The sequence below is a fragment of the Anoplopoma fimbria genome, chromosome 1 (genome assembly GCF_027596085.1).
Source record: "Anoplopoma fimbria isolate UVic2021 breed Golden Eagle Sablefish chromosome 1, Afim_UVic_2022, whole genome shotgun sequence".
Classification (NCBI taxonomy): domain Eukaryota; kingdom Metazoa; phylum Chordata; class Actinopteri; order Perciformes; family Anoplopomatidae; genus Anoplopoma; species Anoplopoma fimbria.
Genome location: NC_072449.1, coordinates 17,922,381 through 18,449,456, shown reverse-complemented (window position 1 = coordinate 18,449,456; position 527,076 = coordinate 17,922,381). Strand labels below are relative to the sequence as shown.

Sequence of the window (527,076 nt, the reverse complement as noted above, 5' to 3'; positions counted from 1 at the left end):
AGTATTCAATAATAGTGTCATGTTGTACTTTTATCAAAATGTCAAATTTCTGTTGTCCTCAGTATGAATTCAACAGTTTAAATATGTGTGCATTAAATACATGTTTTCATGCGTTAGAGCACACGCATCTAACATTGAGTATGTTACTGTATACACAGTGTATTGCATATACTGTAGTATTGTACAGCATAGTGTCATCTGCCAGAAGCATAAATAATGAAATAGGACTACGATGCACAACACAGTGAAGACAACCATGTACAGTGTATGACTTTACACACTTAGGATGCTAAATGGGTAACAGGAACACACATACAAAAATGGAAATAACTGGATTGAAAGGTGGTAGAGATAAATCATTGCACATATTTTACTCATGTATACAAGCACTGGCTACTTAAAGGTAAATAGGATGGACAGATTAATTGTAGTAGTGCAGAAAATTGCTTTTTGAACACCACTTACTACGTACTTCGTTGTATTATTGCTGATGTTGTGATCTTAAATGCCTTTTCTATTCTCTTTCTTTTTGGTAAATGAACAAAAACGCTCAGTACAGCAATTAAAGAAATATATTAATTAGACTGCTAATGGGATCAATGAATATTACATTAATTACACTGAGTATGGATGTTGGTCTTGAAATCTTGTGTACACTGACACCGCAATAGTTTGCAGATTCTCTTTAAACCTAAATAAATACAAAGACATGAATGAAAGCCTCCAGCTAGAAGTATATATTGCGTTTTTTCTGTCTGTCACTCTTTCTCACACACTCATTTAGCCACCTGAGTGTGTTTTCTATGTCTTTCAAGCTTTTCTCTGTGGGTGAGTTAAGACAGTTGCATCAGAGTGTCTTCTTGTTGATAATGGACAAGGAGTGGACTGTAAGCTGTAAATAATGAACATAATGACATTCTCCCAGTCCCAGACAAACCACAGACAGGCAGAAAGCCATGAAAACCATAAAATAACCATACAAAGACACATATAATTAACAAGTTAATCAACAACCTAAAGGAAAGTGCATCCTTACTGCAAATGTATTAAGGATATTTTCCTTGCCATGGAAATCCAAGCAATCATGCTATATCTATCCAACAACTATAGGGCTATATTTTCTATACCAATTAATCAACTGATTATACAATTTATATGATTGTTTAGTCTGTAAAACACAGAAAATAGTCAAAACTCCCTGGTAGTCTTAAATCCAAAGATATACGACAATGGTATAAGAAAAGGAAAATAACCTGCACGACCAAAGACGGTTTGGACTTTTTGCTTGATAATCGACCTAAATCGATTGCCAAAATTGTGGCTGATTAATTCAATAATTGAATAATCCATGAATTACCAAATAAACATAACAGCTCTCTCTCAGAGAGGTGCAGTCTATGTTCAATTGTCAACTAATGTACTAGTCTAACGTATACTATATGTGTATATATTTGGGCTGCATTTAACAATATTTTTTTTATCGATTAATGGTTTTGTCTATAAAATAATCTGCGTATGGTGAAAAATCTCCATCACAATTTCCATCCATCCATTTTCCGTAACCTGTTTATCCAGTTAAGGGTCGCAGGGTGCTGGAGCCTATCTCAGCTGTCAATGGGCGAAGGCAGGGTACACCCTGGACAGGTCGCCAGTCTGTCGCAGGGCTGACATATAGAGACAAACAACCACTCACACTCACATTCGCACCTACGGGCAATTTAGAGTCTTCAATGCACCTTAGTTGCATGTCTTTGGACTGTGGGAGGAAGCCGGAGAACCCGGAGAGAACCCACGCTGACACGGGGAGAACATGCAAACTCCACACAGAAGGTTGTCTAGCCCGGGAATTGAACCCGGGCCCCTCTTGCTGTGAGACGACAGTGCTAACCACTACACCACCATGCAGCCCTCCATCACAATTTCCCAGTGTCTAAAGTGACTTCTTTAAAAATATATATATATTCACTATGGATTTCTTTATTCAAATGTGTCAATCGTGAGTCGACTAATCCATGATTGTCCAACATAGCATGCATTTCTTATTCATAACATACAATAAGATAATCCTTTTTTTACAGGATTACAGCAGCATAGAGGATAGTGCAAACAAGAGACATAGTAAAAAAAACAAGATCAAAAATAAGTATTATAAATAAGCAAATGAGCAATAAAAAAACAGTAAAGAATCCACAGTAACTGAAATATCATATGTATACATACAGAAACTATTATAACTATTGTGTTGCACAGTGTATTTGTATTGCAGAGGTTTTTAGTGACATAACCCAGCATATAGGAACTTATTTAACTAAACATTATATACTATATAAATGAATTATAGTTCCATTGTTACTAGTAGTAGAATGAGTGGTATGATATTGTTGTTATTATTTTTTGGTGTTATTTTATTTTTTGGTGTTATTATTTTGATAAAATAAGATAAAATAATCCTTTTTTTTTTTACAGGATTACAGCAGCATAGAGGATAGTGCAAACAAGAGACATAATAAAAAAAACAAGATGAAAAATAAGTATTATAAATAAGCAAATGAGCAATAAAAAAACCAGTAAAAAACAATAAAAAATCCACAGTAACTGAAATATAATATATACAGACAGAAACTATTATAACTATGTTATTATTTTTGATAAGATAAGATAAAATAATAAAAAAAATTACAGGATTACAGCAGCATAGAGGATAGTGCAAACAAGAGACATAGTAAAAAAAACAAGATGAAAAATAAGTATTATAAATAAGCAAATGAGCAATAAAAAAACAGTAAAAAAATCCACAGTAACTGAAATATAATATATACAGACAGAAACTATTATAACTATTGTGTTGCACAGAGTACTTGTATTGCAGGAACTTATTTAACTAAACATTATATACTATATAAATGAATAATAGTTCCATTGTTACAAGTAGTAGAATGAGTGGTATGATATTGTTGTTATTATTTTTTGGTGTTATTTTATGTTTTGGTATTTTTGGTGTTATTATTTTGATAAAATAAGATAAAATAATTTTTAAAAAAAATTACAGGATTACAGCAGCATAGAGGATAGTGCAAACAAGAGACATAGTAAAAAAAACAAGATGAAAAATAAGTATTATAAATAAGCAAATGAGCAATAAAAAAAAGTAAAAAAACATTAAAGAATCCACAGTAACTGAAATATAATATATACAGACAGAAACTATTATAACTATTGTGTTGCACAGAGTACTTGTATTGCAGGAACTTATTTAACTAAACATTATATACTATATAAATGAATAATAGTTCCATTGTTCCAAGTAGTAGAATGAGTGGTATGATATTGTTGTTATTATTTTTTGGTGTTATTTTATTTTTTGGTATTTTTGGTGTTATTATTTTGATAAAATAAGAGTTTTAAAAAAACAGTAAAGAATCCACAGTAACTGAAATATAATATATACAGACAGAAACTATTATAACTATTGTGTTGCACAGAGTATTTAGTGTCATAACCCAACACATAGGAACTTATTTAACTAAACATTATATACTATATAAATGAATAATAGTTCCATTGTTACAAGCAGTAGAATGAGTGGTATGATATTGTTGTTATTATTCTTCCGTGTTATTATTTTGCATCCGTGTCCCCCTAACTTGCTGAAACAAAATGAGTTTCCCATCTCCCGGCGGAAGTGGTTGGTGGAGGCGCTGCTGGACTCCTACAGCTAAGCAGGCTAGGGCGTTGCTAGCGGCAGAAAGTGGGATTTTTCTAGTACCGCTTTTTGCAAGTTATTATCTCCTACAAACAACACCTCGCGTCGGATAAAACAGCGTTTGCCTGTTCGCTTAGAGTCTGAACCGCCTCGGTGGGGTTTTGTGGTTGTTTTAGGGAGCACCGTGGTCACTTTGAGCCCCGTTAGCTGGCCGCATAGCTCGCCTGCTCCCATCCACGGAATCCTGCAGAGAAAACCACCGGATTCTGGAAACATGGAGTCAAGGAGCGCTGCGCGGTGCTAACCCGACCTCACTGGAGACCTTTTGTTTTTGAAGGACGTATTACGGAGATATATATCACAAACCAGCCAACATCCATGCAGTGTTGTGTGTGTGTGTATATATTGGTTTTTTTTAATCGGGACTTTGCTTAGTTTGACTCGAGACAAGAGCGTATGAAGTTTTTTTTTTTTTTTTTTTTTTTTTTTTTTTTTTTTTTTTTTTTTGCTGAAAGAGCTCATCTGTTTTGTTAGCTGTTAAGTTAGCCGGAGAGAAGGATTTTTGACAAAAAAAAATACCTTTGTGCTTTATTCTAACCGAGCATCTAACCCGATTTAGTGTTTTTTTCCCCCTTGTTGTTTATTCCTATACCGGTATAACATTAGCTTCACTTGCTGCTAATTTGCAACACGGGTCGTTTCCACTCAGCATTGAGCTTTATTCTCATGCTCACGCGAGAGTCTCCTCCACAGCCACGGGCAGGCATTTCTCTGGGAACAAGGAATACCAAATGGGACTGCTGGGATTTCCAGCATCTTTAAAGATCATTTAGGTTAAAAAAAACACAAAAAACGAGGCCATTCAGCCGAGCTGGTGGTGGTGGTGCTGGTGGTGCTGGTGGTGGTGGTGGCTGCAGACGGACGGGCCAAGAAGGTGTCTGCTCCTCCGTGGGAATACACATTGTTTACACGTTTCATATCGGGCGGAGAGCTGCGATGTGAATGCGAAGGATTCACACCAGGAGTTCATACATGCACGAGAACTTGTGCCAGCTGACGCGGTGTGTTTATTCTTGTTGCCAACATCTTGTTTATAGTCGGGGTGGGATATCATCCGACAAAAAGGCCCCGGTTCCTTCTTCTTCTTTTAAGGTATGCACTGTAGATTCCTCTGAAACGTTATTGGCTATAGGTAGTGTGTTTTTTTTTTTTTTTTTGCTTTCATCCAGTGTTTGGACATGTCTTGCAACAACCTCAAAAGTGTCCTATACTAGTAATCAATCCATCATCAACACCATTCTCAAAATCCCTCCCTGCCTGCCTGCCTACCCTTCAGATTTCTGCCAGAGAAGGACGCTCCAGGAAACCACCTCATCACACTCTGGAAAATGTTAATCGGATATAATTTGCTGCAAATCTAGAACCGGAAGCCCAATGAGTGACACACAGTCCAGCTTCACTGACAGGTACAGTATGCATTGACCCTTTATACACTATCTGCTCTACATTATGCACACGTTGATGCTTTCACAGTCATACACAGACATTTTTGTTAAAAGTTTCTCGAAACACAGCCCACATTCTGATGAAAACATGTTTTACATGGTCCAAGTAAAGCACTCATTTGTGGTGGTGTGCTCGGTAATAACTATGTTGTACAATCTAATTACTAAGGAAGGACATCAGATCTTGATGGAAACTCTGCTGATCTCAGCATGGGTAATGGAGTCCTCTGCAGACAGTAAAGTAGTACTTGTCCAAGGATTGAGAAGGCCGGACAGTGTTTGTGTGCCAGGGAACAGTCGCCTGGGATCCATGTGCACCTTTTAACATCCCTATTACGTTTAAGGGTTTAAAGCTAACCTTCTCCTACACCTATTAAAACAATCTCTGGATTTAGACAAGACCTGAGCCCCATCAGCTAATCACCTTATCTGGTGCATTTGTCAACTTAGACTCACAGATTTGACATTGTTGTTAAAACCAGCAGGCTAAATGATTTGTCAAGACCCAAAGAAAACACTAAATGGTAGAGAAGCATCAGTTTCTATTGTCCTAATCCATTGCGATATAAGTGGTCAATATTTTGCTGTTGCATCTTTACAAGAATGAATTCCCCTTTGTTTTTTGTGCCAGGAGAATAAAGAGGTTTCTATTCCCAATACGATGTACTCTGGCCGTGAAAACGAGAAGTGAAGCTGATTCATTACATCAAGCCTTTTCCACTTGAATCCCACATACTTGCAAGGAGAGCAGGCCAATACAGTGGAATGTGGTTGGTAGATTCATAGCAGAAGGAGGGTTTATTGCACAGGTTGGGATCTGAAATATCCTCCTGGCTAGGGCATGAGCTAGAGGCTAAAGCCCAACCCCATTTTGCATGTCCCCCCTCCCCCACTGCAATGATGGCAACAGTAGCTGGCACCAACTGCTATTGTGGTGCTGTTTTTTGTTGTGTGTGTGTGTGTGTGTGTGTGTGTGTGTGTGTGTGTGTGTGTGTGTGTGTGTGTGTGTGTGTGTGTGTGTGTGTGTGTGTGTGTGTGTGTGTGTGTGTGTGTGTGTGTTGTTTTTAATAGTATTAAGACAGTACTGTTGACGGCACTATTGACTAAACTGGTGTAGATACCATCATGTGTCTGGTTGTTTTTATCAGTTAAATGAACATAGCATTGCTGTCCAATCACGTTTCACTCACAGAGATATTTAGGATGCCATGAAGCACCTCATGTTAGGTTTTCTATTAGACAGTGTAGTATATTATAGAGTATATTTGTCATCTGAGATTAGCCTTGAGAATGTGCTACACAAAGACACTTTTTTGTCAGAGTATATTGGTTGACATATTTAGTGCGAGTCTGTCTGGGTTTCACAAGCTCCGTGTCCTTTAAGTCACAATTTTTCCTCCACCAGTAGAGCATGATGCAAACCATTATGTACATATAAAAAATCTACGGCGTGACAGCAGTAGACTGTGCAAACAACTAGCTCTGTATCTTTGTTGCACTTGAAGTGCATATTGTTTGGACTGCAGCTGATTCCAAGGGTGTTTTCCACAGTGGTTGATAATGACTTTATTGATTAATGGGGTTGTCAGTCTCCCCTTCTCTCCTTAAGTCTGATTGTCGTCGCTTTCTCTACCTCCATATGTGGTGTTGTGCGTTTTGTTTTTGTCTCTGTTGGCTACGGTGGGAGTATGCGTCCAACGTCTATTGGGGTTTAGCCGCCAGCCGATGGGTCAGTTTAGTGTGCTGTTGGCTCTTTGTCATAGAGTTCTGCTGATCTCCACGTTTTTTTCCCACCCCCCCCCCCCCCCGAGGCCCTCCCGGGAAGTGGTGCTGGTGACATCACTAATAGTAAACAATAGCTTTTAGTGGGAGCAATCTGGTTGTCCGCTGAATGCTCCTCCACCAGTGTAGGCCAGGTACATTCAGGGCGGCTGGTTGGAGTATGTGTTCATAGCTACCCTGTTTGAGGAAAACAATTCTGTAGTTAATGCTTATAGGGTTGTAACTCACAAGTTTGTTATGAATTGATTCATTATCATTGATTCCAGAGTAACTGTTGATTGTTTATTTTGTCAGTCAAGCAGTCCAAAATCCTAAAAAAGAGCTTTCAATTTACAATCAAATTTTAAAAAAAGTGAAAAGCAACATATCTCAAATTCTGCAACAAGTAAATGCTTGGTGCTACAACTGGATAAATATATCCAATATATAATCTAAATTGTTATCTATTGATGTTCTATCAACTACAATTAATTAATTATGTCAACACCAAAGGATAATAACGCAGCCCTGGAGTTAATGATTTTCCATCCCGTAGTGGAATCCTCATGATGAATGTTTTTATGAGTAGTTCTGACAGCTCAGTCTGCTTGTATGCGTCTCCTGTATTTGGCATCCCTCCCTTTATAATGCAGTATGCTTCTACTCCATCTAGTCACCACTGATGGTATAGAAGCTGCGTCAGCTGCTCTGAACTGTGCATTAAAACAAGTATCCAGGGGCCTTTTTAAGCTCTAATCAGAAGTGCAGAGCGTGCAGTGGAGAATGTTGTTATCATACACTTAATATGTTTGCTGCAACTGAAAGAAAATTTCCATCTTTTGCAGGTTGGAAAAATAACTCTAGTCAAAACAAACTTCTGGAATTTATCGATCATTATCGTTATGAATCAGTCTACAGGATTAGCAGCTGTGAGATACTCTGTAGGTCACATCCAAGACACTTTAATGTAACTTATTGTAAGTTGCTGAGTAAGACATAACAGGTTTTGATTCCAGGTTATCCAGTATATAGACTTGCAAAGTCTTCTATAATAATAATTTGAGTATCTTTCGGTTTTTGGCTGTTGGTCGAACTAAAAAAACATTCCTCCCTTACTATACAAACCCTACGTGTTGTAGCATGTAGGCCTTTTTTTTGCCATTCATACTTTGTCAAAGCATTCATAGGTCACAGCAAGCTCTTGCCAACCTAAATATTACCAGCTCATTCCCAGCTGATGCATTCTGATTATGTCTTGGCACAAAACGTGACAACGGTGGTATCACAACCATCTACATGGTTTTGTCTTTGAATGCAAAATAATATTAAACATGCTCCAAGTTGTGAGCCAGTTTGAAAGCCCCCATCTTCCTACCCTGCCTTTTATGGAGCCCTGTTTATGGATTAAAGAGTATGGATTATACTTGAATGAATAAACTGTAAAATATGTTTTAATTTAAATAAAAATCAAGGGCTTCTTTTTACAAGGTAGTCGAACAATACATTTTATTTAGATGAATACCTTTTAAAAAAACACATCTTCTGTAAAACATAATTTACAGTGTGGTGCTCTGATGCAGTATAGTGGTAGTGAATACAGAAATATCAGTGCACCGGGAACATCTCAGAAGTGTTAGGGCCCGACACATGCCGCGTTTTTTGCGCCTGAAATCAATTGTTGTAGGAGGCGTGCTCAAAAGTACCTAGATGCCGACCTACATGCCTCACGCTTTCCAGTTGGTAAAAGACGCAGCATGTGTCCTAGGCCTTCTGCATCAAACACAACAGCTCTGCAATTACATTACCTTTACAAAGAGTATCATGTTAGAATTGGTATATTGTGTCCGAGGGCTATTGATTCGATTCCACGGTAGGGTTGGAGGTTGCAGTTTGTGGTGCTACATTTAACAGAAAGTTGTTTCTAATACTTTGTCTTCCATGAGTACAATATTAGAAAAAAGATTGAAAGCTCTTAGTAACCCAGATTATCACGGATAAAACTGCAAGTTTTATGATCCGTTGTACCACCACTTACAAGGGATCATAAAACGTGCAGTTTTATCCGTGATATCGCATCGTATCAAGTATCAGAGTCACGTATCAGATCACAGATTGGATCAGCACGAAAAAAAGGGAGCAAAAATAACTTTTAGGTATCCCTGACCTTTTTGCCACAGATCCTAATTGCAGATTATTGATGGCAGATACAGATCCCTGTGATGTTTTTATTATAGCAGCTGGTCTACTTATTTTTTTATGTCTTAAAACAAATCTTGTCATTAGTAGTTTTCATGATGTATCATAAACTGCTTAGTGTAAACCGGTCATATTTCCCTCTCTAATATCTATTTATGTCGTTGTGAAAACATCTCCTTCAAACTGTATTTATTCAAGTTTCTCACCAAAACTACATTTTACGAGATTACATGTGAACACACAAATGATAAAGTTATAATTTACTTTCGCCCAATATTCCTTTTCACCGAACAGAGCCTATATGCGTCATAATGTAACTGAACAGAAACTTCGTTCGTTAGCTGATAGCGGTGCTGCTAATGTTACTAGCGCTCCTCCTGTTGATTTAAACATGGATTGGTTGTTTCCAATGTAACATCATCAGAGATCGGTGACTAGAAAAGCATTAAGGCCGATGTACTAATCGCATATTTTACCGAATATTGGCGGATAGCAATCGTCAGTAGAACTTTGTTTCACAGTGTGATTATTAACGTTAAACTGTGAGTGGGGATCCGTACAGGTCACGGATTTACAGTGGTCCGTTACACCACTAGTTGCAAGTGTGTAATTGCCTGTTCTCACAATTTGATCCTGCCGTGTTATTATAAATACTGAGTGGCTGCACAACTTCCATATACAAAGCAGCAAAGGAGAAGCAGTTGGATTGCAAACCGGATCATTGATTTCCAATTTGTGTCTTGGTCTCAGATCAATATGAATGTGAATAGTATGTGTAATTGTTTGTGACATGGTGTGTCTAAGACTTGGACTTAGATTTCAAGAAAGAAAGAATTGATAAGGCATTTATTTACAAAACACAGCTACTCCACATGTTAACTTCATGTTTTCAACATCTGCCATCATCACAACCACCCATAGACTTTCAGGCATAAATGACTAGTTAAAATCAAAAGTAGTTGATCCATAACAGTGGTACTCAACAGTCGTCATTTCAGGACTTTAGTGATGTGAGATATTGTTTTAAAGCTAGAACTAATTAAGTGGTGCATCGTCTTACTATCTTGTCATTTTACCTTGTTCCACCTTGGAGTTATTCTACTGTTGCAATTACAGTTGTCAGTGATGTCTGTATTGCAGATTATTGACTTATGAAAATTAGCGCAGAATGGCGTACAAAATTCTTAGTTTTGTTTAATGTAAATGAATGTAAATGAGGACCTGAGGAAGACTCTGCTCACACCTGGATGTCACTTTGACAGTCACACACCAACTCTCCCCATACTCTGTTCATTCTCGCCAGGTCCCATTTCACTCTTTTTCACACACACTCTCTCAATCACATCCATCACTTATTCCATTCTTTGCTTCAGTCAGTCTGTTTCTTCCATCATCACCACATTTTCGTCAGGTAGGGAGTATTACCGTTTGCATCAAATTTGCCTTCATAAAATAGCGAGCATAAATGAAAAGTGCACCGGTGGAAACGGTAAGCCCATTCTATGGTTTAGTATGGGCCTTTTTGCGTGCTATTTGAGGGTATTAATATGTTTCTTTAGTTATTTTAGTCAAGAAAAGCCTGGCTGAAAGGAAATAAATGGATACTGAGATAGCAAAAGAGAGGAAGATAGCAGGGAGGAAAAGAAACAGGCGATGCCTCTAGGTTAGTGATGTTGGAGTGTGGGTAAAGTCTAAGCATTAGCTGGGGCTCTGAGTGCTGGGGGGAGTTGGGGTCTATCACCCAGCCCTGTGATGCTGATGCTTGTGGACACCCTCTACAATCCTCCCTGTTAGCCAAAAGAGCTTCAGGGCCCTAACATTACTTTCACATCACAAAAGACAGGATCACTACAATAGAGTAAAAGGGGACAAGCGCAGAGAGCTGTCTTCCCCAAGTGTCATCTCTCTTCACATGTCCATTTAAGGGTTTTGTAGCCATGAACTAGGCTAGTGCCTTCAAGCTTACTGTGACACTTGTGAAGCCACGATATTCTGCACACTGCACGGTGGTCCAAGAGATGTGATGCTTTGGATTTTATCTTACATTTTTTGCTGTTGATTTCACACTTAATTGATTATGTAAATTGCCATACATACAATAGGGATTTGTTCTTTTGTGTAAGTGCACAATATTTCGGAGGAAAACTTTGTAGGAGGAAATGGATGGTTGATGTTAAAAACGAGCAGTAGCTGATTGTGTGTCAAATCTGTGTCCTGATTCTGTCCCCCTACTCTGGCTCTCAGAGTGGGTATGCTCTAATTGAATGTGGTCTCTGCGTGTTATGAGACACTGTATTGTAGAGGGAGACCAGCAGCCTGCTGCAGCACTGCGATTAATCTTACACCGCCTGTTTCTGCTGATTCAAGGGTGACTAGTCAGACTAACACATCCCTGCTCTTTCTCTACTAGAACCAGTGTCAGAACACAAAAAAAGTGTTTTGATAGCAGAGAGCGAGGATAGGAAGAAGGAGGGTGAGGAAGAAAAAGTGTAGGGATGTACTTTAAATCATTTCACCTTTTGCTTAGAAGAATCTTTGGTTAAGATATTCTTGTTGTCCCATAAATGTCCTGATGTCTTTTCTTTGTGATAAATCACTTAGTATAATAAGTATCATCTTGCATTCACAAAGCTTGATTTGATGGAACGTTTTATTGCTTTGGAGAGATCTTTATCTAATGTTCTTTTACTACAGCTTGCAAAGGCTTAAATGTCATCATAGGTCTGCTTTTGAAAGCATGTTTGTGATCACTGCAGGATCATACAAGTCTGGTCCAGGTGTCCACTGTTACACATACCCTGAACTGTAATGCCTTAGTTTACAGCTAAATTGAAGATACTCAGTTCAAAAAAGTTCTTAGCTGTTCTTGACAGGGTCTCGTGACCTGCACCGGCGTAGACAGTGTGCAGCATGTTGAACCACCTCTTTTCCTCTCCCGGTGCTGTAGGACAGCGGACAGCATAGCGTGAAGAAATGTCTATCCCCCGGCCCTCATGTCAGGAATCCTGATGAGGTTTATTGGGGCAGAAAGGGCACTGTTTTCCCCCTGAGGCTGTAGCTTGAGCTCCAGAGCTATTGGTCTTGTCTCTCCAACACACCCTACCTCTTTCTTTCTCTCTCTCTCTCTCTCTCTCTCTCTCTCTCTCTCTCTGTCTGTCTCATACACTCACGTCATGCTCTCTTTCTTTAATCCAATACACACCATGGTATATTGTATGATTACACTGCTAAGGCCACACGTTGAGAGTGGCAACAGTGTGTTTGATGTTAAGCTATCTGTAACACAGACGGTGGTTTAAAGGAGAATCACTGCATGGGTGTAGACCACTTCTCTCTCAGTGGCAAGGAGTGGAAAGCAGTGACGTAATACTGGCTGTGTGTTTGTGTGTGCACCCACATTGTGTGACTCAGGTATATAGATTAGATAGCAAGGAGTGTGTGCGTGTGTGTGTGTGTGTGTGTGTGTGTGTGTGTGTGTGTGTTCTCTCCCATTGGCAGGCTACAGGCAGGCATGAATCAGGCTGTTCAAGAGACTGTATCATTACACCATTGAGGTGGACTCACAGACCCGTTTAAAAAGGGTGACATGAATGGCTGGCTGGCTGAAAAGGAGATATTGCCAGTTCCACGGATTATGTGGCATGACTCAGCTCAAAACCCAGCTGAGGACATTGTGCCGTCACCACAGAGTTACACTCCAGCTCTGCCAGGTTTTCCACGGTAGATCAAACATCTGAGGGTGTTTTTTTTTCAGGGTGCAAGGTTGTGGTGTACTTCACCTCCTGGAATGAAACACACCTCAGTCTGATCTCTGTAGCCTGCAGGCAACTCCCAAAACTGTCCAATCCACTCATAGTTTCAAACAGGCCCCGCCTCTTTTAGCCCAAACAACACCTGGGCTGTGAGCTGTGTTGAACTGCTTCTGGTAGGAGACTCAAGATTATTGCAGCAACTCCATACAGCACAAGTTACAACATCAGCGTTGCCTGATGGGAAAAAGTCAGGATAAGGCTCACTCTATCAATTATCAACCTACTTTGTTTTACAACTCTTATCCTCATGATTAGTTTGTAGTTTCTTTTTTGTGTCGTCTCTTTTTATATACTCCACTAGCTGCTGATAATTCAATGTTAAGTGAAACTTCTCCATATATATATATATAAATCTGCCTGTATCTGCTTAGACTGAATTTAAGAGGAACTGAGAATAACCTGAAGTGCTTCCCCTGAGTCTTGCGTGTGTTGGTCTGATTTCTTTTAGTTCACTTTTTCCCTTCCTCTTCAGTTTGAGAGATCCGTTCACAGAAATGACTGTGTGTGAGAGTCCTGCTCCCTCAGGGCCGTTCCTCCCTCCCTCACTACTTTTTCTCTCTCATGGTCTGGTCTGGTCTCGGCCTCTCTTGCTGCCACTGTTGCTGCAGTTGGCCCAGCTCTGCCACAGTTTTCCATCAAAACACCAAACCTCAATGGAGCATTCAAGCCCAGGCCCGCTCCAGTGCTGCCCCCTCCCTCCCTCCCTCCCTCCCATCCCACCCTGTTCTGACTCGGCCTTCTTTCTGCTTTTCTCACTGCCTGCTCATTTAATGGACCCGTCAGGAAAGAGGTCAGACTTGGAGTCTTTTATAGCTGGATCTGAAGAATTGAACAAGCTGAGGAAAAGTTGATTCTTAAACACTGTCTGTCGGTTTACAGGGGAAAAAATGATCTTGTTTTAGCACGTTGTTGTCAAAGTTTCTTCTATATCTACATATAATCTCTAGAAAAAGAGTCCAGACTTTAATACATACAATTTGCTCAGCTGCAGTTTTTCCAGTGTCCACGAAAACATTTGTTTCAAGTTCTGCAGCAGAGCAAAGCATCCATAGGCTGTTTATTGATCTAAATTGACTCACAATTAGTAAGGCCAATACATTCTTTGATGAGTGATATTGATTAGTTAAATCCCATGCTTGCAGAGGGTTAACTGTAATGTCAATACGGTTCACATTGCATCATGTTTTGTAGAGCTGCAACTAATGCTAAGAAAAAAGGTACACACAAAGCCCAAGCGGAAGCATCCAAACATTTTCTCATTAAAGAGTTTGAAAATGTGCACATTTTCAACAGTTGCTTATTAATCAGTCGACTATTGTTAAAGCTCTGGTGTAGGTTGTTTATCATTCTTAACAGAGTAGTAGAGTGTTTAGAGTATCATCAGGACATAGAACAATAAGCCACTGTTGTCTACTGGAGAGAGACGAATGTGGAGCCACTGACGGTTTACTAGAGATGCACTGTGATGTTATGTGAGCTATGACTGTGAGTCAGCAAATGTTTCAGTGGAAACTCAAGGGAGACCCTTTAATATGACAGCTTTGCGGTGACTGGAGTCTCTTTGCGACAAACTTTTCCTCTCAGATTTTTCATAGTCATAAGTACACTATGTCATTTTTCCAGTTGCATATGCTGTATATATACAGTATTTTGTCATGGAGACACATATTACTTATTACAGACCTCAGCCCAGGTGCTGTAGTCATCATTCCTATTATATTGAAAGCACCGATTTAAAAAGCGCAGTCCAAACTATATCATTTTTATTTATTTGGCACGCAATTTGAGTACAAATCGTTGGGCCTCTTTGGAGTTATGTTGCATTTAAAAATGTGCAAACGACATAACTGATTGTAGTGGAGGCTTGCAGTAGCATTCTCTGCTTTTGTTGTCTCCCAAGTTGTGATGAGGTTTCTGGAGGTTTGACTGTCTTACTATCATACTGCTGTCGTGTGGAGTTCTGCTGTAATGCTGGCGGGTGTTCGTATTTTTTATTTTTTTTATTTACTTATTTACTTTAAAACTTTATTTCCCTTTAAAACTGCGAAATTGAGTTCGCAGTTTTAAAGGGAAATAAAGTTTTAAAGTAAATAAGTAAATGCTGTCATATTGATTTTTAAAGGGAAAATCAATATGACCGCAGTGCTCTCGTCCACCAAGGCGAAAAGTTTTAGTTAGATTATTTATTTTTATGTTACTTTATTTTATCGCCTTCTTTTATTTAATATTAACATTGGAAAAGTGGTTGTCAGCCTTAAACATGGTTTACAATCGTCCAGATCTACTTGCACAGGGCCCTTTCCTCTCAATCCTTTGAGTTTTGTATGTTTCTACCAGAGGCCTGTCTGTTTCAGGATACTGGGCAGCAGGATATTTTTGGATTGGCCATTAAATGAAATGAAATGGAACCTACAATATGAGGAAAATTTTGTATTTCACGGTATATTTGTTGTTGTGAAAGTCCCACTGTGATTTTTATACGTTAACCTCACACAACAACAAGCCCCATCAATTTAAAGATGGTAAATTGAATGTGTTGTAATCCGAGCTTCTCTGTGCTTTGTTTACATAGCCAGTCTGGCTGCATGTGCATGATAATGCATGTGACCCCCAGTGTGTGCGCCCCATTGGATATATTAAAGCCGCCACTCTGGTGCTCATACGGTTGTTACCCCTGGTGACGCCATCTGACCCACAGTTGAAGCTTTACGCCCCACTGTTGTTGTTATTTACATTACATTACATTACAGTCATTTAGCAGATGCTTTTATCCAAAGCGACTTACAATCAGTAGTATATTACATATCATTCACCCATTCACACACTGATGACAGGCTACCATGCACCATCAACTCTAACATTCATGCAACATCCAGTCCACACCGATGGCAAGCCTCCGGGAGCAACTTGGGGTTAAGTGTCTTGCCCAAGGACACATCGACTGCCGAACCCGGGTTCGAACCACAGATCCTCTGATTGGAGAACTACCTTGCTCTCCACTACGCCACGGCCGCCCTCACATTTGCACTGCTATTGCTGTAAACACTGTTAGCTTCTAGCTGCAGGTTCAGCCCAGATATGCTTTGATATTGGAAATTTGAGTACTTGTATCTGATTGCAAAATGATTTCCTCATCCCGACGTGCAACCTTCTGTTTCATCATTACCGCTTTTTGGCTTAACTTGCATTAATGTTCTTGAACATAAATGTTCAATTCTTACGTTGCGTAAAACCTTCAGTATCAGTAATGTTCTCTCTAAATATGCTTTTTTTCTTTTTCTATAATTTTGCTTTCTATCTTGTTGCTTGTGTTTCAGTCTCTTATCGCCTCTTCATCATCTCCTTCCCTATGCCCTCTTGTTTCTCTCCGTTGCTACCATCTTTCTTCATGACCTTCTTTTTTTCCCTCTCCTTAGCCCTTAAATGGATCTAGGCAGGTCACTCCATAGTCATTTGAGATATAGATACTACTAGATATTATACTAAAACAAAATTCCTTCTCAGTTCTCTTTAAACGGTTTAAACATGAATAAAACATTTTGTAGTGGTACACTATTTCTGAAAGCTTGATTCACAAGTCTAGTGCGGCATAATAATTAGAGACGGACTGATGCATCATCCATCCCCTTAGAACTGGCTTCGCCCATCCCGTTGTTATTTGTTCCTGTATTATAAACCAAGAACAACATCTGCATACTCAGTTTTGCCATCCCTGAGCATATCCCAGTTCTCTCTGTGTGTGTGTGTGTGTGTGTGTGTGTGTGTGTGTGTGTGTGTGTGTGTGTGTGTGTGTGTGTGTGTGTGTGTGTGTGTGTGTGTGTGTGTGTGTGTGTGTGTGTGTGTGTGTGTGTGTTTATGTGCTGACTTTTCCATCTCTCCAATTCAGAGGTTTCTTAGGGAGTGGGCTACTTAAAGCTAGTTTTTTTTTTCTGCTGGAGGCTCTGGAACTTATTACAGTCTGAGGCATTTTCATAAACGGGCCATTCAGCTGCCCCTGCATGGCTCTGAATGGGACATACTGTCGCCAGGAGAAAGAGTTAATGTGGGCTAGTTAGTCATGAGTCCTCCACATTACGGAAGACTGGTGTAGTGATCGTAGTACTGTTTTGTATTACAATACTGTGTGCATTTAGATTTGAAATAATACTAATGCAATTCAGAGTTACAACCCGTTCATTATTGTCTTTGACTATTTTACATTTCCTTAAGCCTTTTACTTGAAGTGTAGAAGTGTCAAACCTTACTAGAAATGAGCTGTTGTCCCCTCCTAGCAAATATTCCCTAAATAAAGAGATGCAGGCTCGGGCAATAAAGTATAAAAAGGTATTTGTTTTTGTGGGATTATTTCCTGGCTGAGACATCAATCTTTTCCATGCTCTCCGCTTCATCACAATACAAAATTTGAAGTGAATCTTAATGTAGGATTTATGGTAACTGTGTCACAATACGACTTTTTGTGGTGCACCAGGAATAATTTAGAGCCGAGGGGCGGCACATATAATTGGCACAAAGTTTATGAGTCTTCAGGAGATTTTCATTTCAGTGGAAAGTGCATTGCAGATAACATACATGATTAACATTGGCCTTTAAATAGCTTTGTTATAGATTCTCTCAAGGACTTCCGGGAACCTAGAACCATAAATGTAATCCTTGCCCATTTCAAAGTGTGGCTCATTTATTTGTTTATTACTCAGGGTAGTTAAGTGACACAGAGTACTGGAGTTAAAATAGGTTATGTATGAATTGCCAGGTCCACTTGGGTCAGGTTTTCTGATACTCTTACTCCCCACGGATGCTAATATGCACTCTGTACAGTCCAAGACATTGTCTCAGTTAGGAGTAAAACCTTTTAATCTTCAATGCAGAATTCATTATTTCACTCTGAACTACTTCCAGTACATAATGTTTCATTATCATGATGAGATCAAATGCCCACTGCGAGAATTAACACTGCAATATCTCTGAAAATCTAAACTGACATTTCAATGTGCATCAGCCAAAACACCAAGTCAATACATTAATCTGTAACTTCCTGGAAAATATGGCCTTTTCCATTATGGTGCTGACAGCATCCCTGAATTATTTCATCTCTACCTCACCCTGTGGCAGTAATCAGTCTCAGGGCCGGCTGCCTCGAAGGAAACAGGCCATGGATGTGATTAGGATATGATTATTACAGTGAAGTCATGATGTCTGTGAGGAACTAAATCACGGCACGCACACATACACACACACGTACACACACACGTACACACAGCTGAGATCTAAGAGGCAGAGGACATTTGACCTGGAAAAGGCTTTAATCTGCAGCTGAAGAACTCTGATGCTTGATGAGGATTATCATGTTTACCACTATATGGGTCTCAGGGAAAGCTGTCAGCTTGGCATCTTGTTTTTCACCCTCCATAAACGCTCAGCTTTTATTTACTTTATTACATTCATAGTCCACCAGTTCATTGATGTGAGATACTGATGAACATGTTTTATCTTGCAGGTTTCCAAAGAAAGCAAACAGGTAAGAATTTTTATTTTCTTCTTATCTCATTGCAAATAACTATGCATGTTTACGGGTATGAAATCCTGTGGCCACACACACACACACACACACACACACACACACACACACACACACACACACACACACACACACACACACACACACACACACAGTGGTTTACAAACACAAAGTTCCAGATGAGGGAAATGAGGCAGGTCTTACTAGGAACTTCTGTGCTGCAACAGAAGTCTTCAGAGCTTAGACCAAACATACCCCCCAACCACCCCCATCTCACTCATGTACACTCACACACACACACACACACACACACACACACACACACACACACACACACACACACACACACACACACACACACACACATACACAGAGTGAGGGACAAAGGGGTCCCTCATCTGAGGGCGGTCCATCACTGCCTTTCACTGTGAACAGAACAGTGGCCTTTCACAGTTTGGGGCCGGCATAGGCAGAAGCAGCCATACATAGCCTCCCGAGGTTCAGGTCTGGAGTCTGGCCTTGCAGCACCTCCCGTGAGGAGCGTCCTTTCTCTGCCCTTGCTCCCCGGGCACTCAGCAGAGCGACCCCACATCCTCCCTGGCTGTCACATTATACAGTAGACACACTCAGCGTGATTCATACACTAGGAGGTCATCTCGCCACATTATTCTCAATGCTACAGTGAACAATTGCTGGTTGTGTGTGCTGGCGTGATTCCTCCTGAAACCTTCACTTGGCTGCGTCTTGTGCACACGCAGGGTAGTAGTACAGCCAGATGCAATGACACAGCAGCTGTTAAAAAAAAAAAAAAAAAAAAAAAAAAAAAAAGGCTTCTTATGAAAGTCTACAGTGTTGCCTATGACAGCACATGCTGGATAAATGCCAATGTTTCTCTTTCTCTTTCTCTAGAACCAGCAGCATTCTCAGTAAAGACCACCCCCCGGACAAGAAACCCAAAAGTGACAAAACCTCACTTCCCTCCAATGAGTTTGACCCTACAGGTAACATTCCACTTTCATGTTTTAACTCTCATACTCCTGTTCTGGTTTTCTTCTTTTCTTTTTTTTTTTTTACTCTCTATCAGAGTGTTTCTATTCTGTCCCTCTATGTCTGTATGCATCACTTTATCTGACTGCCTCGTATCTCTCTCTCTCACTCTCTCGCTCACTCTGTTGCTCTCTTTCTCTTTCTCCTTCTCTGTCTGTCTTTCGCTCTGTCAGTCACAAACACATTCTCATGAAACAATTGTGGTGATGATAGTTTGTTCAATGCATAAGGCATGCTGGGATGGTGAAAGGTGGTGTGTCAATCTTGCTGTATGCTATGTGCTGTCTTTTGAAAATTGTACATTCATTTTATTTGTGTGGTCTGATCTAAAATAATTGTTTGAGTCTTGCCACTGGAGCGTAACAACTTATTCTATACAGGAGTTAGAGTTGTCTTTCTTTTTGAGTTAATTCTTACTAATGGACAGCATAACATGTGTTTATTGGCTAAGTCTGCATTACACTGCATTATACCAACTGTTTGGCAAAAGCTTATGTTGCTTTAGATGTTGCAGGTTTTAAGCCGATAAGCAAAGAAAGGTTTGATTATAGGACCCTAAAATCTGCAGCTGCATGTTTAATATCCACATGGTTCTTAGAAATCAGTGCACTGTGAGTTTTGTATGTTAAAAGTGGTTGGGTGGTCTTGATGCATACTTGACAGGAACAAAAAGCCATTAAGCCTGTTATGCACTCCAGTTTCAAGTTTATGGCAGGGTTAGATTGTTAGGGTTCAGAATCTGACTAGTTTGATATGGTGACACTCCCTGTAGTATTTGTCAGCAGTCAGGGCAGTATGATTTGAGATATCACTTAAGCTTCTGTATTCAAAACAAAATGGAAAATCCTCCGCACCACATGGTGGCTTATCTCTGTATGATGCAACAAAACATAGACTAGATGTGCCTTCTCAGTGGTTACACAAGACCTGCACTCTGTTGCCTGCCTGTGTGTAGATTCACACTAAAACCTCTTTCCATGCTTTTCTCTGATGGTTTGTTTCACTTTTGGAATGATGCAGTAATTAAACCAAGTGCAAAGTAACCACAGAGAGGCAAATCATTCTTTATTTAGTTGAAACCTATATCTTTGGGTCATCCTTACAATATTATTTTTTGTGTAATGATCTTTTGCATGCCTGCATGGTGGTAGTCTGTATGTCTATTTATCCCCTATTAGTTATCTGACACTTGCATGAACTCTTTGAAAGTATTTTCCTAGATGTTCTCCTGGTGTCATCTTTTCTGTCATAATTTCAAACTGCGTTGGGTTTATCCAGGACGGGCAGGAGCAGTCAGATACTCTGGAAATGGATGTTAATGCTGGCTCCCGAGATTCACGTTTCTAAACGAATCATGTGTAGTAATTAAGTTAATATCTTTAAAGTTGTAAAATATACTGACTTTAAAAAAATAAAAAAGGCTTGGACCAAGACCGGTTCCTCCTCTGTTATTGGGAGAAAGTCTGTGTTGTTTATTCGTATCATCCACTCTTTTGCCACAATTTGTAAATCCCCCTTCTGATCTTGAGAGATAGACCTGCAATGCATTGACTATAAATGCAATTTCACCAGACACAGTTCAGTTCTAGTTAGTTAAGGCCATTAAAGTGTTACCAGAATACTTTTGGATCACAAATCCCACAAATTCTGTTTATTTAATTAAGGTCCCGGAGCATTTTACAATCAAATCTGACCTCTAAAGACCTCTGACACTTAAACCTCTAAAGCTCGTGAATTTAATGCAGGACACAAAGTTTGGAAAAATGGGACCACTGTTATTAAAGTCACAATGCGTTGGTAGAGTGTAATCTATAGGAGGGGCTTTCAACAAATAACAAGCTAGTTCATTTTTAGTGACTGCACTCCTGCCTGTCCGAAATCATCATGTTTTATTAAACTACCTATTTGTTCATTTAATTTTCTCCTCCCATGATTGTTTCTCCCTCATGATTTTCTCTTTCCTGTTTTGTGTTTCTTTTCCTTGTGTTGGTTCTTGTTTTGTTTGTGCGTGTGTTTGTATACTGCTCTGCTGTCTGCGCTGTGGTCTGCGTGGTGGGGGCTGTGAGCAGAAGCTCTGGTGGTGCAGAAGAGTGGCAGCAGCAGTGTGCTAGCAGAGGGGAAGCCTGAGTCCTGTGGTAAGATGCTCCTGCTGGAATGGCTGGTGTGACAGCTGCATCTGTACATGTTTTAGACCAGGGGTGTGAAATTGCCACTAGATGTTTGTTTTAAGTAGAGTGACAGCAAACTCATTTTATATGTTTCACATACAGTACCAGTCAAAGGTTTGGACACACGTTCTCATTCAACTACTTTGAAGAATCTAAAATATAAAACATATTCTGGTTTGTTGAGCATTTGTTTGTTTACCACATAATTCCATATGTGTTCCTTCATAGTTTGGATGTCTTCAATATTAATCGACAATGTAGGAAAAAAAAGAAAGAAAAACCATTGAATGAGAAGGTGTGTCCAAACTTTTACCTTTGGTACTGTATAATTTAATCATTATAATATTTGACTGGGTGGTCAAAGGTCTGAGTTGCATGTAGTGATGGGTTGTATACTGATTCATCTGGTATAAAGGTTTTCATTTACCGTACAATATACATTTTTCAAATACGGGCAGAGGATAGCCATGAAGAGTGCTACCGTCGGGGAAGGTTTTGTGTGCATTAAGAGGGGACCCCTATTGACTGCTTACCCCTACTCAGTCATGGTTGCAACTTTATAACACAACAATTGATAACACAACTTTGCGCAACTGAGAAAGTTTTATTGCATTTTGCAATTTCTATACAGCATTTCTGATAAGATATATCACAATGTGCTAAAACTATTTGAATGGACACAAGGGTCGTGGCCAAAGCTTCTGGTCAACACACAATGTCATTATTATGTGTAGGCGGCCTTGGTTGCTTCCAGTTCCTACTTGTTGATTAGAACAACTCGTACAGGTTGTGAGATATTTGGTTTTTGATACTTTCAAAAGATATAACACCATAAAAAACAATTCAAACAATTTATTTTCGCTATCCATCTGTATGCTTTATAAATTGTAGTCATATTTTTTCCCCAAATGGATGCTTTCTTCGCAATCCATGGATGTTTTATAAACTTTTTTTCACCACAAAAAATGGTCACTATTGAAATCCATGGTAGAACTTTTAAAGTTAGATTTTGGAATACCAGGACGCAGCTACATAGTTTACTTTAAACCGTAATCCCACAATTGAGTCAGGTCCTAATTTTGATATACATTTCCTGTTAAGTGATCATTGAAATGGGATTATCCATTAACTCACAAATAAAATAATAACACTTACACTCTTAAGGGGACTTACCTTCTCTTAGAGTAAAGCCAAGCACCCACTGAACAAAGATGATTTTTTTAGAATCCACTTCATTATGGAGCCTCATCGCCGCCTTTTGGTGTGAGACTCACAATAAACCTTGTTCTCTCTCTTGCTTCTTTCATCATCAGAGACACTTGTTCACAATAACTGTCTTACCAAATTGTGAAATGATTTATGATTTCCAACTAAATTACTTCTAGTGGATTCCTGACCTCACAAGCAGGGAATTGACAAAACAAATTCTCAAGGCATTTGTCAGAAGTACCAGTTGCTGTTGATGTCTAGTCTCTGTCTAGGGCACAGTTTATCAAGATAATCATCCACTGTCATATCCGACAAAGCATAGGTGTGTTCTCTCTCTGTTGGAGTCAGTTACCTCTTTTGTGTTCAGTCTTGCATCAATTTAGAATATAATAAATTCACAGATGAAAAGCCTTTATCACAGAACAGCACTCGATATTTTTTAAAACAGACATTTAGATCAAAGGAAAGTAGTCTGACCTTTTGTATGCGGTATTGTAATGATTTATTTTAATGGTTCTTTCTTTTTGTGATTGTGGCTTATGGTGCTCTGTCGGTATTAAAGGTCAGTTTATTCTCTAGAGTACATTTCTTTGTGTTTCAGCAAAGGGTGCAGATTTCAGATCAATCAAACCTCTGAATAATACATTAGTTTAGATGGATTAACCTGATCAGTGATCCTGTCGGTTTATAAATAAAAGCCAAAGATGTTAGAAAACAGGCAAAATATCATCATCTAGTGGCATGTTCACACCACTTCTTTAACCCATATGGCTTCATCTTTTTCATTGACATCCCTGCTCTCTCCTCCTTTCCCCTCCCCCTGCTCCCGCACTCTGCCTAACCCTCTCACCATGCCCCTCCCCCCCCAGCCTGGGGCTTCAGCTTCCCTAACCTCTCTCCATGTATTAGCTCCCGTTCCTTCTACTCTCCAACCCCACCCCACCACTGCCCTCATCGGTCCACTTACCTCTCTGGTTGATTCTGCACACAAAAAACAGCTCTAGGGTCACCTTACTCATTTTTGGGTTACATATAAAGTCTCCTTTTATAAAAGGTGTTTTAAGAAAGCTTGCTTCGATTTGAATTTACTACTCACTTCTTGTTTATGATTGAATAAGCCAATATTTTTCAATTTTTTTGCAGTTAGAGCATTTTGCATTCTTTGCATAGTGTGTTCTCTTGTCTGTACTGTACTGTATGTCTAGTCAGTGTCGGCCAGACATTAGATAATCTCTAATCTCTTTTTGCTACGCTACAGCTCATAAAAAAACCTGAAAAGTAATGTTCCTCCTTCTGGCCTGTGAGACTACAACCAAAAATGTCTGGGTTGCCTGTTTCAAACAACACCTCGCACAGAAGGATTATTAGTGTTTACGTTTTTTGGGGGATATATTTCGCTTTTTGGTATCTAAAATACATAAAAAACGCCCTCAGAAATGTTGCCATGTAAATACTATGTAATACCAACCTTAGAACACGCTTACTTAACTGTACATGCAAAGATAATTGGATGTTGTTATGTAATCCCGACAACAGAGTTCTAGACTACAGGAGATGGGTAATGTGCTTATATGTTGAAGACTATTTTCACATATCAGTGCGTCTTAAAACAATACTAACATTCCCTGTTCATTGAAAGCAGTGGTTGCTATAATTATTCCTCTTATCCATACTGGCTGCATATAGATCCCATCGTAAAGCAATTTCAGTGTAAGTGATGGGTGTCAAAGTTTCTTTATGGTCCGTACGGACAGGAGGAACCACAGCTGAAATCAATGATAATTCAAATGTTCATACGGGCATGTGAGTATTGTTATAAGATACACTTTAGAGAATGTGAACCTTTCCTTTTAAATGGGGGTACTACTCTTTATCCATGATTGAAAACCTTTTACCCAGCATATTCCAGAACTCACTCAAAAAAATCCAGTGTAGAACCTGCTCTTCATAGCCTGCAAAGTGTGATTATTGTCGCTCAGTTGTCCCCATCTACAATACATTCTTCAATTTATATTAAAATATCTGCTTAGGTTTTAGTACAAAGGTGAGGTTTAATTGTATTTGATGCACTGCCTCCAGTGAGGTAAGTACATTTTCTTTATTGACTTCCTGGTCCTTTTGAAGACACTGCTTATGTATTTCTGTCTCACTTGCAGGTCTGGTTCAACGATGTGTAATCATCCAGAAAGATGAAAATGGCTTTGGGCTCACTGTCAGTGGTGACAACCCAGTGTTTGTGCAGCTTGTCAAAGAAGGTAAGGTGGAGTTTCAAACTTAAAAGGGTGAAGAAAAAAAAGATGTTGTTACTATACCTACTTCTGGTCTAAGCAATTGCAATAGAGATACGGGCTCCTTTTTCACACACTGACATCAACCTGTCATGGTAGCTTGCTATGAACTCACAGATGTGAAGGGTAATTGGGACTCAGCAACCACCAGCACTCTGGCACTGACTTAGAGAAGTGAAGCCATTGACTGTATATTTCCTGCTCAGTAGTTTCACAGTCGCTGCAGCTTCTGCTTTTATCATGTTGTCTTTTAAAGAGGGGACTTTGACAGGAGTCTTTTGAGGTCCCTGGCAGTTGTGGGCTGTTATCAGGTCACGAAAACATTTTCAGTCTGTACAGTAGAGGAAAGAGAGAGAGAGAGAGAGAGAGAGAAAAGGAAGGAACTGATCGAGGGCTTAAGTTGTCATCAGTGCATGGGAGTGTTCAACTATCTCTGTGTGGCTTCCCATTTGTCACTGACTCAACACAAAGCAATCCACTTAGTTTCATCTGAATAATTCATACAACTTCTTTGTCATTTTGTTTTTAACTGAACAAAATGTATCTAATATCTTGCTGCAGCTTTTCTTTGTCAATCTTCCGTAGAATTAAAACAAGCAAGAGTCCAGATTTTCTTTTTCTTTTTTCAATCAAAAAGATCAGACAAGATTATGTCCCTAGTTCAGTGACACCAGTTACAATGTCCATAGCAATACAAAATTGAAGACTCAAAATGCAAATCATAATGGTGTATCAATAAAACTGTGTTTGGTTTACAACATACTTCAGCTGTATGCTGCTGACGATAGAGTCAGACGTGGATCTCATAATAACCTGTCTCGTGCCTAAATCCCTTTGTTTTGGGTGGAGCTGTGAAACAGGTCCTTCTTATAATATAACCACTGTTATGGTCTTTCAAAATGGCACACAGATAGTCACTTGGCAACATCTGGTTTGTCAAGGCTATATTATCTATTCATTGTGCATAAATATCAACAATTACATCATGAAGCTGGATGTCTTATGTGTATCCCCTCTACCCTTTTCATTTTTACATTTGTTCTAAATCTTTCCTCGCCTCCTCTGTTGCTTTTTTCACTTATTTTTTCTCTGTTGTGTTTGCTAGATGGGGCTGCTATGCGGGCAGGTGTTCAGACAGGAGACAGGATCATCAAGGTATTGTCTTCATCTTCCTCCGTGTCTTTAAACTGCTAATGTCACTGTTTTCTTGTCCAAGGCCAATACAGATGTAGGCTGCCACCTCCTGGTCGGTTTGTATGTCTACTCTCTTTATGCTGAATCCGGGGATGGCGTTTTTTTGTCTCAGCATCTATGTTTCCCTTCTCATCGCAGTACCATTGCTGTCTTCCAGGTTAACGGGACCCTTGTTACACATTCTAATCACATTGAGGTGGTGAAACTTATCAAATGTAAGTCTCACTGTCTGTGTTCTAGCAAAAGCCACGTTTTAAAGTAAACCTTTAAATGAAACTGACTCTTTGCTATTATCTTTCCTTTCCAGCGGGCTCATATGTGGCCCTCACAGTGTTGGGGCGTCCTCCAGGGCTCGCCCAGATCCCTTTGTCTGAAGCAGAGTCTGAAATGTTGGGCGTTAGCATTTCATCTCCAAACTCCCCAGCAACAGAACGCCCCTACAGTCCTCTGGACCGCCTCTCCTTCACTAAACCACCATGGGTACTAAAGACATCAGTAAACTTCTGTTGTCCTCTGTTTCTTGCCTCCAAAAACTTGCTTTCCTTCCCTATTCTCCCTCCTCATCATCTTGAGGGGGTTTCATATGGGTCATCACTGCCCCGTTTAAAGTTTTAGTGTTTTGTTCAAAGTGGGAATGTTGTGCGATTATTCCGCCTTGCCATTCTGTATAAAAGGTATGGACGAGGAATCGGTCACCAGAGTTATTACACAGTTAAGCCTTCAGCAGAGGTGTTGACAGAGCCGAGTAGACATCTGTGTAAAAGTAACAGCTGGCATGGCGGGACTACACGCACACTAGGCACTGACGCTGTTGTCTTACACGCCATGCTGTCTAAAAAAACGTTGTACTGTTCAGTGTAAATGCTGTAATGGTGGATCTTTAAGGCAGTATTGAGGAATCTCTGTGTAAAAGGAACTTATGTGTTTTTCCTTTTAAATGTGTTGTCATTTTTGTAGTGGTTTCTCTATATCTCATCCCTTCTCACATATTTTCCGTACGCCTAAATATTTGTTAAATGCATCATAGTTACGTATATCTAATCGTATATCTATCTTGCTGAAACGCCTCTCATCTTTTCCTCCATATGCCTTTTCGTTTTTCCCACAGGATGAGAATAGCAGTGTCTGCAACCAGAGGGTCGACATGTTGCAAAAGATGCTCTCAAAAGAACAGCAGGAGCTTCAGGTTAGCATGACATCGCCGCCACTTACTATCTTCTCTTTATTGTAACACTGATTTTTTTCTTCGTAGGTGTTTGCAATAGCATCTAAACTTTCTTCAGTAATATTGGGTTATTATCTGTGTTGAAAATAAAAGGATCAGCTCTCATCCATCTTTAAATAGAACACTGCGTTTGGTAGGAGACAGATACTATCTTTTAGTTTTTATGCAGTATATTGAGACAGTATTTTCCTATATATCCATCACTTTAGAACAGATTCAACACATGATATAAGCCCTGTCAGACCTGGCATTAACATATGGCTTGGGTGATCCGATCAAAAGTGTCAACCTCTGAGTACGTCAGTTCCCACCTGCCGTTCACTCAGTGGTTTATGTAACATGAGAAATACTTTCAAAATGCCAATGTTTAAAAATACAACCCAAAATACACTGAGCTACCTTAGGAGCTGTTGCCCTACCTAGTGGAAAAGTCACATCACACCACAACACTCAATAAATCAAAAACAATACAGACTGGGTCTATTCCTTGGTGTGTTCCAGGCAAACAAAAATCGGCCAAGACGTTTGACACATCACATCATTTATCTCTATTTGCTCCAGTGGCATCTCGAAATTCGTGGACAAAGCCAGCGAATGAGTTTGTACTTCCACTAACGTAGAGGACATCTGTTGAGTAGGCAATTCTTCAGTGTCGCGCAGGACAGATTAGCGTACACACTTCTAAAAGAATTTGGCCATTTGCGGCCCAGACCACTGCTTATTTTGATTTCACCTCTCTTTCTGTAAAGGCCATGAAGGAGGAGTACAGCAGGAACCCCTCCCCCAAACTACTGAAAGGCATCCAGGAAGCAAAGAAACACATTCCTCAGCTGCAGGGTCAGCTCTTCAAGGCCACTGGGGTAACACAGGTAAAGCAAATAACCCCCTGATCGCCACGTACTTGCATACAGTATCGGGTTTCCAGGGATACTGATCAGCCAGCAACATCGAGGCAGTATCATTTTGTGTGGTGCGTTTAGGGATCGCTCCAGACAAACAGTAATCCTAATCTTATCAGAGGATTAGACTTTCTCTGTGGGAAGCTTCTCTTTTGTGTCTGTGTGACAGCTTATTTTATTTACATCACTTACTAAACCTTGTGTTATGTATGTCAACATATTATTCTGCTCTCTCAATTTCAAAAGTCCTATTTTAAGAGAAAATGTTAAAATACTCGTAAATTCCTGCTTTTATTAATCAATACCAATGTAGCCTGTTAGCCTTGTTTATTCTGGAGTTTGTCACTGTTGTTGGGTAATAAGGTTGTTCATAATTAATAATAGATCTTGTTTTTACGTGAATCTGTAGGAGGCTGTTCCAGGTGGAGATGCAGATGACGGTAGCATGTTTGAGACGGAGCACTCCAAGGGAGACAACAGTACAGACCTTTCCTGGAGCAGCAGTCCTGTAAGTTGTCAGCACTACTAAGCAACATGATTAAAACGTCCCTCTGAGCTTTATATTAAACCTTGATTCAAAGACGAGGAAAGCTTGAGGACAATAGATACATGGCCTCATGCTAAATTAAATCAGTCTTAATAAGCCCTGCTTAGTTTTGGCTGTGCTGAGTTTATGTATTAACGCTGCATTCAAATATATGTTGGTCATGTAAGAAAACTAATGAAATAAATGAATTGGCAACAGTTGTTGTTTTTTTTTCAAGATTTGTTTTGTATAATTAAGATTAATTGTAGAGTGGACACCCGTGTAGGCCGAGTCCTTAATCCTGATTTGAATCTGATCAGCAGCCATTTGCTGCATGTCGTCCCCTCTCTCTCTCTCTCTCTCTCTCTCTCTCTCTCTCTCTCTCTCTCTCTCTCTCTCTCTATCTATCTATCTATCTATCTATCTATCCCCCCTTTTCCTGTCTACTTTCAGCAGTACTGAACTAAAGCCAAAAGACTAAGAGAATGTACTTTTTTTTTCATCCCACCTACAGATATCTCGCGGTTTTGGTCCTGGATCTCCAGAGAGCCTTTACTCAAGAGAGTCATCCTGCCCCAGCCCAAAGAGCACCCCCAGGAACAGCTTCAACTCCTACCACTCTCCAGAGGCAGAGGACGCCACTGACCTGGTAACCATGCTCTTTGGCCTTGTGAAAATTCTGCAAAGAGAAATTAACTTATTCACTCCCTTTCCTTGTGTAAACTCGGTAAAAAAACATTTTTTGAAGTGTGTTTTATAGAAAAACATTACATGTTCATTAATAATCTCTGTCCGTGCAAGTATACCCAGATCAGATAAATTGGGCAATAAATGTCTAGTTGGAGAATTTCTAAATGGAAAACACTAATTCCACAATGTACAACTGTCTTTTCCCCAGGACTCTCTGTCCCCTACCACAGTCAGCAGTCCGTCTTCCTATCGCCTCGCCTCGCAAATCATTGGAGCTGAGGATGACTATTTTGATTCAGACCAGGAGCAGGTATTTTTCCTCAGTGCAGTATTAACCTATATGGCAGTTGCAAAAGGTAGTGGCAGCGGGCAGCAGTGCACGCTATTATGATGAGCCATATGTGCACACTAGTTCCTAGTTATAAAGCAAACATACTGTGGGCTGACGACTGTTTAGAAATGCAAATGCATGGCTGTTTACTCGTGTTGTAGATGAGCTCATCCAGTCAGTCTTTTGCGAGAGAATGACTTAACCTGGATCGAGGAAGCCCTTTGTGTAGTTCGAGGGGGTGGTGATGGGGATATGAATCTATTGCTTCCCCCATCTCTTCTCAAAGCTATCCACCATTTCCCACAGACTGTTCCCTCAGGGCAAACTAATAAATTGGCACTGAAGTATGTGTATATTGCAACAAAACTCCCATACACAATTGGACACTGTCTATTTGTATTGCTGCCTCCCGCGGATTAAAAACAAAAACCCATTCTGTCTTATAAACGGATATGATGTACGTTTTCATTTGCATAAGTATCGGATAAGTGAGATCAGATCACAAGTGGTCACCCGAGACGCACGTGGAGACGCATTGGGTTGCCAGGTGTGAGCTACTACTTAGAGCTGTGCACCTGTGATTGAATCACCTAAGACACATGGTTATGAGAACAGGGCCAAATTCAAAACATTTAAAACCGTTTAATGCTGTGATAATAGACTTTTCTTTGCAAGAAATGTCTAAATGATACTATTCAAACTCACATCACATGTGCAGTCAGCAAAAAGGAGTGCTAACTGTTGTACCGATGTTGTTCCAGACAAATGGCCAGTGTAACAGCTTTAACAACATTGAGCAGCTCAAGTCTCGTCCCGCCCACCTCGCAGCCTTCCTTCACCATGTCATCTCTCAGTTCGACCCTGCTCCTGTGGTAAGACCCTCTTTCACACCTTATTGTAATCTTTTATGTATTCATTTCCTGTTTCCGTGCAACCTGGCAGACACCACAGCTCACTGTTTGCTTTTAATTAATCTTAATCTTATGGCCTTAGCTGTGCTACCTCCATGCTGACTTCTACAAGCAGACCAACTCCAAAGAGACCAGACGGGTGTTCATGGACCTCCACACTTTTTTCATTGATCGTGGAGCAGTAAGTACAGTTTGTTACCAACTGTGAATTATGGGCAACACTACAGGTCTGACTCAAACAAATGTTCATTTGTCTGCCTGTCAACAAGATGCACACTGATCAAAAATCAGATGAAATGTTGCATGTCACCCCATTGTCAAAATGGCACTAATTACACCAAGGACAGCCCCGATATCTGTGGTTGTTGTCTTTAAGTCCACATCTCAAACTCCAATCTAATAACACTATGATGAGATTTTTCTGATAAATCATGGAATGATCCACATGTTCATAAAACTCACAGTTAACACCAAAATGCCCATTTACAGGTTAGAATAAAGTGATATATCTGTCACTAATTGACTATTACATTATTCACAGGTCATAATGTGAATATGAGTGCCTTGATTTATGATCTATACTCACAATGACATTTACTATTATTCGAAAGGGTTTTGCTGGACTACAATCTTTTTTCAAATTTTCTTTTTACAGAATTTGAAAGTTGCTGTCCCTGAATCCATCTCTACTGATCTCGGTGAGTATGTTATGCTGCGCTTTTGCTTCATTTGGTTATCTGTCATTTTGAGTAGGCAATTTCTTTTGTTACGGTCACCTTTTGTACTTCTGTTGGCCCACTTAATCCATTCGGCCATCCTCATTATACAGTCCCTCTAAGCCATGCACACTCCCGTCCAAGGTGTTAAAAAATCAAATGCTCAAAGTATTGCTTAACCTTAATAGGGCATATTTAGTGTGCACTTGACATAATCCTATTAGGGACTTGGCGTATTGTATATGTGAGTGTGTGTGTGTGTGTGTGCATGTGTTTGCAGACCGCCGGCGGACAGAACTGATCCCCGAGGAAATAAACAGACAACATGTTCAAACACTGCAGGACTCTCTGCTCCCTGACATCCAGAAGAACCTTGAGGATTTCAGGTAAACTTGTCAACTCATCATTTTTCTTTTCCATGGTTTAGTTAGTTTAAAAAAAATAGCAGAACTTGTGGATCACGTGAAGGAAAATGAAAAAAGGTATTCTCAACCTAACAACAGTATATGACTTGATATGTTGGCACATGTAGGCAGAAGCGCAGTATGGGCCTAACAGTGGCAGAAGTAGAGCTGGCCAGACTGGACCAAGAGAGAGTCAGAGACCGCGTGGCTCTGGAGAGAGAGCGCTCATATGCTGAAAACATCATCACCAAGATAGAGGACATCCTGTAAGTAGCACATGCAGACACAGATACCTGACACACATGCCATGCATACAGAGATCTCGGATGCAAAGATGCTTGAAAACGATCTCATGTTTTTAACCATTATCAGCTACTCAGACAGTTTGTTTTCTTTGTATTGTTTATAGGTTAACTACTCAGACCACAGAGGAAGAGAAATGGTAAGCACACTTATATTGTCAAGCATTTTGTTAATCGATATGAAGAGTGTTTCATAAGCATATGATGGGGATCGTTTAGGACTTCAGGGGCTCTCATGGCCCCTCAAACCATCTGTGGGTTCACTGCATTTTCAATCTGTAATGTGTCCCACAATAATAATAAAAGAACTCTCAGTATTATTACTTTATCCGACTTCTTGACTCCTTTTTAAATTAATTATTATAAAAAAAGATTGTGCTAAATGAATAATAACTGTCAGTTGTAAAGTATAGTTTTTCATGTTTCGACCGAGAACACATAACATATTGGTTCCATCCAAGCATTATTCTACATCCCCCACAGTGTACAAATTAAACACGTGGACAGTCCCTTAAAGAGAACATGTAATTTATGCAGTGTGTTTATATTAAATAATTCAAAAGTGTGACTGATTGAAACAGTCTTGTTTGAAATGCCATATGTTCGCAGCATACCCCAGATGGTTTGTGTAGAAACTGTTGAGAAGGACTGGTACGACATATGGTGCAAGTCACAATATGGACATTTCCAGTCTTAGCATCCTGTTGTTTTGTCAGTTATAATTCAAATGGAAAAACTAAACTAAAGTGTTGTCATTTTTGTTTACATGTAGCACTACAATGCAGTATGTCATCTATACATACATGAAGCACCTTGGTGTGAGGGTCAAGGAACCTCGCAGTCTGGAATCCAAACGTGTCAGGATCAACTTTCTTCCCAAGATCAAGGTATTTAACATAACTTTTTCTGCTTTTGCACATCTCTCTCTCCCTTTATCATCTGCCTGACACTTCCCTTGTTTTTAATAAATTACAGAAAAGCATCAAGACAGAAAAGGAAGGAGAAGAGAAGGTGAAGAAACCCAGATTTCCCAGTATCCTTGGACCTCAGCGTCGGCCCAGCCGCATTGAAGCAGCATCTGGTGAGATAGAACTTAAGATAAAGCCAAAATGATGACATAACTTCTAAAGCTTTTTTCAAATATTTAAAACCATTTCTCTCCATATTCAGTAGGTAAAGCATTGGATGGTCGCCCTCGGCCGCAGAAACAGTTGTCTCAGCCTTCACTAGGGGCAAGTGATCACATAGAAGCTGGACGTCTAAGAGGCAGCCAATCGAGCGAGGGCTCTGAACTCACACACTCCATGTCTCTCAACACCTCAACCCCAAACAGCGCCCCCTACAGCTCAGACACTAGCCGAGACAGTGATATGGGTGAGCGACTGAAATAAATGCCGAAGAGAAGGATGTGGAAGAGAAAAAAAATAGGCAATGGTTTTTGACTTGTTACTTGTCTCTCAGGTGGGACTCCGACCTCAGGCCCGTCCAGGCTGAGTGACGGCCTCAAGTCCGACCCGCTTGATGGGTTGCAGTATCCTGCGTCGCACTTTGACCTTTACAGCCTGGACCAACTGCAAGAGGATGACGGAGAAAGCGACAGGTGCATTACCAGTCACATTTGCAGTTTAATTTGCAGTTTTGCTTCCTTAAGAAGAGAATCTTTATATATTAATATATATTAATATTTTAATATTTTTTTGCAGAGCCCACGAGGGAACACCAAAGGCCATAAGAAGGTGAGGATACCTGATTATTTTCATACTTGCATAAAATTCATCCAAGTTGTTAGTAAATTGCCAGATGAAGAGCTAACTTTCTGTCTTGCCCTAGGCTTGAGGGACTGGGTGCATCTGACGTCCAGAGCGAGGACGACCAGGGAACGGACTCTGAGCACGACCCTCCAAACTGGCAGCAGCTGGTGGGGCGAGAGATCCTAGCGGGCCTCAGGCCGCAGGAAATCAAGAGACAGGAAGTCATCAATGGTGAGGACAAAGCTCACCACTTTACATGATATTACAATTCATTCAATGTACTTAAAATACTGTAGTGTCATAGAATATAATGAGTAGAAGGGAGAAGAGAAATAAATGCAACAGCAGAGCATCTACTGGGGCCCAACCTAAGTTGCTGTCAAATTTACATCATGTTGAGATGTGCAAATGATCTGCCATCTTCAATTTACATCTCGCATTGTGTCTGCAGAGCTGTTTTATACAGAGCGTGCACATGTAAGGATGCTGAAAGTGTTGGACCACGTTTTCTACCAGAAGCTCTCCAAAGAGGCCATCCTGCCTCCTGCTGATATCAAGAACATCTTTACCAACCTGGACGAGATTCTACAGCTGCATGGTACACATCCTCAAATCTAATCGATGCATGACTGCTCTACCATTAAGAAAAATGATTAAAAAAACTCAAAAGTAATGTAGTTAGAATCAAAATAATATTTAAAGTAAAACTAACTACAACAGTAGTACACACAGCAGCCTCCTTCATCTTTGTTATCTTATGTACACAAACACTCACTGACCGTCAAGTGATGACTCTTTTTTGACTTTCAGTTTCAATCCTGGAGCAAATGGCAGCTGTTCGGAAGAGAAACGAGTCTTCAGTAATTGATCAGATAGGAGACGATTTGCTCTCCTGGGTAAGTCCAATTCTCAGGCTGAAATTGTATTTCCTCTTTCAAACATTTTCTGATATTGAATAAATTTCAAGATGACTGATGTAGTAGGAAATAAAACAAACATATTGTCACACAAAGATATTGAACTGTTGCCTGAAATGGCTTTATAGCGAGAAAAATATGTTGATGTTGCCACGAGATTGCTTTCTTCAGCCTCAATTGTGATCATTTTGAAATTACCATTTTACAAGTGTATGTAAAATGGTTGTGTACAGTTTAAATATGATAGAGAAAGGGTTAACATTACATCCTTGAATCCTACACCAAAATCCTGAAAGTTAAAACATTAGACACAAAAGAACAGCTCAGCCAAGAAGTGTAATCACAGTGGAAGCAAGCGAGTGAGATGGAAGCCTGTTTCTCAGTAAATGGTATGTCAGTCAGTGCCCTAGATTTGGCTGACATCCCGATATCGTGTGTCAAACATTAGATGTGAGGTAGCTGCTTTTCAGCTGGCAGCCTTGTCTAAAATGCTTCACTGGGGTATAAGTAGGGTAAATGGTCCCCTGAGGGTCCGAGCATTGATCTCGTCTACATTTAAACTTAAGCTGTCTCTGCCACAGGGTCTTAAGCCTGGCCCCCTTCTGGGAGTTGCTGCTCATTGTGGGGGCAAATACTAGAAATGTTCCATAGCAACTACCCCCTGACCCAGATCGACTGAGTGACTGATCACCGTCTCTGTCCTGTCCTGTCCTGTCCTGTCCTGTCCTGTCCTGTCCTGTCCTGTCCTGTCCTGTCCTGTCTTGGGTTGGGTGGTTACAGTTCAGCAATGGAGAGGAGGAGAAGATCAAGAAGGCGGTAGGGACGTTCTGCAGCAACCAGCCGTTTGCTCTTGAGATCATCAAGACCAAGCAGAAGAAAGACTCGCGGTTTACTTCGTTCGTCCAGGTACTGACACGATGCTTTCCAAATTGGTTTAATCTGTGAAATGTGTAGTTAGTTCCGGTACTGAATGATTTCTTAAGAATGTGTCGTACAGAAGAGTTAAAAAAGAAATGCAGCTGAAATGTCAGGCTGTGGCGTAGTGGAGAGCAACGTAGTTCTCCAATCAGAGGGTCGGTGGTTCGATACCCGGCTTCGGCAGTCGATGTGTCCTTGGGCAAGACACTTAACCCCAAAAGTTGCTCCCGAAGGCTTGCCATCGGTGTGGACTGGATGTTGCATGAATGTTAGTTAGAGTCTGATGGTGGCACCTTGCATGGTAGCCTGTCATCAGTGTGTGAATGGGTGAATGATATGTAATATACTACTGATTGTGCATAAACCTCAGCTACATTTAGTTTTGCTCAGTCAAGATTTAAACTTGTTTAAACATGTATTTTGGCTGTTGGCAACAGCTTAAGTTCACACATCATGATTTTTATTTTTTTTTATTGCTTTGCAGGAGGCAGAGAGTAACAGACTGTGTCGCCGACTGCAGCTTAAGGACATCATTCCTGTAGAGATGCAGCGCCTCACCAAGTACCCCCTGCTACTAGACAACATCGCCAAGTACACAGGTGCTGTAGTGTTGAATTACCAATCAGAGTTCCTTCACAACAGTTGAGAGATTTGTGTACATGGTTATTCTACTGCACACTTTACTCCACATACTAACTGTGTTCATGGTCTTGGGTGTAATAATGAATCAGAACAATATGTCTGAATAAACCCAAATGTGACAAGTAGATATTGTTCAGATAGAATGATGAAAGAATCGCTGTAGTTTAAGATTATTTTCATTTTCGATTAGTTTACAGATTATCTTCTTGATTAATTGATTCATTGTTTGTTTCATAACATGTCACTGGTGAAGTTGAAGATAGAAGGAAAAAAAAAATTGGGCATTTCTAGCTTAAAAAAGGTTTTATTGATCAGTCAGAGTCATTGCATTGACTTTCTGGGGTTGAACTAATTGCTGCAGCTTAATAAGATAGTGTCGGTAGTATACACAGTGGACATTTGCACACGCTTTAAGCCTCAATGATGTCAACATGCCTGCAGGAGGAGCCACAGAACTGACACAGAAAGTACAAAAACTGATCCTTCTCCTCCAGTCTTATTCAAACACTCTAAAGTTTGTTCCACTCAGTCACAAATACTTATTCGACCACTGATTCCGTCACAGGGAGAGAAATTGTGATCTTCTTTTGAAACCACTTTTATACTTATTCTTTCCATTATTTCTTACAGTTATAAACCCTCCTGACTTAACTAGAAAAGAATTCATGCTCCAAGTTTTTTGCACTTCTACAACACCCCTGCATGAACTCCACGAGAAGTGTTCAATTATTGTTTCCACCTCTCTCCTGTAAAACTAAAATAAATTAGATCCTACAAGGCAATTAATTCAATATGAAAACGAATGAACTCGTGTTGTGCGTAACCACGGAAACAGGTAATACAGGTATAATACTTATTTAGCATTTTATATTCTGAATGTAAAAGAATACAATAGATAAAGATGGAACTCTATGGATAAAAAAAGTGGATAAAAATGAACCAAATAAAGTCTTAAGCAAGGTTGTGTGTGGCAGCATGTTAGCCACGTGTGAATTACACAGACAAATGGAGAGATTAGCATTTTAATGACCCTGGAGCGGCTGTGCACATTTGGGGAAATGTCTCACCCATTATTTGGTTCATCATTTTCATAGTCTTGGCTGGGGTTAGGGTATCACACAGAGAGAATGCACTAACGATAAACTATAACCAGCTATTACAGGATCATAATGCCCCCTTGCTTTATCTTAATTTTTGGGAACGATGGTGTGCTAATGGACAGAGGAAATATCAGTTTGCCGGTCAGCCCCCTGAAGAACTGTGGAGGACTTACTTCAAGTTTGATGTCATACTATCTTTCAGACAACGCAGTGGAGAAGGACAAAGTGAAGCAGGCAGCAGACGGCTGTAAAAAAATTCTCAATCACGTCAACCAGGCCGTTAAGGAATCTGAGGACAAACAGGTAGGATGTTCTTTAAAGTCTTGCTTTTCATTTTATGCCATCCCTTTGACTTTTCTCTTCTTTCCTTCAGTGTTATTCAAACTCCTTTTTTTTTTTTCATCTCTACCACAATATATTTCTTTTACTACCTTCTTTTCTCCCCAGGAAGTGGCTTCCCTTTGAAAGAGTGCTTACTTATCCCCTTTCCTGTCTCCATTTCTTTTTGTCCTTCCTCTAGAGGTTGGAGGACTATCAGAGAAGATTGGACCTCTCTTCTCTAAAGCAGACAGACAACCCCATGATCCTGGAGCTAAAAGTGAGTCATCTACCCTTTTAGCTTCATTTAAAGCACACTCACTTGTTGTACACCCACATACGCTGTTTTAAATATCTGGTGCCGGTGGAAAAGGCTCCATGGACCACTAGCAAGTACGTATAAGCTTTAAATTTATTTTCTCATTCTACCTCCTTCAGAATTTGGATTTGACCAAGAGAACGATGGTGCACGAGGGACCACTGTCATGGAAAGTGAACAAGGACAAGACTATTGGTTTGTAATCAGCACATTATAAGAGCGTTTGATTAATAAACTTTTGTATTGCTGCCAAAAACTAAATCTAAGTAATCTCTCTTTCTCCTTTCAGAGTTGTACACCCTCCTGCTGCAGGACATCTTGGTTCTGCTACAGAAACAAGATGAACGTCTGATCCTGAAGTGTCACAGTAAAAACCTGGCAGGCACCGCAGATACCAAACATATCTTCAGCCCTATCATCAAACTCAACACTGTGCTGGTGCGCTCTGTGGCCACAGGTCAGTTAACGTTCTATCCGTCTGTTTTGCATTTTACTTAAATGGCGATACACTTACTTGATGAATCAGTATCAGATCAAAACAAAGAACAAAAGAACCCCTCACTGCACAACATCAAGGCATACAACCCGGAATACGGTATCGGGAAGTCAATGGCTTCATGCATGCTGGGTAAAACTGTGCTTATTCTCACCCTGAACCTTCTGCCCACGCTCTCTCTCCTGCCAGACAACAAGTCCTTCTTTGTCCTCTCCATGTCCGAGAACGGAGCCCAGATCTATGAGCTGATGGCGCCAACGGTCTCAGATCAGAGAACGTAGGTCCACATTTTGATTGATTTATTGAATTTGTATTGCTCCAGTTGTTAAATAGGCTAATGACTGTTTTTTTCTTTCTCTTGCACAAGGTGGCAGCGTTTAATCACCCAGAGAGCTGATGCCATGAAAGTCAAACCTCACAGCGTCATACCATTACCTCAGACTGAGTACGTTCGTTCATCATCTTTCTAATATGATCCAATCAGATTGTTTCTCAGGCTTTGGGCTTGTCATTTACACAAGATGTTGCTTGTGTTCCAGTGGGGAGAGAGACGGTGTGGAGATCATTACAGCAGGTGTTTCCAGGCTGAGTCGAGACCCAGACCGCACATCCACCGGCAGCACCCAGTCCACAGGTAGCTGGACTAAACATGTCTTTCATCCGTACTGCTTTAAATATTCTGTCCTCGTCGACTGTGCAGATAATCCTTATCTAATTACAACCCCTCAGATAAAGAGAGCAGCCCAGCCCCTAGAAGTGTGACGCAGAGTTCCATACCAGGTAATAATCCCTTTGAGGGAGTAAAGGCAGAGGAAGAGGAGGAGGAGGAAGGTTTTGTGGACCCAGAGCTTCCTTATCAAGCGACTGAAGACGGCAAAGAAGGAGACTCGTTCAACATGTTTCCCTCACGAGCAGACGAAGCACTGAAAACATGTAAGTCCACAGAACAGATGACTGAAAATGAAATCTACTCAATCATTCAGCTGCACACAGATACTGTATGCAGATTTCATAACCCCCCTTTTTGCTCATCTTTCCCCTCAGTGGCAGCGTTGAAGCAGGTGTTGGTGACCCAGCTGATGTCCCAGGAGGCTTTAGAGCAAACCAAACGCTCCACGGGGGTGCGTCTCCTCAGGACCACCTCTCTGCGGACACCCGTAGACAACCGCGCTCGGGTGATGGTCCACAACGGCTCAGAGAAGAACAGCTCCCAGACGGAGGACCCGACTCAGGACCTGGGCTCTGGGGACACGGGCTTCTTTGATTCTCCTGAAGATTATGGTGAGCCAGTTTGTCCAGTTTGAACAATTAAGCTGTTATTATTTATACATTACATTATAGCTTTAAATAGATTGTACTCACAGATGAATGTTTCTTACAGTTGTCATTGTACGATGGAGCGTTCTCAGTGCTCTTTGTCTCTCCCTGACACTGCAGTAGTAGTACTGAATAGCCTTATTTGATTCCATCAGCAGGGTATTTAGTCCTGGAGGGTTATGGTGGCCCGGGGAGACCAGCACAGATGATGACATCTTGGCATCAAATACAGGGAAGCAGCTGAGATCCTCTCAAGGCTGTGCCGCCGACTCTGGCATCAACTTGCGTTTTTCTTCAACGTCACAGGCGGGCAGCCTCTCCTCTTTTAGCAGACAGGTCTTGTCTCACCTTAGAAACCTTCAGGCCAACCTCAACTATCTGAAGGTATCAAACAGTCACCGAGCTCTCCAACACACATTCTTATAAAAACAGTATGATGTTTAAACATTGTGGTCATTTTTATTGCCTGATATGACAATGAATTGTTTTGTTTTTTTTATCCCAGGAGGTTGAGGCCAAGTACAATAATCTAATACACCAAAGGCCAGAGAGGTCAGCAGACACGGATGGAAACAAAGGTATCTTAATTCATGCTCAGTGTCAACTTATAAATGACTTGATTTTAATACATAAATCACAACCTGTCGTTTTTCTGAACCTACACTTCAATTTTTTTCCCCCAGATAAGAGATAGTGGAAGACGGTACCGCAGCTTTTGGCTCCGGTCCCCAAGAGGAAGTACTGACTCGTGGTCTGTTCCTACTTCCTGTGTCCTGGACTTTCTGGACATCCTATAAGCTTGTCCTCTCACTGCTGAGCCCCCTGTTTTCCATCGCCCTCGCCTACAGTTGCCACAGAGAATGAGAGACTGAGTGTGAGCAGAAACGTTTGAAGGGTGGAGTCATCTTTGTGATGCTGCGCACCCCTCCCATCAGCACAAGGCAATCAGGAAAGTGGGATTGCCTAAAACCTCACTCCTCTACCATATAACACCCATTTTCCTTGGAGCTCCCTGCAAGAAAGAGAACTTATACCAAAATGTACAAAGATGTGTGTTTAGAATATATATATATGAAACACAAAACAAGAAAAAGGAAAATTTTAAGATAATGTATTAAGATTTTTTTTATCCCAAGATGTATTTATTTTCTTTGTTTTCATTTTTTTTTTTTTTTTTTTTTTTTTTTTTTTTTAAAGTGTTCCCACATTGCTTGCATGCTTTTGGCCATGGTGTTACCTTTTTGGCTGCTTTTCCTGTTTCAGTCAATCAGGGTTAGTGTGAGTGTGGGGTGCACGCTAGCCAACAAGCACGCTAGTCTACCGTACCCTGATGAAATGGCAGGAATATATTCAGACTGATAGAGGCCAGAGTTGCACTGGTGATGAATAGATCCCATTGTGTTCAAAAACTCTTGAAATGTGTTAAAGTCTAGAATTTCAGATAAATTCTAGTTGTGGTGTTAACTAGAATGAAGAGTCTGAAGGCTCTGATCTGGTCCTGTTGCATTTTCGTGCTGCCTATTTCTTCCTCCTCCTCCTCCTCCTCCTCACTTTGAGGGGTGTTTTGCCTCTCGGCTGCTCCTCTTCTCCTATGCGTGTGACCCTCCCCCTTTCTTTTTCCTGTGAACACTTACGGGTGTCATCCTTCTCCTTTTCCTCACAGCCCAGTGTTTATTTATCCCCTCCCACACTCTATATGTCATGCTTCTTCATCTGCATTTGGGTATCTTGACCCGTTCTCCCCCCCCTACAAGGAGCGCTCATGCTTTCTGTATCAGCTCCCGACAGAAATGCTGCTTCTTTCTGCTTTCACGGCGACGCTGATCCGACTGGCTGATATTCTAATAATGTTATGAAGTTCAACATATGTACAATGATCAAGTTGGAAGGTTATGCATAACTTTAATAAATAAATGGTGCCATGACACATTCAAAAAGGAAGACCTTGCTTTTTTTTTTTTTTCTATTTAAGCTTTTATGTGCACCCGATTTTGTATTAATTGTATGAAAAGGTTGTCAGTATAACATTTTTCTTGTTCAGCACTTATTGAATGACAACTTCAGTAATGGAGAAATTATTAAAGACCGTTTTTTCACTTAAAACGAGAGAGATCAAGGACACCTGAGTAATAGTCATGATGGATCTTCAAGTGTCAAACAAAAGAAGCCTATCCTTGAAAAATTTCAGTGAAATATGTCAGTATATTTAAACCTAACTATATGTCCACTGATCATAATATATCTGTACTGCATGTACTGACATCTTGTCCTCACTTAGTACTCCTAGTATAAATTCTCCGATTTCAGTGTCTCATGTGCTCGTTATATTCCCTGCCGATGACATGTCACCTCCATCTTCATGTAAGATTTAATGTTAACAATCTCTCCTAATATAATCCCTTTTATAAAAGTGTCATAGGTCCTAATTCATTCATTCAGCTAACTATAACTAAGCAGTTACCTTACTTGAGGATATGCTTTATATTTAAACCTGAAATAAGTGATTGTATTTCAGCCACTTGGGAGAAGCTGGAAGGAAACTGAGAACAAAACTAACGACTTGTGGCGACCATGTTTAGCAAACAGCTGCCTTTATACAAATCCAGCAGTTACAAGGTGCAACATTATCCTTCTTTACGAGTCATGTTTCTGTCCACCTGGTGAATGTGAGTCCTATATTCACTCTTATTTTAATTCGTTTTTTTTGGTCCCCACTAACCGTTAACTATGAAGAAAACATCTGGCTCTTTAAATTCTCAACTATGTTTGCTAGCTGTTAGTTGCACATTTTTTCTGGAGTTTTCAGTTATTGTAGGCTACAGTGGGTTTATTGGGGCTTTTTCAATGAAAACAGCTGCCTACAATGCTATGGTTACAATTATTGATTTTTTCAACTGTTACAAGTTGCCCATACGTCTTTAATATGGTTTTAAAACTCCCCCTGTCAAGTCTTCTGGTGTGTACAATGCTACAGCTTAGATGTCATCAGTCCTTTTTTTTTTTTTCTGTTCCTAGTTCAAAGACAATTTGACTGATTGAGTAAAAACTTTAAAAAAGGGAATTGGCTGAAATTACAATTCGAGCATATGGCATGGGTGTGTGGTATACAGTACCTTTTTGTTGACTATACTGGGCAAATGAAGGAGTAGGTATTCAATAATGTGCAGACGCATTTAGACAGACAGTAATGTATTACTGCATGTTGCTTTGCAGCTGGCAGAGATTATGTGTATTGTTAATGGATACAGGGCTCTAAAAGATGAGATCTTGTGCGTTAATAACCAAAACTGAATGATGTCTGAGGCCATTTAAAAATTGAAAACCTGGTTGTAAATTGGGACAACATGGACATTTGGAGCATTTTAATCTGATCCTCTTGGTCCAATGTCTAGAAATTTCCTTTTGACCTTTACAGAATGAAATGCTTTTTCTGGACATTTGGCAGGCCTAAATGTCAAGAGGGTGAGTATCTTTTAAAGGAATCATCAGAGCGGTTTGATCAAGGACACCGGAAGAGGATCGTAACCAGCAGGTGGCAAACTTCCACTGTTAAACATCCAGTCAAGAAGACCCACCCTGAAACCTGCAGTGACATCAGAGTTTTAAATAAACCAGGATACCTATTGAGTTCCCAGTTACATTTGACTCTCGTGTCTGACAAATAAATGGAGGTATTTATCCAGTTTGGCACCGTAATGCCACAAAGCAGCGGTCAAAAGGATACCACGGAGGACTCTGCAGCATTCATTGTGATTTCGTCAGGGCCTTCTGCTACCTGCATGAGTGGAGTCACATCGGTGTTACGCCTGGCAGGGATTTTGCTCATTGTTTCTGAGTGGAAATAAGGAGGACACCTCACAGTCTGAGTGACATGCTCCCTCGTTTTCTCTCGTCTCTCCCGTCATCCCAGCTGTAGGCATGCTGCAGTGAAACAGAGAGAGGGAGAGGAGAGGGGTGAGGAGAGAGAGAGAGAGAGATAGAGAAGGAGAATATGCTTTGAGCAGACAATGGGAAGCCAGACGAGGTATGAATGGGAAAATTGGGGGGGGGGGGGGATGAATAAAGGATGAAAAATGAAGAGCAATAGAAAAGAAGAGAAGGGGGACAGAGTGTGGTAAAGTCAAAGGGAAGATGAGAGGACAGAGGGAGAAGAGCAGATAGTAATTGATTGTCTCGTTTCTCCACATGCACCTGTCACCGAGCTAATTGGAGTGGCACAGAGGAGAGAGGTGTCAGTCACATCAGAGCCTTTCAGGAGGGCAGTCCGTGTCGAGCTCCGATGAGACGAGCTTTTCTCCTCCTCCTCCTCCTCCTCCTCCTCCTCCTCCCTCTGTGCTATGCAACAGTGCTATGAGTCAGGCAGGAAAATGAAGCTTTATCGTTTAACCAAAAGCAAAGACCTGTGTTGTTGATTTCTTACTTTCGCCCAAAAGGTTGTGTCATCATTTAAATATAGTATAAAAAATTGAACAGAAAAAAACATTCACCCACATATTTTCAGATACTGATTTGCATACATTTAGGAAAAGGTTAAAAATAAAGTTGAGGATTTGATGTGTTTACCTGATGCTGTGTACCACAAAGAACCGCTGCGGTTGATTATGGTGCAGAGCATCATTATGGTTGTTGCCATGGGGCTTAATTCTAAGATAAGGATGCTTGACTAAATAACTCACCTGTGACAGGCAACAAACAAGGAAGCATTTATTTTTCATCCACATCTCCCAAAACAGCTTTGCAATCATCAAACTCTCAGCAACATTCACATGTGTGCATGTTTCTGTCCCAAACGAGTTTCTCATCAATATGCTAATGAATTTACAAGTGCATGCATTACCATTCTGATGTTTAAGGTCCTATATATTTACACAGAAGCCTATCTGTCTGCAGCCACTGCATAGAATTAGCACAAACTATGTTGCTGCATGACTGCTTGCCCCTGCATGGTGTTGTCACATAGAGAGAGAGAGGTATTCAGTGTCCCCACCCATGTTAAAACTTCATGTTGTCGCTCCGTAAATCATGACCAGAATGGGCCTCATTCTCTATTCTGCGTGCCTCATTTTACGGGTTTGGTGGAGTGCGCTGTTCATCAATATTCATCAGTGTGTTTGCAGTCGCCTGGACACTGGCAGCATCCTGAGCTGCTGTTCTTACCAATCCATGGCCAATCACCATTGGGATAGGCAAGATTGTGTGTGGTCAAACTTAAGACCAGTCAACAAAAGAATTAGTTTAATCTTCGATTGCTTCTGCATAGCGTTTTTATAGCAGAGGCACCGTAGGGTTGTTTTACGATGCAATAAATCACTGTTTAGTTCAGCTCGTCCAAAAAATATTATATTTCTAACTGGGGAGGAAATGAACAAAGAAGGAAACGAAATGGTCTGCTCTTTAAAAGTTAAAGTTGGATTCAAATAAATAAACTATTCAGATGGTGATTTATGGCTGTGGCTATATTCTTTTTTTTGGGTCGGAAGGAAAAGGGTTTGTAACTACATGTCAACTAGAATAAATAGTTGTTTTTTCTCTCCCTTTATTAATATATATATATTATATATATATATATATTATATATATATATAGTATATAGTATTTACATTTAAGAGATGTCATTAAACAGAAAGTATTTACATTTGTATTTCTAAATGTCTTTTTTAAAAACCTGTTTATAATCAGGCTGAACTGTCAAATGGTCGTTATACTTAATCAATGATATTTAATGATCATATGTAACACAGTCCCCTCAATTATAACCTGTTTCCAAAATTGGAACCCCTGACCTTATGGGATTGATTTTCATGCTGCACCTCTCCCCCTTCATCGAGCAGCAGCCAATATCTGATGGATTGAACTGAAGATCAATGCGCTCTCCAGTCTGATTAATCCATGGCCTCTCTGGAGTAATCACTGTCCCAAGCACAACAATGAGATGTGGAGAGGATGTGTAAGCCTGTGCTGAGAGATGAATGAACTGACTCCTTTAAATGGGAAGAATATGCTAAAATATGTGCCGCTGAAAGGGCACAGAGTCATGTATGCTGCACAACAAAAAAAAGATTCCTGAGCCTACTCCGTGGCTGTGTCTGTGGGACCCTTGATAATCAACCTAATAAATAGGCACCTGTGGCATGGCTTGGTGTTAACCCTGTCTAATTACCACACCGCACTTTGATGGAGTATCTGGGTAAAAAAGCTCCTGGGCAGGCCAGCTGGCATTGGGCTCGCAGGTTCAGCCTGCTGTGAAAGAGAAACCAAAAAGAGGTGTTGAGGTGTTGAGCTGTTGAGCTGTGACCCGGGACCGGGCTTAACGTAGCTCAGAACCAGCACCAGAAATCGATGGCACTTTTTGGCAGGCGTGCTTTTGCTGATTTTGGTGACCGGTGCGGGGAAAGGTACACAGCTGCTGCTTCTGGCTTGCCAGGTTGGTTGGACAGAGAGTGGGCGTCTGGCTCTGTGCAACAGAGGGAAAAAAGGGATCGACAAAGAGAAATGTTTAAAGTGCGGGTTGATAGACATATGGCCGGAGTCAGCGGCTTCGTGTCGTCCTCCGGGCATGTGATGGGTCCTCATTTATACGTGACAGCGATGGATGGAGACTGCCTCCCTCCTCCTGATGCTGGATTTGGTCGAGAGGAGACATTGATTAGTTATTTATCATCCTTAATATGTGACTGCAACAATCTACACACACAATAAGAGTAATTCAAAAAAAGAACAAAACACAGTAGAATGCATCTGTCTTTAAACCATCAGAGGAATAGTTCAACATATATTTGCTTTCCTTACAAGACTCAGATGAAAAGATGAATAACGTTCTTGGTATCAATCCTCTCATCTGAAAATCAATAGGAAAAGTGTCAAACTATTCTTTTAAAATGTAAAACTGAAAATATTTACATGAATGGATCTGTTTGAGCTACTGAAGCGATAAATATAGCGCAACATATACCATGAAGCGTTACATTTTGCTTCAAGAATGGAGGCCTATGTAGCAGATTAGCGCTGCGCTCGGAATCTCATACTTTTTCTTTAAGTAAATACTGCAGGTACCTTTACAAAGCATATACTGTTGCACGCAGTATGCATTCAATTGTGACATACTACTTTGTCTTTAAAGTGCACGCTGCTTCTCTTGCTCACATATCCGCTGTGCAGAGGATTGTGGGTCAAATTAGCCAGCATAGCATGTTGTCTTGCAAATTACTACAAGGAGGGTTAAAATAGATTTCACGCATCATATCATTAGGCTAGCCTAACTGCACAGTACTAATCTGATCTGCTCTTGACGAAAGGCTCTAGCTGGCACACAATAATAGAACATGACGGTGATTGATTTGTTTCGCTGAGGCGTCCACGGGGAGGGTGTCATAGAGGCCTACTTTATGGATTATTGAAAAGATCCTTTATAAAAGTCCTTAAACAAATACTTTCTATTAAAAATAGTGGCCGCCATCCATTCGAGTTTACCCCAAAAAGTTCTGTCAGGTGCACCCAAAGAGCACCTGAGAAGACACCATCCCTTTATTTCTAGCGCCGTCGACTGTCACCTTCTAATATTACAGCTCTAGTTACACTGTGCGTTTGTCCTCCATATCTCAGGAATGTGTCCCTGCCTTTATCCTTGAAATGCAACCTGATGAAGTACATCCCTTGTGTTATTGGCATACTATATTTGACATAGCAATAGGATACACTACATATTGATCTGGCATTCTAAGTAGTAGGGTAGTATGGGGTACTGCAATGGACCTTAGGTTTTCCCCTTTCCTCCTGAACCTATCACCAGGTGGATCTAATGAATCACCGGCACCCTAATTACTGGAAGGCGCTGTCGTCGCGTGGTCCACAGTCTCGTGTGGCCGGTTATGACGGCGGGTTTCCCAGTTTTAAGCGTGGTTGGCTCGTTTACTGGTTATGTACCAGAAGTAATAGTATTATATATAGTCGTAGAAGAAGCCGCGGCCTGCGCCTCTTACCCCCCTCCCGCTGGCTGGGAAGTGGTGCTTGTGCGCTCCGGTAAGTATGTGCGAGTTTGCATTGCTTTTAATTTAAGTGTAGTTCCTAATTGGTGTGCAAGCATTTGTTATGTCAGGCTGAGCACCACGGGATGATACATGATACATACAACTATCCCAATACCTTTAATAACCCTTTCATGCATAGAGGTCACTACAGTGGACAGCTTGGGTTTTGATGGCATAGTTGCACATCAGCCACTACAATAGCGTTCACTGTAGTGGCTGATGTAGTGGGCGGCTGTGGCGTAGTGGAGAGCAAGGTAGTTCTCCAATCAGAGGGTCGGTGGTTCGATACCCAGTCGATGTGTCCTTGGGCAAGACACTTAACCCCAAGTTGCTCCCGAAGGCTTGCCATCGGTGTGGACTGGATGATGAATGTTAGTTAGAGTCTGATGGTGGCACCTTGCATGGTAGCCCTGTCATCAGTGTGTGAATGGGTGAATGATATGTAATATACTACTGATTGTAAGTCGCTTTGGATAAAAGCGTCTGCTAAATGACTGTAATGTAATGTAATGTAATGTGCAACTATGCCATCAAAACCCATGCATATACAAGAAAACAACATTTGAATAGCTGTCCACTGCAGTGACCTCTATGCATGAAATGGTTAAGCAGCTACTGATGTTTAACAGATCACAATGGATTTAAAACATACCTGATGAGGACCAATGGCAGAAAGATTATTGTTGCATAAACCTCCCTTTTTCCAATTCCTCATTGTACATCCATAGTCCTGACTCAGTGAATCATCTAGGAATCACAGGTCTTCCTTTCTTGGATAGAGCGTACATGGTTTTCTTAATTGTGTAATCATTCATGGGGAGCTTGTGCAGTACAAACAGGCTTTTGTAGTGTTCTTTAAAGCCCACATCCATAATTACAACATGCTGTCCTCTTATGAGTCACTGATGCCCCACCGCTGGCTCGGTTTATGTTTTAAGCATGAGCATGAATTTAACATGAGCTTTGAAGCTGAACAGGTTTGTTTTACATTGACAGTATTTGTAAACAGTGCATTTCTTGAGATGCAAGGAAATATAATTTTCTTGCATCCCCCCCCAAAGTACCAGAATCCTTTTTTCTAAGAGGCAAGAGAGAATTTGAGCTCTTGCTTTGATTTCATTCTTTTTAGCTTTCAAAATAATTAACAATAGAACTTTGCTCACTCTTTTTCAAAATAAAACTAGTGTTACAAAAATTGGAGAAACATGCATTTGAGTTGCAGCAGTGTGTCTGGTGTCCAGTGAGGTGATGGGAGGGAGGGCTAGCATCGCCTCTCTCAGCGCTCATAGCTCCAGCTGCGTCTCGGCAGAGATAAGGAACGGTAATACACGGCTGTCGGAAAGTGCTGAGTAGATGCTGAGAGACCAAGCTGGGGTCAGATGATTTAATCTACCTGACTTGCTCCTGCAGAGTGTTGATCAATATTGCTCCAATGCTAACGTCAGGAAGGAATGAATCCACTTGAAAAAGAAAAAAATAAGAGTGAACAATGACAGAGAATAACAGCAAAACCTGACTGAAATCAAAGATGACTACTCTTTTAGGTTGTCTGTTGCTATTCTCTCCACAGGCTGGAGGCCCTAAACTAGTCTTTCGGAGCATCCAAGAGTATCTCCTGCCATCCGCTCAAACTCATCTGACAGCATCCTGCTGGCTTTTGAAAAGGGCCAGATTCAGTGGACGTTTTTAATCCCTGGTAAGGTCTGAAGGTGAGTTGTCTCTCAAGACCTACAGGAGCAGAAGTTCACCCAAGGGTTCTTCGGAGAATGACTCCAGTCAAGGGCCCCCTGCTAATCCCGCTAAACTGGTTCAGAAGGGGCACTATTTTGCAGAGAGGTGTGGGGAGTAAGGGAAGGGCACCTATTAAGTGGTGGCCCAGAGAGAGGCTTCTACAATCCTGCACTAACATCTTCACCTTGAGAACTGGATAAAAGGTGCTCCTACCTCTCAAAACAGCTTTTACAGCATATGGGCTTTTGTCAAGTGTATTTCGACCTATTGCATTAATACCCTTCACTTCATTTTTCTCTTTCCGAGCGGGAGCACTTGTTCTCGAGAGAGACAGCTTATTTAGGTAAAAGCTAATCTGGAATGGTCTTTCATTTCCCCCCTGTTTTATAGAGGTCATTCACTGACAGTCACAGTGTGCCAGTGGCTGTGATGTAGTCGTCTGATTACAAAAACACACCCTGCCCATATGTAGCCAATTCTAGAGGCCGGGGAAATGTGATCTGTGCTATTTAACCCCTAATAAAGGTCCTGTGATCGACACCTGGACCAGATTGCTCATGAACTGAGGGGAATGAAGACGATAGAGGATTGTGTGTGTGTGTGTGTGTGTGTGTGTGTGTGTGTGTGTGTGTGTGTGTGTGTGTGTGTGTGTGTGTGTGTGTGTGTGTGTGTGTGTGTGTGTGTGTGTGTGCGTGTTAGCCTGCAGGTGAATTTACCCAAATTCAAACTGACTTCATTTTGGGTCAAAGATGCACCTTTTGTGAGTCATCACCTGACAGATGGATGATTTGTTCCTGAAAGGGCGGTCAAGGCAATGCCTGCTACGTCTTAGTGATATTATGGACAGTAATGTTCATGCGTCATTAGCTGCACTATTTTCTAGAGATCAGTATTTGATATGGCTCATTCACAAGAACAGTTCTGAGAGGTTTTTGTGTTTATGTACCAATTAAAGCATAGCCTTCTACTTGCCAGCCAAATGCCTCGCAAACAGTGATTTGAGCCCTTCCTCAACCTATAACTGTCACTTAAACGCTCCCACCTGTCCTCATTGCTCATTTCTCCTGCCTTGGAATGGGGTAAGGAAAACACTTAACTGTCCATTCTCCTTAGCCGAGTGCAATATAGCTCTTCAGTTGCCTGTGTAATGGTTTGCACGTTATTCCAAGTTTCCCCATCAGGCACTCATCATGCGCAACAGCAGCTTTTCTAGGAAGAGGCATATTAACTGTAGCACATGCAATTCATATCCAGGCGCCATCCAATGTATGATTGCTTTCAAAGCTGTCTCATACAATTATTGTTTGGATTGTCTTAGCTGTGAAACAAACATGGAGAAAAAAAAAAAAAAAAAAGAGTTCTTGCTTCTCCGGATTCACGTCACTCTACTCTTCTTGGCTGCTTTATTCCTTCTTACCCACTCTCTCTTTTTTCTCATCCATCATGTTATGTCTTCCCATCTCTCTTTCGGGCCACTGGAAGAAAGCCAGAGCCATTAGCCTGCTGTCGGTGTGAGGGAGGACGGGGATCTATGCTGTTAGCTGATGCAAAATGAACGGCGCCAGTTGGTCACAATGCACAATACGGTGGGACCTTTTGGGGATGGAAGGTGAGGTGGTAGAAGTGTGTTTTTTTTTTTTTTTGTGCACGCACAAAAACACACATCGACACAGCAGTGCTGCAGTCTGATTCATAGCTAATGAATATTTACCAGCCGGCCTTGCAGTGTCTGAAACTGCAGCAGCTCACATGGGAAACGGAGGTGTTGAACCACTCGTGGCTGAAAGTTGTAAATCAATCTTATACAAGCTGCCTTCAAGGTGGGGGACTCACTCTCCATGCATGTGTGGATGTGCATCAGTGCGTATTGAGGGCTTTACATATATGTACATATGATTATGTGTCAATGCCATTGGATACATGCTCTGTCTGTTATCCCCCTGACAAGGTGCAGTGTGATGGAAAGCTGTTCAGCAGTCTGTGCTGATTACTGCTGCCTGACTTCATTCTACTTTATCGTCTGAACGTACACCAAGATATATATATATATATAAAAACTCCACACAGAAGGTTGTCTGGCCCGGAATGGAACCCGGGCCAGACAACCTTCTGGCTGTCTGGCCCGGGTTGTGAGGCGACAGTGCTAACCATGATAAAAATTATTATTATTATTATTATTATTATTATTATTATTATTATTATTATTATTATTATTATTATTATTATCATCGCTGCGAAGAGGATCATGCAATCAGTCGCGTGCATTTGTGCGTGCGTCTGTTTATGAGTGTGCGTCTGTGTCTGTCCACAGCTAATCTTGCATTCTGCTCCATTACACTGCAAACTATTTTGGATTGTCAGTTCTGCTGAAACTAAACACCTTTATTGCCTGGTTGTACTGCCTTTGACTGCCTTCTGACTCACTACTTGCTACTCCAAACAGGCCGTTAGAGGCCGCTGGTAATGACACAGCTGAGTGCATCACCGAGCCCCAGCCGCTACTCTTGGCCAAAATTGTTTTAGACTGTGGGTTTGATTTGAAATGTGTCATACAACGAATTAGAGCAGATTGCCTGCGTACATCGGTGCTCGTTTTTGAGTTGAATGGAATGTGTTTGAGGACACACACCTACAAATTCCTTCATCAGGATTGTGTAGATGTGGGCTGATCTCATTTGATTGACAATGGCCTGGAACCGTGAACATGATCACATTTTGATTCAAATCTTTTTAAAATCTTTATTTGGTGCACTGAATGTTTGTCACTGTTTTCCTCACCCACTTCAGGAGTGAGAGGAGCGTAGATGAAATGAGTAATCCAGAGAACCTTTATGTTGCGTAACTGAAACTATGATGTGTAAATGTATGACCCCATGCCTCATAGTTAAAAGCTAATTGTAGAAAAAAAGTATTCAGGTCCTTAAATTCTCACAAGAGTGACTCAGACTGACGATGCAAGATCAGAGTTACTCACAGTGACGAGTCATCTTTGATTCTGGTTTGCAAAGTTCAATGCAGAGTTCACAACAGTCCACTCATAGAAAAGGAACCTCTCAGGTTGACAAGTGAATAAGGGAATCGATGCCAAAACAGCTGGCAATAGAATAATGCTTTGAATGCTAATGAGGGAAATTGCTGACTATCCATGTTCTGATTTGTCAGTGTGAAAGTGGTAGTGCACCTTGCCAGCTTTGTTCAATCAATAAGCCAGTAGGGATGCACCCACTCTTGGGGATAAATGTGTCATCCATTGTGAGTTGCACAACGCTCCCTTGTTCGCATCATAGTGAGGTGACTGTACCGCTGTCCTGCCATTACAGCATCAGCAGCCATATTCCCATCCATCCCACCCACACATTGCTGCAGCTCATTGGGGATTTAGGACTCTGTCAATAATGCCTATTGCAGTGTCAGTGTGCTGCCTAATTACGAAATGACTCTCGCTCAAATATGTCTTGTCTCGCATCAGAAATGGCCATGCAGACATAAATCAAGACGTACAGAGTTTACCCTCACTCATGGCAGATGGCTGAGGGACAGTTTATGAACACGTCTAATTTTATATGGCTGATTTTCCATTTTGATTCAGTGACTTCTTTTCAGTTCAACTACAACCCAGTAGTAGATGGCACTCAGTAAAGCATCTACTTTTCTGTACTGTCTCAGCAAATGCTATGCAGCTGTCAATGTTCCAGTTCCACAAGTCAGATTTTCAGCCACAGTGAAGAGTTCTGTGACTGTGCCTGAAATTGGACATCAGATATGCACATTCCTATTCTATGAACTCTTCAGCTGCAACACTGTTCAGCAAATCAGTATTTAGACAGCAATGCAGTGGCCCTTCTACAACTGCACTGCACTGAGATTTGGGAAAATTGAGAGTGCTTTTAATGACTTCACTAGTTTGTCAATGATGGAGGAATTGTTTGTTCTCATATCTGCTAATGGGGAGAGTGCGTGATGGTGTGAATATCGCTTTGGATAAAAGCGTCTGCTAAATGACTGTAATGTAATGTAATGTAATGTAATATCGAGGGTGTACAGATTATATTGAGAAACCAGACCCGCTGCCACATACAAAAGAAGTACAGATGTTCCAGTTTCTAAACATTTGTTTTGGTATATTTATTATATATTATATTATATTTATTTTGAAGGGTTGGATTGTTTACTGAATCAACAATTAGACTCTTATTTAAACATTTTCTGACTTCATTGTTGTACTTTGTGACAATTTAAATCTAATTCTGTTAAGATTCAATTTCAAAGGAACTTAATCAGCACTGGATTGAAACCATACAACTATTATTAATCTAACACTAATAAATTAGATTTAAAAGCTTTTTTCCAACATAGTTTTTAGTAAATTAAAAAGATGTAGCAAATAAATTAGACTTAATACAAAAACTATACAAAAGTTAAAGGGAATAATACAAGATGAAAAAGTGTTCCTGTTCACTTTTGTTTTCCTGTAGCCTGAGGAAATTCATCCCAAAGATGACAGGCTGCCTCAACAAAGGTTCAAATGTCTGGAATGTAGCAGGACCAGCCAAAGCCATACATTAGAAGTAATCAATAAACTAATAAAATCAGTTCAGACAGCATGCGGATGATCTGAGTGGGGTTATCTCAGGCCGTAGACTGTAAAAAAACAGCCAGTGGTCAGTAATGGATAACAGCAAGGAAAGACTGAAGACCAAATCTACCAGTGTCAGTAAAACTGTTATTTTTGATTTGATTTTAATATAATCTATAGTTTTTAACACACAAAATCACTGTATTAAAGTGACAGTGTGTAGGATTTGGTTGCATCTAGTGGTGCGGTTGCAGATTGCAACTAACTGAATACCACTCCGCTCTTTCCTCCCTTTCTAAGTCCGCGGTGACGTGAGCTGCAGAGTGCAAAAACTGTGGCAAGAAGCCATCATTACCATAATAACTATAGAAGAAGCCAGAGTCATAAATTGGCTGGCAATACCACTGTGCTGCACTCCGCGGCTCATGTTGCCACACTTTCACAAGCGTGTCAGAGGACTTCGGCGGTCTTCTGGAAACGTAAAAGTGTGAGATGTCCTCTGTAGAGCCAGTGTTCGGGTTGTCTCTTCTGGTTTACTGTAGAAACATGGCGGTGCAACATGGCGGAGTCCGTGAAGAGGACCCACTCCCTATGTAGATATAAAAGGGCTCATTCTAAACTAATGAAAAAAATAATTCTCAGTTTCAGGTGATTATACACAAGCGAAAAACTAAATTATGAATTTTGTATTCTCTTTATGCAATGAGATCCCCTTAAATACTACACACTGGCCCTTTTTAATTCATTGTTTGTGTTTTCATGCACATTTATCATTAATTTGATTCACCCTCTCATCAACATACTCCAAAACTTGGTTTACAGCTTTATTTGTTACATTTACTTCTACTTAGGGACTGCATGCAAACTATCAGGGGAGGGAGATGCGAAAAAATGGGAGTTATGCTTTTGTTTTGTTAATCGATGAAGGTAGGATGTCTTAAAACGCTTTGAGAAAGCAGGGAATGTTCTTTTTTTTCTCTTTGCATGTGTGATTGACTATAAACAGAGGACAGCAGCTGGTTACTCCGTAGCTCTTTTATATAAATGTTTGGGGTTTTTTTGTTGTTGTTTTTTTTAAATTGTAAAATATGTTTTATTTATTACCTTAATCTGTTTCTCTGTCCTTGAGCTGCTGCAACACCTGCATTTCCCCCATGGGGATCAATAAAGGAATATCTAGTTTTGAATGCTGAAACATAGGGTGAAGCCACCTTTCCAACCCACTCACTTTCACACAGTCCCTTAAGCAATAGTTGTTGGTAACCTAAAGGCAAGATCCACCTATTTCCCCCAGCGTCTGCTTATACATGTCTTGGGAATAGGCTACTAATACATATATGAAGAAGTTATACGACGAGGCTCCAGGGGGAGTTGGCGGATGAAGACTACAAGTTTAAAATCCAAAGTTTGAGGGTTGGGAGTTAGAAACGAGTGATTCTCTACTAGAGGCTATAGGTCAAGGCCACATAAGCCACTACCAGCCTAGCCACTACAGCATGTTGATGAGTTGCATTGTGGGTAAATTGGACGCCAGTTTTGACAAGGAAGAAGAAAATGCATGGGATAAAAAAGAACTTCCTTTTTTTTGGCTGCATCTTGACATCTCGTAAAGCACAGAATGACCTCTCCTTGTTACTGAGTGATTGCATATGTTTTTCAGATCATCTTTCTATGTTTCCATTTTTGTGTCAGCAGGTACAAACTCCTGATATGCAAGATAATAAACCGTCATTTAGCCGATACGTTTGGAGAATATCAAATAGCCAAATGAATATTCTGCATAGCCTTATATTTGTCCCAGAGGGCTTATGAAAAATGAATATCACTCTCGGCCTGCATTACCAGACCCAAATATCCCAATATGTTTCCATTCTAGCCACATTTAATGGAATGTTGATTATGGGTACCACTTCATTGAGTCCCACTTGAAGCATGCTGATTTCATTTTTTATCAATAATAGGTAATAAATTACTCAACACATTGCTGACTGTACTCTATGCAAATTGCCCCAGTGATATTGTACTACATGACATGGGAAATCGAATACTGTGTATGTGCATACGACAGCAATCATTCATTCGCTGTTTATTCCTGAAGCTAGATCTAAACATTCCTGTAGATACCTTCCTGCTGCAGGTGATTTCTTAGGAATACAGCCCTTGTGTAGTTGTGATCCAAGAGCAATGCAACAACAAAAACAACAACAACCCCAGTTTTCCAATAATGGGGAAAGAATGCCTCTACTTATTCTCCTCCCATCCTGCTTGTACGTGACGCGATGCTCCAATTTTCAGTGCGATTCTCTGTTGAGCAATATGGTCGCATGTGGATGGACTGCTCTTCAGTATCTCTCTGGAGCCTCCCCACTGTAAAGATATGGCATGATTGGTTGTTGCACTGGAGACTAGAGTGGAGGGTAAGGGGGGGGGAATGTCAAGACATTGTTCTCAGATGTCCAGTTTCATCAGCCTTCACCTTTTACTAAATGTGGGATTCATTTGCTCGTTACAAAGTGGAAATCCCTCTCTATTGTAGCTGCAGCTCACCTTTTGCTCTGACTGCACATTGAACTGGTGGCCACTGAAGAGTGCAGGAAATGTGTGGGAGAAAAAAAAATGCTTAACCAACAACCAGGCAAAGGGCAATACGGAGCAGTAGTACGAACTTATTGCTGACCCATTGAATCCCCACTGATCTTGACAGATGTAGAAGTGCAAGTCAAAGCTGTAGGGTGTTTATTGACTGGTGATAAGGTCAGTAGGAACTGTTATGTAGGGGTTGTATTGTACTTATCACCTGCTCAGGGGGGAGAACACGTTGTTGCTGCCCTGTCTGTGCCCTCCATTGTGCTGCTGAATTCCCAGTAGACTGGGTTAAAGCTGTACAATAAACATTGTTGACATTTTCACCTGCCCTGGGGTGCAGTAAACGGGTATTCCATGATATGAGCTATGCTGTGCAAATACATTTATTAATTTTGGTGATTGTTTTGCATCATATTCTCATTATTCTCTATACAAATGTCCGTTTTCGTTTAGCTCAGACCAGCTTTTCCGTGCTGGCAGCTTTCACATGTTGAGGAAACGCATCTCTGACAAGCTCCGGAGTTTTTGACGCTCATATAAATGCACCAAGAGTCCGGAGCGCGTTGTAGGGAAGACACCAAAAAAAAAAAAAATCCCTTCTGACTGTGTGTGTGTGGTTGTGTGTGGTTGTGTGTGTCTCTTTCTCTTTGTGTGTGTGTGTGTGTGTGTGTGTGTGTGTGTGTGTGTGTGTGTGTGTGTGTGTGTGTGTGTGTGTGTGTGTGCACACACGCAAGAAGAGGGGACGAGACTTCGCCTGCACCTCACTCTGCTCTGCATCTTTTCCACCGGACTGCAGTGGATACAGCCGACTGTACAGGACTACATCTATAACACAAAGATGTAAAGAAGGTGTTTTTTAAATTTAAATATATATATATATATATTTATACGGTGCGTGTTTCACAGGTCCGTTTGTTTGTAGGAGCACGCACAGCACTACGCGAATCACTGCCTGGCTTTTTCTTTGCGCTCTTCTCTCCCCGGTTAGTGGGATGCAGGATACGCAGCATCACCGGCATCGTTAAAATAAGCCTAATACTATATATAGATCTCCCGGTTCAGGAGGCCTGTCAGATTATTAAAGCAGCGTAAATGGTGAAGACTTAACAGGAAAAAAAATTAAACTCTCCGCCGGTGTGACAAGGACTGCTTTTTTTTTTTTTTTTTTTTTTTTTTTTCGGGGGACAAAGTGCGGAGGGGGAAGCCTATTTTCCCAAACGTTTGGGATGTGGATGTTTTTTTTATTTCATTTTTTTTATTGTATTCACCGGCGCTCCACAGCCTCATAAAACAGGGAATGATTTGGTCATCTAAAGATCAAATGTAACTGGACTGCTGCTGCTGATGTGATCGGTAACGCGCTTTATCTGCCCATATATCTACCCAACATCCAGAGAACTATACAGGGAGGGAATTGAGTTACATTGCCATTGCGCTTTTCTTGCAAAGCGACGTATTTCTGCGGCCAGCGGACACTCACAACAAGCCAGAGCCTAACTGAGAATTTTATTTCAGAACTGGACAAGATTGGCTAACCAGGTAAGACAAGTTTTTTAAAGTGTCATATGGAAAACTGAAGGGCCTATCGAATGCTTAAAGGATTTAATACCAATTTGATAAAAAAAAAAAAAAAAAAAAAAGGAAAGGCTGCCATGCCTCAATGACTGACTAAAAGCTCCTCTGTATTTGACTAATGCTCCACTGTGCAGCAGAAGTTGAGACACTGATTCCAGCTCGCTAATGGAAGATGTAAAAACCGGTCTCATTCGGACTCCAAACACTCGCTCACACGGATCTCTGCGTGGTTGTATTCGCCAGCTCCGTTGGTAAACTCCGCCTGTAGCCTAATTGTTGCATGTTGGGCTGAATGGGGGGGGGGGGATCAGACAAGGGCTCTCTATAAGGGCTCTCAAATCATTAATTACTAGGAGGCAGAGGCCGAGGACGTTTCAGTCGTGACGGATGATGGGACTACTTACAGTGATAAGTGTTCAATTTAAGTGGAGTGATACAGATAAAGTGTAAATTCATTAAGAGACTGATCGATTGCCGTTGTGGTTAAGTGTTTATTTAACACCTCACAGACGTTCAGTTTAGATTTTACTAATTGGATTTTTTTTTTTTTTTTTTTATTAGGCCATTATTGAAAGGAAACGAGTGAAGAATAACTGAACGTGCTGTTTTGTGATGAGATTTAGTGAGAAGATGGTTTGGGGAAACATAATAGCTTAAGTTTGGCACCACCTTGTGGTTCAATTTAGTATCGTTTTTGGCTCCACTCGTAGCATCCATAGGATTTTGCTGCGGATGCCAACCCAACCCAAACCCCTTTTTGTTAATCGTGTCAAAGAGTTAATGTTATTTGAAAAGCAGTGGTGAATCAAAATGTGGACATATTTTGACCTGTCATAGCCACAAGAAAAGCGGAAGATGTAGACTATTTTCAGCAGATGCTTGTGTCTATTAAAGACTGCAGCTGCAAACATAACGCTGACATTATCCTTGTGAATGTTACATGTACACTAACACCAAACAAAGAACCAATGATAGTTTGTGATTTACAAATATAAATGTGATATTTTGTATTTTGGTTTGGCTTCCTATACATGCCTGGACTAGTTTAATATTGTTACTACTTTTTAACCATTTATTTTCTTTTGAATTTTTTTTATTTGTACTTTGCTTATATATGCACTGAACTTTATTGGCAAATGCCTGGTAACCACCTGTTAGTGCGACATTGGTGCCAGCTGATGCTATATTTCTGCAAGTGCTTTGTGTTGATCCCAAAATGAATAAATGCTGCATCCATAAACACAAACTGCTTTGCTGACTGTCTTGTTGTAAGTCAGATATTTGCTCTACACAATCAAGTTCATGTTCAGAAGTTTATCTGCAGCTTGGCAATTCATGTTAATGCAGCATTTTTTGCCAAATGCTACAGCTGATACCCCAAAAGAACACTTACATTTTGACAACTCACAAATTGGAAATAGTGATCATCTTGGATTGGCTATACTCTATGCAATTATAGTTTTGGTGGATATCAATAATTTATTGTCCTGCTACTCTAGTTCTGGAGTTTTCCAAAACAGAGTCTGTTGTGAAAGCCAGAAGAAGTCTACCAGCATGTGGAGAAAAGTCATTAGGATGACCAAATTAAGAATAATTTGGTGTTACAGCTCAAACATTTACACAAATTACAGATGCTGCCAGATGGTTCAATAAAAAAAAGCTATAAAACTTATTTTATGACATCACAATTAAAAGTGCAACTCCATGACAACCGACCAAACTCATTCAACAGAAGGTCAAAAAAATGAATAAGAAATTGACCTTGTGTTAAGATAATTTTTATCCAGCTACTATTTCCTATTTGAACTTTTCTACTCTACGTGTGTGAAAGTTAATTTTAGCTATTTATTTAATGTAAGTCTATTAGCTAACATGGAGGACATTAAATCTCTAACCATTCTGAAATCAACCAAGATCACTTCAGTCATCATATTATTGTATTATTGAATAGAATATGAACAATCACTGAGGCTTGTGATCCAAGTTAATAAGATGCATTTCAGGTCCATAATTAGGACATGATCCAGACTGGAGGGATAGTGTTTTGTCCAGTCCCATATTTCTGTTTTATTCAAGGTTGTCTGAAAACACCATGAAAATGTGTGTTTTCACTGATGCAAGTTTAGAAAAAAACAATGACAACTGATTTTACTGATCAAAGCAGGTGGTCAAAGCATTATTAAGGCATAGTAGTTTTAATTTAGTTTCCTGCTTGGGTTGAAGAATAAACCCAGCGAACACCTAATTTTCCGCTTAATTTAAGGACATATATACATAAATGTATAAGTAATATGCACTATAGGCCTACTGCCGGTGTGAGGTCCAAGTCTGTTCCCCCAGTAGTTTTGTTTATTTCACTGTGTCATCTGCAGGCTAAAGTTTGTCAGTTACATATGGTAGCTCCAGATTCAATGAATGCTCGGGTAGCCATCAAGAGCTGTTGCTATTGGGTTCATCCTTGCGCGTATGCAGAGACATAAAGACTGTTTTTGCGCCCTTTTGCCATGCACGGGCCAATCTTACTTTTGTACTTGAGACATGTAAAAGCTGTGCAACCACAGTAGTGCTTTCAATATAGTCCAGCATCTTCAGCTGGAGGGCTCGCAAAATATATTACATCCCGGCTCAAAGGCTGCAACAAAAATGGGAGACCAGATGAGTGTAAAAGTAATAAATTAACTCATTTATTTAAATGATAACCTTAACTCACAAAACAAACATGGAGTCAGTAATTAGCAAGTGCGGATTTGTGTAAATGTCTGAAACAAAACAACAGCCGGGTCAGCCAAGGAAGACAGAGACCAGGAATACCTGCTAGCATTCAAAGCAAACTACGTACAGATTTATTGTGTACAGATTTATTGTGTACAGATTTATTGTGTACAGATTTAATGCTAACTCGTTGTAGTGCATCCCCTAGCCCGACAACCAAGATATGGCGACGCATCTAAGAGTGAGAGCTGAGAAGGAAGAAAGGCCAGAGAGATTACACAGTAATATGGTACAGCACAAGATTTAAAAGCAAGGTTTCCTGGGAGAGCCAGTTCATGCATGGAGATGCAAGAACGAGTGGTGAACACACAGAACTGGAATTTCCATAATTACCAGCTATCAAAATGCACAGAATTCAATTACCATATTTATCATAAACCGAAGTAGCATCTGGGAGGTTCCTATAACACAAACTAGCCAACCAAGTCATCCACAGACGCACATCACAAAAAGGCAACCGAACTACAACAAAGCTCACACCACCCAAGGCATGAGCTGTAGCACTTATGTTCCCAAAAGTAACAGGCCAAGCTACCAACTTGCATGTCACTGCATAACAACTTACAGTTCACCACATCTCTCCCTTAACTATTGCCTTGAACTACCATATGAACCATTATTACCTACTGCTCACTGTACAACAGCAGTCTTCAGGTTCTCAAGTGAAACACCTGCAATGTAACTGGGTCTCACTACCCAGACACCCAACAGGCTGTGCAGAGCTCTCATAACTGGGTCCAGGATTACCCAGAAACACTGAGAGCATGTCCATAATCACAAAAAACTGAATATAACTGTTTTAAACAAAAGCCAATCAGTCTGCAAAACATGCTGTTAGCAGGAAACACCAGATACTATTGTTCTAGTTACTAAAGCCAGGCACATGGAACGCTTCCAGCCTAAGACTAACCATATCCAACTTAGGTCTGACACTCGAAAAAGCAGCGCTCAAATAACTCCCCTCCAATAACCAGCAGAGACAACTTCCCTTCAAAAATCTAAACCTGTTCAATCAGGTTAGGATGAGCCCCCACATGTTACAGTAAGGCTAGACTCATCCTTAGCAAAACTGTTGGAATATCGGACCATTAGTTACAACCTGGCTCATAAATGGAAGACCAGACAAGTGTAAAAGTAATAAATAAACACATTTATTCCAAAAAAACAACAACAACCATGGAAAGTCATTAATAAATAATGTCGGCATGTGTGGTTGTGTGTGGAAATGAATGAAACAAACTAAACATACAGCAGCCGTGTCAGCCAATGAAGAAAGAGATCCATTTGTATGCATTGAACTGTGTTTCACTGTTATGCATTTCTTCAAGAGCACATTTTCAACTACAATTTGCTTGTAATCATTAATTTGAACAAAACATTTGTTAAATGATTACATTATTTGATTGAACAATTATGATACAATTCAAGCAGAAAGGCAATACAAATATTGAGTTATTGCCCCACCCTTTTTAGACAAAACCGATAACACGATGTATTCATATTGCTTTATTTTCAGAGCCTTTTGAGGAGGATTTTGGACTTTAAGTTGTATAAAATAAATTGACTTGACTTGCTGCAGACATGTAGTACTTTCAATCATCTATAAATCTAAAATTCTGTTATTACTTTAAAACAAATTATCCACTTACAACAGATGTTAGAAAATGTTTCATTTGCTTTTAATAGAGTACTGTAGAAGAGTGGGTGGAGCAGCAGCAGCTCAGCACAGCTTGACACAACTTCAGCATCAGGAATGCACAGACGGGGCTGGTCCAAGTCCCAGGCAGGCAGCAGACCTGTTCCCAAGCAAGAAAGGGGCTCAGTTAACAGAGGCCTACAGGTAAAGTCTCTATCACAGATGTTCAGGCTTTTCCTCTTCTGGATTTTAAAGCAACATGCCAGATTTCTATTTTTAGTGGCACTAGTAAGGCTTTATCACTCAGTTTTTGTGCTGCAGGTGCAGATTCTGGTAGATTATACCCAATGCCATTTGGTGCAAATTTAATTTTTGTGTACTCCTGTGCCTGTTGGTGAATTGCATGCCTCTGTTTCATGGCACCATTTCTGAGATGGGTGGAATGGCTCCAGAGTTCCCTTGTTTGCAATGCTGTGTGTTATGAAACAGTTACACAGTTAACAGAGCACAATGGGGCATTGTTGACAGCTGGCGTACCTGGAGCAGTAGTTGGCAATTGGGTTCAACCAAGGGCCAGTTTTTCAGCACATTTGTGGCCAATGCTGGTTTATTGTTGCAGCAGAGACACAGATCTGTATGATTTTAATTAATTTGTTGTATTAATATTGGTAGTTTTAATTCACATGTTAATAGCCCATACATAATCCTGCTTGAATGTATAGTTCCTGTATTATGAATTGATTTACAGCCTGGTTATTAGCCAGAGTTAGCACACAGGCAGTGACTGGAGATGGATTATGCTTTATATTGTATGTACTGTACTTTATTATTTCAAAATCATACCTAATATTTTAGCCGTCTCCCTGCTCGCGGGTCGTTCTCAACACAAACACAGCCTTAAACAGATAACATGCACACAAACATACTTTATTCAGTCTCCACAAAAACATGCCAAATTGCACTACGCTCTCCCACGCTGCCCGGCTCCTCTGAGTGCACGCAGTCCAGCGTCCACAAAACAGCATGACTCTGATGGCCTGGTGTTCCTGTCTCTCTCTCTGTCCTTGCTTGTGTGTGTTAGTCACCAGAGCTCCAGCCTGCCACTGCTTAACAGGACGAAGGATAATTAGCAACAAGTTACAGCTGTGCCAATTAAACTCACCCTGGCACTGTTCCCCTGAACCACTCCCACACATCTCTCCCCTGCAGCTGAGCACAGACCGTGCCCACTACCACAGATATATATACCAATCATTAAAAAAATATTCCTCGACTAGCCCCATTACTGATGTTGCAGGTTGGCTCTTCCCTGATATAAGATAGCACACAGATTTTTATGATGAATAATTATGATTATGGTAATTCGTTTGCCTTCGACTGATACTGATTTTTGATCATTGCTTGCAATTGACACTTCGAAATAAAGGGTGAACACCTCATTTGCAGAAACAGGAGCCTGCTATTTATCATAAGCCATACATCTGAACCACAGTTCTGTGAGAAATTGTTATGATTGGATGGATGAAAGGTCAGACAGATGAAGCAAATATTACATCTGATAAGAGATTTGTAGTTTTCCAAAATATTTAATTTGCAGCGAATGTTGTCTCATGGTTTCCTCCTGCATCACACTCTGATTCGTCAGAGTCAATATCTACAGTGTTTAATTCCAGTAGATTGCCGTCTTTATTTGGAATCTTAAATTGTCCGCTTTAGTAAGAAATGCAGCCTGTTATTTTTTCCTTCAGAGAAACATCCATTAAATATATCTTAATTGTACAAAATAATATATTTACCGTGTGCACTGAAATAAGTATGGCAAAGTCAGTTCAAAACTTGACGAGTAGAAACTTTGCTAGGCACATGTTCAGCGATTGTTGCATAGTATACTAATATTAGGAAAGTATTGCAATACCCTGCTGTTTAAAGCATTCTAATAGATCATTTTATTAGTATTATTAGTTCATTAGCAAGCATAGTGGGCATGTTTTCCTCTCATATGCACACTGGAAATGCAACACAAGTGCTCTTGTCAACCGTCCATGGCTCGTTGACAAAGCAGACTCACAGAGAAAAATATGGCACGAAAGTACTGTAGCCGAGGGTTATGAGTTGCACTTATACTTATGGTTAAAGGTAATACAACAATGGCACGGGAACTCCGCCATCCGAACCAAGATGGGGAGCTATTTATCCCTCCCATCTTGTTTATCCCTCTCAATGGCAGGGCTGCCGCATTCATCTGTTCATACCTTTCAGAGTGGACGTTTCATGTTACCATGAGAGCAAAGCTGTCTCCAGCTGGGATGGATGCACTAAACTCTCTATGGTGTCCGCAAGCCATATAATGGTCCATTTGGGACTCCACATGAGAAAAATCCAGAGGTGGTACGTCAGCCTCTGCCTCGATACAGTTCGACACAAAAAGGCAAATGCTGACCATCCTTCCCTCACTGCAGTCACACTTGGCATACTGGAAAAGAAAACCTGTGTGCTGTCATTGGGGGGTTCCCCTTGAGAGAGTTACATCACACAAATCGGTGTCCACTAACATGTCCCTCTCTGGAAGGGGTGGAATGTGCCAGTCAAAGGTAGTAGGTGGGAAATGGAAGAATCCCCCCATTTCCTCTCCATAAATTGTCTGGAGCTGTCTCTTGAAAGTGCTTCAACACTTTGCTCCTGTGCTAAAAAAACCAGACATGTCATGGTGACAACAGACAACATGACAGCTTCAGCGTACATCAACCGTCAGAGCGGCGTGCGCTTAGCTTGTTTGCTAGAAATAGCCAGGAGCCTTCCGCTGAGGTCTCAGAGGTACCCCACTCTCCATTGAAGTATTTTACTTCTATACTACTACTACTACTACTACAGATGTTTTGGAACAGGTTTGGGAAGGCAAAGACGGATCTGTTCTCCTCACAAGAGAATGCCCAATGTGCACTGTGGTTCTCCATGAACACACAGATCTCCTTTACCCATATTCCCCAGCTCCTCTGATTCCTCGCTTTGTAGCGCACATTCACAAAGAGATCTACCATCTTATGGTAATTCTGGGGGCACCTGAAATTAAGTGTGTCATGATTCCCGACCTTGGTGTGGCTGCAAAACTGTGGCAGCTCCCATGAGGCAGAGATGCACTGTAACAGCCGGAAAGTGCAATCCGGCAACTTCAAAAGATAGGCGAGCGTCTCTGGGCCTGGATGCTGAACGGAAGCCCTTGGAAAGGTTAGGGCTGCCCCCTGCAGTGGTATGAACAATCTTATCATCACAAATTAGTGGGCTGCATGGGGACTCTTCTGCAGCTGAAGTTCTTTGTGTAGAAAGTGACATATTTTTTTAGTATCAGAGTAATGCAGATGTTACATTTTCATTCATTTACAGGTGCGTAATACACAATATTAATGAATACACCGCCAGACTCTCAGGGTTTGTGTGACATTGCTTTCTGAGATCTTGGCTGATTTTTAGTAGAAGGTTAATTATCATCAGATGCTCTATTCCTTACAGTGAGGGACAGAATGACAATCACTAGTCCTTTACAAGTATATTTTCCAGTGAGTGGGAAGGAACGCTGTCATGCTCTGCATCACACCATTTTCATTAAGTCAGCTGCCTATGCAGCATGCTACACAAAGTGTACATTAAATATGGCATTTTTTTAAACTGAAGCCATATTTCCAGTTTGCTGAGTAGGCTTCCTGTTTTATTCCTTGCATCCATAGGTCATGTTTAACATATTCATTGTGCTTATATAGCTGGTGGAGTCGTTTGCTCAAGGTTATACTAAAAATGTCCTTCAAATGATAAACAGCATGCTAATGGTATTCAGGTATCCGTGTGTACCTTCTTATTTCCACTCATACTATACATATAACTGGACAGAAGGGCTGGGTATTAGTACTCAATACCTTGATGCTATTGACCGAATGAACCCATTGCCAAACGTATTGAAACTTTCCCAGTCAAACAATACCTGCAATCAATCCTTTTTGTGCCCAGATGTGAAAAATATGCCAATCATTTAATGCAACATCTGATTGAGAATATGGCATTATTAGCGCTTAACGCTGTATGAGGCTACATCCACACCACTACGTTTCCATTATGAAACTGCATATCTTTTGCTTTACGCAGGGTATTGCAATACTTTCCTAATATTAGTATACTATGCAACAATCGCTGAACATGTGCCTAGCAAACGCCACAAAGAAACTGTAAACGAACAAAAAGCATAAATGCTCTCCACTACGACAAGGACTTCCAGCCACCCGGCAGAGTTACGAGTGTATCAACAATGAAACCGAGAGGAAACGAGTGAGAGACCTGTATTGACCAAATTTATTGGCCCATAATCTAGTAAACTTTGATGTTTTTGTGTTTGAAAGAGATAGAGCAAGACATGAAGCCTTGTTACTTAGTTTAAAAAAAGAAATAAAACGTTTTTTTTCCACGAAACTTTACACTCTGTTTGAGTGTATATAGAGGACGTTTATTGAATAAGATCTTAAGTATCAAGCCGGACCTTTTATTATTAAAGAGTGCTATAATACTCTTTTGTATTTTCTGTTACCAAGCAACCAATCTACTTCCTGTTTACACCGGCACCAGCTTGCCCAGTCTACGTGAATAGTCATGTGATATTCGTTTTCAGGCGTGCTAGTTTGGATGGAAATAATTTCGAAAATGATGCTTAAACGCCTGTGTGGTAGTAGATCATTTTCACTTTAAAACCCTGTTTTTTAAACAGAGATGTATTGGTGTGGATGTGAGTGCGATTAGTTACCTCGTAGGCACACACAACATCCATACACATGATGGGTAACGAATGAAGTACACTATTGGTATAGGGGTCCCTTTAAGGGTACTGGTATTGGTACTACCATTAGATTTTATTTTAACAATAAGATCATTGCCACAAGCAGCAGCATTGACATTGTTTTCCAACACATTTCCCCCCAAAAAATTTAAACCAAGCTCTAAATTTGTGCGTCCGTGACTGAGCTGAATCGTCAGTTTTTGTCTACAGCTAATCTTGGATAAGCTCTGCACCTCACTTTTATTTATTAATTATTTTAGATGGTGTATTTGACCAACAACTAGGAGCTAACGGAACTGCAGACACTGCTGTACCTGGCTGCCATTGAGTTGCTAATAAGCGGGCAGGCAGCTCGGTGAATATACCTTTTAAGTTTTGGCATGCTTGTATGAAGTGTATTATACAACGGCTTCGAGCCCATTGATTGTATAATGGTCTATTGCCGCTTACTTTTGAGTTTGAATGAAGTCTGACAACGCTTCACTGCACTGTTTATATTCATTTAATTGCAGGCTAGAGCAGTGGTCGTTGCCGACACAACTGGAGAAGATCCGCTCTCTACTGATTGTACCTTTCTATTTGGAAATAAATGCCTCTGGCATTTTGTGTGGATAACATTTTGAATGAGATAATGAGGAGATATTATTTTGTAGTGGGTCAGCAGTGAGTTTGTTACAATAAAACAAAAATAGAGAAAGTCAAAATGTTCACATTTAGTCAGATAGTTAAAATTGCAATAACAATTCTATCTGTGAATGGCAAAAATATAACCTAAATCTTTCTATCAATACGCTGCAAGAAAGCCCACTTTGTGTTTACCCTACCAGGGACCAAAGTCAGTGTACAATGTCTCACATTCTGCAAGCATATACTGTAGTATTCATGTGTATTCAATGGACATTCAAACTGAAGAAGCAGAAGAGAGCAATGAAACATTTAATTATGTCTCAAAATATCTGGTGAACTGCTTTGAAGAGAGAGAGAGATTTATATAGCGAGAAAAAGAATGATCAAGATAGATGACATAGAACATAAAGAGGAAACGGTTTGTGAGTAAGCTTGGCTCTTGTTATACCAATAATGTGAGATCTCTCATTCAAGACCTCGAATACCTATTATGCTCATTGTTACTCTCCAAGTATACAGATTTAAACATTTTCAAAGAATGTACAATATTAACTCAGTGACCACTTTATTAGGTACACCTGTAAAATGTCATGCAATCCAATACAATTGTTTAGCCATAAATTCTACCTTTTAAAGAAGATTAATAATGTTAAGTTTTGATTGACATTATTAGATTAACTATATGTTGCATATTGAGGTTGTAGTTTGCATGGTTGAACTTGACTGCACTCTGAGAGGTGTTTCTAATGTTTTGCCTACCCTATTTTTACAAACATGACGGGTAAGAATACTAGAAACTCAATTCAGCCCATAGAAGTGTCCTCTTTTAAATAGAAATGACAATAACATATTTGTAACGTTCTTAGTCACACATTTATGTAACCATTCCTAGTAAATGTAATTAACAGTGAGCCATCTTCTCTATTGGTCTGTTTCTCTGCATCCATCCAATGGAAAAAAATGTTACAGCGCCAAAGCCAAGTACAGTTGTCGGCCTTTATTTTGAATAAGTGCCCAGTCTGAGCAAACATGATATTACATCTGCAAGGGCCATTTGCAATGTGCTGACAAGAAAAGTGAAGTAAGATTCATGGTCTCATTGCGATCTTGATCAATTGATGGATAGGACATAGGAGCCCAACTCCCCAAAGTTGTGAAGGTTAACCAGCTACCACACTACCATCCTTTAGCCTTTGAAGCATGCAAACATCGACTAGCATAAATGCCAGGTAAAAACGTGTCATTTACTTGGCACAAGACATTTGACAACAGTACATGCAAGAAAAACATCTTTCAATAGTAGTTTTCATAATGTAGCTAAAGGAAAAAGATTTTCTAGAAGGGCCCCGTTCTAAAAACATATTATTGAGAACTTAAGAGCCTGTACATATATGTTGCTCAGAAGTTGTCTGCTTTAGTAACATAACATCTTTGAGGCCCAGTTGCAAGCACAGCCCAAACCAGTACCAGGTCATGGCCTGATTATTGACAATCACTGACCTACATTATATACTGTAGGCAATTCCTGATTTGCATGCAATTAATATGTGTTTCTGTGCATTTTGGAGAGGTTCATCTGACTCTCTGAGATGATCCATATCCACTGCAATACTTGTCAACTTTTTAGACAGTGATAAACGAGAGGTAGAAAATGTGCAAGGCAGGCTGTCATAGATAAAGCACATGCAGGGATTCTGGCCTACATGCGGTCAAGAGAAAAGAGAGAACCTAGTTGGACACACCATAGATATATGCGTTTTTACGTACAGCCGAACAAATAAGAGTCACAGAGTGTTGGTCTCTCTGTTAGTATAAAGATACATATATGCACACAGCAAGCTAACGCAAGGTAAGCAATGATATTTGTTCTTTTTAATCAAAATTATGATGTATAAAATTGAATTTTCAAAGCGCAAGAGCCAGGATTCAATTAAGTTTACTTAAGTTTCAAACTCTCAATGTCTTAACAAGTTAAATTGGGTGAAAGAATAATTTGAGACGCGGTGTTGTGTGTGTGTGTGTGTGTGTGTGTGTGTGTGTGTGTGTGTGTGTGTGTGTGTGTGTGTGTGTGTGTTTTTTAGCTGCTTGATTACAGTGTGGGTTGCATAGGTGATCATGTAAGAATCACAGATCAATATAAGATCAACTACTGTCCACCACCAGATTTCCCCTCGTTCCAGATTACTGAGGATGGCACTATGAGAACTGCTGAGTGAAGCCTCTGTAAGATCGAGATGGTTTAACAGACATAGATACATATAACGGTGATCTCACTCAACTATCTGTATCTGTTTACATCTCAGTAGTGAATGGGTCTTAAACCGAAAGTGGGTGGGTTTAAAAAGGAAGTCATTACTTTAATATCTTAATAATCAAAGCCTAAAAACAAAGGCTGTATTTATTTTTCTATTACTATTATTTCAAAGCCCAGCCATATAAAAAATAAGAGCAATTCGAATCTGATGGAAGTAAACCTAACAGGTGTAGAACCAGTGAGAGTCGCGAGCTGTTAATCCCTGTGGACAGATTTGCTGCTTTTGACCACAGTCTGTCTGTGTGTACCAAACTGGGCGTAGCAGAGCTGCAGTGAACTCTGTGTAGGGGAAGAGACTGTATGGATATTACAAATTCTAATTACAAAGTATATATATCAGTACTGGATACTCATCCGAGTATTCGGCTCAACCCTAGTAATGTAGATGTAAAAGTCTTAGGTATGGACCAGTGAGCTCCAGACAATGACTTGCAACAATCTGTTTTGCACTGAAAACTTTTTGCAATGATTGTGTCTTTCACATTTTGTTCTTTTTGTTGGTGTAGCAGTGGCTCAGTAGGTAGAGCAGTTGTCTGGTATCCTGAAGGATCCCAGTTCAATAAAGTTTTTTAACCATTTGGATTTATTGATATGTTAACAGACAACTTCAAGTTGTGCTGCAAAGGTTTATTTTTTATGTGCCAAAACAGCTTTGGCTGGAAAAATGAAAGCTGCTGAAACATAAAACTAAAGAGATGAAAGAGAACCGCAAGGAACTGATCTCATCGTCAAAGTATTGGTACGGTATCGACAATTCTTGAGTAATACCCAGCCCTAATGGCTGATAGTGAACAGTACTTTAAGTCTTCAATTATTGAGCACAAATCATTGTTTTATGTTTGTCACCTTATGGGATATCTGCATTTGAAGTTGTGATATGGCTTGTCCTGTAAGTTTGTGGAACTATGGAATGTTGTTTTCTGTATAAAAGGACAATTTTTGTCAATGTTTGTGTATACAGTTATTGATCTATATAATATAACAATATTAAACAGTGAAATAAGGTGCAATATTAGGCATGTTATTAAACTCTTAGCCTACAGTAAATATTTTAAATTTGAGCGGACATGAACTTCAGTTTATGTTAAAAGAAAAGTTTGTTGTTCTCCTTACTCTCCTCATCGTGTACCACTTAATAGCATGCAATGTACAAATTACAGCGCATATCGATTGTTTTCTTTGAGGGTAAACTAAAGCTGGTGCCTTGACTCGGGCAGTTGGCAGCCATTCATTCATGCAGTCTCACAAAGCCCTTTAGGTCATTGTACATCAGGGTGGATTTCAAAGAAGACTTGTGTAATGGACTCTGAAATGACTGGAGTCTCAAGCTCAAACATAAGGAAGGGAGAGATGTGTAATTTCTCTTTGCACTATGCTGACACAGATAAATGGTCCCTCATTATTATGCTACGAGGGAGGTTGGATTTTCACCACTGCAAATCAATAGCACATTAAAGTTGTAAACTAATAAAGGAATGCAAGCGAACTGGACACATGTTGCTCACTTTTTTGGAAGGAAATGCACTTTAGTGTACACAGGGAAACCCTTCCATAGCTTTCACGCAGCACTATCCTGGCTGCACAATACGTGTTGCCATAGCAGCCAGTCCTACCAGTTTGTTTCATTCTGGTTATGAGGCATAAAATGTAAGTTAACATACCAGTACATCAATCAAGAAGATGGTGCTATTATGTCTTGTCATGTTGTCAAACTGTGACTATTGTTTAGTGAGATCAGGAAAGTGCAAAGGGGTAGAAATATACTGACAGGATGTCTGGAAAACAAATGTCAACCTCTACTACTTAATTCTTTTTTCTCCACTGAAAAGAGTTATTCATTTAAACAAGAGTTCATAGTCATTTGTAAAACATTGTCCTCCTTCCAGCAGCATTATGCCAGGGCAGGATTTTCTTTAACATGTGGAGTCTTGAATTTATTCTGTTGGAGATAGACAGTAGACCTTTTTTATTATGAGACTCCAACGGCTTCAAGATAAGAAAAATAAGCTAACTCTGGAGCAAAGGCAGTAGTACAGGCTGTGTATGGTCAGCCACTGTGAAATCAAACATATTTTAAAGAACCAGCAGCAAGTCACGGCATACAGATATTTCCATTCCTGATTTAACCGCCACAAACAACAAGTAGTGCAAAATCCCTGAATAAACAGACTCAAAACAAACTGCCAGCACTGCAAGATTTTGGAACATGTTTGGAACTGGACCGGATTATTGTGCACAGATTCATGGTTTCTATTAATGGAAAGTCAGTGAAGAAAGTGATTTAAGGAATAAGGAACTAACTAAGAGACCAAGTATAAAAAGAGACAGGTATTCAGGCCAGGTTAAAGAAAAGTATAAAAAAATCTATAGATGTGTGACAATTTAAAGGAAAAAAGGGTAAATTGATAGAGAAACGCACAGTATGGAACAGTATGCAAGAATATTGACTACTAACATTATTACAATGCCTTGAAGCTGTTCTAGGAGAGTTCATGTTGGTTTTAAATAACATGAGGGTAAATTGATAGAGAAAACGCACAGTATGGAACAGTATGCAAGAATATTGACTACTAACATTATTACAATGCCTTGAAGCTGTTCTAGGAGAGTTCATGTTGGTTTTTCCTTTTAATTTGAACCCCAGTGTCTTTGTGTATACATCTATAACTAAAAAAATACATAAATTTTCATTTTTTATGGTTCGCAATCATGTATACGTGTGCAGTGACACCATTAAAACAGGAGGAGATAATGCAGCATGGTTATACCTTAAACCATCACATTAAAAAGCGCCAATACAAGAATCCATAACGTCAGAGCTTAACAATAGTCAGCCCTTGCCCCCCCAGATATACAGATATCATATGACACTCATATGGCTAGTAGATTTTTGTATTCTGTATTACATGAATATTTATGCAGCATTCCACTCCAGGTCTCAGCCCTGAAGACTATTACACTATTATACTTCTACCATTGGTGTGAGCAGGAAACCTTGTTAGAATTGATCCTAAAACATCACTTCTAAAGCTCCCCATCATGTGAATTCAGCGCTACGTACCCCTGAGTCCCCCTCACTGGCCTGTTTGCCAGCTTTGCACGTCACCTTGATTTGTGAATGTGAATTTCTTCAAACATCAATATTGTCTTTTGAATCATATCCAAATCGGCATTTTATAGTGCTGCAGACAAGACACGAGCTCTCTGCCAAATATTGTGCCAGACCACCTCTTATTCCCTCTCCAGCTCATTAAGATGAAAACTAGAACTCTGCTTGTCTAGACTTCGCAAAAGAAAACTAGACAATCTGAGTAGCAGAGTTTTTTATTTCTATTGTGGTTCTTAAGTGCAACCTTGATGCCTAACACAAGATCCGTCTGTCATTCTTGGAAACAGTTCACAACAGAGTATGATACTAAATGCTGACTGAGGCCATGTCCACATTAACCCGTTTTCACCCGTTTTCAAATGAAAACGGGGTTTTAAGATCTCCGTCCACACATGCGTTTCAGCATTGTTTTCGAAATGATGTGCGTCCAGCCTTGCTCCCCTGAAAACGAATATCACGTGACTATTCACTGGGCATGCACGTGCCGGTGTAAACAGGAAGTACATTGGTTGCTTGGTTACAGATAATACGATTACACTACTCTTGATACTCGTCGTGCTTGATACTTAAGAACTTCCTCTCAAATCTTCCTCCATGAACTCAACAGACACATTTCGTGGAAGTTTTATTTTTCAAGCTTAGTTACAACACTGCAGGTCTAACTCTAGTTATCTCTCCCACACAGACAGCACATTTACTTTAAATGAACAGTTATTAAACGAAGTTTACTAGATTATGGGTCCATACATCTGGTCAACACAAGTCCATCAGAAGTCCGTTCCGTAGGGCTGATAAGGCCGCTGGACACGCCGCTCGCTAATCGCTCCAATAACAGCTGATTCCAGCTGAAGCCAAAGAACCAAATCCCCTCCAGGTTGCCATGCATCACCTGTGCTCCCCTGGGTCCTAAATCCCTACAGGCTTGAACATCTATGTACAAACATTTTGTAACAAATACCAACAACCACACTGTAGTGTGGACGATCGGTGCAAAGATATGCGGATTCATTTGAAAACGGGTTAGTGTGGATGTGGCCTGAGAGAGACTTACTCATGTAAGTTTTAACAACTGCCGTGATTAGTCCTGAGATGACAGACGGCATCAGTTTCTCAGGTCTCAAGGTGCTGGTGCTTAACGTGGTGGTCTTAAGTGGATCCTCTTCCTTTACTCCCTCACTTCTTTGCAAAACCTTTTTGCTCGCTGTGATTTAGTCATTTTCTGAAATCTCACATTTACTTTTATTCATTTTCCTTTTTGCTCCTCTGGATTCTCATTCCTTGCGATGCTCCCCTCTTATATATTTTTGCTTCTTAATTATGATTAGCCATGGGAACGAACCAGTAGCCATGAATTTTATGCTCTGGGAACCATTTCAGTGCTAGTAGTCCCACTTGTCCCTCAGAAGAAACACTCAATGACTTCGCTTTCCAGTTCCCAAGCCCTAGGTTCATCAGCCGAGTCCACTGCATGTAGCTACCAGTTGCGCCGCTTACTGCGTGTGCTCGACCCACTCTCTTCTCTCTGCCTAATCTGTGTTTTTTTGTGGGAGATCTACACAGTCTTGTAGAGCTGGAGAGCTGTCTCCCTCCCCATAGTCTCTATCAACAAACATTTGTAGCTCTCTGAGCCCCCGCTATTTTTGCTGCGACCCCTTAATGTACGGCTTATGCCATGTGGCTTTCCATGCATTTTAATTGGTGAGTGAGGGTTGGGAGTCAGTGCACTTCTGTACTTCTCAGCATGATTGACATGCGACAGCAGGGACTAGTCATATCCCAGGTCGCAGAGGCAGTATGTCCTGACCACTTTTTAATCATGTTCTTCAGGCTGGGGCTGATAAGAGATGTAAGGGTGACTATGGTTCAAGGAGGATGTCCTTGCGCAGGGGCTTTGGGATTACGGCTCTTCACTGTGTTCTGACTGGGAGAATGACTACATCAGTATTCAGATGGTAGCCCCCTACGGGGTTACAGAGTTACTGGAGAGATCTGGAACAGAGAAGAGAGGCTCACTCTGTCAGGGAACCCAAATCGAACGCTCTAGGATTGTGTGTAATCTGTCATTCCATTCTGATGAGCACAGCAGATGACAGTATGTGTGTGTTAAAAGCATTAGATATAATGAGCTCAGTTGACCTCAAAACCCCATTTTCACTTAATTTTCAATATAGGAATAGCACAGACATGAACCGGGGAAATGCTCCTGTGTAAAAGGTGTGAAGAGAAGTCACTGTATGCTTCTCTCTGAAAAATTGTGTTAAATGTGGTGAGATCAGAAAGGAACCAGAAAACCACAGGCACTTTTGCATGCTAAGCGATGAAAACTTTACTGGCTGGAAAAAGGGAGAACCAGGGTTTGGTTGTCTTAAAGTGGCCCTATTATGCTTTTCTACTTTTTTCCTCTTCTTTAGTGTGTTATATATATTTTTGTACATGTAAAAGTTCCATAGAGTGTAAAACCTGAAGTCCACGCCTAAAAGGAGTTACCCTCCCCCTCAGAATCACTGCTCCTGAGCTGCCTGAAACAGCTCGATTGAATTCTCTCCTTCACTTCCGTAACTTTATGAGGTCATTATGTTATGGAAGTCACGTAAAACTCCTTCCGGCTAGTTTGGCCCTCAAACAACAAAAGAGAGAGACGGAGCTGAAGCTCCGGAGGAAGAGTTTTTTGAAATGTGAAACATTGACCAATCACAACAGAGCAGGCTAGCTGACCAATCAGGGCAGACTTCGCTTTCTGGAGGGAGGAGCAAGCGCTACAACAGAGCGTTTCAGAGAGTGGGTGAGCAGAGGTGTTGCAGGACAGCCAGGATGAGAAAAACAAGGCGGATTATGAGCATCAACGTTGTAATGTTGTAACTGTAACTTGAGATAAAAATATGCACGCGGAAAATAGCATAATAGGGCCTGTTTAATGTTCAAGCACGACCTAAAATGAAGAAGAACTTGCACAAACTCTGGTCATGCCACAGCTTGAAAAAAAGGTATTGGTCATATGTAGAACAGATGTTAATGTTGCAGTTAAACTACTTAGCATCAAAGTGTTTTTTATAGCCGGAACTGAGCTGGAGTTATGCATCGGCTCCTGTCACCTCATTCATCTGTTAACAGTTGCATAAGAACACACTGCATCACTTCAGCTGTCAGCCGGCTAACCAAGGACTTACAAGAATGTTCTGTGCTGTTTGAGACAGCAAAGAAATAGATGATAGACTCGGTATTTGTCCTTAACCTGAAGAAACGAACTAGCCGACCATTGTCACGCAACTGTGAATCTCCTTAAACTGTCCGGTCATATGTCTGAGAAAAAAATGGCTTTGGTACTGCAAAGTTTTGCTTCGCTGTGCTTTGCAATGGCGTTGTCAGCCCGTGTGTGTTTTGCTTGTGGAAGAAGAACAGGAGAGGCAGGGGGGTAAATTAAGGCGAAAGAGCACTAAATGGTTGAAGTCACTGATCCACTAGGCTGATGAGCCAGTAAATCAAGCATGGTCAGCCACACTCGGCTAAATGGTGCCGATGTCTGACTGACCCAATAGCTTATTTATGATTGTAAGCTTCTTTGCATCTATTTTTCTATAAATATGCTACGAGAGGTTGTATTGCTACTGTGGATTGCACTAGATTTGATTAGTTTTGCATACAGAACAGTTCCTGGTTGATGTGATACATAAAACTGTGCATTAATGTAAAATGTAGTAGCAGCTAGGTATGGATTTTGTGTATCTCATTTATGCATGTACTCCAGAATTGGACGTTTCATGCTCTTGAAATGGCTTGTATTTTATAAACTCAATGACAGAAAGAGGCAGTTTCTCAACAAGATTGGAGGCGGGTACACATGATTTACTCCACAGACCTTGGTCCCCAGATTTCTGCTAGACATTTGACCCTCTTTTACTGCCCAAGGACAAGAGGGGTGGGCTTTCATTAAGACCTGTAACTGTTATATCTTAATGTACCAACACTTTCAGAGAGACACTTGCAAATCCTGCTTAACCATACAACTGAAATAACTCACACCCGAGTTAACTCTGGGACTATGAATGTACATATATTCCATTGCATTACCTTTTTTTTGATTGCCCTTTCTATCCTACCTGTCTAGATTGGTGCAGCTCTCTGTTTCATGCATGTCCTTCATGAGCAGAGATGCAGGGAGAGATGAAAAGGTGCAGAACTGATTGCTTATAATTAACGGTATGCTCAAGCTGATCACAGTATGTGACCTGCAAGGGGAGGAGACTGTAAAATTGGAGTCTTGCTGCCCGAAGCTTCTCATTTAGTCCACAGTGCGTGCCCATTCCACACCTCCAACCTACATTCCTACGCACACACGCACGCACAACCCACACACACACACACACACACACACACACACACACACACACATATGCACATTCACTTTCCTCTGATGTACAACATCTTTCATCATTACAGAACCATCTTTTCTGGCCTTTTTAAGAGTGATATTCATGAATCGTCTTTACTCTTACAATAAGAATAGTGTAGTGTTGCAAAAAGGGATTCCGCATAGCCTACTTTCAGCTCAATAGGTAATTTGGCCCTAAATCATCTCAAAATTACACAAAAAAACCATTGTAAAATATGGCTAACATGGTGCATACATATTATTTGATTTAATATTAATAACTTAATTATTATGTCAAGCTTCCTGCCCAAAAAGTTGTTAGGCCCGGCGGCCAAGAAACTGCTTGTTACTATCTGAGCTGAAGTAGTCGCTAACATCGACGCTACCCCCCTTCACTGTAATCAGCAAGTGGCAAGCAAGAGATGGAAACTTGGCTTGGGTCCTGAGGAGCTGAAGCATATACAGCGACAGTCTAAAGTGTACACACACACTGCACTGCCTTGCTCACAGCTCTAACGTTACTGCTAACTTACCCGTCACAAACACAAAAGTGTGTGTGTGTGTGTGTGTGTGTGTGTGTGTGTGTGTGTGTGTGTGTGTATGCTGCTGTCTGCACACCATCATGCCACACGGGTGTGAATTTTACCGGCAAAATATCGGACAAATGACACTGACTAACAAGCACCCGGTTTAACTGGTGGCAGATTTATTGATGCATCTTTAGCTCCTGTAGTGGGTTTTGTGTCCCTATGATTTAATCAGTTTGGATGACTCATGCAGTCCCAGTCCGAATGCTCAGCACTCAGTCAAACAATGTGGTGGAGAAGAGACAGAACAGAGAAACATACTTGCACCAAGCATAGGGATCCAGATCCCTGAAAATGTATTAATATCAATTTTGAAATTGAACCCATCGTTTCTACACAAAGAATCACACAAAAGTGCCCCTTTAAATAGTTTGTTTACCACAGATGTGTTGAAAAAATCCTAATGAAACAACAGCGTAGTTCTCTCATCTCTTTGGAAACCCAGAGAACCAATCCCCTTTCTAGGTGGACATTATAATTTGTAAGTGGGGCAATTGCTCTTAATATAAGGTATCAGCTTCCAAAGACAGTATTTAAACTAATATCATTAATATTTAGGGTTCAATTTCTAATACTTAAGTTGCAAATTAATTGCCTAATTAATATAGCATCATCATGTTTTCCCATTTGGAGTTGCATTGTAATAAATTATTTAAAAAAAATCATCAACACTTCAACAAAGCTTCACATATTTTGCCTATTGAAATTCAAAAGCTACTGACAGATAAGTTTTTTTTAGGTTAGTCTAAGCCATTTGCTGGACTTAAAAGAAAGTGTAGAAGACAGAAAGAGACATTTATAAAAAAAAATCTGGCAAATGATCATACCAAGACAAAATCTTTTTCTGAGAACACAATTGGCAGGAGTTAGAGGAGCAGTGACTTAGTAAAGAATTCCTAAATTGGTCATAATAGAAGATGGGTGGATGAAGAGTTGACAGGTACAGTTCCAGGGCTCCTTATAAAGCCCTAATTACACAGAAGACCTTTCACTACTCTACTCAGTGCTCACTGGGCGTTACAAAAGAAGTGGAGTACAATGAGGTCAACAAGGTGTAAGTGACCTAATTATCCCAGTGACAGGAATTCCAGCCTTGTCCATATGTAGACTGTTTTAATTGCTGGATAATTTATTGTGTGAGGCCAGATGACTGAAAAAGTAAACTGTTCACAAAATATCCGTCAATTGAAGTTATAAGTGTGAAATAGCGTATAATGAGCATTAGCGCCACACATAGATACATATTTTCTATCCCAGTTTTTTCACACCATGTTCATTTATTGAATCCAGTCTTGAGTTTGATTGTCTCTGGTCTGCTTTGTGATATGTATGCATAATGCTCTCCTCATCAAAGGTCTTTATCACCAGGAAACGCTATTTGTGAACATTTTGATACATGCAGATCAAATAGCAAGTAATACAGCTTAGCGGAGAATTACTTTTATCTACTTACAAAAGTCAACTAGCTAAATTATACTTTGCTTGTTCATCACTGAGGCATCTTTTCTTTCCAGTTTGTCTTCCCAACAATCCAAATATTTTATCACACCAAGAGCACCATTAAGAATTCAGTTGACCAGTATTATAGGGACATCCCAATCAGGTGTTTGTTTTCAGGCCCTGATCAGAGTTCTTTATTTGCTGATACTGATACTTACATTTTTATAGATAAGACCAGGGATTTACCAAAACAATAAATAATAAAATTAGGTCTAAGATTTGACCGACCATTTCCTTATCCACCATCACCACCACCCCCTCATTACCTCCTCAGTGAGTCATTTGGTAAAAGTGGGCAGATCAGACGCAGGGTGGCAAATGCAGAATTACATCTTGTTTTAGCTTGATTATATGTGAGAGAGAATAGTACTAGTCCCTCGTATTACAGCCTCCATTAACATTTGTTATGAACCATGCACAGGTTTTACACTTGTCTTGTGCACAAATTACAAGGCTACATCTGGTACTATATATTATCACCCCAGAAAACATTTGCTCCTTCTCTTCCAGAAATGGGAGTTGCTGCTACATTTTATAATTCCATCTTTTCATGAGAGAAAGCCTAGCTCCTCCACTGAGCACCAGCATTAGGTTTACCATCTGAAACACCTGTGTTGATTAAGCAGGGCCTGGAGGAGGCCTGAGTAACATACAAGACACCTAGTCAGCTTAGAGGAGAAAACACATGTAGGAGAGAGCGGCAGATTGCAGGCTGAAGGCTGTCTGTGTGACAAAGATACTTGAAACAAATGGTGTCCAGAGGAATTTTATCTGTTCTTTTGTGGGCTCAGAGTAGCTGCTAGGTCTAGTTTCACTAGACTTAACAGGCTTCTTCAGATCTTCTCCTCTCCCTATTACCGTCTTAATTAACCTAATGAGTTGAGCTGGGAGAAAAAAAGCGCCGAAAGCTGACAAGTTTGTTGAAGCCAATTATTGTACTGTCCTTCCTGTACCGGCCTTATCTGCTGAAGGGCGGAGATTGGGATCAGTGGACTAGCAGCCTCTTCGAACCTGGTGCGTGCATGCTGTGGAGACTGGTATCGATTAGAGGAGCAGAGGAAGAAGAAGAGCAGGAGGCTGCAGACAGAGATTAGTGAAGCCTGATGTTCTTTGCTTGTGGGGATGCTTGCAGCAACTGCTGTTTTGGTTGCTATAACAGGTGATTGCTTCTATACAGGCAGTGGAATGTATGTATTAAAGGCCATATCACTGTTAGCCTGTCCGACAGTGTAACAACCCATTTTTTCTCTGCTTTCTCTTCTTTGTAAATGCATGCTTTATGTAGCCTCAGTCTGGTAGTAGTCATGCGGTTTTATTGTTGCAAATTACCGTGGTTACATCAAAGGGAAATGCTGTACACTTTTAATGTCAAAGCATGTAAATCACCAAAGCCTCAGCTTGTTGTTCTGGTACTTTTGTATCTTAATTTGTGTGCCAGTTGATTTAACGCCAGTCCTTGGCACATGCATTGAGCTTACATTTACTGTTTCTTTCTCACACCCACCGCCTACCCACAGGCTCCAACCCTACATGTTGGCAATTTTTCTAATAGAAATATTATTTACAGTTATACAAGCCCATTCACTGCAACAGCTCTGCTTTGATGTCAGAGATAAATGATAAAATAAACAAACAAAAGAGGCCTTCATGATATGTTTGTTTGAAGCAAATTTGTCAAGAGGGTGTCTGTAGCTCATGACCCCACTGAATACACACAGATGGGTAGATACCGGCTAATCGAAGCTTAAATTGCCTTCAAATATAATGCCCCTACAGATGACGTGCTAACACTTTCATTATCACCAGTGACAACTGAATTTGCGATTGAAAAACTGTGGCTTTGTAACCCACTGGAAGATAACATTTAAGGAACTTGAGTTTTGACAACTGTGATTTGACTTTTCATAGCAGGAAAAGCACAGGTAAAATAAATTTAGTTTGTGATGGCCCAGTTCTATCAAGTGTCCCTGTAAGCTGAGTCAGTGAGCCACGACAGCACTGTTTTTACCTTGTGAGTCTGTGTGTGAGTCATCATTGCAAAATGTGGTCCTGGTGACACCTACTGTAGCAGAAACTACAATCAAGGCACTTTTGAGTACTTTGTCTGGTGTTAACCATATGTCTGTGGACAGATTTTGTCACCGCAGTGGCGCCACAACTGTGAAGTATGCACTCATGAAACTTTATAGGTCTGTAGTTGACAACAAAATGAAGGCAGGGATCTGACATGAACTTGGTCTGAGCAAAGGCGGAAATGGGGATGGAGCCATTGGCCCCCCTACTTTACACCACTGGTCTGATTTGGCTTCATGGCTGGTGTGACCCCTTTGCAAGATGGTCTCCGGTTTATAAAGTTATCAGGTCCACCTGTGCCTTTCCTGCTATGACAAGTCAAAATGTCTGGTGGTGAAAAAGCCCTGTTAATATCCATGCTGTGCATGAACTAATCTTACTTTGACTAATGTATTATTCAGTCAATGTTGACAGCACTTATTGAAGTTATCCCCATTGACCATTGTGTTAATCAAACAATGGTAAATGTGCTTTATTAAACAATGCTTTTCTAATTATTGAAAAGTCAATAAACGTATCTGCGACACAGACAGCCAGGAGGGGAGGGAGGAAGACAGTGAAACATTTGGCCAGAGACAATATTTTTTTATGAGACTAAATCAAATATTCAAGAGCATATGGCATGGTAAAAAAAAAAAAAAAAAAAGATTTGGCAAAAGGAACAAGTGGCCACATTGATTGTCTGGTTTAATTAATACAAAGGCAAACAGCTTTGGAATATGGTAAAGCAGTTAATATACATGCATAGGAAAATGAAACTGTTCACGTTTTGATTTTAGAAAGTAATTACTTGTTAACCTACAGCATGTCAAACATGAAGGTTAATTAAATTGTCCTTAGTCAAAGTAACTTAGTATATTTTGTTTTTTGCTCTAAAGAAAGAAATACACTGCTCAAAATGTTCCAACACATTAGCCCTCCAGCGTTCTTTTGTTGCTCTTGAATTAAATTAAACATAATAAAAACAGAGGTTGTACCTTTTTGTTAACTTACATAAAAAATGTCAAGGTCATCTTTTTTTATCAGTGCACTTTGGGCATTTGTTTTGTTGCTACTTTTATAGACCCCCTTTTACATTAAAACATGACATCTGACATTGATGCTTGTACAGCTGAACCTGTAGAAATGATCCAATGAAATGCACATTTAAATATAATCTATCAAATGTTAATGTATCCTTTGACAGCAGGTATTCAGAATTGTCATCTATTGCCTGAAGAGCATGTTGCTGCTAATGCCTCTGAAGGGGAAAGGCCTCAATTTTTCATCTCTGGCTTTTCATCACAGTACAGAGGTTTATTAGTGATGCCATAATGAATCACTTTTGAGTGTGATTGCCTGTGGGCCTTCTGGGAAACGTAGTGTGTTGTTAAGAGGCAGTCAGGCCAAGTTGTGCTAAAATAGAAAGCACACTTAATGAAGTCAGAGTGCATTATGGGTCAGGTGCATTGGACAATTTCCCTCCAGAGACAGACCCTTCACCCTTAGACATTTAGGATTGCCCTTTGAATCTAACATGTACATGCACAAACACACAAATTCATGCAAACATGCACAACTTCAGGCACTTACGCAAACACACTGTTAGACATTTAACCTTTTCATCCCACGTTTACAGCATAAAAGTTTCAGTAGAACACACTGAACATCTTGACAAAATAATTGAAAGGATGAAGATAAGGATGATGATTGGGCTGTCTGAAGTATGGCCTTTTATCAGGGTAGCACTTCATTTGGTACCGTTATTGAGCGAAGTGTACATCCAGCATCTTTCTCTGCCTTCTTTTGTTGACATCTCATTAGAGGCGTGTCAAGTCCCTCCGTACAATGTTGCAGTGATTATACTGTAGCGATGGCATGGTTTACTGTGATTGAAGCAAAAGGGAGGGACGCTTCTAGCTGCCCTTGGCTCTCATCACGAGCAGTGATATGACCATGGGGTTAATTGTGGTGCCAGTGCAAGAAGGATCAAAGGCTTTATAAAGCCCGGAAAATAGCAGTTGTCAAACGTAGTTCTCTATCTGAAAGACCTTTTCAGCTTAGACCAAAGGCCCCAATTTTTGGTCTAATGAGAAATGAATACCTGACACACTTTTCAGAATAAAGTTCTACTGCATGATTAAAATATGTGATAGGTCCTTTATAATCCTGTGCTTCCTCAAATGCCAGGAGGTCATTATTTTTTTATGTAGGAGTTTTCTTCCTCATGTTAACTGGATTTTGACACACCTCCACGGGATAAGAGCTGCTTTCGAAGACCCCCAGTGGTTCCAGCCAATAAAATATTGGTTAAAACAACACCCCTCTAGCAGCCAGACTTCTATTCCACATATGTTTGAAGTTTTAGGCATCTCATGGCCAGCGGACCACACTGACGAGTAGAGATCCAGCTGAGATCTACCAACCCCCTGCAGTGAACTGCCAACACCTAAAACAATTAATTTCATCCTTGTTATTTTGTGAACTTTCAGCCAGCCATTACCTCACGAGCATCTCTTTACCATTTGGTGCCACAAACCTTCTCATGACAAGTCGAGTGCCCTTGTCAGCTGGCAACAGTACTACAGGTTGTTATACCTCAACAGCCTCCCACGCAAGGTCATGGCCAATTTTCTAAGTTGGAATTTATTAGCAAGGTTGGGTCACCTTAAAAATGGTCACTATTGCAGACTACAAACTATAGACCTTCAAAGTGCATATATATATATACGTATATGCAATACATCTAACCAAGCATAACATTATCTTCTTACTACCTACTTTGTCTAATCATCTTGCTCTATCTTCCTCTTTCCCTCTTACTGATTTAAAGTGATGTTAGATGAGTTTTGATGTTATAGATTTAATTTAGTTCATGACAAGAAAGTGACTTTATAGCCATTTTTTTGTTCACTAATGAAATGTTTTAAAAACATTGTCAGCATGTGTTAGGGATTCAGTAGAAAAGGACCCAGACACACAGCTCTTGGTTCAGAGTATATTTAATTTAGTTCTCAAGCAACAATCCTAAGGGCAAAAACAGTCTCGTAGTCAATAGGCAGGCAGAGGTCAAAAATCCAAAAAGTCAGAACAGAGTCCAAGGCAAAGGTATCCAAACAGGGCAGGTCAAAATCAGGCAAAGGTCAAAAATCACAGGCAGACAGAATATAACAAGATTAACGGAACGCTGGAAAGGCTCAAGTATTAACTGGCACGATCTGGCAGAGACTCCAAGGCACACCGGACTTAAATACCCACAAACCAATCACCACAAACAGAAATCAGGTGTGCACACAAAATGGTGGGAAAACAAACAAAGACAGGGTGGAGTCAGGGCCACATGACTTATCAAAACAAAAACAGAAAACACATGACAACACCACATGATCAAAGTGTAAACAAAAAGCACATGTTGCTGGAAAAACAAAAACTCAACCAGCACGGTTACTAACAGCATGCTCTTTACATCTACCTTCCTTTTACAATATCTTAAGATAAACTAACATCAAAATAAATACACATGACATAAATACACTTGACAGGCTTAAAATCCGTTAGATACGCTGTGGTTTCTCCTGAAGATATGGCATTTTAATCTTTTAACTACAATAACATAAGATCATCATTATGTGGTATATTATGTTCTAAAGCCAGACTGATTTTGTTTTTTGAGGACTTTGTTGCGTAACTGATGTTTGAGAATTTGAAAAATTCTATACTTATATATCTGCTGGTATTAATGTTGGATGTAAGGCCAAACTATAAATATGTCAATGCAATAAATCTGCAATAAGCTAATATTAGCCAATATCTTGGCCAAGCTCGAATCTGTATTCTGTATGTGTTTATGTTTGGACAAGGGTGTTATGATACTACCTCTTTTGTGCTGCTGTACTGTAATACCCCAGACAGCCATTCAGATGGAGCTGGCTTTGCTACATTTATCTGCTGATGAATGTGCTGGTTCTAAAAGCTCAGGCTTTAAGTCCTAGTGTTTATGTTTCATAGCTTTCTTCCCAGTGGTGTTTCTTGAAGTTGCTCTTTACTCTTTTATACTTCTGGAGGCTCCCAGCCAAACACAACAGAATGCATTAATTAACTAGAGTCTCTGCATACAAAGATAATTGTGAACAATGCAGTTCCAGTACCCATGGGTGAATGAACACAGCATTTGGCTTATGCCTTGGTTTCTCCATAGGGCATTTTAGACCATTTTCTTTTTTAAATCGAAGGTTAAGTGTTGTAAGGACACTGCACAGAGGTGAAAGAAGGGCGCCTGATCATATTGACCCAATGATTAATCTTCCCTTTCCCTGATGTGTTGTGAATTGGGTTTGGGTGTGCTTCAGCTATATTGTAAGTGGGTGGACAAGGTGACCCGTGCTGTAGATCAAACTGCTGAACAACTGCTTGGGGACAGGGTCTGGCCCGCCTGACTGGACATCATTTTTCTCCATTTAGCCCCATCTCACACCTGTTATAGGGTGGTCGTCCACATGAATGCCCACAGCCCCGCTGGGATAGAGCCATGTTTTCACTTGCATTGCTCTGTCATTACCTAACAGGAATCCACAGATGTACACCGCTTCTCTGCTGGCTTGACATTAAAGGAGCCATGCATGACAATCAGTGCATCAAAGAGCACTAAATAACTATTTGCTATGTAAAGATATAGTATAGTTTTGTCCACCTGAGCAGAGAATTAAATCCCCCTCCCTCTGTCTGTATTGTTATTTAAGTATCTCCTTGCTTTGATACAGATTCGGGCCGGCCATACGTGCTTTTAGTGTATGTTTGTGCATGTTTGTGCATGAAGCGTACCCCACTGGTTATTTTGCTTTATTTCTCCCAACAAGGGATGGATACTAAAACCCGGTATTGGACAACCACCTATGCTAAATCATTAAAAACCAGAGGATACAATTTCTTGATAAGCTCGGATATTATCGGTTCTATTATTGGTGCTTTCCAAAGTTTGGGTGTAATTTATTATCCTGCTGCAGGGCAACTTCTCTGTTCTGTGTCAGAGCTGAGCTCCTCCAACGACACACACACAGGGAGCAAAGTCAGCGAACACCAGAGCAGCGTAGCTTTGGTGGTGATGTCATTTAGTGACACAATATTTAGTTATATTTTAAATATGAATACATTGCTAACCCTGTTCTGAATTTATTCTTTGTTTAAAGAATATATTAAAAAGCAATGATTTAGTAATGAAAAAGAACCTATAAAATGGTAAATGGATTGTACTTGTATAGCGCTTTTCTAGTCTTCTGACCACTCAAAGCGCTTTAACACTACATGCCATCATTCATCCATTCACACCTATTATGACGATGCATGGTGCCACCTGCCCATCAGGACTATCTAATTGTTCATACCTATTCATGCACCGCAGAAACAGCAGGAGCAATTTGGTTAAGTGTCTTGCCCAAGGACACATCGTCTTTCCTTTGCTGTAGCGATGCCTGACACACCTACTCCGAGGACCAGTACCTACACCAACACTGACAAGATAATGGACACACCTGTGTTTGCTGCAGGAAAGGATTTAGTCGGTTGGTTAGGTGTGTTTGTTGAGTTATGTTCACAGTTACTTCAGATGTTCATGAGTTTATCATCTTTTGTATACTGTAAAACAAATGGCACAGAAATGATGAGAAGAAAAACTAACAAAGCAAAGTGATGCACAAAAAATATAGATATGACAATTGGGTGCTCTGCTTGGCCTTTTTAATGCTTCCTTCTCCTTTTGACTTGGAGAAGTTGCTTCTGATTCCTGTGTTAAAATTTCAAACTAAAGGGAAACTTATAAATAAAAAAAAACTACTTGCTGCTCTATCTGTTTTATTGAAAAAGGATTACTGAAGGATTTGATTTAACTAGTATCCGACTTGCACTATAAATATATTCCAGTTCCCACACAATGCAAGCAGCATCACTTCTGTGTTACAGTTTGATTGGACCGACTGGTTTCAATTTTAGTGAATTAGCTGAGCCTGACGGGATCTCTTTTGCAGCGGCCCAGAATAACGTGTCCAGCCATCCAGAAATATACACACACACACACACACACACACACACACACACACACACACACACACACACACACACACACACACACACACACACACACACACACACACACACACACACACACACACAGTTAATGACTCCAATGAGGGGTGAACCATACCAGTTAATGTGTGAGTGAGCAACGGTAGGTTGTCTAAGTTCAAGAGCTGCAGGGATGACATGCCAGTGAAGAGCATTTTAAAAATTGACTAAAGAATTAACTAATTAAAACGGTAAAAGTGAGGTCCTGACCATGAACAGCATAATGACGTCACTATGGACCATGTGACCTGTTGACTTGCATCCGACTGATATTGTATATATATTGTATTTTTTTGTTGCTAATTGTTACTGTGATCAGCACCATTGACCAAGCAATCTAAAAATGTTTTACTAAATGATGTATCAATGCACCCTCAGCAGATAGAGACATTTTAAAGGTTCTCCCAAGAAGTGCAATGTCTCTTGTTAATGTAAATTGTCACTTGACCAGAGCTTTTTAATACCTTGTTAAAGTACAAGAAAAGAATGGCTGCAACAAAGCTTCCAAACAACTGGTTAGTGAGGTATCTTAAGATAAAGATAAGAATGAAAGTATTGTAGTGTATATATACATTTACCCACCAGAGGGTCCAGTCAAATGAGCAATGGTCTCTACCCGCCAGTGGGTCCAGTGAGATGAGCCAAGGGCCTCTACCCGCCAGAGGGGCCAGCGGGAAGAGCCAAGGGCCTCTACATGCCAGCGGGTCCAGTTAAGGGAGACAAGGGTCTCTACGTGCCAGAGGGCCCAGTGAGACGAGCCAAGGGCCTCTACCCGCCAGAGGGTTCAAGAACAAGAGCCAAGGGCCTCTACCTGCCAGAGGCTCCAGGCAGAGACATGGGTCTCTTCCCGCCAGAGTGTCCAGCGAGACGAGCCAAGGGCCTCTACCCGCCAGAGGGTCCAGCAAGAAGAGTTACTGGCCTCTACTTGCCAGCGGGTCCAGGGAGAAGAGCCAAGGGCCTCTACCTGCCAGAGGGTCCAGGCTGAGCCAAGCGCCTCTACACGTAAGAGGGGCCAGCCAGAAGAGCCAAGGGCAAGACTGTGGGTGATCAAAATAAAGATAGTGTTCAAAGGATTGAAAATGCCTGCCAACGCTGTGATTCCGTAACACAGTGTACAGTTTACAGCCCAAACTCTGCAGAAAGCTGCCCCAACCCAGTGGATGTTTTCTTGCTAATGCTTCCACTCACCCTAAGAGAGATCAAAATTGTAATGTCCCATCCTCTACTCCAGCGGTCCCCAACCTTTTTTGCGCCATGGACCGGTTTTCTGTAAGACAATATTTTCACGGACCGGCCTTCAAGGTGTGGCGGATAAACACGACGAAATAAAATGATACGACCGACATGAAAACAAATATTAAATGCATAAAAAATACAACTCACCATAACGCTGAATCAGTGGGACCCCTGAGCTTGTTTCTCTGCAACGAGACGGTCCCATCTGGGGGTAATGGGAGACAATGACACCCTAAGTGTGTTCCTTATGTCCAGTCTACTCCGTAATTTTGTTTTGATTGCTGTCACTGCAGAAAATCCCTCATTTTCGCTAGCTTGTGGGCTTAATTTTTGAGGTAATGTATCACATGAACGAGACAAGCATCTTGACATGTGTCAAGAGGCACAGGCGGATGTAATTGGGAGAGAATCTGGTCATTTTTCAAAATAAAACATCTTTCAGACTGATAATCAATCAAATGGAAATAATATAAGTTATTTATTCTTTCTGTGCGGCCCGTTACCAAATGACCCCGGTGGTTGGGGACCGCTGCTCTACTCCACCCAGACACAGGACAAGCAACTCTATTCTGGACTCTGAGTGTGGATCAACTCCTTACATACTTTGGGATTCCTATCGCATCTGGGTGCATCTATGTTCCAAGAAGACACAATCAGTCATACAAAGTCATGCCATTTCAGGAATGGCTGTAAGTGGATGAGAGCATGATCCCTTACTGTGGCCAACATGGATGTAAGCAATTGTCAAGATGTAAACCAATCCATTACGGTTACAAGCAATGGAACTTTGCCTCATCCAGTGGTTACGTGCATCACATGGAGCCCCTACGCGGATCCCACACTCTCCTCCCTGAGACTGGGTTGGATCAGTGACCCAGTGTCGTTCGTGGCCTTGCAATGCAAGCTCTGGTGCCTCAAGGTTGCAAGTTTATTCATAACAAGCTCTTCATTTGGCTTTATAATATGACAAAAAGAGGGTATAGGAGCTCTGGAACGATGAAGCAAAATCAATTTTAATACATATTTAATGAGTATTGTTGGAGGGGGTATGAGATCCAAGATTTCATTAACAACAACTGCTTCTCTGTTATTGTTGTGTACATGATAATAAATAACTTTAAATAATAGCTTCTTAACTAAATGTTATTCAATTATGAAAGAAAAATAGATGATGATGTACTAGGGTGAAACCTTGCACTAAAAAGCAATTAACATTATTTTAACATTTAATTATTATGATTTAAAAGTATTTATTATTGAAAATAAGTGTATGGACTTTTTATAGTTTTATTGCTACTAACACAACCCTGTCTGTGGATGACTACGAAACGACTAAATGCCAACTCTTCTCACCAATAGATGAATGCAAGTGGTGATTAATGCTCTGCAACCGAGTCCAGTTTTTCAGTGACTTCGCTTTCACTAAACTAGACCTGCTGTCAGTTGTGATGAAAACTTGGTTGTTATAATTCGGAACACATGAGTCTTGTGCATTAGGCAAGCTTTGTGCAATCAGATACCTCGTACCAGCCCCATTACCAGCTCAAATGGCATCCTTACTTGCCAGTTAATTTGCCTGATAAAACTAAATTTAGTGTTGTTTCAAAGATTTCTAGCTTTATTGGTCAAGTACTCACTTTTTTGTTGAAGTCACTAATTACATGTGCATACATTCTGCTTTTATAACAGGTTGAGTTTCCTACTAAACGAGGTTAAAGGCTGTGACAAACTACTGTTGGCCTTCTTTAATAGTACGTCACAAAGGACATTCCTGTTGTGAGAGCTCATTCAATAAGCTTTCACTGAAGTTCACAGACTTGTGTGGTACAGATCTTATGTCAAGAGTCACATAACTTGTGAAGAGTTAAACTATAGAATAAAAAGTACTGTATGTCTGACGGTTGAAAATATTTCTTGAAGTTCAGGCCTTTTTGGACCTTTCAAATAGAACACAGAGCCACTTTGCTCTGAAAACCATTATTTCCAATTGCATGCACGCTGTTAAGGCGGCTTTTGGCTGCAGGGAGCAAAGCAAAGCGTGGGCCGCATTGTGTGTGAAATGGGCCATACTGATCAACACTATAACACTCACTTACATACTTACACAGTAGGTATAGCGGGTCGTCCTTTAACCACAAGGTTGATGGTTTGATCTCTGGCTTCTACTGTCCGTATGTCGAGGTGTCCTTGAGCAAGACACTGAATCTTAAGTTAAACTAATATTATTCCTTACAATAATACAAATACAAATGTTTGTGTACCAGACACACAGATCCCTCTTGTTAGCTCGGCAGTTCAGGGCATGTGCCTGACCATGTGGGAGTATTGATTGAATTGACAATGCAGCTAGAGTTCCACTGACAACATATAGGGGAATGGCTTACGCTTGCAGTGTCGGTGTGGAGGGGTGGAGCTGAAGTGGGGCAGTTGCATGTTTGTCTGCAGACTCATTTGTACACAATCTGCGACTTAAAAGGACATAGATGACATGGAGATAGCATGAATGTGGTGGGGAAAAAGCCACAGTGCCACTGTCAAGTCAAACGGAGTGTCTTTGCTAACACATCACACCAAGTGTGTTCCAGACGCTAATTGAAATTGCTCCTCTCTTCAAAACAAGCTAGTGCTGTTTTTTTTTTCTTTTCAATATCTCTTACCCGTTCTGAGCTCCCTGCAGTTGGTCCTCTCCCCCATCACTCTTTCCGCCCTCCTTCTTGCCCCTCCTGCCCTTTCTCCCCGACTGAGCTCCTCTTCATTCACCAATTCCTGTCTTTTCACCTGTCTTTCCCCCCATTTTTGGCTTATGTCTGGAGGCAGAATGACAATGGTGCTTGGACACTGTGTTTTGGATTCACACCGCGTGCCTGGCATAAGCTCATAAGAGTAATTAGATGTTCTCTCACTGTTGTTCTTCCCCTTGAAATGGAGGCTATCGTTTTTGTCTCTTCTCCCCTATCATTTGACATTCTGACATCTGCATGGGCACAAAGAGAAACAGAATAAGAGAGAGGCAGAGTGAGGGAGAGGGTTACAGATAATGAGAGGAACATGGAGAGAGGGCAGTAGAGGTAAAGGGAACTATGAGGAGAGCAGAACACTGAACTTGGCGAGAAGAAAAGAAAATGGAAGACTGATAGTGACTGATACATGTATTGTAATGATTTATTTAAGGACTAAGAAAATGTTCAATCCCACTGGTGAATACAAGGACCGTAGAAAAAATACTTATGTAGGAGCAGAGCGTTTCAGTGTTTGTCTGTATGCATTAATAAACTTCCTCTATCTTTTCCTCTTCCTCTCTATGATTTATCCGCCAATATCTGAGACTTTCTCACACTTAAACACACATAGAGTACATACATATGCATGTACATACAAAAATGGCAAGTCCTTTATTCAATCATCAAATGTAGCCTGATGTGTGTGTCATGTCCTTGTCAGTGTCTTTTCTCATCAACAAGACTTTACGCCAACTTCAAGCTTTTCTACACTGGAAGAATTCTAATCCTTAAGTGTTGCTGGATCACGTTTGGCAAACAGACAACCAAAGCGAAGCTTATGGCTCAAGGGGCTCAGAGAAAATTTGTAATCTGTCTGCCTTTTTTTGGCTTTGATAATATAAGCTTTGATAGAACAGCTGCATTTAACTAAGAAAGCATACTTGATCAAAAATCATGTTTTCACTGCACCAAGAGTTCTCAATCAACAGTAAATAAATACTCTTTAATGTTTAAAGGCTAAATATTATGCTTTTATCATATATTTACAACTTGAGCTCCTTTTTTTTTTTTTTTTTTTTTTAGACTAGTTAGTTTCAAATACATTTCAGCGTAAAATTCCCAAATGTAGGAAAACTCTAACCTAAACCACAGCCCCAAGGGACTATCACTCAGCACAAAAATTTCATCAACAGCCATAATTAATTGTCCTTCCTGGGAGGCGTCATTGGCATAATAACATTGAAAACAATCCAAATTGAACTCTTCAGGAGAAATTTGTCCCTGTAATGTGTAAGATTTTTGAATAAACACTGTTTTGGCTAACATATTCAGATGTAAACCTTGAAGCAAGATAATAGAATAAAAGGCACTCTTTGGCATTAATTATCATAGAATTTCAGTCTTTAACTAATAAGATGAGAGATGTGCTACTACTGTTGAATAAGTAGTAGCACATAAAGTTTCAAAGTTTCTTATCTTTTACAAACAGATTTAGGTAAAAGGCCAGGCAGAGTTCATCACAGTGAGTTTGGTAAAGTTAAACAGACTCAGCACCCAGTTTAAAAGCTGCAGAGACTTTTATGAGGATTCACCTGCACACTTGTCATCACTGACATCCTTCATTTGTTGTCACTACAGCTCTTTCTCAAAAAAAAGAGAAAAACCTTTATTTTGATTGACTGTTTGAATGCTCGGGCCAAACCGTCACAATCTGAAGTCTATAGTCCAAAGCATTACATCACCAGAGCACAGCTTGCATCATTTGACATGCCTAGTAGACATTGGACCAGGGCTTCACAGCATAAAGCTAAATATTAAGCATATAAAGTTAATTTGGAGTACTGCCCTGGATTCAGGAGTTGTTAGTGTGCTATTAAATGTGATATCTTACCAGAAGAGACAATCTATCTAGCTACTGTTAACAAGGAAATGTCTTTTTTAATATCATTTTAAGAATTTGAGGACTGCGGGTCACAGAGGCCTGGATATTTTTATACCTCAAAAATATTTTTTTCCTGTTCCTCTGTAATAGCTACAATACCGCAGACCAGGACTGGCTGTCTCTTGACAATTGAATAAATAATAGAGCACATCAGAGATTATGAAAACAGCCCTGCTTTTCTTAACAGGTTACTTGGGTTGGGAACTGTTCACATTTGAACCGGTACTGTTTCCCATCTGTAAATGGTTTAGCTCCCATTCTCTATTCTCAACATTGCTTGTGTTTTTACATTCCATCAAAACATTATATGTATCCCCCAAGCAGTTGCCATTACATTAATTACAAAAGTTTTTATCCTATTAGCTCTCTGTTTCTAATTCTACCATTAGAAACTTTCAAATTACAAATAGCCTGGGCATACCTTCTGTTTTCACAAAGTAGACACTTTTCCAACTTATAGTACCCCCTAAATTCCCCCAAACCCGTCACTACAACCTCCAGCCTGTCAGGATTTGTCAGCAGAGCATAGTGCAAGAATGCTGTTGTGTGTCTCTATAGGAATATGTGAGACATGTTGTCCTGACTAGCTTTGCATCTCGCATAACAAATAAGGAGGCAAGCGCTGTATGCGTTGAGTTTGTGACCGTGTGCGGCTCATCATTGGCCTGAATAGTGAAGTTGAATAAAAAGACCAAAACCGTTCCCCCTCCCCCCATGTTGTAAAGATGTTTATTTCTGCTGTAAAGTTGGAGCAGCGGAGGGCCCCGCTAGAATAGGGTTGAAGTTTTACATTAAATGTTTTGTATAATGGCATTTTTGTGCTGACTTTAAGTGCTTTTTAAGAGGATATCTTGATGAGTCCTGCACTGAAAGCATTATGCATTATGAAGTATTTTCCCGATGCAGCACTTTTCAATACATGTTTGTCAAGTTGGTACTTGAATTACCAAGAATTACTCATATGTGAGGGGATAATAATGGTCATGTTGACATAGCAATTTATTGGTGGGACGCTGTGCTCTTGAGATTGGAAAATGATGAATGATGAATTTCTTGCCTGAATAAATACTGGAATACTCCTGCCCTGCACTCCTGCACCTCTGGATAGAGACACCTGCTATCCCATGCCATGTTGGCCTTACTCCTCTCTGTCTCTCAAATTGTGATAGTAATGGGTGACATGTAGTGTCCCTCAATGCATGGACTCTATGCAACGGATTCTCTTAATAAGAATTTGTTTGCTAGGGTGTTAGTAATTTTATGCTCTTAAATTACCTAATCTCAGATTTTTTACTTAAACACAGAATAGTAAAGATGTACTTCTATTGAAAGACTTTTGATTATGTTTTTAACTATAGTGTTGTTGCTTTTTACATATATTATGCATATTGCACAAAAGGCACCAGTAAAAAAGAATGCTAGTTAAATTTTAAAGTGCAGTTTCCGACTGATACCCACTTTCAACTCACTCAAAAAATCAAAATACCACATGTCCCAATCTTTTGGAGTGTGTCTATTACTCAAGTTGACATTGCGTTAGACTGCGGAAAAACAATATAAAGTATTGTGCAGCCCTAGCGGCATCCTGACGATTCTAGTCACCTTGTAAATCTAACATGGATGCCATTCTTTTCTCTGACAGATTAGAAAATATAAATAAGATATGCTAAACTGTGGGACGGTCCTAAACAATCCATTAGCTGTTCCAGTGGTCTGAGTGCTCTGTGAGAGATTAGTTAGGCTTGTTTCTCTCCACTTCGATCAAGCAGATTCTTTCCCAGCTTTCTCTAACCCCTCTTTCTTCCTTCCAGCTCTCGTCTCTGTGTCACTATATCAATTCCTCCTTACCCCATCAACCCCCTCTACTCACTAACTCAATTATATTATACAGTTAGTGAATAGACAGCTATCAACATGGCTCCCTCAAAGTTAGATCATCCATATATCCCTGATTTTCATATAGATAAACCACACATATGTATATATTGTAAATATACTGTTCTGCAACACCCCCTTATTAATAAAACCGGAACTAATCTGAGACTGGCAGAATGATCAAAAAGTAAAAGAGTGATAGGAAGAAAAGAGAGAGCGAGAATTAGCATTATGTGGAGGTACCAGGCTGCCACTTCTAATCCCCCACAATCAGCACTGCCATTCGGCGTCGCCCAGCTCGTTGCTGCTGATGGGGCTTGATGTGAATGTGGTGGGAGTGACAGTACCCTCCAACGGAAAAAGGCAGAAGCAGCCGCAGTAGCCACTGATTAATCCTCATGCTGAAGCCACTAATGATTTATTTATTTGGAAATTACAGAGCCCTGGGAGAGCTGTGCACGATTGATAAGGAAACTCAAGAGCGTGGTGGGGGGCCTTAGAAATTGAACACATCCTCCCATTTCAATGCTTATCTATGCATACGTAGATGTATATGTATGTGTATGAGCCCGATTTATATGATTTATACCCAGGGGGTGCATCAAAAGGCTAATTCTCATATTGACATCAGTGAAAATGTTCCAGTAGAACATTTACTGATGTGAAATGTTGCATGGGTCTTATCCGCCGCAGGCGTGAGTTTAGCAGCAGCACAGAACTCCTGCTGTGAAGATATTGATGATTGATCATAGGGTGTCTTGCCCTTGTCTCTGAACATGGGGATGGATTGTGCAAGAAAGGCAATTAGCTCATTTATTTTTTCATGTTTGGCACACACAGAAATGCGAGTTTTAAATGCTGAAGATGGGCAATAGTGTGTATATACATCTGCCAGCAGTCTTTGTCTAAAGCAGACCGTGCTTTGGAGCCCGGGGTGGTAGATTCATTATTACACAGACTCTTTACATCCATGAAAGCGCAGACCTAACATACATCTCACATTAACACCAAATTAAATTAGTTATGATCAGCATACCATGACATGCTCTCTGCTCTCCAAGGTGATGGTTTGTTCTACGGGACGCTGTTATACATTACATTACATTACAATCATTTAGCAGACGCTTTTATCCAAAGCGACTTACAATCAGTAGTATATTACATATCATTCACCCATTCACACACTGAGGACAGGCTACCATGCAAGGTGCCACCATCAGACTCTAACTAACATTCATGCAACATCCAGTCCACACCGATGGCAAGCCTTCAGGAGCAACTTGGGGTTAAGTGTCTTGCCCAAGGACACATCGACTGCCGAAGCCAGGTATCGAACCACCGACCCTCTGAGTGGAGAACTACCTTGCTCTCCACTACGCCACAGCCGCCACTTGTTATAGTGCTCTATGTGTCAACATGAACAGCATGCTAGTTTGATGATGAGCTTCATCGCTCTGTCTTTATTAATGGCTCCAGTCAGTGAATCACCACCACTGAGCCCTGCTAACATGATTCATTTTTGCTCATTTCCGGTAATTGAAGCTCTGTTCTTCTTATTACTGAACCTTACGTTACCACTGTGTAAATCATGGGGCTGTGGGAGGGTCATAAAGATCTCACTATAGTCTTGAGATGATGGTGGGCTTGTCTAACTGGAAGTTATAAAGATGTTTCTAGCTGGGAAGTGTAGGCAGTCCCGCAGTAATCATATATTATAGAATAAAGGGATTCATCTTGGCATGACTGGCTGTGCTCTTCTTATGTTTTCCATTTTCTGTGTTTTTGGCCTGTCTGCAAAAAGTATATCCTGCAGGTGGAACTATGATCGTTGATTGATTGTGATCTTAATTTGCTATGATTGCAATTCTCTAAGCTGTTTCCAAGCTTCCTCTTTGTACTCGACTTTCATGTTGTGTGTATGTATGTGTGTGTGTGTGTGTGTGTGTGTGTGTGTGTGTGTGTGTGTGTGTGTGTGTGTGTGTGTGTGTGTGTGTGTGTGTGTGTGTGTGTGTGTGTGTGTGTGTGTGTGTGTGTGTGTGTGTGTGACCCTGTCTCTGCTGCTGTGTGTGGGATGTAAAACAATCAAATATTTGCCAGGTAAAAAAATCACATGTGACTGACCTGGCGTACTGGTGTTTCAATTGGTGGCAGATCAATCGGTGCATCTCTTATTTAACTGATATTTTACTTCCAGAGGCAATTCTGCATGTCATCTACCTTGTTGTCTGTGGATAGTGGCTCTTTTTTGGATTTTAGTTTAGTTGTTTTTAAAGTGTCACTATACTTTGCTAAAGAGCTTTTATTGAGGTTTAACAGACCAGGGAACATTTTCTCCACATTTAGATGTGTCTAAGTGGATCTTCAAAGATCAGTCAAGCTTTCTTGTGTTTCTCTCACTGCAGTGATGTTCTCTTTTTCCAAACCCTCCTTGTTTAAATGTCCGTTGTATAGTTGGCCTGGACAAGTATCATTTTTAGTATCTCATGCCAACTGTCTTTATTTCTTTATTTATAGATTATTTGTGGAAAGAAAGTTAAAGCTTTTTTTCCCCCCTAATAGACTTGTCTTATGTCTTTATCTTATTTGGTTATAATCTGTTTGTTGATGCCTGAAGACAGAACAGATAGATGGAGCAGATAGTAGAATAAAAATTCTTCTCTCTTCTGGGTTATATGTTTAATTGAGAACATGTATTAATCTCGATGTATCCTCAAGCAATGCTTCGTATGATATCTTCCGAAAACTTTTTCCGGTAAATGTCTAGCAACACAACATTGTAAAAGTAAACAAGTTCACAGTGCTCAAAATGTTTGATGAAACTTATCACCTAAGAATATTTAAGTAATGGTAATCTTTTTTTAAGTAAATATAAGTTTAAATATTTCAGAATATATATTTCAGTTAATAATTCTCACAAATATGAATACAACTTGATTCTTTCAATTCAGTATTTTCTGTTAAGTAATAAAACAGCACACCCTTTCAAAGGCAGTACAAGTCATAATCAGGGCAATACAAAATAAATTTATATCTGTATGTTAGAGGAACAACATAGTATGTCACAGTGAAAGTCGAATTCTTTCAAACATCGCTCTTTTTGAAAGCATTTGTTTTAGGGAATTATGCCAAACATTCCCTAGTTCAGGTTTCTTAATAAGAGTTATTTCTCTTAAAAGGCATAGTTTAAAAGTGTGGTTGTATGAGGTACTTCTCCATAGTGTATTACCTACAGAAGTTTGAGTTTGGAGAAACAGACAATAGTTGTTTTTAAATAAATAAACACAAAAACATTTTTTTGGATGAGCCTTTCTTTATGGTGCATAAATTCGTTTTGCTGCTGGCACCGTCCATAGCAGTACATCTCTGTAACCTTGCAGGAAACATATGGATAAACAGTTCTTAGGTGGTTTTAGGGGATCTGTGGACTCTGGGTAACCACTGGCATTGATTGTTATACACAAATTTGTTGCCAAAACAGTTTTCACCTTTATCAAAAAATAACTTTATAAGCAACTGTTAAGAGTCAACTTCTTTTTAAATATTTGAACTTGGAAACTATATAACTGAACACACTGTTATTACTTTAACTGGCACACAAACAATGTTACTGAACTTGACAGAAGCATATGTGGATTGACCATTTATGCAATGTGCTTTCAAACTTATTGCTTTGTTTAACCTTTGAACAAGTCATTTTTTAGTTTCAGTAGGAACTGTTTCAGTGGTTTGCTATCATAAAGACACATCAGTATTTTCTGAATAAAGGTGCATGTGTGAATGATTTTCTTTCGGTAGTATATAGATCAAGCCAAAAAACAGTACAAACGCATCAGCCGGGTGGGGGAAATTAGTCACAACACTTTAATCCTCAATTACATGAAATACTCTCATGGCTGAAGTGGGCCTCACCAGCAGCGCTGTCATTGACCACCGGGGGGAGAGCCACAGGACTGCCAGCAATTTCTGGCTCAACTTCTGCCTGCAAAACACAAATATTACAATTATGTGAATAATTCCAGATGCCAAGTTGCAAGACATATACTGTTTGCTCATTTGTGCTCCCCACACACTTTAAAGATAGTGTAGAAGATAAATATATGGAAACAACTCTCACACGCCAATATGTATGTTGAGAGTTACTGTCACACTAATGTTTCCTTCTCTCGATACTGGCTGTGTAATCACCTATTAATGTGTCTTCACTGTAAGAGATGGAGGACAAAATGAACAGTCCTTTTCTGTGAAAATATTCACTCTGAAGTTTAGTAAAATCTATCATTTGGCTTAATCTGACTTGGACAAATCATTCAGGTAATTTGTAGGTTAGTCTTTCCTCCTCTTTGTGTACCTAAACACAATGTTTCCTTCCGAGCCTCAGCAGATGCTAGAGAGTCAAAAAGTCAGTATGAGAAAAAGGGAAGTCCAAGCCACCATTTGAGATGGCGCCAACACTTCCACCGGGATATGGGCTACCCGTACATGAGTTAAAAAGTAAGGAGTGTAGTTAATGGAGGCATGAACAGATGTGTTATATGTAAAAGCCATCTGTTTCAGATAATCATCCCAGTCACCTCCGCAGGCAAGCAATGATTTGGCCAGTTGATTAATAAGAGTCCGATTACAGTTCTGTTACACAGGGCAGTCCATTCCTTACCGCTGCCCTTGAATGCAACTCACATACACGTGCGTCTTGTTTACGTTCCAAACTAGGCTAAGAACTAGCAGAGATTTTGTGTGAGCGGCTAAACTTGAGCTGCCGAATATAGATACAATGATAAGGAAGAGCATACAGGTTTACAAACTTGGAAAAGTATTTTACTACTAACACGTATCTGTTGCCCTTAGAAGTCACCGGTAATTCAAGAATGTCCGTTTTCACTCTCTGGAATGGTCGAGTCCCTTGGGACCCTCCCATGGGTGCCCAGTGCTTAGGCACAGGGCCTCCGCTGGTCTGACACTGCTTGCACCTCTGTTGAATGTCTTTGTACATAGAGGGTCAGTGACAAGTTTGCCTTGCTCCACGGACTTAAGAAAACATCTTTGTTTGGTAAAGGTCCCTGCAACAATCACACCATTGTCATTTTCATATGTTTTTCAGTGAAAATTAGAATAATTATGTAAAAAAACAAATCTCAGCATATCCCAGCATTGGCCTTGTGAGACTCAGGTCTGATTCAAAACAGTAGATGGCTTGTTGAGCTATTTTCAACCCATGAAATATCAATATTGACACCAGATGTGATGTCATGTAATTTAGTTTACAGCTCAAAAAAACTGTTTAAGATTCTAAACTTAAAATCATTAAGGTCATTTTCACCTGTGTTTGATGCATTTCATGGTCAAACCCATGAAAAGTCACCCTCATTGGTCACACACTGGTTGATTCGTTAGCCTGCTAGTGAGTGAAACAGTCTGAATAGGGCTAAATTGAACAGATGCCCCCTGTGGCACCATGACTAAGCCTGATTAATCCAGGGGCTTTGCTCATATTCGAATACACAGAGCCGAATGTCTCTCTTGTCTTGGTCTGCCATCTCTCTTTACCTTTGCACCTCGAATTTTTCTCTATTTTCATACCCTTGCTCCATCTCCTCTTTTTAGCTCTTAGAATCTGCATTCTTTCCCTGCCTCACTTTATCACATCCTCTTCCAACTTGTATCTCTCTCGGTTTCTTTCTCTTCCCCTAACTCTCTTCCGACATCGCTCCTTCTCTCCTTTGCTTTCCCAGCACTCTGCACAGGAGATAAGTGCGCAGAGTGCTATGGCTTGGCTATGTTGGTTGGCTATGTTGGTCCTTTGGAGGCTGACTGGAGGGTAGCAATCTGCTCAATGGAACGTGACAGTTCCTTAAATTAGAAGCAACTGTAGGAGTACATATGTGTTTGGTTAGGGCTCTCTGTCTGGGCCCAGTCAGTGTCTTTATTCCTCTCCTGCTAATTTGACTCTGTGCCTCACTCGTCTCTTGCATTGCAAATTTCAGACAGTAATTCTAAAAGCAACTTCAATTGAGCCAGCTTAGCTCATTTCATTGCACTGATGGCTTTTGATCAGCACTGTGTCTTCCTCACTGGATTTCTTTCTACACCGGCGTTACCATTGCATGTAAATTGCTCTGTAGCAGTTTACAATGCGAACAGAGCAATAATTCATCATGCCTACCCAAAGTTGTCAATGAACTCACACAGGAAATGAACCTGATTGTCCTTGTGCTTCTTCAGCAATTGTATTGAATGTGATTTTTAAATAAATAATTTTCTTGAATTGCTTGGTCAGTAATCCTGAATAGCTAGCAAGAAACATTGGCAGAGCCCATAAGCACTGGAGGCTAAGATTAAACCTTAAAAGTTAAAAATGTATATACATTTTCTAACAAACTGTATTGCTAAGAGGGAGTTTAATTGTTGTAGATGTTTAAATGGTAAGGGATCAGTGTAAGGGTGAGTGATAGAAGTAAAGCAAGACCATTAGTCACAGCTCTGATCTTTTTATTATTTTCTCTCAGATTGGCCTTGGCCATGATAATAACTGTTGTATTCATTATATGGGAGTTTTGTCTTTAGACACACTTATCTTAGAAAAAAAAGAGAGGATGTTGATTGGGTTCAAGTCTCTGTCAGTGTCACATTTAATTGAGTGCTGCAGGGAGTGAATAACTGAGAAAATAAACTCGTTATTAACGGGGACACACACACACACACACACACACACACACACACACACACACACACACACACACACACACACACACACACACACACACACACACACACACACACACACACACACACACACACACACACACACACTTAATCAACTTGGACAAAATTGGATCTTAACATACAATGAGTAGCCCGTAAGAAAACCTTGAAAAACTATAAAGGTGTGTAATACATTTTTAATGCTCCACTATTTATTTTTTCAATAATATATTACAAATTGAAAATCGTCGGCTGTGAACTTATAATCACCTGGTCCTGGTGAGTTTAATGAGATGGCAGGGGATGCTGCCGGACAGACCTGGTAAACCCAAACATGTAGTGAGGATGTCTTGCTGATGCTCAGACCTCTGTCTAAGAGGTTTTCAACTCCAATCTCTGAAAGAGTTAAGCGGGGGACATGGAATAGAAGTGGGCCAAGTTTAAAACCTGTATTGTGGAAGCGGCTGCTGGAGATTTGGTCGGAAGGTCATCTTGCATGGATGCAACCTAAGAACCTGCTCGTGGACATCAGTGGTGAAGAAGATTATCAAGATGAAGAAGGAGGCCTTTTGGGCTAGGTTGGCCCAGGGGTCTCCCCAAATGGCAGACAGGTTCCTGTTGGCCAGAAGGGATTCAGCTGCATTGGTTGCCAAAGCAATAACCAGGGTGTGGGAGAAGTTAGGGAAGACTAGGGAGAATGACTTTTGGTTTTCTAATAGGAAGTTGTGGCAAACTGTTTAGAGGACTCCTGAACCCGACTATCACGTTATGTGTGAAGAGGCAGAGTTTGAAGAGAACTCTTCGAGAAAGACTTATCCATATTCCTGGCATAGGTCGCAGAGGTAGTTAAAAACCCGATGGCGGTAAGGTGCCAGGGGTGGAGATTTGCTGGGGATGCTGAAGGCTCTGGACATTACTGGGCTGCCTTGGCTGACACGCCTCTTCAGTGCTGCATGGAGGTCGGGGACAGCGCCTGCGGAGTAGCTGACTGGAAGGGTGGTTTCCATTTCTAAAATGTTGACCAAAGGGTGTGCTTCAATGTGCATGGTATCACACTGCTCAGCCCCTTAGCAAAATGTATTCTAGGCTGCTGGAAAGGAGGCTCCGACCCATGTAAAACCTCAGATCTAAGAGGAGCAATGCGGATCTGTACAGGCCATGGAGCAGTGGACCAGCTCTTTACCCTTGCAAGTGTTATGGGAGTTTTCCCATCCAGTCTACATGTGTTTTGTGATCTTTGAGAAGGCTTATGACTGTGTCCCCCGGGATTACCAAGGAATATGGGACACCGGAGTCGCTGCTGCAAGCTTGTCCGGTCCTTGTAAACCAAAGTGAGAGCTGTGTCTGTATACTCGACACAATGTCAAACACATTTCCAGTGGGTGTTGGCTTCCATCAAGCTTGTCCCTTGTTTCCGATTCTGTTTGTGATTTTCATTGACAGAATATAAAGGCGAAGCCGGGGTTGGAGTGTGTTGGGTTTGGGGACCTCAAAATTGTGTCTCTGCTCTTTGCAGATGATGCTGTTCTGTTGGAGCCATCATACCGTGACCTTCAGCCTGCACTGGGGCATTTGCAGCCCAGTGTGCAGAATGAGAGTCAGTTCCTCCAAGTCTGAGGCAAAGGTTCTCTGCCGGGTAATGATGGATGCGACCCTCGGGTTGGGAGTGAGTTACTGCCACAAGCAAGAGAGTTCAAGTATAGTCTTGTTCACGAGTGAGGGTAAAATTGAGCGGGAGATGAACAGATGGTTGGTGCGAAGTCAGCTGTGATGCGGGCAGTGTACCAGACTTTTGTAATAAAGAGGGAACTGAGATGGAAAACAAAGCTTGGAACGCCTCTGGGTTCCAAACAAAGAGCTGTAAAACGTTGCTGGGGAGAGGGATGTTTGGAATACCAGCTAATGCTGATCCTCCCGCTACCCAGACTCGTATAAACAGAAGATAATGGATGGTTGGATAACCATTTGTCATCATCACTTCCATTGTAAACAAAAACTGGCTAGTCAATCAAGATAATCTATTTTTAGAAAAAAGACTAAGTAGGTATGAAAAAACATCAGGTATACTGATAGGTTGAGACTCCAATGTGTCCCAGACATGCTGCCTCTGAGCCAGCGATCGTTCAAGCTAAACAATGACTCTAAAGTGCTCATGTTATATTTCTTCATATTTCTAATAACTGATTTTGTGTTTGGTGATAATGGAGCCACAAAAGAGTACAAAAGAGGTGAGAGATTGTACCCTTGTGGGTCTCCGTACAGCATATCTAACGCCCTAAAGCTGAAATAACCCAGACAAATCCTGAAAGGTACAGGCAGGGACAGTTAAGTGACAAAATATCAGCATTATCCAGGTGGTAAAAGCTGGTTACTGTGGAAGGAAGTATTTTTTTGGGACATGTGAATACATTGTTTCTGTGTGCCACTAAACTATATAATCAATGCAACATAAGCAAAAGGAATACGTTGGCCATGACCAGCTTGGATCTCATCTTTCTGTCTGCCACGGTTTCATCCTAATAACAACATAGCTATCCCTTTTTTTTTCATTATTTGATATGCCAGCAACTCTGCATCGGTGTCCCCGACTAAGAACACATCAGCAAGTCACCCAGTCACACTAGTCTCTCACTTTGAATAAATTGAACCTTATTAAGATGAATGGTCAGACAATCAAATCCATCACCTGTCTGGCCTGTCACCAGACTGCAATGATCAGACACACCTTTCTGAATCAGACATGCCCACTGACTCTATTCTCTTGCTTTTGATTTCAGAACACAAGTAGAGTTTGGGACTTAAAGGGTCATTGGATCCCAGAGATGTGATCCTTATCTAATCATGTATTTATATGTAATAATCCTTAAATGTGAATTGAGCTTGGTATGAAACGGTGTGCACCTGTAAGCAGGTAACATGATCAGCCTTTTTTTCTTTTGCAGACCATTGGTTACCATGCCCTCTGTCTTTACTGCTTTGACTGGTACCGTAATCCAAAAAATAGCTAATTGTGCTTCTTTTTTAGCTTTTGTTAGAGCCTGTAAATCTTTTGTGTTGTGTCTTTTATGACTTGTTTTATTACTCTTAATTTCTCTATCCCTTTCCTGATTCATCCAGTGTGATGTTCTCTGCTGTCAGTCTTTGACGTGACCCTCCAACTCTCCCCACTGCTGTGGTCTTACCTTAATTACTTAAGTCCCTCATTCCTCACTTACTCTGGTGACATTTCAACCTAACTATCCCCCTTAGCTTGTCTCGCCTTAGTACCTCTGAATGGCACCCCACTGCACCTGTTCTTGACTATTCAGAGAGACTGATCTTTCCAGCCTTACTGTAACCCTCACCCTGTTTAATGCCTCACCCCATCAACTCCTTCTAACCTTATTATCAAAAGTTGCCAGGGTGTCACAGTGGGGTCCCGAAATCAGCACAGGTGCAGGCAATAGAGAAAACTCATTAGGGCAGTATAATTGCTACATCGCAAAAAACAGAAGAGGAAAAAGGCCCTTAATTTGATTACACCATTGTTATTAATTACAAAAGTCTGGAGAGGCTTCTTCTGTTCCACAATGATGCTGCATATGTGTTTGTGGGACAGAGAGAAAAGCAGGGAGAGAAAGAAGGAATGAGAGACCGTACAAAGATTTGTTCCATTTGACAACGAAGGCTGTGAATAAAGATGACTGCCTCATCTATCAGCCTCCAAATAAAGAGAGCCGTTTTACTGTTTAATGGCCACTCGACTGTGCTTCTACCACCCAAATGAGTCCAGCTGACGTTTCCTCCTAAATCCCATTCAACACATAGGCTTGCCTTATCTTCCAATGGGGATTCAAGCCAGTAATTCTTGTTTGCATGTTAAATAGAGAGGTGTCAAAAGCAGGTTGATCTGCATGAAACACCTTGGATTTACATGTGGAAATGCAATAAAAAGGCACCATCCTTTTACACACAGGCAATATTAGTTCTTGGTGATCAAACTCGTTCCTTTTACGCCGTTGCTAGTGTAAATATCATACCCATCAAATGTGTTTCCTAGAATAAGCAGTTTTCAGCTGATTTTTCCAGAATAGGGCTCCTTAGCACTGCAATGCCTTTCCGAGTCTAATTAATGAATGCTGAGTAATATAACTTTTGCAGCTCTGTGTTAGGTCAGGTACAATATGTTTATCTCCCCATTTGATACTATTACGGTACTTAGGTGCTGATTTAATGTGTATTGCGATTTCACAAGTATTGTGATTCGATATAACGATTTATTGCAGTTTTCATTTACTTTTGACTTGACAATGGGGAATAAGTTGAATCATACATGTCTACAGACTTACTTTGTTACTTTTTGTATATGCACTCCCTGTCAGCTCTTTTTATACATTCATGGCCCGTTTGAATGCATTTAACATAATTGTCAGTATATGGGTATACTACAGTTGTAGCATTGGCTTGACCAGGGAGCGACGACTGGTTTGAACGCACCTTACAACAATATAATAACGCTACCTCTCCTAGACAGAGTTTGGATGCAGCTTTAATTAAAAAATCTATATTAGAAAATAGTAAAAATTGAATTACCAAATTCATGTGAATCGATATTTTTTCCCCTACTCCCACTGCTCCTTGTAGTAAAAGTCCCCTTATGGTCATCATTTTTAACTCTTTGGTCTTGACTTGTTTTTGGTCTACTACGTACTACAAATTTCAGCGGCAATGTAGTTGGAGATAACTTGTTAGATACTTAATTAGGCATGTCTCTAGTTTTATAGTGTCTCTTCTTTGGCTCTCGGCCCAGATATTTTTGCAATGCTTAAACCAACTGAGCAACTCCGGAATTGTGGTGCATTTTAATGAATACAACCTTTTGGCTTCTGTTCCGTTGGACAAACTTCATTTGCAATGGTCTTACACATCTATTAATTAAGAAAAGATAAGCAATGTTAATGCAACACTATGTCACAGGATGTCTGCTTTTCTGAACACCCTTGTGTAGTTTTTTATACCACAGGATCGACATGATAAGACTGTGCATACGACCACGTATGCTCATATTCTTAGGCTTGTTGTCAAGAGATCAGCACAACCCATTTTATGTTTTTACTTGATATAGACAATTACAGGGATTTCTTTGTAACATAAATTGAATGAGCTTTGTTTTAACTGTAGCAGAAGGATCATACATGTGGTTTGGGTTATGATATTACCTTGTTGTACTTAATTTTTGAGTGAGATAATTGACTTGTTTATTTAATTTTTGAACCGATTTAATTGGGTTGTACGGTGAAAATAGATCATGTCAATAGCATTTTCTGTTTAATGCTTTTTATTATTAATCAGTTTATAGTCAAGGCTTTGTGAAGAAATTTGCAGAAAATTAGCATTACTAATCAGATGTAATGTAGCCTGAATAATTGTATTTTTTAAAGCAAAACACAGCTGAGATAAATTAAGTGTCTAAATTCCCAAGCTCCTCAGAAATCTTAACATTTTATTTGGTAAAGACTCATTTTAATTTTAAAGCACACAAAGCCTATAACATTACAACTCAACAATAAGGTAGCCTTTCTGTTAAGATAAGATAAGGTTTTAACACACACAAAAGTATTTGTTCAACTCCATCTTATTCTCATCTGCCACAATGGCACTATGCCAGTTGTTGTTTATTTATTAATGTTGTAAAATTATTCAACAGTAGAATTCTGAGGGGAAAAAAGCATATTTTGAATTTGTAGATGAATTAAATCAGGGCTAGTGTGAACAGTAAATGTATGTTTCCGATACTCACAGGAGTGTGAATTGAATGCTCTTGCATTCAGGCTGAAAAGTCAAACAGATTTACCCTGGATAAACAATTGAGGATGTTACAGATTTTTCTGACATGTTAATTGAGGTGTTTGCCCTTTTAAAAACTCCAGAATAATACACTAATAAGTGCCGTCTATGTGGAAAATGTAGATAACAGAATCAGTACCCTCATTCCTCATACTGATCCCTAAATATGCTGTTTGTTTTGCTCTAGCACACATGTTTCACAAAGAGCTTATTCATTCATTGACTCATTTTCTTTTTAACACACACAATTATACTTTTTTGCTAATTACTGCTGTGGAGCTTGTTGACATTCAGACAGTTACGTTAATCCAATTGAGACAGGACTATTCAACCAGGCAGATGTAGCAAGAGGCTAAAGGGGCTTCAGGATACGAGATGTAGATACGTAAAATCACAGACAAGGAAGGTTGTGTGTGTGTGTGTGTGTGTGTGTGTGTGTGTGTGTGTGTGTGTGTGTGTGTGTGCGTGTGTGTGTGTGTGTGTGAGTGACCGTGTGTTAAATGGGCATCAGTACATTATCTCTACCCTTGTGTTGGCCTGCATTAATGAGCTAATTGCAGTTAACATGCAACTGCAACGTTAAGTAGAGCCTTACAGCGGTGGCACTACAAATTGATCGATTAAATGTAATTCGGGTCCCCTGTCTTTATAAATGGCTGCAGTAACGTATCACTTCATGCATCTCGTCTCATGAAAATGAAGGATTACTGCAATGGAGGGGGAAATAATGGATTACAGGTTGTGTTATTGGTGGCAGTTTTTCCAACCCTGTCCTCTGTTTTAAGGGTCTCATTAGATTAAACACTTATCTCACATTCAAACCGGTCAGTGTTTTACACCTGCTGAATTGGTTTAGTGTTTTAGTAGACTTCTGCCCTTCTCCCCTAGATAAATGACAGCTGGGGATGTTACACTCCTTTTATGGCATGTTAATAAAGATGATTGACCTTTTTAGTTAAAGAATAATATTCTAATACGTATTGTCCATAAGTGCTCTACATAAGTAATGTTTATGTGTGGAAAATCTGCATCACTAAATAGATACAGTGAAAATAAATTTTACATTTTCTAATCCAGTTACCCTGTCGTAATTGTTGTAATGTCACTCCGTATATGCCAAATATATGTTCGAATATAACTTTTGAGTATTTGTATTTCAAAATCCCTCTTTTATTTTCTTGCGAAATGTATTTTGGATCACTTTAGCTAAATCTTGTGCTCTGATGCGTGACACAATTTTTTCCAAACAAACTAACTCCTGCCATCATATAAATAGCCTTTTGACCATTCGCCTGGGAATTGCTAGCGTAGCAGTATCATGGGTTTGGAAGTGTTCAGATATCAGATAGGAAAAACATTCGTTCCAAAAGAGAATATTTCCCTTTTAATTTCTCAGGCAGATCCTTTATCATTAGTTGTTTTTGCATGTGTTGTGCATTAACTGTTATAAAGTAAAGATGGGTGACATTACAGAACGTTAACTCAGTTCAATTCGTTTAACATATTGTGTTTAATGTCTACTAATTACTTTCCTATATTGCCGGAATTCAGACCACACAGATCACATATAGTACAATAAATTGTTTATGTGCATTCCTGTTTTAATAATATACTTATCAAGGATATCATCTCAGTAGTATCCCAAAAAATCTGTTGTGGTGATTTTTCTTAGCAAATAATAGGAATCTTATAAGTTAATGTTGAAGCAGATTTCAGGTATTTCTGGATGAAGGTTTGAGTAATGGTCAGATTTACAAGCTCAGAGAGTCAGGAAGTGTGATAATGTGATTTTCATGGTTAAATCTTGAGATTTGTTCAGACTTTTCATAGTGGATTTTATTAGGTGTTCACAGACACTGAGAATATTTTGTGAGCTAACTGTCTATCTGTCACTTGGCAGGCATCTAGATGAATGATGTATTTGATAAAAATTCCATAGCGTTGTTGTCCAATACATCACAGCAGACACCCCAAAAAACTTTGCACACAATATTTGTTGCAGCAGCATTCCTCCACCTACTCATACAAGATGGTAGCAGCAGGTCTGACCATGTCCCAGCGGCCCCCATCTCCCACACTACTGTAGCTCATTCATAACTCTTCTGCTGTACTGACACTCTGATTAATGTGCCCAGACATCAGGAAGCTGCCTATGCAAGGCAGAAGCAATGCACACAGTTGATTTAACAAACAGCTAGAACTGTCATATCACTGTCCATGTCACCCTGTATCAGCTCTCATCTACTGTAGACTCCAGGCTCCATCACTCCTGGTCTAGGTTGTCCAGAAGCTTTTAGGAAATGGCTATTATGCATAGTTTGTACTCAATCTTTTCCAGAGTACTTTCTCAGTCTAGTAATCCCCCTGCAGGCTTTTATTCTTAAACAAATGTAATGAGAACATGCATTGTCTGCTCTTGATCTTAAAATCTTTCTTGACCGAGAATCATCACCCAAAAACTCTCATAAAGCCACATTTAAAATCAAGTCTGTAAGGGGCCAATACAATGTGGTCCCTTTTAAGATTCTGTGAACACTATGATGTAGAATAAATGAGAACCCTGAGTCCCTAATTGTATAATTGATTCAGCTCAGATGTTTGAATAGGTGTTTTTCATGCTTTCAATGACTTTTCAATGATCACTTTACATTGTAAACTGCAACTTGACTGGTCGGTGGAGTGATCACCACTTGTTTCTTTTTTTCCCCCAACACATTGCAGAGCCTCATTGAGCAACTGGCACACATGCACTGCTGTTTTTTACTACCATTAACCACATACCTGGGGTGCTTGACCACAGTAATGATGCTTGACTCCAGCACCCACAGACTACCTTCCAGTGTCAACCATCAATCTAGCCAACGAGAGTGCAGCTATAGCCCTTATAGACGCACCGTTGGGTCCTTCACTCATCACCCTGGATCAGCTTGCTCTTTTGTTTAATTAAATCTTACGTGATGCATTTTTGGAGTGTGTTTGTTACATTATCTCTGTGTGCGAAATGATTGCTGATTCCACAGAGGGTTAGCTTCCTCAACTCACTGCTGGTAAACAGAGAGTGGGTGAGATTTATCACTGGAATGAGTTTGGTAACAAATGCCGATAATATATGCCCTTGGCAGTAAATTAGTTGGAAATGAAAAGGCTAGTGGGGCTCACAAAGATCATTTATTCGTCCACTTGAAATTCTACTTTGATTCTGGTCAGTCATGTCCCCATCTCGTTTCCTTGGAGTTGATAGGATCACATAAGTTGTGGGTGGCTGTCAGCTGCTAACATGATTGAGAAGGAAAGTGATTCTGCTGTTCATACCCAATAAAGTAAATTGTGTGTAATAACTTCGTTCATTTGACTGTCACAATTCATGCTTTCACTTCATCATTCTATTTTCACGGCTCTATCCCTACAATTATATCGCTCTATTTCTTTGGCAGCATCGATCAATTTTGTATTATATTTATAAAAGAAGGGGGTTCTGTGCAAGGTAATAGACCCATTTTACATCCATCAAGTTACTCCTCTGCCTTCACTGCTCTGTCTTATATTTATATGGTATGTGTGATCAATTTACAGATCTGTTGTAAAGTGTTATAAAAACTGTGAGATATGCTAATAAAGCCAGAGACAGCTAATACATAAAACTCACAGTGACAAATTGAAGAAGATCACCTATATTCATGGTGTTTGTCTGTCCTTGTCAAAATATATACACATCTCCCAAGCAATACAATTCCACTATGAATTATTTTTTTACAGCAAAGGAAGAAAATGATGTGAAGGTTGGGAGAACTGCTTTAGCATGAGATATTACATGTGGCAGGGCAATTTCTATCTCGAGCAGGAGCCGCCCTTCTAATATAGCGTTTAATTTTCACGCGTGATTGCAGAAGATTTTTCTGAGAGCTGGCTGTTGCTCAGACTCTGTGAGATTAGCTTCAGTAGAATTGACACCTTTCCCATAAATAATCTGATAAATATGGAACGGTCACCACAATCATACTTATGCTACATTGTGAGCCTCCCCACCTAATTTGAAACCATTTCCACAGCCATCACGTCTGACATGTCCTATGTGGATGGAAGACAAATAGTTATATGACTCATAAGACATAAACCCTCTGTTGTTGATTGCCTTCAGCACGCATGTCATGAGCATGTGGGATTTTCGAGTGATGAGCTGTGTTCTCAGAGCAGGTGAACGTTGGCGAGTAAATATCCTAACCATCTGTACACCGACACCAGCAGCAGCCGCCACGCTGCAGTACGGCTCTGTTGCATCTTTTCTCTGCCACCTCCTCCCCTCCTTCTTCTCCTTGCACTGACGGAGACGGGGAAACAAGTCTCTGGGATGTGAAGCTGCACAAAACCCATGACAGCATCTCATTATCCACTAAATAGCACCAGATTAATTACAATGACAATGACAGATGGCTTGTTACTGGATCATTGAGATGGGACCCAGGGGAGGGACAGAAACATGCAGGTACACAACATTGACTCTACAGCAGCCACATACATGTAAACTTTTTTTTTAATGCACTGACATATAGTCTCTTCTCATATAAACTAGATCCAATATACATGGAAAATTCATCATAATTATGGAAAATCTTTATAGTTTTATTTTTTTTCTGCACAGCATGTGTTAAAAAATAATATGACTATTGGAAGCACATTCTAGGCTGTCCTTGCCATAAGATGATCCTGTTTACTGTAAACCAGAGGTCTCCTCTTGATGCGGGAAACAGAACAACTTTTACATTTGAGGGAACATAAAGTCCCGTCAAGGTTTTCACTACATTATTCGTTTGCACTTGACAAAATAATAACCAATTGACTTGTCACTCTATTAATCTCATAACTCCTAAACCTTGATCCTCCTTGACAAGCTACGCTGGCAGGACTGAATTATATGCTCATGTAAGTGTGCTCTTTATTGTGCCCTACATGTATTCTCCTTGCTGCAGAGCACAGAAAGAGTAGCAGATTATCGAGAGAGTGAAGGTATTATTTGTATATATTATTAAAGTCAAGTATTCACACCCCTACTTTGAGGAAACAGTGCAGGATTGACCATAAAGGGAATTACTAAGGAGTAGCAGCTAAACCACCGCAAATAATAGCACACCACATTACTTTTGACTAGGGATTTCCAGTTCATGAACACTATTGTTTGACACATAGAAACTCTATCAGCATGGAAGATACATCCAAAAAGCATTCTTTTTTTTTTTAATTGTTTGCCACGTCCATTGCTTCTGCGTGAAGCAACTTCTATACATCCGTTTACAAAAGGTAAAAATAATGGATTATTTTATTTTCTAGGGCTAGTTTTCAGTGTAGGTATACGTTAATACATAAGCAGCGGGGGGAGAGAAAATACATTTCCGTTATAACCTTTCAGCATGTATGCAGACAGTAAATGACAAGGTATTGGGTGAGTTTAGTTTTGCAAGGACAAAAGGTAGTTGCAATACTGACAAATGCCACAGAGCAGCTGGCAGGAGTGTGTACACGCTTAGCAATGAGACCTCATATTTGAGCTGCATCACTGTAGTAGCACTTGTTCTACTCCTGGTTATGTTTATATGACAAGATGTGAGTGGCGGAAATTCAGCCTGAAGAGACCACATGTGAAAAGGACATGCACTTCATGTATTGCGGCAGGTTTAGGCACTGACATCAGAATGGGGCCCGAGGCTTGAGTCCATCCTGGCATGGCACTCTGCAGGTGGGCGTCTGAGCTGAACCCAGCAATGAGTCCTGGGCCCTCTGGTGAAATGTGGATTTGTGGTTTCTGTGAGGAAAAGTCTGTTTCAGTGTCAGTGAATCTTAATCAAAGTGTTGTGCAACTGAAAAAGAAATCAAAGAAATTAATTTAAATATAGAGTGAAAAGAGCCAGAGATCAGTCACTTCTTGAGAGTTTAGTTAATTGATGTCAAACACTTCTTGCAACTAATCAATACATGAAGTACTTTGATGAAAACTTGAGTGTTCTCTTTTTAGTTGGTTGGCATTAAAGCAAATAGCAGAACAATGGATAAGGTACATTAAAAGATCCATTAACGTCTTAAGTTCTGATTCAGTTGAGAGATACACAGAGCAACAGCAGCCTTAAATCAAATTAGGTGTTTTAAACAAAATGATGTTGCAAAGGAAATACGTAGAATACTGTCTGTATATTATTCATTTTTTAATATTGTACTGGCAGCTTGGCCTTGTTTAATATTTTCATATCTTACACATTATAACTGCACCACACTGCTTCTCTCATTACCAGCCATTGTTCCCTGGGCAGCCACTGCTCTGAGTTCTGTAAATGCAAAGATGCACTTAAGATCATCATTACAGTTATTTTGCTGTGAACAGTTATTATACTGTGGCTGTCATAAAGATTCGTCAGAGTATGAAAACAAATAAAAACAGTCACGGTTGAGATTAACATACAAAATCTCTCTACCATAGGGGAGTGTTTTTCCAAATACACATTGTCACGGTAGTGTTGACTTTGCATGAACTCGATATTCTGTTGTAAAACTATAATGCTATATAAATATGGATAAGAGATGGAACAGTGGGACGTGTCTGGATTCAGTCCTTCACACTTCATTGGTGCCTGTGTTTTGTAAATGAAAAATAAACACAGTATGATAACACACGGTGATTAACAGGATACTACTTGTTGGAACCAGCTCACAAGGAGTTTGTGGCTCTTTCTGTGATGTTTTCATCTCTGAACCACCCAGTTTGTTCTCCTTTTGTCTTTCTCTCCTTGTTACCTGCTGCAGAGTTCAGTAGATGAAAGTGTTTATTGACTTTGACCAGTTTTAGCAGGAGCGTAAGCCTCAATTTAAATACTTCCTTTCTCAGGGGAGTGCTACTATTTTCCACACCATAAATATTGAGCATCTCCAAATACTGTAGATCTGGAGCTCACACTAAATCCACTTGGATATAGATTCAATAAGAGACCCGCATAGCTGTGACATCAAGTCCTTAACTGACCCACGATCATTTAGCAAGCAGGTTATGGTAATAGTCTTGAGGTTGTTGATCACAAAAGTGAAATATAAACTAATCTTAGTGCTTTCACATCTCCTGCAGCAGGAGTTGAAATGATGTTCAGACCAGAGCACAGACGCTAAAAAAAGGTTGTGTCAAAGCAAATAACCAGCCGTCATTGTTTATTTTGAAACGGCCACTGTGATGCAGTGCTACTGAGCTCCTGCTGTCAATTTCAGTGTGTTAAAATACAAACATGGAGTAAAATGCATTACTTCCAGTGTGCTCACTCTGTCTTGAAGATTTATTTGGCAAAGTCAACCTGGACAGGTGCAAATCGATAAGCGCATCAACTTTTAGGAGACTTCTGAGAGCATCGCCAGCAATGGTAACAGTGCTGGTTTTGTGGTGTACAGTAATCCACTACACAGATAGATTTATCAAATATATGTCAATTAAAACACTATAAATACCACCTGATAAAGGGAAGCTTGAACTCTAAATATATATATATATATGAAAATAACATATTTATTTGTGAATTTTATTTGTTTGTGTCTAAAAAAGTATCCTATCTATCTATCTATCTATCTATCTATCTATCTATCTATCTATCTATCTATCTATCTATCTATCTATCTATCTATCTATCTATCTATCTATCTATCTATCTATCTATCTATCTATCTATCTCTGTAGTTGTGCTCTGTATGTGGACCTATAATTTTGCTTCTTGAGGCTAGAGAAGCAGCGGTGTAAATTGGTCCCAAATGTATGTTGCAGCATGAACCACTATAGCTCTGACAGAAGCTTGAAATTATATTTCTATTCAGCACAGCAAAAAGCATCTGCAACACTCAGTTTGGCTCCAAGGTCAACCTTTATGTTATGTGATGGTGACTTTTGTAATTTCTACTGTACCTCTATTCTTCAGAAATCTTCTGTCATAGTCTGCATAATAGTACCCCATTCAAATTGTCACACAAAAACATGCATGAGTGGCTAGGACATGGGAAACAGAATGGAGGACTCTTGTGGAGTGGAAAGGTGTCAAGACAGCACAACAAAAGGAGGCAATGGTTCCAGGTATATTCGAAGATCATTCCGCTTTCAATGAGCAAGATTAGAAACGGTTTTAATAACATTCCACAATTACATTCAACATTGTCCAGGTTTAGCAAACATTCACAGCTATTTCAGTGTATATGGTTATTGCTCGTTTTGCAATTACACCTGAAATATAAGCTGAAATAATCATATTTTTATTCTCTGACAGGCTGGTCAGCTGTTGTTCTCTTTTGTTGTTTTCTCTACAGTGACGTCAGGTAGTCGCACTGCAAAGTGCAAGTGGCTCTCTGGTTAAACAAAACAGGACTTGAGATATGTCAAGATAAAATCCTGGTGACATGTAGTGTTTTCTTTAGCTGCAGTCTGCTATTGGATGTTTCTTTTGTTGTAGCATTTAGTCAGTTGTGCTATGTGTTGATGCCGTTAATGTGATGAAATATTTGATGCAGAGGCACATCTGTTTCCCTTTGTTGGCTCATGAATCGTGGTACTTTTATTTATACATTTGTACTACATGTCCTTCTCTGATGTGCATCTGCAACTGTCTTCCTCTGGGTCAATGTTACATTCATTACAGCTGGCATTCAACCTGGAGGGGATTTAATTAACTTCTCACTCTGCTTTTTCATTAACCTCCATTTGTTGAGAAACAGGTACAGACCTTGTATGTTATCGGTGCTGATCATCTACTCATTGACACCCTATAGAGTGTTTAATGTTTGTTAAAAGATGGATTGACACTTTTTAACTACAACTGCATCTATGGCAAGAAAAAGGAAGGCTTTATCTTTTTGTATTTTCAGCAGTTACACAAGTAAAACGACACCTCTACCAAAGGAGATCTAATGCATTATTTACTGTGACTAATTAAAAGTAAGTCAAAAAGGGGACACAATTCCTGACATTTCATATCCATAAAATACAGTGTAGTACATTTTCAAACACAGCTTTTTGCCACTCAAACAATCTGTCAAGGATATGGCTTAGTATAAGAATGTTATCAAGAAATCATTAGTTGAATGTAATAACACTAAGGTCATAGCCAAAATATTGCACAAGCCTTGTTTTGTTTATGATGCCACAACTTTTAATCACAAGATGGCAGCCAGCATCCTTTTGGAAAATATTACTACACACTCTTTGAATGAGTTCAGTTCTGCTGCAGTCTACAGTTCAATCCTGTTCCAGTGGCGGCAGATTGGACAGCGTCCAATAGTATAGATATTAATGGGCACTTTAAGTACAGAGAGAGCATGAATGACACAATGAAAGTTAGATGGAAGAGTTAGGAGTGTGTGTGTGTGTGTGTGTGTGTGTGTGTGTGTGTGTGTGTGTGTGTGTGTGTGTGTGTGTGTGTGTGTGTGTGTGTGTGTGTGTGTGTGTGTGTGTGTGTGTGTGTGTGTGTGTGACCTTTGAATGCAGAGTCTGACCTGCTTCTGAACATGCTTAATGTAATGTAAATAAGGAAGAGAAGGGTGAAAAATTGGCTATCTTATGTGATTTTGGAAGAATTGATTGTCTCCCTACTATGAGTTCTATATTTTAAGCTTCACTAATAGATATTAATCTTCAAACTGGAAGTGCAATATTAATTAGAAGTTAACAAAGGCAGGTTTGTGCTGATGAAGTAGATAGACAAACAAGGGTACGTTTTGTTCTGCCACTGTTTCTCACTTTAAATGTACATAAACATCCACAAACATGTATGATGATGTGTATACACACACTTAAACATGCACACCCACACACACTGAGATAATTAAGTACACTATGTCCACAATATTGTTTTATGTCATATTTTCTCTGGATTCCAGATTATCAAGTATTTGATTGATGAGACTGTATTAATGTGCCTTTTGAGCAAAATAATGTAAAACATGTTCCATAATTAAATTAATGATTGTAAATACAACAGCTTATCCTATTTAAGACTGATTATGCACACAGTGGCTCATCCCTTTTAAATACATTGTAGTACAATGCAGACATAGCTATTATTCAAACACATTATCCTGCTCTTGCGGGCTGGCACAGAACAACAGTGGGTGGGGAAATGGGGTGCATGGAGCTTATGGGAGTTGTGGCTGATCACAGCAAACTCAGAGAATGTATGTTGAAGAAAGATAAAAGTTATAATGCAATCTCACCGTCTATTTTGATAGCAAAACCCCGCAATGGACCTATTTCAATACTGACATCCATCTATTTGAGCTTATGCAAATTCAGGAAAGTGAAACAGGTCATTTAAGGAAAAAGAATTAGTTGTTCTGGTGAGCGGGACCATTTATCACATATAACGTGATGGAGTGCCTGTGAAAGACTTGGAGAGGTGGAGATTCCAATGACTTTCATTTGTGGGGCAGTCAGCAGAACGCCTCCACATCCCACGTTGAAACATTTCAGAGATTCTACAGAATGTTTTTAAATTTCAAACAGGATGGAAAAGGCGGAGCGCCATTATCTCCTTCAATGCAATTACTTTGGTGGATTTGCAAAGGGGAGATTTTCTTTTATCATGTTTATTCAAATGTTTATGTAAAATTTTCTGGTTTAAGCGTGCAGGTTGTTCTCGTTTTTGGTGTGTGTCTGTGTGTTCTGACGTTTATCTGTGGGTGGATGGTTAAAGTGTGCAGAAAAGTTGAAAAGAAAAATGCTTTTTAATAAACGCTGCCTTGGAAGTTGTAGGTTTTGATTGATTTTGTAAGCTTTTCATGTTCAAAAAAGATATGTGTGTCTGTGTTTATATATATATATACACACACACACAAATAGAGAGAGAGAGAGAGAGAGAGAGAGAGAGAGAGAAGAGTAGAACAGTAGAAATTAGACAGAAGGACTCTGGTAGAGACTGTTACATTGATTCACTTGTGTATGCTGGTCAGTATGTTGTGTTTCAGCATGAGATAATAGTCTGTTCAATGGGAGGGAGGATAATGGTTTCAGTCTCTTGGTTTGATTTCTCCCTTCATCAGCACTTTGATTTTAAGATGGACCGGCCTAGGCCTCACCCCACTTGGCAGTTTCTCTCTCTCTTTATCACTCACTCACTCACTCACTCACTCACTCACTCACTCACTCACTCACTCACTCACTCACTCACTCACTCACTCACTCACTCACTCACTCACCCACACTTGTTGAGGTTGACCATTACGACAATGTTAGCGCTGTCTGTCTCGCCTTGCCTTCACAATTAGAGACCGGGCATGCTCCTCCTTAACAAATTCCCTACTCAACCACTGTTGCTTGGGGCCACCTCTCAGTTTGGATGAGTGCTGATTAAATTCAAGTCACTGAGTAGTAGCAATGGCTGTAACAGAGACAAGAGACAAGGGAGGGGGTTGTGGGAGAACAGGCTGGGCGTGTGATGGCTGTCTCTCTCTGGGTGTCATCCCCTTTAATCACCAAAGTAGGACTGTGTAGAAGCAAACACTGTTGTTTCAGTCAGCAGAGGCAGGACTTGAATTATGTTTTGTGGATTTGATTTTATGCTGTTTACAAAGCGTGTTTGAAGACACAAAGACAGTGATGCCCTCAGGCTCTGTGGCCATGTGTCCCATGCCATGGCTTTTGAGTAATAACAGGTGTTTTTAAGTTGTCCTGCTGTATTGAGGGTCCACAATTGATGTCACAGTCTGCCTAAGCCACAATTGAGTTTAGATGGAAATGCACTGCTGGCATACAGACGTGTTGACTGAAATTGTGTTACCAAAGGAAGACTAATGCTGCTCATGGCACAGTTACCAAAATCTCCACAGAACGTAAATCCATAAGTCAAATTTAAATTCCATGGTGACCCTGCTGATAAACCTCACCATGAGTTAAGGATTTCCACATTTAAAAGGATGGTGGCTCACAGATTAAACTTGAAATTGTGGAGGCCATAGTGCTTACAAGGTCAATCCGGGGGATGGACCGCCAGGTTGAATGACCAACAGATGGTCATTGCCATGACTAGAACAATGATGATGAAATCACTGGGTGGCCCAGTGTGAGACCTTTCTGTTTGAGGCTTCAGATCAGCCTGAAGCCAGAGATGACTGGCTGTCTTACAGTGAAGATGATCAATGGAGACAATTACACTCTAACTTGGAAAGTAAATGAAAGGCGTAATCCTTTCAGATAAGAATAAATAGCTGTGCATACCAACTACCAGCATGGCATCTGAAAGTGCCTTTTACACTCCTTTTTATATTGTTTATATGTTTTTTTCTCTAGAGCCCTTAAAAAAAGGACAACATTTTAAGCACAAATTGCTATGTGGACAAGCCAAAATTTATTTTATAAAAAAATGTGTACGTCTGTAATTTGGAATGATTGTTGTATGTTTCTAAGGAGGATCTAAAAATCTAGGGAAAACTAGGGAAACACAAAGAATGACATGCATCTTGAATGTCAAGTTTCACCTTCTAAGGTTACTGGCTAAGTGTGACTGACAACATCAAGTCCTGCATTCAACAGACTATTAAATTGTGTAATTCATTATTAATAATTAATTCTCACTACTTCTCAAGAAATTAATCAGTGTGTCTACTTTCTGTATTTTCTTCTAACTTTTTATTTTAAAGCAAGCTCTGGTTTATAGCCACCAGCTTTAAAATTCAGTGCGCATCCGTTATCACTTGTTGATCAAATCATCGTTCATCCCTGCTACCATGTTATTGATCTTTGTCTATCAGCCTTTGTCAGTCTGTTTGATCATGGATATTAAACATGGCTACTACATTCTCGATTGTGATCGTGATCACTGATGCGCCTTTAATAGATGTCAAGAAGTGTTTGTATTGTGAAAAGGAAACATTCATTAAAGAAGGTATACTTTATTAATCCTGCAAGGGAAAATTCAATTTTAAAATTAACTTTGTGTTGTGTTTTGTCTGTTACTCCAACACTAATTTCCTGGTCCACAGTTTGCCCACACAAATTTCCTGGCCATAGCCCTCATTTGTATTTCGGGCGCATCAATAAAAGGGTGCGAGATATACAAGCTGACAAAATAGAAAATTAGTTCAGAAAATCTAATGTCTCTGAATTCAATAATTTGTGTTTGTTTGTGTGGTATAGGCACCAACATGCATTATGCAAACTTTGAGCTGCAGATCACAGGCTTCTCTTGTGAATCCAGTCTTAATTTTGCAGGAGGTAAATCAATTACTGCCAGACAATACCCAATTGGGATGATGAAATTAGTTGGGAGGAAGAGGGAGGATGGAGTCATGCAGGGGAGGGCTGGATAGAAAGGGATACATGAGGAGATGAAATGGGAGGAAAAGGGTCCAGTTAGGCAGAAAGAAATGGAAAGCAACAAGATGCTCCCTGTGAGTTCCAGTTTTTGTACACAGCAAAATGTAAGCCGCCTGATAATCAGCCCAAACTACCATACAATCATTTATTTAAATATAATTTGAATTGTGTTTTTATACAAATAACCACTATAGATTACAATAACTGACTAGGTGTCTATATTTGAAGAGTTGAGAGTGAGAATGTGTTACAAACATGGCACAAGTTGACCTGCTATGTGTATCTTTATCTGCAGTATCTTTTTCAATTCTTGCCATATAACCAACAGATCAAGAAGTCACATGGTGATCAACAATGTTACCAGCCTGAAGTCAGGCCTCAAAGTCATGGATATAGGATCATCAGTGGAACAAACAACAGATGCATAATTGCACTTAAAACACATTTTCATTAACACACTTCATCAACGCCATTGGTATTAGCTAAGATTAGGCCATAAAATGAAAGCCTGCAGGTTCTAATCATAATTGAGATGATGCTTTGTGGTGGTAAAAAGACAATTTTACCACAAAGATGAGGTTCATGAAAATGTTATGAAATTAAATGAATAGATGAAATATTACGCCCTAAAGCCTCTATAATATTGTCTCTCTTCACAGTGATCATTGATTCCTCTGCAATGTTGAACGTATTTGATTTAACACTTTAAATGCCAACCTATACTTAGCTTTTGTTCAAAACTCAAATGTTTGCTTTCACTATGTATTGTTCCATTTTATAAGTGTGAAAACTTAAAACTTAAATGATCTGGGACAGTTGAAATAGAATTTATTTTTGGCACTGTGTGATTACAGCACAAACTTTTTATCAAGTCATTCTATACACAAAGCAACTTGTGACCCCTGAACCTTGAAAACAAGTATTTCACAGTTGCATTTGCTGACAGATGTACAATCAATCATTGTAAATAACACATTATTTATAAATTAAAATGTAAATGTATTACTGCTTCTGGCCCTGTGCTTGACCTGCCACATGTCACATGGGTGCATGGACATAAATGCTTGTGTGGATTTCCTTTACAACCTTATGCCCAACCTAATGCAAGGACCCTTTTGACATATTCATAAATTAATTCAATGCCGTCACTGGCACACAATGGCATTCGTCTCTCAAAGCCCTTCCTCAATGTCAGCGTGTCTTCACGTCCGGGCATCTCATCAAAGATCCATTAGTGTGTGTTATGGTCTTTGTGTGTCAGACTGTGGCTGGCTTTGGTAAGCAAACAGGTTAGGAAGGTGACAAACTGCAAAACAAACTGAAAGCACCTGGAGACTTAAATACAAGGAAAATTTGGATCAATAAAGGGGATGGATACTTTATTAGGTGCTGATTGTGCACAGCCCATAATAATAACTGAAGCGTGTTGATTATTTTACAGCAAACAAAGACTAATGAATCACTGCTTATAAGTGGAGAGATGAGGCTGGGAGGTAGATAATGATGTAAATTCACCATAGCAATAGAAACTCCAGTCAAAGTTGACATTTATTGCCATTGGTGCATGTTTGACATTAAATAAATAGTCTCCCAATATTATAAATATAATGTAATTAATATATTATCTCATTTCCAGAATGTCTAAGTAAAGAACAAACTTTTTGCTGGGACCACTCACAAATTAGTTATAGCTCATAAAATGGCAAAACACTATTTATACTGGTGACGTGAAATAGAAAATACTTTTTGTACTGTTTAAAAAACATCAAGTCTTTATCTCTCAGAATCCATTAAACCAATTGTCAAAGCTTATTACAAAGTATTTTAACAGCAAAATCTTACAAATGTATACTTCGTAAATAGCCTGCCCTGTGAGCCTTTGATAATTTTTTCCATTTATCTGCCGTGAAGCTCTTCGGGCATATATGAGTATTGATCAGTGTTAATTGTGTTCATTATTTCAATGTTTTGGGGAGATTTGTTATTTTTAAGAACTATATAACCATATAACATAAGAGCTATACGGAAAAAATTGTGTTTTGAAGTATAACTCCCAGTAAACGGTCAACATGTTAACAGTAAACATGATCAAAACATCGAGACTACTGAGTATATCTTTTATGAATTGTATAATAAATGTTGCGTATTTTCATCAAATTTACAGTGTAGTAAAGAGTAGTAAAAGTCATTAAGGTGCATTATTATCAATAGATCTTCTAATGGTGATATTGCCTTTGAAATTGAGATTATAAACAAGGCAAGGATAAAAACCTATTTTTTATTCATTGCATCTCTATTTACTCTGGAATGGTGATATAATTTGTTTACTTATAATGGATTCATGTTTATTAGCTTCATACCTTCCAAAGTACCATAAGTAAGGCATTATTCCTGATTAGTTTTGGTACGTGAATTTAGTTTTTTTTCGAGGGATAGGGCTGGGGTTAAACAGGTAAATTACGTGTCATAATGGAGTGATAAAGTATATTGTCGTTGTTGAGAATACATTGTATATGATTGATGTTGTAGAGAAGATGTGATAGGGAATGACATAAAACCACGACTGTTGTTTCTCTGTCTTAGAGAGATTTTCTACTACACATATACAATTTTGATGGTTGGTGTTTCAGAATACAGAAATATGGTACATACACCAAAGTTGGAGAGAGATTGGATATAAAGGAGAGTAAAAAGCTCAAGCTCAAGCTAATCCTAAAGCTGATATGAAATATTGATAGGAGAGAGATTATCATTCCATTTCAGAGGACAGGACCTTTATGTGTCTGAACAGAATATAGTTCATTTTATGGTTTGTGGAAAGGAAATTGGTTTTGGGTGGTGCTCATAATGTGGCTGTCTATGTTCTTGTCTCTGAGATGGATATAAGGAGAGAATTTGAATCTTGTTGAAATATTAAAGTATGCAGTCTGGGATTGTCACTAGCATGATTCCCTCACAAACCACGTTCCTCCGGAGCTAGTGTTGTGTGAAGTCTGCTGTCCTGGAATCCGTGGTTAATTATTCATATTCCTGTGTACCCTCGGGGAGGAATATTGTACTCCAGACCATGTATTATAAATGACCATGAACAACTGTAGGAGACATGGACACCTGGCGTCCTCAGGTAAGTTTAAAACCCAACAGGATTCAAAGTCATGTTGCTTTTGTAATTCTTGCCACTCAGGGGATAGAAGCGATGCTGCCCGGATCGAGGAATTCTCTCCGAAATCCTTCCCTTCTGGTAGAACAGCGCACCTCAGGCCCAATTCATCAGTTTCTAGGATCTCTACAGCATTGCATCAGTTAAAGCTTTGTGAGAAACTTCTTATCTCATCTTCAGCACTGTCATATCTGGCTATTTTTCTTGTACTGGCACCTCTCCGTGCTCTTCCATTACCCAATCTGTCTAAGCAATATTTTTCTTCCTTGAATATTCCCAAGTTCAATATTGTCTTCATAAGTTTCAGCCTAGGGTCAGAGTGAGCAAATGGGCCATCTCTGTTGGCAATGAGAGAGAGAGAGAGAGAGAGAGAAACAGTGGGAGAGAGTGTGTGTGTGCAGCTGCTCGTTGGTGTGTCTAGTGCAGAACTGATTTAAGGCCCTAGGCCACAGGAAGAAGGCTACTCTACACTCCAGGCACGTCCCTGAAACCAGCAGCAGAGGAAGCACTATTGCCATTCAGCAGCGTCGACTGCAGACGCCTAAATGAGTCTGTTCTGTCCTGTAATACCCAACGTGGCAGTCCGCCACTTACTCAACTTCTTTAGCTCCTAAATTGCCCTCCCCCTCCTGCCGCTACTTCTCTGTTCTGTCCTCCTGGTCATCCTTTCCTCTCTCAGCCTCTTTAAGTCTATCGGTCTCACATCTATTCTTTCAATCTTACTGTCTTTCTCTCCCCCCCACACATGCATTACTTGTCTGCCCATGCATTTTATCTTTCTGTCACTTCTTTACATTCACAGTCCATCATGACCAGCTGCTACGATCTGTTGGTTACTGCCCTTTTATTGCAAGTTCCTGCCATGTGATCAGAACCTGTTACAAGGCCGGCAGATGTATAGCTTGTCATCAAAATGTTAAGCTTTCACAATGCTGTGCAGCTGTGACCATTACATGTGTGGAACATTTAAGCAAAGAAAGCTCTTCATGTTTGCTCTGCTTGCTTTGGTCTTTAAGACTGTTTTGTGCTTTTAACCGTGGTTTAAAAAGAAAGTGCGTGCGGTGATCTACATCCGTGATTCTCTAATAATCAAGACTGGATGGCTTCTGAAAAGGTTGTATTTGGATTATTGGGAAATGTCTAGTTAATTCTGCTTTGAGAACATTACAAATCTTTCCACCTTTACATGACTCTGACTTGCCTTCGTAGTAAAGTCACACTTGTCAATCATGAAATCTGCCATTGACTAGTCAACAGAAGGTCATAACCCATAAGTTAAGTCAGTTCAAGTATATGTTCGTGAAAAAATAGGCTGGCCTCTGTAAAAAAAAAATGCTCGGATCAAACTCTACTAGAGACTGCCTTTGGGCGACCAGGTGCTCCCAGGCATCGTGTTGGCCAACCCTGCTCTAACATGTTTTCTTTAAAAAGTCTTAGTAGGCTAATGCAAAACCTGTTGTCTGTACTGACAAGTCCACTCTGCACTGGAAGGTTCCGGTTGCTGGTGTTGTTTCTGAGACTTTTTCCCTGTCGATAGGAGTCATTATTTGAGTATTAGTAAGGGATTGTCTTTCATATTTGTGACGTAACAAATCTAGCTTGCCCCGGGTACATTTCAATGCACAGACATCTCCCCCTTCAGTAAAGGAATGTGAAAACACCTCTCTAGTGACAGATCCCCTTTGAGTGGACTGGACCTTTAACTAAAACGTTCCTGCAGCTAGATTAATTAACAATAGAAGGATTAGGGCTTTGATTTGATTTAATCAGGTTTCCTGTATGGGAATCATGATGTCCACCAAATTCTGTGTGTGTTGGTAGCGAAAATGGATGAGGAATTGTTTCCTTTTGCCTGCATATTTGTGGTGTCACTGAACACAACTTCTCACCCAGTGTCCCTTTGCACCTGGGGGTTGATGGGGGAGGGACGAGGTGGGTTAGTATCAGGGACAGCGTGATGACAGCCTGTGAATTCTAAAAGCTTTATCGGTCCCCTGCAGCCTGCCTGGGCCGCTCGCTGCTGCCTCTCATCTCTCCTATGTGTTGCATTGAATATGCCTCTCCAATTGGGGTCATGGCGCAGACTGATAGGAAGCCATATTCCTTCATAACTTGAGGCAAAGAATTCAGCATTAAGAACAGCAGCAGAGAGATGGCAGGTCTTAACACAAGATGACTGACGAACAAATATAAACATCAGAAAACATGAAATGCAAAGGTAAAATGCTTTTCTGTTTTGGCATTTAGGGGCAACAATTTCTTCTCAACTCAGCATTTTCAATTCAATTGTGCAAGACTTTTTCTTTACAACCTCATATCAAGATCAATCGTTTAGCTGTTGTGGGGCTTTTGATCATATTACATGATCTTTATCAGCAGAAAATATACATTTGACACACAAGCACCCCGTTATATAGCACACACTCAAACGCCCCGGGAAGCTATCTTAAATTAATTATTGTTCTATTAAGCAGGCAGCTGCTTGCCTGTGTGTGTGTGTGTGTTTAAATATATATGTGTATGTGTGTGTGCGGGGGCTTGTTTTGTGGGGAAATGTTATACAGATTTCTTTTTTTTGTCAACTTTTATCCAGTTGCAGAATTATTTTCTATTGATCGATTTTCATCATTTCAGCATTAAAATCAATTTACTCTAGTGTTTCTTGAGGTAAGAGGGATAGTCATCGACAAAAAGAAAAATACAAAAAGTTTGATGATGAAGACTAGACCAGTGTATGTTTTTCTATAAGTATATCAAACTTCAATATTAAATCAGCATTAAGTGTAAATTTAAAAAAGGACTGACATTTTAGACACATGGTCAAAGTGTTATGACTCAAACTGTGAACATCATAACTCTAAGGTTTGAATCTGTAATAATGTGTCTGTCAAATGAAATATATTTACATCCCCTAAGGGGACACTTGAAACTTGTACTAGACGTGAAAGTCATAAAAACTTTGCTTGTAGTTAAAGTGATGGCAAACATATTTCCTACTGGAAATGTCTTATAGGTGTGGGTCACTATACTGCACTGTAAAGTGAAAATAAATCAAAACTTTCCCAACCCATCACCTCAGCTGCAGCAGCTCTTAGCAGCTGTCTTGCTCGTTCGCCCCTGTTTGTCCCTTTCCCCAGATTACCTATAGGGATTGATGGCCATGCCAAAGCAAAAACAGAAAAATCCATACCACTCTCTTGCCCTTTCCATATTACATTGATTTCATGGTGAAATATCAATCTGCATATGTCATGTACTGTTGCAGCGCTCACAATAGAACATGTTTAGAAGTAAATCAACATAAATCTGCTTCAGGACAGTATTTTATCAAAATGTTTTAGGTGACCTTTTTTCTCCAATTTCTTTTACAGAGGCAAGTGAAGGGTAAAGTTAAATGGAAAATCTATCCAATCGAAGAGCTGATGGATTTTATGCATGGAATAAAAGAAACATTAATGAAAACATGTTTAATTTGCATGCACATACGCACATGTTAGCACAAAGGTACATACTGTGCAAGTCCACATTATACACACACACAAACAAACTCATTAACCCAGCACGCCTGAGAATAAGCTCTCACTTTACAATATGAATATATAGTTAGGAAAGGTCTTCAGTCAAGGTATATTACGAATATATTTTTTTATAGTATTTATTTTCTTCATTAGTTTCTTGGATACATGGAAAGCAGCCGGAGGTAGTATCAGTATCCTGGAGGAAATTATGTCAGATCAGCTTTAGTATTTATTTTGCAGTTATACAACTATGCACACTGGCCACACTTAGATTCTCTTTTTTCTTCCAGCAAGACATTTAAAACTGAGAGCAACGCTCTGAGAGTATGCACAGCTCTGCTAAGAGAGCACAGTCTTCTAATTTGTTATAATGATAATGGAGTTTCTCTTCTTTAAAATTCTGATACGCATCTGGATCCACATAAATAAATATATAATCATGGGGTATTTGTTCCAGATCAATAAAAAATGGATCTTGGTCAACTGCCAAACTGCTCACCAAATCTTACCGAAATTGGCTGAAACATTTTGAACTGCACCCTAAGGCATAACATAGCAGAGGTCATATATTAATTATGGGATAATAAAGGGTTATTTAGGGCATTAACCTTCACTTCAACTCATACAGTTTGAAATTCCATCCATTACATTTCTTTTTTCATTTAGTGATTGGCTTGGTCTTTTCTTTTTTTTGGTCATAAATAAGCGTGGAAAACAACTACAGTCTGCCAGTCACACAACACAAGTACCATCCATAAACAGCAGTGACACGGGTGACATAAATTATGTTTTATGTTCCCATATATGCAGCTTTACAACTACCTTTGCAACGGCTAAATCATTGTGACAAAACTGATTTTGACTCAAAGTAAGAAAAGCGCAGGTGTGATAAACTAACAACATTAACTTAGGCCAAATCAGTTAAAGGGAATACTGCCACAAATAATTTAATTAGCCACACCAGGGCTTTTCCCACTGACATGTCAAGATATTGCATTAGTTTGATTGTTATTGCAACACACAGCTAGACTGATGGTCTTTTCATAATGTAGCTTTTGCATTGTGGTGCTTGTGTTTATTACAAAATATACCTTGCAGCTAAAGACTGTTTTTTAACTACATCACAAGCATCCAAATAGCAGTTACTTTTCAACCAAAACATAATCGGTCTTTCTATACATAATTATATGCACATATAATAAACATAAGAGAAGCATCTCTGGCCTCTTTGTACACCATACTGAGAATATGATTATTTTCTTGCATTTTTTATTTTATTTTGACATTCGCATACAATCATTACTTGGGGTTCAGTTCCTTGCTCAAGGACACTGCGACACACAGACAGGAGGAGCCAGGGACTGAACCTTGAGATCACGACCCGCTCTACCCACTGAGCCACAGTCATCCCCGTTTCTTCATCCCAGTTGGAGTTGATGTGAAATAGCTCCACATCATGACATTGAAGAGCAACGGCACAATTTATGTGGGGTGTTGAGGCTGTACTTGAGGTTTGCCATGCATGAAAGATGTAAAGGTTACAGTGCTTATTTTAATGATAAGGGCAGCAAGTACAATAGGAATTTTAGTTCTTTGGACGTGGTGCTGACAAGAAATAGATTTCGTACCTTTGACTTGTATACAGCAGCCCGAAGCTGTAAGGCAGCAAGAAGAATGGAAAAAAGGGGGAGGAAGGAGGAAGACGAAGGGGAAATGAGTTTGAGCGGAGTACAGGATTCAGCAACAATATCCTTTCTGCTGCAGCTTTACATATGTCAGCACTTCAAAAGTTTCCCCATTATTATTTATCCCACATCCCCTGCAAGAGCTTCAAATATTTATTTGATCTAACCTTTTATTATGTGCCTACTGTAAATCATCTCAAGATGGATACATACATTCTTTAAAACTCATTGCAAGTAATTGAAAGTGGATTCACACTGCTGAATAAAACAGTGCTTCGAATGCAGCAATGGATTCTTCTCTGTAAATTTACTTGAGAAATTGTAGGACCTTCAAGACAAATCTAAGTTGATAAAGTATCGGTATCTTTGTTTTCCTGCTACCATTATAAAGTAACAGTATTAATCTGTTTTACAGTTGTTGACGGGACAAATATGAGATCAATACTGCAAAGACAAACCGGCAAAACAAAACCATTGTTTATTAACAATATAAGAGCACGTGGGTTACCTAGAAGGCCAACTATGAGACTTGAAAAGCTATGAAACTGTCATTTGTCTGCTGCAATGATGTTCTGCTTAAGAATTATTCATTAATTGTTTTGCGTTCCTATAGAACATACTTTGGGTAATCAGTTTCTTAGTGTGATTTATGTGATTAAAAATTCTATCAAATGTTTCTGGTGGCACAAGTTGTTTGAACAACAATGATGTCCCAGTGAAACATGGTGCAGTCTGTGTTGCACTTTCAGCCTTTCATTCATACCCGTTTCATACCAGCGTGTGTTTGAATTGTCACAGGTTAATCTCTGGTTGTCATCATTAACAGACACTCCACTCGACAATCTGGTTAAATACACTGCTAAACCAGAGAATTAAAATCTACGTCTCGACGTGTCCTCACATGTTTTCTTTTACCCCCTCTCCCCTTTGCCCTCTCTTTCTTATTCTTTATTTCACGCTCCTATTTTTGGGAGCAGGTTAAAAAAATGCATTAAATCATTTAATTTTCATTGCCGATACTTCACAAAAACTGGGCAGCCTACAAGAGTCGTTGACTGACCACACATGCAGGTTTGATCGTCCTCACAATGTCGGTCTGAATTGGGTAGGAAGGAAGATGTATTTCTCAACCACGATGGACGGTACATTTGACAGCTGTTATGAAAGGCCAAATTTAAAGGCGGGGTTAGTGGCAAGGTGTCATGGAGAGGTGGGAGATGGGATTATTATGTAGATATGGGGATAACAATGCACACTTTGCTGTCTTATCTGGAAGACTTTCTCAGTGTTGTTCACACGAAAAGATTCAGAAATAGCTATGTTAAAAAGAAGATAAAAAAGAAGTTTAAACTTTCTCCCCGCTACACACCTGGCCAATCACTGCGTGAAGTGGGTGTGCATGTTCGATTGCCACTTTCTGAAAGTAGTTTTAATATTCGAAAAAGTACAACCTTGGAATCACAATCAGTGATTTAAATGTCTAACAATAGTTATGAGAACCTGAAAAACTTAGCACTTAACAAGGTCACTGGTGCATTTGTGTGTATGTGAATGCTTGTTGTTTAAAAATCACAGCAGACGCACAGTCAGACATGCCACGGACTGTTGGTTGGTGGCATGTCTGACTGTGCGTCTGCTGTGATTTTTTTATTTTTTTGCATCTGCTGTGATTTTTCACCACGGTGCGTCTTAATGTTGGTCTCTAAGGAGAAGTTCAAATCTCCTCTGGGTAAGGGTGCCATCAAATTGAAATGACATGATATTAATGCTGATCTTGTAAAATATTGCGTGCTAGGCCTTGTTTTGAATGCTGAAACGTCTCAGAGCCTGTTCAAAGTATTATCTAGTGACAGTATGAAAAATGTTGAATGTGCTATGTAAAGAGGAAGGGTATCTAGCTGAGTAAGGGACAAACAGTAAAACAAGACCATCAGCAAAACAGGGCCCTGAACTTTGAAACTGCGATTTACGGTGCAGATTCCAAGCTCAATTGCTGTCCTCAAGATTAAAAATAGGACTGCAGAATTTGATACCTGACCAGAAACATGATTTATAATGCACTACCATTGTTCTGAAGTTGCTTTTGGAAATAAACTGTTTACTCTCAGCAGTAAGTATGCCCTAATGCATATTTTGATATGCTCCCATATGGGGAACTACAACAAAAGAATGTCTTTGTGTCTGTGTATCACTAAAACCCTGCACAGTGTGAAATTGTTTGCGCCCCTTGATAGTATGTCTTTGTCTATGCCTCATAAAATAATATTCATCCTCTTGTTTTTTCTGACTCTCTTACAGTGTGTGTCCGTAGCAGCGCAGTGTTCGGAGCCCAAACTGTGTGTGTATATACACACTTGTGTGAGAGCCGGGGGCCATACACTATATGTGTATATGAGATGAGGAGAAGCTAAGTGGCTACCACAACCACCCAGATCAGACAGCCTCCTGCGCTGTAAGATGGATTAGAGCCCCACACCTCAGGAGATCAAAGGTAGGAGAAGATGTTTGGTAATCAGCCGCCATTCACCTGCCCTATTCAATAACCGGCCACAGAGAGTGAAGGAGAGAGAGGCCATAATGAATCACAATGAGTTTAGGCAAAGGTCTCTTTGCCTGTCATGTCTATAAACCTCATCATCTTTTGATGCAAGAGTGACTTAAGGGTATACTGCAGACATTTATTAAATGTTTTCATGTTTTTATTGGAAAGTATGGGAGCCCACATGAAAAACAGCTATTGGTGATCTACCCTGCACTATTGAGTGTATTTTGTACATCAGTGGCCAGATTTATATAGACTAATATTATGCCAAATAATTTTCTTTAACCCTGGATCTATCATTACAAATACATTTAGTTAACTTTTGTTAAAAATATTAGATTTATAATTTCAGTAAAGATCCACAAGTTTCCAAAGTAACCAAATATGCCATGCTGAATTTAAAGAAAATATGTACATTTAATGAGATCCTGTATGCATGGCATATCATATTTGAAAATGTTACTCAAAGTAAAGACGCAGTTCAGTAGCATCACTGAAACGAAGCAGTGATCCAAGCGAAGAGAGAATCTATTTTTGACAGCGTTTTGCTGTTGAGTATTGGAAAAAGTGTGTTCAAATTTTTACAATTCCAAAAAAGGATATGTGGGTTCAAGAGGTTAATTTGGTTGAAAAGTGTCAGCAATCTAAAACATCAAGATGGATCACTGAATAGCTGCCAACATCTTCAATTTTGTCAGTGGTTCCCAAAAGGTCTGGTGCTGAGAGAACCAAGAAAAACCGAACCAACAACTGAACCAAGAAAAACTAATTTTTGTTCTTACTATTGTGATTAGTATTCTGCATTGCCCACTCCATCTTCAATATAAATAAAAGCATTGGTGAAAGTGACAAGTCCAGGCAAGTTCTCTGAAACACTAACTGAATTAGAAGCAGATTAGGCAGTGTAAAGAAAAATAAGAACTTTACCAGGAATGGGGAATGATTTTGACACCACAAAATAACCCCCGGACACACTGAACATCACAGGCTGATGATATACTTAACTGTAACATCACAATATCTTCCAGGGTCAAGTTTTCCTTTAAGCAGCTTGAGAAGATTTTGTTGCTACAGAAATGATTGTTGTCACTTTAATCAAATGTCTTAAAATATATTTTCTTCAAGGCCAAAATGGGTTCAGGCCAAATTGCACACAGCAACCTAACAGTGAAACACTCGACATTCTTTTCTGTGAGCTCCACAATGCGGACACAAGTTAAAAAAATTTTCACAGTCACAAAATGTTTTCATAGCACTTGCATGTGAAAATAAAAGCTGCTTATTGGACTATAATTCAGCACTGTTTGCGTGAAAGGGGATTATTTTATTGAGATTTCTTCAGCCGAGAGGTTTTCATCCATCCATGTAAAATTCATCCATAAAAAATTCATCCTTTTTTTATTTTATTTGCTGGTTCCTTCCCCTGAATGGTCTAAACAAGCCTGGTGGATGAACTTACTTTCTCTCGTGTTTTGCTCGACTTTGGTACTGTAGTTCATAGGGGTGGAACAATCCTTTGATGTGGATCAATTCAATGATCAACAATCCAATATCATCAATGCACAGTAAGGGAAACATTTTCAAAGTTGGTTGAGAGTGAGAGAGAGACAAGGTGAGTGTGAAGTTGGCAGTAATGTTATAGCTGTGAATGTAGCAGTGGGGTGTGTGTAGAGTTTAGGGAATTTCTTTGTGAATAAATGCTAAAACTCCTCCAAATTTAAGCCACGTTCCCGTGTCTTGCTTGCTCCCAGCTGATTGAAACAAAGTTGATTAGCCCTGACGTTAGAGACAACTTCGGCCCAGGCTCATTTAAATTGGAGAGACCTTTAAGGCCGATCAGCTTATAAGTGACAAGCCACTCAGCTTTCACTAGCAACCAGACCTCTTTATATTGAAAAGAATAGATTTGTTTCATTAAAAAAAGTGTTCTGGGAGAGCAAATTGTCAAATCATATTATCAAATCGTATTTCAGTTGCATTTTGTGAGTTGATATGAACTGATTGTATCAAATTTTACATCTCACATCGATCACACTTTAACTTTATCACTGGCCGAAAAGCAATGTAATATTGCATCGTGAGAAAACTTTTGATTTACATCCCTAATAGCTTATTAGGAGAGCTTGCATAATAGTAAAGTTTTTTTCTCAGCAATGGGGGCAGATATATTTATTAGTATAACTTAACTCAAATTCTATGCAAACTGGGATATTCAGCAACTCTTTTCCATTTTCATCATTATTTACCTGAACAAATGAAACATGAGCATAAAAGAAAAGGTCAGACTAAGGCAACTATTCAACTAATAAAACATCATACAGTGGGTGTTGTTACTGCATGGAATTGGGTAGAACTGATTATACAGTATGCACTATATTTTAGTATAAAGATGACATTTTTATATAAATCAGTAAATCCTGTGAGTCTGCCTAACGAGATAACCTACATCTAGTTTTAAAATTCTGAAGTATTTCATGTTTCAATCGATAGTATGAGTTTGCAGCAGCATTTGAGCAAAACCTCAGAACCTGGCATCTCTAAGGCTAATCTCCTAGTTCAAACAATCAATACAGATTTAAAAATAGCTATTGCAGTTTTTCTTTCAGGATGTGAGGACTATCTCTCTCTCTCTCCGTGTGTGTGTGTGTGTGTGTGTGTGTGTGTGTGTGTGTGTGTGTGTGTGTGTGTGTGTGTGTGTGTGTGTGTGTGTGTGTGTGTGTGTGTGTGTAGGCTTGTGGATTGTGTGTAGTTGAAACAATCTGACCCAGACTACAGTCTACTCTGCTTACATGAATGTGACCTTTTATTCTACATTTAAACATCATAACAACAGGCAAAACAATGTCAGTATACAATGGTTGTCAGTCCTCTTTTCCTCTCAGGGCCACCTCTTTACTTTCTCTGTGATCTCCCTTACGTGTATTTGTTTGGTTTCTTACAAGGTGCAAAAATATTTTCAACACATGTTCACCCTGCTTCTTCAAATACCCTGGTCAGTGCTCCTAAGCTTCAAATGCTCTACATACTCCTCTAGCGTCAGTTTTGGATGTGTCAATGACGGCCTGTCAAGACACGCTCTTTACAAGCATAGTTTCAAAATAAACTCTTGACAGGAAGTTTCGGTTTAGCAAATATGTTTTTGATAAAGGTGCCATACAGGAACCTATTGTAAATTACTTAGTCTTTCCATTTTTTTTGCAAGCCAGTCGTGCTTATTAAAGGTTGACTGATAGTGAACTTTTAAAGGACGATATAACAATAACAATAGTTTGGAGCAGGAAAGTCTACAAGCGATTAATCCTGAGAATTCCTGATGTCGTCTTTGTAGGAAAATGTTATTCAAAGTCTGTTGTGCAAAATATCTTTACCACACACACTCACACACACATACACATGTGTGCGTACTCCTCAGAAAGTAATAGCACTTATTTAGCCTATGTCATATTAAAAACTCTTGTGCCGGTAACTGAAAAACCCAATTCATATTCATATGCAGCATTACACGCATTTCATTTTTTAAGCCACCACATCCCCCCACAGGCAGCTCCAGTATGCTGTGAATACAAATGCCAGAACACACAGTTTGCTGTAAAGACATTGAATTTCTCAGAGGCACTAGTGCCTTGTGAAATCTACCACTGACAGAATTTGACTTTTGGCTCAAGGAAAGTGTTTTGAGGAGACGGTTTCAATTTCATTGCCCACATGTGCAATCTTGCATGAGATGCAAGTATTGAATATCACTTTGGAGCAGATGGTGTATTATAGCCCCTTGGTGTGTCAACCCGCAGCATTCAATATTGCCACTGGGTAAATCCTTCTGCTGAGCCTTACTGGAAAAGTTGTTCTGGTATGTGATGCTCATAAAATAATCTTTGCTGCATTTTGTTTACTGCATCATTGAAGCTCTCACCATGGCCTGTAGCAAAATCTTCTTTACCTGCTTAGCAGAAACTCAGTGCATGTCTGATGAACTCAGTGCCTTTTTCTCCAGAATAAGTGTTATGTGCTTGTGTGTGTGTGTGTGCAGTTTGAGATGTGTGTGCCTGCATGAGTTGTTTGTCATCGTGTGTTGACTGAATTCATGAGTCCGTCTTAGTCTGCTCCTTCTGTGTGTTGCTCCTGGACCACCTGCCTTTTTGCCTGCCTCCTTTCCCGACTGCTCCTGAGAAGTAGAGATAAGGCTCACTGATGTTTGTCTGCTCCCTGGCAGATTACTGAGGCAGACAGGTACAAGGACTCTGGCAGACAGCTACTGTATGCTGGAGGCCAAAGAAGAACTTGTTTTGGGATGCCGAATCTGACCACGCCAATCCAGCTTGAACACCATCTGGCCTCTTTTAATGTGCTGTTGCTGCTCAGCTAATTACTGTTCAAAGAGAAACACATGTGAGTCAATGTGGGTAGTATCTTGAATTTTCTTTGAACAAGGAACTTTAAATTATAGCATTAATTAACATAAATTCGAAGGTATTCCTTTGATTAATAATGATTGAAATTGAATCGGGTAATCATAATTGCATAAATGAGGAATGTAATTTATGTCAGCAGGTCATCAGCATATCAGAGACCGACTGGGTAGACAGTAAATGCACTGAAAAGCTCTCCATCTTAACATGTTATTTTGTTATTAGTAGGTTTCTTTGTATGAAGTCTTAAATATTATTTTCTGTGGACTAAAAGGGGAAGTGGGATGAAAATACATAACATGTTTAATACATATCAACTTATTTCAAGAAACACCAAGAATAAGGTGTTGATAAATCTCAGTTTTGTTGTCTTATTTCGATGAGACATTCCAGACATTCAATTGCAGTTGAAATTGGCTGCAATTTAAACTGGCTAGTTGAAATTAAGATTTCTTTTTAAACATTTTCAGTGTTCAATAATGACTAACTATGATGAGATATTTTTCAGATATCATTGCTAAAATGGTTTTCTTTATTGCACTATGAAAATCAGTATAAATAGTGGTTACAGTTGTCATGTGTCTGTGACACAGACACAGTGTAAGCTATAATTTGGTAAAAACCACACTGCCTACTCATTATCCTTGAAAGTTGCTAATAGAATGTTACTGGTTTTCTCACTATGATGTCTTTCATTGATTGTTATAAAAAGGCATTTAGAATTGTGTGAATCAAGTGATCTGTGTGTGATTGTGTGTGAGCATGCATGTGTAACACTAAGAGCACCAGGCTGTGAACATTTGGGAAATGATTAAAGCACATGGTTTGTGTGGAACTGCCATATTAGGCCCTTTCTGCCTCTGTGAAGAACATTATTCAGGCTTTCTGGGCATAAAATGACTGAACGTCTTTCTGTTGAAAGCAGCTAGAATGGGATGTTTGGTCTGGGTGCATAAGAGATAATGGATATCATCTGCATCATATTATGCCTGCATTTGTGCTTTCATAGTCTTCCTGTTTGATGGTTCTTTTCAGGAAAAAATGGTTAGAGAGTTTTTAAAAGTGTAGAAAGGTTGATGTACAGTGGACAGCAAAAGGGTCATTAAGAGGGGAGACAATGTAGAAGATAGATTATGTAAAGCAAGAACAAAGGGAAGGGGGTCAGAGTGTAAAAAAAAAAAGGGATTATGGATGACTCACAGGGTTTTTAGCATTACTGTTTGTGTTATATGTATTTATTAAATATAAGGCTATTACCATAGTTATTCCCTTTTATCACATGAGCTCTCTGTTGTTAAAAACTCTAGTGTTGGTAGATCACTGCAGTCTTTCCTGCCTGCATCTCTCTAATGCAGACCCCCCTTTGCATTCATGGTTTCTGTTTGATTGGTTCCTGTTTGATCAGAGCTGTTTAAATAGTTGTCCCAATATTTCTGTGGCCAATTGTAAAGATGCTGTGTGATGGTGGCCCAACTGGCATAATTGTTCATTGCTCCCAACACCATGTGGTAGACAGATTCTTCCACATGCCTGACAGCCCTACTGGAAAATGAAATTAACAGAAAGGAGAGACGTAGCAGCAGGAGCAGAGGACAAGGGATAATACATGATTCACCCGCAGTAAGCCTTGGCTGTGAGGCACATCGAATATACATGGGGGAGAAAGCGTAGAGGGGATCTGAGGGTTTAGAAAGAGTTAAGAAGCAGACTTTTACAAGGTGAAGTACAGCTTATGAAGGGAGCTCAGAATATTAGACTGTGTAACTGCTATTGAGAGTCACTGACTGACAGATTAGCAGAGTGACAAATGATTTATTTAAGAATATCTCTGAAAAAGCAGCACAGCTCTTTGTATTTGCATTTTAAAAGTTGTAGAACATACGGTTTATAAGAGGCAACTGCTTAACTCAGCCATCAGACAGAAACATTTCTGTAGATAAACCACATTATCATATTGTTGAAATGTACTCCAGGTAAAAAATACCTGGTTTATTTTGTGATAATGTTTCTGTGATTAATAGTGAACCATCTTTTATTGAGTAAAATAACATATGGATGAAAGCTGGAGTGGCTTGTGGTGCTTTTCAGCTTGCAATCAGTGGCAGCATCTGGCAGGTGAATAGCAGTCGGAAGTAACAATATCATTCAGATGTAAAGAGCTGTGAGTATTTAAGTAGACAGCCCTGCTATTGGACCGCGATATATGCTATATTTCAGTGTATATTAAAACTGGAAAAGATAAGAATGGATGCTTCAGAAATGTTTTAATTTAAGAGAGCTTGTGCCAAAGTACGTGAGTTGGGTCTGTTTTAAATTTGGTATTGTGTTGAATTATGTCTGTGTTACAGCAGGAGAGGGGGTGGAAAATCACCAAACCTAGCAGGTTAATCTTGTTAGACCCAATGCTTTACATAGCTTTCACACATACATTACTTTTTGTACACTTCACCTTTGGCTGTTACGAATTATATCCTGTTGTACAGCCTCTGAACATGCTGCAATAATTTTTGTCAGCATTATTAACTGCCTGTTGGACTTGCACACAGCAGTGCATATTGGAAAATCTAAACCCATGAAACATCACCATAAGGTCGCCACTGTTATTTATGAATGTGCTGTAATTTCTGCTATCTTGTCTTGGAAGTATATAAAAGATTCACGGTTAAACATGTGGCAGAAATATGTCATAATTTACTGGGTTTTTTGGGTTTTTTTCAGTTAGTATTTCTGTAAGTTGAGTCAATGGTCATGTCTTGCTTTGCTGAACTACCAATACCGCCTTTTGGATGGCAATACATGTCATCTACAGGTACTCTGTCTGAGATCAGACACAGAGATAAGGACAGGGAGGGATGGAGGAGTTTCGATGAGAGGTAATATTAAAGATAGAGAAGAAAGGAAGGACCAAGTGAGAGGAAAATAAAAGACCGTGGGTATGAGAGGCGCAGCAGAGGAGGATAAGAAATAACTAGAAAGATGCACTCAGTAGAGTGCACATCACCGCCAGGTGTGTCTGCAACGACCACTGCTGTTGTGTGTGATTGAATGAATACAACCAGTGCCGTAAAGCTTTGCAAAACTGACTTTATTCAAACTCAACAAGCAGTGATGTAACGTGATAAAAGCTATAGGCTCAAAGTTTGTCAAATAATACACTTCATACAATTGTGCCAAAACACAAAGATACACTCACCAAGTTGTCTGGCCGCTTAGCAGCAGCTGATTGACGGCTAGGTACAGCAGTTTGTGTACTGGTAGTCCATTTAGCTGTTAGCCAAACACTCAACAACAACAACAGTGTGCAAACTGTTTACCGCCCCAGTTGGTCTCTGGTCGCAGAGTACTGGCTGGGGGTCGTAGATGCACTCAGCTGGGTTATCACTAGCAGCCCCTACTGGCCATAGACCAGTGAAGAGAGGAGAGTGAGGAGCAAGCAGGCAGGCAATGTCAGTATAATATATTACGCCTGGTGGAGATAATAAGGAGTAAAGAGAGGGCTTTGGGAAAGAGAGAAGATGAGACTGAGTATTTAAGAGGAGCTGAGGCAGGGAGTGAGACATGATACCTCAGATATTAGAGACAGTATGAGAGGTGCAGAAGGAGTTTGATGAGTGAGTGCAGTGTTCAAAGTCACCGCAGCATCTCCAGATACTGTTAGTACGTGAATTAAGGGCAGCGGCGGGTAGAGATTAGGGATGGGGGGGAAAAATCGATTCAGTTACGAATCGCAATTCTTGTGTGTGACGATTTTTAAATCGCCACGCTGCCTCCCAAATCGATATTTTGTCTGTAGCCTACTTTTAATTATTTTATTCAAGGCGGAAAAAAACGTTGCCGCTTATAATCCTACAGATTATAATCCTACAGATGGCGCAATGCAATCTATTCGTTCATGATTTCGTTCCGGCTAGAGGCGCAGCTTCACACGTAGTAGCTAGGTAGGAATACAAAGGCTGACATGTTGGACAGCATGTCAGACGTTAGTCCCGAGATTCATGCTGCACCTCAACAGTTTAAATCGCACGTCTGGAAGAACTTTGGCTTTCATAATTTACGAGGAAAAAATGAGTTAGACATGAGCAATGCTGTCTGCAAACTATGCCACGGATGCGTGTTCTCTACTGCAGGGGACGTCGTTACTGCCCAGAGGAGCAACCTCACCCCAGAGCATGTTGACCAGCTCTTGTTTTTGCACAAGAATCTAAACATACCCAAGCACTAGCTTTGCATAGCCTACATGCAAACAACAGTGAAGCATAGTCTGCTTTTTGTTTATTTCAAAGTTTATATTTTAAGTAAACTTTTATTCATTCTATTTAATTTACCTTTTATTTATTGTTTAAAAGTAGCCTAAGTGGCATACATTTCTTAATCTGTCAGTTTGTGTGCAGTTGACAGGGGCTATACAATAATAGGGCACATTTTTATTTATTTTCTCTATTGGCTGCCCTGCAGTCATTAAGTTAACGTTAAGATTTAGGAATTAAAACTTGAAATAAAAGTCGAAGTGAATTTGACTGTGTTGTATTTGAAGGTATGATTCAACTGTTTTCCATGGTCCAGAGAATTCGCAAGAAATCATAATATCGAATCACAACACTTACAGAATCGCAATACCCACAGAATCGCAATACATATCGAATCGCCACCTAAGTATCGTGATAGTATCGTATCGGGAGGTCCCTGCTGATTCCCGTCCCTAGTAGAGATGCTCCAGCTGGCTCAAGTGGTGTGTGGTGAGGAGTGGTATAGTTACAAATTCGAAAGGAACACCAGTCACACAGAAACTGGTGGCTGTCACTGGGTAAGCTAGCTGATGGATGGGACCACTTTACTTGGCGGATCTAATGATTATAGGGAAGAAAAGGTCAGAGTTGGATTATGACTGCCTGGTGGCATGAAGACAGTGTTGCAGACAATACTCTGTCTAGTTGGTAAAACCAATGTTTTCCATTTGATTGCGGTGATAATTAGTGGCTCCAAAAAACTGGACAGGTGTCCTAAATCTGAGTAGCCTTTGTATGTGTAAAGTGATAATAGCTATTTAACACTGCGTTTCACTTGTTCATGCTCCAGTCAAAACATTGCCTCCTTGGCAGAAAATACCACCTCTGCTTGTCAGCAGTATAAAACAATACAAGAGGAGTGTGTGATGAGGTAAACACAGCAATATGTTAAATAATTATTTGCCTTAATAACACCTTTTTCAGAATGCTATTTAAAACAGTCTGTTTAATAATTTAACAGGGAAATTCAATCAGCAGTGTTCACTATATATGGGGGATGGAGCACGTACGTACACACACACGCACACGCACACACACACACACACACACACACACACACACACACACACACACACACACACACACAGAGTGGCCATGCACAGCTTAGTGCACATAGAGCAGTGAGAGAATTCGTCTTGCAACTTTGGTTCTGTCACAGTCTGAGTACGCCTGAGATACATACTGATAAAACTACAGCTGAACTAGGACTACAACTGAGGTATTTTAAGGGAGCCTGATGTGAGTGTTTGATGTAATCATCTCGTGTCACCTTTTCAGCATCTAAGCTGTAACGGGTACAAAACAATTCACTTTCAGTACATATTGCACCTCAGTTTCGAAACTGACAAGTTTCGAAACAAGACGATGCATATGTATATATATATATATACATATGCATCGTCTTGTACAGATCATAACATGATGCTCCCATTGGAAGTTGTATTTCTGTTCTTGTATTGTTGCTTATGCTTTCAGCTGGCTCTCATAAAGCCCAAAGCTCATGTAATTTAAAGACGACATTAAACAATGCTAGCCTTTGGAACTGTAAGCTAATACTGTTACACTTTAATTTAGCCTCCAGAAACCTCTCAACTCTTAATAATTAAGAAATGCATTTGTGTTCTGCCTGTCACAGTCCATGCTGTAGTGAATGGAGAGTTAGGCACAGCTCATGCGCCATATTTCCATTCTCGTTGAGCTTTTAGTTCTCACTGAGCCGTGAACAACTCTCCCATGACAGCACAGGTAGAGAGCATCTGCAAATGGCAAAGAGACAATTTGCTGTTGAACTACCCCAGTGTTTGCGCATGAGTGACAGGTCCTTATCAGAGCTTCCGCTGGCTGATCAAAGTTGAAAGGGGGTCAGGCTGAATTAAAGACTAGCTAATTAAAATGTCCAGGGAACATGCCAGCCCTCATTTCATTTATCTCCTCCAGCTCAGTTGGGGAGGGAAAGAGAGAGGTGAGATGTGGGTGAAGCGAGGGAAAGAATAAAAGTGTTTTATCCCACAAGTTGAATTTCATCTGATACTAGAGGAAAGGTTGTTAAACAGCGTCTCTGGGTGATTGGTAACAATCAGAGACGTGTTGTTCTATGATGTCGTGGTTTAAAGGTGCCTACTGTGTTTGAGTTTATATTAAGATATGGTGTTAAGCAGACATTTTTGTTAGGAGTTTTGTTAGTTTGTTCTGTAGATGGATGGATTAAGGTCCCGGGCAAAGAGGCAACGCATGTAATGGAACATCCCAAAAAGGCCTATTTTGTTTTCAACCAGCTTTCACTTTGTCCCTGTGGCATGGCCCTTTTCAAATCTCTTCTTTCTACAGCTTGTTTGAGAACAGAGACTCTTTGGTTGGTGGTGTGTGTTTGTGTGTGTGTTGGTTTCTGTCTGCACAGGGCATTAAGGCTGTTTCTTTGTAGATCTCTCTTGGGGTTCTACTGTAAAGTCCCATGTGGTTGTGATTTTCTCTCCGGAGGGTCTTGGGCTTTTAAATAGTAACGGTACAGTAACACACAATTTAAAAAAGAGATAAAGGGTATTGATAACTATGTTACAACAAGATATCAAATATCTGTGTGTTTTTTTGCATATATCGTATTCATTGTGTAACAAAATATTACAATTTGAAATGAATATCTCTTGTGTCACTTGAGAGGCAATTACTATTGCCTCTCAAGTGACAATAGTAATTGATTAATTAACTAGTTGGCAGAGAAGTTACCGCTCATGAAGTACTGTTTTTTTAATTGATTGTTTAATTGGAAATTATCGGCAGATTAACAGAAAACAAAAATAATAGCTTTGAAATGCGGTGTGCCGATGAAGAGGATTGTTACAGCATTTCAACCTACCATGAAATGCTGCTCAAAAAATAGAAAATAACACTTGAGCAATAATACCAATGTACTCAAGGTGTGAAAGCCTGTGCCATCAGGTTGTCTAATAATCTAAGTGTATGTGTTATTTCACACCAGAGTTTTTGTTGTGAAGGTGTCTCAGGCTGACTGACACTGAGAGCAAATCAGCCTAATGACATGCCATGTTGCTCGGTGGAAATGATTACCTCAGGAGGAGAGGCATTATATTATATTGATGAGAGAAGTATTTGCCTCTATCCATGAGGTGCTCCATCGCCTCCACCACCACCACGCCATTCAGACAAAGACAAGTCACTCCCTCTCAGCCTGGAGAGTTTTTTTTTTATAAAAAAGCAAATAAATCTGTTCCTCGCCACTCCAGAGACACAATCAATTTAAGTATTGTGCTGCTAATCTAGAAGCTCAATTTCTTAATGTCATCAGTCACAGCTTGCCTCTGAACATGCTGATCACTGTGGTATTACCCCAGTAGTCTGAGTTATCACCTGTATAGATCTTCACTCTCTGAGCCAAGTTATCCAAAACGGATTAGAATGCCCTTTTTTTTAAATGCAAGCAGGACATTTTAGGTACGAACTAAAGACATGTCACACAACACCAATTAAGGTGTGTTTCTCCTCTAAAAAAAATGTAATGCTGATTAATCGATAACAGAGGTTATTGATGCAATAACGGATGATTGCTGAATGTCCCATTTGTTACTGTTTGGCCCAACCTTCTGAGTGTCATTGCCTCCAAGGAAGCTCAGAGACCCATTAATCAGGACCGGGTTGATCGCTTCTCGGGTCAGCAGTGATCTGAGGGGGAAGCTCCTGGAGGTGAATGCAGCAGTTTAATAGCTCACAGTGGACAAGGCGTGAGGCCAGCAGATTGCAGCAGCAGTATTAGTAGTAGCTGTGTGCTGCTGGAATACTTATCTGAATGCAGCCAGTGTATGTAGCTTTGATGAGATGTTGGATCTCATTTTCGTATTTCAGTCCATCCATCCATTGTTTTTAACCACTAAATCTGTCTGACAACGGTGTAGTGGGTGGTGATACTGGCATCACCTTCAGGAGCTGTAAGCAGAGCACAACGCAGCACTGTTTGGATGTATGATAGATATTGTGATTAATGATTGAGGGGAGTGATAGCTTTAGGTTACAGCAAGACAGAGTGTGACGAGCAAAGGCAGAGCCACTGCCTTTCTTGTCATTTTGTATTTCAAGTTGTAAATCCCTTGCATGACATGCTCACAGGTGGCGTGGAGTGAACATTTGTTATATTTATCCTTTGAGCCTGTGTCTGTTATGTAAGTGAATGTAAATGTCAGGCTTTTATTACAACTGTTATATAACACTTAATTCATATACAGCTTCTGCAACGGTCAGGCATTAATTGTGATCTTATTCTGCCACAACCAGTAAACTGTCCATGTGCCCACAGGTGGGGCAGATACTAGAAGGGTGTCGGCCTTGCAGAGATCAATGTGGCTATACTTTTAGACTTCCTCAATGGTGTGAAGTGAAGCTGTCAGAAGTTGCCTTTTAGATTTTAAAGTGATATGATAATAGAGGGAAGTATATGACTGGATACGAGCCAAGAGGTGTGGCTGAGAGAAAGTAATGACTAAAAGTGCAGAGGAGAGTGAATGGAGACGTTTTCCTGATTGAACTTTTGCTAAGCTCCATTTAACAACTGCTATACTACCCGTCACTGGTAGAGCATCAACAAACATTTGTTACTCATGGGCAAAATGACCCCATCACTCTAGAGATTAGGTGCAATGACTTAAGGGTAATAAATCGCCACCCTGCTGTATTAATTCACAAACAGTTTATACAAGATATTTATTTATGCACACGTGAACAACATAGAAATGACATACATTAACTCGGCTCTGATTGTACTGGGCTGAACAATTGAGAACATGCAACTGCATGAATTAAACAGTTGTTGTTTTTAAATACCTTACATAATTAGTTTGAATTAATAATACTTGTGTATAAGTTTAATAAAATTGCTGAATGCTGATTTGTCATCTATAACTCAAACTCCTTGATCATGTATATGCAGTATACAGTACCTCCGGTATATTTGATCAAGCAAAGTTGAATGTAGCAGATTGTAATTTTAAAAACTTAAATGAATTGTCTATTGCGTTACCCTAGTGGTTGAGTATGTAGTCAAACCCCATTGTTGGATATATACAGTACAGAGGAGTGGACGTTTGAGCTGCCTTTGTTCTAGTGGTTTCTATTCTGACTGTTGGATCTTACTTAGCATGCTGATACGCCTCTGGAGTAGATCCTCTGGGAGACGAGAGGCAGTGCTCTGAAACCAATGCTTAACTTTGGGGTTTTACACTTCACCTTCTCTCAAGTGTGCTCACTCTCTATTCACACTTCTTACAGTACATATGGTTTGAAACATTCAGCTTGGAGCACCTATTAGCATCAAAATCTTTCTCAAAAATTGTGCTAATGCATCAGCAACAATCTTCTTTATTCATATCCAAATTGGATCAGTGGTGTAGTAATCCTTGAAAATTGTCTAATCCTTCCAGGTCCATATTATATCTCATATTTGATCACAGCTTTAAGTGCTGTGACTTTGTTTAAAAAAAAGTAATTCATTGACGTAGGTAGCATCATATTTTGTATGGAAAAATCAAGATTCAAATTAAAAGGTCTTGCAATACAACAGTCATAGCTGAGATTTACTTGAAATACACACCAACTCAAATATATAGTTGTTTTGGCAGCAAGAAGATTGTATTTGTGTTGTTTGACAGGGAATATATTGGGACTGAATATGGATGTAGCAATAGATAACAACAATTTCTGGCATAAAGAGGTATAGCCTCATAGATGCGTTACAATGGTTTTATGTGTTGCACTAAAGATAACTGAGGGACTTACACAATGGATGAACATGGCAGGTGTCATCATTAGGTATTATTGTCTCGGTTATTTTTATGTAATCTTGTATTAACCAGAGTGAGTTGTCCCTTTAGATTTTAAACCGACAATATAATATAGGGAAATGGGAAATTGTATGATGGATAGCAGCCAAGATTTGTTGTTCAAGTAATGTAGTAGTAGTAGTGGCAGTAGGAGCAGCAGTAGTATTTCTAAATGTTGCTGTTCAGGGAAAGACAACTAACACATCGCTAATTTTCCATTTCTTCCAGCACCAGCAAAAAAAAAAAATAGTTAACAGTAGAGGGGGATTTTCAGTCTAATTCTAAAATTAAATGAGTCAAACTCCGACGGCTTATGGTGACAGTCAGATTGTCAGAAGCGAGACAAGTCATCTTTTTAATGGACTTTTTCACTCCCTTCCGTTTTCTTCCAAACAACACAAACACAATACCCTTGAGCTGGCAAGTTTCTCAGGTGAACACAAAGGCAAGACATCTCTCTCTGATCCATTAGCCTTTGTGTCCCATCCTCACTCTCTTTCTGACTCTTTTTGCCTCGCTATCTCTCTTTGACACGCTGGGTCTCTATTTTCTTTGTCTCTTCTAAGCAAACACATGCACTCAGTTCTCTGTTTCCAATTCCAGTGCTATTTATAGATAATATGTGTTCCCAAAAAGGTTGAAAGGTTTCAGTGTTACTTTGAGCATAACAAAGATCTAGCATATAATTAGCACCACCTTGAGCTCCCAACAGTCAATTAGAATTTTAGCTGAGCACTAGCTCCCAAGGTCATGTATAGTCAATCTATTCATCAGTAAAATAATTGTATGATTTTAATCTACCTTAAGTGACAACATTTTATACACACTGTACACTGTCAGTGAAGCATTAAACTTACAGAATGGATTAAGGTCATTACATTTGTCACACTGCTTCGTTAGGGAACTGGCACTCCGGCCACCACAGAATACATTGGCACCAAGACTTGCCATTAAATTCAGAGCACTGAGACAACATGTGAAAAGAACTTTGCCTAAACCACATATTGTTTTCATAAATAAGATCAATAAAAAACAAATTAACATCATGCATACAAAATCAGAGTATCAGTGCTGGCAGATGCCAACAGCACCGCAATCTAACTATTTCCAGAGAGATCTCAAATATTAGAGTGAACTTCCTCTCTGTCCAAAAATAGTAACTTTCATCATATATCAAAAGAAAAAAAGACTACTACCTTTAGCTAGGATGCACCCCTACCCTTAGACATCAAGACCAAAATGTGTTTGTACAATTTTGGTCAGATTTCTTTAGTTTTCTCCATAATTTCTATTTGTTTGCAATAACATGTCAACCATCAAATATTATTGCAGAGATCCGATGACATAGTGACTGCTAGACACATCCTTAATGTTGGGTACCCCCCAGGAGAGCAACACAAGCTGTCAAACAACTAGACAGGTTTAAAACAAATTCCCTGTTCATCCAATTATCACCATCTTATTTTTTATAAATAATTCTAATAAATTAGTTAAGATAACAATGTGTAATGGATCCAGCGCTGTTTCCGTACAGTTGGAGAAAGTGGGCAGAGCCAGAGAAAATAACAGATGGCGGTTGTACTGGTATTGTCTCCCTGCAAGGACAAACGCAGGCACGTTTTGCTCTTGGAGAGGACAGGTATGTGTAAATAAGCATCTCTCAGGTCGATGGAAGTGAACCAATTGCTGGGGCACACACATTCCCAAACATGTCTGACTCTCAGCATGTGAAACGGCTGTGTCAAAAAACACCTGTTAAACAGAGACAGGTCCAAAATCTGCCTCATCCCGCCTGTTGTCTTTGTTGTGAGAAAATAGAAAGAACATAACCCCTCGTTCTCCTCTCCTGGAGGCACATGTGATATGGCGTCTTTCTCATGAAGCTCCGCCTGGCAGTTAAACATGTAGCCTTTTGAAATTTTAAACATTCATTAACTTATTCATCGAAAGCAAGCTGTGCCACACTGAGCCAGGCTTCATAAGCGTGTGGTTCATCTATTGACATTGTTTTCAGTCAGCTTGTGGTCTTCTCCACCACTGTGTGGAGGGAGTGTTCTCCCACTACAGATTCAGACGTAAGACATCATATAACAGAGTCAGTGTTATATGATGTGTGTCGAAAACCTGAGTTTGGTACCATGGCGGAGACAGCATAGGACAGCAGGGAGATGAAATAGCAACCTGAACGGAAAACTCAGTGAGTGAGGCAAGCCTGGCATGGCAAAAAAACATTTCTAATATGTGTATGCTGTGGGGATAAACCTAATGACGACAGCTCTTCGAGGGCGAAACCGATACGCAACAAAACCTTCAGAGGCCATCAAGCTAATTCTACAATAACAGCTTAATAGTGAACTGCTATTTCACAAAATAATAGTATCTTTCTGCCTTTAATTTGATCGTATGACAGATTTTAGACACATCACTGTTACCAATTAACCAATGCTCCATATGTACTTCAATATGATTTTAATTTTAGGCTCTTTCGCATTCCAAAAAGGCAGAGCGGCCTCTTTTTTCTGTTGCTAACAGATCCAATTCTCACTCCGAGAAACAGTGTCCTTGCTGTTGCAAATAAACTGTCATGTCTTTGTCCCTTTGTCTCTATGTAATTGCACCGCTACCACGTTTTCACAATGGCCAGATTTATCTTGGCTGTATGACTCACCCCCGCTCCCCTGACATGGCACGTTCTCATCAGCGTGACAGTGGCAGTCCGCTGTGGGGGAAACGGTCTCAGTTCTTACACACAGATGGAAATAAAAAGCAACACATATTCGCACACACACACTTCCATTTCTACTGTAGTAACTTCATTTGTAGCAATGCTTGCTTGAAGGTGGTACAAGCATGCATGTAGGATTGTGTGTTTTGCCAGTAGTCTCCGTAACAGAGAGAAAAACAGTAAATCAGTGATCTGGGTATTTTTTTTAAGGATGATGCCGGGTAGAAGGAAATAGAGGCAATGATCTACTCCTGCACTGGGGAGGGGAATTCAGGACCGGATATTACTATTATGACTTAAGTGGTTGTTCTGTGTAAGGTTTTAGGGCTGTAGCTTAGACTGATTTACCGAGGATGTAGCTCGGCTGCAAAAAGGTTTCCTGGGACTTATGGTTGGATCAATGTCTGGGGGTTGCAGATGGTCATTCTGGGTATAAGGGGTTTGCTGGGGCTGAGGCTGTAGTGAGATGGTATGTTGGTCCTTGCAGTGTGTCTGCTGCTGTTCTGTTGAATAATTAAGGGAAATGATGGAGGAGTGCTGTTTGACAGAGCACTTACGTAGACCCAGTGATGGACGATGCATGCTTGTGAATGATCTTATTTGAACATTATGCTGAGACTTTGTTTACATCAATTGTGTGTTTAGTTTCTTAGTCACGTTAGCAGCATGGTATTAGGGAGGGTAATGTTTGTATGTTGATCAGTCTGCAACTTTTGTCCAGACTGATAACTATTGAATGTGCTGTTATGACATTGTTTTACAGACATCCATGGTCCCCAGAGGATGAATCAAAATTACTTTTGTGATCTCCTGACTTTTCCCCTCATGCATCCATAATGTTCACATTTGTGTTTTATTTATGAAATATCTCAACAACCACAGTAGATTGCCATGATAAATGATATACAAAATAATTTAGTTATTCCCCTGACTTCTCATTTTGCTCCACCATAAGGCCTCTTAGTTTTATTTTTATCTAAAGTTTCAATTCTGGCTTTGATTCCTAATTTAACTTGTATATGACTTCTACCCGATCCTACAGTAGTCAGTTGGCCTGGGTAAGTTATTTGCTAGAAAGTCCAACTATTGAAGTCTAGCTATGACTTTAAAAATCATCATCATCATCATCATCATCATCATCATCATCATCATCATCATCATCATTCTGAATGTCTCTTGAGGTGAAACAAGTCTGCATCATGCCATTACTGTGGTCCATTCCCGCACTTCTTTACCTGTTGGTTCTTTCTTTAAAGCTCCAATGCACCTAATTCATTTAGTCAGTGGCATGGTATTCGTACATTTTCCATCCGAGTCTTTACGACTATCCCAAACTGATTTCCATGCTGCCCGGCAGAAACCTTGGCTACAGAGAAAGCACTAGCAGCTAGACCAACGTGTTTAGAGAAAATGAGTGTTCCATTATTTATGCTCCCTTCACTAACTTTATGATGCCGTTAGGTGGTCATGCTGTTGTCCTCTGTCTCCTTTTATTAGCTGTGTTTCAACGCTGCATTTTAATGGATATGTCAAAGAATGAAGTTTCCTTGTGGCAATGTAGCAAAGAGCCCGTTTCTCAAGCTCAGTAAAACAAATGGATGATGGTGCACATCATAAGATGACGCCAAAGTCTTAATAAGTTTGGTTTGTCTGCCTGCCAGAGTCCAATGCTGAATGTGTACAAATTTTACCAGCCAAGCACTTTTTACTGGTATTGGTCTGAAAGTGGGATTGGCCTGCATTTTAGTAGCATCGACTGTGTATGTATACATGTAATGATTTTACCATAGCGGCCTTCTTTTATTTCATTTCACTATCCAATTTCCTCAAAAACTCATTTTTAGTTTTTATGTGTCTCTGTTTACTTTGCAAAGTATTGATGTAAGTTTCCTTTACCTATTTCATTGTGTAGCTTTAAAGCGAGCACAGCAGTTTGTAACATAGTCCTAGTGAATACTGTTTATTAACTGGCAAGAGGATGTGATGCACAGGTAGTTTGTTCACGTTTGAATGCTCTTCCTGTGATTGCCCTCCTGCTTAGCTTGCCCTGTTTACTGTTCTGAGTTCCTGTCTGCAGGGACCAGACCTGAAGGCAGCATGGCCACTTGGGTCGAGGGTGCGCCATGGACATTGTACAAGGCCAGAGTAGAAGCTAGTCCATTGATATCTCCTCTTCCTACACATGGACATGTAGCATTTTGTTGACTTTTCTTTTCCAACCAAACCCAAATGCAGCACATTTTGACTCACCCACTCAATACACTACCAATGATACAGTCTGTGGGTATAAATTGCTGACAACTTGTGTAATCATAGGAATATATTGATACTTGAATCTAAAGATAGACATGGTTAATTTGTTTAATATGTTTCATTCTAATGCAAATGCTTCAACGAAAGTAACTAAGACAACACTCCTACATAAAGGAGCAGATAATTTTGTCTCCACAGCAGATATTTAAATCTTTCGTTCGGACAACACTGTTTGTTACATAACTGAAATTGAACAAAAGCAATTTTTAATATAGTTCGTTTTTTATATGTTAGTATCTAATATATATAGCACTAACCGACTATCCGAAAAAAGAAGATTAGGCTTGGTGTACTTTTTTCTAGCACACTATTGTGGTTAGAAAAGACCAGAAACATGTGACAAAATGAAAAATTGTGATGCATGTCAGTGGCCTCTAACATTTAAATGAAGCTTTTTTATCATCCAAAGTCCCTCGTAAATTCTGTGCACTAAATATTAAAGGAGCCATTCGGTGGTTCACCGTGTCACATACATTTGTTGTTTAACTGGATGTGGACATAGCATGTATGCTGTGCACATACTTTATTGCCGTACGGAGTCATCATACAGTGACATAGTTACTACAGGTATTTACGACCATACTACAATAAGGGGTGGAATTTTGACATAATCTTGCTTCATCATCAAATAAAATACATATCTCTAAGAGTTTGTACACCATGTATGTGTAATGTAGTAGCTGTGCTGGGTTTCTAGATATAAGAGGGTTTCTTTGCCTAATAATGCTGTCAGATATTCTGCTAATGACCTGTATCTAAACTAACAGCTGCACTGAAATAAAGAGTGACATTCATTATCGCCATTCATGGTAACAGCTTACTGATTCCTATGATCTTACATATATTGCAATTACTCTTGACTAGACAACACCAGACACTTTTATTTCCAATACATCTGCTCTGTCACATGACATGTGTGAGCATGCAACATCTTGAGTAGAAAGACAGCACCATGCTCTTATACGCAGTTTGCAAACCAGCTCTTGATATTTAAGTGGAATTATAGTGATATAATGCCCTGATCCCTTTTAGCTTATTTGGCTGATATGTTTCAGTCAAAGTGCGAAAGAGCATCAACCTTTGAAGCAGCAGTGACTTCTTGTCTTGGCTCCAATTCAACCATCAATATTGAATGTCCCTTAATATTTGCCGTCTCAAGCGTACCCATGGGTGAATCCCAAATCAATGTCTCTGGTTTTGAACAGGTACGGAGCATTAGTCATTAAAAATAGATAAACTTTGAAAAAAATGGAAAAGGAAATACTTTTGCACGTGTATTTTTACTACAAGCAAGGTTGTAATGGTGCCGTTGATGAGAAGTCATGGATGGGTGAGAATGTCTGGATATCTAAATGCCACCTTTGGGGCAGTGTTGACTCTGGCAAAATTCCATGGATCCCGATCGACATTGTCAATGGAGTCATTCTCTACTGTTTCACTATCCGGTTTTTCTATTGTAACACCACAAAGGCCAAGGAGGGAGTAGACTGGCCAAGGTCTCTGGACAATGTTCTAATTTGCAGATGACATATTTACATTTGCTTGCATATTAGACAAATAATGGAATCGCTTTGGTAATTAACTGCTGGTTTTTATCTGCACTAATGGCTGTAGCCTAGATGGCGCCAAAGGCAATATCTTAAAGTGTATATTCTGGTACTGTGTCGGAAGATTTAAATAATTCATTTTGAAATCACTCTGGTTGCAATGCATCAAATTGTGCACTGTTCATCGAATCCTGAGGACAGCATATATATATATATATATATATATATATATATATATATATATATATATATATATCACACACACAGAACACGTCTTAATGTCATTATCAAACTTGTCAGCATCAGCGAATAATTATAATCTTTTTTCAAAGGACACATTTGCCTCCACAATATACAAGTATGACTGTGTCGTGTAGCATTGGTGCCAATTCAACACCCCTATGGCACTAACATTTGCTTTTACTGCCTTTGCCAGCAGTGTATACCCAATCCCCCAACATATCACAGTGCTGTGGTTGTACTTACTGCAGACACCATTTCTCTTTTTTTAATATCCAGAAAGTACATTGCAGAATGCATCAGGATAACTACAGGGCTAGCCTCCTGTTTGCTACTTTGGGTATTATAGTAGGTCCAGGAACATTGTATTCAAATAATAGAACATCTGAAATCTTCCACCTAAAGCCTAAGCAAATAAATATTTTGGAGAATACTGACTTCCTTCACTTTAACAGGAAGAACTTGACCCTGTCAATGTAAGCTCGACAGCCTCTGTCACTTTTTTATTTGAATGAGCAATAAATGACATTCTGATAGTAGCAAACAACAATTTGACATGTAAAGAGTAGTGGAGTAACGTCTACCTGAGCAGCGGATGAAGTCGCTCTCCCTCTGTGTGTGTTGTAATCCGAGCTTCTCCTTGCTTTGTTTACATAGCCGGGTTAGCCATGCGTGCATGTAGTGCATGTTTGTGCATGTTAGTGCATGTCAACGTACCCCACTGGCTAGCTCAAGGCCGCCATTTTGCAGCGCTCTCATATGGCAGTTATAGCTGATAACGCTGTCCCAACAGACATCGTCAGGGTGAGAGGCAATCATAATGCTCCAATTCTGCACTTCAAAATTACTTGTTCAAATTGCAGGCGAATATGAGTGAATGAAAGGTTTTTGTTTGATTTTTCCCAGTCTATTTTGAAACGGCCTGTACAACTTCCTTGATGCCAAACCATCCCTAACATTCTCTTTTCAGAGGCTTAGGGTTGATTGCATGCTCTTATTCTCAATAATGTCAGGTCAAGGATTGTTTACCACTTTGAGCTACTTTTCTTTCCCTCTACCAATCCAAACTTTGAAAGCAGTCATTGTTTTGCTTGCAGTCCTGTATTTCTTCAGATGACATCGGCAAGAAAATGTAGCAAACAAATAAATAGCTCAACATGCAGAGGAGTACATGTACAAATACTCCCACATAATGTGGTAACATAGTGTTTGAAGTAGAACTTCAATTGGACACCCCTGAACAGTGTGCTACTCTGTATCCCACACAACACATCCATGCTCCCTCAGATCAGCATTCAACTGTTGTCCCATGTGGCCAAAGCTTGGAAGAAATGCAGAACATCTATGTATGAATGCAGTAAGGGCCAATGCTAACTGCTTAGTTGTCACAGCAGGATGGTTTCAGAGAGTAAAATCTCTGAGAATTTGGGATATTCTCATCCGTGGATACATTTTAAATCCTCTGATTACGTGTCAAAACAAGACTTTATAATAGGTTCTTTAATCCAACGGTTGTGTTCAAACGCTCCATTCTTCCTGCCTACAGGTGAATTGTGTCGTTGTAATTGTACTGCAGAGGTCAGGACTTTGACTGTATAATAGATTAAGTTCAGTCAGTTTGGGATGATAATTTTATGCACATGAACAACTATGGGTCCTCATGTGTGTATGAATAGTAGTTTGGCAAAATAGAAAACAACAACTCACAATCACAGACATGCCAATATCTGAACTGTAACTAATAATTCAAGGTGAAAGAATGGGAACTAGGGAAACAAATTAATGGTGACAAAATCTCACTGATATTGGCTTTAGTTTGATTAACTGAGAGGATTTATAGGTTTTCATGAGCTCTTTCCTCTACTCCATGAAGGGAAGAAAGCCTGGTTGAACGTCAAACATATTTTGAATCGAAAGTGTTTTGCAGGAATGGCAAGACAATAGTAAAAGCGATAAGGGAGAAAAGACAATTGTACATGATGTAATTCTGAGGTAGATTTTAGAGGTAGAGTCAGACCCATAATGCCTGCATCTTCTTTTATATCATGAGGGAATGGCTGACAATGTTTTGATCACATGCCTTCACCTTCTATCAACCCAATCAAAGCTAGCCTGGCAACCAAGCTCCAGTATTGCTATACCCCTCTAGTTTGTCTCTTGCTTACATTGACTAGATAAATGCTGGTCAGTTTTTTCAATTGTAGTGTTATCAAAACATGTATACTATATTTGTTGAGCATGTTATTACCAATTTATCACACTAACTTCATGTAACATTTGATTAACTTCTTTGTGTATTTCTCTCTTTACACGCAAAATAATAAGGGGGAGGGGCGAGGTGAAAGATCTGAGGTAAAGAATACAAATTAAGTTTTGTATGTTGTATGGTGGGTTTGCACAGTGGTCTGGTGTATCGTGCTGTTGCCTCACAACAAGAGGGGCCTGGGTTTGAAGACATGACCCTTAGGTTATCTACTCTTAACCGGTTTGGTGTTTGTAGGCTCTGTATGAAGCTATATGTACTGAATATAGAAATATGAGCTTGTTCTACCATTTAGCTTTCTTCATCTGCAGACTGGCTATTGATCAGTTTGATTCTCATTTCATTATCCATTGCTGAATTCAGAACTGCTGTGACAGGTATTTGATATTTTGACCATTAGATTAATATAAGCCCAGCCAATGTGGGTTGTAGCAACAATGTATTGTGATTTTTGTTATAATTGATAGTAAGCAATATACTCAGAATTTTCCTAAATAAACAACAATGGCAATTCTGCCTTTTATAGCAGTTTGAGTGCCTTTGTGTGTGTAGTCAGTATAGGGTCCTCAGAAGGATAGAAGTAAAAGAGGTGTGTGAGTATCTGTGTGTGTGTGCATGTGAGAGAGAGAGAGACAACGATGCAGGGATTGATGCAGGTCATTGAAATGTAGACAAGCATTCAGCCAGATACTAGAGAAATCAATCCCAGTGTAACAGATGGAAAGATCAGTAGGAGCATGATTCTCTCACCTTGTTGTGATGCACTTTCCAATGGGATATTCAAGATGCCCGTCTACTGGAGTGTAGACTATATTGAAGGCAAATTATTATTGCAGATACTTTCACCCCTAAAATTGAGATCTTTGTTTTGATATGTGGAGGTTTTGTCACAGTCACACCTGTTCACTCTTCCTGCACTATTTCTCTCAGCTCACAGCCCAGCCCCCGCTCTCTCACCACACTCTCCCTCACTCACCTAATCAGCCTCATGCAGTGCACCTGTCTGCCACACCCACCTCATCAGCACAATCACTCTCACCTGCTCACTCTGCTGCACGACTCACCTCAGTATAAATACCCCAGTCTCACACACACTCACTGCCAGATCGTTCTCCGCATTATGCCAGACCTTCCCGCGTTATTCCCCGGACTGATTTCCCGTTGCCGACCCCGCTTGTTTGAACTTCTCCGCCTTGCCTCTGCCCCGGTAACTGACTCAGCCTTCCGTCCCAGACCACGAGATTAGCCTTTGCTCCTTTTGGTTTTTGTCTGCCTGCTCCGCTGACGGATCAGCGCTCTCTCGAGTGGAATATTCCCCGTGAGTTATCTCCTGCCTGTCTACCTGCTGTTTGTTCCGCTTTGAATAAAGCTCCAGAACTTTACTCTGTCTCCTGGTCGTACTGCACTTGGGTCCACACACCACCCGTTACAGGTTTTGGTGGAATACTCCAAAATTCAGTAAGAAGTTTGGCCTAGAAGGGGCCAAACCACCAAAAAAGAATGAAATCAAGGTGAAAAATCCAACAGCACTGTGGTGTACCACTGTGCCTTCATTCTTTTTTAAAGACGATTATACATTTTCTTAAAAAAAAATATATTTTATAGAATGAAATGAATTGAGCTTGATCATGCCACCTTGTTGGGCACATCTTGTTGGGCGCGGTGGTTGCTTAGTAGTCAGAGCAAATCGTCCTTTAACCACAAGGTTGGCAGTTTGATCGTTGGTACCGACTGTCTGCATATTGAGTGTCCTTGAGCGAGCTCCTGGGGCACTTTAAGGCAGACCCCTGCTACTAAAAAAGGCTTAGAATGGGTTCAATGCAGAGGGATATTTCATGTATGCACCTGAATGTATCTCACGATGGTAATGAAGTTGAAGTCTTCAGTTATTGTGTATCGTATTGAAATCAAGGTCTTTTGAGAAAAGCACGTTTTGTTCATGGCTATTAATAAAGTTATTATCAATGTTAAATAGTGGTGAGGGTTTTGCCGTCACTAGTTGCATCCTTGGTTGAAGCACGCTATGAATGTGCAGAACCCTGATGAATAAAATGCCCGATACATTCAGAAAATGCCGCAGCTCCATTTCTTTCAGTTGAATGTGAATATTAACTGTGTAGCCTTTTTCCAGCAGCTCACTGATTTTCATATTGACTCAATCTGTAACTCAGCCAAGATTGGGTCTGGTTTCCCCCCTCTGTGCAAACCTTTGCTCAAATTGATCATTTCCCGCTCTAACACAGACAATTGTACCGATGTATTTTCCGAAACACACAACTGTTTTTCTTGTCGCACGCTATCTCTCGCACACACACACTTTCACACAAACCTTTAATAGTTGTTTCAGGAGCTGGGCAGCCAGTTGGCCTAGACGTTGAGATCTCATTACCCGAGCTCTCTGTCCCTTTCTTGGCACAGCTTCTGATTTAGTCAAAATAACTGATAAATGTGATACACACTGTGGAACACGTTGCCAAGGATTTTGCTATGAACGAGCTTGCCTACTCATAATGATGAATTGGATTTTAATTGCCAAACGTTTGTTTTGTTAATGACAATACATTATATCACACAGGGTCCCAGCCCACACACACTGATACCAATTTGTATTTCTGTAGATGCCACAGCAACAACACTGTTTCTATGTGATCTCATTCTCCTCCTTTACGTGGTCTTTTCTATATAACATAATACTCAAAGTCCCAGAGAGAGTTAATACCATCTACCCACCAATACTGACATAAGAATGGCTTTGTTCTTCAGACTAAAGTCTTGTAGGGAATTGTTATGTCAAGTTGCTTCTAATTTTTTCTCCTGAGTGATCTCTAATAATGGTGCTGCAGCTGCTGTGAATTCCCCTGGTGCCTCATACCTGTAAAATGCTACTGTACAGCAACTCTGGGGGAAAAGAAGATGCTAGACAAAGCAAGTTCACCCCTGGAGAGTTTGGGAATAGGAGAGAAAACAGATATATGTACATGCAGACACACTGATATTCATGCTGACAAACACAAGGGCAGAAATCGCACCTTAGTAAATACAATCTACAAAGAAATGGAGTTATGGTAATGGTAAAGGTACTGCATTTTTACACCTGACCACCTTTCATTGCAAACACGGGGCAGAAAGATTAAATCAGCGGCTTAACTTGTTTTCAATTAAAATGTAGAGCACAGCAAGCCTCAGACTTCTGTCTCCTTTTCCTGCAAAGTTATGCTCTCACTATAAACACATTTCCTGGATGTACAAAAGTGGCTAATTAAAAGCAGTAATAGGCAATATTCATCAGTGACGTTGCACAAATGAAAACTTTCTACTCAATGTATATCTAGTAAAATGATTCACTATCTGAATACTCCAATACGGTTACAGTAAACACATGGTTAATATTGCGAATTAAATAAAACAACACTTCGATTTAGGCAACACAATCATTTAGTTCAGTTTAGCAAAACATTGTGGTAAGGCTTATTTTAACAGTTTATGTAACATGAGCATAGAAAACATATAACATCAAAATAACTCAACAACACTGGGACACGAACACCTGTCTCAAATATCAGTCACCTGGTTGAAAGTCAGAAGTCTGGTGCTTCTTATACACATACTAACGTGTGCCTCTGCAAACGTGATACTCTTTCACCAAGATCTGCTGTAAGGTACTGGCACCGATTGATTTAACATGCATCGGTACTTGCTTGTACCGACATTATTCAGATGGTGCCCTTAAAAGTACCAACTTCGGTACCCAACTCTACCTGCTGGTTCAATCTACTTGTACCAAACTCAACCACTAGCCTGCAATCTTGAGTCTGTGCCAATTATCATCTCATTTCGACAACCTTCATAAAATATTCCCATTAACACCATTTCAGTGTGTTGAAATCATCATATGTCATTGATCGCGTGGTGCAGAATACTGAGTGTGGTATGCTATGGAATACAATTCGAAGGTTATCCAGCTGACACTGTGATCGCTCATTCCAAAGTGACCCCTCGTGACTGCCCACAGCCTCGGAAAAAGAAACCACGCCAGCATCTGCCTGTGGTCTCGTGGGACCTGAATGCCGACATGCCTTTTGGAGACTTCTACTTCATCAGCAAGGTCGCACCAGAAAAAATATCCACAGACTAGCGGCCATTTTAGCAAACCCGAGTCCACAACTATTCAGCTAAACCTAACCCAGAGTTAGCTCAGTGGTTGGTTAGAATGGCTAGTAAAGTTGGATATTTATTATAATCCTGAAAACAATATAAAAACAATCAAAGCATAAACCTAATATTCAAGCAAGGCAGACTAGGGATATATTCAAAAATGAGAGTGAGCCCTTACTGTTACAAGCTGTGAGGAAGTATGGAAGCGCGGCACAAAGATGAAGAGACCGAAAGCTGCAGTGTGTAGGTGGCACCCACACAGCTCAGCGTGGCTTAGCAAGGCTCTGCATTTGCTGAAGGCTCAGGCCTGTTTGTCTGATATCTCTTTGGAAGGGACAGATCAAAGACAGGGCAAGGGGGCATTGTAAAGCTTACACACTTTCCGAAGCAGCAGCACATTTATGTGCGAAAACACAAAAAAGCAAAGAACTTGCTCCCTTGGCTCCTATTGATTGCTGTCTATATCTCTCCCTGTCTTCTCTAGTTTCAGAGTCCCCACATAAAGGCCTGTCTTCCCTGGCAAAGCATTTAGCAGTTGGAAGGGTCAGTTCTAGCCTGTAGCCGAATGCTGTGAACATAAGCAAAATACTGCAAAGGCTTTTATAACAACAGCATGTTCAAATGGTGAATATAGGTTGCTTTTTTTCCTGCATATTTATGTTCTTATGGTTGGTTTGCCAAACTACAAACTTGTAGTATTGAAAAGTTGGTATTGTTGGAAGGAGCAGGACACAGCAGAGCTTGTTTAGACAGGCATGGCCCACAGATGAAACAAAATAAGTGTGGTGATTCCCTTGCTTTACATCCAATCCCATCATCAGGTCAAAATTCCAATGCTTCCAATACTTTGGTTTATCTATTGACATCACTTTTTTTTATTTATTTTTTTACATTGAACAGCCTCACGGAGCCGCTAGTGTATCTGTAGACTCTTAGTCTTGTTAATCAAACGAACAGTTAAAGCTTCTCCAGGGCACATATTATCATGTCACAAGGTGACACATTCGCACCTTTTATCATGACACTCACTCCTCTGATTGGCTTTTGATCTTGACACTGATTAAACAAATAGATGACAACCAATAAGATGTGATTTGTAACATACTCATTAAACTTTACTGGTTCTTGTTGCGTCATCTGCATGAACTTTGTGATAATCCTTTGCCTTGTGTGACAATTAATGTTGATTGCTTCAATCGTTCATGGTGTTATGAACATCTATGCACAGTTCATAGTTTGCTTTGGCTCTTTGTCAGTTTTTTTTATAATTACTGCATGCTAAATGTCATAGTTTGACGGCTGGGTTTGAGGGTCAAAGACTGTGTGGTACTTATTGTGGGCAATGACTCCAAGGGACTCGTTGTGCAATTTGTATAGGCTTCTTTCTCAGGAGGATTTATTTATAGCGTGCGCGTGTGTGCGTGTGCGTGTGTGTGACATGAATTAATCAATCTCTGATAGATATGGCAGTTAAAGTGGTGTTTTTCATGTCATGTGTCTGTGTGTGTGCGTGCTCCTGCCCACTTACGTGTGTCACATGTAATGAGGGAGCATGTCTTCTTCATGACCCTCCCTGACTTGTCATCTCCTCCAAACCCTGACAAACATTCGGCTGACAGGTGGTGGCACAACATGTCAAATCCAATGATTCATATTTTTCCTCCCCATCTTTCTCATTCTGTTAATCTTGCCTCTAATCAGTCTCTGTCTTGTGTGTGTTTCTGTGTTTGCTTGGGTGGGTTTGAATCCTGTCATTTATCTACTCTATAGAGGTCCTCAAAATGTCCATTGTTCAAATTTGATTAAAATTATGAAAACCAAATTAAACCAGAGCTGGAATGCCTGTTTGCCTTTAAAAAAACAAGGGAACACGGTCCGTCATTAAAATCTGATTCTCCTTCAGCGTCACATTCAGCACAGGATACATTGACATTTCAATGTATTTAATGGCACACGGCCACTCATTACAGTCGATATTGTATTTTAATTCTATCTCTGTACCAAAAGTGAAATAGCAAGATAGCGTTGCTGCTGGGGTGCTAATAGAACAAAAGTGGATTTAATTATGAATGACAATTTCTTTTGCACTAGCATTAGATCATTTTGAATTTTTCAGACATTTTGTTGTCATAGCGAGGCTGAGCTGACTAGTGTTACTGTTATAACTAGAAGGTGTTCAGCCAAAACATTTTTTTCTTTCTTAAACACTTCCAATGACACTTACAGTACCAAATAATATAAATATTGTAAAGCAATGAAATTTTGTGTTTATGGAAAACATAAATATTTATTTGGGAGATTGTATTCTAAAGTGTAATATATAAAGAAAATATATATTGTATATAAGAAAATACTAGTGGTATTAAGCACACAGCATTGAAACAAATGATTTCTGGTTTTCTTTGTTCCCAATATTTCCTTTATAACTTATTCTTGTGTTAATACTTTACCTTCACATTGTATTCACTCAAGATAAGCCAATGACTCTGCATGAGCAGTTGCCTAGCAACTACTTTTTATTTCCAGACAATAATGTAACCTTCAATTATTTTAATGCATAAAGACTTTTACCCATGTCACAGCATCTCTATGCTTTATATTAGGACATTTTGTATGGTGGAGGATTAGGCTAAGATACATATGTCCTTTCATTGTTCTGAAAAAGAAAAATGTAAATCAGGGGGCTTTAAAATGCTTTGACATTATAGGCACTAGTACAAATGGAAAACACAAGAGAAAGCAATTACTTAATACTGCAAGCTACTAAAACTTCTCAGCGGTTATTGTATTCTCTCTCTGTTTGGGATGACAGCCTCATGTTTGAAGGCATGGTAAAGAACTGTAAAGATTACAGTTTCTTGATGTTTAAGCATACTTTTCAAATACTCAGATGCATGTTGAAGTCGAGGCTGTGGATCTACAGTTCGAGCAATGTTGTGGTACGACTGCAAGTCCTAGTTGAAATAAATACATTTTCCTATCCCATTCTATTGATTGATCTAACCCTTTGCTAGTATCAGCCTAAAGTGTTGAATTGAATAAAAAAACATAAATCAAAAACAACTATACAAATCAGGACCCACTGATTAAGGACAGGGGTGTTTATTCTTCTATTATGGTGGGTCAATGTTGGTGAATGTACTCAAACATTCTTCTCTCCTCTATTATTTACTGCTGTTGAGGCCTCCTTGCACAAGGCACTTGGGCACTTGACCCTAAACCGAAGCATTGGGAAATTTCTCGGTTATGATTGTGTGAAACCACTTATAAAGCTAGTTATGGCTGAATGTAACATTCCTTGAAAAGAATGGGGGGAAAAAACAGGTGTGAGGAAACGGCATGAAAGGACTGTCTTAAGGCAGAGATGAAAATTGAGTGTGGAACATTTTTGTTTTTTTCTGTTCCGTGTTTACAAGCTGTGGTCAAGCTTCCAGCCTTCAGACTGGCACAAGGCCATTGACCAGTGTTATCCTAACAGCTTGAAAATGTATGTCTTTTGTGGGCTGTCATTATGAGCAACTCCACAACGTTTGTAGGTGGCCAGCAGTGCTCAGACCAGTCAGTAAATGTTTCTTTTTATTCATAGCCACTCAAACAAAGGTTGATGGAGCAGTTATTTTTAAACACAAATGCGCTCACAGGAACAATGATTGCAAAGCCAACTCTGGCTCAGAGGGTGTTTTGGAGACACAGGTGAAAGCATTCAGTTCAGTGAAGCAATGATAATTATAATGTTACAGTTTTCATTCAGAATTAGACATCCACTTTAAGAGAAGGACACAGACTCATCTATATTTACTACTGGCAATCAATTATCTTTGCGTAATACTTGAGATAGAATGGAAACTAGGGCCGCCCAGCACAGGTTGTAAAATAATTTGTTGTCCGGTCTTGGGGGTTTAAATACTGCTAAGCTTTATAGCAGGGGTGTCCAAACTACTTTTAATTGGCCCGCTACAAATTCTAAAAACATAATGGAATATGACCCACACATGAAACTTGCACTTAATGCTGCGTTCACACCAAAAGCGAAGCGAATATTTCGAGCGTCTAGTTTACATGTAAAGTCAATGCACAGACGCGAATATTCGCGAGTAGATGCGAACTCGAGCCTGGCGGAGCGAATCAGATGAAATATTCGCGGGACGCTGTGTTGCGACAGCCAATCAGCGTTGAGCTTCTCCTCCTGTCACTCTGCCATCGATCTGAGCTCTGTTCACAAAACAGGCATTTTAAAAGTGATTTCCTTCTCCTCCTGCAGAGAGAACTAACAAAACATGAATTCTGACTTTTTACAAACCACCATCATTATGTTGTTATTTCAGCGTCCCTTTTTGTACATTTATTGCAATTAAATCACAGTAAAATTGTTTATTTTCGGTTCATACGGCTCGAATAAATCCACAGATGATGTTATGAACTCAGACAAGACGGCGTTTAGTAGACGGCGTTTAGTTTCCCAGGATATCTGGGACTGCCACAACAAGTATAAAGCAGAAATAGTATTTATTTATTGCATGGTTGATGGTGAAATAAATGGATTTGTTGACCCCCTCTCCGGCACGTCTAGCGCGAAAGACGTGAATAAACACAAACGGATGACCTAGAATGGCAGAACCAAAATATACCTCACCTCTAGTGAGTGGCCCAGCCTTTCGTATATTTTTCTATATGTGGCCCTCAGTGAAAAAAGTTTGGACACCCCTGCTTTATAGCATCCTTTGGTTGCCCACAACAATAAAAGGATTCAGGCTTCACCTGAAACCCCGGTGAGCTCAACTCTCTTTCCACAATCACCAGCAGGGTACTAAGCTTGGAGTGAGGTTAACAAATAGACGCAGAAAAAAACTTTTGTCTATCAAGGTTCTCAACAAAAAAAGTGTTCCACTACTAGCGGCAACAAAGCAACTTTCTTGAGGTCATACTGCCTTTCTCCTCCTCTTTGTCTCCTCTTGGCGTCTGACCAGCTTGTATTAGATAAGGTTTGGCCTTTTAAAGCTCGGCAAACAATTGAAACAGAACAGGCCGCCAGTGACCAAGATCTTTAAGATTATTTTTGTCATTCATCAATTGATCTTTTTTTGTAAAATGTCAATAAGGGGTGAAAATGTTAAGTGCAATTTCTCATTTCTGACCAGTCCAAAACCTAAAGATATTTAATTCTCAATCATGAGACAAAGAGAAAAATGCAAACTGCATATTTTAAAGTAGAAATTAGATTGTGTTTTACATTTTAACTTGATTACTTATAAGTAGTTTATTAATCAATTAGTTGATCAACAGAAAAAGTGTTTCATTCTTAGATTTTTTTATCTCTATTACAAAGCAAGCCGCTTAACACTCTCTGGGTCTAGATTCTAAATGGAATATAATTGTCAAATAATCCAAAATCAAATTTTTTTTTGTTAAGGCTAACATCCTGGTGAATTCTGTATTAAACTTTGCATGTGCTGCTATAGAAAGTGTCTAAATATTCTTAGCCAGTGTGGCAATTATATGTGTTAATTTCCAGTTCTTTCTGGAAACACACTGAGGCACCATCTGTAACTCTGTCTCGGATCTCTTGCAAAAGTGCTCCATAGACCATGGGAGGCTGTTGGCCAGTAATGTTCTGTCATTGTAGAGTGTCGGGGAGGTTGTAGTCTCCTCTCTGGGCTGTTGTCATTCTGCTGGGCCAGGCAGTATGTCTTACATGACACATCTGGGTGAGGGATGCAAGCAAGGAGAGCAAAGAGGAGGGGAAGGGATTTATGGGAATAAAAGGACTGAGAGCAGGCAGAGATGAGGTGAGGTCCGGGGTGAGGATAGAGGTGCATGAAGGAGATGGGAGAAGAGTGGCATGAAGTAAGAGTTGGTGGGAAATAAATAAAAGCGGATAGGTGGCATGCTTTGATATTCTCCTGGTGCCTGGTGGAACAGAGCATGTATCAGCACCAGTTATTGGGTGATGAAACCCCAGTTGCAGTAAATGAAATTTAATCAGAAAAAATTTCCACACAAACGAGCTGTGAAATTTAATAATAAGTCTTGGTGTGTGTGTTTGTGTGCACATTTGCACATGGGCAAGGGTGTTGTTAAGTGTGTCAGCGTCTGCATCTGCATGCTCATGAATGACCGTACAGAAAAACAATATCATCTTGGGCTCAAGTCAATATTAATATGCGAAGTAGCTATGGCTTTGCAGCTGTGGGGTTGAGACATTGGCATTGAAAACAGTTATAATCCCCTATGTTCTCTGTGTTCATCAATTTTTCATAGCTTTTTTAAATTTCACTTTATAGCTGTACCTTTGACAGGCTTTAATGTCACACTGAGTTAATTGTCACCTGCTGGAAATGCTTTTTTTTGTTTTTTTGCTTGAACAATTTTGGACAATTGACTTATAAGCCTTATCTGTTGATAAAATGTTTTCACTTTCGAGTGGTTAAATTATGATTTGTTATCTGAGAGGGGGCTAATTTAAGGTTTAAGAAATATCTACAATATTCAGTGCTGCAGCTTACTGCTAGTTCATAGTCTCAGGTCATCAGTTGTGTTGAACAACAGATGTCCTTGTCTTCATGTTAAATGATTAACAGGCCATATACAAGTGCTTTTTCATTTATATCCCCAGGTTCCCAAACTCAAAAGCAGGACCAACTATGTTATGATGGCATTATTCATTTGTTCACTTTACACAGTCCTAACAACAGTAGTTTACTCAATGTGTGAAATAATGAATGACCTTTCTCCTTCCCTACCTTCCCCTACAAAATAGAAACATATGAGTATATAAAATACATTTTGAAGGCAGATATGTCTGAGTTTGATTGATGTTTTGACTTAATTAAAAGTAATAACTTTACATATACATATACAGAAACTCATTAGTCTCACTAATTACATCAGAAAACCCACTCCTTTTTAAATATATCTTTATAGTCTCTAGGTCTTACATGGTAAATTTATACACTTACAATTTCCTGGATGTAATGTCAGGATTTTATAATTCTTAGCTCCCCTTAAACAGGTAAAGCTCTGATAAATCTAGGCAAGATTAAAGTCCTTCATCCTGCCTTTCAGGATTAAATTCCCTAATCCTGCTTTACGTTTAAATGCCCCCTTATCAAGATATAGGTTTCTGCGTGTTTGATGAGCGCAAGTTCAAGCTGATTCAATGTTTGCCTTATTGGCCAGTTACCCTGCCCCATTTAGTGCAAGACATACACATAAGTATCAACCATCATTTACACATAAAATATTGTTTTATAGTTAAATAAAAATCCAGCCATGAAATATAGGCTGAAGAACAAACCCAGAAATATTTGAACATTTTCATTTGAACAGGTTCATCGACTTGTTCTCAAACCACCCTGTCTTTTGGCATATTTGATTCGATTGTTCTGTTCAGTCCATGAAAATTCACAAACACAATTGGTGACAAGGGACCACTGAAAACACTCAGTAATGTGGGCGTTGTACTGAACTGTCATGGTGAAGAGGGAGCTAAGCATGTGTGTGAGTCTCTCAATCCACCAGTCGATCTTCATTTCAAAGAACATCTATGATCGTAAACTATGGGTTTGGGAATGAGAAGATAAGTGTTGTGTAAATCATTTTACAGAAGCATTTTACAGCCATGTTATATGTAAAGATCTTGATCAGAATAAACTGGCCCATGACAAGATACTATTGATTTTATGTTAAAAGGATGGTTTAAACCTTTTTAAATTCCATTCAACGGATGGAAACATTTAAATAACTTTCTGTTTTCAGAATATGTATACTCCCTTTGTGCCTGGTTGTCAACTTAAATTAAGTCGAAGAGGTTCCCCTGGGTCGATGCACCACTGTCTTCCATTGTTTGTCAAACTCTCTCTACCTCCAAGTGGTGCATCTCTCTCAGGGGAGCCATCTTGAAAAGGTGATGTTTTTTTTGTTTTTTTTCAGATGAGAATAGGGTTCAACAGCTTGTGTACATTGTTGTCCACAAGGACACAGGTATTTACACAGCCGTTTGCAGGATGTATATGATAATGTATAATAATAAATAATAGTGACAAGGTAATGTATCTATTTGTAGCTATGTAAGATTAATAACTGACAATGTTGAAACAAAGTAAGCTCGTTTTAGTATCGTTCATAGATAACTGGAGACTAAATGGGCTAAGCCTGGTCATAAACAGATTTAATCACTTCAGTGGTCTAGCCTCTAAACTTCATATAAACTACTGTCAGTTGCCTGGTGCGTGTTGGTTATCATGTTCATGATCACAGAAAGAACGTTGGACAAAGTGTTGGCTAGCTTTGTTTTAGCCACCAATGTAAATTAATATATTGATGTAAAACCACATCTCGCAATGTATTTCATAAATTAAGTAGACATATTACATACCAATCTATGAGGGAAATGTTCATTCAGGATTGGTCTTGAATCATTTCAAATCTCGCAATTTTCTCCATCTGTTGATGACCGACTAAGGTTGACTGTTTTCAACTGTGCGCTATTACTGTCCCTTCTTAGTTTTTTTTTGTTCTGTTCTTTAGTCATTTCTTTTTTTCTTTTTTTTCCCCTCTCTTCTGTATTAGCCATAACCACAAAATAGAACTTTAAAAAATCCTTGTGTTTCTTTTAACTGTCTAACATTCTGCTCACTGTGAAACTTTGCCTTTGAAAATGTAAACATTCGGTCTGCGTGCCGTAAATTGTTTTATCTCATTTTGAAGGGAATCAGACCCGGGGACAGGTATTAGGAATAACTATAAAGAAGAAAAAAGCTCTTCTCCCTAATGGTCTTGTTTGCTTATGTAGGGCGTATAGAGGCATTCGTTTTAAACAGAGACTGTTTCATAGCCAGTTGAAAACTCATCGTAGGAACATCGAAGTCTAATGAAGCCATATTGCAGGCAGGAACTGAATTAGTTTACTCTCAGAGCATTGTGAGGTTAGAATGGCCTTGATTTACCGCTGCTCTCGAGGCTTGAGGGGAATGTGAGCTAACATATTAATTAAAAAGCATAGCATGGTTTGCATGAATATATTGTTACTCTAGAAAAGATAAATGTAGAGGGGGAGAACTACTGTAGCTACGTGCCTCGTCATCATTTTTTGACAAAGGGCCAGGATTAGGCTGTAGAGAGGGATTTACATTACTAACAATACTTTCCGTGTTAATGATCCCTTTCGCCTCCAAGTGCATGGATACTGTAAGCTTGTGATGCTACAGATGTTTATCTTGCATCTATAAACAATTGCTTCAAGCAAAAGAGTACACATTTGTTGGATCTTTCTATCTTTCCTCTTCACAATCTGGAATGCAAAGTGGATGTGCTGTGTCGCTTGTTGTTTTTCTTCCTTTTGATCACATTAGAATATCAATTAAGAGTTTTATAAAACAAGTTGTTTTATAAGCACACCATGTGAATGCACGCTACTTGAACGCATACACACATGTAGTAACTTGAAGCCAAAGTAACTGTCTCCATCATGCCTGTTTCGCATATGGACGGCTGTGGCGTAGTGGAGAGCAAGGTAGTTCTCCATTCAGAGGATCAGTGGTTCGATACCCGGCTTCGGCAGTCGATGTGTCCTTGGGCAAGACACTTAACCCCAAGTTGCTCCCGAAGGCTTGCCATCGGTGTGGACTGGATGTTGCATGAATGTTAGAGTCTGATGGTGGCACCTTGCATGGTAGCCTGTCATCAGTGTGTGAATGGGTGAATGATATGTAATATACTACCGATTGTAAGTCGCTTTGGATAAAAGCGTCTGCTAAAATGACTGTAATGTAATCTTTCAATTTATATTCTAATAGATAAACGTCAAGCCTGCAAAGATGAATTGTGGAGCTCACACCACGCTCAGCTTGCTGGTTTACTTTTACTCCCCAGTGGTGTCGGTGTATCAGAACAGCAAGCCACATAGCTGTCACAGCCACCAGCACACTAACACTCAAAGATTACATCAGTACCTTGCGTTCAATAGATTACTTGGATGCAGGTTTAACTAGATAACATCACAAAGGCTGTTAATTGACTCATGCCAGATAATCCAACTTAAAATAATGATGCTGATTACTTCACACTCATTACTGCTCATGAGGAAGTTTTATAATTCAGGGCACTCAGATACCAGAAAAAAAAAAAGCTCCTCCATTGCTCCCCCATATGTGGCACCTGTGGTTGCCATGGCCACAACAAGGGGGTTGATTTACTGAGGATTTGTTGGCTAGTATTAGATGCTAATGAGTCAGATTCAGACAAGTAAGATAGTAGGAAGGAGGCACTGAAATAAGAATGAGAGTACCTATATTGTATGGAGTATTGTATGTTATCCCTTACAGTTTAGTATGATTACTTAAGTGTAAGGGATAACATTATCTCCAATGTTCAATATGCAAATAAACTTCCATAAATCCTCTTAGAAATCTCAGAGGAAAAGAAAAGGCTACTAATACCTCCAGAACATGCTTAAGGATTATCGCATTTTTAAATGTTCTTAAGTATGAAAGTAATCCGGTGATAGTTGTCTGTAACTCACTGAAACCCTAATCTGAAAAGTCTGGCATCTCTTTATCTCACACTGATGTCATTCACCACAACTTCAACATGTTCAATCAACTGAATGGCTGCAGATAAGGGCTGACTAGTGCCACAACAGTGCTAGACACCAGCTGTGCCTGATGGCCCACTCTCTTGTCATGTCAAGGTCCTCAAATCGAGCTGGAATCAGGTCTTAATGAGGGCATTGGGATCAGATTGACTAAACTTCAACTGTGCCAATTTATATCATCAGTGTTGAGTCTTTACTAAATTGACCACAATTTGTTGATGCAAAATCCTGGCGGTGAAGGCAATTTTTTGACTGTCTACTCAGGCTACAGCAGCAAATTGCAATACACACACGTGAGACCCTTTTTGAAAACACTTCCATAGATTCAATTAGAAAGAATCACCCGTCTGAGCTAGACTGTATAGTCAAGGTCACTTTGTTGTGGATGGTGAAGAAGGTAGAGCAGAGGAAGGGCTGGAAGAGAGCCTAATAGGTGTCTATCACAGCTTTTGTCTCTAAACAGGATCTGCACAGGCCTTTTTGTGTTTTTGAAAGTGTGTGTAATATGGCATAATGTTCCTGTGATCACCAAGGCTAGGCAGTCTTCACTTCATATCTCGGACAGTCTTGCACAGCCTCGACAGTCCCCCCCCCTACACACACACACTCACACACTCTGCCCTTCATCCTCCCCCTTTTCCTCCCCTCCCCCCTCCTCCATTTCACCTCAACACCTCCCTTGCCTTTATCTTCACCTCTCTTCTCCTTCTGTCTTTCTTTGATCCATGGCTTCCTACCTCCTTCCTTCCCATTCTCCCTTACCACAGCATTGGACTCCCACTGATCCCACCCTGGTTCGCTTCTCAACTGTTCAACATTGACTGATCCCCCGCTCAGCCTTTAGTAGTTCCCCACGCTTACAATCTCGGTGCTGATTCATCAAGATCCCTTTTCCATGTAGTGACCTACCCTCTAGCAACCACAATATATATGAAACAGACATGACCTTTCTCGCTTTTTCAAAAAACATGCTCGTAGACATGAACATTGTTGCAGAGATACAGGTAAAAAACACTTTTCACTCTCAGTTGGATTTATCCATGACCATTTGAGCTTTTCCAATTCCTGGCACTGGCAGTGGTTTCTAATGTGAAGGCAGCAAAGAATCAGCTTCAGTACACAGCCATGGAGAACTCTGATTCACTGCAGTTTAAATGCCATTGGGCTTAATCCTGTTAACCTGTGTTTGCATTTAAAGCCATCCTTTTGTATGAAATTGGCCAAGGCTAATAAGGGTTTGAATATCATTGGAGGGGAGGCTGACAGAGACATCCATACCAGTTCCATTCCATTGTGGCAGCAGACAGTAGAATGTGTTTTTTTTCTCCATCAAATAGAACTAAATATCTTCTAAAATGATATATCTAAAAAACAGAGGTGACTTCTTTGGAGCTAATGCTACCGTTGGCCAGCACTATTGACTGCCGCATATACACAGCTGTAATTAAACAGAGTAATCCTGTTTTAGTTCAAAACTAATGTGAGGCTTTTATTGTCACGCATGCATACAGCACTATACAGTAAAGTGTAGTCTTTGCATTTAACCCCTCCTAGTATCCATAAGTTTTGGGGTCCTCGGCAGTGCCCAGGAGGTGAACTGGCACCTCTCCAGCTACCGGTCCATACTCTGTCCTTGCTCCTTTCAGGGACTTTAACCTTGGAACTTGACCCTCATCTTCCCAATCCAAGTCCCCAGGGACTGAGCTACTACTGCCCCTACAGCGGCTATACAAACCATAGATCACATATCCTTATGAAATGAATAACTGTGAAAACATTGTACGCTGTATCAACACACAAATTATGTACATGGCCTGCAGAATCTATTGCTGCTGTTAGTTACATACCCCTTACAGAGGCACACTCCATTAATCAAGAAAATAATCTGTCTTGCAGTTAAATTGGGTGATAAAAGGGGTAAAACTGAAGTTATACATCTCTTTTTTTGTGTACAAAATTGTATACCTGTGAATATTTGCATATTCCTGTGTGTCTCTAAATGTTTGAACGCACTGGCTGGTAAGATTTCAGAGAAATGATCATGCAAGCATGGCAGAAAGTAGTGGACTTTTTGTTAATCAGAAAACTCATTATTAACTTATTATTTGTCATCTTCCAGTAAGATAGAGAAAGAGGGCACTGTTTCTCTGTAAAACAAACAACAATAGAAGCATTAAATTCTTAGGTTTACTTTACAACATTTTAATGGTTTCACAGGTTGGTAAAAAAAAAAAAATCATAGACAATCATAATACATACAATACTCATTTTCATCAACCAATGTACTCCGTCTAACACAGATGTTTTATGTTGCCTGAAATCACCTTTTCTCAGGTCTGTGGGTTTTTACAAACTACACTTGATTAACATGTTCCTTGCTCTTTTGTTAGTAATGTTGCACCGACAATGTTCATTTACACAGCATTTACGTTTGCTCATAGAGTTAGGTATCATCTTATATACATAGCTCCATCCAACTTTAAACCTGAGCAGAGGTTGAATAAAAGTGCCTTTAAGTGTTGCTTAACTATCCATTACTACTGTCTAGCTTTTATGCCTTAATACCACAATACAGCTGTGTGTTTAGATAAATAACTAGCTAACCCTGCTTCAATAATAATCATAATAATATTTGTCTGATATGGTATTCCCACAGACAAGTTCAATAACTTGATTAAGCCAATTCCCTCCTTCTCTCTTGATGAACAACTCAGAATCCAAATAGCTAAATATTTAACATTTTAAAAGTTAATCTACTTAACACAAGATCGCTTCTACTGAAAAGTAAATTCACATTTGGTGAGGAGAGGGACTTTATTCAGTTACCTATCTCTTTTAATATGTAGTACAGAAAAGTCCCACTCAGTGTGTATCTTAATGTGTCCTTGTGGAAAACCGAGAAGCACTGTCTTCATGGATTGGCACACTGTCTAACCTTCCTGACTGTGCTTATTTAATAAGTATCAAATGCAATTCTGCACACCGTCTGTCTTACTGAAGGATTGGGTATCATATCTAGGTTACATTAGAGATCAACAAAAACAAGAAAACAATGCTGGTGTGCTTTATATCTGTGCTCTACTTTCTGCCTAACATACATCTGAATTATTATGTATCATAATGCAGCAAGAAGAAAATAAGCAAAATACCTTATAGGTTACAATACATTTTATGATTACAATTCCATTATTTTTCTTTTTTTTCCTTTTAGTTCTTTCAAATTTTCTCTCATTATCTCCGTGTCAAACCGTTATGCCGGAAATATAGCTGCTTTGCAAACACTTATTATTGTCCACTTGAGAGGAAATTTGTCTTTGGCTTCTCCAAGTACAGCAAAGGTAAAGCGTACAGGGTAAAAAGTGATGCAGCGCCATGCGAGCGCATAGTTAAAACAAGTATATCTCTTGGTGAATGCCAGAGTATACAGTCTGTAACACCTAAGGAAAGTGTGTCTTATCTCGTAATAACATTCTAGGTAGTTTTTGGTTTTCAACCACAAAGCCTGATTGTAATCATGACCCACTAACCTAGGGGAAACATTTTTCAATGCCTTAACCTAACAAAACCTTAACAGAATAGGTGGAATATCAGATAATGTTATGATTTGTTTGGTATGATTTGTTTTTGGATGGTCATATAGGTCATTTTGAAAGGGAGACACTGTATTTAGTAATTTTAGAACTTGTTGTTATTGATATATAAATGGAGATCACGCCGTTGGTTTTTGTTTGCTTTGCTCGTCAAAAATTAGAATGCAACCAAGCTAACCAAGAGGACTGAACTAAATCAGCGGTGACATGAGAATTGCTTCTTTGTGACATTTTGATTAATGTAAAACCCTTTTAAGGGTATTAATTCTTACAGGTGCAAAAATGACTCTTTTATCTATTTCTATATTGGTAAACTTTATGCATCTTACTATTGGCTTTTGGTTAATTAATTTTGTAACTTCAGGCCATATTTGTTTTAACTGTTGTAATTGTATAGAACTATATGTTGTTTTTCCATCAAACAGAAGCTGGTATTATGCTTCAATCATGCTTGAACAATGTCTCACCAAATTGGAAGGAAAATAGAATAATTTGTAGTAGAAACATATACACATAAACAATTAAACATTTTTCAAAAATCTAATGGGAACTTGAGCCTCGTTCAGGAAAAGCATTCCTCAGTGGAATTTGACTGCTATTTATGAATATTCATGTTTATTTCATTTTCAGAAATTTTATTTCAAAATGCTTTTTTACAGAAACCTTTTTTTTATTTCATGTTGGCATTTTTATCACTTAATTATCATATCACAAGTCATGGCAGACTTATTGTCACTAATCCCTGCCTCCTCATGCTTCAACCAAACACATGCCCTTACTCTTGCCCATATGTCCATGACTGGACCTATCCCAATCTCCCAGACACCAATTGTTTCCTACTTGAAAAGGTAAATCGCACACTGTTACCACTGGCTGAGCTATTTTTGTTATGTGTTTGGCACACATTCCATCCAGCTGTTGTCCACTTCACACAAGCATTTTGGCACAGTATATTTGCATAAGTGTGCTTACAGGAACAAATTGTCCCCGTCCTACACATGACCTAGTGTTTTGTGCTCGTTGGTTGTACCTTAAAATAGAAAGCAGTGCTTTCTATCTGAAGCTAAAGCAGCAGTAACAACTACTTGAGCTGCTTTAGTATCTTAAAAAGACGATGGCATTCACATAGCTTTTATTGATCTGCACAGGTTCTTGAATTATTTTAGAGTTGCTTGGGTTTAGGACAGATACTGAGCTGCTGCTGAAGCACTGTTTGCTGTATCTGACGCTCACCTCCATTATCCACCACCCTGAAGGTAGAAGCCATTTCTCTCCCCCACTGTGCATTGCCACAGAGGCAGGTAAAATCTGTGATTGTTTCCAGCCAGGCTTCCATGATGGATGACTAGCTCAGCTGCTTAATATGATGCCTACAAACCATGGATACCTCCAAGAACTGTGTATGGATACCATGTTCTTACCGCTTGGGCTGGTTTCCTTCTTCCATTAAGTTCATTGATGGGTGGTGTACTGAGTGGGGGCATTAACTTGAGTTATATCGCAAGAGACATGTAACCTTTGGTTTGTAGTCACAAAACATGGCTACATCTGGAATGTGTCAGATAATGGATGTTGAGGCACGTTCAGCAGAACTGTCGGCAGTAGCCTCTGCTGATGTTTCAAGGGTGCTTGCGGGTGTTGTTCTACTCTGCCAACACACATACTAGCTTGGGTGCACTTAATTGGCTCAATTTCAAATGTATTAACTTGGCTAATTCGGTCACCTTCTAAGGTCTTTTAATTAGATGAGTGTGGCATTTTTTCCCCCAAAAAAACTTTCACCTTTCCCAGCACATTATAGTTACCTCTGGAACATGAATGTTCTGTAGGTATTAGTGTGGTATCTTATAAGAAGAATCAGGCATCCTGCCACTGACTCGTCATTACACTTTCAGCTGCAGCTGAAAGATAAACAGCCTTTTGTTAATTACATAAGATACTTGACCCACATCGACATCATGGTGTATACTTATTGAATTAAAGAACGGACAACAAAACATTAATTGAAAATCATTCTTGATCCCATAAGCAAGCTGACTGCTGTAAGGACCGCCATCCTTCATTTCTGTCATGCAAGACTTAGCAAATTGATTTTCATGCATCTCTGTTCATCTCTTCATGACTGGTCACCCGGTTACAAACATGAAATACCAATATTGAGCTAGAGGAAATGTTGCTGAGGATTATGTGGTCGGGATGATAATAGTTATCGTATTTTATAGTTCTCTACACCGCATGAAATAGAAAGTTGATGGACGCTGCATTACTTTGTTCAAAATATTAGGATATTTAAGAACATTATCAATGTTAAAGTTGTTTTCAATGACAAACAAAGCCCAACATGCTGAATATATGATAAAAATGAACAGTTGCTTAGCCATTCAGTGGTTGAGTGTGAGCATTCACCTGATTCGCCAGATGGTTTGTCAAACCGAAACATCTGAGAAGTCGTCATTGGAAACTTTTTGGATAAGGGCAGGCACTTTCAAAGAATACGTGACAATCAAACTCTAACCGAAGCCAGTAGGGAGAAACGGCATCCTTAAAAGCCTTTATTGCATTTTTAAAAAAAACGGGAATACTATCCAATCCTAGCTGATGCTATTGCAGCAACTACAATAACCTCTTCACAAGCCGCAGTTTTGAATGAAAAGTTGCCTCTATGTGTCAACTTGCCGTAGCTGTCAGTAGCTCCTCAAAGGATGGTGCTTGCTCCAAGATCTACCCCACTGGACACAAACGCATTACTTAAAGCCTTACGCATTACTTAAGGATTTTCGTCTGATATGTGATCCCATGATTCTCGCGTGATCTTGTGACATTACTCGAATCCAGCTGACATGCAAGGTAACTTTCTGAAATTATTGGATAAAATTCTGATGTGTGTATCATGGGAAAGTGCTGGGGTAAGAGCAGTGTGTCCGTAATGGCTGTGGCTTTACACAGCAAAGAAAACAACCAAAGAGCACATAGCTATGTCTATAATTGTGGCATTAGGAGGATTTCTGGCTTGTACCTCATTAGGGGAAGAGCACACAAGACCTTGGGGCCTTTCAGCACAGGCGGGGAGAGACAGACTGACAAACAAAAAGGGGGAGAGAGATTGACATGGTTATGAGAGCACACTGCAACTATTTAACTTCACAAAAAGCAGACACCATTATACCAAAGCAAATCCATGAAGTACACCAAAATGCACACACATGCAAGAGAAACATAGATTCCTGTATGTGAACGCTTTGATTGTATTGATGGTCAGTATTGCACTTGCTTCCAGATACAACTCAGTTAATGTACTTGTTTGTAAAATTTTGTGTTTAACGTGTATGGATTCACAGTAAAAACATGACAAAATTAAATATGGTCAAAAATGTCAGTATGCAGTGTTGATTAGTGCTTATGTCCCGCAATGCAGTGAGCATATGAAACAGAGGAGCTCTCAACAGAAGGAGAAAAACGTTTTGTCTGTACAAAAATGAGCACCACTTGCCCCAACATCATTTTCACCACAGGATGTGTCCTTTAGCAAGGCATTTAACTTCCTCAACTACTTAGATGGAGCTGCTCAGGGGCTGGAAGAAAAACCTGTGATAGTACAGGGAAGCTGTAAGTGTGGCAGATTTTCTAACAAAATTGTCCATTCTCTGCTAAAATACAGCTCCCAAGATCACATGCGGTGTTGAACTAAGTCCATTATCTGTACGATGCCTGTAGTAATGCAATGTAACTTCCTTTAAAAGTGGAGGGCTAAGGTCACTATAGTGTTTCGACTGTAACATGACTCGTAAACTGGTAGCTGTGACTTAACTAAGACACATGTGGAAGTTCTACCAGTTCACTTTCTACATAGGATCACACACAGCAGTCTTGTGGGTTTTTAAAATCCTTGAGCTGTGCACCTGTGTACAAAGTCTTATTAATTCCTGAATAAGACCATCAACTAAATGCTGGCATAAATATTTGATAATAACGAGGAAAAATACGCTGATTAACTTGCTCTTTATTGCACTTAAATGGCTTCTACATGTTACTTCTTGAGCAACAATGAATTCATAAATAATAGTCGTCAGACTGCCTGTCCATCAGTTTTTGGGCGCTACATTTCTGTACTCAAACTAAGCTGAGGCATAAAACACCTACAAATACCCTGCAGTTTGACCCTTACCGCTGTTTAATAAAGCTGTTACGATGTGGAGAGGAATTGATTTTGAAATCAAGTTTGTTTCCCTCCGATGTGTTTTGCCACCTGGGAGCTTTAGCTACCGGAGTCTGCCAAGGAACTGATTTTCAGGCAACACTGCCTGTCTGCTTATGACTTGTGTTTCAGCTTCTCTCACTGCCTCCATTTCAGTTGCCCTTGGTGTTGCAGTGTTGTACAGTATGATTGAGAGTGTATGTCCCCCTGGAGCATTCTGTGGGTCTAAGTCATTTAGTACAGAGTGTGAAGGGCATCATACACACTAAGACAACACACACACATAGGGTAGGGTCAAACTCACACCAAGTTTGACCTGTGTGCGTGCACACATATCACTCAAATACGTAACTGACAGGGAATTGGTGGTTTAGCAATGATGCACATTGGGAGTGGTAGACACTTGAGAGTAGATGGATAAGATGAGCATTTGTTCCACATCCATTCATCTTTGATTCAGCTCTGCCCTCCCTCCCCCACCTCATTCGCTCTTCCTTTTATTTCTCTTCTTCCTAAAATAACACTGATTTCTGCCTCACCGCAGGCCACTTGTGAGATTACCATGCCTGTGCAATTTCACAGGGCACTTCCAGGAAATTCCAAACACTGCACCGATCAGACATAATTGCAGGTGTGAGTGCAATAACTAAGTATAGTTGATTGTTAATCGTACGTTCTTTTTTTATTTCTAGTGCTAAAATGCATACACATTTTGCAGTAAAATGTACATGTACAATTCAATAGTAGTTTTAAGCATTGTGTTATTTAAAGACTGGTTTTGAAGTAATTAGATTTATGTAAGTGCTTCATATATATGTTAGAGGAGGCTGGTCCATAGAGGCAAAAGAGGTTGCCCTTCCTCTTTTTTTGAGAGGCAAGAGGAAGATCAGGCGCCTACTCTCTTCCTCAGAACGGAATCTCTTATATCGATTTAATGTAAATCTTTTCTTTCATGCAACCAAAATACAATATTGACATTGCATTGGTCCAATTATAATTTGCACATTTTTCTTTCTTTAATTCTGACATTTTGGCATTATGCAAACTGTAAATCCAGCATCTGATTCACAGAATATTCTTGCGTTGACAGAAGTGGAGTGGGAAAGACTGTGGATGCTGGGCAGAGCAAGTTTACATCTGTACATTTGACCTTTTTGAGATAGTATCGGGTTAGCAATTTATTACCTGCCAAATCACTCCCATCAGCTTGTGGTCTGATTGGCAATAAGCGAGCAAAGGGAAATGGGAGGATGCTTCTTCTTTGCCATCTCTAGTCTTGTATTTATTTATTTTTTCTTCTCTCATTGTACTGTGATATAGCTGCCTTGGGTTCACTCTTCTTGCGAACTGTATGAAGAATCTACAAACTCACTGTTTGGGTCACATGTCAACATTCACCCATTCACACACACTTTAATACACTGATGCACAATTACACACAGAAACACACAATGGAACAGCCTTCGGGAGCAATATTGGGTTCAGGATCTTGCCCTACGGGATCAAACTGCTGATCTTCTGATGATGTGATTATATGTTGCAAAATATTGTACCAACATGACAACATTTGATCATGACTGAATATTTATTTTGTTATACCGGCTATCGAAATGTTGTTAATTATTGATGGGCTGGGCTCACCTGAGATCATCCTTAACTAGGCCTTTTTCTCCCTTATGTCTTAGGAGGCATTTTTGGTCATACTTTTAGTTTTTTCATTTTAAACTGAAACTTTGTTCCCCATCTTACAGTATCACTGACTTCTTACTGCTTTAAGTCTTCACTAGTTCAGGTGGATGTTACTAATACACATTTCTGATACACTTTGTGCCTATTCTATCTGAAATGACCAACATGCTGAGTACCACACCTGTTGTTTGTATAATTAATGTCAGGTTTTGTCATAATGTGTGAATTACAGTATAGTGCAATAAAACACTGCCTGTCAATGGGTTTCTATTGTTTGCCTCCCATAGTAAAAACATTCAGAGTAGGTGAATTTGAGACTTAAAGTAGTAAATATAGCATGTTTGCCCCTGTAAACCCTCTGTTAGACTTACACCCAGTCAAGTCAATTGAGTTTCTCTGCTTTCTGACGGGGTATTTGGAAAATGCATTATTAATGTTTTTGGGTTTGTCAATAAATTGCTTTGCTACGGTAGTCGCTTGTTTCTCTCTCTCTCTCTCTAGTCTGTACGTTTGCAGTGTTGATGTGAGTGCAGGAGGTATGCAACCCAGAGCTACAGGATTGCAGGGCTGATTCAGCTACTGCAACAAAGACAGCAAGTACAGTGACAGGCAGAACAATGGGTGCCTGATGTGCTTCAGATGAATACGCTGGGGACTCGTGTACACACATTGCTATCCCCGATCTATAAGCCCAGTAAAAAATGGAAGGGCAAATCATATTTTTCAAATCATGTGAGGTAACACTGTTTATATTTTTTCCTTCCGGTATATCATCTCTGAGTGTAGAGATGAGAAATATATGAAACCCCACAAAGCATATAATGCAAGTCTAAGGTATACAGTACAAACTGGTAATTTCTCTAAAATATTGCTAATTGAACCACTGCAAAGTCTGCTAATGCCCTGGGCTCCCCACCAGTCTTTAGTGTACAGTCAGCCAGGTTTTCTCAGACTCAATACTCCTAGATATCCAGATTCCATTTCATGAGCTGCTTCAGACCAGTTTCCATCAACCTTGTATTGCCCCTGACAGGGAGACCGCTGAGATTTGGTGTTAATAAAATGTGTGTTTACTGCTGGGAGTTGTTGGTGAGCATCGTGCTGGCTGTGACAGTCCAGTTCATTCCAGAGCAGTTCAGAGAACTGAACAACAGAGCCGTAACACATACAGTATTTTCCATATACAAATACCTTCTCACTTTCTCCTTTGTTGAGTTCATTGTTTTTTTCTCATGTCTAGACATTTCCAATAGACGGACAGATGTTCTCTTTGAACTCACTGCAAACATTCACCCAAGGAGTATACATACCACATGCATATTCATTTGCTGCAGCTTCTTCTCTAAAACCTCCCTGAACATTGGTCACACATCACTTATTTCCATCTACAAGTTGCTTTTGTGCCAGTTCAGAGACTCCCAATGCAACAGTACATGAATATATGCAAATATGTGAGTCTCATTATGCATCTGACTTGCCTTTGGTTCAATCTGTCAGTTATAATGGGCCATTTGCAATTGAATTACACAACGTTTGATGTTGATTGACAGTTTTGATATTTGGATTGTGTAAGCTGTTGCTCTGACAGGCAAGTCAAACAGCTGTCAGACCATCCTGGTCTGTCAATTGTTGATCCCACTCATCTTGCCCAGTTGACATAGCGCAGACATTAACTGTCTTATTGTCTGTTATTGTAGTGGTTCCTACTAAATGTGGAGGGGTTGGCTTTTGGTCTTAATTGATTGGGCTAAGTGAGAGAAAAAAAAAAGAATACCGGACTGGTGTCATGGGATGCAGATGGAATTAGTGCTATAGCCAGGCAGTCAACATGATTCATATCTTAGGTCAGATTCCAGCGGTCAGTCAGTGAGCCATTTACCCCATCAGTGTACATGGTGTGTGGGTCAGAGTAAAAACTGCTGTACTTTTTTTTACAGTACAGTATGTTTTAATCTCTAGGAGTGTGTTTGTGTTTGCAGTTAGTAATTTCTCGCAGAAGTCAGATCCCTTCAATATGAACCTTTCTCACTGTTCATTTTAATCTACTATTGAGATACAAATATAGAAACATTGTGCATATTTCCCCTGGTTGCACACACACACACACACACACACACACACACACACACACACACACACACACACACACACACACACACACACACACACACACACACACACACACACACACACACACACATTCCCACACAATACAGAGAGCAGCTGGTTGAGATTTGAAAATGAGATTAAGGAAAAATGGTTGTATTGCTTCAGAGTATCTATTTTGCTTCACACGCTGTATAAATACAAAGGCCTATTTGTCAACTATGACACTGATACTTAACAGCAGACTGTGCTGCAAGACTTTCGGTGTCACCCTGTGGCTTTTATAAAAATGTGATTTAGCCAAAAATGGATTTTCTGTGAGTGCGCGTGAATTACTGTGTTTCTATTGAACAAGCATGGAACAGCCAGTGGAGAAAGACATTTTAGTAATCTGTCACAAGGACAAATGCTATGCCATTCTCGAATATAGTGAAAACCTCCTTTATCAGTCTATCCAATATTTTCCAATTCTTCAGCTGAAAGAAAGAATACAAATTCAACCAATCCCACATAATTATTACCTCTCTAACCTATTTATCTGAATCTTTTGCCTATTGTTCTAGTTCTTTACATATGCACTAAAACATTCATTTTAAAGCTGTATTTTGTTTTGTGCTGCAACTAATTACATGTTTTGATTATTGTGAGTCATTTAAAGCGGTTTTAATTAAGGTTTTGACTATTAGGGGGAAGAAAAAACACGATAAAAACAAGCTGGGGTTATAGCTAAACAGTTGCCTCCTTACACATCCATGTGGAGCAACATTATTATCACATTTTCTAGTAAATTGTATTTTGGTTCCACAGCAGATACGAACAACATAGCTTCAGATGATTTCAGTTTTTTCTCTTTTCATTTCCTCAGCTCTTAGCCATATTTTCTCAAAGTCAAGCACAATTTTCAAAGGCCTTTAGGATAAGGAAACTACAGTGTACAGTTTGTGTTATACTATATACTATCTGAAACCTTCCCACTGTTTTTAAAGCTGTGTTCAGAACAGCTATGATTACACTGCAGTCCCCTTTTTCTCTGATTTCATCTCACCATCTCAGCCTGCGTTGGCTTTTCTGTGAGGAAAGAAACAAAAGAGGAGTTATAATAGCCAGGTTTTATTTCACGATCCTCAGCCTATTCAGTATTCAGGGGAGGCTTATACTGAAATTGCAATGGGTAAAACTCTATACAGTATGATTGCCCGTCTGTCTATTCATGCCACTCACAGTAAGAGTAATCTGTGCTATTGTTCTCTTCATTCCTCCACAACCCAGTATCTGCAGGGACTTTTATAGGTGTTGTTGATTCTGGCGCTCAGGAAGAATCATATTGTCATGAGAGTCCTGTCCAATATGTGTGAACAAAAATGTCTATGAATACTGTTGGTTTCAAACACAGATAGTTGGTGCATGTAAACTCTGCTGGCACAGATAAGAAATATCTAAGGGATATTTATGGCTTAGGATACCAAGGTACATCACAATTTATTGCCTTTCCCTCGATGTCCTAACTTTGCCCTATGTTTTCACCACTTGTTGACTGGTGCGTTATGTGTCTTGGAATTACAATATGTACTGTATGTTTCAAAGGAGCACTGTGCATTTAAGATAATTCTGCTGCAGCATAGTTGCAATACAGACATAGAGATATGAGTCAATCTTTGTTTGTGTGTCTCAGATCAGAAGCTGAATTCAAATTGACATAAAAGATTAAGGAGTTTTGCAAAACAACAATCATTCAAATCAATCTTCATTTTACCCCTGTATTGAGTGTATTGGAATTTGTGTTGAGCTCTAACATTCACAAGCTGATCACAATCAAAAACCATTAGTGTTACAGATTGCATTGACTACCGATCTAAAGCCTGCCAAGGCTTTTGTCTCTACTCAATGGTAATTTAGGGAGGAGGCTGCTGGTACATACAGTACCTGAGCTACCATGGACATTGATTTGCCATAGTTACTTTCAAGGACTGTGAAAGAGTGTGTTTGGGCCAGCTGAGTCCATCAAACATGTTTCAGTTGTGTGTGTTTAAGAATCACGCTCATCTCGAGAAATCCTCTTTTTAGTTGCATCTTTCTTTTGCTGCTGTAATAAAGCATGTATTCTGGGCTATCAGTAGTTAGTTCTATGACAGCATTTCTCATTGTTTACAATATGCTGCTCCAGAATCAGTCTAATTGAACAATATAGTGCGGTAATCCCAGTGTGCATAATGATACAAGCTGTAAGGAATTTTCAGTACTCAATTAATTTTGGATCATTTTCTTTTCTGAGACCCTCGAGGGAAGGCTTTTGACAGCTGTTATTTGAATAGTTTTCCTAGGAAAGGTCTCTGAAATGATCTTGATGTGTTGACAGTTGGATCCAGCAATTATCCATGGCTCTCCTGAGCAATAACTCAGTAAGGTAGTCTCAGAACCCATGATCAGTCTTATTGTCCATCACAGGCAGTGAGCCACCAAACGTTATCAACAAAAAAAACGCTAGGCAGACGAGATTGACATGAACCTGATGTAAACTCTTTCCTCTTGCCAGTTTGTGCCATTAACCCTGACATAATGTCCAATGCCAAACATATGAATATATTCATCATATTTTTTTCTTTTTATATTGTTGTTTTGCCCCCCCAAAACAAGCTTTATTTTATTCCTTTTAGTTAAGTAAGTAAGTAAAAACACATGCCGTTGCAGCCTGAGTGAATCTTATCAGGGTGTTAGGAGGGTTATAAACAGAAACACACACAACCAGAGAGTTGAATAGAATGATAATCATAGATTTGTACTGGTACCACTGGCTCATATGGTTTCACACTAACTTACAAAGACTTTCCTGGGAGTTGCTTGGAAAGGGCAGAATGCACTTCTTCACTCCCCTATCTAGAACTTCAGATTTTAATGGAAGTTGTGAACCGAAAGGCTTGATGATATTTTATCAACAAAATACACCATCCAAAGGAACTTTTTTTTCATACACAGAGTACACAGTATACATTATTTAGGACTATGAGATGGAGCTGTTGCTATCAATTTGCTCTCAAATGAAGCATTTTGTCCATGTATTACATAGATTCTACCTTTTTAATAGGCTTCTATGACATCAAACTGATTTTGCCCTGCCAGACAATTGATTCAAGAGACCCAGAGAGACGCATGGCCTTGTTGAACATCTTCTGTGTTACCAATTTGCTGCTCAGATTCATCTCAACTGTGTTATAGTACACACTAGTATACAAGTCAGAAGAAGTACACACTAAAACCTGAGGGAATAAAAAAATAAAATGGAAAATAAACCTTATACAAAATATAAAAACTCTTCCACTGAACATAGGAGTCTGAACTCCTCTGTGCCATCCACTGTGTTGTTGTAAACATTCATAGCACTTTGGCGAGCTGCCGTCAGTTCTTGCAAGACCTCCCCTATGTTTTCAGACCCCTCTCTTTGATTTGTTGTCCTTTAGTGAAGTCCAGGTGGCCAGCTGAGACACTCCAGGTAAACATTTGCCCAAATCCAGAAAACACCCACTACCTCGAGAGACAAATGTGCTAACATTTCTGAAATAACCAAACAGGTACAAACACAGTGACTGGCTCCTGATGAAAATGACATTGTGGCTACATTTGCACCTCTGCTGGCTTTGGGCCTGTACGAAAATAGAAGCCATAGTCTATTGAGTCTGGCGGCGCTAATCTTGCTGCCTGCCATCTTCACAGGTGTACTGTCTGACATTTGGATGCTTTGTCCTCCATGCATCTAACAAATAAAACTGACTCACTATATTTGGAAAGAGGAGTCAAAAGAGACTTTGTTGTCTGTCCAAGGTAAAGAATTTTATTAATTTCCCTTCCAGTACAATTTGTCACTGAGGTTGCACTGACCTTTGTTCACTGACCTCTCTCAAAATCTTCAAAAAAACTGTCTATTCTCTGCAAAATAAACACCTACAAAACAAAAGACCCTGCCCTCTGTCCTGCCAAGCAGAACCACTCAATTTTTCTCAATATTTCTGGTGTGCAATCAAAACATTACCAGACTGAACCATGCTTAATTTGATGCAATACAAACTAAACAAAATATAGGAAAGTGTTACATCCATGACAATGTACAGTAATTACACACAGGTAAAAACATGTTTTTGATAAAACTGATTTAAAATGAAACAATATGTCTTCTCCTAAACCTGGAATATTATTCTTTTTAAACACAACACTTGCATAACCTTTAGGTTTATATGGCAAACTTGTTAGTAAATGTTTCCTTATATATACACCTGTAGACTATGAGCAACATTCATTCATCAATTTGGAGTCGTGTTTATGATCATCTGGCGAATATGAGTCCAACTTTCACTCTCTTTTAGCTCTATTTTTGGTCTCTACCTACTTCTGAGGGGAACATGCTACACTATGTTCATCATTTAGTTGTTAACTGCGTCTCTCTGTACAGTGGGTTTAGAGCTTTATTTGCTGAGAGCAGCAGCGTGCAGCGGCTGAAAACTACGGTATAATAAGATGTTTTCTTTAGTTGAATACTTTTAAATTTTAGCTTACTCTTGCTGGGTTCTCCAATGTTGCCGACCACAGCTTTAAGCTTGCACCTGTCCCTTCATTGTCCACCTGCTGGGAACTTCTAAAAACTCAGCAGGTCTTCTAAATCCTGGAAGAGATTAGAGTGATTTGTTGAATCATTGAATGTTTTTTCTCCGAAGCCTAAAAGTAAGGCCATTAAATCTATCAATCTCTGTTTAAATTATGGTTCAATTAGGACTGATTAGGCAGTCTGAAATCTTTGATAAATACTGGCCCAGCTTCTCCTGCACTTAAACTATTCCCATGAGTAAGAATATAATGTCCCTCCCTCCAAAGGACCCAATGTACCTCATTATCCTCACTGCTGTGGGTCTCTTAAAGGAGAACTAAAACTAACTTACTGATTATCATCTCAACATGTTCCGAAACTCGGCATAGTATGACTGAATTTAAAGTATAGATAAAGAATCACAGGGAACCGTAGGTAATGAATTGACACACGTGACACAATATCATGTTAATAACTTATACATATTGTGCTTTTTGGCATTTGTGACCATTTTAAGCCTTGGATGCCTTCATGAAAGAAGTGACATGAAGTGCATCCAGATTTGGATCACTATCAAGCATTTGTACAATCTGTTTTCCCTCTTGGTCAACCTCTTACAATCAAATAAAAAAAATGATATACCTATTACAATATTGTAGTGTTCCGCCCTTCATCAAGATACGTGAGCAGCCATAGCATGTATTAATAACAGTGAATAAGACTTTTTTAGGTTAAAAAACGGTTACAATTAACTTTTATTAACTGACAACACACTATGAAAAGGTGAAGGTTGTTGGACAAGAACCTAGACCAGAAAATGCGGTGGCAGCAATCTGTCAATCACAATGTAGCCACGCCCTAATGCATACCCTGCTTTATCGAATATATTACTCTAAATGGGACCATGATTTACAAAATGAATCTCATGCTGTATTGAAGAAGACTTAAAACTTGCGACTGAAACCATAAACTCATGTTTACAATGTTTACTGGGGTAATAAATCAAGTGAAAAGTAGGGTAATTTTCTCATAGACTTCTAATCTTCTTCTATTCGAATTCACTTCAGTTTTTCAGACTGCCTGTGACAAACCGATGAAGAGACAAAGGCTCTGGACACACATAATCTCAATGCAAGGATATAAGAATAAAGTCTAGCTTTTAGTTTAGACCATCACCAGGACAAATGTTTGGGTCCAAATAGTGCATTATGGAAGGTGCCTTTCTGCTCATCTTTCCCTCTATAACACAAACATTAAAACAAAAACCCAAGAAACAAACTCACTAACACTAAAACATCCATTAACACAGAAAAAACAGCAATGAGGGGAGTAAAGTAATCAAAACTTCCTTGGGCCTCAGATTCACTTAGCAGCAGTTTCACACTCTCACTAACAGATTCCCAGAATGCAACAATAGAGGCAGTCAGACAAAAAGAGTGAGAGAGAAAGGGAGAGAGAGAGAGAAGGAAAACACTGTATATCTGCAGGTCAAACAGTCTGCTGCACAGCTCTGGCTTTTGTGTGTCCCTCTTCATGTAGGTTGATGTATAAATGATTTGCTCTTCTTTGTTTATTTTTCAGGTGGCTGTGACAGGGGCACCCCCGGGGCAGGACCCATGAGGAGTCATAGAAGATGCTCACAGCCTGGGCGCTTCTGCTCTTCTTAGCCATGTTGGTGAGAAGCACCTCTGGTGGCCCGCTCTCCTTCAGAATAGGTAAATTTTTCTGACTAAATGGGAATATTTTACAGTCTGGTAGTAGTGGAAAAAATGTTGCAGACACATGTTGACCCCGGAGGTCTTATTTTTAATGGTTCAGAGAGAGAGAGAGATTACAACTCGCACTTCTAGGATTCATCTACTACTACATGAATGAAAAAAATTAATTTCAAATTTTAATTATCAAGTTTGTGTTTAAAACAAATTGCTGTTCAAGTGTCAGCTCAAATTGATAGAACAGTCTAACTTCACAGTCTCTAATGGGAAAAATTGGCTGAAGAAATTCAATCAAAAGTGTTGAAAAAAAGTCACATATAGCTTGAGGTATCAAGTGGCTTAAAACTTTGTGTGGAAAAAAACATTCCTAATTGGCTCTGAAATACACTCAGCCAAGCTTAGACAAGAAAAAATAGTTTTTTCTATGTGTGTTGCGGAGAGAAATGAATGACATATTTGTGCAGAGTTAAATTATTAAGACTATACCACAGTTTACCATAGACATCTATAGGACAAATATAATAAAACTTTCTTTCTCAAATGTCTCAAAGATATCAACAGATTTTTACTAGTTGTGCAATCCAAGTGGAACTTGTCTTTTTGGAATATGTATCCATGGCCGTGATCTTAGTCCAGACTGTTTTTAAATCCTAAACTTAATATATGCTTTCACCCAGATGTTTAAAATGTCCTATAGGCAGCTTTCCCCACTTTTGGGAATGTCAAGTGAAGCTCAGTAGACATTTCACTGACACATTATAGCATATATTGTGATTTTTGAGCATTACTACTGGACCATTTCAAACTGTTAATAGTGTGTTTAGTATAATTTCTGGCTAAGTCAATGGCATTGTTACACGAGCAGTTGGAACAGCTTAAACGCAATAGTGAAGTCTAGCAGAAACCACTGGGATATTCTGCTCCTGAAAAATGTGGCAGATTGCTGGACCACGGTTGAAACTGACTAGGCGTTGCAGCTGAGAGGGCATGGTTCAAAAGTCTCATAACCTGCCAGAGTCTGTTGGTAACCAATGGGAGTTGGTCCTTCTGGTTATTATTCTCCTACAGTCAGCAGGTCGCTGACACCCTGTCACTAGCTCCACCGTCCACCAAAAGTTTGACTGACACTCTCTTTATTTATTTATGAATAGACCCCTTGTCGTGTGTGTGTGTGTGTGTGTGTGTGTGTGTGTGTGTGTGTGTGTGTGTGTGTGTGTGTGTGTGTGTGTGTGTGTGTGTGTGTGTGTGTGTGTGTGTGTGTGTGTGTGTGTGTGTGTGTGTGTGTGTGTGTGTGTGTGTGTGTGTGCTGTATATTGAAACAAATAGGTAGTTGAGGTAAAAATAGAGATTGAAAATCCGATTGATTCTACGGCTCACAGACTTTGATCCCATCGTGGTCTATGAGTGGCTTGTTTTAAATATATAGAACAGTTGTCAACTCTCATTGAACAGGCAGATGAGAGGAAGATTTGTTATCAGGGGAAAAGGGTGGAAGGTAATAACAGAAAATCAATATACAAATCCCCATGTGGTTATTGTATGGCTATTGGAACATCAAGTAAAGTCAAAATGGTAGAAGTATTGAAAATATATTGTTTGCCTTTGTGCTAGCTAGTCTCTAGCATCATAAAACAGCAGTGCAGTGCACTCATTTCTGGAGGAATGTGTTTTAGTAATGATGCAAACATAATTTAGTTTAACCCAGCTTTACGGGCTCATAAACGCATATTGGATCTTTAATGGTGCCTAACTCTGATCTTTCCCTTTGCTCTTGACTTCTCCTATTCTGTGAGAGAATTTATTTATCCTTCCAGTATTTGGAGCCTTGACAAAATGGAGTTTGTTCAGCCGTCAACTTTGAATAGTATCTTGTTCTGTCATTTCTTATTTTTGAGCATGAGATGTTTTGTATCACTCTCCTGTTTGCTCCTCGTCTCACCGCTCTGCCAGCACAGCTAAGGAGTTTTGGTGGATTTTGCATATGATGCCTCAAATCAACCTCCGGTATTTTGAATACAACACAGGTTCAAACTTTACTGTATCAACAAGACCCAGAACAAATTATTACTTTTTGGGAATAGTATTAGATAAATGACAAGCAGCCCCATGTCTCTGCATTCTCCTCCATCTGATTGTACAAAAGCAGCAATGGCAGTTTATGTTTATCTCAGTCATGTTGCATCCTTGCTGGATAATTAAGCATCTGGCCTGTTGCATTTCTTCTAATTTCATCTACTCACAGCACCAGTCTCTTTGCCAGAGTAATGTCAGTATGTGTCTGTGTGTGCTCTGTGTGCTTGTGTTTCTGCACAAGGCAATGCAAGGCCTAAATGTGCTCAAGCTCAGATACAGACAGGCACACACACATTTCAAGGCACACCAAGGCACAACAACCACATTCCCCCAAACACCACAACAAACTCCCTGCCATTTGTGCTTCAGGAGATGGTATTTAACGTGGCTGTCCCTCGAGTCCTGCCTGGCTGGCTTAATGTCACTGTCTGGCCTTCTCTGAAAGTATCAGGGCCAAAAACAACCTCCCGCCCCAGACACATTCCCGCCAGGACCCTTCAGCAGCCAGCAGCAAGCTCAGTGAGGAACTTGTCTTTGTCTCTGCTGTGTTTTTTTTGGCAAATCTGGGGATACATTGGACTTTCATTTGCAAATCAGTTGGCATGTATGGTAGGTCTACATGCCCCCTCATAGACCTTGTGATTGGTAAGATAGGCACAAATAAAAGGTTACTTTCATTTCATTGTTCCCTTGCTGTATTAACTTCTAGTGTTTTGGAAGTTGTTGCAGAGTAATTATAGATTCATTACAGCAATATTAACCCACGAGTATATAAAAACAAATGCTCCAGTAAAGCTTCTAATACAACACAGACAAGTGAAGTTTTAACTAATCATGAAGAGGCATTTAATAGACCTAGATCAAAATATATTAGGTAATATCAATTCAGTGAAAAACAGTGAAAGAAAATCCTGTTAAGAAGACCTCTTATTCATGCACACATGGGACTACATGAGCAAAACATTTAAAAAGAGAAGATATTGCATAATTTACAATAAAATCCTTGTTCACTACCATATGGTGCAACTTTTTTTGTGGGTGGTATTTCCCCGTTAGTCAAGTGAAAAAGTGTCTGCCATCTAATTTCATCCAGCCAAATAAGCATCTGCTTATGCTAACTTGGAGAAATCATCTTTCACACACACATCAGTTCTATGAGCTGGTGTCTGGTGGGGTGAACATCTAGGAAAATAGGAGAATTATAGATGAACTACAAGCTACATTCACCAACACTGTCAATTTTCTCTTACACTGCAGAGCCCTCACTCCATAAACGCCTCATGCAAACACACACACACACACACACACACACACACACACACACACACACACACACACACACACACACACACACACACACACACACACACACTGCCTCTGTCCAATTTAATACCAGAAATAAAAGACAGTTATTTTCTATTTGTAAATCAAAGGCAGTAGGAGACGTCACCGGAGAAGGATTGTTTTTCTATCTTTTAGCACCTCTTGAAATGAACAAAATAGAAAAAGTAGAATTTTTTTTTACTTTATAGCAAATAGAAATTTGTTATAAAGTGATCATTAAGGTTTTAAACATGTTTTTTAATAATTTATTTAGCATGATCAACTACATTACTTTATATTAAGAGATTCCAAATCAGAGTTTGACATACAGGTAGAGGTTGTGTCTATTTATTAATAAATCCAGAGAGGCAATCACATCAGGTTCTCTCCTCTCGCCAACAGAATGTTTCCTATAACATTGGGCTTCACAACAGGTAAGGCCGTCTCCTTTGAGACCAACGTAAATTTAGCTGTCGGATCCTTTCGCTCACCTTAAATGTGCTATCTGCGATACAGCAAGAGAACAGGCTTTGGATTTATTTTTTAGAGCATGTGTAGTCTCTCCTTAACCAGAGAGTATGGATTAGTATCTATTGTTATGGAAATCTGTTGAAAGCTACACACACCATCTCTAACCCCGGCATTTGTTAGTGTTCATAATGGATTTATGGAACCAAAACCTTCCATGATATTGATTTGTATTGCATTACAAATCCCTGAAATAGACATATAAATTGTGCTTAAATGTTTTTCATCGGGTAGGATGGCCTAAAACATATCACATGAATTTGAAAGATAATCATTAACCTTTCTTAAATCTTAAGTTGCTAAATATTCATATATGGATCAGTCAGTGACCTGTGTGAACTCTGTGCATGTTATTCCGCTTTTAATCAAACAATATGTAGTTAGTTTCATTGATTATCATTGAATCCAATTTCAAGACATGTATGCATTGTCAATATACACAACCATTTACAGGGAAAGGGTTGGCAGGGGAATCTATTGAAAAACAGATATCTTACTGCCACTGACATTTCATGAAAAACACATTTCTTATTATTGGGTCCTCGGGGATGCCTCGAGAGCTGGGCTGTCTATGTTTGTTGGTTTTCTTTGCCCATTTTTTTATCAACTTTTTCAGCCTCTCAGATGCCCAGGGGTGTCCTTTTCAGACTCCTGAAAGTCATTAACTTCCTCCACTAAATGCAAAAACAGTAGTTTCATACTGTGACCATCCCAAATTGCTTGCCTCCTATAGTGCACTATATATTATGTTATTTCACCTTTTTATATCCATAACGTTTTTCCAGTCTTTTGCGAAATTACTTTTGAGTAGATTCTCTTTCAGAACAAATGTCCCTTCACAAACTTGTAAGCCATATCAACCTTAAGAACACTGATCATTCAGGTTTTTGTGTTGACTGTTAAGGTGGCTAGATCTCCCCTGTCTCAATGATGTCATACTGTTATCTTTAGTGCTACATGCTATTGTTAAAGCATGGCCATAGCTGAGCATATACTAATATATACATATATTTTATTTATTATCTCCTCCATAAGTCATGAGTGTATGTGTGAGTGAGTTTTTGCCCGTGTGCACATCTAATCTTGCATATTGCTGCACGAAATTGCATAAAGTGTTGGTTGCTCATTTAGGATTGTATGCTGAAGGACTTCTTGGGGTTAGCGTGACTCCCACTTTCGCTCACTACTCTTAACCTTCCCCTGGACGATAGGGGCCACAAGTGATCACTCAGATTGAAATGCATTACCGCCACTCAGCCACTGCTCGGCAGCTGACATCTGATAGATTGAAATGAGAGCTTATCTGTTGTGTAAGACGTGCAAGTGAATAACATGTCTTATACCCTTGCGTTCTAGACAGAAAGTAAGCCAATTGTGGGATGTATTCATGAAATCAAACTTTAAAGCAAAGTTGTTGCAGACACACCTGGCAGAGTTCTGCACTCTACTTAAAATGGTTTAGTATTTTTTTTTTTTACGTTTTCTCATGTATAATTGGCAGAAAAGTAGCATTTTACTGTTGGCTAAGTCCTGCCTCTCGAACACAGACTGGCCAATGATAGCGTATAATTGGGCAGCTTTGACCAGGGTCAGTAGACTCTCGTGCAATTGTTTAAGAGTTTTTCATTTTTGGGCTGGGCCTGGTGATCGCCAGGTGATGTTGTAGTTCACATATACTCTGTGATCTGTAGACTTTAGCTTCTATCTCGATCGTTTTAACCACTTTTACCTGCTGAATCATTATGACACCCTGGACAGATCCTTCAAATGCATACTGTAGACCCTTCTCCCTGGAATTGTTATTTTTCTTTACCAAAGAATTCGATAATATCTATGCAGGGAGTGCAGTAGGTGACAGTGTGGGCTCCATGGTAGCTCTGACAGTTTGACAGAGTAGCAGCGAGGGGCAGGGTTTTGTGAATTGTAAATTAAAACAACTCATATTGACGTTCTAACTTAAAGTAACATTTTAGACTTATCTAAACACTGGGACATACATGCTCTGTTAAACCTGCAGCTGTATTCACAACTCAAACACATTGCAAGAAATCCAGCCTGAGGTTAGTTAAACACAAAATTTTCTTCACATTACTCTAAAACAACAATTACAGAGCACCCGTGAGTAGAGTGGGAGCAGCAACCAGACTGGCTCCACAGGAAAAAGTCAGATAAATATTTTTTATCCAAACTCAGTGGGAGAACATGTTAGCAGATTCTTTATGGGCTGAATTCAATGGGCTCCAGTTTCTCAGTGTCAGAGGAAGAGTTTGCACCATCTTAACCCAGCCTCCCAAGACTGGCATCACTTAAGTTGTTAGTCAGGGTGCGATTCAGTTCATCATGAGATAGATTTAAGGAAGGCAAAACGCAGTTCATGATGTAGTGAATCATGAGAGAGACGCCTTGTTAGAAGTTAATTAAATAGATTTGCATACACTAGCCATCTGTCTTTAGGTTGTAGCCACAGGGGAAGTCCGCATGAAAATGCATTTTTGTGTACTACCTAGAAACCCAAACACCTGTATCCATACATTACACACACAGATATCATATTATTATTAAAATGAACATTACCGCAAAGATATTTTCAACATTTAATACAGTTTTTCAAAAAGATTTATTACAACAATATTGGTGCATGGCAGCTACAGTATGTTCAAGGTTTAGTAAAGCTGAGGCAAGTAAAACAAAAAGCACTCGTTGTTTCAGACTTGCCCTTTAGCATGAATGTCAGAAAGGCCATATGCTTATCAACCGCAGTAAACATCTTTATTTTAACATCGCCACATAAAGGGCACACTGCTCCCTGCACTGATGTAGACATTCGGCATACCACATGTACTGCAAAATCATCCAGTATGAACACAATGTCTAGGGATACTGAGCTGGTGTGTGTGCCTGCATGTGTTTGTTCCTGTACGTGTTCACACTTGTTCTCTACTGTATGTGTGTCCAGTCACTTCGGGCACGTAGGGTGGATCTGTGAAATTTAAGCCCACAGGTAGACGCTAATAGCATAATTAGCCCTGCTGAGCTAATGCCCACAAGTCAGCAGCACCACACTGTCAATTCCTTCAGTTCAACCCCATGCACACTTCCAGTGACTTATTTAGGCTGGCTGCTAGAACCACCATGGCTGAGTCATTGTGCCCTTGCATCCAGTCAGGTTTGTTTTGCTCTTAAACACTCTTGACTTCAGTTGGCTTCTATGAACTCATTTAACTCACTGTCCCTTCAAGAACAGGGAAGATGGTGTGTTGGGAAAGAGCTGAGTAATGGTCTTTGAGATGAAGTTTCATGTGTTGTTTTCAATTGTAGCCTTAGTTCTTCTGAAATTACATTTTCACATGTTTCTTATGAACGGAGGCTAAAGCAGAGACTGATGTCCAGCTGAGGAGCCATGTGAGGAGACTTCATGATTAATCTCCCTGCTTGTAATTACTCAAAGATGTGCTGTGCAAGCCATTAGGTTAATGGTACTCGGATATGTGTATGCACAGATCTGAAGCTACAGGGAACTTCTGAGCTAAACTTGTCTTTAGGAGACCACCTGTTACATGAGCCAACTGCCCAGTTCTCTCTGTTCCACTAAGATGCCAGCGATTGTAATGTGGGAATATCAGAAAGAAAAGGGAGCTTAATTAATAGTGGTGCAATGGATTATACAAAACTCACAGTTTCAATCGTATCTCGGATCAGAGTCACGGGTCACAGATCAGATCAGCATTAAAGAAAAAAGGGAGCACATATTACTATCCTTTTACTTTGTTAAATTCATTTTATAGTGTGTTTTCTTCATTAAAACACACAATTCAAATGATAAGGAAATAAAAGATTGTATTTTTATGGATTAAAACAAAAATCTTGTCTTCATTAGTTTTGATGATGTATTATAAGCTGCTTAGATATGTTGTGTGAAAGCATCTCCTCTTTATTCAAGTTTTTTCATCAACACTACATTTTACACGATAACATGTGACCACCATGATAACTTTGTAATTTATTTACGCCCAATAATCATTTTCACTGAACAGAGCCTGAAAACATCATAATGTAACTGAACGGAACCTTCGTTTGTTGGTAGTTAGCGATGCTGCCTACATCACTAGCCCTCCTCGTGTTTACAATGTAACATGATCAGAGATCGTCTATAAAGAATAAAAGATGTCCTGAGCGCATATTTTACTGAATATTGGCGGACAACAATTGTCAGTAAAACTTTTTTCACACTGTGATGGTCACGTTAAACTGTGTTATTAATCCGCAGTTCACACGTTGTCGAACCGTGAGGGGGGATTGGTATATATCACAGATCGACAGTGGTCCTTTATACCACTATTGATTAAATAACAGTGTGTGTGCCTTGAGGCAACAATGTCCTTTGTTACAGTATATGCTTCCTCAGAAGTCAGTCACCCAATTTGAATGGTTGCTTAGGACTTTTTGGGGAGGAAAATGTGTTTTGAGTCAAATGAAGACCATGTGCATGCAGAGACAAATCTCCACCTCAGGCGTCATCTGAAAGGGGGGGGAGTTAATGATTAATCTCTAAGGTTTTAATTACCAGGGCAGGTGCTGGGACCAATTGTTTAGTTAATGGAAGGAATGGCAGATAGGAATGATGTTATGCAATTATGCACACTACTTTGCTCCTGAGTTTACCACATAAATTATTCAGTTAATCTGATAAAGTCACAGTGCACAGGCATGTGGTGTGTACACACACACCACATGCCTATGCACAATGCTTAGATCAACCACACACAAAACACACCCTCCTGAATTAATGTATTCTCACTGGGATTGATAAAGACAAAATCAAATGAACCTTTGCTCATTTGCCTATACACATGTGTACAAACTATGTGAGCTTATAGAAAATGGTTCTCTATACTCAGCTACACACACAAACATGAAAACATTGGTACTTAAATTATTAACAAACTAATTACAAGCTGCGGGGTAATGTTTGTGGTTGTGTAATGGAGCTTGCCACATGCTGAGATGGAAGGCATGAGCTTAGTTCATATGAAATGAGCGCATGAACAGTAAAAGTGTGGGCTTCATAGTCTTGCTGTGGTGTAAAATGAAGGATATAACCAAGGCGTTGTAGAGCAGAATCACGGAATGAGGTTAAATGCTGGCAAGGAGATGCCACATTATGTTTATTGGTCTATTGCCTTTATACATTATACCTTTATACATTTGTCCTTTCTGTGGACCCCAGGAAGAGTAGCAGCCGCCAAGGCATCAGCTAATGTGGATCCAGTTAACAAACTAAACTAAACTTATACATGAAAAATAAAGTTTGGCTGCCGATAAATTCTTTACACTGATGACTGGAGTAATGTTATATTGAATGTACACAAGAGCACTAACTACATTTGCACACTTAAATTTAATTGCTCTTGCAAGTTCAATAAACTGAACCAATGAAAGGTATTTTGAAGCTGCAATACAAGTTTAATATAGGATCAGTGAAACAAGCAAACTAGATTTGATAGGATTTTCAACAATTAAATGGAATCGTGTACAAAAGAACTACAACAAATGTTATGATGAAGACTGTGCCACTGAAATGCTGAATAAGATAAGATAAGATAATCCTTTATTAGTCCCGCAGCGGGGAAATTTGCAGGCTTACAGCAGCATAGAGTAAAGTGCACACAAGAGACATAGTAAAGAGATAAAAGATAAGAATAAAAAAATGAAAAAATAAAGATAAAAAATAAAAAGTGTTATAAATAAGCAATAAAAACAGTAGAAATATGGGGTGTTCCGCCATTTACGTACCTATTACAAAGTCTTAACAAAGAATTACCTTTGATACCTGCCTATGAAACCAGCACTTGTATACCTCTGGTTTTGGTAAAACTGTGCTCTAACAAGCTATATTTTGTATAGGCTACTGCTAGCCTAGCTCTTGTGAAGGCCCTTGTTTTTCAAGATTGTTGTAAAATAATACTCACATTCCCATATGTTTGTTAACAGGTTATACTTAATGTAAACATTCCTCCTGTGCGTGCTAGCTATTAAATCATGCCTTCCGAATGCACTTTCAATAGAAATCTGCATTCATTCATTCATGCATGCAGTCTTCATTCACCAAAAAAAAAGTATCTAAGTATGAGACCTAATATAAGGCTTCAGCAGTCTGAGTTCATCAAATCAACAAAGAATATTTTAAAGTAAAATACATATAGAACAGAATTCCCAAGACAATGATTTTTCGATGCGTTGGAGGGATAGTAAGACCAATAATTTTGTTCTGAAAATACTAACATTGGGAGATACTCAATGGATTTGTCTAACTCACTGCTGAGGCCTAAAATTTAAAAGTTCAGATAAAATTAAGAAGGTATTTTGGCACAGAAGGACTGCGGCTTTTTGTCCCCATCACATTGCTGGAATAAATACAGTAGGTATAACCTGTTTGATCTTCAGCTGGCAACCTGACTATTGTTTTAAAACAAGCTCACATGGTATATCCTTTACAATGTCAAAAAATATGCAATTTATAATGTATTGTTTGCCCCAGTCAGCTATCATCCTATGCCTAAAATATCGGGAACCACCGTTCTCTTTCATCATCTCACATTGTTACATTTTGCCTCAGAAAATCAAGTGGTACATTTGACCAGCGGGTCAGAGTGTTTGATTCCCTCCTGTTTGTATATGACTTTTCATGTCAACCTAAGATGGACATAGTGACTCATGCATTCATTTCATACCCCTTGGATTTATTTTAAGTCCCTGTTAACTTGCTGTGGCAACACATCAATACTTCGCCCTGCATAGAAGAAGCAGGGAAGGTTTGCCTATGTTTATTATTATTCATTCCACATTTGCGCCTTACAACACTGCATCACCCAGACAAGGCCATCAATTTCCTCTTAGCAGTAGCTGTTTTTGTGCAGCGGATCTTGACTCTCCTCGTCCATTACAGTCAGGGAATTGTAGAAAGAGCACTACTCTTAAAATAAATTAGAAGAGATGATTTGATTAGTCATGATTGATGCCAAACAAACACTGGAAATGTATTCCCACTGTCAAACCAATTTTACACCTGCAGCATGTGTGCACCGCTGCTGTGATAACATCTTTGGTCTCAAAATAACTAAATATGCGTTGCCACGGCCAACCATGCAAGCTCCATGAACTTCTGCCAGTGCTTGTGCTTTTGCCTTGATTCGTGGAAATATAGCTATTAATGCTGAAAATGTTCTGTTTTTCCTCCTGTGGAGAGCTATTATCTACTGGCAGGTAGCAGGGAAAAACAGCTTTTGTTGACTGGGTTTTGATTAGAGCAGAACAACACAACATCAATGCCAATGACATACAGATGAATACACTAGCTCATGCTTACACAGTACTTAGGCATCAACAAGCGCAGGTTTTTTTTCTCCGTCTTTGGCTGTCTCTATCTGGATATTTTTAACTGTGCTGTCAGTAAACTTAAACTTTCTGATGTCTGCTCATTTAGCTGCTTGTTACAATGACAAGAGTTGTATGCTTCGAAGGCTACAGCTGTAGTGGCTGTTACATCGTGTTCTCTATGTCTTAAACGCAACATTACTTATTAAAAAGCAGAACCTCATCTCTGCATTGTTATTTATAGCAAGAAAGTTACAATGGAACCAATTCATTTCCATATAATGTCGCTTACATAAAAAAACAAGTTTTTATTTCCTATTTGGAAACAAACAAAATAAATGAGTCCTGCCAGTGACAGCTAGAAAGTAGCTCACTACTATTTAATGTTTTTAATGGAGAAAAATCCATGCACCTGTGTAAAATGTTTTCTTAAAATGAAATGTACCTTGAAATGTCATAGTTTTGTCCTGGTCACCTAAAATGTGTTAAAAGCAAAGTTGTTGCTATTTAATGTACATTTTCATCATGTAATTGCATTTATAGAATTAGAAGTAATGATAGCACTTAATTTGTAAGTGGTAATGTTCAGGGATGGCAGGATGGTTGTGTGTGATTCTGATGATGATTTTGAACAGATCAAAGTGTCAGAATTGATTAGGTTTGGGTACCATTCACAATTTAACGGATACCTTGAATTTGGCAACGGTTAACCAACGATACCTTTTTTCAGTACTCTACTCTCACTGTAATGACAAAAATGTCATTTAAGTTTTGATTAACCAGTCCAAAGTCTTTTATTTAGAACATTTTACACACCCTACCAACATGCTCTTGCCTGTCAGTGTGTTAGTAGAAGCACATGTGAGACCTGTTGCCCAAGCTAGTTTTGGATTTGACATTAGAAATAATCCAGCGAGCGCTGTCTGCGTCAAGTTTAAAAAAATGTAACCACACTTGTAAGCGCTTACAGCTCAGATGAGGCTCGGCTGCATATCATCTAGAGAAAAGGTGTGTTGACTATTTTTTCCCAGTGACAGATGCAGACACAGACACAACATCAGAAAATACAAATACCTATTTTTAACAAAACTAATTAAAACTGCTCAATGAATTAGTGGACTATACGGTAGTTATAGCAGAAATCCCACATAGGCTATAATGATAGAACCTAAGTAAGTTAACTGTGACTGACAAATGGTTGACATTACAGGAAACTATCCCTGTCAAATTCATTCAAGAGAAGAAGCTTCACTTTCACAAACACTCACAGATACACACACCCATGTACACATTGTCCTTGCAGTACAGGCAGAGAAGCATGTACGCTCAATTTGATGGCAGCATGCTGAAGCTAATGGGCGTGGGCTTGGAACATCACACACAGTTTGTATGGGATTTGCTCCATTACTGCAGAAAAACACCAGTAATAGTTGAGATTAGAGCACTGGGGAGACATAGCCTGGTGCTATGGCCAAGCAGTTTCATTGACCTATCATAGTTGTTGTTCTTTCTCTCCTGTTTTCTCTGCCTCACTTCAGCCGCTGGGGGCTGTGAGATGGTGCAGCAGGGAATTTTTATTATTTCTCTCTGAAGTGTTATTCATTTTTTTATGCAGTATGGTATCTCATTTTCCCCTTCTTTCTTCCAATTCGGATTTGCCCATTCCCTTTTATGCTGCTCGTCACTGTTGACCTTCAGAGGGTAAGGACAGTCAAGTGTCTCCTCCAGTACATTTGGAGTCAACAGCTGAAGCCCTTTATCTGACATGGAGCTTCACATAGGTTCACTCTATCCCCCCGGGTCCGAGCCCCCTCTATACCGGCACCCTGACCAAATAGTAACAATTGCTAGTGCAACAACATGGACATGATCTGTCTGCAGGCCTTGTGGAGGTGAGCGAGTGCTTTAATCTGTTGGCCAGCTGGGTGTCTTGGGTAGTGTTAAACATTTAAGGCCATGTCAAATATTTTGTTTTCAGAAACTGAAATAACTTCAATGCCATACTTTGAGTATTAAGCCTTGAGTTGATCAGATCAGATGGAGAGACAAAACAACAAACTACAGAATAAACACAAATTTGAAATAAAGTTTTTCTTTTATCTTGTAAAAAGATAAACATACCAATATAAATATGACTTCTTGAATCTAAAACATTAAATACAACTTCTTTCAGAACAGCTATCTGAGTCAAGAGTCTTAATAAGTAAAGGCTTGATATTTAAGAAATACACTGCATTCAATTATTGAAATGCCAAGGCCATTTTTAAAATGTATTTCAGTAGCCTCAGGCTAGCTAAGGGTTTTTAGAAATGGGTGTTGGCTGAACAACATGACACAAAATAGCAAAACAGTCTACTGGGCCATCATGTTTAATGCATTAGTGATGCTGAAAAGGAAGCATAACCTCCGAATTCAGCCTGCTACTGAGGAGGTTTACTAAATTTGATTAAATGTGCTGTCTTTGCACATTTGGTTGGTAACTTGCACATCTGATATGCATACAATCAATAGCGCAGTAGTGGAGTTGGGACCATTTATAATTTACATTTATAATCATTAATAATCTTTTTTTTAAAGCACTACTGCTGAATTAACATTTACCAAAACATGTTTCAGAAAAGATATATGCTTGCAGTGTATCAGTCCTAGTAGTCTGTTAATACCGACCTCCTAATAGCCAGCTGGTGTAGTTGCACACTGATTTGATTCCTGTGCTCTGGTGTCAAATGCCTTTTCTTATCTCATCCATCCATTTTGTACCTGCATGAGTAAATTATGCACACACACACGTGCGCATATGGAGACCCATCCCCCATGGCAGATATACACACTCCTCCCTTGACACCCGGTTCCGCCATTCCCACTCCATTATGCCCCGTCTTTGATCATGGCTCACAGTGAAGAGTTTGGCGAGTCCTCAGAGCGTCTCTCACCAGCTGTTGCCAGGCCCTCTGCCATTACAAGCGGCTGGCACAGCCATCGGCAGCTGCCACCCTTGCCTGGAGCACCACCTCTGTCCCCACAGATGCCTCATATGTGATAGTGTGTGCACCTACCTGTGTGCAAACACAAATGGAAGCATTCACTAGCTTTCATCCATCTTTGTATCTGTGTGTACATCTGTGGCTGTGCCTGCTGCTTTATTTTAAATTCATTGCCATGTGTTAATGGTTAATTTACCAGACTTCTCCAAGAGGCAAGGGACAGCTGCTTGCTTAATGGTTCACTGACCTTGGGAGGGACTTTTAGTTGGCTTGTTTGAGGCTTTAGGTAGGTTTTTTTTACCAGATATGTTTCTGTTTGTAAGCAAATGGGCAGCAGCAGAGCTCAACAGTTATGATTTGGTTACAGAAAATGTGGTTTCTTTCAGTGATTCTACTCAAGCAAGTGAGATTGATCAATAAGATGGAGGGACAGACCTCCGTCATGAGGGATGATGGTAGTGAGTCGTAAGAAACAAACTGAGGTTGCTGTAAGGCAACATAATCTTTTTATTTTTTTTTCCTCAAACAAACTTTTTGCTGCTAGGTTGTGGTATCAATGGTTCCCAGTTAATTATGCTTCTGTGATCGTTGCTTAGTGACTACATTCAAGTCTGTTTAGTGTATATCTTGAACATTAACATAAGGTCAAACTTACAGTAAAAAATGACTGAATTATAAATCTAATTTAAAACTCATTAAAGGTGAAATAAGAGTTGAAGGTTAGAGGAAATGAAATTGATCTGATAAAAAGGATTGGGGGTCTCAACATTTAAAATATAGCAAGAACAAAAATAACATAAATGAGGACATAGACGGTTTGCCATGAGCCAGGGACAAAACAATGTTTATTTTAAGCAGCACCAGAAGGTGAGGATACATGACTCAAAATGTAATATGTTGAGGATATTTCTTATTGCCTGAAAGACATCCTTGGTGGATAAAAATAAAATGAGAAAAAAAACCCTGGACTAAAAACAGACAGATTGCAATGAAATAGGTCTGATGTTGACCAGAGTGCAGTACTCAAGTTGTTTGATTGTGCTTCAGTTTAATTCTGGATATTTTCAGCTCGCACACTGAAGTGCTTTAATGGGCTTTTATTCTTCTTTGTAAAAACTGTTTAGCAGGGCAATTTACAATATTGTTTTCACATCTGATTATTTGGACTCAGAAAAGTTGTCACGGATGAGGTGTGGACCCAAAAGCAGAACGACGAGGAGACAGATAAAGTTCTGGAGCTTTATTCAAAGCTGAACACACAGCAGACATACAGGCAGGGTCAGACTCACAGTGGGAAACAGGCAGGGGATCAGGCAGACGGAAACCAGAGGAAGCGGAGGTTAAACTCGTGGTCGGGGACAGAAGGCTAAGGCGGCTAACCGAGGCAAAGGCAAGGTAGGGGAATCCGGTGGTCGGGGACAGAAGGCTGAGTCGTTGACCGGGGCACAGGCAAGGCAGGGAAGTCCAGACAGGCAGGCAGGCAGGGTCGGCAACGGGAAATCAGTCCACAGGAAATTGCTGGAAGGTCTGACATAAATGCAACGAACAATCTGGCAGCGAGTGCGTGAATGAGTGGGGCATTTATACTGCAGGGTGTAGGTGCAGCAGAGTGAGCAGGTGAGAGGGATGGTGCTGATGAGGTGGGTGTGGCAGACAGGTGCACTGCATGAAGCTGATTAGGTGAGTGAGGGAGAGTGTGGTGAGAGAGAGGGGGCGGGGCTGAGAGCTGGAAGTGGAACTGGGAGTGGCCGGAGTGAACTGAGAGAGAGTGACAGGCAGGTGAACAGAGTGAGCCAATTAGGTGAGTGAGACAGAGTGACAGGGAGTATGGAACTACTGACAGTATGGAGGAAGAACTGTGACAGAAGTAGCTTAGAGTCAACACTTTATGTGACACCAAAGCACACATTGAACAGAATATACAACGTCAAAAAGACTGACAAAAATGAATGAAAAGTGGAAATGGGACAGAGGCATTATGTTTTTGCAAAATCTTCTGATTTTAAATGGCCCACTGCATAGAACTTTGAGTCATGACATTTCAGTCATCATACATCCAAATGAGTTACAAAGTAGGGAGTTCGGACCAGTAAACCGCAAAGAATCAGTTGGATTAAGGTACAGGTGGTGGAGAAATGACAAACTGCATGGCAGCTCATCATGGACACTGCTGATAAGATAAGCACAGGCACAATTAAATACACACACATACACACACGCAAACACACAGACACACACTACTACTGGGACTCTAGGGCAGTGTGGCAGTCTATTAACTGTGTACAGACAGGTGGCTATTTTCACTGTGCAGCCAACTGTGTTATTAACTCGCTCTGCACTGAATCAATTGACAGGTCTCCAGGTGTCACTGTGTGTTAGCATGCGTGTTTGCGTAGCTTTCCTCCTTTCCTCTTTTGCCTCTCCTGGTCTCCATCACCGGCTCTCTGACTGCTCAGGGCCAGCAGATGATTGTCCCTCTTGTACTTCTCCTATTGTCCCTCTTGTACTTCTCCTATCTCCTTTCCACAGTGTTTACTCTTATAGATCTATGGAGGCCTACCAGTTACATTGGCAACCCTCCTGTTTTCTTCACTAGGGAAACTTTTATAGTCCGTGCCTGCATGATAACATCTGACACCTGCTCAACATTCAGGACTCATTTGTGGAGCTGCATGTATATATGTGTGTATGTTTTCTGTGAGCGATCAAGAAGTGCCATGGTGGCGTTGGGCCCCGCCTAGACATCTGGGTACCATGCACTGTTTAGGTGCAGGTATAATGAGGCACAAATAGCACTCAGTTGAAGCACTAGAAGGAAGAAACGGCAAGGGAGAGGTAGAAACAGTGCCGATGGGGTAATGTTTCTGTAGAAGCAGAGGGCATGAGATCCCTGGAGGTACAGCAGTGGCTGTAGGATACACAGAGTCCAGGGTTGTTCTCCCTGGAGCTTTATTAAGCTAGGTTATGGGAACTTTGGATCCCCTCAGATACATCCTGTTCACGCTGCACACTCCAACTCTCACAAATTGTCTGGCTCTTCCTCCCTCTGGACATCTCTCCATGCCTTCTCCCTATACGTCTCCAGGTTCCCTTCCTGCTTCTTATCTTTGTAGTCTTTTCAAAAGTGCTTTATAACTGTTAAGGACTGCCCCATTTTCTGCTGAAGCCCAGTATGAATCTCTCCCACCATCAGTGTAGTGATAAACTTCACGAGTATCTGTCTCTCAGACCATGCTTAATCCAATCCAACTGGTACATGTTAGTGCTGAATGTGGATTTATAGTCAAACCTCAAATTGTGCCACAGTTCCCACTACTTTCTACTTTCTCATGTGATTTTCGTTTTCCTTTGGGTAGATTTCAGTTTATTCAATCACTGCATGTTGAGCTCTGTTAATTTCTCTAATTTCATTCAAGCTATCAAAAATCATAATGCGAGTGCAACTCCGATCTCTTCCAAATCTTTCATTAGATTGTCTTAACATGTGAGAAATATCAGTTCCCTTTTTATCCAAGTACTTTCTATTAATCACTTAATGTTTATTGGTTGGGTTTATTAGTAATGGTGAATGGTTTCAAAGCATACTATGTTTTGTCTTCTTTAAAATGCAAAAGGCCAAGGAAAGCAAGAGCGATGGCGAGGGGAAGAGAAATATGACTGTGAGCTAGTATCAGTGGTTTTCCAGTATGTACGAGTGCTGATACTGTTGAAGGTCCTAAGGAGCTTTGGTTTTGTCTCTTGAGGGTGATGGATACTCACAGAGTCCATGACTTTAGCAGTATCACAGCTTGTCCTATTGCAATGGTGATAAAAAATCGATACTTCATGTGCCCTGGACATCACTCAGAGTGTGAGTATTCTTCATGCCAATGTGAAAGAGAGAGAGAGAAATAAATAAAGAGGAACCGAATGAGGCAGACCAAGAGGGTGAGAGATGAGTGATTGAGAGCAAGGTTGCTAATGTCCTTTTCATATGGTGGATTATACTGTAGCAATGCCCGAAAGCGACAGGATGAGCTTTGACACCCTCTGGGGCTCTCAACCCATTGGAGTGGCTGAATGTCTGTCCATTTTACCCAGACTGTCACATCAAAGGCTCAAAGATACAGGAAACAGCTATATGGTACTGACGGATTACTGATGAAAGGTCCAGTATCTTCTTTCTCTTTGAAACGTTTGATTCACCAGACTTTGTGTGTAGCTGTATGCTTTAAATCTTTTTTATTATATAGAGAATATCTTTCTCTTCTCAAAAGCCATTTTTGGCACGTAATGTAGTATCTGATTATTATAATTTTTTTAAATCATGTTGCCCACTTCGTCTTGAGTGGCCAAGCATCAGCAGTGGCATTCAATGTTTGTGTTTCTGTCTGCCACTGGGGCACTTTTTCCTGTCAAAACATCTTCTGATCTTTCTCAAACTAGCTGAGCGTAAAGATATGATTTCAGTGCAACTCAACCATATGGCCCTTTTGGGGTGCCCTCATATAACTATAGTGTCTCTGTGCTATGTGTACAGGATGTTTCCAATCCTTCTCAGCAGAGTGTATAAGTTGAGGCATTTCAGAATGAATCAGGCTAATTCATTAATGTGATTTATTTTCAACAAAGCTGAAACAGTGTACATTTGAGTTCAACATTACCTTTACTTTTAATCATTGATCAGCCAAATTAGTGGTACAGGAAGATGCATCCATGGTGTCTAAAATGTCATCATGTAGAGAACAGATGGACTGAGGATGGGCTAAGCATGGACTATAACATACAGCAATATATCACAGATGATTGTTTTTAAATAGTCTACTGTTAAACGGTTCAATTTCAACAGCTGTTTGCCTTCATGAATTGGGGGAACAGCTGTTTTAAGCAAATGTAATCTTTGTGGCACCTGTTTCACAATCAGCCATTTGGTGTCCTCAAGCTCACTTCATCGCACAGAACAGGAAGCCGCGTGAATCAGGTTTGTTTGAGGTCTGTCCATCAGACCGTTGTGAAACAGGTGCTTCTGTCATCCACTGGCATCTCCTTCGATAATAAAGGTCAGTTTACTGCAGGTTAAACTACCATGTCAAAATGCCAGGAGCTCTTCTCAGCCTGCACATTTTTGCCTGCTGATTTTGGTCAGCGGTTTTTATGAGTCTCTGAGGTCACATCAGGTAAAAAGTGCTATTACAGTACATATACTATAGCTTACCATGTTACTTCCGGCTATCAATGTATATATATATATATAGATATAGTCTCTATAAGTTGTTTCCCAGGAGTTGAGAAGCACTTACTGACTTTCCTTCTAACAAGCCAATGTCTTTCTTTCTGTCATCTTCTTTCTTTCCTCCCTCTTAACCTTTCTCCATTTTCCTCTAATCAAACCGACCGCTGGTCTTCCTTGACCTTCCAGACAATTACATGCCATTGGCTCTATCTGTAGGCCAGGCCTGTTGAGGGAGATATGCTGACTGACAGGTAATGGCACCCACTGAGAGCTGGAATTCCCCCAGGACTCACTGTCTGCTTTCCTGCCAGACAGCCCGACTGTCTGTCTCCCATCCCCAGGGTCCAAAAGTCAAACTACAACCACCACAGAGTCGCTGTTTTCATCGTAATAACCATCTTCCTCCTCTTCCTCATCATCATCCTCGTCAAGATTATCCTAGTGCAGTCACACACCAGCAGTGTGTCAGCCGTATCATCGTCTTTCTCAGTCACAACCTGTCTTTTTGTCGTTGCAACAGGACGCTCAGGATTTTCTCTCTGTCACCATTTCTTCCTGTCACTATGTATCTCTTTTTCTATTTCTTTCAGTCTGTGACTATCCCCTTAAATATCTTTCCTATGGCCACTTCTGTCACTCTGACTCTCACAGTCCAAATGACATTCATTTCCACTAATTTAGACTGACAGACTGAGTGAAAATGTACTTTTGCCATTCATTTACAGCTTGCCATATCTTTCATTTTAGTCAGAAAGGCCTATTACTTTGACTTTAATTCCTCCGGTGGCACAATGACTGAGGAGGTTGGGGTCGTTTAAAGGTCCAGAAAGTAAATGTATCTATGGATGTATGAACATGAGAGATGGGGAAGGACGCTCTGTCATAATTAATTAAAGATGCCCTGAGACTTGATGGGAAAGTTGAACCAGAGGTTTTGCACTAGTTGCTGCCATTTTCTTTAAAATGATGGTGTGTTTCTCTGCCAGAGGACCACATTAACACATAGCTATTCTGCTGTATAATACCAGCTGTAGAGGTGAATGTTTGGGTCTCTTGCAGGTTTACTGATGCACTGGATAAAAGAAAAAAAAAATTTAGAGGTTCATTAAAACCACCACGCACAGATACATATCCTTTTACACCTTCACTTCTTACCGTTTATCAAATGTAGCCAGTACTATCAGGGTTCAGTGTTTTTTTCCCGTGGCCATAATTGGTCCATTGCTCATAAAACTACTCCCCCCTAGATATTATTTCTTTATTGTTTCAACCAAAATTGAATATCATATAATTAAAATATATATTTTTTTATTCATTTTCATTTACTGTCACATTTATTATTATATATTATATATATATATATATATATATATATAGATATATTACATATCAACAGGACAAGAATTCATAAATTGCGGTGGAGCTTGGACTTGTCTGTGCTGTCTGTCTGTGTTATCGACTATTGTCATGAGACTCTGGAGACTTTACAGCCTTTAAAGAACGATCTCCTCATCCGTTGTGTCCAGCTTTGACAGGAGCTGGCAACACACCACGCAATCCATATTTCTTTTTCTGTCGTCATGTTTGACCCAGGGGAATTCATCCTTCCATGAACGAATGAATGTTCTTTTTTCCTCACAACTTTCTTTCACAGTTACCACTTACATTTTCCTTAAATCCTGATTCCTAAATAAAATTGGAGTGTCACGGTCATGGCAGTGACAGTGACAGAGCTGTCAACCAGCTCCATTGATGTGAGTCAGGAGTTATGGCCAATATGGAGGCAGCAAAGGCTAACTACTGTATGTTTGTGTTTTAACAGTGTTTCGGGACTCATCCAATCAAGATGGTGTGCTCTTAAATTTACCATCCCAAAGTGACTTTTTGCTGACCCTTTGCCTTCAGGCAGCTGTTACTATTAATGTTCAAAATCCATGCACTGACTTATTGTCATAAAGCATGGGGAAGACTAGGCATTTTTGGACCAAATAGTTCTAGGGACTCCCTGAGAGGAACTGCCCACAAGGGAGCTCCCCCGAGAACAACCGACCTCAAGGGCTTTTTCTCGGTCTGCTTTTGCACCATTAATAGGAACGCTGAAGTGGTGATGTAAGCCTTTTTTTCACCAACAGCTGTTTTTGTTTTGTTTAGCCAGTGTTTAACATGACTTTCAGGATTTAATAAAATGGCTGTTGCAGGTGCTGCATTGGCTTGTGTGCGACCAATACAGTACACTAACCTCACTCACGGCTCCTCTTGAACTAGGAGAGTACCTCTGAAATAGGAGGTAAAAAAGTCCTTCCAAACGGTGTTATAAGAACTATCGTCGCTAGCTCTTGTGGTGAGGACACAATAAAAACCATCTGGTCAGAAAATTATTTATATATTTTCATGGATTTTTGTGCACTTTTAAGGAAACCAAAAGTGAAACTGTGATGTCGTATTCATCGAAATGCAGCCCCCTCATTCATTTTAAAAAGACCATTGCATTGGCACAGCGGGTTTCATGCAGAGGACCTTTGCAAAAATAGGCAAGGTCGTCCAGCAATAGAAAGCCTGGCTTTTGTCGTAACACAGTGCTATTTTATCTGTGAAGGAGCTACGTTGGCCAATCAAATATGTGCAAGCCCACATGCTTTAATAGAATAGCAAGCGTTATAACAGGCACAGTGCTGATAATTGTTGCAATGGAGAACACAGCAATTGCCTCTGTGGGCCCTTTTCAGAGCTAAAACATTTTCAGTACTTTTCATTGTCTCACCAGTACTCAAATCGCCCCCAGTAAGCCCCTAGCATGAATTTTAAAAAGTACATTGTCCTATGGCATTCAATAAACATTTTGATTGGTGTGTGGGCCCAGCAGAAAGTCTCAGTCCGTCTTATTGAATGAAGCTTAAATTTAATTTGTGCTGATCGAAATGAAAGATGTAGAGTGCTGGCATTCGTTTTCAATGATTACAAAAGGATGCACGGTGGTGTAGTGGTTAGCACTGTCGCCTCACAGCAAGAGGGGCCAGGGTTCAATTCCCGGGCCAGACAACCTTCTGTGTGGAGTTTGCATGTTCTCCCCATGGGTTCTCTCCGGGTTCTCCGGCTTCCTCCCACAGTCCAAAGACATGCAGCTTAGGTTAATTGATGACTCTGAAATTGCCCGTAGGTGTGAATGTGAGCGGTTGTCTGTCTATATATGTCTGCCCTGTGATAGGCTGGCGACCTGTCCAGGGTGTACCCTGCCTTCGCCCATTGACAGCTGAGATCGGCTCCAGCACCCCCGCGACCCTTAACTGGATAAGCGGTTATGGAAGATGGATGGACAAAAGGATGTGCTAAAATTACAAAGTTCCTCTACTCTGCCAATCTTAACACACGTCTGCATATGCCGACAATTTGGCTGTGAGGCAGCAGGTACCCCTTACTGCAAAGCAAGCTCTATCTCGAGAAATTTGGGTTCTTGGTGCGCAGAACACACACCCAGTGTGTCTGTGGTCTTGGAGACAAGCCCACACCAGTGTGGCCCTTGTACAATGAATCACACTCCCTGCTGTCTTTCCATGACAACCATTGCTCATTCTCTATCACCACACTGTCAGAAATAACCCATTCTTCCTAAAGTTGAAATGTTTGCCAACAAGTACCGAGAATGGATGGCCATTAGTGGGCATGAAGACATCAGCATTGGCTCAGCTGATTCAAGAGAAAGAGAAGTGGGCGGGCTTCTTTGTGCTGATGAATTGCTTTCAGAGTTTTCCAACCCAGTGGGAGTGGAATTGAACAAATAGCAGCATCAGTCTGTCAGTGGATGAAATGAAAGATGAGACTGCATTACTCTTTATACATACAGGAGGATAAACCTGCAACCCCAAATGTTAATGCAATTCACACTGATGGTTTTTATGTTTATCCACCATTGTTTTTGTCCTTTGGTACCTGCCACTCCCTCACCCTCCTAGCCATGTCCGTTTTCATCAATCTGAGTGCTCCAGCGACATTTTATGCTTTGTGAATGTCCTGTAATCACGCTGACATTGGCAGGGTCCCATAAGTGCAACTCCTCTGTAAACATCTTCTGTGCTTTCAATTTATCAGATGTCATTGTGCGGCTACTCGCAACACTCTGCTGGTGCTAATGTATTAACAATAGCAGGCAGGGAACCTTGTAGTGTGCATCCATTGGATCATTAGCTCCTCATGTCAACATCTGCAGCATTTCGACCATGTGCAGTCTCTGTGTGTTTGTGCCAAATACAATGTTTGCCAAACATTACATTTTTTTCTTTCTTTCATCTGTTAGTAAACAGACTCAAACCCTTCACACGCGGCATCTTTGCATCTTTTTGCTTATTAAGTGAGGAATCGCTGCTATTCAAACTACTTTTGCAGCTGTTTTCGTTGCACTCAAGAAAGATCAACAAGGGGACCTTCTTTATTTATTATATGATTTTACTTATTATATTGTGTGATCTTGGGTTTAATTGGATTGTGGGTTGAATAGTGTGTCAGTAAAAGAGGCTGTTAAAAGTTACAGCTGCCATTCCTGACTGATTCTGCATAAACCTCAGCAGATTCTGCAGCTCTTAAAGTCTCTGTGGGACTGCATCAGCTAGTTGTGTATTTGCACTTGGCTAGCTGTTATTTTAAAGCTACGTGGCTATGCAGTGGTGCCAGGTAATAAGCTGAAGTGGAGCAGAAATTAAACCGAGAGCATTATATAAACAACTATTCCCAAGACACAAATGCATTCAATATACACACACACGTCTCACACACATGCTGGATAACACCCTCTGGTCGTTATTCCCGAGTGAATTTAGCCTCCAACTCAGATCATAAATTCGACCTGTATTTAGATACACTTGATTTTTAAACATGCAATTTGTAGACATGCAAGATTATCTTGTGTGTAAAGCACACACAAGAGAATACATGACATAGTGCACTTGTCATATTTAACATACAACCAGAGATTATCTCAGACAGCTGTCATCATCTTTCTCATCCACAACCATGTTGCAGTGTATTCTGGGACACAGGCTTACTGCGTGTTTTCTCTCTTTGCCTCCCTCTGTCATTTTCTGTAAACATTAATTATTAATTAACAACTTTTTGAGAAATTGTAAATACAGTAGACACACCACTGATCCTGTTGAGGTTGTAGTGATGTTTTTGAACCTTTGTTTTTGTAGAACATTTTTACAGCCACATCAATCCATTTCTTAGGGTGACATTTGTGAATTGGTGTTCAAAAATCCATCTCCTGAAATGTTTCATCAACTATTATTCGACGTTGCTCGTATTGGTGTAATGGTGTGTTTATGTGATAATTACATGACCTGGCTAATGTTAGCGCAACATTAGAAGCTTTATTCTTTGATGTACCTCTTGTCTCAGCCAACGTGGCAAAGATTGGTCTGCTGAGAAATGCTGTCAGAAACCATTTAAGAAGAACTATAGATTACAGCTTTCTAATGACCATCTCTTTATCTCAATGTTGCCTTTCACTCTTTATCATCAGCCCTTCTTTGTACAAGGAAGCTGGAAAACAAAGGCAGCGCTGTCTTTGGCTTTTACACTCATAGGCCCAGAGGGACTCTATTAAAGGCTTCCTTTTATTCACAAAAATGGTGATTTCTAACACCAAATTATCATAATTATTGACTGCGTCCCATTGAGTTCTATGCGTATGGTTTGTAACTATTTCCCTATAGGCAACTGGTGACAACAGAAGCTGAAGACTAAATGTACATTAACTGAGATGACAGAAGTTTTACAAGCGAGCGAGGTTGGCATTTGGGCCTTAAGTTAATGAGACTTAACACCTCAGTCCACTTGTTCACATTATGATAGGTGTGTGTGGGCTATAATAACATTATGTCACACCAGGAAATCAGTTTCTTGTAGCCAGGTCCTCCGTGAGCAAGGTTTTCTAATTATGTATGATAGCACCTCCGCTTCCTCAGTAGTGCACACCACAGGGCTTGCGGATGAGATTGATTAGCGTGTGGAACTAGCGATTCTGTTTGCCATGCAGTCAGACAAGCAGAAAGATTGGTTGTGGTATAGTACACAGTCATGCTACTTCAAGTGAATAAAACAGCTATTAGACAAGCATGACGCACGGCACATTCATCCTGTGACATACACAAGTGCATGAGCGTTAAGGCACACGTAGGTACAAGCACACACATTTACACACTCACAAATAAACAGGCAAATATCTGACACTGGAAAGGCTGCAATAGCTGAGAATCTCTTTTAATTAATGTCAAAGAAACCATCAAATAAATGAGAAATGTTGTTTATAGAATGTTGAAAAGACTAAATTACTTGAGTTTTTGATGTACAACCATTATTGACATGGGTATAAAAAGAAAATCCCATTATAAATCAGACCCCTTTAATGTCTTTGAAATGAAAGGAAAACACACTGTTTTCATCTGGATTAATGGATTTCAAAGTCTGTGAATTTGAACAGCATAGTATGTGTCTTGTTAGTAAAGTACATGTGTTTGTGTATAACCTTCATTACCTACATGTTACTGCTGAAAGAAAAACAAAAATTGTAATCACCCTCAGTCTCTTTAGCATCCCTCAGTGAAAAGAGGGCAAAATGTACAAACTCATTAAACTAAAAGGCAGATGATTAGAGGTGGTGAGAGAGGACAGGCCTTGGCTTTTTCCTATTGTGAGGTTCATGACCTTCACTTTACTGTTCTGTACTTCTCATATAGATTGAGGTCTTTAATTGGATTGCAGCCTTTGGTTGAGGGGTATAGAGTCAGTTTAAATCAGGTTTTCCTAGTAGTATTTGATTTATGTACCTAGATTTATGTTTGATACATGACCCAGTGAATCAAATCTGGTACATTGAAGCAAAAAAAAAAGCTCTGACAATGATAAGGGGGGATCTAAAGTTATGAGTCAATGCCATGCATGAGTAGTTGATTAGCTAATGGGCTGTCTTGTTATTTTGAGTTTTTTAAAGGCATCCAAGTGCATGGCATGGGCCTTAGTGGCTTCTTTGTTGACGCTTTCATTAAGCCCTATTGCACAGCTCTGTTTCTGTGTGTCGAAAGGACATAAGTACTCACTCATTTGACTTTTGAACCATAATCTATATTGTTAAAATTTGCGATATTTCAACGACAAGCAGGTGAAAGTGCCCTATACAAACCTACATTAGTGCACAGCTCTGTTTCTGTGTGTTGGCACGTTTTCAGGAAAAACAAATCTGATCCCTCCTGAACACATGATAGCGTGGACTAATCAGCCAGCTACAACAAAACAAGCAGACCTCTAATGAAGTTGCTGAAGTAGGATGCCAGGATATGGGGAAAGGAGAGTTTAATCAAGCTTGCTTAAAATAAAAAGCACTGGAGGTGATCAGCGTCACATCACAATTTCCAGATTCAAATCAATTTATCTGCCCCTTATCCAGTGCTACCAGTCAGATTACAAACCTAAAAGGACACCACATTAAAGGGAGGGTTGGTCTTGGGTTATCTTCTTCAAACACATTTTTGATGGTTTTGTTGACCATCAATCTAATTACATCGGTACAGCATCAATTAATCAAATGCTTTGACAAAATAAAGGTTTCTGTGTCTGACACCGGACTGTAAGAAGCCCATCCAAGTATTTCAGTCGGCCCGAATGTACTGTTTGAAGAGGTAGCGGCTTTTCTATCTACCTGACTGAATCCTGAATATCTGTCTGTGCACTCAGAACCCTCGACAAGCTGCTAACTGACAATAATATTTTCAATGTGAACGTTCATTATATTATGTTTACATTGATTATGATCATTTTCAGCGGTGGCTTTGGAGGAAAGCCTGAGGGGACCTGCTGTCAGTGTCGCCATCCTTGCGACTCTCATGCTAGATTTAGCTTCTTTCGAGCTAGTACTGCTTGCTACTTTCATTGGAAAAGAGATGACAACACTGGGCTGTTTTTTTTTGGTTGGATTATTGTTTTAATCTAGCATGCTCTTGCTAGTTTTTTAAGATTACCAATTTTAGCTTGAATTATATAGTATCACTCAAAACAATATTAGTAAATAATGTAACCGCTTTAAGGAGCTGTACTCAACATTCTGAACATTAATATAGCAGAAAACAACCATTTGCCATGTAAAGATATAGTGGATTAATGTCTACCTGAGTAGAGAATGAAGTCCCTCTCCCTCTGTATGTGTTGTTATCAGAGCTTCTCCTTGCTTTGTTGATAAAGCTGGGCTGGCTGCGGGGTCTTTTAGTGCATGATAGCGCATGTGAGCTAACCAGTGGGGTTCACTCTCATGCCGCTCTATGTCTAAACCAGGCATGGCAAAAAGCCCCAATGTATAGGTTACTTTATGTAGATGGTTTAGTAATTTTACGTAAGGCGAGAGGAGAAGGCACACAAGGTAATAACCACTGAGAACACATACATTAATCTTCCATTCAAATGAACGCCATGCTATGTCACTTAATAGTATCCATATTCTTTAAAAAGCTTTCATTTGATCAAAGGCCAACTCCCTCTGAACTATTTCTCCCACTTTCCCTATCAGATGGCTTTTCCCCCAATCAAAGCCCACAAGTTGGAGAGCATATTACCATTAATTACCGTGTACAGTGGGTGAAGCACTAGTTCATTTGATCTACATTTAGCACTTGGAATGATGGAAAGAGAGATGCAGCCATTGAATTAATAGAGAAGCCAGCAGATCTTTCAAAAGGATAATGAGTTTTTTACCCTTGGCTGCCTCTTTCCAGAGACACTTCAAGCTGTCTCACAAAAAGCATCTCTCGCTCAGTAAGGCAATGCAAGCCTCTGTTTGGACCTTCTATTTGTGTTCTACAAAAGGGCTCTGTTACAAATTTTCAAAGAGCAGGACCCTTGACACAGGTTGTGGTCCAAGTGCTTTGATTCTAACTTACATTTTACAGCAATTCTTCATTCCGTCCCAAAGCCCACACCTCACAGACCTCCCTGCACCTTGTTTTTTCTCTATTCGGAATAGATGAGCAGCGAAAAGGATAGGAAACAGCAGTAAGTGACGTTCTTAAGTTGTAAAGATTTTGCAGCTTTGGTGTAAATCACATGTTATGGATGGATCATTTCCAGCTCCTAATGGAGGACTCAAAGTGACAGAAACTTAAATGGCAGTGTGTATATGTTTTAATATGGTAACTGTGTCTGTTTGTCTACCGGAGGAGGTGCAAAATTGTGTTTCTGAGAAAGGTGATAAAAAAATGCTTGCTCAAGTTGTTCCATGTAATAAGGGCTCTCAATCTTTGAGACAGTACTGTTGTTGTGAATGACAAGGTTAGTAGAGATTAAACAGTCTTGTTAACGAGTGCTATTATTACAGTCAGCCAGGGGTTGACATGTTTGCATAAGCATCTCATCTGTCAGAGGTGCTACAGTAGAAAGCCTCATGAGATCATGTTCTTGTGCTGTGCGCCGCTACCTTGGAGGAATTCTCAGTTCATACCTACTTTCCACTGAGCCTGCCTTCCACAGTCCGCAGCCCGCTGCGCCTCAGCGTACCTCTGGGCTACTCATTGATTGGTTTCAATGGATCAAGGGCGGGCTCATGTCTTCCCTGTGTAAAAACAACCTTGCTTGTTTGCCAGCTATCAAGTATTGACCACGCCCGAATGTCAACTCCTGTAAGACCAAGATATGTCAGAATTATACATTTCATTTAATTGCCGGTCACCTTCTTGTGTGAATAGATGCGCTCTGTGTACGAAGGCATTTAAGTAGTTATTCACTATATTTTATTGTTTTTTTATTACTGATGCAGCCTTCAGAAAGAAGAGGATATTATGCCTTTTGTTTCTTGTCCAGGAAAATTGACATAAATGAAAGGATTGAGATTTACAGAAAATAAAACTTAGTGACTTACAGAAGAAACATGACAGGACAATCAAAAAGTTATGAAATACGTTGATATGCTCTAAGAGAGACAGACTTAATAGGAAATTATAATGATAATGCAAAGTCACCTGTCTAAAGAGCTGTTTGAGTGTCACACCAAAATGTTTCTGTTGTGGCTAAGCGATTGATTTGTTTATTTCAGCAACATTGATATTATCACCTTTAAGTTGGTATGGCTAACTTGTTTTTTACTGCTTTTTGGTGCTGATAGATAGGGTTCAACAGGGCTGTAAAATTTGCCAAAAATGCTGATAAGAGCAGTGAAAGTGAGCTAAAACAGTAAAGCTGTGGGCCACAAAACCAAAACAATGAGCTGAAAGACAGCGCTTTGTAGAGCTGAGGGGGACTGCAGCATGGATCAATAATCTTCTGTGGGTTTGTCACTACTAGCAACCCCTTTCCTATGCAGTACATGTAGTCATTTGATCCACTATTAATGTAAAGATACTGATTTTTAGTCCAAGGATGTCACATATGTTTAGGTGTAAGGTCTAATATTTTAGACAAGAAATCATGGTGAAACCACACTGCTAAATTTCTTCACTGCTGTGTAGACATTTATCTTCATCGCTGGGTTTTCCTTGGGATTTGAAATGTTGATTCTTGGACAGAGAGAAGTCTAGAGAGCTGACAGATGAAGCTCAGTTTTATAATTGTAAGGCCTTATGTGCCTGTGCATGATCAAGAGTTGATCCATTAACTGCAAAAAGTTAATGTCCTTGTCCAAAGCTTTTCAATCAGACACGTGCAACCTTGGATGAACTGTCTCTGCTCCTCTCTGCTTCTTAGCAAAGCATTTCAATTCAGATATTGGCTTGCCCCCCCTGATGATATCAGATAAGTGGTCTCATCTTTACAAGCTAGAGCTGATTGTTGTTTATTTAACTGTGCGATCAGCTGGGAAAAGGTCACTTGAAACAGGTCCCTGCTTTGTGTGCAGCTCTGCATATCTCTGCCTGTTATGATTAGGCTTAAAGTTACAACACTCAACCTGTAGATTTTCATTTCAATCGCAAATCCACAGTACATTTACCTTTAAGCTAAGTTGTTGTATTTTTGGTGCCTTATTAATGTTGCCCTTTTCCAGTCAGGTTACTTTAATATGCTGCTTCTGCTTTTGCTGTAAATGTATTATATTTAACTTGAGAACCTTTGTGCTAACCCCGTATTATTATATGTATTACAAAGCCTGCTTTTAGACATCTGCTGCTCATTTTTATTTATTTTTTTCACCCTTATGTTATAGTTTGTATAAATGTTGGTTGTTGTATGATGCAGTTCGGATGAATCATAATATAGTGGTTAATGTGAAATTTTTAAATTCTGACATTTCAGTATTACATTTCAGTAATGACTAGGACTTTCAGTGATTGTTGAAATAGTACTGGGTTCTTGTAGCCAAGATGAGTATTAATGCATTGTTTGGGAAAAGCATCACATCTTCATGAAATAACTGACTTAATGTTAGGTTGTTTAATCAAAAATATAAGATAAGATCATCCATGCAATTAGATCATGTCATTCCATTTATTTCCTGTTTGATACACAATGAACAGATTATGTTGCTTGATTACCCATGATGACAATTTGACATATTTGATGTTAAAATGCCTAAACAGACAAAGAAACTCTGCAGAAATGGTTTTATATTTTTGCCTATGCTGAGATTATTCTTTCAGTCAGTATCAAGTGTTTTGCATTTTACTTACCCTTTCTGTCTGGTGCAGTGTAAAGTCACCATCATGCATTAGCTTTGTGTGAGCACACCATATTTGACACAAAAACTTGTTTTGTTGATACCTCCATAGGGATTATGATTTTGTCAATATGAAAAGTTGTATTTAAGTGTTTTAGGAGCTCTATTTGAAATTTGTTACACCTTTTCCAGTGAGTTACAGTCTTTTTTTGGATATTGTCCTGGGTCAGCTGATCTGCCTAATTGGGCCAGGGGCGTTAAGTGTTGTGACCACTTGCCCCTTCCCAACTTTCTACGCCCCAGCTTCCGCCCTTGCTTAGACGGCCTTCATTTTGATCTCAGCTACATACCTGTAAAGTTTTGCAAGTGCATGGTTACAAGGCTATCACAATCACAAAATCTGACCACAGACAGCCAGCGTATAAACACCTGGCAAAACGGCCTCTGTGGTGATTTATTCCACATAGGGTGTCTCCAGGACCACACATTGCAATGATGACTCCCACACACAGATGCAAACACACACACATAATCTTAAATTTAGAATCTTAATGTTCAGACACAATTTAAAGCTTTTCTCTCTCATAAACACTTCCAAAGTTATATGCTATTCTGTAAGAATTTCTCAAGACTTTTAAGGGTTAAAGGTCACAGCATACCTTTAGTAAAACATTATCCTTTTGTCTTTTATTATTGCTACAGTCTATTGTGAAAGTGCATACAAATATACCACTCAATAGTTATCATGCATTATGATTTAAATCCTCTTTGAATTAAGAATGAATGGAGTTACATTTTCTTTCTGCAAAAATGAGAAGAGTGCATAATCTACATCCAGTCTATTTATAATTGTATTAACTAAGCAGAACACTGGCATCAGATTCTGCCATAATCATACTACAATACAACAGCTACATTATTTCATACAGAATGCGTATGAATCATTTCTGAGTATATCATGTTCTCTCATCATTCTTCATTGCCTCTGTGCCGGATGGATTTAATTTTATTATAGACTCAATCAGTCTAGTATCTCTGTGCAGTGTCTGGAGTTTCTAGACTGCCTCTATGAAAGCTTAACAACTGACAGATGTTTGAGTGCTTTTGCTGCAGTCAACGGTATGTTGAGAATGTGTATTTCTGCTGTGCTCTTGAAAATATCACTATGTTATGAATTTATATTGTTGGAGCACTCTTAAGATTTTAAAGCATTTTGGCTTTCAAGCTTTTTATCATACAGACTGGATATTTACATTAAATAGCACTCACCCTTTTAGAACAAAAGTAGATTCAACCCAATAAAAGCTGCTCACAAAGTGTATGGATTTATTAACAACAATACATGCCATAGTAAGCACTCTAGATCAGTGGTTCTCAACCTTTTTTCAGTGATGTACCCCCTGTGAAATATTTTTTCAGCGAAGTACCAGCGCAAAGCATTTTTGGTTGAGAAAAAGATGTAATATACAGCGCTCTGCCATCAGTGTCTGATTTATTAAACTGTCAACACTGAAGATTGCATTGTTGCATTGAATTCAGTTTATGAACTTACACTTATATTTTATTGAATATTTATTAAATAACTATTTTTAAAGGATTTTTGAATGGATGCTAATTTAAATATATATATTTTAAATCTCACGTACCCCCTGGAGTGCCTTCACGTACCCCCAGGGGTACACGTACCCCCATTTGAGAACCACTGCTCTAGATTATTGGAGAGCACAAAATGTCAAGTATTAGTGCCAATAAATCAATTCAACTTTGGAGCAGCTTTCAGTAGATTTAACTTTTATTGTAGATGTAAAAGAGAAAAAGGCTTTAAATAAATAAAAAACATTCTCAGATTGAGGGATCATGGGCCACATAGGCCACCTTGATTCTCTCAATGTAGAAAAAACAGTCGTTACTAGTGTGTATACATTTTTTTTATTCCTTTCACCCTCACAAACCCTTTGCTCCTTTCCCTTCCTTTCTTCTCAGCTGCCATCCTTGATGACCCTATGGAGTGCAGCAGGGGAGAGCGTTTAGCCATCACGCTGGCCAAAGACAGCATCAACAGGAACAGTAACCGCTCCACCACTGGCAAGCTGGAGGTGGACATCTTTGAACTGCTGAGAGACAGTGAATATGAGATGGGGGAAACAAGTAAGTAACACAGGGAAGAAATGCTAGTGAGTTGGTGTGGGTCTGTTGGTCAATATGTGTGTATGCGCCGAGTCAGAGAAAAAAAAGATGGAGAAAGTGTCTCTCATTTTAAAATCAACCAGCCTGTCATTTCAATTCACCCTACTGGCATATTTTCACTCTTCCCTCAAGTGCACAGAGATAAGTCTGTTTGGTTTCACAACATTTTTTGGGTCAAACAGAAGCAAAGGAATTATTGAAAATAGATGACAGACCGCCGCGGTGTAGGAACGCAAAATGAGCTGTCATATTTTGATAGCCGCAGGAGTGAAATGATGTGTTTATATTTGTCTACTGGGTTGCATTTTGTTCCCTTTGACTGTATATTGGCAACTTTCACTCTGCTGTGGCAAGGCAGGTCAAAAGAAACATGTGCTATATAAAAGAGTGTAATGGAAAATTACTTATTATTATATTCCTTTATTGATCCCCATGGGGGAAATTCAGGTGTTGCAGCAGCTCAACTACACAGAAACAGATAATAAATACACATATTATACAATAAAATAAAATAAAAATAGAATAAAATAAAAAATAAGAATACAATAAAAAATGTACAGTATATCCACAGGGGGGGGGGCTGGTCAGCATGTTGACAGACTGTGGTCTCTGCTGTTGTTGTACAGTCTGATCTAATCTACAGCATGTCAAAACAGATGACATTCAACAGAAAGGTGTGGGCCATTACAGAAAGATGTTTCCAGTAATTTGTGACACAGATGTGACAAATGCTTCACTGAGGGTGACTCCATTAGCACAAGCTGGAGTATCTATTTGTTATCAATTGTATCAATTGCTTCCACTTCACTACTACCCAGAACATTAGCGTACTAGGTGGTGACGTGTGGCCTCGCACTTTATTATGTTTTTTTGTTTAAACTTTTAATGAAAACTATCCACAATCAATACAGTACAATCTGTGTCTGCAGAAAACAACCAATATAAACAGCTATGACAAGAAGTGTGAGGATTGATTTTCAATACAACACATTCCCACTTTCACAAACCCAAGAGCTTCAGTGATGCTGCTTAATCCATGGAAACACCGCTTCACTTACCACAACAACTGTATTCGTTTCTCTGCCTGGCTTACTTCAAACCCTTCCTAAATGTGGTTTGTGTTTGTGTTTGTGTTTGTGTGTGTGTGTGTGTGTGTGTGTGTGTGTGTGTGTGTGTGTGTGTGTGTGTGTGTGTGTGTGTGTGTGTGTGTGTGTGTGTGTGTGTGTGAAAAGTAGCATGTGTTGGTATGTGCATGCTGGATTGTGTGTATATTGTGCAAATGTTTTGTGTGTGGAAGTGTGTGTGTAATTAGAGGCAGGAATTGGATTAGGGATGGATCAGTGGCTGCAGTTAGATGGAAATATCACAGAGGGGCCGCTACTTGCCCAGAAAAGTCCCTCCCCCACCTTTCAAGCACCCACTCCTGCCTGTGTAGTAAACAGCTTCTAAATGGATGACCCTCTGGACTGCTTGCCGCTTTAACTGACAAGAAAGTCAACGTGACCAGACTTCTTTCACTGTTATGTATAGCTTATAAAGCCATATAACACACGGAGATGTTTGCTTTAGTGATTTTGCTTTAGTACTTCCTTAGGAAATTGATGGCACACTGTCAGCATTTTAACCCCAAGAAATCTTTAACCCTTAAGATCCAAAAGGAATAAGCCAAAAATCATTGCCACAACAAGCGTGTTCCAGCCATTTGCATCAATTTTTTGTGTACCAACAACTACAGACCCATCTACAATATCCCTTTTCTGTCTAAAAAACTGGAACGCACTGTTGCCTCCCAACTCAAAACCCACCTGGACTCCAACCAACACTACGAACCATTACAATCCGGATTCAGATCTCATCCCAGCACAGAAAAAGCCCTAATCAAAGTCACCAACGACCAACTCCTGTCCTCAGATGACCACTACCTCAACATCCTAATACTACTCGACCTCAGTGCAGTGTTTGACACCATCAACCACTCCATCCTCCTCTCCCGTCTTAAGTCTTCCCTCCACATCACTGACACAGACCTCTCCTGGTTCAAATCATACCTCTCCGACCGCAAACAGTTAATTCGCTTCAATAAGTTCAACTCACAGCCCCAGTCTCTAAAGGTGTCCCCCAAGGTTCGGTACTCGGTCCCCTCCTCCTCATCCTCTACATGCTCCCCCTTGGTAACATCATACTCCACCACGGTCTCCACTTCTACTGCTATGCTGACGACACCCAGCTCTACATCTCCACCAAATCCATCACCCCCACCACCCCCACCACCCACTCCACCGTCAACAACTGCCTCACAGATATAAAGACCTGGATGCAAACCAAATTTCTCAAACTGAACAGCGACAATTCTGAAATCCTTATCATCGGCCCCAAATCACTAAACAAATCCCACTACAACTTCTCCCTATGCACTGATGACACCACTGTTCCTGCTTCCACAAATGTCTGTAACCTCGGTGTCATTTTTGATCAATCCCTCTCCTTCAAACGGCATGTCAACCACATCACAAAAAACGCCTTCTTTCATCTCATAAACATTGCCCAACTATGCCCCTCCCTCTCCTCTTCAGCCATTGAAACACTCATCCACGCCTTCATCACCTCTCAGCTGGACTACTGCAACAGCATCCTGTACGGCACATCCACAAAAATCATTAACATCTACAATAAATTCAAAACTCTGCTGCCTGTCTGCTCTCCTACTCCCGCACCAGAGACCACATCACCCCAGTCCTTCAAAACCTCCACTGACTCCCCATTCAAGAATACAGTTCAAGATTCTCCTCATTACATACAAAGCCCTTCACAACCCAGCCCTTCATACCTTTCCGATCTCCTACACCGACACACACCCACCCGCAACCCCCTACCCAGTTTAAGCACCATACCTGGGGGGACAGGGCCTTTTGAGTACCATTTTAAAGCGCTAGCAAATACAATTTATTATTAGAATTAGTATTATTATTTCCATGGAAACAGACCTATTGTGTCGTGAGTATGTCCAGCACTTTTTCTAAATACTGCACATGGGTCGTCAAGTTGTTGCAAATGTTTCTTCGTTTTCTTGTGTTTTATTTGCAGAGCATTGAGCTCTCTGGGCACGCGTACGTTAATTCCGTTGTAACCAGCAAACTTGTCATCCTTTTACAAGTCAAACTCATTACAACCCTCTTACCAAGGTTCCAATAGCTCGTATTGATCTGTGAAAATCAATATCAAGCTGAGAAAACAGATTTCATCTGACCCTCGGACTTTCTGACCTTAATTTGACCGCTGTGAGAGGCACAGTAGTACTCTCACAATTCACGGCATTAATGGACACCGTAACATCAATGTCCAGGGGGTAACAAATAAACTTTGGCAAGCGGGTAGAGTTTTGACACAGACTCTGCATGCATATTCTCCGTCTCTCACACATGCTAGCTGTGCAGAGAAGAAGAGAATCAAAGTGTCAAAGGGGCCGGGAGCCTGTTGGCTGGCAGTCAAATCATTCAGCTTTATAATTTGGTGAAGCCATGCTGACAGGTGTGAATGTGTGTGAGTATGTACTTTAAATGTGTGCATAGATGTGTACGTGTATGTTTGTGTAAAGGTGTCAGTGTGTTCATGTCTTACAGGCCCCATGGGTAACTAAGGGATTACTTATTAATCATTTGACTCACTGCCTCTTGATTCACCGCACCAGCTGAAAAACCCCCCCCCCTCCGCCTTTTTCATACACACAGCTGGTTAATGCTCTGTATTTGCCCCAATAACCCAGACCAAATTATCATCGCACACACTAACTTTGTGCACACATGCTCACATATGAGCAGTACATAGTGTCTGTACTTGTGTCTACCTCACATCATTTGACTGTAGCGGTTTAATTAGAAGCCAGGGATTATAAACTCACAAGAAAAGGCATTCTGTTTTCAAGTAGCAAGAAAAATGCATATGGCGTGTGTACATCAGGGAGGAGTACAATTCGCATTCCCTGAAATGTCTAAAGTTTGGTACCCAAAGGTAAAGCTTTTAAATCAGTCCTTGTAAATGTAGAATGTGAAAAACAAGATGAGATGTGTGTGTCACTTTTGGGGATATTATGGCATTCATGTGTAAATGTTCAAATACCAGATTTCATGTTTTAAGCCCCCAGATATTGCTGTCTGTCACTATTTTTGTCTCTGCCTTTCTCACTGTCACTCTGTTTATCTGTCTGTGTCTCTCCCTATTTCTATATATTTTTGTCTCTATGTGAAAGTCTGTTATATGAATATCAGTTCCTCCCACAAGCTATTCAACTCTCAATGGCAGGATTGGCATATTAAACATGGACAAATGCATTTGGCCTTGCGCAGATTTCATTAACGCCTGTAGGTTCAGGTTCCCTTGAGACAGTAGAAGCGCTGGCTCAGGCCGCTATCTGTTTAGAGGTTGGGATAGTCAGCATGCGCATCCATTAACATCTGGCTGAAGAGGGCCTTTTTTTAAATGACTCAGATTCTTCAAGAAAGCCTGTACTGTACTATCCTGGAAAGCACTTGGTGACTGACTTGCTCTCTTAATGTCTCCTTTCCCTTCTCAATCCTTATTTCACCTTCCAACCCCTCTCTGTTTTCCCTCAGTGTGCCAGATCATGTCGAAAGGCGTTGTGGCAGTCCTCGGTCCCTCTGCCAGTCCAGCCTCCAACTCCATCATCAGCAATATCTGTGGAGAGAAGGAGGTGAGTTTTATGCATCCAACTGGCCGCAGGCCCGTGTTAAGCAGCGTGCTCACAGTGCGACCAGAAACACAGAGTTTGGAAGTATGATGCTCATTAGCGGCTGTGTGGTTTATCAGAGATTGAGGGGCAATGAAATCCAAATTGTTGGTGAAAATGATTGTGAAAAGGGTTGCCTTTCTCTCTTTCACTAGTCTCTGTTTTCAGAACATGAAAAATGTTTTGTGTCTCCTCAATTAATCATTTTCATGAATTAAGGATTAAAAAGACACAACATTGCTTAGTTTGTTGTCGTTTTGCCTGAGATGTCGAGATACATCAGCTGCTCATTCAAGGAAAGTGTTAACAGGTTTGCCTCATTATGTCCTCTTAGCAGGGAGGGGCAGGGCTCTGTTGAGATGTGGTAAGATAGGTTAGATAGTTCTGCAGTAAAATACATTCTGTTATATTGGTTGTGCTCCTTTGTATGTAATGATTGCCAATAGATGAACTGTGAGGCCAGCAGTAACTTAGAAACCTGCTATTTTGTTTTTGTATGATTTGGTCGTTTCTCTCATCCTGTGCTTACCTGGTCAGGTGGCAGATGTTACATTCTGGTAAGGTGAAGCTGAGAGGCTGAAATGCCATGGAGTGGGTGGGAAAGCAGTTGTCAGCTTGCTGTGAGGCTGCAGCTTTCTTTTGTTTAGTGTCATTTTACTTCTGTTTCATTTAGTTGTTTTGAAATATAACAATGCAAAGATTTTTTTTTTTTGCTCTACTGCTGGTTAGACCTGGTTCTTCAACATTCATTTTTAAAGTTTTCTGGCACTAAACCACCTCATCTGACCTCTATATGGGGTGGCACCATTACAATGATGAAATACCTCAACAGTGTCATAATTCCTCTCCATTCCAGTCCCATTCCAAACTTTTTATTTTCTCTGTTCCCCTTCATTAACTTGGAGCAGTTTAGCCCACCGAGGCTGACTAGCCGTCGTTTATAGATTCGTTTTTTTTGTAGAAATGTACAAATAACAAAATTACAAATTTTGTAATTTTGATCAGATGGCATTGGGTTCACAGCAAACAACTTCTGCTGTCCCTTTGTCTGCTGTTTGAAATCAGGATTGTGGGTAATGCATTTTAGGATATATAAACAGTATATATATATATATATATATATATATATAATAGAAGGTATATGTATATATTATATATGTGTCCTTGGGCATTATAAGTTGCTCCCGATATATATATTGCATATATATGTATATGTATATATATATATATATGTAGTGGAGAGCAAGGTAGTTCTCCAATCAGAAGGTCGGTGGTTCAATACCCGGCTTCAGCAGTCGATGTGTCCTTGGGCAAGACACTTAACCCCAAGTTGCTCCCGAAGGCTTGCCATCGGTGTGGACTGGATGTTGCATGAATGTTAGTTAGAGTCTGATGGTGGCACCTTGCACAAACTCTGTCATCAGTGTGTGAATGGGTGAATGATATGTAATATACTACTGATTGTAAGTCGCTTTGGATAAAAGCGTCTGCTAAATGACTGTAATGTAATGTAAATATGTCGAAATTATCTTTACATCCTGAAAGAAATCAATAAATCAAATCATCCGACAAAAAATAAACAAATTGATAGCTAGGGCTGTTGCAGAACTGTCATAAGCTTGTTATCATTTATTTGAGCCCTAATGTAACGAGCGGGCTACCTGCCTGGCTGCTAGTCTTCGGAGTCTTCCACAAGCTGCTAGCTTTTAAAGAGGCCTGAAGGGACTGGCTGTCAGTGTTGCCAACTTGGCAATTTTCTCACTAGATTTGGTGACTTTTGGATCTAGTGCTGCTAGTTGCTTTCATTGGAAGTTGGCAACACTGGTCTGGATTTTACCTACCAAAGCTTTACCAGATATTAAATGTTTGTCAACAGGGATATTTTCACTTCTGAATAGTGAAGAAAATAAAACATGACTCAGTGGATTTGGCTTCAAAGACTGACTCCATGCAAAGAGATCTCAGCTGGTTGCCAATTGGCTTGTCTGAACTCTGACATGGTGGGTTTTGCTGTCTGATGTCAAGAGACAGAGCACCTTTGAATTATACAAAACCACAAACTAGATCAAAATCAATTATAAATCAGAAAAATGTATCTGCGATGGTTTTACTGCAGTGCTTTGGGAGGTTTACTACTTTTGATACACCTCGTTAACACTATTTGTAGAAAACCCATTAGATAATGAAAGTCAATGCATATTTATAGCATCTATATTATCTACCCTGTACTAACTTCTGCAGATTTTAAAGACTACCTGCCAGCTTTCTCTCAGTTCATTGATTATTTAGTTTTTACTGTGTGGTGTGCTGGTATGCCACCTACCATGATTGGATTTGGTCCACAGAGAAGACGCCTTTTTAACTGCATGAATTTGATCATCATGACTATTAGAGGAATACCATTTCCCTTCCAGTCTCTATAATGTCCTCTGGTACAGTACAGCCTGTCCTTCTAATGAGACATCAGTCTGTAGTAGTAGACATTCCAGGACTCCCTACTGCTAAAAGTCTCTGTTGGCATTGACTTGTGGGGTTGACTGCTTTGAAACACTGACTGTGATAATACCAGCATATGAATATAAAAGACCCCATGAAGAGAAAAAAAAGGCATTTTTGATATGTGAGTGTAAGTGATGCATTCAGTAAAATCATAAAATACACAGAGCAGTTAATACTAGCCCAAAAGATTTGCAGTTTCCCCAAATTTTCGTTTATGGACAAGTGTATAAGATAGGGAATACTTTGGATTGCCAAAATACTTTAAAGCTCAGACTGTCTTCCATATTTTCCACAGATAGAAGGATTATAAGATATGCTGTCGTCATGTTGAAATACTCTATGTCCTTTTCCCATGTATAACACTTCTTTGAGCAGTAATTTCCATCCAGCCTTGACCAGTACTGACACATATGCTTTACTCTGAATTGTAAGTAGTGTTTAACTCCTAATAATTGAGAACTGCTGCAGTGTCTGGAGTAAAGTATGCCAAATGTTACAACACATTACTTTACAGCTTCGTAGGAACATTTGCACAGGACATGGGCTTCTATTTGCTCAGGGGTATGACACCTATGAGTTTTGTGTTGAGAGCTGTACTATGTTGTCGAGTTCAGCTATGCAGCTCTTTCCCTGTATTGTTCGTATTCTAATTTTGTAATCCATCTTTTGTTAAACACTGAATTCAGATTTTTTTGTTAAAGTAAATTTCGATTTTACCAATAACAATGTTGTGACAGTGGCGTTTACCACAGCTGGGTACACTCTTACCCTTAGAAGTTTATTTTTAATCAGAGCTACGTTGACAGTCCAGAGGATTGATGGCACCAAATTAAAGAAAGTTATGCTCAAAATGATGCCAAGTATGCAGAACGTGTTGCAACTAAGAGTCCTTCACTTTACAATTATATGATATATTGGATGATATATTGGCGATATTGGATAAATCAGGTCAAATATATAAGTAGCATTTTACTGCTGTAGTTGGTCACAGTGGAACTAGCATTAACAATTCTAACACTCATCAACATATTTAACACACAAGGGCTACCGACCTGGGTTCCTGGGGAACCCAAGAGTAAACTACTGTAAGAAACAAACGTGATAGCAACATGTTATTTCTTATCAAAACATTATTTGTAATGTAATAAATGTCATCTGAGGAAACGAAACACATTATTATTATTTAAACAAAAATGTTACAGTACAATGTGCATATTCTGGTAAAATGAAAATAGATAAAGAAAATCATATGAGGAAATCTGCTGCATCTGTCTACTTCAAAATGACCCTAGAGTGCCCCTACTCCCCTGATATTTTCTGATACTTTAAATTAGGATGCATAGGCAACAATGGATGCTTAGGACAAGGATTCCCCAGGAACCCAATACATTATGATTTCAAATTCTTATTTAAAAAGCACTAATTAAAACATGAACAGAAAACAATGATATGGAGACATTAGAAACAAATTGATTGACAAAGTCATATAAAATTGAAATGACAAAATTAAGCAGGGAGATTTGAAAAAAAGTATACCTCTTGTAACTTAGTTTGTAGGATGAGGGATGGTACCTTTAGTGTAGTAAAGTAGAAGTATTAGGTAGTATTAAATGGAAATGCTAAAACTTGGTAAAGAACCTCAAATATGCCCTGGAGTAAATGTTCTGCCAATTCCATCACTGCCTTTTGGGTATACAGCAGTTGATCTTAATAAACAACTCAACAACAAATACATTTATTCCTTTATGCCTCCGCTTTGACATAATGTTGCATGTGCATTACATCCTGCACTGACCCCATGCAAGAGTCTGCTGCACATGTGACCATCCTCCGCTTTGACATAATGTTGCATGTGCAATGTTGTGAAGTGTAGAACTGCAACTGCTAGACAGTACTGAAAATTTTAGCTGATATGAAAGTCATCTATGCGGGTTCTGTGAAAAGTGTTTGAGATTGTAAAATGGTTTGAAGTGTTCCTTCTCTGACATGATTTAGTTGGAATGTATAAAGTTAAATGTGCTGTGACATTTTTATCGACTAACAGTTACAAAAAAATCTACAAAATATTTAGAGTTTAAAAGGAAGCAACTTGCTTCTTCTTTCACCACCAACAAAAGGACGAGAACACACTGAATGTCTGAGCCTTTGAAGTGGAGAGAACATACTGTATAGGGATGTTGGCAAGGCTCTTTAAATTCTGTCAACCAAATTCACTCCAAACATACGTTAATGCTTCACATGATAGTTAACTAGATCATCAGCTTTATATAAACGTACAGTTTGTGGTGATGCCCCCAACATTTATAACCACATGTTATTAGATGTGATGTTGTTTCCACCCACAGTGCAGGATGAGTCATACAATATATTCAGTCAGTTTACAGGACGAGCTGTGGGATTTTGATATGAAAAAACACAACAATAGCTTTTTGGACATATAATAGTCTTGACAATAGACAACAAATTAAAATACCCTGGGGAAAACCTTGAGAAAACTGTACGTACATTATTTTTATCTTATTCTGAGCTGTATAATATGCATTAATAACTATTTTTTTGGTTGGCAGGCAATTCTTTGAATAATCAAGCCCAATGGTTCACAGTTGTGGTCATCAGGACACTGCTGGTTTTAATTCTAGTCATCAAGACAACGACTATTTAATACCTGGAATGCATAGTAGGAGAACCAGCAGTCATTGCAGTTTTGTTTCCTGAGGATCAGGTATAAAAACTGACTGTCCAACTCAGTGGTCTTTACCCGGACGCTATTTAGAGCCAAGAGGGTGCAGATTTGTATTCCAACCAAACACCGTACCAGCTTATTTCACTGATCGGGTCCCCCATCTCAGACTTGAGGTGATCAAATCAGGGAAGTCAACTGCTGTTCTGTGTGTGTGTGTGTGTGTGTGTGTGTGTGTGTGTGTGTGTGTGTGTGTGTGTGTGTGTGTGTGTGTGTGTGTGTGTGTGTGTGTGTGTGTGTGTGTGTGTGTGTGTGTGTGTGTGTGTGTGTGTGTGTGTGTGTGTGTGTGTGTTTTGCTCAGCAGACAAGGTCACATTGCTCTTGTCATGATCACTCTGACAGGGATGACTGGGTAATGGCCGTTGTCACCATGGGCCTTGTGTAGACCCTTTTTCAACAATATCCATGCTCATATTGACCCAGCCATCCAGACCAGTTGGCAGGCTTTAAACAATGAATTACAACGGTTACCTGCATCAAAGTTTCTGGTTGTTGCAAGTTTGGTTGTCAGAATCGGTATTCCGACAGCCAACTCAATTTAGGACAGGATTACGACCATTTGAAGAGGCAATGGGTGGTTGTAGTAGATAACAAACACTTGAGTATGTGTTTAGAGTTGATTGAAGGCTGAGACCATTTTTTGTGTTTTCAGGCAAACACGGACGCATCAAGAGTGCAATTTCCCCCGGCGATTACGACCATTTGAGAGCAATGGGTGGTTGCAGTAGATAACAAACACTGATGAGTATGTGTTTAGAGTTGATTGAAGGCTTTTATGAGACCACCAACATGTTCTGATTGTGTTTTCAACAGCTACCGTCACTACGAGCAAACACGGACGCATCAAGAGAATCACAGGGTAACACAGATTCTTGTTAAACCGAAACAACCGGCCACGTCTATGGCTGCAAGCCTCTGTAACGGATTGACTATCACTGACTGGACTGATCAAAAATGCTTGTGTTCGTAGCGCCCATTTTAAGGCCTAATAGAGTCAAGAGTCATGGTATTTGATTTTCAGTAAATGACCACAGATATCGACTTTTAAGGATCTAGTGACTTGTATGCTGTTGCATTCATGCTCTTTAGTGGTTAATGTCTTTGCATAGCTTGACAAGCTATTGCACTTAACTATGCTTTCATTGTTTAACTGGGTGCACACACTTGCATGCATAATCATTTTTCTGAAACGAGTGGTTATAAACAAAACAGCACTATCATGATGCATTACTCACATTACTGTGGTATTATGATACAGGAGATCCTGTAAAGCAGAATGCAAACACAATTAAGATGAAACGGCAGATAGTAATCCTATAGTGTGTTTATTTATTGCATTATGAAGTGTTTTTAGTTCAGAAATGTTCACAAAATATGAAGGGTTTATTTGCACGAGAGTTCTTACTTTATCCGATTAAAAATTACAAGCCTAAATCCAGCAATCAAAATCTTACTTAAGTAAAAGTACAAAAGTATTAGCATCTAAATATACTTGTCAAAGTTCCAAAAATAAAAGTACTGATTGTGCAGAATTGCCCATTTCAGAATTATATAATACTGGATTATATTTAGGGATGCATTAATGTTTACATCACTTTTATTTTGCTGCTGGTTAGGTTGGCAACCTAGAATAATGCTGTATATCATAATGTATTGGTTGATTATATTTTGTAAAGATAGTCTATTTCTGCAAAGTAAGTAGTAACTGAATGTATTCAATAAATGTAGTGGGGTAAAAAGTAAAATATAGTGTAGTGGAGCTTCAATAGTCTGCAGAACAACTCGTAGGACTGCTCAGCATTGACTGGTGAATGCTAGCAGGTGCTCGTGCCTAATGTCACCTTTTGACTCCGACATCCCATCGCCTGTCATCGAAAAAGCATCCAAAGCAGAAGAACAAACCCAAAAGGAGTCCTGTTGTCATCTGAAATTATGAGTAGGTTCATAAGCTAAACAAACAATTTTTGCACCAAAGTTACTTTATTAAGCAACCATAAATGTTGTTGTTTTTTTAATCATATTTGATAGAAGTCAGTCTTTTTTCAACAACTTGAAATAGCCAATAAGTACTACTATAAGTGTAAGTGTGGCTTGGGCTGTGATATCTGTCCATTAATGGTGAAAACAGGTCACCGTGAACTGTAAGAGCTTGAGAAGGATGTGTATGTGTGTCTCTGTGTGTGTGCGCACAATACTCTGACCATCTAATCCCTCACTGTGAGCGTAGGGCCACAGATGCTGGCACTCTAGCGGCTGGTTGCCTGGGACACTGGCAGCAATATTGCAGCTGACAGACCCCACTAGGTGATCAGCACATCATCTACCAGTCCCGATCAATCACTCCCCGGGCTCCACTGCTGCTGCAGAGGCTACTTTCACCGGGGCAACAGGGGAGCAGGTCTGAGCCCATCTGGGTTCCACACTAATAGAGACTAATATAAAAAACAGCTACTGCAGAGGAAGGGTTGACAATGTGCATCATGTTGGTCGTCTGTTTCCATCTTATGTGTCGTGGCAAGCAAACCTTGGGGTCAGGATTAGGAGGGAAGGCTAGATTAATATGGACTAATGAGAAACATTAACTGGAGCTTTGGCAGAGAGGATCCTGCTGCTTTACAGGTCCTCTTCTGCTGGCTGCTGCAGCCAACCAGAATAACTGGAGTGTGCACTGCAGTGTTCTTCTTGTTGCTTTGTTTCATGAGAAGAAATAGGATTCGTATTTATAAGTAGTGACTTGGATATGAGGGAATAGACCAAGGACATTTCACCCCCCATTCAGATTGCAAGGCTACATTGACAGTCTACTTCTTATTATTTTCATACAAAGCCTTGGACTAAGGTAATTTTGCCATTTGCCATAGAAAGCTTTCAAATTAAATTGAGTAAATTGAGTGTCAGTGATTCAATTTTCTTTTGCACAATATTCAATCTGAATTCAGTTTCCATCCCACTGCTTTTAGCCACCTTCAGCTCAGTTTAAATGTGATTACTCCCTGTTTTTACCCATAACTTCCTCTCTATCCAAAGAAGATAAAACAGTAGCTCTGTGTCTGCTAAAGAGGAGAAACACAGGCTTCAATGATTCAAATGTATCAGAAGTTGTCATGAATATTAATGCCCAGTCTGATGTCCAGGGGTTGCTTAGGGCTTGTAAAGCCATCTGTTTGCAACATACCTGCATGTTGGTAGGTTGGTGTTCAGGTTGGATTTAGAGGTGAACTATGGGGTCTGCAGGGCAAACAAAGAGCAGGTTGGATTGAGGTTGGGGGTCACTGGCATAGCTCAAGCCCTGGAGACAGGCAATAATGAGAGATTTGTGCTTTCATACACACACAGCACATACACACACAGAAACCCACGAACACAGTTCCTACCCACTTTTACCTAGAAAATGCTTTGGACTATCAGGAAAATGCTTGCCACTCGAGCATCATTTATGTGAAGCTGTTCAAGTGTTACATAATTTTTTTCTTTTAAGGTTCTCTGCATTTTTTCTCTATCCCCCACTTCGTCGTAGACAATATCCCCATCTAATTGTCCGCCTCTTTCTCTTCCTGTCTACTCTGATACAGTGTTTTGCTGTGTCGTGAGCAGTAGTTTTTGAGGTAACGCTGAAAGACTCATTCAGTCCTAGTAAAAATGATCCAGTCGCCCTTCCTTTCTGAGTCTGAGTTAAATTCTAAATAGTTTGGAGTCAAACCTATTTCTTCAGATTACTTTATTAGTAGGCAAATTAACTCTGTAGGACTCCTCCACATGGCCAGACAGAAGCAACTGTTGAATAGGGCCATCAGACAAAGCTGAGGCACAGTTGATTGCTTGTGAATGGATACTGAACTAACTTGAAAACCTTTCTTAATGCTCTCAGAGAAAAAGATTTTGCAGGTCCAGTGCTTCATTGTCCATATCGTGAGGCATTCATAAGCTCACTCGCTTAACATTTCCCATAGATCTGTGTTCATTAACTTGTCCATTCACACGTCCAGACACTCAGCCTGTTGTGTTTGCATCCAGTGGGTGTGTGGAGCTGTCCAAACTGATTCAAATGGGTAAGTTGTCCAGCAGCTTAGTGCTACACAAGGTGTGGAATTGCATTATGTGACTTGAAAAGCCAACTAGCCAAACCAGCAAATCCTCTCTGGCTAGAGACCATTTACACGGTTGCTATGCCCACTTTAGACCAACTCCCTGTCAGACGCTGCACCACGGTTGGTCACATTGAAGCCAGTACACCACATCTCCTGTTCATGTACAGCCAACTACTGCTGAGCTTTGCTCTCACACATGTGGACACCAGTATCATCCAAATATTGCACATGCTCTGTAATACCCAGTAAAAGGATAGTACACAAAGGATTGTTTGTTTTTGTTTGTTTTTGTACTTGATGACCATGCTTTTCTCACTTTGTGTTAACCTTTTGCATTGGTGAAAAAACACACGTTTGTGTTAACTAATTTGTAATTTATGATCGCAAAATTATAATACATGTTCTGGTCACATTTTTTTATTTAACTTGTATGGATAATAGGTGATGCATTATTGAATAGTTGCATGGAAATATAACCTGCCGGAGTGAAGGAAAACTCTGCATCCATATATTGTGAGATTAAAATAATTAGATTAATAGATAAATCCTTTGATCCCGTGATTGGTTGATGATGTCATTAGCTACACACGTCATGCACTGTTACACATCATTGCATGATATAGTTTTAACTTTCTTATAATCATATAGCAATCATTGTGTTTAAAGTTTTATCAGTTTAAGAATAGCTTTATTTTGCTTGAGGCAATGCAATCTCCAGCAATTCAAGTAACTTTGTTTAAAAAACCCAAAATGATCCTTTAACACCGCCTGGTGCTGTGTTTAATGTGTGAATTTCTAACAGATTGCTTCATGGATTAGCAGGACGGATTCTTTTCTGACTAATGTGCTTAAGCAAAGATCAGTTCCACTAGCTTTTTCTAAACCTTTTAACGGCATCGCATCTGTTCGTAATAACAGGACCTTGGACCCAATTGGACCTAGAATAAAGATTTCTTATTACATTTTTTTGTCACACTCTGTAATGCTGTTTCTGAAATGTCAGTATTATAAAAAAAAAATAATGAGGACTAAGCATCATTTTATTTGTCTTTCTTTATCTGTAAATAAATTCCACAGACTTGCCACAATGCGTATCTACAGTACACCACAAATAAACACAGGACTTTTTTACAGGAGAGCTGTGTTTGTGTCTTAAGGTAAGCGATGTCAATAGTCATCAGTCATACAAGTCACGAGAGTCGCTAATCAGGTGACTCTTTTTTCACTCGCTAGTGATGTGAGTCTGTATTAATTTGGGAGTGACGTGAGTCGCGGTTGATTAACATCAACCATGCTCCTTTCCTAAACCTAACTAAGTTGTTTTGTTGCCTAAACTCCCTGTAAAGATGCGCTGAAAACTAACGCGAGAGGGGTTCTTAATGAATCGATCTCCTATGCCAAGGGGCAATGACCATGCTGCAGTATTTGACGAGTTGGGAGTAAGAATGTGTTGGAAATTCAAAAAGATGTGCCAAATGTTGCCCCTCTGGCTTCGTGGTAGCCAGGAGGGTCAGTGAGGATAAATCCCTGTTGTCTGAAGAAACAAGAGACACGATGATTCGCTTTCATTAGCCTTGACCGCAGGATTTATTCTGCATAATTATGCACACAAAAACATTTAAATCTTTCAGAAATCATAACATTGACTTGACTAGTGACAATTGACTTTGAATATTGACTTCAGAGATATGTAACTCTATGACAACATGAAATCAATCAATCAATATCTTTGACACTATTGCTAAATAAAATATACATATCTATTATAGTCAGTATAAATATTATATCAAAAATAAATATCTATAGCTACTCTGTATTATTGTTGGAAATGTTCCTTTACATAAAATAATAATCAAAGGCCAAAAACTCAATTTAACACAATGCAATTTAAATTATATTTCCAACTCTTTACTACGGAATACACCTTTAATAAGTGTGGTGTAGACACCATGACACATTCTCAGTTTAGCTGTAGAGACACAGTAAGAGTTACACCCTTCCACTGTCTTCACACACCACGTGTCATTATCATATGGCCAAATGACCAATCTATACTAAATACATAAATACATATCAGAAACCCAGACCTATATAAACTGTCTATAAGCAGCTTAACCGTGCCAACGTGAAACTCGCGGCATCATAACTCAATGTTAAGAACTCACTAGATACATAGGCTAACACATTAGCATGTAGCTTCATGGTCTCGATCACACACACATTAACAAAACAAACTATCACTATTACTCAGACTGAAACTATTACACTCGTGACCTAACTAACATGTTTTCCCTTTAAGGTATGTTGTGTTTGTGCATTTTTGAGGAGTTTTAACCCACCTGTTGTTTGAAGAAACAAGAGACACGATGAATGGCTTTCATTAGCCTTGACCGCAGGGTTTATTCTGCGGCGCGGTGTCCCTGTGGTATTAATGACCTCCTCAGCATCGTGCGCCCCCTACTGGTCTAATGAATTCTTGTTTGAGAAAGCTGACATTGTAAAAAGATATATTTAATCTAACACAAAACAAAAAAATAAAGGGGTCTCTATTTTTATCTTTTCAATCCTTTTTAATCACACTATGATATATTATCTTTTAACCCATTACACAAACACCAAAACAATGGGTATTTTGCCTAATCGTAATTTTTTCCCGTGTTGAAAATGCTACCTAGCATACCTAACATTTTCTTAAACTGAGGAGAATCTTGACTCGGAGTCGATGAACAACCTTCAACCTTTATCCTTTGCTGCTTTGATTAACACTACTCTCCTCTTTCTCGTTTGCTTCTCTCCTTCCATTTCCCCCTTTTGCAGTTTTAACCAATTTTCACCTCTCTACCTTTGTCCCTCCTCTAATATCTGCTATTACTGCCCTTACACAAGCCTCAGCTCTCATCACTGCCTTTGTCATTATCCTTACCTCCTTTTTCTTTTTTCTCTCCTGTCACCTCGTGTACCTTATTTTCTCATTCCATCTCCTCCACCTGTCTCTTTCCTGTCATTTCCCTTCTTTAACTTCTACTCAGACACCAGATATAGATGACTACCAGGTCAAGATCTATGCCATTGTTAAGAAAAGTAATAAAAAATAGTATTCAGAAGCCTGCTCCCTCTCTGCCACTCCCTATTATCACCCTCCATCATGCTGAATTTATATGTGGGAGTGCGTAGTGGTATTAGTTCTGCTGTGTTGGTCTTGTTCTGCTCAGAGGGTCAGCGTATGGTTCAGCTCTCCACTGTAATTGGGCTTTAAAGCCACTATATGTAAAATCAAACACTCTCCAGGAGAAAGAAACAATGTGTTGTCAGCAAGTGACATGTCATTGATTAAGCTGAGATGATTGCATTTTTCTCATTGCAGTATAATCAGCTGGAGAAAGAGCCACATCACTGTGTAAGTTGCAGCTTGCTTATTCATTCTGTAGCAGTGCAGGAACAGTAAGGCCTCTGAAATGTCAATAGGATTTCTGCATTTCTAAGACTCTCACAGCTTAGTATTCTTTGAGGTTCCCCACTCCAAAAAAGGACATGTAAAGACATGAAATGCAATGCAAATTAGCTTTTTATTGCTACTTTCAATACAATATGACGTTAGCCTGAAGCTGAATGCATTTCACGTCCCAAGACTCAAGGTTTCACCCATTCATTTAAACTTTTTTTAGGCTCCACTCAACATGCGTTAGCATCATTAGGGTTCATTAGGATCCAAAGAAAGGAGCAATCAAATTTGTCCTCCAGTGCTTTTTTTAAAAGGTACAAAGACTTTCTACGTTTAGATTCAAATGTTATTTCAGCTTTGTGTATTTGTATCCGCCAGCCTGTGTCTGTGTGGTGGAAAGTCTCCGGAATTAAATCTTAGACTCAGGAGTGAAAGTGAAAACAGGTTTTATGGCAGGTGCTCTGCTGAAGAAGTCTCAGAAGTGGAGCTGCATCATACTTCACACTTTTACATCCCTTTTTCTGTAAGAGCTTTACTGTTTGCTTCAAACTAGAGTTTATAAACTTCTAGTGCTACTCAATGACAGGTCAGTAGATTTTTCTATGGCTGTTACCTTTAGTGTCATTTCAAAAATTCTCAGTGTAATACGGTAGAAGATTTGATCTTCTTAGTGTGATGAGGATTACATGGAGAGAGGTTGATAGGGTGAGGAAATTGAAGGTAAATAAAAGTCAATATATCTTCTTAAACATCTTCAGGGTCACATTGACAGACAACAGCCACGTCCTCATACTTATTTTTACTGCACCCATATATTTTATCAGCATATATGTGTGTTAACATTAACTCATACAGCAGATACTTTATGATACATTGTCCAGAAGATCAACAAGACCAACACTTTGCATTTTTCATTACTATTGCCAGTTAAAATAATCAAAAAAACATACTAAGCGGGACATTTTTACAATAAAAAAAAAGAACTTGTCTATGTAATGGTGATTGTTTCAAAATGGCTATCAACTTGTATTTGACATTTTGGGTACTGCATTTACGTACTATTTGGCAAACATATGCATATACCGTATATCAATATGTCTGTGATAAGCCATTGGCCACGTTATCTGTCCGGCTATAATCTTTGCTTTAAAAGTTTTAAGAACACATACATTTAGTTAGCTCTGAATCTCTGAAATATATTAAAGGGACTGTCATACAGTCAATGGCAACATATATTCAAAGATATCCATCATCTCTCGGTAGATAATATAAAGACACAGTTATTGCAAATGTATCAAATGTGATGCATATTGAAGTGTTTCCTCTAGTTGCTCAAGCTACAGTAACCACAGCACCAGGCATAAAATGGCACATAATGACTAATTAGTAGTTTAATTCAGATGATGACTAATTCAGAAAGACACAATCATTCATTTCTCTAAGGTTTGTGGCGTTGCCTGTGCATACGAGTGCCCAAATCTGTATGGACTTTTGAATAAAAGAATGTGGGTGTGAAGTTGAGTGTCACTCTGTACAGGATTTCTCTGTTCAGTCTGCTTGCAAACAAAATGAAGGTGCCTGCTTCTGTCTCTGCCTGATCATAATTAGAGGAGCACAGCTGTCGTCTGCACCTCTGCTGACCCTTTTCTCACAACACTATTGATCTGTCTCGTCAAGGCCGCACCAGCAGAACTGCCGTGTGCATATCCAAATCCACTGTCTTGTCATCAGGAAGCTGATCTTGATTTGATCACTGAGATGAAAGCGAGGAAAAACAGAGTGACTCCCAGGTGAACAGCAAGAAAAACATTTCAATTTTGCTGATAGTTGTCATCAAGGGCATGAAAAGGGACTCTGCCCCATGTTACAATGTTGCTTTTGTTTCCTTTTTTCCAGCTCTGTCAAGAGTTTTCTCTTTTGTGGAAAGGGACACTACTCATATCAGCTGACATTGCTCATCTTTTTTCTGCCAGCTGCTCACTGAATTAATGCTCTGCCTCACTGAAGTCAAACTCAAGAATATTTTAGTCATTTGTCTTTCCATTACCATGTTTGTGGTTTACTAAAAGGCCAAGATTTGTTGGCTAACTGTTTGCCAATCCTGTTGTGTCAAGTTGAGCTCTGCTTTTCTTGGGGGGGTGTAAATCAAATATTTGGCTTTATTCCCAGAACTGGATTAAGCCCACTGCTAAAACAGTTTTCCAATTAAAGCTCCCTATTGAAAAGTGTGGATGCAACAATACAATACACAGGAAAATGTTTCTTCATTCCAATCAGGTCTCCTACCTGATTAAATGAAGAAACATTTACCTGTAACATTTACCTGTAAATATTCTATAAAATGTCCACAAATGCAATGCTATCTGTGCTTATCAAGCTTGGAAAAACATGTTTGTATAGTTGCATCCACACTTTTCAATAGGGAGCTTGAACTAAAAAAGTGTTTTTTTAATTTATGTTTTTAAAACAATGGGCTATGTTTGAGTCAACTCCCCAAATGAAATTAGTGGTTTCTTTCTTTATCATTACTGCTTACAATAATTCCAGCACAGCTGGTAGCTAAACAGGGAGTTGAAAAAAGCAATTCTTTCTTTTTTCACAGAGACATTTTGCTCTGAAATAGGGCAGTGGAGCAGGGAACAGGCCTCTCTGGAGGACAGGGACTTTTTTTTCTCTCTCTGAACTTGCTGATCAATGAGATAGAGATCTTGTGGTCAATGTTCCATTCTCCTAAAAGGCACCATGGGATCCGCAGCCCACTTCATCTTTATCACTGGTCTGCTACTGCTCTGACCGCAGGGACCTGATGCAGGATCATTACTACCACAAATAGAGATCTGGCTTCATGGGCAGAGACCTGGATGAGATGGAGGCCCGAGATGGAGATTGTTGGTTGGGCCGCGTTGACACTCTCATATCTCTGGTGTCTCATCTCTTCCCTTCCTGTCCCAAAAGATTTTCCTGTCTTTTCTGAATGCCAACAGCTGGTCTCCCAAATCCCCTATAAGCCTTTTGGTTCGAAAGGGGATCAGGTAGACATAATAGACTACCACCTGCCCTCCTCCATCTCCTGCCACCCTGCAACACCTTGCCAACTCCACTCTGGCGTTCCAGCATTGGCATCACACTCGCTGACTGATGGACAATGTCTCCAACAGCATCTGCTCTCTAATGATCAGTAGCCAACAGAGTTATTCGGTTTGCAGTATGTCACATCCAGTCATGCGTCATACTATGTGCCTTGCTATTGGTTGGTTTTCTACAACTGTTGATCCCAAACTAATAAGCTATGTCCACTTTTTGTCGGTGCACAAACGGTTCCCCGTCTGGCCTCTGGTACGCTTGTATTCAGCTCTTGAGACTGAATGGCCGCTGTCCACTTGGCTGCAGTGGTGGTGTTTTTCAAGGACAGTTGAAGTCCTTCTGCCAAGCATGTGTTGTATGCTAATTAATAGCCAGGTCAACTTGCGATAATGTAAATGCGTCACTTCAAACATGACTGATGAACAGCACTAATTCATGCTTTCCCGCAGCCATGCCTAACACGTTCCAAGACCATTAAAAGTGCACTTAGTCCAAGCCAACAGATGTAGTTGCTCATTATGCCTCTGCTCTCCATATGGCACTATTGAACATCCGCCCCGCCTTTACCTCCCATCACTTGGACCCCCTCCCGGCAGGCTCCCATTAGGTCCACAGCGGACAGGTAGCAGAATGACTTGGGCACTTGTCAGATCAACAACCGAGGCAACCCAGAGCTTGTTGTACTGGACGGAAGGGAAATTAGCTTTCACCTTCACTCCCGCTCAGAGCAACGGTCTCCTCACTAATGCCTGGTCAGATTTGAAACTACCCTTCTCGAAAGTAACCTCGAATTTCCCATTGAAGAGGAGTTATTGGAGGTTATTGGTAAGCTTATACAAAGCAATGAAATCCCCCTGGCTGTCTTCAACAAGCAGCCAACAGTGCTTCTCCTGCTTGGCAGTTTGAAAATGTGCCGGTTTGTTTAACAGCTAATCTGAGCAGATCAGAGTGCAGTCTCAGTGTAATTAAGGAGAGTATTGTAAGCACATTAAAATTGGGTTGAGGTATTTTTTCTGCCACTGCTCAATGTCTGTGTATGTGTGTGTTACTTGTGCAAAGCCCGTGTCCTGTGAGAGCTTCCTCATTAAACGCCTGTCAAACCTCTGTCTGCACACCTGCCAGCCTTTCTGTCACACTGCAGGAAACACACACATACACATACAGTATACGGACAAGAGCACAAAGAGTGAGCAGACTCTTTTTGTGTTATACACACACTCTGAAAGCAAAAAGGATCGGAGTTGTAACTTTTGTGGTTGGGCTGTACGGAAAGGTACCTTCATTTTTCATTATTACTTGGGCTGGGTATTGTTTGAAAATGTTCAAGAATGGTGACAATATGCTACCTGGATAACGCAATACAGGTGTACATTTGCCCAAATGTAGCAACATTAAAATGAAAATTTGGAAATCATGTTGACAAAATATCTAATCATAGAATAGAAACATAAGACTTAGTTCTGCACAGGCCCCATTTAAATTCTACAATGAATCGACGCAGCAATTAACGTGTAGGCATACGGTGACATTTGCCAGAGTACATTTATTGTTATACAGCAAGGTGCTTCTTCCACCAGTCAAATACATGAAGGCACAAATGTAAATGTCAGATTTCTACTGTTTACCTTATGAATGTAATGACAAAAATAAAGTGATTGCTGCCTTGATAACTTTGCATTTCGGAAGAGTTTCAGTGTCCTATGAGACCTTTCTCGACTGTATGCTATTGTCTTACTGGTACCTGAAACAGCCACCACCAGTGCAGCCACCTGCATTTTTTTTTTTTAATAATGACAAAGGCAATATCAGTTTGCATCAAAAAATGCCATTACTCATCATTCGCTAATGACTACAGCATAAAGAACTTTTATGACTTCCTGTTTTAATAGCAAATAAGTACTGCATCTTCTAAATAATGAATGAGAGCCACAACACTCTGCTTAACTAGAAATGTATTTGTAACCCACAGAGTCCCAACAATAACAAAGCTAAATGCTGACATTGTTATTAAATCCCCTGAAACTGCATGTCTTGAGGAATAAACCAATAAAATGGGGGAACAAGAGACGGATTGCCTCTGACAACAGAATCAAATTTCAAACTGCTAAATTCAATGAGACCATTTAATGAGTGCTGATTGCAACCCTTCGCCATTCCTCACTCTCTGTTTATGTCTATTAGGTGTGTTAACCTTTTCCCCTTTTCCTTTCCTGCACACCGTTTCCCCCGTCTCAGCCTCTATGTCCCTCACTTCATTGCTCTCTTCTTCTGTCAGTCAGACTGTCAGTTTATCTCTTTTCTTCTCTCTGCTCCCTCTCTTTGTCTTTCTTTTGCACTCGGTCTCCCTGTCCTCACCCTCCCTTCATTCCCCTGGCACAGGCCTATATTTCTCCACAGCAGTTACCGGGGTATTTAATTGTATTTACAGTGAAGCATACCAGTTTATTAAAAGAGACGCCCAGTTACCTTGGGCTTTTTTGTTTGCCTGAAATTTTCCTCCCCTCACAATTTTCAGATGTAATTAGTTTCACTCCCACACCAACAGACTGCCCTGAGCAGATGCTTTTTAAAGACACTTCCATCTCATTTCGAATTACACCTTGTTTACTAGTATCTACAACTTGATTACATCGCCTCTGATAATTGTCTTGGCTTTAGCCAAAGAGATTAACACTAGTAAAACTTACCTGACTTTAACTTCTGTCTCTACTTATAATGTTGCAATTTTCGGCATAGAATAGAGGGCATAATTATACTCTGAAAACTTTGAACTCAGTCACATTCATGTTGAATAACACCAACATAATTTATTTTTGTACGAAGTGATTATGAAAACATGTTTCTTGTGTTAGACTATCTTCCGATTTTGATGAAAATTGTTACTGTAGATGGTAGGAAATTAAGCCAGTAAAGCACTGTGAGAATGCAAAAAGTTTAGACGGAGAGACCCTTGATGCAGCATTAATTAGAAAGTTTAAACAAGTAGTGAACACAACTTTGACATATCATCACCATAAAAAGTTGTTATGATGAAAGTGTTAGCAAAAGGTTATATTAACAGCGAACAGGCAATAACAGACAATATTAATTTGTAGACATGTTTCTGGCTTGATGATTGTTAGTCCAACATTCACTCTCCTTCCAGCTCTGTTTTCGGTCGCCAACTCCTGATAAAAAATATCTGGCTTCGTTATCTAATAAATTTGCTCTCACATTCTCCAGCTAGTCGCCTACATTTTCTGCCATTTTTAGTTGTGGCTGTAAAACTGTAAAAATAGCAAGAAGGGGGGAACTGCAGAGTTTGCTGATAATTGTGTTTTAGTTTGTGGGACACATAGTCCATTTGATCCATTGTTATTAAACGATTGTTGATTAGCGCAGCATAAACAATTATCACAAATAGAGTGCCATTGTCCATAACAGTCAATTGAAAAAGTCATAATTTGTGATGAGATGTGCCAGTTTTCCATTTAATTGACTCTCTGATTAGTGCCCAGGATTGCTGGAATAGCAAACTTGTGAGTTTCCTGCAAAGCTACACTCAAAGGGATACAACTGTTCGGTTCAGAGACTTTGAAACCGTGCCCTGAAGAAGACACATGTGGGTTTCTGTTTTTATTTTTGTGAATGATACTAGCTGTTGCTTGCAGATAAGAAGCCTGCCAAGGGACTTTGATGTGGCAAACAACTTACTGGTAGTAATGTGGAGATTGATTTTTCTTTGCTTCGAGTACCCCTGTTTTAACACAAGCCTTGATTCAAAACACTCTATCACTTCACCACATGAGGAGCAGTGACTGACACAGTTTAACAAGCAATTAATCATATTGCTCCAACCAGGGGGAGCTGTGTCCAGGCGTAATCTATAGATCACCTCTCTTTCCAGGCCTTGTTGTAGGCTACATTGAGCTCCCTTGTCCATGCCAAATGCTAAAAGTTGTGTTTAGAATGCAGTGGGAATAATTATGTTTTGGGGAAAAGGATGTCTAGTTAAATATTTGTTAGTTAAAGCTACATGCTGGGGAATTTGTTGATTAATAAACTCAGAGCCAATTATTCCCCTGAGATGCCGGCGTTTGTAGCAATAGGTTCCAAAAGGATGGGAAAGGACAAAATGTGTGTGTGTGTGTGTGTGTGTGTGTGTGTGTGTGTGTGTGTGTGTGTGTGTGTGTGTGTGTGTGTGTGTGTGTGTGTGTGTGTGTGTGTGTGTGTGTGTGTGTGTGTGTGTGTGTGTGTGTCTCTCTCTCTCTCTCTCTCTCTCTCTCTCTCTCTCTCTCTCTCTCTCTCTCTCTCTCTCTCTCTCTCTCTCTGTGTGTGTGTGTGTGTGTGTGTCCGTGAATTTGTGTAAGCTGCTTTCTAAGCCCCCTGCTGCCTCAGATACAGCCTATCGAAGCGTGTCAGGTTTCTAAGTGAAAGGGGTCGGGAAGCACCAGTCTACTGTGCTGAAACGGAAGGAAAGAACGCATGGGAAAAGGGGAGAAGTGGGAAAAAAAGAGTAAACAATCCAGACAATGCAGAGAAACCTCAGAAATGAGAAAAAAAAAGTAGTGAGAAATTGTACAAATGCAATAGGGAAGATGAAGGACACACCTGAAGAGGCGCACATTTCCCCAGTGGGCTCTACGGCTATTACCCAGGTTTTAGGACTCCTTGAGAAGACTGAATAGCATTCCAGCAGTGTCTGTCAGTAGTGGCCTCACCTCCATCCATCCAGACATCTAGGGACTCCATTACACCCTGATGGGCAGGGATGGAAAACCAACCAAGGGAATATGGGGACGAGGGGGGAAAAGCAATGTACGGGCGCTGAGAACCGCACCGACAGGCAATCTGCCGTGATGAAGAGGCTCCCTTCCATGTCTCTCCTCTCGGACCCAGCATGTCCTCCCGCATCCCCTTCAAGCCCCACTGCGCTCTACTGCAATGCCTTGGCAGCTGACCGACCCGACACCTGCCACGCTTATTCGCACACTCCCCCTACCCGCTTTCTTTTTTCTCTCTCCCGGGCTCACTGTTAGTCCTGGCAGCATGTATCCCTTCACATCATCTCATTGAGAACTGAACCATAGATGGATTTCAGTGAAGGGAAATAAATGGGAAACGTGTTTGAATTGGGGTGGAATGTTATTTTTGATTTTACCGAAGTTCAGCAGATTTGTAGGTGGCTCCAGTCCGGATTTGTTGCTGTGGTCACGTTGAAGGCTGCAAGGTTAGCTGCAGTGTACTTAACCTCCCTTCTGACAGCGCAGATGAGCCTGTGCTTGACATACCTGTTAGTGCAGTGGGGGTGGTATGATAAATTCATAAGACGTGTCTAAGGAATACACTTAGACATTTATACAGCTACAGCAAATATACGCTGTGAAAACACAGCAATCAATCTCACTGAAGATTGTATGCATGTCGATGTATTAAATATGTTTCTGCTCTTTAATATGTTATTTTTCCCATTTAAATGAGCTATACTTAACATGATATATAACAGCAAAAAGTTCTGTATAGATAAAGTCAAGTAATGTGTACCTGCGCATAGAATGAATTCGATGTCCCTCTGTATGTGTTGTTATTCAAGCTTCTCCATGATTTGTTGACATAGCCAGGCTTGCCTCACATGCTTTTATTGCATCTTCATGCAAATGAGCGTGCTCTACTGGTTAGCTCCTGGCCAGCACTCTGCACTCATGTGGCGGTTACAGCTGATAAAGCGTAGTCCCAAACCTTCTGTTCCCTCTTAGGTAGACACTGTTAGCTCTGTCAGCACTTTTGCCTTTGTTTGAACTGTTAGCGCTGAGAGACATTGAGAGGCAATCGAAATGCTCAGATCTTGTAATTTAAATTGTATTGTTTATTATTGAGCAGGTGAAGATGTTTTAGGTTTTTGGACTGTGATAAATTAATGTCTTGACTAGTCTAGCTGCCTCTTTTGATTTTTAACAATGACTCTGAAACTGAGATGCTGACTTAGACCTTAAAAAGAGTTTGAAGCTTTTCACAATCATTTTGGGTGAAAAGTGTAGAAAGATTAAGCAGCTTCACACAGTTCCCACATTTTAGGACAATGATCCTCCCCATGCATCAGGTTTACTGTATGGTTAAACAGTGGAATATTCTCGACTGGTGAGGTTAGTCGCGTGACCTCAGCTCAACATGTTTCAGTTGCTCGAAGAGTTCAGTCGGACAATGACCACAAATGATATGACAAAAATGGATACATTTGTTTAGCTGCGTCATCAGCTGCGAAGGAGGAGGACGTTTGCAGCTGTATCCACCAGTGATCTGACTGCCTCCCTGTCAATGGCACTCGTTAGATTCCAAAGACACTAAACTGAATGACCTTAAAAAAGCTTGAAAATCTCCTCAAGGGAAGTTATTTTCGCAAATAGAGAGGAAGATACCTTCATATACTTGTTTAATTCTGTCCATCTAATATGGATAGCCTGACTTAAATCTGAGAGTCTGCACTTTAACCTTATTGTAACCATTTTATATTATTTGCTGGAGTACAAAGTCAATTTTCCCAATTATGATATATCGAACAGTCCTCAAAAAGGGAAAGCTAACAGTTTTGAATGCGTTTTACCTTTCTAGCTGATTGGGATGAACAAATATTTCTATTAGTTTTGTGATAATATTAACATCACCAATGAAAACTTTATTGTTTAAAATTCTAACAGCAGAAGTATGCATTCCCAAAATAGAACAAATATATTGTTACTGTGATATTTTGAGTGTGTCCAAATGTGTTATAAAAGTTCCAGCTGAGACATACAGTTGAGGTTCTCCAAGGTAAGCTGCGTAAACAAATGTTTTGTAACAGTGGGTTAGAGGGTGTTGTACTGAAGATTTCTCTTACAAAGGCTTGTTCATGTGGGTGGAACAAAAAGTATTTTTAGATCATTCTTCACATGAGCTTCAAGGCCTCGGCCACTGAAAATATTTGTATTCTTATTATGCACATTGCTGCATATCGCTTAAGTTATCCTTGCTTGTTGTTTATTATAAAAAGTTAAATCGATTTTTCTGGCGGTCGGCTTGCATTTACTGTTTATATTTTACAATTTACACTTCTCTCTTGTTGTGATCTCTTTCACGGTTGTCCTGTCTGCAGACGTCAGCTGCATTTTTAAACATGAACTTTAATGCGAAATGTCAATCTACTGCAATTGATTATATGGTAGTCTGACATCAGCGTTTCTGTGCAGGTGCCCTATGTCAAGGTGGCTCCAGAGGACATCCTGAAGGTTCAGTTCCCCCGGTTCACCACGCTGGACATGAGGCCAACCAACACCGACATTAGCCTGGCTGTGGCCGGCCTTCTCACCTTCTTCAACAGCACCACAGCCTGCCTCATTTGTGCACAGGCTGACTGTGAGTAGAGGATTCACACCTTCACAACAAAATACACAAGCATACACACCTGGGGAGAAAATGCCAACAAAGTGCAAACATTGTTGTTTAATGTCTGCTATCCTTTAACACATGTTGGCACACATAAACCTATCGCACGCAAACCGACTGTGGTTTAACAGATGTGTTGCTTATCAACATCTCACCCTGTGACATGCTCCTCTCTGAAGCAGCTGCTGCTCTCCACAGCTACAACTCCCTCACAGCAACACGCCCAACATCTGCATCCCAAAATAAATCCCATTCACATCACTCTTTTCAACATCTTCATCATCCATAAATTAAAATAATGATATAGTATGTTAAGCTGTGTCATGTATATTCTGTCTTTAACCTTGAATCTCATCTGTGTACACTCTTAAAATACCGCCTGCTGATGATCAAAACACATCTTTAAGACAGACAAAATTGAAGGAGGAGGAAGTTTGCAGCTGTATCCACCAGTGATCTGACCGCCTCCTTGTCAAAGGCACTCGTTTGATTCCAAAGATAATAAACTGAATGACCTTAAAAAAGCTTGAAAATCTGTTCCCACCCTCTTGCAGTCCAGCAAGTACTAATTACAACTCCCTAGACAAAGGCAGCGTGACCCTGAGTGGCACCAGCTAACCTTTTTCGTAATCAGCACAAGGCTTTGAAGAAAGGAAATAGGTTTGAGACATCAACCATGTGTCAGACGGCCCAGAGATGGCTATGAGCCACTGTGAACCGCCCGCCCTGCCTATCTCAATTCTCAGTTCTTCTGCCTTTTATCTTCCTCTTTGACTGTCTCTTGGTCTTTTTTTTTTGTAACCTTCAAGACGAGAATTATCCCTTCAAGTTTTGTGTATTAAACCTAAACTTTCTGAAACAATGGTTTCACTCTTTTATTCAACTAGTGCAATGCTCGTTTGGGCACAAAGTGTGTGACTATTTGTAATGGGCCAATTGCTTGGTCCCCAGAAGTGCTGCTTTCAGCGTTGTCGAGAACCGTGAAGTGTGAAGTGGATCAGATAAACGGTTCTCGACATGTAAGGACATACAAACATACAAACAGACAGAGCTTAATTGCCGTATAGTTAGATTTGCAAAAGATAGCTTTCAGTTATGCAGAAATTGCCAAAAGCAAATAATATATATCTAATGACAGTTAAACCAAACCCTACTACATAACCCATTATAACTGCAAGGATCAAAAACATATTATGAATTGTTTCCCTCTAGGTGTTTCTGTATCAGTCAGTCATTCTTTCAATGCAGGGCTCAGATCTTGTTTCTGTGATATTCATCCAACTAAGTGTTGATTAATAAAGCTCTGGCGAGAATAGTGATAAAAAGCTTTGAGGCCCTCTCTGACTTTAATATTGGTAAGTTTGGAGAAAGGGAACAGATTTTAACATTACTTTCTTTTCTTCCCCTGGATGTGTGTGGGTGTGCAGGTTGGTCGTGAGGTTCTTACTTTGTGTGAGAGGGCTAAGAAAGGACTGGAAAGGAAATTAAATGAAAAGAAAATAAATGAAATGAAATGAGGGGAGATGAGAGGTAGATAGAAGGGACCAAGAGGAGTCCAAAATGAGAGAGAAGAGGAGGGGATGCGATTTGCCAGAGGTTGAATGTAGTGATTGGGGTGAGGAGAGGGGAGGAGGTAACTACGCTGGAATTATACATTGGCCCGAGAGGGAGACAGTCTAGGAAATGACGCGGTTGTATTGATTGCACCCTCTCATGTGACCCTCGTTCATTCAATAGAAAATGCGGCAACTGGCAGCATGCCCGGATTTGTGTGTGTGTGTGTCTTTGTATCTATGTTTGTGTGTGTAAAGGTCTGTATTCGGCAATATCAGCTGAAACCCATCCGACTTTGGCTCTGGCTTGCTCGGCCCCAGTCTCCCCGTCAGCTCACGCAGTCAGTTTGTTGGTTGGCAGCCTGTCGGTGGCTCGTCCACATGTGCCGGCCTCATTAATCACCCAAGCCAGTGACAGCCTAATAGAGCGTGGCCAATTCATGAATATTTTCCAGCCATGGCTGAGGAGGCAGGAGTGGAGGTGGAGCCATGCCCAAAGGCACGGTGCACACCAGGGCGGACATTAATCTAGCTAACCTCCACTATCCACAGCAGTGTAGCAGCCGCAGCACAATAATTCTGGCCCAGGATACGGTCCATGTGGTGGAATGTTTAGACCAGCTGGGTGGCCCCACATGTTGTGTGGCTATGCCCTTTAGTAAATTAAATGAGACACACATAAAAAAGGAAACACACACTCGTACAGGACTCACCTGCATGCACACACGCACGTACACTGTGCAAACCAAACACATTCACATGCATGCTATTCTCGCTCTCGCATGCATTGTGCTACAGGAGTGCACTTTCATTAGTGAGGTGATTGGTGCACCTGTCAGCAGCCTGAAAGGGAGCATCCAATAAACTCTGAAATTTGACTGGAGCTGCAGTGCAGGTACATGATTTCTAAGTTCAACAAAACAGTAGGCCTCAAATGCTTGCAGAGCATTTTTCTACCTTTGATGGGCACAGTTGGAGACCAAGGTTTGCTATTTTAGCTCACTGCTTCGTTCCAATGCAGCTACAGCAGAAAACACTTTCTTTACTTGTTGTATCAGGTTTTTACTACAATCTGTTTGTTTTCATTGTACTTATGCAGTGTGCCTTATGCCTGTTGCCCTTTTTTTTCTGGTGATGATTGCATGTCCATGTCATCTTATAAATTACAATTCTCCATCACCAACTGTTTCTAGGGCGGACCTACTGCCTCTCCATATTTCAATGTGGTATTGCCATCTCTAACCTGTAATCAGCGTCAGTCAGGTGGAAGAGAATATACATCTCAATGACTTGTGACCAGGGTTGTATATAGAGCTGTAAGAATGACAGAAACATGGAGTAATTGCAGGGGATGGTGGTAATACTACATAATTAAATTGATAATTGTAATTATGCTGTGGTTACAAATGATCCTGATGTGGAAGGCATCGATGGCAGCAGTCAAAGTGATGGTGGAGGTTCTAGAAGAAGCCACACTTTGTAAAAAAAAAAAAAAAAAAAAAAACTTAACAAAAGTTAAATTGACTTAATTTGTGGAGAGTGGGAGAACTTTTTGTGTATATAGGTGCAAGTTTGTACTATTTTTCTTTAAAGTAAATTTCAAAGCCTATCCTGACAAATGGGTTTTCAACTGATTTCTGACCTGCCTCAATGAAATATGGTTGTTTTTATCAAAAGACACTTTAAGAGACATCTCCTGATAATCATATACAGTAGTCTGGAGGAGGGTGTCCCTTGACAATAACCACTTACACCCCTAGAGGGTCTAGCTACACCCACCACAGTCTGACAAAATCCTGTGAGAAACAAGTGGGTAACCTTGTCATCAGTTGCAGAGGAGTTTTGTTAAAGCAATATAAGTGATTTGGTGATTATCATCACCTAAACATAAATCTGTGCCTATGCACCACCCTGTGACGGGGGGATTATAGTCAGAATTGATAGTTGTAGTTTTATAGTTGTTTGGTTTTATGAGAAGGGGAATATGCTCAGACATACTTTGAATGCTTTGACACATGATCTTGCCTGCAACATTTTAAAGTAATGCCCCCAATGGTGACAAAGTCATTAACTAGCTTTTACTGTCAGCTCAAGGCTAAATGTTGAGTCATAATAATGTATAGTTGCCATCCAGGCTCTTGGCTCTGAGTTAAAAGCTTTGTTTGTGAACAAAGTTTTCATTGTACATAATTCACCTACTTTGCACCTGTCAAAGAATTCATATTCCACTGCATATTTCCACAGGTTAATATCTCTGTATTGTGGCAGTATTTTTTGGGGGGTACTTTGTGTGACTGCATGTGTGTGTATCCGTGGTTTGTGTCTTATATTGCAGGCACCCTGTGGTAACAGTGTGTGAAAAGTATATGAGTGGTTACCTGACTTGATTGTCGGTCCTCACCTTTATCCGTGTACCTGAAAGAGAGTCGGATTGCCAATGAGGTAGTGTGGTAGTTAAAGCACAAGTTTAATACTTTGGAGGATCCTCCTTGATATAATGCGTTCCCTAGATTCAAACGTTAAACCTCTTTCACTATTATCTTAAAGTTATAATTCTTAAAGAGTAGCGTAAAAGAGAACACCAACAGTGATGTGACGAGGCCACCTGTAAATTACTACAGCAAGGTGAGGAGTTAAGCTAAATATTTTCTTTTTCTTTACCTCTAGTTGCGATATGGAGCCGTCATTATGGTCGATGACTGTTTCTTGCACAGTTATGATGCAACATTGGGGTAAAAATCTCTCCCAAACAAACAGAAATAGAAACACCTGGCAAAGTACTTACTGTTAGTACCTGTTAACACACGCAACAGTAGTGTCTACAGGACCACATTTTGCTTTGCTGACTTACACACAGACTCACAAGGCAAAAACAATACCAGCGCTGCTGTAGCACCTGGTAGACATGAATATGAACAATGCAGGATTTAAAATACTAAATAATTGACTTTGCAAATGATTAATGACCGAGGAAATCCATTCAACATGTTTGTTAGGCCTTGCAGCCTTGTATTACAAACTTGAGTAGATATAATTAACATCTAAAAGGTGCAAGCTATCAACATGTTTAAGGTGATCGGGAGGCTCATAACTAACGGTGCTAACACGCTCACAGTACAAAGTACGGCGTAAGTGCTGACGAAGTGTTTACCTGAGGGGGAACAGGAGGTTTGGTTGCTACGCTTCCGAGGACGCTGTTGATCAAGACGGCTTTATCAGATGTAACTGCTGTATGAGCGCAGTGCAGAGAGGCAGCTGTGAGCTAACCGGTCGTGCAAGTCTTCAAACAGCCCTATGAAGTGAGAACTAGCCAAAATATCATCATATATCAAAATGTGATCCTTATTCTCAAGATTTCAAACTTGGTCCTCATAAAGGCACAGCGGCAAAAGCAAACACGCCCACATACCACCTCAAATTCTTTGTAAAAAAATGTACAGCACAACATGCACACAATCCTACATCATTTGTTATTTCTCTGCACAGGGACCTATAAAAGTGCAACTACAGAAGAGATTTTTTACATTCAGCTGCATGTTTTTCATTTGATTGAGACTGGTTCACCGGAGCAACATGGCTGCTGTAAAGTACCCTGGTGAAACGAGGTTCTGACTCCCCTTTGAATCCTCTGCAGCCAGAACACTAAAGGGAATATGAGCTTTTCTTCTGTGTGTCACTCTATTTGCGTGTGAATGTGTGTGTGCTGTTAAGACAGCTGCATCTAGTGCAGTGTCTCATGTCATGAACAAGAAGCGGCAAAAAGCTATAGAGAGTGGATGCAGGAGGCAGGCAGGGATGATGGTTTAGCCGAAGCTATTTCAAGCTCATCAAAGTTATTCCACGTTATACTACAGAGGAAGCCGATCTGACAGGTTGGAGGCACAGCAAGGCGAGCGAGCAGCAGCCAGGAGTGTTGTCTCATGAGTGCACAGACACAGGTAGCCGGGTACAGCAAGACAAACACACACAGTGACTTATTGCCATAAAGACGGAGGGTAAAAGGCAGACATTGAGACATAATTACAGAAGCTATTAGACATGATGCAGGTGACTGGGGCAGTATTGTAGCTTGTGTTAATGTGCTTTGGAGTCAGCTTGATAACCTCAAATTGCTGCACCAAAATTGGTCTCCATGTGATAGATGAACTACTCAGCTGTCGCCATGGCAAAACTCACATAAAAAAAGGTGTTGACACCAAAGTTTGAAGTGCCATTTCTGTATTACTTTATAATGGGAAAAGCATGTGGAGGCTGAGATAATGTTAGTCCTCCCCTGCAAAGCTAATTCCTTCATTTATGACTTTCCTTGCCAATATCAAGTAATGTTATATGAGTGTGATGAGATCTGCCAAATTGCCAAGGTGAAGCCAATGTAACTATCACACCAACACGACATGGTTAACTACTCTGAGAGTCTCATTCAGGTTGTATTTCTCCCAGTGTGACACACCTCACAAATTAGTTTAATAACTCCTATATGGAAAATTAGTCCAATAACCTCTCAGGGCCTGTTTAAAGATGGTTGCAGAGTGACTGGTGAAATGCTACTGGGAGCTTTTAGATTAAGTCGGCCATGCTTTAATTATGGCAAATCCCACTTACCTCACTAGAGTTTAATGGTCTATTACCATGGGATGGAGTGTAAGAGAAGTTCCTGAAATGTCCCTTTGTGTTTGATGGCCTGTACAATAATTGTAATTAAAAGTAATAAGTCCCCTTATTGTGCATGGAAACATTCTTATTAATTCATTGTTGTTACTTGTGGCAGAAAAAACAAACAGGAGGCACATTTGTTTGTACTTGAGGACAGTGTTTGCTTATTAAATTCATATTGCATAAACAAATACAAACCTCCATTTTCTGAACTTTTTTTTCGCAATGTATTTTATCAACTTTTAAAAAAAACCATTGGGAGAATTTTCCTTTTATTACAATTAATGTGTCTCATGTGTTGCTGTTTTTTTTTCTTTTGTGCGTTTGTCTTGCTGGCAGGCTTACTGAACCTGGAGCAGCTCCTCAGGCAGTTCCTCATCTCCAAGGAGACTTTGTCGGTGCGCATGCTTGACGACAGCAACGACCCGACCCCGCTTCTGAAGGAGATAAGAGATGACAAGACTGCCACTATCATAGTCGATGCCAACGCCACCATGTCACATATCATTTTGGAACGGGTTAGTATGGTTCACATGATAGCTGTGTTATACATTCACAGATAACTGCTTCTTGGCATTGTACAGATAATTCCCAAGCTCCAAATTAATTAAACTCTCATGCATCTCCAACAGCAAAAATAACTGAAGATGGCAAGAAGTGTTCAAGGCTAAAAATTATTTTATATAGGGAGAATGATTTCTTTAACTGGAAGAAGAAGTTGGTTATTCCTCAGTTTTGACCTGTAAATGGACAGGTTGTAATCACCACACAAATAATATGCAAAACATATAAAATGAGAAACACCTTTATCATAGCCATAATCCATTTGCTGTTTTGAATCAGAAGATATATTACATGAGTTTATGCACTTTTGGCAGGGGACAGAGCTTTTAAAAGACAGGGTTGCAGAGTCTAGAGTCTACTCCAAAATAAACTGCAAATGAATTGAGGCAATCTTGTCAAACAAATCTGTTACATCAAATTATATGGATGAGAGCAGTAAATCAAGTTGTATTCCAATGATTCATCTCCCATTCTGCACAGTTAAGTGGATTAGTGTAAGTAAGGACAGACTCATAAAATGAAGGAGCCCCTTTTGTCTACTTTCTAATGGTGAATGTTGTGGATTAAAGCAAGCTGTTCTATAAATCAGTGAAGCAAATCAAGTGGACTGATTCTTTCATGTCCTTCTTATCTATTGTGAATCTTTTGATCCGTTCTCCACAAACACCTTTTACATAGAAATATAACTATAAATGCACAATGCAAGGCTGTAATATTTATTGTGTGAAAAAAAAACTTATCAAGAACTTTAGTTAGCGTTATTTCTGTCGGTAGCATAAAAGTATGACCTGTATCTGTTTGCTCCGCCAATGGCACAGGAATAAAAAACGTCTCTGCACATTATTAAAACCTTGACTCCAACATAATGCTTCTCCTGATGGGAGACTTATGTTTGTAAAGAGCCTTGATGACATCAATAAAGGTGATTGTGGGAGCAGAGGAAGCGAGGGTGTTTGGCGGCAGCATATGGCCTCTTGGTAATTAATACCCACCTCATTATTTCTAGCAGACAACGGATGGATTGTTAGAGTGGAGGTGACAATAACTTGAGACTGAAGGGGTGTTGGGAGACGGAGAGGTGTTTCTCTTGCTTCTCCCTCATTCTCTCTGTTAAGTCTCAATCTCTATCTCACAGTGGTCTCAATCTCTCACCTCAATCAAGTGTTCAGGCTGCCATTAGTGGTCATTCAGTCACCATGGCAACCCTGGGCCACAGCGGGAGCCCACAGTGGGATGTCTTTCTTTCTCTCTTTCTCTGTTCCCCTTCTCCCTCCGTCTGTCTCTTCAGACTGAATATGGAGTTGCTCTCTTTTTCACTCTCTGTTCTCGGCCTCAGAAAAGGCTATTTCACTTTGTTTCCTCACACCTCCCTCCTCGGATGGCCTTGTACACCCTTCGATCCCTCACTCTTTTGTCTCCTTTACGTTTCACGCTGTCTGTCTCCCTCCTTTTTGTCATGGCACGATCTGTCGGCGGGTGGTGGAAAGTTGGCAGTCCCGCCTCTCGTGTGGAGTGTGTAGTTGCCAAACATATCAAAGCTGTGCGCCGGCATATATGACATTCTAAAATGATGATAAGAGTGCCCATCTTGTCTAAAGGGAGAGAATCGTCTTTTGTCAAGCAAGACACCCCCCATTATTTGTCTGTTTACATCTTACATCAAACCCTCGTCAGACAATGGTCTCACTCTCTGAGGTTTCAGCCTGCAGAGGGGTTTAGGTCAGCAGTGTTAGCATTCTGAATGTAATCTCATTCAGTCAGCCCTCCACTGTTGTGCACAGCTATACAGAATCAGAGTGGGATAGATAGTGGAACCAGTTTATAGGGGCAGAGAGTGGGGAAAATCAGAGAGTGGGGAAAAAAAGACAGGCAAGCTTATTTCGAGTGCAGTAGAAGGAAACCAAGTGGATATTTTGTTATTGGCTTTTTGTTTTAGATACATTATGTCTTTTAAATGAGATGTGGGCAGCAACCTAACGGTTTTAGTTCATAATGTCAGTTTCTGTTTGGTATTAAAGGTGCAGTGTGTAAAATGTAGCACCATGCTCAAAAAAATAGGGCGCTGTATTTCACAACTGGGTCCATACAATCTGAATTTACAGTTATCCGTTAGGAAATAGTAAAAAAAAAAAAAAAAAGGAGACTACTAACTGATACAGGGCAAGAATATGCAACATTAAACCTAACTGCCATAACTCAGAGACGCTCAGAATAACATTGCTTCCCGTGTGGCACCGGCCTATAGTTTACGCCATCCATGTGTTTGTGACACTGACTTGGGGCTTTATGATCCATGTAAGCTTTGACAGTTTGTTCTTCGGACTAAATCCAAAGTGGCAAAGACGAAAAAAAGAAGAAAAAGAAACGCAGCAACTCTTATTGAGCTTGCACAAACCCCAATGCCGGAAGTTACAGCGGGCTGGTGGAGCGCTGGGTTTAACATATGTAACGGCAGCAACAGAAAGTTTGCTGATCTGGCGGGGAGTCAGGGCTGTCCAAGGAACAGACCCCAGGTGTTGGGGTTTGCACTGGCTGAATTTGAGCTAACTGCTTACAGAAGGTACACCTCCCTTAAACTAAAATTATTTTGAAATATTACCACATGTAGATACTGTAAAAGGGGGAAATTCTCATCCACCTTGTTCCATTAGCAAACTTTACTTACTTTGTGTATTCCTAAGGCAGATGCTAACAAATAGCTTTCCTGATGCATAATAATTAACTTACATAGACATCATGCTAGTAGTTTTAGAGTATCATAATGAAAGTTGTAGTTGGATGTTTTTTGCTTTTCTACCTCTTCCTGTTTTATTATTCATGCTTCTCCAACAACTGAGTGACATACACTCCTAATGGCACACAAACACCCACACAAAACTTTTTGCAGATATGACAGCTAATATCTGTTATTAAACTCCTTCTGATGCTACACAACCAAAGAATAATATTAGGGTGGAAGTTATTTATGATGGAAATATGTAAATGTCAGTGCAGCCAGGTGTGAACAAGGTACTTTTGGAGTAGCATCTCAAAAGGGATGTTTGGGTTAATTCATGCTCAGGAAGAATATTACTCAGGGTTGAATGATTATTTTTGTAAAAAATGCATGGTTTGATGTATACTTTACATCTACTTGACATTTATGGTTTTTTAATTATAATGTGCATCACAGGGGGATTAAACAGAAGCCTATAGCCTAGCTCGATGATTTTCTTTTTTGCTAATGACTTTAATGAAAGGAAACTATGAAAAGTTCACCCTGTCCTTCACAACTGCTCCTCACAGTGACTTTGATTTAATCAAATTGTAAGACAGTATCGGGCAGCATACTAATGCATCTCAGAAATTAATTGCTCCATTGAGAGCCATCGTCAGATAAGAGTGTGTCTTATCAAGATGTGGATTTGATCTGTCTGCTGCAGTGTGGAGCTCGAGTTACACTGAATCACTGACCTCTCAACTTCTCTCCCCGACCCTTATTCTTGACTCGCTTTGCTTTCTGTTTTGTTCTCCCTCTCTCTCCTCTGTTTCACATTTTTTACGCCTCCTTCCTATTACGTTTTTATTTATCTTTCCCCTCCTGTCCCTCTTGTCTTTTGTTCTGCAGGCATTAGAGCTGGGGATGCTGTCAGTCTACTACACCTACATCTTCACCTCTCTGGTAAGGAAACGGGCAATTGGGTGGGTATTTAGAGGCAATATAGATTTCACACCTGCAGGAGCACATCAGTAGTCTAATGCTGTGCTCCTGTAGTGTATTAAAGTAGTACACTTTAATTGGTGCTCTTCACTTGGATGAATGAATGAATGGATAGAGTTAAGCAGATAGGTGCTATGACAGAGGAATTATAGCTAGCTTCATTATAGCACAGCTGATTTTCTCCCTCATTGCATGTGACTGCAAATTAGACACATAATGAGTGTGGCGGCTATATGGGCTCCACTCGCTGTCCGTTTGCCCTTGTTGGTTGAAGTGCACATCTGGACCAAACACATACATAATAATGAACCCTTGCAATGTGGATTAACATGTAGGGGCCTGTTTCATACTGATGAAATCACATTGCATTTCGGCGCACATCTGTTTAAAGCTACTTGATAGCCGTGGTTAATTCAACTTAATGTAGCTTTGTAAGTGATCCTTCATACTGGATGTTGTATATGGTTTACAATGACAATGCCTTCAATAGAGGTGACTTAAGTTGGTTGAATAAATGCTACATTAATAGTATATTTAGTAAATGAATAGTGATTTACATATAATTTTGTACTTTACATGACGCAGATTGGGGACAGAACAGTTGAGTCACTGCCACTCAAAATGTGCAAGTTCATAATGGAAATTAAAGGGACTGACCCCAAATTTGAGAGTTATCGTGTTTTGTCACATAGAGGCTAAGGGACTGGTTAGATCATAAAGATAGCGGCTTGGAGGAAATTTGATGCAAAAGTGAACTTACCAGATAGCTGCTCCCTAATGGAAATTAATGAGGTTCGAAACACTTTGCTCTAATAGCGCTGTGGAGATGATTCATATTAAGCTGATTTATGACTCATTAAGAGTGGGCTGCCACATTCATGTTTTCCTCACCAGCCCTTGACATAGTCACTTCTCTTATTGCATCCCTCTTTTTTCTTTCTTTAACCTGCTTGTCTTTGCTTTCCCTTTGTAACTAAATAAGCTCCCTCATCACTCTGCTCTGGTGTCTGCTGGAGGGCACAGAATAGGACACAAATTCACTGTAGATACTAGATGATGAACCCTCGTACATCCCTCCTCCTGCTACCATCACCACCATTTTCTTAAAATCCTACCATTGCTCATTGAGGCACCATTAATAGCTTCAGCTAATGTCATTAAAATGGTCAGCAGTGCGCCCCTGGTAGCCTTGGGACGTAATGCAGAAGCTGTGAGTGAAAAAATAGATGTGCTGCTGTCTCCTTAGTTGTCGTAATACGTGATTCATCCTATTTATTGTGTTTTTAAATGGCTTTGCTGCTTGTGGATTATGCTCACCACGCACACACACATATGCATGAATACACATAATAAAAAAAAGGTAGGAGCAAGTTTCATTATTTTATCTCATAGTTCAGTCCATTGTACGCCCATTATCTAGACACACTGTGATAGTACATCCCTTAAAATTGCAATAATTATAATAACAAAACATTGGATGCTTGGGTCACTTTTTTAAACTCTCCTTCAAGTACACTTTGCCATTTCATGAGACTGTCCTGTCCAGAAAAATGACAGCATCGGCAATTTGTTCAAAGACCTTTGAATCAACTTAGAACATTCAGTGCCAAAGCAGGACGTAATGTGCTGTTCCCATAGCACTGTCACAAGTAAAGGGGTTCGTGTTACAGTCAAAATTTGTTTCCTTTAACTATGACTGTGCTCTTTCCATGACCTTCACTAGTTGACTAATCTCTACCATACCTTAACCGCAAGTGACTATTTGTTAAGGTCGCCCACTTGGTTACTGTTGCTATGCCTGTCAAGCCTTGGGTACATTATCATAAGGCGCATATGGGATTTACTCTGAGAACTTGGGCAGATTTGCCAGAGAATTTACCTGATTTACATGGAAATACAGAAACAGAAATAAAAGAGGTACGTGTCCTACATTTCTGACGCATTCAAATTTGAAAGGATGCTGATAACTCACCATCGACACGTCAAGGGGGGGAAACACTCAATGCTACAACAAATTTGTGTTGAAGTCATAGAAATGAACACCTTAGTATAAACATGTGCGCAAATTTAAAAATGAACAAGTTCCTGTTTCAGTGTCAAGTGCACATGATGCCTATAACAAGCTGGAATTAACAGGTATGTTGCTTTAGCAAAGCTATTCTTAAAAACTCAAAATAGAAATAGAAGATAAACTAGGGTAAGCACTTTTGGAGTTGAATCAGGGAGTATCATCTGAAAATACTATGGACTGACAAATCACTCTTCAAATCTATTCAATCTAACCAATGAAAGACTGCAGAGGGCCCAGATAAAAATGGCTAGCCAAAGTATTTAGAACCAAATTGCAAAAACAGATATGTTTCAATAATGATCAAGGGTCACACTTAGGCTTTTCTTAACTGCAACACAAATTAAAAAGCAAAGGGTATTTAGGGGGGAATCTGGTTACAGTATTCTCCCCGTCATGTAACACTGGGAGGACATTGACTAAATTGAAGTTTGAATAACTTAATAATTATTCTTTTGGTGACAAAATTTTTAATTACAAATAATACATTTGGTGTCTTAATCATACTGTTTGTTTTATGATAGAATAGCCATTAATAAAAAAATCAATATGGCTTTGACCCCAAAGGGTCAACAATTGGATTTAAGGAGCCTGATTCAACTGCCAATCTCACAGTCGACTTGTTGCAGTGGCTGAAAAATGTGGTTATGAAAAAAAGAGTAATTCAATTGGTGATAAATGGTGTTGCTTAATGTCTGAATTTGCTTGGTTTCTCCCAATAAAACACATATTTATATACAGTCTATTTAGGTAAACAAATCAGCCTTTTACTAATATTGTTAACAACATTTTGAAAACAACTCATTTGCTTTCAATCAATGTCCTTAGTGTGCATGAATAAATAAACAGGTAGATGAAGTTGCACTATCCATATTTGCGAGACCATTGGCGCAGCATCTTGGCAATAGCCTCAAAAAGGCAGAATAGCAAAATTATTTTTTTAGTCAGAACAACCCCATGAGAACAGAGCACTAGCAGAGTGCCATATGTTTTACATTTGTGAAGGATTCTCTCAAATCAGCAGAGGGAGGCACTTAGAAACAACTGTTTGCAGCTTGCATCTCTCTCTCATTGACTATTCCTTCGCCTCCCTGTCACTTATTCTTGCTTCTGTCTGTGGATGGCTACATTTGGGAGAAATGTTTATAAGAGCTAGAAACAAAGCAGGCTAAGAAACGGTAAGAAACGGTCGCTCTGTTTCAGTACTTTGGACAACACCACATCTACATACACACCACCTGTGCACAACAAACAGCACAGCCCATTATTCTGAAACAACAGCTTAGCGATAGCCACATGTATCTCCCCTTATAATTTGTTGTTTTTACTATTTTTCTAAAGATAAATAAAGCTTTAACAGATTGCGACAAAGAAGCAACAGCAGTGCTGTGTGGGTGTAGGTTGACAGATAGTTAGCTGGACATGCTAAGGTCTCCAGCTTAAGTTATAGCAGACGAACATGCTGTTTCATCCACTTACACTTTTGCTCCTTTGGACTTAGGGAAAGAAAAAAGGCACCTCCTCCAGTTTTATTATAATTGATTATTGTTTAACTTTGTTAAACTTAACTTCTTTTAGCAGCTGCTCTAGTGTATGCCGGAAGACATGCTGGAAAACAGATAAAATAAATGCTTAATGAGAAACCTCAGATAAGAAAAAAAAAAGCAATCTTCTTTTTTTGGAAAAGTTTTTTAAGGCTTTTTTAATGCACTGCAAAATTTAATTTAGGACTTATTTGATTACATTGAAGTTTGGGATATAGTTTAATAGAAGTAATACAATTTTTTCATTTTTATTTTACACAGATATTTTCCGATTGAGATTCAAAATCTTTTTTACAAGAGAGTCCTGGCCAAGATGGCATCAAAAAAAGTTTCACCTACAAGAACAAACAACAAATGTAGAATAAAAAAGTTCAAACGGTAAAAGAAACAGCATAGGAAATTCCATTTAAAACAAACAGCAAATTACAACCTGTGAATTAGCAGTTTTCAGCAACAGGACATGTGCATTCAGTTTCAAATAGTCCTTAATTCGGATTTTATAATATTCCATATTTAGGAATTATTAAATTAAAGGTGACTCTGTAGCTCACGCAAAGATGAGGGTGCAAAACTAACATAATTTGTGCTCATGAATGAAGGTTGCAGCTATTTTAGGAGTCAATCGAGAACGTAAATAACGACGCCGCTTGTGTAATTTGTCCTTTTAAAGAAAAATGTACCAGTGTTTCATTCTGTGGATGTATACGGAGGGCAAATCCAGCTTTCTCATACAAACTAGAAATACCATTAGTTTCACTAATAGAAACCTAACTTCCCCTGTGGTTTTTTTGTAAGACAGTCGATATGATTCTTAAATGATTCAAGCATTTGTAACTTGAGATTCATTCAATAACCTTATTAAAGTCACAATCTGATATACATCTTTAACTTCTTCTTTGACCTTGAGAATCACATTGGTTTTTGTCAAGATTTAGTCTCAATTCACATAAATTCCCCTGAACAAATACAAAGCAGAACAGTAATGACAAAGATGATACTAAGGTCACTAATCGTATGTGTGTGTGTGTGCGTGTGTGTGCACTCTTAATGGAAGTGGGTGTTCCAGTTCAGATATTTCCATTATCTCAGGGAGCAAATAACATGACCGAAGCCCACTTAAAGATTCCCCTTATCACATGCTCCCTCACCTTCTCCACTAAAAAAACATTAACATTAGGTGACCTGTGACCTGATACATTTACTTCCGCTTTACAATCCTTTTATTGAACACAGTTATTTAAACTATATAGAACAAATACCATGGGGTTAAAAAGAATTCTGCACCTATTTGAAAAGAATATTGGATTCAAATATTTTTCTCATATAACCGATGCTTGTTTGACCTTCTTAACTGTTTCTGAAACCTTTGTTGTGAACATCAACAGTGTACTTTGTACAAGTGTCTGACAGGTTTTACCTTGTCTTAAGTACACCATTCTTTTGTTAAAGTGCTAGAATTGTATTCAGACAATTCTAAAATTGTATTTATTTTATTATCTTTGGCTAGGAGAGCTGGGTAAGAGACTGAGAGAGAAAGGGATGATATGTAACACTTATATAAGATCAAAGATAATTTGTTGGTATTTGAGCTTATTTTTCCAGCATGTCACTGTATTTATATCGTATATATAAAACTGAAACCCTTCTAGTAAGATAGAAGGATTTCTGTTTTGAATTAGTACTGAATTAGTACTGACTTGGTCTCAATTATATATATAGTTTCAATTTTATATATATATATATATATATATATAACATAATGGTTAACATTAATTAAGACAGCCCTATGTTAATCAGCCTCTGTATCAAAACAGTGTGGTCAACCATGTAAAAAGCCCTAATTGGTCAAGGAATAGTGCAGCTGAGTATTTTCTTTCAGTCAATCGGATTTATGAGGTCATTAAAGACCTTAATTTGTAGCCGTGGCAGTACTGAGAGAGACAGATGACCTTTCATACACCTCAACGTGGGTGGAAGAAAAGTGTTTCAATCAGGATTCATTTCAAAAACAGTGATATAATGTGCGTTTCTCACAAATGTCCTTAAAGGAACACCTCACCCTCAACATGCCATTTATATATCAATTACATAACCCATGTTTCCTTCAATTCTTAAAGAAAATACTGTTCTTATGGATGCCTCCACGGCCAACGAAGAATCAAGTCTTGATAATTGTATTAAACAGGGGGTGCATTCAACACCAAAACTATATTAAAACAATAATTTACAAACTCGCGCAGCATAATTAAAGTCCTATTTATAACCAGTCCTATGCTCACTACTTCCCAAACACGTGCATCTTCACTATAGCTTACTATTTCACACTTACACCCTTACACACTTCAGACTCATCTGAACTTTAATGGATAAAGTGTTTCGCCTGCACAAAAGTGAGACTGATTACGCTGCAAAAGTGAGACTGATCTGTATAAATGATGCTTGGATTAAACCACACCAGTTTGTGAGAGCTTGTAAATGGATGTTTTGATATAGTTTTTCTGTTGTTGAACACAGCCTGCATTTATACGTTTTTTTATTCTTTGTTCACCGCGCATCAAACCATTTATTCAAACCAGTTGTAATCAGCTAGAGGTAGGTGACTGTATACAGTCACTAACCCAGAAACTTTTTTTTTCTGGTAAAATATCTTACATCTTGAATCTATTTATTAGTTTGTACTTTTCCCTAAATTAACAATTAACTGCAAACCCTCTGGTTAACTCTCACTTGCTCCATCATGTAATTATAACCACTATTAAACTAAAGACTCTTGACACCAATTTAGATGGCTTCAATGTTCCTTTGATCAGAATACGCAGTGAATGTTACCACCCAATACACGTCAGTGACTTTCATCTGAAACTCCAACTGAAGCTTTATACTACCTGTATGAGTTTAATTATGTGTCATCAGAAGGTCAAATCTCCTACCCACAAAGACATACATAAATTAGCACAAGTAACAGTTTTTCCACCTTCCCGTAATATTTCAGACAAATATCTTATAGCAATCATAAGAACGTCTTTGCACTATCAACAACAACAGCAACAAATTCCCAGTGACAGCAGATTGTATAGTGAAGACTTGCACCTCTGAGCTTTATTTGCTCTGCTTCGTTTTCTTTTTTCCCAAAGTCTATATACAGTGTATTGTATAACAATGTATAAAATTATGAAAACTCCTTAATGTTCTTTAAAATTACATTGAGTTTGACACTAAACTGTTTTAGCAAAAGCATACCTTTAGTAAGTTCCTCAGAGGAAACCAAGCAATTACTATCCTGAAAAGCTGGTTCCTACCTGTAATAATCTTTAATTCTCCACTGCAATGGGAAGCTGTCTTCATGCAGAAAGTCTGTGAAGCTTAAGGAATGTGTTTATTTCTGTTTAGCAATATTAGAATTCATTTTGAGTTGTGGTTATGTCCACCCGTGGCATGTATGTGAAATTTCTACTCTACTTCTAACTCTTTTTTATGTCTTGACTAGCTCCAAGGAAGGTATCTGACTCTATCTAACATTACCATTCTGCTGATTGGTGCCGGGCAGGTTGCATATAGTTCAATCAGGGGATTTGCTGCTTCTGGAAACTATGATGAAAATGTTGGGACTGAACCAAACAGTAAAGTTTAACCACAGAACGGAAACAAAGAGTTGAAAGGTGCTATACAGCTTTGTAGCTTTGAGGGCATCTGCAGAGTTGAGTTTAGTCAGTTAGAATGACCCCTTTCACATTACACAGTCATTATGTTGTCATCTGATCCATTGTCTATTAAAAATGTTGATTAGTGCAGCTTTAAAGAGACATAGTCATGTGGAAACTCCTGATGTTGCTGTACCCTGAAATGGCAAAGACATTATCTTCTTTTCTGTAGAATGTGCCCCAGATAAAGGCAGAGCCATCAGTGTGATAATCATAATTGACAATTTGAAAAAAACAGACAAATCATCTCGACTTCTTATCTAGCATGGCAGTCCTGTGGATGAACAGACATGCACCAGAAGCCTTTGATTGAGTAATATTTCTGTAAATTGCATATTGATTTTTCTAATGATATAAAGTACTAATTAATGGCGCCCCCGCTGTTACTGTATACTGGGGGAAGGGTATACCAGGATAAAACTGTTAGGCCTCAGTCTGAGCCTCACTCTGTAATGAAATCCATTTCTAGTGGCACACTGATTATTCTCTATCTGGAATGTTCATGCAGTGTTTTTGGCCATAAGTAATTTTATGCTTATATCATTTGCCACGTAAATTCAGGCTGAGCTCTAAAGCCTCCTGCAGCCTCTTAATTACGATGTTCTCAGTGAGTGTGGTTTGGGAGGAGAGGAGGAGGAGGAGGAGAGAGGGAGCATTACCAAATGTCATGCCTACAGACTTGTTATGAACCTGGGATGTAATAGCAAAATTGGATAAATGATTTGCTGAATTTCCTGTTCATGAAATTCAACACAATAGACCTACAGCTTGGACATGAAAACTGTAATTGCAGCTCCTCCGATAGAGTCTGTCTGGATACTTTACTGTACTGCACATTCATGGATTGTATCCAAGTGATCTCTCTTGTGTAGGCTCCCAACCTGTCACTTATATCATTTCCAGTGGCCACCTAGTTTCACTCGTTTCAATATGACCATGACACCATATATCTTTGTCCAGCATGCTGGGGTTGACATTAGCTTACTTTGAAACCATTTAATAGCTGCATACATCAAAACAATATGGCAGCATTTCTACAGTGCTGGAAACAAATTACCAATTTTATTCCATTATTCATAGGATTATGTCTGACCTGCAACAGTAACAGCTTATTTGTGAGGCAGAGACCTTATGCCCAGGATACTTCTGAAGCTGGTGGAGGCCAAAAACACAATGAATATTGCATACACTAGCATATGTTTGGAATCAGTCTATGTTTTCCAGTAGGCTATTCATTCAAATTAAGATGAATTTAGTGGAAGAACATAACAGCTGAGAGCTCAAAAGGCAAAGGAAGTTTTGAAGAATAACGAAGCCTTCAAAGTCAAAAAAATACTTATGAATGCTTTAATTGAAAAGCATTGCAGATTTCTTAGGAAGTCGGCAGTGGGGTGGAGGAGTGGGTGGCTGAAATACTGAGAAAAATTCCAGAGGGAGAAGGAGCAGATAATGGAGATGAGACTCAATCTTAACTCTGCTCATCTCAGTAAAGCCCTGATTTTTGCACATCGATCACCTTAGTATTACTCATCAAGCTTTCAGACTAAATGTTCACGCTGTGTTATAAGGACCACAATAGGAAAATATTACGCTATACAGGAAATGTCTGGATAGCTTAATGATCATGTGTGGCTTCTAACGGTCATGTTGAGATTTGCTTCTTGTTATTTGCTATAATTCAATATCATATTTTGTTTTATTTTTGAGGTAGTGCCAGAGAGATGAAACAAACTTGAATGATTTAATCTATGCTGACGGGCAAAGGTGATTTAGTCTTTCTGGCATAGCTCATTAGTTGATGAATTGATAGTGACAGGACCTCGCTGTGGTCTTTGTACCAGAAAGATGGAGATGATGTTGTCTCATTCAGATTTCATTTTGAATAAGCATTTTGTTTCTTTTTTCTGCTACTTCATAGTTGGAGGATGTTTTAGTAATCCTTTGTAGCTGTTTTTGTCCACAATGGCCAGCAGTGTGAATGCCTTAAAGGGCTGTTTAAAATGCTTTTGAATTACTTGGTTTATTGTGTCAGTGAGCCTCCATCCATCCATCCATTTCCTTCCGCTTATCCGGGGCCGGGTCGCGGGGGCAGCAAGCTAAGGAGGGTCCTCCAGACGTCCTTCTCCCCAGCAACACTTTCCAGCTCCTCCTGGGGAACCCCGAGGCGTTCCCAGGCCAGACGAGATATATAATCTCTCCAGCGTGTTCTGGGTCTACCCCGGGGCCTCTTACCAGTTGGACGTGCCTGGAAAACCTCTAAAGGGAGGCGTCCAGGAGGCATCCTGATCAGATGCCCGAGCCACCTCAGCTGGCCCCTTTCGACGCGAAGGAGCTCTACTCCGAGCTCCCTCCGGATGTCTGAGCTCCTCACCCTATCTCTAAGGCTGAGCCCAGCCACCCTACGAAGGAAGCTCATTTCGGCCGCTTGTATTCGCGATCTCATTCTTTCGGTCACTACCCAAAGCTCATGACCATAGGTGAGGGTTGGAACGTAGATGGACTGGTAAATCGAGAGCTTTGCCTTACGGCTCAGCTCCTTCTTCACCAAAACGGTCCGGTACAACGCCAGCATCACTGCTGACGCTGCACCGAACCGCCTGTCCATCTCCCGCTCCATTTTACCCTCACTCGTGAATAAGATCCCGAGATACTTGAACTCCCTTGCTTGGGGCAGTGACTCACTCCCAACCCAGAGGGTGCAATCCACCGTTTTCCGGAAGAAAACCATGGCCTCAGACTTGGAGGTACTGACTCTCATCCCGACCGCTTCACACTCGGCTGTGAACCGCCCCAGTGCGTGCTGAAGGTCACGTTCTGAAGAAGCCAACAGAACCACATCATCTGCAAAAAGCAGGGATGCGATTCTGAGGTCCCCAGTCGGCGCCCTTTCCAGAACACCACCCAAGGACTACAAGAAGGCTGCGTACTCCGAACTGCCGCTTGGTGCATAGGCACAAACGACAGTCAGAGACTTTCCCCCTGCGATTCCCAGTCGCAGAGAGGCGACCCTCTCGTTCTCCGGGGAGAACTCCAGAACAGCGGCGCTCAGCCGGGGGCTTGTGAGTATCCCCACACCCGCCCGGCGCCTCTCACCCTGGGCAACTCCGGAAAAGGAAAAAGTCCAGCCCCTCTCCAGGAGTTTGGTTCCAGAACCGGTGCTATGCGTGGAGGTGAGCCCAACTATATCTAGTTGGTAGCGTTCCACCTCCCGCACCAGCTCCGGTTCCTTCCCCGCCAGAGAGGTGACATTCCACGTCCCTAGAGCTAGTCTGTGATGCCGGGGGTCAGCACGCCCAGGTTCCCGCCCCAGCCTGCCACCCAGCTCACATTGCACCCGACCCCAATGCCTATCCCTGCGGGTGGTGGGCCCACAGGGTGGCAGCACGATGTAGCTTTTTCGGGCTGGGCCCGGCCGGCAGACGCTCGCCGGCGAGCTCCCCTACCGGGTCTGGCTCCAGGAGGGTGCCCCGGTTTCCCTATTCCGGGCAAGGTGCCACAACCTTGCATTGTCCGATTCCTCTTTATATTTATTTTCCCCATTTTGTTTTGGAAGTAATGTAAGTGTTAGTGTTGTCCTATAAATTATTTGTGCTGTCCTTAACCCAGTCAACAATGTTGCCAATTCTGCAAGCAATTTAATTGGATCAGCAGGGTGTTGTGCATTGTGATGGGTGTGAAAGCTGTTAAGCATACAGTATGCACAGGCATAAACAGCTCAAATTAAAGCCAAACACAACAGAAAAAATGCATTTACCATCTGTCTCTCAGTGGGTAGAGCGGGTAGAGCTATAGGCATGTCAAAGCGTCTTGGAGACAGAGACTGATCCCCAAGACGTGCCCCTCTTTACAGCAGCCCACTGCTTCTAAAAATGCTAAGGATGGGTTAAAGGCAGTGGTCAAATTTCATGTGTGTACCTGTAAGTTTACGATGACCTTAATAAAGTTAAGTTGAAGAAGAACATTAGAAGTGTCACCTGTAGATGCATCTTCGTTAACATATTGCAAAGTTAATTGATGTCTTAGGGTCCAAATATTCTTAATGATCTCATTAAAGTATTACGACTTAATAGCAGACCTCACCTTCTTGTGTGACATAACACCAAAGAGAAACTGCATAAAGGCTATAAACTTGTTTCCCTTGCTAATCCTGATTGGACATGAGCTCAGCTATCAGCTCAACTATCAGCTTAGCTTGATCGTGTATTGAACTTTCTGTCTGGATCACTAATGTCTTTCTGATAGATTCTAAATGTGAGTACAAAAGCACATCTGGATTTCAAAACACATGAACACACACACTTGAATTTAGATTTTCTTTTAAAGATGGAAAATAATTCACAAAGTAAAGAAAAATTAGAAGTGCAGTGTGTAGGATTTGGTGTCATCTAGCGCTGAGGTTGCAGTTGAAAGCTCTTCCGTGTGCCAAGCATGTAAATAATATTTCACTAGTTGTGAAAACCCAAATCGCCCAATCTACACAAAGGGTAAATCTCTTAATTACATCCACGTTTCCCTAATATTCGTGGAAATAGGAAAAGAGGGAAAGTGTTTTAAGAGAAATGAGACGTCCCTTCCTTTGAAGCATAATCAAATAACCCTAAATGTGATTATGTTGTTGTTTGAATACAGGAAAGTATTGATTAGGCTAAATGTTTTGGGGAAAATAGACATTATACGTAAATCATCAGGCCCTACACTCAAGAATGATCATCTTGTCGTGACTGAATCGAATTTACGATAAATGATGAAAACAGTGTTTTTCGCTGAAAGACAGACTGCCTCTTGTGCTCTCTCTGACTCTAACTGTATCCATAATAAAAAGTTATTGGGGGAAATATATCATGCAAAGACAAATATTTGTAATAAATGAAGAAGGTAGTTTTGGGTTTTGTTGTTAAGACCTACAATTAGTATATATTTGAACCGGATGGTGAATCAAAAAAACAAATAAAATATAAATTTTATTTTAATCTGTGATCCGTCTCCACTCTGATATGAAACTTCTGTGCAGTTGAGAAATATCAGCTGAGTCGATCGGCTGCAGCGTCCAATCAAATAACTGATAAACAATGAGGGGTTGTGTCTGTTGAAATAAACTTCCGAGAAAGGCTGCTCTCGTGTATCCTCGCTCATGGCTCCTAAGAGATCCCTTCTCGCTCCTCCATCCTCGCTCTTTAGAGCTTCCAGTTGAAGCGAAGATGGAGGAGCGAGGAAATAACAAATAAGAAACTTGGGATGAACCCCCAGTTGTTGTAAGACTATCGTAGGTTATTTGGAGAATAGTGGAGCCAGTTTGTGTGTAGTGGGAACAGAGTGGTTAAGCAAGAGAGAGAGAGCAATGGTAATTGTGTGTTAGCTAATGAGTTGGCAGCGGGCAGAAGAGTTAGTCTTTACTGTGAAGATTTTAAGCACAGTGTCTCTAAAACCAACAGAGGTATCTTGATACCCACTGTGTGTCCCCCTGTGTTTTCCGACCACGATCTGGAAGTCGAAGCAGGTTGGTTTGTCCGCAACGTAAAGAGGACCCTTCCGTTTGTAGATATAATCAGTTTATACACAACCTTTATATTTTCAGATGCTACAAACATATTATCAACTTTATTAAATTTAATTATAGTCCTGTTCTGCCTGTAGATCCCCCACCATGTTACACACAGTTACTTTCATTAGAAATGAACAAACTCATTAGTGTAAAGTAGCGCTTCCGCACACACTGGAGCATCTGCGTCCTTGCAAGCCACAAAGATGCTGGCATTTTAGTAGCATAATAGTGAGAAGTTCCCACTTAATAGAAGCACTCTTAACAAAGCATGCGTGTAGGTTTTTGATAGATTTCACATTAAGTGGTGTGGAAAGCCAAATCATTTTTTAGCTTGTGGTGACTGTGTTGGCAAGTTTCCAGCTCATTATACAGTACATGGCAGGTTCAAGATGGATTAGAAAGGAGAAAAAAGGGCTGCGATAGAAAGAGGAAGGATGTGGACATGAAGTAGGTAAGCAGCAAAGAGATGAGGAAAGGAAAAGGAGGAAATGAAATGTAGAGAGTAAAGGCATGACAGTGGAAGCCAGGTAGACTTGGGATTGTGAGATGATGTCGGGAAGAAAGTTGTCAAGCATAGAAAGGAAGTCAAGTATGAAACCAGCAAGTAATTTCAACTTTTCCAAAAAAGAAGACCCTACAGTGAGCTGCGACTCAAGCCCTGGGATTTGGAAGATAATAGGCTGTAATACAATTGTCAACACTGACTCATCCAGACATGGGGCTCAGAGGCAGAGCTTGTGGTAATAGGGCTGACACAGAGTAATCAATATGCCAGAACTCCTCACACATACAAAGGTCTGAGTCTGAGAGGTGGAACACTACACTAAATTGTTTACCTTCATTTACACAAACATCCAGCCGCCATCTGGCTAATCTTTCAAGATAAAAAAGACCGGAGAACTTCAAGTCTTATCATTTTATGGTAAACAAACCTTCTCAGAGTATGTTTTGATATCACTGGAAAGTTATGTTTGGGGTGATAAGGCAAGTAAGCCTGACTCACATATTAAACATGCCGGGTCGTTGGTAGTCTCTCACACAGACTCCACCATCTCCACTAAGACAGCCACAAAACTGCTCAATATTCAAATGCATTTTTCTTCTTTGTAGGCTGGGTTTGGTTTCCATTAATGTCAGTGCTCATTTCAAGTTCTCTTTATGAATTCTGATCAATGTATAATTTCCTGAACATGTAGAGACCTCAAGTCTCCACCTGTTAACCCTCAAAATGAGACATAAATGATTCATGAATGCCCTTCATGAAGCCTGCATGCCAATGCATTTGTCATTGTTCTCTTTGGCAAAATGGCAAAGTCAGAGAACAACACTTAAGAGAGACATTTCCCTTTTTTGTGAGGTAGGTGACCAAATTATTCTGCATGTGCATTTTAGAATTTATTTAACACTCACATTCATTTGCTTTGAGTGGAAACAAGTGTCATTTTTTTCTGACCTGGATTATCAGACAATATATTCAATCAGTGAAAGGAGTCTGAAGCGGATGTCTGTGTGGCTGGTCCATTAACCAGCAATAATGCACCACAACTGCAAAACCTTACATAAGCTTTTTACCGTCAATCCTTTGCGAGCCCACAATAAGGAGATGGTGATTTAATAAAGCAGATTTTCTTAATAGGAAGCAATAAATAAATGATTAAGACATGAATGAGACTCAGATTATTAATGGTCTGTGCAATCTGATATGAGGCATAATGAACTGTTCAGAAGTGTCAATGGAGCGTCATACTCAGCCTTCATATCACAGGGAAAATATTCTCTCATCAGAAAGCTCTTTACACACATGGAAACTGCAACAATACCGAGTGATCACGTGAAAGAACGGATAAACATATAAAACTTCTGCTAATATGGAACATTATCTGACATTGAAATTCAAACTGCAAATGTTGTTTAAACTGTAAGAAATTCTGACTCATGCGTGGACAGTAAGCTCCTAGAAGGGTCTGATAAAGTGTACTGCTGTTTTGACAAGTTGGTTCAATAGTGAGTGATGACTTCAAGGAAATGGACCTTGTATATGAGCATTTTTACATTCAAGTCCAGTGAAGGTTACGCTGTCCATGTTTTTTAAATGGATTAACAAACTTTTCAGGTGAAGAAGAGGGTCAGCAGCAGAGCACTGCCCCTGGGGCAAAAATGAATGCTTCAGCCAGCAAAGCATACACAGTTTATCCACCTTATCCCTTATCAAAACCCTAGACTGGACTGGCATTAAACTCTTGTGTCAAGTATAAATCCCAATTTGAGAGAATAACAGAGCCAAAGTTTCCTTCAACCTGTTGTAGCTTAACTTGGTCTTGAAAATACTTTGAAATGACTGAATCAAAAACTCAATTTAAAACCTCAAAATAAGTCGTCCTTCTATCTGGGAATAACTGTCTTTATAGCAACGAGTATTCAGACTGCTCTCGACAGCATCAACACAATGAATGTAATTCTTAATGATGTAAGTTGGCATCTTTGCATTACAAATGAGAAGCAAGCAGACATTATTTGGTGAAACACACTTGTTGTGACATAATAAAGACATAGTTTATATTCTGGCTGGATGCAGCTCTCTGTTGTCACCATCCACGTAGCCTATTACCTTTTCTATTACTCAGTTGATTGATTCTCAAACTCTGTGTCTAAACAGGGAAATATGAACTTTACATAAGCCGTGGAGGGGAATTAATTAAATCCCAATCATTTTCACAGTCACAGTGACTGCCCTCTAAAGCAGTTTGACTGACAACTTCTATTTTTTGTTTTTTTATGCATAGTGAAGATGAAGGACAAGGTTGATTTGAAGTGGGTTTTTTTCGTTGTTGTTTTTTAAGGGATGTTCCCTCCATTCATTCAGATTCACAGATATGGGACAAGAAACTTTAACAGAACAATAAACTTGTGAAATTGAATTCTGTATCACCTCGACAATATTGTTATCAAGACCAGACACACCCAGAGAGAAATTTGGCAGTAAGGAAATAGGTAGCAGTAAAGAAGAGGATAAATTAAAGGACAAGGGCAAACAGCAACTACCATTTATTCTTTGCTCGAACAGAATGACAGAGGGCAAAGCAACCTCCTCAAAATAAGTGAAAGAAGAAAACTTATTTGGAATAAGAGGCAGAGAAAAAAAAGAGAGTTATGTTTGTGCAGGCATACATGTCATCTGCACATTCAATTATAAAGCATTTTATTATTTGACAGTTTTGGGGGGGAATAATTAGAAGCATGGAGCATGTCGAGCCAGGAACCCCAACTGGCCAAGAACAAATGGCAGAGAGCACAGTAGTGTTTGAGAAAGAATAGGGATTAACTAGAATAACAGCATCAGCCATGCTTCAGAAGTAAAACCTAACTCCCCTCATCACCCTTTAATACAAACCTGCCAATCAGCTCTAACTAATATGAAAAAGAAGGAACAAGAAAAAGGAGTTGTGTGTTTGCATGAGGATTGGTCTCGTGTTGAAATGTGAATATGGTGTGCAGCCTGTTTCTGTATCCTGGTCTCTGGTTTATGACACCAGAAGACAATAAATACACAGCTTATATCCGGGAAGCAGGCAGACAGGCAGATAAGCAGATAAGCAGACCACGATGTTTCAACTGTATGTATGTGTGAGTGGGAGGGACAATGTGGATGTTTTATGGGTGAGCATGTTTATTCATTTAAGTTTTATCATTCATATTTGTGTGTGTGTGTGTGTGTGTGTGTGTGTGTGTGTGTGTGTGTGTGTGTGTGTGTGTGTGTGTGTGTGTGTGTGTGTGTGTGTGTGTGTGTGTGTGTGTGTGTGTGTGTGTGTGTGTGTGTGACAGTCAGGAAGTGTTGGCAGCTCTTCAGGCAAGGATGCATGACAATGACTGCAGTGACAAGAGGGATCACGGGTGTGTGGAGGGGAAATGGAACATGAAGAACAAAACAAACAGACGGAGGGGTGGGTGGGTGAGTGTGGAGGGGGAGGGGGTGGGGTTGAACTGATGGCTCCCACTTTGCAGAGAGGGATAATATGTCAGCCGGCACTGTGTGTCAAAGCCTGTTTTTGACTGCTTTTGTGTGGATTCGGGTGTGAGTGTGCGTGATAAAGTGAGACGGAGGAAGGCTGCACGCTATCATCAAGCCTCAAAGTGACATCACAAAGTGTGCCATGTTTGAGCGCTGCTGGGCCCGATCCCGTGCTCACTTAACCTTCAAATGACATTAGGAATCCCGTCAACATATGAAGAGTCACTGCCAAACTGATGTGATTTATTCAATCCTGCCGAGTAGCTCGGATCGCTGGATTCAAATCACTTAGATGGAAGCCATGGTGCAGGACTGAGTGCTAACGTGTGGGTGCCTACGTGAGTGTGTGTGTGTTTGTTTGGATTGTTTGCGTGTATACATCCATCAGGCGAGTATATGTGTGTTTGGCTCTCCTGTGAGCGTAACATTAAGTTTGAGCTAAAGGAGCTCCACAGTGTCGGCTACTCTACAAAGAGAAGCTGCTAAAGCCCCGTGGAGCTGTTCGCTTTCAGTGCTCTTCCGTGAAGCGTGTTTTTGTTTTAATCTTTCTCTTCACTCAGACCCAAGGGCCAAGATTTCTATTAGATCTTGCAATTAAAGCCCAGGATATTAACGGCTGGTATTAAATGGACTTAATAGGTAGAGAGGAAAATAAACCAGCGGCGGGAGCTTTATCGCAAAGAATAAAAGAAACAATGTTTGATACAATCTGAGTGATGCCTGTGCGTGTCTAATTCTGATCAGCACCATCGACTAAAAGGGATTCCTTGTTTTTAGATTAAGCATAACATTACCCAGAAACAGTGCTACGGAAATCACAGAGCAGAATTAATGTAGCAAGGAACACTTAGCAGGTTGTAGGGGCAACTGTCTGAATCGTATGGCTTTCAACAAAGAGACAAAAAAATAATCTCTCTTCGCCCCAGGCAGCGTCCACCGAAGATCATTAGCTCTAATGATGGTCAATGAATGGCCATTCTTTCACATTGATCTTCTCCATAGAGACCTTGGTAATAAATGGACTGTCGCCATGTATAATTAGCAAACACAAACCGACAAACACACGCAATATGTATAAATTAGGGGGAGCATGAAAGAGAGGATGCAAACAACTCGTATAGCTATGCTTTTAAATCATATATTGCACAGTTTGAAACATGATACCATTATAACTAGAATGCAATGCAGTAATTCTGCTTGGATATAGTAGGACAAAATGAGCATCTCCATCACCTCTTCCTTACCTAAGTTCTCACTCCAGATTGATAAAATCAACATATAACAGAATAAACAAACACAACCAAAATGAAGACTGAGAGCAGTCAAATACATAAGTGGGCATGACAAAAAACTGACTCGAGACGGGTAGCTGCGTGAGGACGCTGATGAGCGTCTTGAGATGATTCAGGGGAAACAGATTAGGCAGGGGAGCAGTCTGGCAGATCATTAGTCAGGGATGTCAGGACCAGAGATAAATGAAGTGTCAGCAGAGGAGGGAGAGAGAAGAGAGGGAGGGTTGGAGAAGTTAGGGGGAGACAGGGGCGAGAACAAGGGAGAGAGGGTGAGGAAGGAAAGGGCAGATGCAGAAAGGATGGAATATATGAGATCATTTAATGTTTAAAAGCCATTAAATGCTTTAAATTGATTGTGGAATTGCTCACTCATATTGTAATTACAAATGGCAAAGGAATTGTATAACGCTAGCAATAACATTAGCTTAGTTTCTATTTAAATAAGTGATTCACAAGTATGTTATCTAATGTTAACACATGCATAATAAATCTTACATGCCCTTCTTAATACTCCTTTAATTTATGTAAAAATTATGCCGGTAAGCCATTGCAACTTCAAATCATTGTTCTGACTCATTTGACATTATTCCTTTACACCATAACTGACTGGTAGTTCTCAACTTCAGCAAACTCCATTAACTTTAATGCCACTATAGCAAAGTTCTTCAAACAGATGACTCAAAGTCATTGAAATACTGAGAGTTCTCATATTCAAAATATAAAGAGTGACAATATGAAGCACCATTCCCTGCACAGCATAACGAACTCCATAGAACCTCTATCTTGCATTTGAAAGCAGGGCTCAATATTAACTTTTTGAGCCACTTGTTATGGTTCATACAAAAAGACTGATGGATGCATAAGTGGCAAACATGCTGACAAAGATATACGTGTTTACTTGAGGGGGAACTGGAGTGTGGGTACTACGCTTCAGAGACGGCAGGACGGTATTATCAGCTGTAACAGTCATATGAGAGCAGTGCAGAGTGGGGCAGTGAGCTAACCAGAGGGTCACTCCCACTGAAAAGCACACGTGGCTGGCGGCTGGCGTGGCTATGTCAACAAAGCAAGGAGAAGCTTGTATAAAAACACAAACAGAGGGAGGGAAACTTCTTTCTCTGCTGAAGCGGACTTTTCTCCACTATATCTTTACAAAGCAAATAGCTGTTTTCTGCTATAATAATGCCCTGGATGTTGTGTATTACTCCTAAAACCCATTGGCAGCAGCTCTTAGAGGTTGAAGCCTGTACAAAATAGAAACTTTGTTACGTATTGTAACAAATTGCAAGCTGATCCCATAGAACAGAATAAGGGATTCTCCTAATTGGTCAATCAAGGCATTCTGATTAAGACATATCATGAGAAAAATGCATTTGTTTAAAAAATCTTAATCTGTATTCTGAATGTATTCATTCAACCAAACAGCCAAGTAATGAGTGGCACATAACATGAAGAAACTGTATTTTTTTGTTCATGACTTTTAACTTGTTCAGTGGGCCAAGACAATTTCTTTTCCATTTGCCCTGCAAAAAAAAATCAACTTGTCCAGGACAAGTGGAAAAAACCTTATTATCAAGCCCTGGAAAGGCTCGGCTATTAACAGAACATTTCTGGTTGAGACATCATCAGTGTTTCAATTAGAGGTACAACATCCTCTAACTGAAGCTGAGATGCAGCCTGATTCAATGGATACCCGTTGTGCATAGAGAATCACTGGTATGTTTCATGACTAAACAGCAAGTGGTCACACAATCGGCCATTTCTGTCAGTGAGTGTAAATGTATGCATGTTTGAATGGTTTGTGTGTGAGAAGTAATACAAATCACTGGAAGGATCTAAAAAGTCCATTTTAAAATGACAAAAGAGACATTGAGAAAATAACAAAGGAGACATGTAATAAAGAATAGACATGACGGACACTTCCAGACTTTGAGGTTTTCACAGAGAGTAAGGCAAGAATTGAGGATGTGAAGCAACAGTTTTGGGTCGGTTGGCTTTAGGGTGCTGACTGCTGATAGATCTCCAGGTGACAGCCGACGTCGGGGCCCTCGGCCAGGCTGTCACTCCGTCGCTCTCCCTCTCGTCTTTGATCTGTCACTCTCTCTCTTATTTTCGCCTCAGTTTTGCCAAATAATCTCTCACCTCCTCTCTCCATTGATTCAACTTCTCTCTCACTTTTTTGCCCCTGCCATGTCCTCCTCATCATCATTCTTTTCCTCCCTTTTCACCCTAGTTGGTTGGACAGTTGGTTTCTCCGCTGTTCTCTTCTACCCTTCAACTTTGCCTTTTGGTTCCCCCCACCGCTGGAAACAAACTCACCTCTGTTAGGAGCCGTCTGTTTCACACCACCTATTTAGTATGCAAGAGAGCATAATTGCTCATGTGGAGGGATTTAGTCTGTGTTTGTGTTCGACCATGTGAGTGCGTTTGTTTGAATTTGAATGTACTTGTGTGTCGGTGTCTGTGCCCTGAAAGCCTAGGAATTCAGCACATTATGTTTCTTCAGACATAGCCTACGGATATTTTGGTGACCTTGGTCTTTAGTGTGTGTGTGTGTGTGTGTGTGTGTGTGTGTGTGTGTGTGTGTGTGTGTGTGTGTGTGTGTGTGTGTGTGTGTGTGTGTGTGTGTGTGTGTGTGTGTGTGTGTGTGTGCACGCTCAATTATAGGGATTTCATTTTCCTGTGTGTGGGTGTGCACATGAGCTCTTCGGTTTGTGTTTGCACTCGTGTGCATATGTACATGCATACATACAGGCACTCTTGAGAGACACACTTAATGAGAGGCTCATTTGCACAGCTCTGCCTCTAATGATCTATTAAAGTACACTTACCCATTAATTATATGGCCAGTCCCAAAAGGCTTATGAGGCCCCACAAGGGAGGGCTAAAGATACAAAAAGACAAGATTAAAACAGTTTTTATTGATGCACGAAAATCAGTAATATCACCTTCTTATCCTTTGAGTTTGTGAAAAAAGATATATAAATATAAAATATTTTCAAGTTAGACTTTTTCCTAATGTGATGGCATTTGTGGTTAAAATTAAGACATGGATCAAGTGTTCCTCTATTCTGGTCCAAATAGCATACTGACGTACTGCATACCCAATCTGTAACTGCCACCTGAAATAAAGATTAAGTATGCCATTAACAGCAGACTGTTCACACTGAAGTAAACTCAAGCAATACGTTACCACTATACTGTTGAATGAAAATTGTTTATCACAAATGTGAATCAACATTATGTCTTCAACTCAATTTAATATATTCCAGTATTATTTTAAGTGAAATTAAAATGATTCATTATTTTTGTGTTACATGTTTGCAGCAGTACATTATATATGTGAGCTCCCGTGCTTTCTCCTCTTACTGTAACTGTAGCTTAACATAACTCACCATCATTCCTCAATCCATACAACCGCAATGCATTTTCGAGTGGTTGGTATGTCCAGTGAGCTCACGTCTCGCAATCAGATATTCATCGCTTATCTATTATGTATCCAGGCTTTTCTTGCAAATACAAAATCCACATACCATGCGGTTGAATCGCACAACATACTCAATTTTATGTCAAATTTAGCATGGATAGTATAAATAGTTTGCGATTTTAAACACAGCTCATCAGACCCTTGACAGTCATTGACAGAATTGCCTCATGAAATTCAAAAGCAGCCAGCAGCCCCTCACATTCCAGTGCCCCATCTTTTAATTAGGCAATACTTATGCTGTTCAGACGTGCTTTACAGTTGTTTTCAAATCTCCTCAAATCAGGATATATTATGTATCTTAAATTTTTGCTTTTGTCTCTGTTTGACATCTCAAACATTTTTGTCAACTGTCTTTTTGTTTCCATTTGCTTTGTGTGGTATTTTATTTTATTTTTTTATTGGGTGCACAAATGAGAACCCAGCTGCAGGCTCAGGCACAAACGCAGCACGCGTGCGGCGCAGTCCAATATGAAAGCAGTGCTGGAGCATGATGAATAACAATCCGGTCAGCCTAGATTTTGACAGTTGAATTGACTAGCGTTGTCAGTCAAAAAGCAGCAAGAAAAAGGAATTAGTGCTGGTAGGATTGTAATCATAAACTGCAGTAGCTTGCACAGCAGGCCACAAACTTGCAAAATGTTACAGTTTCTTATTAAATTTTATTATTATTATTATATATAATATATTATTTTATTATTATTTGACTGTCATGTCAAGCTTATACTACAGCCAATTGTATTATATAATTTCACCAGTATCAGAAGCCTTTATTATAAGGAAAACATAATCAGCAGGTGGAGTTGGGACGTTATAGTGACTAATCAGATGGGCCAGGAGAAGATTTAAAAGAGTTTCTCAAAGGAAAATATGTTTTTTGTCTGGAAGATGCCAAAGCACGACTATATATATTTTGTGTTTTTTAAAACTGCACACCTCTTGCCGATCAACCTCACATATCTTTCCTGCTGCCAAGGACAGGTATCATTCACATGCCTCATACATATCTTTCCACTTGCTTTCCAACTCCCTTACTCTCCCTCTCAACTCTCTTGTGCTGTCCCTGTAGCTCATATTGTCCATCTCTACACTTACCTGGAATATATTTGTTAGCAAGGTTAACCAGAGTTTTTTTATTTATTCTTTTTACGTTAGCAAAGATAAACATTTGGGATTTCCAGGTTTCTGCGGTGTTGGCACTGGGGATAATAGGCCTCCCACTCAAAGTCAGTATCTAGTGCTTTCTTTCTGCCTTGCACAGCTCTGAGTCCCTATCTGTGCAGTCACCTATGGGTGTCTCCACAGTAGAGTGACTCATGCTCCTTTTGGTCTGAGCGCTTTCTCCACAAACCTGCTTATCAATTCTTCAATTCACTGACCTATTCACTCTTTTTGTCTGGAAGTCCATTATCTGATTTGCCTAATCTCCACACTTACAGATGAAAAGACCATTTTCTTCATTTTCATTTTTCTGTTGCAGCAAAGCCGTGCCCTAGACTTTTGTAAGCTTTGATATCTCCAAGTGACAGTCAACATTTCCCTCTGGCTGACGAACATATGTGTTTTTGGTTGTTTGATTTTGGCCTAATCCTTAGAGCTGTTACCGCACAAGAACTGTGGGTTTCTGCATGCCAGAAGGAAATAGTTAGCAGCTTCTTTTCAATTAAAAGATAATTATTTTACCATCAATGTTTGTTCCTTTCATTTATATACCCCTCTTACTTCTCTTTTACTTTGTCCATCCAACCTGTTGACTATTGTCACTCATATACATGCACAGATCTTCTCTACTCTGCTCTTTTTACTCGTTTTAACAACTTCCCAGTGTCACCTGCCGCCTCTTAACTCCCACACCACACCTTTTTTATTTTCTACCTAACCATCCCCTCCAACCCATCTTATCTTCAGAGTCCCTGGCCTTGGTGACAGACAGGTAGACTGGGCTTGGTCTGGCTGTCATAGGCTAGATGGCACAACAGGCTGCCAGGCGAAGGCTGCCACCTGAGGGGGTACTGGGTTCTGACACCTCTATTAACCTTCAGGAAACGTCCATCCCCTCTCACACAACCCCCTTCCTCTGCTACTCTTCCTCATCTCTATCTCCGCCTGTCCCCTGTCTGCTGTTCCCCAAGGCAGTGGAAAAACTAGCTTGTTCCCTGGAGCAAAGAGCCAAATACAAATTACTTGTTTTTTCCTCTCCTCCTAACCTGGAGCATTTCTACATGCCATGGATTTCTATCTCACTTTCTCAATTATCTATCGGTCTCAGTGTCCTCGTTTTCCCCCCTTCCTGTCTCCTGTCCATCTCAGGCTCCTTGGGTCTGTCTCTCTCTAATGCTATCCCTTTAGCATTGCAATCCAGTATTCATACAATGACCTGTATGGCAGGAATACCATATGGCCAGTGCATAATGCATGGTTTTGTGCATCGATGCATAGCTAAATGGTGGGAATGAACAAATGGCAACAGCTTTCTCATGTCAGTCAGCCGGAATAATGGGAGTTGATGAAAGCTAAGTGAGGCGGATTAAATCGGATGTAAACATATTTGATTAACAGATGCCCTTTTTACCTTGACAATGATTCGATTAATCATTTGGTGTTATTCAAAGTGGATTATGGCAGATCATGGCAGAACATGACAGCTCCCATCTAAATCAGCAGCATTCAACCAATAATCTCTGTCTGTCTCTCTCCGTCTTCTCGTTTTGCCCTGCAGGAATTCTCTTTACTCCGACTGGACGACGTGGTGGACCAAAGAGTCAACATAGTCGGATTTTCAGTCTTCAACAATACTCACCCCTTCTTCCAGGATTTTGTGCTAAGCCTCAACCGCTCCTGGCAAGAGAACTGTGACCATGCACCCTTTGCTGGCACCCCAGTAAGTACTCACACACATTATATCACACACACACACAAAAGAGACCAATGTTAACCATGAGAATATTGGATGATGAACCTTTTTCATTTATTTCCTTACCAAGTCCAGCATTCTCTAAAGAGTTATTCTTCCAGTGTACTTCTCTATCTCAAACTTCTCCATACTATAATACTGAAGTCACCTAGACACAAAAGTGCCTCTGAAATATACTGGGATGACATTTATCCAGTTAACTGTTGTAATTGCAGGTATTGCTGCAGGCAGTTGTTGTTTCCCAAATAGCTCATTAGCAGCGTTTGCCACCTTGCTTATTGCATTTATAATGGCATCCTCCTTGTTAAATTTGCTTCAGATAAAATGCAATGCAAAAGGGCAGTCAGTGCAACCCCCCTTTAAATCATCCACTCATCTAAACATTATCTGTAGTAACATTTAACATTCCAGTTCTGCATATTTAAATGAATTCAAAAACAGTCTCAAATCACCATGAATTTTTTTAAAATATGCCTGAAGACTGTTGTAGGTTTTTATAAAAAAGGAGAATAAATAATAATAGAATAAATAATAATATGATAATAATAATAGAATAAAGCGATGGATCATTTGTCTCTGAACAGTTTTTATAACATTTGAGCAAACCGTACTAGACAGAAGAAATGGCCTTGGTGCTTGAACATTTTGTATTCTCAGCATAACTCTCCCGTCCCTCTTTTATGAGAAAGGCTTATCAGAGTTTTCTAGGGCCAGTTCAGCAAAGAAATGTCGTAAATGACCTGCATAAACATGATGAGTGCCACCTTCTCGTAAATGAGCTCTTGTTTACGAGGCCAAAATTTATGAGTATTATCTAACTCCCCAGCAATCCATCTCAAAGCTAAACTCTCTCACCCATTTGTCCAGCAGTGTCACTCATAAAAAAGGCATCTGAGAGTAACAAGAAGATTGAATTCCTGCTCACAATGTCCTGTAAACAAAATGGTACTTTATTATTTCTCACATGCACACATACGCATTATATACGAATCAATATTTAACCATCAATACCATCAATAATTAAGTGTTGTTTTCAATCATTTCTTAGTTGAATCTAACCAAGCTTACAGTATGAATTTATATCTTCTTGTATCATAATAAATATATAATTATATAATAATGGCAAACGGGGAAACTAATTCAATTTGAAAATGTATTGTCTCATTTTCTTATAATTATACATGACTGCTAACAAAAACAACACATTAAGGGGAGAATAAACAATGCACATTTTCGTAAGGGCTTCATGGGGAATTAGAAATTCAGTAAAAGCAATTAATGAATGAATTCCTCTTTAAGTTTAACGAAAGGGGGGAAAAAGCACACCCATCAACCCCTTCTACTTCACACAGGCTGGATGGTGAAACAGGTTAAGAATAGCATGGAAAAATGTTGTGTTTTGCACACATCAGGTTGCTCAGATACTTCTGAGCCTGCGGTAATTAGGACTTTTGACTAATTAGCTAATAACTAGAGAGAATAAAGGCTGATGAAGGCAGAGCAAGAAAGTGATTAACTCATTTAGACATGCACATAGATAATATGCTGTCTTTTCATTAACAGTAATTAAGTCTGGAGGAAATGTAACTGGGGCTCACACATACAAGAAATGCACACAAGTGACCTCTTTACGTGCATAGAGCTGAGACATTTAATTCATTCAAAGATTCAAAGACATGCACCATGCTAACTGATTATAAAAGTTCATCTAAGAAAGTGCAACCACATGGCATTTAATTAGTAGGGTAGGTTCTTAGGAAACAAGGTTTTATGGGAGAAGAATAACTGTAGGACAAATTGTGCTGCCTGTAAATATCTTGCAATTGTGTGAAGATATTTATATTCTGAAAATAGCATCGTGGAAACCACATAGACGCAAGGATCTTAATAAGACTAAAACATCAGTTATACAAGATCTGGCTGTATTTGTTCCCAGAATATCAAACAAAACCAAAGTTTGAGGGATATAATATACATTTTTGTTAAACAGGCCTGAAATAGTGAAAGCAAATCATGTTTCCAAAGAAATGGAGTACACCTGTGACAGAGGAATGGCTTTATAGAGTGAAGACTACAGATGCCTGACAGTATGTTTATGAAAAACTGCATAAAGTAAAAACTCTTGGGAGGAAGACTTTAAGAATACAAGCCTTCTCTTGAACATGAAACCAAACACAGTAGCTTGTCCCTTTTAATCTGGAGTTGCCGTTTGCTAATGTACAATGGCTTCTGAAGCATGCAAAGCTTTGTGATTTGTTTTTGTTACCAGGCTGTTTCCAGTACAATTTTGCATTCCACTGTGATTCTACAAATCATCAGCTAAGACGCCAATTTCAACAACCTGGATCATACAAGCAAATTTTCTCTTATTGAATTTGTAATAAGATACAAACAAAAGTTACCAATGATCCAGACCTATTTTAGGAGTCATGTAATATTAACTTTACGATCCACCCACTCATACAGAGCATGATAGTAAGCGAAGAAAGACCGACACTGCATTATTTGCTTAGCATTGTAGATGTCAGAAGATACCAATGGAATATAAGAAACACTGTTAAACTTTGTAATTCCCCTTTAACCCTCTATTGCATGAATTATTACTTAAACATGATAAAAAATGTTTTAATGTGTTTTTATTACTTAAAATTACTTAAATAATGGAAATATTTGAAATTTGTAAAAACAAATAATTAAATAGGGGTAGTTGGAAAATTGTTGCCATATGGCAACAATGCGCAGTACCATAAAATCAATTTTTTTCTCTAAAAACATCCTTTTATTTAAAACAAGACTGAACAAATCCAACTTATGTTTAGTGAAATGTTTAACCCAATATTTACAAAGTTAAATTAATTTAATTTCAATTGTTATTTGGAATATACGGTAATAATAACATCGTAATAAGATAGTTACATACACCTGTAATAAGACACGGGTACATCGTTGTCTTGATCAAAAACTAATTTATTTCCTATTTAATTTAATTGAATCATTCTTATTCAATGTCATTCATTTCATTTGGTTATCATCAACATGTTTCTCAAACAAATTCACATGAAATTCTATTCATTTTGCACTTATTCTCCTAGTTGTCTAACCCCCCCTCTACCTGTTTCCTCGGGTTCTGCTTCTGGTTCTGTGTCTGTGCCTGACTCTGACTCTGACTCTGAACTGTCACTGCTCTCATCTAGGTTCACGTCAACATCGTTTTCCTCATCACTGTCCACTAGCTCATCCTCACACGCCTCTGGTGGAAGAGCTCTGCCCTGTTCAATTTTCCCTCTCGTATAGAAGAAGCTTGGTTGCATGTTCTATGGATGAAAGCAGCATATATGTATACTGACTATACAGTCAAAAATAGTTCAAAATGCTGCTTATAATTCCAATTACTGTACTATCTGGACTACATATCACACACATTGTATTTGACACCTGTAAAAAACTGTATGGGCTTATTGACTAGAAATTTCCACAAAAGTGGACCAACATATAATTTGGGTAGGACATCTCATTTCCTTCTGTTAAAACTATGATTTCCAGTGGTGTAAATTATAATACAGATAATACATTACAGTTACTAAATGTATGATATTACCAAATATAAATATAAATTATGTTTTTTCCCTTTTGAATGTAATCCAAAATTGTGAACATAGTCTCAGAATAGCTTAGTGCTATGTAAGTCAATTACAGTCCAATAGGTTGAATGCACACAGATCACTTCCATATTCGCATATAGTTGCCATATGGCAACAAATAAATTTTACCATTTTACAAAAAACTTATCACATCTAAACTGGTTTTAATGATGAAAATTAAAAGTTTACTTACCTCAGATTATATTTAAAAAAAAAAAATTTGAAGGAATTTTGCCTAAATATTGAACAATAAGTCAACTTTGTAAGAGCTCAGATCATGATCTCCTCAGCACTGCATGTCCATGGAAAAAGAGGGCGCAAACAGGATTTCCTGTTCGATGTGTATTTGTGATGAGATGTGTATTTGTGTATAAAAGACCCCCCTTTTCACAGCTACACAGTAAAAAATGGATTATATATTACTGCCTTTTAATAAAATTGAGATAAAGTAATTGTTGCCATATGGCAACGCCATGCAATAGAGGGTTAAATGCTGACTTAACAAACACCACCAAAAACGCATCGCCTCGTGGTTGTAATGTCTTCACAAGCTGTTTGTGTACACCATATTGCTCTTAATGTGCAATCCACCAATTACGTTAGACAATACAAGGTTGTAATACATCACAGGTTTGCAGTTTAATGGCCAATTGTAGTTCTCTTTGGTCTCCAAAATGTACCATGCATCACAATCCCTCCCTGCATCAATATTACATTACATTACATTACAGTCATTTAGCAGACGCTTTTATCCAAAGCGACTTACAGGAAGTGTATTCAACATAGGTATTCAAGAGAACTACTAGTCACCAGAAGTCATAAGTGCATCTCCTTTCTTAAACAAGCATCTTAAAGCATAAGCCAGAGCAAAAGTATAGTGCAGAGGCAAGTTACTACGAAAACAATAATTGCAACAGACTAATCCGAATATAGTAAGTGCTACAAACTACTACGAATAAGATAAGTGCAGTAAACAAATACAAATTCAATAAGTGCAGCGAACTGATACAAATACAGTAAGTGCAACAACTAATACGAGTGCAATAAGTGCTACGAGGAAGGCTCAGGGTAGTACTTCCTGAAGAGGTGAGTTTTCAGCCTGCGCCTAAAGATGGGCAGCGACTCTGCTGTCCTGACGTCGGTGGGGAGTTCATTCCACCACTGAGGGGCCAGGACAGAAAAAAGCTGTGACCGGGTGGATCGGCCGGAGGGACCTCTGAGCGACGGGGAAACCAATCGCCCGAGGCAGCAGAGCGAAGTGGTCGGGCAGGGGTGTAGGGCTTGACCAAGGCCTGGAGATAGGAAGGAGCTGTTCCTTTCACTGCCCTGTAGGCTAGCACCAGAGTCTTAAACTGGATGCGAGCTCTTACAGGGAGCCAGTGTAGAGAACGGAGAAGGGAAGTTGTGTGAGAGAACTTGGGGCGATTGAACACCAGACGTGCTGCAGCTTTCTGGACAAGCTCCAGGGGTCTGATGGCCGACGCCGGGGCTCCGGCAAGTAGTGAGTTGCAGTAGTCCAGGCGGGAGATGACCAGAGCCTGGATGAGCACCTGCGCCGTCTCCTCAGTGAGGAAGGGGCGAATCCTCCTGATGTTGTAGAGGAGGAATCTGCAGGAGCGTGTGACCGATGCAATGTTTGCTGAGAACGACAGTTGGTCGTCCAGGGTCACACCCAGATTCCTCACAGTCCGAGTTGGCGTCACCACGGCATCATCAATGGTGATGGACAGGTCTCGGTGCGGGCAACCCTTCCCCGGGAGGAAGAGTAGCTCGGTTTTGTCCAGGTTGAGCTTCAGGTGGTGTGTCGCCATCCACTTCGAGATGTCAGCCAAGCACGCAGCAATGCGTGCCTCCACCAAACATCAGGGCAATTTAATTTATCTTCCCATTACACAAATGTATCCCACTGAATCTCAGACTCGACCCCAGCTTCTAATGCGAGGCGTCATGTATTTTAATCAAATGTGCATCACAGGATGCCGTGGCAGTGACGAGTTGGCTGTTTGTACAGGGGTTAGGAGAGGAAAAGCTGCCTCTCCCACTGTGCCCTCGCTGAGGGAGGCAGGCAGTAATTGGAATGGTCAGGGTGTGCCAGCTTCATTGGGGAAAAGAGTGGGAAGGACAGCGTCTAACCGAGAGTGAGAGAGAGAGAGAGAGAGAGAGAGAGAGAGAGAGAGAGAGAGAGAGAGAGAGAGAGATGGTGTTCAACGCTGTCAGCAGATCAGAGTCTTTCTAATGATCTAATGGAATAATCTCCCTGCCACTCCAGGGATGGGTTAACCCCTTACTGACCGCTAACCACTGACATGTTACACTTTCAGTTTGTGTGCTTTGAGCTTTGAGCAGCTTTGTGTGTGTGTGTGTGTGTGTGTGTGTGTGTGTGTGTGTGTGTGTGTGTGTGTGTGTGTGTGTGTGTGTGTGTGTGTGTGTGTGTGTGTGTGTGTGTGTCAGTGTGTGAATGCATAATGTATTCACCTTCCTGCCTCCCTCTGCAGCTCTCCTCAGCTCTGCTCTTTGATGCGGTTTACGCGGTGGTGGCGGCAGTCCAGGAGTTGAACCGTAGCCAGAATGTTGGCGCCACTCAGCTCTCCTGCAAGTCATCCAAGATCTGGGAGCACGGCACCAGCCTCATGAACTACCTGAGGATGGTAAGATTGCCTCTGCTGGACATCAGGAAACAAACAACAGGCCTGACCGCTGCTCACCTTAAAGGAATAGTTTGATATTTTGGGAAATATGGTTATTTGCTCTGATGAGTTTGATGAGATCATCCACTCATGAACAGTTCTTTAGAGGTGTTGGTAGGTGAATTTTGTCATCCTTGGACAGAGCCAGGCAGAGTTGGGTACTAACGTATTACATGTAATTAGGATTACAAAATCAGATTTAAAAAAAAGAAGTAAATTGCTTTTGCAAAAATGTTCGGTTAGATCATAATTACATCATCAAGGATAACTTGATGACATTTTTGATTACGTCTTTACGATTTCTAAATGCTGAATATGTTCCAACGTATATACAAGTAAGTTGCTCCTCTCAGGTTGCCAGGTTTCCAGTAACATTAAATAATATTTGTTAATTTTTTTGATTTATGGATCTTATCCCTTTTTATTTACATTGAAAATGGAAAATGAAAATTTTGAGAAAGAGCTCCCCTTGAGTGACAAGGGCAAAGTCCTCCATGTGGCCTTTGTAACAAAGGTTTACATAAAAAGACAGCATCCAACATGTTCCAGAATACACACTGTTTTTGTAAGTGTTATTTGATTTGACCAACTGCAAATGCTCAATATACAAAAATGATTTGCTTTAAAAGTGTTTTTAGATGTTTAAAGAGAAAGAGATTATTTGTGGGGCAATGTTTTTAATTTTGAAGTAACCAAAAAGTATTCAGATTAGATTACTTTCTTTTGTAATCCAATAGATTACGTTACTTATAACAAAAATTGCGATGTAATTTGAATTCTGTAACCATGGAGCCAGGCTAACTGTTTCCCTTTCTGTCTTCATGCTAAACTAAACTAACCAATTGCTTCATATTTACTGCATATAAATGAAAGAAACGTCTTCACATCCAACTCTTTGCAAGAAAGTCTATTTCCCAAAATGTCAAACTATTTTCCTAATTTTAAGACTTCACATGTTTGTGTGTGTGTTTTTTATTTTGTTTTCTGAAATAGCATTAATTAGATAATGTCAGAGACCCAACCTTGTTGATATATTCGAATACGATGCATAGTCATTCATTATTTTAGAGTCAAGACATTTTCACTGACTGCTGATAATAATGTGTAGTCTGTGCTTTCATCTTCTTTACAGATATGCTCCCTATCTACTCGGTCAGTTAATCTCATCGCTGCATTATACTGACAGACAATAGAGAAGGAGAGAAAGAGATGAGCTGTCAGTGAATACAATATGTTGTCTTATTATAGAGAAATTACTAAATACTTAAATGTGACGTGTATTAGATATCAGACTGTTTGTCTTTCTCTCTCAGAGAAAGAAGATGTGACTAATGGCTCGTCTGTTTTGCTGTAAATTGAAGATATTACAGCTTCGTCTTCATATCCTTATCTAAACTTGACATATTTCAAAAAGCTGAAACTGAGCCAGTAGTGCTAATGTAGCATCCAGTCATATTTATATTAGGTGCTGCTGAGAGGAAAGAAGGCAGGATTTCTTGGTGAGATTTTTCAACGTGTTGCTGTCTCTGTGTTGGATAGGTAGAATTGGAAGGTCTAACGGGCCACATTGAGTTCAACAGCAAAGGTCAGCGGTCTAACTACGCCCTGCGGATCATGCAGAGCAGCAGGGATGGCCTAAAGCAGGTAATGTAACTCCCAAATCTCATGTTGGTATTATATGACAACTACATAATCACATGCTATGGATTCAGCATCACACAACCTTGCTATAGTATTAAGTCCATGTGATTGTTTCAAAATGATTAGACACAACTTGTGTGGTATTCCAGAAGTAATCTCTGTGAATGGATTTGGAATTCACATGTAGAAACTGTATCGATTTTGCCATCAGAAGTGTATCTGAGTAGTATTGACCAATCATGTTTGAGCAGTCATGGTTGAATGAATGTCAACAATCTGTGTGGAGACCAAAAAAGGCGTGATGCATCGGGCCGTAAAGCAATCTGGGAACCCACCAGCTATCTTCTGCCGATGAATTAGGTTTTTAACGCTTTAAAATGTGCTTGTAAACTGACTTGTGAACCAATCAGGTCAAACAAGTCATCTCTCAACTCTAAATCCAGTCTCCCATCTAAAGTTGCTAATCAGACTGTAAACAATGGCAGCACACAGAAAGGGAAGTCCAGGCCCGGATATCCGCTTGCTACACCAGAGCCCCAGAATTAGAACCCCTTGCCATCTTAGGGCTTATACGTCGTCGGACTGACAGCCGATGGGTTCTGAAATTGTTTCAGAAGTGACACACGCCGATTCCTCCACTTTCTCTTTAGATAGACACTGGCTACCGTATAGCTGTTACTGCTCAACACAAAGCTCTTACACACAGTCCTGATCTCAGTGGGGCGCTACTTCTGGCGTTACAGTTGTCTTTATGGCAGTGAGGTAAATCGACCTGGATTGTACAGCGTGGAGACGTGATAACATTTGCTTAACTGACATCTTCCCCATTACCCTGCTAGCAGAAGTGTCAAAGTGCCAGAGGACAATATTAGGGATGCCTCGTTGAAGGTGCTCAGAAGCACATTTTATGGAAAAATGATTTAGGTCAAAACAGAATTCACTTGGTGTTGGCTTCTCTCCTTCTGCTATTAATGCTTCTACAGATATGTCTCTGTAACTTTGGTTAAACATTAGATACATATTTGAGGTTGTGGTTCTTTACAATAAAATAACAATTAGTACTATTGTAGTGTTTTATCACAAAATTACTATAATATATCAGCAGGGATTTGTGGGTGGTGTTGATCAATACCAATCACTCCAGTGTTACCTCTGGGTTCCTGGGATTTTGAGCTTCCTACACAAGCCGTATTGTTGTGCTCTTTCGTTTAGTAAAAATACTCTCCAAGCACCACAGGGCATTTTACTCTATGCCCTAAACCATCTCGCACAATCTCTGAAACTGGTCTCGCCTGACTTCTCTTTGCCCTAGTTTCACACAAGGGAACACACTTTCAAAGACTGAACAATTTCTTTTAAATTGAACACATTTACCAGGATTACAAGGATTGAAAGAAGTCAGTAATGAAATGTAAGTGACGAGAGGCTTTGAGCAGCTTTGAGGACTGTCTGTTAATGACTGAATTGCAGAACTAGCGGTGCTCTATGGACTGTATCAGTTACTTAGGAGTTGGTTAGATTATAGCAGGGGTTTCCAATGTTTGACTGAAGGTTCCACAAATTAAAAATACCTCAAATCTCTGTATGTTAAAAATATCTATATAAAGAATCATTTCCTCTTATGGTTGTTCATATCCAAAATGTAATCTTGATTTATTAGCACCCGTTGATTTCACCTATGTTTTATTTGTGTTCCTCTTTTCTCTAAGATAATAAAGAAAACATTTTCTTTTCACAGTCAGCTAATTGTTCATCCAATGCAAGGAAAGAAAAAGCTCATATGTATCAGATAATCAAATGTAAATTATTTTGTTAAAGTGTAATTGTATTGATTGGATTATTAAATTTGTCGGCTAAAGAAATACTATAGGTCCATTGATCCCAATTTAGACTATAATAACTCTTGGATGACTTTGCGTGCATTCAGATTCTTAATGGCTTACTTTCTGCTTTTTGATTGTCCTCTAACTGACTCTGGAAAATCACACATTTAAGATTAATGTTGAGGTTCTTCTTCTTCTTACAGCCTTTTTTGGAGGCCTATCCCCAATTCTTCGGCATATGGCAGAGTCATTTCACATGGCAAAACATCTGCCATTATATAGTGTTTAATTATTACCTATAATAATGAATAAACAATCTGCACACGCCTCTTATTTGTGATGAAGTGGGATCAACATTCAGAACAACTGAGCTGACTTCCCTTTTTTTTCTCTTAACAGAAAATTAAGAGGAAATACAAAATACATTTAAAATAATTTTGCTGCAAAAGACCTACTTCATACATGCATTATTTTGTAAATGGTAAGCTGTAAAACTCATCCAGGTTTATCCAGTTATAAAACCATCACTCTCTCTCTTTGTAAAAGGCAAGTGATGATCAATAACCTGATCTTCCTTTAGTTACTGTAATATTAATATTTAAATCAGCACACTTTCACATGCTCTCACATGCAAAACAACAGTAAAAACAATGGTGGGCTCCCTGGTGTATTTTGTCTCATGCATTTCATGATATCTTAATGCAGTGTGGTTGTGCTTGGCAGAGCAGTCATGGTTGCCAAAGTGAAGGGAGACAACATTGCGCCAGACGATCTCTGCATCTGGGGTTTTGTGGCCAGTAGATGCTCGTCTTTAAACACACATAGACCCATCGTTATAGAGCAACATCTGCTTCCGAATACAGAAGTTCTTGCACTTTTTCCACAGTCCCTCTCATTGTCTCTGCTTCTCTCTCACTTCTTATCAGTCCATACAATGAAAGCATTACACCTGACTATCTGCTTGCAGAACGGCAAAAACTATTCTGACTGGCATCATTTCTACACACCGCTGAATGTGTGTGCTAGCTTTACACAGCTTGCTCTTAAAACCCTGTTTTCTATAAATGCCAGGGCTTTTGTATTTCCCACGTCATCTTAAGTGATGTAAAGCGATAACTGTAATCCCTCAAGTTTCTGCTTTTTCATGTTGCTGTACCAAATTATGCATAGTATTTCCCCTAGAAATGCCTGTCTTACCCTGACAGCTGTGTTTTCTCTGCCGCCCTGTTGTGGTTATCTATCAATGCTGCATTATGTATGATCTAAAATTAACTTATCCAAAATCCGACAAACATTCACCACTCTGCTACAGCAGATAGCGATATGTGTGCTTTCCTATCAGCATTTAAGTACTAGTTGTTATACTATTATGAGACGCAGACAAGACACAGACAGTTTGACAGCACAGAGAGGAATAACTGAGATTCACACCTCTGTTTGTACCACTTGACCCTTTCAGTTGGCATGATCTCCATGACAGAGGGGATTGAGTTCCTGCCCGAGTGTGAGAAATATCTTACCTAAGCAACACTGTAAAAGAGTCAGACAGCAGCCCATCTTCCTTTATTAACCTTGTCTGTGTCTCCCAGTGTCCCCTCTTTATACTGGCACTGGGCCAGTCAAGCAGAAGGATAATGCTATCAGCCCTAATGTGACGATTTCAACCAGAAGTATTATAAAGCAGACCTGCCAGTTATGTTAATGGAGAGAGGCAAGGTGTTAGACAGGGGACAGGATGGGGGTGTTGTTTGTTTTGTTACCTAACACCTCCCACATGCTGTTGGGTTGGGGCTTCTTCAGCCAGGCAGATACTAGAAGTGCCAGGGCCTTGGCAGAGATAAGGAAGGTGGCTCAATGCCCACACGCACACACACACACACACACACACACACACACACACACACACACACACACACACACACACACACACACACACACACACACACACACACAATCATACACTAATCCCAGGTCAAACATCGTCGCTCTGCACGCCCCTCCGCACACCATTGCTCAAGGTTTGTGGCAGTCGTTAGCGTCTGATACAAAGCGGCGGAGAATGGATTATAATAATAATAATAATAATAATTTTAATTTTATTGCATTACTAGTTTGGTTCAAGTTTTTATGTGCTCTCTGTGCACGTGTTTCCCCTGTCAGTCACTCTGCTGTGTGGTGCTATATCAGACTGTGTCAGTGACCGAGCAAGTACAAAGAGAGAGCAGTCAAGGTACAGCAGGATGAACTGGCCTTTGGGGTGTATTTATTTCAATTCTGGCACCTTCCCGCAGGTTTTTGAAGAGGTGTGGATGTGTTTATCTGGGCTTTAGAACGTAACCACCGTGAAACAATCAGATAAAAGGAAGAAGAGGGGACTGGATTTTGAATGGTGTTTACAATCAGCAACTGACAGCTACATATTATACCTTTAAGCAGAATTATAACAAATCAAGACGTGACAAGTTGATATTTCACATCTTTGTTCGCCGTGTCTAGCCGGTAAATGCACATTAAAATAAGTGAAAAGAACACCTTTAATAAACTTCAATCCAACACTTTCTGGAGTTAATGAGCAACAAGGCATATTGTATACAGCCTTTATTCAGGTAGCAACCACCATTCTTTTACCCAGATCCCTATGGTTGTGCTATTGATCTCCTCACATGTGTGACCATCAGCTCCGCAGGCGTCCAATACTCTACATCTAATCACTGTCACAAATTGAATCTCTCTGGCAGGCTTTTTTTACAAAATATAACAGTTTCCTGCTGCTCTGTCTGCTGCGTTTTATAGCTTTCTATCTACCAGTATCTATCTGTCTGCCTCTATTTGACTGCCAGTCAGTCTATTTATTCACCATCACTAGGTTGTTTTCTTCATTACTACATAATGAATAATGAGCACAAGTCATTGGATGCCTTTGCATCTTCAATACGAGTATCATCTTTGACCAGAGTAGGATTCATTGGTTGTGCTTGAAAGCTAAGGATTTAGGAATAGTCATTCATGACGTATTTTTTTAAAACTAATCTTCCCATCAGTAAGAGTGATTAACTGTGAGTCTGCACTGGTTCGGTTCATGCTCGTCCAGCTCTGCAGTAAGGATTTAATGAAAAACAAAACAAAGTACCCTTTTTACCCAGGTTCTAGACAACTTTATGATTGATCTAGTTTCAAATGTTACTTTTCTCACTGATGTTGTTAACCTATTCAAAACCTAAATGATGGTTGTAATATTTCCATAGTGGCTACCCAAATGTATTATTAATGCTCTGCATTCAGAACTTTAAATCAGAAAACTCTAAACTGTTCTTTTTACTTCTTTCATTTGAATTATTCATAATGAAAATTGTGCATTTTGACCAGGTGTGGTTCATAACATCATTCCAAATTCACAACAGTGAGAGATATGCTATAATATCATCTGAAAATTACCCCTCTAGAGCTCCATAACTATTCAACTATAGCATAAAAGTAAAATTCCAGTAATCGCTTTAAGCTTGAAAACAACCATTTCAGATGGCAGTTCGTTTAGCATCCTTATTTCCAGAATATGATGTGGCATCATTAAACAATAATCATTATTTGTTCAGTTTTGGCAGGCAAAGTACATTTCCCAGCTGCTCCTGTGCTGGCAGCCCTGTAGGCCAATGATGATGGTGTAAGAAGTTGGCATGGCATTTTCCGTGCTCTGGTCGAGGCACCGCTGGCACCTGTAACCAACAACAATCCACAGAGGAAGCAGGAGAAGCAGGTGGAGGGGGAGGCAAAAGAGAAATGAGGAAAGAGAGTATGACAGGCTGAAAGTAAATGAGACAGAAAGGGCGTCTGAGAGAAAAATAGGACAAAAGAAAAGACGCAAAGATGAAGCTATAAAACTAGAAACTATATTTCTGCATGTTAACTAACTCTTTTTCTTCTTAACTTATTGTTTAAGCTGTCACCACATCTATTTCTTACGGCAATATGACCGTCACTCCTATTTCTTGTTGGAATAACTAATCATATTAAAGGAATAGGCTGTAATCCTCTATATCCTTTTGCTACGGCTATTCACAAGCCGGTGTAATGAGCTAGATAAAGGAGACTAATACGAAGAACTATCTTGGCTTGTGCGTGCGAATGTGAACGTGTTTCTGGGTGCATATTTTCCAGATGGTGTGACCACCAGGGGTCTGCTGTAAAACAGTGCAATTCTGGATACATACAGATGGATAATATATCTCAACCTGTTCCTGTGAACGCACAGACTGCATTCTCCTCTTCGGGAACATCAAAAGACGGAGGAGTTTGTTAGCTGCTAAAATGGATTAAAGCATTTTCTGTTTGGGAGATCAGAAGTATGAGCGTACTTTATTGTGATACTGGGCTGTGGCAGCAGGGCCGCTGACTGATCCGACATCAGTTCACAGCGTGGATGTCCCATCCTTTGCCTGTGTGCATTCATCTGCATGCATGCTTTTTATGTTTACACTTGTGTGCGGTGTTGGTGCCAGCCCCCGCTGCCTGCTTCTTGGCTCTGCACACTATCGCACACAAAGAGCCCACCGCCATCTATGCTTGTTTAGCAGAAGCGCACGTCTTTTCCAAAAACAACCACACTGCAGTCTGCCAGCCAACAGCACCACAGCAAACACCATACTGAGAGCGGCCCAGTCTCTCTCCAGCCGCCTGGCCTCCGTGGACATGCCCTCATTTTCTGCATGGAGCACATTGACAGCAGCACGCCTGTAAATTGGAAGGAAGCTGTAAAATGAGTAATTATTGCAGTTTGGGCTAGGCAAGCTGTTGCCTGTTACAGTGCTAGGCTCTGTATTCATCGTGCTTCCAGCCTTTTCCAGGTGAGAAAGTGAAGTCTGATGTGTATATGGAGAAGGAATGGAGCCAGAACGGTTCCTTGTGTATCTGCATGAGGTGGTGGTCCACCCCGATGCCAGGTGCGAAGAACATGAAGGGGTCCAAAGATGACAGCGTCATCCAGGGGGCGGAGGTTGGACCAGCCCAGGGTCTTCATCAGGTGGGATGTTAAAGCTGTTGTGTGACAGTGTGTGAGAGTGCAGAAGAGATTGTGCTGTAAGCTGCATCAGTGTGTTTCTATGTTTGTTTCTGTGTGTGTGTTTGCGCATACTACATGCACACATACGCATATCTGTGCATTGCAGGGGGGTCCAAACACTCTTGGCCAACTCCTGGAGAGAAGAGAAACGCTAATTAAGTTTTATAATGGAGGCACTTAATCACAGCCTTGGTTTAGAAACCACCTGAGAGAGAGAGAAGAGAGAGAAATGACAGAGAGAGAGAGAGAGAAATGTTTCAAGTTAAATGGTCAGTTAGAGAGACCTGAAGAGGCTACAGAGCAGGGTATAGGTTATGAAAAGGGTACAGCAGTATACGTTGGCCAGAGGTGGAACAGGCCAGAGGCCGACCCGAGCATGACTCAAAGCAAATTGTTCTCATCATTGAGTCCATAGCTGCTCTGCTAAATTCATACTAGCACACTCATTATGTGTTGTTATGAAGCTTGCCAGGTTGATGCCGGACTTGGAACTATGTTGAATGGTCATAGCTGTAAAAGAAAGATGCATGAAAGAATCGGAGACATTCTTTTAGTGACTGGGACTTACTGTTGTTGTGCCTGAAGGAGCACATTTTTTTACCTCATTTTGTTTCATCTTCAAATTTTCTTCCCTGATTAGAAAACTGTAATCCCATCAACTAAACTTGAAAACGTGTTTTTTTACCGTTTAGTTCTTGTTTTCCATTACCTCCACAGAAGTAACAGAAATCCCTCCCTAGGCAAGTGTGCAAGCTGCCCAAACAACCCCTGGCAGATTAACTGAAATAGAAAGCATGTGTCCCAACCCATCCCTATTTTGTCAGGTTAGATTACATTTGCTGCAGCATTAAGAAAGAATTGCCTAAATACAAGGAATTGATTAAGTTTCTAGCTTAGGTAGAGAATGCTCTAACCATTTTTAACACCACAATCAGATTCATTAGGGCCCGAGTCGATGGCTCAACGGTCCCTGGCAGTGAAAGTTTTGTGGAGATTATTCATTTTCTGCTGCCTAACTGCTTTTTTTAGTGGCTTGGGATCGGCTTCATTGCCCCCCACCCCCCCTAGAACTCACACCAGTGTTTTGATAAAGTTCCTTTGATGGTCACAAAAATTTGGTGGGATCATTATTCTCATCTTTAAGGACCGAAATGTGTGCCTACATTGCTGGAGACATTTCACATTGCTTTCATTAGCTCCGTCCTACAAGAAGTTGGTCATTCTTTAATTTTGTTCGTTTTTCATGTATTTTAAGCAAACTTTACTGAATTTTCAAGGATTTTTATCGATTTGTTTCAAATTTGATTGGTATGACCCTATGATGATGAATGTTGATGTCATAGGTCATGTGACAATATGCCATTTCAGGCACTTTATAGTTATGGAACTTTTCAAAAAGCCTTGAGTATTCAAAAGATCCATATCAGATTTGGTCAGCAGGATCTCAAGGCCTTCTAGTTCAAGTAGCTTTTGTGTTTTCTTGGTACAGCCTGCCGTGGGGTTCTCTAGCACCACATATCAGACGCAGAAATTGATATTAAACTCCTTAATGCAATTTCCAATATTCAAAAAAGTATCATGTTGCCTTATTTCCCTATAACATCTATTCAGCAGTCAGCTCAAACCATTTGTTCACTGTATGTAAATAAACAGGATCCTTGGTTGCAGCACACTTTCTTTAACCTTGGATATTGATTTTTTTAATGGTATCCTCCTCCCACATATTCTTGTCCCATGTTCTCATTTGTGTGCATTTGTATGTCCGCATTATGAATCTTTCGGAATCTATAAACAGTTAAATCTTCCAGACATGCCCTAGTACACCCTTTCCAATTTTCTGAATTATCATTTCAGCATTTACAGCCAGATTGCTTTCTTGAATAAACTAAAGTCAGGTGTCCTTGTGTGAAGGTCCTCATGGTGGATCCAAGCAATAGAGGTGATGTAATAAGAGGAGACCCTTTTTCTACCCATTTTTTACCCATATCTGAGGGGAACGCTGTGTGCCTGGAATATCTTAGAGACATACACAGACACATGCTCGCACACTCTCGGACACACACGGATACTGCATGGGCACCACTTCAATTTGTAAGAAATGATTTGAGTAGTGTTATTTACACAAGACTTCCTCCAGTTAAAGAGGGAATGTGCTCGTTCAATTTCTTTCTCTTTTGGATTGGATTTATTTATTTCCTGTCACCGTTGCTCCTATGTTTATTACGGCAATCTGCTTTTTCCTTCCCCTCCCCTTTTCTTTTCTCCCACCCCACCTCTGAGAACACTATTACTCAAGCTGCCCCCTGTGCTGTCAATGCAGATGCACTCAATTCAATTTTTTTCTCCAATGCTGCAATAGCAAGAGAAGAAGGGACAGGTACAGCGAGGTAGAGGGGGGAAGAAAGGGGAAAAATTTAAAGGAAAGAGAGGTGTGGGGTGGTGCACAGCTGGTTGACAGATTCAAGACTGCCTCCACTCGTTTTCTCTCCCTGAAGGACATTATCATAGGAGCAGGTGTAGCTCAGCACACCACGACATGGCTTGGATCTCTTTCTCTGCCTCGGGCTCCAGCAGAGACAAGTACATCTTAACCAGGTCTGATAGACGTACAGGGTCTAATACGCAGGAGCTGGTGCTTGAGCTACTGCCACCAAGGTTAAAGTAAGTTCAGAGACCAAGGCAGCCCTTCGGCCCTCTGATCTCCTCCAGCTGTGCAGTTTAAACATATTTCAATCTTTGACTCTGAGTGTGTTTGTGGAAGCTCGAGGGCCAGACAAACAGAGAGAGAGTCTGGATTAGAGGGAGAGGTGTCTGTGTTACAGCTGTGTAATTGCAAACAATAATTACAGCAACATTTACATCGCACAAGGTATTCATTTTAATCAGATGTAAAGGTTCCCCAGATGGCCTCCTAAAACAAGGTTGTTCTGGTGTTGTACATAAATTCAGCAAATTAAGTTTTGCCATGATTCTTTTTATGCTTTTTTTTATCAGGGTCAGGATTTAATAAGGGCTCATGGCAAAATTGTCCTGGAGAATTCATAAATGCAAATTAAATTTATAGTAAACCCCCTGATTGTTGTCAACAAAGGACGTACACAAAATTGAATATCAAGAACAAGACTAGGATGTTTTTTTGCCAGCAGGGAATAGAAAAAGAAGGTGTATAAATTCAGTGTTTACTTGTTAGTATGAAATGCGTCTGTGTGATTTCCTTTTTCAAACAAAATTGTCCCTGAATCACAGCATCTCCGAGGATCAGATCAAGGGACTGTTGCGCCTTCTGCTCTGGCCTCGTTCTTTTTATGTTATTCAGTGTTTTATCTTTTGTTATCCATGTCCCGCTAACAGTATGCAAAAGCTCGTCAGGACTGAGCGTTCCAGTGTGGTGTGTTGCCAGTATAATGCTGTCGTAGCTGATGTGTGCTTGAATTTTATGTTCATTTGTGAGTGTAGTTCTTGTTTCCAGCCACTGGATTTGCAGCATGTCAGACCACATTTGCTTCTGAGGATCATCCATTAAACACGGTTTCACTTTCACCTTGTTTACGTGCCCCGTCTCCCCTATTTCTGCTCATTTCATTGTGCAGACTTTAGGTGCTCTGTGCTTTTTCCGGCAGGGAATTAAGACTTTGGATTCGTCTGCCTGGAAGCACAAAAGTGTGTTTTTAGTATCATCTTTTCTATCACTTCCTCAAGCAACCTTTTGCATTCGCTTCGTTTTATTTATTTATTTTTCATGTTTAGTCTTCCCCAGGGTAGCTCCTTTTTCATTTGCTTTAATCTCTGTGGTGTAAGTGATTCACTCCGCTCAGCGTACACTGATTTGATTTTTGTATCATATCACCACGTAAAGTTTGTTTAGAAAAAGATGTTATGATGAAGGAAACTGTTATATAAAGTTTAGTTACAACCACACGCCCTCTTGCTAATGTCAGTAATGCTCAGCTGCAAAGCTGTGGCTCAGTTTATGAGGGGCTTTGTCTCCACCAGTTTATTGCACACAAAACTGTCTGGGCTGTGAGTTAAATGTCCTGAGTGCTGCAGACAGTCCTGGAGGTCAGAGAAGCCATGAATTGTGAGAAGAAACAACTTGTCTGCTAGCAAAAGACTCAAGTCTCCTTTATTAGATTTCTTCTCATTACATTTTCATTTCATTTGCTTGAATTCGGATGAATACTAATCACGCTGTGATAAATGTAATTAAATGTATTATTTCTGAAGTAGAATGTCTGCTCTAAGATAAACGGGTTTGATACTGAGAATAAAACCTTGTGTAAGACCAACATTTGCATGCATATACTGTGAAAGCTAATACTATCTGACTTGGTGTTTTGTTTTTTTCCCTCAGACTCGCACACACAGTCGTCTCCAGCAGGAATGTAACAGTGTTGGAGACTGTGTCAGCTGCATGATACGGCTGTTGATTTAAATGTGCGGGACTAGGGAAAAAGCTGGGCAGCGTTGCTTACAAGACGTATTACTCGTCTTTTGACATATTCTCCCCACAGACCTCTCTGCATTTTGCTTTTTTTCCTGCATCTTGATTCACTCAAAACTTTGAAATTAGCTTAACCCTCCTGTCGTGTTCGGGTCAAATCTGACCGATTTACAACTTTAATCAATCATAGATATTGTGTTTTACATCTGATTGCCTATAAAGGCCTTATGATATCCTCCACACTAGGCATTTGAACATATAAAATTGCTGATCACCACTTTCATTGAATTTTGAGTGGTTTAGTCAAACATGGTGTTCCCGGTCAAAAGTGACCACCATAGGAAATGAATGGGAAACACTAGATTATGTCCATTCATCAGATGGAAAACAGCCCCATACACCCACAACCACAACCTTGCCTTGCTCTCTTTTTACTCTGTGTACACAATGAGTATGCGACTGATGAGGCGATTTTCTGTCAGAGAGGCTCAGGACCTAATTTAGTGATACATTTTCAGTGTCTATTTTTTTTTATATTCACAGCAGTTATTCATGTAAACCACTAGTCTGAGACATTGTTTACAGCTTAAAAAAATGTTAAATAAAATTTGGTGATGATTAATGGTTTTTGTGTTAATGTAAGAGCAGTTAAAACAGACCGGTCAAATTTGACCGGGAACACTAAAGTAAGGGGGAGAAACGAACACGACAGGAGGGTTAAGCCGGTCAAAGACGAGGTTTGATGCAACTGACTTCTCCTGGGTGTAAATAAAACCCCTCAGTGTTACACAAATTAGAGGCAGAATGGGTGTGTCAGTCAAAGCAAAGCATATTGAATTGTAACCCATAACTTTGCATGAGATCAAAATAAGAAATGAATGCAGTCCTATTGAATCATCGTCAATCTGCTCAGTTATCTTCCCTGTGCTAAATATGCAACCACGAATTGAAATTCGTATTGAATTTCTCGACGCATAGACTCACATCACTTGTCTGCACACACCGGCATCCTCTGTGTGTCTCTAGTTCTCCTCTTTGTTTGGTCTCTCAGAGACGTACAGCAGTCCCCTTTCCTCTTTTGTTTTTCTCAGTTTGCACTTTGCAGGCTGGAGATGGGGAATAGATCAAAAGCAGAATGGATGAGCTGTTTTGTAAGATCCCCCAGTCTTAACGGATTTCAAGGCTGGGTGAGACTGTGTATAGGTTGCTTGGCTCGGTGGGTGTGTGTCTGTGGGTGTGTGTATGTGTGTAATAGGCATGTACATGCAAATGTATGTGTATGTGCGCGAGTGCCTCTGTGCCTGTGTGCCTGCAAGTTTGCCTCTGTGTCTCTGTTTTTATCAGTCTGCAAAGTGCACCCTTGAAATCCTACCAAGACTCTAGTTATAATAAGCTACACAAAAAGCTACGCAACAAACATAGATGCATTGTAACCTTATAGGTATTGTTTTATTTCTTCCCTCGATTAAACAGGTTCATACTCTTACTCTGTTCTCCCAGCAGTCTTGTTAGATTCTTGAATGGATTCTCTTTTGATCTCACATTTATTGTGATCATTGATTTACTATTATTTTCTTCACTTAACAAGGGTCAACAAAATACATACATTTCATCTACCACCTTTATACATCTAATGTATACAGTTTTATACATTAGCTTGCCTCAAAAGTATGCAGGGCAGTAACAGAAAACAACATATTTCAGCAAATAACCACAGGAAATGCTATTATCAAGCAAAAGGTAATTTTTCTTGTTAACCCCACTCACAGCCTGTGTAGGTGATTTCACAAATGAACTTTATGAATGCATCCTCACTGAATTATGTGTAGTGGTGTCCCATTTACACATTCATATTTAGCTGCTGTAAATTATGTCACCTCATCATGCCAGAAAGTCAAGGCCCCAAATGTTTTAGCAATTCATAACACGTATCCTCATACTAAACATTCAGATAAAAGAGACCAAGAAAAGCTCTTTCGGATTGGCCGGTGGTTATGAGCGAGTTGGGATTGGAAAACACCTCTAAAGGCCTTGCTTTCGGGTTGGACAGGCTGAGCTGGGACTGTGGCTGCGAGTGCATCCATTGTTTGCTGTCTGCTCAACTGGGGATGCAGCACTTGTTGAGCACGCAGAGCTCCTTTGAAGATCTGCTCTGACAGCCGAAAGACCTTCTCTTCAACTCCGAGTTTGAGTCTCATTACTGGGAATCAACAAGCAGTGTCATTATTCACCATAAGGCCAAATAACGAGTGTGCTGAATAGCTTTGGAATAAATTACCAGATCTAAAATAACATGAGGCATTTGTGTGTCTTTTTCTGTTCAGAAGAGGCACATCACAAAACACTGTATAGACTTTAGGATACAACACTTTATAAAAGTGTTACCAGGTCAACTTTTTCCACGTTTGCTTTCCTCCACGGCAAGAGATGAGAGACTTCTTGACCAGCAGGAAATAATAACAAGAATACGACACGTCTGTATAGCTTTTTTTCTTCAATCAGAACTAGAGTCACGACTTTGTGCTTTCCCTTATCCTCTCTTTACTGTGTGGCAGCGCAAACCACCTACACCACCACCACCACCACCTGTGTCTGTCTAGCCCCTGAAGTTTGCCTACGGCGCCACCCTGATTAGTCTCATTCCTGCTGATGAGTCATACCAGAGAGAGCTCCTGTTATGAGAGAGCCCATTTTTCCCACTCACTATTCCATAGAGAAAACACGCATAACGGTTACACACAAGTACGCAATAATACATTGCCTTTTTTTTTTTAGGCAGAGTTGATGCGCTTTAAATATAACGGTCCTCTGTTTAGTGTTAAACCGTGCGCTGGCTGCTAAATCAACCGGTGGTAATGTCTACTGATGGGTAGAGACGGCATCTACTTAAGCATATTTTCGTCAAGCCGGGAGGGCATTACGTTGCTATAAGAGCAATAAAAGTCAATCCCCAGAGGCCCGGGAAGATATTTTGCTTAACTGAAATTCACACAGCTACAAAAAGACATGCATACATGCAAGCATGCAGACAGAAACACACACACGTAAACACACACACATTCCCGTTTAAACTAATTTTCACCGCCGGCACACCTGAATGCTTTAGCCTCGGTGTAAGTGGGCTGTGTGACATTATGCTTGATAATGGCAGCTCTTGCTTCTCTCATATATGATGAATGTGTCTGTCACTACAGTCCATGGTGTGTCCCAGCGCCGTCTCGTCACACCATATTGGATATGGCATTTTTCTGACAGGAAAATCAGCCAATCCTGACGCTTCAATGAGCAGCCTCCCTAATCTTATCCTGGTGCTGTAATTCCAGGTTGCAGAATGAACCCTGTGTAATCCCTCACAGGGAGCGTCGTTCCACTTGTTGTCACTTTCCCCCGACTGTCTCTCCCTTTTTCCACGCTCTCTCGCTCATTCTCTTTATTTTGCACTCGCATAAACTCTCTCTCTCGCTCTCTCTCTCTCTCTCTCTCTCTCTCTCTCTCTCTCTCTCTGTCTGTCTGTCTGTCTCTTCCATCTCTCAGTTGCTGTCTCTTTCTCTGGTTCTCTCCACCTTATGTTCTGGTTCCCTAGCTGGCTGCTCCTCATACTTTCTCATTGATTTTCTTTCCATTCGCCAGCCTCACCGCACCTACTGGAGTAAGTGATTGACATTCCCCTGCATCTTTCTCTTTCTCTCGGTCTTTTCCTTTTGCTCCTCTCCTATTCCCATCTCTCTTATTATACCTTATTCTTCCTCCTGCCTCCCTGTTTCTCAGTAAAATAAATAGTGCACAGTACTCGTCAACAGTCTGAACTTTGTGTGAATATGTATCCTATTGGTTGAAGCCTTCTGCACAGTAGTTATTTTGCTGTAATTGCAGTGTAAATGCCAAATTAATGACAATGCAAATGCTTTTTATATTGTAAACTAGTCTTGTATATGGCAATATGCAGCGTCCTCTCTCTTTAATAAAAGCTTATGAGTCTAATAGATTCTTGGGTTGTGCTTCACCAGATTTTAAGCAATGGTTCGAGGTCCCCTTCACTTTAGAGCCTGCACAACCTACAGAATTATTACAAAATGTGCTCCAATGCATGTGACATATAAGATTACTGATGTTCTTTCCTGGCCATCAGATTAATGACAACTGTGTTGCGCTCCAATTAATATTTCATCAATTTAATTAGTATATTCATGTATCTCCCAACACTTCCGACACTCTGTTGTCATCTTCTCAGCCTTTTTATTCTATCTAATGAGTAGCCTCCCATTTTTATTGCACAAATCAATAATAAAAAGTAATGTATTGCATCAAGTCTTGCAAATAATTACAGCATTAAAGGTTTTCAGTCTATTTGATTAATGGCACGGTGTGTTTGCTCCCCAGCGTGCTCTCCTGCTTACATTAGCTCATGTATACATTTTCCTTACTGTTAGTGGAAGTGACTTACAGACAGTACAGCTCTGTTTTCTCCCCCTCCCAGCTCATAGAGAGTTGACGGCAGGGCCACCAAAGGGCCACTTCCTCCCCTGCCAGCATCTGTTTCTTCTCCTTTCCTGCTCACAGCTCCCTCATTTCCCTCTCCCTTCTCTCTCCACCTCCTGTTCCTGGGCAAGAGTCACAATGCCACCCGATCCCATAACCGTCTCAGTCATCTCCATGCTCAGACCTCCGGTGGCGCCTGCTGAGCCGGACCAAGCCACAGACTCCCACCTCCCACCACCCCCACAGGCTCTGACAACTGATTGTGTCCTCTGATTGCTGAAAAACATATTTCAGGTCCCTTTTTGGTCGTGGCACAGTATGTTCACATGTTCTCCGTCTCTGTTCGATTGAAGACGTGATCAGCAGAGTGTGGAAGGTGTTGTGCAGGGGGGTTGGGTAGATATACAGATATCTATTTGTGTGAGCAAGGTGCTGTTTCTCCCAACAAGTACACCAGAGGAAATGGGAGTGTAGTTCTTTTTGATCCTGCTCTCAAAGGAAATCTTTGATTCCGGGAGCTCTCTCTTCCTTTTGGTTTTTATATCACACATCAGAATAATCATCAGTGTTAGGAGAGTGGTTAAATGTGGTAAAAATCTTTCAAACGCAGGCTCTGATCAACATGAATGGGTTGTAACCTCTTGGGAATTTTGGGCAATTTAGCCTTGAAACAAACTATCACCAAGTTTGGGGAGCTTTGTTCACTGAAGTTTTTCTTTTTCATATCAGACTTCAATCGCTGATCTGCAAACAGTTTATCCTCTCCGGTCTCCAACCAACATGAATATTCCCAAAGGTTTCCTAGCATGTAATCAGAGAACTCATTCCAGTGACATGGATTGAATCACACCAACATTGTATCAAGGCTAAATTAGATTGTATTTTCTCATTTATTCCTCCTATATAATATTCATAATGGAGGGAGGTTGATTATTATGATGAGGGATATTACTTCTACAGTCAAAACTGGGGTGGCAATGTTTACATAATGAGGTAGATTACACAGTTTGAATTTAAATGACAAAAAACAGAGTGTTTTAAATTGTCATCATTTTGTTTCTCAGTGAGCCTCAAAGGTTGTTATAGTTTGGCATATGTAATGACATTTTGAATTGTTGCCTTTTTTCCATATCACAAAGACACTATAGCAAGAACACAGAGAACAGGATGAGCTCAAGTTCTTAAAATACTCCTCATATATTAAATCTTAACAGGAGATAAGTTACCCAAACTAATAAAAATAATCGTTTTGCATATTATCTTGATCTTGATTTATCTTGATGTTATCTTTAGTGCAACACATAAAGCGACTACTCTGTTTGTTATTGACATTGAAATGTGTGTTTCTGCACCAGCTGCATAAATGAAATGATAGCTTGGGAAGCCACTTTGATAAGTAAAGCTAAATTGTTTGGCTGATAGCTCTGCCCATGTTGTGGCACCAGTGTCACATGACTCTTATCATGTAATCATCAGCAACAATGTATCGCAATTTTGAATGTGAATAATACAGATCTCATAAAACACAACAGCACAGTTGAATTGGTCGTCACTGGAAGAATCAAAGCTCAGTTGTCATGACAAAACTAAGAAAAACACTCCTCGTTATACCGAACAGCTTTGCATTTTTTACTTCATCCAGTACTTTTACTGATTTTAATAAGCTCAAGGGCTGCAGATGTTTCCCAACCATTAGAGGAGCAGCCAAAATCCATCAAGGTCAGAGCATACAAATTGTCAAGTTTTTTTTTTTTCTGTCTGTGCCATCAAGGTAAAATGGAGACAAGAAAGAGTAATGTGCACCTGAAAGTAGCAGGAAGAAAAGTAGATGCTCATGTCTGCAGACTGTCGTCATGGTGTTGACGATTGACAAACTTGGGTCGAGCATATAGATTAATGAAACAGGAGATGGCAGAGACAGATTGAAAAGGGGATGGGAGGAAATACACCGTGTGAGGTGGAGGTGTGAATCCCCACTCGAGCTGTAATGAAAATGAGAATGTGGCTCTGCGCCACAGGATTTGCCGGTAATTGGTATAATGAATGCATTTTGTTACTTCTGATTGAACACATGCCCTGTGTTTGCTCCTCAAGGAGCCTCACACATGTCTTTGTTTCCTCCTGCAGGCTCGCTTACTCTCGCTATCACCTTGTCTCACTATATGGTGATCTGTCCACTGCTTTTTCTCTGTCTTACACCGTTCATTGTGAAGGTCATACTGATTGTCCTTTAGAGAATAGGGAGGCAATTAAGTACAGATTGGTTCTTTGGGCCTTTTCCAGCTGATGGACTTAGTGACTGAGCTGTTTGTGTATCTGTGTGTGTGTGTGTGTGTGTGTGTGTGTGTGTGTGTGTGTGTGTGTGTGTGTGTGTGTGTGTGTGTGTGTGTGTGTGTGTGTGTGTGTGTGTGTGTGTGTGTGTGTGTGTGTGTGTGTGTGTGCGCTCTCTTGCAGATTGGCCTGTGGCACTCTGAAGACGGACTGTCCATGGAGAGAAAGCTTCCTTCAATCAATGTGACGGACACCCTCTTCAACACTACTCTAACCATCACAACAATACTAGTAAGATCTACTGTTTGCATTTTGATACTGTACGCGCACATCCGCAGTAGTCCACATCATTTTATTAGCTCGGTGCTTCGGCTGATCTACATGTGGCTGACATTCTGTGGTTGACAGACAATTTCCATATCAAAAACCCATTTTGTATCCTAAGATCCAAAATCAGTCCTCATGGGATCAGAGGAAGTGCTGCTGCACGATTGTTTTGCCCCGAGTGCCTCAGATGAGGCTACATCACAATGCATCAGCAGGAGCTAATAATTCCCCTTGTCAGCCTTTCTCAGCCTCTGTTGTAAATATAGATCCTGTGAGAGCTAGTGCTCACTACCCTCACTCTGCTACCTGTTACAAGGGATGCAGTTTTTAAGAAATTTGCTTAATCACGTGCTATGAATCCTTAAGAGCTTATGAAATACAAAATGCATGCTTTTCCTCAATGAAGTCTGACGAACAGTTTACAATTAAACACAATAAACATAGAGAATTACATAAAAAGGAAACAATACTGTCACTCAGAAGTGCTGGAGCTGCTATGCCTATGATTATTTACCAATTGAAACGAGTAAGCTTTATAATGATTTATACGTTTTATTGGTGGGTAAAATAGATGACACTTGACACCCGGCGCTCCTTAAACATATAATTATTTTATTAATGAATATTACAAAGGAGGAATGGTGAACTTGACTTCCAACACTGAAATACATTTTGTGCTTAGCTCCACCCAAGACCATTGTAATTGGTTTGAAGAAATACAAGCAAGCCAGATCATTTTCCCCCTATGCCAGAATTATAATGTTTGGCGCAAGACCTTCCTTGAGTGCTGACACAGCGCTGTGAAGATAGATCTGGCTTTGTGAGACTAATATATTCTTGACTGGCTTATTTTTAACAGTGATTAATTGCTCATCTATTAATTAGCTACCTGTTTTAATTAGTAAAGCCGATGTGCCAGGAATTTCTAAAACTTGTGAGAAGAATATAATGCTGTTCATAAGCTCAACGTTCCTGTTTTACAGTAGCTTTGATTACACATCTAAGGTGATAAATGGATTCATGTTGGAACTACATAAAACCATTCAGCTTTTCAGTCCGCTGCATGTGTTTCCCTCGATACACACAAACACACAGACAGTTGCACACACAAACCTGTCACTCGCCCAGCTCCTCCTCCGCACTGATGAATCACACGATAAGACACAAAGTAGCTTGTAAGCAGAGGCAATTGGCCCAACGTGTTATTCTGAGTGCCTGGCTTATCAGCTGAGGAGCCGTGGGAATGAGGGAAGAACCTATTGCCATATTTCGCCACTGAACAACTCATTGGTCTCATTGAGACTTATTGTGATTCAGATGGAACGGTTCATTTCACACAGGAGGGAAAGGGTGCGGGGGGGGGGGATTGAGATTTGTGTGTGTGTGTGTGTGTGTGTGTGTGTGTGTGTGTGTGTGTGTGTGTGTGTGTGTGGCTTGAGGGGGAGTGTTTGGCAAATGAGACAATATTTTCACAACAGAAAAGAGGGTGTGAAAGAAAGAATTGGCCAAGCACAGAGCTTTGATTTCACTTTGGAGATATAGAGTCCCAGGACCAAACTTCGGAAGCCACCAAGGAGCAATTTTCAGCGCCTATCACAGCTCATTCATCATGGTGTGATTGCCATGTCGCTGTTATCTCGCTTGTGGGCAGCAGGCGAGCCACAGCTGAAAGCCTCCATAAGAAGTCCTTACCTGTAGCACTGGCCTGGGAGACTGTGTGTGTTTGTGTGTGATTGCACTAGCATTTATGGATGTTCTCTTAAATGTATGTGTGTGTGTGTGTGTGTGTGTGTGTGTGTGTGTGTGTGTGTGTGTGTGTGTGTGTGTGTGTGTGTGTGTGTGTGTGTGTGTGTGTGTGTGTGTGTGTGTGTGTGTGTGTGTGTGTGTGTTTTCTCTGTGTCTATTTGTGTTTTTATGTACACACTTGACATGTTCACCTGGCCTTCACAGGGCAGTTTCATTAATCCTACACAGGGCTGTCATCTTCCCACTTCAATTTCACTAACAGCTCTAGGGGGGGTACAGGTGGGGTGGTGGCTGTCACAGAATTGATTATCACTTTACTGCAAGGCTGCAAACCATGTGTTTTTCTAAGCAGAGATTGAGTTTGTTGCAGGCAATGTTGCGTGGCAAAGGTCTTATTGAAACAATGCATCTCATGCAAGAACATTTTGGTATTCTTATCTTTACTTTCTCTCACTGTTTTTCATTCGGTGGGTTCGTATAAGTTTGCCACGTCAGGTTCAGCAAACGCTCCTAACTTTAGATACCTGTATGAAAATCCAGCGTAAACATGATGAATATCGCCTGTGCTTAAATGAGCATTCAGTCATGAGAATTGTAAATTAGCATAATAAACGCTCCAATAATACCATATAAGGATATTTGTCCTGCCCTGTATGTCCTATATTGAAGTCCTGCTTTGAGTGATCCATAAAGGCCATTAAAGATGTTAAAAATGATGGACTTTCTATCATTTTCACAGCTTCAGCAGCAGAAAAAAGGGACCTGTTAAAGCCAAGGAATGGGGAAAAATAACGAGTGCTTTTAATGTCATGTCATCTGAGGTTCGTACTTTCAACGAAATAAGGAAAAATTGGTTCGATATGAAAAACGTCTCACCACAGAAAGGCTATCAATGCCTGCAATGGGGGGACCTTAAATTTAACGTGTTCTTATTAAACTATATCAATAGCCAATTTAAATAATGGTGATATCGTTAACCAATAAATCAAATTGCAGAGTCAAACAGGATAATGTCAACTTAATTTTAAAATGGAATTTATAGGGTTTTCAAATTCAAATTTGATTCAATGTTGTAAAACATACAATACATTTGTGAAAAACTTAGGTTTAGATAACAGCAGACTAATTGCACGTGACTCCTACGACAGGTCTGGAATACTGTAATATAAACTGTGTTCGTACTTACGAGGAAATTAAAAAACACAAGAAAATTAGTGAACGCATCAAGTTCTCCTAAAAAACTAATCTGTTTGTACAAGTGGTTCTTGCCTGAGGCAGGCCACATTTCTTTGGAACCTCAGTAGCCACACAGATGTAATAGAAAAAGCCCAGTCTTTGCAGCATTGTATTTTCTCTATTCTGATATACAGTAGCTTGTCAAGCAGTAGAAAGAGTTACGTGTTTTCAATGCTTAAGTTTTAGTCAATTCTGATTTCAGGTGATTTGCATTGTTATGATGTAATTGCTGGATATTAAAAGCAACAAATTATCAGCCCTAGTCACACCTGGCACTAAAGACGCATCTGGTCTTTGCAAACAGAAATGATGTATGTGTTTATCTGCATTTAGAGTGGGAAGGTGAGATCCGATCACAAGTGGTCACTCTAGACGCATGTGGAGACGCAATCTAATGACAGGTGTGGACCTAAAGTACTTAGAACTGTTCCTTTGTGATCCTATCACCCAAGACAAATGGGTAAAGATATAAACAAGGCCATATTTTCAAGTGGAGCTGGTGGATCTGAGATGATGATGATGATGATGATGATGATGATGATGATGATGATGATGATGATGATGGTGGTGGTGAGACCTCTCATCCAATTTATGATTCCAAGGTTAACTGTAGTCAAGGAGTAATATCAATATTAATAACTCAACTTGCAAGTAATTATCAATAATAATAACTCAACTTGCAAGCAAGTAAAATGGCATCCCAGCATCCGATGCAACTCAAACGGGGTGTGTGCCCTCCTTGCATAAGCTAACAACAATCCCTTCCCAATAAAAATACACATTCACTTTGATACACACATAGAGCCACCAACCCACTCCCTCCCTCCATGCACACAAACACACACACACACACAAAGCCCAAGTCACACAGGTATACAATTTAAAAAATCAACAGTAATGTTTGAAAAATAATAATACTCATCTCATCTGAGCAGAAAGCCAACAAAGTCCACACACACAACACACACACACACACACACACACACACACACACACACACACACACACACACACACACACACACACACACACACACACACACACACACACACACACACACACACACACTTTTTTTTCACTGACTTCCTGCAACTACATGTGGTTTTTACACCACTAGCGAACCATTAAACTGCCTTGGGTCTTAACACAGTATATCCCTTATTAAATTAAGCTCCTAAATACCACTCATGCTCAGTGCTCACAGAATTTGGCACTCTTTGTTATTTCTCATTTCTGAAAGAAATCACATGGAGCTTTTTTGAAGGACAATTTGGTGCCAGCTTTCTGCCATTGTTAGGGAATCATACCGTCTACATATTGAAATCCTAACTGAAGACATATTTTCCTTGTTAATACCTGAAACCCGCTTTAGGTGCCTATGGTAAGAGCCACTTTCTGCCTTTGTCCCCAATTCTTGTGGTCATTCCCTCAGTTTTCCTGCACACTATCCTTGTTTTGCTGAGTGTTGTCATTTCCACTCACATACACATTGGTAAGGATTTAACAGTGCCCATAAAGCCGGCTGATAAAAGCATACACAGAGGCGGATTTGCAGGCACACAGGCTCAGCAGCACCATGTGCATGTGCACCTGAATCTGCAGCCACAGACACAAGATCTGTCCCCATTTCTTGAAGTATGTGTGTTCTTGTTCTCTCTCTCTCTGTTTTCAACTCATTTGTATCTGAATTGCTTCATAAAAAAATGTAAATGACCTGGCCCTTTTTTTTTAATGACCTAGTATTTTTCAGAGTATTGTCGGAGCCTCTGTGGCTCTTTTTCAAACAGAACTACCAAACCCTGTGAGAGAATTATATCTCAGCTCCGGTTTGCTGGGTTCCGGAGAGCAAGTTTTTAAGGATAAGAAAACAGTTGAGGAAAGCGAGGAGGGTTGTGTGAAGACATCTTGAACACCCTGAGGTTTTAAAAGGGGAAACTCCACTGTTGTGTCTGAAGTTGAATGGAAACAACACCCACCGGTGCACCTGGCGCTCTGCGTCTCTATGTGTGTGCGTACATGTACTTGCTTGTGCATATTGCAAGAGAGTGTGCTTCTTCCTCCGAAGTTATCAGTCCACAACCAGACTCCTCATGGCCTGGGAATAAGAGCTGCTTTAAAAGTCTGCATTTCTTTAAAGCTTCAAACTCAGCTTTATTGCTGTTTTGCTATGGTGTGCAAAAGAAGGTAGATGGGATTTCCTTGTGATTTTGCCTTCATGGAACACAGCACTTTCATACCCCTATATAGACGTTTCATACCTTTATATAGTTATTTTTATATGGTTTTGTTCTCAACTCCACAGAAGGCTTATGTGGAAATGGTTCCTAGTGATTTCTCTTTGGTGGAAGTTTTCGGATGTGTATGAACTGCAAGAAATATATCAGCTTTTAAAAGCATTTGTGTTTCCATGTCTTCAACCTAGAACATATCTGGTTAATAGGCATTTGTTTTTACAGAATTTCAATGCTTGCAAACTGTCAGCTGATGTCCTTCACATACAGTGCAGCAGGAAATAAATTTGGACACATTTTGAATGTTTACTTTAACAACTGTGAGATGGTCTATCGGGCAACTGTAGCTCAGCAAAAAAGAGACAAATTGAAACCAAGGAAAAGTGACAAATAAAACAACAGAAGGGTCCCTGTGGTATTGATTGCTGTCGGGCTTTTACTGGTGTGAGTGATGTGTGCCAGGTCTTTTTTTTTTTTGGTCTCTACTTAACCAGGTCAACACAGAGGGATCGAGGGGAGACAATATACAAAGGCATTAGTTTCTAGCCTTAGTCCAAAAGATTGAGCTTCCTTATGATTCCTTGTTCTAAATATAAAATCCTTTCACACATATATCAACAAGAAAGTGAATTATGGATTTTTCCTAATTAAGTCTTCTAGTAGGACATAAACATACAATCTTCCAGGCACCCTACTGGTTCTCTGTTTAGTTAGTGTGAAAAGCTGTTAAGTGACTGTAGCAGGTTTGTGTTTTTCTTTATTTCTTCCTTGTCCCTCTGTCCGGCTCGCGTAACTTACACCACATCTATAAAAAGCCAACCGCTGCAAAATTGTTGCAGAAATTGGAAGGAGCGAAATCGTCTGACTCGGTTTGGCTTGACTGCAAGTCAGGGCTTGAAAAGCTTCAGCAGTCTGTGAGCTATGAAATTAGCATTTATATTGTGCCCCATGTATGCTGAAACATTTAAGGCCAGTGAGGTGTGTGGCTGTTTTAAGGAGCCAATGAACAGACAAACAGACTTTTATGGATTGGTACATCCGGTCACTAACTGGCTGAAGGATTTCTACTAAAAATGTTCATCTTCACAAAACAAATACATTTTTAAGGAACCATAATGCTAACTGTATTTCATTTATATACATATGGTTTGTTACTAGACATATCTGGCATTCAGAAAATTAACTAAATGTGCATGTACAGCATTCAGTCATTCATTTCAGAAAGGAGAATAACCACTTTTTCAGTAAGATGTCTTTTCTTAGCAACTACAGGATAATACAACTATTTTATGGATTGTTTATGTGCTCTAAATAATATTAGGGGACGACAATGGTAATGGTATTTTCTTTATATATTGAAGTGAAGTGAATAGCAACTTGAAGCACAAGTCCATCTGTGTTTACTGCAATAACATTTAACCAAAACCTAAGTCTCTTTCTTACCTTAACCAAAGCACTGTTGTTACCTAAACTAAACCACACACAAGAGTCAGAACATGAACTCGTGACATTGGAGTTCATGTTCCGACTCTTGTGTGTGGTTTAGTTTAGTAAAGTAGTAGTTTAGTCTTGCACTTTGTTCACTCATCATCCCACCTGACTACCTCCCTATGACTGGTGTGGGGTCCAAAGATGTAGCTCTTCCTTCATTCAAACAATGGTGCTTGTGAACATGATACGGGCACCAATTACATTTACAAGCAAAACGTAATAAGGGAAAACAAAGAATTATTATATGAATGTTATTTCTAGGAGGCAAGTTTGGGAATTGGTGAGTATGTACAGCGATTTAAATGCAATGAAGTCAGAGTAAACTACAGTTCCCCTGTTCATTGTTATGAGGGAACATGTCACAGGTTATTGTTGCTATACAGTGTGTCTGTTTAATCGAACTATGAGCCTGGTTAGATAAATTGCATCCATATGCAGATTCTAGGTGCAGAGATACGTAGACATAGTCGATCAGTAGTCACTTTATTCTCAGTCTTATCACAGCAGAACAGGAGGCTGTGGTTTCTACTGTCCAGTGATGCAGCGACAAAGACGGAAAGCCACACAACCCTGTGTCAAAGTGATCCAAACTCCCCACCCCCGGCCCTCTGTACGCAGCCACAGGTGGAAAGAAAAGTGGTTGCTATGACAACAGGGCAAGTCACAGTAACAGTTGTGGCACCTGATGTGCACAAATGAATGGCTTTCGCACATGGCTTTCGCACATGACTGTGGTGAATTACACACATCCCGCTGTACGTATTTATGTCAATACAAGCAGTCTGCAATCTCTTGAACAAGCTCATGGTTAAACAAAGATTTCTGAGATAGTATATTTCTTGTATAAGCACATAAACTTGTTGTTAAAACACTCTATCAGCAACATAAGAAAACAGAACTTGAGTTTCCTTTTGCTTTGTTTATTTTTAAAACTGTGTCAGCATAAGAAAACGCTTAGACTTGTTAATCACTGTTATCTGATGTCATGTTGCCAAAGTAAGTTAGTTCCGGTTGGATTCAGGGGCTGAGTGCAGAGATAGAGCAACATCAAAGTGGTACATAACCCCGTCTTTTTTATGATGTAGTGGAGCCAAAGCACACCAGTTTGACAGTTGCATTATTTGAAAAACAGCGCAATGAGGCAGGCTCCAAAATATATCACTGCTGGGCTCTTTAAATCTCCCTACAACATCAACTAAATGACAAAACAAGACATAAATAAACAGACACGGGGCAGAGAGTTGGTTCTCTAAAAGACAGGTTGTAAATAGGTGTGTGTTTTGGTGTGTGTGAGTATGTGTGTGGTGAGAGGAAAACTGCTTTTGTTTCTTATCCACTTTTTGCTGGATATAACAGTTTGGCACGCAGCTGACTGTCCCTGATTTTATTGTCTGGCTCTGCTTCAAATCCACAAATCTCATTTTTTCATTGAAGTCAGTAAACCTGGTGTGAACAATGACCTCCAAAGGACATATGGGATGCTTTCACCATTCTTCCTGACAGTGAAATATTTAGTTAGGTTCTATAAAGCAATCGTTAAACATTAAAGAGGTACTCAAGCTATTTAGTAGTACACTTACAAACATTTGTGGAGTTCTTTTTCCTGTCTAAATCAAAGCAACAAAATATAAGATATTCTGACATTAAGCCTCATCAGTCAAGCCTTAAGATATATTTCCCATAATGCAACTCAGTGGCACATTTCTTATTTATTTTAATAAGCTGAACCCTCAGACAAGTAAACTGAATGGTCCAATCCAGTATGATTTGTATTTGCTGTGACTCTACAATATGTCAACATCTCATCTATTTGCTCCGTATTGCTTTGTCACACTATTATTTATAGACAGTGAATTCTGGATGAACCATGTGTGTTTTTCAGGAGAATCCGTATGTGATGCTGCGACCGAACCACCAAGAGCTGGAGGGAAATGACCGCTACGAAGGCTTCTGTGTGGACATGCTGAAGGAGCTCGCAGATATTCTCAAGTTCAAGTATCGCATCCGGCTGGTGGGGGACGGACTGTATGGGGTTCCTGGAGCCAATGGAACGTGGACCGGCATGGTTGGAGAGCTCATATCTAGGGTTTGTAAAAAAGAAAAAAGAAAAAAAAAGCCCTACAACCATAAATCATGATTTTTATCACATCATATCCACATGCAAGCACACCAGTGTCCAAAGTACTTGCTTAAGGCATTCTCATACACAAACACAAAGATGTATAATTCAGCTCTCATATAGTTCACAGCTTGCAGCTTTCCTTCATGTCATACATTCATTTGTCATTCAGCAGTTTTTTCATCTTAAGCATTGTATTTTCCAAAACAGCTTGTTGGTGGCTTGTTCCCTGTCAGCTCCTTTCCTTAAGCCTTCTGAAATGACCTTAACAGACTTTTCTCCTGAATCGGTCTATTTCGTAGCTGTTAAATCTCTGAGTGAGTTGTTATACTCCTCAAGCTACACTGAAGTTGGCTCTTAACAGATAAGATAAGGTTATATAGTTCACACTACATTACTCTTAGCCCAGATTCTCTACTCACTGACAGTTTGGAGCTCCCCAACAAAGGCAGGAGTTAACGCGGACCACAAAACACCCTGGCATGGGCCAGTCGGACATAAAAAAATAAAAAAAAACAGTTGTGTTGGCCCAAAAGGACCGTCGGCCCTCCGGGAAAATGGTGGGTATGCCAGATGGCCTGTCCACCTCTGATCAGAGACAAGTAATTGTTGGCTTGGCATTCACATATTGGCATTTAAGGACAAAGTGTGAACTGTTTAAAGACACGGGTCAAAGCATCCGAGCCTATCCATTATCTGGGGGGCTGAAGCTGATCCACGCTGACATGGGCGAGGGCAGGCTACTCCCTGGACAGGTCGCCAGATTATCGCAGGGCTGACATATATAGACAGACAAACATTCATGCTCACATTCACACCTACCGGCAATTTGGAGTCAACCTCTTTGGACTGTGGCACGGGGAGAACATGCAAACTCCACAAAAAAGAGCTGTCCAACCCAGGATCGAACTCAAACACATCTTATTGTGAGGCGACAGTACTAGCCACGACACCACCGTGCAGCCACATTTACAGCCAATGAGAGTGCAACACACTGGTTGAAAAAGCGGATGTGTTTTTCTGTAAAAATGGGAACTTTATGTTCCCATTATTTGTATGTGTAGTATTTGTGACAAAGACCGAAGTTGTTGCACTTAGAGGAATAAATAGTAAAGACAGTGGAAACAGGCTATTTTATGAACAAATCTGCCAACAAGAAGATCAACAATCATGACTCCAAGTTAAGTTCCGGGCGATTGCTTGAATAAAAAGTCCTGTCTCACGCATGGCATTACATAATTTCCCGCGTCACTTCTTTCGTGTGTTTCCGTGGCAAACAGTCGCTTCTGGTATCCCTCCTGGTGAAAGATCTTGTATTGTGCGACCCTGTGTCACGGGTTAGTCATGTTGTGTGAAAACCACAACTTTAAGACTCACGATTACAAGACAGCAAGTTGTGTGGTGTTAACAGTACAGCGATCTGACAACTTTGAAAGTCGTGAAGTGTCAACTTGGCTTAAGGGAGCTGAGAGGAGAGGAGAGAAGAGGAGGAGGGAGGGAGAGAAGTGAAACAGGCATAAGGAATAGTGAGGTGGAAGGCTGGGGTGAGGAAAAGGAAAACAGGAATGATGTAGAAAGGAATTGAGCCACTCCTAAGAGGTGATCTGTCTTAATACCTAATGGAGGGCAAAAGCCATTAAGTATGTAAAGCAAGGAGCGGCTGGTCTTGTTATTGTCACAGCCTGCCAACCGCCCTCGTGTCCTGTAAGTTGCCTGTGGAAGGCTAACATTCACAAGTGCCGTGGTTAAAGTCAATGCAGGGGGGCGGACAAAAAGTCGAAACACACTTGAGAGAGATTTGTCACAGGATGGGGGACATCTGGAGGGATGTTCCACAGTGGACAGAAAGGATTGGGCTTGTTTGGTTAAAGGCTTAGAAATGGATGGGGAAGATGACAGAGTAAAAAAGATTGTGGAAAAAAAACAAAAGAACAGCCATGGTTGTAAGTTTAATGGATAAGCTGAAAGGATATGAAATATATACCCAGTAGCAGCAAAGGAGGACAGCCTTAGGTTATTCCAGACAACAGATACCTGTGTCCCTGCCAGTACCATTTAGACTGAACAATATTTCACTGTGGGAAGGTGATTAGTTTGACGGGTGTCAGGCAGCCTGAGCTAACAATGAGACCAGACATGCCAGGAGGATTCCTGACTGTACTTAGACCAAAATCTAAGTACAGTATGTGCTAGTTCCTTAATCCACTGTGCTGCAGTTAGAGAACAGAGGCATCTCCAAAGACTAAACTCTTAAAGTCAAATGCTACATCCTAGAGGGTAATGTTTAATTCATCCCTCACATTTCCAAGTTTTATTTAGTCTTTTTCTTTAACCGGGTTACCCTGAAATGATTGAATGCGGGTATAATGCAATATTGAACAGCCAACATTACAGTGTGGTTTTTTTTTATGTTTCAGTAACTCTAGAAGGCATAACAGCAGGCAGGCGAAGGAATCCAGTAATCAATATAAATATTCTATCCTCCCATAAATATTTCAGAGGCTGTTACGACCGTTTGTTCATTTTTCAAAGGATCGGTGCGTTTCTTTGTTGGAATTGCCTGGATGGTCGCTCCCTGCGAGTGGCTTCCTCCCGGCACTGGGAGCAGGCGATCAGGCTTTCAAACGGCGGAGGGAGAAAAAAGACGAGGCAGAGGCTGGGGACAGCTGATGATGGAAGGTCAAAGCCTGTGGGCTGAGGCGAGGGCAGCAGGAGACAGTAGGCTTCAGTGATGAGAGTAGGCTGGTGGAAATTTTGAAGTGTAACACACTAATTGGACCACAGACAGAGCGCGATCGGGGCTTTTTAGGTGAAGCCCTGAATGTCTTCTTGTAGCATTTGAAACCTGTTCTAAAGGTTAAATAATTATGGGAAAAAAACAATATTTCATGCATGCCATGTGCCCCTCTCCCTGTCTCTCATTCCTGGAGATACAAACAGTGTTTTGTGGATTTTGAGTGGCGTCTGCAGTGCTGCAGCAGAACTCCCCTCTCCTCACTCTCATCCTCCCATTCCTCTCTGTCTCCCTGATCCTCTTAGTTCTCCTGCAGCAGACAAAGAGCAATGCGTTGCTGCTTTCACTCTTTGCTCCTCAGGGAGATGAAAAATCCCTTGCAGTTGCACTTTGCTGGCCTGTATTATTAGTAGGGAGCTGTCCAGTATTCAGCATACATTGACCATTTCTATGTATGGTGTGTGTGTGTGTGTGTGTGTCTGTGTGTTTCTAAGTGTGTGTTTCACCAGCCGCTGCTTTGTCAAGTGATTTGTCTTGACAGTGTTCCCTTGACCGGCCACAATGGTTACCCTCAGCTCTCTTGTGCCCTCCACACACACACACACACACACACACACACACACACACACACACACACACACACACACACACACACACACACACACACACACACACACACACACACACACACACACACATAAATAGTGCCAATGCTGGATTATCCTCACCACTGATATGTGGCTATTGGCGGACAAAGAGGCTATGGGATACAAAAGAGCAATATTAGGGAATTAGCATCTAGGAGCCCACTTCTAATGCCATTCTTTCAAGCTGTTAAATTATTGGTTATGTCATAAACTCATGTTACGTCCCCACGGCTATGTTAGAACGCCTTTGACTGTGTGTTCACATGATTTGATTGCACTCGCACCCTGTGTTTCAGAAAGCTGACCTGGCATTGGCAGGCCTCACCATCACAGCAGAGCGTGAAAAGGTCATCGACTTCTCCAAGCCCTTCATGACCCTCGGCATCAGCATCATGTACCGCGTCCACCTGGTGAGTTACCAGCCCAGACGCACACACACACTGTTACCGATCGCACTGGCTCTCAAACAGGCTTGCGAAAGTACCACAGCAGGCTGTCAGCTTTGTCTAATGGCTGGAAAAGAAGCACTCACTCTTTTGGATTGCAGAGTCTTCTATCCTTCCACAAACTCACCTCCTTTACACCTTATCACCTCGTTTACATCCTAGCTATTCCATTTCCCCTGCATCTGTGTGTTTTCAAGGCCATACCCACCTCTTCCTTCTGTCTTCCTCTCCTCCAAACCCTTAGTCCGGCTTTCTTTCTTCTTCTTTATCTCCCCAACATCCTTTCCCTTCTGTCCCTGCAGTCTCAACTTTTAATAGCATCTGGCTCTTTTCACTTCTCCTGTTTGCTCATTTCCTCCTTCTGTTGCTGTGGCCCCCCATCCTCGCAGCACCAGATGGCGTGTTTTACCGTGTGAAGTTGCTGATGAATATACCAGTTTCCCCAATTGTTCTCTGCTTGCCCTCTGCATTGGTTTGGCCATCATATTCACACAAGCAACGCCCTCCATGCTCTGCAGAGAGCAAGCCCAGGCAAGAAACATTGAAACAACAGCAGTGCAGGTGGAAATGAGCCAATGTTTGCAGAGTAACCGGACCATTAATCATCAGTCCTCCCCCAAAACACAAGGTGACACAGCGGAGCCCATGACACTGGCCACGGTCTGCACTTAGGTGATCTGGCACGCGCATAGTTTCCCAGAGGGCTATTTACTCATATTCTCTATGGCTCTTGTCTCCGCTTCTTGTAAATCTCCCTCCTTCTCACCTTCCCGTAGTCTACACACAGCACTAATAGGTGTAGCAGTGAGGGACTCAATCGAGCGCCAACAGTTGGGTTAGAATCAATCGAAGCTCGCAGCAGGTCCAGTGTTAAATGGGCTTCTGGGTAGCGTATCACCTCTGAAGTTGGCGGCAGGCAGGCGGGTCGCAGCGTGAGGAGGTGATTTCTAACTGATGTCCCTTCGGCTGAAAAGCAACACGGTTGGATTAGCACAGACTTGACCCAGTTCACGCTAAATAAGTGAGTAGGCTAAGAGGTCAAAGAGAAGGAAATGAGTAAAGCAGTCATTGTATAGATAAAGCACTGGTGTATGGAGTTTCTGTAAAGAGATAAAAGTAGACAAGAAGGGAAATGTAGACAGGTGTCCCCTACCTTTTTTCTGTTTCTCCCTGTCCCGAAATCCTCTCGTCATGCTCCTTTTACTCCCCGATTGCCCCTTGGCTTTTTCTCAGATATCACTCAGAGCAGTCCCTCAGCATGGCTCTAAAATTCAATATTTGAATTTCTGTGACTGCACTTGTTTAGTTCTTATCCACTGACTATTGATCTGCGGCACAGCGGTTTCTACAAGGGGGTTTGCTGCTTATTACAAACTTTAAATGAAAACTTCAGTCTAATCAATAAGAATGGTGAATGCAATAAAATAAAGGTGCCGGTTGAGTATTAATTACCGTCAGACTATCTGCCATTTAATCATTACATTTACATTACATTACAGTCATTTAGCAGACGCTTTTATCCAAAGCGACTTACAGGAAGTGTATTCAACATAGGTATTCAAGAGAACTACTAGTCACCAGAAGTCATAAGTGCATCTCCTTTCTTAAACAAGCATCTTAAAGCATAAGCCAGAGCAAAAGTATAGTGCAGAGGCAAATTACTACAAGAACAATAATTGCAACAGACTAATACGAATATAACAAGTGCTACAAACTACTACGAATAGGATAAGTGCAGTAAACGAATACGAATTCAATAAGTGCAGCGAACTGATACGAATACAGTAAGTGCAACAACTAATACGAATGCAATAAATGCTACGAGGAAGGCTCAGGGTAGTACTTCTTGAAGAGGTGAGTTTTCAGTCTGCGCCTAAAGATGGGCAGCGACTCTGCTGTCCTGACGTCAGTGGGGAGTTCATTCCACCACTGAGGGGCCAGGACAGAAAAAAGCTGTGACCGGGTGGATCGGCCGCAGGGACCTCTGAGCGACGGGGCAACCAATCGCCCCGAGGCCGCAGAGCGAAGTGGTCGGGCGGGGGTGTAGGGCTTGACCAAGGACTGGAGATAAGAAGGAGCTGTTCCTTTCACTGCCCTGTAGGCTAGCACCAGAGTCTTAAACTGGATACGAGCTCTTACAGGGAGCCAGTGTAGAGAACGGAGAAGGGAAGTTGTGTGAGAGAACTTGGGGCGATTGAACACCAGACGTGCTGCAGCTTTCTGGATGCGAGCTCTTACAGCTCGCATCCAGTTTCTTAATCACCATCTCTCCTCTTTGTTGTATGTTTGCATTGTGCTTCTCTCTTTCTCTCTCTCTCTCCCCCTCTCCCCGGCACACTTGTTTTATGCCTCGGCACAGGCAATAGCCTTGGCCGGAAGTATTTTGTTTTCGTATTGTCTGTATGGTATCTGTCCCATTTTGTAAACACGATATCTTAGGAACCCCTGGAGGGAATTTCTTCAAAATTGGCACAAACATTCACTTGGACTTAATGATTGGAATTTAGTCGACAAAAGTAAAGGTCACTGTGACCACATAAAACATGTTTGTAGCCATAACTGTGTAGTGACATTTTGGACAGACTTGGATATAGACTGAAACTTGACTGGTTAGCAGAGGCACACAACTGTGAGGCGATACTTCTAGCTCTCTTTCATTGAATATCTTTTGTACTGTCATTAATCTATATTTATGAAGACTGTGACGCATATTCTCATTTTGCGCCAATCAATATGGATTATATTTTTTTCAGTATCAAACATATATCAAAAGGCATAATCCTGTTTTGTCTAAATCATTCACATGCACGACAAAGCTATATCAAATTGTTTCCCGAACATCACTGCCTTTAAGCACCATTCAGACGAAAATTAATTTCCTGTGTGATACAGCAGAAGCCTGGACTGTCAACTGTCATATTTTACTTTTCGAAGTAGCATTTAGAACAGCAGCAAATCACAACACTTAATTACCTGTCACATTAGACACAATAATAGGGGATCTGATACCCTAAGGAGATCAATGTACCTTGTATACTCACTTTGTTATAGGATGTCTGGGGCACCACATTCAAATAAAAAAAGAACAAATCTCAGACAGCTTGCAGCTTGTCTGCAGAAGACAATCTCTACCTGTCTGGGTTCTCCAGCCGTCTTGCCTGAGTATTTTATTGCTGGTTGTAGGTTTGCAGTTATGTACTGTGATCATGTAATACTTTGGCATGTGGTTTGAGGCCATATAAATAAATTAGATTTGCTTTTACATTCAAATCAAAAAGCTAACCTTCACCTCAGCAGCCAATACGATATTTGAATTGGGCACAGAGGTATGAACCAAGACATAACCTACAACTGCTGTTAACCTCACAAAAACCATCCCTCCCATTACATTCATTATCTGTAGAACAAAAGCCACATGCTGTAACCAAGGACCCCAACACTCTTAGGTTCTTTATATCTGTGCCAGTTCCATCAAGTAAACACGTCCTTCATTTTGGGGCCTCTGCGGTAAAGTAAGCTCATTGTGCATACGAGACAAAGAGGGGGCAGCACTTAGACATAGCGGCTAATTAGGGGCGAGTTAAAGCTGTGTCAGTTTCAGCAGCTGCCCTGGGGGTAGACTGAGCATACGGAGCTTTATTGACTCTTTGGCCACACGCGACCTCAGACAAAATTACACAGTCACAAACACATGTAGCCTTGCGCAAAACACACAGACATAAAGCCAGACAAGAGCCCAGGAGACAGCAGGACGTTGTTATGAATATGAACCTGTGACCCGCCAAATCAACTGCTCTCTCTGCAGATTGCACCTGCGGCAATCTCAACAACAGTAACAGCTGATTGCTTTGAGTGTGACACAATTAGAAAGGCACACAGTATCAAAGAGCCCAGAAAAAAAAAGAAAAAAAAGAAGGTGAGAAAGCACAGGGGGGGAGAGACGAAGAAAGACAAAAAGAGAATTTGCAAGAAATGGGCAGAAAGATGCCAAATGGGTGGAGAGAAGACGGAGAAGTGGGAGCAAGAGTTGAAATGACAATGGGAAGTCTCCTTCAGTGAGTCAGTATTCAGGCAGCCTCAGGGGGCAACAGTGTGGTATGAATACCAACAGGCAGGATGACTAGCTGAAATCCTTGACTGGATAACCTCACCAGCTCCTTCAGCCACCCTCCTGGCATACAATCCCAAGAGAGAGAGAGAGAGAGAGAGAGAGATGGGGGGTCTGAGGCATAACAAGGGCAGTGCAAGGTAAACATGAATGAGCCTTTTATCTGCATGTTAAGAGGAAAGAGAGATATACACATATATCTAACAGTACAATTCCTCGCTATTCTGTTTGTTGAAATGTACTCATAAAAACAAGTCGTAAAGTACGCTTTGCCCTCAGCACCACGTCTACATTATCTTCCATCCTTTGATTTGCCTTACGCCCTCTTATCATCTTAACGTGACCATAAACCTTTATAAAATGATTCCCCTGCTTCTAATAAAAATGACTCAAACACGGCAGCAAATGTTTATCTGTGAAGAGCCGGGGCAACCTTTGGCGATAATTTAAACTCATATACACACATTTGGTGCTTGTTCTACTCCCTTTATTACTTGTTGTTTACGTTTGATATATTGACTTTTAATTATTGACGTCAATAATTAAAAGTCTGTGTTTGTTTGGTCATTATGAAATAGTTTCGGAGTATCTACCAGATTAGCCGTCGTTGCCATGTTTTTAATCAGCCAGAAGTCAGCTACCTGCTGCCTCTGTGTTCAGCATTGGTGCTCTCTACGCACTCGGTTGCCCAAGCACGTTCTGTATCTGCCCTGCTGCTGCTGACTGACAGCACAGACAGCTGCTGACAAGCTCTGAAACACAAGCACACACAAACACGTCATTTTCTGACAGTCTGCCTTGCACACAGACTCACCTTCCAAAATGAAGAGAGCGCAGACCACCTATATCTGCTCACTGTTCAAACAATAATCCTAGGTCGTTTGAATGGACTGGGAGCTATTTGTGGTTCCGTAAACTGCTCTCTCAAGTCAATTAATCACTGATAACCTATTAATTACTACACTCAATATTTAAGTACATTAGTTATTAATAACTGTGCTAACATCAGAGCCCTCAGTTGGAGAGGTGAAGCAGTGGTAAGCATCTGTGAAGGATGGAGGCACTTTTGACGTCTTAGAGGCTGTCCTGGCCAACCTCAGGAGGTTTGTCAGCTGATTAGGCTCACCTGGGCCCTAGAGCTCTGAATGCTGGAACCCTGTGCCGACCCCAACATCCCTCCTTGACTCCTCTATACTCTATCCTTGTTCCTCGATCGCTTGATCCTGAATCAATGGAGACCCGCCACTTTGAAGGATGTCCCTATTCCTTAAATGCGCTCATAGGAGACAAGGATAGAGGTAGGCTTCCAGAGGAGAGGGAAGCGAAGATACACAAGTGCAGCCCCTGAAAGTGTTAATGCTATACGTGTGTAAATGCTCCACCCACGGGTGGAATACAGGACTTTTGTACGGGAAAAAGGTGTTTTTTTTCCCTATCGAAACTAAAAGTAAATTTAGAAAACTTGTCACCCGAGTTGTTAGTCATGTGAGTCGTTAGTCACGTAAGTGGTTAATCACGTGAGTCTTTAGTCACGTGAGTTGTTTATCACTTGCTAGTCATGCGAGCCGAAGTAAAGTTAATGTCAGCTAAACTCAACTAAGTTGTTTTGTTGCCTAAACCTAACTTTCTGGGAAGACGGAAGCTAATTTTGGAAGGACACTATGTATGTAAAATGCATATATTGACACGCCTACCCGACTTGTTGGAAAGTAACGCTAGAGGGGTATCTAGTGCATCGATCTCCAATGCAACACATTCTCACTCCCAACTCGTGTGACTACCGACGCCAGGTCAATGCCCCGGAAAGACGGCAGGGTTTAATTATTGTCTTTGTGGTCTGATAAACAGTAAATCCATCAAATTCAGTGCCCCATGCCATATCACTATTTTCAAAGCTACTGTAGCTAGCTGTCATCAGCTCTGGCTGTCATATCTCTTAGGCTTTTATCATACGGAAGTATAGGTGTGATTTAATTAAGCCCCCAGGAAGAGCACAGGGCTTCGAAGCATCTATAATATAGTGCCAAAATGGTGGAATTACTATTTCTGGGTGCATCACATGATGCCATGGGGCCCAAAAAGACTTTTTCTAGTTGACTTACATTGGGAAAGGGATGTTTGTAACTCAGCAGATATTTTTTGTTGAGGTAAATCAACTTCCCAGTACGAACACTTATTTTCTGTCCTCTGTTCATGTGAATGAGCTGGAGAATGAGGTTGGACTGAGTTAGGAAGTGGGATGAAGAAAACCCTAGTGCGCATGCTCTATGAACTCCATAATGCAGAAGATCCAGGTCATTTTATCTGAATTCTATACCCTGAAGTCATGCCCCATTGAGCAACTTTCATAGGAATGAACAGGTTGCTGACTTGGACGCTGTATCCAGTTTTCTTTATACATCCACTACACTCCATTAAATATTAAGGACTCCGTTTACAAGACCTAAAATGTTTCTAAAATGAAAAAAGAAAAATGCTTCCATGGAAAATATCCTGACACATTTTTGGTACATCCACACATAATTTTAATACATTTTGTGCAGTCCCCAATTTATTATTTGTCTGAGGGCTCATTAGTGTATCTCTTGCAGCCTCACCATGGATAATTTCCCTTCCAACTCCTAAAAACTTTCTCTCTGAATGATTAAAGCACACATATTATACCACAAGAGTCAAGATTTCTCAGGAGCACACTACTTTTAGTTTCCTGTTGTCCATTTTTTCCTCCTTTCTCACCTCCTACCTTTCTCTCTGTTTATATTTTGATCTGCTCTTCTATACCTTCACATTTCTACTAACCGCGTCTCTGCGGCTCTTTTCATTTTAATAATAGCACCTTGTGGGGAACTTAAGATGTCGACACGCGGGGCAAGCATTTAACTAAAACGCCAGCTCAGCATGCACCAAACTGGACCAGCAAACAGTAGGACTCATGTCAGCACATACGGCTGTTACCCAGATAATGCCAGCGCCAACAATGGGCAGCTTGGCTGTAATACTCATTTTACAACAGTACTCTACTTTTAAGATGGCCATTGCGTGTTTCACCACTGTTCTATTTTGAGATAGCTATCATCATCATCATCATAAGCATTCAACTCTATAGATAGACGGACAGACATTAAGACCGACAGGCTGATTTGAATCATTAAAAAAGATTACACTGATTCTCCCTCTCCTCTCCTGCTTTCTGCACTGCTCCTATTTTACTCAGTCAGGCTAATATGCGAGTGATTACAGACGCATTAATGAAATTTATTCCCTGCGTAAGTCTAAATGGGGGTTTATCATAACAAATGCCCGCCAAAATAAGTTCACCCTCTTGCTCCAAATTTAATTTTGGAGGGGTTTAGAAATGTATTACTGCAGTATTTTGGCATCACAATGTCCCCTAGCAGCACCTAAGGACCTAAAAGAGTATTTTTGCATAAAAAGCGATTTAGTCTTATTCAGGTGCTACCCAGTGCTGATCCTCGACAGAAATGAATTTAATGAACTTTTACTACTTATGTTTGATCAGCTCTTCTATTTAACTATGTTGCTGGCCCGGACAACCTCCTCCATTTCAAAGTCCTTAACAGATGGTGGACGTGCATCTGTGAGTAAATAGCTAATATTCCCTTGCTGATGTTTGGTCAGCCAGCCTATAGGCTGAAATTACACATGAAATGTGAGCATGCAATAAACGCACACAATCATCAGTAATTGGTTTCATTTAGAGGACAATAGCTGTTGCTGCTGGAAATGAAGCATTAGGAATTAGCCCCTATATTCCCATTGGCCTGCTGGCTGCCAACACTATCTTCGTCGCTTTATCTCCTCTTCCACTGGTTACCAATTCAAATCCATACATAACAGCCCATAGCTGCTTCAGCACAGCTGTGTCCAAGCCAAAGCTATGAATCACTTTCCTTTTTTTTCTCCAAGCTGGGACTCTATACGCTCCCAGTCATACATGAAGTCAACTATGGGTCACAGAGATAAATTTTGGTTTAATGAAGCTATAATGGTTTACTTGATAATTTGACCTTTCTCTCTTTACTGCATGCAACCTTGTGAAGAGAGCAAATGATGATTGTTTTGACCTCTTATGGTTCTTTAATGATTTGACCTGATACTGTAGCAGGTGTAATTTCCCATAAAAGCATACTTTATACCAATTAACAGGAAACGTGAAATTGTCTAAAACAAAATGAAAAAAGTCCTAACATATTCAGTTGTTTTTTCTTTCAGTGCCAGAATCCAGGAAATGATAGCTCTTATCTGTGATGTTGTATCAATATGCAGCCCTGTGCCACTCTGTTGACAGTTCATGGGAGACTGACTTTGTGCTTTCATACAATGTTGATCTGAATGTTTACACGCAAATGAGATTCATATAATTATATTGTTATCAGTTTAGGACAGGGAAATCTAGGCTTATCATATCAATATGCCTTTATTTACTGTCCCAGTCACTCTTTTCATCTTTTCCAAATTACACAAGCAGCAATAAATGTTGTTTAAAACAGACCAAATTCAGCCTGGGGCTAAATAATCAACACTGAAATTCAGCAACATTTTTTATTTTTGTATTAATCTTAGCACTTTGTGGCGGTGATGGGAGATTTAGATGTTTTTGCATGCTCATTAGTTAATCTTAACCTTTGCAATGAAGCATTTAACCTCGTGTTCAGGACAAGCCTGTATTGGGTTGGCTCGTGTGGATCAAGGTGGTCACGGTCTGTGCAGGCTTTAATGATTTTAACCCATGTACTGAGTGTGTGTGTGTGTGTGTGTCTGTGTGTTTCAGGGACGTAGGCCAGGGTACTTCTCCTTCCTGGATCCCTTCTCCCCTGGTGTCTGGCTCTTCATGCTCCTGGCCTATTTGGCTGTCAGCTGCGTCCTCTTTCTGGTGGCCAGGTAAAGAGCTCACCAGTAAAAGACGCTTTGTACAGATGAGAGAGAGAGAGAGAGAATACAACAAGACAAACAAAGGGGGTAGAGTACAGAGAATTGAACCACAAAAAAGTTTGTTTGGGGGTTATACAGAGGAGGAAACAGGTGTTTGTTCTCTTGCCTTTCTTCAGTCTCTATCTATCTTTTCTATCTTCCACGTCCCAATAAAAAGAGATGTTCTCCTCCCAGTGGTGGGTCTCCAGCGTCATACTGGCCCCTACTGGTCAGGGGGGGAACTGGCACAGCTGCTGCTGCTGCAAATTATTATTGCTTATACGATAGAAACATTATTAAATTATACTGTTATGAAGAAAAAAACTAAATGCTAATTTATATCTTCTTAAATGTATCTTCTTTACATTTATCAGTCCACAGATGGGTAGATGTATTACCTGTGCGAAGAGAGTTCAGTGGGTGGTTTACTGTAATTAAATTGAGTAATGTGATTTGATCATGACAATATAGTTTATATATATATATATATACTTTAAGTTTGCTAAGAAAATGATTTCCTCTACAATCATACTGGGCATTAAGTTGTCTGTGGCTGTAATCGTAATTGCCACAAAGAGATCTCTTTCTAATGCAATTCCAAATCAGAAGTCCCTTTTCTTTGCAAAAAACACATTCCCTAGACAAATTAAGTTTGTATCTACTAAAGTCTTTGTAGTTGAACAGGAAGAATGGTACAGAGACCAATGTTCTTTAAATGAACATATGATCATGTGTGTTGTATTAAAGCTATAGTAGGCTTAAAAAATCCTGCTTAATCTTTATGTGTAATTGTTTTGTTAATTTCATCAGATCAGAAGAAAATGATGCCTTAGTTTTAAGAAAGAAACTGGTGCACACAACATAGTTGTCACATAACTTAAAGCTAGGGTGGGCCAGCCGTTGAGTTGTCACATAACTTAAGCTTTTAGAGCACCATTTGAACACACCAATTACATTGGTATGTTGGTTTTACCTTCACCCCCGCTGCTTAAGTAGGCAGCACATAGGGAATGAAAAGCAGGTTGCTCTCTCTCCAGAGAGCCAAGGTGACTTTGTGCTCAGTTAGAGTTGTTTTGCTCTGTGTCTGTCTGTGTGTCCCTTTCTTTCTCTATTCCTCCCTCTCCCTATTTCTTGAGCTTTGCTCTTGTCTGAATACTTACTGCAACTTTGATTCACACTCTTGTGGGCTGTATTCTTCCTATGACTCTCTCTCTTGTCTAACCCGATTGTCTCGTTCTCCCCAGATTGACACCTTATGAGTGGTACAACCCCCACCCGTGTCTTAAGGGTCGCTGTAACCTGCTGATTAACCAGTACTCACTCGGCAACAGCTTCTGGTTCCCTGTTGGAGGCTTCATGCAGCAGGGATCCACCATTGCTCCAAGAGCTCTGTCAACACGTTGTGTCAGCGGAGTGTGGTCAGTATTTGCAGACAGAGACAAACAAATAGTAGCGCATCTTCATGTTTTCAGCTTTCAAATCCACGGCATACAACCATCAATTTCTGTTGTGTATTATTTTTTTTGGCATATTGAGCCATCATGGAATGCATTTTATCTCCAATGTGATCTTGAAGCTTCATTACAAATTTCCTGACAGGGTTAGAAATGAAATAGCGATTTGTGCATATACAGCGGGTAAAATAAGTATTGAACACGTCACCATTTTCCTCAGTAAATATATTTCTAAAGGTGCTATTGACATGAAATTTTCACCAGATGTCGGTAACAACCCAAGTAATCCATACATACAAAGAAAACCAAACAAATAAATTCAGAAATGAAGTTATGTGTAATAAAACAGAATGACACAGGGAAAAAGTATTGAACACATGAAGAAAGGGAGGTGCAAAAAGGCATGGAAAGCCAAGACACCAGCTGAAATCTATCAGTAATTAGAAAGCAATCCTGCCCCTTGTCAGTACAAATTAATATCAGCTGGTTCAGTCCCAACTGATGGCCTATAAAAAGGTGTCTCATTACCAAGGTGTCACACAAGAAACATCTCATGATGGGTAAAAGCAAAGAGCTCTCTCAAGACCTTCGCAACCTTATTGTTGCAAAACATACTGGTGGCATTGGTTACAGAAGGATTTCTAAACTTCTGAATGTTCCAGTGAGCACTGTTGGGGCCATAATCCGGAAGTGGAAAGAACATAATTTCACCATAAACTGGCCATTACCAGGTGCTCCTCGCAAGATTTCTGACAGAGGAGTGAAAATAATTATCAGAAGAGTTGTCCAAGAGCCAAGGACCACTTGTGGAGAGCTTCAGAAATACCTGTAATTAGCAGGTACAATTGTTTCGAAGGAAACAATAAGTAATGCACTCAACCGCCCTGGCCTGTATGCACGCTCACCACGCAAGACTCCATTGCTGAAGAAAAAGCATGTTGAAGCTCGTTTAAAGTTTGCTGCACAACATTTAGACAAGCCTGTGAAATACTGGGAGAATATAGTCTGGTCAGATGAGACCAACATTTTACTCTTTGGATGCCATAATACACACCATGTTTGGAGGTCAAATGGCACTGCACATCACCCCAAAAACACCATACCAACAGTGAAGTTTGGAGGTGGGAACATCATGGTGTGGGGCTGTTTTTCAGCATACAGCACTGGCAAACTTCATATAATTGAAGGAAGGATGAATTGAAAAATGTACCGAGACATTCTTGATAAAAATCTGCTGCCATCTACCAGGATGATGAAGATGAAATGAGGGTGGACATTTCAGCAAGACAATGATCCCAAACACACAGCCAAGGAAACAATTGGTTTCAGAGAAAGAAAATAAAGCTGCTGGCCCAGCCAATCACCTGACTTGAATCCAATAGAAAATCTATGGAAAGAACTAAAGATCAGAGTTCATAGAAGAGGCCCACGGAACCTTCAAGATTTGAAGACTGTTTGTGTGGAAGAATGGGCCAAAATCAGCAATGCATGCGACTAGTTTCTCCATACAGGAGGCGTCTTGAAGCTGTCATTACCAACAAAGGCTTTTGTACGAACTATTAAATACATTTAAGTAAGTGTGTTCAATACTTTTTCCCTGTGTCATTCTATTTTATTACACATAACTTCATTTCTGAATTTATTTGTTTTGTTTTCTTTGTATGTATGAATTACTTGGGTTGTTACCGACATCTGGTGAAAATGTCATGTCAATAGAACCTTTAGAAATATATTTACTGAGAGAAATGGTGACGTGTTCAATACTTATTTTACCCGCTGTACATGGTACTATTTGTCTGTGTATGTCAGCCATTGCAACTAAGCCATCACTTCCTTTCATGTAAACCGAGCTTTGTCACATTCTTCCATACATACCCAGCCGTTCATGCATCCATCCCGTCATCCATTGAACATCCTGCAAGGTCTTCATATCTCAGGTGCGCAGACATTTTATTCCTCCCACATTTTCTCCCAGACAATCCATCTTCACCCACCAGCCTGCTCATTTGCATACTTTTATAGGTGAATACATGTTTTTGTCCTCTGCCTTTCTTCCACAGGTGGGCCTTCACATTAATCATCATATCATCCTACACTGCTAACCTGGCTGCCTTCCTAACAGTCCAGAGGATGGAGGTGCCGATAGAGTCAGTAGACGACCTGGCAGATCAGACGGCGATAGAGTACGGCACCATGCACGGAGGATCCACAATGACTTTCTTCCAGGTCTGAGGTTAAACATGTCATTGCATATTATTGCTTGTTTATTCACAGCCACACATATGGGCACAGACTTAAGAGCCTGCAGTGATTAGTGGGCCATCAATTCAATTCAATTCAATTCAATTCAGTTTATTTTGTATAGCCCAGAATCACAAATTACAAATTTGCCTCAGAGGGCTTTACAATCTGTGCACATGCGACATCCTCTGTCCTTCCCTCACATCGGCACAGGAAAAACTCCCCTAAAAAAACCCTTTAACAGGGAGAAAAAAGGAAGAAACCTATGGGAGAACGACAGAGGAGGGATCCTTCTCCCAGGATGGACAGAATGCAATAGATGTCATGTGTACAGAATGAGCAGCATAACAGTTCTTAGATACAACACATTCAATGTATATGACATAAATGATTCATATAATAAGACTACTTATAATAACAGCAGCAATTATTACAGTAGAATTATAGCCATGAAAATAGGGATAGTAATGTGACTAATAATAATAATAATCGAAGTAGCAGTGGGTGTCAGTCGGCTCACAGCAGGAGGCACGACTACGGTCCAGGTACCACAACGATTCATGGAAACCTGCAGAACGAGAAAGCAAAAGGGCTTCAGGGTGGAAGTAAAGCTAAAATCAGTGAGGTTATCCTCCTCATCACCCTCCTGTCTTCCTCCGCCAACCAACGGTTTTATCTCTTTCCTGTCTGAACCTTGCCACAACTGTTCAATATTCTTATCTTCAGTGAGACATATCGTATCCTCTTTCATCTTCTCAAGATTTGACCTCAGGGCAAAAAAAAATCTGCCCTGGCATTTTGGCCCAGATCAGCCCACCACAATCGATCACACACCACCCATCTTTAATCGTCCCTGAATATGTATCCCATACCAACCGTTCCAATCCCTAAAAACACTAAAGCTGTGTCATAAGTCACAGGAAATCCAGGAAGATCAGACAGTGGAAACATAATAAATACCTTCAAAAAGTGGAGTTGCAAAATTGTATACCCACAAGGATATGGAGTAGCTGGCCAGTGGGAAAAAGTCGCCACCTACGAAGGTCCAAAATCTACTTGCTAATATTTGTCAAACACTGAGCATGATTCTCCGCTCTCCACTCGGCAGGACATAACCTCTTAGCTCAGTGCGCCCACACACATTCATATAGAGTACGTGGGATCAGGACTGATACAGACAGAAAGGCACGTTCCTCTATCATCATCAACAGGTCAGTGTCAATTTAGAAAAAGTGGGCCGATCGGACAGAAAAAAACCAGACAGTTGTGTTGGCCCAAAAGGCACGGTGGCATAAACGGTAAAGAGCCTGGTCTGCTAGATGGCCAGTTCAGCCTTGCCTCAGAGAGAGGTAGAAAAATAATGAGAGACAGGGTAAGTAACAGAGAAAGACTGTATAACAGCGAGAAGGACAGTGAAGGATGATGTGGAGGGAAGAGATAGATTAGCATTGTCTATCTCTGTGCTTCTCGTCGACTGGACCTTGAATAGCTCAAAGAACACAGGCCATGAGAAAGTACAAGTGGAGATGTTAAGCGAAGACTGTGTTCTAAATTTTGAAGCTATTCAAAAGATCTGCTAAAGAAAACACATCAACAAACCTTTCAGAGAATTTGAATAAATCCATCAGTCAAGAAAATGAAAAAGAATGACAGATGAAAACCAATCTGTACCTCTGCAAAACTGAGAAATGATGTATCTGCTACTGATAAACTGAATGTGTCTGTTTCTCTTGATTGTGTCCCGCCGCTCTGCAGAACTCTCGCTACCAGACCTACCAGCGTATGTGGAACTTCATGCACTCAAAACAGCCCAGTGTGTTTGTTAAGAGCACGGAGGAGGGCATCGCCCGTGTCCTCAACTCCAACTATGCTTACTTGCTCGAGAGCACCATGAACGAGTACTACCGGCAGAGGAACTGCAACCTGACTCAGATTGGAGGGCTGCTGGACACCAAGGGCTACGGCATCGGCATGCCGCTAGGTGAGTGAGAATAAGTTTGGGGGAAAGAAAAATTGAAAGTAAGGGAATAGAAAATGGAGAACTTAACTCACACAGGGAGGATACCGAATGGAGATAAGTGGCTAAGACAGAAGACTTGGAGAAGAATGGGGAAAAGAAGTTCAGTAAAACATCAAGGCAGCAGAGGACAGCTGATGTTTTGCTTGTTATGCTGAAGCTAAGAAAGGGTAGTGAAGAGCAGCAGCATTAGTTGGAGGATACACCATAAATATTATATTGTGGAGTTAATTTGGAAAGCCAAAGCAAAGCTGAGCCATTAGCTGTGAATTTGAAATATTGTTCCTGTTGAATATGGAACTGTTGCTGTACGCTTGCTGCTCTGAGAGTATAAACACAGAGTTTACTTACACTTTGATCTTAGCTTGAGTCAATCTCCAGATGTAGGGTGGGGGACACACACCTTAAAGTAAACAAGATTCATTTCAATTCCTTTGCTCTTCAGAGGGTAGATAAACCCACTCTTTAGTGGCTGACGTTCCTTACAGCATACTGTGATGTGACCTGTAGAACACTGTGAAAAGTAAACCCTTTAATCTTTTATTTGAAATCCAATTTCTTTTGTGTGGAAACGAAGTCTTCTAATAGAGTGACAAAATTCCACATTCGCCGCGGCAAATCAGAAGAAAAAGTAATAAGATGTGAAATTTATTTAACAAAGTGAGTACATTTGGACTGCAATCAAGTTAAGACTTTTTTATCTGATATCTGTTCAGTTTTAAGTTGTAATACCTTGTTAGGAGTTTTTTTGCAGTGTGCAAGTTTGAGCTTTTCCCCTCTCTTCCCTTCAGGGTCAGTGTACCGTGATGAGTTTGACCTGGCTATCCTCAAAATGCAGGAAGACAATCGTTTGGAGATCTTCAAGAGGAAGTGGTGGGAAGGTGGAAAGTGTCCAAAGGAAGAGGACCACCGTGCCAAAGGTTTGTCGCGGGTTAATCCTCATCTGCTTGTTCTTTAGCTCCACTTCAGCTTGTCAGACTGTGATTTTGGAGGAATATTTCAGTTTCTTTGCCCTACTTTTTCCCGTCATCTTTCACTTCTACTACCACGTCCTGTTGTTACCAGGTCTGGGCATGGAGAACATTGGCGGTATCTTCGTGGTGCTGGTGTGTGGCCTGCTGGTGGCTATCTTCATGGCAGTGCTGGAGTTTGTCTGGATGTTAAGACAGGCACCAGGAAATGAGGTGAGAGAGGGCTATCTAACATGCATCTGCTTTGTCTCCCTCTCCCCTCCGTGGCAACTCACCCCTCGCGGAGCTGTTAGGCTTTACCACAGTGCTCAGCTTTGACAGGAAGTGTAGTAGGCGTCTTCGTCTTCCTCTAGGTTTCACTTGACATCCAGCCTTCCTCCGTCCAGCCTATGTGAAATCAGCACAAAACCAAAGATATACCTCACGTACGCTTCACTCAGAGTGCATAGATTTATGAATTATTTTGTTTTTATAGCAGTAGAAGAGTAATACATATATATATATATATATTTATTAGAATATCACACATAACATAGAGTATTGAATGTAAATCGATCTTATTGATGGTGAATGCATACTAACAGGGTTAGACTGTAATTGACTAGTTGTGGCCATCAACCAGATGTAGAAAGTAGAAGGGAGGATCTGTTTTTAAATGAAAGCTTTCTACTTAATATAGTTTAAAAAAAAAAAGCAACTATATGTATTTTTCACTGTGAAAAGTCACACAGAAAGTGTGATTATTATAATCCTAAACATTGTACAAACTAGATATATAATCATAATCATTTTAATGTAGCTTCATCTGGAGTGGGGACGAGAATACAACATGAACAGTGTGTCCAATCTTGTCACAGAACTCCTGCTGTTCGGAGAAGCATTTTCATCCGGACAAAGGCCAATTAAAATTTCCAGAAAATCATCAGTTCTGGTAGAGAAGGAGCTCTATCATAGTAGATACAGATGTGCATGCAATGTTATAATTATCTCTGATGTGATTCCTTTAAGAGAATCTGATGAATGTCTTTTCAAATGGACTCCACACTGTGATTTTAAATTCAATAAACATTCAGAATGTGAAAGTCAAAAACTCATGTGATTTCTTCTTTTTGAGCAGCATAGAATCTATTTCCCTTTAACTATGAAACCCTCTGTGTGCGTGTTTATGTGTTTGTTTGTGTGTGTATGTGTCCACGTTTGTCTGTGTGTGTGTGTGTGCGTGTGCGTGTGTGGGGGTTTATAGCTGTGTGCATCTGTATAGTTGTTACTGTGCTCATGTGCAGCATGTGTGGATTGTTAATTAGCCTCTCCTGTCTTGCCCTTGAGCTGCAGTCATTGTTATTTTTTTGAGTTTACATACTGTAGATACCCAGTGGTGGAGCACTCGATCATCAGTCCAGGAGATAAAATGTGTTTGTGTAACATGTCTGTATGTCTGAAAAGTGTTCCATATGAAGTATACAGTATGCGTTGTTATTTATAAAGATGGTTGTTAAAGCTACACCAGCCATCTTTCTCTCAATGTACACTGATTATGATAATATATTTATGATATGTATGTGTTGTGTGTCTGTGATGTTCATCAGTTTGTCCTGATCGAGTCAGTCAGTCAGTGAGTTGTCTGGCCTCTCCCCCTTCCTCTCCCTCTCTTATCCCCCTCTCCCCTATCTTTTTCTCCCTGTTTGTGTGCTTGCAGCAGTCAGTGTGTGAGGAGATGCTGCGGGAGCTCCATGGGATTGTCCTGTGCCGCGACAGCCTGCAGGTGAGGCGCCGGCGGACGCCTTCGACGCTGCGACCGCGGCCCTTACCCCTGGAGGAGCGTCGTGCGCGAGCTGCTGCCGTCAGCCTCAGCAACGGCAAGCTGTGCGGAGGCACCGGACTGCCTGAACCCCTCTCCCACAGACTGGCACAGGAGGCTGCCTTGGTTGCGAGGGGGTGCAGCCACATCCGCATTTGCCCCGAGTGCCGGCGCTTCCAGGGACTGAGGATGCGTCCTGCAGGGGCCACTGGGGCCCTCCCTTCTCCCACCCACAGTGAGGAGAGCATAGAGTGGGACAAGACCACAAATAGCAGTGAACCTGAATAACGACCTGCGATTCCAACAGGACTGACTTTCCCAACAGCCACCCCTCTACTTTCCAGGGATCAAAGATCACATGGTATTTTGATTCAGCCATTCGGAGTTTGATCTAACAGGGCAGGACGGTGCTGTAAACTTTGTTTTGCCCTTGAGGCAAACGCCTGTAGTCAGTTTTGCAGTCTCCTTGGGTGATTTTTTTTCCTTGGTCATAGGAGAAACTGATGAGTCTGTCTCGTTGTGGTCTGTCCTTGTTGGCCCTCTGTACTAAGTCAAACAGGACAAACAAAAACAGCTACGGGGCATTTGTACTATGCAGTATTTTCAGTCATTTATCATTATGCTGTTTTCTTTCCCCTTTTTAAATTATTTCTGTCCTCTGTTGGATTATCAGTACTGAATATTGTTATTCTATTGTTCTTAGAAAAAAAACTTTGAACAAGTTCCCTTTTTTTATCTGAGAATTTACTGTATGAACGTATATTGCCTCTGAAGAGCTACAAAGATTAACAGACTAATGAGAGGTCATCTTCAAATCCTTTTATTTTGAAAGTGCCAAAAAACCATAAGTATTATCTTGTGGCTGAAGAAAGCACCACAGCCTTGAGAAGACAACAAACTCAACTGAACCTAGAAAACAAATAAACAGAGACATACAGACACACAGACTTCTTTTATAGTAGTGCTATTCTATTAAAACATGTTTTAACTGTTGGTATCTCTGAAAGACAGCGATGCATGTCCAGAGGTGTTGGCAAGTGATCATATATGGTTAATTGCTGAAGTGGTGGCTGAGTAGCTGAAAGAATGATTTCCTGCTTTGAATATCTGCTCAAAAACATAATGGCTACACACACGAAGACATCCATTATTTTCCTTCTTCCTCTGAGTATTGATATTACTTTCTCCTCCATCTGTCTTTACATATTTGACACCATGGCACATTTATTGTCTTATCACCTGTCCTTTTTATTGTCTCTCACTTAAATTATACACACAGTCTCCTGTGCAGTCTGTAATCGATTAGAGGTTTATTCAAGAATGTTCCAGGTTTCACAAGGACAAGGTTTGTGATATTATCTAGACCGACTGAAAACATGAAGACCATGGTAAAGCAGAGGTGTTTTATATCCACAGTTGATTCGAATTATTTTAAAATGTCAAGGCAATTAAACTTTTACCGAATGTGATGTTTAACACATTGCTTCGATTTCATTTCAGATCAGCCAAGATGCTCTCTGACATTTTCATAGTTTTATTTTGGAAAAAAGCCTGAGCCAAACTTTGAATACTTTAATCAGGTCTTTAAGAGTCAGGTTTTTAATGCAAACTGATAAAGAACATAACTGAAAGAATGAAGTTATAAATTCAGTTTGGTTGTATTTAATGAAAGAGTAGTTGTCTTTATTTGCATTATATCAATAATTCCTTCAGAGGTGAAACAACGAGAACAAGCTACCAGCAACATGTGTCGTTGGTTGCTTCTGCATAGTCTGTTGACACACGACTGGTATTTTCCAACTGATCCGACTTTGAAGGTGAAACTGTATGAAAGCCTGAATGTTGCACAGTGGGAATCAATGGTTATCAACCTGTCTTCACTTTGCTTATGTCTGATGTGTCCATCATTTTAAATCGGGTTATGTCAGTAACAGTCCCTTTAGAATTAGGCTACCAGCTCAACACAGCTGGAAAGTATCCGCTGCAGTATCTCTCTTGTACTTCTGTTAGCCACAATCACTTTCTATCTTTGTCATTGTTCACCTGCAGGTTGTCATGGGTAGAAGTTATCTGCAAATGCTCTTTTAAAGTGGCAACCTGGAAAAGGAGTGAATGTTAAATTGAGGTGTCTGACTTATTGATCATTAACCATGTTTTGTTTTGTTTCTTTGGGTTATTGTCAGTAGTCACACCTCACTGTTGTGACATGTCACAAAATCAAAAGTACCTACACACAAATCAAAACATCCAATCCAGTCTCTCTGTGACACATTAAGAAGCCAACATACATCTTGTCAAATTCCTCAATGGTCCAGCAACTCTGTTTGAACAAACAAAAGCAAGGAAGATGATACTAGTAACAATCAAAAAAAGATTACAACTCCTGAAAAGGGAAAAAAAACATAAATAAGTTAACACTATGACCAAATCTGCCACACAGATAACAAATGAACATAACGTGAAAGAAACAGGGCCCAATTTTGCCTCACTAAAGTTACCATTTCTCTAATGGTAGATAATGTGACAATTAATGGTGAAATTTCTTGGATATTGGGGGAGAATTTCCTTTCCTTGATAATAAAAATGACACTTCTTTGCAAAGCGATGAACCATAATTAGTATGCTACATTTGAGATGTTTAATGTGTTTATGTTTCTGAAGAATCATAATAACCATGGCTCTCAGACACATATGTGAGCGAACTTACCTTGTTGTTGAATCATTCTGTCATTTGTTTTTCCATTTCATATGCACAGATATGAGCTCACCCAAACTGCCTAAACTATATTTTTCAGGAACCTCTTGTTGCATTAATGGCCGTGATTGTCATGCTCTTTCAGAAGCTAGTGAATGTGTTAAACTGTGTTGAATCAACCGCTGACAGACCTGACAGGGAACTGCAGCACAATTGTATTACCCATCAATTCGCTGAAAAGAAAGTTCTTAGTTAATTGACGGTTCTGAGCAATTGGGTGACTGGAATCACAAATGAGTGGAATTTCAATATATACGTTCTTTTCCCCCACTTTTTCAATGTCAGTTGAATCAGGAAAGTGTCTCGGGACTTCAGATGGCATTTCGATTCAGGTCTGCGGTTTGTCTGAACTCCTACAAGAACACATCAGTGTTTGAAAGAAGATTGAATCTGCATGATTTGGCACAGAAAATAAATGAGTAGGAGTCGCAGTGGCATTATGTCATCATCTACTGAAGCACCAATAGTGCCAATGCACCTAATCCTCAAGTAATGAACTATTAATGACCCACAGACGGTGTGTAAATACAGTATGATTAACAGGCTTCCCAAGTAATAGTCCGAAGGGTTGTTTTTTAATTACAGGAGTAACAAGTGGAGAATGCTAAAAGAACAGAGAGGTACAGGCTTACTGTGTATTGTGTTTATATGGACACATATGACATTAAGACACTTATTGTGAGCAAAATGGTGAGTAAAACATAATTTACACACAGTCAGTGTTAACTTTCTATATTTCCTTGTTTAATAACTTGTTAAAGGCAAACTGCCAGGCAAATAGCAGAGAGAAAGAAAGACCCACATTTCATTACCAGTTTTGAAATAGAAGTTTCTATCCATTTGCTGAATGTCACTTAGTAAATCGTGAGAGTAAGAAGGCTCTCGCTGCACCCGATGCTAACTTCTTAAACACAAAAAACATTTACACGGGTGCTAAATCAAGCGTAGTTGGAATGAGATTGCCAATTACCTTGAAGGCATGGAGAGCAGTAGAGTAAGAATTAAAACAAATCCCACTAAAACAGTGAGCAACCTTTTGCTGGGAGACCACTGAGAGAGATGGCAGGGTTTGGCTGCTATATTTTAAAGACTTTATTTTCTTACGTTGACATTTTTATTCCATTATAAATACATTCCCAAAAAAAACAACCTCTATCCTGTGGGGTTTTGGTTTTGTCTCTTCTTTACTCTGATGTATTGACCTTCTGAGCTGTTTAGATATGACATGCTAAATAGCGTCTGAGAGCACTTTGTTTTTCTTGTTTTATTATTCCACCAGGATCAAATTTGAGACAGCGCATTTGGTTTGTTGTGACATAGTGCGCATGCAGGGAAGCAGTATGAGGATGTATGGGTTTCTGGCTGAGTAAACATGACGATTGTTGAGCGAACCAGAAGGAGCTCATGCATCTACCTCTCATTTATCTCCCATAACCGAATTAACGTCTGCACACTTGTGAATTGGTTAAACAGCTGAGAATTTGTGTGGGCGGAAAGGCTAACACAGGCTAATGAGTATAACAACTCACTCATGTGCCATAAGCACCCACTCACCTGTTGTCCATCTATTAGTGATTTTTCAGTGGATATTTATCTCTCCTCAGGACAGTGAGTGAACACACATAACCATGCATCTGATTTACAGTTTAATTCAGGCTGCCTCTCTCTCTCTCTCTCTCTCCCCCCCCCGAGTGCCTGGCTCACAATCTTTCTACTGCAGCATTAGAGATGAGTTTGTTTTTTTCAGTGCATCACCAACCTACATGTCACAGTGCATATCCAAAGCACATACACACCTCTCACAAGAGTGACACGCGCACATAAACCCTCACCGCCACCTGTATGTCACTGCTGTGTCAAGTTTATTTCATCGTCCTCATGCTTCTCCTTCTGGTGCTCAAGGTCCATAAATTCAGTGAATCTCTACCCACCACTGCCTAGCTGCTGTTGGATTTATGGAGCTCATGATGAGCAGTGAGTGCCTGCAGTGGTGTGTGAAAATCTAATTCACTCCTCAAGCTCACCCAGTTGTGGCACAGAGCAATTCCAATTGCCTTGTAGTTGATTGTAATTCTGCAAAGGATTTAGGAATAATAGTGTACTGAGTCTGATGCATTTTGCCACGCTAGCAGCTCACATCCCATGAACTTGAAGAGTGACTTTCTCATCAGCCCGTTGCGTGTAAATAAATGTTTTTGCCATTTTGCTCACATAAAATTCCGACATTTTAAGCCTCACAGAATATTTTGGTCTATAGCTCTGGGTCTATAGAGAGATATAATTTTCCTTTCTAATGGCAATTGTTAAATATATTCATCACATTTGTACTGAATCCTTATGTCAAACTGTTTCTTTCTCCTACCATCCTCCTCCTAGATTCCCCAAGGTTAGCAACGTATATGTAAACATAGACCCCATAAAAGCCACGAATGAGCACTTGATCTAAGGATACCAATTCGAAGACATAACAGATTATCAGGGGAAACTATCTACTTCGCAGTGAGACTGGTGCACATTTTTAAGTGAGAGCTCTCCCATTGATTTTCTGGAAATGAATTGAAAAAGTCTTGTTGCTGTTGTGTGCTCGAAGAAAAGGTATTCAGTGCAAGAATGATCTCCAAGGTGAGACACTGTCGAGGCTGTTATACAGCCTTTTGTTCTCTGACATCTGTTTTTGAACATATTGACCAAAACATCTTGGCATTGTTTGTCTTTCAGAGAAATAAAATGGAGCTTCATTTATTTTGTCTTTCTTTCCCTCACTATTCATTCCTGCCTTGATCGATGGCCCACAGATAGGGAAGCATTCATTAGTTTTGTGTGTGTGTGTGTGTGTGTGTGTGTGTGTGTGTGTGTGTGTGTGTGTGTGTGTGTGTGTGTGTGTGTGTGTGTGTGTGTGTGTGTGTGTGTGTGTGTGTGTGTGTGTATCCATGGGAAATCACAGTGTGGACATCTTGTTTCATCCGCTGGAGGCCGACTACCTGTATTAACCCAAAATCTGAATAGACGCAGTAGACAGCCAAGTCAAATTCCAGTGGAAATGCGGCAGCAAGCACTCACTGTCAGATATTAATCAGAAAAATGAAAGCAGCCAGCTTTTATTGTGAAAATCAATCACTTGGGTACCTCAGACCGCCCAGGATACTGCACAGAGCCACATGAATACATCAAGTCATCAAGACTTTCTCGACCTTGGATTGAAGATCAAAAGATTGAAGGTTGCAAAGACACCATTCACTTTCCATGACTCCACTTTCTTATAAAGCACCATCTGTCTCAAATGCATCAATGACAGCAGACGATCATTAGCAGAATAAAAATTAGAAGGAGACCATCAATCACCATGGACACTTTTTTGATGGTGCCCATGATTAATGATTAGTTGTTAAACCTTTAAAAAAAGGGCATGTACACCTAAGGTATTTACTTACTAGATATATTACTACCATGAATGGAAAGTATATAAGTGTATTCACTACTTTATACTTCTACTCCACTGCATTTCAGAGGTAAATATTATACTTTTTACTCAACTACACTTATTTAACAGCTACAGCTTCTAGTTATTTTTCAGACTCTTATTTAACATAAACACATATAATACGCTTAGAAATTGAATTGTATAAGCTAAGTTGTTCATTTTGGCTTGTGACACCCTACAAAAGAGCACTGCCTCGTTTTGGCCCCTTGTAACGTTTAAGATGTCTATGAGATGTTGATAATTCCACCTAAGAGACATTTCTCCTTGAAGCATCTCAGAGAGATTCATTTGAATAATTGTTTAAGCCCAACAGTGATAAAATGATCCAATATCTTTTTTTAAAGCAAAGATGGAAGAAAAATTATTTAAAAATTGAGTAGCGAGACTTTGTTTTATCTTCTTTCCAACCCCGGTAATCATCTCATAATCCCTTGGATTTATCTTATTACCCTTTGGAGACCGACCCCTAAACCACTGGTTTAAAATACCTGTCCAACTGTATATAAAGTTGTTAAAACTAGATCTCTACCTCAACCAGCTATGACATGATGCATTATGCAACGATGCATCAGTATTAACAATCTGATAATGTAATAAATCATGAAATATCAGTCAAAGGGTATTACTTTAGGGTTTACTTGGTAAATTAGTATAATTTGAATGCAAAACTTTTACTTATAATGGAGTATTTTGACAGCAACTTTTTCATAAGGGGAAATTTAAGACACACTGCTAATAATAATTGTGTTTTCCCAGTAACGGGTGCACTATACTTAACTAATTTTGAGCGCTGTGACAAGTGCAGTCAACACCCTAAACAAACAGAAACACATACCCTCTGAGGGCAACAACTCCTTGTGGTTTGAATGAGAAAACATTGTCTTTCAGATGTAGGCCTCTTGAGTTCCTGAGTTAATTGGTCGCTAGAGCACAGAATTATCTTCAACCGGAGTGAATTATTCATTACCTCACGGATGAGACTAAAAAAACTGCTCACACTGCGCACAAATGACAGCCATGGAAATTAAAATCTGTTTATCTTGCTACCCACGGGAGAACTCAGGTTTTATCGATGCTGGGCACCAATGTCATATTTCTTGCATCATTAACTGTTATTTTTTCCTTTCTCTTGTTGTTGCCTGTTAGTCTGCCTCATACTGAACTTTACTTTTCATATTTTCCTATCTCATGATTTCTGTTTTGTTGTTATTGGTTTGAATGAAAACACTGCAGTTTAAAAGTACTACAGTTTTGCAGAGGATAGTATATTATAGTGTCTTACATCTCGGTTCATGTGGTAAATTCCACCTTAATCTCCTGCCTGTTACCATATTTGACCTCTGGTCCAATGATTCAGCATAAAACACAGCCTGAGAAAATTGTATCAACATTTCCTTCTTTGTTAACACGCCACCCTTTGTAGGATAATGTTAGTATTTATTGTTGTACAGTGCTCTCTGACCCAGTATAATTAATTTCACGCTAGTGTAGTTGTCACACTCTTTTATGATTATTAAATGATTTGAGAAATATTGAATCCCAAAATATAAGATTAAAATACTCTTTAAACCTCTGGGTATCAATGATATGTAGCCACCATCTCCCTGACCATAAACAGTCATTTGCTACATCTAGTGGGCATTACACAACATTACAGACACCACATGTTGAGCTTCTAAACACATGCATAGATAACTCAGTCTACTTGAAACTCTGATTGTAAAATATTATAAGAACATCCATCCATGTGCTAGGCATACTAAGTAACAAATGAATGCTGTGGCAGACTTCATTTTCAATTGAACCAAACAGATGCAACAGTCTGATAGAACCGAGTTGTAGATCCAACATTAAACATATGTGTCTCACTGAGAAGAGCAGCTGCTTTCATTTGTCTTTCAGATGTGCTGTGCATTCAGGCCAAACTCAGAGAGCAGTTCCTTGTAATTTTGATGAAGGGTTGTGCTCTTGTCGTCCCATTTCTGTCGAGCCACAGACAGCTGGGAAATCAGGCCGTCTAGATTCTCCTGCAGAAAACATTAGTAAAAATAAGAGGCAAGCTAAGATTTTAGCTTCAAATTACCCAGTTGTCTAACCTGATATTCCTCCCCTCTTAACCACATTTACCTCTAATGAGTTGTAGGAGTGGAGCTGATGCAGATAAGACATAATTTGATTCTGTGTCATAGGGGAAGGAGAGAAATAATGATAATTGCATATTAAAATCATAGTTCTATAATCGCAGCCTGAGCAGTCTATTAGGGCTCCAAACTTTACCACTTATCTTTGAAGATCTGCGTACTGAAAATTTGCATCTTCCAACTAAGCTGTACCTTTAAGACGTCAATTCTGACCCCATTCTACATCCATTAGGTCTTAATGGCGTCTTATTGTCCATGTATAAAGTAATAAAATATATCTATAGGTTATATTGTAAACTCAAGTATTTGTGTGCAGTGCTTGAAACAACTCAACAGAGTCCAGTAGGAGCAAGGAAACATGACCCTTAAACCAACAACAAAAGACCTTCCTGTGACTCATTATGAATCATCACTTCTCATTTTTCTAATTTCTCAATTGTGTGGGCAGGATAACTTCAGATCTCACTGTAAGCAATACAGTGGTATGCATCCAGGTTAACCTTCAGATTGATGTTCTGTGACTCTGTGACACCAGAAAGTCCTAACCAATTATTGGAGCAATGGTTTGTGTTCACCTTTGCTTAGGAGTCCAAATACTTTTGACAGATGGGTGAAGGCTGGACTGCTAGAGGCTTTTAAAAAGCTGTTTCCAGCAGAGGGCTGTCTGTATCAGTAAACTAATGGTGGTGAGTATGTCCTTTGAACCTGTTTGAAGTGGGGTGATGAAGTGCCAAACCAGGTGACCCCCCCTGCTGTGTCCTTAATGCCCGTTTATGTGAGATTCTAGATTTTCTAACTTAGCTGAAAAAAGACATCGACAACAACTACATTTTCACCAGAATTGTCCCATTTTTCTACAAACAAAAAGTCTTGCCATCGCAATAATCTGATAATAACATTACCAATAATTTGGTATGATCATATACAAATTCTACATATAGAGGCCTTAAGGTGACAACTTTAAATCACTTTAAGTATAACCCGTCTCAGACTGGTCCACCATTTGAGACCATGCCATCTGCTCGGCATATGCAATGGAGCAGGAACAAAATAATACCAAACTACAATGAGTCCCTTTAGAAAAGAGTTAAATTGGAAAATGCTGTACTTTAAAAATGGAAAGCTCCCCAGGGTGAAAGAGGTGAATCCTGACCGGCACATGAAGGTTTACAGTTCACAGGGCTCCAAACATGTCTGTTCAACCCTACGGAGGCCTGTTAGTGGTTGCCTCTTCAGCACCTTCTTTGAATCAGTTTGTATTAACTTGTGTTGCAACTCACATGCAAGATCTTCTCATAGTCTGTTTCCATGTTGTCCAGCTTGTGTTGGAGGTCAGCTATGGTGGCGTCCTTCTCCCGTTCCACCTGCTCGCGCTCTCTTTTCTCTTTACTCAGTTCCTCCTGACACAGCACTAGGGAGACAAATGCATACAGGCATGCCATTGCCATCACTTTTCATTTGGGAACTAAGCGGAACTCTTATGTCTTTATTCATTCAGCTGTAGACATTAAAATGAGATGTTTTCATACCAAGTTCTTCCTTCAGCTGGCTGACCTCTTTCTCCATTCTCTTTACCTTGTTGGTCAGCTCTGTCTGTGTGGTTTTGTACTGGCGACTGAAGTCTAGAATGATATTGTATTAAAAATGTCAGACTTAGCTGCTGCCTTGCTGATTCACTGTTTTAGGCTAATGCAGCAATCAGCTTAGGCACCCAGCTAATTACACTTTTGTTCCTCAAGAATTACCCTCACCTTGGCAAACACGCCTCTTGTCCTCTCTCCCAAAGGGATCCCCGCTTTATCTCAGGCTATTAAAAGAAAGGCTAATTGTTGATTCATGCCCCGTTTGTACCTTACCAGAGTTGACGTCCCTGTGGTCTTGTTTCTCGTGCTGCAGCTCCTGCTCCATGTGTCTCATGCGTCTCCTCAGGTCAATTCTATCAGACTGGACCTTCTTTACAGACTCGCACTGTAAGGCTGTGGCAATCACACAAACACATGCAGGTATGAATGTACACACTAGTTGTAGATTTCTTTGTCTACTTCTGCTTTTTAAAAGACACTCCAAATACATTTCTGCTGTCAGTCGTGTCCTATGGTGAACTTAAGCCTTGTTAGTGAAACATGCTCAAGTATCTAATTATGCTTCAACATGTAGTGTTGGGTGGTACAGGTGGTGCTAAACTAGCTTCACTGGAGCGTGAAGTATTCAGATAACTTCACTTCCGTCATTCCGAGTAAAAGTTCTACATTAAAAATCTTGCCTAAATAAAAGTATATAATTACTATTAGCAAGATTTACTTAAGTGAAAGCGCTGATGTATACTTACTTTTGAAGTGTAGAGTAGAAAGGAGCAAAACAGAAATATATAAAGTACAAGTACCTTAAAATCATGCTGAAGCACAGTACTTGAGAAAAAATGCATGTAGTTACTGCTCTTACCACCACTGCTAGCTACAGTGTAAAAGCTTTTTTGAAAAGTAAGTAATAATTTCAGCATCAGATGAATTTAGTTCAAAAATATTTTTTTTATCCCCTTTAAAATGTACTTGAGTCTCTCAATATCTAGATAAAGTGCCAGTAGGCACAAGTTTTATTTTGATAATGTTGATAGCAATTGGTTTCACAGCACATACTGACAAAAAGTATGAATAAATGGAATATAGCTGATCAACAGAGAATTAATCACCAACTATTATTGAGTAATTGTTAAATGTATATATGAATCAAAACAGAACAAAAGTTTGCTGGTTCCACCTTATTAAGTGTGAGGATTGTATCTGTTATATAAATTGTAAATTTAATATCTTTGAGTTTTGGACTGGGCTCTGAGAAATTATGAAGGGGCATTTTCCACTATTTTCCGACATCAAAAAGACTAAATTATGAATTTATTAATTGAAAATGTAATCAAAAAGACATTAAGAGTATGGACTTGATCTCTTTAAACGTTGATAGGAGTGTTGTTGTTTTTACACTAAATAAGTCACCATCAGTTTGCCGCTGGATGTAATATATAGTACATATACAGTGGGGGAAATAATTATTTGATCCCTTGCCGATTTTGTAAGTTTGCCCACTGACAAAGAAATGAACGATCTATAATTGTTATGGTAGCTTTATTTTAACATTGAGAGACAGAATATCAAAAAAAAAAATCCAGAAAATCACATTATATAAAAGTTATAAATTGATTTGCATTTGATCGAGTGAAATAAGTATTTGATCTCCTAACAAAACATGACTCAGTACTTGGTGGAGAAACCGTTGTTGGCAAGCACAGAGGTCAGACGCTTCTTGTAGTTGGTCACCAGGTTTGCGCACATCTCAGGAGGGATTTTGGTCCACTCCTCTTTGCAGATCTTCTCCAAATCCTGAAGGTTTCGAGGCTGTCGCTTGGCAACTCTAAGCTTCAGCTCCCTCCACAGATTTTCTATGGGATTAAGGTCCGGAGACTGGCTCGGCCACTCCATGACCTTAATGTGCTTCTTCTTGAGCCACTCCTTTGTTGCCTTGGCCGTATGTTTTGGGTCATTGTCGTGCTGGAAGACCCATCCACGACCCATTTTCAGTGTCCTGGCTGAGGGAAGGAGGTTGTCGCCCAAGATTTCACGGTACATGGCCCCGTCCATCCTCCCCTCGATGCGGTGAAGTCGTCCTGTCCCCTTAGCAGAGGAACACCCCCAAAGCACAATGTTTCCACCTCCATGCTTGACGGTTGGGATGGTGTTCTCGGGGTTATAATCAGCATTTCTCTTCCTCCAAACATGGCGAGTTGAGTTGATGCCAAATAGCTCGATTTTGGTCTCATCTGACCACATTACCTTCTCCCAAGCATTCTCTGAATCATTCAGTTGTTCATTGGCAAACTTCAGACGGGCCTGTACATGTGCCTTCCTGAGCAGGGGGACCTTGCGGGCGCTGCAGGATTTTAATCCATTACGGCGTAGTGTGTTGCCAATGGTTTTCTTGGTGACTGTGGTCCCAGCTGTCTTGAGATCATTAACAAGTTCCTCCCGTGTAGTTCTGGGCTGATCCCTAACCTTTCTCATGATCATCGATACCCCACGAGGCGAGATCTTGCGTGGAGCCCCAGACCGAGGGCGATTGATGGTCATTTTGTGTTTCTTCCATTTCCGAATAATCGCACCAACAGTTGTCTCCTTCTCACCAAGCTGCTTTCCGATGGTCTTGTAGCCCATTCCAGCCTTGTGCAGGTCTATAATCTTTTCCCTGACGTCCTTAGACAGCTCTTTGGTCTTGCCCATGGTGGAGAAGTTGGAATCTGATTGATTGATTCTGTGGACAGGTGTCTTTTATACAGGTAATGAATTGAGACAGATGTCTTTCATACAAGTAACGAGTTGAGATTCAGAGTACTTTCTTAAAGTGAAAGGACTAATCTAACCGGTCTGTGGGAGCCAGAATTCTTGCTGGTTGGTAGGGGCTCAAATACTTATTTCACTCAATCAAATGCAAATCAATTTATAACTTTTATATAATGTGATTTTCTGGATTATTTTTTTTATATTCTGTCTCTCACTGTTAAAATAAACCTACCATAACAATTATAGATCGTTCATTTCTTTGTCAGTGGGCAAACTTACAAAATCGGCAAGGGATCAAATAATTATTTCCCCCACTGTATATGTTAGTATGGATATTTTGACCTTAACACAACCTACATAACATAAAGCGACCCAACTTAACATTGCTGCTCACCAATGTGATCCTGTAGGATGGCTACATCCAGAACACTGCGCCTATACTTTGCCTCCAAGTCATTTTCACCTGCAACAAGACAATCAAAGTTGTAAAAAAATAAATTAAAAAAAAGCACCATTTTGCCAAACATTAGAATCATTACATAAGTTACTTTTTTCTGGGATCTTCTTTGTGGTCTTTTTAGTTTTTTTCTTTGGAGGCATGTTTGCTTGCTTGTGAACCTGCGTGTTCAGACCTTTGTGCACATTATGCACTGACCAACTACATACAGGGATGAGTCTTTGTTGCTGGGTATACTGGTTGCTGAGTGAGTTGCCATGGCACTAACTGTCCAGCTTGATTGATAGTTGATTGACTTAAACAACAGCCAATCACAACTTTACTAGGGGCTCTGTTGCCTTTTGAGCTCCCGCACACGGGCCGTGTAATCGGATCCTTACATTTAGTTAGACATGTCAAAGCCTTTCCTTTGTTGTCAGGGGTGACCAAGGCCCGCGCGAGTGGAACTCAGAGCTGCATTCAGCATCCCTCGTTTTTTATGAATGCTGTACAGGCAGAGGCGCGCCCCCGATTACATTCATGGCTCGTGGGCGCGCACAGGGTAGGCGTGGAGTTTGAGTTTTGAGAAAGGAGGGAGGAGGGAAGAGAGGCGAAACAAACGGAAGGGGACGTACAGGAACGGAAAGGGCCGCACATACACGTCACTAGAGGAAAAAGAAAAACATTGGGAGATATTTAATTCACACAATTATTTATTTATCCCCCCCCTCCCTCCCTCCCTCCTCCTGTACTGGTGGTTGGGTGTCCGCGAGAACAGCTTTATCGCAGTTCAAAGCGCGACTTCCTCTCCTCAGTCCTCTGCGAAGGGCTCTCTGTCGTCAGCCCACACAGGAGGGCTCACACTGTCACACACACACACACACACACACACACACACAACACACTGAACTTCCCGTCAAGACACGGCACGGACGAAAGAGCTGCTGAGAGAAAAGAGAGAGAGAGAGAGAAAGAGAGAGAGAGAGAAGGGGGGGGACGACATCGGGGGTTGTGAAGAGGAGAGGACACACTCCAGTCCACAGAGACATGGTGCCATTGTCCTCCAGCTGAGGTCCCCGGTGCTCGGCTAATTAGCCTGCGTGGGTCCCTGCAGAGAGAGACCGAGCTAGCCGCAGCACGGGGCGGCTTCCAGAGGCAGCGAGCGGCCGACCGGGAGCTTCATCTTACTCGTTAGGCGTACAGATGGGAGCCTTTGTCGGATAGTCACCCCCCTCTCCCCCCCTTTGACCCCCGCGCCTGCCGGTCGCTCTGACCGAAAACATGGCAGGGAACCTGAAGAAAGGTGGGGGGCTCATCGGGATGATGAAGGACGCCTTCCAGCCGCACCACCACCACCTCCACTCCCACCACCAGCCCGGGGCCGTGGACAAGAAGACGGTGGAGAAATGCTGGAAGCTGATGGACAAGGTTCGTGACCGTTGATTAGCGGCTGACGTCAGCCGGCGCGTTCGCTGACCGTTGCTAACCAGTTAGCTTTAACATTCTCGCGCTGGTGCTGCGGCTCTCGCGCTGCTAACGTTAGAGACAGCTAGTCAGCTGGGGGAAGAGACGGTTGGCTAACGGTAGCTTAGTGTGCTAACCTGGAGCTGTAGTGTTGAGGCTGTGTTCCCACGTATACTTTAAAGACACCTAGGGGTTTATTTAACTCATCTGTGTGTTCCCCCTTTCCCCAAGGTTCAACACTATGCTGTGTCTTAAATGTGATCATTAAAACAGAAGGATGTGGTGTTATAGTTCTGCTGTGCATTGTGTCTGCAGTCAACTGTGTGTCACTAACAAAGCATTATGAAGAAGAGACCATTTAACTAGGCCAATTATGCTCTTTCACAGGGGAGACTCATTTCACAGCTTCACTTCTCGGAAACAAAGTCTGTAGCAGTTTGACCCCCAGTTTCCTGTGAGATTAGAGTGAATAGGAAGACAAGACACTCTTTTGTGTCTTGTCTTCCTCTTTGAGGCCATGGTTTAGAGCTCTGATGTGAAGAGACCAAGTCCTTTTTTTTTTTTTTTTAAAGCTATTATTAAGAAACCAAATTGCAGTTTTATTTTTCTCCACTGTGGTAGATTGACATGCTGGACTGTTGATGGTTTACTGTATCTAACACAAATAAGAAAACAGAAGTAATGCTGCAACTCCACTCGGTCTTATTTTCTGTTTTCAGTGAATGTTCAACACTCTTCTAGAAAGTTTTTTTTTTTTTTTTTTTGTGACTGTTCGCAATCCAGACAAGAGGACTGGACAGCTGACCTTACATTTAAACCACCCGTCAGGTCAGCCTTTTCAGTATGGTGATAATTCAACATATGACATCTGATCCAGTAAAAGAGTTGAGAGCAGCACCAGCAAGGTGAAAAAAAGTAGCTTACCTTTTTAAAAGCAGAAGTATTTTTACCCCACAGGTTAGTTTAAAATAGCAGCAGAAATATTTTTCACCTTAGTCGAAAGGAAAACCGCAGCCCAGAATATACTGTAGCACAACTCTGCAGAATAACAATGCACTTGCCCTTTGAAAAAAGAAAAAAAACCCTCCTGCCCAGGACTTAGTTAAATTTTATCAAAAGCACAAGGCTCTTCATTGCTGCCCACACACGTTGACCCTATTCTTTAAACAAACAATCAATTATTGAATCCTTTGGTTTAAATTGTTGATGCCCTGATCAAAGTTGTGCTGTTAGTATAGATACCTGCATAAAGTTTGAGCTTAAAATTAAGTTTAAAGCATTAAAAGTTTAAAGGGTTACCTATGTATTTTCCACCTGAATACTATTTTCCCATGGTTTTGTGTCTAACTGACTAATCGAGACGACATGTTTTTTTTAAATTGGTCCAATATTGAGGGAGTCATATTTACATTGGAAACATTTTCTTAAAAATCGTTGCTGAAGCATGAAACATAACATTACCCGTTAACAGCTAAAGTCTAACGAAAGAACATTCTCTGCCCACATTACCTCAAGCTGGTTAATCTTTATATGACTTGATCTTGAACCACAAACTATATAGGTGCAGAGCCAGCCAAGATAGACTGAAATAGAAATCGGACAAATCTTATACAGAGAAGAGAGAAAAAAGATGAGTGGAATGCAGTTTAGCTTGGAGGCAGTCAACATTTTACTTCAAAACAGTAGCCTTGAATGACATTGATGCACAAGAAAGCTCAGTTGTTTTGGCCTTGTACGTGTGCATGCATGCATGTGTGTTTGGCTGAGTTATGGGTACAAGTCTTTGCGTGGTAAATGATGATGTTAGTGGTGTAACCTTGGCAACAGTCTTATCTGGTCCCAGACCAAACCAGTGTAGACCTCCTTCGTTCGGAGTCCTAGAGAAGGGTTAAAGGAATGAGGGCACAGTGTTGGCAATGATACTGAAGGCATTGCTTTCATTTCAGTTGCCAGTGTAGTCAAATCCCCCAGAAATCAACCACAAGCAAATTGTCCAAAATACAGAGGATAAAAAAAAAATGTCTCGGCATTGTCCTTATAATGTACCACCTGTTCAGTTGAAGTAGTTTTAAGGCATATTTAAGCTTTTCTCTCTCCTTCAGTTGCATCTCAGTTTGATAATTTAAATTGTTTAAATGGAAGAAATCACCAGGGCCTTGCTAGTTCTATATGATCTAAATCAAAATGTAATCTATTAATAATCCACATGACTGATCTTAATAAAAGTTGTGTGGTAGTTGCATTTCCTGGTGCTTAAAACTTCCATCAGATTTTGTAGTAGCCAACCAAGCAATGACTTATTCACCCTGGTGATCCTGGATGTCTATTGGATTTTTAATTTCTATCTGTAAAAGCGATTAATATTGCCGTGAAGATATTGCACTGAAATATTTCACCTGTGATCCATTTATACTCAGTTTCAATCAGAAGGTGACCTTTGATGTTCAGACACCAATGAAGACCCAAACACTAAAAAAACATTTAGCTGTGAAATCAGTACTGCTCAAAATATCCTACTGGTGTGAACTAATTCTTTCTGAGTGGCGTTCGATACAGTGATGATGAGCTGACCTGTCCACTTATAAACTTGAATGAAATATTCCTGATATGTTGCTCTCTCAGTTTCAGTGTTGAAAACTTGGGTCATTTGGGCTGAGGATTCAAGAAATGTCCCTTTTTAAGTCAGTCACCTAAAGTGTTGAATAGGCTAAATGATAATAATGACCAATAATTACATTTGAATCCGTGTTAATGCAGACAATCTACTACCATGTAATGCGAAAGGATTAAACGAGCTTCGGCAAAGAAATTGATATTGTCAACATGTATCCAATAATTATGTTTATTAATGTATTAAAAGGTAAATTGGATTATTGTTGATTAATGATGATGATAACTGACAAATCTATGTGGCTCCAGGCCCACGTCAATTACAATCAGAGTGATAATAAGATGTCCTGCGAAGTCTTTTGGAAGTCTTGTTTTCTCATAATGACAAACTGATGGCTCTTAAAAAAGAGGAAAAAGAAATTCAAGCAGACATGATGCTGTTGCTGCCATATTTCGTTCTTCTCCCTTTCGAACACTACCACATTATTAGTAGACAATAATCTGGCATGGTCCACAAAATAATAGGCTCCTGTTGTTTTACATACACTTGTTTGGTCAGCGTTGAAGCTAACAGCCTAGCTCTGTATCTCTACAGGTTCAAATCAGGACATAATACCCTGAATTTTCAATGGAAGTGTTGTGCTTCTGTGTTCATGCTAATAAGATAGACTTAAATGCAGTGGCAAATATGATGGCAGCGATACAGAGCTTAATGTCAGTGAGGGAGGGAGTGAGTGAGTCTAGGCCGCATGCCAGTGTCTCTTGTAATGGTCAACGAAGTGACTCAGACACAGTGCAGCAGTACAGTGAGATAAGTGAGGCAAGGTTGAACATTGCTGGGGAACAAGCACGTAGACTGACCATTAAAAGGGAAGGTGTGAGTTCCCCATGTTTTATAAAGCAGTCTATAAGAAGTGTATCTCTCTGCCCACCAATTACTGAATACACCCTCTGTTGGGTCTTGTAAAACAGCTTTTCTGGGGGATTTTTTTTTAGACTTGAAAAGTGTATTCACTATAAATTAAGCATGAACCCACATTGTCAGTATCAGCCGGGGCTTCAGCTGTTCAAATATGCAAGGCAATCAGGCTGAAATGTTGAGTAAAGAGAATTTTCGTTTTTGAGGCAGAAGTGGGTGTGAAGGGTGTGCTGATTGTAATGAGGAAGTGTAAATACCAACAACTTCTCTAAACGTTCTGAAGAAATGGAGAAGAATTAGAATTAGTCGTGACATATGATAATTGACATGGAAGTCACATAATAAGGCGTAAGCATTCCTACGTATGCCTACAGAAGGACATCGCTCAGGTTAATGAATAAGAAATGGAGATAAATAACTTTACAATGACACAGGACAAAAATAAACTTTACATGGATGAATGCAGATATTCTCTGTCGTTTTTCAACCTAAACCTTTTTTGGTTTGATATAAGAGGATGGTGAAATAACTCATGATGCCATCAGGGATTAAATCCATTCATTTATGCCATCATATAATGTACAAAGCTCCAGGCTTGACACTAACAGGGCTTTTAAGGGCCTTTCTCACAGTCTGACTTTTGTTGGCATTTTTCATTTGACATATATTCTATCTGGGCTCACTGACGATAATATTATTCACTAAAGAGAAGTGCGCTTATTCACAAAAGACTGTCTATATGGTATAAATAATGTCTTACTGACAAAGAAAATGCATGGTGGCATTTAGACAACTCTCAGATTTTCTTTCCCTGTCACTCTCCTTTCACCTCTCTTGACACCCTCTTTTTAACACGTCTTCTCTCTCACTTTTCTCTCATCTTTCTTACTTCTTGCACCCACTTCTTGTCTCTAACTTTATCTTGTCTTCCCCCTCACATCCTCCCTGTTCTGCAGGTGGTACGTCTGTGCCAAAACCCCAAATTGGCTCTGAAGAACAGCCCCCCTTACATCCTGGACCTGCTGCCAGACACCTACCAGCACCTGCGCACCATCTTGTCTCGCTACGAGGGCAAAATGGAGATGCTGGGGGACAACGAGTACTTCCGGGTCTTCATGGAGAACCTCACCAAGAAGACCAAGCAGACCATCAGCTTGTTCAAGGAGGGCAAGGAACGCATGTACGAGGAGAACTCACAACCCAGGTGAATAAAGTATACACAAACATGGCGGCTATATTAATGTTAATAAAGTGGATACGACTCTAGAGGGAATGGTGTTAAAACGGATCGATATATTTTCTCAAACCGTAATGCAGAGCCACTGCGTTGACTTTCTTTAATGAACCCATCTGAAACGGGTGACTGTGAGGTGTGAAGTTTTCGCAATGGCTGCTGATTCGCGATGACTTCACAACCTCAAATTCATTCATTTATTCAGTTTGAATATTAACGACCGCGCAGGCACAGAGTGAACCATTGCACCCATCCCCAGCCTGCAGGGTGGTTGTAGCTCAAGACGTATCAAAACAAGAGGAGAGAGGTGTTGTGGTTTGAGCATGTGCGCATCTGTGGTCAGAATGGCGCTTAATCTACAGCTGCCTGCCTGCCTGTCACTTTGTTTTTGTGCCTCGCTATCTCCCCCATCTCCTTGAACATTTTCTCTTCATGTAGCTGTCTTACTGTAATGCTCCTTTTGATGAATTCACACAGCGTCAACGTCTCTATCTCTTTCTCTCGTTTTGCATTTAGTAATACGTCTCTGTCCCTCTGAAAGCAGACACACACAAGTGTACTAGAAATAAGCACTTGTTATGTTTTTATGTATTGAGGGACTTGTGGATATGTAAATATGTAAATATGCTTATTTTTCCCCTTGATAAAGGGCATTTTTGTAAAGACAAAACATAGCACAGAAGACAAATTAAACTTCTTATTTGCCCAAATAATGATTAGGCTCTGTGGGATGCAGACAGTTCTTACCTACTTGCTTGTATCACTCCAAATGCCTTTTTGGTTCACTGCATGCTTTGGGAAAATGCCTGTCAAACATAATTGTAACAGGCATTATGTACAGTATGTAATGAATTAGTAAGATGGCTCTCATTAGGTTTTCTGTGAATGTTTTATACACCATATATCACTATCTAATATTCTCCCAGTAAGGGTTTTCTCCAGAACTGCCTCGGGGCCGGGGGCTTCCTACAGACTGAAGTTAAGGGAGAGGAATGCTGTACGCTGGGTTCACACTGGACGTGGAAGAGCCACGGAGTTATGTCAGTTGTTGCGTGAGCAGAATCCTGGCTGCTCACACCAGAAGTGAATTTCTCTGCGTCTGTCAACAAGCAGTTCTGCTCCTCTGAGGTTTTAGGCTTATCTCTGTCTCTCTGTCTATTTGTGAATCTGCTAGACGCGCTCGCTCGCTGTTTAGACACAACTGACATATACGTGAAATAAGTACCTCATTTAAAAAACTTAATTATAAACCGCAGTGATGCCACGCTTTTTCTTTATGAATATAGGGGATGGATTTTGAAATTTGATTATGTGGGAGGGTAATCAGGGTAATTGAAACCCTGGGAGCACAGCAGGGAGAGAAGTGAGGAAAGTTAAAAGGGTGTGATGCATTATTTATCCTTTATTGGAGATCAGAGACTATTTCCCTCCTATATAGTATATAATTTATATCGTTTATTGTAGAAGAGTTTTCTAGCCTAATGGCTTACAGCACATGAAAAAATGGACCAGATGCCGAATCTATAGCTGAAGATCACACCCGGACAGGGGTTATGTAGAAGTCTGTAAAGCTGGCTTGAGAGGGGAAAAAGTCACCTGAGTGGGTAAATGGATAGGACATCAATGTATGACAAAGATTAAAAAGAAAAGAGCTCATTGATAGGCGAGTGTTTTGTGTGGCAGTGACTCCTTGATTGCACCTTCAGAGTTTTCATTAGTTATTTCCATGACATTTTAATTAAAAAAAAAAAAAACTAAAACCCCAAGAAAGATGTTTCCTCTGAAGTTTCTTCCGATTTCTATCTAGCTTGTTTTCTGTTGTTGAACTGTTTCTTGTTTGAACTGTTTTGAGAAAATGAATTAACAGGTTTATCTAGCCAGTTCAAAGTGATACATCCTCTTCTTGTTGCTCAGTTCCTCAGTGAGATTGTTCTTTCTCAGCTCCCATGGCTGTAATCTTGCAGACAAAAAACGCCACTAAAAGGCAACCAGAGAGAAGAGGAAGCTGTATTAACCTTGAGCTGGTGGGTGAGCCTCATTGCGCCATGAGGCTGCTTTGAAAGAAATTCCTGGTTAAAGCAAAGGAAACACAAACACACACACACACACGCACACACCCACACACCCAGTAGCCAGGCATTACACACAAAGACTGCTATTGTCTGTGCGGAGAAGGCAGTGGCAGTGACACTAACCAATGGGTATCAGTCCACTTAAGAATGCTATAGAATAAACCAATGGCGTTGAGCTTCCAGAGAGACTAGTATGTGGTTTGACTGCAGCTGAGCTCAGCACATGACTTTGACTGAAAAGCAGTAAGGATAAATATTATCTCACTGCCTGAATGCAGACAGAATAGTTTGATAAGACACTGCTTTTACCAGCCGTGTTTCTATCCACATAATTAATTCGCATTTTGAAGTATCTTATTAGAAAAGCTGTTTGGAAAAATCTGATAAAACTTCATAAATTGTGAAAACAAGTTGTTACGCTCGCTTGAGGTGGTTTGCAGGGATGATGCAATAAATAGAACATGAAAGGATTTTTGAGGTATAGATTCTGATGTAGCGACCATTTAGCTCACATGACCTTATCAACTTGTTCTGCTTTCTGTGTCTTTGTGGAATTTCCAAAAACATCCAAATGCATTTCTTTGTCTCTGCTAATACTCGCTAACATGAAAGAACTAGTTAAAACTTGCCCAGTTAAAACAATTGAAATACAATTGTTCTCTCATACATGGGGATGGATAGCCAAGCCATCTTGTTTTGTGTCAGGTTCACAACCTGTACTTCTTTTATTCTGTGTACTAGCAGATTAATGCCATGTGTGGCAAATAAATACGCCGTAGCAGAGTTTATTCGCTCCAATGCGTGTATGTAAACGTATCAATTTGCATTTCTATTTATCGTCATTTTCAAAAGTTTGTTTGAAATTTTTCATGGCAATTCAATGGAAACATGGCTACTGTGTTCTTTAATTTTGCATTAGTTAATATATATGAGAACACTGGCACTTATAATTTCATCCATTGTGACGTTTTTGAGTGCTTGATAGTTATTGACTTAAATGACATTGAATGGGACTCCACTGTAGTTTCATAGCTTTTTTTTCAAATCAGAGTAAAGGATCCGAGTTTCTTGAGAGCCCTAAATTCGGTGTGGTTGGATATGCTGCGTTGTGATACTGTACAGACTTCTCCACTATGTCTTCTTCAGAGATTTAAAACCTCTTTTTATTATTACTTTGTTTAGCTTTAGAGATGAAGAAGAGTTGATGTATTTCAGTAAAAGCTTGGGTTTCCATTTGTTGAGCAACAGTCTGCTGAGTCTTGACTTATATAGATGTTAAGTTGTGTGTGTGTGTGTGTGTGTGTGTGTGTGTGTGTGTGTGTGTGTGTGTGTGTGTGTGTGCAAAATGTGACGTATATTTACTGTGTATAATTATGGTGGAGAGAAAGAAAAGGCGTTTGATGTTGTTCACAGTAGATGAGGGTGAGGATGAAAGTGAGTCAACTGTGAGAGAGACTTAAGTATTTGCACTTACAGCCCATATTCAGTCCGAATCAATACAACACAGTCATCACTTCCTCCTTGTTTGCTTCACTTACTTCCTCTTCTGGCTTCACACTGCACAGCTGAGACATTTTCGAGCCTCAGAGTTGACAAAGACCCATACACAAATTAGTTGGGTTTTTATTTATAATTTTCTCTTACACCCATGTTATTGTCATTTGGCTGGTTATTGGTAGTCGATCCCCTAAAAGGACAGTGTGTAACATTTAGGGGGGGTTATTTGCAGATATTAAATATAATACTAATATGTATGTTTTTTTTAATCCGTGTATAATTACCCAAAACTAAGAATCGTTATGTTTTCCTTAGCTTAGAAAAAGCCATTTATATCTACATAGGTAGCCGTTCGTCTTCCGAGTAGTCCGCCATCTTGTAACGCCATGTTTCTACAGCAGCCCCAACGGACGATTGCTCTAGCGAGAGCCTTTGGTGTTTGTATTTGCTGAGCTGTTGATGACTTTATATAGAGACTTCTAGCGATGCATTCTTTTTTCTCACTCTTTTCTTGGCTGATTACGATGTTTTTATAGTCTTACCTGCTGATTCTGATATTTGCTGATTCAGATTTTCAACAAAATATATAACTGATTGCGAGGCCCCACACAAACATTCTTCACCACTGTACCCAAAAATAATTCCAACCATGTCGGTATAAACTGTCAAAAATTCTTTATATTCCTTCTGTTTATTCTTTTACATCTCTCTGGGCAGAATATCTCTGCTCAAGTGAGGTAAAACTGAAGCCTTAGAAAAGAAAAGCGTGAGGTGCATCCCCTGGTGCACTTTTATCTTCTGCTCGCGAAACTTTCAGCACAGTGCTTTTATCTTCTAAAATTTTAAAATGTAATGCCCTCAAAATGTTCTTTAGACTACTCATATCAGCTCAAGACAGTTGCACAAGCCACAAACCAATAATGTTGCTTCCCTACTCTGTAAGCCACTGAGTAAAGTGTGTGTGTGTGTGTGTGTGTGTGTGTGTGTGTGTGTGTGTGTGTGTGTGTGTGTGTGTGTGTGTGTGTGTGTGTGTGTGTGTGTGTGTGTGTGTGTGTGTGTGTGTGTGTGTGTGTGTGTGTGTGTGTGTGTGTGTGTGTGTGAAAAGTGTGGTAGTTCAGTTCATCAAACTGAACTGAACTACCACACTTTTTTCAATGAAAAGGTTTAGATAATTGATTTGTGTTTAGAAATGATCTTCTCCTGTTAGTCTTGGTTTTAACAAAGCTGCTTTCTCTACTGCCAATGTATTGGTTTACTTAGGAAACATATATGTTAAACATTGCACATTCTACAGTCACTGAGCAGAGCAATACAGTAGAATCAGTGTTTCCTCAGAAAAAATCTCCCTCCTCCATGGGTCTAACCGGATACTGCTTTGACCTTTCTGTGAGTCTGTTTGAACGTCTTCCTGGGCCAAGCTGCCATTGCATCCTGACCCATCGTCAATATGTCCAGCTGGTAACAGGAAGTGGTTGGCTCATAGGCTGCAAGATGACGCAGCTGCACCGTAGAACAGTCTGCACTTCAGAAAGTGAACTGGAGGCTAATGATATGTTGTGCATATTATTTGTAGTTGGGTGTATATCTCTGACTGGCCGTTGGCTTTGTTTTAAACCAAGTACTCTACACTTGAGCTGAGTAGTGTGTACATTTTCACATTCTCATTTTTTCCTGTTTATTTTGACAAAAACTGTGATGTGAACATCTTAATAGAAACGAAAGGTCAGGTTTTGGGAATTCCTTAACATTTTATGTGATAACCAGGGAAATCAATACTTAGTTGCTTGCAAGTCTCTCTTGAAAGACTATGTCTTAATGCAGAAAAGTAAATAATCTGAAATTTAAAACCCAATTCTCGACATGATTGCCTGTGACATTTATGTCCCACTGGCACCAACTGGTATAAATCTATGGAACCATTTGGCTTCTATGAAGTAGAAGGGAAAAGGGACCTGGACAAGAGCAGCACTGTATACAAGTTGTGTCTAGCTTCTCTCTGTTACAACTTTTGTATTGATATAATATCAAGATCAGCATTTAAACATGTCACTATAGACTGGAAATTGGGATGGAAATGTTCACAATTTTCTGACATTTTAAAGGCTAAGCAATATACTGATGAATCAATTGACAATAATGGTTAGTTTCTGCCCTACACACTGGGCGAATTAACAGTTAAATCTTCACATCTTCCAGCCCTGAACTTCACTGCCCTGAACTCTTTTCTTTACTTGCTTCCATCATCCTGACCTTCCTTTACTGACAGCGTATAACTCCAATACTTTGCACAATAGAATAATGCATTCCAGACATGCTTTAGTGATACTATGACAATAGTCGGTAGGAACAACTTCCTCAAACCTCTACTCGTTCTGCCTTCCATGTAGCTGAACTACACTTTGGGCTTCAGTGGCAGGTGCCATGAAGAGCCTTTCACTCAGCAATATTCTGGATCAATTTGTTTTTACTCAACATGACAACATTCAGTTGTTTTATAAATGTTTAGTGAGCTACTGCTGTTCATAAAATGCATACATCCAAAAGTTAAGAGATTTGAGTCCACAATAAAAATGCTAATTGCTAAGATGAAGGCTAGATGTGCTTTACGCCCCAATGACAAAGAACGTGTGATACGTGCACACTTTGCATGAGGCCTTTCTTTCAGTGGGTCGGGACAGTTGCTTGGCACTGTTGTGTCTCATGGCACCAGACAGTTATGGCTCCTGTTGCTACTTGTTACAGCACCTGGTTGTCTGAACATTTGTGTTTTGGATATAATTCCTAAAGTTTATTTCATTGCACAAGCTCAGGTCACATCCGGCTACTGCTATCAATCCTAGATAAAAAGATCAGAGCATGAAATTCATTCTGCAGCTGTTTACAGTAAAGTGCTCCGGTTTCATCAATGATTTATGTAGTCAAGCTTTTGTGGACAGAGAAAACCCTGTCATTGTATGGTACAGTACCTCTGGCATTTGCAAATGTCATTTGCACCCATTCCTATTTTGGTTCATCAAGAGCACGCCATCTTTAAATATGACTTCCTATTTTCTGTAAACGAACATGACGTCCATGTGAAACAAAGGTCTTTCTCTGTGAGCACAGCTCTCGACTTTTACTATATTAAAACACATCTTATCACTGCAGCTATGATGCTGTAGGAAGGGTCTTTGTTTGAAGTATTGGATGGAGCCATGAGGAAATCCTGCGGTGCATGACAATGATGTCAAGCCAAATTGATTACAGGAGATAGTTTGCATGGGTATTATTCATTCCTGTTTTATCAGTAACTGCTGGGCGCAGTTTAGTTTGACAAAGTAGCTACTCCCACAATAACAGACAAAGGAAGTCATGTTCTTTATTTTCTATTTTAAATATTAAACTTTTGATACATTTGGACAGTTTGGTGGATCAGTATAGTTATTTAGGTTTTAAGATTGTGCAGAGTGGTCTGCTGCATGTATTGACTTTCTGGTCTTGGATTTTACCTCAAATCTCTGTTTCCCCACAGACTGTGTCCTCAGCTATCAAACCGTCTAAATAGAAAATGTTTGTTAGTAAGTCAGTTATCTGTTTATTTTGCACTTTACCAGTAATAAAATTAGTAAGACCTGAAATCTTTGGCCTTATTTAGCACAGGATGCCTCAAACAAGGTTTTGAATTTATACTCATGCAACTAAACTGAACTTTAGCTGCGTTATCTCATTCTCAATGTGATTTACTGTAGCGTATCCAAGCTTTTACTTTTAGCCCTTAGCCTAGCCGCCGAACCGCCATCATTACTGGCAATGGAAAACACCTTTCACTCTTCAGTGGTTGCGGATGTTTCAGCTTCAATTACATTTGCTTAGCTTGGGGCTCTATGTGCAGATATATATTCACTCACTCACTCACTCACACACACTCACACTCACACTCACACACATAAATAGCAGAGCATCATGGTTATTTATGTCACTGGTATCAGTAAGCAGCCGACTCATGAAGTCCTCACACTATTAGATTATGGTGATTAGCATGATGCAACCCACTAGCTTCTCTGGTCCTCAGGGTGCAGCAAGCACTTGCTATTTATGCACACAGAGATAAATGAGCAAAGATATGCACTAAGATATTGTTAGTCAACTGTGTAGAGAGGATAAAGCTTTAAAAAGTGCCGCTCTCTGTTGTTGTTTTTACTATCTTTATCTTATCTTTCACAATAATCTGATCTAATTGACTAGAGAGGTAAACGATTTCAAGAGAGATTAGATTAAATGCAAGGACGGTGATAATCTGCAAAAACATTTTTAATATTTTTGCTGAAATTCTCATTACATCCTGAGAGCATTTAATAAATCAAATGCTCCTACATAAACATAAGATAATGTGGTTTCTGTAGCTGTCGCAAGACCATCCAATCATTTCATTCGGCCCGAATGCGATGATTGCCGTTTTCTGCCTGTTCACTCATTGCTCCTCGCCAGAGTCTTCCAAAAGATGCTAAGCTTTAACAGCGGTTAGTACGAACAATAGCCAGGGTCGTCTTTTATGATGATATGTCATTGCTTAAGTGCAGTGTGTGTTTTTGTGTGCGTCTGTTTGTGTGTTAGCTGTCATGGCTGTTTCCTGATGGAGATCTGAATTGAAGCCAGATTCTGAGAGTTATATTTTTAAAGTGATGACTAGAGCTAAATGTCAAACCAGAATTTCAAACGCATAATTCATAGTGTTTTCTTAGTTCAGCAATTGCATTTATTTTTAATTTCTGTGTATATTTTTTGAGTATACCCATTATTAAATTCAGTGTCCAAAATAGTATTAACCTCGGCCCAAACGAAGCGGATTCTCCCTTTGCATATGTTTCACGGTATAAACTGCAACTGCAACTTCATTTTTGCATTGACACTGAAAAGGGCACTTTTGGGAGTCAGGAGGATGGTTTTGAACATCGTCAACTAGGGTTGTTAAGGGCTATTTTAAAGTTGTTGTTATTTTTGTGTTTGATTGTTTTGTTGATGGTTTTACGTTGAACTAAGCAAGAGGTCTGGAAATGAATTTGCTTTGTGATTTAATACTGTTATATTTGCATTCGGCCCTGCGACAGACTGGCGACCTGTCCAGGGTGTACCCTGCCTTCGCCCATTGACAGCTGAGATCGGCTCCAGCACCCCTGCGACCCTTAACTGGATAAACAGGTTACGGAAAATGGATGGATGGATGGATATTTGCATTCAGTTGAAATAACAGCAACTGTGATCAGAGCCTTTGATGTCTGACACAGTGTAACATCTGTTACAGTGTTACTGTCTCTTTGATAGACTCATAATTTAGTCATTAAATTGCATTAAAATGGATTGTAAAGGGCTACAGTTAACCCATGGTTCTATATTTCGCTGTCCTGTCAGTGTATTTGTCTTTTTTGTCAAGATACTTAATCCTGATCTAGCTTAGTTGATTTTATAAATCGTTGAAAATAACTCTTGGTAGCTTTGGAAAAGGGCTTAGTTCTTGTTTGATCTACATTTCCCTTTTAGCCTTGAGCAGGGTAAGGTTGACCCTTGCTTGCTGGGCTTTGGTGTATTAGCGCCGTGCGGGGCTGGTCTGGCTGGCCGCGCTACTTTATCACAGCCAGCAGGAAACAGGAAGGGAGCAGCCAGCTGCAAGGTCGGAGGTCAATCTATAGCATGAGGGGGATGGTGGACAAAAAAGTAGTGTTCAGAAAAAAAGGGTTTGGCCTGCCGTCGGGGTTGTGGTTAGGAATGAGTGAGAGACTGAAAAAGTAAACACTTTAGACATATGACGATCGGAATCCAGAGTAGGTCAGCAAACCATTCTCTGTATGGCTGTAGCCCACTGACTCTGCTTTGTCCCCGTCTGTGCCACAGAGGCTTAAAGAGCAGCAACAGTTGTAGGAGCGCTGGCTACTGCCCAGTACACACACACACACACACACACACACACACACACACACACACACACACACACACACACACACACACACACACACACACACACACACACAAACACACAGTACAGAGCTGGTATTGTAGGATGGAGAGGGACACAAACTAAGAGAGACGGAGGGATGCTACAACAGATATCGGCTTGTCGATAGGAGATTAGATTCCAACCTGTATCTCACTTAGAATTTCAAGTTAATATTCAGCCAGCCTTCTGTAAAGCTCTTTCTATCATGCCGACAAAAAGGAAAAACACAACAAAGTCTCTCATTCACTGTGCGAATCTTGTGCCAGAGAGAGCTGTGCCACCCTGTGAGCTTAATGCCAGTCAGACCAGTGTTCACTTTCACATTCATTCTCTATTAGTGTAACATAAAAAAACGTCCAAATATCGTATGTGAGACTAAAGAGACTAATAAGTCCATGTAGACTATACACTGTGTGTATACGTTACGTGTAGAAAAAACCTAGACTGGTGGATATCAGATTGTTTGGGAGCGTTTCCTGAAATATATTGACTTGAGGCTATTGACAACTGGATATTGTTTAAAAATCCTCTGAAATGCACTTATCACATGTTAGGGGATGACATATGCCATTTCATATGAAGCATCCTGTGCTTTTGTGGGTATGGTAGCTTGACTGTGTCTTTTGCCTTAACAGCTCCTTGTTTGTGTGTGTCAAACCCCACAAGTTAATAACTGTGTTTCTTATTCATTTTTTCTTTTTCTTTTTTCTTTAAAAGAAAACTATTTTATCAATCAGCTTCTAATGAGTGATGGTGTCCTACGTGAACATTCAATTTCCTGTCGTTTCGGACATTTTTAGCAATCATTCACTGGTTCCCACTTTTCCATTCTGATGATTTGTTGCTTCTTTTACATAATTGTTAACTGAATTTATTTTGGCTTTGGACTAATGGTCCAACACAACAAGACATTCGAAGATGTCATATTAGGTTCTGAGACACACGGATGTTTTCAAATTGTTAGTTGCAACCATAATTTAAGTTAGATTTTGTTATTATTTGTTTAGAAAATCTCACGGATTCGATACAATACTAAAAAAGCGACACATTTTAAGACGGTACTCAAAAAGTTAACCTAAATGTTGAAATGAAAGCTTTCATTAAGATGTTAATTCCATGTATACACTTGAGAGGGAGGATACCTGTCTTCATATGGTTGCCCTGTAGATGAAAGTAGAGCAGGAGGTGGTTCGGTGTAACTTGGAGGAAAGCAAAGGGTAGAGAGAGGGTGACAGGAGAAAGGATGAGACTGCAGCTTTAAGGCTCAATAGGCCAGTCGCGATTAGGAAGCAGAAGAAACAGAGGAGGACCTCCTGCTGAGATGATAGCTGATGAAGAAAATACACAGACATGCAGTGTCACAAACAATCTGTGGTGACACTGGAAAGGGAAGACTTTCACAACTACGGCTGCACGAGCACCTCAGGGGAAAAAGCCAAGAGAAGTTAAAGTCTCATTTCCCCCATGGCATCACTGATGAGGGTAGCCCTGACTTCAAAGACACACAGTCCCTGCATCTGGCTTCAAGTCTTTTTTCGCTGTAGATTTCAAGTGGGTAGAGCAGTTCAAAAGATTAGACTTCCAGCTACAAGATCATTTACTGCTGAGAGGGTATAAATGTAATGCTATAATTGCAGTTTGCAAGCATTGCATTTTCTCTGAGGTAAATTATTACCCTAACAAGCACCGTTCTCTTTTGCTGGGTTTTTCGACGTACACTAATCTTATTCATCCATCTTCACTCACTGTCGTCCTTCCTCATTCACTTTTTCCACTCCCCCCTCCTCGCTCCACTCATAGGGCTCATAGTGCAGTGTAGGGCAGCTGCAGTGTAGCCACGCTTTCATTGCTGCCTCTCTTGTGCATGTCAATTCACCCTGCCCGACAGCCAAGCACAATCTCCCTCTGTGCTGCCTCATAAATCATGTCCTTCTCGGCATTACACTTCTAATGCTGTGCAGGGGGTGTGGTGACATTGTGTAGCTTTGTTGTCTCATTTCCCTAGTCTCCTTGTTTTGTACCCTCCCCTCTCGTTTATGTGTTCCTCAGTAATACTGTTCTCCTCATCTTCCTTATTCTGTCATCTTTTTTTCTTGCCTCTCCTACTCTTCAGTCCTTTCTCAGTCACTCTGTGATCATATGTGTGTGTCTATGATCACTGTCTGTTGTTTTCTTGGAACTAGTATAACAAGTATGACACTCAACCACTTGCCCCTTGCCCACACAATGGCTAGGCTAACACCACCCGAAAGATCTACATCTACAACCACCGCACCCATCAAACAGTGGCAGCAGATCGACATGCAATTTTCTGAACTATAATGTTTTATCCTCTTAGGGTTAAGAATTATATATGACAAGCTAGTTCACAGCGAGGTGGATTGCGACACACATTTGTACACGCGTACCTTGTTGAACGTCTTCCCAAAGCTACCAATTGAGCATCAAAAAAGTAATACATCTCAAAGAACTGTCATCAACTCTGAGCGTTAGATGTCACTAGTTTCAAAACTAATTCCCTACTAAAGGAAATGAAGAAACAAGTTAAAAATCGAATCAGAGAAGTGGGATATTATTATATTTTTTTTGGTGGGGGGGTTTTTCAGCCTTCAAGAATGCAAAACAGGTTACTATTCAAAGTTGGCTGAGGAAAATACATGTTAATGCACCTTTGAATATCTTTAATAATTTTTTTTGTCAGTATTTCACTTGCAAAAGAAAAAGTTGGTTCTTCCTCATTATCATGTAAACTTATCAATATGAGCAGAACTCTAACAACTCAAGTTATGTTTTTATTTTCCACTGTACTTGCAAGCTTATTGGCCTCTGCCACTAATTTTAAACTACTTTTTTTAATGTCCCCGGCCTCACGCAGGATTCACATTTTTTTCCAGTTCACCCTCACCGCACATTTGGGTTTACCAGCTCCATCCGACAGCCTCCCCCGCGATCTGAACCAACTCCCCACCATGTGGTGATCAGTTGACAGCTCTGCTTTCCTCTTCACCCGAGTGTCCAAGACATACAGTCGCAGATCTAATGAAACGACCACAAAAGCGATCATTGATCTTGGCCTAGGGTGTTATAGTACCATGTACACTCATAAACAGCCCTATGCTTAAACATGGTGTTAGTTCTGGTTAATCCATGACTAGCACCACTTGGGTTTAGATCATGCAGGCAGTTCCTACCCATCACCCACCTCCAGGTTTCTCCGTTGTTACCCATGTGTGTTAAAGTCCCCCGTTACAACTATAGAGTACCCAATTAGAGGACTGTATTTTCTCCTAATGCCAATCTTGGTAGGTAATTAGAAAACAGTGTTCAGTGAACTTGAAACATTATAATTATTCATACGCCCCATCAGTAATACACCCAGTATATGCTGTGCCATCTGATTTAAAATCAACACAGGTAATGCTAATAAAATACAAATGTTCTGCATTTTTCTCGTAAAGCTGTTGTATTGGCTGATGACACTGTAACCACAATGCAATGATGAAAAACGGGAAATCTCACACTCTACTCGTTTTTTTCCATAGGCGGAACCTCACCAAGCTGTCGTTGATCTTCAGCCACATGCTGGCTGAGCTGAAGGCCATCTTCCCCAATGGTCTGTTTCAGGGTGACAACTTCCGCATCACCAAGGCAGACGCTGCAGAGTTCTGGAGGCGCGCCTTCGGGGATAAGTGAGCCAAATTCTTTATTACTTTTTAAACATTGAATGTTCTATTACCACGGTGATTTCAAACTGGCATTCTGGAACCCCACAGGGTTCCTTACAGGGTGTTCTTAAGGAAATGAGTTTAATGAGAGGTTGCTACACTAAGAGAATGTATATGTGACATCTGAGGGCAATAGTTTCATTCCCTTTGCTCTTCTTTCAAAGTAGTCACAGATAATGAATACCTTCTCTGCAACACGTGTTGGGTTACTGAATACAGGGCTCTGTTGACGTTTGTTTTTTGGGGGTTCCTTGGTTTTAAAATGGAGGACAGTATATCATATACAATCACACACGTTTTTTTTCAACTTTATCAGACTTTTTCTGTGAGTGATGTCATACCCAATTAAGTCTTGGAACCACAAGAACATTTTAATAGCTTTGTTTTCCCAATACTACATAATGATGCATTCATTTCCCCATTCATTAGGTAGCTGTGTGGCTTATATTTCTGACATTTACATCAGGAACTGACCTAGACGTGACCATTCGGGAAGTAAAACATTATTTTGCAAATGTTAGCCTAGTTACATTGAAATTCATCTGAGGATAATCGGCGGTTCGATCCCCGGCTCCTCTAACCCCAATGTAGAAGTGTGCTTAGGCACGACACTGAATCTATGGAGGTGGCCCTTTGCATGGTAGCGTCTTCAATCAGTGTATGAATGTTGACGTGAGTGGGTGACTGATGACACGTCGTGTACAGCGCTTTGAGTGATAGGAAGACTAGAAAGGTGCTATACAAATGCAAGTCCATTTACCATCTGTATGCTTATCTGGTAGCTTGCATCAGGTTAGCATTCATGACCAGTGACCTTCAAAGCTCTATTTTGGAATACTAAAATAGCGCTTACGCAAAATAGCATTTCCTTTTTTCACGTGAATCTTATTAAAATCAATGTCACTGCACGTCGGGTATGTCGCAAGGATCTTCACAATTGTTATTTATGATGTTTTGATGTTTGATTTCAGTTTTTGCAAGGGGATGTAGTCATGTGTTTTGTTTTGTGCGTTACAGGACGATTGTGCCTTGGAAGATGTTCCGTCAGTCTCTCCATGAGTTTCATCCCATCAGCTCGGGACTGGAGGCCATGGCCCTCAAGTCCACCATAGACCTCACCTGCAACGATTACATCTCTGTCTTTGAGTTTGACATCTTTACCAGGCTATTCCAGGTAGAAATCATACACAAACACACACACACACACACTCTCTCTCTGCATAATTCTCCTTGTGTTTTAGTTGCATTGTGAGATAATTAGAGGAGAGAATTGCAAAGGACAAGGGTTCATAGAAGCCTGCAAGACTTTCTGATACTAATTTAATTTGAGCAGCGCATAATGAACTTAAACAGATCTGCCACTTTTTGTTTTTGCGGCCAACTCTTATCAACTTTCCTCTGCTCACCCAGTACAGATGTTTGGTAATGATTTAGTCCTCTTTATGGAGCGTCTGTTGTAGCTTCATAAGGCACAGACAGGTCTGTGTTTTTCCAGATAGAGAGTCACACTGAGATCCTTCAGAAGGACAGTCAACCTTATATGCATTATCATGTTATCATTATAAGATTGTTCTTTCTTACTGCTAAATGAATAATAAACAACAAGGAAGAAAATCTGCGTAATAAGTCCCCGGGCAGAAATCGAACTAACTTTTCGGGGCTGTAGAGTGTCCGTTCATTGAGAGTTAAAGAGTTGTTTTACTTTGCCATACCCAAAACCTGACTCAACTTTGTATTTGATAGACCACACTACTATGCAGGCACAGAATGAAGAAGCAGGAGGAGGAAGGTTTTGTAAAATAAAAAAATGGAAAGGACAGAAGGAGGGGAGGGCAGAGGGCAGGTTTATCGCACATGATCTCCAGAGCTTATCCATAGTATGTAGTGCAAGTATTTTGTATAAACATTGTAATCAACACACTACTATATGAAAACCACTGATGTTTTATATCATCTCATCTGTAAGCCATACTCTGTATTTTAATCTACACTGTCTATTACCTCTTGCATAATATGTCGTATACAGTAGTATATGTTGTTTATATAACATTGTCCCCTGCTACTTATGTGCAGAACACAGATAGGCTTAATGAAGCCTAAACAGATTACAGACATTTCCTATGACACTCCCTCGCAGAATAGGAAGTGAGGCTGTGGCCATTTTAAGCTCTGTCCTTGATATGCAGTAGATTACTAGTAAGCCCTTCAAATGTCTCATGCAGTATCTTTAGGCTGAAGGATGTTCACACTCATACACCAATAAACAGTATTGTGCAAAGTTTAGTTGCCCTCTTCAGTCAAGTGTAAACAGAGCGAGTGAATTGAATAAGAGGCAACTGAAAAATGTATAGAAAAAGCTACAATTCTTAGATGCAACAATATCTACCAACAGTATAAAATGAAGTCAGTATACCGCACTCTTCAAACTTTTGTTTATTGACCCGCCAGTCTGCAATCACATTACTCTAAAGGGTAAAAGAGAGATGTGATACAAAGTTTAACATGAGTCCAACCTGTGACTTCCTGTGTGCAGAAAGTATAAATAACCAAAATCTGATTTTAATTTGAGCAAATATGGTGACAATACGCGAGAACAGCAAAGCCCCCTCTCTGTGGTTTAGCCTAATAATAGCGAGATGTTGTGCAGATTGAACCGTACCCGTTTTTCTGCAGCAGCTCTTTTTTGTGCTGTATGTGTTCATTCTACTTCCTTTCACACTCTTAAGACAGACGGCTGAGCAATTGTGAAACCTCCTACTTACGGTACTATTGTATTATTAAGTATTATCAATTATTTCATATTTTTTGCTTAAGTCTTCACCCCTTTTTGTTCGGGTGGCTTGACTTGATTTCGGTAAAGTTGTTTTAAAGAAAGAAACATAAAGTTGACTTTCATCTGCTTTATATACAGTATGGGAAGCAGTCTGCTTTTGTCCATTTAACCTTCCCCATTCTGTGGCTCCAGATGGCATTGAATGAGTTGCCTGCCAAATTCTGCTTAAAGGACCTTTTCACACTGCTTGGCCCAGGTTGAAAACATTGTAAATCACACTGAAGTTCAGTAAATTGTTGTTGTTCAGCATCATCCCTGATGCAATATATTTCTCCATTACTCTGCTCCTACTATGATTGCTGTGTCCAATCACTCACTCGTTTGATGAGTCACTCGTTCTCTTTCGTTTGTGTGTAGCCTTGGTCGTCACTGCTGCGGAACTGGAACAGCTTGGCAGTGACTCACCCTGGCTACATGGCCTTCCTCACCTACGATGAGGTCAAAGCGCGGCTACAGAAGTTCATCCACAAGCCTGGCAGGTAAAACATACAGAGAAGGAAACATGTTTGCATGCACACAGACACACACACACACACACACACACACACACGCACACGCACACACACCTTGTAATGCAGTCTGAATAAAGATGTTGGTGTCATTTGGTGCTCCAGAACATCATGGCACTGGTACCGAGCATCAATGGCCTGATTGTACACTGAACGCTGATGTCATTCTTTAGGCTTGCCTTGTGTCGGGCCACGTTGACATCGGAGCAGTTATTGGTTGATGTGAGACTTTTTAAACTGTACATGACAGCTTACTGTCAGTAGTGATCAGTTTGTAGCATATGTAAAGCAGTTGTTTTGCATCTAAGCTAAACGTTGACTTCACCGCGACTTATTTTTTTCCACCTGTCCAGTATATATATATATATATTAGTGTGCACCATTTGTAAGACACACTCCGCTTTGATCACCTTTTTTTGAGCGTAACAAAGGGTGACACAACTCCAGCAGGTCTTATCTCTCATGTCTCTCTCCTCAGTTACATCTTCCGACTGAGCTGTACGCGTCTGGGCCAGTGGGCCATCGGCTACGTGACGGCAGATGGAAACATACTCCAGACTATTCCCCACAATAAACCCCTCTTCCAGGCCCTCATAGATGGCTTCAGGGAAGGATTGTAAGTCCACAAGCATTTTGTTTGGCACACTTTTATCTGTCATTTTCTTGGGGGGTTTATTTCAAGACCTCTGTGGCTGGGTATTAGTCTTCATTTGACACAGTTTTAATAAATTGTCAATAAGTCAAGCTTCCTGTCATATGCAGAGCTTCTCCTTGTTACCACTTTTTCTTCCAAAAAAGCATGCATCTCTGTATAAACTATGCAGCTCTGCTTTGCATCCCAAGATTGAATCGGCCTTTCAGCTCTAAACCAATCCAGCCATATCATATTGCCTGCTCCCATCATTCCAGTGTTATCATAACCAGAATAAAACAGTTGGTTTCTAATGTGCAGCTCAGTTAGTGGTTTAGCTGGATGGCATGAAGCTCATCTTTTTATTCCAGCCTTGATTGGTTGGTTTAATAAAAGCTATGATTGGCCTGCCCCAACCTGTAATCAAATCATGATGGGGTTTTTTTTAAACTGAGAAAGCCTATACAGTATATTGCCTGTATCTACAAAATAATTATTAGTTGGTAATTACATTATCTAAACCATGTGTAAAATAGTCACGTACTGTACATGCATCATCTTGGTTAATATTGAAAAATGATTCTGGATCTAACAAATGGACTGAATAGATGTTTTTCTTGCCGCAGCGCAGCCTGTTAGGAATACATTCAGTATAATCATGATGATAACTTTCCTCTTCATCTCCAGCTATTTGTTCCCTGATGGCCGGACCCAAAATCCAGATCTGACAGGACTGTGTGAGCCTTCGCCCCAAGACCACATCAAAGTCACACAGGTCAGAGCAGCATGGTTCTCAGACCGAATCCTAAGTCTTTAATATGTTGCAAATTCTTGCTATTCTTAAGCAATTTGTTGTAAATCTCAATTGACCTTTTTTGGCCACACACAGCTCAGTGAAGTTCTTCTAGTAAAAAAATTATGCAACAGTCCACTAGTGCATTACCAAAAGAAAGCAGAAGTAGAAGACATGATAAAACACCACATGGTAACTGAGTTTGGCAAAAGTTAAGTCGCTGATTAACCAAAATATTTAAACAAATAGCATTTTTTCTCTCTGATATTTATGTTTTATAAGTAAGATAAACTGGGTTTTCACTGTGAAAAAAATATGCAGGCTCAGCTAATACAAATGCAGGGAAGGTGGTAGAAGCTTATGGGATTCACGCAGAACATTATTATATAGGTAAATTTAAATACCTATATTTAAAAATGGATATTAATGTTGAGTCATCTTCTTTAAAGTTCACTTAACTTAAACAGTGTTTCCAGATTTGTGTTCATCAAACTCTGTTTTGAATGGATTGAGTTAAGAGTAAATAAAGTTAAAAAGAAATGGTGCCTCTCCGAATTGATAGTTTTGTTATTCAAGCATTTGGTCTTTTTTCAGTGCAAGCTTCCTCTATTGTTAAGCAGTACAGGAAACCCCATCAGTCTTGCATTATTTCATACAAAACTGTGAATTGTGAAATATTGTCCAGACCAGTCTCTTTTTTATTTTTTTCCTCTGGCTTACATTTCTTTTCAGGGTTTTGCAAAGGTGTTTATGAACAGACTCATTTTGTTTCAGCACAGGACTGAAACTAAAAATACGCCCCCGCATTTTTACTTGGCTCCTGATGCCTCTGGGCTCTTTCGAAATGATCTCAGATGGTGTTAGTACCGTATGATGTTACTGTGTTTAGGCACTGAAAGCTCATAGTTGTCTCATTTTTCCCCCCTCAGGAGCAATATGAGCTGTACTGTGAGATGGGCTCCACTTTCCAGCTGTGTAAGATCTGTGCCGAGAATGACAAGGATGTGAAGATTGAGCCCTGTGGTCATCTCATGTGCACTTCGTGTCTCACTGCCTGGCAGGTAAGAGTGTGGGTGGATGGAACAGGTTTGTGTGGGTTGATTGCTCCAAGTTAAATGTCATAACTCATACCTGTTGAGAGGAGAACTCACTGCTGAAGTGTTCTTCTCCGCCGAAGTAACAGACATATAAAAGCACATAACATCCTTTCATCTCGGTGTGCTATTACATCTGCCTCTCTGCCTGTTTCAGGAGTCAGAGGGTCAGGGAACCGGATGCCCCTTCTGTCGCTGTGAGATTAAGGGTACGGAGCCCATTGTTGTGGATCCTTTTGACCCCAAAGACAACAGCGGGGGCTCCTGCAGGGGCATGTTCGGTGCTGAGGGTGCTCCATCACCCAGCTATGACGATGATGATGACGACAGAGAAGACCCCCACCTCATGATGAGCAAACTTGCGTGCACGAAGGTAATACTGTGGAAAGACCTTGACTTAATGAAACTAAAAGTTATTTCAGTTTGTGTAAAGTTTCCAGTCATGACACTGAGCAAGCTGTTCTGTTTTTTTTTTTTCATTGATAAAACATTAAGGCACTTGGCCTCGTTGGTTTGGTGCCCTAGGTGCATCTCATTGGTTCCTGCTGTCCTCTTGTCTTCTCTGTGTTTTGCCTGAGAGACCCATCTCTGAACAGATGAAACACTCCCTGCCTTGCCCTTTTCACTTTTTGTGAGCTTCAAGCTCACGGCTCATATCTCAAGTCTTTCATCTCCATCTTTCATGGTGCCAAGATAGCAGCTTTTTTTTGTGCCTCGGTATTTGATATGTGGGGCATTCTCCTGTCGTCCATCTTTTATGTGCCTCTGAGAAACTCTGAGTGCATTAGCCTGCTTCTAGAGTAGGTGAATACTTGAGATCACACACTTTGATGTGGTCACTGGAATTTTTTGTCTTTCATGCTGACCCAACTTCTTTCCCATTTTTAACCATTTCTTTAAATTTACACTATGTACTTGGTCTTACTTTATAAATAATTTGTGTTTTTTTCGTGTTGAAAGAGTGAGTCTTGGATTCATTCATTATTTTCGTTCCTTTTTTCTTCAAATGCAGGTCAAATTGAAATAGAATGCATAGCAGTGTATTTTATTGCATTTGCCATTAGTTCTAGACAATGCAAACAGTGTAACAGTTTTACCACAAATAATTTTGTTAAACCATAGGAAACTCTGGGCCTTGAACATTTTTTCAATGACAAAAAAACATGACATCCAGTTGATTAACTCAACTGAGCCGGTTCTTCTAAACACATATTAAAATATGTAAGAGTTTAAAAGAATAAAATTGGCGTATTTATTTATTATTTTATCTAGCAAAAAAACATTAAAGTAGCCCTATAAAGCTTTACCACTTTTTCCCTCTTCTTTAGTGTGTTATATATATTTTTGCACATGTAAAAGGTCTGTAGAGTGTAAAACCTGAAGTCCACGCCTAAAAGGAGTTACCCTCCCCCTCAGAAGCTCCTGAGCTGCCTGAAACGGCTTGATTGAATTCTCTCCTTCACTTCCCTAACTTTATGAGGTCGCAATGTTACGGAAGTGGCGTAAAACTGCTTCCGACTAGTTTGGCTCGCCCTCAAACAACAAAAGAGAGAAACGGAACTGAAGCTCACATCCACCATGGTATAGTTGTTGTGAATGCAGTCTCTCGCCCAGGCGGCCAGGGTTCGAATCCTGTTATGACCCGCCGTTCAATTGTCAAGCTTTAGAGGAAGACTTTTTTGAAATGTGAAACATTGACCAATCACAACATAGCGGGAGAGCTGACCAATCAGGGCAGACTTTGCTTTTTGGAGGGAGGAGCCAGCGCTACAATGGAGCATTTCAGAGAGAGGGTGAGAAGAGGTGCTGCAGGACAGCCAGGATGAGAAAAACAAGGCGGATTATGAGCATTAACACATGTAAACATGTTGTAACTGTAACTTGAGATAAAAATATGCACCCGGAAAATAGCATAAAAGGGCCTGTTTAAACAAAATAGCACATACCATTAGAATTAATGTTTCAGCATGATTTGGAGGGGGTTTTACTCCATGACAATGTCAGCCTTTTCCTGCAGCTCTTGATAATGATTTTTGACTTTATTTATATTTATTTATTAATCATTTCTGCTGTGCCTACTTACAATCTAAAAAAAGTTAACTTGACGGTGTTTTTTGGATCACTTGTATCATGAAAAGGTGCCATTAAACAAATCCTGATTCTGGTGTTTTTCGTATTCTTTCCTGTTGATCCAGGTGGAGCGCCCCCCTTCACCTATGTCCATGGCTCCTCAGTCCTCTTATCCCCCTGTGCCGCCCAGACTAGACCTGTTACCACACAGACCTCCAAACCCCCCTGGTGCCTCCAGCCCTGGGGTCACCAGTAAGGTAAGTGAACATTCACAACCAACAACACATTGAGCGGGCAAGAGGGGATATATTAACATCAATGTGATAAAGCGTTTACATATTTCACAGTCACACAGCATCTTCAATATGTGGTTTATTGTCCAGCTTATGTCTGGAGTTATGTGTCATACAGGTCAACAGGAAATAGTGCTGTCACAAAAAAATATATATATTTTGTGTAGATGGAATTTAAACATGATTTGAATGCCATCACTTGCCATTTTTGTTGTGATATAGAAGCCATTTCAGTTTCCCCCCCAAAATCAGTTTGCTCTGGGTTTTTTTTAACCTTCTGCCAAACTCTAGTACTCTAGTTAAACTACTCAAACATTCTGCTTTGCAGCTGGTTTGTAGCTTGACTTCTTTGAAGCATCCAAAAAATGACCGCAGAGAGCAAATCCAGACTTAAATTTGAGAATAATATCAGTAACCCAGCTCTGTTATTAAAATGATACTTACTTATATTACCCCCTTGACAGAAGTAAGGTGTTAAAATGACAGCCACAGTAATCAGTGTATTTTCTAATCAGCATATAGGTCATTTTAGAGTGCATTTCCACTCACATTGCTTAAATGTAGATCAATGGAAACTGTAGATGGGAACCCGGAATCTTCTGCGGATGATGAACAACATTTTCCTCTGTGCTTTGTTCATCTAAGTTATGTACATTGTTGATAATGAAGATAAATGCATTTGCAGTGGTCTTGTTGCTAAATGGATTATTTCCAGCGTAGAAGATAACAGCACTGAGTTTTCTTTTTTACATCAATATTTATGTAGTCTAAATGAGCTCCCTCCATCTCTGTTTCTCCCCTCCAGGCAGCATCTCACCACAAAGACAAGCCTCTCCCTCCCCCCCCAGCGCTGCGGGATCTCCCCCCTCCTCCTCCTCCAGACCGTCCCCACACAGCCGGGGCAGCTCCCGATGGACGGCTTCAGAGGCGGCCTTTACCCTGCACTCCTGGGGAGGGCCCCCGAGATAAGCTCCCTCCTGCACCCCCAAACCGGACCCTGGCTGATTGGAACTCCCGTCCTGTTCCCAAGGCGCCCATCTCTTCTTCCTCGTCGTCGTCGTCCTCAGCATCCTCATCCACCCAGGTCTCCAGTCTGGGAGTGGACATTCGAGCAGGTGTCAGGGAACTCTCCAACCGACACTCTCTCCCCTTGGCGCTGCCTTCCGCTCTGGACACACGGTCAGACCCGTACAAGAACAACAGCTCCCTCAGTCTGGATCACCAGCTGGTCAGTGAAACCGCAAAACACCCCAAACTACCATTTGGTTTGATGCGTATTCATTGTCTACAATTATGAACACACAACCTTTTTGTTGTAACCGTCCATGTTTGAGAACTGAAATAAATGTGGCTCCACCTTCTAAAAATCCAGTATACTGTTCAGTATACAGTACCAGTCAAAAGTTTGGACACACTTTCTCATTCAACTACTTTGAAGAATGTAAAATATAAAACATATTCTGGTTTGTTGAGCATTTGTTTGTTTACCACATAATTCCATGTGTTCCTTCATAGTTTGGATGTCTTCAATATTAATCTACAATGTAGAAAAAAATTAAAATAAATAAAAACCATTGAATGAGAAGGCGTGTCCAAACTTTTGACTGGTACTGTATGTGGGTGTATTCATTGCCTCTATTAATATTTGTAAAATCCATGTTGGATGTGCTGTCTCGATGGTATGAGAGATACATTCTTGTTAGATTGTCAAAGTAATAGTAATAAATTGAGCAGAGTCAGGCTAGCTGTTTCCATTCTTAATGCTAAGCTAAGCTAACCAGCTGCTGGCACCAGCATCAAATATTTATCGTACAGACATGTGGCTTCGATCTTCTTATCTAACATTGAGCACAAACTACGAATAAATGTTTTTCATTTAATGCCAAGCTATTCCTTTAATGTAATCAGTATTTGGTTTCAGGGTTTTGATTATGAAATATTCTTCACTTCAAAGTTTCCAAGATTTCAGCTTCTGCTCCCTTCACAGAGTTTTGCGGCAGTAGTCGGTCAAGATTATGACAACCCGAAAGTGAAGCCCTCATCCTCAGCCAACGCTATCTATTCACTGGCAATCAGGTATGTTGTACTGGCACCACAATGAATATAGTGGAGCATCTGATCTTTGAATGCCTGAAATGATTTTCGCCAACATGCCGATAACAAAGGCCATACAATACGCACTCAGGAAGCTTGTTTCCACTCAAGACATTTAGCTATTTCGTGTTCAGATTTCATGAATCTATACTTACAGTTCTAGTGTAAATATTCTTATTTTTGTTCCCAGACCTTCTCCAGCCCAGAGGCAAGTGCCAGGAGAGGAGGCACGTGACAGTGAGGAGGAGTCAGAGTACATGATCCCCTCCTCTCGCCCCATCTTGCCCCCCATCACGGCACCACCTGTAGGGGAGACCCCACCAGTTCCGAGACCTCCACACTCTCAGCCTCTATCAGCACTCCAGACACAGACCCAAGCTACTGCACTCAACTCACGGTATTCAAAACACTCAATGAATCCCCCTCCAGCAGCACATCTGAATTACTTTGGGGACTGTAATACTGCATCTGTTATGGTTGTTGTGTTATTATTGTTGTTTGTTGCTGTAGGCTGACAATGGCTGAAGTTGAGGATGGGCCTCAAATGTATGAAGCCATGTACAACGTCCAGGCCAGGTCACAACAAGCCAGAGATTCAGGTATTTTGATTCTTACATTTTTGGATCAGGTGGACAGGGACAGCTTTGATGAGCAGCATGAGTCACTTTTTTAAACCTCTGTGTCCTTCATGCAGACCGTTCTGTGAACCACCCTGCAAAGATTTGGCTTCTCATTTAACTTTATGTAGTTCTCTATCTATCAGATACAGCAGTGCTAATACATCGTTTTCAATCCATCCCAGACTATTCAGAGTTGCCCCCTCTGCCGATGACCAATGGCCCAAGAGAGCATGTAGCCGAGGACAAGGAGGAGGAGGAGAACAGCTACGATTTTCCAAAACCCCGGGTGCCATTGGCCACGGCCCGACGGACCCTTTCTGAACTGGGGGCGTCATCTTCCTCTTCTTCATCCTCCTCATCAAGCTCATCCTCCACAGCTGCTTTCAGCCGCCTTTCTCTAGATTCGGATGCTGGAGCTGCAGCACGTAAGTATACTAGTCCTTGTTGAGGCGGAGCTTGTTTATAATACATAATATAACTTCAAGAAATACTTGCTGTCATTTATAACAAGCCATGTTATGAATGTAGGATTCTTTTACTGTAGCAATGCCTAATTCAGGTGACTGTAAATTCTTTTCCCCAACTTGCGCATCTGCTAGATAAAGGATATCTGGTGCTAAAGCGCCACCTGTGGCTTTCAGAAACAACTAAATAAAATGAAACTACCTAACCTATATACCATTAGGGTAAGTAGGAAATACTTTCTGTGTTTTGGGTGGATTCACCCTTTAAAAAATGGCTCTTTATTAAGAGACATGACACTTTAAAGGTCACATTTTACATTAGTGATGGCATATACAGTAGCTGGTTGGCAGGAGTGGAAAATGGTCTGTCTGTCTGTATCATAAAATGACTTGGATGTAAAAATGTGTAATGGAAGCCTCTTTGTTCAGGTCCTTACTGGCCAAATTGCAAAAATTGCTGATTAATCAATATCTTGAAGTAGTTCAAAAGTCCTCTGACCGGGAGAGGAGTCTGAAAAGTCGACCAAAGCGTTTTCTGCTTCCTGGAATGAGGCCAGACATCATACTGATTTTCCAGAAGCTCTCTGAAGTTAATGTTAGACTTTGATTGATTACAATGAATCGATTGCCATACATAATTTTCTCTTGTACAGAAAATCCCAGTATGCAAAGGGTAAAGACCACTAATTATAGAGAGTTGCTCAGTTACATCACTGATCTTGAAACTAAAAAAAAAACAGTAAGTGATGCCCCTAAGGATGTTGGAGATACCTACGGTGGAATGACTGTCTGTATCATCAGAATCTCAGTGACACAGAATGCAAGGTTGTGTGAAGGTTTGACTGCAACTAATGCAGCATTTAGTGACTTTATCACAATCTGAAGAAGAAGGTAGAAAAGCATTTATTTCCGTCAGTAATCCCCTTGTGTCTGCAGTGAGCTGACATTTACTACCTCCACAGTATGATGAGTGCCGGCTGTCTGAGTGTTGGACTAAAGACATAATCTTTATATCTGAGGACCAATTAAGAGGCTCTCAGACAGGCTGACAAGCTCCCAGATCATAATTGGACTCTTTATGAGTGCTTTATTAAAGGTTGCTGCAGTGGAAAGGTCAACCAGTTCGCCATATATACAGTATTATACCAACACATAGCTCATTACAGACAAATAATCCGTGTGCTGTTTGCCACAGGTGCTTTTTTAAGTCGTCATGGTTGTTTTGTTAAATGAGATGTAAATTATTATTATTATTAAGTAAAGTACATTTTCATTCACATTGACCTCTATTGACTTATTGAACTGGTGTGGTGAAGAACCTTTTTTAAGGTGTAAAAATTCTTTTCCTCAGCCTTCTCAGAGCCGGTGGAAGCACCAGAGAGACCTCCAAAGCCCCTGCCCAGACGGATCAACTCGGAGCGTCGACTAAGCCCTGTCCCACCCGTCCCTGTTCCACCCAGTGGTGGAGCAACTGGAGGAGAAGCCAACCCCCAAATCAGTAGCGAAATTGAGCACCTCATGAGTCAGGGATACTCTTACCAGGACATCCAGAAAGCACTGATGATCGCACAGAACAATATCGAAATGGCAAAGAATATCCTACGCGAGTTCGTCTCCATTCCCTCCACCGCGCATGTTCTTACATAGCACACTCCTTGTGCGTCGCTCTCGTTTGCTCTCTCGCCCTAGCTTGGCCCAGCCTGGTCGGGCTTAGGTTGGCACAGCCCAGCCCAAAGCCCATTGCCTGCAGCGCTACCTCCGGTGCTGGCTGACGCCCTACATCCCTGTGGATTTTTTAACTGGCTGTTACACCAGTGAGCTCACAGCATCTCTGGGACTTTGCGCCCTGCACTCCATGCGCTTTCAACAGTGTCTGGCCTTCTCTAAACTGCTACAGCAGGCCTCGTCGTTTTCATGGACATCTCTGCGGGAGGTACCGAGCATGTGTGGAACAATGACAGGACAATAAATGGCACCAGACTTTTGTAGGAATCCTGGGAAGACAGATATCTCAGTTGTTGAAGCCTCTGTCATTCTGAAAATGTAACCAACACCTCACAAATAAAACTGAAAATGTATGTCTATATAAAAATTTAATATATGAGTAAATATATATTAAATGTGTGTAATATATACAGTACGTGCATATACAGTATGTTAAAAAAAAAAAATGACTTCAGCTTTGAGGGTTCCTGTTGGTACAAGTGATATTGGTAGGCGGGGACCATTTTAAAGCCCTTTCTCAGACTTAGGGATGTGAGAGTGTGGAGGAATAAACGTGAGGAAGAGTCAGGATGTCTTCTTCACCAGGATGTGTCGGCGTCAGTTAAGAAGATGTGCAGCAGAGCTTTTTCATTATGAATTCAGTCTGTTATGGCCTTTGATTAACAATGTTGCTTTGGTACTTTTTCATTTTTTCTTTTTCATTTTTTTTTTTTTTAAAAACATGCTTGTTTTGTCGTGTTGTATTTTTCAAAGTAGCATGGCGATGGTTTCAGGTCTGAACTGTTGTCTGGCAGTGTGTGTTTCTACGTGCGGGTTTGTGTATGTTAGCATGCATGTATGTGCGTGTCTGCCAGACCTACTCCTCATGACCTTCTCTTAAATGAACCCCTCTGTTCCTGTACAACATGAATGTGGAATTACAGTCAGTATACTCTGTAAACGTACTACTGCTCTAACTCATATGGCAGGGCCTTGTGTAGCTGTACAGCCAGGCAGTGAGATTATTAAGAGGACGTTCTAATGTTGAAGACCCTGCAGTACCAGACAGGCTAGTGTTGTGTGATCCGTGGTGGCTGAAATGTTTTCATTGTGTCTTTGTCTCACTTCATTGGCTGGCTGGTTAAAACTTTCTGTCTCCAGCTCAGTCCAGTGTTATGAAACAAAAAAAGATGACATTGATTTACTTTGGTAATATTTTATTGTAATATGATCATAAAAATATTATTATTCTAATTAATTCAGAAGTGCTTCACTGCTGCTACTATTGTAAGTGCTAAACAATTAAGCCTTAAATGTACATTTGTGAATATTGTGTTAACCAGTCATCCTGTTTCTTTAAAGTGACAGTATCATCTGCGTGTCTCTGGTCCGTAATGTAGCATACTTGAAAGTACAAACGGTTTGGGAGCCTGCAGCCCTCTCAAGCCGTCGACTCTTCGGTGTTTAAAACGTTTTTTGTTTTTTTTTAAATATATTCTCTGTGATTCTCTACAGGTAGACTCTGCAATAAAGCAAACTAAATGCTTTTGCAATGGAAACCAGCCGTTTTGTAATAGATTCAGGCTTCTCTTTCACATTAATTTCCTTTCTCTGTGGCAGCTCACCCCAACTGACTGGAAGTGACTGCAGAGGCTTTAGAAAAAGTAGGCTTATGGGTTTGCTGGCCCACCCCCAAGTCTACTTAAAAATCAGTATTTGGGCCAACTGTAAGAGCTAACTCAGGAATAATGTTCATCCAAACAAGTGGCGCTCATCCGCGCTGTCAAAAACCCAAAGGAGACTCATTGGCATAAACAGCAGCTCACCTGATGTCTCTTCATCCAGGTGACATGTAGCCAAAAGTATCCGCTTAATGAAGTCACACAAGTAGCCTGTTTTTTTTGTTTATTTTTGTTGTAACATAACTTGCACATTGTTCCTCTTATTTCCAATGTTGGCAGGACTAAAACAGCAGCTTAATTGCCAGGTACTATGAATGAATAAGATAAATAAATGCAAGGAACTCTGAGGTACATTGACTTGAACCTCTCCCAGCATATGAAGAAGACTGTTTTTAGGGGAGGGTGTAAATCATGTCAATAGCCAATCAGCACTAGCTTATTCTGGGTAAAGCTGTCTGTTGACTGGAAGCTATATCTGCGCTGTCTGGCTATCCTCTTGTTTTTTTTTCCCTGTTCCTAGTTGCCTTGAGAAACTTCTTGAATGATGGGTAATGGACGGGGTCCTCAATCCTCAATTCTGCACCAATGTTTTGTTTATGCTTTGAGGATGCTTTGTTGGTATTATTCACCTCTACTTTGGGGTGGTTTTCTACCAATTTGTGCTTTGATACTGTCACTCTAAAGAAAAATCTAATTGTTCAAAGTTAGTAACATGAAAAGAAAAAAATGGCTGTTTTATTTCATTTTGCATTCCTGTACAAGTATTTTGTTCCAAAGGTTTTGTTTACTTCTGTGAATAATTCTGTGAGCAGTGCCATATGTTTAGAGATCCTCACCGTGTTAAGAGTAAGGCCTTGATTTTTGAAGAGAGTTTGTTGGTATTGATCTGTACCTGGTGATCTCGGAAGGCTAGATTGTGCAGTATTGCTTGTATTTATCTGTCCTCTCTGCCTTGACGTGGCGCATCAAGCCTCATCGTGGAGTACCAGTGCTGATCTGGGAAAAGTCTCCTTTACTTCGTCTTTCTTGCCTGAAAGATAAACCAGGTCCCAGATCAGCGCTCAGCCTCAGAGATGCTCGATGTGTACCAGCCTGTTACCCTCAGTCCCTGTGTTGGGGTACTTCAACTCTCTGCCAGAAGAGGGAGCTGTTGTTCCATGTTGTGTCGCTTCTCATCAGTACAAGTCATCCATTAACTTTTTGATGGTTTTTAAAAGCTCATATCACTTTGGAAGTATGCACAGTGCTGTTAATAAAATGATAAGTAAAAGCTACCACATTTGTTTGCTCTCTACATGCATATTCAAATGTGTTTAGCTTTTAGATGCCAGAGAAATATCAAATGCAGGCAAGTTGTTAATAGTGACACTGATGAGCAATGTGTCTTTATAACAGAAAAAAAAAATCCTTTGGATACTCAAGTAATTTGTGAAGACTCAATCAACTGCTAGACTTACTGAACAATTAATTAATTTATTCATTATAGTCCTTACAGATGTGTTATTCAGAAATTGTAAAACTGGTAAATAATACTCGAAAGTAAATATCTTTTCGTTCTCACTTCCACATTAAACTGACGAATTGCAGACGAAATTGCTAACTTTAGCCAAATATTGTATTAGATGTAAGCCATTGAAAGTTAAAGTACTGTAATGTATTCAGGTGATTAAAATATGAAGCATTTCAATTCACATTCAGGGGCCACACAAAGTGTTTCAGAGAATGACTTTCTGACAGGCTTCTATACTAGACGTTTCTATGACTTATGACACATAATACCATGATTTAAGGACAATTTAAAACATTTTGTATATACTATGACATTTTGATGTCATTTTTTTATTACATACTATGTTTTGATATATATAGTATGTAAACATTCTGTGACATTTTTATTTTTAATACATTTTAATACTTTATGACTTTGTTCGACATACTAAACTACAAAGTTTTTAGGCTTTTTAAGACATACTATACTTTGACTTTTTCTTTTAATACTATCTTGTGACTTTTTTTAGGCTTTTTTTTTTTACAATTTCAACACACTTAGTGTGTCGCTTATTTCGACACACTACACCATGACTTTATTCGACAAGCTATACTACATTTTTTTCTAAATACTATGACATGATTTTTTCGACATACTATACTATGACTTTTTTTAGACTTTTTACAAATTACTATACTGTGACTTTTTAATGATTTTTTTCAACATACAATACTATAACATTTCTTGACCTACTATACTATGACCTTTTCAACCTACCCTACCATGACGTTATATAACTTTTTTTTGACATACTATATTATGAACTTTTTTTTCGACATACTATACTATGACTACTATGCTATGAAAAATATTCAGTTCAAGGCTTGATTAGGACAGTTTGCTGATTCTGTTCTCCCTCATGTCTTTTCTGTACTTTACTTACATACTTTAAAATTACTTTTTTTCGACATACTATACTATGACTTTTTTTCTGATATACTATTAATTTTTTTCGACATGCTATACTATGACTTTTTTACGACATACTATACTATGACTTTTTTTCGACATAATATACTATGATTTTTTTTACTATACTATGAAAAACATATTTGATCTAATGTTGAGTGCTTGTTTAGCTCAACAGGTTAGGGAAGTAAAAACTGAAACATATAAGACCCATGTTCAAGGCTTGATTAGGACAGTTTGCTGATTCTGTTCTCCCTCATGATCTTTTTTTCGACATACTACACTGACTTTTTTTCGACATACTATACTATGACTTTTTTTCAGACATATAACACTTTTTTTGACATACTTTACTATGAAAAACAAATTTAACTTGATGTTGAGCGCTTGTTTAGCTCACCAGGTTAGGCAAGTTACTATGACTTTTTTCGACAAACTACTACAATTTTTTCAAAATAATATAACATGATTTTTAAGACAAACTATACTTTGACTTTTATCGACATGCTATACTATGACTTTTTTATGACTTTTCAACATACTATACAGTAAATTTGTCATCATAGTATATATCACTTTTTTTGACATACTGTTTTATGACTACTTTATCCTATTTTATTAGTTTTTTATGACTTTTTTGTCATACTATACTTTGACTTTTGTATGACTTTTTTTAGACATGCTATACTGTTACCTTTGTATGATTTTTTTGACATACTTTGCTATGACTTTTTTTAACTTTTTCGACACATTACTCAATTACTTTACATGACATTTTACGAAACAGTATGTTATGACAATTTTTAGACATACTATACTATGAATATTTTTTAAAACTATTCTATGATTTTATTTAGACATACTACAATGTGACTTTTTTGGACATACTAAGTATGTTTTTGATGAACTATACTATGATTTTTTTGAAAACATTTTTGTGACGTACTTTGTTATTCTGTTTTTGTGACTTTTCACTACATACTGTCCTATGACTTTTTTGGGACTTGTTTTTACATACTATACTTTGACTTTTGTAGACTATAAATAATTGCTACATTTGAACCTACATTTAAAAAAGTAAATGCTCATTAACTCATTTAATGTCAAACTTAATTCTCCGTATATTGTAAATTGCATGCTTGACTGAAGACAAACTTTCCGTTTTTTCCCATAGTCAGCTGTGTATTGACTAAAGGTTAAGGTTTAACTCAATAATTTGAAATCTTTTAGTGGAAGTGTACCAACTGAACACTGTTTCTATTCATCCCATAATTAGTAACACATTATATACAGGTGCTTTTTTCTGGGGAAACCTACTAGGAAATTATTAAGAATACTTTCATAAAAGACAAACATTTAAATCTGCAGAACCAAAATCTGATGTTAAAATGTATTTTTGTTAAACATTAACAGCCTTCACTTTAACTTAAAATTGTTGAATAGGCAGCTTATCGTCTCACTTAGGAATATGTCAAGCTTTTCTTTTCATTTAACAGTCAATTCTTTATTTTGGATCATTTTCAAAACTACAAATAATGAAAACAGTTTGTTGGTGTATTGTTTGAATGTCATCAATGACATAAATTTCACAACTCCAAGGCATTTTACAGATTTCAAACATCCAAAACCATTTAACAGTGATAGTTCTTAAAAGCAGTAGAACAAAACAGAATAACATAGAGTAGGAAAGGTAAGTATGGATGATACCTGCACATTACTGAGCAGTGAGCACAGTGCATATTCATTGTTGATTGTCTACAAACTTAATATGCATATGTGGAGTCACAGTCATTCCCCCCTCGTCAGTAGTCAGATATTGTAGACAGCCATCATGTCTGAGGGGGATTCTATGTCTCTCTGGCTATCCAACAGATTATTTCAAGATTCAGTCAAAATATGAATTAATTAAATCATTATACAGAATCGTGTCTATACCTTTTGCGGAGGGTAAGTTGATGACCTGAGCAATATTTGCCCAAAACAAATGATCTGTTCTAACCTAATCTTTCCTCTTAAAAAATAACTAAAATAGCTACAGAAATAATTTTCATTCACAAACAGTCACATTCAACCAAACCACTGTTTCACATTAGAGAAACACAAGTGCATGAAGAACAACCACAAATAAATCAGTGCACTGAACATTAAATTGAAACATAACTAACAATAGAAATTATGATATTTCTACAGGCTTTGATTTAATTACTAAGGCATCTGTAACTTTTTCACTTGGCTGTTGGCAATGCTTCAACTCAAGCACACACAGAAAATATTAAAACTAGACTGTGAAGAAAAGAAAACGTAAAGTAAGGAAAACTACAAATAATGTTAATCCTTCAATGTCAAATGCTCAAAATGTTATTCACCCCTATTGCAAAAATATCTTCTGCCATATACACAAACTGGGTAGTGTGAAGAAAAGATTGTTAGCTGTAAATAAGGACAACTACAAATGGGAATGATGTGTGATTAAAAAACCTTAAAAGTTTGTTTTCAGCGCTAAAACGAAAAACTTTGTGGTGGCTGTAACTGGCTGTAGGGGCCGCATCGCTGGGTCCCCAAATATTTCAGTGTACAGACTTAAGCAAAACAGGAAGCATAGAGACAAAAACATATTAAAAGTAAAAAGAAGACATCTACTTAGGCACTAGTTGCTCTCCATAAAGAGCACCCAACAAAATAAAACACTATCTGGTCATTTATTTTTGGTTGGTTTTTTTCTATTGTCTTATTTTAAATAAAGAAATATATACATAGATTATAATATGTACACTTGATAAAGAGCTGTTTCAGGCTGCTCTTCAGTGATTACTTTGCCTGAGGTGATGTGTAGTTGGGTATAAAAACAGTCCCTGGTCAATGTTGTGCTCAAACTATTGTTCTACAGACAATCAGCAGTATACAAGGTTTTGGTAATAAGAACCATAGGCGAAGGATAGTCTTTGGTTTAATGGTGGAAGATTTATTCCCAGAGTTATGTTATGGAGTACTCAAATCAATTCTCATTAAAGCTCATTCCAGCAGAAATGTTTGCTGGATATAACAGACAGTAAGCAAAAGCTGCAGCATAGAATAACATGAGTCTCAGTTCGCATCCTGATTTTAACTGACAGATGACTTTTCCATGACATAACTCTGGGGTAAGGGGCTGTGGTGTAAGCTTGAAGGCATTGAGCCTGAGAGGGAAGAACAGGAGCAGCTGTTGGTGTGTCTGCAGATGCCTCCTCACTTCTGTACATCCAGGTACGCACCACCCTTTACTGCAGAGGGCAACAGACAAATGAAATATACAAAGAAGGAGGGAGAGGGAGAGAGGTGGGATGGAGGGTGTGTAAATATGTTAAAGGTGTAATCAGATCAGCAGAAAAACAGCCCCATCTTAAACTACGACTCGTTCATTTAAACAGTAAATATCTACCTGGTTGCTTGGATGTTGCTTTTCCCCGTTGACCCCGAGGAGCACAGCCTCCTCAGTGTTGTCGCTCTTCATCTCCACCACGATGTTATCTTTGCTTGACTTCTCTTTGGTGCTGCAAGACCAAAAAAACTCCTTAAAGTCAGAAACATAAATACCGCAACAGAATGTTCTTCTATCAAGCCATAACAATGGTGATCCATTTACCTTTTGGACACTTGGAGGAAGTGGAAACAAGCTGTTATCATAACACTAACATACATATATTGTCACCTTTTAAGTTGATTGCGTCAAAAAGCAAACAGTTGCTTTATTACACATCCAGCAGTTACGGAGCAAAATATGGTAAAGTTTGTGTCCTACCTGACGAACGCAAGCATGTGGTTTCTATACCAGCTAGTTGCTAATTGTGTTGGTCTGCTGTGCTGAGCAGGTAATATACAGTGCAATTTTAGAGATTTTAGACTGTACTAGACTACAAAGCTTCATAGAGCTGAGAGGAAGTGCAGAGTTGGTGATAATTATCTGTGGGTTTATCACTACGAACTGCACCTGTCATATAATACATACTCCTTTGTTAACATGTAATTATTAATTGCAGCAGCTTTAACCATGTGAGTGTTAACTACACACATAGAAATACCTACGAGGCTGATTGCAGTTATTATTTTAAAATAACAAAACGTTTTTTAGCAGCTTTGTCCATGTATTTCATTCATTCATGCATCGTCCGTAACCCGCTTATCCAGTTAAGGGTCGCGGGGGTGCTGGAGCCGATCTCAGCTGTCAATGGGCGAAGGCAGGGTACACCCTGGACAGGTCGCCAGTCTGTCGCAGGGCTGACATATATAGACAGACAACCACTCACGCTCACATCCAATGAACCTTGCATGTCTTTGGACTGTTGGAGGAACCAGAGAGAACCCACGCTGACACGGGGGGAGAACACCGGGAATTGAACCCGGGCCCCTCTTGCTGTGAGGCGACAGTGCTAAGCACTACACCACCATGCAGCCTGTCCATGTATTTGCATTTTATTTATATAAAAGGTGATTTAATGCCAAAAAGGGTTCTGATTTTTTCCTAGCAACATAAACGTTGGCCATGCCTGCTATCAGTTCAAACATCTCAGTTGGAACCCACATAACATTAATATGGGTTCAAAGGTTGATCTGGAGAGTGGACATCTAAAATGTATGGTGGATAATGGCCTATGATACTAACAAATCACCGCTGTAGCTCTAGAAGGAGAATATTAAGGAATTCCATTCAAATTACCTTGATATTATCATAAAATCTGCAATTTAACTGTAACTCAAGAAAGTGAACTAGTGTGTCTCTCTGCCATGCTGGCCTTCTTTCATGTCTTATTCTGTCCCCCAAAAATTGGTCTATTAAGTTTTTGGTTGAGATCCAATAAATATATGGTGTCCACGACAGATGATGCTGAATCTAAAGGGATTAAAACACATTACATCTTCACCCTCCAAAATCAAGTGGTTTTCGTTGTACTTACAGGTCTTGCTTGCCGGACCGCCCACAGATCTTGCCCTTTTTGTAGAGGAAGTAGAGCACACTCCCTAAAATGGCCAGCAGCAGGATGCAGATTATGAGGACTGCAATGATAACACCATTGCCCTCTGGTGGGGAAGAAGCACAAAAACAACAACAACAGGGTTAATCCCTGTTAATGGATTATGAGAGAGATGACGGTATGAGGCAGGAGAGTCGGACACAGGATGGTTTCAGGCAGGCTGTGCAGCATTCCACAGTGTGTAAGTACAGAGGATAGCGTTTTTACAGCGCGTCTAAAGAGAGTGCAGCACTAGCGTTATTCAGGTGACCTATACCTGGTAACCTAAAGAAAGGCAGTCATTCAGGGGTGTAGGAGGAGAGGTGCGCTTATATATGACAACATGCACAGGAAGAGGTGAAGATGAACAACTCAGTGATGGTTCAATATGTTGTTCATCAGGAGAGAGCGGAGGTCTGATGAATGCTGGGAGGTGAGAGAGACGGCGGTGCTGTGGAGAAGTGGAAGGAGGCTTTTTGCCTTTGAGATGTAGAGGTGAGGGAGAGTCTTCAGCAGCGCAACATACAAACCTTTCTTGATTTCCTTTGCTCGGGTCTCGGTTTGTGCTTTGACTGAGAAAAACCACATGAGCACAATTATCAGTGGGTGACTGGATATATTAAATAACTCATACCAGCAGGCCTGGCACACACACATAGACACACAGACACACACACACAGCTAAGACCTTCAGCAGAAGACTGAACTGGACACAGTGAATGTTTAATTTGAGAGGATCTTATCTGTAAAGCTAAAAAAGCTAAACATCTAGCCTGATGTGGTCAGTAGCACAACAGTCGTTACCCAGGGCAGCCCTGTTTGATGTCAATTAACCGGCGCTTTGCCAGAAACAACAACCCAGAAACCCAGAGCAGTTTTTCTCAGATTTTCTGGCATGATGTACAAGAGAGAGAGGAGGCAGGAGGAAAGAGAAAACACAAGGCGGCACACGTAATGGGAGTCAGGAGATTTGCTCTGAGTGTATTTAAGCATCAGCTGCTTGCTAGAGTCACACTGATGCATGTGTGTTTGTGGTTGTGTACCGTGTATGTATCTTCAAGCCATAATGCTAACAGGAATACAATACTCATTCTTCATAGTACCGCTGTATGCAGAAGGTAAATAGTGCAAGTCTTTTTTGGCAGATTTAATTGATTTCTCCCCTGGGATAGAAACTATTATTCTCACATAATTTGTAAAACTCATATTAAAAAAAACACCAATAAGTTTAATTACATAATAACCTTTCAAGCAGAAAAGGAGAACTGTGCCAACAAATTGGTCACTGAGACACCTCACAGCCATGACAGTAATATCACCCATTAAAAACTATAAATGCCTTGTAGAAACCACAGTTTTAAATCACAGTGATTGCTAACCAACACTGCTGTAATGACCTTTCATTCATGCCACTGTGGTAATTGCTGCAGGCTTAAGTGTTTTCCTTTCTCGCTCTCATTCCTTAAGTCTGACTCACAGAAATAACGGCTCAGACACCATGAAAGAAAGGAAGTGTGTAAACCACCTGACAGTAAACATGCACATAATGACTGAAGCATCACCCTCAATCAAGTCCTTTAAACAGGATTAACATTTTCTAAACTTTTCTGTATTTGACTTGACTTGAGTTATGTGAGGCAGACGTTGCAGAGTGACTGTGGTCTTACCTGTGGCAGAGGCAATGGTAGTGGCAGTGGTAGTGCTAGTGCTAGTGCTAGTAGGAGTGTTGGCTGGTGTGGTGGTGTTTATAGCTGAAAACAGGTAAAGGCACACTCCTGTTAACACACTGGGGGAGGAAGGAAGCACATTTAACAGCCGCACAGTCGCACAGCTTCACAGTGTCTCGTCCAAAGCAGCAACACTGAATCACCAGAATGCACATGGCTGAGCTTGACGCCTTCAGACAAAGTAAAAAGTGAACAGAGAAGTGACACAGACAAGAAGGGGAGGACCAAGAGGAAAGGGGGGAAGCGAGGAGGACAACAGGTAAAAACGGACACGGAAATAAACACAAAGAGTGGAGACAGGAAAGCAATCTGCAGAAGGAACTCACTGGCATTGATGTTGAAGGTCGCCACATCAGTGCCGAACTCATTGGAGGCATTGCAGGAAGCCGTAATGTCAGAGGTGACTTTGATGCTGACCACACTCTGAAGTCCAACCTCGGTCTTGAGGATCTGGTACAAAAACACACAGAGTACACAGAGAAAGAAATCAGGTCCACCAGGGGATAAAGTTTCCCTTTCTTCTGCACAAGTTAGATTTTAAGCTGACATCCTGTCACAGACTGACAAAGACTAGAAATTAGTGAAGAAATACACACCTTTAACAACTAATACACAGCCACCAACCTGCTCCTAGCTTTGTCATATGTATAGTAAAACAACATTTAAAATAAGAAAATTCCAAACAACATTTTTTCAGTTAGTTAAAACTTTTTTCCCTGTAATTTTAACAGTGAGGATTGTATACTGTAAACCAGTTGTCATGACTGACCCGACAGTTGAAGTTATTTGTGATTAAAGAGCTTAAGATGTAATCTAATGAGGACACATTTTGAAAAAAAACTCTGCTGCAGCTGTAGCTAATACAAAATGGGAGGCTTCTCTCTACTGTACCTTTCCATCAGAGGTGGTCCAGGTAATCGTGGGAGCAGGAAAACCTCTGACATTACACCTCAGATCCACTGTACTCCCAGTACTCTCCTCCATCTCTGTGTACCCTGGCTCTTTGATATCTGGTGGGCCTGCAGAGAGAAGAGCAAGAAATAATGACATTGGAAAAGTTCTCATGACCATAACTACTATAACTAATAACAGTGCCTGCTGCTAACCCACAAAGTAAGCTTTCCATTAAAAACTGCCACATTGACCCAAAAAATACAACTGAAACTACAAAAGAAAGTGAAAAAACTATAACTGAAAACATTATACGTTAAATTAAGACATTTCTTGAAGAACAACATTGATTATATACTAAAAGCAATCTTAACATTCAATATCTGTGATCAGATTTACCCTGGACTTTGACATCAAGTGTCCCGCTGGTTTCCATTCCCACAATCTCAGGAACAGTCACCATGCACACGTACTTCCCTGCCGAGTCAAATGTTGCGTCCTTCAGGATCAAACTGTGGCCGGTTGAGAACTTCGTTCCATTCTACACAAGCACACAGGGACACAACACTTAACACAGACGTAGATATGATGCAGATGTTACCAGTGTAGTAGTTTTTTAGTATACCAGATGGCCCCTTTAACAAGCATTTTACAGAAAATTTTGCAGAAAATTTTCAAACAATCATTTCACAAAAAATGAAATTCCTTTTATAACTGGAAAACTGATGTTCACTAAAACCAAAACACAGCCAATCATGAGTCTCTGCCAACACAAACAATATCATAAAGGCTTCCTGAAGGGCCACCTTTTACGCTGAATCTACACAAAAGTGTCACTGACGTCTGATTTATGAAGTTCCATACTAATGCTTGGGTCTCCACCTCCTAAAAATGAGCCTATGATCACCTAATCTGATGGACAATTACCGTTTTAAAAAGCAAAAATATAGTGTAGACTGATCCCAACCTAAATCCGTTGAATGTTTCACACAGTGCCTGACTGCTCCTCAAAACATTATGGTGACAGGTTTTCTAAATACAAGAGATAAAATATTGCTGCTGTTTGTGACTTTGTTCTGTACTGCATGTGTGTAGGTGACCTTCATCCAGACCACTTGTGTCTGGAGAGAAGAGAGGGCGTTGCAGGTGGCCTTCAGCTCCTTTCCTTGGTCCACCACAACAGTGTCAGTGGGCGTCACAACTGCAGGGTCGAGATCTACGCACACAGCGGGGAGAGGGAGAAGAAATATCAAACTGGGCGTTTGTGCAGTCGTACTGCTGGTAGATTGTATTTTTCATATCAGTGCAGATTCCTTACAGTTGACGAACACAGTGGTGTTTCCCGAGACCTCCTCCACGTGGTCCGACTCAAAGTCCGTAGAGGTACATTGGTAAATTCCACTGTTGCGACGGGTCACTTTATCCAATACAAACACATTGTCGTCTAAACTGTAGTCGTCCTACAAGAAGACAAAGTAATCTGATCAACAAATGGACATTTGGTTGTCAAGATCTCTATCTGCTGAGGAAGACAAGGCAGGAAGTAGTAACTCTGCTGCTGGTTTTGCATGGGCATAAATAATGAGCGTAAAACAGTTGATTTTCTTACACCGTTGTACACGATTGACAAGACTGAGGATGGCATATTCCCATTGCCATGACAGTGAAACTCAATAGAGTCCCCTTCCTTGATGTGGCCCTTTGGTGACTCCACCCAAACTTTTACAGCTGTGGAGGGGTCTGAAACGGAGAGAGGAATTCAAGGTCACACCACGAACCAGACCACAAACCTAAACTAATTGTAGAAGGTTTTTGTGATTCCCACAACTGTCCCTGCAGCAAACAAGGCAAATAACTGCAGCCAATCTTGTGGAAAGCCTTGACAGAGAAGTGGTTTCTTTCATAGCACCATATTAATGCACATGTATCATATATGAGCATAATGTTCAGGTTCCTACATAGATCAATTACATAGTATATCGTACCAGTTGTCAATATGTGGCAGATGTTGTCACTTTTTAAAACTGTGATTGTCTGTCATTCATAAGAAAATCATTATGTGGTCTCATAGTACGCCATGATACTGATGTTCTACTATGCGTGAAACTCACAGTGTACATTGATTTTCATATGGTTGGTCTCGGTCATACTTGTTCCTCCGGGAACAAAGAAGGTGACCTCGCAGTAGAATGTATCATTTTTATCCTCCTTTTTCACCTTCATGCTCAGGTCACTCTTGACAGAGTACAGGCCACTGGATTCCACAGTGACGCTGGGCACCACCTTCACCACTGGAAAACACAGAAGGAAAGGGAGGGAAATGGAGCAAAAGACCGTGTTGAAATATATTGTAGATGTTGATGTCAATCCATCTCACCATCCGGAGCACCGCGTAGTGGTGTGTTGTTTCTGTACCAAGTGATGTTCGGCTTGGGGAAGCAATTTTTGACCTCGCAGGTCCCAACCTGTAGGAGAGGAGAGAGAATGAGAGAAGACTAAATTCAAAGAAATCAATTGTTGGCCGATAGCCATTTCATCGTTTTTCTACTCAGATTTTCGTGATTCAAAGCTTGATTACCTTGGATGGGCTGTTTTCGTTAATTGAGATCCCTGTTTCCACAACCTCAATGCTTGGAGGGTCTGGTGTTGCTGCATAGAAATAAAGCACTGAATTAAGATCTAGAAAAGAGTGTTATTGGAAGCACTGAAAGGGTTTGAAGTGTTATTGAAAGCATCAAAAGAAGTTGGTGCCAGTTGAAGGGTAAACACTGCAACGGGCTGACGTTTTAGTTGAAGTGAAAATGCTGAAAAATATTGGGCTGTTAGTTGAACGCATTTACGGAATGTGACTCATTGAAATGTCACAAAGTGTGACATTGTGCCAGCGAGGGTGACTTTGTGAATATTGTGATGCATAAATTATTCATTAGGTGTGGATATCGTGCGAGTGAAAGAGTTTGAAGTAATTTTTTGGAGTCAAGCTAAAAATGAAGTTTTAAAGTCTGAAAGGTCTGGAATGGGCATAATTTAACTTTGACTACAAGTATAGAAAAAGCTGTACATATACGATGAAGTCACTCTGTGACTTTGTATGTTTTTCATTGTTCCTGATCCATTAAAAAAACAACTCAGATTGAATCTTACCGAACACCTTCAGCTTTGTGCGTCCCTCCCCACTCCCTTCTGTAAGACTTTTGATGAGACAGATAAATTCCGTTTCGTCCTTCACCTTCACATCGCTGATACGCAACACAATCTCTCCATCGGCTCCGGTACCATTCACACTGAACCGGTCTGTGAACGGTGTGCCTTTGTCTTTATTCTTCATGGCGCTGTCCTGGTAGAAGATACTCTGCCTCTCACCCGACAACGTCACCTAAAAGGTCAGAGTACAAACGTGAAATATCACATACATGGACACAATCATCCTCTCTGTGTATGCGTGCATCAGGATTGATGAAACTCACGTAGAACCACTGTATGCTCATGCCGCCAATGCCTTCAGAAGATGTGAACATGCAGGTGATCAGAGCCGTTTCTCCCCTGAACACCTCCACTCTGTCCTCCATGTTCACCTCCACATCAGCCATTACTGAAAAAGAGAAAGACAATACATGTGTTGGTCATTTATTACCATCAACCTCATTTTTGCCCCAAAACAGAGAGAATTTGTGCAAATGTTTTCCTTTCTTTTTCTAATTCTGAGTAGTCAAAATTAGTCGTCTCCTTTTTCAGTCAAAAATCACGTCAGAGTGAGTTTTAAATACGTTTCTTATATTTCTTTAACAAAGATCTTTGCCGATTTAACAAAAATGCTCCTTCAAGCCACTGGAGAGAGTGATGAACATGTTTGTGTGATTTATAGCTAATCAGGCAACTCAAGTTCCCATGCAAATTTATGAGATTTCATGATAAAAACAGTGCCAGTCAAAGCTCAAACGAATGAATGGAAAAGTGTGGAAAGTGCGATAGGAATGTCCTATTTGTGTGCGTTTCATTTACTTATGTGAGGAATGTTACAGCAGAAACTAATACATTTGATAATGATTGATGAAGTATTAGTTGATTGATTAATGCTGATAACTTCTCCTTATTCATCCACCGAGATAAATGTCAACACAAATATATCTGTGTTAAGCCAATATTAGCCTATACGGTATATCAGCAAATCAGAACTTAAAGCCAATAAACCTTCATTGAACTGAGCCTGAAGGAGACGAGTTGTGATACGACTGAACCTTGATGTTAACAGCGTTGACTGACGATTATCACCCTTTACCAGAACCAGTTTTATGGTGAAGATAGAAACCCTTGCATGCACACCCGGTTGACACAAACTCAAAAGGAGGCATGGAAGCAAAAAGAAGAGAGGAGAAAGTCATGGAGGGTCAAAGGGAAACGAGAGATGCTATGACAGGAATGAGAGGCCCACCCATGTCCACATTAATGTGCTGAATTCCACCATGTCACCCTCTCACAGGAAGAAAGGCTCAATTTACAGGCAGCATAGTAGCCCTACTGTTCCTCCATGATCTGTCTCTGATGAACGAGGTGGTTTTCCCCCTGCCAGGGTCTCTCGCCATCCTATTAGTCTATAGGAGGGACCCCCTATAAAACTTTACATGGCAGTGTGTCAGAAGATGTACGAGATGCCAACGAGATCCGTAGCCTGGAGGTAACAAGGCTGCCAGGTTTGATTTGGGTTTTCCTGACGGTCTGTTCATTGTGTTGCTGAATGTAGCTTTTCTCGTAGTTTATGTCAAGAGCTGCTCAGAATAATGTAAATGTGGTTCATCTGTGTCCTGCGTTGACCTTCTTTTACTCATTCATTTGAATCACAAGAAGCACAAGAAGCACAACAGACAATACACAATAAAACACAAAGTACTTCACTTAGTGTCATGTCCCAAAGCGTACACCGGTGTTTTTTACATTGTATATTATTTTAAAAATCCAGGACTATGCTTTCTACGGTGTCTCATGGTCTTCCTCAGCAAATCCAGTTTGCTTAGTTTTCATGCAGATAGTACTTGGACTAATCTACTGTACAAGGCCGTGAGATTTGATCAACAGATAGGAAAAGCTAGTAAGTTTAAGCAAGACTTTGAAAGAAGAACTAGCAGTTTCTTACTCTTACACATTAATATGTAAGAATTGGACTCACTTGTTTTGACGCTACAGCCTAACTAGGTTTGACCAGTAGCTTAAGGTGGCTAACGTTAGAAGACTTTAGGTGCGTCTGGTTGTATAATGTATTTTAAGATCCTTTTCATTGCTCCTGTTTCTCTGTGTTTTAGCATTTACCATTGTTACATGATTATCAAGTTTGGCCACAGTGGGCTCTGTTACGTTTGAAGTTTGTACTTTTTGTCAAAATAATATTTTTGAAGTTGATTAAAAAAAACGGAAGCATAGCGTTGCTGAAAAAGGTTAATTGAATCATATCATTTGTTTAAAAAATGTTTTACATTATTTTTCAGACAAAAATAGGGCACTATTATACTGCATCTGAAGATACTTCATCTCTGAAAAACAATTAGATGCAGTTAAGTGCATTACCATCACACCAGGGATGCCTGCTGATGATCCTATTACCCAGCAGACACACTTTCACTGCTGGCATTTCATTCCATCATCATCTGCACAGATAACAAACATTTACTGCTTCTCCCCCCCAAAACTAAACCAGACTGCTTCTGGATCTGCATCAACAATAAACATGGCTCCCCCTTCTTTCCCGTCTCTCCCTCCCCTCTGTTTACATCTGAAAACCCCCTTTTCTCTCCCACCTGCCTCTCCCTCTGCTGTGTGTTGCTGTTTACCACCAGCTAATGGAGCTGGGCGGATGCTTTCCTGTTAAAGAAATCCAATTAGCCTCTCCAACATAGACATTTCCTGGCCATTAGCGTTGGAAGGACAAGGCTGACTCACTCGCAGCATCCCATTCCCCATCAGGGGACTTACCTACAGTGAGAATTGGGATTCAGAGGGGCAAATTCAGCTTCTAGTTTGTATCAGACTGAATGTTTCACAAAGTCTTGCTTCATCCTGTCTAACCGCTGGAGTCTGTTTGCTCACAGGAATCTCAATCAAATCTCATTAGTAATCCGACCAGCATTCATCTCCACAGTGCATCAATCAGAGCGGCTGGTACTTCGAGGCCTCAGATCGATCCTCTCTGATGATGGGACAGCAGATATTGGAGTCCATGCACATTTGATAACAGTCCTAAATCAGTATGACAGAATAAAGCTGAACATCCCCTCTGACAGCGAGCGGCACGCTGGGAATGCATGGCCTCTCCGGTTTTATGAGCCGGAGATTCACACAAGAGAGGGGAATGTGCTCTGTACATAATAGTAAATACTGCTGCTGACCCTGAAGAGAGGAGACTGTATGGAGTATGTGGAGTCACTACGATGATGCAAATTTAATATTTTTACACAAGTAAGTAAAATAGGACCTGAGGTTACCACTTGTTCGAAGTTGTTTCGTCAGACCAAAAGAAAACAATTAGGAAGCTGGAATAAATGAAGTGATAATTTCAGTTTTCATGAACAAATAATCTAGAATATTTGACTTGATATGAAGGTGCAGCAGAGAAGAACAGTATCACTGCAGACTGTTTGCTAAATATGGAGCCGGAGCCAGTAGGTGATTAGCTTAGCATAAAGACTGGAGGCCATGTCAAAATAGTTAGCCTAAACGTCCAGTCAAGGAGATGGTCCAGCACACAATTGGTCCCCAACTGTACCTTAAAACTGTTTTAGTTAACAAAACCAACAAAAAACTTCAGTGAAGTTGTGGAAATCCATATATAATATACTGTGAAATTGATAAAGCGACTTTTAAAGTGAAGAATGCATAAAAAATGGATTTCCACACCGAAAGAGGAAAAACGCTTACAATAACAACACTGTTTATGTTCCCACAAATATGCAGAAAACATTGAGTTGAAAGGGATATTTAGCTTTGATTTATGCAGCTAAGTGAGTCTTGGTCATGAGTCTTGGTCACACGCACATGCACGTATTCATGCATCTCAATTAGTATGTCAGCGCTGATAATAGTGCTTCAGAGAGCTCCAAGCTGCAGGTGATCGATCCCTCAACAGGAATAAAACACCCCGTTTTAGCCGGGTCCCCCATAAAACACAGCTCATCCCACAAATAGGACGGATTGTATTCTAAGGCACTGCAAACTTAGGTGCACTTAGAGATAAGACAAAATAAGCCTGTAATAAAAGGAGAGCAGAGCCACAAAGGATAAGATAGATCTCTAGGGGGAAGTCATATCAAAAACATTGTTGTGTCTACAATGAAGTCAAAGCCTTTTGTCAGGATACACAATCAGTTCCTGTCTTTGGAGAGCGATGATAAGAAAATTTCCTGCCAGACTAAAATCTAAAAATCTAAAAAATCTAAAATCTCTTAATTTAGTCCTCTCAATACAAGAACAAAAAAACCTCCTTTTAACAAAGAAAACTATTGTCAGGTGATCGGCAGACATCAGGATAATATATTCTTAAACATTTATCACTATATATTTTTGAACAGATGCTTCAGTCCTCCATCTAGCACGTACAGTAGACAGATGAGATGAAGCATGTGGTTGTTCAAAGGCTGGAATCTGTTTTGACTCTCTAACCATGAAGGGTTTAGCTGACAGGCTGCAGTCGACCTGCCCTTTCGCTGTCTGCTTTGGCGGATGGCCCAGACCACAGATGGTAATTTGTGAGGGAGAGGAGAGGACGTCCACCTTCAGCACATTAACTGGTATTCAAACCAGATTATCTTCCTGGACTCTTTTTGACATTTATCTAACGGACTGGCGGGATGGTGTTGCAGGTGCAGAACATGTTCCTGCAATTATTTATGGGACTTAGTTTTGGAAAAGTTTATTTTTTCCCCTCTCCTTCTCTTTGTTTACTTGACTCTGTTTTTCTCTTCATGTATTTCACATACAGGTGTATTTATAATGCAATAAAAGCACTCTGCTGGCCCTTCTGAAGGGATTGTGGTTTCAGTTAGAGGGAAAGTAATCACGTTCTGTCTTTCTTTAACCTTAAAGGTTCTCTATACGATATTTAGAGCATTGATATAGCAGCAGAAAACTATTTACTTTTTTTATTTTTTAAACACAGTGGCATAATGTCTTCCTTAGCAGAGTCATTCTCCCTCTGTGTGTGTTGTTCCAGCTCTGTTTTCGTTGTTTGCACCGTTAGCGCTGTTAGCTGCGAGTAGCCGGCTCAGCCGTTGCCATGTTGAGAGCCCTGTGGAGGCAGTCCTTCTGCTCTGAATATCGAATTTAGCCCTTTTTCCAAGTTCTGTAAGTGATTTAACATAACCATTAAACAATAATCTTGCTTTATTCGCTAACAGCAAATATTGTATTGCAAGAGTACATATTAGTGTCAATTCACAAAGTTTCCTTATTGTATTACTAAAAAGTGTTCTCTAAATAGCATTACATTCTTTCAATACTTTCTATGATTAGTACAGAAGTTATTTCTAAAAGACAGGACTTCAACACGGACGAAAGCTCAAAGCCAGACCAGCAGCCTCCAAACAGTGTTATGTTTAAAATAGCACAAAATGTGGAAATGCTCAACAAAAGACTGACTGGGTCTTGCGACAGGAAAAGATAATTAGATAATTTAAATAATTCATCCCTTTAGGATTATGAAAATGCTAATTTAAGTAGTGACCTCATGACATTTCATTCTCTGGGGACCAAGGTTACACTGAATAAATATCATGACTATCTGTTGATTTAATAGATTTCTTCTTGTGAAAAGTCAAAAATTTTGCCTGACGCCAGTGCTAAAGAAAAGGTCAGAAGGTCGCCAGAATAACCCTTAATATCCGTAGCAACATTTCAGGTAAACATGGTTATAAGCTGTCAAGATATCTTTTATATGGATAGACAGACAGACATTAATTTCCTTAGGCACTGCTGCCTGTGGGGAAAAAAAATTCAGAAAGCACTTCCTCAAATCTGACGGGGGAAAAAAATCTGATCAAAGCAGCAGCAGCTACTGACAGGATGATCGCTGAGGTCAAGGGTAAGCAGACACACACAACCTGAGATCTTTCAGCCTGTCTGGGAGTTGTGAGGTGGGACGAACAAATCAGATGTGCAACAGGATCTCACACACACATACACACACACACACGCACGCACACGCACACACACGCACACGTGAGGATTCTGAGCTGTATCTAACTGACCTGAACTTGACTCCAGTACTAAATACATTATTACATGCTAGTCAAATGTTTCAAAGCACATGACATACATCCCACTCAGCCACGTTTCATTCACTAGTTTCCAACCACTTAATTCAGTGACTCACAAGCAGCCTTTCTGCTCTCTCTAAAAGGAAATATCTAGTCCAGAACAGATTCATCTGAAAGAGAAAGCAGGCAGTTTTGTTTGCATTACAAAGTCCTTTTATAATCAGTTTCTTCTTGAAATAGGTTTCCAGGTATTGTATTAATATTTACATATCCAGGATTCCTCTGCTTAGACTGCTTAGACCCTGCTAAATTCATGTTTAATTTACTCCTGGCATGTCCACCAAAGAAAAGGCTGAGGCTCCACTGAACTAAGACATGAAAAGACTGATTATTAAAAGGAAGTAAGGATACCGGGACAGCAGAGCTTCTCTGTGTTTGTGTGTGTGTGTATTTGGACATGGACCTAGTTTTAATTGCTTGCCATCACCCACTAGCTTATCCTGTCAGGTTATAGCACTGCTGAGAAGCAGAATGAACACAAAGGCAGAAAAAAAAACATGTGGGAGCATAGTTATAATCATATGTAAAATAACAAGCGCTGTATTACATTCAATTATTATTTTATTATTGAATCATTTTGTGGCAGTTTTGTACCTAAACAGAGCATGCATACCACAGTGTATATAACTTGGAACCAAATATTTCCCCCCAGACACGCCAAAATGAAGAAACAGCTTGGGGACATGTTTCCAGTCCTGTCGCATCTAAGAATAACAATGGCCTATCAAGCTTGTTTGCTTACATGATACAGCAGAATTACAGTGCACTGACCTGACTGGCACCAGAAATAGCAACTCTGCTTCAGAACAGAGTGAGACAGAGAGGAAGCATGGGAAAACAGTGCCTCAGTCAGGCTTCTCTCTGAATTAACGTTAATAGGTCTAAGGAAAGTAAAAAGAGTAGGAGTTAACATAAGAAATCTGATAAAAGATGAGCGAGAGAGTATCGAGGAAGAAAGGACAGGGGTGGGAGAAATCAAGCGATGTGTGAAGAAAGAGGGTGTTTGGTTCTCTGACATTTATCACACTAATCCCTCAATGGCACACTTCCAGTATCTTGCAGGGAGAAGGACATGTTATCAAGTTGAAGTGAGAAGAGAAATACAGAGACAAACTTGTACTCCCTGACCTTCCACTTCCATTTCTCCTGACAGGCTGCAGGATGTGAATGATGCGTAAATCCCGTCACACAAAGGCACATTTTACTTTGAAACTTGTCAATTTCACTCAGCAGCTCTCTGATTCATGCCAAAGATATTCGTAACTGGTTTTAAAATCTGGTACAAAGAGGCATTATAATCCTGACTGTCAGTGTAGCAGTTATGACTTTGCAAAAGTTTAATTGTTATCTTTTCGATATTCCTATCATTCTAGTTAGTTGGTTTTTTCCTACAAAAAGGCACGGTCAATTTTTAGGACCAGAAATCTACTTGCCTGAAGAAAATGTTTACTGCCATTATAGGCATTCTGATTTATTAGCGGTTCTCAAATAACAACAAAGAACTAAATTGATTGATGAGTTTAATCTTAAAGCAAATTAATGTGGGGTTTCGCCCACATCCTCTAATTCCAGCCAACTAAACTCCTTTTTCCATGAAATGCTTGTTTAATGTCTTTACCTGTCGACATTTTCTTGTGTGTGCCAGTTGTTACTGCTCATGTGCATCTCTCAACAGAGATCAGAAGGAAGCAAGAAGGCTCACTCCTTATCTACTTCCATCAAAAGCTCTGGAAAAAACAGGGTTTTTTTTTACCACTTACCCAGAAGAATTAGGATACTTACGGGCATCCTGTGTGAAAATACCACAAACAGCTCTGTGTGCAGGATATGAAAAATACATAATGCATGAAACATTTAAAAAACATCCAAGTACTAATGCAGCACAGCAATTTTCTCTTCATGTAAAGGCGCAAGGGGGTTTAGAGGATCCAGTGATTTTGAAGCTTTGTATTTTGCTAAATCCAATTTGACCCTTACTTTTGATGCTTTTTATTTACTAAATCTGTCTTTTGCAAGTCCCTAAATTTTATGGTGGTTCAATACTGGCCCCTTTATCTGAATCTGGAAGCAGATATTCTGAATATGATCTATGTAATATTGCAATATAGTAAAATAAATGTTGACTTCTTTTCCAAATTAAAGAGTAGTTAAGGGGAAAAATATGGGTTCAGTTTAACAAGAATTCACTCAAGTGACTCTAGTCAATGCAAATCTGTTTTTGACAAGCAAATACAGCAGATCATGTCTCCTGGAAGACTAAGATTCTTCAGAGACATATTTAAGGGATTGGCGGACGCAGCCAAATTCTTATTCCCCCTGCATAGACCCATTGCCAGAACAGAAGCCCCACTTAGTTTGGGTCAACTCCGCTTCGCTAAATGGTGCAAAGGAATGTGAGAAACTCTTAAAAACCTATACACTAAAGGCCTTGTCACATGTTCATCAATCAAATTAGTCCTGTAAGGCACCCCAAGGCATTTTAACACAAACCACACACACACAGGGCTCTTGGATTTAAACAAGCACTCAGAACGAAAAGGACTCTCGGTGACTCATGAATCCCCCATACAGCTCCTGGCATAGCAGACACATTTATCCATAAAGTCAACATGCAGCAGGGTTTATAATGCCATGAATGAGTCACTCAAATAAAAGAACGACAGATTTTCTGCACTATCGACTAATAAAATACTAAATATGCATGATATTGTGCAGCAACTATTTTGCAATACATCATTTACATATACAATACATATTTTATTAATATTTTTTTAAAGATCCAGCTAACAATCCTGTCTCAAATATTTCTGCAGAGAATTCAGAACCTCTTTGATCCAAAGTGCACGTTGGTATTGTTAGGAACTTTCCAACCCCACCCACCCCCAGCTCTTTGACCCAAGTGTGTTTTATTCTTTCTTCATAAATATGCATGCTTCTTTATCCTGTTTGCTTGCATTAGTGGTCACCAGTTAACAAGGCTTTCTTTTTTTAATGAGGAGTCTAGTGACCTTACTATCGTTGCATTAAGTAGAGACGCTTCTAAAACTAGTCTTGTTGCTGCGACCTTGGGCAGGTTGAATGACTCTATTCCCGCTATGTTGGCTGCACACAGTAACTCTCATGAAGTAGAGAGGACTGGCCAACAGATCCAAATAGAAATAGCAGCTAGAAACTAGACTCTGAGGAATTACAGGAGTTTCAGGTTTGAATGTATCAATATAGGATGAGTGCAGATTAGTAAACCAGATGTAGTTGATCAGTGTCAAATTACATGTTTAATTTTTAATGGTCATGGTAAATGAATCTGAGCAGTCACAACTTTCATGGATATTGTTCGTGCTGAAATGCCAAACTTATAGTCTTGCTTTCTCAAAATTAGGGTATCAAAGAATAACTGACAGTTTCATAATACAATCAATCATTAATCATTGCGATCCCAAGACTTAGTACTGAAGTGCTGAATACTCCTCTGCATGAGGCCTGTGTGGAGTTCAGGTGATGCTTTAATTGCTGTGTGCAGGGACAATGAGATGGACAGTGGCAGCTGCAGCAACCAAACTGAACATTCCCACGATGCCAGCAGGAAAACAAGGTCAACTTGTCACAGTGACCCTCCAGACACTTTCCCTAACACCCCCACACACACACACTCACTGATCCCCAGGGCGCTGGAGCCGAATGCCGGCAGTATCCACTCAACATGCCATTGGACTTAACGATTTCCAAAAGGCAGAGAAGACGATGGCTACAAAGAATGTAAATACAGAGGAGAAGATCAGAGTGGACCACACAACAGGGGAGAGATAGAGAGGGAGTCACATCGCTCTCTGATTTCTCCTGGTCATCTGACGCTATATTCCATTTCAACAGACCACCTGTTGTACAGCTCAGACCTGGCTCGGTTCTCAGCATGCCAGACTCCAGTCCATCTTTCAGGGGGCTCTGCTGAATCACAACTGTTACAACAGCATAGCAGTTAAGTTTTGGATGGGTCTCTTATAAAAAGGTCATTTTGTTTGTTTTCTGCCACAACAGAAACATTATACCTGTTACTCTGGATAATATATAGAGAACACAGAGTCCCTCTGATAACTGATGAACAATATTGTCAGTAGAAAGAAACTCTTAAATGAAAAGTTTTCACAAATTAAATTTCATCTGCCTGTGTATTGTATTGGCATGGTGGATCCATTTTCAGTGACAAATGTGGGGGAAAAAGTGAATTATGCTGTGCTGGGTAGGGGTAGGTGAGGTAATTATCTGTTCTGCTTTGTCGCAGCAATAATACTAACGTTATCAGTTACACCTGTGTTAAAACAAGTTGAAGTATCTTCAGTGAAAAAGGTCTATTCAACTCAACATTTCACTCCACAACTTGGGCATTTTATTCCTTTTAAAAAAAGGCTTGAGTGATTGGCTGCGAGCAAAACCACACAGTCCTTTTTTCCCCACATCTGGGTACAAAAAAGATCAAATGAAGGTTTCTTTGGCTGGAGAAGTTTCAGCTGACAGCTTTAGGTATCGAGATACTGAAATGCCCTAAACTAATAAAGGCATTTCAACTTCATCCTTGGCTCGGTGCGAGTGTGCCTGAAGTAACCCCAGAGGCTTCCCTTAGTTTACAATTTTATTCACTTGGAGTTTACCTACTTCACAACAAAGTGCATCGCGTATTTTCTCTTTTGTACCCAGCCCTAAGGAGTATTCGCAGACCACAGCTGTGAAGATCCAACCGCAGGCCTGTAACTGTGAGGATCAGCACAGGTTAACTGACCTGAGGTCTTTGGTCTTCCTTCAGCAGTTACACTCCAAAGAGAGTTCACTCTGTTCCCGAGCCTTTGATATCTACTTGGCAAAGAGACCTACTCTTCTTTAGTTTCCACACTCAGCTATTTTGATATGATCCCCCCCCCCCCCCCACACACACACACACACACACACGCACAGGCAGACACACACAATTCATATGTGTTGAATACAGGACTTTTGACTTCATGTGGGATGAGGTTATCTTCCCATGTCCAAACCCACAACTCCCATAATATTAAAAAAACAATGTTAAATTACTCTCACAATCTCACAAATCTATGCCTACTTGCATTTGTATGCCTGTGTGTGTTTGTGTGTGTGAGAGTGTTTGTTAGTGTGTTTGAGTGAATCTCAGTGGACCTCCTGCCTGCTCCCATAGTGGTACGAACGCCCCCTCCATCCTCTTTCCCACGTCCTAGACGACAAAATGGTCCCCATATCAACTACTCTGTGAGCAGACAGAAGTAAAATAACACAAGCTGCTTTGGAAGTATGAGAAAGGCCAACAGGCAGGGGATTTTGAGTGCTGATAGTGATGGTACAGAGAGAGAGAGAGAGAGAGAGAGAGAGAGAGAAAGAAAGAGAGAGGTCCCATGACATGGCTTCACAAGTATGAAACGTACGTTGCTTGCTGCTGGCACATATGGCTAAAGATAGATCACAGATAAACACACACACACACTGAAAGCTTTTCACCCATTGACTCACGGGATAAAGTACTCAGCAGCAACTCTTTCCTTTTTTGGTGAACACTACAAGTGGTAATAATGATTTGTAAAATCTCTTTCATGACACGATATCTATATGCTACCTTTGTGTATATGAACAGGTGAGAGTTTCTGAAATGAATATTTGATACAGAGGTATCTGCAACACAATCTATATCATAGGCAAAAATCTGTGCATTCCCATGTATGTCATATAAATATGTAAGTTAAAGATCCCATAAAATGGGCACTTTAACGTCATGGAAACAATTTCCTTCCTGAGAAAGGAAGTGGTGACCTTATACTGCATTCATGGCCTATACAGTAGGATGGATGGTTGAGATGGGAACGATTGTAGAAGAATTCACATAGCATGACAATTTAAGACGGTTGTACGATAACAGAGTTGGTCCAGTGAGACGTTAAAATAAGTTACATTGACAATATAACCCATTATGTTACTAAATTATTGATACCATTTCATGGAATTTATAAAGAACTCATTACAAAATCCTCTAAAATCGTCACGTTTGGATGTGTACATCCTCCTATATTCTCCGTAGCTTATATCCCATTGGTTTATACTTGAATAAATTAATGACTAAATTATCCCTCACTGTGTTGTGTGCAGACACAACCTCCTGTTTCCATGGGTAAAACATCCAGCTTAAAGGTAAAAATGTAATTTAAGGCTGCTTTGGAAACTGTCTGCACAAATTCAAATCCCCAGGGGGGGATTCACAGGTAAGAATTAAACTGGTAATTTGTGCAATCTGCCCATAGAAATGTGTTTTTAATTGAACTAATGTTCTTGCAAAAAGAATTAAACCTATATCAGTGTAGAACATATCTCTTGATCACATGCTTTACTTGCCAAGAGCTTTGCCTCTTTATTACAGGACAAATAATACGTTTGATTTAAAATAACTCACATGTTGTGATCTGAGGTCCCAGGTGTGTGCAGCATGATGAAGCAAGCAATGCAGCAATGAAAACAAGGGCCCCTTTTGACTGCATCAGCTGTTTCTACTTGGAGAAGGTCGATTAAAATTAAATGGATGAAACCAAATCAAATCATACCAGATCACTTTCTACTGAATATCGGGTGTGAGCTAGATAGAAAAAATATATATTTTGGTAATCTCCGTTTCATCAGAAGAGAACCGACTAGATGCACAAAAATAATTAACAGGTAAAGTAAAACTAGTAAAGCTTTGCGTTATACTCCTATTCGGACATTAATAATCCCATAGACAAACACTAGAGCCAGAGAAGAGAACAAACCATAAAAGTGAACTACTAACTGCGACCTAATGTAACACTGTGCAGCCACAGCAAACACATCCGTCTGCTCTGTGGAGTCAGCGGCACAGTGTCGTGGTTGAGGCCTGACAGGTTGCATTAGGTTTAAAAGGGTCCTAATGTGCATTAGATCAGCATGGAGCATTGTTTCAGGAAAACAACATCCATTATTAAGCAGGGTGTTGAACTATCAGAGAATAGACAGAGATCCTGACAGGCCTCTAGTCTCCACTTGTGCCTGCGAAGCTCCCAGAGGACAACTTCAGATCCAAGAAGCCCTGGAGCTCAAATCTCTGCTAGTTCTTTTTACCAACATTCTTTTTCTAACATCTAGCAATAAGAGCTCAACACAATGCAACTTAAAAAAACACAGGCATAGAGACATGAAAATAAAATGTTTTGACCAGGCCAGACTCACATTGTATTGCTATCAGACCAGCCACAGACTTAATCATTCTGCCTCAACTAAACCTCAAGCCACAGATGGGAGAGAAATGATGGGTTTATTATTAATATAACTTTCACTTGACACTAACCCAGCAGCTATAGCGCTTTCCATTAATTAGCCATGGTTTCTGGTCATTTCTCTATCCCACGTAAAAGCTAAAGAGACCAGAGGGCAATAGGAGAGGAGTTTCTCTCACATTGGCAATACTTAGCAGAAGGACAGAGAGGAGCCTGTGTGTGTTTGACCTCAGAGCAGAGACGTTAAGGGAAAAAGCACATACATCGCCCTGTCAGAGTGGGAAAAGGCCAGAAATCAACCTGCAGCACCTAGTGATAGAGTAGATGTTTATGGATTCTGCATTCCTCTGCCACCACTGTTGCCAATCAATGGTCTGTATTCGCATCAACAAACTAACATTATATAGGACTTCTACATTATATAATAAATATTCCAATATAATCTACCATCAGTTCAAATCTCTATGTAGTTTTTTGACCACCAAAGTAAAAAAAAAAAATGCCTGCGTACTGAGAAAGTTTGAAGTTAACCTGTCTGCTCTGGTTTCAAATCAACTTTCAGTAACACATCACAAATTTAAAGCACATGCCTGGTTTTTCCTTCTATAAACTGTTCTCATGAACACACTTGACCGTATATCATGCTGGAAAAAATCAATCACACAGTATGGAGGTTTTCTCTAGTTAACTCCACATGCTCAGCATGCCAATGTCTGGAAACCACATCTCCCCCATTTAGGTTTGGAAGAAAATTCAAGCCCACCCTCGTAGCCATATCTTATAAGCATCTTATCAGTGTCAGATACCAGGTACTGCTGGTTTTGTATGCTGTATTCTGGTGCATTAGGTCTTATTGATGCTTTCCAGAATCACAGATTTGCTTGCTGGATATCCTGCAGCTCTCTGGATGCTCATTTTTAAAAGCTTCTCTCCTGACAAAATTGTATGAGGTTAAAATCTGATAACGAGAGACTTCTTAGTTTCTTTTAAGGTTTCCTAGTGGCCTGAGACCTTGTCACATGAATTTCCTTGAAGAAACGAAACACTAGCACTCACATACAAAGGATTTTCTTCTTTATCATGAAGAAAAAAAAGCTACAGTTAAGAAGCCATCTTCAGCCTCAATATTTTGTGTCTCTCTTAAATATCTTATGTATATGTCTTCAAACTTTTGTAAAGAAAATGTAAGGCAAAAATCTTTAAAGTAATCAACCATCATTCAACATGTCTGGAGTTAATATTCTTTAAGAGTTTATAGTTAAATCTCTCTATGCCTTGTTTAGGTATTTGTTTGTGTTTGCATGTCTGTCTGTGCTCTTACTCAAACCCTGTGGAGGGCAGCATCTAAATCAATCATCTCATCCAAATTTAATTTGGCTCATATAATCTCCCCATATTTTATTCCTAAAATATTGTGGAGCAAACAACGTCAGCTCATACTCATCTATGAAAACAGATCTGGAGAGGAGGAAAACAGTGGAGACATTGTACGTACAACCAAACTGTTTGCATTAAAGGCATTAGAGCAGCTGTTTTCAGAAGGGTGCATGCACAACATTAAACAATTTCCTTCTCAGGTTTCAGGTTATCCACAGTGGACTATTTAAATACAAGGAGTTGTTACTAACAGATTGAGCTAGTTCATAAAATGGTTAAGACACTGTACACTTCAGAAACTAACAGTGTGGTAATTGTAAAAATGGTTTTTATGTGATATTTTTGTGGTTTTGATGGATTTTAGTTACTCAATTTCCTCACAAATTAAGGAGTTTGCAATGTCAGTGAAGTTAATTAACTTTTGCCCGGATGAGTTTCCTAATACACATGTGGCCCATATATCACACATCCCTTATCCCATCTGACAGTGTGTATGTGAATGGTGTTGATTTCTACATTTTGGTAAAACTCCACACCCCTGCAACGCCTTAGAATGATCACTATTTCTTAAGGCCAAACCACCATGTAGAAACCATCGATTTGACATCGGAGTCACTGTGACTGACAAAAAGGAACAGCTGGCTCATCTGGGTGCCACAAAACAACTGTTGAAACAAAATGAGAAAAAAAAAGGGGATTTACCTCTGCATTTTACCCATCTAACGACCTACTCTACCCACTGAGCTACAAGCAGATAGGGTTGGATTAGGATCAACATAGCAACGACATAACTTGGAGTGAACATAACTTAGTATAAAAATGCACAGATTCAAAACTGAAATCAACTGAATTCTGTGTTGAATCTTCTGATTACATCCTTGTAACACAAACGGGCCAAGGTGAAACTTAAGGCAGAAAGTTTCTTTATAACAAAAAGCTGCTCAGTGTTTGTTGGTAAAGCTGCATCCCTCCTGTGGGCTGGCCCATTAACACCATTGACATGGCAGCTGTCTGGACCATTAATTAACAACATATTACTCCATGAGCTTAATGGCTGATGGAAAATAATAGAAAAGAATAGGACAGAACAATCACAGCTATTCCTCTGTGGTCAAAACTGTAACTTCACTTTCTTCCAAAGATTCTTGGACAAACAGCTGATCTGTCAACTTCCAGACGCTATAAAAACCCGAAACCCCAATTATTACTTTTGTGTATCAAAGTGAGCCAGACAGACATACCAAAAATCCAAACAACCTACTTGTGGGGAACAAAAACACTAAGTTGCAAGCATATTTTCCTAAACTTTGCACTGCTAAAAGAGACAGTGATTAAAAGGTTTAAATCAATGTATTTCTATCTAAATGATTCTTACAGCCCTTGACCTTACACTAGCACCCGTGTTCTCTGCACCTCTCCACTATGTCTTACATAATCACAGAAGTCTTCTCAGTGACCTATGTAATGTTGATGTTTTTGGCTGATGAGTTTTCTCAATTTATCTAAAGAAGAAGAACCCGCTGAAGGTTGAGAGTTTATTTCAGGACTGATACAACATTGTAGAGTTCGGTTTGGTTTGTTGTTTCAACCGTGACCCAAGTTTAACTAGCAAGCCATCCCACAGAGTAGTCATTATTATTATTATTATTGCAGTAACCTCACTGAACTCAAGTGCGCGGAAGTCTAGCAGTTAATCTGGAAGAATAAAATAACAACTATTCATATTACATTTACAACAGGACAAGAAGTGATAATTAAGTGATCAGCACTTCTTGTCCAATATAATAAAGGTAGCTCCATCCATATCTGCTATCCATTTCATATTCATGTGTAGCATCAAAGGGTTGAGCCACTAAAGCAGTTTGGGGTTTAGTGCCTTGCTCAAACAGTACCTGACAGTTTGATAGTGGAGGCATATGAGCTTTCTTCCCCTTGCCAGCTTCGTAAAATCAACTCTCCATGACTTTTAAACGACTTCCAAATGGGGGGTGATCACATAAACAGTCCTGTAATACTGTGAATTGTGCTCTGAAAACAATGCGTAGGAGAGAGAGAGAAGTCCTACATCCTGCTTTCCTTCACAGTTTACAAGGTTCACACCTGCAAAACACTGAACTGAGTGACCGTAGATGCAACAAAACCCCACATCCTGTTTGTATTTCCATCCATTTCTACTCAAGTGGCTATGAAAGCACCACATTAACCTCTTAACTTCTGACACCGCAGTAAAAAAAAAAAGATCCAGGGTCACTAAAAGAAATTAACAGGAGAGGTTGTTTTTTTTTTGTGAATTTTACAATTTTCCTGCTTTCCTCGAGTTGGATAAAAAAAAGACAGGCTTTTAATGTGATTTATGTCCCCATTTGCAGAAGGTTTAATGGTGAGCTTGTCCCCTTTTGGCTCAATTTCTGGTTGTTTAAGGGATCTAGTAGCAGCTCCTGTTGAAGCCAATACCTTTCACAGTGATGAAGCTTTTATTCTTGGTGCTCATTAGCCTTGTGTTAACTGTTTTCTCAGGGACTCCAAAATAAAAATTCTAAGAATTACAAAATAATTTCGAAAACGTTTTCAGAAAATGTTATGTATATTAAGAAATCTGCCGTGACTGTAGCTGAGGCCATGTCTAAACAGGACATAAATAGATAGAGCAAGACATTAGATCGAATCTAATTTATTCATTATTAATTAAATCAGTGACTTCATAAATACTAGCATGGCCACAGAGAATACTACCTCTGCCCATTTAGAGACAACATACTGCCAAAGCTTAATCACCGATCAAAATGAATACTTAAAACTATTGTTTCAGCAGTTAAGAGTCATTGGTGACTGACTTTGCATCGATTTCTTGAGTCTCCATTTAAAGAGTGTTATTTAAAAAATAAGAACAACCAATACACCACACCACAAAGTTTGGGTGTATCTTTGTCTATAGGGCCAATTCCTGCTGCATGTCACCACCTTCACTCACTCTGTTTTCTGTCTTATGAAGCCAAATGCCAAAAGAAGAAGCCTTTCAATGTGTGTGGTTTGAAAGATTGTTTGCCCCATTTAGTCTTTTTGGTATGATGACTTGAATTTGTGCCAAAATGCATTAAGTACAGTGCATGTACAGCATCCTCAATTGATATTCTGATGGCGTTAGTTAAAGAGTTTACTATGTGTTATAATACCTATCATACTAAACTTTGAATACCTTTTCTATACTCTTCTCACAGCTTTTACACAACCAGTTTGTGGGCAGTTGAACTGAGCTACTCTGGCCTTGAGGCGGGGCTGGTGTTATCTTTATAAGTTCAATAAATAAATTCTTTCATATTGTACGGATGCCCTTTACAGGTTAAAATGAATTTAACCAGCCAGGTTCAACAGTTTGTCATCAGCAGTGAAACAGTAACCCTCCTTTACACAAAAATAACACATGATGACAACAGGTCATTAAGTAGTGGCAGTGAGCTGACCTTTTGTGTGTGTGTGTGTGTGTGTGTGTGTGTGTGTGTGTGTGTGTGTGTGTGTGTGTGTGTGTGTGTGTGTGTGTGTGTGTGTGTGTGTGTGTGTGTGTGTGTGTGTGTGTGTGTGTGTGTGTGTGCCAGGTGTACGCAGTTGTCCGTCTGATCAAGGAACTTCAAAGCAGCAGAGCAGCAGTAAGTGGTAACAGTCAGATGCTACGCATGCTAAAGGTGATCTCCAAACTGTCTGATATGAACAGATTCAGCCTGCAGTCAATTCAAGAGCAAACATCATATTCCACTGTACAATGTGTGTTGAGGCCCCTCCAATATGACTTACAGATGAAATGCCTCGTTGCACATCTGCGGACAAGGCGGACATAGTGTTAAGGCTTTCAGTCTGGCATCCCTGGTGAGGTGGTTCCTATAAAACCAAAATGTGTTGCAAGTTGCGTTCAAACTGGTCAAATCGGAAAAATCTGTATTTCTGAAAGCAGTTTTCAATTTCAAAATTGCCTATTTAAGGTCAACATGTGTAAAACAAAAAACATTTTTCTTTGGGACAAAAGCGTATTTTCCCCTGTTCTGATAACAGTCGACTGAATAAGGCAGAATATGAACTTCCTTCTTTCCTTTTACACAGTAAACAAGTGTTGGACCACACGCTTTTGCAACAAAAAAGTGTTGATATTACGATATCATTCAACAAGGCTTGGCTGCAGATTGTTTCTTTGCTTGAGCTACGTTATACAAACAATAATGTGCTGCTTCTCTGTGAACGCACACAAAATGGCCCTGATGACAACATCACCATGTCCTGGGAGCTTTCTCCACCAGGAACAGCCCCCCACCCTCTCCATCACTTGTTTGCTGTATTGACCCAGGTAATGGTGATAATGGATGTTATTCACATCACAAGGGAGATCAAACAGTAAAAGGAAACCTTGTGCTTGTGCAATTTGTTCTCCCAAGTGAGAAGCCTCAACACATTATATGGTTCAGCAGGGAGACGCCAGATAAAAATGCTGTTTCATGAAAAACAACACTTAAAAACAAATGCAGCTTTTCTTCTGCTGTCATGGTCATTATATTGAAACTGAACAGTGCCAACAATGATGCAAAGGTATAGAATACTGCAGGAGAGACATATTTGTGTAGGCCAACCTTCAAAGAAAAGCCAATGGGATTTTTCCATTGGATTTTGGATGATTGCAGAAAATACACTCTATGGCAATCACTATTTGCTGCATTTTTACAAACAACCACATCGCTGCCAATATATATTATAAGGTTACGACATTACTACATTACATTACATTACATTACAGTCATTTAGCAGACGCTTTTATCCAAAGCGACTTACAGGAAGTGTATTCAACATAGGTATTCAAGAGAACTACTAGTCACCAGAAGTCATAAGTGCATCTCCTTTCTTAAACAAGCATCTTAAAGCATAAGCCAGAGCAAAAGTATAGTGCAGAGGCAAATTACTACGAAAACAATAATTGCAACAGACTAATCCGAATATAGTAAGTGCTACAAACTACTACGAATAGGATAAGTGCAGTAAACAAATACAAATTCAATAAGTGCAGCGAACTGATACGAATACAGTAAGTGCAGCAACTAATACGAGTGCAATAAGTGCTACGAGGAAGACTCAGGGTAGTACTTCTTGAAGAGGTGAGTTTTCAGCCTGCGCCTAAAGATGGGCAGCGACTCTGCTGTCCTGACGTCAGTGGGGAGTTCATTCCACCACTGAGGGGCCAGGACAGAAAAAACTACAGTAATAATCTCACAGTGATCTTTTAAAGCCAGACTATGAAGGTTCTGCAGGACACCAACAGCTATGGCCACAAGTGGTGATTACTGTATGGATTACTTGATAATGGCAAACTAAGTTTCACTTGATGTCATCATTGGCCAAACCAACAGAGCAGGTCAAATCAAACCATAAACTGGGAACAACAATGTCTTTAGTGTCGTATATAACCACCTTGATGTTTATGTGACTGAGTGAGACAAAGCAATGTCAGTTAGACAGCAACATCTATTAGCCACTGGCTGTACCCGACTGAATAACAATTGAAGATGAGTATGATTGTTTAGAAATTCTAATTTTGAAATTTGTACAAGATCATGCTTTTCTTCATTCAAACATTAGGCTTCATTTACATAATATACAGGGTACAGTTACTTAAATTACTTGACAGATCGCAACACCAATGTTAACCAGTTAACACCAACAACATCTTTGTTTGGTTTGACAGGATTTTGATGGTAGGTCCATTATCCTTAAAAAAAACAAACCACGTACTTCCTGCAGTTTGATTTCTTTATACAGCAAAAAACAGGCAAAGATACTCAAAACCTCTGCGTCATGTTTGACAACAATTGTCAGAATATAAGCCTTGGATTTTCCTGTTGTTTTCAGTTATCTTGTCCTTATTATATTATTAAACGTATGGCACAAGACTGACATTCTTTAGTCTTTGTACTGTTTCCTTTCCAGGTTTCACCGAGGATCTGGATTATGTTTCACTAATCCTAACAACTGCAAATTCACCAAAACAATTTTTGACATCTGAAGATTGATGTTGCAGCGTCACTGCCCAGATTTGAAAAAAAGCGACGGACTGCTCCCTTCCTTTGCGGTGTACGGGGAAGTCTGTTGAATGGGAAAGCATAAACAGAGCTCGTGGACAGCTAAAGGCTTTATTTCAGGACAAAGATAAGACACCACATGCCTGTGACGAACTTTGTGCACACAAGGACCTGGTTTGGGGGCATGGAGATGAGGTTATGATTTCATCAGCTTGTTAGTAAGACGCATTGAAGAATATGTAATCATTTTGTCACAAATTCATGAATGTATCATGCAACAGTCTGCTTGCAATGAATAAGTGTATTTTTAATTACTTTTCATTTAAAGAAATTTAGGCATAGAGATTAGGAACAAAATATGTATATGTACATACGTCAAAGACGATCCAAGACCTCCAAACTCTATTTTCTGCTCATTTATGCATTTAATGAACAGTCCCCACTGTGAATATGTGCTGTAAGAGAGGTCTGAATTTAGGGACTTCATTTCACACCCGCTACGCTCTGCTGATCCTCTGCCAGATTACTGGGCCTCGACTTTCTGTGCTGCGGTCGAAACAGAACAAGGGCATTTATTGTCCGTGACCAAATCACTTCTTCTTTTGAGCCCGTAAAAACGAAGCACAGCGCCTCAGTCGCAGCAAAAAATTGATGACCTTTAAATGAGCAAGGTCCAATGTGGCTGCTCTTTGGCCTGGCTTGATTAGCTGATGTCACAGGAAGTGAATAGTATCCTTATTGAGGTTCACCACTGCAGTCCAACAGCATGTTTGTCTTTCTTCTGATGTCATTTTGGGCTGGAGACTGTGCAGCATGTGCAATTATATGTGCATGTATTCAAACACAGTGTATTTGCAGATCCAGCAGGCCTGACATCATCAAAACTTGGAGCCAATAACCACTGAAGTTTTTTGATTGAGAGAAAAACTGACCACAAGTCACTACAACAGCAGTAGAGCTGAAAGGATTGGTCAGTTATTCAAATAGTTAATTAACAAAAAGTTAATCTGCAGTAATTTTATCATTGTTTACAGGTGCTATATGTGAGACTCAGAGCATCTCTATAGCCTCTGAATGAGGCAATGGCAAAAGTGATGCTTAATAGTCAAACTGCTGTGCTTAAGTGGTAAAATGAATGTAACACAATGAATGTCAGGGGTAGATATGGATTAGAGGTGAAGGGCACCAGGCCTGAAGAAAACCAGAGGAAGAGAACAGGAAGTGAACTCGATAAGAGCAGATAGAGATGAAAGAGATCATGGACAATGGTCAGGCTGAACTTAAACATGTGATCAGGACAATACTGGGACGAGGCGGGGAAAGGTTCATGTGGGCGAGAACAAACAGGGATAAGGAAAGGTAAAGACGTTGGGAGAGTGCGAGGTCAAGAGAGGAGGGAAGTGTGGCTCACAAAGAGCGCATGCCGGTGTAAACAGGAAGTACATTGGTTGCTTGGTTACAGATAATACAATTACACTACTCTTGATACTCGTGCTTGATACTTAAGAACTTCCTCTAAAATCTTCCTCCATGAACTCAAACAGACACATTTCGTGGAAGTTTTTAGAAGTTTTAATTTTCAAACTTAGTTACAACACTGCAGGTCTAACTCTAGTTATCTCTCCCACACAGACAGCACATGTACTTTAAATGAAGAGTCATTAAACGAAGTTTACTAGATTATGGGTCCATACATCTGGTCAACACAACTACGTCATTAGTCCGTTCTGTAGGGCTGATAAGGCCGCTGGACACGTCCCTCTAATCTCTCCATAACAGCTGATTCCAGCTGAAGCCAAAGACCGCTAACCCCCTCCGGGTTGCCATGGGTCACCTGTGCTCCCCTTGTCTATGTTGAATTAACCTGGTAGTCGATCGGTATCAAGGCTGTTGTTGTTGTTCTCTTACGGAAAAGGGTCACGTGGTAAGGGGGTGACGAATCAGGGAAGGACACGTCATAACTGCTAAGAACCAATCAAATAGCGAACGCCGGTGGCTACGTCATCGTGTTCGGACTTCTTCGTTTTCAGTCATCCACACTATCAGGAAAACGCGCCGTTTTCAAACTTCTCCGTCCTCGGGAGCGTTTTCAAACTTATTCGTTTTCGGTGCCCTAAAACGCGGTGTAGTGTGGACGCTCGGTGCAAACGCAGAAAAAGATATGCGGATTCATTTGAAAACGGGTTAGTGTGGACGTGGCCTGAGGAAGAGGAAGGGTTGGAGGGGGGGGGGAGCATACATTGACCTGTCTTGTTGAAACAAACAAGTAAATTCACACCGTAAATTAAAAGCCCTTTAAAAGGAAACTGTAATGTGGATAGCTGAGGTGGCGTGCCCTTCTCACCCACATACCACCACATAAACATCTCCACTCACATGCTCCATTCTAAAAATAAACATTAATAAGCACATCAGAAGTTGCTGTCCAACTTTTCTATTATTGTCTCGCGCAGTTGATTTAAAGAGGTACTCTGATTAACTCTAAAAAAAAAAGATTATAAACTGCAAAGGCTAACTTTCTTTTTCTTTTGCCGTCACACTCTGAACCTGTGCGGTTAGAGCTGGATCTCGCTCTGGGAATGTGTTTGCCTGTGTGTCTCTGTGTTTGATAGAAACATAGTTTGCTGCCTGGGCAGCACCGAGCCACTTGATGACTGCTGGGAACAGACGAAAGCTGACAGAAAGCAGACGGAGAGCTCCCTGAATACAACCGGACCTCTGTGGATATCTCTGGCTCAAAATACATGCAGTGAACTTACCATAACCAGCTTTTTTTTATGCCATGGAAATTAGCAAAGTATGACATCTCATTATGTTAATTCAAATTGGAATGTTTTACATAATAATACGTGTCCAACAGTCCTGACATGTTAATTCACAACATAACACTATAAGTCTTTCAATAGTTTGCACTTTTATGAGTTTACATTCCTCCATTTGTATCCATCACATAACCTCCAAACACCCACACAGTACAAATGAAATGGATTCAAATTAAGGAATGCATTTTAACTAAGTGTAACTAAGCCACAGCCTTCTATCATATTTGGATTAGTAAAAGTATCTTCCCTCTGAGATCTATTTGCTGTGAGATTTATTTATTTTTAAAGATAGAGGGGAGAAAAACTTTTTTAGCCAGATACATACACCCAGATTACAACAACATGAGGTGCATTTGAAGGTTGACTACCTTGCTAGGGTAGATTTATTTTTACTATAAGCGACTGTGCAGTACTATATCTATTCATGGAGGTATGAGCACCCTGCAGGGAGGACAAGTTTATCTGCAGGCAACAGTTGACCTTGGACCACTTTAGCTACCAAAAAAATCAGAGTTTTACCTCTGTTGGCTCAGTTGCAAGACATCAGAAGTGTATGCTCGTGCAAGATAAAAAGCAGTCCTGCATCCCACCCATGGCAGTTCTAGAAGTCCTACTTTCATGTCAAATGTTCTGTCTCGGGGCTGTTTTACGCACGTCTACCTGTGGTGCATCTTGTGTAAACACCAACAGTACAAACCCCCCTTGGTGTTGCACGGATCGAGTCAAGGATCAAACATTTCTCGGGCACTCACCTCCCCAGGTGTGACAGAGGGCGAGAAGTCCCACGAGCAGTGAAGCGTAGTTCCGAGCAGCCATGGTCGTCGGTCGGCAATGCAAGCTGTCCGTGCTGAGGTGTTGAATGGAGGCAGTCTGACAGGCACCGGTCCTCCTGGAGAACTGTGCGAAAGAAGCGGCGGTGCAGCGCGGGGAGGCAGAGGATGCGGGAGGGGCAGAGACGGGAGGTGCTGACGCTGTAAAAAGTGTCCGTCTTGTACGACTCATTCACGCGCACAGGAGGTGTGAAAATCACTTTCTTTTTTTTTTTCTTTTTTTTATCGACACATTATTTGCTTTGCACAACTCGGTCTTTGTTTTTGTTTTTGCTGGCTTATTTATTTGGATAAATAGACTGATAAGAGTTCAGAGCCCGAGTTCAAATGAATGACTGAGGTTGATATTTTTTGCAGTGTACAAAAAAAAGGAGGTTGAGTGAGAGCAGCGAGGAGGGCGGAGGTCTGGGGCACAATACTGTATAAAGTTATCATTTACAGCTTCTCTAACAAGACTCCAAAATGAGTCCATACATGTCCCTATCAGGAGTATTATAACTTGTGTTTTGTCAACACAAACCATGACATACCTACATCCAGACAATATCTTTTTTTTAACTAAACAGACACAGATTTGATTCTAGAATAAGATAAATCTTAGTCTGATTTACAAAATGAATTATCTCAAATTCATTGTTTTGACATTCTCCCTTCTCCGTTATCAGATTACAGCCTAGTGACTACTGAAATATCCTTGGGGCATATGTCCAAAGAGCTACAAGATGGTGCTTTAATGTGAATTTACTGAGCAACAATGAGTTCTGCACTTATTTCAGAGAAGCCTCTACTGTTTACAATTCAGAAAATGCTGGGACCACTAATGACCCAATGGTTCTTTGGAATTCCATTAAAGACTTGATAAGGAACACAGCAATCTCATATTTCTCTCATCTCATTAAAACAAGACTAGGCCAGATGAATGTTTATGAAACTACTTTAAAATCTCTGGAGCACTATCAGCAAAATACTAGCTTCTCAATAATAGGGGGGAAACAAATCAAATCCAAAGATTTAAATGAATCTCTCTATTAAGAGTCCTTGACATTTTTAATTCCCATCATTTAAAACATTTTAAAAGATTATATGGGCATTTATCAGTGGTGTATAAAGTACCCAAAAGCCATACTTGAGTAAAAGTAAAGATACCTTACTGGAAAATGACTCCAGTAAAAGTGAAAATCACCTATTAGAATACTACTTGAGTAAAAGTCTTAAAGTATCTAATATTTACTGTACTTAAGTATCAAAAGTAATTTTCTGATATTAAATGTACTTAAGTATTGAAAGTAAAAGTACAAGTAAATGCTGTTAATAAAAAAGCAAAGGGTTAGAATTTTGAGAATTATGAAGTTTATTCTTTTAAGTGCTGTGGCCACCATGACCAAGGACAAGGAGGTACAAACAGAGACAGCAGCCTAACATACACCATGTGTAGCTAAACTAGAAGATCAGACACCCGTCTCCCCCCCTCCCCCGCCACAGATATACTCCACCCTGTGGGAAACACTAGATATCTGAACAGGTTTATGATAATTATGATAACTAAACATTAACGTTGCGGCTCATGGGATTAATCTTAATTGACCTCAATGTGTTTCCTGAGGTTGGATGGGGAGTGTTTGAATGCCAGTGTTTCAGTAGCTTTGGGCATAAGAGGCACTTCATCCGGTACAAAGAGTCTTTCACTCCAACATAAGAAAACATTTCTTGTAGATATGGCCACGGGTGTTGGTCTTCGTCTCCACCGTGGTTTGTTGTGGGAGTAGCAGGTGCTTTCGTTTCTGCTTCCATCATGAAACCAGTCATCGTAGAGTGGAACTCTACTCATGTGGTCGCTCGCTAGCTGGCATCACTGGGAATCACTGGGCATCACTGGGCATCACTGGGAATCACTGGGAATCAACAAACCGCGGCTTTGAGAGCACTTGTTTGCAATTGCGCATTAACGTGATTAACCAGTGATTTAACTTGCTAGCTAGGACCACTGATTCACTAACCTGCTTGCTTGCAGTCTGTGTTCCACCACAGAACCACAGGTCTGTGTTCCACCACAGTCCCGACGTTGGTCTCATGAGTCATTTTCTTTCTAAAGGTAGATTTGATTTTGTAGCGAGTAACGAAGGTTTCAGGGGAAATGTATCGGAGTCAAAGTATCAGTTCTCTTTGCAAAATGTAGTGAAGTAGAAGTGAAAGTCAACAGAAATATAAATAGTAAAGTAAAGTACAGATATCCAAAAAAACGACTTAAGTACAGTAACGAAGTATTTCTACTTCGTTACTATACACCACTGGCATTTATAAATGTGTTGAATCTTACCTTAACAGATCAAAATCGCTACAGACTCGGGTTTCAATTGTGAAGAGGATTATTTTAAAGAGGATTCATTTCTTGACATCTATGTTACCCCTATCTCCACCATCTAATTACTGGAATAAACTGCTCTTCCTAATTTCCAAGTTCATATGGGGCAGGAAACAACCACGACTCAAGATGTCAACATTACAAAAGCCTAAATCTAAAGGAGGTCTTTCAATGCTAAATATAATATTATTTTTGGTCTTTCTTTCTGAGACCACTCTCAGTTTGGTTCAATCCAGATGCATCAGTATCTTGGAAACCAATTGAAGAATATCATGCCTGATCATGCAGGCTAGAGGACCTGGTTTATCCTAATATTCCGCTCAAATGATCTAAACTCTGCCTTGGCCAAATTATATCATTTGTATTTTCAACACGGCGCATCGCTGATAAGGAGTCCAAAAAAACCTCTTTTTTTTCTACACCTACAACTAAGATCATGACTTTAAGCATATGGGATATAATGGGATGAACCATTTGGGTCACGCCATCTGCATTCTATCTTGAATTCACAAGGCTGGACAAAGCGATTAGTATCAAAACTGTACTCATTATTTTCTGTATCTTCTTACAAACTTCTGTATATTGAACGGGTCTGGACCAAAGACTTCGGACACATGACAGATAATGTGCTACTGGACTTGGATCACATTAAGAAAGCTATAACTGAAACCTAAAAAAAAAACAATCATCAAATGATTTACATCGAACCTATTTCACACCAAGGAAAAGTTTTTTTAATAAAAAATAACTCCATCACCAATATGTTCTCTTTGTGCAGAAGGACTTTCTGCCTCTTTTATGCACATGTTTTGTATCTATTAATTGTATTTATTCATCACGTTTTTTTCCTCTCTCCTTAAATTTGTGTCCTGTTTTTAACTGTTAACTTGTTGTTGATTACTAATGCATATCTTTAAAATCCATACATATTTGATCACAAATCATAAACATGATTATTTGGATATGAAAAGGTGTCACTCCTCTTTTACATAATGGGGCTCCAACTTTCAGCATGCAGGACATATGGTAGCCTATAGGCCTTCAACAAGTGTCTGTGCTTGACCTCTGTCTAATGATTTAATGATGAAATCAGGACTGCTGTTTGCAACGGTGTGTTGGGCAGGATCAACAAGAGACAGGATAACCTTATATGTAGCTGAGCCTGGAGGATGAGGAGTAAACCTAACTCCATCCCGAACAAATCTTCCACCTGCTCAATGGTGAACTGATGCATCTGCAGAGCATCTAAAGCCACCAACTCATTACTGGTCACAAGGCAGATATAATAACCCTTTGTGGCTGAGCAAGGAACCTAACCTCTCAATACACAAACATGTTCTGATAGTTTTCATGCACATATTACATGCAGCTGCATGGTCCTAATAGGGAATACATGTTTGGATGATGGATATTTTTACTTATTTTTTACATGAGAGATTTGTGTATTTTGTTGTATTTCTTTGTCCTTGCTTTACTCACTGGTTTGAAGTGTTGTTCTGAGCTGGATAAGGGTGATGTCATACATATTGTGGTGCATCTATCAGAAATAAGCTAGATCGCAATATAAATGTGATGAAAGCTTTGGAGTTGTTTATGAGATTTTTAACCAATAATACCATATGTTTTTATTTATCAAATTTCTAACTGTTATCATTGATTATTTAGTCATGAATCTAATGGTGAACGGAAGATTTGACACAAAGTTGGCAGAAACATATCCACTCACTCACATTACAAAACATATCTAAATGTTGTTCTCCATCAATAACTGTTTCAAAGATAATATTTATCTACATCCAGCCCTTTATAAAACCTGTGAATATAACTCCCTCTTGGTGCTAGATGACAAGCTTAATATGGACATAATAAGGGAGTTGAATCCAACTGACTCCCTAAATAAACCATGTAAAAACACAGTACCTGCCAGAGGAAATCATATCTATTACATGATGCTGAACTGCACTTGGGTTGCAGGATTTAACCCTAAACGTGGCTTTGACTATCAGGGTTTGGATAACTACAGTGTTTGCCAAACTGTAAGAAGGCAATGAAAACAAATTATCCAGAGTGCCAGAGGGCTGCAGGAAAATGACACAAGATACTGTGCTGTTGACCCTCTGGTCAGAGACCAGGTTGTTTTGGTTGGCTTCGTATAAGTCAACATCATTTTTTAAAGGTCTGCTGCCTAAGACTGCCACAGAGTGGAGAGTAGCTCAGTATACATATAGAAAGGAACACGTCAGTAAATTAATTACAGTAGATTTGAGATCTCAGTACAAAACAACCAAATGGGTAAATGATAGCTAAAGCAAAATTTATAAAATGTTGAAACTGATACGATATCAATATTTGAGAGTTATATGATGTTATAAAACTGTTCCTAAATCTCTTAGGATTTCTGTCCTGCAATTTCTTGTTATATATAGGCCGACATAAAGACATACTGTATACATCTATAATCTCAATTTGTCTGAAAAATCACAAAAACAGACAATTCTTTAATTAGTCTTTGATGATTTTGAAAAGTTACTGAACTGAGGTGATCAAACGTATATTTAAATGGTAGTTGGTACTAAAAATACTCTTCAGTCTAATCCTGCCGTTTGGCGTGGCCCATAATTTGCTTCGCAGAAGACTTGAGGGGCCAATATGCGTTTCAGACAATTCAACACTTCAAACTTTGAGACAATAAAACTGTTGGTAATCGTTTAAGCTCAGTATTATTTGATCCTGTGTGAACTATCACAGCTTGTGCAGCTGGAAACGGATCAAAGAATTGGGTGGGCCGTGTCATGTACGCTGATCTCTGTAACCTTCACGGCTGGAAAACACCACCATCTGCCATCTGATCTGACTGTTCCAGCAAAGTGGATTGCCTGGGAGTGCAGGTCAGAGCCACATAGGAAGGAGCAGGCAATGTTACCAAACCGGGAACATCTTCAGAGGAAGAAACAGTTTTCCAGGAGGATGGAGCAGGTGTGTTTGGTTTTGTCTGAGTCGTTTCCACGTGGGGGTGGTTTTAAATGCCTGGAAAAGAGAAGCACAGAAAGACTAATTTACTTTATGGTCTTTATTTAATTCTGGTTAGATCAGGACATTTGGTCAAGGCCATTATCATGTTTCAAGAATATTATCTTTCTGTTTCTCACAAAATGTGGGTCTTCTGTGTTCTCAGCAATTTCACAGCTATTTCAAGCTGTGTTTTAGATATGCTTTATATTTATTTTTATTTGGTGGCACCCAAATAAAGAGGCCATGAGAGAACTTTGGAAGAACTTTTTTCACGTGCATTTCTCTGCCAAAAGCCTGGGTTTTGAATGTGAAAGCACTCTGTGTGAGGTAGAAAAGTCTGTGGTTCATCAGGAAAGATTATTGTCAAGGCTATAGAAAACACATGTAATATATAAACACATAATAATTAAAACTACAGTCTGATCCTCAGTCTGGCCAAGGACTTCAATAAGCTGGGTAGAGGTCATTGGTTTGCTCAATTTTCTGATAATCATAAAATAGTGTAATCTCAATCTCAACATAACAAGCTTGTTCTCTTTACATCACAACATACTAGGGCCAGGTTATAGGAAATGATTGGTTTGGATACCATGTATTCTTTTTACCTGACCTAAAAAGCCATACTAGAGGAGTGAGAAGCTGGCTGATGCAGATTTTTTAACACAGCAAGGCTCCTTGTCTGCATTCAACCATTCATATTTACCGTAAAGACATGAGACATCTAACTCTCTGCAAGGAAGCAAATAAGCGTCTTTCCCTAAATGTAGACCTATTCCTTCTCCGACCAACTGTTTTTTAATAACATGATCTCTCCTCATTTCTTTATTTTTGGGGTTCTGCTGTTTCCGAAGTGTCAAAGCAAGTGAACAGCAGTAATAAAACAGAGAGGAAATGACAGTGTGTCTGCTTTAAGTCGAAACATCCTCTGTTCACCAGATATCACTGGTGTTCTGTTTTTCCTTCCATCCTAAAGCTATCAGAGGGGATCTGTTGGTGGAGATACGAATACTGTAGCTCTGTTTTCATGGAAATGTGAGGCCAATACTGAGAACACATCATTTAGCTCTCTATCTACTGTGAAGTAGTGTTAATTGTGTCTAGTGTTGTAGGAAAATCAACACAACATCCTCTCTATATTGCCACCACAAAGAGGAAACTAGTGTAATTGTTTGATCCCTAACATGCTTTACAGGTTGACATGTTTCATGTTATTCAATGAAGTTCCTTCGAAAAATGCATTTTCAGTTGTAGAATATGTCTAAAAAAACAACAGGGGCTAGTCAATGCATGTTTCTTTTTTTTTTAATTGAATGGAAATTAGGGAGTAAACTGTTGTGTTGATGCTTTCATTTCCTATGTGGTGAAGCACAATCCTTATTGTATGTAGCGATAGCAGAGTACAAGCTGTTCTCAAAACAACTCAATTGTTCAGCCACTCAGAAATTATGACCAAATCTTCAGAGCTGCTATGTGACTTGGGCGTGGTGCAAAGTGTAAGGGGCTATAAGTTAAAGTATAAAATTTGTCAAAATCGTTCTTTCAGTAACCCTTTTAAAATCTCTTGTGGACAGTTTGCAAGAATGCACCCTTTCACCCTTTATTTAATATGATACATCCTGGACAGGGCATTTGGGAATATCAGGGGGCAATGGTTTTGGGAATGAGACTGAAAAAAGGAAAAAATAGAAGCAGGAAAAAGCCACGCCTCCTCCCCCACAGAGTTCCCACAGCTCTTAAGCATGTTATCAGAGCATGTTTAAAAATCTAACAAAATCTCTAACCTTTTCTTCTCTTAATGGTTCAATTAGATTATCATTTGCACAATTAAGTTATTTATTGTGCAAATGATAATTTGTTTAACAACTCTGTTGACTCCTGACTCTGATAAAAGATAACAAAATCCACGAATGAGCGCCTCTAAAGCCCACTAATTAACATGTTATATGTCTTCATCTATTCATTGTTTAATTGGAAGTTATTTGTGGGACTACCTCCATGACTAATAGTTACAGGTATGAGCAGGTAATTTTGGACACATAAACAGTCATCATCAAGTTAGTGCTAGTGATGAGAGGTGAAGTTTTGTGCGTCTGTATATTTGTTATGTATAAATGTGTCAAATTGCATTGTGGGATGTTATCAGAAAGAAGTGTCCGCAGCTTTAGAGCAGATTTATCTTATTTTTGGACCGAGCTAGGCTACCTGTTTCCCTCTGCTTCCAGTCTTTATCCTAAGATAATCTAACAACCTAATGGCTGTAGCCCTTGACTATCCTACACACAAGAGAATGATATTCATCTTCTCATCAAGAATGTGAATACACATAGTTCCCCAAACAATTTCTTAAAAAAAAAATCAGCAGTCACACACAAACAGTGTATGCCATTTCAGGAACAAGTATTTCATTTAACTATGAGCATCTGGCCCATCAGATAATCAACTTTATCTCTACTGGGAGTATTGAAACTCATTTTTATCCTTGAGCTGGCCTCTTTTTAAGATTTCCACTCCTGCTGCACTGACTTGAACGCCCTTACCATGCGCCCCCTGAGTGTGCCATTCCTTTGTGATTGATGATTACACACTTCTGTTTATCTCGCCAGGGCTCCAAGCACTGTGCTTATGGGCTGAGGAAATTCTGTAGGAAGGAAAGAGAGGAAAATAAGTCATTCTTTCCGAGCAACTGAGACCGACCCTGAGAGCAAGCTGTTTTGGGGGGTAGTCATGAGAGACGTCTATTGTCTGAGTTGCTCCGGAGGACTGGGGTCTTTCGAGCATGCACTGGTATGGTGAGGGGGCTCAACGGAAGAGTGGGAGAGAAATTAGAATTTCTGCTAAACTCCGTCACAACAACAGGGATTTGTGACAAAGAGACACTTTGATATCTACATGGGCCAAGAATTGAATATCGCTTCTCCATGGTGATTATATGTAATAGGGGGCATTCATCATCATGAATCCACCCACTGACATGTTTCTTCAGTGTTTCAGCCTGAAAAGAGCTTGGTATTCAGAAGAAGAGAAAAGGAAGATGAATAAAGAAGGTTAATGACTTCAGTTTAGTAATGCAACATGTTGTCCTTGTTTGGGGCAATGTATAACTAATGAGGAATAAAGAGTTACATACACTGGAAAAAAAAAACCATTTTACTAAAGACCTTTCTGTATATAATTCACTTCTAAAAATCTTATTGAAGTCAAATAAATGTGTCAAGATTGTCTGGATCTTAAAAACATAAAAAAGATTTTGTGAATAAAAAAAACCACACGAATTGCATGAGAAACTATTTCACTTTTATCAAGAGAAATGTAATTTGAGGACTTTAGCAGTAGTTTAATGACTAAGTTCATGGATCCTTTTTTGGTTATTAAAAAGAAAAACCAAACCCTTGATGATTACAGCTTCACACACGTCACTGTAAGCTATTTATGATGCGTTTCAAATAATGAGTCATGAAGCAGGAAGCTGCTACTTCAGCCTGCAAACCCATGAACATCCTGCAGATGCACAGAAAAGGTCCTGAGAAGACAACTCAAAGGACAGGAATGTCCCGCTGAGTGACCTCCACAGTCTTAGTCATTCAATTCATATCTCTCTGAATCAAATCAGTAAAATCATCACTCTGTCTTTTTCTGAAATCAGTCTTTTGTCTCACTCCTCATTTTCCCACCTTTTTTCTCAGACTTTCATCATTCCCTTGTTCGTCTGCTCAGCATGTAATGGAGGCAGCAGGGTCGAGGCGGAGGGTTTCTGAGGAATGCAGGGTCCTGCTCTGGGTCTCGAACCTGTCTGCACCCGAGTGATTTCTACTATTTGGAGTTTGTGTTTTCCCAGAGAAGCTTCTGGTCTGCACATACCCCCTGTCCTCTATCTAAAACACTCACACAGATGTACTCTGAAAGTAAATTTATGTGAGATGAGTGTACTGGCTGGCAGCCAAAGTCATCATTGAATCAGATGATCCGAACTCTACATCCCAAAAAAGTCTGGGAACACAAAACAAAACTTTTAAGGCCTCTGTACATTGGTCACTATGTAGAGAGGACAATATGTTGGAGTTTGCCTCCAATCATTAGAAGACATCTTGTTCTATTAAACATTATTAATTTATATAACTTTAATATGGAAAGATCTGAACATCATCTTAAAGTTCTAAGCTGACTAAATGTAGAAATCAGAATGCGATGTGCAAAGCTTTATTTCTAGTCTAGTATCACTGTTGGATGATTCTGCAACTCGAGATTGCATTTGAGAAAAAATTGTTTCGGAATTTGATATTTAGTTCAAGTGAAATGTAGTTCAGGGATTTAATATTTCTCCACAAGAATTTTACCTTGGCAGTGTGGAATAGGCGTTAAAGGAATCATTTGACAAATTTTGGGAAATGTTCTTATTAATTTCTTGCCAAGAGTTAGATGAGAAAATGTATACCACTTTATGATCTAATTATGAAGCTATACAGCCATCAGCCAGACCGTTATATAAGCACAAAGAAACAGGGGGACATTTCTGGATAGGCTCTATCCAAAGGTAACAGAGTCAGCAGCACCTCTAAATTTCACTAATTGAGAAGTTATATCTCATTTGTTTTTTGTCTTTTCAACATAATCCACATTTTCGCCAAATATCAGCACTCTTATCTGGCAATAGGGTTTTATTTCTGCGAAGTAAGTGACATTTATACACAAAAGCCAGTTTTTTTTCTCAAAAAAAAGCTTGAAACTGTACAGATGGTGATTACTCTTAATCTTTAAGATTTTTTAGATAACATTAAACTCTACATTAGAGATATTCAACAAGACATGTGGCTATGATTGCACTGATATTGATTTTAGCTGACACGGAGCGGTAAAGAGTTGTTGCTGAGGAAGAGCAGACAAAGAGGAGGAAGGGCAGATCTGATGTTCAAGTTTCTTGAAAGGGTGGAAATGACCCAGCGGGCGAGGAGCGTAATTGCTGTAGATCAGTGAACCGCGTTCCCTCAGCTCCTTGTAGGAAGCGTGTTAAGGGGTTGGTATGCCTTGCTGTCTCCATTTCCTCCTGTGCGAGCTTCTGTTGTTTCCCATGTGCCTATGATTTTGTTCTGCCCTTTATTTTTTTAGATTATTTGCTTATTTGCATTCCTTACTAAACATCTCTGAAGGGACAGCTTCCAGGTCTTAGTTGGAAATGGATTTCAGGGTTTGTCATCATTGACTAATGGCCAATCGCTGTCTCAGCTTGAGTGGTGCTCTCAGGTTGCTGGCCACTTCTGCTGATGGAGTGAATGTGAATGCAAGCACCATCAAGACTGCTGATAAATCTAGAAGATGCACACTTTGAGCCAGCTATGGTTGTTGTGTGCCAACAAAAAGTTAAGAGGAAGCAATTACCTTGGTTCTACTGAATAGCCTTCATCATTGTTGTGAGAGGCCTCTTTCTTAAAATAGATGTATTGGAGACCTATACAGAAGCTCTTGAGTTAAAGTAGGCAAAACAATATGAACACTCATAGGGAGGATTCAGAAAGTTTCAGATTACCGCAATCCTTTTGTAACCTCTCGTCAATTACAGAGGAAGGATTCGGTTGACCTGAAAACAAACAAAGGAAGCTGACAACTGGGCTGCTAAAGGAACACGGGGAAGGTTAGCTACCATAAAAGGAGCAGGTCTAGAAGCACTCTGTCAGAGACAAAGACATGAATAAGACCTTTTATAGCTTCTTGCACTACTCCTGCATCTCCCTGTTGAATCATTAAATGCTGTTTGTCAAGTGTCCAAAAGTTCAGAACAGGATTTCCCATGATCCTATAAGACAGAGTTTCCCTTTGCTAGTGTTGAACAGCTCAGATGGGGAGGATGCAGCAGACGACAAGGAAGGAAATATCTGTTGATATTGTTCATTACAAAGCTTTTGTGTTTCATTGTCAACAAGTGACATTGTGTTCATGTAAATGGAATGAGTTTGGAAAATTGGAAAACCCTGGTGACGACGGGAAAGATCACAATGCTGAAATTTGACTGCAGTCGTTTGCACTCTCTCTCACACACAGACAGTTTCCAAGAACAAAAAAAAATTATAATTATTGGGGAGAAGCACCAAATGAAAAATATTTCAGACCCAAAAACAAGCAATAATAATAATTTGAAAAAAGAGAGAGCTCATTAAAATGAACGTAACGTAATTAAACTATTCTAGAGAGAGAGAGAGAAAGAGAGAGTTACAATTTGTTTTTCTGGGGTATTCATTTTCTTTTTTCCCTTTTATTTTCTTAAAGAGTCCATTTCAGCTTGTTTATCATTAGAAGAGACCATGTCAATATAATGTCCTATTTTTTTAATGAGTAATATTAAAATAAGAATTTGAATTTGTATATTTAGATAAGTGGATATGATATTTTGCTAGTACAATTTAAAAAAAATGATACAAACAGTTCTACATTTTAGAAACAAAAATTAATATTTTAACAGTTATTAATCTCATTTCCATACTTTTACTGCACTTCGATTAATAACTGTATATTTTGAAGTTTGTTTAATTTATATTATAGTATATTTTATTCAATGTTTTATAATAAAAAGTTACAATTCCTTAACGGTTCTGTGACGTCTGACGTATTGGGCAATCTCACCGGAAGTAGATGGAGAGGTCACGTGCTGCGACCAAAACAAACATGGCGGCCACAGTAACGACGGTAAACACGTCGACGCTTTTTGTGTGTTTTCTCAGTCTCTCTTGATTTTGCCGGTCAAATGTACACATGACACATGCTCTGCACCGGCCATGTGAACTGGTGACATGTTTTTGGACCGTGTTTTAAACGGAGAGACGAAACGAAACCCGGAAAACAAACGGAAGTGTCTGCCTCTCGTTTGAAACTAAACATCCGCCTCCTAAACACGCTTGTGTTTACCGTGTTCAGCCGGACGAATACGAGGAGAATATGAGAAGTTACTGTGTAATCCATTCAAATGAACGAGTCGTCGTGTGCTGTCCCGCCTGACACGAAGGACAACATGATGTAACGTCAGCCAACAGGTGAGTAAATAAACAAGACATGGACTTTGCCGTGGAGCCAACCTTGGAGCACTGAGAGGGAGACACCGAGTTAAAGACACACTACCATGGGTTTGGTGAACTTTGTAATCGCCACCGTAGGAAAATGCCTGGACGCCGTCTGCTTACTATTGGAACTGAATTTCGTCATCGTGCACAGCGTGGTGCGGACAATCCTCGCGGTCATCACCTTCATCACCAACCTGCCCGACCTTCTCCTCAACTCAGTGCTGGAGCTGGGCAACTTGGCCGTGATTTGCTTGATGTCCACGGCAGAGGCAGCGTCCAACGTAGCCCATAGCACCGTCACCATGCTGGGGAGCTTGGTGCTGGCCCTGGAGGGGCTGCTGGAGAGCCTGAAGATGGTGGGTTACCTGTCCATGCACGTCCTGCTTCGCGGGAAGGAGCACCTGTGTCGAGGTCTGCTGTCCGTGCTGGAGGGCTGCGGCATCGCTGTCAGCCTGGTGGTCTACTTCACCAACACCGTGGTCAACTTTGCACTCATCGCCACCCAGAACGTTTACTCGGTGGTGGTCAGTGTGTGGCAGACGGTGTCCAGCCCGCTGCAGACCGTGCTGGAGCTCACGCTGACCTCCTTCACCTTTCTGTACAGCAGCCTGGTCGGCACCTCGGCTTTCCTGTGGTCGCCTTGTAAACTGATGTTGGACTTTTTGGTCTCGCTGGTTCATATGTTTGTCAGCATCTTCATATTGAATATCTATGGCCTCCTGCTCACTGTTACTATTGCTCTAACTACAACCGCCTACCTGAATCCAGAGCTGACCCGACAGGCCGCTGTGCGAATTGGAGATTACATAAACTTTTTTCCTGCCTTGCCCAGACTTAGTCTGGTTTACCATCGCCTCACCGCAGCTTTGCAGAGCGCCCCGCATTTTTTAGGTGGTGCCGTGCAGCGCCTGCACAGGATATTCCTTCACCTCTGCCTGCTGGAGAGAAGACTTTGGCAGAAGCTGTCTCAACTCAGCAGCCAGCTAGGTTCAGCTCTGAGGACACATCTGAGCAGGGACAACAGCAGAGTACGCGGCGATGGCGACCCCAGAGAGGAGAGGCGGGACCCACCAGATGGAAGAGCAGGAGATGGAGCACACCAGGAGCTGCTGGACTTAGTTTTCCCATCATCAAGCATAGACAGACCACTAAAGAAGCAGTCGTCTTCAGGCAAAGACAGTAAAACTCTACCTGCTGAGAATCTGCTGACTCTGCTGAAGGAGCAGGAGGAAAGGAAGAAGTGTGTGATCTGTCAGGACTGCACCAAGACGGTGGTGCTGCTGCCATGCAGGCACCTCTGCTTGTGTAGAGACTGTACGAACATCCTGTTGAGGCAGCCCATATACCAACAGAACTGCCCGCTCTGTCGACACATGATCCTCAACACTATGGACGTGTATTTATGAGGGACCAACAGAAGTGGATCTGTCGGCGGCTGACCCCATGTTACAGCCTATCAGTATCTTTACCACCACTGACACTACGGTGTATGACCTGTGATTTTACTTGGTTGTGTTAAAAGATAAGTCTGATAATTCTGTACATTTTTCTTGCTGTCAACAAATCCCATGAAGCCCAAAAGTAACAAAATGTTAGTCTGTCTGGTGATACTTTCTTGCTTCTCTACTCTGATAGTGGCACTCAGCCCCAACCCTATTTCTTTATTACTGAAGATGTAAAAAAAAAAAAAAAAAAAAAAAAAAAAAAAAGTGTGAATGGTGAAACACGGTGTAAATGGGAAGGTATTGACTTCACTGATAATTCTTGTTAATAACATCAATCTATTGATGGTGAATAATTGATCCGTGCCCTTTTTAAGAACAGTTTAGAAAATAAATGCTTAAGAAAGCAAATACTGTGTCCCAATTCCATATGACAATCAACAACTACACACTATGTAATATATCTTTATCTTTATAGTATACTGTTTTTGAAGTCTGGCATATAAGAAATCAACATACTTAACTGTTTCAACAAAGGGAATAGAAATAACATCATACTGTCGAATGTTAATCAAACTACAACCGTAAAATGCAACTAATAAATTGCTTGCAAGCAGCACCTGCAAGTCCTTTGTGCATTGCATTGTGGGAGAATATTGTTTTTGTCACCTGTGAGCACACAAAACAATCAAATTCTGCTTAGAATATATCTGCAGTGTGGATTTGGGACACGGCTACAGTCTGTCTTTGGCAAAAAGATGCACCTGTTTAAGATTTTCCAGTATTGCCAAGTTGAGTCTCAGGTCTTGTTGCCATGGTAACCCGCCAGTGCCCTCCCTGATGCTGAAACGTTTACTGCCGCTCATGTCTTAAAATATTTTGCTTTTAGTGGGCCAAGCTGTGAGGAGAATAAAACTAACACTGTGCTTTATTTGCATGAGTAAACAAATGATCTGACACATGCTGTATGAGTGAATGCTGTGTGTGTAACAGTGTATTACAAGCAACACTATGACCCTTTTGTTCTATTGTAAAAAGCTTTTGCCATTTAGAAATACTTCTGTAAACGATGACCACTTCTCACAGAGCCATGTAAAGAAGGTTTTCTGTATTTAAGGAAAGTGATGTGTATTTTTCCAGTCAGGCTGATAAAATACAGCTTTATTCCAGTTATTTGTTCTATTGATAGGACTTATTCCAGTCTTCCATCAGAGGCACATTACAGTCAGCACCAACACATAATCCATAGCAGGTTTTCCCTTTCCTTTTGTCAAATTAATAAAACATAGATTTCTGTTGTATAAGAGGACCATAAACTAATAAGGGGTTACAATTTAATTTGCTTTTGTTTGCAGTTGAAACTGAAGGGTTTATATTGATTGGTGTTTAAAGTTTACAGGGCAGAGTTGTTACCCCACCATTATTGATGGTGGGTGGTGTGGAGTCAGATCCATCATACGCCCTTTTTTTCCTGAAAATAATTTGTATGATTTGAGTAATTTTATTTCTGCATTGTTTTTGTACCACTTACTGACGATATAAGAGGCTGTAGGCATTATAGACTGTATCTAATATATCAATGGAATTCCTAATTTAAGATTTGCATTGGACTGAAAAATGCTCTGTTTGTATGACACAATGTGGGACAAAGGAATATGAATACATGAATGTAACTTTTGTTTTTTAAATACTATGACTGCCACATGACGGCGAGTTTTCTGTTTATAATAAAACAACAATTGAAAGTCTTGGTGATCTTTATCAGTCCATCATGTAATAATCCTTGTAAATGTTGTCACAGCTGAACTCTTAAATCATGAGGAAACACATGAGTATATCCAGTACAAAAGCAGAGTTTTAAGGCTGCATTATTTTCATTATCTATTTATCTACAGCTTTTGAGGCCTTTCGGGCTTGGTTGGCCGAGGGGTCTCCTGAATCAGCAGGCAGGTACCGGTTGGCCAGAAGGGCTGCAGCTGCGGCGGTTGCTGAGGCAAAAACCCGGGTGTGGGAGGAGTTCGGCGAGGCCATGGAGAAGGACTTTCGAATGGCCTCAAGGAAGTTCTGGCAAACCGTGAGACGACTCAGAAAGGGGAAACAGGGCTTTTCTCAGGCTGTGCTCAGCAGGGGGGGAGAACTGCAGACCCGGACTGGGGATATTGTCGAGCGGTGGAAAGAACACTTTGAGGAACTCCTAAACCCGACCAACACGTCCTCTGTGGAAGAGGCAGAGTCTGAAGACTCAGGAGAAGTCTCGTCCATATGCCTGGCGGAGGTCGTTGAGGTAGTTAAAAAGCTCTTCAGCGGCAAAGCGCCAGGAGTGGATGAGATTCGACCGGAGATGCTAAAGGCTCTGGACATTGTTGGGCTGTCTTGGTTGACACGTCTCTTCACTGTCGCGTGGAAGTCGGGTACAGTGCCTGTGGAGTGGCAGACTGGGGTGGTGGTTCCCATTTTCAAAAAGGGGGACCGGAGAGTGTGCTCCAATTATAGGGGTATCACACTGCTCAGCCTCCCCGGGAAAGTTTACTCCAGGGTGCTGGAAAGGAGGCTCCGTCCGATTGTCGAACCTCAGATTCAGGAGGAGCAATGCGGATTCCGTCCTGGACGTGGAACAGCGGACCAACTCTTTACCCTTGCAGGTCTGTTGGAGGGTGCATGGGAGTTTGCTCATCCAGTCTACATGTGTTTTGTGGACTTGGAGAAGGCCTGTCTTCAGACCGTGTCCCAACCCACTCGGGGAGTCCTGTGGGGGGGTACTGCGGGAATATGGGGTACCTGGTTCGTTTGCAAACAACAGTTTGCATATCGAGCCATTCGGTCCTTGTATGACCAAAGTGAGAGCTGTGTCCGGATACTCGGCACAAAGTCGAGCTTGTTCCCAGTGCGTGTTGTCCTCCGCCAGGGCTGCCCATTGTCACCAATCCTGTTTGTGATGTTCATGGACAGGATTTCAAGGCGCAGCCGGGGGAGGAGAGTTTCCGGTTTGGGGACCTCAGAATCGCATCCCTGCTTTTTGCAGATGATGTGGTTCTGTTGGCTTCTTCAGAACGTGACCTTCAGCACGCACTGGGGCGGTTCACAGCCGAGTGTGAAGCGGTCGGGATGAGAGTCAGTACCTCCAAGTCTGAGGCCATGGTTCTCTTCCGGAAAACGGTGGATTGCACCCTCTGGGTTGGGAGTGAGTCACTGCCCCAAGCGAGGGAGTTCAAGTATCTCGGGATCTTATTCACGAGTGAGGGTAAAATGGAGCGGGAGATGGACAGGCGGTTCGGTGCAGCGTCAGCAGTGATGCGGGCGTTGTACCGGACCGTTTTGGTGAAGGAGCTGAGCCGAAAGGCAAAGCTCTCGATTTACCAGTCCATCTACGTTCCAACCCTCACCTATGGTCATGAGCTTTGGGTAGTGACCGAAAGAATGAGATCGCGAAGATATAAAGATATTCAGCCTTCTATCACAGAAGTAAAAATAAATCTCTAATATAAGTAGTGCAGGGCAGTGATTCCCAATCAGGGGGATGTGAACCCTAGGGCTACATGGAAAGATAGGGGAGTAGCTCAGCTGATTCAAGAAAATATAAATTATGATTTGGTTTAAAAACATTTGTGCTAGGGAGCAAGAAAAAAAGAAACACACAAGTAGGATTACACAGTAGTCCTTGGCTGATCTTTGGAATATATATTGTCACAATAACCGCTACACCACCAGCTACACCGAGCCGACTATGTGAGTCTAATGAGAGGCAAGTGTGCTGCATGGTAAACAACAGTAAGGCCTCTATGCCTCACTGGGCCCAGGTGGGTCCCCCTGCTGCTGATTGTGCTGCCTTCAGGTGCAGCTCAGAATAGACAGCAGTTTTTTTTTTCACAGGCAGGCATCACAAAGGCCTTTTTTTTATCTCCCAGAGGAGAATTTGACATGTCACATTAGGAAAAGCACGGGTGTAAATGATTAAATTAACGATGGCTGAATTCCATTTAGCTGCTGCGGTTTCAGTGTCCTGGTATTGTTCATGCTGGCTCACTGTGACACTGTGACGACTCAATGGGACTTGAAAAGAACGGAGCGATCGTTAATGTTATTAGTAACACCTGTGCTTTTTCTACTATGACAAGCTGTAAAAAAGGCCTGTGTAGTAATCAGGGCTGTACAGAACTACGCGTCCATCTTACATTCCTACCTACATAGTTGACTAATGATCATATATTTTAAGCTTTGGCCTCTGTATCTTTTACCAAATTTGGTTTTCCTCATGAGGTCTACACAGACTGCTTTATGCCCCTGGGACTTACATGAGGAGAAAGGGGAACAGATGTTTACAGTTAAAGTACAGTAGGAAGTATTTCTACAGGGGCTGGACATACGCGATTATAATATTATTTTCACATGTCAACGCAGTTAGATAATTCAACTATTGAGTCCAGAAATAGCTCAACTTTCATGTTGTACATTTGTTGAGATAAAAGGAGTGTTTTGGGGCTGCAGTATGGTCTCAGGGTTAGAGGAGTGGGCCCCTAATGGCCACATGGGACAACTCCCCCCACCCACTATATGACAATTCATCAGAGCCTTGTGGTTTACAACTTTAATCCCGTTCCCAATGTTGTCTCTAAAAATATCTCCAGCTTCATGCCATACATCTGCTACAATAAAAGAATGAACGAAAATTACATTTAGCTACAATATTTAATTAGTTTAAATTAAGTGTATGTTTTACAGTAATAAAACTAATTATGTGTGATGTTCTTAATGAATTTGTGTCTGAACATGACATTGGCTTCTTGATTGATCCTCTAATTGAATGGTAATCACGTCATGTGTGACTCAGCAGGAGACGTGAAATAGTATCATCTTTATAATCGAGAGGTGTTCTCAGGTTTCAGCTGGATGACCACAAATTAATCTCTCTTGTTAGGGACCAGAAAACAAATCCAGTTGTTGTTTATTGTCTCCTGACCTGTGAGCCCAGCCTCAGCAGTGTTTATGTGTTAGTCGTAAGTGAGGGTGGTGTTAACAGTGGAGAGGAAGTTTAGTGTCAAGGGAAGAGCAGTGAGGGGTAAATCGAGGAGAGCTTTATACTCCGGGGACTTGACCTCTTCCTTTTGACTCTGGTGGCCTTGAGCAGTGTGGGAAAATGTCAGACTCTAGTGCACTCTTCCTTGCCTCACTCAGGCTCTATTTTTTCTTGTTTATAATAACTGTCTCCGTCTCATACCCCGACCCTTAATTTTCTCCATCATGTCTAAACTGTGTGCTTTGATCTTGGTGTCTTAACCCATTTTGTTTGAATGGGTTTGGGTTTTTGGTTTTTCTGAAATAAGGCCTGTAGTGAATTCAAACATTAGAGATTACATTTTTTTTTTATAAAGTACGCCAGTCAATGTTAGCTACTTACTTTTTATTGCATTTACGCTTCAAGAGGATAAAATCTTGAGATTTGCTAAATAAGACACAATGTAGAGGAATTGGTGCCAATGAATTAAGACGCAAAACAACAGTTTGACAGTGAAGAGATAAAGAAGAGACAGGTAGCTCATTAGTGCTGGCCTCCATCCAACTCTGACTCAACTGTAATTAAGAGGCTCGTCGTAAATAATCCCGATAATCCTGACAGCCTTGAATAAATGCAGTGTGTGATGAATGGGCCAAATGGAGATTAAAGATGGATGATAGCCATCAGGTCAGAGGGCTCATTGTAGGAACCCTACATGGTACTTGAACTTTCACCTTCGGACTGAGAGATCAAAATGAGATGCTGTGAAATGTGCCACTGTTCCAACACAGTGCCAATAAAAAAAGGCCCTTGTACATTTTCAGATTATATTGTTTTATAACATTGAATCAAATGTGGCCTTTTTAAAACCATGTAAAGTCAAAGAAAACTGTTTTCCACAAAGTAATCTAGAACATTACAAATATAATATATAGAAGTAATCACCTGCTTTTGGAGGTAACACCTAGATCAGTTGTGCAGCTAATTGGTTTTGGAAGTCACATAATTAGTTAAATTAAGATCACCTGTGTCTAGGCAAGAGGTTTAAGTTGATAGTAGTAAAAATACAAACTGTATTTGGAATGTTTGGGGAGACTTTATTGTGGCAAATCCCATACCATGAAATTTATACTTTTAATATACAAAATCTCACTTAAAGAAGAACGAAAAAGAAAACTATTCCAATAAAAAGGACAAACATAGCTGTAATGATAGCTGGTTTCAGTGCAAGTTTGAATTTGTTTTAAGACTATATGCAGTAAAACAGGCCATTGAAGCATCCTGAACACCCCGAATATATGATTCAATAAATACTCCCCAGAGACTGAACTGCACATGTTTTCCTTTGAGAAATCCTCTCAGAGATTACCTTACAAATGAAATATGGTTTAAGTACACTGCAGTGGATTTTATTCCTTGTTGTGCCATAACAGCATAACTGTAGTCTACTGTTCGGCATTTGCTCAGTTCAATATTTCAGCAAAAATCTTTTTTAAGTACCATTGATATAAAAACTCTAGTCAAACGTTAACATGCAAAAGCCCAACAAAACAGTTTTGTAGAGATTACTTGTCCATCCTTAAGAATGTGGGAAAACTAGACTAAGAGAAGTAATATTTAAATTTAAAAGCATTTAAAATAGTCCTCAACATATAGTACAAAGTCATAGCTGTTGTTCTCAGAGTAGCGTTAAACCCTCTCCTCAGTGGCTGTATCAAGTATTAAATACTACACAAATCTGTGTGTGTGCAGACAGTTCACATTTTTTTCAAGCACAGCCACTGTTGCACTCATCATAAAGTCACCTCAGGGCTCACAGACTGTTGATACAGATGGTTGAAATGATCAGTCCTCCATAATGTGAAGCACAAAGTGATGATACGTGATACTTTCCTATGCAGATGTTCCTGCAGACAATGTTTTAGCTGCTAAACAGTGATACACTACTGCCCCCTGCTGGACAAAGTAGCACCTCCACCTACAGCTGAACCATTTTAACCAAATGACTGAGTAATATAGTGGGTTACAGAATACTTCCTCTAGATTGTAGCTCCATGTGCTTATCAGAAATATTCTGTCCTTGTCTTCAAATCAAGGATTCAGAATTCATATACACATATCTTAATTTTGTTTTGGAGATATCCTCTCATTGAGGACAATAAAGTTGTTTATTGTTTTCTGGTATTTTTAAAAAAATCTTTTATTCAATAGTCTTTAAAAGTGGTTCTAAATTGATTTAAAATAAAGGCTAGTCTTTGGCAGTGTGGGGAAAGCTTTAAAGGAATAGTGTAGGGAAATACATTTTGTTCCCTTTTTTTGGCAGGAGTTAGTTTGTAGAGAAGGTCAAAACCACTCTCAAGTGTGTTTCCACCAGCAGCCAGCACAAACACACAACAGAGGGAAACAACTAGCCTGGTTCTGTCTTAAGGTAACAAAACCTCTAAAACTAACTCATTAAACTTTAAATTTCATTTCTTTGAGAATGTAAAAAACGTAAAATGTAAAAAACATTTAATTTTACTTAAATTAGTTAATAGAATGAAAAATTAATAGAGTTAACAGACACTTTGGCGGCTAGTCAAACATATCTTGCAGTGGGTGGTCTATAATGCATGTTGTCTATCACAGTGTCTCACTATATTAGCTACATTGTATCTGCATCAAGGCTTTGGATGTCAAACTCTTGCCTTTCTTTGCCACACACACCCGTCAACCAATGAGAGCTCAGTATTTCAGGGAGTGATGTCACTGCTTGGCCATCAGCTTCAAACAGAGCGATTTACAGGCTGTAAACTTATGGAAATAACTGACTGATGCCAGGGAAAGATTGATTAACTCCCTGCTTCTCTCATTCTACCCTAGAGGGAAAAATTATGAGGACATATTCAAAGCTTAATTATGTGTAGGAGTAGCAGGGAGTTAGGGGAAAATAACATTTCCTCATGTGTGAGGTATTGTACTTGACAGGCACACAAAGACATTACTTGGGTTCTGGTCTTGTCAGTGTTTACCCTCCTAAATAAACAATCCATCTTCAAGACAGATGTCAAGAGACGATGGGAGAGTCTCAACACAGTAATCTGAGAAACTAAAATGTTATTATTGTTTTAAACAATCATCAGTGACAGGAAAAGGAAGGTGACTTAAATCAACCAGGCACAGTGTTGAAGCATAGCTGGAGAGTCTCACAGTGTTTGGTGAAACCATTAAACAGAGGCCAACAGTGTAAATCCAGTGGGAAATGAATATTTTCGCGACGTTTTCATTTTGGTATTCACTTTGGGCATGAAAACCAGAGAGATAGGTGTATCGGGTGGATTTTATTGATAAAAATGCCACATTGGAGTTGATTATTTTGGCAAAGGTGTAAAGTGACAAAGTACATTTACTCAAGCACTGTACTCTTGAGGTACTACTGGAGTATTTCCATTGTATCATACTTTATACTTCTGCTCCATTACATTTCAGAAAGATTATGGCAGTTTTATGGCACATTATTTACAGTTATAGATACTACCTACTTTAACATTAAGATTTTTGATTTAAAAAACACATGTTGATTTTATAAAATATAATGCATAAAAATTGAACCACTGGGTCATAATCTGTTTGACTGGTAACCCTTTGGTGACCTTATTTTGTTTCAGAGAAGTTGTATCTGGCTCCAGCAGAGAGGATTTACCATCTAAACTTCTCAAATGGTCTCATTTGAATAACAATTTGAGGCTTAATGAGGTCAAATTATATTTTCTGCATCATAACCTTTCCTCTCACGATCTTTCAGATTCGTCTTGTGACCCTTTGGAGGAGACTGAACCCTTAAGTTGGAAACCACTGGAGTCCTGAGTACTTTTCCCACCACTGCAATCAGGTAAATGCCTATATAATAAAACTGATGTGTGCACAGTCTGGCATGTTATGAAGGAGTGATCCAAATATCATGTTTGGAGATCGATGTGAAAAGTGTAGAACTGACTTATTGCAACTGCAATTGTGAATTGGTAGTTATGGCCAAAAATGCTTCAGTCATGTGTGTGTTTTAAAAAAATACGATGGTTTATTCATTTGTCATGTTTGCTACGCAGATATTGACGTGAAAGAAAGTGCAATAAAAGCATAAAACTGTTTGAATTTGTCGCAACATCTGTTACAAGAATTAAGTGTCACAGCAGTTTTGAAGGCTGCAACTGAGGAACAGACACTGAATAAACAGTGAATGTACCTCACCAGTTCGGTATGTGCCATTCAAGTAACATTGTCTGGTTTGTTATATACTCATTACACAAATACAGATGCACCAAGTCACGTCCTACTCACTTCTCTATAAGAAAACTGAATTAAGCAAAAAAAAACGTTGTGGTTCATTTCTCAAAGTGGGATATGAATTTGTTTGGTTCATAAGCCCATGTCATGCAAACACAGCAGAGTTTTTCCAGTCTGAGTACACCAGGAAGCCAGTGAAGGTGCTGTCTGTCTTGGTGCTGGAGTAAAATCCATTGTACTCCGACAGAGCCATCTGGACCCACACCTGGTCACCAGGGACAAGGTGGAGCAGGGAGCCTCCTGACAGAGATGCTGGTTTGGACCAGTTACCGTAGAACTGAAAATAAGATGCTATCGTGTGTGCATTTTTCATCAGGTCAAACTGGAGGCTGGCGCGGTAGACTGTGGCGTGGACGGCGAAATAGTAAACTCCTGGCACTTTGCAGGTGAAGCGTCCGGTCTCTGTGTTGTAGTCGCCCTGTTCGTTGATCACGACCTTGTCGAAGAGGACTGCATCGCCCCCAGTGAGGGGTAGAGCGCGGCCCTCGGATAGTTTGACAGTGAAGGCTGATTTCGGGGCCACGGCACACTCTCCTGGCTGTCCCCTCTCTCCCTTGTCTCCTGGGCCACCTCTGTCTCCGCTCAGGCCTCGCACTCCTGTCTCACCTGGAGGAGCACAGACGTGAGCATCCACAGCGGACATGTATCACATACTCACACATAAATAAATAAATAAATAAATAAAAAAAATAGAGCACCTGGGTCTCCAGTGTCCCCCTTATGTCCCTTCTCCCCCGGAGCAGCGTCTCTCCCGTCCCTCCCGTCTCTCCCTGGCTGACCAGAACTGCCATGAGCTCCAGGAGAGCCGGGGATACCAGGGTGACCAGTACACAGACTGGGAGGGATCTTGTTGTCTTCTAACTGGTTGGAAATTTGGAGTTGGAGGAGAAGGAGGGAGTGCAGCAGCCAGAGAGAGGTCATTGCACTGTCAGGGCTGAGAGAGAAAAAGAGACATAGAGTTTAGACTTGCAATGATTAAGGAAAAATGACTGTTTACAGACAAGTCTGTGGACGAGAAGCACCAAAGTTTGAACTGGTGGGATAATATGATCCGGTTAAAAAAGAATGCACCACATAAACATCACTTAAAATCTAGCTTTATCAGATGACAGATGCCAGGAGAGCACGTATAAATCTTGAAATTGTGTAAACACAGTGTAATGAGTGTTTTACAACATAATTTAAGGACATCGTATAATTCAGTTTACCTACAAATATACTGTGGCACAGGATTAAAAGCTTCATTCTAGTTGCAGTTAGATGGAATCTATCACATGGATTTAAAGACTCTCAGGCAGACCTGTTACCTGAGAAAGTATGAATTATCATAACAATAGTTTGTGTTTTTTAACAAATTCCTAACTTGGGCAAAGTAAAATTTAAATAGCCATTATGCATGACTGGGTTGGCATTACTCATTACATATCAGAACTGCCAAAACTGTAAGTAAATAACCAGTAATATAGAACAGATGTCACATGAAAGTGTCCTTCTCCATTCAGGTAGATATCTTGAAAAAATCTTGTATCTTTAAAAATATTTTAATACATGCCCGTAGGTGGAGATTTGACTGTAACAAGCCCACCATGGAGCTTGTTTTTATTAACACAGGTGCAGTTTTTGGTTCCAACCGTTGAATCAGCTTCCTCAAATAAGGGGTTGAGAGTCATCATAACAAGAACAGCATGCTCTGTTTCAGGGAAGGCACGTGGTGGGAAGTGATGGGGGGCATGAAGAAACATTTCCATAAATGAAATAAACAAACAAAAAAGACCATCATCTATGAATCCAGACTTATTTATCACTCTGCACTTTATCATTGCAAAGTGCAAAGATCAGAAATCTATGTGAATAAACATGGATTTGTAACGTTTTTTTCTGTGAGGGCCATGTAGTCATAACAAAATGTCTGTTTTTTGGATTCAGGATAATGAAAGTAATATTAATTCCTGAGCGAATGACCACTCACATATTTATAACAAAATAGGAGAACAAAACAGATGTTTCTAATAAAGTTTGATGACCTGCTGAATACCAGCCGGGTGTTCCAGAAACTACTCACAGCCGCATATAAACATTAAAATGGTCATCATCAAACTCTTTCTGTCTGCTTCTTTTTCCTGCTTGTGTGTGAACCTCAATCTGACTCTGACCCTGCTCGGGCAGTGTGAGAGATATCAAACTGTTCTGATACCCAACCTGTAAATAATCTGTTCATTTTCCTGCAGGGTTTTTGGTCAGCTTGTCTCCACAGTCTGTCGCCCTGTTCGTCCGTCTGTCTGGCAGCAAGACAGGCGTCACATGGACCATAAACTGATCTGATGAGCCGAGCAGGAGGACTCACAGCTGCCTAACAGTACACAGCTCTCCAGTGGACTCCATGTTTTATGGTTCAAAACTTGCTGTTTGTGGTCTGTGACAATGATGAGAACAGCTAAGAGGTTTTTGTCATCTATCTGGAGGTCTCATAATTGGAATCAAAGCTTACATCCACAACAGCTGCAAAATAAGAGAGAGGAGGGAGGAGGAAGGAGGAGGAGGGAGGAGGGATGAAAACAGAAGGAAACAGTGAGTGAAAAAAGTAAGAGGGAGAGAAAAATGCATGTCAGCGTTCCTGGCAGAGAAGCAGAGTAGACAAAGGACAAATAATGGAGAGTCTGAACAGCTGTCAGCCATTACTCCTCAGATTATTATAAACATGAATGTTTTCAAACGCCGATCAGAAGATGAATCCACCGTTTATATAGACCACTAATATGTAGACCACAGTGTAAACTGTACACCATAGCAGCATTTTTTCATTGTTTTTCTAATGAATATTCATAACCAGCTGATTTGTCAGACCTTATTTTCATTTCATTATCGAAGGTTGCTGTAATATATTTTATGAAATGATGTTGAGGTCCAACCACCTGGAAGATAAAGATGATTTTTTACAGGCAGTTCAAAGATCTGATTTCACTTTAAGACTGACAAATTTTGGGGCATATTGAGACCAGCTGAAGTGTACTGACATTATCCACGTTTACTGTAACCCCATACCAGGTCGTTAAAGGCAGAGCTGCACATGTATTTTGACCGTTTTTCTGAATCATGCCCTTAGCCGATGATAGAAAGTGCATTTACTCAAGTACTGTACTTAAGTACAATGTTGTGGTACCTGTACATTATTCAATGTTATATTATTTGTTTACACCACTACATTTCAGAATTATTGTTCTTTTAACTTCACCACATTATCTCACAGCTTTAGTTGACTACTTACATCACATACAACAATAAATAGTAGTTAAAATCAGAGACTGCGTCAATACTGCTTAAACTTGAATGCACCAGTAACAAAACCTTTAGTTTAATATATAATTATTTATCACAGACGGTTCTGTTGCATAAGGATACTTCTGCACTTTTCCTTGTTGAATGCAGGACTTTTACTTTGGTATGGCTACTTCTACTTAAGTTAAGGATCTGAATAAGTCTTCCTCCACTTACTTATAGTCTTTTCTATTATCAAGCAGTCACATCTAATACACAATGATGCACTTTGTGGTGATTTACTTCTAATTGGTTGCTCTGAAGGGAAAAAATGATCAGGCATATCTCAACTCTGCACTACTCTGTGAATAGACTTCACTTTTGTGTCCTGGAATTAGAACACTGAAGAGCAACTTTCACTTACAAATCAGGAAAAATAAATAAAAATAACTTACCAGACGATGTAGTGTGAAGTCTCTGGGAACTGCTGCTGCTGCTGCTGATGATTGAGTGTGTTGAAGAGAACCCAGTGAAGTCGTTCCTCCCAACCGTCTGGCAGGGAAAAACTAAGAGGAAATGGTTATGAAATCCAATTAGAAACTGGGGTTGGTTGGAGGGGAGGAACTGAGGGTGGAGGGGAAAGAAAAGGGTGGACACAGAGGAAAATATTTGATTTGAATCCAGCAGAAACAAAATAGATATAACCAACTCTGAAACAACATTGTGAAGGAGTCAATGTGAAAAGAGGGGGTTTGATGTTTGGGAGATTGCATAACAGTGTTTGGGAAACTCTCCAAGACATAAGCGCAGAGTTCAGAGGGCTGTGGTCAGAAAAGAAAAAAAAGGCAATTGTCGACACAACAAACTAAAGCAGAGAATGAGCTCCATTACATGAGCTTTATTACACAAAATACCACAGATTAAAACAACAGAAGAACGAAATAAATACAGACATCAAACTGACATAAAAGCAAACAGACACAATCACATTTTCTTCACTCTACTCTGTGATTTTTCTTTATCTGCCTCCAAGATGAGGCAATTTGCTTCTTCAAGATAACATCATCCTATTATCAGTCTCTGACTCAGACATTAATCCTCTTTTCCCGGTAATCCTTCACTGGCAGTGTAAAATTGATAACGCAAGAGCTCTTAATATTGGCACGGAAGCTAAACTTGAGCTGGTTGAATTCAGCAGCTCCCTTGAACTTGGGCCAATAAAAACATGGTTCTCACTGTTATCGCGCAGCATTGACCCCAAACAGACCAGAACTGTGCCAAAACTTGAGATGGTGGAAGAGTGTCTCATCTCTGTGGGAGAAGGGACAACAGAAAATAAACAGGATGAAGCCTTGGAGCAGGACTGTGTTAAGTGTAACACAGGGGCAGCAATATGTTCAACCATGGGCCAATGTTTTACAGGTTTACATGTTCTCGACATGTTTGTGTATTGTAATTCAGAATGTAATTCACTGATAAAAAGGTAGCAATACCCAACGAAAGCAGAAACACTTTCCTAAAACTACTGTTAGCTTCACTGGGCTAACGCATCACAGAGTTTCACTTGGCAGCCATGGTTACTAGCAGAGATTATTAGCTTTGGAGCTAATGTTACCCTCTGTGTGCTATTGCTAGCCCTGGCGTGGCTAGGGAATAGCGGGTTATACAACAGGATCATTGCTATTTTGCGTAAAAGTGAAAAGTTTCAACTTGTGTCAGGGGGCCAACATTGTTGCTGGAGGGCCCAACTTTGCCCACAGGCCAACCACTAGTATAAAAGTTTAATTACTACACAGTAAACCATGTCATTAAAATCTATACTCTCTAATATTTTTATGACACAGACACAGGCAATTAAATGTACACACTTGATTATGAAAATGTGCACACACCCTACAGTTCTAAATATATAAATTATGTTTTTGCTGTGACATTTATGTTCCCACTGGGAACAAAGAGGGAAACTGCTCTGACTGAACACATGGGTCTGCTTAGTGTTTTAAAGATAAAACTCTGGTTTTATGGGGATGGGATGGAGGGGGGCGCAGTACAGTTGAGGTATGTTTTTAATTAGCAGCACCTGAATCAGCACATTCTGGGTCTGCTAATTTCCTGTAAGAGTCAATAAGCTGCTGCTCAGAGGATTTACTGTTGATTTACACCGTTTGGCAAACTAACAATTTGAATACATTTCTAGTGGGTGTTGGTGTTGGTGGAGAAGTTGTAGCAGAAGTGATATTGGGTTAGCTGAATAACTGGACAGATTTAGTTTAGGCATGAACTCAGAACCAGCTCAGTTTTTTTGAACAGATTACAGACTCTACTGACTGAATTACTTTAATATATAATATAATATAAAAACTCCAGAAGAGCGACAAATTATTCCATGTTTAGATTGTTTTATAAACTACTGTTATGTTCCTTTAAGTGTAATTTTTTTAATAAATTGAGTAAACGAGGCAAGAGACAGCAAAGAGTAAAGGAGACATGTTTATTATTTAAACTATCACTTAAATAAAAAAGTGCATAGAAAATAAACATGATTAGAAACTTTTCTTTTTACACTTATATACAACTTTGTTTCCTAATTATACATTCAACCAAGTAGTTTGTGGTCTATTTTCACTGTGGTGGTTTTCCTTCATTTCGTTGATGTGTATTGAAAGAACACTGTTAAAACGGGATAAAATATGACTGTTGAACTCATGAATACCGTTATTACAGAGAGCGGGAGGAATATTGATAAGACAAAGGTATATTCAAGGCATAAGAAACAAGCCTGTTCATGATCCATGATCCCTCTTTTTTTTTTGCACGTCCTACCTCCGCTCCCTCTGTGACACCACATCCCATCCTAGGCTGATAACTTCTATACACAAGAAACAATTAAAAAATTACAAATACATGTTATGTACTCGTCAGACCTCTCCCAAACCTTGACTTGTAGAAGAACAATTCAGGGTGGATGTTGCACAAAATAAATAAATTAAATGTTTTCAACATCAGCATTATCTCAGCATTATGACTTTCTATAAAAAAAAAAAAAACCAGTACATGATAAGTACAACAAAAGCTTCGGAGGTGAGAGAGGTCATCAGGGAGACATGATGAGAGATTTTCCAAAATGGAAAAAACACCATTTTGGTGGGATCTTTAAAACTCCTGGTCAGTCCCCACAGACCAAACTCTTAAATCTATACCACATCAAGTAAGCCGTCTAAAATGTCCCTGTTAAAACTTACAAAGAATAAACAGAAAAAACATTCACTACAACAACCAGAGGGGGGAAAAACAAAATGGCTGACCTCAAGAAGTTCACAACCACATTAATACAGTTACATTTCTCATCACATAAAAAAACGTTCCTTCTCCAGAAAAAAAATTTGAAAGCAAAACTGCAGCGCTCCTCATTGGCGAGGGAACACTCACAGGCACAGCAAAATTGGTACTGAATGTCAATATACAAAAGAATGATGCACGTTAGTTTCATCTGATAGTACTGTAACACAAAACCATTATAGAGTACATTGAAACATTGCTATTATCCGTTATAAATCTGCTGTTTTGCTACTGTAACTAAGTTTGTCTGTCCATTCCATATATTGTATAGATACTAAAGTACAAGAAATTACTATGCATGTTTCTGTATAATATTGTTATGTATTTATACTATAATTACAGATAGTTACGAAGAAGGGCCACTGGTGTGGCGTGGTAAAATGAAGTCCAACGAAACAACAGAGACCATTTCCTTATTGTATATATGCCGTTTAACAGTGAAATAAATGACTTATTGTTCACTGAAAATCCAGAAGTGGATCTCGAGGAGTGAGAGCCGTAGACAGAGCCCTTGGCATCAGTAACCATGGTATCACCGATGCTAGCATGAAGTGTAGAGCTAACCCAGTAAGAACCTGTTGTCCTGCAGACAGAAATGCCAATGCTGTTCACACTTCAGTATTATTCCCAGTGCTGAAATGAAAAACTGCTGCTGCTGCCCAGTTTGAGGTCATATCATACATATTGTTCATATCCCTACCAGGGTTGTTGACACGAGAACTGAAAACAAATGTTAGCTGACAAAGAATCAACATCATCAGGTGACGTGAAGGAATATACATTCATTGTTGACCTTAGCAGCTGAACTCAGCGAGCCCAATGTAGGTGCAGCTGTACAACCACAGGGCTGGCTAGTCAGTCTGGGTTAGGGGGGGGCGCCCGATCTTGAGCCCCTAAATTGGAAAAGCACAGCCGAGGTTTGTACACACTGCACCTTCAGGAAGGAGAAGGCTGCTGGTGTGGTCCCTGCCTTCACTCTGTTGCAGAAAAAATAAAAATAAAAGAGTCAAGTGCACTTGGCTGGAGCCTCAAACGCCTCTTTCAGGAGTCATCAAGACCAAACCTAAGATGACCAAACTCAGTTTTTATATCTGGGCCTGATGCACAAACTCAAAAGTATTATCAGTGACCATCTGTGCTTGTGGTTTCAGCATTGGAGCTGTATTGTCTGTCTGGAGAAAGAGTGTTCCTATATCTACTCAGTGCCTGTGTCACAGCTAAAGTGCAAATCACGGGTGGGTCATATTTTTGTTTCATTTCACAACAACAAGAAGCAGTTTCTTAATGCTGGTGAGCACAGATGAGTGGTCACCAGGATGAAGTGGCTTCTTTAATAAACGGATTGGCTCAACAAGGGGTGTGATGGATGCTGTTGATAGCATTAAAATAAAGGCACCTCTTTGTTTTTAGTCTGCAGAGGGACAAAACTGTTTGGTGGGAATCTTGTTGGATTTTTAAACATGTGCCACTTGGCTGTGAGCACAGCGACCCATTGGCTGATTAGTGACAAGAAAAAAAACGACTCATTTCGATAAGACTGCCTGGTAGCAGCAGCCGGTAAGTGGACTTGATTCTCGGTGTGATGTGGTGTGGAGACAATAAGGCTGGAGAGAGGAGATATCTGCTAGGGATCAACAATCTTGACTCTCTCAAGTGCATAATAATAGTTCACGACTGCCATACTGCCAGCTAGAACTGGAACAATAAAAAATAACATCAGCTCCGACCACGCGGCCCGGGATAGAGAAAAGAGCAACTGGTGGACTGAACTCAACGGACCAAGCCACAGACCAGTGTCAGTCTTTGGAATCAAAGAAAACATTCAGGCTACAAATTAAAAAAATTCAAATAAAAACAAAAAAACAACTTTGAAAAGGCAGCGGAATACAAAACATAGAGACCAAGCATTAGTGTTTGTAAACCTCTATTTCCTACAAAAATGGCAATAAAATAAATACGATTTTTTAAAAATATAAATACCATCATTAAGTGCTATTCACTAGTGAGTGCTTTGTAAGTCTTTTTGTAGAAAAATATACATTATTTACATTTGTTTTTTTAAAAGCAAGCATGATATTTCCCTGTCCATAATAAAAAGATAACAGACAAGACTAAAAAAGACAATACAAATAAAAAAAACATTTTCCAAAGTAACGGTTATCACAACAGGCCAAGAAGAAAACAAGCTGTTTGTGAAAATTCAATTCAAGGGCGTGATGTTTGGTTCTCTCTGCTGCTGTAATTTGGAACGTGATTCAAAAGTCCGAGCTTACATAATTAACAAATTCAAGTTTGATAACAACAGCATGCACATGGCTGTATGTTTCTGTAAGATCCACGGCTGTATCTGGATCACAGCTCCAAAAAAATCAATTATAAATATGTCTACTAAAGCACATCAGTAGGGTTCTCCAGTCCCTTGGCTGTCAGTCCACCAGAATCTCTAGCTGCCTCGCTCTGTCAGGCCAGAGGCTTAATCCCACCAATAACATGTCTACATAGCTACCAAGCTGTCAGACTAAAAAGTCAATTTAAGTACAACGGATGGTATCGACCTCAGATATCACCCTTTACACGAACGGACAAAAATAACCTTTTGCTTTTTAAACAAATCTACATTTCTACCCCTGTGTCTTTTTTTCTCTCTTCCTTTGTGTGGCCACTGCTCCCCCTAGTGTTTCCTCCCGTACAGCTCTTCTCCAGCTGCTTATTCCCAAGCAGCTCCTATTTACAGTGTTAAATTTACACACTCAGAAGGGGGGAAAAGGTTCAGTAAATCACAACGGCTCTGGAGGCATCGGGGCACATTCAGACACGGAGATGTGCATCAATTATAGCTGACACTGAGATTTATAAAAATAAACAAAAAAAAAACAGAAATACTTACTAGTTTCTAATTTTTCTTTCTATTAAAATTACTGTTCCAAGTCCCTTCAACAAATTGCACTTTGGTGTAAAATGGAACCAAGTTCTTGAATTTTTTTTTCTTCTAAGTTCACATCTCAGCATTAGTGGACCATAACATACTCATAGAAAAAATTAAGGAGGATGGGCCAATGTAAAAAAATGATGAAGGGGTAACTATCATCAAAATGTAAATTAAAGTTATTGTTATATTGCAATGCTGTGAAGGCTCAAACTGTTTCAAAACTCACCTCTGAAGGCGGAACTTGCCATGCCAAATGTAAATCAGACAAAAGGGAGGCACAATATGTTTGAATTTCTACAAGTGGCCCCTCCTCCAAAATGGCCCTTCCTGTATGTACCGTATGACCCACGACCGCTGCCTCTGCTGTGTTCTGCCAACACCAGCAGCAGAAACACTGACAGAGCTGGTGCCCTGTTGGCAGCGCTCTTGGTCTTAAGTGGACCAGACCCAGGAAATTGGCATAAAGCCAGTGCCACGGCAAACCCCCAGTAGGGAGGACCTCATAACGTCGTGGCACTAGCAGTCCTTTAAATTGTCCAGATATCAGTTGAGGAACTTGCGACACTTCTTTGCACCGCAGTTGCAGGGCAGCTTGTTGCTGGCATCCTCAATAGGGAACTTGTAGTCGTAGGTTAGCTCCTCCCCACAGTAGATGCGCCGAGAGGCCAAGATGACAATGTGCTTCTGGCCGTCCACAGTGATGACCCGAGAGTAGCAGTTGGGCTCACAGGAGTGGTTGATGAAGCGGGCGGCGTTGCCATGCACCGTGGCATCCACCACCTCGTAGTCATCGATGCGAAACATGTAACAGCCAATCCCCTTTGAGGACAGAAAAGACAGAAGTTAAATGTAGGTTTTATTATGCTCCTAATGTTTTTTAGCATCGTTAAAGTACATCAAACTATTACGTGTAAAACTCAAACTTCATTCCCCAGACCTCACCTTTCCATCGTAATATTTCTCCCGTTTGTCGGTGAGCACAGACCGAATGACATTTCCAGAGTATTCAATGACCATCTCCCCTGCATCAATGGTTTTCTTGCAGAACAGACCTCGGCCATGAATGGGAGACCTGCAAAGGGATAGAGTTTTGGAAGTGAATCCCAGTAATGGCTTTAGCGTGCATGTGTAGATGTTGGTTGTATTTAGGCCATCTGCCTTTCTTTATACATTCAAGTTTATTAAGATCCTGGACAAGCACAACAGATCTCATCATTATAAACGACAAAGGTAATTGTGACAGAAAAAACTGCAAATGACTCAAAAGCTCTTTTTTGAACACAGAAACTTTCCCAAGGGACTAGGAACCTTTTGGTGATCTCACTGTGTTTCAACGGCAGAGACCCAAGTTTAAATTAAGTTCTGGGTTAGTCCCCTAAAAGCCCTGGTCTGAGAACTTTGTGAGATTTGCAGGGATGATGTCGCTTATTGTTTAAACACATACAGCACCTCTGCTTCAACTCATGTAAGGCTCCATTCATAAAACAAGGTAGTTCTCTTGCATCGATTTAGGACCATTTTGGGACACGGGGAGAGCATTTCTCTTTGTTTGATAACATTAAATGTAAAGTTAGACTTTGCTTTAGTCTTCCTGACTCATGTAAAAAAAGGACAGTAGCAGAAGTAAATGTCGCAGTGAGATTTTTAGATGAAACATACTGGCACACTGAACTGCAGGCTGAAGAGTGTGTTTTCCACTGAGACCACCAGCAGTCTGAAGGAACCTTTTAGTTCCTTGAAAAGTAGTCCCGGGACTAAAATAGCCAGGAAGTTCTAACTGTAAATTATTTATAAATTATTGATATTTTAAGCCCCCCCGATCTTACCTGTAGACTCCAACAGTTTCCTTAGAAGTGGCCTTGAGCTGCTTGAATCTCACAGCCAGTGGTAGCTCCATGGAGGCACGCCTGCAACAAAAAGAAATGTTGTGGTCTTATGAGAAAGTCTTATGATTAATCTTCTAACTGTTAACTATCAATTTCAGATAATAAGATCAGGCCAGATAATGTAAGACAAGATCCCCAGGGGGTAATTCAGGTGTTGCAGCAGCACAAAGACAGATTGTAACGACTGCGCCCATGAGATTTGTTATTTATTCTCAGTTACTGACCTGGCAGTCCTGAGCTGCCCTTCGTCTTCATCGTCTTCTTGTGGCCTGTACTCAGGAGGCTGGCGGTGTTTTGAGGCCAGGAAGTTGAACATGTCAAACACAGACCTCCTGGAAGGCAAACAGAGGCAACAGGCAGTCAGAAACACAAACACACAACATCCAGACAGGTTTGGTTACAAGTTTGATTGAAACCAATTTTCTAATAAGGAGCATTAAAGTCAGAAAGAAGGTTCTTGGTTTTAAAATCGTCCAATGAATCATTAACGCAATCTTTGGGTTGTACTCATATTTCCAGCATTGATTATCAACAATTCCGTTACCTGTGGTGGATCTCTGCACGAGCCGACCCGTGGGGGTTGATGGGAGGTTCGTCGGTTTCCTCCGGTTTATGGAAGCGGAAACGGTAGCTCCGACAGTGTCTGGAGCCGTAAAGCTGCTCGAGCAGGAAGACCACTGCCTCGTGGACGACTCCCAGCATCCTCAATCCATTCACACCTGGGAGAAGCAAAGGAAGGCGTCCACAATGAATCATTTGCATATTCAGCAACAGCATTTATTTGTTCTGTGGTGTAGTCAGAGTGATGCCTCACCTTCAAAAGAGAGCTCTTTGAGTTGTGCATTGGAGCGAGCTTCCTGCACCTTATCAGTCAGGGATTTCCAAGCCTCTGTAAAGTTAGGACAGGACAGCTCAGCATTTCATGCACACTTCAACAGCTTAAGTTCTGATCTCTTTTTATCACCTCTATATGAATACATGTGTAGTATATATGTGAAATGTAACCTTTCATGCACACGTGTAGTTACAGCGATTGAAAGTAAGGTGCATTTTGTATTTACAGTAATGATTTGTGTTAAAATGTAGTCCAAACACTTTGCAACGAGGACATTTTTTTCCTCTGAGACTGGAAACAGCAATGTGCACTATATTTATGGACAACAAGCTACTCAATATAGATATATTATTTGACCTATTGCCGAAGGCATATTAGCACATAAAATAATTATTTCTCTCTCACCTTCGATGCTCTCACAGCGAATGTGGAAGCCGTCCTCACTGCAGATTTCAAAGATGATGCCCTTCTTGGGTTTGCTATCCAGGCTCGTATCCCTGCTGTTGCCGTCCTGGTCGGGTGGTGAGGCCGAAGGAAGAGACCCTGCTCCGCCAGCTGCAGATGGTTTGTCTTTCCCCACTACTTTGCCCCCCAACACAGAACTTTCTGACGTCTTCTTTTTACCTAGCACACTGGAAAAGATTATAGGCAAACATTAGAACTATTATATATATATTAAGTATGAAAATGAGCACCTAGCATGGATGACCCAATACCTCTTGTTGGTTGCCTTGTCCGCAGGCTTGCCGGTGTCCATGGGTTCGGGGGAGCTCAGCTCTTTGGAACTGCTTGTAAAGACAAAATGTATATTATATAATTTATATATATAATACATTGTATGCACAAGTACTTGAGGGACCAATTGGGAGTTATAGATTCAGTCAAGCTGAGATATTTTCACTTCTCTTTATATATTATAGTCCAGTGACTCAAAAACAATCAGTTTGTGATAAAGAAGCATCTAAAGAATAAATTACACACAGAATACTGTCCTTGTACTCACAATTAATTAAAATTGAGTCAACAAAATCCAAGTCAAAATGTATGAAAATGAATGACAAGCAACAGCTGTTGGGGAATATGACCTTTTAATTTTACCAAAATTTCCCCAGGGCCTGGATATTTCTATTTTCAAATAACGTGACTCTTCCAGGTTTTTCATGATCATACGGACCTTGTATAATGTATCTCATCATGACAAAAAACATTGATATAATTTGCTTGCATCATAGGACTCAAATTTTTAAAAGGTTATTGCTAATTCTTCCCATTTAATCATGTAAATAGGAATAAAGCGAAAACACAATACATATGAAGCAGCCAGAGTAACAGCTGTCTCACCTTGGCTTTGAGTGATGTCGTCCTGCAGGGTTGCTTTGATGTTCCTCTGCCTGGGAGGCTTTCAGCTTTTTCACACTGGCTATGTCTGGACTCTGCCTGCTCCTCTTTGTTTTCGGTTTGCCTTTTTCTGCTCCTGAAGAGGTGGATTTAGGCTGCCTTTGTTCTGATGACCTGGAGATGGGAGTTGTTCTACTGCTCTGGGAGTGTGCAGAGGTTTGTGTTTGGGTGAACACTCCAACAACACGTCTCTTGGCAGAACTTAGCGAGGTGGCTAAAGTAACAGTGGTGTTTGGACCGGAGTCCACAGTCTGGGCTCTGCTAATATGCTGGGAGTGGTGCTGTAAGTGGATATTACTAACTTCTGTCCCTCCTTGCTGGTTGACAGCCATGCTGATAGTCTGTTGGGAGGGCAGGACGCAGATGCTGCTGGCTATAGATGTCTGCACAGAGGAGCTGATGCGTGACATCAGAGGAGCTCCTGCTGATTGAAGGACCATTGGCTGATCTGATAGGCCCAAGCCATGTGGACTTGCTTTGAACAGGAGGTTGCTAATTGGACCTGTGATCTCAGTCGAGCTGAGGACAGGGGTGGAGAGGGAGACCGATCCTGGTGCAAGTATGCCAGTAGCACCACTAGGGGGCATAGACACAACATTTAGCACTGACTGACTGGGGTTGAGACCAGAGACTGTGCAAGGGATAAGGTGAGTGGAGGAATCGTGGCCCAGGATACCAGGCTGGCCAGTACCGGGAATCCTCTGCTGAAGCAGAGTAGTGGGGTCCAAGTACATAACCCCACCCGATTTTGGTCTCTTGATAATATTTGGGACCTTGCGCTGAGAAGTGGAGAGGGTGCTTAACTCGACCAGGCCACCAGGCTGGCCAGAGATGCTAGCAGTAATCTGAGGGGAAGACAGGTTGATGAGCGTCATGTTGGTAGGGCCCACTTCAGACGGGGCCAGAGTAGGCTGGCTACGGGAGCGGGCCAGCTTTTTGCTTTTTCTTGGTTGAAGACGAGAGATGGGCCTCTTCTTGCCGTGAGCAGACGCGAGTATAGTCTGGGAGGAAGTGAGGGAGGAAGGACTGGACACTATGGCAACACTGTGACCCAGCTCGTGCGGCCGACCAGCCTCCGAGACCAGAATCTGAGACTGGTCGTGGGGCAACCCAATGAGGAGCCCTGAGGTGGTGCTGGGGATTCCCGTCTGGAAGCCCGTCTGTGTGGCTCCTGTAAAGGTGTGAATCTGGGAAGGGTGAGCCATGGTGCCCAGGACTTTGCCACCAGCAGGAAATATTGACTGGGCTGTGGATAAAGCAGTGTTCAGCCCTGTGGTGAGTGTCATAGAGCTCAGCACTGCTGAAGAGCTAGTGTCCATAACTCCTGTGGCACTAATTTTTTGGGCGACACCATTAGGGACCGTCTGGAGAACGTAGAGAGGCTGGAACTGCTGATTGACCACAATGAGCTTGTCAGGGCCTGGTTTGATGACTGCTGGGCTGGAAACCTGAGTCTGGGATGGTCCTGGGCCAGTAACTGTACTTGGGCTGCCTGCAGCTACAGCCGATGCCGTGATGTACTTCTGACCCTGAAGTGGCAGGGTGGGTGAACTTGGCAAACCAGGGGTACCAGAACTCCTTGGAACATCCTGGTTACCTGGGGGATCAACCACCTGGCCAATGGAAGGGCTGGGAGTAAACTGCTCAGGAGTCATGTGACCCTCTGTGACCTGCGTGTCCCTGTTTCCCAAAGTTGTAGCATCATGCTGATTCTCCGACGGGGACACACCTGGCCCTGCTCTTTTCTTGTCTCCGCTCTTTTCCCCGCGGATCGTCTCTGGGTCAGAGGTCAAGCCCAGCATGGTGCGCTCTGAGGTATCCGAGATAAGACTCCCAGCGGTGTGGTTCTGACTGGTGTTGACAGAGGGGCTGCGTGTGGTCAGGACAGAGAGATCAGAAGGCAGCTCCAAAGGAAGATACGGCTCCTCTACAGATATGGAGCTGTTCACACTACTCTCCACTACAGCTCCACCCTCAGCACTGGGCAGCTGCTGGGAAAAGTCATCAAACAGGATGTCTTTGGGCCGGTTGACATCCACTCCAACATAGCCCTCGTCCAGGAGCAGCTCTGAGGAGGACGGCTCAGACTGCTGTCCTAGTGCCTGCATTGACATGGAAGGTGTGTTGAGGACAAACTCCATGATATCTGACGGCAAAATGTTACCACAGTCATCACTGTTGTTGTTGTCAGAGTCTGATTTAAGCAGGTCTGTGCTGAGGGACAGTTGGGCCTCGAGAGGATCCTGACCCTGACTCTGCGGCTGGGACTTGACCCCGCCTCCTAGAGGAAGACAGTTTTCTTTCTGGTTCTTTCTGCCTTCCCGCGTGTTGCCGCTTACGGCTCCACCGCTGTTGTCGGCCTCCTTGCTCGAGTCATGAGAGTCAGGTTTCTCAGTGTGTCTTTCTCTGCCCCTTCTCTTAGGAGTTTTCTTATGTGGTGCGGAAGAAGAGGTGGCTGTAGTAGTGGTGGTGGTGCTGGTGGTGCAGATGCTCGTATCGCTTTCTGATCCGTCATCAACACCGTCGAGCTGGCCGATACGCTGCTTGCCTAAGGTCCTGTCGAAACAAAACAAAGACAATATGTCAGATTATTAGAGAGGACAGAAAATAAACAAAAATAACTTCTAGACAATCATTTTATCAACAAAAAAAAATTGTGTACTTACAGAGCACTCAGTATGTCCTCTTCAGCCTTTACTTGGGCCCTCTGTTGTTGCTGCTCCTCGTCTTTTAGAAAGCGCTGGAGCTGGGATCCCCGTCCCAGACACCGGTCTATCCCTTCTATAGAGGGCAGGGCCTCGCCAGGGTTTATTATTGTTCGAGTGAAGTTGTAGTAGTAGGGGTCTTTACCCCTCGGTTTCATTGCGCTGTCTTCATCCTCTCCACTGTCCACTGACGAAGACGAGGTGCTCATATCATCTGCTCCGTCCACCTGCCCCTCAGCTGACTTCCTGCGGCCACCGCTCCTCCTCTTCACCACGGCGCCGGCTCCATCCCCGCTGCCGTAGAAAGGAAGGTCTTCTTCCCCGTACGAGCGAACCCCGTAGAAAGGTGTGAGGCCAAAAAACATGTTGGAGCGCGCGCGGGCGCTGCGGCGAGGGTAGCGCCGCTTCGCCGACCCCGACCCGTCGCTGTCGTCCTCGTGATGTTTATCGTCCATGCCTCTGTCGTGGTCATCTTCTGGGCCGTCGCCCTCATCCTCTGTACCTTGAGTGAGGAGGCTGTGGTGGTCTTGTAGCTCGCTGAGTGAGTGCTCCTTGTGCAGATCCTCCTCTTCCGTCTGAGTCTGAGTGTCGGATTCGGAACTGTCGCTGCTGCTGGCGGAGGGTGAGGAGAAGAGAGCGGAGCGGGCGGAGCGACGGGGACCCTGGCCGGCAGGAGAGACAGTGGAGGTAGTGGTCATGGGACAGGAGGAAGAAATACCACTAACGGTGCTGGTCCCGTTAGGGTCGGCCTTGATATCAGTTTTCAGTTGAGTTACAGTTGGGGGTTTGACTGGTCTCTTTTTCTCTCTGGTGGACAACGGCAGCTGGTTAGTTGTTGGTTTGGTGTGAGACTGGGAAGCGATCTTGACTCCTTTCTCTGGAGCTGAACCACCCTGTTGCAGCTGCTGCGAGTTGTCCAGGCTGGAGCTGTTCTTCCTCTCAGGACAGGAGTAATTCTCTCTGCTCTTTGAGGCCGACCTGTCCCCTCCCTGGTTCTCAAGCTTTTCCCCCTGAGACTTCCCGTGGGCTTTGGTGCTGTTACCAAGCACTGGAGCTTTGCTATTTGTGCTGTTGTGAGAGCTGGGGTTTGTAGCATGTGCATTGGCGCTGCCGGTAGCTTTCGTATTATTGTTGAGAAGGGGGATTTTGTTGCTGCTGTTGCTGTTTTGGAGAGTCTTTTCTCTTTCCCTGTCTTTGGACAACTCTCTGCTGCCTGCCGTCTTCACTTTGGAGTGTTTCTCTTTGGCGGCCGAGGCTGCAGCTGTGGAGGCCGGGTGCATGGAGCCTCGCTTGACAACGTCTTCTTCTGCTGGCGTCCTTGATGGCCACGCAGGCTTCATAGCTGCTGCTGTGGCCGGACCTGATGAGTAATCGTTTGATTTCCGTGAAGTGGATTTCTGAAATGAAGAATGTGGGGAGCCGGATTTCCCAACAACAGAGTCCTTGTGGAGTGAAGCTGGCATTACATTTCCAGTGCCACTACTACTCTCCTTCCCTGAGCTGGGCTTGTCCTTAGACTGGGCGATGTTAGAGGTTGGGGTGGCCCGGTGACGAGGCAACAAACTTGCAGAAACATCCTGGTCTTTGCCTCCGTGCTTCCCTTGCTTGTCGGTCTGCTTGGTGCTGCCACCTCTCTGCTGACCAGTGAGAACAGCAGTGCCCACGGGAGGGGAGGACTGGCCTGAGCCTGCAGGTGCCAGTCTGGGGCTCTTACCCTCACCTCCGGTCTGTTTGGACTGACTTCCAGGGTTGCCATCTTTCCCTGAGCCAGAGTCTTTGTTTTTCTCTTTGCTTCTATAAGTGGACTCTCGAGAGGGAGGTCTACCCTTGTCAGAGTCTCTGCTCGACGGTCTGTCTTTACCTTGGCCTGAGTCTTTTCCAGTTTCCCTGCAGTGTTGTCTCTGCTTCTCAGAGTCCCTTAGCCCTGGGTCTCTACTTAGAGACCTAGCTTTTTCCATGTCCTTATAGTTGGGATCCCTAGAGGATGCTTTGCTTTTATCCGTTACGCTATTGCTTGAATCTCTGCTTGTCTGTCTCCCCTTCTCAGAGTCTCTGTTTACTTGTTTCCCCTTTTCTGAATCTCTACTGGGCGGTCGTCTCCTCTCAGATTCTTTCACACCCGAGTCTTTACTCAACGGTCTCCTCTTTTCTGGCTCTTTGGCTGGTATTTCGCCCTTGTCAGAGTCTTTTGGCCCAAGTTCTCTGGATGATCTATTCTTGTCAGAATCCTTAGAAGCTTGGTCCTGACTTGACACCCTCGCCTTGTCTGAATCTCTCAACCCTTGGTCTTTGTTCGGATTATGTCTGTTTCTGTCTGTGGAGAACAGTCTACCTTTTTCATCATCTCTCTGGACTGGACCTTTTGCTGATTCTTTGCTCAGGTGTTTTGACTTTTCGGGGTCTCTGGCAGGGGAGGGAATGAGGGGAGGGGGTGAGGTAAGGGGTCGTGACACAACCTGAGTCGGGGAGGTCACCACCCTCTGCCTGTTCAGCTGGTGGGGAGGAGGAGAGAGAGAAGGGGAGCTGTGGCGACGTGAGTCAATATTCCGCATGCCGGGGTTCACCAGGGAGTCTCCTACTGTCACAATCTCATGGCTTTGGGGCTGAGAGGTACCTCCTGAAATACAAAAGAAATGGAAATTAAAATTGAGACTACTCTGTGAAAAGCTGGGGGACTGCTGACAACTGAAATTAATTTCTAGGAAGAAATGTCGAAATGATCTGTAATTCTATAACCAAATTCTAAATCAAAAAGAGGAACGCAAAGTCATACCTGGAGAGGGCATGGGCCTGGGGCCTATGGAGCGCTGACAGGGGGGGTAGCTGGGGTGTCGGTTCCTGGTGTAAACCCTGAGCTTGGGTGTGTTGGCTGGGGAAAGCGTGTCAGAGCGCCTTGGGGATTCAAATGGATCTGGAAAATCTAGATAAGCAAGAAGGAGAAATTTACACAAAACACAGTGAGATTCAGTTCCTCTCCAGACCCGTTTAAAGTATGTAAATATACTCTGTTCTGATTCATAATTAGTTTGAAATGGTTTTTCCCAGATACAAAGTTTGTAGAAAAAGTCCAGGGACTACAGACACGAATTTTGCTCCCTAGATAACTCTGGCACATTTACATTTAGGTGGAAACTGAAATGTTGATTAATATCTAATGCCCTTGGTAAATAAATAAACAAATATGAGAAACCCATTTGAGTGCATTCCATTACCGCCACAAATTTGGTACATACTGCACCACATTGAAACCGGAACTATACAAAGTTACTTTCGTCAGTAGTTTACCTGCTATGGAAGGTGGGCTGTGTGCTATGGTGCGATTCTCCTCAAGAGCCATCATGTTTTTCAGGTCAGACTCTACCACAGGAGGGTGACAAACTAGGATCCTACAGGTGTACACACAGCGCTTTCGAGCATCCAAGGTACTCCAGTACACCCTTGAACACCTGGGGAGAAGAGAATTTATTGAGTTTGCAATTTCAATTTCCTTCGACATATGTAACTGAAAGAAGAATAACAATGGTCTTAGAGAAGACTTTCTGATAAATGAAAAGGTAAAAAATCAAAAATAAAACTCACTGGTATCCTACAGGGAAGAGTTTGCGCTTGCAGTCTGAGAGTTCAGTCAGTATCCCCAAACAATCAATGGTCATGGAGCCTGTAATGACAGCGTTTAAATCAGCATTCAGGAGACACTGAGAGAAAAGGTGGTTCATTCATCAACATTTACCAGCGATGGACCTACCGATCATCATGTGGACATTTTCAGGCTCCAGTCCTGCCAGCCACTTCCTCCTGAGACGAATGCCCTCCAGGTCCACTAGGATCCTGCGGGTCACCTCAAACCCAGACACCACCTGGAGAAATAATACACAACCGTAGGAAAGTTGAAGATAAAAGTAAGAAATCATCAAATCGCACTTCCTGGTCGGGCATGGTTCATCTACACAAGAGACATACTTAATATTTACTGACTAAGTTTCAAAAACTTGAACATTCTTTTAAGGTGGCTGACATCTTCATGTATTAATGATTATATATATGGTAAATAATGAAAATATTCTTACCTCTCCCTTGATGAGGTCCCTGTGCTTTGGACAATAGACTTTCTTGTCCTCCAGGAAGACACAGTGGCACTGGCGTGCGCACATGAAGTGGTAGTTGCTGGTGCAAGAGGTGAGGCAGCAGCCAACTGTGGCCCCTGGCTTCTGACACTTCTCACAGCGCTGAATAAAAAAAAAAAAAAAAAAAAAAAAAAAGCACATCAGGTTTTAAATTTAAATCTGTCTAATAAATAAACACTGAAGAGAACGTGGCAACCTGCGATGGTGATATCTTACCAGCTGCTTTCCCCTGAGAACAGCCATGTGAACATTCTTCAGAGAGCCGTCGTCGTCTTCAAACACCTCAGCAGACCAAAGGGCGCAGTTCACATGGGTCCACTCATTCTGACCGATGTACAACAGCCTGCCACCCTCCTGAAAACAAGCAGCCGTGTTACAAGTGACACAAAGCCATTCTTCTGTGTGTTAAAGAGAGTGCAAGCGGTTTCCTGACTCACATTAGTGTTCTCGTCTCCATACTTCTGACACAGAACACATTGCCTGTTATCACTAATGCCTGGCGGAGGAGGGAGCTCCGGACTGTCGTCACGATCTGAAGAGAAATATTTAGGAGAAAACCAGTCAGTGACAGTATGTACAAAATCAGTGTGCATGCAAGTATTTGTGCATGTATTTGCAGATTGCCTTACCAGGAAGGAGTGGGGGTGGTGGGGGTAGAGATGGAGGAAGAGGAGGAGGGGAGGCTGGTGAATCTGGTTCACCAGGGGTCTTGGGCCGAGGGGCTGGGATGATCTTTTTCATGAGGTGGGGGAGCTCAGCGCGGGAAAGCTCTTGTCGCTCCTGCCACTGGGCGTAGTTGTGGTCCAGAGACGGAGGCAGCACAGCATTCGGGAGAAGCCCACTGCTGGGAAACAATGGCACACAGAGACAGGCTTTATTGATTAATGTCCTAATAATGATTGGATAACATTTAAAGCTGTGATTGGAAGCATCTCAGGATTTTTTCCCTAAAAGACATAAAAAGTCGTATGTGAGCAGTAATAAATATTTCACAACCAAGGAGCTTTTCCTAATTAAGTTTTGCCAAGTCAAACAAGGCTGGGCAGCTTGCTTGATGTGAAGTCCCATACATAATAAGACAGCAGAGGCAACTAAACAAAGGCATCCATCCAATGATGGCCGCAGGATCCAATGGATGGATCATTGGTTTTCCTTGGCTGGAGCACTGATACATAACGCAACGGGCCAAACTGACAAGTAAACCACAATTAGACCACAAATATGTATCAAAGAGCCTTCAAGTGAAATGTGACACTGTTATGGTTCGCCTCCCACAATGCCTGGAGGACAGGCAGAGTAGATGGACTGGGAAAGCTGATATCTAAATATAAGTGAGCGAGTGAGTAAATGAATGAGTGGGAAAGGAGTTCAATATGCAGAGCAGTAAAACGATGACATTCAATTACAAAGTGAAAGGTTCACATTGAGACAAAAGCAGGGGCTATGAGCTTTGAGTTATTCCTTTTAATAACGTCAAATAATATGACTGGCATCAATGTGAACAGCATCAATTATTCAATATGATCATTTCAGAATTAATCATTGATTTAAAAGCATTGGTGCACTAATAAATAGTGCTGCTGTCCTCCGTGAATATGTCTGACTACAGCTAAGAGGAGCTGCTTTCATCGGCTCCTGTATTCTCGAGTTAACAAAGAAAGCACATACATATATAGATGTTAACTCTTTTCAGTACATCTAATAATCACATAAATCAGTGTTATTCTGAGTGTATGGGCCTCCAGTGATGTTCTAGCGTCTTCCATTGACCACTAAGCTGTCCGTTGGGCTCATTAAATCAGAGAAACTGTGGGATCAATTTCATTACTGTGGCTTTAAATCTTAATTGGAACGTTTAATCACTGTCATTGTCCTGAGAAAAGGCCTGTTGAAAGAAATTCACTTAATCGATCTCCTCCACTCAGTCACTAAATCTATAAGTTGTTAAAAGAGTCTCTTTCGGTTTTTGATCTTATGGCAGGGAAAGGGTTTTAGTTGTGATTCCCAAAACTGAACTTCACACTGAATTGCAGATTTCCTTAACCACTCAAAAATATAAAGTGACAATCATATGAAATCCTGATCTTCTCCTTTGGCCATTATTTCCACTAATTTTACCCAGAGGTGGGTGGTACAGTCAGCCACACATTTTATCAATGTTGGTTCACTGCTTTCTGGTTTCCTCATATATACAGATGATGATACTGTAGCTTCTCCACGAGAAACCACATCTTAGTCCTCATTTTAATAATTATAGACCTTCCGTTCTTGAAAACTGCAGATCTCCACCAAGCTCTTTGGACGGGTTCACGTTACACAAGTATTCAATTAGAATTTTCTTCTCTCTGATTACAAAGATAACTGCACTCCAAGTTTGGAAAATAACAGTACATCCCACACACAGCACAATGCTATTAAGATTGAGAAATCCGTCTGTTAGGGGGCTTAGCTTAACTTTTGACTTTCAGGCTTTGTTCACATCAGTTTAACTCTTTGTCCACTACTATTGCCTGATTGTATTGCTGTCCTTTCAAAGCCTTTGAATTACAACAAAATTGTTATGCAAACTGCAACAGCGAGTACAAATATCTCCTACTTTTTAAAAACAAAAAAACATCAAATAATCACATAACACTGTTAACCTGATCTTGAACCAACTGGTAAAAATAAGCAATTTTACAAAACTCTTCTGGTTACTGTGAATAGTTGGATACTGTACACTGAAGACTACGTAACACCGTGCTGAGATAGACACTCACTTGGCGGAGACTTTTTGCCTTTCCCAGAGCCTGGACTCTTTCACTTTGAACCACGGGAAGATTCGGTCCATTTGCTGAAACAGAAACAGAAAACATTCAATGTAGTTTGCACGTCAGCCTTCTGAAGCACTTGCACAGACTTGCATTTGGGGCGAGATGGTGGTTAGTGATCCTGTAGCTCAACAGAAAGGCCCTAGCTTAATGTTGCCATACCTTGACCAAGATAACTACCCTATATCTGCTTCATGGACAACCAAAACAAACAAAAAAAATTCTCAATTTTCAAAATCATCAAGTGTGTTTGTGAGCACAAGTGTAAATCTGTATGTCTGAAAAGAATACGACATCATATAACTTGATAATCAACACATAAACTGCCTGACATGACCCTAAAGTGTACAATTGCCATATTGCTATTGTGGAATTTGAGAGCTGCAATTTTGTTGTGTTTTCAGTGGTGCTGACAGGACTGATATGATCCAGAGTTGATTGGAGGTTCTTACCCGAATGAAGAACGACTTGACCATGCTGTTTGCTTTCCTGCTTTCAGGCTGACCACCATCGCTATTGATGGCCGTCTGAATGATTCGCGTGATGTCATCACTGAACTCAAGCTGGGAGAGAAATGATGAGAAGAGAAACAGTGAAGTGATGATGAACACTGGTGGAAAGGTCATAGCTGCTGTAGCGGTCTATGTTGACGAACCATTATACAGCACAGGCCTGACTTGGATGAAAGACGAGGACGCATACAATATTGAAATCGACTATAAAAATGATTAAAGGCTATGATTTCTTCTAAACACAGACTGATTTGCAAGAGCTTGTGATAGCAACTGAATCAACCCTAACTATTCAGACCCTGCATCAAATTAGGCAAACAGACTCTCATGTTCAGAAAATGTTTACCTATTGTTAGCTTGCATAGATCCCTCCCATCCTCCAATAAATCTAAGGTAAATACACTCAAATATTAAGTAACTTGGCTAAAATAAAGAGGACAGCAGAGACACTGCTTGAAATATGACGTACTTACCACTGAATTGTAGCGACCTTGATCCATCTTTTTGTCAACAGACTCAAGATCTGGAGGGGAGTCACTGGGAGGTGTGGAGGTGACTTCTGTCAGGACTGGAGGATCTGGGCCCTCCGGGGAACGACGAGATGGAAGACTCTCCTCTGTCTCTGGGTTCAGCTCCGGAGGCTTCACCGCCTGTCCAGAAGCCAGAGAGTTACTCTGAGTGAAGATGTCACTGTTATCTTCATTTAGCTGTGGCTGTTGCTTAGCTAAATATGTCCTGTGTATCCATCAGTGTCTATTCGGTAGTTCAAACACAGCATATTGTACTGACACCACAGAAGAAGCAGCAGAATGTGTATCTAACCTGTTTGTAGCGCAACAGGTGCGAGGATGTGCGTGAGTTGAGCAGTGCGGTGAGGACGTGGCGAACGCATCCCTGAAGCTCTCTCTCCAACGCCGTCCTCCACTCGGCCGGATGGCGTTCGGTACATTTGGTACACGTGTAGGCAACACTCTCCGGCAGCTTTGATAGCAGCTCGTACATTTCATCTGTGGGGAGGGGCGAAAAAGATGACAGGTCATTATTGCTCCCATTAAAAAAAAAGGTCTTTCAGCATCTCATCAGCATGACAGCACTCACAGGACGGCCTGTCAGTCAGCTGCACAGACACTGACAACTGACAAGACAAATGAAACGCGACAAGTGCTGCTGAATAATAAATACCACACTCACGTATGCTGAGACATACAGTCAACTTGTATTTAAATGTGATCTTCCCCCTGGCTTTTTTTGGAAGTTTACTGACCTGTCAGATTCTCACACTTGGCATGAACCCAATGGTTGCAACGGCCACACTCCATCATCTTGCTGTCGTAGTCATCATCATCATAGCACTTGTCACACAGTGGGCAGAAGTTTCCTAATAGAGAGAAGACGGGAACAAATACAGTGTTATCAAATGTTGTCCTTTTAATGTATGTCACCCTCTATTTGTTACTGATGAAGTCTTCAAAATACACGTCAGATTTTTAAGAAATCATTCTCCCTTCATCTCAGAAAGAATACCAGTGTTGTGTCTATGCGATGACTTGTTAATGGTGAACATCATTTTGGACTCCACTTGCTTGTCCCTTACCTTTAGCAAAGAGTTTGGCACAGTCATGACACATGGAGAAGTCATGTGACCACTGGGCATCCCAGGACTTCCCGGGTTTAGTGGCCCCACAACTCTTACAACGCACACATTTGGTGCACACCTGAAAAGAATGAAGACATAAAACAAGGTGTAAGAACTTGCAAGCAGTTGTGTAAAGAGCAGGGGTGTTGTGAAGGTGACGCTATGAGGAGCAAAAATGTTTGTGAGTGTGTCCCATGAATGTAAGTAGCACTGTTGTGAGAGGCAGGAAAAAAAAATGTGTGAACAAAAGGAGAGGTAAGTCAAAAATGTGTGAACTTAATGCTAAGGTTTGGTCAGACACTGGTGAAACGGTCAGTTACATAAAAGGTGAGAGGGTGAGGAGGAGTCTAAACGGAGAGTGAAAGGTATCCATACCCAGACTCTCTTCTTCTTGGTGGGTCTGGTAGGGTGGTTGGGACCCAGGCACTCCGGGTGATAGCTGTTACGGCACTTATCGCACTCAAGCAGCTGCTGCTACAGTGACAGAGGACAAAAGAGGGATTAGATTATTTAAATATGAAAAGAGGCAACATGGCCAACAAACAACACAGTTCCGTTCACAGCAAATTAGATACAAGTATGTCACCTGCTTTTGACCTGTAATGATGATATTCCCCTCAGCCCATCGCAGATTGTTTTGAAATTAATAAAAAAGGAGTTGGATGCAACATTAGAGCGTTTTCAAAAGAGGATACATTTAATACCAACATTCAACTAAAGGTCCCAATTTATTGAGGGGCACATTCATTTTGGGATCATCCATGGATCATGGAACAACTTTATCAAAAGGCATTACAAGGAGGCTGTTGTGTGAACTCTATGGAGCATGGCAGGATTTGTGAACAACCCCTTTAGTGGCAGCTGTAGTCAAGTTTCTCCTGTGGCTTTGGATCGACACATTTGGCTTTACAACACAAAGAGCATTTTTGCAAACCAAGAGCCATCCCTACATACTTAAAATAAACAGCCATGAACAAGTTCACAACTGCTTCATGAGACGTTCTCTCTATTTGTCTGGCAATGAAACTGTGCTTAAGGTTTAAGGTGCATTAAAAAGGTACCCTGTAGAGTTTGTGGCCACTAGAATCGCAATGGTGCAATAGTTTTGTGGGTCTTCATTTTGTTTGTCCTTGTCAACCTACACAAGGGTGCACTTGCATCCGCATGCAGGTGACACAATACACATTCATGCCAGTGGTTCCCCCACTATTCCACTTATCTACAGGTGGCGCTAACCTGTCAATAATTCTTATCAAAAACACAGCAATATGTCTTTGCAAATGTTTTTAAGGAAGGAAATGCAACCCACTAATTTGTTAGGCCTCAAGGACAAAGAAAATGTGTGCTCTAAAAATAACAATTTCTTAGCATTTAGATCATCTTTTGCATTTGTTGAATAGCTAATAACCAACAAATCCACAGAACTTATCAACATTTAACAACAGGACAACACAAACCAACAAGTGTGATCTTAAAATCAAAACCCTTCAAGGCTCACGACCTGCACATTTTACACAGGACTTGAGTTAAATAACAAAATCATAACAGGAATCCAAGAAGCCGAATAGGATACGTCTGCTGGCAAGACGAGCAGAATTCTTTCTTGGGAAGATTCTCCAGCCTTTACACACTGTCCCTCTACACCAAGCGTATTTTGTGCACGGCTTTAAAATAAACAGAAATGCACTGAATGGCTTACTTTAGTTTTCTGGTGCTGGCGTCCACAGGCCTGGCAGAACCTGCATCGTCGACAACACCAGTTTTCAAACTGCTCCTGGAGAGGGCGCTCTGACTCCCCCAGGCAAAAGAGATGGAACGGTTCACAGCACACCTGGCAGAAGACAAACTATGGATAGAAAGAAAGAGAGAGGAACAACACAAAGAGAATGTATGTGGGAGAAAGACAGAGACTGTTAGAATATAGGTTTAACCATTGCTCTGTTATTCAAATTTGAAAGCAAACATTTTCTAAACAACAACAACAATTTGTTTACCTCAACATTTCCACTGCTTGCACATAAGAAGCAGAGAACCCGGGGCGTGACAGGCACAGAGGTGAGCAGACTGAGGCCACCGGCCTCCCAAACCTTCTCCACATCAAGGTCCCTCTTGAAATCCACTCTGATACGATGCACTCCGTCGCAGGGCGCTCTGGACTTTGCCTGGCCCCTAGTCGAGGGAGTGCTTAGCCAGTTTAAAGTACTGCTGCTCTGGGGTTTAGTGGTCAGCGGCTTCTCGTGTTAATCAGACAAGGGGAGGTTGAAGAGGAGGGTGAGTATCAGATATTATACGTGATCAATACTGTGTGCATTCAAAGTTTTGATGAGAATAATGCTGAAATTAAAATTAAAAAGCAATTGGATGCAGCTCACACAGTGACTACTTCTTACCTTGTCTTTTGGTCTCTGTTTAGGAGATGGAGGAATAGAACGAGACGTTGGCTTCTTCAACTGTTTTGATTCAACTATGAAAAAGAGACAAGAGAAGACATTTAAATAAGAATACATATTTATTATAACTTTAATACAGGACATAAAAGTGTGCGACCAGTTTTTTTTACCAATATCTGAAATGGTTGCAGTTGAGCTCGGCTGTTGTGACGAGTGCTGCTGGGGCTTCTTCTTGGCCTCGCTCAGAGAAATCTTGGGTGAAGCATCTTTTTTTGAAGGTGCCTGACTGGTAAAAGGCCGATGCTGCTGTTGCGACGGCTGAAAAGATTGCGTAGACGGGGCGGGGGAATTCTGGGCTGAAGATGACGGCGAGGAGGATGATGAGGATGATGAAGATGACGAAGTGGAAGAGGAGGACGACGAGGACGAGGAGGAAGAGGTTGGTACAGACGGCTGTGGTTTGTGTGCCTTCTTGCTGGTGACACTGCTCGAGACTGAGAGCGGTTTGGCGTCCGGTGCGAGGCCTGGAGACGGAGTCTGGGCTGTGACTGTGCCGGGTGCAGGTAGGGGTTCGACTGGGGCAGGGGAAGATTCGAGGGCTGGAGAAGATTGCTTTGACAGCGGCTGCTGTCTTGACTTCTCCTCTCCCAACTTTAGCGGAGGAGTTTCGCTCTTTTTGTGAGGAGGCTCCTCCTTTAGTGGTGCAGGAGTAGGTTTAGGACTAGACTCTGGGACCAGTCCTTTTACCGGATTGAGACCCTCCTTCTTCTCGGACAACTTGTTCCTTTTCTTGTCTTTCTTGCATTTGCCTTGCTTCTGAAGAAACATTTTTGAGGGCATCCACTGCAAGTTCTGACACTTCCTCATCCTGTAGACAGACACAAAACCATTAAGTTCTCAAAAATCCCATTAAAAATGAATTTGTTATAAGACGTTATTCAAGACTTGCTTAATAATTGTAATAATCCATTGCGACAAACAGCGCATCAACTTAGACTCACTTGCAGCATTGCTTTTTAATGTTTCGTCCTCCAAATTTAGGCTTGTCGAGACAGTTGGTACATTCACCACAATCTTCTGGAACTTGGCAGCCTGAGCATTGGCCACAGCGTCGCGACCGGCGCCCCTTCTTGGGAGGAGCTTCTTGAACCGCCTTTTGCCGTGTCTCCCGTGGCTTTATGGGAGGGGACTGAGGCTCTGCCTCCTCGGAGCCTGCTACTGATGACTTATCTGTAAGAAGAGATCACAGACGGATCATTAGTACTGACACACAGTTGTACAGGATTGATTTGACTCACCTGGGTTTAAGACAATGAAAGGTCTAAGGCCACAAAAAGCACAGAAAAAAGTCCTTTGCACATTGCTGCTTAGCACATTTAGACAATACAAATTTACAATATTGGAGAACAAATGTAAACAAAAATGTACATTGGATTAAACCTCATCATATATAGCATGTACGGCATTAAAATGTAGTAAGTGTTTAATACTTTCAACACTCCTCTAGGATATTGCCAAATAAGAGAGCTCAAAATGAGGCTAATGCTAAATTAAGCTGTGTAAACAGAAGTCAATTGCTTTGCATGGAGAAACACTTTTACTTAAAACATCTTTTAATACATCCACCATGTCACATATAATAATGTGTGATGTCCAGGAGCTTGTCTAAAACACAGAGGTCCTCAGAAGTCCAGGCAAACATGGGTATGATATTAATGAGCTTTTGATATGTCACTGTCACATCAGGTCCTCTGTCCTCACAACTATTCACATGTTCCAACATGGCCCCAAAGCAGTCAAAATAACAGGAACTGGGCAGCCAAACTCTGCTTGTTCCATCACCAGTTCACTGTGTACTTGTGTGCATTCATGGATGACTGGATGTCTCTGCTCTTGTGATTAGTCTGTCATCACCGCATGCTGCAGAACGTTTTCAGGTTTCACATGTATGTTGTGTCATAAATAAGAAACCCTCAACTCTTTAAGACTCTGTTCAATAAGTCAATCAGAGTGCTTTATCACTGAACCTGTAAACACATCACCCTGCCTAATAAACCCCATATATATATATATATATATATATATATATGCTGAGCAGTGGTGTTAACCCAGCCCCCACTCAGATTAGGCAAGCTTTGTGTTTAGTCAAATTGACTCTTAGTCAGTATTTTCCTGAATGCTATCATTACAACCGTTAGGTTAAAAGCCTATGTCAGTCCAAGTGTGACAGCCAAGAGGTTGTAATCCACATGCCAGTCAAATGAGACGCAAGTTGAGTGTGACTCACCATCATTCCCCATGGAAGATAGGATCTTCTCTCTCTCCTCCCAGGGCAAGGCACTAAGTGTGGGCATGTCGTCAGGGAACACGGCCCGATTGCGGCCAAGAGCCACAGCTGCACGACGACAAACATGCTTGATGCGTGGACCACGGACCGAGGCCTCTGACGAGTCACTCTCTTGACCCTGCTCACATGCACACATCACCACAAAAAGCGAAACATCTTTATTTTTACATTATTTATAGATTTGAAAAGCATGCTTCTTAATGATAATAACAAAAACACAGACAATCATACAGCAACACAGATGTCCAATGCAACAAGCTGATGTTTTAGGATGCCCCTTATGTCCTTCAGAGGTTAATTTCATTTCTTGTAAAAGTTTCAGGAAACAAAGTAAAACTATTATCTCTGTTCAAGGAACTAAATGATGAGTTCAAGTAGGAGAAGGATTTTTTTTTCTTTTCTTGGAAATGTGCAATGACTGCCTATAATTACCTTATGTTTAGATTAACAGTAGAAGAACAGATGAGTATATTCTGGAAATACTTTCAAAAGCACACCAGTGCTGCTTTCTGCATAATGAATGAGGCTAACAGAATTCCCCTTGAGTAAAACCCTCTGTGGGACTTTCTTCTTATCAAGTTTCACTTTGAATACAAACACAGTTTTTTATTAATAGCAAATATTCATAGCATCATGTACAAGTCACTTGCTTGTGGCTTCATGAGGAGAGTGAGATACACAGAGAGGCTTTGTTGAGGAGACACAATAACTATGCAGCAAGACATGAACAGAAAAACTGACCTGGCCCTTTGTCTGCTCCGCAGGCTTCAGTTTACTCTTCTTTATCTCAAAGAGCTGGGCTTTGGCCTTCTTCAGCAGTCCAACTACTCGCTTGTCGGTCACAGGCTGCTTCTCTGCTTGTGCCAACATTGATCCCAGAGAGGAGACAGGGAGCTGTTGTCTGCCTGGCTGCCCTGGAAGGCTTGCGGTCTGCTGGCTAGGAACACTTTGTTTCTCTTTCTCCTTTTCCCCATCCTCAATCTCTGCTCCTTTCTCAGAGGGTCTGCTTTTCTTAGAAAGACGTCCTTTAGCAATAGATATGGGAACAGAGGAATGGGGCCCGCGCACCTCTGAGGAAGCAGTGTCAGAAACTGTGTCAACTGACGTCGATTTTTTTCTCCCTGGAGCCTTTTTTGGAGCATCTTCAGAGTCCCTCCCATCCACAGTAAACAGGCTGGAAGGTGCATTGGGGGAGCCATCTGGTGTAGAAACCTTACTTCTTTTCTCCAATTCTTTCCTCCCTTCCCTTTTATTTTCCTTCTCTTTCTCTCGGTTTTTCTCAGAGTCCCTTTCTTTTTCCTTTTGAGCAGGTTCCTGGGGAGTGGACAAGGTTTTTTCTCTACCTCCTTTCCCAGCTCCCCGCCCTGTGTCCTGGGCACTGGAAGGAAAGAGAGGGAAAATCGGGGAAGAAGTGGATGATGAAGTTGACAAAGGAGCTGGGTTTCCAGCAGCCCCTCTCCTGCCATCAGGCGTCCCTTGTGGGGCAAGACCCATGGATACGGTGGAGAAGGTGCTGAAAGGAGGAGTTAAGGCACTAGTGGCTAGTGGATTTGCAGAAACCCCTGGCAAAGAGCTGGGATTACTACAGGGGACAGAGCCTGTCAGCACAGACATCTCAGAGGAGCCTTTGCCCCGAGGCATCGGGCATCCCATTTGGCTGCTGCGTCTAGTCATTGAGTGGGAAGGAGACCGCGGATGGCCACGATTTGTCCCCGAGACCAGTCGTCTCCTGCGCCGCGAGGTTCTGTTGGAGCTAGATGACGTCTGGTGCGGGGAGAGAGAGCCGGGGCTGCTTCCAGAAGATGAATGCAAGGTAACAGACTCAAATATCCGGGAGTGGGCCTCGCTGGGTGTAAATCGTGGAGCGCGAAGCAACGGGCTGCGCTTCTGGTGAGGCGCATCGAAACGGGAAGAAGAGGGATGTTGGTGATGGGTGTGTGGGTGATGGGGGGCAAATAGACGAGTCCCTGTTCCCGCTCCGCTGCCCGGTGCGGGGAACACCACCGGAGCAGCTCCCCCTGCTCCACTAACACCGTGGGGCAACAGCCCCACATCTTCAGCTGTGAGAGGGGGAGGACGGAAGTTGTCAAATACTGGCTTGCGGATGAGGCCCTCCTTGGCATATTTAGCTGAGGAAAAGTACTGCTGTTCAGGGTGGGACAGGGACGTCCAGCGGAAAGTGGGCTGCCGCAGAATTGAGCGGCTTCGTTTGTCCGACAAGCTGGACAACCCTGACGGTCCGGACAGGAATTGAGGGATGGGGTGAGTTATCCAAGGTGACTGCGAGTGGTGTTCACTGACAGCAGCTGTATTGGAGGAAGATGACTGGGGAGGCTGTGGAGGTGTGAGGAGAGGGGGAGGTGGAGGGGAAGAAGAGGAGGAGGCTGTGGATGAAGCTTGCTGGGAATTTACAAGTGAAGAAGAGGACATAAGAACTCCTGTTGGTGGGCTGATGATAGGTTTTTTAGCCCCAGTGGTGAGAGTGTCTCTCACCCTCTGGCTCTGACTTCCCCGGCCGACCCCCTGACCTCTCCGCCCTCTCCGCCCTCGCAGACTCCTCTCTGCCAACACATGCTCGGGCTCTGGCTCGGAGGGAGGAGAGGGCGGCCGCGAGCTGTGCAGCAGGCTGGCTTCCCTCTCCCCCTGCGAGGACGGAGAGTGATCCTCTGGCTCTGACAAAGCCTGTGTGGCCTCAGAAGCCTGGGAGTCGCATGACGAGTCGTCCAAGCTGGGGCTGCTGGACCTGGAAGACTCCGCAGAGGAGAGCTGGGAGGAATGCTGCGACACAGCACTTGAGCCGCAAGACGCTGCGCTGCTGCTAAATCGCCCATTGGCAGCGCTGTTGGTGTTGTTGTTGTTGAGCAGACTGGCTGTTGATGGAGCAGTGGGGATAGGGGCAGGAGGTGGAGGAGGGGGCAGGGAGTCAATCGGAGAAGTGGTGCCAGTGCTAGTAACAGCAGGTGTAGAGGAGACCAGTACAGGAGAGGGGGAAGAGGAGGTGGTGGAGGTGGGTTGGGCTGATGTGGAGACAGATGAGGGGGCTGTTTCTATCCGTGCTATCTTCATGTGGGGTGGCGGGGTTCCAAAGTTGCCCTCATCTTCAATGAAGCGCTTGGGGGTTTTGATGATGCGAAGGGAGACGGTGCTGACCACAGGCATGATGAACTGCCTGATGTTCTTCAGTTGGGTCTTCCTGATGCCAGAGTCAATGGCTCCTGTCGCACTTCCCCCGATGGATACGGCTTCTTTCTCCAGCCGCTTCTGCGCTCCTTTCTTAGCGCGCTGCAGCAGCTGTTTAGCGATGGTTGCATCAGTGCGTTTAGAGGAGGGGACAATCCTGACAGGCTTTCTATGGCGAGGGCTTTTCCTGAGGCCCACCGTCTTGCCAGGCTTGGAGGGCGACAGGGAGGCAGGTAGATCGGAAGAGTCCTGGTACTCAGCACCATCCACACTCCTCATCATGGGCTGCTGAGGAGTGTGTGGTTCTGTGCCTCTGTCCCCCCCTCTGACTCTAAAGGCCTTATGTTTCCCTTCCCCACATTCAATGGAGGTAGACAGCTGTGCAGCAGCAGCAGCAGCAGCAGCAGCTGCCGCCTCAGCTTTGAGACGCTCAGCTGAGGGCGGTCGCCCGCGTCTGCGTCTTGGTACACCAGGCAAAGTCTTGAGCCTTGACTTGAGAGGAGCGAGTTTAGTTGCTCTCAGCCTCTTCAGGTTGGTAACTTTGGATTCACCCCGCCCACCTTTGGGAAGCTTTGCCTCTGTGTCATGTGGATGAGCAGAGCCCATTGGCGTCCTCTTGGCGCCCTTTCTGTCCTTGTCCTCCTCTGTCTCCATGCCCAAGTCAGACCCAGCCTGCCTGCTATCCTCCCCTGCTGCATGGCTGCCTGTACTCCAGGCTTTCTTGCTACTTGATGACGGGGGTCGCCCTCTTCTCTTTTCCCCGGTGCCAGGTGGCCTCCCTGGCAGCCTTTTCACCTTCTCAGCTGGCCTTTCAGGGCCCTCATGTTTCGCCTGTGTAGGGGAGGGAAGGGAGGAGGGGGAAGGCGGACATGCAGCAGCTTTCTGGGCAGTCAGGGCCCGTGGGGGGCGGCCTCTAGGCTTCTTCTCCTGTATGGGTAGGCCTGTTTAAAAAAACAGAGAACAAAACAGAGACCATTAAGTAAGCATGGGATGCATTAGATAAAGAAAACCTGTTTGGGCATAGGCATCTTGAGACAGCATTGAGGTTTCTGATGGACCAGCATGGGGGATACTTTTAAGTGACTATACCTGACGGTGTGGTAGAAGGGCTCTGTATTCTTTGTTGCTCAGACACCGGTCCAAATCCTCTAAACGCTTCTTCCTACAAAAAAAGAAAAGAAAAAAGATAAATGTAAGAATATTTTGTGACCATACCATTTTTTTTTAAATGACCAACTATAGGGAAGAAGCAATGTTGGTTAACAGGTCAAAATGACAGCATCCATTATGGCACACAACTGTCAGTTGGCCTAGATATACATGCGAGTCATCTCTGAAGTCTGACTCAGATGAAGACAAGGCTATAGGCTATAATGATGCCCTCAATCTCACTTTCGCCTGCTGGCCTACTCTGGTGCTCTCGTGTTTCTCTGGCTTTTGGGTTGACAAGTCCGCAGTTGGAGAAAGCTTAACCCACAACAGACAGTTTGAACAAACCACCAAATCCTACTGGATGACTAACCCGCTGCACGGTGTTTCTGATCCCTAAGGTAACAGAAAACTGCTACGGTAGTTGGTCATAGTTAGATAGACACACTGAAGAAAAAGAGGCCTATACTCTACAACCACGTGAGCAGCCTTGTGAGGCTTTAATGCTGATTACCCATCAGCTTATGTCCTTTCCACTAGTGAGGCAAAGAAATGTGACATGTGGCTTTAGGTTGACACCAGAAGAAATGCTGTTGCCTACATGTAAAGGGTTTATCTTCAGTACAGTTCAGGCTTTATTGGAACAATCTAGCATGCTAACACGTTAACACACCTACTGCTGGATGTTGACACAGCATGTAACATGTTGGCACAGCATCGTCTTAACGCTTAGAATATGAATTTGTATGCATGATAACATGCTGACATTTACCATATTAGTATGGCACGCTTTCCATGTTATCATGGTAATGTAACGATTTATCTCAAAGAAAGGTGAGGCTGATAAGACATCTGATTTTAGAGATTTTCTGAACTGAAGGACATGTCTGGCCTGTTACGTTAAATTAATGGGCATCTGCAGAGACATATGGAGTCATCCTCTAAGCAGCATGAAGGTCTATACCCGATTTCATTCAGTTCATTCGTCAAATCGTTGGCAAGATATTATACTATATTTTGACAGTCTGACTTTGTCCCCTCCACCCATCACTCCATCCCGTTCTTCCACTGGGAACTAATGCAATAAAACATATTGCAGGAACACCAACAAAAGTGGCCCTTGATATTTCACTTATTACACTCCCGCTCATGCCTCAGTGAAGCCTTGAGATGTGCAAAGGAGCAATCATTAGAGAATGATTAACATCTTCAGTATCCTGATCCGTGCCACTACTTCTTGTAATCAGTGTGTGTGTTTAAGAGTGGAGGTGAGAATGTCATTTAATCATGTTTATTTATAGCAACGTGTGGGGATGCAGTTGAGGTCTCGTTGGCCCAGTTTGTAGAGCAGCTGCTATCCAAGTGTAGTCCAAGCAAGTGTTCAAACTGATTTGCACCAACTAAGAGTTACACACATATCTCAATGTGAATAATTCATGCCTAAATGTGTCTGAAACATGCACACTGTGGATATTATATATATTAAAACCACAAATGTGTGCTACAAAAGTCTCGTCTTTCATCTGTTCTACATATAAACAAACAACAATAACGGTAAATAGTGCTGTTTATCCTGGCAGGCAATACTGATCCCAGCATCCTCCACTGCTCATCTCCTTATGCTTCCTTTCCTTTTCATCCCTCCTCAGTATAATACCAGCATCCTCTCCTCTCTAAGCAAGCTCCTGCTTTTGGTTGGTGTTGTTGCAGAGCGGAGGGGGGCGGAGTACCGAAGGACGGCTGTGACTCGCTGTGATAGTGCGAGAGAGGCAGTCAATGACATCACAACACGCATAGAGCGGGACCGCACAGGTTCATGTACGCGCATACATGCGCACGTGTACCTCCACACTCACACGCGGTTTGAGGGGGGGAAAAAAAAGAGAAACACTCACACACACACACACACCCTGCGCGTGAACTGCACAGCAAGATGTAAACAAGCAGAACATAGGAGTGAGGATGCGGGGGAGGGGAGCACAGGCGAGGCCAGCGAGCAAACATGAGTGAGAAAAGGAGGAGGGCTGTGGGAGGAGGGTGAAGAGGAGAGACAAAAAAAAAGAGACAAGGAAGCAGCATTTTGACCACATGCACCATCAACAACAGAGGGAGTGCAGCCGTCTCCTGGGAGCGATGATGATGATGAAAGGGGGTTCGGGGTTTCTACATGCTCATGCAGAAGCTTGCCAAATCCCGATCTAAACGGGCCTCCCACACACGACAAGCCTCCCCTTTCCCTTTCCCTTATTCTTGTTCTCTGCCATGCTCCCAAACACATATTCACTCACTCACTCATTGCTCGCTCACTCGATTCCCGCCCACTGGCTTCTGAGCATCGAGCAGCAGCGTGTGAAACGCAACGCTCACCATGAGCTCAATAGTAGAGCGGGCGCAAGAAGGTAACTTCAAGAAGTAAACACTGTAGTAGACTAGCAAAGGAACGGTTCATGCACTACCTTGCCTTGCAACATGCATTGGGTAAGAGGGGTCCTGGAATGACCTGAGTTTGTCTTTATTTCTACTTTCTATTTCATCAGCTGAGGAGAGTGCAAACAAAGCATGTTTTTGAACACAAATGTCTAACTTCTTCATTTTTGATGGCTTTTGCTCAGCCTGAGCAGGACAATCTGGGCAGTTTTCAACTTCCCGCTGGTCTGTCACAACTCATGTAATGGATCAATGCATAAATTACTTGATATAAAATCGCTAAAAGATAGAGAAAAGAAAACCCATTTGAGTCATTGTGGAAGAAACATAATGTTCAGGAGGTGCGAGGGACTGTCCCTGAAAGTCATGAGACGGATGTGAATATGGTTTGAGGCTCGCCTCTAAATCAGTTTGACAGCAACTTGCACTCTGAGAAAGCCAGGACTTTTACTGCCTTTCAAGACAACATTTAGGAGAAATCAAACTGGTTTTAGACGTTGGGCTGCAGATTAGGGACCAGTTTCCAATGCAGAGGATAAACCAGGCTTTAACCAAAGAAAAGTTATTCCTTGCTTAACAAGAGTCTTTATGAAACACATTTTCTTTTTTAATTACTTGATTATGGTATACCAGACTAAGATTGATAAAGATGCATTTTAACCACCTATGTTAGTCCTCATAGAAAGAGTTTGTGCACACAGCCTGCAGGTGCTCATAAACACTGTAATCAAATAAAGAAGTTAAAAAAGAAAAGAAGAACAGAAACAGATAAAAGAACAAGTTCACCCCCCCACCCCACCCGCAACTGGCCATATGGTAACTTAGAAGGGAATTTGGCTTTGTATGCTATGATTCATTTTGCATGTCATAATTAACTCTCTCAAAAACTTTACCATGGGATTTAAGTTGCCTAAAATGAACCATGCCTTAATAACAATTATGACATAGGTATTAAAGTGCTGATCCATTATATTGTGGTTTTTTTGAATCAGTCCAATAAAAACCTCAATACTTATTAAGCACCATTTGCTAAATTGTTCATAAGATGTAATGTCAGTCCAGTTGACCTTGTTTTTTGATCTACTTATCATTTATATCCCTATGCAAGAGGGGTAATAAAATCCATGTCACCACTGCTATGTTTCAAACCAACTTTTTCCAACAACCCAATACAAAAACTTGATACATTTTGGTAACATTAGCTAATCTAAATGGCATTGTAAAACTCCTCGAGCTGGTTTCACATTAAAACTTTAAACACTTAATAAAACAATATATCTGAACAGTGTTAAATGGGTTAAGCACACAAACATGGTATGGTCCTTTAGAGGTTACCATGTTTCGCAGCGAGCAAAATGACCACCATCAAGATCTTATCACAAAGACTAACGACTTCTTGTGAAATCATCAGCAGCAAGTGTTTTCAGTAATTTGTTTATTATCTGTGATACTAGTGATACTGTGATACATATGGTAACTTAGAAGGGAATTTGGCTTTGTGTGCTATGATTCATTTTGCATGCAGTTAACATACCAGTCATAATTTCGTTATATTTTATAACTCAGAACTTCAAAACTTTGAAGAATGTTTCATGTGGATTTCAAGAAATGATTGACAAATATCGGGGGAGAGTAACTTCATCCACCACCTCAAGGCAGTCAACCAAGGGGAAACACTGCGTCTCACAGGTGTTAAACGGAAGTTGCAACAATATCACCAAATGCATGCTGCAAATGGTTTCACACTGATGTGGTATCATACAGTGAGCTTTATCATCTCATGCCATTTAACCAACAATTTTTTTTTCTGGTATTGATTTGACAACTATGTACATGATTATGCACATAGTTAACAACCCTTGTGTTTATGTTGGGAAAGCCATTGAAAAATGTAACAGATGGCTTTTGTGGCGATCTAAAGGCAACAGGGAAATAGAAAAAAATACAATCTAAACTCTTTATTTTTTTTGGTGTTAGGGCAAACATAAAAGACTGGGAAAAACATAATGTAAAAAATGTTTTCATTTGGATTGGAAACTCAAGACAAGCGCCTCACTCACAGCCCAATTGCCCCACTCCCCCTTTATATTGCACCCTTATTAACTGCGAGATACAAAGAGTGCAACATTTATATAATCTTAAATTCATACATCAACATCACAAGCACCCCTTGATTACGACTGTAAAGCCACTGTGAGCTGTCAATATGTCAAATATGTGATCACATTCAACATCAAATTACTACAAAAATAAATGCGATGAGTTTAAAGTCAAAACAAATGTATCCACCCTGAGAGGGGAAAACATCAGGACAAGTAATGAGGACAGGAATTTGAGAGGGATGTCAAAAAGATGTGTTATGTTTTCAGGGTTAGGACCCCGTCAGTCAGTTGGATGTTAGAGAAAACATCTTAAGAAGTCATTCCTCACCACTAGTCTGAAAACAACTGTACTCTTCACACATTCCAGGAAGCTATCCTCTTGGATTTACTCTACAGACATGATGCCTCATCCCTTCCCGGAATGTAAATTGGTGATGAGCTCATACTCCGATATGCCCATCTGATGACACATCTCTTTAAAAAGGCCACGGAGGAATTGAAAGAATCAATTCAACAGACACCAGTATAAAAAGCAGCAAACATGAGTGATACCAAAGGGTTTTGTTAAAGAGAAAGTCCTTAGCCACTGATTAGAATACCTTCTTCACTATACCAGAGTGAAGTACACAGTGGCAATGCCTTGTGACCTGTCAGCCCAGAGCAAAAGGTGGACATTTGTTTTTTCAAGTGTCCCAACACTAGGTGCAACTGTTTCACATTTGCTCGACAGCACACAGACCAAAACAAACACTTTCCGTGGCAAGATGACTCCTCTTCCTACACCTCGCACATAAGGAGACGAGGACAGTCAATGGATAAAGACAAACACACTGATTGGCACGTGTGCATGGTGTGTCTCTCTCACTCTTTCTCTCACACACACGCACACAAACACACACACACACACACTCCTGCTGGCTGGCAGGCACCCACAGACAAACACCCCCTCCTACCCACCCAAGTAGGCAGCTTGAATTGAAGTTCTAATCAAAATAAAGACAAAGAAGACACGCCTACTCCTGAGTGCAATAGGGGACATAAAGTCTGACACCCCTACCACCATACATACACACACATAGACACACACACACACACACACACACAGACACACACAAAGAGTAAGAAAGACAACACAATTGCCGCCTTTCTCCCAGTCAGGCAACTCCTAAAGCATTCTGCTGTAGCAGAATAAAGCCATGGATGGGAGGGTCTGTGACTAATTCTCCACCCAGCGTTGTCCCGTTGGGAGGAGGGGGGTCGCCCCGCACTCTTTGATATCCCTGCCTGTGCTCTTTCAGCCGCCCGCACTTTGTGAGAGCTGGAATAAAAGCAGACACAAAGCTTCCTGCTCCAATCCACACGCTGTCTCGGGGATGGGTAAGCGGGTGGGGGGTGGATGGGGGTCTTCCATTTAAATAGGCCAAACACCTGCTGGACTGAAGCCCCTTCCGCTCAAACACACTATTTCTCTCAAACCAGTGAGGCAAAGAGACATTTGGGTTGATACATCTATTCAGATGCACTTCTGTATGAATGATTAAACACTGGTAATATGTGAGTGGAATAGATGCAGCAGAAGGCAAGATATAATGGACCAAGAACAAAAAGGGAAAAATCATGCAAAGTCTGATGAGCTGGACAGTGAAGTTGTGGTTGAGGTTATCGAGGGGATAAGGTCATACATTCATAAAATAATCTGCATGGACTGCACCAAAATAAGATGCGGCAATTTGGCCAGATCAAGAAAATGAATTCCCTACACACACACACACAAAAGCTAACAAATGCCTTCATTTGGACAGCAACAGCCGACAAACGCCCTTTTGAGTCACCCAATAGGCTTAGTAATCCATTCCAAAGTGGCAGCTGTCAGAAGAAAAGTTGCTCTGCCTCTCAGACGGGGTTGTGTTTGTCTGAAGTGGATTTGGGTCTTTCTGCCTGGATGGAGGAAGGAGGGGTAGCCAAGTGTCCGGCTGGCGCTCTGTTCAGGGTCGCCCTGTGAGCTCAGCAGGCTGCAGTGAGCCTGAACAATCCTGCCCTGGTCTGGCCAGACAGGCACTACACAGCCTCTCAATGAAATCACCATGCTGTGTCCGCAACTTCCATAGGCTTCAGGTTCCATGGGGATTTAATGGTCCCGTCTGTCTCCACACATCCCAAATACTGCTATGGGAAGGCGTAATTTCTAACTACATCAAAAGCAAATTGCCTATTAAGAGGATGTTTCACACAACATTAATGTTTCTCTGAAATATCATAAAGCTGTGATGTAAAGCACAATATAATAAAACTCAAGGAAATTACTATTGTGTGTCTGTAATCGTCATTTGATTCAAGTTGCATTGAGATTTTATGTCTTTGTACTCATCCAAAATAGTGTTATACTCTCACCCATTGTCAGTCTTTCAGAGTAGTGGTGGGAGGGACTTAAAAAAGCTTTAAATAACACATTTAAAACACAAAACTGATATTTCAAGTTCAGAAAAGCATAAAGCATGGATCGTAAATACAAATGTACTTCAAAATCAATGAAATCCGAATGCTTTGTGCACACATCCCGCATTATCCAATTTCCATAGTCAATTAATAGTCAAGACAATCTACACGCATCCAAAGCACTGCTATACTGCCATTACTGCTATTCTTTACGAGCAAGGGGTCGGAGTGACTCCTTATTACTTAAGAAATGATTTAGCTTACAAATATGATATTTCTCTAGAATATCATGAAACCTTGATGTTAAATACATTAAGTCTGACTACTACACTATAGAAATAGCTTTGATCATCTCCAAAATCCTGATTCAAATGTATGTAAACAATTGAAGCATATTTTCAAGTTCATAATAAATAAATTAAAAAACAACCTAAATGGCTAACTAGCATGCATGCAAATACTGCTGTGCTTCAACCAAATAAGCAGTGTGTGCAGCCCTGGAGCTGGTGGTAAACATCCCCACACAGTGTAGCGTTACTCCCACTGCAATGAACGCACGCTGCTCATCATGGAGGAGGAAGATGGTAGTTCGCTAAGGCGAACACACCCCCACATCACACGGTCCGTCAAGAAGAGGCTCGTTGTTATTGTAGCCAGCCCTGCATGCGCACTGTCACTAGCAAGTCTCCTTTTCTGCTGAAAATAAATAAATAAATGAATAAATAAATAAAGCCAAATCCTACAGCAAGACCGTGCAGATATCAGCTTAATAACAAACCAGAGTGTGGCTGGTGTAGCACTCGGTCTCTGCCAGCATTGCAACCCCGATATTATTATGTTGGTGATAGACTCGCACTGGCTGTGTAGAGAAGGGGAAAACATGTCCACCACCTCCCATTTTCCTATGCATCAGCACCAGCCCCGGTGGCTAGCGTGGCGTAGTGCGTAGCATGGTAGCTGCCTCCTAGCTTAACACCGACCAGCAGCAATGATTTAGTGTGGTGTCCGGGCTCAGACAACTTCAGCTGCACTGCTTTAACGCAGGAAACACTGATGAACACAGTTACCCCCCAATGTTGAGGAAACCTGCACTTTATAAACACCGCTCACGAGCGGCTGGTGTTAGCTGTGGAGGTGTAGACAGCTAGCATGCGAGCTAACCAATCAGCTACGTTAGCCGAGCCTCGCGCTGGACGGTTGACACCTCACCGCAAACCGCCAGCCCCTCGAGCCCACGTTATTATTACTAAGCTATTAAGAGTGTGTACTAGTAATATCAAAACATAATGAGGTAGGTGATTAATGAGCAGCGCTTAATTTGACATTCACGCTCAATGCGGGGCGATAACTTTTACTGTGTTGACGTATCGTAACATGAACGAGAAGGCTTTATATCGAGCTAACGTCACGAGAGCTAACAGGTAAGTAGTAGATCAGTTGTAATGGTGACGTCACGCAACGTTCTAACTGCACTGTGTGTTGTACTGGACCGGACAACACCGGGGCTCCTCCAGTGTTTTGGTCGGGCTAGCCGACTAACGTTAGCATCAGTGTGGATGTAGCCTGAAGAAAAAAAAAACTTTCTCTCCAGTTGGTCCTTTGAGATAAAATATCTGATAACCACTTGGTTGTTTGTGTGTTGTTTGTAACTAAAGTTCAGATCGTAACGCGTTACTGTGGAGTTTAAAAGGCCACACAACCAACTGAAAGTTAACAGAGCATCCTGGAAATGACAAGTTTGCTCGTAGCCACACTCCAACGTTCGGAGGCAAAGATGGTCAACGGCTGGAGAGTAACCGTTAGCTCCTTCGTTTAGAATGTAGGAAACGGTCTGCTGCGGTCGACCAACCGAAGCTCCATGGTTACCATCGGGCTGCTCCCCGTCCGGTCCCGTGCTTACCTCCCCGCTGCTCGAGTCACTCGATTCCCCCAAAACATCCCGAAATTTCTGCAGGTTGCTCCCGATAACCGACGAGACCTGTAGTGCAGCGTCGAAACCGGGTCCGAGCCCGGCTGCGATAGGGTGGGCTCCCGAGACGCTCCGCAGAGAGGCAGTAACCCTGATTCGGCCCGCTCTCCTCCCGGTACCGGAGTTGCAGCTCCCTCCGGGCCGAGCGGGGAACCGCCACCGACAGCTGTGCGCCATTTTACACTCTCTGCCTGTCTGCCCTGCGATCAGAGATACCTCGGTGGGCGGAACCCTAACCCAGCACTCCACATAAACAACCTCTACCACAGCGCCCCGCTCCCACTGGCCGACGCGGCGTTATGCAGGTTGCGGGGCGGAACTCCAGAAACCCCGACAACGCGTTCTCCTCAGCGGCCCTGTTCTCAGTCTGCATGGGCGAATCCAAATCAGGTTCAGGGGCTTTGCCCGGGAAAGGTGCCTCGCACTTGAATCACAAGGAAGGAGCAGACCGTTACCTTGTGGTGTGGTTTACCGAACCATGAAAGTGAGAAGCTTTTTTAACAGATTCAGCTAAAATACAAGGTAACGAAATACAGACTATGAGCAAAAAAAAGTTTTGTAATAGTAACCTGAACTTATGTGTTATTAAGGCAGGGGCGTTGCAATGGTTTCTGCACCCTAGGGAGGAGTACTGCTCTGCTGCCCCACTGCCAACACCACCCTTATTATTACACCCTTTTATAAGATGAATTGTCGTTTAAAAAAAAATATTTGTTGAAATGCATGAAGCTGAAAAAAATAAAAAAGGTATTGGTCCTGGTCTCTATGCTCTGGACCGCAAGTTCTCCAGGCAGGGCTTTGGGACATCACTGATCCAAGTAATATCTTTCACAGAGTTGCAAATCCATTAATTTTTTACCTCTAAACTAAGTTATTGCAACTCTTTATCAGCCTGCTCAATACGTGTCTTTAGACTCTACAGTTGTTGCGGCACGTTCACTTACAAAAGCTAGGAAAAGAGAACGTGTTACTTCCGTATTAGCTTCTCTGCACTCGTTCCCTGTAAAATCCTGAGCAGAATTTTTTTATTTTATATATATATATATATATATATATATATATATATATATATATATATATATATATATATATATATATATATTATATATATATATATTAAATATATATATATATATATATATATATATATATATATATATATATACATACATACACATTATACTTATTTAATATATAGTAGATATAATAGATATTTCTGTAAGTCGACCCCTGAAGTTATAATCACACTGGTTCCCCTGACACAAATCCAATGCTATTTTTTCATTGTATTTTGAATTATTGCAGAAAATAAGTTTTGTGGCATACACAAGTCAATTATGCTTACACGTTTGGTTCAGCGTGATAATCGTAACATATGAACACCCCTTAAATGTTTTTTGAAGTGCAATGCAATAGCCAGGAGTAAAAACCTAATGTTAGGCTATAAACAAACCACACCTTGACCGCATTTTGTAGATTCATTTAGCCACCTTTTTAAGACACTTCAGAGCTTCAAACTTCCTGTCAGGGGTATCTACTGTTATATTTGAAATCGTAGATCAAAATGTTAAAATCTCGTAAGCAGCTTGTTTACCATAGACCTTATGTCAGGCATTAAACCCTAAATCCCTACCAAAAAACCCATTGATTTCGAGACAAGGGATCCCGGAAGAGCAAAAATGTTAACTTATTAGGACTCATTCCTGAAGGACTCTATAGCCTAGACGGCCAATGGGGACTTCCTAAGTATGCTTCAATGGACTGAACTCTGAAAGAGACTGAAATAAAGCAAACGTATCAATATCTTATATAACGCACATTAGTTTTTAGTTTTTAATCATACTGTACATCCAAAATAAACATTTTATAATCACAATTAAAACAAAAATATTGCATTATAATTTAACCCATGAAATCATTCAGGTGGTAGATATTCAACATACAGAATGAGAGCATGCCAACAAATACGTAATCTTTCTCTCACATTTTATCATTTTATACAACCACACTTGATTTTGAATTAAATACATTTAATTCAAAAGCCACTCAAAAACAGGTTATCTTTTTCTGTCTTTAGTATTCTACCCACAGCTCCCCGTATGTCCTAAACAAACAAACTCATAATTATGTCTCGTCAGACTATGAAACGAGTCAGATCCTCGTTCGTTGACATTTACGACAAGGCTCTTGGTTTTAGGCACCGATTCTATTGATCATTTGTTTGCCCACATGTTAAGATACTATGCTTGCACACAACAACAAAAATCAGTTCAAAATGCTAGATCAGGATACATCTGTTAATCAGCTGAATGTTCATTTAAAGGATGACAATGATTATTACACAGTATACACTGCCAACCAAATATTATTGAACACCATACATTTGGGCTTTTTTTAGTTCAATCACAAAAAATGTGGTCTTTGTAAAGATCTTAAAATTGAACAAAATTACAGGTGGATATGAGTAAATTGAGAAAACTTTGTGATATTTAAACATATTGGAAATTAACTAGCCAGAATATATGTTTGCAAGCACGTGATTCGCTACAAGATTTGAGTTTGGAAACATCAACCTGAGAACATTTACGCTCAGTCAAAGATGCACTGATAAATCAGCAGCTGTTTAGACTTGCTGTTCATTTAGATTTGCCATCTCAAAATTGTTGTTAAAACTAGGCATTGAGAATGCATTGCTTATTTTTCTCCTCAGATCTAGTCAGTTTGACTTTGGTGGACAGTCTAGGAGACATTTCATATCATTTCAGGAATAGCCATCATGTTTTCTGCAGGTTGAACAAATGGAATTTGATATCGAAAGCAGTGTTTTGATAGTATCTTCTTGCCTTTCTGTGCTAGGAGAAGTCTTTTTGTGCAAACGATTAGAGTCTCAAAGGGCCACTTAACAGATTTTAAACAGGAGGATCAGTTTACTTGTCATTAGGAGTACTACTCAGCCGGCAAACTCAATTGCATTATGTCTTCTGTAGCTCTGAATGGAGCTTTCTAAAATTGGTGACTACAATTTAGACAAATCGTGAGCAAAAATGTTTTTCTGAGGACTAAACACTTTACTACACTGTCAATTAATATTCATTTGTAGTGGAAGCAAACTCAACAATAGTGTCCATCAATGCCACACTTTTGAAACAGAGTTTTAAATCCTTATATCCAACAACCTATTAGTTAGCAAGCTCTCAGATCCCATTATTGACTTTGTAATTAGTGCTTGATTAAAGCAGGTGCACGTGAAGATGTGAAGAGACTTTAGTATAGATGTTAAAATACAGAGAAATAGTGTTCACAGTATGGTTTTGTGCTTTAGGTGTCTTAATACAGTGAACACGATTTTGAACAATTATTTCCACTAAAATAAAAGTCCCACACAATTAAAAATAGTTTTGCCTCTGCCTTGCCTTTAATTGCAAATGTTATTTACAATGCTGCTTGATATTTGACCACAAGAGCTGAAATGTAGGGTGTTCAAGAACTTCAAAAGGCCGTGCATAATGTTTTCTTCATCAAGGTCAAATCAATATCAAATCATAAACAGTTCCATCCATGTTTTACCTTAAGAGTTCCCAAAAATGCTTACCTTGCAGTATAAAACGTGATTAGGGCCAGGTGGTCGTGAGGAGTTCATAGAGTACATTCAACAAGTCCTGTTGAAAATGATACTTCTGGCCTCAGTTCTGATTGTAATAATAACTAATTAATACACAGTATTCAGGGAGAAAAGGAACCAGCAGTTGAATCGCCCTACTTATGTTACCATAGGGCATCATGGGAGTCGAACAGCTACTGTATGGATTGGTAAGGAAACTGAAGTAGTCACCAGCTGGCGGGCTACAGTTCGCTGGACTGTTGTTGTCGCGGATAGAATCCACTGAGCGTGAAGGCTGCATGAAAAGGCTAATGCGATGTTAGTCTGACCAGAGAAGTCAGAAGAAATCCACAGGCAAGCACACCATGGATTAGCCAAGAAGCAGAGGAGCACTCGAGATGTGAGCCGGTAAAGAAAACAGGGACGCAGTCATTGTTTGTCACAGCGAGGGATCACTGGCTGGCTAGCCACTCGGTCCCAGCTGCAGCCTCTCCTGCTTATGTTTATCCAGCCACTGTAAGATCTGCTGTTTGAGTTCCTGGTTTGGCCTGATCTGGTCCATGGTTAGAGGACTGCGGTTGAAAGGGTCTGTCTGGTCACTGCGAGGAGGACATAATGAATCAATAGTTACATATTAAGTATTTGTGTTTGCATCTCATCCACAAGTTTAATATCTTACAAAAGATCACAATAAAAGACGCAGATATCCAAATTTCTCTGCTCACAGAAAAGACAAATAATGACAATCATCTAGAAAGACTTCCATTGCCTTGAAGGAAGTAACTAACCTGAGGAGATGCCTTGCTATAGTTGAGCGGTCAACTGTGACATTGGAGGAAGGGAGAAGAACAGGATCTAGCATCAGAGTGGACATGATGGGGTCCAAGAACTCATCTGGGGCGTCCGCATATGTCTCCTCTTCCTGCTGCTGTCTATCTGCATGGGACTAAAACAGATGCACAATGACAACACACTTTTTGAGTGATCCCACCTGTATTCACCACGGAGATCACTGCTCCGATTCATGAAACAAAGATTTGTAAAAAAAAAAAAAAAAATAAGACATAATTATATTCTAGTGTTATCTGAAAAACAGTTACCAAGTCAAATTATACCTTTATTTTATCAGCAAGGAGTCCAAAACCCACAATCATGTCCCCGGGCTTGTTTATCTTCTTCAGTACCCTAACTGTTTGGGTGAAGAGGGTAGGAGAGTACGATCGTCCATCCTTTGGAACTGTAGCACAGAAATTCTCCTCATCACTGCCAAAGACAGAAAAACATTGTTTTTTAAATTGGAAACCACAATAGTTATCATACTTAGCAATGTGAGTATTTCTGCTCCTGAGGATATGGCACCAATAAAACCACGAGTTTTAACAAGAAAATATAAAAAAGAGATTTCCACAAAGAGGAGTGTTCACAACATACCCCAGATTCAGGTAGATGGTGCAGATGTCCGAAACAAGCTGCTGGGGCTTGAAGTCAAACTCACTGAAGTCCTTGACTTTAAGAGCACCCATCTTCGGACCCACCAGGTGCTGAAGGAAGTAATTCAGCATAGAGATGATCCTCTCAGCCAGGAAGGGGTGCACAAAGATCCCCTTGATATCTGAGGGAAATGAGAAAAACACACATGGAATCAATAAAGACCAACTTTAAATGAGTGAATATATGTGAAGAAGCATATCTTTGCTGCCTGACCTGAGGTGAGGAAGGCCAGTGTGCCGATGGTCTCATTAGACATGATGTTGTGGAAGCGTCCCAACTGTCCCAACATCTGCAGGCTTGACTCCTTCTCTCTTCGGGCATCGGGGGCCAGGCCTTCCCACTCACCTCGATCCCGCTCCAACTGCAGAACCTTGATTTTACTCAGGTACTAAAAGATGAGAAAATGTACGTTAAAACTGACTACTTCTAAAAAAACACAGCTAGAATTAATAAACAAGTTATTAGTCATGACAAATTATATCAATTAACATTTTTGAAAGGCAAGTTTATATCCCCATTCAACAAAATAATGTGCTTGTACTTTATCACCAATCAAATGCAAAGTAATACATTGACTAAACACCAGACAAACAGAAGTAAAAACATTATGGTTGTTTACTATATACTACATAATAGTAATGTGATGGAAAAGCTTATTTGCCAAAAATCGGTGTTAAGTTTTGCATGTATGGGTGATCTTACCTGAATTGCCTCATCCAGTAGGAAGATGGCATCATTCATCAGTAAGTTGAGGTACCTGAGGAACAGAGGGGGGTTCATGGCCTCCAGGTTCTCAGATGCATAGTGCGCCAAATGCTGAAACAAGAGACGTCAAACTACATGAGGAGCACATTGGGAGCAACCTGCTAAATAAACTACAGTTTCCTTATATATAGTCACCTGGTAATAAAACCATGCTTTTTGCCCTAATCCATTCTGTTGCTTTTACAATAACAGCGTTTGTGGGTCACAATGGGCCAAAGCCAATCTCATTGAGTGCATTGAGTGAAATATAATGAATCATTCTAGACAGTTTAGCAGTCAATCGAAGGGCATTTATTTTCCTCCCCTTTTCCTCAACCTTTCTACATTACTACTCCTCTCACAATAGACCAGAATTGGAATGATATGTGATGGGAGAGTGAGGAAAAACAGGTTATACGTTTATCTGCTGCTTACTAACAATCTGTTTCTACTATTGATAAAAAATGCCCTGCATAAACTCTGCAATGAATTTTAAGGTGTTGCTATTCTTAAAAAAATGGGTTCAAGGAGATTCTTTCTAGCGATTGGGAAAGCAAGCCACATGTTAGGGACATCATACAATTTTTGAGGAGTGTCAGGTGCACCCAAAAGTTTCACAGCAACGACACCTCTGAGTCTCTTTTTGGAAATTCATAAATAAAATCATCATACCACTATCTTAAATTTTGAAAACAGTTTAGTTGGAGGAAAAATCTCAAGACCCCAGTTTCCTATTACCGTGATACTCTCTCTGTAGGTATCTTTGCCCCACATGTACTTGAGGATGGGATACATGGGTCGTCTGTAGTTGAATTTCTGTTCAAACTGATGAGGATCACCTGAAAACACAGGAAAACTTGATCATTAACCTAAAATATTTGTTAAATAACTACCGAAATGATCCCAAGAGCCAGTTTTACTTTGACTTTTACTGTAAATGTTGTGTGTGGTTTTGATCAAAGACAGCCTTTGAATAGGTTATTTTTAAACTGAAGTGTGCATACTTGTAACAGCACCTGTTAAGCGATCTGAATGTGGCTTTATCCAATACGGTTCAACAGTTCAATGCTGCTTCCATCTACAACTAGCAGTAGCAAATCAAAACCTGGGAGGAATACAATACCTGTGAATTCAATGTCTACAAACACAGTGATGAGGGACTCAGCCAGCTGAGCTGCATGTCTATAAGAGCAGAAGACTCTCTCTCGCTGGAACACGATTGGCTGAGCAGCACCGGGAGTCACCGGCTCCATGTGGGGCATCACCGCCTCTAAGACCTCTGCAAGCTTTGCTCTTAAATGAGGGTTCTTCATCCTGTTGTGCAAACAGGACAAAGGAGATTGAAGCAAAAAAAGTCCAAGATGGTTTGCACCATTCAAGCCCCACTGGGCATCGCTAATCTTGACATGATAGATTAAGACATGTACCTCTCTACGTTGCCCATGAAGACAGTGATGAAGTTAAGAATCTGCTCCAGACTTTCTCCAGAACTCTCCAAAACATCGTCAGCAAATCGACGCAGGAAGATGAAAAAATCTCCCAAGTTCTCTGCAAAAAACTCTGACAGAGAAAGGCAAACTTAAGTTATGACTTTTGTTATAGGAATAATCAGCATGATGAATAACTGTACGAAAAGTGACAACCCACTTCCTTACATGCAGAGCTGCAGTAATTTCAAAACATTTTGTACCATCGGCATCAGTTACAAAAGTATTTTAATTGAAATTTTTCACATGACCTGAAATCATTATGAAAAAATGTTTACAATAAGATGGTGTGAAATGTTAATAAATTAGATCAAGGGATAAATGCTGTCACATTTATGTTTCTTTTTTTTTTTTATATAATATTTTGGCTTTATTGGAAAGCAGCTTTTGTTAACACAACACCATGTTTCACATGCTCTAATTTAGAGGTAAAAAAAGAACAAAAACTGAATAGACCTGACCCTATTCAAGCCTGAGAAAATTAGGAGAATTACAGTTCAGACTCCCCTGTTCAGTCTGACAAACAAAGCTTGAATTGGGCTTTCGGATTTAACCTACCTGGTACATAGCAGAGCACAGTATTCTGTAACGAGGACAGGGGGAAACTGAGTGCTACATGTTCAGGCCCCTGGTTCCCCACACCAAGCTGAACCAGCAGAGCAGCCGTGGAAGCTTGGAGGTTAAGGCAGCATTGCAGCATTGCAGGCTGCGTGGTGGCAGCTTTGGTTGACAGGTAAACAATCATCAGACGCTCAAACTGCTCCAGGAGCTGCTCTGACATCGGGTTGCCTGTTCGCTGGGACTCCTGCCATGTCACCTGGAGCCGGTGGAGGGACTGGTTCATCTTCACCATCTGCTCATGGAGTCTGGGTGCATGGACACAAACAGAACAGGACAATACAGGTTATTGCTGACAAACGCTATGATGAGGAACATACAGCCCTCTGCATTTCTTAGGGATCTGTGAGAAAAGAAACTCTTTAACATATTCATGGAAGTTGTGCTGCCGCTTGTTTGAAGGTACCTGTGGAAGCCAAGGTGCAGGGTGAGTTGGGTGAGGATGAGGTTTTCAGTCAGTAGGCTGTAGGACTGCGCAGACTCCATCGGCTGCTGAGGGGGCACAGGGATCAAACAGGTTTCCTTGTCGAGACCTGGTATAAGACATCGAGGGCTCATTTAGTCATTAAACGTAGTACTATAAACACTTATAAAAGCAAAACAAACACCAGAGCAGCTGTATTAATACTGATACATAAAAATGTATTTAAAATGTTAAAAGGGAAAGGTTATGACGATAATTTTTACACATATATTATTAACCTGTAACGTGAACATTGCGATTGCGCCGCTCTTCTTCGCTCAGCTCTTTGAGGGCGCAGTAGGTGGGGTTGAAAGTGAGCAGTTTGGGTGACCGCGGCCTGCAGAAGGGCTGGCACAGCTTCAGCAGCGCTGCGCCCAAGTTCAAGAAGAACGCATCTGAAGCGTACATCTGGAAGAAAATCTCTGGCATCTGATTGGCCCATATTTTGGCCCGGCCAGCATTCGCCTGCAGGCAGCTGCCCAACCACAAGAGCAGCAGATGGCGTGTCTCACCCGATCGCTGGAGCAAATTTTTCAAGATCTGGTGCAGCTTTTCATGAAACTGACCCATGAACTGAAACACAAGGGGAGAAACATCATCAGCCCTGAGACATTTGTTCTTTGACAATCACTTAATGGTTTAATGTCTAAAGATGGAAAACAAAACAACAACATCAAACCAAAGAGAATCTATGTACCTGGTGAATGTTGGCCTCCTGGACCTTTGTCTCCTGGGCGCTGGAGCGGGAGGGGTTCAGGAAGTAGCCATGTCCCTCCACCACACCTGGGGTTTTCAACAAGCAGGAGATACTCAACACTGCTCCCAGTAGGGTCTTCTGGTACTGCAAACCATTAGCTGGGTCTTTGGGTTGAATGTGTTCCACCAATACCTAGAAGAAAAAAAAGCAACAACTGTGGGGAAGGATTTGAAAAGTTGGGCGCACTTAAAAAACAAACAAGAAATGTTTAGGTAGCACTGTGAAATATTATGCCATTACCGAATATCTGATTACGATTATGTGTTTACTGTTTATTATTGTATATAAGTAGAATAGTAGTGGGCACTGAATAACAGGCAAATCTACGATAACATTTGAAAACATCCCTGTGTGTCTCCTGACCTTGGAAATATCTCTGTGGTGGCTGAAATAGAGCAGAACATCTAGGTAGGAGTAGAGGAGAGGCTGACACAGGTCCAAGTCTTTGATTCGTCCCTGGAAGATATCAAACACTGGTACCATCACCTCCTCGAAGGTGCGCACCTCCTGGTCAGAGAGCAGGCCAGCAATGACCTCCTCCACAAACTCGACCACATCCTCTGGCTCTGAAACACAGCAACTTTGTGAGAAACTGAGTGGAGAAAACTCAGGGAAGGATTTAGCAAAAGACAACAAGAGAAATGAGATGAATACGTGAGTCCTGAACCTACGTGTGCCATTGAAACTTTCCAGCAAAAGGTCCAGAAGCTGTTCGTAGATATTCTGGCTGACGTAGATCTCCGGGGTGAGCAGAACTGTCCGTGTGTTGGAAACTGTCAGGTTCTTACAACGCACAGCAAACGACAGTAACTTCTCTGGTACCTTCTTCACCTAATGCACAGAGAATCAAGTCAATGAATTATGGAAGAGCATGGGTTATTTTTATGTTTTAATTAACATGATTAGTCTATGAACAGTCGGTAATCTCTAAAAATAGTTGCATTCAAGTGCTACAATTGCAGTCCTGTAGGAAAAAGCAAACACCTCTATTTTGGCCCTCTGGTAACAAGCAAAGAGGTAAGGGATGGCACACTTCTCTCCAGCATCACGGTCAGCAGACAGGTTAACAGCGCTGCATGACGTCATGTAGATGAGGTTGTTTCCTGGCTCGAGTACCAGCAGACGGTTAAACAGAGCCTGGAAGAAACAATTCAGGCCGTTAAAGACATTTTGCACATCTGCTTACACACTCTTATATTTTCTAAGCACCTAAAATAAAAAATAATCCTCATATGTCAAGCGATTCCTTAAATTTCTGTATACATCTCTTACATAATGAATCAAATTGTTGTTGTTGCTTTGAGATTTCTCCACCAACTGTACCAAACATTTATTGATTTATTATGAGGAGAGAAAGAAGACATGGACATAATTCAGTGATGACATAAAAAACACATTGACATCTGACCTGTTCTATGTTGTCCATGTCCAGCCAGTCCTGTCCATCCAGATCTGCGGCCATCTCCTCCAGGTAAACACAGCGAGGGGGATCCCATTACCTCCTCTCAGACTCGGGTCACCTAGGGTGAATAAAACCAGTTTTTGTTTTTTTTTTTAAATAAAGCTCAAATCATATTATACATAACAACCCTCCTCAACAGTCACACATACCACCCTACGCATGAATACTTGATTAATTGTAGTTAAAAAAATAAAACAATTCTGCTCCTCTGCTCGTTTATCTCTGTGTGTGTGTCTGCTCGTCTCTCGCTCTCTGATTAGACACAACGGACAAATATGTGGGATAAGTACGTCATTTAAATAACACAATCACAAACAGCAGTGATTCCAGGCTCTCGATGCAAAATAGACCAGACAGATGCCAAAACTATCGCTGAAGACTGCAAGCCGGCTGAGAAGTGGCTGGGCAGCGGCGATACTAACAGCCGCTACCGATAGGGAGCCGGTTAAGAGTAGTGAGTGAGGAGTCAGCAGTCAATCAATTGAAATATCTACCAGGCAATAAAAGGTGTTTTGAGAAAGAGTCACTGCAACCCCAAGAGGTCACAACCATTCAAACACGCACTCTCTCACGCACACACGACCAATCTCTGTATCACCTGGCAGAGATATCTTCTGGAGGAGATAACTACGGTTGAGGACCCGTTTGTGTGTTACTATCAGGTATCCATCTGCCATTGACTTTTGATATTCGGGTCATGTAGGTAAAATGTCTTGTATGTGCACTGTGTGAATATGCAGTAATCAGGGGTCTTTGAATAACCCCCTTATAACACTTGTCTGTCACACCTTTAGGTTGTGTATATGTTAATAAACAAGGAACCAGACTTAGGCCCAGGTCAGTCATTGACCAAAGCAAAACATATGACACTACAATTGACAGCTTTGTGATGGCTATCTAACATCTCATATTAACGGGTCCAACACTTGTTTAATAGACCTGCACCCTACGTACATATGTTGTATGAAAGGGGTATAAATGAAGGACCAAAGTCAGATTATTTTCCTCGTTTTACTTACTGTTGTCCAGGGTGATGAGAAATATTCGCTGGATCATGTGATTGACATTGAGCTGTTCACACAGCTCCTGCCTGGACCGGAAGGAGCGGCTGATCTCTGCCACGGAGTCGTCATTGTCATCAACGCTGTCTGACACAGAGTTCTCTGACTCTGACTGGCTCTCTGCCGAGTCCTCCACTGTGACACAAGATACAGAGGGTAAATGTGAAACCATGTGGATCCATTTAAACAAGATGTAACTATGACCTATACTTACAAGAAATACAAAATGCTGATGCTTCTTTTGCACTGAAATTATATATGTAAATGCATTTTTTTTTATGAACCACATTTTTGAGCTCGGGTAACTCTACTCACATGGTGGTTCAGCAGATTGATCTGGTTTCTGGCCTGACGCAAACTGCTTGGCATCAGCCAGAGAGCCGAAGAGGGCAGCAAAGGGGTTGCAGGAGATGTTCTGGTTGTTGTTGCCCTGGTCAGTCATCTCATTGGGGCTCAACATTCACTCCATCCAAGATCCCAGCCTTAAGGAGCGATGCGGACACGACAACTAAGTGGCAATGGAATTCTTTCTTTTGATCATCTTTTCACTGAAGTTTTCAGCAAATATTCTCAGGGCTGAGTAAGTCTATATTCCACATTGCTATAAAATATACACCAATGTAGTTTCATATGAAGATAACAACAATGAATGTTAGCCCCCCTAATCACCCCATACCCTTGATTGTCTATAATAGTATTAAGGCACAATATCTAGAAATAAAAAATTAGCTATTTCTATTAAGTCAAGAGTTTGTTTGATGTCAAGGGGAGAGTTAGATCGCAAGTCATGGTATGTGGTTTTGGTGTGATGTCAAAAATTGGTCTCCAGATCTTAAAAAATGTCTTCTCAGAGCAACTGGTGGAGAAGCGTATCATCTCCAAGTTAAGACAGGACATTATGTCTCAGATCCCCTGACTTCTTGAAGGATTTAAGGCATTCAGAATCCTTAATGTAGCATCACTGCCTCCAGGATTGAATGCCCCTGACTGCCCAGTTTATACAGCTGTATTTTGCCCCCCCAAACTCCAGTCTACTTTTTACAGAAGTCTCATATGTGCAATTCTGCAAACATTACTTTTTGTTCTTCTCTCCTGACACTGGTCACAATAAACTGTGGATATTACTGTCCTAGTTAAATCCTCTCCATGTCACCATAGCAAATCTACACTGGATGTTCCATCAGTCCTCACCTCTTCTGAGAAAGAACGTTACCATGTGTTGTCACGGTTACCAGTCACTCCAGTTTAGTTACATGCGCGTGTCACTTTGTGCCGCTAGCTCTCCGGCTATCCGCTATCACGCTATTCAAAACGTGTCATGTCCCCCTTTAAGCAATGTAGTAGCACCTTTAGCTACTTGGCTAGCTAGCTAGCAGGGTGAACGTTAGCTAGCAGCACCGGGCGTCCTGCATTAGAGCTAGTTAGCTAGTTAGCTAGTTAGCATGCTAAGCTGTCATGGGGTCACCACGACTCTATTCCAGCATTGCTTTGATAAACTGCTCTGTGCATTTCGCGTATTATCAATAACGATGAGTCTAAATGATGCATACAGTCGATAAAGAGGGCTGTCCTACCTTTTTGACGGGAAGAAGTGTGTGTTTTTGATTTTTTTTTAAAATGCTTCAACGAAACCAGTGGCAGTTCCTCTGTAAATTGAAATTGCATACGTCATCAAAAGGCGACGGAGTGTCTGCTTTGCTGAGCAAGTTTGCAACACATGAGAACATGATTCAAAACGGTTTAATACACCAACCTCTCTGTGTTATAGAAAGTGAATATATGGAACCCTGAATAATAATTAGAAAGTTTATACTCTCAGTAAATATCTGTTGATATGATTCTTTATAGTTATGTAAGAGGAATATCAGCTATTAGACAAGACACTACTTCCATTCTACCACTCTATGTTAATACTGACAAACAATGTAGTCTACCAGTACTAAATCATATCATCTGTTTTTTTTCTTCATTTGTTATACATTTTATTTTTCTGGTAGCTGCATAAGCATTTCCATTTGTGCTTGACAAAATAAATGTTTGTTGTTTTCATAATAATGATTCATAAAATGAAATATATATTTAATCAATATAGTGATAATGACATGTATGACATTTTAATTATAATACCCCTAACCTATGATAAAATGAAACATTATATAAAATAAACTGAAGTAAATAAATATACACAAATATTAAAACATATAGAAAACTGTATTTTAAAATGTTTTTATAATACAATAAACTGGAATTATAAAATGGACAAGGAAAAAAACGCACACACTTAAGTCTGATACACGTGCATATTAATATGTATATAGGGAGTAAATGTAGATGTACACAGTTAACATAGATTTGCTGACTACTGCTATTATATTGCTGCTATTATATAACAATATATCACACTAATGTCTCTCTACCTTGCAACTTTTGTCTCCATATGCTCTTGTATAGTTTTTTATATTTTGTATTCTATTGCTATTTTCGCTTTTCTCATACCTATTATTATTTATTTATTGTACTTTCTATATTGATTTGTACTATTGCTGCCTTTGAGTTGCTGCAACAACCGAATTTCCCAGCTGTTAATCAATAATTGTATTTGATTTGTGAGACTGCGCTGGCTGTGTGAGGTCAGTTGACGTCTTCATCTGCTTGTCCTAGGATTTTTCTCGAATGCGTGCTGACCGTCAGCAGAGGGCAGCAACAGACTGCATCTCCCTTTACTGTGTGTGTGTGTGTGTGTGTGTGTGTGTGTGTGTGTGTGTGTGTGTATATATATATATATATATATATATAAACATATATATATATATATATATATATAATATATATATATATATATATATATAAACATAAGTGGTTGAATTCATAACTGTTATAATATTTGAATAGATACTTAAAGGCCTAAAATATGAATTACAATGTCCGATGCACAACATACATACTACACATGCTGTAATTAATGGATTATCTCCTTGTCCGACCTTTTAATTCTCTATACACCTAGATCAGGTGTATAGAGATCAGGTGAAAAATGATTAGATATCTTAGATATCTTTTTACTTTGACTAGATTGAAATCGCCAATATATTCCTTAGAGATATAAATCTCAGTTTCATAGTCATTCTGGGGCCAGAGCTGCATTTTGACATTGTAAAGTAACTCTTTGAACGGTAACTCTGAAATGAAGACATTTTTCATATTATTCTGTTTTTCATTGATCAAATTCTCTTGTGAGACAAAGTAGGACCAGGCTAGAAAGACTGTTAAAACAACTACTTATCCAGAAGTATGACATATTGAGTAAATAAGTATTGCTCTGAGCTGTAGTTTTCTAACTTAAGATATTTAAATGTTTCTTGTTACTGCTCAAACACTTATCTTGTCCTGATGTGTTGGCAGATGCCCGATTCTCCCCAAATTCAGATTAACATTCTGAACAGGAACACTCAAAAACACAAAACCTACCTGATAATTTGATGTTTTATGAAATAATTCCAGATGTGGTCATTCACACAGTTTAGGTACAACCCAGTTTGTACTGAGCAGCTTTAATATTGAAGATTGAGTCACAAAACATACACATATAATGAATCTGTGTATACACTGCTATACACAGATTCATACCGCACCAAGTCATCATTCAGAGAACAAAAACAGAATTGTAAAAAATAACAGCTATCTCAGTGTACACAAATACATACAGTGTTTCTTGTACAATGAACATTTTCACATATTTAACTTTTGAACAAAGCTGAAAGTCAAAAAAACTAACTTCTCATATCAAACTTGGTGGGCAGTCACAAATCAGCATGATTACAAATGCATTGTTTGATCGCTTATTTTCTGGTACTTATCTCTCACTCTTTGATCTGTGACATTAAATATTCTGAACAAATACTTTTCGTTGATCTACATATACCATATAAAGTCTCACACATGAAGACGTACACAATATTACAAAATAAGGCACACTATTTACAGTCTCAAGCAAACCCTCTCATGTAATTCTGTGAAAAATTAGTGTTGTAACATTTTATATTTTAGGAAGGCTCAGCCTCTCAGTGAAATGTGTACGATTAAGTGCCAATTTGGCAAGTCTTTGTCCCCAGTTGCTCTGTTGTTCATCGCTGAATTAAGTCTCTTTATGGCTTCTTTTCATCACACATGATGTACTGGAAGCTGCACTTGTGACCCATCCTCCTGACACATCCTCTCCTCAGTACTCAGGTGGTGGATTTAGCACTCACTGTCCATTGTTTGCCCCTTTTCCACGTCTTAACCAGTCCCTCCAGGGGGATTGAGTTTTGCCCTGATTAGCGTCTGAACTCCAGGTGGAGGAAGAGGTGGAGGAGGAGGAGGAGGTCTGGCGTGTCCAGGTGGAGGCCGTCCTGCTGGGCCTGCGGAAGAAGGACATGCTGTTGGAGGTGGACTTCGTCTGAGGATACTCCATCTGCTGCTGGGACCTGAGCTGCTGGTTGATGATGATCTGGATGTCGTCCTGAGGAAAGGTGGGGAGGAAGAGGAAATCAGCGGGAAGTCTGAGGAGCAGTGACTCAAAACTGTCGACAATGCCGTTATATCATTTAAGCTAACTATATGCAGTAAAGTTATACGACTGTATTTATTCACAGCTAAAAAAAGTCTCCCACAAATTAACCGCTGTCTGAGTACCATTTGCTGAAAATCGTGACTGATGTGAGGAAAGGACTGAGTCTGTTTTAAAATTGAATCTAAAAATTTCAGGAATGGTCACAAAGATTTGTTAATGATGCACAGATTCAACTCGCAGCCATTTTAACTTAATCACAAGACTGAATTGTAAAACAAAATATATTACAGCACAATAGAGTCCTAAGAGTGTTCTGATGCCTTCATCACCGGTTTCCTCTGAACTATTCTGCTCAGTAAATCTGCTTTGTACGGGGCTCGTAAATATTCCTTTGCATTTCGGCATATCTAACAGTTTTTAAATGAGAAATAGAAGCTGATCGGTTCATATCTGCTCCCACAAGATATTTGTAGTCTGTTTATGACTTATTTATCTTTATATTTTGTATTATAAATTGAAAGGAAAGGAATATGTTGACAGATTATTTTTCATGATAATTGAGGATAATTACATACTTCTGTTTTCAGCTAACATCAAAATATTATTTGCATTATCTTTAACAAAACGCTAGAGATCTAGACCTCCAGCAGATGGCTCTGCTCTGCCTAGTGCATCAGCAGCAGAAGGACTGACAGAAACACCTGGTGTTCATATTCTTCCAAACTGACAGAGCTGAGAGAGATATCGCTGCGTCTGTCCGTGACCTCCCTCCTGTCTTTTTAAATGATCACTTAACCTTTAGTTTGAAGCAGATCTTAACAATCTTAATTATTCATATTCATGGTTTTCATACAGCAGGAGATGTGTTTAAAGATTCCAAGGGAGTTTGGGACAAAGATACAGCATTAGAGATGGTTTGAGGTGCTTTAGGATGCAGTAGACTGAGTGGGATGGACAAAACGCTCCACAGAGAGAAAAGGGGATCTCACCTGCCAGGCCTCCAGTTCCTGTGACAGCTCCAGTTTACGATTGATGGCTTCCAATAACTGGTTGTTGAGAGACATCATGTCGTTTTTACTTCTCACCAACTCGGCCTCCATCAGGTTTTTCCTACCAAGAAATGATGAAACCTTTTTCAATAACATCACAGTCATATACAAGAATCAATTTAAACTCATAACTATGGCTGCAAGAGAAGCTTTCTATAAGAAAACTATGAATTATGTCTCTCTTTGTTTTGCAAACAGAGCTCAAAGTGGGCACTTCTCACAAGCAATTTCCAGAAGAATTAAATGTGTAAATAATAAAACTTAAAATTATTGAAATATAGCAAGTTTAGTCTTAAAGCCTTTAGGGTTTTATCTTTAATAAAAATAATGGTCCAAAGTGATATTCCTTAGTTTTAAGAAATTATTTTTGAGGGAGGACCCCTGAACCCAATAGCTCCTATTATCTTTTATTCACTGTAGAATGTAATAGTGATACCGACCGATACACATGCCATCGTGTGAATAGGGGGAGTACTGGCTCTTTTTTCCTACTTCCAGCACTGTTTGCAACAAATGTAATCACCCAAAATTGATTTTGTATCAAATATAACAGCTCTTCTTGTATAAGATAAGATAAGATAAGATAAGATAATCCTTTATTAGTCCCGCAGCGGGGAAATTTACAGGCTTACAAAAAAATAAATAAACAAACAACTGCTGTCATGGGAGAATATTGAGGGGGGAAAAAAACAAGCTTCTCACTTGGCTATGGCTTCATCTCGGTCTCTGATGGACTGTTGGACCACTTCAGCCTGTTCCTGCACATCTTGCAGCTTCTGTTTAAGTTCAGTGTTTTCCTGATGCAGCTGGACGTTCTAGAGGAGGAAGACATGTTTAGACCACTGTGTAACACTTAATGGATACATCATCTCTTTATACGTTTTCCTCTGGAATCAAAAAGGTTCACTTCTCCTAATGTAGTAAAAAACATGTTTTTAGAGGGAGCATTTAATAGTGTTGTTAGGGCTTGGAGTTTTTTGGACAAGAAATGTTTTCAAAAGTGAGCCAAGTTTTAATTTATAACAACAACAAAGAGTGATAAAATAAAAATTAAAGACACTTTGATGTAACTTGAGAACTAATATGGGCATTGTACCTGACACCACACTTGATTTAGGGCAAATAGTGATAAACCTCTTTAAGTCACACACTATATTAGGTAACCTTTGCCAGTTAAAAGGAAGAAAGAATCATACTTGAAAATATAACTCCAGTTAAAATCCTCTGAAAGGTCACTGAATCTGTCTACGACACTAAGATATATTACAGTGGCAGCAGCAAGGTCTGTAATGATGCAAACCAAATCCTAAAATAATGGGCCGTTCTGTGTGCTGCTCGTCCCTGACAGACATGTTCGTTCATCACTGGGTTACCTGATCTCTCAGCTCCTGTGCTGCGCTCGGATTCCCACACTGATCGCCCGTCCTGTCGACAAAAGCTTGATTCAGCTCCTGGGGGACGGAGACATTAACAAAGAGATCAGGTGTCTGCCGTGCATTTCACAGATATTTACACCAAAAAGGAGCTTCTGTTGTGTTGGCCTATTTGCAAGGTGCTCCGATGGAGGAATGGGGTGGGCAGGAATATATAGTTACAATGGTAAATGCCTGTTATCTGAACATCATGAGACACAACTGGACAATTGTATACATATGCTTGCTTGTGGCAAATAGAGGCCCAGCAAAGCATCAATTGACCTATCAATTCCCACAATTCATTGGCATCAATTGGACACACACCTAATGTCTAAATGATTTGACCTCTGATAACAAGGTGGGGAAGTTATTCCTACGTTTTAGAGGTGAAATGGTCCTCACAACAACAGCAAAAAAAAGATTTGCATGAGCTTATATATTTAGCAGACTTATTCCTCAACCTAAGATCACACAAATGTCACACAGACTTTATAGCTGGGAGTCTTGAACATGTACTCTACATATGTGTTGATTATTCAAAAACACAGAAGACATAAAAGCCACAGTGTATTAATCCTGTCCTACTTTGTTTTCAAAGAACAAGGTCAGCCTTTTGTTTTCTGTGTTTCCTCTCCTGCTCCACTTAGTCATTCTGTGGCTCACCTGAGGGCTGGATGTCCATGCTAGGGTTTGGGCCACTCCCTTCAGCCGATGCAGCATTGCCTGTAGGTCTTCCTGTTGATCAACGACCTCTGACCTCCCCGAGCTGTTCAGTTTCTGAGTCAGTGGGAGCAGTAACTGAAGGATGGACCCCATTTCTTGTGTAATCTGAGAGGAACAGGAGAGGAGGCATGTTGATTTGTTTTAATTATGAGTTTAGAGCATCAACTTAATAAACTGTCTGTTTTACGGCCATAACTAGGTGGTTTAAAGAGTTGAGTTACTCTCACTTGTCATGAGAGACTGCTACTGTGTATCTGGAAAATATTAAAAGAGCTTACATGTTTTAATAAAAAATATATATATATATATTACAGACAACAAACTGGGTCAAAAACATGGTAGGCCTATTTCTTTCCCCCTTTTCCTTTCAGCGTGGCGCTTGTTGACACAAGTGGCGTCTTGAGTGACATCAATTATTTACACACTGGGAGGCGCAAGCATTACCTCATCACTTTATTTAACTTCCTTGTGTCACAAATGATCACATGACGATACTGATCTCATGATTACTCAACAAAGATATCTTGAGACGGAGTTTCATTCAGTAAAAGCAATAATCATTTGATTGTCTATGATGCGTTCCAATACTCAGTGTAAACAGGCACTGAAACTCTACAACATTGTGGAAACCTGGTGAATGACTCATGAGTGCAGTTATACATATACATTATACTCAGAGAGTGAGCATTAGAAGACCTGGCTTCACTGTCAATCCATTTTTCCTGTTTTCTACCCAGACTTAGCAACAAGCAACAAGTCTTATCTAATGTTCCTTTCTGGCATTGTAAGGACCTCCACACCTCCTCCTGTCTGTCCTCATGTCAAGTCACACAGAGAACTTGTTCAGCATGTCCTTCTCTCTGCAACAACATGTATACAGGTTTCCCAAAATTTTACTTTAAGATAATGTATTTTTCTGCTGACACTTCTCTTTTATCTCACTGTGCAAGTCTTTCAGGAAAGACATGTTTAATATTATGGTTTCCAATCATCACAGGAAAACCCATTTCCCACAAAACATGTGACTCACTGTCAGCAGCAGTAGAACGAGCCCACAACCAACACTTCCAGACCACAGAATGGAAAGTAGAAACTAGCTGAACTAGTAGGTAAACTATTCCTGTGATGTAAATCACAGGACTGTGATTTACATTCCTGTGTTTGATTTACAGCCTCTCTGCCTCATAGTCAAGGCTGGTTGTGTTATTCAGATAAACTGAGTATTTCCTACTTCTGGGCAAAAACTCACTTTTGTTTTGAACCATTACTCTGCAGAATTTGTGGTAACTGTGTTATAGGAACAATTTGAAACTACACTCTCATTTACTGCTAAGAGTGTTTGATATGCATACAAGTATACAGCATCTAATATATTGTTTTATATCATGATAGTGATATATATGTAGTACATTTCCTGGGAAATCAACTGATAAACAGTTAATAGTAGTATTTCCTAAGACCTTTAAACATACTTTTATGTGACAATGATTGTTGTTGAGCTCCCCTTCACTGTTTTTTATCTTAATCATAAAATATGTCTGATAAATGAGGATCATTTGGGGTTCAAAAGCTCAGTATTGCAATTCAAGCTTCCCAGCTACAACCATTTCTCTTTTCTTTCTCCCTTATCTCAGAGAAAGCAGTCCTATTAGTCACAACATGTACCACAACACAAAGGTTTTTAACAGTTTTAAAGTTTGTGAAGTATACAAATGTATTTTTAGCAGTTCTGTATATTACATCTTTGTAATTTAAGTTTTTATTAACTTCTTCAATACATGAAAACATAATCTCATACAGGCCCAGTTGCTACAGTAGCTCAATAGAAAACAAGTAACAAAACAGACTAGAAAATAAATCTAAATAAATCTTGGAGCACAAAACATGCAACAAGTCAGGAAAAGAAAATATTGAATTTACTAGTTTGTATGTAGATTCAGTGTATATACATCTGGTATATATCTTGAGGAAATAGTCTATTTGGTGGGAACTACTTTTAGTGGAATAAAAATACACATTTGGTGCTGTTGTGTGTATTTCTAGTACAAGGACCATTTACAAGATTGGCTCAAACTAAACTGAAGTGACCACGTTCACGTCATGAAGGAACACGTTGCCCAGTGCAACAGTGTGGCTCGTTGTTGTGTTTTTAATAGTATTGAACAATGGAGCTCTATGGGACAGAAGAAGCAGTCATCAGACTTTGACTACAGAGGCAACTCTGTTAGCAGGAACAACTGTTTGTCCTTTCATGGGATTTGTTTACTATAAAAAAATATATATGGAATACCTCATGTAGAGCATCTACCTATTTTTTCTCTTCCCTGACAGCCAAATCTTTCTACTGTTCTGGCTTGAAGGTTTTAAACACAGTAGTCTGACAGTGCTGAAGAGGAATCTGCTTTAGTACCTCTTCTTTGCTGACTCCCAGCCCTGCCGTCTCCAGGCTGCTCTCCAGCTCGGACAGCAGGGAGGCGTCTCCGTGGCTCCTGCCTTCCTGCAGGGACACCTCCTCCTGAAGCTCCTCCACCTGGGCCTGCAGTTGCTGTGAGCGACCACGCGCCGCCTCCACCTCCTGCAACGCCCCAGCTAGCTGAAAACACAAGGAGGCGTGTGAACACACACATGAACATTGAGACAAAACCTGCAGGCACAAGCATTAATCTGAAGTAAGCAACAAGTACAACATATGATATTGATGAAGATAAGACATTATTAATCTTCCCATTAAATTGATGGATATGAAAACACAAACATACTTTTACCCAAAGACATAGCGCAGCCCACTGCTCCTCCGGGATGGGTTAAATGCAGAGAAATAATTTCCCCATTGTGGGACTAATAAAGGATTGATTATTATTATTATTATTATATGTGCTTTTTTAAAAAGCCGTCACAAGACTTATTTTCACAAACAGAGAAATCCTGACGTGCCAGATTCCAGCCTGCAGCCATGAAACTAAATGGACATGAGAGGAATCCAGACTTGCGAGTGACAGTTACAATGACGGGGATGAGGAGATTGTTTAGTAATGCTCTCCACAATCCCACCGAAACCCAGGGCCGCTGGGCCGGGAGCAGAAAATCCCTTTGTTATTGAAGGCCCTTTCATTTATACACCAACCGCACTGAGCTATTTGTGTTGCCTCGTCTGTGTGTGTTTGCCTGCCTGTCTGTGTACCTGTTGGCTGTGCTGCTGGTTGAGTTGGTCCTGCAGACTTTTGCGGGTGTGCAAAGAGGCCAAACTCGCCCTCAGCTCAGTGTTTTCTTGACACACGCTCTCCAAACGCTCCTCCAGCACCTGCTCCTTCTGGGTGAGACGCAGCACCTGACAACACACACAAACACACATCTTAACTATGATTTAAAAAAATGTTATTTCTTCTCGGAAAACTAACTCCCACTATCTCCCACTAGGCCCACGCATCACCGTATCAACCAATGTTGATTTATGTGTTTGGAGAGGTACCAAGAATATTTGGAAGTTTTTTCACTTGACTTTACTTTCCCTGAAAAAAACGAAAGATTGTTGGAAGTGTAAAAAAATAAGCAGGTACTTTCCGTTATTTAATGTGGGAATGTTCCTTTGTATCTCTTTTCTGGAAATGAGTTACTCTTCAACTAAGAGTGATGAAGAGTGGTTGCATAAGGCATTACCAGAATCACCCTGACTGTTAAGAGACAGCTGGCCTCTTTAACCACAAGATATATCCAAACAAGGATTTGGACTTACATTGGCAGATGAAGGATGGTTCTCAGACAAAGCTTGAGTTTGCTGAATGAGTCAAATTAATGATGATATTGCCTCTTTTGAATCTATAATCGAAAGGACTAATAATTATCTGCGAAATTTCTATGAAGTTTGGTCTCATTTTTAAATAAATATACAGTAAGAAACATAGCCTCATTCTTATTGTATTAGGTTGTACTTTTCTTTGTACCCTTTTTCTGTTTATTTTATTTATATTATTTCTATTCTAACATTTGTTCCGTAACCTGTTCTTCATGTTCATGTTTTACTTTTGCCTTGTATTGCATTATGTTCTTCATGAATGGAATAACACACAAAAACTCAGGCGAAATGTTCTTCTCTAAGTAACACCAACTACATGAACACGCACCAGCTGGCAACACAATCAACACTATTGACAGGAAATATAATACGAAAACACACACAGACACGCTGGTGCTTTGTGTTCTGGTCATCCTGTTTGTGTGAGAACATGATGCTCTCAAGTCTAGAAACATTGTACTCGAACATCCTTTCTACATTTAGGATTATCTTTGGTCTAGTTGCAGCATAGAGGTACGTATGCAGTAAATGGCACGGTAAGTACCTGCTCCCTCATGGCACTGATCAGCTCCTCGTCCTGCGGCCTATTGTGGCTTCCTTTTAGTTGGAGCTCCTGTTTCAGAACCTGCAGCTCACCGGACATGGCTCTCTCCACCTCCATCGTCTACACGATCAAAAACACACCAGAGAGAAAACATAGACACATAAGATTCACAAATGGAGTAAAATAAAAACTGGATTTTGAATTTGCACGACAGACTTCTTTGTGCATTTTGTTTACTCAAAGTTCACTCAGCCAGTAAAACTTTGACCAAGAAAAGTGGAATCATACAGTTTTATCTGCTTGAAACTGCAAAACAAAGCTTGCCTGAGGGATGGAATTTAAGATCATTGAGGCCACAATCTTGAATCTTAAAATAGCCAAATATATAGCAGGAATAAATCCCGTAATCTGCACCCAGATGAGTAGAAGCACAATATGATACCTGACCGAAAGGTGGGGATTAGATGACTAAAATTGAACATGTGTTTTGTATGTTCTTTGCTGCGGGCCGTGCAGCACAAGAAGAATGATAGATGTTGTTTTTTTTAAACTGCCTTTGGAAGAACTTCTCATGGTTATAATATTCCCAGTTTGGGAACCCAGTGACCTTGAGTGGGGTCTTTAGATAAAATCTGAGGGGCCACCAGAGGATTAAAGGGGTAAGAAAGGCAAAAGTATGTTTCTTTTTTACAACCTTTTCTTTTCAACCTTTTGCTTGAAATAAAGATATTTTCAGCTCCTCAGGTCTATCAAATAGTTTTCTCTGATGGATTTTTAGCGGGCAAAATATTTTTTGTTTAACAGCCCTAACTCACGTTCACACAGTAAGACCATAACCTGCATTAAGGGGGTCACATGTACATATTGACTCTTGAAAAAGGTACCCTGTGTAGGTTTTGACCAGTTTGTTTCACACACAAATGCAAAGTGCAGGCAGCAACACGATGCACAATCCTGCCAATGGTTTTACACTGATCAACTGATTGACAGTTGTCATGGCAATGAATGAGGCAACATGCAAGCTAGCAAACATGCATACAATCCAAGTAGGATTTAAAGTAGGGAAATACATTCAACATGTTAGGTCTTGTTTCCTGTCTACCTCCTAGTTGTCTAACTGTCCAATAAAGGCGAGAAAGGCAAAAAAGAATATCTAAAATTCCACCTTCCACCTTCCTTCAGAGGTCACTAGCCAAAACGGCTGGAAACCACAAACAAAAAAGCAACACGACTCCTGTGATCACTCATCCATCAAAAGAACAGAAATGCTTAGCCAATCATTGACAAACCACGAGACATATGAAGTGTTATATAAGGACTTCCTAGTTTTGTCATCAGCTACTTTCTCAATACGTATCTCTCAAACACAAGACTTTGAAACATGAAAAGAATAAAACTTGGGGATCTTTGGATCGCTCTCCCAATCCCCCCAAGACTTTGAAACATGAAAAGAATAAAACTTGGGGACCGCCCCCCCCCCACCCTCCCGTCCTGGTCTGAGACCCTCAGTTCCCCTTACTCAGCAGTTTGGTGGGCCCCTGTCAGGTCCCATCACCGCCCAATAATACAAGATGAAAGGCCGGCCTCTGCAGCAGATGGAGCAGAGGGCATCTTGGTCGTGTCTGTGACATCATCACGCCACATTAGACAACAATGTGGCGGAGGGTAAACTTGGACATCACTGGGGTGAAGCAAAGGGGGACAGCTTGTGTGTACGTGTTTGTAAGAGTGTACAGAGGAAGTGAGGCAGATGTGAGTCTAAAATGAGTGTGTGTTTGTGTGACAAGGGTTAAGCTGGCACTAATGGACAAAAACAAAACATGGCATGCAGACACACTGAGGAGGAGGAGGAGGAGGAGGAGGAGGAGGGGGAGGCCTTAAAGATGAACGTTTGTGTCTGTGGGTCGTCATTACTGCTGCCTCGTCTCGTCAACAAGGGCCCCTTCTCCACAAAAGAGGCAGCGACCCACTGAGAATCACCAAAACAGGAGTGGAAGGAGGACGCTCCATTTGGTAGAGACACAAAGATGATATCCCCTCACGTGGCCCCCCCGAGCCTCAGGCCTCCACCGATCCAAACGCTGAGGCATCTAACAGCTGACCCCAGCTACAGCCCAGCCCCTCAGGGAGCACACAGAAAAGATGGCTTTCCCTTGGGATGATGGGATATGAGGGGCGACATCAAAAGGGGCAAATGAAAGATTTATATCTCTCCCCGATGTATATTGTCTCTCGCGTTTTGTCTTTGAGCTGCGTAATGCTAGTAAAGGGAGCAGAGGTCATGGGGCTCGCCTCGATTCAGGCATCTCCTTTTACAATAACGGAAATCTCACAGCTAGAGATTTGGCACAGTTGTCCAATAACACGCGGTGATTCATGGCCGGGGAAAGTGATCATGTGACATTGCGTGGAAAGTAGTAGGTGAAAAGGTAATGTGTTTTTCTTCTGTTAACCAGAGAGAGAGAAAAAACCACCAAATATTTAATTTAGAGCAATAACACCCTTGTTCTTAAAAAGGGGCCAAATATTTGTCCTGCAATTAATAATTATTTTCATGGTTGATTAATCTGCCACTTCTCTTTTCAATAAATCAATGAATCATTAGAAATTACATAAAAAAGTTACAACAATTAGTCAATTAATTGATAAAGAAAAATCTGATCAACAACTATTTTGATGTTGAAATGGGTTATATTATATTGATTAATCATTACAGTCTGGCAACAGCTTCTCAAATGTGAGGATTGTATGCTTTTGAGTGACAAATGAAAGTAAAGTAAATAACTTTGTTGGATGGAAAAAAACAGGATATTTGAAACCAGAAAAGAGGCATTTTACACTGTTTTCTTGACAAAATTATTAATTAAGAAAAACGTTGGCAGAAAAAACTAATTGCCTGTTTGGAAAAAATCCAAAACCCAAAAGATATCTAGTTTACTATCTTGTTTCACCCCAAAAAATCCTTACATTTGAGAAGCTGTTGCCAGACTGTAATGATTAATCAATTATCAAAATAGTAGTAATTCATTGACTTATCATTTCAGTTCTACAGAGGAATAGAAACACCCGTCTGTATAACGTGATACAATTCAACAGCACTACACACTACAGTCTCTGACCAGAACTGACCATAAAGTTGAATAAAGTATGAAAATTATAACCTTTAAAAATGAAGGATTTATTGGATGACTGTATCCGACTGCATCAATTTTAGCAAAGTGCACCTTATAAACGGGCAGCTGAGGAAGGTTAATATTTGTTTACTGGAGAACTGATAGTTCAGATTCAATATTGACTAAGGCTGGTGTTATCATAAATTATGATAAGACTTATGTTTATACTAAATTTAACTTAGCACAGGTCGAAACCAAGGTCCTGAACTTAACTCTAAGTATATGTTTTTGATTTATTTGGCCAAGAAACAGTGACTAGTATCAACATTTCCAGCTTATCATCCAATAATCATACTCCCTTTCCAGTCCGGCATTTCTTATCCAGTAGATATTTATTTAAACGAGGTTAGGCTGTGAAAATTTTCTTACACAAGAGTCAAACTAAACTTGCAAAATGTGCTAATCTAATTTTTCATTCCTTCAGGGTAAATAATGTCCTAACTTTCTGGCTCCTAAGAAGCTGATTTTATATATTTCCTCGTTAAACATTCACTAAGTGGAGTAATGAATTAACAAAGACACGCATCAAACACCAGATAAACTCATTAATGCTTCACTTCAGTGTTCTCACAGTGTGTGTCAGCTGCAGGAATGATAATGTACTCAGGAGGAAAAACACTCTCACCTCACTCAGCACTCACTGATACTTTAACATCTACTTTCCTCAGCTGCTGTCTAAACAGTCAGCACTGAACCATGTGACAAACTGGCACACGTCAACATTGTTTTTAAATGCAGCCGCTTCCTCAAATGCACCAGGATGAAGAGTCATAGCAAGCCTTTCCTCTCACATCGGAGCTTTGCTTTGCTGTTGCTGGTAAACATAATTAGTTCTTTCTCTCTCAGGTTTCTGTGGTGCGATACGCAGACTCCCTCCTCCAGATTCCTGTCATGCTCCGGTTGCACTCTCACAAATAGGATATAGTGTTTCAAGCTCTCTGAAACCCGCCTCAGCTCCATTATATGTACACTGACAATCAATGAGATACATAGTGTAAAGAGAAAGGATCTGAAGCGTATTTCTGGACAAATATTTACTGGTACCAACATTGTCTTCTGGTCCCAAATGTGAATATTTGCTGATTTTCTTAGTCTTTCAATCATAGCATATTTAATATTTAATATTTTGAGTTTTGTGCTGTTAGCCGGATAAATCAAGACATTTGTAGACATCATGTTGGTCATTTTTTCCCTATATTCTGCCATTGAATTGAGAAACTGATAAATAAATTCATTGAGAGATAATCAACAAATTAAGGACACACAGAGCAAAATCCCCTGTTCCAGTTGTAACTGTGGGAGCGCCGGAACAAACACACACACACACACACACACACACACACACACACACACACACACGCACACGCACACACAAACTCACAGAAATACAGACACAACTCACCACGGTAGAAACCACAGCACCCTTCACAACGTCTGGTAAAGACGCGTCAGACATGGAACTTCTTCTTCCTTCAACACATTCGCTCTCTCTTCTGACTCTTTACAACCAAAAACAGTCCAGAGTGAACCATGTCTGATGCCAAACATTTTCCCCACTTTCCTGTCCCAGAACAGCCCAAACAGAGATAGCACTTTTTTTTAATCTAAATTGATGTTTTCCTGAACTTCTAAGGAGTCGGTTTTCCACAGTAAGCGCTTCAGCCCGGCTGCAGAGGGGGTAAAGACATTCATAGTTCCTTATTCTGCGGACCTTGACTCATGGGAGGGCTGTACTCTGTTTGGATTCCATTTTAACTTGCGCTCAGGTTTGATGTTCATTTTGAAACAGCACAAGGAGCCGCTTTATTAAGTAATCTGCCGTGTGTAACGCAACACGTCATGACATACTCAAGGGTGTCCAGCTGCTTGATCTAATCAGCTCCTCCATGTTAACTGATAAGAGGCAGTAAAATACTGTGTCACCAGTTTGATTTTCCTCCCAGTGAGGGCTCAAGATCGAACACTGCAGATCATAAATGTTTGAACACTTGCAGTTGATAATGATTTGGATCAGCGGTATGTTGCCAGTTTTGTCCATTACGTCACCATGTACCTAAGCACTTTGTTAAAAGTTAACTTCATGTTACTGAATACACTGGATCTGGGCTAATAGATCATACTGTTCATGTAGGGCAGAAATGGATGATATTTTCATAACTGATTAATCTAATAAACGTTTTAATATTAAATGTCAGAAAATAGTGAAAAATGCCTTCAACAATTCACTAAAGCCCAAGGTGAAGTCTACAAATATCTTGTTTTGTTTAACCATTAAGGACTAAATGGTTTTACAATGATTTAAAAACAAAATAAAGTTGGGGAAAAAGCATGTTTGACATTTTTGCCCAACGAAATAAAGAAATTAACAAACGTGCATCTTCCAGATCTTTTCCTACTTTTCTTCATCCCTCTGTCCCGGATCTAAAATCCAATCATGGCATTAACTTTCACTCCCGTTCTTGTTTACATATCATTTCCATTCTGGATCACAATGGCAGGGATCATTTGCCTGTAGCCAACAGCTTTGTTTCATAGCTACTGAGTAGCTTCAAACTTCTGTCTCTGCTGCTCATAGGAAAACTCCCTCTTTATCAACACACTGTGTTAGTGAGCATTTTGTCATGGCCTTGTTGTGAGTCTGTGGGCAGCCTGAGAGTTTGGCCTTGCTCTAGAGCAGATTGCAGAGTCAGACTGATACCTGAGTGCTTTGCAAAGAACATTGAGTTTCAGTGCGAGGGTCGGGTGACAGCTCGTCTTATCTAGTTTGACTCAGAGGGCCGGCAGCTTTGGATCCACAGCTCAGGTGCTTTTTTTCACAGAGGCTCAGTCACCTGTCGGAGCCAGGGAGTTTCTTTGAACCCCAGGTCTATAGTTCTATTTTCTCTAGTTCAGACAGAATAACATTAAACACACACAGTATCTAAAACAACTCCTTCTATCCAGATGTGACACTCACAGTGTTGAGCTGCTCCCTGAGTCGCTGTGTGAGCTCGCTTTGCTCCAGCTGGGCTCGACTCTTGTCCCTCTCGGCCTCCCCGAGGGCCCGGGTGAGCCGCTCCACCTGGGCGCTCAGCTCCCTCACATCCCTCTCCAGGTCCAACACCTGGCTCTCCCACTGGGACTGGCAACCCTCCAGCTTCAGCCGCTGCTCATGCCTGCCCTGCTCCAGCTCCTGCACAGCGGTGGAAAAGATAAAACGTCAATCCATGATCACAGTTAATTCAACACGGGCTGTTTCATAGTAAGCAAGGGTTTGAAAGTCTCCTTATCAGCAACAGGATGTTATAATGACGTGTTGTTTTGAAATTGAATTTGAGTGACAAAACGGATCTATGACAGCTGGAATCTGAATGAACGACACCTGTTTTCATATATTCCATTAGGCCTGAACCTATAAGTCAACTGATCAATCAGTTGGTTGACTTGAAAGAAGTCTACAAGTTTGATAATTTGTTTAATATCTTGAGAAATAATTCTTTTTCTTTGTCGTATATGGTAAAAAATATTCTAGCAGCGTTAACACGTATCTTGAGCGTTAGGAAATTGGGAATTTATCACTATTTTCAAAATGATGAATTGGTTGGTTGACAAAACAGTAGATTATCATGTATGAAAATATTCATTAGTGGCAGCCTTATATTCCATACAATTATATATATTTATCAAACTAACTTTCTAGCAGATTTGATTCAAGGAAGATACGTCCTTGTCACGTCTGTATTGCACTTTGCAAAGTACTGATTGAAGTCGCAGTCACACATGATAAGATTAAACATCTGAATCATCATCATTCACCCTGAGAAAAGCAATGAGGCCATTATTTAGTCTATCGTACCAACTCGGGTATGTGATGCTGTGCAGCTTCACTACAAACAGACAACTTCATTACAACTGCTGTCTCTCACTTCATTGCTGTTAGATTTGTTGTCTGGAAGAAATTCATTAAATTTGGAGAATCATCTCTGAGGCTGACACCGTAACTGCAGTTTGCACCTTGTATTAAGTTAACTGTTGATGTTACATAAGGAGTTTGTGTCATACGAGTTTGATTCCTCAGCAGCAGGTTGACATTTTCTTTCACAAGCTGTTAAGAAAGCTTGCCTGACACACACAGTAGAGACATTTCTCGAGGCCAGAAATACTTTTGGGGTTAATATAACAAAACAAAAGAGAGAACAATGGGAGCACAGAGGCTTGGACCCGATCAAAGAAAAGTTAAGCAAAGCAACACTTTTACATGGTAATTGTCTGTTTACATGACAGCTACATTTAGAGTAGAGTCCCTATGGAGATCTAATACATTTACATTGATTTACAATGCATTTTGGAATATATTGAATTGTGTACAATCTGCTGTAGATCATACAGTACGGTTACTATTGTTTCTAACCCCACCAATGTGTATTTTCTCCATTATTCTATCAAATTCTGCTCTTTTATCAAAACTTAGTGTTTAAAGTTGTCACTTGGACATATAACAATAAAGACACATACACATGGATGTGTTTCACTTACACTTATATGAATAAAAACAATCTTGTGATCTATGGTGTGTATGAATTGTGAAACACGATTTTCTTATTATTATACTTGATTCATTTTATTCATAAAGTTGCTCTATAGTCTGGTACAAATTATAAGTTGGAAGAGCTGTTGACTTTACGTATCATTTCATTTTCACACTCTCACTTCAAAGATCAGCAGCAACCACTTTCAGTCAGATCTTTTTAGACCACATATTTCCCCCGGAGGCATTTGAACTGTATTATAAAAGCAGAGTATTCTCACCTCCAGCTTGTCTGCGTATTCCTCATGAAGTTTGTCGCTCTGCTCTTTCAGCTGACGGTTTTCCAGCAGCAATGCGTTTCCCAGCTGGGCTGCCAAAATAACCTCTTCCTCCTTTTGTTTTAAAGCAACCACAAGTTCACTGGGGTCTTGATAATCTGTCATTTCCTCCGCTCTGTAGTCGAAGTAGAAATCCTCCTCCAGCTCCATTTTCTTGGACTTGAAGCTCCATTCATCCAGTCGATCCATAGCCCAGAGTTAAATCAAACACACATAGAAGACACAGAAAACACGTTATAATCGTGTGTGAAGAAGTTTTCCGTCCATGACACCAGTCGGTGTGTTGCTGCTCTTTCGGTCTGGATGTGTGTGAAGCCGCAGGTTTGCGCTCCACAGTGACAGCAGGCTGCTCCGTCTGTCACCAACACATGACTGTTTTCTCTCCAGGGGGCGTGGCTTCACCTGAGCATGGAAACACCTGTGTGATGAGTGGTGGAGGAAAGTATTTTTATTCAGTTAAAGTAGCAGTACCACTGTGTAAAAATTACTCTGTTACAAATTCCTGTATTCAAAGTGTTACTTAGGAAAATGGAAGTATTAATAGAAGAACATATTCATATATACAGTACCAGTCAAAAGTTTGGACACACCTTCTCATTCAATGGTTTTTCTTTATTTTTATTTTTATTTTTTTCTACATTGTAGATTAATATTGAAGACATCCAAACTATGAAGGAACACATATGGAATTATGTGGTAAACAAACAAATGCTCAACAAAGATTCTTCAAAGTAGTTGAATGAGAAGGTGTGCCCAAACTTTTGACTGGTACTGTATATATGTAAACACAAAAACAAAGTGCACCAATATGATTGATATAAGTTACTTTCAGAGAGTGAGTGTAACTGTTTCATGCCAATATTGGATATTTATATTATGTTTGCATCAATGTTATTAAGTAGGACTTTGGTCTGTCAGAAAATATTTAGCAGGATAAACTTTCATGTGTTATTATTTTATCCATAAATTGTTTCAAAATTGATTTTTACAGAAAATCCATTTAGATTAACTATATATATATATATATATATATATATATATATATATATATATATATATATATATATATCAATATTGTATAATTCAATTTCACAACATCCACTCCTAAACAACCCTTAATCAACATACAAATCACCCCAATTAAACAATAAATACATTGAGTAAATATCATTTTTTAAATAAGTGATACATTTAAGACACTGCACTGTCTGCATGAACTTCACTGCACATATAACAAAAAATTGTATAGGATGCCCAGAATATATTAAACTCAGGCCTACATGATATTTTGAAGTATGGCAGTGAATATGACTTTGAGGGAATCACTGTTTCATTCATTCATCCACCTAACAAGCGCTCAACAAGTCCACCG

General features: G+C 40.4%; 10 protein-coding genes and 1 long non-coding RNA gene across 15 annotated transcripts; 4 read left to right on the top strand and 7 right to left on the bottom strand.

Moving 5' to 3' along the window:
• Positions 1-4,241: 4,241 nt before the first annotated feature.
• Positions 4,242-41,311, top strand: arhgef12a (Rho guanine nucleotide exchange factor (GEF) 12a). Its single transcript, XM_054607933.1, is given in 42 exon segments — positions 4,242-4,855; positions 5,040-5,169; positions 18,472-18,492; positions 19,402-19,493; positions 25,073-25,171; positions 26,310-26,359; positions 26,556-26,613; positions 26,706-26,878; positions 27,507-27,584; positions 28,373-28,492; positions 28,932-29,030; positions 29,563-29,697; positions 29,947-30,048; positions 30,831-30,941; positions 31,063-31,161; positions 31,636-31,678; positions 31,977-32,082; positions 32,229-32,366; positions 32,510-32,542; positions 33,175-33,289; positions 33,378-33,483; positions 33,573-33,776; positions 33,864-34,002; positions 34,106-34,138; positions 34,233-34,384; positions 34,605-34,751; positions 34,964-35,049; positions 35,851-35,976; positions 36,473-36,587; positions 37,933-38,033; positions 38,251-38,328; positions 38,487-38,562; positions 38,657-38,824; positions 39,053-39,140; positions 39,231-39,308; positions 39,403-39,497; positions 39,593-39,796; positions 39,908-40,144; positions 40,336-40,365; positions 40,368-40,564; positions 40,686-40,758; positions 40,864-41,311. Coding segments are annotated over 41 exon segments (4,248 nt in total). The 5' UTR covers positions 4,242-4,855; positions 5,040-5,137; the 3' UTR covers positions 40,875-41,311.
• Positions 41,312-189,232: 147,921 nt separating this feature from the next.
• Positions 189,233-342,459, top strand: grik4 (glutamate receptor, ionotropic, kainate 4). The gene is made up of 19 exons (XM_054620398.1): positions 189,233-189,314; positions 222,412-222,576; positions 227,226-227,323; positions 250,415-250,580; positions 257,156-257,334; positions 260,988-261,041; positions 285,440-285,601; positions 291,771-291,923; positions 293,502-293,606; positions 311,857-311,964; positions 320,587-320,790; positions 324,501-324,614; positions 333,551-333,660; positions 334,935-335,108; positions 337,205-337,370; positions 339,141-339,366; positions 340,194-340,322; positions 340,468-340,586; positions 342,070-342,459. The coding sequence occupies exons 1-19, from the start codon at positions 189,233-189,235 to the stop codon at positions 342,457-342,459; spliced, it is 2,904 nt and encodes a 967-aa protein (XP_054476373.1).
• On the bottom strand, positions 337,796-340,205 carry LOC129108606 (uncharacterized). Its single transcript, XR_008531926.1, has 3 exons — positions 340,135-340,205; positions 339,754-339,805; positions 337,796-337,953 (listed from the first exon to the last, which is right to left on the bottom strand). It is a non-coding gene; the product is annotated as an uncharacterized LOC129108606 (long non-coding RNA).
• A 7,091-nt stretch (positions 342,460-349,550) lies between the features above and the next one.
• On the bottom strand, positions 349,551-355,747 carry ccdc153 (coiled-coil domain containing 153). Its single transcript, XM_054616138.1, has 6 exons — positions 355,425-355,747; positions 355,271-355,339; positions 352,405-352,524; positions 352,078-352,170; positions 351,829-351,959; positions 349,551-350,434 (listed from the first exon to the last, which is right to left on the bottom strand). Exons 1-6 carry the CDS (start codon positions 355,474-355,476, stop codon positions 350,306-350,308), a joined length of 594 nt encoding a protein of 197 aa, XP_054472113.1. The 5' UTR covers positions 355,477-355,747; the 3' UTR covers positions 349,551-350,305.
• A 322-nt stretch (positions 355,748-356,069) lies between these two features.
• On the top strand, positions 356,070-391,297 carry cbl (Cbl proto-oncogene, E3 ubiquitin protein ligase). The gene is made up of 16 exons (XM_054616038.1): positions 356,070-356,740; positions 361,262-361,509; positions 374,622-374,768; positions 375,822-375,978; positions 377,995-378,116; positions 378,625-378,762; positions 379,465-379,552; positions 380,500-380,631; positions 380,822-381,037; positions 382,860-382,991; positions 383,833-384,255; positions 385,015-385,103; positions 385,312-385,518; positions 385,632-385,720; positions 385,924-386,166; positions 387,557-391,297. The coding sequence occupies exons 1-16, from the start codon at positions 356,594-356,596 to the stop codon at positions 387,850-387,852; spliced, it is 2,874 nt and encodes a 957-aa protein (XP_054472013.1). The 5' UTR covers positions 356,070-356,593; the 3' UTR covers positions 387,853-391,297.
• A 2,241-nt stretch (positions 391,298-393,538) lies between these two features.
• mcamb (melanoma cell adhesion molecule b) lies at positions 393,539-427,405 on the bottom strand. 3 transcript variants are annotated; one of them, XM_054602241.1, is made up of 17 exons: positions 427,242-427,405; positions 403,123-403,247; positions 402,800-403,031; positions 402,234-402,304; positions 402,033-402,120; positions 401,767-401,946; positions 401,265-401,395; positions 400,974-401,115; positions 400,756-400,871; positions 400,055-400,196; positions 399,656-399,783; positions 399,091-399,214; positions 398,705-398,788; positions 397,568-397,609; positions 396,981-397,104; positions 395,468-395,579; positions 393,539-395,309 (listed from the first exon to the last, which is right to left on the bottom strand). In XM_054602241.1, the coding sequence occupies exons 1-17, from the start codon at positions 427,303-427,305 to the stop codon at positions 395,307-395,309; spliced, it is 1,908 nt and encodes a 635-aa protein (XP_054458216.1). In that variant the 5' UTR covers positions 427,306-427,405; the 3' UTR covers positions 393,539-395,306. The 3 variants fall into 3 exon arrangements, with proteins under 3 accessions (XP_054458216.1, XP_054458224.1, XP_054458231.1); XM_054602249.1 differs by lacking the exon at positions 398,705-398,788; XM_054602256.1 differs by lacking the exons at positions 397,568-397,609; positions 398,705-398,788.
• An 11,917-nt stretch (positions 427,406-439,322) lies between these two features.
• On the top strand, positions 439,323-441,443 carry rnf26 (ring finger protein 26). Its single transcript, XM_054599637.1, has one exon. It carries the CDS (start codon positions 439,799-439,801, stop codon positions 441,143-441,145), a length of 1,347 nt encoding a protein of 448 aa, XP_054455612.1. The 5' UTR covers positions 439,323-439,798; the 3' UTR covers positions 441,146-441,443.
• Positions 441,444-449,475: 8,032 nt separating this feature from the next.
• c1qtnf5 (C1q and TNF related 5) lies at positions 449,476-454,406 on the bottom strand. The gene is made up of 3 exons (XM_054600493.1): positions 454,208-454,406; positions 451,196-451,431; positions 449,476-451,103 (listed from the first exon to the last, which is right to left on the bottom strand). The coding sequence occupies exons 2-3, from the start codon at positions 451,416-451,418 to the stop codon at positions 450,583-450,585; spliced, it is 744 nt and encodes a 247-aa protein (XP_054456468.1). The 5' UTR covers positions 451,419-451,431; positions 454,208-454,406; the 3' UTR covers positions 449,476-450,582.
• A 1,829-nt stretch (positions 454,407-456,235) lies between these two features.
• On the bottom strand, positions 456,236-494,103 carry kmt2a (lysine (K)-specific methyltransferase 2A). Of its 3 annotated transcripts, none has more exons than XM_054600465.1 (34): positions 493,858-494,103; positions 484,933-485,005; positions 481,405-484,784; positions 480,604-480,781; positions 479,318-479,546; positions 478,487-479,184; positions 478,317-478,390; positions 477,921-478,157; positions 477,626-477,772; positions 476,302-476,400; positions 475,885-476,005; positions 475,555-475,668; positions 475,113-475,297; positions 474,764-474,940; positions 474,231-474,341; positions 473,728-473,801; positions 471,598-471,812; positions 471,406-471,500; positions 471,185-471,322; positions 470,912-471,070; positions 470,590-470,701; positions 470,424-470,502; positions 470,130-470,290; positions 469,618-469,764; positions 466,806-469,461; positions 464,083-466,695; positions 463,458-463,529; positions 463,147-463,373; positions 462,721-462,795; positions 462,451-462,625; positions 462,131-462,238; positions 461,847-461,927; positions 460,963-461,092; positions 456,236-460,839 (listed from the first exon to the last, which is right to left on the bottom strand). In XM_054600465.1, exons 1-34 carry the CDS (start codon positions 494,101-494,103, stop codon positions 460,564-460,566), a joined length of 13,662 nt encoding a protein of 4,553 aa, XP_054456440.1. In that variant the 3' UTR covers positions 456,236-460,563. The 3 variants fall into 3 exon arrangements, with proteins under 3 accessions (XP_054456440.1, XP_054456448.1, XP_054456456.1); XM_054600473.1 differs by having other exon boundaries at positions 463,458-463,526; XM_054600481.1 differs by having other exon boundaries at positions 471,598-471,809.
• Positions 494,104-495,744: 1,641 nt separating this feature from the next.
• On the bottom strand, positions 495,745-507,313 carry ube4a (ubiquitination factor E4A (UFD2 homolog, yeast)). Its single transcript, XM_054600560.1, is given in 21 exon segments — positions 495,745-498,126; positions 498,316-498,473; positions 498,643-498,790; positions 498,959-499,139; positions 499,232-499,406; positions 499,721-499,834; positions 500,501-500,601; positions 500,886-501,076; positions 501,190-501,322; positions 501,808-502,115; positions 502,274-502,400; positions 502,570-502,903; positions 503,028-503,219; positions 503,451-503,653; positions 503,759-503,918; positions 504,072-504,224; positions 504,496-504,572; positions 504,575-504,607; positions 505,569-505,745; positions 505,926-506,092; positions 507,185-507,313. Coding segments are annotated over 20 exon segments (3,246 nt in total). The 5' UTR covers positions 506,071-506,092; positions 507,185-507,313; the 3' UTR covers positions 495,745-497,990.
• Positions 507,314-509,147: 1,834 nt separating this feature from the next.
• Positions 509,148-526,056, bottom strand: si:ch211-235m3.5 (BICD family-like cargo adapter 1). Its single transcript, XM_054601374.1, has 10 exons — positions 525,648-526,056; positions 523,816-524,031; positions 517,687-517,806; positions 516,531-516,677; positions 515,760-515,942; positions 513,290-513,454; positions 512,585-512,662; positions 511,914-512,026; positions 511,152-511,272; positions 509,148-510,111 (listed from the first exon to the last, which is right to left on the bottom strand). Exons 1-10 carry the CDS (start codon positions 525,891-525,893, stop codon positions 509,857-509,859), a joined length of 1,644 nt encoding a protein of 547 aa, XP_054457349.1. The 5' UTR covers positions 525,894-526,056; the 3' UTR covers positions 509,148-509,856.
• Positions 526,057-527,076: the final 1,020 nt, after the last annotated feature.

Excerpts from the sequence above, each read along its gene's own strand:
- grik4 (XM_054620398.1), top strand. The coding sequence starts at position 189,233 with ATGCTCACAGCCTGGGCGCTTCTGCTCTTCTTAGCCATGTTGGTGAGA. Across the intron at positions 189,315-222,411 it reads CCCGCTCTCCTTCAGAATAG|CTGCCATCCTTGATGACCCT; the intron begins GTAAATTTTTCT and ends CTTTCTTCTCAG. Across the intron at positions 257,335-260,987 it reads CACATATCATTTTGGAACGG|GCATTAGAGCTGGGGATGCT; the intron begins GTTAGTATGGTT and ends TTTGTTCTGCAG.
- ccdc153 (XM_054616138.1), bottom strand. The coding sequence starts at position 355,476 with ATGCCTCCAAAGAAAAAAACTAAAAAGACCACAAAGAAGATCCCAGAA. Across the intron at positions 352,525-355,270 it reads CATCCTACAGGATCACATTG|CCTTACAGTGCGAGTCTGTA; the intron begins GTGAGCAGCAAT and ends TGATTGCCACAG. Across the intron at positions 351,960-352,077 it reads CCAGCTGAAGGAAGAACTTG|TGCTGTGTCAGGAGGAACTG; the intron begins GTATGAAAACAT and ends TTGTCTCCCTAG.
- cbl (XM_054616038.1), top strand. The coding sequence starts at position 356,594 with ATGGCAGGGAACCTGAAGAAAGGTGGGGGGCTCATCGGGATGATGAAG. Across the intron at positions 379,553-380,499 it reads ACCACATCAAAGTCACACAG|GAGCAATATGAGCTGTACTG; the intron begins GTCAGAGCAGCA and ends TTCCCCCCTCAG. Across the intron at positions 380,632-380,821 it reads CGTGTCTCACTGCCTGGCAG|GAGTCAGAGGGTCAGGGAAC; the intron begins GTAAGAGTGTGG and ends TGCCTGTTTCAG.
- mcamb (XM_054602241.1), bottom strand. The coding sequence starts at position 427,305 with ATGGCTGCTCGGAACTACGCTTCACTGCTCGTGGGACTTCTCGCCCTC. Across the intron at positions 402,305-402,799 it reads CACAAAGCTGAAGGTGTTCG|CAACACCAGACCCTCCAAGC; the intron begins GTAAGATTCAAT and ends ATTTCTATGCAG. Across the intron at positions 400,197-400,755 it reads CACAAGTGGTCTGGATGAAG|AATGGAACGAAGTTCTCAAC; the intron begins GTCACCTACACA and ends GTGCTTGTGTAG.
- rnf26 (XM_054599637.1), top strand. The coding sequence starts at position 439,799 with ATGGGTTTGGTGAACTTTGTAATCGCCACCGTAGGAAAATGCCTGGAC.
- c1qtnf5 (XM_054600493.1), bottom strand. The coding sequence starts at position 451,418 with ATGACCTCTCTCTGGCTGCTGCACTCCCTCCTTCTCCTCCAACTCCAA. Across the intron at positions 451,104-451,195 it reads GGGGGACACTGGAGACCCAG|GTGAGACAGGAGTGCGAGGC; the intron begins GTGCTCTATTTT and ends GTGCTCCTCCAG.
- kmt2a (XM_054600465.1), bottom strand. The coding sequence starts at position 494,103 with ATGGCGCACAGCTGTCGGTGGCGGTTCCCCGCTCGGCCCGGAGGGAGC. Across the intron at positions 475,298-475,554 it reads CAAGTGTGAGAATCTGACAG|ATGAAATGTACGAGCTGCTA; the intron begins GTCAGTAAACTT and ends CCCTCCCCACAG. Across the intron at positions 462,239-462,450 it reads CGTGCAGAGATCCACCACAG|GAGGTCTGTGTTTGACATGT; the intron begins GTAACGGAATTG and ends TTTGCCTTCCAG.
- si:ch211-235m3.5 (XM_054601374.1), bottom strand. The coding sequence starts at position 525,893 with ATGGATCGACTGGATGAATGGAGCTTCAAGTCCAAGAAAATGGAGCTG. Across the intron at positions 513,455-515,759 it reads TGGGAGTCAGCAAAGAAGAG|ATTACACAAGAAATGGGGTC; the intron begins GTACTAAAGCAG and ends TGTTCCTCTCAG. Across the intron at positions 511,273-511,913 it reads CGAGATGAAGCCATAGCCAA|GAAAAACCTGATGGAGGCCG; the intron begins GTGAGAAGCTTG and ends ATTTCTTGGTAG.